This window comes from Thamnophis elegans, chromosome 5, assembly GCF_009769535.1.
Source record: "Thamnophis elegans isolate rThaEle1 chromosome 5, rThaEle1.pri, whole genome shotgun sequence".
Taxonomy (NCBI): Eukaryota; Metazoa; Chordata; class Lepidosauria; order Squamata; family Colubridae; genus Thamnophis; species Thamnophis elegans.
In genome coordinates, this window is record NC_045545.1 from 73,311,107 (window position 1) to 73,887,822 (window position 576,716).

Genomic DNA, 576,716 nt, shown 5'->3' on the forward strand with positions numbered 1-576,716 from the left:
ACTGAACTGACAACCTTTCTAATCGACAAGCTCAGTGTCTTACCCCCTGAGCCATTGCAGTCCAGTCTCTGGACCTTTCCTATTTTTTCAAGAACATGCATGCTTTGTATATAAAGCTTTTGTCTCTAAATGTCTACGTTGATGTATTATCCATCAGTGTGACCACCAGAAACATTCCACGCTCCTAGGTGAATATTGCACCAGTATATGTTCAAGCATAAAGATTGAATGTGTCTTGTAAATATGTCTACTTTGTCTTGTTTCTTATAAATATGTCTGGTATATTCATATTAGTGATCAAAATCATAACCCCAATTATTAGAAATGTTACTTTCCCTCATGATTCGGAGAAGAATATTTTTCTTTAAAATAACTAATTTTTAAATGTGCCAAGGGTGATGGTAAAACCTTTATCTATAGCACTAACCTAAAGAAACTGGCTGGACCTCCTTCACAGTATTGACTGACTTGGTTTTATGTTACTTTTTTGCATGCTTTTTAATTGCTATATGTTTTAGTGTATGTTAGTTTAGTTCTATATATAAAATGAAAAAACATTCTTCCGTAGTAAAACATTCTAGAAAAGAACTGTGCTATTCAGCATCCTTTTTATTCTTCTGTGGTTTTTTTCCCCCCTATTTGTATAACTGGCATTTGATCAGAGGATGGGACAGTCCCATTTTTCTTTGAGATACAGAACCTTCTCTGTAGCATCATCTCTTATATTGTCCCTCAGTTTTCTTTGGAAGAATATCATCTGTATTAATTGAATTATTCTTGATTTATGCTGGTGTAGATACAATCAGATACTTGGAAGGCTGGAAACTTTTTGATCTGCTTTACAGTCTCATCCCTTCTTTATTCTTCATGTGATATCTGTGTATTATATCACTTCCCTTTATGATTTAGTAGCCCCCAAGAATGGAAATGACAAACCAAACAAGGTTCAAGTTTGAACTGAATTTTCTTATTGAATATGATATATAAACCACAAACTCATTTTTTTTCAGCAACTGAGAATATATTACAAAAAAGATGCTCAGAGGCAAGATCTCCTTCAACCCCTTCAGAACTTCTTCCACGGCAAATTATGAACCTTGGAAGTTGCTTGGACCAGATCTATTTAAGCTAGCATTGCCTATGCTCCTTCTGTATCAAAACTTTATTCTACATTCTCATTTCAATTTATGAATTAAAAAAAAGTTGTTGCATGTAAGTCCCATACCTAGTCTGGCGAAGCGACCAACTGCGTGTTAATATCCTGTTTTTCAATCATTTCTTTGGCCCCATCAGCTTCCCATGTTTGAGTTCAAGCTATTCGGTGGAACCTTTTCAGGTCAAAAGGCATAGGCAGGCAGGATGATGAATAAATGAAAGATGTTTAACAGGAAACAGCTTCTACACTCTCTCTTATCTCATACAAATAAAATAAATTCAAAATCGTTCCCAAAAATGCAACTAAAAGACCATTTATATGCTTGAGAATGCAAGAAGGAAAACCTTTTGGAAGCTGAAAGATACGAAAGGTACTCATCTTACAACAATTCATTTAATGACTATTCAAAGTTACACTGAAAAAGGAACTTATGACCATTTTACACACTTACAACCATTGCCGCATCCTCATGGTCATGTGTTCAAAATTCAGATTATTAGCAATTAACTCATACTTATGACTGTTGTAGTGTCCCTGGCCATGTGACTCCCCTTTTTCAACCTTCTGACAGTCAAAGTCAATGGGGAAGCCAGATTGACTTAACAACTGCAAGACTAAACACTTGCAGGGATTCACTTCACAACTTGGGAAGAAAGGTCGTAAAATGGGGCAAAACTCACTTAAGAAATGTCTCACTTAGCAACAGAAATGTTGGGTTTAATTGTGGTCGTAAGTCAAGTGCTATCTGTATTTATTATGGCTGTACAATGCTTTGGATTCAGTTTGAACGAGCACCTGTCTAAAGGTAAAGTTAAAGGTTCCCCTCGCACATACTGTATGTGCTAGTCATTCCTGACTCTAGGGGGCGTTGCTCATCTCTGTTTCAAAGCCGAAGTGCCGTGTTATCTGAAGACGTCTCTGTGGTCATGTGACCGGCATGACTAAATGCCGAAGGTGCATGGAATGCTGTTACCTTCCCACCAAAGGTGTTTCCTATTTTTCTACTTGCATTTTTACATGCTTTCGAACTGCTAGATTGGCAGAAGCTGGGACAAGTAACGGGAGCTCACTCGGTTACGCGGCACTAGATATTCGAACCGCCGAACTGCCAACCTTCTGATCGACAAGCTCAGTGTCTTAACCACTGAGCCACCGCATCCCTATAGCACCTGTCTATATTTCACTAAAATAGCCACATCTTTCCTTAAGAACACCTGGCTGCTGTGGCTGCAGCTGAAAAATCTGGAAGTACTTGCTTTAATGAATCACAGTCTCCCATATATTCTGGTCTCTTTTTCCTGAGCTAAATTAAAAGTTGTTTTCTGGAATTACATCTATATCGATAAATGGTCTTGTATACTACGTTAATTGCAAAGCAGGCAGCTCCCCGTTTTTATTTTTAAGAAGCATTGTTTTCTTTGCCCTCTTTTTTTCATTTTTATAACTAGAGCATAGTGGGCCAGGTGAATATTTGTTGTGGGGGAGCAGCTGTGGACAAAAGACACTGCGGGGACACTTTGACTATAACAATTCACATTCCAGATGGCAAGCACAGCTATAGCTTACACACAGCCTGTGAGATGCATTACATCTTGTACCTTTAGAAACGGTTTGCTTTTAATGTTCAGAAAATATTGCAATCCCTGCAACTGAAGTATCTCACTGGGAGATGTTTGAACTATATTAACAAATCAAAACAAAAGCAAGGGAAAACATTCTAACGTCTTGAGGATTATGAGTGACATAGGATGCAAGCACAGTACATACATCCATGCCTCTCTGGAGTTATTTCCCTGCTAGCAACATAAACTCCAAAACCATTTTTATACTTTTCCCTCCTATCCCAGGTTTTAATATATCTGGATGAATAGTGCTGCACATGCTTGTTGATAAGTTCTTGGAAACATCCATTTGCACAAACTGTCCAAATAAAACAAGGTCAGCATAAAGTTTGGCAGCTCCATTCTGGTTCTTTTGGCTATGCCAAAGAAAACAAAACTCTTCTTCAGAATAAATAACCATAGATCCTGATACCGTTGCCGGGGGAGAGGTGCAATTTAAATAAAAGGAGAAAACATGTCTTTCGAATGCGAGCAATGGAGAACATCTGAGAACTTGACAGCTCACCACAGGTGGGCTGATCAATGCACCCTCCCATAATGGCCTTTCAGTAAATGTTACAGGCAAGCAAGAGGTCACATTTGCAGTAGTCTCATGGGTTGCTTAATCTGATTGGGACAGTAGCCAAATCTTCTCTGTCATCATTGAAACTTTACTTTTTGATATTAAAATGCTTGAGGTCTCAAACTTTAAAGCTGGAGCTGTTTTTGCTGTCTAAAGTTAGTATCTCCTTTTCAAATCTACAAAGTTGGTGTTTAATCTGTTTCAGTTTCTTTGGAATAGCTAGTGTCTAATTCAGAAGAATGTCTTGATCCACCATGGTTTGGTACAGACTCAGCTAACTTTATTGCTTTGAGCACATTCCTTTCCTGCCAGCTGCTACTTTGACCATTGTGACTTCATATTCTACTATTCTCTAGGGTGAATTACTATAATCTGTCATATACTGACTGGCCTTGAAAATTGTCTCAAATTTTGGTGGTTTCAGAATTCAGTTATTATGCTAGCTATAGTAGTTTGCATATATGAAGTTAAGTCCGTTTTACAAACAGTTCATTGGTTATGTATTCACAACTGAATCCAATTCAATGTTCTTATGACCATTCTTGTTGTTAGTTGCGAAGTCATGTCCAACCCATTGTGACCCCATGGACAACGTTCTTCCAAGCCTTCCTCTACCATCCTCTGGAGTCCATTTAAACTCATGCCTACTGCTTCAGTGACTCCATCCAGCCACCTCATTCTCTGTCATCCCCTTCTTTTGCCCTCAATCTTTCCCAGCATTAGGCTCTTCTCCAGAGAGTCCTTCCTTCTCATTAGGTGGACAAAGTATTTGAGTTTCATCTTCAGGATCTGGCCTTCTAAAGTGAAGTCAGGGTTGATCTCCTCCAGGACTGATCAGTTTGATTAGCAATAGCAATAGCAGTTAGACTTATATACCGCTTCATAGGGCTTTCAGCAATCCAAGGGACTCGCAGGAAACTCGCCATTGTCTTCACTTTTAAGAATGACCATTCTTAAAAGTCCTAAATGACTTGGGATGCAAATAAATAGAGAAAAGCCTCCACAGAATTGTAGAGTTTTTGCAGGGAGATCTTTTTCAGCCACTCCAATAATTTTAATGCACAGAGAGGAATTAATTTATCAGTTAGCCGCCCCCAAACAGTGAAGTAGTTACCACATAACTTAACTCATCAAGTCCCAATAAGTGGGAAGAAAAACAATGAATTTTGCAGATTCATAAAAGATAGCAATAGCAATAGCAGTTAGACTTATATACTGCTTCATAGGGCTTTCAGCCCTCTCTAAGCAGTTTACCGAGTCAGCATATTGCCCCCAACAACAATCTGGGTCCTCATTTTACCCACCTCGGAAGGATGGAAGGCTGAGTCAGCCCTGAGCCGGTGAGATTTGAACAGCCGAACTGCAGAACTGCAGTCAGCTGAAGTAGCCTACAGTGCTGCATTTAACCACTGCGCCACCTTGGACCATGGTGGCTGCAAAAAAGCCAAAGGTCTTTTGGCTTCTCCTGAAAAACACAACAAAATTACTAGAATTGAGTAGACTAATATTGCATCTCTCTCTCTTTTTGGTGGAAATCGAAGAGAGTTGGCACTGACTACATTGGTTTGGGTGATAAATTCCCCATATATTTTAAAAGTTTTCTGAATGATGAAGGTCTTATCAAAGTTGTAGGTTTTATTTTAATATGAATTGAACTGAATATAACTTGGTTTTTGAGCATTTTATTATTTAAAATATTGCTGTTGTAATTTTATGTCTAACAATCTGGGGACCTTGGTAACAAAACTATAGTACAGAATTTTGCAAAATAGACAAGATCTAATTCCTCAAACATTGTTATTAGTGCCTTAGAAATGTTTGGCATGGGATATATTCCAATAAATAACATTTTGCTGAATTGGGAGACTGACTTTTTAAAAGAATTTTATTGGATTCTGCTACTAGTTACTAGCTACTTGCAATATTATTTATGCATAGTGCTATTGTTTTACTTCTTATCTATTTCATTGCTGGGTTTGACTGAATTTTTTTTGTACTTAATCATAGTTAATCCCCCTTAGGTGTTTTTTTTAAATCAAGTATTGTCTTGTAAATATACAGTAAGCAAAGGGAAAAAATTGGTAAAACAAAAAAAAAAAAATAGAAAAAGCCTGCCCTTTTGTTGCATATTTTTATGCTATCATAAAGGAAAGTTAAAGGAATAGTGTTGTGTTTACCAAATATGACATTTGTGTAAAGCAAGAATAATGAACTTCATTGTAAGTAGTAGTATTTATACGACTTGGGACTGGGTAGAGAAAGCCTTGATTCACCATGTAGTTAATTATCATCACAGCCCAAACTGAGACTGGTTATTAAAACAAAACAAAAGAAGATTTCCATATGAATATTCTTGACTTTCTAGAAGAAACATGCTTATATACTCTCAATAAATTATTTAAAATTGCTTTTCAAGAGCCACCTACTATTTGGCAGAATAGCATTCATTAAATAAATATATTCTAATATCACCATGGATGTTGTTTGCCCGTGTCAGCAAGGAGAACTCCAAATCCATAAACAAAATCAGCTATATCTTTCATATCAATGGTAATTTGACAAGATTGATTTCATTACCATTCTTCCAACATTTTCATTTGTATGTCAAAATCACAAGATTTATACTCCTACAAACACTATACAAAACATGGATTAGGATAAGTGCTAAGTGCTCCACTAATTTGTGCCTTTATTTAGAAAGCTTAAAAAGCTTAATTTCTTTTTTTAAAACCTAAAAACTAATGACCAATAGAGCAATTGTGGACAGCTTGTTAACAAGTTAAATGATAATAGAACTTAGAATTTCCATTTTTTTGTGTATGTGTGTGTGTATATGTGTATACACACACACAGACGTGTGTGTGTGTGTGTTGTGTGTGTGTGTAAGGGATATTTGTGCCTTCAAGTTAGTGTTGCACTGATTAGAATCAGAAGTGGTATTTTACCGTTTCGGACTGGTTCGCCCAAAATGGTAGCAGAAATCGTAGGTGCCCCCCACCCACCCCGGCTCTATCATTTAGGCCCTTTTTAGCAAAAAGTGCATGCATGAAAGGCTTAGCGCATGCATGGAGATAGGTGCGCTCATATTTGTGAACTGTTAGGGAATGTAAGTAAATACCACTCCTGGTTTGAATGCATCTGCAGTTTTTTGGCAAGATTTTTCAGAAGTGGCTTGCCATTGCCTCCTTCCTAGGACTAAGAGAGAGGACTTGCTCAAGGTCATCAGTTTGTCTTTCTGTCTAAAGTGGGCCTAGGACTTAGTTGTTGGGCAACTCATGCTGTCTACTTTACAATCTGATGCTATATATGTTTAGATGTGTATTTACATTTATATTTAAATCATGAAACCCTGCTGTAATATGAAGAAGAAGAAGATGATGAAGAAGAAGAAGAAGATGAAGATGAAGAAGAGGAGGAGGAGGAGGAGGAGGAGGAGGAGGAGGAGGAAGCCGAATGCCACCATAGACCAGATATTTGACTGGCATTTGCACTTGGAGTGAAATAGAGCTGGACTTGGGCATTTTTAACAAGTAATTAGAGCATCTGACCAGGCATATAAAGTCAGGCCACTTTCTCAGGTTCAGCCTTGCATCTGTAATAGTAATTATAATTGTGAAGAAAATCACTTCTGCCATTTTCAAATATTCTATTGAATCTGAGGGTTTGGAATAAATTCCCTGAAAAGGTAATTCTGTGCAGTGCCTATAGGATGCATAGTGCATATAAATTAAACATGTGTCCTGTTTCTCCAAAAGATCTGCTCTGACTTCCTGTGCTTCAATAAAGTCCCCCCCCCAAAAAAAGACATCATGAGGAAGTTTTCCCATGGAGCTTTTTCAGAACAGGAAGTGTGGCAGCCAGGGAAGCAGCAAACTGATGGAAAGATAGATAACAAAACTAACAACGTCCTGTGCATGTTGCTGATAGCCTCTGCAATGAAATATGTTCACCAATATTGCAAAGTTAACCAAAGAAATTCTAGAACAGAGACTTCAGCTCCTTTCAATTCCTTTCCTATTGCATATGATGGAGGAGGAGGAGAAGTAGTAGGAGGAGGATCTCATAAAAACAGATTGATTGATTGACAGAATAGAACAGTGCAACAATTTGTATTGTAGAGATAACTCTAGTTTTGCTTTGTTGGATAAGGGAAATGAAACAAGAATGGACAGCTGGATTGGTTACTTTATGTAGAGCTACTAAAAAATCAGTGTAACAAATGTGAAAAGCAATTCCCAAGGGAACTACAACCACACTGACAATCCTAATTAGATGCTCTGACCTCAGTAAAGGTTGTCCCTATTCTTTCCCCCTCCCCAATTTATTCCAAATTTATATCCTCAATTTATTCCCAAAACAGGGAGGGATATGTCTCTATGTGCACGTGTCTATATAGTGATGTTTATACACACATAGAAGACAGACAAACTATGGGATGACTGTTAGAGAAAAGACTTGCCTGGAGCCCCTCTCTCTGTCATAAACATTGCACATGTTGTATAAAACATATTTCTGTTTATGATGTATTTCTGCCTGGAATTAAATTAGAATACAGCATTTTCAGTTACATCCCTAAAACTATTAGCAGGTAAATGAAAATAAAGCTTTCAATTTGCAAAAGAGTAATTAGTATATATGCCCAGAAACTTTGTGCAAAGAGGAATGCAGCCCCACCTATCTTCCAACACAAACTAGGTCTCCTAGCTCAGGAGTGCCACCTCCCTGTAGTCAACAGAGTTTCGAAAGATCCGTGTTAAAGATTCACACTGTTTCTCGATTCTAGAATGCCAGAACCTGGGTTTCACAGCTGCACTGAAGTCAAAAATAAACAGAAACCAAACACCTATTTTCCAAAGTATCAGAAGCAAGACAAGAAACAATGGATGGAAACTAATCAAAGAGGGAAGCAACTTAGAACTAAGGAGAAATTTCTTAACAGTGAGAATAATTAGCCAGTGGAACAATTATCCAATTACCTTAAAATGTTGGGGTACTCCCTCACTGGAGGCTTTTAAGAAGATACACGACAGCCACATGTCTGGAATGGTATGGGGTCTCCTGCTTGAGCAGGAGTTGGACTCCAAAGGCCTTCCATATTCTGTTATCAAACAAATCAGGTACTAGAATGGAATGGAATGGAATGGATTAGAATAGAATAGAATAGAATAGAATAGAATAGAATAGAATAGAATAGAATGGAATGGAATGGAATGGAATGGAATGGAATGGAATGGAATGGAATGGAATGGAATGGAATGAAATGGGATGGAATGGAATGGAATAGAATAGAAATCTCTATTGGCCAAGTGTGATTGGACACGGACAAGGAATTTGTATTTACTATATACACAGGAGGAGGAGAATAAAATGGTCACTTACAATTAAACCATTTTTAATTGTCCTTTGAATACAGGTTTCCCACAGGGCTGCCTCTTGAGTCCACCACTGCTCACCTTGATGACCCATGACTGCTGTGCTAAATCTGCTACGAATCATATTGTAAACTATGTGGATGACACGGCAGTAATGAGTTTTACCCGGGATGACAATGAAGATGCTTATAGGGAAGGAGTGAAGGCTCTGATGGACTGGTGCAATAAAAGTAACCTGGTTCTAAATGTTAATAAAACAAAGGAGATCCTTGCAGATTTTAGAAAAAGCTGGCATAGTCATACTCCACTCAGTATCAAGGAGGCAGCTGTTGAGGGGGTCAACAGTATTAAGTATCTGGGGATGCAGATAACTAACCATCGGAATTGGACTCTCCACAGCGTGCAAACCAGGATCTGTGCTTCCTGCATCGGATGAGGAAAGCACATCTTTCTCCTTTTGTCTTGGTCACTTTTTACAGAGGCGCAATTCAGTGTTTCAACAAACTGCAGCAGCACTGCCTCAGATAGAAGATTCATAGATTTTCTATCTGAGAATGGTAAGGACACCCGAAGAGATTATAGGAAGCTCGCTTCCTGTTATTCAGGATACTGCTTATAAGCGCTATGTGCTTAGAGCTCAAAGCATTGTTAGAGACTCCACATACCCACTTTACGGCCTGTTTCTGTTGCTCCCTTCTGGGAGGAGGTTTCAAAGTATTTCTAGCAGTATTACTAGATTCTGTAACAGCTTTGTTCCGTATGCCACCCTATGTTCCCTATGGTAAACACGCAAGATTAGTTTTTCTCGCCATGTATACATACGAACTAAACTATCTTGTTTCTGTGTCATATAAAGTGTGTGGGTATGTGGGTATATGCGTGTGGGGGTGGGGGCTTGCATTTATTTATTTATTGTCATGTTTATGTAGTGTATATTGGAGGTATATATTGATATATATGGAGATGTATATAAAAGAGCTGTATGCAACAAAATTTCATTTTAATGTATGCCGATTAGTTTAATTTAAAGTGACAATAAAGTTATTCTAAGTCTAAGTCTAAGTCAATCATGTACCACTGCTAGGAATCTCTGGTATAATTTTATCATATGTTTGGTTATAGGATTAATCTTAACACTGAATACCTCCTAAGAGTCATGGTAACACAGTGGTTAGAATGCAGTACTGCAGGCAAACTCACTGCTCACTCCAGGAGTTCGATTCTGAGCAGCTCAAGTTTGATTCAGCCTTCCCTCCTTCTGAGGTCAGTAAAATGAGGACCCAGATTGTTGGGGCAATATGCTGACTTTGTAAATCGCTTAGAGTATGTAAAGCACTCTGAAGTGATATATAAATCTAAGTGCTATTGCTATATGTTTCCCTTATTCTTTTTCACACTCAAACTGAATCGTTATCTTTTATCTTCTCCTTTAAATGACTTTGCTAATTCCCCACTTCCTCTAGATTATTTAGCTGGATAGCATATGAAATGCATCTGTTCACATCCACCTTCAATCTCAAAAAACAGACCTTATACTTTTATTTCAGGGAGGGGGAATAAACAAAACAGGAATTGACCAAATAAACAATTTGTCATGTAAATTCATATATCAGTAACTTTACACTCCAAATCTGAAAATGATATCTTTACCCAAATGAAAAATGGCAGTATTCAAGGCAATTCATTTCCTTTGTTCATGCCCATGTTTATACTTATATCTGTTACCTTGTACATGATTGACAAACTAAATAAAATAAAAATAAAATGAAACTCCATCCCTCCACAAATAAAGGTACCATCTGTGGGCTGCCAAAATTTGGATGACCACTGTAACTCTTTGCTGTCATCTAGGGGTCACAGAAATATAATGACCTTATATCCAGCAAAAGAAAGAATGGAGAAATACAATATGTAAAGATAGACAAGAATTAGCTTCCTCATCTTTTTCAAGCTGGGTTTTCCAGATTCCCAATTAAATCAATCCAAGAGTTCTTAGCCAACAAATTTGTGGGATGATGGTACTTGGATACTGCTTAATACTTAACTATTAGATAACTCACCTTGTCAATCTTGCTCACAATAATTTAGAAATTAATGCTTTTCCAAAATCTGTTTTCCAATCCCCAAAAGCTTTTCCTGCCTTGAGAAATAAGTTTCTGCTTTTCTGACTCAATATTAGGGTGCTGAGAATTTATTTTGAAATTCATTTGTTGTATATCTTGAGCTCATTTTATTATCCAAAAGGCTAAAATAGTTTACCCGAATCATAAGAGACCAGAGATACTGTTACTTTATAGAAAGATTCTTATATAATATCAGACAGTATTTTCATACAATCCCTATCTTTATGTGTCTAAATCCTGCAGCTGCCTTGTACAAATGTCCTCCTACAAAAAAAAATAAGAAATGATGACATTTTTCAAATTCAATTAATAGTTCAAAGATGCAGAATAAATTTCTGTCACTTAATGCACCTACAAATATAGATTATAAATCTATAAATACAGACTATAAATTAGCAGATAAAAGTACATTTGTACACCTTTTTTCATAATTTTCAGATGGATTTCTGTCTCTTGGAGATAGAATCAGGAGCCCGCATGGATGAAGTCAGAGATTTTGAAGGTGGTTGCATAGTTTGTTGTTTCCTTTAGAGGTTGAATTATTCAATCCAGTTATTGCAAAAGGCCTCACCCTCCTTCAATTTGTCTCATGTTTCTCATGTTCTATTTGGCTCACATTCTTCAGGCTTTCCCATTTCTAGGAGACAAAACACAATAGGGTATTAACGCACGGCCTTCTGGCTGGGTGGCATTAAAAAAATAAAGTGGGAAGTCAAGTTCCTTGGTCTGTATTTATGTTTCTGATGGGGAGATCAGAAAGCCATTGGGGTGGACTCAAGAAAGGATAGCCCTAAGTAAAAGTGGTTTAAGGAGAAAAACAGCCATGCTCTTCAATCTACTCCTATATTTTCTAAAGTAGAGGTCCCCAATTCCTGGGCTGTCGGCCAGTACCAGTCCGCAGCCCATTGGGAAGTGGGCCATGAAAGCAGTGGGTGATGGCACGAAGCTTCATCTGAACATGTGCGGGACTTAAGTTGCCCGTGTGAAACCATTCACTTCCTACCACCATCACCGCTGCCACCATTGCTGCTAGTCTAGACAGCTAGAAAGGGTGAGAACCACACAAGCATCTCTTTCAAGAATTATCACATTTCTGATCAAACCATGCAAAGTTATTGCTCAGCTCTCTCTCTCTCTCTCTCTAATAACATTTGAATAAACCAAGATATTTGGGATACTTGACTCTGCTCTTTGGTGAAATGGAGGAAAGACAATAAGGTATGCTGATATCAAATATTGTACCATTCCCCCACACACACAGATAAATAAATTTAACTATTTATTTAGCAAATTTATATAACTGTCACCTCACAAAAAATGATTCTGGGTGGCATACAATAATTAAATAAAATAATAAATAGTAAAAACAATCATGATTAAAAATATAAAATAATCCATGTCTTTAAAAAAACCCACCAAACCCAAGAAACAGTAGATATTAACAATGATGGAGACATCTTAAAATACCACAGTCCCCTGGCCTGAGGATAAAGCCAGATCTTGAGGAATATATGGAACAAGGATAGAGCTAATCTCACTTTTGGCTGGAAATTGTTAATTGTCCATTAAAATTAATTGTGTTTTCTAGAAAGTATAAATCAACCTTACTCATTTAGTAAAATTATCACCAAGGTTCATATGTTCCAGAACTCTGAACGAAAAAAATACAGTTCAATTTGCCAAAGTTTTTCTCTGCAAGTAAAAATATCGGTGCAGCGCGTTTTTCATTATGTTTCTCCAAGGATTCCAGATTATTCAATACACCGAGTAACCTAAATATTATGCAACAATACTATGCAAGAGATTTTTAAAAGCTATAAGTAATTCTCTGTTATGTGCTTCTGACTAATCCTTTTTCTAAACGAAAAAACTCTGAATTAAATTAAAAAGTTTGGGGTTCTTTAAACTAAAAATCATTGTGGTTGTTCTGATGGAAAGTGGCGGCCACTATACAGTAGTTGATAACCATTTAATTGACAGTAGTTGACAAGTAGTTGATCAGTAGCTGACAACCAGTTTGAGATACAGACAGACTCATCCCCAATAGCCTGTAACTGTGCTCAACAGTGAAGGGACACAGAGCAGAAAACATCCTGCAGAAAGCACAGCTCCAACTCCTCAATGAAAGAATTTACCATAAAGTCCAGTTGCCTCTTGAAAAAAACATCTTTGGGACATGACCTGGATGACTGAGGATTTCCGTAGACATGTCACATTTATGGAATTCCCTAGAATAGTTTTCTCCAACTTGGATGCTCTCCAGATATTTGGATATTGATTTTCCAAATATTCTAAAGTCACATTGAGGATTAAAGTCCACGCCCCTGGACTTTGAATAAATAGGCTACCCCAGAAACTTGCCTTGGAAATGGATTGTTCCATGTGCTGCTGTTATTTTGTTTCAGCAGCATTGTCTTTAATTAGTTAATTAACTAGAATAGCTAGAAGGGATCTCCCTAGTGGGGAATAACTTAACAAATTGTAGTGAATTAACTTAATAGTGAAGTAACTCATCTAAGTACTGCTTTCATATATCCCTTCCAAGCATTTCCTGTTCCTCTTAAAAATAGGAAGTTTGGAGGTCTACATCTGTTCATTTTCTGAAGTTGGTAGAGGCTACCCTCCCCTTAGAAATGGCTTTTCTTATGGAGCTACTTGCATGCAGTTGCTATACATTTTCTAATTTTCAAACTACTTTTAATTATATTCTATGGCTTTACCACATGTCCTTAGAGCAGTGTTTCTCAACGTTGGCAACTTGAAGATGTCCGGACTTCAACTTTGCTGGCTGGGGAATTCTGGGAGTTGAAGTCCAGACATCTTCAAGTTGCCAACATTGAGAAACACTGCCTTAGAGTATCTACTTCTAATGTAAAAACCTCATAGAAATCAGTTGTTGATCCATTTTTTGTTTTTCCTTCTTTTTGCTTTTCCTTTCTCTCAACCTGTGGTTTGCGGATCCCTGGGGGGCTCTAATATTGTCACAGGGGGAACAAAATAGGCTTGAAGAAATGTTATGATTTAAATTTTGAATTAAATCTTGAGGGTCCATGGCCATCATCCATGGCCACAAAAGGTACTTAATGGGGGTCCATGTAAAGAAAAGGTTAAGAACCACTGGTCTATAGCATCTGAAAATTGGAAGAAGGTTGCTCTCCCCTATCTTAATTTCCTTATTTCTACCCATCAATAAAAGTAGATATCCTCCATCCATTGCTCACAAAATCTATCACAGAAGTCCTCAGTGCCTAAAAATATATTATGTTTTACTTTGTTTAGTGGGCTTTATTTCCAACTAAGCGAAAATAGAATTTTCTATTGGATAGAATACAAAAAGGTGTTACATTAACTAGACGGTGCCCTTGTGAACAATCTTATTGCAGTTTCATACTTATATTTGTAATAGTTGAATGGTAAGCTGCCTTGAATGCCCTTTGGGAAAGAATGGCAGGATATACATTTTAGAATTAATCCAGAAACAGGTGTACATGACATGGTCCTTTTGGCATAGGCTGAAGTGTGGGGAAGTCAAGTGAGAAGTCCTTTTTCCGCAGCTGCATCCTGTGACGTGTCTCATTCAGATTCATGAACAGCTGAACTATTCCTGGAGTGCTGAAGTTCACAGATGTAGCTGAGAGCTAGTTACGCAGAGCATAACATTTTCTTGCTTTTTCCCAGTGTTAGGAGTGACACAAACGGGGTTTGCTGAATACAGTTCAGTACTGAGAATCCAAGCAAACCAATGCTATACATATTTTTTAGATGCCCATCTCATGCAGTCCGGTGGAATTTCCCTTGGAGTAACCTTGGAAAGGATTCCAATCTTGGAGATATTTCACGGGATTCCAGAGTCCTCATTTCACTTGCTTCCCACCAAAATGTTTGGATGTGCATTTCAAAATATCATTTATCTTGAGGGATGTCAACTCTAAAAACATTAGCGCTTATCACTGTCAATGTAAATGCCAGAAATTAGCTTTCTTTCATCTGAAAAAGGAATAATTAACTTAGCAACTGTTTCCAAAAGCGCTAATTAATGGGTTTCACCAAGTTGAACTGTCAGGATACATCTTGATCTGAACAGCAGTTGCCTTCCCCTGCCCCCCTGCCTCTTACCCAGGAGGATTGTGTTTCCTCTTAACTTTTTTTTTTCCTGAGACCCCAGTTCACAACAAGCTTCAAAATAATTTGGTAGTGCCATAATGTGAAATATGAAAATTATAAAGCAAGCAGTGTTGTCAATAAATAGTTTTGTGCTTCTCTTGATTGCTGTTATAATAAATGCATGAAACACCTAGAAATAGAGCAAAATGTGGCCACACAGATCCATTGAAATGGAATTACAATAAGGTAATCATCAGATACTGGTAACCCACTGATTTCACAGTATCTACTCTAAATTGGTACTAAAGTGAATAATACCCAAATAGTTTTAGCTCACCAATTATTAATAGCTAGTTCATTTCAGAAAGAAAGAAAAAATGGATAGCTGTGACTTATGGATGATTTTCAGAGCTTATCCAGCAACAGAGCTGTGATAATGGGCAAATAATATTGCCCCCAGTTCAATTACACCACTGACAAGAGACTTTAATCTTTAATCTGGTAAAATTCAGCAACAAACACTGAATGTTGTAAATGAAAATTTTTGAAATCTTAGCTTGCATTCTGAACGTTGAACAATTTTCCTTATATGTTGAATAATCCTTATTAAAAAGCACAACTCTATGATGTTTCCCACAAAAAAAATCATATCAAAAAGTATCCTGAATCTTCAGCCCTTCCAGTAGGAATAATGGCATTGGCCTAGTGATATTATCTCTTTAGTACATGTTTGTCTCTGCCTGAACATGAACTCATGAAGTGGCAAGTCCAATCTTTACTACCAGAACTTGTATGCAGATAACAGCTATTGTCCCTGTTTAGTGGTGTGCATCTTATAAGCTATATTATCTAGCCAGCTTTCAACCCCCTCCTTCCTTCCCTACAATTTGAGCTCATTTACTAAAAATTCATTGGAAACTGTGCAGTAAGAAAGGGAGGGGAACTGTTTTATTAGTGTTATATTATTTTTCATCGTCCCCCTCCCTGTTCCTTCATGATGAATTGCCTTGTATTGAGATGGTAGCTTCAGCCCAGGGATTTAGCAATCTCCTCCTGGTCCTTTGCACAGACAGATGGGAGGGCCCATGTCCTGAGCATGATGGATTAGCTGGAGAAAGCCTGTTGAGTGGAGTTCCATGAAGATTGATGCTTTCTCCTTCTAACAGCATTTCCAAAAAGTTTCTATTACATTTTGATTATGTTCATAGAATCTCACTAGTCTCCAGGAAGATTTTTTTTGCCTTCCTTCTCCTCTCATTGTGTGTATGTGGTCACCAACAACAATGCACCTGCTGTACTCAGTAAGAATATATAGTTTCACTTACTTTTGTTATTGTCTTGTCCACCAAATCTTCTTTAAATAACATTTGCGATAACATAAAGCTAAATGAGAGAGTAGAATCCATTTAGTCCTTGTCTCGTCTAATATGTAATTGCTTATTAATTTATTAGTCACATTTTTCCTCCAGGAACTCAGGATGGTGGGACTTATCTCTTCCCATTTTATCTGCAACATGAAATCTGTGAGATTACAGGTTTCCAAAGATGAAAGAGAATGTAAACATGGGTCTTCCTGGATTCTAGATCCTAGTCCAACACCTTAACTTGATGATCTTTGTCTCTTTGTCTCTTAGTCTTCATATGAACCCTCAGCAGAGAAGGAGCCAAACAAAGCATTGACAGATCTGATTCTAGTCAAGTAGCTCTAGAAGCAAAACAGAAGTATGTTCAGTTCCAGGATCTTCTTCATTATAATCTGGTACTGATCTGTAGTCTTCTTCAGTCAGCCTAGAAAGCAGCATTACTCTATCAAGTTGAAAACCAAATGGAAGGGTGGAGAACAGTCTGGTTAGAGAAGAAGCATCTTGGGAAGGATACATTGCTTAGTTCCACAATCAGGAGAATAGATAGCTACTCAAAGGGTCAATTTCAGGGGATAATTTGGCCTTGTTCCTTTTATGAGTTGATTTCAGGCCATCGTCCTATGTTTAGAGACCCCATTTTTCTGTTGAAGCTTACAATATGTGCTGGACTTTGGTTGCGTGTAGGAAACCTGCACATCTCAAATGTGTATTTGGATTTAAGACTGCCTATTGATCTTGCTGTGAATGCATGTATTGATTTTGATATTGAGCTAGTGATATTTCTACTAACATTCTTGGCACTCTTGTAATAACTCTACACTTGGATGTCTTCATAAAAAGCAGTTAGCTCAAGTTGTCCTATTTGTCATTCTTTGAGTTTCCATCTCCCATGCTTAGTCTGGAAAAGCAATGGCCTGAACATGGGATGGAGCATCTATGGTAGAATTCCACTTCTTACACAAATATACCAGCCAGCCTAATTGCACATGTAAAAAAAGGACAGCTACCATTTTGCACATATGCGAACAGATTTACTAAGGGTATTCAGAGTGATGACTCCCAATTTTATGGGTATACTAATCATAACAGGAGTCATTTGCCTCCCCTTATTATTCTATAGCTGAGGAAGAAGGGGGATTTTTTTTTGCTCTCCATTCTTTGTACCTTTTTATTTGCTTATTTCCCATCCACCCCATGAACCTCTAGATGGAAAGACATTCATAGGACTGAAAATACTCCTATAGAATTTCAGTAATGTACAATGAGCTCAGGCAACGCCCTTGCTACAGGAACAGATACATCTCCAATATGGGTTCTAATTTCATTTGAAATGCTGGAAGACAAAGAGACAGGTATAAATTTTGGAAGTAGAAATTTTCCCAGTTTTGTTTTTTTAAAAAGCCTTATTGCTTAAATTCTAATGAATCAGGAAACTTAATGGCTAAATAGAAACCAGAACTCACATTTTCTTCTCCTGATCTATACTGCAATCAGCATAACATAGCGAGTTTTAATTGGGTATTCATTTTCTAAAACTTTTTTTCTTTTTCTTGTCTGCATTATCACTCACTCACTCACTCTTGATCTCCCCCACTTTGGGGGGGGCAGGGATTGCCTTAAAGACAATCTTGATTTCTGGCCACAACATTCAATATTTTGTCAACATTTTGAGAAGCATGTTCTCACTGCCTTCTTCTTAAGGTGGAGAGAATGTGACTAAAAGTCACATATATGGCTTCTGAACCTAAGGCAGGACTGGAGACTACAGCTTCTATTCCAGCTCCCTTTAACCCAGGGGTGTCAAATTTGATTTCATTGAGGGCTGCATCAGGGCTGTGTTTGACCTTGGGTGGGGGGGGGGGGACTAGGGGGCCATGGCCAGCTCAATGTCACTTGGGTTGTGCTTTTCCAGTGAAAACGGAGCTCAGGAGGGCCATGTGCAGCTCTCCATTTTTGCTGGCAGAGGCACCATGGGCTGGCCAGATCTAAGCACCCCATGAGCTGGATTCAGCCCACCAGCCTTGAGTTTGACACCCCTGCTTTAACCACTCCTGACTTTATCTCCTATAATTTAAAAAAATTCAAAAAAACATTTTTTGTCCCAATTATATGATTTATATATAGCAAAGACTCAATCAACTAAAAACAATTCTCCACTGAACCTCATTACCTCTTCTCATCCAAGTGGATCTTGAATCAGTTTTCCACAAGGCCAATATGAATCTCAACTGTGGATAAGTAATTATCTCCAATAAAATATTCACATTCACAGGATCCAGAGGCATTCACACATATGTAAACCCTGCTGCACCATCCGTTTGGCTCATCCACTTTTTGATCCATTTCCCTTTCTTGAACAAGAAGTTTTGAAGTACTTTCTAGAAGAAAACTCTGATTTATCTGCATTTCTATTTGTATGTTCAATGAATGCGTAGAAACACAAAAATAAAATGATGCAATCAAGTTATTGGATTGTTAAGATTCTTATATATAGTAATTGTCATTGCTCTTTACCCTTCTCATTCAAAGCCTTTCCTTGAGCATATAGACCCATCAAAGAATTTGGTGGGATTTTCTATTTTTATTTTTTAAATTTTATTTTCTGCATTTGTTACCCAGGCAAATTACAGATGAAAGCACCAACTACAAAAGCTATTACTCAGAACAGTATCTTTCCAACTGCTGGACTTGGACTGAACAGCTTGTAGTTAATTTGCTATATAATCACAGCCTGCAACAGGAAAAGCAAGTGATTCAGCTGTGCTAATATTATGAAAGGGGAAGTTAACCATAGAGATAAATCCTGAAGAGCTGCAGCTGGGATAAAAGACATCAAAATAAATGAAGTTGAAGCCAGGTTTCCAGTCCTGAAAAAGTGGCCATTTGGATATTCAAATGAAAAAGTGTCCTTTAGCATTAAAGCATGTGTGGAAGTTGCAATTGGATTACAGGGCTATCTCTGAGATGATTGAAAATTAAAAAGAAAACTCATCATGTGTTTATAGTTGTGCTTGAGGCTTCCTGTTTATGTTACCCTTTTGTCTTCTGACTTTAAAAAACTAAATTTTAATAGGCAAGCTGCTAGTTTGTATGCTATAGTGAAATCTCATGGTTCAGGACTGTGTAGATCAGAGGGTGTCAAACTCAATTTCATTGAAGGCCTCATCAGGGTTGTGTTCGTTCTCAGGGGTCTCCATTTTTGGCTGGAATGGCCTCCTAAAACCCTCTGCCAGTGAAAATGGAGTTCGGGAGGGCTGGTGGCGACCCTTGCAAACTCCGTTTTCAGCAGGGACAGCCTCCTGCAACCTTCTGCCAGCGAAAACAAATCTCTGACTGGAAATTCCTTATAGAGTTTTTGCTGGGGGGGGAAAGAGAAAATGAACTTGTGATTTATGGGTTTAAAGATTACAATGGGTCACTTATGGAAAGAAGGAAATTATGATATAACCTTCAAGAAAAAAGGTAAAATATAAATGTATTTATAACTGCTGTTAAAAAGATCAGAAGGCACTTCTTTATCTTTTTTGTTTCTTTTTTCTCTTTTTTTCTCTTTTCTTTCTAATTCACTATTCTCCTTTTCTTTACTTTTCTAATATCAGCATTGTTTTTATCTTGTTAAAAATCCCTACAATAAAATTATATTTTAAAGAATAAAAAATATGTATGTATATAATTTTATTATGAACCCAGATTTCAAGACAGAAGACCATTCAAAGCAGCATACAAAACTATGCTACTAAAGAACAGATAAAAACTAAAGTAAATATGACTGATTAATAATGTTAATAAGAATAGTACAAAACAGAATCATAGAAATATGTATTTGTTGTATTTATATCCCATTTTTCCTATAGGAGTTCAAGGCAACATATTGTGGATAACTCTCCTCCCAATTCCCTACAATAGCTCTATCGGGTAAATAAAATTAAGAAAGTAGCTGATCTTTCTTAATTTGATGGACGTGAACCTGAGAGATCACGCAAAAGCATCATGGGCTGATTAAAGGTAATGACAAACCATTTTACATTATTGCAAGAGAAGTACTTTGACATGTTCATGAACCATCAGAAGTTCAAGCTCGATTTGAGGGACTCTTTACCCATTTTAGTATTTAACATTGAGTGGATGAAGGTACCATGCTTGTAATTACAATTTAATACATTTTAAAGTTTTCATTGCACAGCTAATCTCCATCATAATAGTATCTTCATGACTTCAAAGAAATAGTTGTCAGGGAGAGACAAGCTCATAAATTATGGAATTGTCAAGACATGAATATATTATACTTTGACTGCAAGGCTCTGTTCCAAGATAACCTTTTGCACAATCATTTTCACATAAAAATTAGGAATGTTGAGAATCTTTTCTTCCAAAACCTAACTTATTGTTTCTTTCCTTTCTTTCTCAAAAGTTTTACTATCATACTCATGTTCTCCTTGCTATTCATTATCACATTTCCTTTTATGACCAAATGCAAAGTTGGCTTTTCTTTAGGTATTCTTACTTTTGAATCTTGCTGAAGCTCAGTTTCAACCATACAAGAACTAATTCATTCATAAATAAATTGATTAGATCTGAAAACATATGGCTAGTTTACATGCACTGATTGCATCCATAAGGTTTCATAGTCAGATCATTATGGTGGATAGAATAAAAATACAAATAGAACTTGCCAAAGTATGTATATATTAGATATTATGCAATCATTAAATAATAGTTGTGTGGTCATTTTGTCAATACTCTACAAATAAAGTTTAGATCATCTGTTCCCACTGATAGATTGACTTGAGCCAAATTAGAAATGTTAAAGGAAAAATAAAACACACAAGCAAGAAGTTGCTGAGAGGTGAGCTCCATGTGAGATGGAAGAGATGAAGCATCAGGTAGTTGATTATTTTAGTAATAGCCCCTGTATTAAGAACATCTTACTCTGCAGTGAACACCTCCCCTCATGTTTCATTAGGTGATAAAAACCATACTTGTCTCATAAGATTTTCGCAAAGATCACAAACTTTGTGATTGAATTACTTTGAGGAATTATAGTTTTTTACTATTTATTGTTATGGGTTTCATTTGTCTCAGACTTCAGAAGAAGGGTGGTAGGTAAATGTTTGAATAACTAGAACTTGTTCAATTCTTGAATCATACACTAAACTAATAGCGTTTGATAAATATTTAGATGAAGTGAATTTTGGAACAATAATTAATCATTTAAAGAGTGGAAATGGCTGAATGCCTGCTCAGTTTTCTCCTAGCTTATAGCTGGGCAAATTCAAGGTCACTATTCTTCCTTTTTTTGATTTTTTTTAATCTGTAAATTACATTTGGACATGTCACTTCTTCAAATAAGTGATGCCATTAAACTGAAAAATGGTCTTTGATAGTTTCAAAGCATTCTACTCCCTTCAAAATGCAACATACATGATTCTTTTTAGCCATCATCCACAAATTCCATGAATTAGTTATATGTCATCTGATGGACAATGTTTTAATTCTACCTAAAACAATTTCATTGGGTAAATACAATGTACATTTGTAACACTAAATCTTTTTATAGTTCCAAAATACCTATTAGATATTCCAGTGATGGTCTCCTATTCCAATGTTTTCATCCATTTTAAACATCTATTGCCTGTATTCAATTGTATATTTTTCCTTCTGTTAGTGCTAGAGAAAACTATATATACTAAGGACCTTTTTTGCCTTCAAATGTGTTGGCTCCAAAGATAATCCTCCATGTCAGTCAGCAAAATTAATTCAGTTCACACAGTTAATCATTGAATGGATAGGATGAGGACACCCGAGGAGTATATTTAAAGAACAATGAACATAAAACACAACAGTGGGAGGAAAACGAGAAGGGATTGGGAGGAGTCTCAATTGCTATTCAGGAACAAGAAAAGAAACCAAAAGAAAGAGGAACTGGGTTGAGTGAGATGAAAATGGGCAATTAGAATTCCTAAAATGCTGGTGTTGTAGTTTCTGTTCCTCAGTCTAAATAATCGACAAGGGACTGAAATTTGAAATTAATCAAATAAGAATTCTAAGACATGTCAGAAACTGGAAAGCAGTTTATATAATCCATTTCCTCAAGTGGATTGAGAAGATAGCATCCGCACCTATGTTCATGAACTGAAGCGGAATGGAGGACAACTGTAATAACTATGCCAATAAAGTGATGACAAATAAAGTATGTAATTTTTTATTGTATAGATTTTGGAATTTTACCACCTCAGAGCATAACCCAAACTTTTATTTTTTATATTTTCTAACCAAAACTGTATGAAAATATTTTCTGACTAGTTGAAAAAATTAGTTTAACATTTTAGTTCAGATATAATGTTATTTATGCAACAATGGAAAGCTGACTAGTTACAGCAGTCATTTATCCCAAATATAAATGGTTGAGGTGGACTTTGGTCAGTTGAAACAACATTCACCATGGCTGACTTAGAAATAAAGAAAAATTAGTCAGGGTTGGCACCTATGACATCATTAACCATTACACCTCTCCAAATGTTATTAAAATAGCTCTCGTTTTTAGAAGGGTGATGCAAATAAGGAACAGGTGCACAAGTACCTGTAGATGAATCGCTGTGGGGTTAACTTGCTTTAAAACTCAGACATGCTGAATGAGAAATGGGGCAATTTCAACCACATGGCACCTATTTAATCAGGCATGGGAAAGCTTAATAATTTACCCTACAAAGCTCTATTTGTTTTATCATAAACTGAGTTAATCTCATAGGTGAAGGCAGATTGACAGCCTAATATGTCAAGACTGATTTCTGTTTTTACAAAAGTGGCCTAAAATATCACATGACTAGGAAGTGCCTGAATCTGATGGAGATAGTAAAGATGACCTTGATGGAAATAAGTAGGATTTGTTACCTAAACAAAAGAAGCCAAAGTAGTTTTACTAAGTTCAGAACTTTGAGGTAACATTCAGAAATGACTCAGTTGGATGCTAGGAGGAGGAGGAGCAGGAGGAATAGCACAATCAGACTTGCAAGATTGTCTTATTATAGCTTATCTCAATGAAGGTACTTTTAGTTTTCCTATGGAATTGATCTTCTGCTCTGGTCTATCTACAGTAGTGGAACTGACATCAGGCCATTAAATGGGAATCATATAGATTTTGATCATCCATCTATTTAACTGACAATTCAACTATTTATCTTCAATGCCTAATAAAAATGTTACCAATCGATTATTATCAGGCATTTATGAGTACAACCTTTTCAAAGTTGTTTTGCCAGTGAATTTTGCACTAGGTATGCAGAAAAGTTAATGTATATACCCATAACACATTGATGTGGAGTTAGTTTAATCTTATGTTTAACTGGCTCAGTTTGGGATTAAATTTAGTCCAGTGAAGGTCAATTAATCTCCAAGATTTCCCACAACACACTCCCCTACCACTTTCTAGAAGAAGATGGACAATAACCATCCTAGCAGATGCATGGAGCAGTACTATCTTTCGAGGTTCTTGACTGAGTTTAACATAGAAAAGAATTGTTAAATAATTCACACCTCAGTAACTGGAATGCCAAGGTATTTCAGTTTTATGGCAGATAATTTTTGGCAGATCTAGCATGACATTAGCCTACTATTTAAGAAATTGAGAAATTTACAGCTAAAGAGATTGTAGTGTCACATCCAGCTATTCCTCCAACCTTACATCATCCCATCACATCTTTTAAAATTATGCACCCTAAAGATATAGAGCTGACAAGTCAAGAACTTTAGGATTCATGTCATCTGGCTATTTCAGTGAAATAGTGTAGCTTTAGAATAGAGCTTTCAGCAGAGGTGCTGTGAAAAAAAATGAGTTAACAAATATAAACTGTGCACTGTCTCTGATATACAAAAGCTAAAATACACATTGCTAGCAATTTACTGGTTTCTGAACTACTTTGAGATGCTAGGCAATGGACAGTAAGCCATGTTTTGAGCAAATATCTGCAAAAATATAAATTCAATTGTCTTATTCAAAATATACAAAAATGAAGAAACTATCTCTGGAAATTTAGAGAATATCTTTTCCAAATAAACCTTAGCTTCATACTATACCTAACTTGAATGTAACTTCCAAAATGGAAACTTGACTATAGCTAGAAAATACATCACAGCAATCTGTTAAGAACAAGTCAGGCTAAATGATAAAAATAGATAAAAACATTTTGCGACATTATCAGCTCATATCACATACAAATGTATACATACCCATAAAGATGCTATTCTAGACTCTAAAGCACAATAAACAATGTAGAAGATGTTAGGATTTGGCAGACTTTTAACTTATCAATTGGTTATCACTTGCCTCAAATCTAGTGATGCAGAATCCTGCTCTTTTAGTTTAGGTTATAGTATTTGAAACTATAATGGTGTTTGAATATAAGAACTATCAATGACCATAGTGAATATTCCAATTACATGGAAATTATTAAAACTCCATAAACTTCAAAGGATTTCCACCCACTCTTCCACAGTCCACTGTGTCAGCAAGTCTTTGAAGGAGACTTTAGAATGACTGTTCTTGTACATCAAGCAGTGAAGGAAGGTGACAGGCATCCTACTGACAAAGCAGACACATTGTTAGCTTCAACACTGACAGCTTCCTGAACATGGGGACTTCCGATAGTAGTAGTCAGCAAACTGTATCTATTAAACCTGGGTTAATTGTTAACCTTAGAGTTAAGAGAAGGAAAAGAAGTAGCTGAGGAAGATGAGAGGCAAAACAAGACTTTCCAGGCCTTCAAAATGTCATTCAACTTCTTGTGATGAATTGGCTTGTTCATTCTATTGTTTCCAACCTACTGCTCTACTGCAGGTAACGTGATGAGACCAGCAGCATCCCAGCAAGAAGCTTGATTCTTTAGTCTTGATTAAAATAGAGAGCTTCCTCTGTTTCTTCAACAGGGAGAGATCAATGTTCACTTTTAAAAATCTGAAAATCCTGTAACTTTCTCTACAGAAAATGAAATATAGTTATTATTTAAGCATCATAGAAGCCTTGTGGCAACAGCCAAAGACTTTTGGCACACTTTAACAACTATCAAGGAAGGAAGGAAGGAAGGAAGGAAGGAAGGAAGGAAGGAAGGAAGGAAGGAAGGAAGGAAGGAAGGAAGGAAGGAAAAAGGAAAGAAATAGAGTGAGAGAGGAAAAAGAGAAGAAGGAAGTCTTTGATGAAGGCAGAATGCAATGAGACACATATATATTATTTATATATTGCAAATCAAGTTCAATTCTTAGTATTTAGTTAAGCTCATACTGCTCATTTTGTAAAGACTGTTATTTTTCAGAGTTGTTTTCTATCTGTCTGCAGTCAGACTTTGGTTCTCCAGTAAAACTGTCTAAAAGGGCAGCTATATATTTAAACTGTTTTTCATAGTTTGGCCACATAGAACACTTGAAATGAAATCCACTGAAATGGTTTAGACATCAACACAACCAATAACATTGCAACCAACTGGGCATTACTTTTCTAAATAAAAGTACATGTAGGGTGATGAATTTGGTAGACTTCCTTTTTATGCTAGAAATAAAAGTACCCTCTGTTCTTTGACTGTTAAATAGATAAGAATAAAAGGATGAGAAAGATAACTACACCTTGCCTGATGTGAAGCTAGCTTTTTGCTCACTTTAAATGAGTTCTGTGAGTCAGGATAGACTGGGGAAATAGATCCAAGGATTTACATTTAAGCTTTGAATTTTGCAAAAATGTGAAGTCATATATCTGTAAAGATCTATTAAACAAGAACATCACCAACAAATAAACATTGATAAGTGACTACGTTAAGGGATTTTCATGACCTAACCAGTGTACACTTCTGTGCAAGTGACAAAAAAAAACCCCATACTGACTTTTAACTCCACAATTTACTGGTACGGGTTTACAATGGCAGATAAAGGAGCAGGTTTATTCATTTGGCAGTTATATGTTTCACAAGAACCAAGCATAGCATTTAAGAATGAAAACAGAGTTTAAAGCAAAGCGTTTAGGATAGTAACATATAGAATTTAAAGCTAAATTTCTACTTAAGAAGACATTTTCTACTTGGAAAGAGAAAACTAAAAGATAGATGAGACTGAAAGTACACCTCTGTTTTTCTGCACACAGAAAAAAATGATGTTACATGGCACAGGTAGATCTTTCCTGGACAAGTCCAGGCACTATGCTTCAAGGAATCTGGTTGGTTGTGGTAGGTAAAGAATAACAAGAGAGAACACATATTATTATCTGTGGTAAGAATCAGTTCCTTCTAGACCAATTGTCAAACCTGAAGTGAGCCTGGCTGAGGAGGCTTCAGGGTTGCCACAAGGAAGAAAAAGGGACAGGAAGAAGGGAAATAGATAGTTGGGGTTTTGTAGTAAAAAAAATGTTTTTCCTGTGAGAACCAAGGACATTCCAACAGGTGGCTGGGAGAGAAGGAGTGAAGAAACCAAGCAACCGGCCAGCACCTCGATTGGACAATGTGACTGATAACTTGGAGAAAGAGGAAAATTTTACTTTTTAATTAGGTGAAAAATCGTGGAAAGCTTTAGAGTCAGTTTTTACCAGTTGTGCCAATTTGAAGTATCCAATAAATAGTTGCTTGAGGAATCTACCTGCCTCATAGTTCTTCTTTCTTTGGGTGCATTACTTGGAACGCTGACATCAATCTATTTTGGAATTCTAAGGGGGCAGTGAGATTTTCTTGACGATGACCTTGGAATTTTCCCTTCCTGGAGCATTTATCGAAATTATTTTACAGTAGACCATCATAGTCTCACAAAAAAATCTAGTTAACCATCGAGCTCCTAACCTTTGAATTATAACAGCATTTTACTCATATAGATCACATTGGCTTTAATTTAGAATGCTAATGTTGCCATTTGCAGAAAAAAAATAATTCCAAGTACTGTATTTAATCCTATGATTGTGCCATTGCTGCAGTTTTATTTCATAATTTTGGTGAATGGTCTTCTTGCTCCATCCAGCTATAATCGTCAAATCAACAAATCTTGATCAGCTTTAGGAAATAGCAAAAAATGTTAAATGTAGGTACTGAGTATAGTTCTTATGCAAAAAGGGGCATGGAATTATATAGATTTAGACTATAGAAGATAAAGCTAAAAGTGCAGCATAGGTGCATTCTACACCCATGCCACATTTATGATACAATGGACTGTGACATAAAATAGGAGAAAAAGTTGTGTTCGAATTTCTCTGAAGAATAGGGCAGTCTTAGATGGCTGGATCTCTTTGATTGCCTTGGATATTCATTCGTTGATAGAAAGCAATATTGCCACTCTGACTTCTTCTGCATCTATAAAATTGACCTTTTATAATTCTATCATTGGAGGAGATACATGAAATAGTGATGACCATCATGTTCATATTTTGAAATCTCAGCTGATGGTATTCCACTGGTGCTGGTCTTAAACAGACATTTTGATTGGTTGCAGACACTGAGGGGAAAGACCATATGGCTTAGGGATAGAACAGCAGTCACCATTAAAAATGAAGCAGATGGTGGCACCTATACATCATCAGATGTTTTTAATCACCTATTTTTCTTCATTTTTTTCCTAATCATACACATTTTGAAATCAATGCTGAGGACTGTGTAGGTGTGAAATTCACAAGGTTTATAATGGCAGGTGTAATATTTGGTTTAACACAGAGTTGAAAAGTTCATGTGTTAAGAAAACATAGCACCTGCAAGAAGGAAGCTGTAAAATCAAAAATCGGGTTAAAAGAATTTAGTAATTTTATAATTAAAAGCTGCTCCTTAGAAGCACTGTCAGGCTGCTATTCATGTGGCTATGCAACCAGAAAGGAGCTTCCAAATGGACATATCCAAAACAATTAGAGCAACATGTCAGGAAGGAAGGTCTGACCTTTTACACGGTGCATAATATTTATCTAATGTTTTATCATAGTCTGCATCACCCCTATTGGAGGTATTGGAGGATAGGATATCCATATCCATGTGCAAATGTTAGCCTTTCCACTGGTAAAGAGGTAACATAAGATGTTCAAATGTACCATGAAGTTTCTCCAAATGAAAATGCTATAATATATTGGGATTTGGTAACTTATAGAAAACTAGAAATATAGAAATAAATATGAAACATGTTCATTGTGTAATATGTATAATTATAGATAGATGGTGCATGTGTGACTTGCATGCTTGCTCCCTTTGTTATTATCATGTTTTAGGGTTGTGATGAGATCAAGACTTGAGGAACAAAATGTGATATGAAACATAGATCTCTTGTGGGTGCAAAGGGATTCAGGACTGATGACGTGCTTGAACCTTCCCTCAACTCAGCCGGATCATCTCCTACACTTGTTCATATAAGTATGGGCAGCCAGGAAGATTTCATGCTAATGAAAAGATACATAATAGAAAACAACAACTTTCCCTTATGCCTTCTGTTGCATCCAAAAACTGAGTTACCGGTAGCTCAAAAATGCTAACCCCCACCCCCCCCAAATTAGGAAGAAATTTCAAGCACAGTGAAAGCACTTTCATTGTGCTTTTATTTCAAAAAATAAAAGATTATTTTGCAGTAGAAGAAAACACTAGAGAAATTATAAAGCAATTATGTTGCTTCAAACAAAGGATTGCTCTTTGTAAAGTTAAATATGCAGCCACACTGGTTTACTCTCTGACTCCCTTTAGTCTTATTTCATGATTAATTCAATTTATTCTTTGCCTGTCTGTTCAAGCAAGTAGTCTTGGAGAGCGTTGGGATGAGAAAGAGCTAAGATGAACCTGTTGCAAAATAGAATTGGACTGCCTAAATTTAGTCTATAAGTGCTGCAATTTGTACAACAAAAGTTGCATGATGAGCCTGAAAAAAATATACATGTCAGTAGAATTTGTTTTGCTTGAATCTTATAGTGCAGGTTTAAGTTGCTCAGATGTTAGCTTTGTACAGTGTATCGGTATCCATTATCATATATGAAGACCGACCTCTAAAAGTTGAATATAAGACTTGATCTTAAATTCTCTTCTTTTATTAAAAAAAATGAAGTGAAGGAAGGATTAAAGAAACATAGCTAGTTCCAGGGGTGGGCTGCTACAGGTTCGCCTGGGTTTGGGAGAACCCATAGCTAATATTATGTTATGACCGGTTTGGAGAACTGCCAAATCCCACCCCTGGATGGCCCCGCCTGCCCCTCCCCTCCCAGGAGTCTCCACACAGCCCGTTTTGGATGCCAGGTAAGTGTAAAGCTCACGTGGAGGCTTGGGGAGGGGGAAAACAGGCCTCCCAGAAGTTCTGGAAGGCTGGAAACAGGCCTCCAGAGGACGTCCGAAACATGGGGAAGCAGTTTTCACCCTCCCAGAGGCTCAAGGAAAGCCTATGGAACCTGGAGAAGGCAACACCCACCCACCCCGATGCAGGAGACTGAGTAGGCCACGCCCACCATGGCCACGCTCAACCAGCAACTGGGCAGAGAACCTATTGCTGAAATTTTTGAAGCCCACCCCTGGCTATTTCTATGTTTGTAAAGTAAAATGCTTTATTGGTGTTAGATTGCTTGGTCAAGTAGTAATGAACAATATTCTACAATACAATTGTAATCTACAATATTTTTTGGATTTTTTTTAACAAACTAGTTTTTCAATATTCAATAATTTGAATTAGATATACAGTATGTTTTGAACCATCTGCTTATTAGTACCTGAGATAGTTTCCTACTTCATAGCCGCACCTTGAACATGTCCCTTGTTAAGCCATTTAACCTGGGCATGGATTGGGCAGCAAGCACGAATCTCAGGAGTATGTAACACCTTAATATGTGGATATACTATACTGTGTGGTGTAGTTGTTGCACTCCATTTGTGAAGGCTACAATTAATTAATACACAGTTAATTGGCTATATAAATACATACTAACCTGGTATCTTCGATTATTACATTAATCAATGAATGAAGAATTAGAGCTTTCCTTACTATCCCCATAGACTTCCAACAGAATAGGTGTGTTTGTGCATATATATGAGAGGAAGAGACAGAAAGGAAGAGACACTAACATTGTCAGTGTCTAGGTAATAGCATCAGTGCTAAATAATACTGTTCAACTGTTCCACTGTTCAACTCTGAGATACAATCATTCTCTTCTATTAAAATTCAGAATATTAATAGACAATTTAATAAAAATACAATCAGAACAATAAGATCATCCAAGAAAAGTAATGCTGACTTTTGGCCAATAAAATTAGTATTGCTTATCTTTGCCAAAATTAAGGAGAAAATGTCAAAAATAAATAAATAATCAAAGACAATTCATCAGTTCATAGAAAAGGCAGGTTTTCAAACATGAGGTGGTGATGATGGTGATGGTCATTCCACACTACTGATGGCGCATATGAATGGATGAGGCTTCAATTACACTGTCTGGATTGCTATCTTAATCTTTGTTACTAACTCTGTATACATCCATTGGACCAGGACTGGCAATGTGTGTTTAAATCTTCTCATGTCTATGGTTGCCCTACAGCCAATTCCTACAAAGTTATTCCTACATGCTCCCCATGGCACTTCCCATGAATCCTCAGTGTCTGCTCTAGGGGCTCTAGAGTCCCTTTAGATTTTGTGGGCATACAACAAAAATGAGGGATGCCTCTTGAATTCTGCTGTCCCCTTGGATTTAATCCAGGCTTGGTGTGCAGTAGCCACTACTTCCATGGAATACATTCCCAGAAGAATTCCACTACTAAGATATACCTGCCAACAGGTCAGTAGCAAGGACATGAAATTGTGCCATGGTCTGGGCATGCAAACTTTGCCAATTTATTGCCACTCGCCAGCACATCCCAATGTTGCTTTTCAAAAGCAACTGGAGTTTTTTTCTTTGAAAACATCTCGCTTCTCATCCAAGAAGCTTCTTCAATCAGAACTAAAGGAACTTCTTGAATGAGAAGTGATTTTTTTTTTAAAAAACTAAGAAAGTCCAGTTGCCTTTTGAAAAGCATCTTTGGGACAACCATGTCTTGGATGATTGAGGATCTCCATAGACACTTCCCAGCACATTTCTGAAGGTCTAAAGGGATAGCTCCAAGCGCAGCCATTAGTAACTGCACTATTTGGCATTGTGGGAATAGTGCATCCAAGCTAAGAAAGCTTTACAAGAAAGTCTCCTTGCATTTAGTTAAAAAAAAATACTTTTAAATAGCCAAATGTGATAATAATTGCTTTTACATAGCACCTGTGACTTAGCCATTGTCTACCTTAACATTTTTGCTACCTGGGGAAAATTTTGCCTACTACGTTATTAAAACCAGTAGTCATAGCAGAAAGCAAGAAAATAATTCTGAATTCAATTGCTCTGTATAAGCTTTTCTACTGCTTTTTATTAACGTCTCCCACCAATTCCAAGAAAAGAAGCACCAATTGATTTTTTTCCCCATTGGTATAAGATGTGAGCTTTTCACTGATGGGCCATTTGTTTGAGCCCCTCTTCATTGACTGGTGCTAGCAATTTCCAGTTTTTCTGTCAATGTCTAAAGGAGGAAATTAGCAAAACTCTTGAATTTCACTTGGGGAAGGAAGGAGCCACTATTTCACTGATCCTCTAATTAATAATGGATATTGTCTTGGGAATGTTGGGAGGCTGGGGTTTGGTAGATATGGATGATGCTGTGCAATCTTGATTTGAGAAATGGTTAGTGGGTCATCCTTACAGTGGAGCAAACAGGACAGGCAGATAACCCATATCTGCATTATGAGGGGGACTAGTTAAGGAATCTGTTACAGCACATGAAAATTTTAAACTAATTTTCCAAACTTGTCTAAGGCTTAACAGTACATACGTACGAGCTCTGAGCTCTGACAGGCGGGCGAAAGAAAGAAAGCACTTTAGACAGTGGGATGTCGGGGGAGAGGGGAGCTGTCCTGAGTTCTGACAGGCAGGCAAAAGAAAGCGGCAGCCCACCAGCAGAGGCGGGCAAAAGACCCACCTCTGCTGGCAGGCTGCCGCGGATACAGAGGCGGGCGAAAGAAAGTCTCTTTCGCCCGCCTGAGCTGGCGGGCTGCTCTCCCTGCCTCTCCTACCATCTTCCTTCTCTTCACTCATCTCAAACAAACACACACACACACACACACACAAAGTTGCACCAGGAGGATTAAGTTTGAATTCCTCCCCCTCCCTCTGACCCACACGTACACGTACCTTTTCTTTTCCAGCTGTTTCACAGAGGATTTCAACTCTGCTCTTGCCTGCCATCATGAAAATGTAAAAATGTAAAAGGAAAAAGGAAAGAGCTGAGGTCAGGCTGGACTAGTTGCTGCCAGAGTCGCCATGGGTGACTCTGCTTAACTGTTTAAAAAGCATCTAAGAAAACGCCCTCTACAGGAGGAGGCAAGTGAACCACGTGCCTCATCTACATCAGGAATTTTTCAGCTTTTAACCCTTGCTTAACTCTGCTCAAGTGATCATAAAGTCAGACTAGATGAGGCACGTGGTTTTCCTGCCTCTTCCTGTAGAGGGTGTTTTTTAGAGGCTTTTTTAAACAGTTAAGCACTAAGCAGAGTCATCCACTGTGACTCTGGCAGCAACTAGTTCAACCTTTTTCCTTTTACATTTTTTTTTCTTTTCATGATGACAATGGTGAGGCTCTGCCTCCCCTGCCTCCCCTGTCTGCATGTCCCTGGTACGTACGTACGTACGTACGTATGTACATACATACATACATACATACATACATACATACATACATACATACATAGAGGTATTTCACGAGAAGAGTACTCCACTCCTCTACTCACAACAAAATACCCTATGCCACCAGGCTTGAATTTTTGGGTTTGGAAAACCTAGAACTATGCTGCCTATGGTTTGACTTAAACGTAGTATGCAAAATTATCTGCTACAATGTTCTACCTGTCAATAGCTACTTCAGCTTCAACCACAATAATACAAGAGCAAACGATAGATACAAACTCAAAGTAAACTGCTCCAAACTCAATTGCAGAAAATATGACTTCAACAACAGAGTGGTCAGTGTCTGGAATGCACTACCTGACTCTGTTGTTACATCCCCAAACCTCCATAATTTTAACCTAAGACTGTCTACTGTTGACCTCACCCTATTCCTAAAATGTCTGTAAGGGGTGTGCATAAGCACACCAGCATGCCTACTGTCCCTGTCCTACTGTCTTCATTTATTTGTACCCATTTACTGTGTTCATATTTATGTTTATGCATATATACTGTATGTACGTATGTACGAACGTACATACATACATACATACATACATACATACATACATACATATGCTGGTCTTGTTGTATTTGGGTCTTTTCCTATGTAAGATTGAGATTGTCTTGGCAACATTTCAGTGAGGTCTCACCATCTTCAGGCTGGGTTTTGGGTTTAAAGCATGGTCAGAGCTGCCGTCTTTCTATAAATCTTGGTGGGGTGTGTGTGTGGAGTGCTGGCTTTGTTTCAGTAAGTGGAATGATTGGTTGTGTGGTTGTTTCCTGATTGGTAGATTGGTGCTGATTGATGCTGGCTGTGTGCCCATTATTGTTTCGTGTGGTGGGTGGGGCTCATTTGTTGACTATGGCTGGTTTCTAGATGTCTGGTAGGTGGGAGGTATCGTCACGTTTATTCACGTTGAAGGGGTATTTCTCTATTTCAATAGCTTCCATAATTATTCTCTTGTTGAAGTGTTCAGTTTTGGAGATTAACCTGGTTCCTTCAAAATTAATTTCATGTCCTGTAGCTTTAAGGTGCTAGAAAAGGGAGGAAGATTTTTCTTTTTTTCTTAGTGCGTTCTTGTGTTCTGCGATGCGTGCATTTATTCTCCTGTTCATTTGTTCTATGTATGTTGCAGGGCAGATTTTGCATGGTATTTCATAGACCCCTTGGTTTTCTAGCTGGATTTTGTCTTTAGAGTTTCTTAAGATGTTGGCTATTTTTTGGTCAGTGTTGAAGACTGTCTTGATATTGTGTTTGTGGAGAATTTTGCTGATTTTATCTTTGGTGCCTTTGATTAAATCAGCCCTAGTCAACAAACGAGCCCCACCCACCACCCAGGCCGTTACAACACGAAACAACAACGGACACACAGCCAGCACCAATCAGCACTAATCTACCAATCAGGATACAACCACACAATCAATCATTCCACTTACTGAAACAAAGCCAGCACTCCACACTCCCCCACCAAGATTTATAGAAAGACAGCAGCTCCGACCACGCTTTACCACCTTGAAGATGGTGAGTGAGACCTTGCCGAAACGTTGCCAAGACAATCTCAATCTTACATGGGAAAAGACCCGAATACAACAAGACCAGCATACCTACACCCGTGAAAATCTACACATATATAGATATGATTTTTAATGCAAAATATAGTTTGGGATAAGCAAGCCTCCTAACTTGAGCGGTTAGATGGTTGTTTTTTAAAAAAATAGAATGCTGTTTGGGAAACGAATTTAATTTCTGCTCTGAAGCAAGGCTGAACAAAAATTATTGTTCTTATTAATGTATAAAAGGCCCTTGGCTGGAAAAGAAATGAAAAATAAAATATTTCACTCAGGAATCAAAGCCCTTAGTTGAAGAATTCAGGCAGTTGTTAAAAACAATTTTAGATAAGAAGTGTCATGCCTGCAAATTTCAGCTCTCTGAACACTGAATCTCTCGTTCACAAGTTGATGTACTCAGCAGAAGTCTCACAGTCAGGACTAAGTAAGATTTGTCTTGCTATTGCAGACATGAATGCAATATGTTGAAAATGTACAGTAGATATATTATGGTTCTGTGAGTTCTAGGGCTTAAACTTTATACTCCTTCTCCCACTTTTCTGAGCCAACTAATATTCATTTTTTTCTTAATAGTCATAGAGGTTACCTGATTTGTGTTAGCAGGCTCTCCAAGAGGGGAGCTACTGGTTCTTGGCTTGTAAAGAAATAGACTGGACTGGACTAGACTAGACTAGACTAGACTAGACTAGAATTGAATTGAATTGAATTGAATTCTTTATTTACCAAGTGTAATTAGACACACAAGGAATTTGTTTCCGGTGCCTAAGTTCTCAATGTACATACAACAATAGTGATAAGCAGCAAAGTTATAGTGATAAGATAAGGAGATAGGGAATAGGGAAGATGAGAATAATTATGGTAATACTATCAATACTGTTTGACAGTGTTGTGGGAATTAGTTTTTTAGCAGAATGATGGCATGGGTGGGGAGAACTGTCCATGTGTCTAATAGTTCTGAGGTGGAGTGAAGTGGTAGGATTCAAAAAAAATTACTACGGGTCCTGTGGGCATGGCGTGGCTTGGTGGGCATGGAAGGGGAAGGATACTGTAAAATCACCATTCCCTTCCAACTCCAGGGGAAGGTTACTGCAAAATCCCCATTTCCTCCTGATCAGCTGGGATTCAGGAGGCAGAGAATTGATGGGGGCAGGGTCAATCAGAGGTGGTGTTTACCGGTTCTCCAAACTACTCAAAATTTCCACAACCAGCTCTCCACAACCTGTCAGAACCTGCTGAATACCACCTCTGGTACAATGCCCTATAGCAGTCATTCTGAGGGTAGACGTTGAAACTGTTTATGTCCAGAATGGGAGGGGTCGGTAGATATTTTCACAGCCCTTTCTGGTGTATGAAAATTTCATTCCTTATAGCATATCTCTCTTGTTTTTTCCACTTTACCCTCTGAATTTGGAGGTATCAGGTGCTTCTTCCTTCTCTCTGGCTGTCAGGGCAACCTTTATGCTAGAAGAGTTGCTTGGCACCTTCATTGATACAGTTGAACTACCAGGTGGTTGTTCAGAGACCTGCTGCAGCTACTCAGAGTAAAACAATATTGGATTAGATGGATTAATTGCCTAACTTGATATAACTCTGCTTCCTAGGTGGGAATCAGACATAACACGCTTAGAAAAGATGTGCCACTTTGAACTAAGGTAAAGGAAGCTACAATTTATTAATATTCTCTCTTCTGAGGAAAGCAGAATTTTGATGTCTGATTTCCCTTGGAACTTTAAAAAAAATTAGTATAATATAAACTGAAATAATTTGAAATTTATTCATAAATGCTAGGATTCATAAATGTTAAGAAATAAGAACCGGAGAGAAGATTCTAGCACTTCCCTTTGCAATGATGTAACATTTTTAAAAAGAGAAGATCACATTTTGTTACCCTTGTAGCCCAAAATGGTATTGTGTATCATAGGTAAAGGTAAAGGTTCCCCTTGCACATATGTCCTAGTGATTCCCAACTCTAGGGAGAGGTGCTCATCTCCATTTCAAAGCCGAAGAGCCAGCACTGTCCGAAGACGTCTCCGTGGTCAGATAGCCAGCATGATTACATGTCGAAGGAGCAGGGAACGCTGTTACCTTCCCACCAAAGGTGGTCCCTATTTTTCTACTTGCATTTTTACATACTTTTGAACTGCTAGGCTTTCAGAACCTGGGACAAGTAACAGGAGTTCACTCCGTTATTCAGCACTAGGGATTCGAACCTCCTAACTGCCAACCTTTCTGATCGACAAGCTCAGCGTCTTAGCCACTGAGCCACAACTTCCCTTATTGTGTATCATAGTACATCACATTCTTGTCAATTCACCCTATTACATACAATATACAACCATATTCATTTTTTTTAATCAAGAAAAATATATTGGCTATTTTTTGTTTGAACTTTTACAAGTGTCTCCATTTTAATTCCTTTCTTTCACAAAATATTATTACATTTCAAAAGAATTCAAAATATGGCAATGAAGTTTCCTTCAGACAGATGTTCTGCAAAAACAATAACAAAACCTACAGCATCATATTCAATGTCCCATGTGCTTGTGTTTATTGAAAACCAGCTATCTGACTTTGACCAAGTGATTTCTTGCAGCAGCATCTTGCTTCCCATCATCTGAATGACTCCAGCATTGATCTTGGTGGCTTCTTTGAAGGTTACACGTATCACATTCCAGGGATGCCTCTTTACTTGTAATTCTGCATTAGTCTTTGTATGAAGTCAATGAGATGGAACTCAGTAGGAGAAAAAGGCGGCTTGAAGAGTCACTTGGAGACAAATGGAAAGGCCCAGCACTCCACAACAATCATATTTCTCAAGGCTGCACAGACAGGACCACTTAGTACAAACAAAGGGGAAGAGGGGGCAAGGTTGCTTGCTTTGAAAGGATCTTCACCTGCTCCTGGAAAAGAACTTTAATCTTTTTTAAAAAGTTACATTTTATAGGAGCCATCAAAGGAATTAACAGGAAGGCCTGAATAACACCGTCTCCCTCATCACTACTGATATTATCCAATGTCTGCTTTAATGCAAACTTTATACAAAGCAAAAATGTTGTGATACAATGTCCTGCACAAGTCAATAGCTTCAAGGACACGGGATGAATTTCTTCCTGAGTTTTGTAATTCTCACTCACTATTGACTCTCCAAATGGGATACAGAATCCATCACAATCCACCTGGCTTTTTGTTCAGCTGGCTATATTGGGAGAAGGGAAGGGGTTTGTTTGCTTTTAACAACATATTTTAGTTCTTTGGAAGCTAACAAATCATTTAAACATATGGGAAATGTTACACTGTTCAATGCATTCAAAATTATGCTTTTCGTTAGAATCGTGAGTAGGGTAGCCCTTTAAGGCCGTGTTAGAAAAGACAAAATACAAAAAAAGAGAACAAGTTAAGACTGAATTGCATAAAATCTGTGCATGCTGATTTATATGCAGAGTTGGGAGTAATGGTCATAATTTAAATGAAATACAGCACATTTCCCCTTTGTGGGGGAGACCACAATCAGGTGACTTGGGTTAGAAAATGAAAATACTGAATTATTCAAAGGAGAATTACAGTAATGGAAAATTTTCATTCCATACATATACTCTGGAGAAACACGTGCTTTGGTCATAATCAGTAGGTAAAATTTATAAATTTAATCAAAGTAGATTCTTCTTAGGCTTTAGGTTAATGGTCATTAGTATCCAATATGTATCTTTCTGAGTTGAATGTTAAAGTTGTTTGCATTTTCTTTTAAAAACTAAACCATCCCCCAATGCTTGCCACCATTTGATTTGCTAATTCCAGACTCAACTGGTGGGAATACTTGCTCAATGTTGTATTGTAAAATAAGTGGAACTGGGCCTAGTTAGTGTTTGCATGGGAGTCTTCAAGAGAATCCCAGCACTGTGGATTAAACTTAATTTCATTGAGGACTGCATCAGGGTTGGGTTTGATCTCAGGAGCCAGAGTAGGCATGGCCAGGGTGGGTTTAGCCAGTTCAATGTCATTCATGTTGGGGGCATCTGTGGTGGCCCAAGTGCTCTGTCAGAGAAAATGGGCTCCCAAGATCTGTTTTCAGCTGCAATGGCTTCCTGCAACCTTCTGCCAGCAAAACCAGAGTTTGGGGGTGCTGCTTGTTTTCACTGGCAGAGGCACAGCGGGCCAGTCCTTTACTGTTATCAGGGCAGCACCACGGGGCAGATCTAAGCACTTTGTGAGCCAGATCCACTTGAATTTGACACCCCTGGACTAGAGAATTTTGAAAAATCCCAAGAGAAAACAACTGTACTGCTGCCAAGAGTATTATATGAATGGTCCATGAAGTCATCAGGAGTTGAACTCAAATTGGAGGCAATTTTATCTTGTCTCTTCTAATCTCTGACCTTTTACAGCAAAGGCAGAGCAGCGAACTCATGATGTTATTAGATTAACTAGCAAGGAGGACAAAAGATAAAAACCTGAATGGGAAGACAATTCTCTTGATTTCAGCAGCCAGCAGTCCATTTCTTATATTGGGCACTGAGAACTGATATCATACACAGGAATCTGTAAAGTATACATGATAAACCACTTCTTCCAAATTAAAAGAAAGGCTTTGTAACATGTTAATTGGTTTATAATTTCAAGGGTTCCTATTTTCACATCCCTGCTACTGCCACAGGCTGTTTGACAACAGCAGCAATGTTTGAGTCGTTTAGTGGCAGTGGCAGTGTGTGGGGTGGGGAGGGTGGGGAGGCAGGAGCTGCAGGCTTCCTATTTTCACACACACAACTACTGCCACCACCGCTGCTGCTGCGCCAAGGACCCAGAACTTCCACGGTGGCAATGGCAATGGTGGCGGGTGGGTGAGTGAAAATGGGAATCCCCTGGCCACCACTGCTGTTCTGCACTTTGCCCACCTATTCACTTGCCTGCTTGCCTGTCTCTCCCTCTGGTCACCCACAGAAGCAAGTTAACCAACTTGTCCTGCAGTGACTTAGCAGTAGTCAGCTGGCAAAGGGTGGTGGGTGAGTAGTGAGTTGGCAAAGGTGGTGTGTGGCGATGGTGAGTTGACAAAGGCAACGTGGTGGTGGTGAGCTGGCTGCACTGAATTGTTCTAGACCACGGTGTACAAGATTGCCCAAATTGCAAATGTGACTATAAATGGGTCAACATCCAGCTTGAGAATTACTAAAAAATGTTACATTACTGTATGTATAAAGCCACTCATGCATCTATCTAATCACTCCTAAAGATGAGCTCGAACCTGGCCTTACAAAAGACTGACAGGACAAGAACTATTCAGTTCCTAAATGTATATATTGTATAAGCAGTGGTGGGATTCAGCCAGTTCACACCACTTCAGAAGAACCGGTTGTTAACTTTCTGAGCAGTTTGGTGAACTGGTTGTTGGAAGAAATTATTAGGGCAGAGAACCGGTTGTTAAATTATTTGAATCCCACCATTGGGTATAGGGCAGGTTACACATATCCTTAAACCCAAAACATTTTCACCCTCTCAGATCTGGTAGGATGGCCAAAATAATAAGAGAAAGGTGATCATGCAAATAACCTGGGTTTGTGCAATGAAGTAGATGATATTCAACACCTTAAATTGCACCCAGAATGCTACTGGGAATCAGTGCAAATAGTGTTCAAGAATAATTCCATGTAAAGTACATTCCTGTAATAAAATAGGAGATGATCATTCCTGTGTGATACCTTTTCAAATATTTAAGTATACCATTCTATCTCCTCTCGGTCACTTTTTCTCAAAGCTAAATGTAATCAGTTCCTTTAGCCTCTCTAGATGGAATAGTTTCTAGTCTCCCAATTCTCATTGCTATTCTTGGAATTTTTTTTCTAATTTCTTTGAATTCTTCTGAAAGTGTGAAATAGGTAGCTGGAATGGTATTTAAGGCAGGTCTAATGAAAAAAGAGGGTATGATTATTATGACTTGCAAAGAATAATTCTGTTAATGCAACCTAAAATTGTATTTTCTTTTTCTGAAGCCACATTACACTACTGGCTCAAATTTACTTCAAAATTAACTATTGTTCCAGTACCTTGTCCACAAATTCCATTATCAAGCCTATTACTTTAACCAATCAGGACTGTTTTGAAATTAACTATTCTACTCCATTTTGTGGCATCCAAAATATGTTGTGAATTCTACCACATCATTCAACTAATTAATACAAATATTGAAGAGTAAGGATACAGGATTGATACTTGTAATTTCCCACATGATAAACCATTCTCCATTTTGATGAGAAACCAGTGATGATCACTCTGTAAGTGTAATTGTTGAGTTAACTATGTATCTACTTAATTGTCATGCCATCCAGCCCACACATAATTAAGTTGCTAATCAGCTTGTCATGGGGTACTTTGTCAAACGATTTGCTGAAGTCAAGATATATTTATATCATTTTTGGATATCTTGCTGAAACTGATCAGAAACAGATCTGGAAAATCCAACGATGTGAAATATGATTACACGAGGGGAAGTTCAGTCTAATACAGCTGCCACAAGCACAATTATTTTTGTAATGTGCACTTCAAGAATATATTTTCAGTACATAGGTGCAGGGAGGGTCATCAGTGGTCTCTGATCCTGAAAAGGACAACAATCAGGATGTTGGTGACCAGCTGCCCAACATTTGCGGTTCACCGACAAAAGCGCACCCGACAAAAGCATGTCCGACTAAACCGTGGTGACAAAACAGTGAGTTCTGAACTGCGCCGACAAATGAGCACTGAATCACGCCAACAACAGCGCGCCGACAGAAGGGCGCTGTAAACCTAAACCTAACCCTAACCCTAAACGTAACGCTAACCCTAACCCTAAACCTAAATCTAATCCTAACCCTAACCCTAACCCTAACCCTAAACCTAACCCTAAACTTAACCCTTACCTTAACTTAAATCGCCCTTCTGCCGAGGCGCTGTTGTAAATCACCCTTCTGTCGATGCGCTGTTGTCGACACGCTGTTATCGGCGCGTTGATGACGTCACGGTTTTAGCGGTTTTGTCTGTGCGCTTTTGTCTGTGCGCTTTTGTCGTGTGCACTTTTGTCAGGTCATGAACATTTACATACATTATCCAATTACTTCTGTGCAAAATCCTTTGAATTTAAAATGTTTCAAGATTGTAGCATTTCATTCTCAGTAATTCACAATTCGTTACAATCTTCATTATTATTTATTTCTTGGATTACTATCCCACCTATTCTCCAGATGTTCAAAGCATGGTGCACAGCACTCTCTCTTCCCCGGTCCAGGTGTCTTTTCAAGAGCCCTTTGATGTGAATTGGGATAATGTCACTGGCCCAAAGCTCTTAGTTATCTTCCCTGGACTTAATCCTGGGTCTCCCTGATCCTACTCTAATACCTCAAAATATTTTGAATTTGAAATCTTTCAAGCTCATACTTCTGGAATGTTACAAGCCTGCCAGTAAAGATAGAAATGCTGCATTAAATTTGGAAGACAGCATTTTGAATTCAAAAGATTTTCCACTGCCATTAAAAATATCCAAACAAGATATTTCTGATGGAGGCAAATGTCATCCCTGATGGAATAATAAAAAAAGCTTGGATCTGAACACAGATTTATAAATTCTCTGAAATATGCTGCAAACTGCTTCCCAATCTGGATGATATGCCTCACTCTCACTATCATCAAAATTACTACACTATGAGCATATTTATGCTCATAACATTTACCCTAAAAGGTACAAAACTACTAAACAATAAAACAAAATAGCCAAGGATTTTATCCATTTTCTCCGTTGCATGGAAACACACTGAGAAGTTGCTCGTTGTTTTTAAGACTCCACCTCAGAAGAGTGTAATGTAACATTTGACTTCCATCTGAGGGCAATTCCGCAATCTTTTTCTCCTCCACAAATGTTAAATGTTTTTCGACCTCTTTATTCATATGCTGCATGCTTATTCTTCTTGTTCTTCTATTTAAATCATCTCATTTGTTACATTGTGGCTTCTTCTGAGTTAGACTTAATTTTATCAAAAAGTGTGTCACTTTTTTTTTCATTTTTTTAAAAGAACAAGGTCTTTGTGGAGCTGCCATTTATAATCTTTCATCACAAATCTTAGCAGGAAAATATAGAGGCTAAGTGTGTTTTTTCCCTCCCTCCCTCCCCCTCCTTTTTTTCATATGCAATCGATAAATGCAAGCAGATTGAAAATCTTGATTGAGGTCAGAAAAACAACTTGCAGCCCATGCTGATGTGATTTCTGAAGTGCTTAAGATTTGACCAATTTGTGTCGGCAATTGGTATATCGTAATAATATTTATTTATGACACTTTTAGTTTCCCCTTTTGCAAAGCTAAACACTTCAAGTATTCACCCGCTCTCAAAGGAGAATCGGAGCACATCTGGCCTTGCTCTGAAGAAACACCATCCCCCCCCACACACACACACCAAGGGACAAGGAGGGGGCTGTCCCTTCTGTCCTTTCCTCTTGCTCTAGGAATATGTGGCAGTCTCTTTGCCCAGGGAGCCTCTGTCAATCCTGAGGATGGGTGGAAAACCTCATCTTTACCATAGAATCAATGATTTCTCTGAGACAGAGGGGAGTAAACCATTCTCTGCCCCAGCATTTCAGGCTTTCTCCCTCAGTAGTCCTGACAATCCACAGTGAGCCTATTTTCTCCTAAGTGCAAAGGAAGGAAGTAGTACCTAAAGCAGTGTTAAACTGTTTGATCCTTTTCCTAGTCTTGAATAACAGTCATTATTCCTCCTGCCCCTGAAAGATGACTCTGTTGCTTAACACATGTTCCTTGGCAGTAGCAATCTCAAACTCCCCCTTAATCACAAGCCAATGATTACAAATTGTTCCGTTACCCCAAGACAGTGAGATGGGCAGTATATAAATGTAATACATAAACAAATAAATGAAATATGCCCCAATTCTTCTTGTATGAACCTACTGTATGCCCAGTTGAAGAGCCATTGTTCTAAAGCAAGGGTCTCCATTCAGGGGTGAAATTTGACTGGTTCTATTCTGGCGAACCGATAGCGGCAGCGGGAGGCTCCGCCTACCCACCCAGACATCATCACGTCCCATTTTTGATGCTCTGAGCATGCGTGGAAGGTCCTGCGCATGCACAGAGGTGGTGCATGTCAGCAAAGTGTGCATGTGCGGGCATACGCTCACATTTGTGAACCGGTAGCAAAGGTAAGTTGATTTCACCCCTAACTATGTCCCACTACTTGGCCGTGAGCCATTCTTAACTGGGCTGCAAAAGTGTTGGGTGAGCATGCACACACATTCCCACTTGCGCAAGAGGCAGGCAAGTGTGTCCATTGCTCCTACAAATGGAGCTGTGCAGGTGCATGCTTGCCAGCCACTCATGTGGAACCATCGCCTCTTCCCCCACACTGGTCTGCAACGTCAGAAAGGTTGAGGAACTCTGGAGGTTCTCCCGGCCTGTTCTAGTCCATCTATACATTATAAGGGACTGGTACTCTCTAGCGGCTCAAGTCATTATGTTTTGTGGCTTCTTTGCTAAAACCTATGGCTTCTGAATCCATTCATTTGGACTCTTTCTCTATGTTGTGACTCTTTCTCATGTAAGTCATGTTTCTAGAATATTTTGAGGGAGACTGGAAGCTGCCCTTATGAAAGTCTAGAATGAGAGGTGAGGAATTGAACTCTGGGTACCCAGAGGCATTTTCTTCTTTGCTCCCATTCCTCCTGTTTTAGGGCTGGAAATGGATACTGGCAATTACTTCAGTGAATTCTTGCCTCAAATTAAACCCTGCTGATAGGGTATGCCTCTTCTTTGACTTCTTTTCACTGCTAAACACATAATATGTGGTCCGGTTCTTTCTGGTCAAAAGAACATTAATGATCTCCTTAATATTCTCCAGATTAGGAGTCAACTCTGCTTGCACAGTTGCACTCCGATTAGATCCAGAGTGCCAGTAACCTTATGGTCATAAATGAGTGGCACATATATAGTTGGACAATTATATGTATTGTGACTAAATTTCCCCCTGAAGAGCTCATTCAAGATGTTAGAGTGAAAGATCATAAAATGAATTAATAGCTGATTCACTGTATAATTTCCTAGTTCAATATACTTTAGTGTACTCGCTAAATGAGCCATACACAGCATTCAGCCTGGCCAGTTAACAGCTTTATCATTGAGATTTCAGGCATAGAAATAAAAGCGATTCTTCTGAAGTAATTGTGTCTAATTAAAAGAAACATTTAAAAAGTGTAACCAAAAGGAATTCATTTCAAATGGAAAATTAATGTTGAAAAATAGCCCTAAGCTCTCTTGTCTCTGCTAATAGCTAAGCATTCTTGGAATAATTAAACTGTTTTGAAGGCATGATATCTTCCTTGGTTAGGAATGATGGCCAGTGGTGTGCCTATTAGGAAATTGTCAAGGAGTGCCTGGCTGTAAAACAGGGCACCGTGTGCAGGGTAAACAATAACAGAGATGGAGGATATCTGTTTTCTTATTTAATTGTTTATAACGATTATAACAAAGTTTGTTTATAACAAAGTTTATAACAATTGTTTATAACAAAGCTGCCCTCCACTTATCCATAGATAAGTGGAGGGCAACTTTCTCCATTTTCAAGACAAGTAAAAAAAAAATCCCCCACCAAGTTTTAGCAAGCTGCATGACAGCCAGGTTGCCGTATGAATGTCCCTATGGTATCTATCTAATCCAATCATCGGATGCTGACAAAGTCCGTCTTTTTTTATGTGCCGCAATATCTTGGTGAACAGTGATGACTCTGATAGGAACATCTGGATAGGACAAAGTCAGAGGGGACACATTGGGTGTCTCATGCAGATCTAAAAGATGCTACAGGTTCCTAGGGGGGAAGTGACCAAAGATTTTTAAAACAATCCACATCGTATCTTGTTGAGAATGGAAATTTTGCCACAGCAGATTTATAGTGAAATGAACATTAGCGTTCATCTGGCTTTCCAGCTTGCCCTTGTGACTACATAGAGGTGGTTTCCAATCCTATGGCAGGGGTGACGGCAGGGTATGGTAAAAAAAAAGTCAGAGATGGCAGCCACTGTTTTTGACATATATTGTATGTGTGCAAATGAAAAATGGATGGGGCTTTGATCCTATCTTTTAGTGGCCCTCTTGGGGTTCTTTTTGCCACAGCCTTTGCCTATAAGATAGGAATGCCATATCCCCCTTTGTTTTACATTTCTGTGCACTGCCAACACTTAAGGTAATTGGGATCTATGAAACATGAATCCAAACCCAAGCTTGTACTTAGCATATCACTTAAGATGTAAGAAACCAAGGGTGATGATAATGATGATGATGATAATGGGGGTAGTGATCACGATGATGATGATCATGAGTCTCCATAGGCTTCCACACCAAAGTATGGCAATTTCTTACAATCAGCCTCTAGAAGGAGAAGCATTTGGAGTAGTGGTTAAGGGGACTTGGACCTGTGGGGAGTTTTAGTCTGACCTTAGGCAAAAAACTGCTGGATGATCTTGAGCTAATCCTTTTCTCTCAGTCCTAGGAAAAAGAAGCTAATTCCAAACATCTTGTAAATAAAATTACAGAAACAAATCAAGAGGGTGATCAGGAATCAAGAATCTCTCTCTCTCTCTCTCTCTCTCTCTCTCTCTCTCTCCCTCCCTCCCTCCCTCCCTCCCTCTTTCTCTCCTTCCCTCCCTCCCTCCCTCTCTCTCTCTCTCTCTCACACACACACACACACACACACACAACTCTGTAAGACCAAATAAATTTACTCAATGCTACATTTCTAGGGGAATGCATACCTGTGAGGAAGAGGGAAAGGCAAATGAAATAGTTGTTGCCACATTTTAGTACAAGTATCACATACATGTCACACACACATGTCATCACAATGTCACAACCTTCATCTTGGCCTTCTAAAACAATTCTTGAATTCTGCTTTGGAAGTGATTACAAGGAGACCCTGTCATGCCGACAGTTCCTTCCGTTCTGTTGGGCAAAGCAGTAAATCAAAGGAAAAGCAGACCTGGATGACTTTAGCCTGGTGTTTCTAGACATTATTGGGAGGAATGGTGTAATACCTGGGGAAAGATATCTAGATTCATCACAATGCAAAATCTCCATTTGCTCCTTAATCAAAATAAGACCTTTGATAGAATGTTAAAAGGTAATTTCGGATTTAAACATTATGAAAATAGAAATAGATTCCCAAAGGTGAGCAATGACTCTATCACAGTCTGATAATCTCTACCGACAATTACCTAAGTAGATCCTGACATATTATACTGAAAAGAATCATCATCATCTATTCCTCTGCCATTTATAATTGCTTTGTTATTATTTTTATTAGGTAAAAAAAGCAGCCAATAATATAAATATTCATTAAAAGACAATAAATCAAAATAAATAGGCAGTTTATGGGTTAAATATTGTCCTGGTATTTATTATTTTGGAGCTTTGCAAATAAAGTTGGTATTTCAGATGCCATTATTTGTGTGTCACATATCATTTGATCTTATATACATTTTATAGAATGTTACACTTTTAGTTTATTCCAAGCATTCAGCCTGCAATAAAATTTTATTTCAAGTTATTATTATACATCTTTTAGCCTCCATGAAGAAATGTGCAAGAATTTAAAATTGGTATTATTCATCAAATTTGTAAGAAAAAATACACAAGACCCCTATGGCACTGAAAATTGGATGTTTGCAAAATGCATGCAAAGGCCCTGCTACAAAATTATTGCAATATAATCCAAAATAATTCTGAAGGTAAAAATAAAAATATATTTAGCTTATCTTGAATGAAATATAATTAATGCTGATTTTTAAATAATATTTTTAATTAAAAGCTCTGACCTTAACCTTGTACATTCATCAATTTTTCACTTCTTTAATGGATTCTCTTTTCTCAAATATTTTATCAATTAAAATACCAGATACTTATCCAATAGATATCTAATAACAAAGCAAAAAGCTAGCTCACAAAACCTTCAGAACAATTAATGCCAATCAGAAAAAAATAAAAATAAAAATAAAATCCTTCATTCTTTTGTGTTTTCTAAATGAAAACATATTTCTTACTTGAATATGCTGGAAAAAAATCCACACTTCATTCTTTTATCAAGATATTTATCAAGTTTTCTATTCTTGCTCTCTATAACTGTAAAATCTTATATGTCAAAGTTACTAATTCATTATGTGTTTCCTAAATAGCAATCTGAAGCAATTGACAGAAAGGCTTTTAAAAATAGTAACAGAAAACTGCATGGTGGATCTCAAAATTTAAGAATATGATTTTATCAATATTAGTCTTCCTGAAGAATTCAAACATCAATAAAAAAAAGCTTCTATGAAGACTATTTAACAATTTGAGAAAGTTGTTTGTTAAATACATTGTATGTCATGTTATCTCAAATTGTCTGTTTGAAAGTATCTGACAAATGTCATACATGACATGTTTAAAAAGATTCCATTAGAAAAATAAAAGGAACTTAAGTAGAACTTGTTTCAGCAATCCAAAAAGGGTAGTTTAGAATTCCTCTTCTTTGCATGGTTCAAGTAAATGTCATTGACAGTTATTGTTATAAGCCTTGATGCAAAAGTCTGTTTGTGGTTTTATTAAAGGTAAAGACTAATAATTTAACTTATTCTAGCCTGTTACAAATGCTTGTTTTAATAAAAAAGAGAAAGTCGTTCTATTTCAGATAATGATTTAAAGGTAAATGCAGTGCATCTTAGGCCCCTAGAGATGCAGGTAAAGTTTAACAGCGCTCTTCAAAAATTCTACAGTGTATTCTGTAACTGATAAGCTAATGACTTAGATAAAATACATCACATTTTTAAACACAAAGCAATAGCTCAGATACTATGACCTGTCTGGGTTACGGTTAGGATAAGATAGCAGACATAGGAACATATGTCTGAAGCATGTATACAGTTTATATTCAGCTATTTTCTTGGCAGTTATATGTATTGAGTTCATCGGGATTTTCTTCCAAAACAGATGGTGCTTTTTGCTCTCTTATATTATAAAAAAAAATTGAGTTACGCAGGAACCTGCCTCTCTAAAAGCAATATGCCATAAGCCAATACCAAACTAAAGAAAAGAAGTGGAAAATGAAAGGAAAAAGTATAACAAAGAATAATGAACTGAAACAAGTTGTAAGTTGCTGCTTTAAAACTGCAGAGGATTTAATCACCTTAGACATCAGAATATTCCAGTAAGAAAAAAATGAATCTTAAAAAGAAATAAATCACACAGAATGAAAATAATTCCATTACTGATCATGCTGAGAGCAGTTTTGAATGTTTTCCTTCAGGAAATTTATAAATCTTAGCAGGAACAAAATTTGGCTTGTATGTATTCCCACTTAAAAACAAAAAGAATTTGCTGCTTGATGTATTTATGATCCCTGACAAAGACACACCAGTGAAGGAAAAGCTGTGGATGAAATTCTTTTCAAGGAATTTGCTATAAGCGCTCCTGGCTTTTTAAAACACATTAAAAAGTTGAAGGATGCCCCTCAGCCAACATGTACATTGTGAAAATGGATCCAAATGTCTGAAAATCTGCCCCTACTCCACAAAAGAAAGGCAGGTATTTTTAAACCAAAATATCCTAGGTTACTCATTTTTAATCAGGGACAAGAAAGGAAAAGCACAATTTCACGAATAGAAAAGAAACTCATGAAACATTAAAAAATGTGGAGACAATTGTCTGGAATGTGTAAAAAGAACATACAGTGATCCTCTTTGTCACTTTTGTTTATTTAAGAGTACGTTTGTTCAAGAGAGCCCCATTAGGTTGTTTTCATATCTCTGAATAGTATGTGTATGTGCCTGTGTGTGCTTTAAATCCCCTGATGTTCCTGAGCTAACATGATTAGATCTTGTGTTGTTGTTTTTTTAACCACAAAAAAGAAAAGCAAAACCTTCCCAAATTCTCTTTGCATCTCAGCAGCTCCTTAATATGCAAGGCAGCAAAAGACAGGGATCGTCTAATTACGAGTCCCAGGAGTAGCCAGTCAGAAAATGAATTGATGCCTTTTCCTTTATGAACAATGCATGTACCACAAATTAGAGGCACCATCACCAGAGATTTAATTACAAAATATCATTACTTTCACACATCATTTCAGATTTGGCTGATCAAATCAGAGTTAGGAAGAGCAGAAGACAAGGAAGAGGAGCGGAAAGCTGCACTACTAACAGGGTCATTTGTTCAGGGGTACTTGAAAGCAGGAAAGTGGTGTTATTGGAAAGTGTCAAAGGCCTGGCTTGAGAGATAGAGGGGGAAGAATATATTTAAGCCCAGGTAGTTTTTCTTCAAGAACTGTGGTGGTTAGAATGCAATATTGCAGGCTAATTCTGCCAATTGCCAGCAGTTCGATTCTGACCCGCTCAAGTTTGACTCAGACTTCCACCCTTCTGAGTTCGGTAAAATGAGGACCCAGATTGTTGGGGGCAATATGCTGACTCTGTAAATCACTTAGAGAGGGCTATAAAGCACCGTGAAACTGTATATAAGCCTGTCCTATTGCTACTGCTATTTAGCAGTCATAACATGACACAGCATGAAAACATGGCTTTGGGCCTTTAAAATACAGCATTTTCTCACTTCTATGATTGCATAGAAGTGAGAAAAGCTATTGTTCCTGAAATTAACTCAGCAATAAATAGTTCCAAAGACTTCCAGTGAGGCCATAGCAAGTTAGATATCCTTATAGTAGAGATTAGGAGCCAGACATAGTATTCTGACCAGTGAAATTTCTCCCAAGAAAGGAGAGATTGTGAGGTTGCCCGCATGCACTCCATACACGAATAGACTGTAAGTTTGAATACTTAAAGGGGACATACAAATGTCAAACCAGAAGTGTAATTTGGATCATCTCTTTTAACTGGATGTACAAAAAGATCTATTAATGTTTTGATGATTCTCTGAGAAGGGACAAAGAAAACTGAAAAGAAATTAAGTTCCAATACATCATTTGAAGGGATTAAAAACCAAGATAATTAAAAGTAGAGGGAAGAAATATAGAGTTGGTTATTTGATCAAGGTTAAAACAGATATGATTTAGTATTAAACTATTAAAGGTAATTCTTAAAGGGCTTTTGCTGATAAGGAAAAAATAAGGCTTTTGAATTTTGTTTATAATTAAGAAATGAGATATGGGAAGTAGAATGCATTTGTTGTATTTTAAGATAAGATGATAAGTTACTAAAAAAAATTACTTGTGACAAGGGGGAAAGTTTTGTTTTATCAACTACTGGGAAACAATCACTGTTTTTTAAAAAAACTTCCCTTGTATTACTTGATCCCAATTTACTTTTTTTAAAAATATAGAACATAGAACAGAGTTGGAAGTGACCTTGGAGGTCTTCTAGTCCAACTCCCTGCTTAGGTAGGAAAACCTATACCATTTCAGACAAATATTATCTAATCTCTTCTTTAAAACTTCCAATGTTGGAGCATTTACAACTTCTGGAGACAAGTTCTTCCATTGATTAATTGTTCTCACTTTCAGGAAATTTCTCCTCAGTTCTAAGTTGCTTCTCTCTTTGATTAGTTTCCACCCATTGCTTCTTGTTCTACCGTCAGGTGCCTTGGAGAATAGTTTGACTCCCTCTTCTTCTTCTGAGATATTGGAACACTGCTATCATGTCTCCCCTAGTCCTTCTTTTCATCAAACTAGACATACCCAATTCCACTGACCGTTATTTATATGTTTTAGCCTCCAGTCCCCTAATCATCTTTGTGGTTCTTCTCTGCACTCTTTCTAGAGTCTCAACAAAAGAGCTGTAGCAATCATATCTCTGCTTGTGAACAAGAGCCCAATATCTGACTAGTGGCCACTATTGGACTAGATGGCATTTTGATTTGCTCCATCAGGGCACCTCTTTGCTAAAACAGGACTCTTAGCTTGATTTTCACCATAATGGTTGTTGATGAAGTTGAGATCTGTGCATATATAAGCTGGCACCTCTCTGATTGTCACACAGATGCGGGCCTTTCTTTCGATAGTGCTGCACATCCATATAAACTGGAGTGACAGTTGGGGAGAGGAAAGTGCCCACAAACACTTGAGACTGATTTACAGCTGCAGCTTTCAGGCTAGGCCCCTGGCTGTGATTATTTCTCCAGCTGACTTGCAAGCCAATCGTTTCAGGAAGTAAAAACACTCTTCAAAATTGATGAGGGAAATGACAGCTTGTTGAATACATGATGTTGTGCAATGTACTTATACATTAACTTAAGAGGCACTTATGGGGGGCACTATTCATCGTTCCTGTATTATAGCAAGTATAACAGCAAAGGACGCTATGTCAGCAGGATATTATATCTGACAGTTACAGCGTACATGGAAAGCAAGAGCGGCAGGTATGACAAAGAACAATATGGCAGAGGGTTGGGTTTGCGTGAGAGAGAAACAGTAGCAAATCCTCATCTAACTTACCAGTAATGCCCCTTTGAAGGCTATTATACCATACAGCAAGTTTCTTCCATCTACTGATATCTGGGTTCCTGTTTCTTCTTTCATAATTGCAAGCAACGTTTCTGTATTATAAGTGTAGATATTTGTGCTTGAAATAATTTAAATCCCATATTTTCCCCTATAAATATTCTCTCCTTTCCCCTCTGTGTGTGTGTGTGTGTGTGTGTGTGTGTGTGTGTGTGTGTACATGTGTGCGTGTGCATATGTGTGACTCATGCAAATCAAAGATATTGTAACTAAGTAAAACTGAATAAAACATATCTGCAGAGTATGGATAGGGGTAGGTGTGTAGGTATGTGGGTGCATGCAACATCAGCTTGACCAAGAGCCTGGTAAATTTGCATCAAATGGTCCTCGAATAAACTTCATTTGAGCTATTTCAACCCAGGGCTTGAAAGCAAACACACATCTACTGGCTTGTCAAGAAAAAAAAAATCATTCAGACAGCACCAAAGAGAACTGAAACAAAAGCTGCTGGGTGGACAGGAAGGAAGAGAAGCATGACATACGAGTCCCATTAGATTGAGGGGAAATTAAAAGGATTTATTGATATCAATTATCTAAAACAATTTGTTGCAGTGCAGATGACATGCGATTCACCCTCCCTTGCTAGATTTTGAGCTTACCAGATTTTAAGCCAATCTCATAGGTTTACAGTAACAATATGATGCTGATTTATCTCTCCTTAATAAAAAAGTGATCAGGAAAAACCTGCATCCATCATTCTATTTATCACTCACAGTGATTTATTAACTAATTATACTTACAGTGGGTCTTTTTCTATAAGTACGGATAATAGAGTGATGTAGTAGCGATCTGAGCAATAAATAATACCAGAGTACAGTATGTTTAATACTTAGTCAGAGACGTTGCCCATAATACAATGCTTTGATTAAGGTAGCCAGATGGTTTTGTTTGTCATGATTTTTTCCAGCATGTGTGTGTGTGGATGTGTATTTTTCCTATCATGTAATAGACTAGTTTTTACATTTAGAAAAAATTACAGATTTTTGTGAAGCGTCTTAGAACAAACAATAGTCTAGAACAGGGGTCTTCAACTCCCGGGGGGGAGGGCACAGCCCACTACTGGGACTTGAGCCATTCAGAACCGGGCCACGGATGTGGCAGCAAGCTCATGCATGCACGTCCCCACTTGTGTGAGCAGCAGGCAAGCACATGCATGTTCCATTTGCATGAGCGTGTGCACTTGCCTACCGTTCACGTGGAACCATTCCCTCTCCATCCCCACACCAGTTCGTAAAGCCAGAAATGTTGGGGAAGGTCTGGTCTAGAAGGTGAGATAGCAGATTCATCACAAGGCAAAGGGGGAGGGGGGATTAGATTGCTGGGACACTGGCTGTGTGTGTAAAGGTCCTCATTTATCAAGACCAGGGGTGAAGTTCATCAGGGTCTTACAGGTTCTGGAGAACCAGTAGCAGAAATTTTGAGTAGTTCGGAGAACCAGCAAATACCATCTCTGGCTGGCCCCAGAGTGGGGGGGGGGAATTGGGATTTTGCAGTATCCTTCCTCTGCCACGCCCACCAAACCACGCTCACAGAATCGGTAGTAAAAAAAATTGAATTTCACCACTGATCAAGACCTTACTACCTTAGATCAGTTTTATTTTGGAATCCTGATTTAATGGGGAAGATACTAGTCCTTAGTTGCGAAGTGGCATCTGACACATCACGACCCCATGGACAACGTTCCTCCAAGCTTCCTCTCCTCTACCATCCTCTGGAGTCCACTTAAGCTCACACCTACTGCTTCGGTGACTCCATCCAGCCACCTCATTCTCTACTGTCCCCTTCTTCTTTTGCTCTCAATCTTTCACAGCATTAGGCTCTTCTCCAGTGAGTCCTTCCTTCTCATTAGGTGGCCAAAGAACTTGAGTTTCATCTTCAGGATCTGGCCTTCTAAACAGCAATCAAGGTTGATCTCCTCTAGGACTGACCGGTTTGATCGCCTTGCAGTCCAAGGGATTCACAGGACTCTTCTCCATTCTCTAATATTATATATGATACATGTAAACATATATGTTTAAATTGCTAAAAAAACTTTTTTCATGTTTCAAAATAACGCAAATGTAATAAGACCATAATCAGCCTTAATACATATTTAGCTGAGATCAGGTTATTGTTTATTTTAATATCCTAGTCACAAGATCAGGTCAAGAGATTATCATTATTATTAATATATATCCAACCCTTGATGCATAGGCAGCAGCTAGTTACCCTTCAGGTGCTCATTTTTGATAGCTAATTTTGTAACTGAGCAAAGAGTTAGTCCATCTGCTCCTTTCTTTCCTGTTGATTGCGTGTGCCTTTGAATATCATTCACATCTACATTTCAAGAGTTCTCTTAATGAACTGCAATTAGATACTTGGGCTTTAAAAATATATTATTAGGCCATCTTTTTATCATTTTTAATTATTAATCATCATCATGATTATCATTGTCTCTGTTTCTTGGCTAAATATTCAAAACAATCTAAAAGCAAGCGGCTAGAGTGATGAGCAGAGAGACTATTAAGAACAAGTTGAATAAATTTTCAGATGCTAATTTCCCTGACTGTCTCCTCTTCCTCTTAGTATATGTAGGATAAGTTGCTGTGATTCGGGCATCAAATTGTATTCTACAATCTCTCTTTCTCTCTCTCTCATCTGCCAGTTTTATGTATCCAAAACAAGAATAGGACAGATACTTAGCTTCTATCTGATAAAAATAGCAGCATTGGTTCATTATTTCATGGTTTCAAAAATTGTTTCTAAGATTTTCTTGGCAGGAAATAAGAAACATGTCTACCAAAAATTTGCAATCAGAGCTGACCAGTGGTAGGATTCAATTTTTTTTACTACCAATTCAGTGGACGTGGTTTGGTGGGCATGGCATGGCTTGGTGGGCATGGCTTGGTGGGGATGGCAAGGGAATTATACTGTAAAATCTCCATTCCCTCTCCACTCCAGGGGAAGGTTACTACAAAATCCTCATTTCCTCCAGATCAGCTGGGACTTGGGAGGCAGAGAATAGATGGGGGTGGGGACAGTCAGAGGTTCTCAGAACTACTCAAAATTTACGCTACCGGTTCTTCTGAACTGGTCAGAACCTACTGAATACCACCTCTGGAGCTGACCCTATCAGGAGATGCCTTGACAGCCTCTTCAATAATACATCCTTTCCTTTGTATCTTCAATTGAAACTTTGGGTGCTTTCAAATGTCTCCATAGCCCTTGTAATAACTGCCTCCTCTCTTCATGGGGGAATCCTACCAGGAGTGAAATGCTACCAGTTCAGACGGGTTCACCCGAACCAGTAGTAAAAAAAATGCTACCAGTTTGGGAGAACCGGTATTTCCAACAATCAGCTGTTTTATATTAACTAGACTCAACAGATTTCCTGCTTTCTAGCTAATCTAAATTGTATGGCACAGCAGATTCCCCCCTCCCACTGTTCTATTTACCTTTGCAGGCATGCTTGGTAGCAGGCTCCACCCATGCTCTGCGCATGCACGGAAGGTCCGCTCACATTTGTGAACCGGTAGTGTAGGTAAGTTGATTTCACCCCTGGATCCTACTCTAAACAGATATGATCAGTGGTGAGCTATACATTTCACTTATACTGGCCGAAAACATACAGGTCAGATAGCTTCAGTATGTATGTCGGCATTGTTAGGAAATGGGGAAAGTAAGATTGGAGGGCTATTCCAGATTTTACTGCACAATTCTGATGTGTTTTCTGTCTCAAAATTAGGAGTTTGCTGCACAGGTAGCCCTATAGCCATAATTGTATAGATCTTAGGTGAAATCATATTTTGGGTTCATCTCTGAATCCAATCTTTATTTGCTTTAGGGTAGGCATGTGAAAGAGATCAGGCACTTTCAGTGAAGATGCCAAATGAAAGAAAATTCTCTTGGAAAGCTTCATTGGCCCCTTCTCTTTCCACATTTAAACAAGTAAGCAGGCTGTAGTTCCTTGCTCTTTGATCAGCTCGCTCCTTTGTCGCTGTGAATATTAGAGTTGTCATTCTTTAGGTTTAAGTGTTTCATTTATCACCTGCATTTCCCTTTCCTACAAAATTTCTAATATCTATGTGTTGTCTCACAGTTTCATTTCACAGAAAGGCACGGTTAAAATAAATCAGCAGATTGAACAAATGTCCACTGGAAAAAAATAAAATAAAATAAATAGACATAGTTTTTTTTTTCATTTCTCTGTGAAGAAATCCTTCCTCTATACCCAGCTGTCCCTATTTATTTTATTTATTTACTTGTTAAATTTATCAGTTCCACATCTTAAGCATAGCTCCTGCTGGCTGGGAAAAGCAAAGTAAGGATAAAGCAAAAGAGCTGTTTGAGTGCCGAAAGATGTTGTGTGAAATGCCCTGAAGTAGGGTCAAGTGCCATTGCCAAAATATGTTGGCATAAGGCACCCACAGTGATTGGTATGTGGCAAGGTCGCCTGTTCTCTGTTCCCATTGCACTGACATTTTCTTGCTTGCAGCTGTAAAAAAAAGGCAAGCAAGGGAGAATATTCCCTATCTCCCAGCACTGACCAAATGAAAACAAAGACAGATACAATACAATCTGATTCTCAAAACAGCCATAGCTCTACCATGATTAAAAATGATCGCATATTCCTTTATTTGCCAATATCTATTGTATTTTTTCACTGGTTAAATATGCAGGAAATGTAAATGCTCTGCAGCTAAAGCATATTCCAGAAGGTTCTTGGATTTAAGATATTAATCCTGCTCTTCATGATTACCATTTCAGAATGAATTTTAATAGCCTGTAAAAGGATCATATATATTGCTGAGTTTGATTTTGTTTGGTTTCTAGTTTTTCTCAGTCAACATTTTTTTATTAAATTATAAAGTATTATAAAATACAAAATACAAAGTAAATAGAAAAGCAGTGGGAGGAAAGGAAAGGAGATGTGAGAAAAGATAAGAAATTGAAAAAGAAGCACTGACTTCTGACTCTCTCTGTTGCAGTAAAATAAGGCATCAACATCAAATCACAACTTTTTGCTTTTTTATAATAATAAAAACAAGCTATAAAGCTCTATCAGTCTAATTGGTAAAATCCAAAGTCAAATTTTCATTCGTTTCCACATCAAGGACGAAGTTCAGAAGTGATCTCCATGTAGAAACAAAAGTCCTTATGTTCTTTTCTTTAATCAATGTACTCAATTTTGCCATTTCAGCCAACTCCATTGGTTTCTGGTTTTTCTGATCATAGTTGATTCAGTCCAGAATCTGGAAAGTGCCTGAATATGCCTATCTCAACACCAGGAGTTGATCTTAATTAAACGGCATCTGTATCTTTATGTATCAATATATGTACCTTCTTCTCAATAAATTGCCTTTATAGATGTTACAGGCTTTGTTCCTAATCTTAACATCTTTTGCAAACAATAATTCCCTAATAATGCACACACACTCTCATATGCACACAATTCTCCCAGTACATGCATTTTAGTATGAGGGGAGAGAGCTGTTGTTTTGAGTAATAAACTGCATTGTGGTTTGTTTGCACCACAAACATCGGGGGTGGGGGGTGAATCAGCTAGTAGCAAACTATTAAGTTACGGTTCATATATAGGTTCTGAAAGTGTCAGATTATGTTAGTTCACATTAAAAAGGTGAATTTTAATCTGCGCATTGCCCTGACCGTATTGAGCATTTCTATGCATATAAATACATGGGGGTTTTGTGCAATTTTAGCTTGTTCCATGATTCATTCCTAAAAGTGGAAGACAAATTGCTGGAATGGGCTGTCAGTTGAGGTTCACATTTATAGAATTGTGAGTTTTCCATGCCGATACCTAACAAAAGAAATTCATAATGAAACTTTCCTTCCTTCTCTTCCTCCCTTCCTTCCTCCCTCTCTTCTTCTAATATAACTTGCCAATTTTGACATAATATTATCCTATCATTTGTTCTGATATTCACATAACAACAGGGCAAACTATATTCCCTCATTTTTCTCAAAGCATGCTTTCTTGAAGCAGTAACCATGTAGGAAATTAATTCATGATAGTTAGTTGGTATCCCTCAGATAAATTAACAGAAGATTAATGGAGCTCAGCATAATCATAAACCTGTGATTCTCTCAATAGCAGCATTAATTTTATTCCAGAATGTTACCATTCCTTTAAAAAAAGTTGGATTTTTTGCATGGTTGTTTTAAAATATGACTCTATGAGAATAATATAATTTTCTGTTAAGAAAGTTGGAAGATGTTTAAGGAATTGTAATTCCACAGAGGCATTTCCCTTTTGTGTAAGATATACAAGTGAGGCATGTAATCCACCCTGTCCATTACAATTTTCATTATTCTCTACATCCTGGTGGTGAATGTTTAAAGACAACATCTATCCATCAAGGAGGCTTCACCCACGTTTCAAAAATTTTGCAATAGCCTTTTGGGACAGAGTCGTCATTCTTCTTTCATGTGTATTATAAATTATAAATCACATTTCTGGTTTCACCAATATGAAGATCATAATTTTGCTTTATTTCTGCTCTCTGCCACAGCACAACATATAAGCTTTGTCCATGACAAAGATTGGAAACTAACAGCCATGTTGGATAGGACAACCCTAAGTCCTATTTTTGAATAAATCTGATTGCTGAGAATTTGCTACATTCAGTCTTCACTTCCATGCTGACTTGACTTTTAGCTGTGGAATTCATAGCTGAAACAATTGGTTTCTTGATTCTTTCCTCACACAGAGACAGTCACACGTACCACACACACATTTTTTCAAACATCTTGCCTGATGAAGACTTTTGGAGTACTCAGACGTTTTCATACTCTTTTGTGGTAGTTTAATTGGCCTTAATAAAAGCATTGCCTGACTGTGCATTTTGGTCTGTCATGTCTATTATTAGTTTTTAAGAGAATTTTGCCTCAGGTAAACCCCTTATGAAATGAAAAAGGCAAGTCGCTTGAATTGTAGAATTTATCCCCTCCAGCACTAAGTAGACCTTTCAGTCAAAATACAACAATCCCATGACAGACTTGGTAAAAATGCAGCTTCTGCTGGACGAGCTAGTGCAAGAAGTGTATTGTGTATTTCACTCAGTCACAGGCCAATGCAAATCATAAATAAATCACCATGGATATTATGGTGGGAGAATAGGACCCTCAGCTGGTAAATTAAGTAGCAGTCAATTTCTAAATGGTTCTGGGATAAGAAGATAGCCATAGTGACTCCATTACCACTGCCAAGACCTGGCAGTCACAGGCATTGGTTTATAGGTCAAGGGCAACTTTTGGGAGGACAATTTGAACCGATCTCCTTCCTCCAAAGAAGCAAAATAATCAACCAACCAGTGAAAATCTGAACAGAGTTTCCAAGGAGAGGATCTGTGGAGTAATCCTGGATATAGGAGTACTTGAGTAAGAAGAGGCCTAACACATCCCAATGCAAACTGGTAGGATACCAGGGGATTAATATGGGCCAAAGTACTTATATTAATCCCAAGGGCTTCCACAAGTATGGATGAGGAGGTACTTGAGATAACTTGGGACCCATTAATTCTCCAAAGGTATATATAGTAAATCACTTTTGGCTTTACCAGTCTGATATTTGGATTGTGCGCATGCACGATCGGCCCAAATACAGGTAAGGAGGGCGGGTGGGCCCTCCAGAGCACTATACCTGATGCTGCCAGCAGGCACCGATACGCCCGTACCGGTTGTATCTCACCACTGCTGGGCATGGCTAGTCTAGTGAAGAGGAAGACCAGGGAAGACATGATAGCAGTGTTCCAACATTTGAGGGACTGCTACAGAGAGGAAGGGATCAAGCTATTTTCCAAAGCACCTGAAGGAATACAAGGAATAATGGATGAAAACTAATCAAGGAGAGATTTAACCTAAAAATAAGGAGAAGTTTTCTGACAGTGAGAACCAGGGGTGGGTTTCAACCGGTTCGCGGCGGTCCCCGCGATCCGGTTGGTCGCCGAACCCGGAAGTAAGTAACTTCCGGGAACAGCGAAGCCCCCCCCACGCCCGCGCTCCCGCGCCCGCTCCTTACCCGGTTTTGCCGAATTCTGCGCTTCCACGCATGCGCAGGACGCATACAGCGCCTGCGCGATCCTCCAGGAGCAGCTGGAGCATCGCACAGACGCTAGTACGCATGTGTGCAGTGCGCGTGTGCACGCGCGCACCGCACGCATGCGCGAGGACGCCGCCGGCCTCGTTCCAACTGAACCGGTTGGAACGGGGCGAGAAACCCACCCCTGGTGAGAACAATCAACCCATGGAACAGCTTGCCTTGGGAAGTTGTGGGAGCTTCATCACTGGAGGCTTTCAAGAAGAGATTGGACTGCCATTTGTTGGAAACGTGTAGGGTCTCCTGCTCGGGCAGGAGGTTGGACTAAATGACCTACAAGGTTCCTTCCAACTCTGTTAATCTATCATCTGTAAACCACCGGAAGAAGCAAAGCCAGCTGAAGGTCCACAGGATGGTCAGCCAATATCTTTTGGAGCTTGGGCTAGAAGAGATTGTGGGAGCCACTGGGTGGAAGAGGTTATGGAAGAGAGGGAGGGAAGGAGATATTTCTGACCTGATGTGATGATACTGTCTTCAGTTCTGATTTCCCCCTGATATTTAACTGTGGACGGAACAGCATCATACATGCCCAGAAAGAGCACACTGTCCACTAATAATTTTTCTCTGCCCTTGATTATAGTAACGTCCAAGACAGGATCAGACACATATTCAATTCAGCAGTTCGTAAGAGGTTTGTGTAGCTGGTTGCAAAGCATTGGATGCTTCCCAAACTCCAAAGAAGAGTCTGTTAAGAGATGAAAGTGCCAAGCTTCACCTTTCTCTTGTTTAATAAATATAAATTTTCAAGAAATCTAGACACTTTCGCTATTTGGGGAATCTAAATCGCAGAGTCTGACAGAACACGCAGCTATTATTTATCACAACACTGAGAAGAAACTAACTTTCAAATTCCTCTTTTGTTGTTGTTGTTATTGTTTTGCAGAGCAACAGCGCCACCTAATGGGAACATGACCAACCTTATCTTTCTTTTAGCAGTGAGGTGATATACCCAGCCCATCAGACTGGTAATTATGCATAAAGAATGCTCATTTGTAGCTAGCACTGCACAAGGGAGTGATGTGACCATCGCTATATTTGTCAACCTTTTGATTGCCCCTGTGAATGCACTGTCTTAGTCGGATGCTTACTGAAAATAGTCAGTCAGAGGAATAGAAATATTATGTATATATCCTATGTCCTATGTCCTATGTATATATGCTATATCCAATAGCAAAGGAAAGCTTTTAAAAATAATTGTATATCCCTTTCATCCCAAACATAAAAGGGCTTTTACAATGGGGAGGAACACTATCATACAGATGTAAATCTAAAGTCTGTTTAAAGCAGAGTTTTTCAACCTTAACAACTTTTAAGACGAGTGGACGTCAACTCTCAACCAGCCGTGCTGCCATGCTGGGGAATTCTGGGAGCTGAAGTCCACTCGTCTTAGTTGCTAAGGTTGAGAAACATGGTTTAACCACCTAAGAAGGACTATGCTGTGTAGAAGGTTCCACTAACCCTGAATTACGCTCTTCCTGTAGCCATCCAGATGCCTCAGAGAGGCCAAAAAGCAGCAGAGAACTGCAATATTATCCACACAGTCATATATTTCTGAAGAACTGAGACTCAAGCCACCTTTGATGGTGGAGGAAACATACAGATACCAGGACTAGTAGTCATTGATGGGCTTATCTGCTACAAATTTGTCTAATCCAGAGATGGTATTCAGCAGTTTCTGACCAGTTCTGGAAAACCAGTAGTGGAAATTTTGAGTAGTTCAGAGAACCGGTAAATACCACCTCTGACTGTCTCTGCCCCCATCTATTCTCTGCCTCCTGAGTCCCACCTGATTGAGAGGGAATGGAGATTTTACAGTATCCTTCCCCACGCCCACCAAGCTACGCCCATAGAACCAGCAGTAAAAAAAAATTGAATCCCACAACTGATTTAATCCCCCTTTAAAGCAACCATGTGTTTTAAGAAAGACAGAAGATAAGAAGTTAAAAGGAAAAAAAAGACCAAACAAGAGGTCTACAACCATTGCTTTTCATAGTTTAAATCCTTTTAAAATATAGTGCATTTCACCTGATTATTATATAGTAAGGTGGTTTACATACATTTGTATCTGAACCCCAAGAAGCTCTTATCCTGTGAAGCAGTGGTAGGATTCAAAAAATTTTACTACCGGTTCTGTGGGCATGACTTGGTGGGCATGGCAGGTGAAGGATATTGCCAAATCTCCATTTCCTCACCACTCCAGGGAAGGTTACTGCAAAATCTCAATTTCCTCCCGATCAGCTGGGATTTGGAAGGCAGAGAATAGATGGGAGCAGGGCCAGTCAGAAGGGGTATTTACCAGTTCTCCGAACTACTCAAAATTTCCGCTACTGGTTCTCCAGAACTGGTCAGAACCTGCTGAATACCACCTCTGCTGTGAAGTGAATATGCCTTCGTTCAAACTGTGTGCTCTCTGCAGCATACAAAATGTATGGACACATTTTTCACCAGGCAAGTCAGTTCGGAAATGACTCCTGAAATTAGAAAATCTGAAAACTTGTTAATCTAAGACACAAAGATCAAAGAAAATAGAAGATCTGGTTTAAGGAATAAAATATTTCATGGTTTCAGTTCCCAGAAAACCCGGCTGGAAGGACAATACAGATGGTTGGAACAATAATTAATAAAGCAATGATTTCTACGAGCAAGTTAAAAGAAAAAGCATTTGTAACCATTTTTCAGTAGACCAGTTGCAGCTAATAACGCCATTGGCAAGATTTCTGAATCATGGGTTTTTCTCATGAGTTAGCAAAAAAAAGCAATGTTGGCTGTTCACGATTTACAGTCTTGTCATCAATTACATTTTAAGACTAGAGTTTTGTATCATCAGTAAAGGCACATTTTATTTTTATATAGCATCTGTAATACACACTTAAGGAGAATGATAGTGTTGTCAAAGAACATTGGGATGATGGAAAGGATGTGGGTAGTGTAGCTTAGAAGTAGTTTAATCTGCAAGGTCTTTGTGGTTCATTGCACAACAGTAACAAAACAATTTTTACTTGCATAACAGTAATGCAGTAATGCATGCATTACTATTACTATCTATCTATATAAAAATGGCTTTGTGTGTGTATGTTCCAGCATAACTCTGGAACGGCTTAAGCAATTTCAGTCAAACTTCGTACACAGATGACTTACTCTCTGGGAACAAATACTGTGGGGGTAAGACATCCCTAACTTCCCTAGGGGTGTGTGTTTGGTTAAGATAAATTAAAATGGCTTCTACTGTATTGCCTTAAAATGGCTTCTACTGCACAGCGCAGTGGAATTGCCATGGTAACAGCTTCGCAGTACTCCACAAGGGGGCTCCCTCTGGTAAGTGGAAAATCCAACATTAGAAATTACATTTGGTCTGGACATTTGTGAATGTCTAATACAGGTTTGGGATAAACAAATACTCAGGCAATGCTGGGTTAACAGCTAGTCTTCTCTAACGATGACTCACAAATCCAAATGAAAGTTAGGAAGTACTTCTCAACCATTAGGAATCATTCTTGACTGAAACCAAGTTTAATAGGGACTCCCCTTCTTCTCTGAGGAGCAACTAATGTTTTACTTCAGTGAAAAAAAAGAAACTCCCTTCCCGCCCCCCCCAAAAGTTTTTCACTGTTCAAATTTTTAATTTTTAGAAGCTCTCAAAGCATATCAGCAATCATTCCCTTGCAGCCTATTTTAAACTCATGCTGGTTTGTAATTTGATTAACAATAAATGCTTGGCATGTAAGAATTGATACTATGGTACTATTTCAAAGGTGGCTCAGCTTTCATTGCTGACAGCTCCTGCATTCAAAAAAGTAAGATGCTCCATGTTGACAATCATATCAAGACTGGGCACATCACCTTGCTCAAAAGGCCACTGGAAGCATGTTAAGCATTTAAGTGACCATGAATAAAAGATAACCAAAGGCCATTGAAGGAGCTGCTTTGGTGAGATTTAATTATGTTGAGTGACCAGTAGAGATACCAGGCATTACTTTGTTTCATGGAGTAACCTTGCAGGATAATGAATGAATTCAATATTCATTCTTTTTATGGAGGGATCTTTGCACGGGAAGGAACGGGGTGCGAAGCACTTTGCTTGGCCTACTGTTCTTTTTGCGGCAGGCTCTTTTTGCACGGGAGGGAAGGGCGGGGGTGGAAGCACTTTGCTTCGCCTGGCACTGTTTTTGTGGCGGGCTTCTTTTGCGTAGGAGGGAAGGATGGGGGGATGGAAGCACTTTGCTTCACCTGGCGCTATTTTTGCGGCGGGCTCTCTTTTTGCCCCTCAAGCTATACCGGTGGATGGTACAGTGGTAATGGCAAGGACAGTTTGTGCATGCACTCAAATAATCAGGGGTGGGCTTATTTTCGGGGGAAGGCTTATTGTGGCGCATGCTCTGAAAAGCCCGATTGGGCTTATTAGCAGGGCATGTCTTATTTTTAGGAAAACACGGTATTATTAATATACCTTCACCTACTACTTCTTGTCTTAGCTTCTTTTTAGTGTTTTTAATATTCCTTAACGATGATGATGATGACGGCTTTAAGTATTTCTTATTTTAGCTTTATTGTATGCCACCCAGAATTACTTGTTTCATGAGATGGGCAACTGTATACATTGGATAAATAAATAAATAATAAATAGATAGATAGATAGATAGATAGAAAGATAGATAGATAGATAGATAGATAGATAGATAGATAAATAAATAAATATGCTAGGAAATTAAGGAGGATATATTTTGCTTCTCCATTTCTCCCACTAATATTCCCCTGTGTCCTTTTAGCCCTTCCAGGAGCATATTGAACAATGCAGGCAGCTAAAATGGAGGCTGTTTATAACTTGAAACACCGTCTTTCCTCCTTTTATGAGTAGATGTAGAGTAGTGGAAAACTCAGAAGCCATTTTTTATTGTATTTTGATTGCTGGAGGCCTTCCAGGCCCAAACTGGGGTGTGAGGAGCGCACATGTGCGCTAACCCCCAAAATGCAATGTGGGCACCCCAGCACATGCACAGACATGTCCCTTGCATGCTCCCCACCCTCCATTCATGTGTGGCAGAGACCTAAAGACCAGCTGGCTGGTGGGAGACACGTGCACATGCACGGTGGAGCTGGACTGTGGCGATGGCTCACATGCCCAGAGAGAAGACTCTGCATGCCACCTGTGGCACAAGTGCCAAAGGTTCGCCATCACGGACATAGAGCAATGCATATAAAAATATACATCAATGAAGACTAAGAGGCCCTGGTGGTGCAGTGGTTAGAATGCAGTATCACAGGCTAACTCTTCCCACAGTCAGGAGTTCTATCCAGACCGGCTCAAGGTTGCCTCTGCGTTCCCTGCTTCCAAAGTCGATAAAATGGGGACCCAGGTTGTTGGGGGCAATATGATGACTATGTAAACTGCTTAGAGAGGGCTGTAAAGCACTAAGGAGTGGTATATAAGTCTAAGAAGTATTGCTATATATACTCAAAAGATGTCACAAAAGATAGGTGGTACTTTCTCACCACAAATGGGAGGAATAAAGAGGCAGGGCCTCCACCAATTAGTAGTTCTGCAAAACATCTGGATCTTCACCACCAACAGGATAAAATCCAGTCACAAAGAAGTCAAAGATATTAAGGTAAGAAAGTGGAACAGCCCTAAAACTGGAGCTCTAAACATAGACAGAGAAAATGGAAGTGGGCACTCCAGCCACTTTGTACTAGCTGTGTACCTGCTTCCCAAGCCAGACACCCAGCTAGCTACTAATATCTGATATTGATTTGGAAAATAGACTCCTGCTTGGATAGGGGTGTTGGGGTGGACAAGGGAGTCAGGATGGAGGACACAACCATGTGATTAAAGGCCCTTCCCCTTTTATATGCAACACCCGTAAAAAGGGGGTGGGGCTTTGATCACATGATTTGAGACACCATCTTGATTTTTTTAGATACATTCACCCAGTGGTGAAATCTTAAAAAAATTCCTACTGGTTCTGTGGGCGTGGCTTGGGGGTGTCGTGTGACTGGGTGGGCATGGCTATGTAGTCATGTGACTGGGGGGGTGTCAAAAGACCAAAACTCACTTTAACAATGTCCTGGAGCAGGGGGTTAGACTAGATGACCTCCAGGTCCCTTTCAGCCCTGGATTGCTGTACTCTTTCAAGGTATCCTCTGAAGCTGCATCTAGTGCCAGGTTTGTATGGTCCTTCCTCCCTTGTGTTAGATACTAGCTTCAGCTATAATGGTTTCCACCAAAGTCCTGTGTTCCAGCGGGAACAGAGATGTAATCTCATTGGTTGAAGGGTCTGACAGCTCCCTATGAAAGGGCTGCTGTCAGACTCAACCTTCGCTGGATTGTACATAGTTGGACTGAGTTAATAAAGAGCTGTTGTTACCGTTAGCCTGTGTGTGCCTTTCCATTACCCGATCTACACTGGCGACAAGAATGGGATTGGAAGGCAACTAGGTGAACCAAAAAGAACGTAGCAATCCAGCAAGTAAATCCAGCCCAGAGCTCAGCATGGCTTCGAGCAGCCATTCTTGAGTGGCAAACTCAAAATGCTCTCAGAACACAAAATGGCCATGCACACCCCACCGACTCCGTATGACCCAGTCAACTGAGCACTGGGACTCGTATATGCTGAGGTTTGATTGCTTCTTCGAAGCCAATGATCTCATGGGCCTTTCTGAAGGCCGCAAGAAGGACATGTTTCTCGGTTACTGTGGATGGGAAGTGTTCGAAACTGCCAAAGACCTGTCAGAACCAATGCTGCTACAATCGGTCGCTTGGTCCGTGCTCCAGCAGACGCTGAGGACTCACTACGCTCCCAAGCCATCTAAGCAGGTCCGCCGGCATGAATTTAATATTTGCAACCAGTAGGAAGGCGAATCAATCGATGAGTATGTTGTGGCGCTACGAAAGACTGCAGCATACTGCGAGTTCCTAGACCTTGATGAGTTTATTCTTGATCGCATCATATGCGGTGTGCAGGACATTAATTTACAGAGGAGGTTACTCGCCAAATCTAACCTCACTCTACAAATTGCCTTGGACAAAGCCCGGGCATCAGAATTGGCCGTCAAGTCAACAGAAACCCTGCAGTGCCAGAGCACTCCACAAGATGTGCGAAAGCACACACAAATACATCGCAAGGATGCAGAGGCCGTGGTAAAAAGACTTCTCAGTACAGCCAGACCCTGCCATTGGTGCTGACCTGCGACGCTTCCCAGTTTGGTGTTGGAGCTGTCCTCAGCCACTGCATACCCAATAGAACCAAGGCTCCCATAGCCTTTTACTCTAGGACCTTGTCCGCTGCTGAGCGGAACTACAACCAGCTGGACCGTGAGGCTTTGTCTGCAGTGGCTGGAGTAAAGAGGTTCCATGAGTACCTCTACGGCCATGATTTCAAACTAATTACAGACCGTAAACCGCTACTGGGCTTGCTGGCTGGGGACTGACCTACTCCTGTGTCATTATCACTGTGGATGACCAGATGGACCATTTTCTTAGCTGCCTACTCCTACCGCCTTGTCCACCGACCAGGCTCCACTTTGGGGCACACTGACTCTTTGAGCCACTGCCCGCTATCAGAACTCCTTGCTGACCCGACCCCCGAGATGCCAGTTCTTCTCATTGACTGCTTAGAGACTGGTCCTGTCTCATCTAGTGACGTTGCCCGCCACTCTGCAAAAGACTCCATCATCAAACAAATTTTGAACTGGGTGTGGAGGGGGTGGCCCAAGGAGCCTGTTGGGTATGAATTCAAAATGTACCATTGTAAGCGTGACGAATTGTCTGTCATTAATGGCTGTTTGCTGTGGGGGCACTGGGTCGTTGTTCCACCCAAACTGTGCATTGCAGTATTAGAGGCTTTACACGTAGGGCATCCTGGAATTGTCAGGATGAAGTCTTTGGCCAGGAGTTATGTGTGGTGGCCTAACATGGACAGGGATATCGAAGAATGATGGCTACCTGCACACCGTGCCAGGAGTCCAGACCAGCTCCCCCAGAGGTGCCCGCTAAGGAGTGGGAGCGACCTCAGGCACCGTGGTCTAGGGTGCACATTGATTTTGCTGGCCCAGTGCATGGCCAGACATTCCTCATAGTTATAGACGTGTACTTGAAATGGCTAGAGGTAGTCCTGATGACCTCCACTATGGCAGAAGCGGTCATCAAGGTACTACAGAGACTTTTCTCCACACATGGCCTGTCAGATGTCCTGGTTTATGACAATGGGCCCCAATTCATGGCCATGCAATTCAAGACCTTCTTAGCAGCACAGGGAATCAGACATGCCCTGGTCGCGCCATTCCATCCAGTCTCCAATGATCAGGCGGAGAGAATGGTGAGATCTGCAAAAGAGGGCCTATCTAGGATGGGCCCAGGAGATTGGCAAACACGGGTTGACCACTATTTGCTAATTCAGCACATCACACCCAGTGCCACTACAGGGAGAAGCCCCTCCGAGCTTCTCATGGGTCACCGGCTAAGGTCCCACTTAGACCGGCTACACCCAAACTATTCTGCCGCATCGCCCCCTGATTCTACAAGCAAGATTTGGAATGTTAGCGTAGGGGATTCAATTTACACCCACAACTACACCGGGGGAACTCTGTGGATTCCTGCCACAGTGATAGGCATCACCGGGCTCTTATCTTGTAGAACTCGAGGACGGTCAAAATTGGAGAAGGCATGTTGACCAACTCCGTGGCCGCCTCTCCAACTCCAATCTTGGCACTCATTCAGAGGTAACTCCTGCACAAGTTAGCCAATGCCCTACCCAAACGGAGCAAGAACTCACTCCATCTACAGGCAGCACAAGCCTGAGGGTACCGGGGAACTTATCTGGTTGTGTTGCAGGCCCGCAGCGAGCTCCAAGCGAACCGGCTCTAGAAGCTCCAGCCGCAGCCTGTGAAAGGTTCCAGGAGCTTCCACCAAGCAGAGCTGCGGAGCAAACAGGTCTGTCTGACCTGTCCAAAGAACACCTTCTGACTGAACTGTGCAGGTCTGGCAGAGCCACCTAAAAGCTCACCTACCTGCAACTACGTAACCAATAGGATTACTCCATCTAAGAGGGGAAGGGTGTTAGATACTAGCTTCAGCTATAATGGTTTCCACCAAGGTCCTCTGTTCCGGCAGGAACAGAGGTTTAATCTTATTGGTCGAAGGGTCTGACAGCTCCCTATAAAAGGGCTGCTGTCAGACTCAACCTTTGCTGGATTGTACATAGTTGCTACTGAGTTAGCCTGCGTGTGCCTTTCTATTTCCGGATCTAACACTCTCATTTTCCCTCCTTTTCTTTCCTTCTTTCTTCCTTTACTCCCTTCCCTCCCTTTTTTCTCCCATCTAATCCCTCCCTTCCTCCCTCTCTTTCTTTTCTTTCTTTCTTTCTTTCTTTCTTTCTTTCTTTCTTTTCTTTCTTTCTCCTTTCCCTCCCTTTTTTCTCCCATCCCTCCCTGCCTCCCTCTTTCTTTCTTTCTTTCTTTCTTTCGCAGCACCCGCACCCCCCGTGTTTGGCCTAACAGGCCTCAGGGAAGCCTCCTGGGAGCAAAAAAGGACCCCAAATGCTAAAAAAAAAGTTCCTACCATCACGCAGCACAGCTGATTGTGGAAACTTTGTTAAGCATTTTTTTACTACCGGTTTGGGCAAACCAGCCCTAATCAGTAGCATTTAATCCCCACATTCACCCTTGCAGACACCCCTGTCCTGTTGTATACAATAGAAATTATTAAGGCAGCTGGGGTGGGGAGGAAAGAAAACAAAGTGTTCTCCATTTCCATCCAGAGGAAATTGGAGTTCAAAGGGAGAAAGACTCTTGCTCACTTCCCCCATGCTGGTAACCTCAATATTTACTGGGGCAGCAACTCCTGGAACTTCTATGTGGCACTGTTGTATTCAATAGGTTGTAGTCCCAACAGAACTGTAGGATTGGAGAAGAATGTCAAAGGTGCTAAGGAGCCCTAGGACTCCTGCTCAGCTGTCAGAGAAGTTGCACAAAACCCCCACAAAATCTAAGATGTAAGTCCCAGAACTCACTGTAACAGCATTGCCAAAAAGGCATTAAGAGTTGTTAACCTAATTTTGTGAAGCTTCTTCTTCGGTAACATTGTACTGCAAACTAGAGCATACAACATTTTGCCAGGGCAATTCTCAATCCAGATAAGACCGAGTGGCTGCTGTGCTTCCCTCCTACTAATTGGCCAAGTGTTCCATCTCTCAGGCTGGGGGGTCAAACAGTACGCCCCTCAGACAGGGTCCGCAACTTGGGAGTCCTCCTGGACCCACAGCTGACTTTTGAACACCATTTGTCAACTGTGACCAGGGGGGCATTTGCCCAGGTTCGCCTGGTGCACCAGTTGCGTCCCTACCTGAACCAGGAGGCTCTCACAACAGTCACTCGTGCCCTTGTGACCTCTAGACTGGATTACTGCAACGTGCTCTACATGGGACTGCCCTTGAAGAGTATTCAGCGACTTCAGCTTGTCCAGAATGCAGCCGCGCGAGCGATCGTGGATGCGCCTCGGTTCACCCACGTAACACCTATCCTCCGCAAGCTGCACTGGCTGCCTGTTGATCTCCGGGTACGCTTCAAGGTGCTAGTCGTCACCTACAAAGCCCTTCATGGTATTGGATCTGGGTACTTGAGAGACCGCTTACTGCCAATTACCTCCACTAGACCGATTAGATCCCACAGACTAGGCCTCCTCCGAATTCCATCAGCCGGCCAGTGTCGACTGGCGACTACCCAGAGGAGGGCCTTCTCTGTGGCTGCTCCGACCCTCTGGAACGAACTCCCCGTGGAGATTCGTACCCTCACCACCCTCCAGGCCTTCCGCATAGCCCTTAAAACCTGGCTGTTCCGACAGGCCTGGGGCTAAAGACTCGCTGCCCCACTTCGAATGGTATGATTGTTGTGCTTTTAACTATATATGGTTTTTATGTTTTTGTAACTCTGTTTGTATTTCCCCTCCCTTTTCGAGTTGTGAGCCGCCCTGAGTCCCTTTAGGGAAAAGGGCGGCATACAAATAAATTAAACCTAAACCTAAACCTAAACCTAAATATAGCTCGTCTGCCTGGAATCCAAACTGTATTTTGAACATTAATATAAATGAGCAAGTCCAGAGGTATTTCATGAGAAGTACTCCACTCCTCTATTCACAACAAAATCCCTTATGCCACCAGAACAATGCCGACTAGGGTCTGGCCTAAGCATAGTGCACAAAATTATCTGCTACAACGTCCTACCTGTCAACGACTACTTCAGCTTCAACCTCAATAATACATGGGCAACCAATAGATACAAACTCAAGGTAAACCACTCCAAACTCGATTGCAGAACATATAACTTTGGCAACAGAGTGGTCAACGCCTGGAATGCTCTACCCGACTCCGTTGTTACATCCTCAAACTCTCACAGCTTCAACCTTTAACTGTCTAGCATGGACCTCATCCCTTTCCTAAGAGGTCTGTAAGGGGGCATGCATAAGTGCACCAGCGTGCCTACCATCCCTGTCCTATTATCCCCATTTATTCGTACCCAGTTCCTGTGTTCATGTCCATGTTTATACTTATACCTGTTATCTTGTACGTGTTTGACAAACTAACTAAATAAAATACATTAATATAAATTAATTCAATGTGTAATATTTCTCTTCCCAACTGAAAGGCTCTGACTCTTTGCAGATAAAGGAATAACTTGTAGGCATCTTTAAAACAGTAGTTCTGATAATCATTTTTGCTTCACCGAAGCATTGATGAGGGAGCGGGAGACCTATCAATTCATTGGACTTGCCATCTTTATGTTTGATTGATTTTACTGTAATTTCTTATTTGATTGTTGTAAGCCACCCATAGTCATTGAGAGTTGGGTGACACATAAAGTAGGAGGAGGAGAAAAGAAGAAGGGGAGGGGGAGAGGAAGAGAGGAGGAGAAGGAGAAAGAGCTGATATGCAGGCTTTCTAAATGTGCTGTATGGTTCACTGCAGTTTCTGTTTATGCCCACTAGGTGTCTCTTGCTGCTCAAGAAAGTCGAGCTATTCTCTCTTTGCAGTCCAAAAAAAGAAAAAAATGATGAGAGATTGTTGATATTTTTATACTGGCAGATTTTATGATTTTTTTTAACAGCTCTCACCCTGTCTGGAGTGCATTCTTCCTGAACAGAATAAATATTCTGCTTATTTTTCAAAAAGGAGGAAGTGCTTCTCAACAAGTGCAAATTATTTTGATAGGGAAGTCTTCTGACAGTTCTTTTAAATATTAGTGAAAGAAAATCATTGCTGTACATATTTAGAGTCCCATCTTATAACGGATGTAAACTTCCCTTTAATTTTTTTTTTCTAAATTAGCTGCATATTCTACAATGCAAAATAAACAGTAACCTTACTTCATTCCATCATTGTGAAAGCTCTCAGTTTGAAAAAGTTCCCAAATCAGCAGGGCTTACAACTCAAGGACACTCATAAAAAATGGCTGCAGTTTACTATGTGATTATCACTCAAAAGAAATTCACTTTGAACCATAAATGCATGGAGAGCCAACAATAATGCAAAGAGAATGAATCCGAAGTTCAACTTATCCCAACATTCAACTTCTAACAACAAAGCCAAATGCTTACCTATTTTAAATCCTCAATATGGTCCTGCTAGTTTACATATAAGGCTAGAGACATCATTTATTTACCACACTAATAAGTATTTATACCGTGTTTCCCTGAAAATAAGAGAGGGTCTTATTTTCTTTTGACCACGAAATAAGCGCTTGGACTTATTTGGGGGGAGGTCTGATTATTTTTGAGGTGCAGGATGCAGCGAGCATGGTCACCTCATGGCTGCTGCTGTGTTGCAATATTTTCGAGGAGGATTTATTTTAGTACATGCGCTCAAAAGCCTGATTGGGCTTATTATCCAGGAAGGTCTTATTTTCAGGGAAACAGGGTAGACCTATCTTAACTTTACTTGTCATTTCTGAAAAAATTAAGCAGTGTTTAAATTATGGCTCAAATGAAGCCATACTTTGCTGAGTCCTGATTTACTCAGTAAGCCACAGCCATAGCATTATGGTGGATAAGTTCATTCCAAAACAACATTCTAAAACAAACCCAAAGAAATCATATTATAGGTTAGCACAGTGTTTCTCAACCTTGGCCACTTGAAGATGTCTGGACTTCAACTCCCAGAATTCCCCAGCCAGCGAATGCGAATGCTGGCTGGGGAATTCTGGGAGTTGAGGTCCAGACATCTTCAAGTAGCCAAGGTTGAGAAACACTGGGTTAGCAAGATCTGTGAACTCAGTCTATGATATTCTGAGAATGTCATCTGACTTTCTGTATGCCTGCAAAGCCTGATGAAAAATTCCAAAGGGAAAAATAATCCAGAACTGTTGTTATATTTGGGTTGCTTCTACAATGCTGGATTTGGAATTGGTGTTTTTTTTCATCATGGACTAATAAAACTACCTTGCTTTTTATAAATGATAAGAATATCATTATCATTTTTCTCTAGGGCAATCTCTTAAGGCTGGAGATCTCAACAGCTACATCACAAAAATTCAAGTTGGGTGAAAACAAGAGAAACGGCAAAATTAAAGTATCTTTATCTGTCTCCAGAGCCATCTGTCAGCTGGTGAAAATCTGTGGAGATGTGTCATTACAGAATTAGTTGAATATCTGGCTACACAATACAATTCTGAGTCCCAAAATTACCTACTGAGGCGACATAAAGGTTATTTTACTGATTCTTATAAAAAGTCAAAACACACAAGGCATGGGACATTAATGCAATTTGCTGAAGGAAAAATACCTTCTATTTAATGGTGGGCTCACCAGTGTTATTTTTCCAGTGACCTCATAAGCTGCTAAGCTGGCAAAAATGCAGCAGGCAAAGCATTTTGAACATTTTAAGAAAAGCTATTCCAGATAGCTTGGCTGAATTTTTGGCTGGTCAGGAATGTTTTTTTTTAAGGCACTTTGGAGAGCTAGAAAAGGGAATGTCAGTAGCTATATTTAATAGACAAAAGCAACTCAAGAAAGAAACTGATCCATTTATACAGAGGTATCTTCATGAGAAGTGAAAGATGAGGCAAATTGCCCCCTCCCTTTCTGACTTTTGGAAAAATATTAAAACCAAATTATTTGAGAGGATTTTCTCTTATATTTATAGTTGATGCCATCTTTTTTCATGTTTCCTCTCCTCCCCATTCTCTTCTCTCTGTGTGTATGTATATATACACACACAAACATATGCATATCTACAGAATGGGTTTTGTCTCATTGTTATTATTATTATTTTCTGGAATTGAGGTTAAGATGCTTTGGACATAGTTTACTTAGACTTCAGCAAGGCATTCAACAAAGTAGACCACAACCTACTTCTTGGTAAACTAGAAAAATGTGGGATGGACAGCTTCACCACCAGATGGATTTGTAACTGGCTGATAAACCGTACTCAACAAGTAGTTCTTAATGGTACTTACATGGAAGAAAGTAAGTAGTGGGGTACCACAAGGTTCCGTCTTAGGCCTAGTACTCTTCAATATCTTCATAAATGACTTAGATAAGGGAATAGAAGGAGAACTCATCAAATGTGCAGATGACACTAAGCTGGTAGGAATAGCCAACATCCTAGGATCCAAAATGATCTTGACAGACTTGAAGAATGGGTCCTATCCAACAACATGAAATTAAATGTGGAGAAAAGCAAAGTTTTACCCCTGGGCAGGAAAAACCAAATTTACAAGTACAGATTAGGCGAACCCTATCTCAAAATCAGTAACTGTGAGAGGACCCTTGGAGTCCTCGTAGACCATCACTTAAACATGAACCAGCAGTGTGTGTCAGCAACCAAAAAGGCTAATACAATCCTTGATGGTATAAAGAGGCATAGAATCAAAATCATGTGAGGTATTAGTACCGCTTTATAAAGCCTTAGTAAGACCAAACCTGGAATACTGCATCCAGTATGGTATAGTGAAATGGTATAGGGTCTGCTGCTTGAGCAGGGGGTAGGACTAGAAGACGTCCTAAGTCCCTTCCACCTCTATTCTGATTGATTTTTAATTTGACTGTGAACATTTTAATTCCTCCTTAATATAAATCACAAAAGTCATTCAATTGGAGTGTGGTAGAAGCCTGCTGAATAAATAAATTAGGAAAGCAGCATTGCATCATTGCATGTACAAAAGAGATGGTGCAATGCTGCTTTCATCCTTTTGATGACAGTACTAGTTCCTGTTATTCCTGAGTTCATGCCAGTTTGAATCTCTGTCCTCATCTGATTTCTTTCCTACTTTTGTTAAAAAGTCTTCAAAGGCAATTCTCTGCCCAGATAAATGGCAACACACCCAGCCAATCTGGGCCATCTGAAGAAGGTAAGCAGAGTTCAACTGAGTTAACTCTTAAATTCTACCTACACCTATAAATGAGTCAGGGAAGTCAGAAAGACATCCTAGAAGAAGAGAATGACAAGTATTCTGATGCGGTTGCCAAGAAAACAAGATGAACATGTCCATTTAGCCACCAGGAGCTGAGCTCATCTCAAAGGAAGTTTTATTTTAAATCATTACAAGGGATTTGCCAAGGAAGCCAAGAATTGCTATCTAGCTGAGGGGAAAGAGGATAATATCTTTCTTAGGGCCTCTTAGTGACTTCCCATTGACTACTTTTGGAACCAAAAACAGCACAACTATGGGGCATTTGAGGGCTCTTGGTTTTTTTTTTTTTTAATAGCTGTAAAGGGCTTTACCTAGGAGATGTTCATGATTTTTTAATTGAAAGAACCCCAATCTGTTGTTTATTGTGCAAATAAGGATGAAAACATTATCTCTGACTACTAAATGAGCATGTTTAAGATTTCAACTGGGGAAAATTATATGGCAGAAAGTTTTAACCTGTTCCCAAACTCTTCCCCCCAAATTGGCAGCTGTCTGCTTAGCGGACTTAAACAAAAAAAAAAGTCAGAAATCAAATCACAGATGTCCTGCATAATATTCAGTTTGGCCATTTAATAATTAGATTAAAGTAAAGGTAAAAGTTCCCCTCCCACATATGTGCTAGTCATTCCCGACTCTAGGGGGCAGTGCTCAGCTCTGTTTTAAAGCCAAAGAGCCAGCTTTGTCCAAAGATGTCTCCGTGATCATGTGGCCGGCATGACTAAATGCCGAAGGAGCACGGGACGCTGTTATCTTCCCACCAAAGGTGGTTCCTATTTTTCTACTTGCATTTTTACATGCTTTCGAACTGCTAGGTTGGCAGAAGCTGGGACAAGTAATAAGAGCTCACTCCGTTACATGGCGTTAGGGATTCGAACCACCAAACTGTCGACCTTTCTGATTGACAAGCTCAGTGTCTCAGCCACTGAGCCACCGTGTCCCAAAATAACTAGATTACAGAAGCTCAAAACTTTTCTCCATCTACATACCATCACTTAATGGACCTGAGATTCTGCCACTTGAAACATACAGTGAGAAAATTCCGTTCAAAACTTCATGGGAATTTTATTTTTTAATACTTTAGAATAAGCATGCAAGAGTTCCAGGGAAAAAAATTGCAACCTGAAGGTGGCTCCACTAAAAGCAAAGTCAACAATCACCGCAGAATGCAGAGCTGGAAAATAGACTGGCTCTGCGTAATTCCTCTCCAGACAAGGAGAGAATTTGAGATTTGAGGCCTGTGATGATGGGGAAGTATTGTGGCTGCCACCAGACTCCAATAGCGAGGGGCTCTATGAGTCGGCCCTGGAGGATGAAGAGGACCCTGGACAGGGTTCTGACTCCGAGCAGGGCGCAGAGAGACTGGTTGGCCACCAGGTGGCGCCTGAGCCTTGGATCAGTGTGGAGGAGACAAGAGAGAGTGGTCCAGAATCCAACTGTGAGTTGTTCTGGGATGCACGCCGTCGAAGGGCTACGCGTCAAGAACAACTACGTAATTACAGGAGGTAATTATGCTCAGCTGATGGTCATTAAGCTCCTCTCCCAGACTATAAAAGAGACTGCTTGTGCCACGCCCTTCTTGCAGAAGTCAACGTTTGGGACTAAAGAGAAACGAACTTGGCAGGCTGGCAGTTTGTTTGCATTGCTGCCAAGATTTGTCGGACTTGCTGCCAAAGTCCTTATCTATTTGTTTATTTGGCTTTCAGCCACTGAGATTGTGGTCTTGTTAATTAAAGGACATTCCATTTTACGCTTGTCTCGGCTTTCATTACTGGATGGAGGAGGGGGTCAGAACAGGGAAGTATCAAAGCATCAGGTGGAGATGACCACTGACCATTGTAGTCAGAAACCTGCAGATGGGCAGCCTTTGGACAAGTAGTCATTCATCTCAGTACCTAGGGCCATAGAGAGGTCCAACAGCATCCAAGGTGACTGGGAAGCATTTTTTTAGGATTGCTCCCCCCCCCTTTGCTTGAGAGATGAGGTTATCAAAAGTTGGGCATCAAGAAAAATAAAAAAACCTCATCATTGGAGCCTAAAATATCTGCATATTGATGGATAGAGACAAGATGTCAAGGCCTGAAAGATGAACAGTACTCATAGTAGTCAAAATTCACCATTGTAGTTAGTATTGACATTGCTGCAGTTACTAGTACCAGGTTTGCAGATGAGGATTCATGCACGTGGATATATGTTCTTTTGGAAAGGGAAACTAGAGACTGACAATAGCAGTAGTTTTGCAATCAAAACTACTCTGCTAAGAACATATCTACCCACTGGAATAAATCAATGCATTATGAAATTTTATTTTCCTCTCAGCTAGTTGTTACATCACTATCAACAGCATCTACACATAAATTCTCACATGGCCAGAGGAAGACAAGGAAGCTTCGTATTATTCAAACCATCTCCACCAGTGACATCATTCTGGGTAACCTTAATGCTGGGATAGGACAGACAGCTGGTCAGAGTTTTGTAGGCATAGTGCTGGTGCACACACAACCTGTACATTCACTAACATCATGTTCAGATTTGCAGACAGGTACAAAACAAACTGGATTCTTCCAAACACTGGCACTACCCGACTATGTCATAGTATGTCAGGTTGACCTTAAAAGATATTGCCATCACTTCAGACATGGGAGGTGCTGAATGCTGGGCAAATCACAGGCTGGTGCAGTCATGCCTCAACCTGAATACAGTCCCTTTACACCAGGGATGTCAAACTCACTTTAATCAGGGCTATAGTTGACCTGGGGGGGGGGCATGCATGCATGCATGGCCAACTGGGTGGATGTGGCCAGCTTGATGTCAAGTTCCAGTTTGGCAAACAAGGAATAAACAAACCAACATGTAGATTGTATTGTTCTCCTTGATGCACCGGCACATTCTAACCATCACCCAGTAAAACACCTGAATGAATTGAATTCAGAGCTATTGCTGAGTGCTCCCCTTCACAATTTGTTACTGCGGCTCCTCCCCACTTCTTTAGCACGCCTCCAACAGCTCCTGCAGGCTTAATTGAAATGTAGACTTGTCCCACGCACAGATGCTGAGAGCAGCTCAGTTCGCATGCTTTGAATCCAAACAAGAGTTCAAGCTATCAGCTGGGAGTCAGGTATCTGGTATGGTGGTAGAACAATCCCCTCCTGCATGCAGTCTCCTGTCGAGCCCGAGTGAATGGCAGCCCAGATGGCATGGTGCAGTGGGCTGACATGCTGCCCCCTTTACCAGGAAGACAGCATCTGGAAAAAAATATTCACAATGAGACAGGTACAGCCTAGTGGATTCCCCCCCCCCCCCCCGTTTGGTCAGGTTCTTTCGGTTCTTTCATGCTGGCCCGTTGTTTCCTCTTCATATTGGGTAGATGGGGCTGAAGCAACGCAGCCCCTTCCGTTTTCCAGGCCAGATCTGACCACATCGCCTTGTGTTTGACACCCCCGCTTTTCACCATAAGCAACCAAAGATTATTGGAATAATATTCAACATTGGCAGACTGCAAGATCCAGGCAAATGTTTCAAGATGTGCTTAGTGAAAAATTCTCTGGCAATTTACCACTTGTAGGAATCTGCTCTGAAAAGTGGTAGAAGAGGTTTAGAGGTGCAGACTGCAACAACTGTACTTGGACTGAAAACCTTGGCAATCAAGACTTATTTGATGAAAACCACAAGACCATTTAAACAGCCCTCCATACCAAGAACCAGGCCTTTACAGACTGGCAGAATGATCCATCATCTGTCTCAAAAAAAGAAAAAGAAAAGAAAAAGACAAGTTTGGACTTGTCCTAAGTAGAGGTGAAACTGCAGGAAATGCAGGATGAGTAGTGGCAAAGAAAGGCTGAGAAAGTAGAATGTAGGCCTCTTCTGTGTCATAAAGGCAGTTTGTGGTCATTCAAATTTAGGATGGTCTCTTTCGCTGATTTATTATAGGTTGAGGCTAATCAAAGACCAGGAAGGACTGAAAAACCAGTGGGCTGAACACTTTTACAACCTACTCAATAGGCTGTCCGTAGTTGATCCTGATGTTTTATAGGGGTTTTCTAATCTGCCAGTCTTGGAAGCCCTAGATCTGCCTCTCTCTACCGATGAGATCAAGAAAGCAGTCTCACAGATGAACTCAATTAAAGCAATAGGGTAGGGTGGCATTCCTGCTGAGATCTGCATAGCACTAACCCCAAACACCTTAAAGGCATTCTAAGACATCTTGACTCACAGAGTAGATACATGATGACTTCTTCAATGTCCTCTTTGTAGCTGTATATAAATATAAGGGAAGCAAATCTGACTGTGGAAACTACAGGGGTACCTCACAGCTGCCCATTGGAGGCAAGAATTTCGCCTGCATTTTCCTGAACAGACTTGTCACAATCTTTAAAAAAAGCTTCCCAGAGGCACAATGTGGATTTCAGCCAGAACAGAATACAGCACACATGATTTGCCAGAAGATAACTCCAGGAAAAGGGCATCAAGTAGAACAAGCCTCTTTACTCGTCTTCATTGACCTGACAGGCATTTGATACTGTAAACAGGGAGGCTCTCTGGGCTATCTTGAGACATTATGGATGCCCAAGGAAATTCATGCAGTTGATTCAGCTACTCCATAACAGAATGACAGGACATGTTCTTTACAATGGGAATACATTTAGCTGCATGTGCCATTTCCAACGAAGCAAAGCAGGATTGTGTGTGCTCGGCCCTATCCTGTTCAATCTGTTCATTGCTTGCAGTTGTCACACGCGGTGCAGGGTCTGAAGGAGGAGTGTATATCAAGTACCAATTGGATGGCTGTCTCTTTGATCTTTGCTGCTTGAAGGCAGGGATGAAGTGCTTCCATCCGGTCGTTCAAGAAACTCTCCTTGCTGATGAACGTACACAAAGACAGTGACCTACAGTTCATGTTGAACAAATTCTCAGATGCTGCTATGCTCTTCCACCTGACTAACAGCCTGAACAAAATTAAAGTACTTTATCAGCCCATACCAAATACAGAGCAAACAACTTCTGTTGAAGACATCCAGCTGGCACTTCTAAACAGCTTAAAATATTTGGAAAGCATCTCAAGTAATGCTTATTTTGACGATAACTTAAGGATCAGCAACACCAGTTCTGGGGCAGCTACAGAACGCTCAATCAACACAATGTCTGTGTCTTTACAAAGCTGAAAGTTTACCCAGCTGGGGTTACCTCTTCTCTCTTATATGGATGTGACTCTGTACTGACAATACATCAACAAATCCATGCAGCTCCACTCTGTTGGCATTCCGTAAAATTTGAAGCCTTGGTTATTCTCTCAGGCCTTGGGATGAAATGGATGGGGCTTTTGGGGTTATATGTAGTTATGATTTTCGGTCTGTACAGTATATTTCACTGAGACCCCATCTAGGTTCTGCTCTGCATTGTTTCTTTTATTATTTGTAAATCACCCAGAGTCAGCTTATGTTGGACAGTGTTCAAATTGAATTAATAACCATGCCCATCCTGCTTAACTCCCCTCCCCCCCCCTTTTTTTCAATCAGCCAAGGCTTTCATCTGCATTGGAAGGGGCAAACATCTATACTGGGAATCAGCGTCTGTGTGGCATATTCTTGATGTAGTATTTCTTTTACAACAATAATCTTTCCTCATAGGATCACTGGAATTTTTAACTATGTCTTTAAATCAATACTGAGATAAAACTGTTTGAAATATTTATACCTATGATACACTTTTCTTGGAATAATGATTTCAAGATCATGAACAGAGGTAAATGCAGCCCTAATTCCTATGGATTTCCATAGATGCATTAGAGTGTATTGGAAGCGTATGAAACTTACTTTAATTAGTTGAGAATGTGATATGTCATCAAGCTGTTGTATTGTATGAATAATATTTGGCATAAATGTTCAAAATTATCAATGGGACATAAAATATCAATTCCAGCAGTTTTTATGCTCTGCCTGGCCTTCAGTTATCTGACAAGGCAGAATGGTGGTTCTGACATCAAATTAAATTTGATAAATTGTACAAGACATCTTCATAGGTGAAAAATAATAATTTCTGAAATACACCTCACTGAAGGATTAGAACATCACATTTTAATCCAATCAATTTTTAAAAGACTACATTTGACCAAAATTTGCTTTCAAAAATTTGAAATGCATCGTAGCAAAATCTTTTTGACATCTAATGAGCCCATCACTGCCAATTCCAATGTATCGGAATATGTAGCATAAATGTCAGTAATCTAATATTATACAATGCTTGTCATATTTTTTATCAACCCAGACTTTGCAAGATGAACGGTCAAAAGTAATATATGTATCAGAGTCACTGTCAAAATTTTGCTATCAACGTTTAACAAGGTTAAATGGTTTTCAATGGCTAGCTTGCACTATCAGCAGAATCTTTACCAGCTTTCAAAATTAAGTTACATGAACCTCATTAAAGGAAGTTGGAAAAATGTTATTCAGAAAAGTACCATTATAAACCTCAAACATTATAAGAGCAAATCAATATGTATCCTATCCCACCCATTAGGATATTCATCAGGACAGGAACCTTTCCTGATTCCATAGATTCATTTGTATCTGTTATTTCCTGAGGAAATAAAGAAGCAGCTAAATAAACTGCTTGGCTATATGTAATCTTTGGAAGCGGTAGATAACTTAGAATGAATAATTTCTTCCTCAGTAACTTCTGATGCAATGTTATAATGTTGAATGTTAATGTTAAATGTTATAATATTAAAAATAAATATTAAAAATTACTTAGATATATTAGGTCATAGTTTTTAATATACTTTGCTCCGAGAACTTTTAATATAAGAACGGAATATTTTGCTTAATAATTTCAAGAGAGAGGCCCCTAATTTCACAGCTCTTTTCTCCTTGATTCCAGGTTTGAGATTTATGTAGTTAATTGAACATTCTGTATCAAATGCATAAAGGGAATTGTGTTCCAATTTTACAGAGATAAAACCTTTAGATATTTCCATGCCTTGCGTATGTATTCAAAATTTCCTTAACTAATTTCTAATTTTCCTGATTTTTTTTTATTTTTCATGATATGTAAGTAATCATATGACCACAACCTTAAAAGTATTCCAAATACCTATTACATTCATCAGTGTTTATTTTTACAAAATTCTTCTTCAAAAAGCTGTAAGTAATTCATTTTCGTGAAAGAGTCAAGTCTGTTATGTACGTAAGCACATAACTTTCCTATAATCAATGAAGAGAATAGCCTCCTCATCGGTTCATCAGAAGGCTGTTAGAAAGGGAATCTGTGCCTTAATTGTACATTAAGGGTGTTTTTGTTCTGAACTGAAGACATTCCGTTGTTGTAATTCTTGTAACATAATGCTTCCATTTCAATAAATCTTATTCAAGAGAATTCTATGAGACTCATGTTTGGAAAAGAAACATTTCCATTTTGGATAAATGCTAATCTATTTATAAAATATAAATCTATTAGGAATAATGTATTTAAGAACTATCTTGAGAAAAATGACTTTGTTTATACCCTGTTTCCCTGAAAATAAGACCACCCCAGATAATAAGCCCAATTGGGCTTTTGAGAGCATGCACTAAAATAAGCCCTCCCATGAAAGTAAGCCCTCCCTGAAAATATTGCAACACAGTAGCAGCCATGAGGTAACCATGCTCGCTGCTTCCTGCACCTCAAAAATAATAAGACCTCCCTGAAAATAAGCCCAAGTGCTTATTTTAGGGGTCAAAAGAAAATAAGACCCTGTCTTATTTTTGGAGAAACACGGTAGTTATTGATGGAATAATATCATTAAATTCTACAGTATAATCCATATTGCAATTGAACATAGGTAGGGCTGAACCATGGAGTCCTTGTTGCTGTCCGAGAGTGATTGTTCACTGGCAGATATTTTGTTACTACACTAGGTAACAATTTTAAGGCACCAAGTACAGCAAAGGCTATATTACAGTTTTCTATCTGAATAATTAAGAAGTGAGATACTAAGAAAAAAATCCAGTTGGAAACATGCCTGATATGAAACTGAAAAAAAAGTATAACCTTGCTGCCTCCATATAGCTACCAAATTAAGTTCCATAAAAGATCTTTCTCATGTGGAAGGATACGTGTTTCCTGTGAAAACAACAATATACATTATTTAAATGACTTAAGTTTAGTATCAGTCTCCTCTTTGCTCATCGAAGGACTTTTACATCCCAGAAAACAATCAAAGACATAAAAATTAGATACTGTAGATCACAGGCGTCAAACTCAGCACGTCCCATTGCCGTCACGTGACATTTTTCCCCTTCGCGGAGCTGGGGTGGCCTGCAGGTGACACATCTGGCCCATGGGGCACCAGTTTGACACTCCTGCTGTAGATGGATGGATGGATAGACAGATCAATTGGCAGACAATAGAGACAGACAGAGAGACAAAAAAGTAACTTTAAATTTAAAAAAACCATAAATCACAATAATTTAGAAAGAGAAAACATTTGGCAACAACATTATTTTTAACAAGTTTGTGTTCTAGTTTGTTTTTGCTTTTTTAAACTAAAAAAAGTTCCCTGAAAACGTGTCATAGACTTGCACTTTAAAACACCTGAAAACATGCTAAAATATGTGATATCAGCATCTCTTTTGCGGCACTCAGAACAGGAAAAATGTTGCTTCTGGTGTATACATGTCAGTGTGTAATGTTTGTATACATCTTTGTATTGCAAACATAAACAAATAACAGCAGATTCACAAATCAGCCTATTATAGGCCTCTGAAAAATATATAATTGCACTTTAAACGTACAGCCTCATTGGAATTATACTGTAATGTCTTCCAAATTGCACAATGGAAAGAGTACCATTAAATGATCTTATGTCTTCTATCTAATGAACTTGTCTTTGTCATTTTGAACCAATTATGTACAAACTTTGAGATTCCGAAATAGGCATACAATATTTATCATCTCACAATATGTTCTTTTGAAAACTGTGACATAATACATTCTCCTATATGAACAATTTTAGATTATTAATGGAAGTGCTGGGAAATCACTGTGGCGGTTACAAGATGTTTTTGATTTACATGTTGTCCAATGGGGGTACTTAATTTCAAATACTATCCGATTACCAGCTCAATTACTTAAGTACTCATTTCAAGGATATATGATACACCCTCTGTCAGAAATGGCTAGGCCTAATTGTTATCGTCTGGTTTCATTAATTGGTTTTATTCTTATTTTAATCTGCTGCTTTTCATTACAGCTAGCGGTTGAAAGAAATATAACTAAACTGACACATATGACTATAATGATATTTGCTTTGATTTAGGAGTGTGGTATGCATTCCCTTCCTTGATATAGTGTTATTCAAGCATGCTAAAGTAACATATTCCCAAGAATTGAATTTCACCAGATTTTTTTTTTTACAAAAACATTATTCACTTTCATTTGAAATCAGAGGAATTTTTTTTCCATTGTGCTCACTGAATGTTGCCATATTACATTAATTACTTCTCAAAAGAGCTGCTTGCATCACTACAGGCATGTAGTTGCTCATTAAAAAACAAGGACATGGTCACCTCCGGACAAATGGTTAGAAACTGCTCTTTGCTATAAAATACCAGAGACAAGCTGGTTCATTCTTAAAATTCAGATCCATAAGTGGAGCAGATTGGTGAAGAATCAAGTGACCAACCATCGCCATGCTGGGTCTGAGGAAAGAGATGCAGACACCTAATTTAGTTGGGAAACATAAACTAAACAAAATATGGGTTTAATAGAGAGTGATTGGCTAAGTATATTAAGCCTAGGATCTTTCAGACTTTTATTAGCATCTCTGTTATCCTTAAGATAAAAGAAAGCATAAAAGCATCTTTTGGACAACCATGACTTGGAGATTGAGAATCTCCATAGACCAGGGGTGTCAAACTCAAAGCTGGATCCGGCTTGTGGGGTGCTTAAATCTGGCCTGCAGGGGCATCCTGGAAAGGACTGGCCCACTATGCCTCTGGCAACCAAAATGGGGCATGAGGTGCCCACACGCAGCTCCTCCATGCCCCATTTTGGCCAGCAGGGTGCTGCAGGAGGCGTCCATCTCTTCTCTTCCCCCACTCCCCGGCCTGCAGAGGGGAACTACAATGCTGATCTGCCCTCAAAGAAATCCACCTTGACACCCGTACCATAGACAGTTATCCTCAAGACTTTTTTCCATTTTTTCAAGACCTTCACAATAATGTCCTCCCCCCCCCAAAAAAACCCCCCACACTCAATCCACAAATCTGGATTTCCCCCTATTGGGGCAAAGGACTGCAATTCCAAATTGTCAGAATTGTGTTCGTTAGGAGGAGGGGTGAAGGTAATAAATCTGGCATCAGTGGGCATCCATGAGTTGGGGGGGGAGGAGAGAAAGGGGCGCAATGTGAGAGTTCAATTGTGTGCTGATTGTAATTTGTATTTATTTAATTTATTTAAATATTTATATGGCCACCCAACTGAAAATGAGGTTATGGGCAGTATGCAAAGATTAAAAACCCAACAGATAAAACCTTATCCAAGGTAAAGATGCTTTCTAACCATCAACAGAGCTGACTAACTTCTTGGCCTAAACACATGCAGAAACAGCCAGGTCTTCAGAGCTTTACAAAAATCAAACAGGGTCAGGGCCATTTAGAGCTAAACTAGCAGTTGTCAAAGCAATGAACAAAGGCAGGGTGCCTGCCTTGACAAAGGGGCAGCCAGAAGGCCTTCTTCCCTCTGTATAGCTTCTCCATTGTAAACCTTCAGTTCTCCTGATTTAATTAACTATATATAGAAACTCATTGAAATTAAGGCACACGGTGGAGTTCTTGTGTTGCAGTCTTATCCTTCTTTCTAATAATTATCACTCTGGATTCTTGTTTCTTGAATGACCTGTTTCCTCCTAAAGTAGCAGGAGAGAAGTCTGATAAGCTAGTAACATTGCAAACATTGTGACCTCAATGCATTTATATCCATTTCCTTGGAAGTAACTCCCATTGCAATTAGTTCTCAGTAAATTTGAATAGGATACTACTTCAACATTACTGGCAGTGTTGTACTGTGTACTTAATGGTTTATATTTTACACTGTTAGAGCTATAAAAGCCCTTCTTAGTTTTCCATGCTGGCTGCAGAATAATTAGATTAATTGGGGAGCTTTGATCTACAGTATTAAATCAATACGGGCTTTGCATTATCTCTTTTTTAGGCTTGAATTCCAAGAACATGATGTGCCATAATCCAGAAACCACAATATTTGGTTTACATGCGATGCTAACCTATACCAAACAAAACAGTTTATGATACAGCATACTGCATGAACCCCAATCAAATTTTCTCTTAATCTCCAGCAAATGGATACAGGCAAATTGAGAGTGTAACATCTCAATAGACGAAAAGGATTGTCTTCCCTAAAATCATCAGACTTCACTGTTGCAATCAGAAACCCTGCTCTTGAAATAAAATATCATGCTGCTACTTACCATTTTGCTAAAGCAAAGCAAAGAAACACCATCTCTGTTCTAATTCCCACATTATTACTTCGGAAAACCCATTTACCAGGTAGATTCTCAACATTTTAAATAGTATGGATCTGTTCCCTGTCTTTGAATATAGAATGGTCAGAACAAAGTAATTCCATTTGCCACTCATACAGATTTGGTAACTTAAGTTTCTAGATGCTCTGGTTTCATATAAGCCAGATCTACCCCACCTGTTATTTTCATATGTGAGTACTATCTAATTCCTTGTAATTTAGGCTACAGATCTGCAATACAGTAGCCCAAAGTTCATAGGCCTACCTTGTTACATATAATGAAATTGAGCAGAAGGGAGAAGTGAAACTAGCAGATGTCAGAGGCTCATTACAATTTGGGTAATCGTTATGCACTGCACAAAAACAAGTGATTATCACAAACTAACCTATCAAGAGAGATAAAGATCTAACCCTAGCTGGACAGTTTTGCTGCTTAAGCCAATAGTTTCAAAACTCTATGCATCTTGACTTTTGTTCATTTAATAGTAGAGTTGAAGAGCAATTCCACATCTTATTTTTAATATGTGCTTTGCAGATACAGCATCAAACCATGATATTCTTTGGTTCTCATGTTATGTATCGTGTGACCCTAGTCACTGCAGCTTGCTCAGCAAGTCATAGTTAAAACATACCATGGATTAATAAGGAGCTCCCACAAGATGCTGTTAAAATTTGTTGAATAAGCAACAATTGACAGGCATGTCAAATTATTAAGAGGCATGTTAAAGCGTCAACTGTAGTTTAAAAATCATAGTAGATAGATTTCTAAAATACGTTATATTAAAATAAATAAATCACAATGCCCATCCAATGAATGTTACTTTTTGGTTCAGCCGGGCTACCATGGAACTTTCAAACATTGAGATCTATGCTTTCTTTCTTGTTTTTATCTCTTGGTGAATTTTCATACCTCATTTTAAAGGATGTTTAGCATTCTATAACAGAAAGATAATAAATCAGTGTTAATTATGGTAGTTCCAAGAATTTAACCAGGTTATCCCAAAAAGCAGGTCTGTTTTGTGCTAAGGCAGACAAGTGGTAGTTTTGAAGCATGCAACAGGAAGTACCTCTTTGGTTAGACTTTCCTGTTTTGTGATCTTTCTCAGTGCACTTTTGGACATTAAAAGCATCCTAGAAAATGATACCATCCAACCCTGATGCAAAGGAAAAGATGAATCAAACTCTTTCAATGAAGTGTCAGAGATATAATTTGTACTCTACAATACTATTTTCAGTGGGTAGAAAAAACATTTCCATTTTCTTATAATTGAAAGATAAAAGCTGTGGGGATGGCTCATTTCCTTGTGATGAATTGAGAGCAAAAGATTAAAACTCATTTTGGGGTTTCATGTGCACGTTTTTAAATGTAGATTAAATAAAAATAAATCTGGAAAAAGAATATAAACTTTCCCCAAAAGATCTTTCTTTGGAAGCCAGTTGGTTGTGTAGCACTTTTTAACACCAAATTTTCTTTGAAATTGGGGAATAGGGAAAAAAAGTGTTAATTTCCTTTTTATACCCACACTGAACTGTTTAAAAACAGAAACTACTTGATTGATTGCTAGGCTTGGGCACAGGGCTTACCAACATTGCTAACTTCCTAGGAGGACTCCAACTCCTAGAATTCTTACGAATGGCAATGAGGAATTTTGAGACTAATAATCCAAACACCTGGAAACTGCCAACATTGGGAAATAGTGCTGTGGCAGCAGGTCCTTCATGCATAGGGAAGGAAATTTTCATTCTTCTTTCCTCAGTTGCTTTCAAATGAAAACGTCTCCCATAAATTGTGGCTGGAATAGGTGCCTTCCTATTATGTGACTGGCTTCCGTAAAATGTGTCTTTACAAGGGAGATATGATTGAATGAAAGCTTCAGTGGTTCAAATGATTAGTAAAAGGTCAGTGCCCTGGAAAAAGACTCATCATAAAGTTGACGACAAGTAGACACTCTAAAAGCTATGTGTTTAGAGGCTGGATGAGGCAAGGAAGAAGAGCAGAACAAAGAATATTAGGAGGTAAAATGGAAGGATTTGATATTAAAATGGGTGTCAGAGATAGGAAATAATTTCAGAAAGTTCCAAAAAGAGAGGAGCTAGAAGAAAACTTCCCTGAAGACTTAGGGAAAGTGGATAGAACCAAAGTGGATAGGACAGGAAGGAGAGAAAAGTGAATGGATCTCCATGATCCAACGTTAAGGTAAAATAATGGGTTTTTTGTGTCAAACACATCTATAAAGCTAACTGAAAAGTGCTTCTGGGTTGAAAGGATTTGCCAATGACAACACTGTTGTCCAGGGGATGCCCAATTACCAAAAATAATGTAGTATTTGAGGAGGCTCCATTCATGTCTCCCAGTATATTGAATAGGTCATAATAACCTGGGTTCTTAAAAAAAGCAAACCACCTGCTTGTGGTGATGTTGAATTTAGTCAATAAGGAAAAAGATATAATAAGTTTAATATTTCCTACCAGTTTGAAGCATGTTATTTCTTGTTCTCCCTGTAAGAAAAGTCTTCACCATAAATTTTTGGAACTCATCCTGAAGACTCTGTTTATTACATTGATATTCCATTTTCTTTGATATTTATTCAAGTCAAAATTCCCGGTTTTCTTTATATTTATTCTGACAACAATCCTGCAATATAGATTAAACTACCATGGAACCAATTATCTAAAATCATTTAGTAGGTGGGCAGTTATTGTATCTATGTCTTCAGAGTCTTAATTTTACATTTTAACTTGATTTTATCTACCATGCCACCTATTTGCTATCCAATTATGAATGGTCAGGTGAGATTTATGCATGTGAACAATGTATGATAAGTACTAATACATGAGAACAAGTCTAAGATCTGCCTTTATACTCCTCCCTGAGATTAATGATATTTCAACAGTCTGATTCATTTATAGAGAAGCAGGTATCAAGAAGTTTTATACAGTCCAAGCCGGCAGTGTTAGCTACTTATCTCAAGGTTATAATTACATGGGATTATACTATGTGCCAGTAATTAAATAATACCTCTTATGTTCAGTTAAAATCATAGAACCATGAAAAAGCTTGACCATACAATTACCTTGTCTTCAAGTAGCTGGAATATTATACTCTGGATTGTATTGTGCATCTTGAAGTTGATATCAAATGTAACCAGAAATGTACCCAAAGCAATCTAATCCCTTGGCGCCAAACAAATATTTCATTTCAAAGCAAATTTTCCAATTCACATATTACATAAATTTACATATTTTGTGTATATTGTATATATTTCAAGTGTTTACACTGTACAAATGATTTCAGGTTTAAGCCTATCTAAGATTCATGGAAACCCAAACATCGCAATCAATAGATTCACAAACTGCATTAATCCATTAATTGTGAACCCAGAAATGACTTGTTTCTTATAACACACTAAACCATAAAAAATATTACAGGTTAAACAATGACACACTGAACTACAGACAATACTACCTGTCCAACTACATCACATCCATGATTACATATACACAATTTGTGTACAAACACAATACACAATTTTCCCAGAGTAATTTTATTTGTGACAAGCATGTAAGACTGAAAATTTCTCATTCAAAGTCCATATCAGCCATTCATTCATAAAGTAAGCTGGCATTACCTTCCCTGCTACCTGATTTGTAATATTCAGATTAGACATATCTAATTTGCTGTTGGGGATAGGTAGGTGTGCTGAAAGAATATATAAACCTGTGTTTAGATCTACTGATTAAAAGCTCTAATTTAACCAAACAAAACAACATTTGATGAGTAATAACAGAGTAGGCCAATCATTATTTCCATGAACAGTCAGCCAAAGAATCTCAAATAGGTCTTTATCAGAGGATCTGGAAAATGCATTCAGGAGATCCTAATTACAAATAGTTTCATTTGAAAGAATTTTTGAATTCTTACACCCAAGAGATTTAGGCTGAAAATTATATACAGTAGCTCACATGTTAGCTATACCTGCATCAGGTTCAGAGGTGAGTTGTTCCCGGTACGGCCTGGATTGGGCGAATCAATAGTAGCGGCAGCAGGAGGCTCCGCCCACCCACATGGACTCTTTTGCACATGCGCAGAAGCATTGCGAGCGCAAGTGCGCCCAAACCGGTAGTAAAAAAATTGGCAACCCACCACTGATCAGGTTGTACTATTAATTGCTTTCACACAAACAAGCGAAGTCCTCATATAAAATTCATCTGTTGAAATCAAAACTCTTCACATTTTAGGAGGCAAATAATAGAATGACTGGACAGACCACGCCAACAACTTGAAATAATAAGTAGAATTAATCTATAACATGATATGGTAGTTGTCTCCTGTTTAGATGGCTCAGGACGGCTAGGTACATTTAGAAAGACAAATCCATCATAGAATCATATGTTTGGAAGGAAACCTGGAGGTCTTCTAACCCAAACCCCTGCCAAAGCCCAAATTCTCCTATCATTCAAAACAAATGGCCATTAAAAAGGGAACTTAAAAAGGCATACAGTTCCACTTTTAATAACTCTCAGTCAGGAAGTCTGGATCTCTCATTGTAAAGCTGCCACCTATTGGTTTTTGTCTTATCTTTGAATGCTATAGAACAGTGTTTCTCAACTGTGGCTAGTTTTAAGATGTGTGGACTTCAACTCCGCAAGCTATAGAAACACTGTAGAAAATAAACCCAAATCCTCTGCCCCATGACATCCCTTCATGTATTGAAATACTGCTATCATGTCTGCTCTCTACCTTATCTTCTTTAGAATAAACATCTTGAGATTCTTTAACCATAGGATTAGGCCTCCAAACCTTCTACCATTTTGTCACTCTTCTCTGCACTGTTTCAACTGCTTAGGAATTTCTCCCAGTCAAATTGTTACTCTAAAGATTAGTAGTGATTGGACTAGATGGACTTTTGATCTGGACATCTTGTGATCTTACATTCAATGTTTTTAATACATTTTGAATCAGATTTTTTTTTAATGGGAAGGCTAATACGTAATATTCAGAAATAAAGAAATATGGAACAAAATCATTTTCAGGAAATTTGGAGACTTCTATGATCACTGTATGATAATCTTTTATGATCACCAGCTAGTTCATCTCAACTCACTAGGAAAATATCAATTTGGAGAAGCCAGGGTTAGAATACTGTATATGTGATTTTTTTTTTAAATGGTAAAAGTGGGGTTAGAGAACTCTCAATTATGCAGCATTGCTGATTGCTGATGATAAGAATGCTAGCAGATCTATTTTTGCTGTGTCAGACGTAAAGGTTTCTTAATTCAGGTTTAAAGACTTCACTTATGCCAGAGAATTCTCCCCAAATCAATAAATATTTATAAACAGAATAAACAAAGATAAGGATGAGGGTGTTCTTTCAATAGAGTTAATGTAAGATAGATAGAAGACACTGAATATTCAGCATAATTGCAAAATCTACTGCAGGACAGGGTGACCCAAATTCAAGGCTACATTCCTGGATACCTGGACTATCTCTTGGCTCAAACTCATGAAGTTGTTGTTATGGGAATAAAATTGAAAGAGTGGGTTATTGGAAAAATATGGATCTAAATAGGAATTAAATCTAGCAAATAAATAAAATGCATCACGGAAGATTACTTTTCAGGATTACACTCTTATTCATTCAAATATTTCTATTCCCCGCTTTCAACTGCCAATCAATTGGGGTGGGGGGTGGGGAGATTATTTCCAGTCCTATCGATATTTCCCTCCTATAGATTTGTACCTATGAAAATTATAGGGTTCCCCGGTCTGAGTTGATATTTCTCTTTCCTCATGCTTAGATTGTGCAATGTTGGCATACAATGAACTGAGAATGTTATTTAAGACTAAGATAATATTCAAGTTATTTGTATCCATGTGGTTTTTGAATAATTTGAATCAGTCTAACTATGCAAGAATAGCAGGGGTGGGTTGCTGCCAGTTTGCTTCGAGTGTTCTTCGTGTGTGCAGTTGTCTGTAAATTGTTCTGTGCATGCGCAGAACATGAAAAAATTACTAAAAACGATGCCAGCAACAGCAGCGGCAATCGGGGAACCAGTTCAGGAGCGTGGCCAGCCTGGGTCGCTGTCGGTTCTGTGACCAAGGGCAAAATACGACCACCGGTTCACCCAAACCAGTGTGAACTGGTAGCAACCCACCCCTGAAGAACAGTAAAAAAAAATCTATCACAAGACATATCCAAGATCATTGAACATGTAAATCAAAGTCAGTTTCTATGTTAGTGCACAGAGGCTATGCACATGTGCAAGAATGCAAAATGTGTGAGACCAAATCAAAGCATGCAGATAGGGGTGAGCCATGGAACTTGATCCTGAACATTTATATCCTTTCAAACATTCATGATACAAGCCATTTGAAACCAATGTGCAACTGGAAAATTGGAATTAGCTATGTTTTTCTTCTAGCCAACATCATAGTAAATAAAACATAATTGCACAAGTATCTAATCTATTGGTGTAATAGCATTAGCAATAACATTTAGACTTATATACTGCTTCACAGCGCTTTACAGCCCTAAGAAGTTTAGAGTCAGTGTATTGCCCCCCCAAAATCTGGGCCCTCATTTTACCGACCTTGGAAGGAAGAATCAACCTCGAGCCTGGTAAGATTCAAACTGCCAAACTGCAGTAGCCAACAGTCAGCAGAAGTAGCCTGCAGTACTGCCTTCTAACCACTGCGCCACCACGGCTCCCTAACTATTATGGAAGGCATGTTCAGGCTGGAAATAGTTAGCATCAGTGTTAGGGATTAAAAGGTAAAAGCTTCCCTTTCACTGGTGTCTAACTATATACAGTGCTGTACTCATCTCCATTTCTTAGCCAAGGAAGTCACCATTGTCCGAAGATATTTTCTGTGTTCAAAAGGCCAGCATTCATAGAACGGTTACCTTCTCACCGAAATGATACCTATTAATCTACTCGCATTTGCATGCTTTCAAACTTCTGGGTGGGCAAGAGCTGAGGCAGGAACGGGAGCTCACCACGTTGTGCGGCACTAGGATCTCAAATCTGGGCTGTTTTCTAGCTGACAAGCTCAGTGTCTTTAACCGCTGAGCCATTCTTGTCCCTCATTAGGTTGCCCCCTAATTAGGCATTCTCTAATTATTAGAGAAATAACATGCTTTCCTGTCATTTTTACAGTAATTCTTTTTGATAATTCTTGTTGGTCATAATTACACATTTAATATATTGGTTCTACTGTTAATATTCTATTTCTACACTTTATTTGTAGATATGTGGGATTCAATAATACTCATACTAATATATATCATACAGATTTTCAACAATCCCATGATTCACTGAATGACTTAAAGCATGGGCCAAACTTTAACTGTCAAGTTATTGTTGAAATGTTTAGAAGGGTATTGATTACTTCCCTGGTTTAAAACAATAAATTGTAGTCAAACAACTTGCAGAGAACAGAGTGCACTGTGATAACTGAATTCCGTGAAGAGAAACATTTAGATATGTGTCCAAAAGTAATGTAGTTTAATATTTTAAAAATTGTTGCCTGTTAAAAAAAACAACACTGAACAAAATTAAACAGAACTTGCACCATCAATTTTAATAATCAGCAAAAGTCTACATTCATCATTAAATACAAATATGAAAAAATATAAGGCCCTCCTGCCTTCTGTATCTATAGAGTCAGATTGCTGAAAGCTAGCATTGATGTTCCAGGAATGCAGAAAATATAGACCAGGATTGAAAAAACTGTAAGGAGGCAGACTAGAGGCATTCTGCTGACATACTGCACTCTTTGCTGTCTGTCCGCATACTGTTTATTTAGAAAAGTGATGAGAAAGGCTCTTAGTATAAGATGTGAGTTGCTGCAAACATAACAGGGAAGGGAGGGAGGGAGGGAGGGAGGGAGGGAGGGAGGGAAGGAAGGAAGGAAGGAAGGAACGTTTGATGCAAACATAATTAGACTTTTCAAATTTTCCAAGGCTGTCTCTTAAACAGATAAAAAACTCACTGGGAACAGGCAAGGTTAACTCAAGATTTGTTATGAAATAGATTAAACTTGCAGTTCAATTTTTTTAACATAGTAATGGAATAACAGGAGGGCAGAAAGCAAGTTTACAGGATAACGCAGGCTGCAAAGAACACCTAGCATTGTGTTCTAATATTTCATTTCTGTTTCCAATCCCCAGCATCTAAGATGACAAAAAGAGAGAATCTGGATTACCAAAATTAGGCAAAAAGATACCATTGAACAGAAAATTTGCACAGGCATATGGATACATATCAAAACAAATACGTATAAAGCCACTGTACCGGAAACAGCACTCAGCTATAGTGTCTGCATTACTGCCGATCTGTGGGAAATTACTAAATAGACTGAGTAGGGCTTGTTAATGATTGCTTTATCTTTTAATGATTGCTTTAGCTTTACATTGGACTAGACCCGTGATGGCGAACCTATGGCATGCGTGCCACAAATGGCACACGGAGGTCTCTCTGCCGACATGCGAACCCTAGCTGAGCTCCACCAAGCATATGCCGCTGACCAGCTGATTTTCTGGTCTCTGCAAAACACTATACAAACCATCAATATACATTCAACAGGAATAGGAAGTGACTCACAGGAGCAGATAGAGGTAAATCCTAAAGAGGCAGGGAATGCATCACTGAACAATGGAGATGAATGCTAGAGGAATAAAGCTGCACACAAGGGTGACATAACTCCTGTAACAGAGTTGGGGGGGATGCACGGTGTGTGTGTGCCCCCTGCGCCCTATTTTTGGTCCCAGGAGGCTTCAGGGAGGCCTAGCAGGCCACGTGTGGGTACAGTTCCCCCACCCCTTTTTTGGTCCCAGGATGATTCAGGGAGGCCTGCTAGGCCCAAAATGGGGTATGGGGGGGTCTCGCGCACATGCGCAGGGGGCACGTGCACATTGTATTGTGGGTGGGGTAATATGCGCATGCACTTTTAGCACACAAAAACAAAAAGGTTAATCATCACTGGACTAGACAGTCTATCATATAAAGATAAGTCTTTTGTAACATAGCAATCCTATGAGACCATGACACCATACCTCTTAGAGCAAAAGACAACAAAATAGTTCTGTAACACCTTAAAACTAATAATGTCAATTTTTACTGTTTACCTAGTCCTTTTCAGGACTATTTTTTAATCTATTTGTTTATCAAATTTATAAGCCGTTCATTTCACGTTGTGCAGCAACCCTGAACGCCTTACAACAAAACCTATGGAAATAAAAACAATTTTAAAATATAAAAACATAAAAATTACAGATTAAAAACAGGTTAATAAAAACCATGGGTTTCAAGCAGAGAGATCATGGAAACTTCTCCGTTAGAGCGGGGGAAAGGAAAGAGAGAGGGGGGAATGAGAAGGGCAGAGAGGGGGAGAGAGAGAGGGAGGGAGGGAGGGCTCTTCTGAATCCTACCAACTAAAATTCCTTGGGATCTGGCAATAGCCTTTTTCTGCCAATATGAGTACATTTCACTTGATATATTTATTATCCTCAGCCCCCAATTGTTGTCTGGCATCCAGAGAATGGCATTCTTGAGCAATACTTCCAATGCTATGCACATCAATAACTGCATCCATCTTGTATAGCATTCTATTTGAGAACTACTTGTTTTATTGTTGGGCTATCAAGTCAACTTTGACTTCTGGTGATTGCACTAACAAGGCCATGCAAGGTTCTTGCCATTTGATATGTCCTCCTAGAGAAGAGATTCTAGGCTGGGACATCATATGGCTTTGGACTAATGTATTTTTTTTAAAAAAAAACATTCACTTTAGATTCAATTACGTTAAGTCTAGTTAATATGGTGATCTCCACTCATATATTTAATGATTCTTCCAGTATGGTAAAAATTACAACTTGTAACAACAACTTTTGGACGTTTGGGGATTGTGTTCAAGTTTTATGGGAAACAGATATGCCCCAGATGCTTTGGGTTGTAGATCTTTGTTCTAGATAGTTTCTTCAGCAGACTTTTGTTCCATGAAAAAAATTCTACTGAGAATTCTACTTTTGTTGTTTGTTGGTACAGTAATATTATTGTGAATATTTATATTTACTTTATGCTCTTCAACAGTTGCAAGCCACTCGGAAGATTTTAAATCAAGTGCAGTACCAACATGCTTTTAAATAAAGGTGTTTTTTAATTGCAGTAAAAGAAATGCTGCCAGATGGCATTATAGGATGAACAAATGGCTGCCCACACCATATAACAGAGAGAGAAAGGGAGGGAGGGAGGGAGGGAGAGAAAGGATGCCTCAATATTGGTAGCTGCATCATAATAAATTTTGTTTACCTGAATGCAGCTTTCTCATCATCTTAATTTATCTATATTTTTTCCCATATCATTTGGACCAATAATACATTTTCTTTGGTAATACCCCCTTGAAGAAGAAGTATCAGCCAGCTCTGAGGAACCGAGATGTCTGAAGAAGTACAAAAATAAACATTAGAAAAAACAACAACTCATGCTTGTGAATAGTTATGCTGTTCTGTATTTTGGTTATATAGTATAAAATTTTGTGCCTGTTCTGCAAACGCTTTTTAAAATGCAGCCTTCTCTTTGACCAAGTAATGTCTACATTAGTGCAGGCAGAGCCTTTAGAACTATACATCCACACTGGAAATCCATATTGTTGAAGCTGATTGTAAATGAGATTTATTTCATTGCTAACTTGAGTTAGGAAGAGCACAGGATAGCAAAACCTGACCCAATTCAAACAGAGTAAATCAGAATTTGATTCATTTGGTTTTCATTTAATAACCTGTATTTTTATTGTGATTTTATACGTGTGTTTGCGTGCATGCTTGCAGTGAGACAGTGGCTAAATAAATAAACAAATAAATATTGGTGTGTTCCATGAACCCAGTCAACTGTGATTTTTTTTTTTTTTTTAGTAAATCGTGATTAAATAAAATCAATCACTGCTGGATTTATACTTAACCAGGGCCTGTTGAATAAAACATAATTCATTTGGTTTGTACAATATACTAAGTTAAAAAAAAAAAACCAAGGAAACCCTGATGTGGCTTGCCAGTTACTATACCTACTTGTTCTCCCGTCTAGTATCAATCCCTACAATTGCCCAGAAAAAGCAGATATGGGCAAACAGTAGCACCTGTAATGGCCAATAAAGAAGCAAAGGCAAATAGAGGAGTAACCTAAGCAATAAGTCACCTAAGGAATAAGTTGGCTGGCATTTAACTACACCAGGTTAGTCATATCTCCAAAAAGTAGATTGGAAATAGTAACAGACATTTCAGACTGTGGTTTTGTTATGCAGGGTTGTCAAATTGGTGGCCTGCAGGCCAGCTGTGGCCTGTGCAGGCCACGCCCACTCCAAGCTCTGCGAAGGGAAAAACATTGCAAAACGTCTTGTGACGGGCCGAGTTTGACACCCGTGTTATAGAGAATAAACAGCACTCCACTCAGAACCTCACTTCAGATGTGTTGGGATGTGTGCGTGCATGTGTGTGTGTAGGACTGAATTTCAAGGCCAAGTCAAAATATCTGAAGTTCAAAGTTCAGTCCCTTATGATTCACTGGCACTTGATTTTGGAGTTACTACGGTATTAAGCCCATGAATGTACATTAACATATTCTATGAGGGTCATGTCTTACATGGTTAAAACATCACATCCACATACATGCAGAAGAAGCATCACTAAGTTTGATTTACATTTCGGGGGGGGGGGGGATAAGATTTTTTAAAAAACAGAATAATTCAATGGTTATTTGAGCAAGTTGGTTGGCAGGAATATTAATTGGCGATTGGGATGCGGGGATTCAAATAATAAAAAAAAAACTGGCTGGAGAAAAGAGTAAAAGAGAAAACATGGCTTATTAGCTGAATTACTCAACAAGAGCACATGCTACATCACTATGTTGCACTTCCCACTGGAGATATTTGCTCTTGACTATAATTTGCCCTGACAGACTTGTTTGGCTATTATGCCATCCAGGATGTTATTAGCTTCCCTGCCCTGGATTTTTTATTTTTAATTAGATTGGTGAGCCATTGCAGGAGGATATTTGTTTTGCTGTCTTTGTGTCTGTCAGGAGAAAGGTCTCAATAGTCTTCAGTTGATGGCCTGATGAAATCGACTAGAGAGAGGGAATGATAAAGGAAGAAATAATAAGAAAATATACTCTGGCCAGAACCATCATCACACTCTACCACTCAAGAGTCTGGTTTTCCCGCTGGAAATAGTATGATCAGAGAAGCATTTTACCTAAAGTCCCTGTGTTATTTAAAACCCTGCTGAAGTTCTAATTTGGAAGGGTGCCTACAAATAAAACAGGATCTCTTCTTCTGGAGACATTCCTCCACAGTGGGAGGAGAATAATGGCCTGACCAGTCAGGCTGCAAGGAAGGAGGCAGGGCTACTGAACGCACAGAGCTCCATTTTCCTCTATGCAGTATAATGCAAGCATAGCCTTAATCATTTGATGGAAACCAGAGGTACTAGTCAGCAGGTTCTGATCAGTTCTGGAGAACTGGTAGTGGACATTTTGAGTAGTTTGGAGAACCAGTAAATACCACCTCTGACTGGCCCCGCCCCCATCTATTCTCTGCCTCCCTCAGCTGATCGGGAGGAAATAGGGTTTTTGCATAACCTTCCCCTGGAGTGGGGTGGGAATGGAGATTTTACAGTATCCTTCCCCTGCCATGCCCACCAAGCCACACCCACCAAGCCACGCCATGTCCACAGAACTGGTAGTAATTTTTTTTGACTCCCACCACTGATGGAAACACATCTGAAATGAACTCTCTAGATGTGATTAACTATCCTGTCCCAGACATAGTCAGATAGCATTATGCATGTGAGAAAGCCTCACACAACACCATGAATGCCATTGATGCTTCCCATTTATGCTCTGACAAATAAGCAACATTAGAAATGCAGAGGAATAGCAGATATATGCTGTGCCAATTAACCCCCCCCCCCTTAATGTTGTCCTAAAAAAGCTAGTGGATAATGGACAGGAGGAAAACAATATCCAGGTCGGGAGCTGGGATACCTCTATTTGAATATACAATAAATGTATTAATAATAGTGGTAACAACAATATAGCAAGCTCTATCACAATATTAAAGCAATAGTAACGAGCTAGAAACCTTTAAAAATGTTAACAAATAAAAATAGTAAAAATATTGTTAGCAATACTGTGGTACCATTTGAAATGTTGTATTTCTTGGCTGAAAATAATCTCTGAAATTGATTTACCTGTCTCTACAAACACCCACCCACACACATGTATAAGCAGACAGACAGAAACAAAATTCTATCTCTATACAAAGGAAATGAGGAAATGTCAAATGCTGGTTCATTAAAGAGATCCCATGGTCACTGATTCATACTGATACTAGTACCTAGAGAGGCTTCATGATCATTTAACAGCAAAGTCAGCCTTTTTAAAATCAATAATTACTTTATTGTGATGAGTTTGCATGGTTAATGTAGTAATAGTCACACACTGACAAGCAACTTGTGCTTTTACTCTGCTAGATATTGTTGCACTAAATACTATGCAGTAGAACAGTTCTTGCATGAAATCAGAGAAATGAAGTGAAACAACCCAGCTCAGATTATATGCCACATTTTGGAGAAATAGTCCTGAAAATAAAACAATGGGAAGTTAACAGTTTGAAATATAGATGTTGCTATTATTTATACTATGCTGTAATAGTGCCTGGGGCAGTATACAAAGGGAAATCTATCACACTAAGTGTTTGTTATATGAAACTATCGAAGAGCAAATGAATGCATTTTGAAATGACTGTCACTGAGAATTTACTTTAGATAGGAATCTTAAGATATGTTTATATAAATGTATACAAATAAGAAATATGATGGGGGTGCTTATACAATGCACTAAAGCATCATTAACCAATCATATTGGTGTATTTTTAATAATCCTACTGCACAAAGACAAGAACAACTTGAGTTTCTTGTAGCCCGCTAACGCCATGGTGTCATGTTTATATAGCACCTTCTCCTTGCTAAAGAGAAAAATGTTACTTACTCCATAAGTTAATGATGGAGCAAATGAAGTCCTTACTCTGCATATACTGCTACTTGATGAGTTTAGAGAAATCTGCACAGAACGTCTACAAGTAAGTTTAGAGTAGAGTTTGGTGGTATTTGTAACCATGTTAGCCAAAATATGTAAAAATTAACCTGTACTGACATTACTATTAAAAGGGAATTGTGCCTATATAAGTGTGTACTTTCTATATCTAAACATTATGTGAAAGCTTCAATTGATCAAGGCTATAACAAGTGGCAGGTCAAGTCTATGTAGCCATCTAATATCATATAAGAAATAGTGACTTGGATTCAAAGAGGAATGAATGACAAAATAATGAAATAAATAATAAGTAAGTTAAATAAATATGCTGTATGTCTGTGAAACTAAGAGACAGCACAAAGCCATTTTTAATTTGAATGAAGATGGTTTAATCTTATAGAAATGGTAAAATACAAATGAAGGTATAAGATTCTAATCTATAAGATTAAAATCCATAGGTTGTGATGGTCATATTACACTCTGGTGAATGTTTGTAATGGAAGAACCAGAATCAGAAATATGTATTTGGCAAACATAGGCATTAGATAAATGGGTTTATGCTTGGATTATATACAATGTTCTACTTTTTATTGGAAAGAAAATACATTTTCTGTATTGAAACTGGATAATCAAACCCTGATGTGACTCAGAACAAATCTGGTGAATTTCCTGAGTCCTATTTTTGGTGAGTGCTCTACACAGCAAAGTGAGTGGCTAATAGCTCCAGTAAAATGTGGAAATTATGTCCAACATGTCTCCCAATCTACATCTCTTGATCTGGTCTCTCTAATGGTATCTGGTTCACTGAACTCCATATGGAGGAAAAAAAGTAGAGCACAAACAAACTTAGAAGTTTCTTTTTATTACAGCCAATCTCAATCAAATTAGTTTTAGCCATCCTGTTGGTTGATCTGAACTATCTAGTGGGCTGTCACAAGATGAGAATGTATGGGAAAAAATGCCAGGCCATTTTTGCAGATGGAAGAATGCGTAAGAATAGCGACTAGTCATTATTTGTTCAGGACCAAGTCTCTTTGAAATCTGTATTTTAAGCATAAATTTATTCATAGATATGTCTGGCAAAGAAAGGACTTTAAAAATATGATTTGATTGGAAAGAATTATGCAAAAAGAATTAGCAAATGATACAAGAATCCAAGAGGCCTTGAATGTGGATTAGTGGAAGTAAAGTAGGGGATTTAGAACCTGCTTGGAACAGAATAAAAAGAATTGTTACACATTGCCACAGAAAGCTATGATGTTATGTTATGCTTGTATAAGAAGCTTAAGGAAAGCTACTTGATGGAATGATGAACTGTGAGGAGTTTGAAATGGAATAAAGAGTTTTGTAACCAAAAACTATTTGAAAGGCCAAACTCCAGAAAAGGAATATTCTAAGACACCACTATCTAACAGTGCAGGCATACAAAAAAAGTATTGGTACAAAAGATAAAGGAATAAAGGCAGAGATAGTTACAAAGAATCTTATCAAAGAAAACCTGGAACAATGACACTTGAAGATGTAAACACATGTATAACTTTGATGTTATGTTGTTGGTGGTGAATGTTTTATAGACTATAATATTAATTTTTAAATGTACTTTTTGAATGTTTTTAAATTTGTTTTTATGGTTATTTTGCATATTGCCAAATTTACACTACTATACATGAGATGGGCAGCCATATAAATATGATCAATAAATAAAACCTATGTTTTGTATTAATTATTAGAGAAAACACATGATTTCATGAGGAGTATAGATATGATAACAAATTAACTCAAGAATTGTTTCTGAAGGGAAAATAAAATGAATAATCGCATTAATACATAAAGGAGAGTTACAGCAAGTAAATAAATGTAGTAGAATGTTTTCCATGTTAAAGATAGAAACATGGGTAGACCAATTTTAATCAGTGCTGGGGGAAGAGTAATGACTTGTAAGGAATTAGAATTTGTCAAAGGAAACTAAAATATTAGGTAAGTATTGTTTATCAGAAATATTGAATGCAGCAGGAGTGGGGTATCAAGGAAAGACAGAGTGGTTAAGAAAGTTTATTGAATGAACTTTCAATAAATCAAATGCAATTAAGTATAAAGGCGTATGACTTTATATAAAAACTCTTGAGATGTTTTGGTTATAGAATGAATGAAGTTTCATTCTAGGAAGCAAATGAAGCAAAGCAAATATATGCAGAAAAAGTGAATTGGTTTAGAGGATGATGAAGAATCAGAAATTGCTAAATGGAGTTTATGAGATTCTCCAAACAAGAGGTGAGAAAGATATTGTAAGCATCAGTGTATCAATATGGTAGAAATAACTGCAAATATGGAAAGGATCAATATATATTGAATGAGTTTACTATAAACTAACTTTAGCTGATTCTTTTTCTCATCTTCGTGCATTTCTTTAGCTTACTAGTTCTTACTCCATTTCTTGCTCCGCATACCACTAAAAAGAATATATATGACATATTTATTTGGAAACTGAGCATCAATATGAGCACAGAATGTGATATTCCATACCTGGCACAGAATAACGGCAAATCAGTGGTGAAATTAAAAAAAAAAATACTACTGGTTCTGTGGGTATGGCTTGGTGGTTGTGGTAAGGGAAGGATACTGCAAAATCTCTATTCCCACCCCATTTCAGGGGAAGGATACCAGAGGTGGTATTTGCCAGTTATCCAAACTACTCAAAATTTCCGCTACCGGTTCTCCAGAACCTGTTAGAATCTGATGAATTTTGCCCCTACAACAAATATAATTACTTTAAAACCACTAGATCATTTCTTATCATAGCAAACAACACAATAAGGTGATCTAAGAAAGCCATTACGTCTTTCCTTTTTGTGATATTATGTTCACAAAAGAATGTGAACACTTAGTGTAAAATCACAGTAGCAATGTAGCATGCCATCTTCCCTAGCATTACATAAACATTTAGTAGTAGAGCAATAGAACTTTGAGAACTACTTTACTGCAGTGGCTAACTGCACCAAACTAGAAACCAGGAGATTGAATTCTAGTTCTTCCTTAGCTGGGTGATTTTTAGCCATTCACTCATTCTCAGCCCTAGAAAAAAGGCAGTAACAAACCACCTCTGAAAATATTGCAAGCAATCCAGGAAGTCACCAGAAGTCAACTCAAAAGATAATATGTGTATGTGTGTGAGTGTGTTTAGAATTTGAGGGAACTTTTGATATCAATTCCAAGATTGGAAAGTTGGGATATATTAAGTAGCAACATCCTTGACAAATTATCTTCATATTGGCAGCAAAGGAAAAAGAACTCACTTTGTTCTTAGAGAGTTTGTTTAATCATGCAGTACTTAAGGTTAAGAAATTTCTTCTAATTTAATATGGGTTTTTCCCTTCTATTATGTCTTCTTATAACTAAGAATATTTGGCTTTTTTTCTATTTTCATCAAAGAACCTGATTTCTTGAATGTGTTCTTCTGCATATACTACTGCACAGTAGTAACTGTGAAAGGGATCTTGGAGTCCTAGTGGACAACCATTTAAGTATGAGCCAGCAGTGTGCAGCAGCTGCCCAAAAAGCCAACACAGTTCTAGGGTGCATAAACAGAGGAATAGAATCAAGATCACGTGAAGTGTTAACACCACTTTATAATACCTTGATAAGGCCACACTTGGAATACTGCATTCAGTTTTGGTCACCATGATGTAGAAAAGATGTGGAGACACTAGAAAGAGTGCAGAGAAAAGCAACAAAGATGATTAGGGGACTGGAGACTAAAACATATGAAGAATGGTTGCAGGAACTGGGTATGTTTAGTTTAATTGAAAGAAGGACTAGGGGAGACATGATAGCAGTGTTCCAATATCTCAAGGGTTGCCACAAAGAAGAGGGAGTCAAACTATTCTCCAAGGCACCTGAGGGTAGAACAAGAAGCAATGGGTGGAAACTAATCAAGGAGAGAAGCAACTTAGAAGTGAGCAGAAATTTCCTGACAGTTAGAACAATTAATCAGTGGAACAGCTTGCCTCCAGAAGTTGTAAATGCCCCAACACTGGAAGTCTTTAAGATGTTGGATAGCCATTTGTCTGAAATGGTATAGGGTTTCCTGCCTAGGCAGGGGGTTGGACTAGAAAACCTCCAAGATCCCTTCCAACTCTGCTATTGTATCAGAATGTTAACCAATCAGACTCTCAATTGGTTAACATTCTTGTTAAAGCTTGGCACCCAAGACTGTCTAGAATGAGGAAATGTTTTGTGAAAATATACATAAGATTGTACCTCACTTGCTATTATATGCACATAGGTAGTCCTCAATGTACGACCACAATGAGCCCAAATTTTCTGTTGTTAAGTGAAACATTTGTTAAATGAGTTTTGCCCCATTTTATGACAATTTTTGCCACAGTTAAGTGAATTAACTGCAGTGGATAAGTTAATAACATGGTTAAGTTGTAACTTTGAACGGTCACTAAATGAACCATCATAAATCGAGGACTACCTGTACTTATAAGCCATATTTGATCATTACTGGACTTTTCTACTGACACAGTAATTTTTCACGTTTAAAATAATAACACAATCTGAAGTTAAATATATTTTTGTTTTTGTTTCTTTAAACATTTTAATGAGTTTGAATCAACTCTCCACCAGCAGCATGTCTGAAAACAGCACATTTCCAGCCCTGATAACATTTCTTCATAAAGAAATTCTAGTGCAGCATGAACCTTTGCACATTTATATAAAAGAGTTCATAAAGCTGGGTGTCATTCAAATAATCAAATCCAACTTAAAGTTAGCCAGACTCCAAACCCGACTTCATATATTAATAATGTCCACATATCCAGACTTTATTTTTGTAACTGAGACAGGAACAAAACAAGAAATAAGCACCGAAATAACAAGATAGTCCTTCTACGTCGTTTCCATACCTACCTCGAGATCCCTAACAGTAAATGTCGCACGTTGAGAATTTGGCTTTCTTAAAGTGCGTCTCCAAAAGGAAAAACGCGCATGCGTGGCGTACTCGTGCTACAGCTCATACTAATGTGCCGCAAGAAAATATCTCCCTCATATAGCAATAAGAGGGCGGGGCTTGTAATTTTTTCATTCCAAGACCTCCTCTTATTGCTTATTGGTGGCGAGTGAAGGGGCGTGACCGGATATGTAAATAATAACCCGGCTTTTGCAGACGGAAGCAAGGGAAGGGGGCAAATATTACCGGCATTTTTCGTAAATGGCGGAGAAGGAAAAGGCGTGGCTACGTGGGAAGGGGCGGGCCACCCAAGAGCTGGAGGGCGTGGCCAACATGCAAATCTAAGCACAGATATCATTGATTGAAGGAGAGGCAGATGATAGGCTGGGTTATGGAAAGAAGGGCGTTCTTATCTCGGATCTATCGTCTCGCCGCCGAAGCTTCATTTAGCTCCGCCCCACCGTTTAAAAGTCGCGGCGCCTGCGCAGTGGATGGAAATGAGGACTTAGTCTGTTACACAACTGACTGGGCTGCTTAGGGAGCTGTGGTTTCCCTTTGGCCTCACGTCGTTCCCCCTACGCCGGGTTTTTCTTGTATACGACCGTGGTGTAGGCATGAGTGGGGATCAGCTGCATAACGACTCCCAGGTAAGGGGGGGCTCTCATTTTTCTAGTAGTTAATATGGGGGGAGGGGGAGAAAGAAAAGGCTGTGGACATTGAGGCCTTTTCCCTCTCCCCTTTGACGGTAAAAAGTGAAGGATTTCTGATGGTGGAGAAGAAGAAAGGTTTATGCCCATAATTGAAGCTGTTCCTCAGAAAGACTGATGATAATATTTTAATATTAATATTTTCAGGCCGGATACAATCTTGCTAGGTACTTGGGGGGACGGGGAAGCTACTCCCGGGTTTTCTTTTTGCGAAGGGGGGGGGAAGTCACGTTTCCTTGGGCCCTTAATCGTATTCCGAGCCTTTTGGGCTCTTCTCTGTCCCCTCCGGGGGGTTGCCTTTAGGTTGCGTATTATTCCAATAAGCCCTGATTAAACTGGCTTCCATTCCCTGAAAGAGGGAAAAAGGGGGTCCTTAAGGTGGCCAGTTCTCTATCTTTGCCGGTTACTTCCCTCCGCTTGCCGGACATGGCGGGACGGGGACTCATAAAAGAGGGCTGGGGGTGGGGGAAGAAGGTAGGGAGGTCTGAGGAAACCTGGGAATTGAGACCTACGCACGAGGAGGAGAGCAATTAAAACTGGAGGGCAAAACTTCGGTTGGGGTGGGGGAAGGGAGGTGGTGTTAAAAATCGCAATTCTGTCGCTACCCCCCCTTTTTTAAATCGTGTTATTGATGTACAAATCCTTTCGGGAATGATTTCTTCCCCATTACCCAACACGTAGGTTGTTTTGTGTGTGTGTGTGTGTGTGTGAAACCATTCCTTGGTCCTGGGATGCCTTTTAAAACGTATTTTTCCCGTTTTTTTTCTTTTTTCAATAATAGATCGATCCAGGTTTCCGAGCGAATGGTGAGTGCCTTTTCCCTAACCTTGTAAATGCGGGGGAGTGGGATCGAAGGTTTTCTTTCCCTGCCTCCGCTTTCTCTTTTTCTCCCTTCTCATTGCTAAGGATATTAAAGGACAGACATGGCGTCCCAGAGACTAAGTCCCGTCTCCTCGCTCACCGGCCCCATTGTTCCTATCGAGGTTCCTAATTCTCCGAAATCTTAAGACCCTCGGCCTTTCTGACCCAGTTTCTCCGTAGTGAGGGTAATTGAGACCCCGAATCAGTCTTCCTTTGTTTTTTAAAAATCTCTCCTGGGCCTCTGTTCGCCCCGGAAAGTCGCCTTGTCGACGGTCGGGACTTAGTCTCTGCGCCATTTTCTTTTTCTCTCTCTTCCCTGTGTGTGTCTTTCTCCTTCTCCTCCTCCCTCGAGCTGCCTAGAAGGAGCCTTCCGCAGTAAAAACATACGATTTAATCGATAACCATGTTTTAAGATAGCCTTTCTGAAAAGGGAGAAACATAGCTTGGTTTTGGTTTTCATTTTTAAAAGCCTGACTTTGTCGCTGGGTTGTCTTTTTTTTTATTCATATCTCTTCCCCAGTTCCTTCTCCCCCAGGTCTGTTTCTTTCAGTCCATTCCCTTTGCTTCCCTTCCCCCTATAACAAAAGGTGGTTGCAACATGTTGCTCTTGAACAGATTCTCTACCTTTTTGAGTAAGGAACCTATGTAAGATCTAAATGCAGAAACTGATTGGGTGGGGTTTCTGTGTTAATCTACCCGAAATAAAATGCTATAAAACTCCGTGGGTGGTTTCAGAATAGTATCCCACATCACTTTGGTAAAGTTTAATAGTTGATGGAGGATTTTCTTTTGTCTTCAAGGGAGGGATAATAAATATATTGTGATTTTTTTAAAAAACAAACATGTATATGGTATGTGAATGGGTGGAGGAAGTCATTATTATCTTATGAAGGCTTTGTCACTTTGGATAGCAAGCTTTCCCAGCTCCTTTGAAAGAAGAAAATGAGACACAAAGTTGAAATGGCATATCTGTCAAAAATGCCATGATGGTTTGCTCCACCTTTTAAAAAGGTGGTTTTGCCTTAGAATACAGCTCTCAGACGCTGTATGGTACTGTAGGGTATTTTGCTTTCATAAAACATTGCCATATTCTAGGTAACATACTTTAACATTAGTTACTAGTGGACTCTGTCACCTACATTTCTGCTGTTGTGTAAGACATTATTTCTGATAGAAGAACAGTATATTAAGGTATGCAGATATGGTTTCTTCCTTTATACAGATGTATTTAATTGGAGCGATTTAAAATTTAAAAAAAATATCTTTGATCCCAAAATGAAGTTCATAGAACTGCTTGAATTTAAGCATGAAGGAATTGTTAAAGGGAAGATAATCCCGCACATGAATTACATATTAATACATATGTTTAAAATTTGACTTGAAAGTGTTTCCAGTGCTCTGGCTACCCTTTTTTAATGGAATAATTCAATTGAAACTATGTTGAGTCTTTCAGTTTCTGGGTTAATGTAAACTGTATATTGGGGGATCTAACTGATGTATTTTGTTCAGGCACATAATTATCATACTAGCTCTTTTATCTCAACATAGAATTGACACCTAATAATTTGTATCTTGTTCTTGGAGGTGATTCTGGTTTATTTCTATTGGCTATTTCAATCAGAAAGGGTACACATGTTATTTTTCTTCCTATTATAGACCCAGTCTTTCCCCTCAACTGTTTTATCATTGTAATTAATAGAGCCACAGGTTTCAATATTGTTTAAGTAATAGAAGTGGCAATAGTCATGTCCTCTGTGACCTTGCTGCTAAGATAATTCATGTTTTTTTCTACTAAGCTATAGTATACACGGTATGTGTGCTATATTATACATTGCTCCTGATTTCTCCATCTATAATTGCCTACTGCTGTTAGTGTTTTCAATATCCAATTTAATGTGCCCTGGTGTTTTACCTAAAAGTTATTTTTACCTACGTATTTGACTTATGTGTGCCAAGATGTTACATATTTTTTATTTTGCTAATTATAAATTGATTTGCTAGTTTTATGCTGCCAATAACCTAGTAATTTATAGTTTTAAATTAGTTTAATTTTCATCATTCTAGAATGTTTATGGAGTTCTCTATTTCCATTTCTTTATTCTCTCTGTTGATAAAGTTTCTTCAGTTCTAAAATTGCAAAATGTTTTTAAAACTCAAAATTGGCAAGTTATTGTCTTAGTTACATTTATTGAAAATAGCTACTGATTAAAACAACATTCCCTATTTTTTCAACATACATTAGCTATTCATATGCAATTACAGTATCTGTATGGATGTGATGAATGTTCAATTGATATAGTGTAATGTGCCAGCTTATATACATAGTTTCAGATTTTATAAGCTAAGGAGCTAGAATTTTGTTGTTGTTGATGGGAGATATCCAGGGAATCGGACTGGTATTTCAGTTTTCTCTGCAAATAAAATGAAACATTTATAGTGGCTTCAGAAACAAGGTGATTTTAAAGGTTCTGACTGATATAAATTAACTATCAATATCTTAGAGAGATTATCAGTATTCAGGTAGTTTCCTAAAATGCAATTTATGTGATTTTTATTGGATATTCTATTTTTTAACTTCTGATTCTTACTTCTGTATACTCTTAAGTATTAATATTTATACTTATAAATATCTAATATTTATTTTGATTATTTAGAGGATTCTTTCTCACTCCACAGATCCATGTTTGCATCAACCACTTATGAAATTTTATTAAACATTTGAGTAAAGCACCAAGGAAAATCTTTTTAGATCTTGACCATTTTAGGATAAAGAAAGATTTGCTAATTTAGTTCCTTATCTTCTCCCCATTTAATATATATTCACAACCAGCGTTGCCATTTTGAAAGCTAATATACATGTTTAACTACATATAGAGTGTTGTTATCTCGTAGATTACGTCGGCTATATTCTGTTAGTGCAGTTCTGAAAGCACTTTAGCCATCTGCTCATGTTGTGGAACCATAGAATTCAAAGGACTAGAGGTCAACTAGTTCAGTCTGCTGCTCAGTGCAGGAGCCGTAGAACATTTCTGACAGATGACAATGCAGCCTCTATTTGAAGAACTCGTAACTTTGTTTTGCAGCCTATTCCACAGATGCTGGATGTTACATTTCTCCTTTTTAAAAATCCATCTTATTTATTTCAAACCTATTTACATCTTTTTGAATTTTCTCTTTCATCAAAATATTACTGCTACCTATTGTGTCATCTGCAAACAGCTTCCCTCATTCAAATTACTGGTTAAAAATGTTCACCAGGATAGGGCCGTGAGGCATTCTATTGAATAGTTCTCTCAAGATGAATCGGTGCCTTTCAGTACTGAATCATCCAACAGTATTATCTTCTAATCCTTATTTTACTATTTTGTAAATGAGAATTTAAGCAAGACTTTTGAAGGCTTTGCTGAGGTCCAGGTACACTTTGTCTGCAGCATTCCCTTGACCTACCTACTCTGTGAAATAACAGATTAACTATATGTCAGGCAAACTTGTGCTGGATCTTGTTAATGCTAACAATAAGATTTACTCCAATGTAGATGTCAGACTGACAGGTCTCTAGATCTGTGGCTTCCCAGGTTGTCTTCCTTTCTCTTTTTAACAATGGGGTGACATTTACTCTTTTCCAGTCTCCTGGGACTTTACCAATCCCCAGAATTAGTAGATTACACTAGTAAAATAGATCCATTGCAAATTTAAAACTGCATATCATTCAGTTATTAATTGGCTTTTATAAGAACATGTTCAGTATTTTATTCCAATGATTACATCTTTATTCTCTCTCGGAAAACCTGGAAACATCCAGTTATGGTACACCATTTGATTCCAGGATTTACAGCTTCTTTCAGGATGTAATTGGTTAGAGGACTAAGTAATGATAGGATTTTAAAATCATTACATGGTGAGCATTTGGAAGTAAATGACTCCTGTTGTAATAGTTCCATGGAAATTACTCCTTTGCAACATGAATTTGCATGTGAAGCCAAGGAAAATTTTTGAAATTATTTCAGCAGAGTTTTTTCTCCAGCTAACAAGAGTGTATGTGTTTGAATTCCTCTTGCCCTTCAATATCTACATTGTTTGCAAAACATGGCTGTTTTTTCATTTTACAAATAAAGATTTGGAGCTGCTAAAAGGCAGTAAGTCTGATTTTTTTTAATAACTTTTTTTGTAGTGTATAAGACTTTGTGTGTTTCTTAAGGGAATAGTAAATTTCAATTAACTTGTAATGCATTCTCAATAAACATTATTGAGTGTGATCTGATTTTACAAGATATTATCTGAATGATACCAGTAGATAATTTTCTGAGGTTTGAAGGAACCATCTAAACCAACTTTTTAGAAGTTCATATTTGTAAGCACTTCTCACTGAAGTATATATGCAATATAATTTGAACCATTTACTTGGAAATAAGTTCTAATTATAGCAGGATCCATTTCTTTCTAAGTGTTGTAGAGATCAGCAATTTTGACAACTTTAAAGAGGGAGTAGATTGACTGTCAATGTTACTACTCAAGAAGATGATAAAATAATTTCAGAATCAAAAGCAATGCAAATTGGAGGCAAATGTAAGGAGTATATTGCTGCACATGTTCTATTTGTAAACTTGCAGCATTTGTCTAGAAAATTATAACTATAGCACTTTATTATTCAATATATGTAGACCTAACAAAGAAGGCCTTATATAAAATATATTAATCTTAGTGGTGTTTAATAAGATGGCTAAATAGTGATACATAGTAAGGATATTACAGATGATATAGATCGCTTAAATTTGTGTCCAAACTTAATATTGAAACAGGAATATCTGTATTTAGTATTCTTAGGAAATGAATTTGTTTGCAGTTTCCTAAATCAGCTAATGTTTAAAAAACCCAATTCTTTTTAAAACAAAGCATGTGAAAACCTGGTGCAGCAAATCAAATAGTACATGCTGCAGTTTTGCTTTGCCCTCTATAGGCATAGCCCAGGGGTGGGTTCCTACATGAACCGGTACTGGATCGCTCGCTCAGGCATTTTGCACATACAATTCACTGTTAATGGTGGTGTGCATGTGTAAAGGCCATTAAAAGCTAATAAGATGCCGGCAACAGAGACCGGGGAACCGGTTCGGGGGTATGGCCAGCCTGGGTCGCTGCCAGTTCTGCAACCCAAGTCAGATTACCACTACCGGTTCAGCCAAACTGGGAGCAACCCACCTCTGGCATAGCCTCTGTAGTGTCCTTTTATATGGCTTTTTAGCTAAGATTGTATGTGACATTTAGCAAGCCGCTAAGGGTTTTATCTCAGTTCTTCACATTTCAATGCAAATAATCTTAAATATAGTATCTGATTGAGTGAAAATACTGAAAGTGCTCTATGGTTGAGCTCAAGCTAAATTGGATTATTTATTAACTCTGGTGTCAGGACAAAAGACTAGGGCCACACATGAAGATACAATTTAAATGATTTATTGCTAAAAATCTAAGCTCAGGAATCTTCTCAACTAATGGTCAGCACCTACTTGGAGTTAGATAAGGGCCAACTGAATTCAAGGGGAGGGGTTGGACTTCGTTTGTGGCTATGTGGGAATTCTAGGCTTATCCCTTTTTAACTCCGCCCTCACATTCTACTTCTATATCTGCCTGTGCCAGAGGTGGCACACAGAGCCCTCTCTGTGGGCATGCGCGCCATCACCCCAGCTCAGCAGCTGGTCTTTGGGTTTCCGAGACATGAATGCACGCCAGCCAGCTGGTTGTCAGGTTTCCGGTGCTCTGGTGCACAAGCATGCACACCTTTTGGTTTGGATACTCTGTGCCTAAAATGTTTGCCATCATTGGCCTAGTATAACAGAAAGATTCTGTCTTTAAAAATGAATACAGTCCTTTATTTAGGACCACCCCCTCTGGTTTGCAGCATCCCACAATCTTATGACCACAATTTATGACATTTCTGCTGAAAATTACTGTTTACTTCTGGTGTTCAGCAAAAACACCTCATAGTGAATAATGGGTTTCCTTAACAACTATAGATTCACTTAGTGACTGTGGTGATTTGCTTAATGGTCACTTCAAAATCATAAAATTGTGTTGGTTAGGGTTGGTCACACAACTAAGCTGCTTTACAAACATCACGATTCGCAACTAATGGACAGACTCCATTACAGTTGTAAGTTGAGAATCTGCATGAAAGTTTCATGATTTAAAATTGTGTATATTTGATTCTTTAACCTGTCATTGTTAATATTGCACACTCTGCTTTGGATAAAGAATACCCCAAATATGCAATAGGTACTACTCTAGGAGTTTAAGATGCCCCTTGCCTAGTATTTCAAGCTTAGGTTTAAGGAACCTTGGATTTAGCAAAGCCATATGTGTCAGGCCTGGAAGCCATCTTTTACGTTGTGCCTTCAGGCCTGCAACATTTATTGCTGTGGGAAACTGGGAGGGGCATTATATGGAATGGGGTAGATATAGTCAAAATAACATTCCTTTCTCAGAGAGTCAATGTCATTTTGCCCTGCACCTGGAGTGGCATGAGTGGGAGGCATCTCCAGTTGGGATGATGCTTGGTTGGACCATGTGATAGACATGTGGGTGCTGAGCAGGGATGTGAACTTTCATTTGGGTGGGGAAAACCTGGAAACTCCGATTTGGGTTTTCCCAGATGTGCCAATATGATATCGCTAATAAAATGGAACTTCGAGGAATTTCAAGCCTTGGAGTCGTCTTTTGTTAGGGTTGTTACTTGGAAACCTGACAATGTGCAAGTGGTGCTTTTGAAAATTTCTGTTGGGTTTCTCATTCCATCTTAGATCCATTCTGTTGATAATATATCCTTGTGCTACTTCTTATAGGTAATGTAGCGACTACTTTGCAATAATGTAGGTTGTTGCATAACTGACTTTTCTTTATGAACCAATTAACAGCAACTGAAATGTTATTGATAAATATAATTATTTTAGAAACAGTTTGCTTCAATGACATTGAATAATACTGAATTGTCATGTTAATTTGTTGAAGGAAACATTGGATTCATGTTCAAAGTAAACTATACATACTTTTCATGAAAAAAACATTTCTGTTCCTAGTTAGTATTATGACTGGTGTGCAAAAGCATATTACTAGATTTTCAAACCTTACTTCACAGGAGGAAATGAAAATTAGGACCATGTGTGGACAAAGTAGAAAAAAATGTGTTCAGAATAATAAGATTAAATATTTTCCCTCTAAGCTTATCTTATTTTAATGTGATTACTGTTTTTTAATTTTACTAACCAGTGTCACAGTGTGATTCCTTGCAAAGTGTTTCAGAAATGTCAAGACTCACCCATTGTGATTAAAAAAGTGATAACTGAGGGGTAACGACATCATACCCCTGTCGTGGTCAGACCACTGCCTACTGAGGCTCGACTTCCGGAGACCAAACCCCCACTGTAGGGAGGAGGAACCGACCAGGTGGTTCCGCCCCAGGCGACTTATGGAACCGTTAAGGTTCCAGACGGAGCTTGGGGTCATTCCTGATACTTTCGCCCACAGTCCGGTAGAGACTCTGGTTGCTGCTTGGCACTCGGCAGCATCGGAGGCCCTCGACCGGATTGCGCCACTACGGCCCCTCCGAGGCGGCGGATCCCGGAGACCTCCTTGGTTCACCGAGGAACTCCGGGAGATGAAGCGCCGGAGGAGATGCCTAGAGCACCGATGGAGGTCCGATAAGTCCGAATCGAACCGAGCAATGGTAACCACCTGCACCAAGGAATACACCAGGGCACTTAGGGCAGCGAAAAGATCTCACATAGCCACCTTGGTTGCGTCCGCTGAGTCCCGCCCAGCCGCCCTGTTTAAGATAACCCGCTCCCTATTAAATAAAAGGGAAGCGGGGGAACCCTTGCAGGGCAGAGCTGAGGATTATGCCCAATTCTTAGCGGACAAAATTGCTCGGTTTCGGTCAGACTTGGACTCCATCCCCGCAGTTCCAGCCGAGGCACAAGAGGATCAAGTAGAACATCTCTGGGTTGAGTTTCAGGATGTTACCCCCGGGGATGTGGACAAGGCCATGAGGGCTGTAAGTGCCTCCACCTGCGTACTGGATCCGTGTCCCTCATGGCTGGTTACTAACAGCAGTGAGGTGACACGAGGCTGGATCCAGGCGGTTGTGACCGCCTCTCTTCGGGAGGGGAACTTCCCCGCCGCATTGAAAGCGGCGGGGGTGAGACCCCTCCTAAAGAAACCATCTTTGGATCCGGCTGTTCTTAATAACTATCGCCCAGTCTCCAACCTTCCCTTCCTTGGGAAGGTTGTTGAGAAGGTGGTGGCCTTCCAGCTCCAACGGTCCTTGGAGGAAGCAAACTATCTCGACCCCTTCCAGTCAGGCTTCAGACCCGGTTACAGCACAGAAACCGCTTTGGTCGCATTGACCGATGATCTCTGGAGAGCCAGAGATGGAGGACATCCCTCCATCCTGGTCCTCCTTGACCTCTCAGCGGCTTTCGATACCATCGACCATGGTATCCTTCTGCGACGACTGCGGGAGGTGGGAGTGGGAGGCACCGTGTTGCGGTGGTTCTCCTACCTCTCGATCAGGTCGCAGTCGGTGTTAGTGGGGGGGCAGAGATCGTCCCCTAGGCCCCTAACATATGGGGTGCCTCAGGGCTCGGTCTTATCCCCCCTACTATTCAACATCTACATGAAACCGCTGGGAGAGATCATCCGTAGGCACGGGATCAGATACCATCAATATGCGGACGATACCCAGCTGTATCTGTCCGCCCCGTGCCAACTCAATGAAGCGGCAGACGTGATGAACCGAGGCCTTGAGGCCGTTATGGACTGGATGAGGGTTAACAAGCTTGTGCTCAACCCAGAAAAGACCGAGTGGCTGTTGTGTTTCCCTCCCAAAGATCCGACCAATATTCCATCACTCAGGCTGGGGGGTCAAATTTTATACCCCTCAGAGAGGGTTCGCAACTTGGGAGTCCTCCTGGATCCACAGCTATCATTTGACCACCACCTAACGGCTGTGACCAGGGGGGCATTCGCCCTGGTGCGCCAGTTGCGACCCTACCTGAATCGGGAGGCATTCACAACAGTCACTCGGGCCCTTGTGACCTCTAGGCTGGAATACTGCAATGTGCTCTACATGGGGCTGCCCTTGAAGAGCATCCGGCGACTTCAGCTAGTACAGAACGCGGCCGCGCGAGTGATTGTGGTGCACCTCGGTTCACCCACATAACACCTATCCTCCGCGAGCTGCGCTGGCTACCTGTCGATCTCCGGATGCGCTTCAAGGTGCTATTAGTCACCCATAAAGCCCTGCATGGTAGTGGATCTGGATACTTGAGAGACCGCCTTCTGCCAATTACCTCCCTGCGACCAATTAGATCACACAGATTGGGCCTCCTCCGTATTCCATCGGCCAGCCAGTGTCGGCTGGCAACTACAAGGAGGAGGGCCTTCTCAGTAGTAGCCCCGACCCTTTGGAACGAACTCCCCGTGGAGATTCGTACCCTCACCACCGTCCAGGCCTTCCGCACAGCCCTTAAGAACTGGCTAGCCCGTCAGGCCTGGGGACAAGGATAGCCGCCCCTCCCGAATGATGAATGTATGTTGCTTATTATTTTTATTATATGTGTCTATGTCATTGTTTGTATTTCCCCCTCCCTGATTTTATGTGAGCCGCCCTGAGTCCCCTCAGGGAAAAGGGCGGCCTATAAATGTTAATAAACATCAAACAAACATCAAACATCAACTACACAGATTTCATTACAATTTATTGTTTATATATTGCTGCTTCCCTCAGCCTTTACTCCTGGCTACTGTCAGTATAAGTTCATGCAGTTTCCTTGACAGCATTTTCAAAAGTAGTTTGCCATTGCCTTCTTCCTAGAGCTGAAAGACAGTAATTGAACCAAAGTTACCCAGCTAGCTTCTATGCCTAAGGCAGAACTAGAACTCCTGGTTTCTAGCTGAGTATTTTTAACTTCTGTGCCAAAATAAAAACAAAATCTTGGAAACTGATATAAATTTTCTAGGCTTACTTATAGAGTTTCTTTGCATATTTTAGAATGCTTCTTTTTAAATTTTTCTTCATCTGGGCTAAGTTTTGTTTATGAATAAACAGTCATCTGATTTCGCCATTATTTCGTGATATGTCTGATTTGCCTACTGCTTATGCATATTTTCTCTTTCCTTTTCTGGACTGTCATATTTTGCAAAGAGATAGCAAAGACTTATCTTTATAGGCATACTGGATTCTTGAAATACTCCAAACCCAGCATGGTTTCAGATTGCTAATACATCCTTGAAAAGAAGCAATGGTTTTGTAGGTGGCAGCAAGCTGTAATTTGTGGCCTCCTGATGTGGAGAGAAAATTTCTGAACCTTTTAGAATTATCCATAATTTTCTACCATTGTGACTACAATGTGATCAGACTTTTGTCCAAGCTCTGTTAGTAGAAAAATATATCTTTTTAAAAAACATACACACAAACAGTATATTGTGCCATGATACATAAAGTACTATATGCAGAGTGAGATCAGCACCAATTTTGTTGGCACTCAGGAAAGTCATCAAGATCTGGTAGTTCTGGAAAGCCTTTAGGGTCTATTGCTATAGTTGGGTTTTCTCTTTGCAATAGCTAGGGCTGTTTATAGCTAGAATTGTTTTCCTCGGTGTGCCAGTAGCTATGAAGTTGAATATCACAGTTGTTGAATTTGGTTATTACTTCTTTTAATTCTTTCTATTTTATTTTTGGTAAGCTGCTCAGAACCTTAATGAACTGAGAAGCATCTATATTCCAGTAACAAAATCAATGTCTTTACTGAACACATTAATTCAATATCTTTGTTGGAAATGGGTGATGAAGCCCTAGGATAATCAGTCTTGTTAAGTAGATAAGTTGAGTCAGATGTTATTCAATGAGATGTTAATAAGGTGTGAATTTGAGTAGCTGTTGCCTATTAAAAACATGCACACATTGATTGACACCATTAGAGTCTGCTGTTGATGATACAGATTTATAGACATGAATAAGATGCCTATCGCATGATTGTGTTAATCAGAAAAGAGACTTGCAAGACTGGAAAAATTTACAAAATTGTTGCAGAAAACTTTGCCCTCCATCATCCACACATGATGAAGAAATGGAGAAAATGCAGCACCATTGTTTCTTTTTCCCAGAGAAGATGTCCATCAAAAATAATTCCAACAGCATAATATATAATAATCTGGGAAGTCACAAACAATCCTGATCTGATGACAAAGGATCTGCAGCATTGTCTGACATTAATGTTCAAGAAGAAAAGCACTGAAGAACAGTGATGTGCATGGGAAGTTAGGAAAGGTGAAACTCCTGCCCACAAGGCACACCGCTTCCCATCTCGGGAAAGACTAACTGGATGTTCCACGTGCTGATGGAACAGTCTGTTCTTTTGGACAGATGCAATGAAGTGGAATTGTTTAGAAAACAGAACGCTACATTTCAACAAAAGAGCCACATCCCAACTATGAAGTATAATGGTAGAAGCATAATGGTTTCAGGCTGCTTTGCAGCCTCAGGACCTGGACAGCTCACAATCATTTACAAAACAATGCATTGTACCAAACTTTTCTTCAGAATGTCAGGGTACCTGCCAATGAGCTGCAACATGACAGTGATCATAAATGCACAAGTAAATTAACAGAAACAGAAGAAATGGTGTAGTCAAAGTCCTGACCTTAATTTTGTTGCAGAGTTGTAGGTTGTCTTGAAGCAAACAGTTCATGAAAAACTGCAAAAATAACAAGTTAAAAGCAGTTCTGGAAAAGGGTAATGTGCAAAAACATTTCCAAGCAGTATGATGTAAGTATGGAACCTATTGATATTTATTATATCCTTTATTATTTTTAAAAAATAATAAACTCAAGGAGGAGAACATGTATATTGATATAACTGTAAGTTAACAATAACATTCTTTACCATTTTGGGTCATGTTTTATATTGTTTTATTAAGTTATTTGTAAGTCACTCAGAGTCACTTACCTTATTTTTCAGAGTATAAGATGCACCGGAGTATAAGACGCACCAAGGTTTTGAAGAGGCATTTTTTTAAAAAAAAGTAGGTAGGTAGGTAGAGAGGGAGAGGGAGAGAGATAAATACAGTAGGTAGGTAGGGGAAGAGAGAGAGAGTAGTTATTAGGTAGATAAAGGGATAGAGAGGGAGAGAGAGAGAGAGAGTGATAGAGAAATACAGTAGGGAGGGAGGAAGAGAGTGAGTGTAGGTAGAGGGGTAGAGAGAGAGAAATACAGTAGATAGGGGGAGATAGAGAGAGAAATACAGTAGGTAAAGAGGGAGAGAGAGAGTAGGTAGGTAAGTAGATGTTTCCAGAAGTATTTATCCCTGTGCTGGAGAAGGAAATCGCTGACAATCTGCAGCACCTAAGATTTTGTTTCTGCTGGCACAGCACTTGATCAATGTAATTCTCATCAATCAGTTAAAGAGCTTTCCAAAGGGGGGGGGTTGCACTCTGCAAACCTCCCCAAAATGGCCCGTTTTTCACAAAAATTGACCCTTTTTTCAAAAAAGGCATGAATAGCCTTGGGGGGGCTTCCAGAGTGCTCCTGGGGGGACAGTGAGGCTCCAAAAATGAGCAAAAAAACAGCCCTTTTTGTCAAAAAAAATTGCATGCATAGCTTTATGGAGGCTTATAAAGTGCTGCTTGCGGCTGGGGGGGGGGCAAAAAAAGCCCATTCCGCTTCATAAGGATATATAAGGCCATTTTGGTAAAGGGGCGGGGCTTCAGGAGGCAAAAAAAGTTGTATTCTATTGGTCTTCGGATACGCTTCAAGGCGCTAGTCGTCACTTATAAAGCCCTTCATGGTATTGGACCTGGGTACTTGAGAGACCGCCTGCTGCCAATTACCTCCAATAGACCGATTAGATCCCACAGATTAGGCCTCCTCCGAATTCCATCCGCCGGCCAATGCCGACTGGCGACTACCCGGAGGAGAGCCTTCTCTGTGGCCGCTCCGACCCTCTGGAACGAACTCCCCATGGAGATTCGAACCCTCACCACCCTCCTGGCCTTCCGCAAAGCCCTCAAAACCTGGCTATTCCGGCAGGCCTGTGGCTAAAGAGCTTCTGCCCCCCCTTCTCGAATGGTATGGTGGTGTGGTTGTGTGTTTTAAATTGTGTATTGTTTGTTTGTCTTTATCCCCTGTTTGTACTTCCTTTCCCTTGACTGAGTTGTGAGCCGCCCTGAGTCCCCTCCGGGGAAAAGGGCGGCATATAAATGAAATAAATCCTAATCCTAATCCTATTCGATGTATAAGACACTCACATTGCAAGCAAGGATCCCTATTGACACATCAGGTCTTTGGGGTCTTCCTCAGGGGTGGCAACCCCCCCCCCCACATACAGCTTCCCTGGGATCAGCCCTGCCCACAGAGTTACCACCTCTGGTTTCCCCCACATACAGGTGGGCATGGGTTCCAGCCAGCAACCCCCCACAGGGCTCCCCAATTTTCAAGACATAATGATGCGGGCCCAGCAATGCATGACAGTGGCATTTCAGCAGCCACAAATGCAACCTTAGGTGGCATCCTCTCCTAGGATACCAGAGGGGTTGGAAACCCATGGGGAAGATAGGTCTAGCTCCTCAGCCTCATCACAAGAGGACAGTGACCTGGATTGCGAGGAGGGGGAAGTTGGGGAGGATAAACTATCCGAAGACAAAGGCATGCCCCATCCTAAGCAGGCCTTCATCGGGTTGTTCCAGCCTTCATTGTATAAGTCACTTCAAGGCAAAAGCAGCCACCAAGTTCGGAAACAGAGCAGCAGAAGCACCACCTCAGCACCAGGGGTTTTCTGCAGAAACCATCTTTGATGAGCAGGCCATTGAGACCAACATGGTGCCAACTCCCAAGGCCTTTCTTGAGTTGGTCAAGCGCCAATGGGCTGCCCCCACAGCGGGGCCCATGCCCACATCCACAGACAAGACCTACTTCAATGTGGATCAAGACATGGCCGGGTTGCTATCTCAACCCGCCATTGATGTTCCAGTATTGGCACTGCATACCCACCTACTCTGCCAGGGGAACCAGAGGAGCCTCTGAAGTTGGAAGACAAGAAGGCGGACCTCACCCTCCAAAGGAGGCAACTACCACTGCCTCATTCTTCAGCAGGTCTTCTCTATTCTGACTGCAGGTACTGCAGCAACGTATCCCCATTACTGAGGTCAGAGCGCACCAAGACATCAATAAGCTGGTGGCGGCCATCCAATTTTCGGCGGATGCCACCTTGTTCGCAGTCAGGTTTGCTTCCAGGGCGATTGCTTCAACCATTGCATCTCGTAGGTTGCTGTAGCTGAGACAGTGGCAAGCGGATGTTCGCCACAAGTGGTGCCTGTGATCTGCTCCTTTCACAGGAAATGCTCTTTTTGGCGCAGCTCTGGACCCCTACCTGGTCGAGAATAAGGACAAGAGGAAGGTGCTTCCCACAGCCCCAAAGAAGGGACAGTTCAGGACAGCGCCTTACTCCAGATGGCCCTACTCCCAGGGACAAGACTTTGGGTCCTTCTTCAGGGTGGTCCGCATGGCCCTAGAACAATTCCACCACTGTCAAAGACAGGCACATTCTAGTCCTCACAGACAACATCGCAACCAAAGCCCACTTAAACAGACGGGGGGGGGGGACCAAATCACAGGCCCTTATGCGGGAGGCCAAAAGTCTGGGTCAGTGGGCCGAAAGGAATATTCTCTCTGTAAGGACAGAACATATAGCGGGGGTGGACAACACCAGAGCTGATTGACTCAGCCGGGCAGAAGTGGACAACTCGGAGTGGAAGTTGCATCTGGCCATCTTCAGAGAGGTGATGGACCGCTTCGGTCATCCGGAGGTTGACCTATTTGCCACCCCCCACAGCTCCCAAGGTTCTACTCCAGGTACCAGACCCAGGGAGCAGAGGGGGACGGACACTCTCTGATGCCCATGGCCCCAGGGACTGCTCTATGCATATCCACCCTTGCCTCTGATTCCCAGGGTCATTCAAAAAATTCTTCGGGAGGGGGCGAAGGTGGTGCTGATTGCCCCCTATTGGCCCAGGAGGCCATGGTTTGCAGACCTCCAATTGCTTTCGATGGACAAAGTTTGGAGGATCCCCCGGAAAGGATCTCCCTCAGGCAGGGGTCACTGGAGCACCCGGAACCCCAATGGCTCCAGTTGACCACTTGGAGGTTGAGCGGAGCATCTTGAGGGAGGAAAGATTCTCCCCCAAGTAATAGAAACTAACCAGGCCATCCGGAGACCCTCCATGGAGCACATTTACAGCGCGACCTGGCGGGCCTTTTCCACATGGTGTAACTCCTGGGAACAGGACCCAGTGAGAGCCACGGTGCCCTTAGTGCTGGAATTTCTCCAGGCAGGCCTGGACAGGGGGCTAGCTCTCAACACGATTAGGAGACAAATCTCGGCCATCTCATCTGTGCTTCTGTGCGGTAGAGCCCAGACACTCACTCAACAACCTTTGGTAAGGCAGTTTCTAAAGGGGGCATCCAACTTCAAGCCACCCACGGTACACAGTTACCCGGACTTGCACAAGGTGCTGGACGCTCTGACGGGGCCCCCATTTGAGCCATTGTGAACAGTGTCACTAAAGTTTTTAACCCTTAAGGTGGTGTTTCTAGTGGCCATCACATCCGCCAGATGGATATCAACTGCAAGCCCTGTCCGCTAAGGAGGACCTCTGCATCTTTCACCAGGACAGAGTGGTGTTGCGGTTGGATCCCTCCTTCATACCTAAGGTGTGTTCATGCTTCCACAGATTGCAAGAGCTGGTTTTTGTCTGGACCCTTCTCGCCCGCTAGAGAGGAAGCGGTACACCTAGACATAAGGAGGTCTCTGAAAATTTACCTCAGAAGAACCCAACCGAATAGAAAGTCCAAGGCCCTGTTTGTCTCATTCCAACTGGAGTCTCTGGGCAAGAAGGTGACCTCCACCACCATAGGCAAGTGGTTGCGGACCTGCATTGCTACGGCCTACCAGTCCCAGTTTACTCAGAGCCTCCTCCAGTGAAGGAAGACATCCCTGCCCCTAAGTTCAGCCGCACAGCAATCCTTTGGCTACAACAGATGCAGGAATGGATTCCGCCTGAGGAGGTGCATACTCATCAGGATCTCAACAAGCTGGTTGCTGTTGCACAATTCTCTGCGGACGCCACTCTGTATGCCATGAAGTATGCCTCATGGGCGATGGCGGCCTCTGTGACCTCCCGACGTCTCCTGTGGCTGAGGGGGTGGCAAGCAGAGAACAAGGCATAGTGGCATCTGGCATCATCACCTTATTCCGGGGGATCCCTTTTCGGTACCCCATTTGACCTGATCCTCGTTGAGGACAAGAACAAAAAGAAGATCATGCCCATGCCCGCAAAGAAGTTGGAGCAAAAATCTGCACCTTATTTTCGGAAGCAGTCCTATCATCAGTCAAATCAGGATGCTCAACACAGCAGGTATTTTCCGAGATCAGATAGGCAGTTGGATAGGCACTACACCAGGGATAGGCCTAGGTTCCAACCCCAGGGGAAAAGGCCCTTTTGGGTGGGAGGTGGCCGTCCCTACCGCCGGGACAGATAGGTCAATAGCAACCCCACCCATAGGTGGCAGGCTGCTTCTGTTTGCCGATGCCTGGGCTGAGATTACCACTGACACCTGGGTTCTGAACACCATCAGATTTGGCTTGCGCCTAGAGTTCTCTCCATTCCACCGAACCACTTTCGGATGTTTTCTGTCGCCAGGAGGAAGGATAAGCGCTCTCATGAGGCAGGCAATCCGACACCTAGAGATTAGGGCAGTGGAACCGGTTCCACCAGACCAAGTGGGATCAGGTTTCTATTCCAACCTTTTTGTCGTTCCAAAGAGTTCGGGGGGATGGAGGGCGATTCTGGATCTAAAACTGCTAAATTTTAATTTAGTCTATAGGAGATTCAAGATGGCATCCCTTAAAGCCATCTTGGCGGGGGTGAGGCGCAAAGAGTTCATGGCCTCCATCGACCTGACAGAGGCTTACCTCCATATCCCCATCTTCCCTGGCCATCGTAAGTATCTCAGGTTCTCCTATTTTGGCTAGGCACTATCAGTACAGGGCCTTACTGTTTGATTTGGCTTCGGCGCCTCGGACCTTCTCCAAGGTCCTAGCCGTGGTGGCGGCTTCCCTCCGTGAGCGCTCTGTCAGGATTCAATGCTATCTTGATGACATCTTAGTCCAAGTAGCATCGTTTGAGTGGGTGAGGGAGGATATTTCATTGGTGGTATCCACACTACAGCAGTTAGGTTTTTTGGTTAACCTAGATAAGAGTTCCCTCGTTCCCTCCACCAGGATTCCTCACCTGAGGACCATCATAGATTCCAGGCTGGGGAAGGTGTTCCGGTCCCACGACCGTAAAGTTAGTTTGTTAGCCTTAGTTAGACAAGTTAGAAGTCAACATTTTGCTCCTCCAGCTTGCTGGGGAAATTCATTTCCTGCATAGACGTGGTGCCTAGGGCTGGTCTTCACGTGAGGCTGCTCCAGTGGCATCTCCTGCCACATTAGAGGTTCAACTCCAGCAATTCCGAGGAAAAGGTTCCAGTGACACCACAGGTGCAGCTGTCATTGGCTCTCCCCAGCGCTACACGAGGGCTGCGAGTTCAGGGAGCCGGAGCCCCTCATCCTGACAACGGATGCCAGCTTGTAAGGGTGGGGAGCTCTCTTGGAGTCCCTGATGGCGCAGGGGCGTTGGACGTGGCTGGACCTCCAACACAATATAAATTGGCTGGAACTGCAAGTGATTCATTTGGCATTATGGCACTTCAAGGACCATGTTTGGGATCGAGACGTCTTGGTGCTGACCGACAACGTAGCAGTGAAGGCCTATGTCAACCGACAGCGCAGCACACACTCCAGGGCTCTTTGAACCGAGGTGATGGCACTCGGCGCCTAGGCAGAGAGGAATCTTCGATCGGTCAGGGCGGAACACATCACAGGAGTGAACAACCATCAAGCCGACTGGCTCAGTCGGTCCACGGTCAATCACGGAGAGTGGAGCCTTTCTCTGAAACTGTTCCAGGCCATGTGCTCCGGGTTCGGCCATCTGGAGATGGACCTGTTTGCCACACAGAACGCTCAGGTGGATCAGTTCTTCTCTCAGTTCCCAGCTTGGGGGACAGAGGGAGTCAACGTGCTTCGGATTCCATGGCCTGAGGGCTTGCTCTATACCTCCCCTTCTCCCTGGGGTAGTTTGGGAAGTGATAACAGAGAGGGCGGAGCTCATATTAGTGGCTCCCTACTGGCCGAGTCAGGCGTGGTTTGCGGACCTAATGTGCCTGTCAGTGTCACACCCGTGGAGGATTCCGGGGAGGGATATGGACCTCAGGCAGGGGAACCTGGTGGATCTCGAGCCACAGTGGCTGCAGTTAGCCGTGTGGAGATTGAGCGGGAGTGCCTGAGGGCCGCCCAGCTTTCACAGAGGGTGATCTCCACAATTGAGGCTTCATGCAAGGGTTCCACCACTAGGATTTATGATTCCACCTGGGTCTTTGCAGAGTGGTGCCGGGTCTTTGGAGCAAATCCCCGTGAGGCTTCTGAACCGCACATCTTGGAGTTCCTCCAAGATGGATTGGATAGGGGGCTCTCATGTGGCACTTTCAGGAGACAGGTGGCGGACCTCTCCACGATCATTCGGGGAGAGGGGCTCCTTCCACATTCCCAGGTTCTGCTAACTAAGAGGTTCCTGAAGGGTGCAGGGAATCTCCGTCCCCCGGTAGTTCACAGGTTTCCAACATGGAGCCTCATTACGGTTCTCCAAGCTATGACAGGAGCACCATTCGAACCTCTGAGGATGGTTGACCTGAAGTTCATAACCCTTAAGGTAGTGTTCCTTGTGGCGGTCACCTCAGCCCGTCGCATCTCTGAACTGGGGGCGTTGTCCTTTCCACAATAATCGGGTCGTCCTGTGACTGGATCCGACCTTTATTCCCAAGGTTAATTCCCTTTTCCACAAATCACAGGAGGTGGCATTACCGGATTTTTGTCCAGAACCATCTCATGATAGGGAGCACCTTTGGCATCGGCTGGATGTCAGGCGTGCCTTGCGCATTTACCTGAGGTGCACGGAGAGACTCAGGAAATCTGAGGCGCTCTTCGTTTCCTTTTATCCTTCTTTCCTGGGGAAGAGGGTGTCCTCCTTGGCTATAGGGAGGTGGATCAAACTTGCCATCGCATTGTCCTATGAGGTTCAGCACCTTCCGGTGCCCCAGGGCATCACAGCACACTCCACCAGGAGTGCGGCTACCTCGGCCTAGGCCACACAGGTATCTACCATGGAGATTTGCAGAGCTGCCACGTTGGCCTCCCTGTCTCCCTTTATCAGACACTACAGATTAGACAAGTTTGCATGGCTGATGCGGCGTTTTGTCACAGGTGGTAGCATATGGGGAGCCCAGGACCAATAATGCCCCCCCGAGGGACCTTAACTTGGGTATGTCCCAATCCTGGCTAATCCTGCAAAATTCCTCTGGAAAGTGACAGTTGGTGTTACCTGAACTGTTGTTTTAGGAGGTTTTGCAGGATTAGCCAAGTTCCTGCCCTAGTGTTGGTCCAGGGGTTGGGGAGTTCAGGGGGTAGGGTGTTTTCCCTTATGAGTTGTTTTCAGGTGTTTGAAGTAGTCTTGACTCGTTGAAACTGGGAACCAGAAGCAAGGAGCACAGAGGCGTGGCTTCAATTTTAACTCTGTCTCGAGGCCAATTGGACATCACAATACCCAATCCTGGCTAATCCTGCAAAACCTTCTAAAACAACAGTTCAAATAAGACCAACTGTCAGTCCAAAATAGGATAATATTATAGTAAAACATTAAACATTTCCTTTAATTTTAGACATAAATTTAGGGCTTATTAAGGAGAACGTAAGGGACACGGTGGCTCAGTGGCTAAGACACTGAGCTTGTCGATCAGAAAGATCGGCAGTTTGGCGATTCGAATCCCTAGCGCTGCATAATGGAGTGAGCTCCTGTTACTTGTCCCAGCTTCCTCCAACTTAGCAGTTCAAAACCATGTAAAAATGCAAGTAGAAAAATAGGGACCAACTTTGGTGGGAAGGTAACAGTGTTCCATGCGTTTTTGGCATTTAGTCATGCTGGCCATATGACCATGGAGATGTCTTTGGACCACACTGGCTCTACGTAATATTATTTATTGTATCAGATTGTTACAGTTGTAGTACACAAATCATTGTGAAATGTAAATGTCATATGTAAGATAACATTTCTTTTCCTCTTTAGGGAATACTGGCATTAATGGAAGAAAAAAAATATTTTTTCCCTCATGACTTTAAAATTTCTTGCAAATTTACATTTCTGTTTATATGTTATTTTGGGGCACAAAATGTGTGCCAAGCCATCTGTCACCTGCCACAACACAAAGATGCATAGTGGACTAATTAGGACAGTATATGGAGATGCTTATTGCTGTCCACTTTCTGCTCCTTTGTTGTAGAAATGTCTGTGATCAGGAAAAGAATCCTTTCTTATATTTAGAGGAGTTAACAAAGCATCACCTTTGTGGCTTCAACAATCCAGATGTATTTCCTCTTTTTCTGTACTGCTCTGCCATGAAAATAAATACAATGGGGTTGTTTGGCTCTTCTTCAGGGAAGTTGTAGTATTATTATATGCATGTAACATATTCATTACATGATTTCTGAATAGATAGAGATCACAAAACAAACTTTGAAGTACAAAACTGAAGTCAGGTCAAAACTAGTTTTAAAAATATAGTATTCTTCATCTCATTAACCCTTCACAAGTTTGGCATTTGTTTCCATATCCTAAGCTAAAACATTTATTTATATAGTGACAAGCTTTTTCAAAAGATGAAAGTTGTCCTGGTGTCTCATGATTTCATGATGGAATAAATGGTGGAGTAATGTGTCTCCCATTTATGCTTTGTGACATTGGAATAGTCAATAATTTCTTAAGCACATCTGTAGATAAGAACACTGATACAATACTAAGGAATTATCTGAGAATAAATATCTCAGTATCCTGAACTGCACTTATTCCAGTTATGGAATTGCTTTCCATCTATTAATGAGAACTTCACGCCTAAAATGTAGTTTAAAATGTCTCTCACTGGATTTTAGTCATTTTCTTGGTGCATTGTCAGCACAAAATGTGAAAATTGCAATGAATGTGCAACATGATTCACAATAATTTTTCTGTTTAATTTTATTTTAAAATAATTGTGCTGATAAATCTTGGCAGATTACTATGCTGTTGGCCTCCAAAAATTCTCCTTATTTTAGTGAGAATGTTAGTTCAGTTAAAGCATAATTCTTAACAAGAAGTCTGCCAATTTTAGTTAAACTTTTTTTTTTATAATTCTAGCCAGAAAAGAATTTACATAGCTGTTAGTTAAATCTTTGAAAACTGCTGCTTTTGAAAATTAATATCCTGATAGCTTTGCATAAAACATTAAGAAAAGAAAAACATCAGAGTATATGAAAAAGAGTGATAATACCATTCTATTGCACTTACAGTTCCACTGATTTGACAGAGTGAAAGCATAACTTGGCAAAACAGTTCACTCAGAAATTAGCTACATTAAGTGCTGAAATGCATCCTTGAAGATGTGTATACTCAATCCTATGCATATGTTCTCATTATGTAAACTAGTAGTTTATAAAATTACTATAGTGAGAGCTGTTCACATTTAATTTTCATTAAATGCTTGGAGTGAAAAGGGGAACCTGAAACATTGAACCAGGTTTTGGAATCAGCACTATTACAACCTTCTAGTTTCCAAAATGTTCTTTGTTAAGAATGAATACATGCAATTCTGACTAATGAATTCCAGAATACATGAAAAGATCTGAACAGCTGCAGTACTCACCAAACTACTTGAAAACGTATGCAAGGAATGTTTTTTGTATTACGGTAAGATCAAGGCACTATTGTGTATTACACATACAAAATATTTTATTCCAGATATGACTTGTTTTGACTGTAACATATCTGTTTTAATAGAATGAATTAAGATACCAAATTCTGGTTAAGTTATACTATATCTTAATCTTAAAGTTGCTTCATCCTGTTCCCTGATAACATTTCACTGTGGCAAGATCTGTCTTGGGCTTATACATAGCAAAAGGAGATGTCTGAACTGTCTGGATGTGATTCTTGCGGAATGAACTAGCAGTCTTATCTAAGCAAGCCCTTTGTATCCATTACAATGGTAGAATTTTTCTTGGAGATAAAGTTATTGTTAAAGGGTAAAAGGACTGATAAAAATTACTGACATCAATGGAATTATAAGATTCTTTCGAAATATTTTGGCAAGCTACATTTTAAGGGCAAATAAAGTTTTCTGTGGGCTGCTCTACCCATTTTCATTTTAATCTGAATGTTATAAAACAACACTTTTTATCCATTGAAATGTACGTTAAGTCAAGGATTGAAATTCTACCCATTTTTGATAGATTTGTTTAATAAATTATTATAAATATTGATTATCATACTTGTTCTAAGTAATTCCTGGTACACAATATCATTAGTAATACTTGTCTATTAATATAGTATATTAATATTAAATCTTGCAGGCCCAATTGGCAAACAAAAGCTTAGGTTTGAAACATGCAGAAGAGGTCTTTATCCTGCAGTAGTTAGACAGTGGCTAAGATGATGATGATGACAATGACAACTATATATTAGTTTATTCATACAAGCCCTGTAAAGAGGCCTTAATTTTTTATTCTGTCTATGTACAGGAATAATAATCTGTATCCTACATCATTATACCACATGTGGACATTGTGGGAAAAAGCCAAAAACAATTGTTTTGTAGAATATTAAATTTATAACGTTTGTAGTTTTATCTTTTCCTTTTATTGTTTACCCAATGTGTATAATGGGATACAGACACCAATATTTCTGTAATAGAGCAACAAACAAATTAACATCATTCACTCCCACCCAGTTACATGACAACCCCCCCCCCCAGCCATGTCTACCCAGGTTTTGTGGCTCCCTGTGTTTTCTTTTCTATGGGAAATGAGTATCTCCCTCTGTGTTCCTTCCTCTCATACCTTTCTCTCCTTTTTCTTTTTCTCATCTCCCTTCCTCACATCTTTCTCTCATCTCTGTCTTTCTTTTTATCTCTATCTCCCAATCCCTTTCTCTCATTTCTTTTTCTTTCTCTCTCTTTTTCTCTGTCTCCCCCTCCCTCCTTCTCACCTCTCTCTTTTTCTCTCTGTTATCTCTCTCTCATCCCCCCTCTCCCTCACCTCTCTCTCTCTTTCTCCCCCCCCCTTTCTCTGTGGCTCCCTGTCACTGTGTCTCTTCTCACTCTCTTGGAAAGCCCTGTGTGCTCTCCTTGGGGCTTTTCACTACCCATTTTTCTTTCTTCCTTTTGGAAATCCGGGCTGGCTGAGGAATGAGCACAACTGTGGTGGAGGCTTCCCTCCCCCCTCCCCCTTCATTGCGCACCCTCCTAGCCCCGCCACAGCCAGCCAGGAGGTCTTGAGCAGCAAGGAGAGCATGCAGGGCTTTCCGAGAGAGTGAGAAGACACGCAGAGACAGGGAGCGAGATATAGACACACAGACACTCACATACAAACACACAGAGGGAGACTGACTGATGGGTGATGTCTTTAGTGATGGCCGAATCTGTCCCCTCCCCACCCCCCGCTTTTTCTTTCGCTGCCTGACTGGTGGGAAAAGGCAGGTGGCTACTTGGGTTTGTTAGTGCTGGATACACAACCTGCTCTCCACTCCAGGAGAGTGTATGTTTCCAGGGGCGAGTGGGGCAGGGAATGATCTCCAGGAGGAGGGGATCCAGTCCCCCTCATTGTAAAGTGTGCTTTTGCTCTGCTGCGCAAGGCACTGCGAGAGCAGCAGGTGGACCATGGAGGGGATATTAGATCTTCCCCACACCAAAGGAAGACCAGCCAGGCTTCTCCTACCCTTCCCCCTGCTCTCTTCCCCCCACTCAATCTTACTTCAGGACAGAGAAGTGTGTGCTGGAAATGGGTGTGTCTTGTGACCCTCTGGCACTTACCCGCAACTCTCAGTGCTCTCTCCCTCAGCTTGCTGAGGGAGAGAGCAGCCCTGATGCCTCTGCTTCCCCCCCCCCCCAATTATTCCAGCCATCGCTACCTGGGGAAGGCACAGGAAACAAAGCGGTGTGTTTCAAAGGCGGCCTACAGCATTCCACTGCAAGAACCAGGCCACGCTCTCCGCTGTCCCAACTCTCACCAATGGTGACGGGCCTTTAATTCCCTCCCCTCCGCTGGGCTGTTGTGCTAGGCACTTGCCAAGGGAAAGCGTTTCCCCACGCCGCCCCCTTCTTTCTGTTAGCCCTGCCCACAAGGGAGGAGGAAGGACAAGCTTGGGGGATGGCGGGGCCAACTTCCCTTGTATTACTTGATCCTAATCTACTTTTTTAAAAATATAGAACAGTGATGGCAAACCTTTTTCCCTTGGGTGCCAAAAGCACACGCTCGCATGCCCACCCCATAACTCATTTTTCGACTTCTGGTAGGTCCGCTTTTTGCCCTCCCCAGGCTTTCTAAGGCAAAAACTGCCTCCCCCCCTCCAGTCCCTCTGGAGGCCAGAAACTGCCCATTTTCTGGCTTCCTGTTTGCATGTTGGGTCGTTTTTTCCCCTCCAGAGGCTTCAATGAAGCCTCCTAAAACCTCTGGAGGGCAAAAACCGCCCCATAGCACAAACCGGAATTTCAGGAACAGACGTCCGGGTTGCCCGTAGGGCTATTTTTTGAAAAACGGCCACACATGAAGGCTAAAATCAGCGCATGCTGGAGCTGACAGTGCAATGCCTTGTGTGCCCTTAGAAATGGGTCTGTGTACCACCTGTGGCACACATGCCATAGGTTCTCCATCACATAGAAGAACAGGGTTGGAAGTGACCTTGAAGGTCTTCTAGTAACGCGTAAATCTAAACCTAACCCCCCCAAACCTAACCCTAAACCTAACCCTAAGCCTAACCCTTAACCTAACTCTAAACCTAACCCTTAACCTAACCCTAAACCTAACCCTAACCCTAATCCTTACCTTTATGTGAATCGGCTTGCTTTAATTTTATTTTAATTTTAATTTAATTTATTTTTAATTTTATTTGTCGCGCTGCTGATGACGTCACGTACGCGCTTTCGTCGGGCGCACTTTATTCTACCGCGGTTTTGACGGGTCACGTTCTAGTCCAACCTCCAGCTCAGGCAGGAAACTGTACCCGTGATGGCAAACCTATGGCACGTGTGCCAAAGGTGGCACACAGAGCCCTCTCTCTGGGCATGCGCGCTGTCTCCAGCTGCTCTTCTAGTTTCTAGCATGTGTGCTGGCCAGCTACTCTTCACATGTGCCGGAGCACTGGAAACCCAAAGAACAGTTGGCCGGCACGCATGCGTGTGCTGGAAACCAGAAGACCAGGTATTCAAGTTTCTGGGGCTCCGGCGCACACAAAGACCAGCTGGCCGCCACGCATGCATGGACCGGAAATCAAAAGACCAGGTGGTATTTGAGTTTCCGGGGCTCTGGCATACACAAAGATGAGCACGTGTGTTCCGGTTTGGGTACTTGGTGCCAAAAGGATTTGCCATTACTGCCCTATACCATTTCAGACAAATGATTGTCCAATCTCTTAAGAACTCCCGGTGTTAGAGCATTCATAACTTCTGGAGGCAAGTTGTTCCATTGATTAATTGTTCTGTCTGTCAGGAAAGTTCTTCTTAGTTCTAGGTTGTTTCCCTCCTGGATTAGTTTCTATCCATTACTCCTTGTCCTTCCCTTGGGTGCTTTGGAGAGTAGCTTGACTCTTTCATTGTGGCAACACCTAAGATACTGGAACACTGCTATTATGTAACCCCTATTCCTTCTTTTCATTAAACTCGACATACCCAATTTCAGCAACTGTTGTTTATATGTTTTAGCTTCCAGTCCTCTAATCATTTTGTTGCTCTCCTTTGCACTTTCTAGAGCCTCAACATCTCTTTTACAATGTGGTGACCAAAACTGGATGCAGTATTCAAGTGGTAGCTTTAGAGGACTACCAGTACCTCCTAGCTTTAGAAGAGAATGAATTATTGTCTATTGACTACTGACTATGTGTGTTCTTCTCCAGAAGAACTAGCAGTATGAAATTAGTGTGTTTATTCTTGAATGCTAAAATCTGTATTAAACAATCCTAGAGTCATTCCCAACCTACCAAGTGTAGGTTTAAGAGAGATGTAGGGAGGCATATATGAGACATTGTTGCATATCTGGCTATTCCTAAGCTAAGAAAGGCTGAAAGTCAACCATCTCTCAATAATATTGTAAGCACAGTCCATCTCCTTACAAATCTTTACGGAGATAATTTAAGCAGATATATGCTGGCATCACTTTGATGTTCCAAATCGGTTACCTCTGGAGAATAATAATTTGAAGTCTCTGAATGGATTGTTTCTGAAGCAATAAAATTAATTGTACCATCTCTAAAACCCTGCCTAGCAATTGAGTCTTTGAATCATTTGTTTTAAATAGTAACTTACATAGGACATTTTTTAAAAAAATGTTCTCTCCCACCATCCATCTATCTATCTATCTATCTATCTATCTATCTATCTATCTATCTATCTATCTATCTATCTATCATCATCTGTCTATAAAAAGAATGCTTTGTGAAGTGTAAATTTGATTTCTAATAAGTAGCTGATGATACTCATAGCTGCAGCTTCCAACAAAAGTGTATAAAAGGATAGATAGCAGGTGTGTTCTAAATTATCAGCTGGCCCAAAAGAAGAGCTCTCTTGAATACTTTATGAATAATTTATCTGGAACAAAAGAGAAATGAAAATTACACACAGGCTGAAGGTTGATGGAACATTTCTTTATAATTGTAATGCGACTTTGAGGATTGGTTGGGAAAAAAACCCCAGAAAATATAGCTACATTTCAGTGTAACACTAAATCATGATTTTCCCAAGTTTTTGACTCCAATTGCTCCTATCCAGACTGCCCAGAGATTTTAAATAGGGAACAGTAGCAGAAAATATCTGAAAGTGGCCAGCATGCCTACATTCTTCCTAAAATAGTATTTAGCAGCATGAGGGGAAAAAATACTTATCCCACTCATCTTTTCTTCCACCAAATCAAGGTTGATTCCTGCAGACTATCTGGACAAGTCCCTGCAGTTTTCTTGGCAAGATTTCAGAACTGATTTGTCCTTGCCTCCTTCCTCGCATTTTAAGAGAGTGACTGGCCCAAGGTCACCTCATTCATTTTGTGCCTAAGGCAGGAATAGAATTGTCTCCCAGTTTCTAGTCTGTCTTAACTACTACACCAGATTGATTCTCAAAAGGAAATTGTGATCATCTGTAATTAGGTTGAAGAAATAACTTTTGTATGGTCACAGGAAGTGATTAAACAATTTTGTGCTAAATTGTGTTAAGTAAAACCTAGTAGAAGATAAAATGGGATCTTGATCCCCTTTTTCATTCTTAACTATTCATGTATTCCTGTGTTCCTTCAAATTCATTTGCTATCAAAAATCCAATGAGTTTATCTTTGTGCAAATATTTTCACAGAATAGGAAAGACTACTTTTTCCATTGTCTTCCAAAGGGAAAACACCAATTATGAAACAATATTGAAATTAGTACAGTTATATTTTTATTACCATATTTTTCAGAGTATAATATGCACCAAGGTTTTGAAGAGGATTTTTTTAAAAAAAAAAGTAGGTAGGAAGATAGATGGATAGAGAGGGAGATAAAGAGAGAGAAATACAGTAGGTAAGTAGGGAGAGAGAGAGAATAGTTAGGTAGGTAGATAAAGGGATAGAGAGAAAAATAGATAGAGAAATACAGTAGATAGGTAGGGAGAGAAATAGGTAGGTAGGTAGGTAGGTAGGTAAGTAGGTAGATAAAGGGATAGAGAGAGAGAAATAGAGAGTAGGTAGGTAGAGGGATAGAGAGAGGGAGGAATACAGTAGGTAGGAAGAGAGAGAGAAAGGATGGGTAGGTATGTAGAGGGATAGAGAGAAATAAAGTAGGTAGGTAGGGAAAGAGGGGGAGGGAGAAATACAGTAGGTAGAGAGAGAGAGAGTAGGTAGGTAGATAAAAGGGATAGAGAGAAAAAAAATACAGTAGGTAGATAGGGAGAGAGAGAGTAGGTAGGTGGTAGGTAGGTAGATGTTTCCAGGTGTATTTATCCATGTGTTGGAGAAGGAAATCGCTGACAATCTCCAGCACCTAACTTTGTTTCTGCTGGCACAGCACTTGATCAAAGTAATTTGCGAAAACAGACCCATTTTTTTTCCAATGAAAGGCATGCATAACCATATGGAGATTTATAGAGTGCTGCTGGGGGCAGCAGCATGGACTATATGGTTGGGACCGACTATACATCCAGAAAAAATATCATTCCAAAAGGCAGATTTCCCATACAGAAGGCATATTGGGTCTCATAAGCATGCCCTTATTGTCAGGATGTGCAAAACAGGCAGATACCTTTCAAACAAAGATTTTGTCCTGTGCTCACTAAAGCGAACGTTGTAGGTGAATGCCAGCACTTTAAATTGCACTTGTAAGTCTGTTGGGAGGCATTGTACCAGAGTAGAAATGGGGGAGCTGGGAGGAAGTACCTGTCCATCCACCTGGATTCTGTAGTGCCTTCCTGTGCACTCCTCCTGTGCTCCATATCACCTGCTTGTGGCACCTGCCTGCCTGCTTGCTTTTCACAGTGCCTGCTTGTGGCACCTGCCCATCTACCTACAGCTTTTGCCAGCCTACTTGCCTAGGACTCTTCCCATGTCATGGTCCTCGTAAAATGATTCACAGTCCCAGAGTTACAGTGACAGCCAGGATCACTGGGATTACCATCATTCAGCAATGTGTTCATGTGACATCACACTTTATGATTGTATTGTTTAGCAGATCCAATAACAACAGGGACATTTGAATTGTCTTAAAGTATTTTACCTACATTTTGTACAAAGAACTTTTGGAAAAGTGTTTTGTGTAATGAAGGAAAAAGTTTTTCTAATTCTTAAGGTGTTTATTTTAATTTTTAAAAAACTTAAAAGCAAATATTCTTATATAGACACTAGAAAATTAGCTTTAATTATCTGTGATATATAAATGTATTTCATTGCCCTCCAGTTAACAACACAATCCTATACATATTCATTGAAAAGTTAAATTCTAATGGTTTGCTGGGATTTGTTCTCTGGAAAATGTATAAAATTGCCTTCTAATTACAGACTTATCTTAGCTAAGCCTGTAGCTAAGCATAGAGTATAAAAATTAAATCATTGCTTATTCTTTTCATATCTACCCACCTCTACCTCATTTTACTCTGTAAATCTTATATGGCTCAATTGCAATAATAGAAATAAATCCTAGGTTTTTATCTTGTGCTGTGAAGATTACTATATAATTACATTCCTAGTTTATTAATTCAAACATGAAAATGGAGTAGAGATACTAGTATATTTAGGAAACCAAGCAAAGTAACATGGTTTAGTGAAAACAAATTTGCTGCATTAACAGAAGATTTAAAAAGTCATGTTGAACACCAATACTTCCTTATGCCTCCTTATGGCTAAATTAACAATGTGTTAGAAATTATTTTGTTAAATGATCTAGCCTCACCATACTTTATTGAGTGGTGATTCCAAAGCAAGTTTCATCTGGAGTGTTTTGATTCATTGGAAAAATCAACTAGTCAAATGGATATAGCATGAATAATGCTCAAAATTGTAGCATAGCTAGATTTCATCCCCCCCCCCCATCTGCATATACAAAATAGATTAGGAAGCAGTTGCTAAGAGAATAGTGGGATTCTGAGGATAACAGTTTCCTAGCCCCAGGTTTATGGGAGATCAGTTTTCATTAAGGACATGTGGTACTCTTGAGAAAGTCAGAATTTCATTTTAAATCTGTTTGGCAAAGCAATTGCAATGTCAAAAAGAGAAAAATGCTGTGAATTCCAATGAAAGTTACAATTATTTAAAACATTAAAGAGAACATCTAAAAGAAATATTGGTCAAAGGGATGTTAATAATAACAGAGATACTTAATTCTCCAATCCCCAGGACTTGAAGTGAAGCTAGGTTCATCACTTTGGACTTTCCAAAGGACCTTTGAATGTCTTGAGGGTCCTTTGGAAAATCAAAAGCTTCACTTTAGACACCTAGAGCCTACCTCTAGCTGATGAAACCCATAACATGTTTTTTCTACTATTTCTGGTGTACAGGCAGATACAATTGAGGAGAAGCAGTTCCTCAGATAACTGGTCGTATACTATGTAGGATTTTAATACTCAAAACCAGCATCTTGAATTGACCTGGAAACAGACTGGTAACCAATTCAGTCTCTTGTGCCTATGCAGAATAAAAATGCTGACTTGCACACTACTAGGTATAGCCAGAGAGAAAGAGACAGTTTGCCACAGTTGAAGATTGGACAAGGCATATCTAAGTGCCGAGCTATTGTTGATTTTATAGATTAAGGGCTGTACTTTAATTGTACACAGAACAGAATTGAGAACCAGTGCAGGACCCTTGGCATTACATGTTCCCAGTTAATACATGAGGTGCTGCATTTTTGACAAGTTTCAATTTCTAGTCTTTTAAGGCGCACTTACGTAAATCAATTGCAAGACATAAATTACTGTAGCTAGGACGTCCTAGATCAGGTAAGGCCAAAAATTACATACCATAGTTGGGCAAAGACCCTCACTAGCCACACAGCCTCTGGCTGCTTTAAACACGAACAAAGAATACTAAAGGGCTTCCAAATTGTAAACCACCTCTATCACGGGGCTTCTTGAGAGACAAATCTGGTGTCAGTGAAAAAATCCTGATGTGCAAATAGCAATTCTGTGTTGCTTTTGTTTAAATTTACCTTTTCTCCCATGAAGACCTTTACAATCTCTAGCCACCAAGACAACATTGATAGTATGTGTCTCAGAGCCTGGGGTGGCAATGTCTAATTAGTAGCATCATAGAAATTTAGACAACTGCTTTATTTCCTTGTTTTATTTCTTAATTCCTTTCTTTGCTGTTCTGTTCACAGATTCGCACAAACATAAAGATAAACACAAAGACCGAGAACATCGACACAAAGAGCACAAGAAGGATAAAGACAGAGAAAAATCCAAGTACAGTAATAGGTAAGGTCAAGTGTAAGAAAGAAAAAGAACGCAACCCACAGAAGTTTTTTAAAAATGAAGAAAAATAGAAAAGGAAAAAAGATGCAAAGAAGTGACTTCAATATTCATAGCGGTTATAAATGCAATTATATTTTAACCTCTAAAATTATATCATAGTACCCTTCTTTCTACAACTTCTGACTCCAATCTTAGTGTAGAATTTGCAAAGATATAGTCAATCCTCATTTACTAACTGCAATTGGGATTGGCAACTCTGTTAAGTGTTAAGTGCAACACCATGTGATTGCACCAACTGATGACATCATTCCTAGCTGCAGTTAAGCGACTCAGTATAGGCCGTTAAGCACAATGTCACATGATTGTGACTTGGAACTTCCTGCCAACTTACCCATTGACATGCTTGCTGTAAGATGGCTGTGAAGATCACAAATGACAATCACATGACTGCAGGGATACTGTGATGGCTGCAATGAATTGAAGATGGGTCATATTGTAAGCTTGAATGGTCACTGAATGAGTAGCGAGGACTACCTGCACTTGATTTTGGTCTCTAGACCTTAGAATTTTGAAGTTTACAATATTATTAGATTATTTGGGCCACTAATGATATAGTATATTGCTAATTATGATTGATGGAGGAATACGCAATACTGTTAGATTATTTGGGCCACTAAAGATATAGTATGTTGCTAATTATATATTGGGCACTCTTACGTGTTCCTCCATCAATCATATGTATTTAGCCTTTAGGACTGGTCAACCTATATATAGTACAATTCCTAATATTCCAGAAATCATAACCAATAACTTTATAGGTAGCCCCAACATATTGAAAAGGCATCAGGTAGGTAAGATTTGGCCTCCTATCTGTTTAATGTTTTATGCTCATGAAAAAGGAAATTTCAAAATATAGTTGGAAAGAACCTGGATGTTAATTAGGCTTAAAAGAAAGCAATGTAGCCTTCATGGCATTCTTGATTTTTTTTTTCATTTTTAAATCACACATTGAAAATATATCTTTGGCAAAGGCATTAAAGTAATTATATCTTTTTTCATAATTCCTAAAGCTCAATAGAAATACTTTCAGAAGAAATATTTATATGCCCATTTATAAATTTGTGTGTATGTTAATTTCTATTAAAGAATAAATATATGAAAATAAATATTCAGAGTACTTGCCTTCCTGTGAATCAACACATAGCGTGCCTTTTGGAGCAGAAATGTGGGAATTTTTAGCTTTCATTTTCATTTAAACTCTGTGCTTTCATAAATCAGAGGGGAAACATAGCTTATTGACTTGTGCCCTGCACTGTTGCATTTATTTCAGAATGCTGTACTAAGACTTCTGTTAAAAACTACAGAAGCAAAATTTGTCTTTCACAGAATAGAAACTAATTGAACATGTTTTTAATATAGTTTAGTTATAAAATGTCAGATAATATAGTATTTCCTCACAGTTAATATGTTTTATGTAATGTTTATGTAATCACCTATTTTAGGTTTTTTTTGGGGGGGGTCAAAATATTACTTAGCATATGCTTTGCTTGTGAGTAATTGAATATTTGTTGGAGTCAGGATAATCCAGGGCTGTCAAATTCCCAGCCCATGGGCCGGATGCGTCACACGCTAGCCACACCCACACCCAGTTTAGTAAAAATGGGGGGGGATATGTCACGTGACGCCACCATGATGATGTGAATTTGACACCCCTGGTCTAATCACTGTTTTAAAAGAGGCTCAAAAGGAGGCAATTTTTTTAAAATGCAAGTTTGTCTTTGTGCTTATGAAGTGTCTGCTTTTCATATTAATATAAATGACTGGTAACAGCTGAACATTATACATTTTTTTCTATACTGTGAAATTTACTTCTGGATAGGCTATCCAAGAGCTTAGACTTGGCCTTTTCTGGATCTTAATTCAACCATCATATTTCCATAGTTTGGAAAGCGTAGTCAATTTAACTATGAATTGGGATGTGTCTTACTCATTTGTCTTCTCCATAAGCATAATTTTGTACATATTGAACATATGTATTGCTGCTACTAAAATTATGTATGAAAGATTTAAAAAATGAAAGGGAAAATAAGGATACTTTATACTCCAGGAGTATAAAGTATCCTAAAAGAATCAGCAGGATTTAAGTAGCATCTAATTTAAATATTAGTGGGAAATGCTATTTTGGGGGTGGGAGAACTCAGTAAAATAGTTGCTGAGAGAATTCCTCTGGAGAAAAGACTGGGGTGCCTTTATTCTCTCTGCACACATTTACTGGGTTTCCCTGGTGAGTAATTAAACAAAGATGTGTTACTGAAATGTTTGTATTGCTATTTTTCTTTAAAGAGAAAGTATTGAGTAATTTAAAGAAACTGAGTGGTACTTGTAGTGTTATAATTGCATTGTTTTCTTTAACTTTACATGCTCCTCACTGAGTTGGGATTACACCATTGAGAATTCCAGTTAGTGTTGTATTGAAGATCATTTTAATTGAGTTACATTAAACAAAGCACACGTATGCCTGCAATTATGTCAGAGAAATGCAGTTACTTGTGAATTTTATTGATTTCTCTTAAGCAGACTGGCTTTACTGTTACTAGAAAAGAAATAGAAAGTTTAAGCTAATGAACAACTAGTATTCCTTCCTCTATCAGTATAAACATTGCAATACATTTTTGAAAGCTTGGCTTTAGATGCTGATAAGACTATTTAGATACTGATAATGCATCATTTTTTTCCAGTTGCCTCTTCTCTGACTGAAACTATTCTTAAATCTTACAGTGAACACAAAGAGTTTTCAGAGAAGAAACACAAAGAGAAGGAGAAAACCAAACATAAAGATGGTAGTTCAGAAAAACATGACAAACACAAAGACAAACACAAAGATAGAGAGAAGGAGAAGCGAAAGGAAGAAAAGGTACAGTATTATGATGGGGATATTACTTTTTTGGATTGTACTTTTGTCAGCCTCTCTATTTTCAGTTTCTAAGGTATCTGATCTGCAGCTCTGGATGCCAAGAAAAAGTTAAGGTCCTGAAGATAAGAAAATGAAATTAAAAATTATGTACAACAACATTGTAGTTGAATATTGTGCTTGTTTGTTTAAAATGTCAGAAGGGGAGAGAATAAAGATAATTATGATAAAAATACATTGTCAAAGAAAAGAAAAAATATATAGAAAGTACTTTTTTAAAAGGTGAAAAAATGGAACAACGAAAAAATATTTTTAACAGTAAATACAATTCTATTTATACTTATCTAGTGTGATTTCAATTACATCTGTATTTTTAATACAATCATATAATTATCATGCTTATTTTATCTGCTGCATTTTGTATATATAAGCTCCTTATTTCATAACATTTCTCCATACAAAGTCTACAACAATAGGAGATCCGCTCATGATTGGCAAGTGTCACTAGATATTCAATCCATTAAGTGAAAGGGGCCAAACATTTACCTTTCCAATACTGCAATATTAGTTGTTTGGCCATATTAAGGCCATGGAGAATCCAATTGTATTATCTAGTTTTCAAATTCCAAGTGCTACATATGTCGTTCAAGATAATATTTTTGTCTGAAAAATTTAACTTTTGTCTCACAATTACATTAAGGTTATCCACTACTTTCTCCCCAAAATTTGTAAGTTTAGAACATTGTAAAAACGTGTTTTAAAAAATAAAAACAAGCATTTACATTCTATTTGAATGTCTTAAGTTTATTATAATAAGTGCCATAGAAAATAAAAAAGATGCAATGTTTGGAATTAGTCTCACAGATTGAAAAGTTTTGCAGCACATGAAGATGCAAAAGCTTCTGGTGCAAGGTCTTTTGTCAGTCCCATGGGGAGAAAATCTGATGTGGTTTTTTAAAAGCGTAATGACCCAGTTCTCATTTATGTCTTTTAGAGTAAATCATCATCTGGTGAAATGAAAATAAAGAAAGAAAAAGAAAATGGGTTCTCCAGGTAGGCAAGAAGCAACTTTGCATGAACATGCTTTCTAAATTTTTCTTCTTGTCTGAAAAGAATAAAATACGTTTCAACAAGAAATTCTGCTCTATATTATCTGCAAATTAGCACAGGTTTTCACATCGGGTGACATGCACTCCCTTACTAGTATGCTAAATTGGATATAGCCTATTATATCCTGAATCAGAGCATGAGAAAGCTGAAAGATGGCAAAGAACCAATGAAACGACATGTTCTAAAAAAAATATTGGAACAGTGTATCAGATTACCTGAGCTCTCTGCAACGGGGAGAAGCTCCCATTACTTGCCCCAGCTCCTGCCCACACTTAGCAGTTCGAATCCATGCAAATGCAAGTGGATTAGTACATTGCATTTCAGTGGGGAGGTAACTGCTTTCTGTCCGCCTTTGGTATATAGCCATGCTGGCCACATGACCATGGAAATTGTTTTCGGACAACAGTGGCGCTCTCAGCCAAGAAACAGATAAGCACCTTGCCCTAGAGTTGGACACGACTGACAGGGGAACTTTTACCCTTTGCTTATGCTCAGAGACTTGTGTTTTATTGTTGAGAGGTTTTATTCTCTTGTTCTTTGTCATGAAATTCTTGCAGGACTTTATGTTTCCATTTTAACATTGAATATTGGAAGCGCTTTATTCCAGAGTAGATAGGAATGCAACAATAATGAGTCAGTTCTTGTTGCAGGTAAAATTAGTGAACAAGGTCAGCTTCCAAAATATGTTTTAATGATTATTTTTTTGTAAACGTGTTCCTTCCACATATAGCCCACCATGTATAAAAGAAGAAATAGATGATGATGGCTATTATAAAGAAGATTACAAGAGACCACGAGAGGATGATGAGTGAGTGTTAAATTCAGCTGTCTTCCCAGTTCTGAATCTTGATCACTGAGCTAATTAGCTATATCTCTTTTGATAAGATCAGAACACAAATTTCTACCTGGTCTACAATTCAGAGTACATCAGAGAGTTTTCCAGTTGGTGTATTATCATATTATTTTGCAGAAGTTCTCTAGAATTAAGTTGACCAATATAAGGAGCAGTGAGGGGCAGTAGTCTGAATCAAGCATTTAAAGCATGAAATGTATGCTGTTTCACAGAAGTAGCATAGATAGATACTTTATATTTATTGTCAGATGCTGGGATAATTTTTATAGTCTTGAAAAAGGCATCTAAAACAACCAATTATTAAACCAACAGTTTAATGACAATCTTATTTTAAGAATGTTTACTTCTCAGAGCTGTTTGCTGAGATGGACAGCCATACATATTGAAGGAAGATAGATGAATGATTGTATGGACAGACAGACAAAAAAGTAACCTTTTGAAATTGAGGCATGGTAATTTTTTCAAGCACTAATATTCAAATAGAACTAATGGAGCTAAAATATATGAATTATTTGCAATTATTTTGCAATTTCAGTATTGACTACAAACCTAAGAAGATTAAAACTGAAGATGTAAAAAAATCAAAAAAACGAAAACAGGAAGATGAAGAGGTAATTGTTTACTTTTTATTTTATCTTATGGACTGCCAACAATTTATGACAGCGGATCAATGTTAATCCCAGTATAGATTTAAACGTCCCTCTATCAATCTATCATCTATCTATCTATCTATCTATCTATCTATCTATCTATCTATCTATCTATCAATAATTTTTCATAATCTGACATATTAATTTTGATGACACTTTCTCATAGTCCCAGTGTATAAAACAGCTGATATACTTGCATGCTAAACTTCCTTTTCTATTAAGAATATTTCAGATGGATCTCATTTTACACTAATTTTTAAAATGTAAAAGAATCTTACATTGCTATGGTACATTTTCATTTAACCTTTTTTAGGAGATTAAACCGAAGAAAATAAAGAGCAAAGATAAGAAGCCCCCAGAGGGAGAAATGAAAAAGAAAAAAACAAAAAAAGAAGAGGAACAAAAATGGAAATGGTAACACCTACATGCATTTTTATACATGTCCATCATGTAAATTTCTTTAATATTAATATTATGCACAGCATGGAAAAGAAGTAAGAAATAATAAACAGTATGAGACTAGAAAAAGGAAAGGAAATTTAGCTAACTTTCTTTTACACCATTCACATTACATTTCTATCTTTGCAAACTACCTAACAATAACATTGTTAAAGCCCGGTTTGTCTACATTTAGGTTACTCCTAGGTAACTCCAGTATGGAGTAACCAAATAAATATGCCATCAGATATTCAGGGAACTCTCTCAGAAACATGGGAGAGAACCATTGGCCAGGTGGCTGGGCCTAGGATTCAAGTGATTACAGCCTAATTTTACAGTTCTAACCCTAACACTGCTCCTACTTGTCCTAATGCGTACAGTGAGTTTTTGTGGTCAAGAGCACTATCTTGATAACTCACATTTTCTCCCTCCTTTTCTGTCTTTTGAAGGTGTGAAGTTATTCTGCTTCCCTTTAATCTTCTTTCTTTAGTAGGACTTGTTTTTCATCTTTAAAGCTATGAGTTCATTAATAGCCTTCTCTAAAGAGCCTGTTATTAGCTTCAATCCCGGTTATGAAGTTTGGAGAACTAGAAGCTGTCTCAGTGAGATGAAATCAGTGTGTTATTCCCCATTATTTTATGAAATCCCTTTATTTTTGATTTACAGAATGTAACACCTTTAAAACAATACAACCAACCCTATCTCTAACTATAACTGAATTATTAGACCCTAAGAGCATTAGTTGGTTAAGAATAATTAGCTTATTTAACATCTGATTAAATTAAGGATGATAAACTAAATTTGCATATTACCCATTTTCACATACTGAATACTTTGATGTGCGTTTGTTCTTTTTCATTTTTATTTTCTGTTACAAAATAACTTTAGTGTTTGTTTTTAGTTGTTTCCGCTAACCCGCTCTGAGTGTTTAGAAATAAAATTCCCCAATGAGAAGATTATCAAATGATAAGCAGGTGATAATTTTAAAGAGATTAAACATATTTTAGAATATAAAACTATCAGTTTAATTTTCATTAAGTTTTTTTATTTCAAAAATAATAGCAACTCAAGAATAATGTGTTGGCATTATATTCACGTACCTTATATTTCTTATTCATACTCACAACACATTGTCATGTAACTTGCTGAACTTTAAATATATGCTCCCATTTTCAGTTCTGGGAGCTAAATTATGCCTAGTATTGGTATGCTGTTTGGTTATAAAGATGGATGGGGATATAAAGAACCTGATCAGTCATGATTGGTTGTGGAACAGACCCCTGATTCCTTAGTGTGGACCAAAAAGGAAAGCATTCTTTGTTGCCTTGTTTACTGTCTGTTCCATTTTATTGCTGCTTTTTGAGATGCGATCTGATGTGTGTGTTTTGTAGTGGTGGTTTTTGCTTCTGTCTGAAGCTAATGTATAGTAATTTGAATGTCATTGTGTTTAATGGATGCTTGGGATATATCTATCTATATCTATCTATCTATCTATCTATCTATCTATCTATCTATCTATCTATCTATCTATATCCCAAACATCCATTAAACACAATGACATTCAAATAAATTATGGTGGAAAATAAGTATTTGGTCAATATCAAAACTTCATCTCAATACTTTGTTATATATCCTTTGTTGGCAATGACAGAGGTCAAATGTTTTCTGTAAGTTTTCACAAGGTTGGCACACACTGTTGCTGGTATGTTGGCCCATTCTTCCATGCAGATCTCCTCTAGAGCAGTGATGTTTTGGGGCTGTCGCTGGGCAACACGGACTTTCAACTCCCTCCAAAGGCTTTCTATGGGGTTGAGATCTGGAGACTGGCTAGGCCACTCCAGGACCTTGAAATGCTTCTTACGAAGCCACTCCTTCATTGCTCGGGAGGTGTGTTTGGGATCAATGTCATGCTGAAAGACCCAGCCAAGTTCATCTTCAATGCCCTTGCTGATGGAAGGAGGTTTGCACTCAAAATCTCACGATACATGGCCCCATTCATTTTTTCTTGTACACGGATAATTCAACCTGGTCCCTTTGCAGAGAAACAGCCCCAAAGCATGATGTTGCCACCCTCGTGCTTCACAGTAGGTATGGTGTTCTTTAGATGCAACTCAGCATTCTCTCTCCTCCAAACACGAGTTGTTTTCCTACCAAACAGTTCTACTTTGGTTTCATCTGACCATATGACATTCTCCCAATCCACTTCTGGATCAACCAAATGCTCTCTAGCAAATTTCAGACGGGCCCAGACGTGCACTGGCTTAAGCAGGGGGACACGTCTGGTACTGCAGAATCTGAGTCCCTGGTGGCGTAGTGTGTTACTGATTGTAGCCTTTGTTACATTGTTCCCAGTTCTCTGCAGGTCATTCACTAGGTCCCCCCGTGTGGTCCTGGGATTTTTGCTCACCGTTCTTGTATCATTTTGACCCCATGGGGTGAGATCTTGCATGGAACCCCAGATTGAGGGAAATAATCAGTGGTCTTGTATGTCTTCCATTTCTAATTATTGCTCCCACAGTTGATTTCTTCACACCAAGCTGCTTGCCTATTGCAGACTCAGTCTTCCCAGCCTGGTACAGGTCTACAATTTTGTTTCTGGTGTTCTTCACAGCTCTTTGGTCTTCACCATAGTGGAGTTTGGAGTGTGACTGTTTGAGGTTGTGGACAGGTGTCTTTTATACTGCTAACAAGTTCAAACAGGTGCCATTAATACAGGTAATGAGTGGAGGACAGAGGAGCCTCTTAAAGAAGAAGTTACAGGTCTGTGAGAGTCAGAAATCTTGCTTGTTTGCAGGTGACCAAATACTTATTTTCCACCATAATTTGCAAAAAAAAATTCTTTCCAAATCAGACAATGTGATTGTCTGGATTTGTTTTCTCATTTTGTCTCTCATAGTTGAGGTCTACCTATGATGTCAATTACAGGCCTCTCTCATCTTTTTAAGTGGGAGAACTTGCACAATTGGTGGCTGACTAAATACTTTTTTGCCCCACTGTATGTATGTATGTATGTATGTATGTATGTGTGTATGTGTATGTATATTGTATGTATGTATATATATATATGAAATAATCTGAGCAGTATCTTTGTTCCTTTATGTTGTTTATTTTCTTGAGTTTTGTGACAGTTATCCTATCCTGTATCATAATTGGTATTCTTTACTGAAATGCAGGCATTATGATCAGTGCTGCAATTGTTCAGATTTCCTGCCTGGTAGTGTGCTCTATGCAGTAGCTAATTTTAATGCAGAATGTTTGTTTCTGGTGCATTTGTCAGTCTGGGCTTTTCTTATTACATCAACACCCTTAGGACTGTTTCACATAGGGTGCTTTTTGCAAGCAAAATGTCCAGTGCCTCTAAAATATGTCACCAAATTCCAGTGGCAAACAACTGAGAAATGGCAGCATATTTTCTATCTTTTTTATGGGCAGGGGAGAGAAATGGGAAGACAAGAGGGTAAAAATGTTCTTTCTCGCATCACACCCAATGAAACTAAACCTCTTACCAAATCAAAAACACCTAAGACTATTATTGCCTATTATCTTTGAAATTCTTTATTTTATAAAATATTGACTAAGTAATTTTAACATTGGTACAGAAAAAAGTTAATAATGTGACACAAAGGCAAATCAATAAATTAAGTGAAGAACATTAACTAATATAAATATATGTTTTTAAGCACAACAGAACAATGGAAGACTCCTTGATTGAATTGACCAATTTAGATATTCACATAGAATGCTGTGATACTGCTTTGTTTATTCTGGATTTATGTGCAGTAGCTGGATAGATACTATTCTTACTTATTTCATCTCTTCCTCTGTTTTAAAGGTGGGAAGAAGAACGCTATCCTGAAGGTATTAAATGGAAATTCTTGGAGCACAAGGGTCCTGTGTTTGCTCCTCCATATGAACCGTTGCCTGAAAATGTCAAATTCTACTATGATGGTAAGTTATAAAAACTGGTGCTTTGTAGAAGAGCAGAATTAACAGCTATTTAGCATCCCAAATCTATGAGTTTTCATGGGCAGAAATGGTAATGGTTTTGCTTGCAACTGATCAGTATTTATCTGGATTTTGTATTAGGAAGGGGCCAAAATTGCATTATAGGCTGTGTTGTTTTGGGCCTAAAATAGGTACACTACAGAAGAAAACATGGGTACCAGGATTCTAAATTCTATGATGCTCATATATACTTCAGCCTATTAAATTGGTGGCACAATGCTTAAAGTGCAATATTGTAGGCAAACTCTGCCCACAGCCTGGAATTTGATCCTGATGAGGTTCAAGGCTCATACTTCCATCCTTCCGAGGTTGATAAAATGAGGACCCAGATTGTTGAGAGCAGTATGCAAAATAATGCTTCTGTATTGTAAACCATTCAGAGAGTGCTATAAAGCACTATAAGGTGGTACATAAGCCTAAATGCAATTGTTATTCTATTACTATTGTTAAATTAATTTATATATCAAGTTACTGTGGGTAGGGAGAAAAGAAATAGTTGAATGTCTTTTACATTTTCTTTACTTTCCATTTACTTCATTAAATCCTTTTTTATTGTAGCTGCTAACATGTGTTACTACTTCTGAAACTGTCAGCATTTTAGTAATTCTTTTAGCTGTTTTTAATCATTACTTACTGTTACGGCTTCATTACAATAGTGTGCTCTTGCTGCACTATAAAAACCCCGCTCCCAATCACATTAGAGGTGGTTGTTGAATTAAGAGGCAATCCCACCTCTCCCCTTCCCTCTTGCAACCTGTTCCTTCCCTCCCCATCTTATTTTTCGGACTATAAGACGCTCCGGAATATAAGATGCACATTAGCTTTAAAGGAGGAAAACAAGAAAAATAAATTGGCCCGTTTGCTGCCATGGCCCATTCGTCGTCGCCCATTGATTGGCGGTGATAGGCAGCAGCAGCAATCCCTGCCATCTAGAACAGCTGATTGGCGCCACACCAACACACACACACACCCAAAAAATTTCCACCCACCTTTGGGGGGGGGGTACATCTTATAGTCTAAAACAATACAATATATTTTATCTTGATTAGGAATTCTATTTTTATTTTTTTTAAGATATTTATCTGTTAGGATTTTAATGTTTTACTGCTGGAAGCTGCCCAAAGTCATTTGCTATAAGATGGGCAACAAATCCAATAAATAAATATTTTGTTAATAATTAAATTGCAAGGGTTTTTTTTTTCAAACTATACTTTGTTTAATATATAGGTGATATTTAGTCTGACAAAAATGTATCACCAAGATTATTATTATTTTTAATAAATTCTCATTTGATTTGAAGAATTGTCATTCAATTGCTGTCTCTTTATATGCTGAAAAAGAGTTTTAAAGTATGGGTTGTGCTCTCTGTGTGTAGGCCCTAGCAAATATTCTAGAGCCATGACAGATATACTAGTATGCTAATCCAAGCCTTTTCCAGGTGATTTTCAGTGACATAGTCTACCTACCTGTTTGCCCTATACATTAACTACTTCCCGCTTTTGAGATATGAGAATTTCTATTTAGGGTCTATACATCCATTGCTTAAGGGGATCTGAAAGTTGCAGCTGCTTCATGGGCAAGGCAGTGTTTTACCTGTATTCTCTTGTAGCAAAACTTTTGACCTGTTCTTAATCTATGGATGTGTTCAATATTGTTATTGGAGGTGAAAGCTGGGTACAGTGTTCTTATACACATAGAATACATTTTCAATCAAAAATCAAATTAGATTATAGGAAATGGATGTGTTTTAATGCCTGTAATTTTGTTATTCTTAAGATATTAAACAATATTTTAAAACTTTAAATTAACATTGTTCTTTTAGATCTTGAAGGCAGATTATTTATGGAGCTCTGGCGAGGTTTGATTTGGCATTTGTTTTTCTAGCAGTTATATTATTTTATATGTTGCTTTTTTATTTGTAAGCCATGGGCAAAGGATGGGCACTTGCTTTTTAAATAGAAGCCGCCTCTTCTTTTTCTGACTATTTTATGTATATTTGAGGAGAAAAACATACCCTCACTTTCCTGTCCTTCAGTATCTATAATAGAGAACAACATACATTAACAACAATAGCTGCTATGTTACTAAATTATCTTTGAATTCATTTGAAAGATACCGTAGGAGCCTAAACCAAAGGTGGCGAGACATTTTAATCAAACTTGTGAAAACTATCAGCTGCTTCCCCTAGTATGACTAATATTCTTAAAACTTTCAGAGGCAATTCTTCCTTCCTCCTGCCAAACATACCCAAGAGGATTTAATGTTTGCTTTTTCCCTGTGTCATAATTACACAAGTAGAAGTACTATACTTGTAACTGGATTTCTAAAGAATCACATATTTAAAAATGACCTAAAGTATTTGTTTTTTCTTTGCTACTTCTATGGAATGCTGACAAATTATGCAGCCTGAGTCTGTGTTAGGCATATTGGATAGGAAAAAGAGACATCGGATGTACTGTATATTAGTGCAACAATTGCTTACCCTTTTATCTATGGAAGAAGATGCCTTTCCACATATCTATGATTTCATGTTGAGCTTCTATTCTTGAGTGAAGGGGAAATGGTTCAGTAACAAATTGCTGAAATGTGAAGAAGACAGCCCTTAAACAACACGTTCTTCGTGGGTGAATTTGACATGTCCTTAGTCTAGTGTGATGCTCTAAAGTAGTTATGAATCTGCAGCCCATTTCTTACTCTCATGTTTTTCTGGAATGAAAGCATTCCAATAATCCAGAATAGGAAAAACTGATAAACTTCCTCATGTTGGATTGTATCTTTTATTATTTATTTTTTACTTATTACATCTATATGATGGGCCACTTACAATGCATTAAAATGATAAATATAAAATGATTAAAATTAACAAAGATTCGAAAAAAACTAAGAAGTAGAGGGAAGGGGAGGACAAGAAGCAATGGGTGGAAACTAATCAAGGAGAGAAGCAACTTAGAACTAAGAAGAAATTTCCTGACAGTTAGGACAATTAATCAGTGGAACAATTTGCCTCCAGAAGTTGTAAATGCTCCAACACTGGAAGTTTTTAAGAAGATGTTGGATAACCATTTGTCTGAAGTGGTGTAGGGTTTTCTGCCTAAGCAGTGGGTTGGACTAGAAGACTTCCAACGTCCTTTCCAACTCTGTTATTCTAAGAAGTAAGAACACAAGTGGTATCAGGTAGTTAAAAGTGGAGGTGAGAAGTTTGTACTTTCAGCCTTGCAAGATTCTGTTAATGTAGCCTTACATTCATGTCTCTTGTCTAGCTTACCTGGGAGAGCTGACATCAATCTTGCAAATCTGAAAATACAAACTTCCCACTGCCACTTTTAACAAATTGATTTGTTATGGTGGGTCCTTCCTAAGTTTCTTTCTCTGATTGTTAACCCACTGGGGACTCCTGCCTCTCTCATCTGATTGTTTCCTAGGCAGCATCTCTTCTCTTCTGCCCCAAGGTCATCCACACATTCTATTACAGCTTGACAGCTTTCTCTAAAACAAAAAAAAAGGAAGGTTGAAGATCGATAATTATCCTGTACAGGGTGGTCAAGGGACGGCTTCTCTTTCATAGCCAATGGAATCAACCCCCTTTCCAAGAATACATGAATTACTACTTTCAACTAGCCTCCAATGCCACCTTGCTGGCTTTCACCAAGCCAGCGGGGCAGTGATGCAGCTAATCTCACAAAGAATTCTGTGCACTTCAAATCAATCCCAGATCACCTCACAAGATGTTTTTTCTGCTTCTCAGCTGGACTTGACTAACTAGTGACCCATTCTGAGGTCACACCGACCATTATAGAATTGGGAGTAAAACTGAAGACATTTGTCATTTTCCTTTGAAACAAAATAGCTTGTTTGCAGGGTGGTTATTCTGCTTGCACTGTTTATCTGCTGGTAAGTGTGCCTCTGGATCTTTTCTAAGAGTAGCTGGAAGCTTAAATATCATTAGAATGTTGCCTTGTTATTTCATGCCTACTTTTCTTTGTGCAGGTAAAGTCATGAAACTCAGTCCCAAAGCAGAAGAGGTTGCAACTTTCTTTGCAAAAATGCTTGATCATGAGTACACTACAAAGGATATCTTCAGGAAAAACTTCTTTAAAGACTGGAGAAAGGTATGAATGTTCAGCCTTTTAGGAAAAGATAGTTTGTGCTGGGCTTCTTTGTCCCTTTAAAAATAGGAACATTTACAGACGTCTCTCCTTGGTAAATCAAAAATTCTCTCTAATGCACGGGTGCCCAACCCTTGGCCACAGTCCATTACCAGACTTTAAGCCATTGGGAACAGGGCCATGGAAGTGGCAGGTGAGCATGTGTGTCCACACCCCCACTACCACAAGCAGTGGGCATACACACACTTCATTTTGCCCACAGCTCATGCAGAACCATCCCCTCCCACCCCACCTGCCAGTCCACAAAGCCAGAAAGGTTGGGGAACTCTTCTCTAATAGAACCTTAAAGTGTGGGATCCAGCTTCATTTATATGTTTATAACACTTACATTTATAAAAGCTAAAACACTGGTTTCACATGTCTTTTAGTAGTGTAGCTCAATTTAGAAGGAATCTAGGTGTTTGTTACTGACAGCAAAATTGTTTCTTGTTAGCTTTCTTAAAAAGTCTTGGCTATTAAAATTAACCTGATTTCTAGAAATGTCCAAAGCGATGTTGGTTTTTATTATATGCCTACTTCTATTTTGACATTCAAGTCAAGAGTTTCATTCATGAAGGAAAGACAGGATATAGATATAATAAACAACTACATTCATTTATTTTATTTATTTCATTTAACTAATAATACTTCTCTTTTTCTTTTTGCAGGAAATGACTTCAGAAGAAAAGGGAATCATCACTAGCCTCAGCAAATGTGACTTTAATCATATGAGTCAGTATTTCAAGGCCCAAACAGAAGCTAGAAAGCAAATGACCAAGGAAGAAAAGCAGGTATCTTTACTTAGGATTAGGCTCTAAAAATAGAAGTCATAATTGGAATGCTCTTCAGCTATGCTGCATATTCTCAGTATATCAGATTTTACAAGTGTCTTTATTCCATTATACTTAGTTCTTGGTGGGATTGCACTACACCAGATAGAAATCATACACAATTTGTAGGTCCTCCTAGACTCATAGGTCTTGTTTAAGGAATAGATGGTAATTATGGCCCCAAAGGCTTTTGTGCATGTTGGTCTTGTGACTTGTTTTGAACCAGGAAACATTCCATTGCTTATGCCTTGCTGTAATGCACTGTACATTAAGGAGCTGTCCTCAAAAACCACTTGGCATACCACAATATGCCTGTGTTACATTATGATTCCATGAATTGCCTGGCACTCAATAAGTTTCTGGATAAACTTGAAGGTGCTTTTTTATCACTTAAAAAACCATTCATGTCATGTTATGACATGAATGGTTTTTTAAGTGATAAAAAACAGGTTATTTGTGAGACTACCTTTCCCCAATTGTTTCTGTACAGCCCATTAGACCTGGAAGGGTAGGAATGCTTTTAGATCATCTGTCAAGCAATGCCATCTAGAAAGCCCCAGGAGATAGGCCTCCTTAGCATCATCTGCTTTTTGGAATAACATGTCCCCTGAGATTCATTTAGCCCTGATCTTGTGGATATTTCATAAATCTTTGGAAGATCTGGATGTTTCCCCAGGTGTAGAGCCTGTCGGTTGGATAAGCCCATCATTGTAGTTTTATCTGACATGATTGATTATGTGTTTAGCCTCATGTGCTACTGCACTGTTATTTTGGTGTTTTTTAGTATTTACCTTTTTCTTGTGTTCATTTTTAACCAGTATTTTCTGTCCAGAATTATGGTTGCAAGACAGACACTATATAAACTAGTACTTTAAAAAGTGCACTATCTGAAATAGCTGGTTCTGTATTATATATAAAAGGATATGCCCTCCTTGCGGATTGATGATGAATCATACATTATCTTGTTAGGAATAAAAGGTATCTTGTTAGGAATAAAAGGGATGCTAAGGAGAATCAAGGATAAAGATATGGGATATATGGGTCCTCTACCTGTAGTTTGAACAATTTTTTCAGAACCTGTGATGCACTATGCAGAGCACTTCTTGTTTTGAACAAGGAAACCTGAAACTTTCTGGGAAGAGGGAGGAAAATTTATTTTAGATGATGCTAAATTTATGTTCATTCAGGTTTAGCCCTAGATTAGTATATGAGGGCACACTGTGAGCTACTTATCTGAATAAATCCACTGAACTAAATGGGATTCACTTATTAGTAGATCTGTATGCAATTTTCTGAGGTAAGTGTACATACTATGGTTATAAAGCACTCAAATGATCTTGCTGATCAACTTTCATGCCCTTTCTATAATGTATAGACCAAATGGCATTCATACACTAAGAGTTCTGTGCCTGAGAATCCGCTAAACAACAGCTTATTTATTTGATCTGAATAATTGATATAGCAGCTTTCGATATGTTGTAATTTTTCATCTTTGTATGTGTTCCTCTAGAGAATTAAAGAAGAGAATGAGCGGTTATTAAAAGAATATGGTTATTGTGTCATGGATAACCATAAGGAAAGAATTGCCAACTTTAAGATTGAGCCTCCAGGTCTCTTCAGAGGGCGTGGTAACCACCCCAAAATGGGCATGCTGAAGCGACGAATAATGCCTGAAGACATCATCATCAATTGTAGCAAGTGAGGATGGGAGATCTTGCATATTTCTAGGAAAGGGTTCTGATTAGAGAGAACAGCAGCTAAATAGCAGCTTTTCACTCAAATAGCATCTCTCAAATTGGTTCTATCTATAACCTCTCTTAGAAGAGGAAAACCAGTGCATTTTATCAGACAATGTCAATTGTTCAAAATACACAAAACAATATGTCATTAGTATGTAAGGATAATTTTTCTTTAGTGTGAAGTGTTAAAGTACCATATCTTTCAGAGTATAAGACGCACCTTTTTCCCTCAAAAAAAAGGCTGAAAATCTGTGTCATAAACTGAATACAGCATTTTTTGCCTCCCAAAACCCTGCCCTTCACCAAAATGACCGTGCATAGCTTGTAGGAGGCTTTCAGAAAGCTCCTGGGGACTGGGGAGGGCAGAAATGAGCAAAAAATGGGCCGGTTTTTGCTCAATTTTGTCCCCCACAGCCCCCAGGAGCACTCTATAAGCTTCCTAAAGGCTATCCATGCCCTTTTTTGGAAAAAAAATGGGCCATTTTCACAAAAAAACAGGGCGGTTTTTGGGAGGTTTGCAGAGTGCAAAAACTTTTTTTTTTTTAATTTGCCTCTTCAAAACCTTGCTGCATCTTATACTCTGAAAAATATGGTAACTCATGCTCAGGTCAGCTTTGTAAATGGCAACTGCAAGTGGTTATATTTATATCTTTTTTTTCCTGTAGAAAATTTAGATCAGCTTATATTTGGACACGACACATAGGCGGTCTTATTGTTCTAAATATGCAAACTGCCTTTCTGCTGCTATATACACAGCTTATAAAAATACCAAAAAATAACAAAATCCATACACTTAAAATAAGCACTAAAATCAAGACAATTATTAGTATAATACATCAAAAGGGACACAGTTTTGCCTTCTTTGTAAATATTGGGAAAGTGGGAGCTAGTTGTATTTTCTCCAGTTAGACATTTTTCATAGGCTATGTAGATAGCATGACAAGCCCAAATTAAGTTTCTGTCTTAGCATAAAAATGGGATTTTTTTCATTCTCAAGATACTGTCAGGGTTTGATCTGTTGGAAACTTTGATTCAAGACCTAATGCAGTCTAAGGCCGAAGAACAGCCTGACCACAATGCAGAAAAACTTAAAGAATCATTGGCAGGTTTATGTCTGAGGAGCAGCATTTTATCCATTATTTAACAAATTTAAAGGATTGGAGGATAGGAATGGGTAGCATTGGGCATGGAGCAAAACAAAGCATGATAGAGAACAAAGTCATTGTGAACCTGACTTCAACATCATTTGATTTACTTTCTTCAAAACATCATAGTGTAATGTACTGAGGGTTTTTAAATTTACAATTCAATCTTACTGAGGGAAATAATGATAGTTAGGCAAAGAAGGACAAAGTGATCTATCTTCTCCTTATCCTTTTTTATTGGCTTGTTGAACAAGTGACCAGATTTACTTAGAGAGTTGCCATAATGGATAAATCCACATGTCACAGGAAAGCAAAAACAAATTGACCACATTAGTGGCTTTGTGCTATTTATAAGCCCTGCCTGTCAGTTTTGCTCAGAATACATTCTCATTTATAAAATCTAGTCATGAACGCGTAAAATTGAGATTCACAGTTCAAGCTTGTCTGATTATTAGGCATTAAAGTCTACAAATACTGGCTGTTATTCATCTAGAGTTGCGAGTGGCGACCAAACAAATTGAATGAAATACCCATAACAATAATATTAATAATCAGGCAACAATATCTGCTCATCTTAGGTCCTTGGAAAGGACTCCAAAAGGAGATAAAAATGTCAACTGTGTGACTACCCATAATAATAAGCCAGTTTGGTCTAATGGTTAAGGCACCAGGCTGGAAACCAAGAGACCCTGAGTTTTAAGCCCCCTTAGGCATTAAAGTGAGTTAGGTGACTTTGGGCCAGTCACTGTGTCAGCCCAGCTACTTCGCAGGGTTGTTGGTTGTGTGGAAAATAGGAGGGTGTATTAGGCTTGTTTGCCACCTTGAGTTACTGACATAAAGATAATAAAAGTAGGACATAAATAAAATGTCATAAATAGTGTATCATTCTGTAGTTGTTGTTATGATGCCACTGTTCATTGCCTGAATTTTCTGAATAATTAATTTGCTTGCTGATATTCTATGGCTTCCTTATGAATTTTCCTGTTTTGAAACGTCTTTGTGTTTTTCCTGCCTAGGGATTCTAAAATCCCGCCACCTCCTGCTGGCCATAAATGGAAAGAGGTTCGGTATGATAACAAAGTAACTTGGCTGGTATCATGGACTGAGAATATTCAAGGATCTATTAAGTACATCATGTTGAATCCCAGCTCTAGAATCAAGGTATTTTTTTGTCTAGACTATTTCTGTCATGACTAATATGCTTTTTGGGAAAGATATATTGCATATCTGAAGATCTAAACCGGACTTCTTTATTTATTTATTTTTTAAAAAAAAGCTTAAATGGTGTTTTAAATTGCTTTTCTCTTCTGAAATCAGAAATGTCAATCAAAAATTAGGTCATATCTGATCAAATTCAATGAAAAATTGTATCCCCTCCAAATAAGAGCCCTTCTATACTTGAGCAATTCATCACGTTCCCTGTGATTTTCTTGGCAGGGTGAGAAAGACTGGCAGAAATACGAGACAGCTCGGAGATTGAAGAAATGCGTAGATAGGATTCGAAATCAATATCGAGAAGACTGGAAATCCAAAGAGATGAAAGTGCGGCAAAGGGCCGTGGCATTGTACTTCATTGATAAAGTGAGATTCTGACTTTTACAGATTCTTTTTGGTTGTAAATAAACAGAACTCCTGAATCCAACGTTGACATGAATGAGGTATAACAGGTATTTGAGAAATCCTTGAAGAATGACAGGAAGGAATTTAAATTGACACGAACTCATCTAACAAATTGACTGTTCAGATAAAGCTCTGCCTACTTTCCTAGAATCTACCTGCACAAATTTGGCTTTTTGTTTTGCAGGGTCAGAGGTGTATAGAATATTCTGCAATAACAGATCTGGTATTAAAGAATGAAAAACAGAGTAGAAGCATCTCTGCTAGTAACCTCATGTTGTGTTTCTCTTATTTACATCAGTTTTCATGTCAGTTTATCTAAAGTGCATATACCCATGGATCCAAGTATTATGCATAACTTTTAAATTAGTGTAATCCTTCTAGTGAATTTGAAGGTACCTCAAATCTCATTCTGAAATTTCAAATAAATAGCTTCTTAGCTTAGTGATGTAATTTTCTACTGTTCAATTACATGATTAAAATGTTTTCATCTGTTTAAACTGACCTCTATTTTTTCTGTCTCACTATTCAATTTTTGTAGCTTGCTCTGAGAGCTGGCAATGAGAAAGAAGAAGGGGAGACTGCTGACACAGTGGGCTGTTGCTCCCTCCGTGTGGAACACATTAATTTGCATCCAGAATTAGATGGTCAGGAATATGTAGTAGAATTTGATTTCCTTGGAAAAGACTCCATAAGATACTATAACAAAGTACCTGTTGAAAAAAGGGTAAGGGACTCTACTAAGGAAATCCACAAACTGAGTAACTTTATCTTTTAAATCTCCTTTATCTTTTGGTTGCTTTTCAGGTATTCATTCCATTTGATTGAATCAATGTATCATCAAGTTCAGCATCCATAGTGCTATAGCTTTGTGTTTTTGGAAATCCTCAAAAGTCACAGAGGCAGATTCACCTTGCTCTGCTTTGTCTCCAGCAAATGCTGATAATAAAATCCACATTTGTTTTTCTATTAAGCATGAATAATAATTGTTTTGCAGTTATAATCACTGACGTTCTTCAATATTCCTACCTTTAGTATTTTTAATTTCAGAAATACTTACATTCCTTATGTTTACCCCCTCTTTATTTTATTACCAAGTAAAAAGAAATGCTTTTATCTGTTCTCATAGAAAATGGGCTTCAGTACATTGATTCACCTTTAGAATTCTATTGTAAATCTGGGAAATTTATTAACAGTGAATTAATAGCCACCTGGCTTTTGTTACATATTACAAACATAAGTAGCACACTGCAGATAAAGGGACTCAAGTAAAATCTGATATCACATCTGGTTATGGTTTGCATAGTACCTGAGTTTGCACTTGTAGCCAAAACCAAACAGTCCATGTTATTCATAACTTAGCAAACTGTGTGTCCAGAAACCATTTTAATATGGTATCAGGTAAAATAGTGAGGAAAGTAACATGCAGTGGTGGGTTGCAATCGGTACACCCTGGTATGGATACCGTTTCGGTACGGTGCTCCGAAAGGTCCACCCGTCCGCCCAAGTTCCTTAGCGGTCTTTTAAGTCTTCAGTGCTTATGCACAGAGCGCATACAGTGCCTGCACATCCCTCCACTGAGCAGCTGGAGGCTCGTGGAGGTGTCAAGATGCATGTGCACGTGCTGCACACATCCATGTGGATGCCACCGGGCCCGTTCCAACTGTACCGGTTAAAACGGGATCCGGAACTGTTTCTTTGCTTCATGTTTCTGTCTTTTGTGATTACTTTTCAGGTATTTAAGAATCTTCAGTTATTCATGGAAAATAAGCAGCCAGAAGATGATTTATTTGATAGGCTTAATGTGAGTATCTTTTTGCATTTAAAAACTGTATGAACCACTGTAAGCATCAAAGGATGTTTCTTAAATTTTCTTCTGTGAAATTAATGCCTATTGTTAGTTCTGCTATGGCTTGGAATAAGAGACCCAGTTTGATCTAGTGGTTTAAGCACCATGATACAAACCAGAAGACTATGAGTTCTAGTCTTGCCTTAGGCATGAAAGGCAACTGGATGACTTTGGGCCAATCATCCTCTTTCAGCTCAACTTCACTCCACAGGATTGTTGTTGTGGGAAAAATAGGAGTAGGAAGGAGTAATAAATATGTTCACCACTTTGAATTATTTATAAAAAATGGGTTTAAAAAAAGCTTTTAAAAGATGTAATTTTGTATTTAATAAAAGATACAGAATTGCCCCAGAATACATTGGCGTCATGTTGTTAGTAGATTTATTTTTCAAAACATTGGCAAATGAAAGTATATCTCTTATTGGATCAGGTAATTTAGAAAAGAATATTCGTAGCTCAGGGTTGAACTGTGGGTCCTTGGTGTTTTTTGGGTTTGTTATTTTCTTGCAGACATTTCCTTACCAAACTAGGCAACATCAACACTAACATCAGCACTGATGATGTTACCTAGTTTGATAATGAAATGTGTGCAAGAAAACAACTAAGTTCAGATAGTATAAAAGTCCATACAGCTAATTTGTCAGCAATGGGAGAAAAAAATAAAATGAATTACTTTGTTTTAATTAACTCCTTTAAAGATCTTTCCAAAAATCAAAATTATAGCAATAGCAGTAGACTTATATACCGCTTCATAGGCCTTTCAGGCCTCTCTAAGCGGTTTACAGAGAGTCAGCATATTGCCCCCAACAATCTGGGTCCTCATTTTACCCACCTCGGAAGGATGGAAGGCTGAGTCAACCCTGAGCCGGTGAGATTTGAACCGCTGACCTGCTGATCTAGCAGTAGCCTGCAGTGCTGCATTTAACCACTGCGCCACCTTGGCTCTTAATTATAGTATTTATATCCTTTAAACTGTTTTATAATTCATTTGAATAATAAGATAGAAGATGCAGTAGTATAGAGAACTTTGGTTATTTATCTTTCCTTTAAAATTTAAGGAAATATTGCTGTGGCTGTCCTGCATTTCATTCATTTCCACTATCCCTTTCGGTTTAATAGCCATCATGTTAATATCACACAGATATCAGCAATTATCCAACTGAGTAGAAAGGAAGCAAAATTAGAGGAGTCATCCTCTGCTTTTAGGTCTTCAACTCCCATTATTTGAAATGGTTTTAGGGCCAGGTTGAATAAGAATAAATTAATGAAAATATCTGGATCATATGAAAAAGAATGCAAGCCATTGTACAAAATGCCTCAACTTTATAGCTGCTCTTGTTTGGGATAAAATTACTGTTTCTGTGGTTTGCACTTCCCAGTTAAATGTGTTTATATTCTTTACTACTTGTTGAATTGGTATATAATTTTTTCCTCCCTTCCCTTCCCATCTTCCAGACTAGCATTTTAAATAAGCATCTTCAAGATCTTATGGAAGGGCTGACAGCTAAGGTATTCCGAACATATAATGCCTCTATTACGCTACAGCAACAACTGAAGGAACTCACAACCCGTAAGTATCTTTGAAATAGCCTGTCTCATCTTTTCTATGTTAATTGCAATACACACTTCACTTTTTTTTAAGACTGCATATAGTAACTTCTGGCCTTCATAATTAGGGACACAACTGCTATATGTGCTCAAGACTCCCTGACGTTCTTTTTCAGTTGTTGGAAGTTAGCTTTTCATAAATGTTCATCTTGCTATATGGAAAGAAATGTGTATCTTTTGAATTCTTCCAGCGGATGATAACGTCCCAGCAAAGATCCTGTCTTACAATCGTGCCAACAGAGCGGTTGCTATTCTTTGCAACCACCAGAGGGCACCTCCAAAAACCTTTGAAAAATCCATGATGAATTTACAGACCAAGGTAATTTGACTGCTAAGTTTTTAGTTAAAAGATGAACTAGGATTAATTAACCTCTATTAACTCTCTTGTCATATTTCTCAGACTACTCCACAAATTGCTTGGGTTTGTTTTTACAGACTTCCCTGTCTGTATTCTATTTGGTTTTGTTACAGAAATACCTTCTTAGTGTGCAAGATCATCATACTCAGCCATTCTAAAATCTGTGTTATTTCTGTGCCTGTAAATTTTAACTCTGAGAAACAGAAATAGATAGTAAAAGCAAAATAAATTAGGTATGCATGAAGAATATGTGTAGTAGTTAAGGTGCTGAATTAGAAGCAGGAAGACTCGGGCCTCTCTCAAGCATGGAAGCCAACCCTAATGGGCCAAGTCGCTCTTTCAGCCCTAGGTTGGTAGACTTTTTTTAAAAGATTCCCAGTCTGTATTGGACCAGCATGAGACATTCATTGAGCAGTGAGTTGATTTGTGATAGCAACAGCAATATAGAGAAAATGCATTTGGTTCTCAGGACATTGTCGTTCTAGATGTAAGAGGTATTCTGGCTCAAGGAAAGGCAGTTAATTATTTGTGTGTGTTTGCGTGCCAATATTATATATAATTATAAATGATTCCGGTTTCACTAATTTACTGATCATGCCTTTGTGAAATCATTATATACCATTTAACAAAGAAATCACCACCCTCAGGAGCAGTTTGAGGTATAGGACTCAGATCTCAGTTATCATGTAACAAATGGAGCAGTTTTTGCTCTGTAGCTCCAGAAGGCAAAAGTTGGCACTAATAAGCTGATATTTTAAGAAAATTGTTATTTTGAAGTGGGGGGAAATGGTAACAGCTGTTTGACAGTATAACAGTGCTTCTCTGGAGGATTAGCTCTTTTATACTATTTAAGCAGAAACTAAAGAGTCATCTTCAGAATAGCTATAATCAGAATTATTCTCTATGATATTAGATTTTGATGGCCCCCAAAGTCTTTTAATTCTAAACAGTATATAAGTGCCTTAAATGTAGTGTTTAGAAACCTGGCTCCTCCCCTCCCGAGGTGGAATCTGTAGAATTTTGTTCTCTTCTCTGATTAAGACAAGAGGGAGATGCTCATTGTGACGGGCCATAATTCCAGAGAATTTGCTTGGTCTGCCTGGAAGGAGGACAGTTCATGATGCTTCTGGATGCAGATCTACTTTCCCAGATTAAGGCAATGGCCACTGGTACCTTGTATTGATTGATATACCAACTATGTCCTTGTCTGGATAATGATGACTTTAAAATTGTGGTAAGGGTGCTAGTTGTCTATAATAATGTGCTCCATGTCGGTTACCCTTGTGTTTGTTTAAGAACTCAGTAGTCAGGTTGTCTTGGGAAGAATGCAAAGACACTGTTATTTTTATACTGATGCCTGCACCCTCAATTTGTTTCTGGACAAAAATGATCAAAATGATAGTTACCTTTAATGCCAGAAATGGCTTAGATCCAGGCTATCTGAGAGAATACCCCCATGTTTATTGATACCATTTGAAGAGATACACTGTTTGTGAGCTTGTTTAGCAGTAACCTGAGGCTGAGCCTTTGGGAAGGAGAGAGTTGCTGCTCCAGCTCTTTGGAATGCACTGCATGAAAGTTAAGGGACTTAATATTAGCTTTTTAAAGAGCCATTTAAAGCATATATTTTTCTATGGGGTTAGTCATTTAAATTATTAATTGTATTAATTGTTTACCTGATTATTTTAATTGCTGTTTTAACTGTTTTAATGTGTACTGGGACACCTTGGTAGCTGATGATACATTCTTTTTTTTCTTAACTTTTTTAGCAAGTGCAGTGTCTGCTTTTTCAGATAAACTGAGTGTTGATTCATTGTTTGATAGAAATTGATCAACCAACTTGTTGCCAGAGCCTGACATTGTGGTCTAAGAGAGTGAGTGACTGGCCCAAAGTGCCCCAGCCGCTTTTCATGAATAAGGCAGGACTAGAACTTACAGTCTCCTGGTTTCTAACCCGGCACTTTAACTATTAAAACATTTCTCTAGTTTAATGAGCATCATAAGACTTAGAATCTTGCTATCCGTGTTATCTGCTATAGTCTAACTGTATAAGACCCCCAAGAGCCTATTGCAATTTTGCATCCCCCCCCCCCACTATTATAAAATCTAGATTCATTGCAAATAAAACCATTACCATTTCTGCCCATGAAAAAATAATAGTTTATCCACTTTAGGGTACAGTAAACAGCTATTAATTGTGCTCTTCTCCAAATATCTTTTCAAATTTAAAAAAAAAACAATAAATAAACATCAGATGGATTCTTGAGAGTTTTATTTTCTTCTAGATATTCTGTTACGGAATCAGAAAGTAGAGCCTTTAAAAAATAGTTGTCTAAATGTTTCAGCTTTTCAGTTGTAATTCCTTCCCACATCTATACTATGATTTATCTGTTTGCATGATCTAGATTGATGCCAAGAAGGATCAGTTGGCTGATGCCAAAAGAGAATTAAAAAGCGCCAAAGCTGATGCCAAGATCCGAAGGGATGAGAAGTCTAAAAAGTAAGTCTGACTGCTCTGACGTTGCCACATTTACAAGCAGTTCCATATTTCATATTGACCCCAAATGAAATACCTTAAAATGTCTGTTACTTGAATATTTATTCAGCTTTTGAATGTGCTGTTTCAGATCTTGGCCTGTGATTTTGTGCCTATTGATCTGAGCAAGGAGTCTTCCTTCTGAATAAATTCATACAGGTTGCCATGCTCTTTTACATCTTTTCCCAGCACTGTGCATGTAAAAAGGGAGGGCGAGATATCAAGTAGAAGTCTGTAGTTAACTCTCATATTTTGCTTTTATCTTATAGATTCCTCCTACTCCCAAAAAGCTCCTAGTTGGTTTTTTTAAAATATATTTATGTTGGTATTGTTGCCTTCTGTATAGCAATGTTCAGTCCTTCCATTTCCTAAGATTTCTTATGTCCTCTATGTATCACATTTATTGAATTTGTGCATACATTGTCTTGAAACTTGAAAACTCCCCTGCAGAGGTGTTTTTTTCCACACACGGAGGAACACTGGAAAGTTAATGAACATCACCCTTTTGAAGGTTAGAAAGATTGCTAGTCTTCCAAACTATGAAATTTGCTAGCTTTCTGACCCTCTTTTTGGCAAACATCACCACTCTGAAGACTAGGATTTCCTAAGCTAGGAAAGCTAGTAAATGTGATTGTTATCACAATAATTTGGAAGGCCATTTCACCAAATCATGGGAAATCAAATCAAATCTTGCATTTTTAATCCTTGAGTAGTAGAGGAAATTTAAAAGACATAACTTCAGTTGGGAAATATTACAGAGTTTTATCCCTTCATCTGGCCACCCTAACCATGTGAAGAGCTTATTAAAGACAGCTTTGTCTTCATATGTGTAAAGGGCAATATTGTAAAGCAATGGGATGTGACAATGTTAAACTGCTAGAGAATAGGTTTTCTTCTTTCTTTATAGTTCTGAATGCAAGGGCAGTGAACATTCACATAGGACTGTTTAGATAAATACTTTGATACACAAGACATGAAAAGTTATCACTGGCAACTATCCTGCACATTTGAGCCAGCAGCATTTCAGCCTTCTTATACCAAGTAGAAAGATGTCCAGGTATGTCTGGAAAGATGCTTCAACTTGAGGGTATACTAGACACCTGACTTGTTGAGTCAATGTTTCAGAGATATTCCTTACCTAAACAGAAATAGAATGACCATGGGTGGGCAAAAAAATAAGTGACGGTGGTAGCTACCTCCAACTTCCCAATAGCTTGATCACTACTGACCAAAACTCTGGTGGCTGATGGTAGGATCAGTCTAACCAAGCTATGCAGGGCTAGGGTAGAATCAGTCTATTAAATCTTCAGATAGCAACATGGTAGTGCAGCAGCATTGAAGTGGCCACAAATTTGTCAAATTTCAAGTTATGGCTCCTGTATTTTGGACATAGAATTGTGGGTTAGCCCATTTGAGGTCCGTTGGTTCAAAACCTATTTCACCCAATTGAAGGTTATAGACATCAATTTTAGTAATATATAGATTTCTCATGTCTCCAAGAAATCTGTAATACACATTGCCCTCCCTGGACAGATTTCCCTCATATCTGTACTGTTCAAAAACATATATCAGAATTGGCTAATAAGATTATGAGTAACATTTTATCTATAGCAAGATAATTCATTATTCCTTGTTTTAGCTATCATATTAAGATCAGTTATACATATTCTCAGTTTAAAAAATCTATACAAAAGAACAAATTAAAGCAATAGCCATGGTCTTCCTGGTGTCTGCAGTTTAAGCATCCTGCAAAAGCTGGAACTTTAACATGGACATTAGTTGGAATAAAGCCCAGAAGGCCTTTGATTCAATTTCCTTCCCAACCAAGGTCTTTCTGGGCCACTTTGGATAAATCATCTTATCTGCCCATTGTATCTATATAAGGGATATGGTCCTGACCTACCGTAAACTTTGGAGATCATGGGAAATAAGCATTGTTAAGCATTTTACACTTCTAATACAGGGAAATGACGATAATCCCTTCTCAGATCTGCACAAGAGTAAACTTAACATGTGCTTAGCAGTCCACTTGAGGGATTTTTTTTCCTGCATGGATACCTAATTCCTCTTAATAAAATATATTTCAAAAAGTTAATGTTCTCACCTTTTATTTATTACTTTTCATCTTTTACAGGACTGTGGAAACTAAGAAGAAGGCTGTACAAAGGGTGGAGGAACAGCTGATGAAGCTGGAAGTTCAAGCAACAGACAGAGAGGAAAACAAGCAAATAGCCTTGGGTACCTCCAAACTAAATTATCTGGATCCTAGAATTTCTGTTGCTTGGTAAGTTCTTGTTTGAGAAAGGGGGATAATAAATTAGGCTTATGTTTCATGGGTTTGAAGGTCTTGTTTGCTTTTGTTCATATTTGGCTTTCCAAGACAGTTCAAAAGACTGATACAGATAAAATTCAATCTGTATGAAGCCTACATCTGGTAGGAGCAAAATAAGATTCTGGGAAGTAGAATTTGGGTGAACATTTTCTTCCAGGGACAAAAGAAGCATCTTAAAGCAAAGACTTTTAGTTGGTGGGATGTTTTTCATTGTGCCAAAATACTCAAAGAAGTGCTCTACGTCTAGTCAAAAATGGTGTATCAAACAAAATATCTTGTTTGCACAAAAGAATGCCATTAGTATTGCCTTAACAGTGGGAACCTTCTAAAATTCAAAATAAGTTCAGGAGAAAAGAAGGTGAGGTCAAGCAAGTGTATTTACTTATTCTGAAGAAAAAAAAAGTTTCATATTGTGGTATGAAAAGAAGGTAAGAATTGAATGATGCCCTTGATGTCTTGTTTTAGTCATAGACTGGGTGAAACTCATAATAGTCCACTAAGTAAGTAAGTTACTTCTTACTTAGAACTTACTTACAACTGGATTAAAGTTTTGTGTGCCCCAACACAAAGCCAAATTCCCAGTTTAAGAATATGATGTTGCCTAAACACCACTAGAAGATTGTTGGATGAATCTGTTTGTACTTCTTCACACATTTTAGGCAGCGTACATCCTTAAAACAGAAAAAATATAAATAAGTTACCTATAAATAACACCAGTTATTAACATCATCCATTATGTGGGTGATTCTTATGAAATTTTTAAAAATGGAAAATGCTACAGTGAGCATAAGGATAGGGATTTGGTCATACTTGCTTTCTAAATTTAATAGCCTTTTTCCTTGACTGCATTTGAACTAATTATACATGATAAATTTCCGGGAAATAATACATTGATGCTTTAACCTTGGATGGTAACAATATATGTTAGTGCTCTGCAAAACAATTCAGAACTGTAGAATACCTTCCATCAAGGCTGTGGATTGGTGACTCAGATTACTTTCAAGTGGGAGTCACTACAGTTACTTTGAGATCAAGACATCATTTGTAGAAATGCAATGCTTCTCTATATGTATGTGTGTGTGTGTGCATATGTATGTATGTGTATGTATATAATATATGTGTGTGTGTGGCAATTTATTATATGCAGGTTTATAAAATTTAAAATCACAATTATAGTAGGTTAGAGATGGGCATAGATACTTCTACAGGTATAGAAGTATCCTCTAGTGATCTACAGTTAATTACAGTTAATAATGAGAGGGTTTAGCAACAAGTCAAAAATTTGCCCATGTATATCTTAAATATTACAGTTTAAAGCATAATTAGAAGCTTTTGCTCCTACTCTCTATGAATGCCTATTTTACAGTGTTCCCTAAGATTTCAGGCAAGATTTTAAGAATTGGTACTAGACATGATCAAGTCACTCCATCATGTATATATTATTGATTTGGAAAGTTTATCTCTGAAATTTTGACTTGTTTGAGAGTACAGTACTTGTGTTTTGTTGTCATCAACTGTTTCTGATTTCCTTTTCTCTCTCTCTCTCTCCACCCCCCACCCCCTTTCCATTTTTAAGGTGCAAGAAATTTGGAATACCGATAGAGAAAATATATAATAAAACTCAGCGAGAGAAATTTGCCTGGGCAATTGACATGGCAGATGACGACTACGAGTTTTAATGTGATTTTAATGGGCTGGATTTTATGGAAGAAAGTAGCCTGATTTTAGGGAGATTGATAAACTGTGAGCCTTACTTGTTCTTTATATTGGGGGGCGGGAGGTGTCAGAGGGGAAAGTGAGTGATGAATTACCAAACATCTTTTGAGTAAAGATATGCCTGGAAATATTGTAGAGGAGCCAAGACAGTTGTCCTATGGACAACTTATTTAAATCTGTTTCAGAGACCTAAATTCTAGCTGTATGGTTGTGTTTTATCTCTGGAGTACAGTAAGGACAAGTGAATGGAGGAATTTGTTAAAGTTCTACCTGACAAATTTGCCATTACATTGAAGAGCTTGGAAATCATTATCTACTGTATACAGAATCCAATGAGATATTGATATGTTTTTACAGTTAGGGTTTTGCAATAACTTCTATATTTTAATAGAAAATGGACTCCTTAATTTCTCCCCACCCCACCCTCATTAATTTAACACAACTGAAGCCCTTAGCACACTGGTTTTGGCCACAATGGTCCTGGAAACACCCTGTTGTTTTCATTTTTACTTGTCACCATCATGGTAATGAAACCTAGAATTAAAAATGCAACATCTGTTCAAAGCAAAGCATGATGGGAAGATCCTTCCTGACTTGAGTGTTACTTTTTTTGTTAATGTGAATTTTTAGTACTTTTAATTATTTTAAAATATTTAAACTTTTTTTTTCTTGATCTTAAAGATCATGTAGATTTGCAGAAGATAGGAGGGAAAGGGCTGGGGAGGGCTAATAGATTATGAGTACAAACAAATTTGTGACAAAATGTATTCCCATCATACTTTGTTCTGAGTACATTATATATATGTATAGATATATATATGAGAAATATCCACATTTGTGGGTTTTGTTTTGTTTTTCCTATGGCAGATTTTTTTTCTCCCCTCCACTTTTTTTTTAAATAAAAAGCCTTTCTGCTCTCTTTTACTTGAAAGATTTTATTGTGTAAAAAGAACTTTCACAGGTCAATAAAATTTTGAGGGAAGTGAGCTTTGGTCCAGAAAAAAAATAAAAAAATCAAGATTTAGGGCTTTTATTTTTTTCTTTTGTAATTGTGTACAAAAAATAATAAAAAAAAAAATAAAGCAGAATTTTAATGTGAACCCTTTTTTGCTATAATCCATTAGTTTTAGAAGTATTGTTAGCTTAGTGTGATGCAAAGGCAAGTTTCCCCGCAGTCTCTCCTTGACAAGTATCTTCTATTTTTATCATGAATTCCCTTTTAATCAACTGTAGGTTATTTAAAATAAATTCCTACAACTTAACACAATGCCAGCATCCGTGTGTTCTTGTACCCAGAAGGCCACTGGTTGGCTGCAAACCAAGAGCTGCAAAATTCTTTGTGGGGAAGAGGTGTTCCAGAATGGATTGCCCCCAAATTTGTGTCAAGACTAAAAGTGGGGGATAAATTGGGTTAACTCATCTTTTTGTTTAAATTCTCCTAATTCTCTCTTAATCAAATAGTTTTCCTTCAGCATTTATATTTCTGTGAGTTTGGTGACAGTTTTCAAATTTTAAAAAGTGTGTATTAATTAAAAGTATCTTCAAAATACACTCTGAAATGAGGAAAATACTGTTTACTAAACATGCATACAAATGTTAGTGTTATTTGTGAACTGTTCAGAAATTGATGCTGAAATTGGATGTAATGAGTTTCATATAAGAAGATGAGAAACTGAAAGTAACAGATTTGCTCATTTAGTTGAGGTGTAGTCCAGTTTCCATTGGCTTTCAATATTATTTGCTTATTATCCCAACCAATATGGGCAGAGTTTGCCTGCAATACAGCACTTTAATCAATGTGCCACCAATAATAGGAAGGGTTTATCCTTAAATTAGATGTTCTTAATCTGAAGACTGCTTTTACATCTAATTGTACTTAAATCAAATCTTGACTATCAATTTTCTATTTAATAAATTAAAAAACAAATCTGCCTGCTAGCCTATGGCCATGATGCTTTGATTCATCTCAATTTGCATTTAGAAACCACATACTAAAATGACATTCTCAGTACTGTCAAGTAAATGATAAAAAAAAATCAGCAGGAGTCTACTACCAGGTTATTTCTGATTTTTTGCCATCATAGATTAATATGACTTTCCTACAATGAGTAGGATAAAGAAATACTTACATAGAAACAATTGCAATGGTAGGTTTACAAAGCAAACAAATGTGTTTTTGCTCCATTTCTCTCCAAAGTCACATTTATGTGAAAATAAGTCATTTCATATAAAGAACAACATGTTCTTAACATAGTACATTGTGTTGTTTAGTTTGATCTGTTTGTAGGAGTCAGAATTTCATTTAAAAAAATGCTGAATTATCAAAATGGACAAATGGGATTAGTATGAGGAAAGGAAACTAGACACTAAACAATGACGAAGACATCTGTATCCTTGAGTATTAGAAACTGCTTTTTCTATATATATAATGGCTTTCTTACTATTTTCAGCAGCTAAAAACACCTGAGAAATGTATGTGTACTATTACAGGCAGTCCTTATTTAGAGACTCTTATTTAACAACTGTTCATGCTAAAGATAGTGATGAAAAAGTAATTTCGTGACCAATTGTTACATTTTCAATCTTTGCAAGTACAAAAGCAAAAGAAAGCTGCACTAAGATCACAAACACAGTCTCAGTTTCACTTAGAAACTGCTTTGTTTAATGACCAAATTGCTAATTGCAACTGTGGTCACTAAATAGGATTACCATACAGTAATTGTGCACATGTAGGTAGGTAAGTTTCTTTTTCTGTTTTTATTCTTTTAGCTATTCAATTAATTCAATGTAGACACCAACCAATTCCAAAATGACTCTGAGAAGTTCACAAATGTTAGCCCTCCCAGGTAAACCAGACCAGAAGTCAGCCAAGAGGAATAGCTCTATATTAGAAGTTAACGTTAACAGAATCTTGCAAGTCTGAAAGTATTTCTTCCTTCCTCCTTTTGCTCTGCAAAGTAGGGAAGGTCCCTTCTGAAAAATTTCCCACAGTTATCTCCTTTTGGGGGCAGAGAGATACTTCAGATAATGGTTGTCTAGTCTATGACTCTGCTACTGGTTTCCCACATACCATTACAAATAATGAAATCAAAACCAAAATGGGATCACAATACACAGACAAAAGTAAGGAACACACCCAACAAGGGGCACCATCCAACACATACCAAAGTCTGGGGAAACAACTACGTAGCTCTTCAAAACTTTAAAGAATACAGGTAATCTTCAAGTTATAACAAAGTCTGGGAAAACAACTACGTAGCTCTTCAAAACTTTAAAGAATACAGGTAATCTTCAAGTTATAACAGTTCATTTAGTGACCATTCAAAGTTGCGGCACTGAAAAAAGTGATTTATGACTGTTATACGACCATTGCAGCAGCCCCATGGTCATATGATCAAAATTCTGATGCTTGGCAACTGGTTCATATTTATGGTAGTTGTGTCTTGCGGTCGTGATCACCTTTTGTGACCTGACAAGAAAAGTCAATAAGAAAGGCAAGTTCACTTAACCATGTTATTAACTTAACAACTGCAGTGATTCACTTAACTGTGGCAAGAAAGGTTGTAAAATGGGGCAAAATTCACTTAACAAATGTCTTGCTTAGATTCAGAAATGTTAGGCTCAATTGTGATCGTACATCAAGGACTATCTTTACCAGCAAGATGGGACCACACCAGCGGTGGGATTCACTTCCCTTCCCTACCGGTTTGCAAATGTGAGCCCATGCGACACGTCTGCACATGCACACCACCTTCTGTCCATGCGCAGTGCTTGCACATTATGTCAGGGTGGATGGGCAGATCATCCCGCAGCTGCCACTACTGGTTTCCCCGAACCAGAGAGAAATGGCTGAATACAACCTCTAGACCACATACATTTCAAAGTGAACTTATTCCAAAGGGCAGATACTGCAACAGAGGATGCACACTTCCTGGGTCCCAATAAATGACACTGTTTAATTGAAGAGACGTGGAGAGTTCCAATTCTGCCAGCACTTATTGGACAGACTAAAACCAAGGAAACTAGGCAATTGCTCACCCTGGCCCTGTGCTATGTAAGATTTTACAGCTAATAACCATCACTTTGAATCACACTTTGACTGGCAACTAGAGCAAGTTTTCACATTGGCATACCAAGACATGCCCATAACTGCCCGTGTCACTGCATTCTGGGCCAACTGAAGCTTCTTGCTGCCTTGCAAGAGCTTGTCTTGAGTACAATGTATTGCAGTACCCAAGTCTTAAGGTAGGACATGTGACAATTTGAAGGGCCTCCTAATTTAGAAAAGCATGCCACTGGCTCATTAAGAGTCAAGCAAAGCCCCCCCTTCCATTGACTACAACTGCCACCTGTTTAAGCAAAAGTTGTGAGTTGAAAAGATGGCACATCACTTCTAAGTATGGAACATCCAAGATTATGGATTGAAAATCTTGAGATGCAAGAGATCCTAATTTCCACGGGTACTTCATCTTGGTAAGATTGAGTTGGTTCCGTCCCATCCAGGCCTTCACAGCCTCCATTGGTCAGCCAGAGTTACACGGTACAACTGGGTATCATTAGCATATTGTATATACTGAACTTCAAACCAACAAGTGACCTCACCCGGAAGCTTCATGTAAATGTTAAAGAAGGGAAGATGGTGGTAAACCAGAAGAGTGGCCTAGGGCAGGGGTCTGCAATCATAAAAGAGAATCTCAAAAGAGCCATTTGGACCCATTTCCCACAGAAAAGAAACACGGGGAGCCACAAAACCTGGGTGAGCGTGGCCAACTTGATATCACACTCTCCCACCCAATCACATGACACACCTCAGGCACGTCTACCCATGTTTTGTGGAGCCAGAAAACGTTGCATACTGTATTTTTTGGAATATAAGACTCTGAAGTATAAGACTAGCTTTTGGGGAGGAAAACAAGGGGAAAAAAATCTGCCTCTGCCTCCCAGCAATTTGTTTCCTTGCAACAAACAGCAAACAGTACAGACAATATATACTGTTTGTAGTGTTACATTTCAGACTACTTGTACAGATGCTGTTAAAATTGATGTGGCTTTCTGGTAGTATAATTATTCTCTGTTGTTTAAAAGAAGATACAATAGCAGTGGGCCTCTTCAGGTCAAGCATTTATTTTAAAAAGCTTCATTTTGTTAAATTGTCTAGAACAATAATAAAGCAGTCTTTAAAAAATAAGTCTAATAATTTGAACAATCTATAGGCATTTATCGTTATTGATTTACTTCCTTGCAGCAAACAGCCTGATTAACACAAGGGGAAAAAAATCTTCCTCTGCCTCCCAGCAATTTGCAGCAAACAGCAAGTTTCACTTTCAATTTCAGCAGGGGCCTCCCCGATCATCAGCTATTTCAGGCTGCAGGAATTGCCATAGCCTATTGCGTCTCTGCAAGCCCCATTTTCTCCATTTGTTGCAAGGAGGTAAATTGCTGGAAGGCAGAGGTCAAAGAGTGGGTAGGTGGGGCTATATTCGGTGTATAAGACGCACTCAAATTTTCATCCTCTTGGGGGGGCAAATGCGTCTTATACTCTGAAAAATATGATAAATCTAATGTTCTATTCTTGCTTTATCACTGCTGTTTCAGCTTGTCATAACAGAATATTTGGGAACAATGGTGTAAATATATAAAATATGTCCCATGGTGGAATTAGGGATCAGACATTGATAAGAAACTTTGTAAGACTAATTAATAGTGTTCCAGGTTTCTGATGGAGCATGATATATTTCTACCACAGAATAAGTTTTTCTTGTTGCAAACTGTTATGTTGCTTGTTCAGAGCTCAAGCCGTGTTTGTGATCTCTCCAGAGATAACCTTCAGTTGGACTATTTTAAGCAGCATAATTTCCTGTGAAATTGATTTTATCTTGCCAATTCTAAGCACACATGCAGGCCCACTGGAGGTGAGGAACTTTATCTAATCTGTTTGGTACAGTACAGGTAATTTAGCAAGTGCAGCACAGTTCAGCATTTAGTCTTCAGAAAAGCATACTAGCGGATACATGAATTCCAATTTTTCTACCCAACTACAATCACCAGACTGATTTTAATTTTTTTAACCTCCTTAGTCTTACAACTGATGTTTCTGACTCTGTCTCAGTTTATTACAAATAGAAAATTTGTGGAGTTTCTAGATCATCTCAAGTTTCTGTTGTTCCAACACCCTTTTAGGCATCACATTTTCCTGCTGGAGAGCCATTTTGTCTTACCCTGCTTTTTGGCTCCAGTCAACCACTAGAAAGCAACTACAATGCAATTTATAACTATCTTGAGAATCAGCATCTTGTCGTAGTTTCCACTGTTTCTTACTGTATGTGTTATTTGAAATTTACTTCAGGTTTTCCCAGTTCAGCAACATACTATGTTCATAGTTGTTATGTAAAAGCATCCAGCTGGCATGTTATTGTGCTACTATTATAATTCACTAGACTGATGTTCTTTGTGACTAAGTATCATATCAGTCAGCTAAGGGTGTGAAACAAGGTTTAGAATGTTCTCTAGGAGTTCTTGACTCACAACGAAATGGCAATGCTGAATGCATTTCATTATTAGAATGATTTATGAATGGGACAATAATGGGTTGGTTTCTAGTTCCTAGATAAAGGATTGTAAGATGGAAAGGATGGTAAGGTATCTGGGCATTTTCATACAACCAGCTACAAAAAAGGACACTTTCCTTGACATAGTGGTCACAGCAGAAGCAGTAGAAGGAAGATATTATAAATTGCACTTAGCACTTGCACTGTGCTCTGTAGTGCTTTACAGCACTCTGTAAGCAGTTTACAAATGTCATCATATTGCTCCCAACAATCTGGGTCCTCATTTGACTGATCTCAGAAGGATGGAAGCCTGAGTCAACCTTGAGCTGGTCAGGATTGAGCTTCTGGCAGTAGGCAGTTAGTCTGCAATATTGCATTCTAACCACTGTGCCATCATGGCTCCTGTAAAAATGTAAAAAGTAAAAGAGTAAAAAGTGTGTAAATTCTAGTATTCTGTTAGGCACAGAAGCTAGCTGCTTACTTGACTAGTCGTTCTCTCAGCCCAGAATGAGAGACCAAAAAACCCATCTACCTAATAACCCATCCTAGATAAGTGACGTAACTACCACAATGAACATGGGATTTGGAAAGATGTTCCAAAGGTTTCTTTCATTTAATAATCAAAAACATAGTTGCCTTTTCTGAATTAGATTTGATTAGATAAAATGTTTTCTTTCATAAGATTGTGGAATGATTATTATCTTGTGGTTATTTTTGCAACAGCCAGGTTAACAATTACTGTATACATGACTGATGTCCTGTATTTGGACACACACCCTTGAATTTTTATGTTAAATGAAGACCTATTCTGGTGCAACCTGGGAGTGACCGAGTCTGGTGGGAATGATTTTGAGTTGGGAAAACAAAGAGAAGTGGGGTATTTTAAAAGGAATGGAGACAATCAGTCTCTGAAATGTTTATATTGTTCTTCCATACAGTGTGCCTCTTTCTTCTTACAAGTTTCTTTTTGTTCTAGTTCCAATGCTGTTTTGCAATGGGCTGGGCATTTTCCAATGCTACAAGAAAGGTGGTGTTTAATAAAATAAATCTCTCTTCCATCCCAAAATGATTGCTGATTTTTACATGATCCAGAGTGGAAACTTTGTTATTTTTAAATGAGGTTGTTAAAGGTTTATTTTAAGATACCATAGAGAAAAATGAATTTCTGCTTCTTGAACGTAAGATTCCTGTCTCACACCCGTTATCTGCCACATACTTGTTTTCTAAATTTGAATTTTTATCTCTGACTGACAAGCAGAAAGAACTTTAAAATGTTAAATTTGTGTAGGAAAAGAGGAAGGCTTAATTTGCTAATGGCTGCTCATGTATCCATTACCAATGGCTAGGAAATAGCACTAGGAGATGAACTGCACTCCTGTCCATCTGTGTACTACTTGAATGCATCTGGATGACAACTATGTAAAAATGTACAGTATTCTGAACTAGATGAGATTTTGGCATGATACAGTAGGACTGATTAACACATTTCACTGAACAGTAGTAAAAATTGATACTTCATGATACTCATTTTTAATTCATTTATACTTTAATTTTGGTTTTGACCTAAGCAGAAACTGAAATCATTGATGGAAGTTCAGGAGTTATTGTTTAATGCAGAGTTTATATGGCTTTGATATATCTGTAATATATAAGCATTTTGATAATTTCCACCTTAGGTCATCTGTACCAGAAACTGTCTTCAGTGTGTGGTTTCAGTGCACATATTGTAAAAATTACTGTACTGTACAGAAATGGAAAAGAATCCCACCTCTTTTATAACAGTGTAATCTCTCGGAGAGGCTGAGTAACAATTTAAAAACTAATTGTTTCTGTGTGTGTATTAATTGAACCATTGTTATTAATGGAAAGACATTTTCAAATTTGAAAGTTCATTGGAAATCTTATCTAGCATTTATTCAATTCTGTTGCAATATATTATGATCTTCATTCAAATTATACTTTCCCCCTTTCTTCTTAGTTTCAAAGACACATATTTAATTTCATTAATTCATGTTCTTTGCCATTTACTTCTCTTACATTCCAAGTTGAATTTTCCATGTGTCAGGATCATAATCTGGTATTGACCTCTGCTGCTCATCATGGCTTTAATCAATCAATCAATCAATCAATCATGTTTTTCACATTTGTTAGCAAAATGGATTAGGTGTTGACTATATTTCAATCCTTAGGTTATTTCTGTGCTATTGCATTTTCTGGAGACATCCAACCATAATTGTGCCAAAATAACAGTAATAAAGATAGGACTTACACTACTTCAGCAGCAGCTTGGTAATGTTAGGAAGTCTATCTAAGTCACTAATATGGAAATGGCCTTAACTGAACTCATGACACAAACAATATTCCTTGCTAACAATAAGGACCATTCAGTACCTGACATTTTTGTTAATTTTGAGAAGTATATTCAGAAGCTCAGCAAAGCCCAAACAAGCATTTAGAGAACTTCATCCAGCTAGAATCTTTCCTGCAAGCCAACATGCCATTGTTCATATTCCAACTACCAAGACATATATGCAATGAACACAAGAGGAAGAGAGGTGGGGTTCTGGCTTCTGTTACTGCTGGTTTGTTCAGGGACGCGCTTTGCACAGAAGCAAAAAACAAGATGCGCCACCAATAGAACCAGTTTGGGGGCACGGCCAGCCGAGTTACTACCTACTTGGCCGAATTGATAGGAACCAACTTCTGAAGAGGAATAGACCACAATCTCCTGTGTTCATACAACCTTATAGCATGGAAAGACAAAATAAGCATAACAATGAAGCAATGTTTTCAAATGGTGTATAATTTGGAATTCCTCTTTTCTTTTTGGTTTTGTACTAGGCTTATAGTATATATACTGTATATACTCGAGTATAAGCCTAGTTTTTCAGCCCACTTTTTGGGCTGAAAAAAGCCGCCTCGGCTTATACTCGAGTCAGTGAAAAATTTGCCCGAAATGGAGGAGAAAAAGGGGCGGGGCCATGCCGCTGGGTGACACTCGTGAATGGCCCAGTGCCCCTGTGAGTTTCCCCTCCCTCTGTGTCAGTTTGCCGCGCAGCGCGCACCACACCATCCCCCCTCCTCACGTTCTAATGTAATGCAGGGCTGTCTTACGATTCCCCTTCCTCCCCCTCCTGCCGCTCTGCAACGATGTCCCACCTCCTCCTTGTTATGGCAAGCAGCCACATAGCGATGTCCCACCTCCTCTGGTACAGTGATCCAATGATAGGAATCACTGTGCCATGTGTCATAGGAGGCGGGACATCGCTCCCGCGGCTGCACGGGACATCATCATCACAGCGGGACATCAGCATCATGAGGTGAGTGAAGTATTTCATTGAATACACCGCTAGTTTACTGTTTTTCTTTGAAATAAATATTCAAAAACATTATTGGTATCTATTTTTATTTTTGAAATTTACCGGTAGCTGCTGCATTTCCCACCCTAGGCTTATACTCGAGTCAATAACTTTTCCAGTTTTTTGTGGTAAAATTAGGTGCCTCGGCTTATATTCGGGTCGGCCTATACTTGAGTATATACGGGTATGTCATATTAATAGAAAAGCTAATCATGCCTATTCTATAGGATTTTATTAAAAATTGTTATAATTATTTGACATTCTGCTCATTAAATTCAGTGGCACAATCATGAAGGGCTTTCAATAACTTCACAAAAAAGACTTGCAAGGGCCCTGCACAATCTGCAGTTTACTTACCTTGATAATAGAGGTTCACAGCACATATATCACTTAATTAGGGGAACCTGTGGCCTTCTCACAGTATAACTCAGCATCCTCACCATTGAGCACTGTTGTTCACAAACATCACATAATGGGGAAAGGGGGCAGACACAAACAGAATTCTCTTCCCTGGATTCATCAGAAATTTATTTATTATATTTATTTATGTTTCATATTCCTTATCCCCCCCCCCCATATCTCTTGAAGAGAGGCTCTGGATGGTGAATACTTGTAATATTCTTTTAAAATGGATTGAAATCAGTTCCTGGAAAATTATTCCTTTGATTTTGTTTAGATGCTAATGTAGCAAATTTGGAACATGCCTCAGCATACTTCCAGTAACAAATAAGCAAGCATTCAGGCTGTGAAGTAAAATCTTTCCCTCATTAGTCATTATTATTGTCACCCTGGCAGAAATGGGAAATGCAGATCAAATGATTTGCACGCAAATCAACTTGAATGACACTGAATACAAGTGCCTTTTTGGGACATTTTTTTTTTGCACTCTGGTGATAAAGTAGATATTTGTTCATCTAAAAGGGATTAATTAAATTAATTTTAAAAGTCACTTGCACTTGAGAGCATGAAAGCCTTAAATAGGGACTGTGAAACATGGGGACTCTTCTATGCTTAAAAGTTCCCATCTATGACCTCAAGCCAGAAAACATTAAGGGGACAATGGGATATGCACAAAGGTGTCTTGAACAGGAACATCAAGCATGAATCACCACTGCTTCTTCCTCTTGTCTTTCTTCCAGCTCTTATGAGTGATGATCTTGTGACAAACCACTTCATCTTAAGCTGTTTATTCAAAGAATGCAAGGAAGACAATGAAGTTGACACATCACTATTAACCTATCTTTTACTGTCCCTAGGGCTGAAATGAAAGGAACTGCTGTATTGTTTGGAATAAACTTACTGCATTCAGTGTGGTGGTTGTGCTCCAATGGGATTTTGTAACTACATCTGTAGATTAATTCAGATTTCTCTATCAACAAATTGTAGACAATGAGAACATATTTTATTGCCTTCCATATTATTTTTATGAACATGTGAAAAATGCCAGCGCATACATACACCCAGAACTAAGGAGTGATGTGAAACAGCAGCTCTTTGGAGCAGGAAAAGGGGCAAACACAGAATTGCCTGGAAACTCCAGAAAACCGCTGCTTTGTAGGAATGGATGCAGTTTCTTCCCCACTTGTGTTCTGCCTAGTTCTTATTTGTGCGTCCCTAAAAGTTCAGTTGCTTCTGGCAACTGAGTGGACTCGCAGTTTTCTTGGCAAGATTTTTCAGAAGTGGCATGCCATTGCCTCCAGCTTTTTTTTTATTTATATACATACTAGTCACCCATCTCATATACATGACTCTGGGCAGCTTACCATAGAATGATTTATATATGAACCAAGTTTGTTGCTCTGCTTATTCAAACCCAGATTTATTCTCAGAACTTCGTATCAATTAGGGAAATGGGAGGAGTTGAGCTTTGCGTAAAAAGTACAATTTAGATTTTACAGCACTGCCGGTACTACTCCACTCCCTTGAATATAAAATTACAAAAAGTCTCAATTCTTTGCTGCCATTTAGTGGTCACCTGGGTTTTTGCAAGCCTGATATGGTAACCCAAGCCAACTATAATGTGGCTTATTTAGTTTTAGCTTAGCACAAAGTATGAACCAAATGACTGGTTTTTAAATCAACATTTTTAGCTTGGTATTATATGAAGACAGCCAAATGTGACCTCTGTAATATATCAATATTGCACCATGACTTAATGTGATGTGTGAACAGTCAGCACCATTTTTTCCCCCATTAAGACTGCCTCTTTGTTTGCAACGACTGGCCTCTGTTCTTAACATACACGCTGGGCCAATTGAAGCTTTGTTTTGTTGCAAACATTTAATTGTTCATTTTCTGCCTGACGTACACATATTAAAAGCAGACAAGTTTGTCTATAAAGGGGGAAAAGTTAAGCTACTTGCCTGAGTAGATGTCAGCATTAATAAAAGGCATCTAGGTATGTGTGCATGAAAGGAGGTTTGGGGAAAGTACCTGTTGTTACAGAAGTTCTCATTTCTCTCTATAATACATCTGATAGTAATCAATACCTTGTCTCTCAACTACCTAAAGCCTATGCATGCTTGGTCGGCAGTAAGGCTACTCTCTTTCAGTGGAATTCACTCCTAATAGATATAGACAGACAGCTAGATCAGTTGTTTAATAGGCTGGAAGTAAAATTTCTACATTAACAAAATTTATACTTAAACAACAGAATATAGAAGGAAAAAAATCATAGCAATAGTCTGAGCTATGCTTTTCTTCTTTAAATGGAAGTACTACGCATTTTAACCAGACATTAAGACTCATTGGTTTGGAATACTAGTATGGCTTGCACTGAACCTTGACAGTACTTATTTTCCAGTACTTAAAGAAAAGTTGGTTTTCCTTAAACCTGATCAATGGTGACCTGGGTATTTTCCATAATCGCTTCCTTTGATAATACTGGTAAGGAATTATGGAAACTGATATCTAACACTTATGGATATGCGAGATCAGATGAAACAGCACTTATATTTCTTCAAGGAGCTCAAACCATAAACCATGGTTTATAGCTCATAATTATTGCAGACATGCACAGAGGTGCTAGAATCCCTGCTCTCTACTCAAACATTCCATCAAAGGGGCCACCAGCTGTTGCTTGATATAACAGAAATTATTTAATAGATGGAAATAATGCTACCTACATTGAATTCATTTGTTCTTACATGAAAATATAAATAAAATGAAACACAGTTTACTATCTGCCTCATCTCTTTTTCTGCTCTTTTGAAGTATAATCACTGGCCTGCCAAGACAGTGCAATCAGTGCTAAACCAAATACACCACAGCGACTGACTATATAATACATTAAGCCACAACCTAGCCAATTTGGTTTTAGTTTAATGTGTTGTGTAAACTAGCCAACGTACATCCTCCATAGCTCATTGTGCTGCTGGAACTCAAAAGAAAAAAAAAATCAAGAATAAACAGCCTGTGGTGTTTATATGCCCAATAAGAGCTGGAAGAGTGAGCTAACCCCCAATACCTCAGGACTGAGGCCATTAGGCTCCACTGAAGCAGTTTTCTGTTGCCCTTTCCCTTCTCGTGAGCACTTTATTCATCGACTCCAAAAGTCCCAAGCCTTGCTAGGATCTTTACATGACTCAGTTTGATGTCCTTCAGCTATCATCATTGGACATGTTGGTTGGTGATTTCCTGGAAGACTATGTATATGTGTATATGTGCTCCAATAGAAGATAACTTTTGAGCTGCATCACCTGCAAGTCCAGAATACCAATGACAAAAGGGCAGTAATCAAATATAATAGCAACAATAGCAAAATACATAAAATTGAGATGTTTGATAACAATTGTTCATTTGGATCGGTCTCTCTTGGGGACAAATGCCCAGAATGATCGTTATCAAATATCTCAGTGCTATGAGTCATTCAAGTATACTGAGTGCAGCCAAAAAAACCTTAAGTAACTACAAGCCATTCACAGTAGCTTTAATGGATTACTGTAACACGCTCTACATGGGGCTGCCCTTAAAGAGTGTTCGAAGACTTCAGTTAGTCCAGAATGCAGCCGCGCGAGCGATTGTGGGTGCACCTAGGTACACCCACGTCACACCTATCCTCCGCGAGCTGCACTGGCTACCCATTAGTCTCCGAACCCGCTTCAAGGTGCTGGTCGTAACCTATAAAGCCCTACATGGCATCGGACCTGGGTACCTGAGAGACCGCCTCCTGCCGATTATCTCCCTCAGACCGATAAGATCTCACAGGTTGTCTCCTCCGGATTCCATCTGCCAGCCAATGTGGGCTGGCGACTCCCCGGGGGAGAGCCTTCTCTGTTGCAGCTCCAGCCCTCTGGAATGACCTCCCCGTCGAGATCCAGACCCTTACTACCCTCCCGGCCTTCCACAAAGCCACCAAGTCCTGGCTGCTCCAGCAGGCCGGGGGGGGGGAGGGGGGGCTTGTGAAACATCCAGCCCCACGGATATTGTGAATGTTGTGTTTTTAAAGTGTTGTCTTTGTCTATTTATCCCCCTTCCCTTGTCTATTGTGAGCCGCCCGGAGTCCTTCGGGAGTGGGCGGCATACAAGACAAATAAATACAAATACAAATGGTCAGTCCACTGCCATCCTGTTAAGTATTCATTAATATTCATGATGCCAGCAACAGCCTCTTGCTTTCTGATTGGCTGAAAGCTGCAGAGGGTGTTGCCGGCCTAGAGTTACAGTTGATTGGCCGAGGGACTGACGTCAGCGGTTGCTGCCCAGTCCCCGGCCGGTGATTGGTTAAACTGTTCGTATAAATACCTTTGGCGCGCGTTCTGTTCTTCGAATCGCTGTCAGCTTAGAATAAACCAGTTGTTGTTTGAACCCTGGCTGCCGCGTCGTCCCTCCGTCGATATTTAAAACTGGCGACGAAGGTGGGATCGCGATTCCACGCAAGCCTAGGGTAGAGAGAGAGGTTCTATCAGCCAGCTGCCACAAGCCGCTACTCGCGCCGGCACCGAACGCTGAGGAAAAATTCCTGTCACGACCTCCTCTCCACAGCCTCCCACTCCTCAGCCTGTCACTAACTTCTAGCCAACATGAATCCTTTGCCGCCTTTCGCTCCATTCGGCTCCGCCGGTGAATCCTGGGAAGGGTTCATGGAGCGGTTTGAGACATACCTCATTGCTACAAAGAACCAGGCTCAAACCGATGAGGAGAAGTGTAGTTTCTTTTTATCCTGCTGCGAACCTTCTATGTTCGCCTCAGCCAGAGCTATGGCTGCTCCCAGACCAGCTTATAAATTAGGTTGGGACAACTTGATGGCTAAACTGAAGGGGCACTATGCCCCGACACCTTCCAAAATTGCCCGCAGCTTTGCGTTCCGCAGAAGAGTGCAAAAGCCGGGAGAGTCAATTAGTCAGTTCTTAGAAGCCCTGCGCACGGTAGCGTCCCAGTGTGATTTCTCAAATCTTGAGGAAAATTTAGTAGAGCAATTCGTGTGCGGAGTGCGGGACGTCCATCTAAGAAGCCGCATGTTCCGCTACCACGATATTACCCTCCTACAAGCGGTGGAAATCGCCAGAGCGGCCGAGCTCTCTGAGCAATCCACCGCTGATCTGGAGCGGCTACAACTATCATCACAAACTCCGGGACATGTTCCGTTCACTCCACCGGCCTCCCAAATCCATGACATTGACTTTGACGATTTTACGCCTTCCGAGGACCCGGAGCCCGACAACGTCGGCCAAGTACGGGCCCAACCTCGGCGAAGACAACCGGTTCCCTCAGCGGCCGCGCCGCAAACCTCCAAGGTTCCTTGCCTTAGTTGCGGAGGCCGCCACGACCGCCAGACCTGTCAATTCCGGAACTCCATCTGCCGCCGTTGCCAGAGGCAGGGGCACATTGCCCAAGTCTGCCGAGCATCTCTACCGGCCCCTGCCTTCTTCCAAGCCAACGAAAGACCCAAACCGCAGCCGCGCCGCCAGCCTCCGCGGCCAACGCGCAGAGGAGACGACTGCCACAATGTGTCCGCACCGCAGGAAGGGGAGAGTTCAATCAACCAGGCCTCCTCCGGATCCCGAAAAATAACAGCTAATGTCCACCTGGCAGGTCAGCCGTGCCAAATGGAGGTGGACTCCGGCTCCTCCCGTTCGTTGCTGTCCTGGGACATGTTCTCCCGCCTCTGCCCTGGGGTGCCCCAAACAAAGTTAGCCCCTACCCGTTTACTGTTGAGGGACTACCAGGGAAAATTGATTCCCGTCCTGGGGTCTTTCCCTATTCCTGTTAATTATGGCACTTTTAATGGGGAGCTGCCAATCATTATTGTAAAAAACGCCCTGCCGGCCCTTCTCGGCCTTGACTGGTTTCCAGCCCTGGGGTTGACCATTGGGGGGGTGCACCGGGTGGTTTCCTCTTCAGTGGAAGACGTCTTAAAGGAATTATCCGACGTTTTTGATGGCCAGCTCGGGTGCTACAAGGGAACCCCCATCTCCCTTAGTTTAGATCCCCAGATTGCTCCCATTAGGCTGAAAGCCCGCAGGGTGCCTTTTGCCTTAAGGGCCAAGGTTGACGCCGAACTTGACAAACTTCTGGCGCAGGGTGTCATCGAGCCAGTTGATCACGCTCCATGGGAGACCCCCATAGTCCTCCCAGTCAAGCCGGATGGCTCGGTGAGAATCTGCGCCGACTACAAGTCGACGATCAACTTGGCCCTTCAGGCAAACCCCTATCCAGTCCCTGTTGTGCAACACCTGCTCCACTCCTTGGGGCAGGGTTGCATATTTGCCAAACTGGATATGGCGCAGGCCTATCAACAGCTCCCGGTGGATGACGATGCGGCGGCTGCCCAGACCATCGTCACCCATCGTGGGGCTTTCCGTTGCCGCCGCCTGCAATTCGGCGTGTCCGTTGCCCCGGGGATCTTCCAGAGCCTCATGGAGCGTCTGCTCCATGGACTACCGGGGGTTGTGCCATATTTCGATGATGTTCTGATCGCTGCTGCCAGCCGCTCAGAACTCATCGAGGTATTGCGGAAGGTCCTCAGTCGTTTCAGGGGCGCGGGATTGAAATTGAAAAGCAGCAAATGCTCATTTGCTGTCCCTAGGGTAGAATTCTTGGGCTTCTTAATAGACGCCCAAGGCATTCACCCCACACCGTCAAAAATTGCCGCCATTAAGAACGCCCCTGCTCCCACCTCCAGGGCGGAGCTACAGGCGTTCCTAGGGCTGCTCAATTTCTACGCCCCCTTTATTCCTCACAAGGCGTCACTAGCCGAGCCGCTGCATCGGTTGCTCGACCGATCCGCGGCCTGGCGCTGGGGCAGCCGCGAAGCGCATGCGTTCGCGGCTGTCAAAGAGACGCTGACGTCATCGGCAGTCCTGATTCAGTATCATGACGGGATGCCTCTGACGTTGGCGTGTGACGCCTCCCCATTTGGTCTAGGGGCGGTCCTGAGCCATGTCCTCCCGAATGGCTCAGAGGCCCCTGTGGCCTTTTATTCCCGGACACTCTCCTCGGCGGAGCGAAACTACAGTCAGATCGACAAGGAGGCTCTGGCTGCAGTGTCCGGGATTAAGAGGTTCCATGACTACCTCTACGGTCGGCACTTTACTCTTGTCACCGACCATAAGCCACTCCTTGGGCTTTTGGCGGGCGACAAGCCGACCCCTGCCATTTTGTCCCCCCGAATGACCCGCTGGACGGAGTTCCTCGCAGCGTATTCTTATACGCTGCTCTACCGTCCTGGCAAACAGCTGGGGCATGCGGATGCCCTCAGCCGTTGCCCGCTACCGGAGACGGACACCGCCCCCGTCCCAGCCCTCTCCGTCCTCTCCATTGCTTCCTCCGGTTTTCCAATCTCCGCCACAGACGTGGCAGCCCACACGAAGGCCGATCCAATCCTCTCCCAGGTCGCTTCCTGGGTTTTGAGGGGATGGCCGTCAGACAAAGTGGCAGAGGGCTTTCGGCCCTTTAAAAATCGCCAGGCAGAAATCTCCCTCCACGGGGGATGTCTCGTCTGGGGGGATCGGGTGCTGATCCCCGCCGCGCTTCGGCCACAAGTTCTGGATCTGCTCCACAAGGACCACCCGGGCATAGCACGAATGAAGGCGTTGGCCCGTAGCTATGTCTGGTGGCCCTTGCTGGACACAGAGATAGCGGCCTATGTAGGCTGCTGCACGACTTGTCAAGTGTCCAGGCCCAACCCTCCTGCCGGGCCTGCTCGAGAGTGGGAGGCTCCGAGAGGCCCATGGTCCCGCCTCCACATCGATTTCGCTGGTCCCTTCCACGGCCAGAACTTCCTGGTTGTGGTGGACGCCTACTCTCGGTGGGTGGAGCTGGTCCTCATGGGCTCTACCACAGCCGAGAGTACGGTCAGGGCTTTACGGAAATTGTTCGCGACCCATGGGTTGCCGGATGTGATGGTTTCGGACAACGGGCCCCAGTTCACATCCACCACTTTCCAGGAATTCTTGGCCGAGCAAGGGATCCGGCACGCGCCCATAGCCCCGTACCACCCGGCCAGCAATGGCCGGGCAGAGCGGGCGGTCCGCTCAGCGAAGGAGGCGCTGGGCCGCATGGACCGGGGCGACTGGCAGGCAAGGGTGGCGGCTTACCTGCTAAGCCAACATTCCACCCCCTGCCCAACCACCAACAAAAGCCCCGCGGAGCTCTTGATGGGTCGGCGCCTGCGGACTCCCCTGGATAGGCTTCACCCGCTCTATTCAGGGGATCAGCCGAGCAATCTGGGGGTTCTCCCTCCCCGTTCATTTAAGTTAGGGGACTCCGTGTGGGCCCGTTCCTTTGCGGGGGAGCCGAGATGGGTTCCCGCTTCTATCGTTGCCCTGACCGGCCCATGTTCTTTTAGGATCCAATTGGCTGACGGATCCCAATGGAGACGCCACCTGGATCAGCTAAGGAGGCGTCTCCCGTTGCAGGCCGGCTCCCACGAATCCCCGATCGACAACACCGCAATACCGGGGTTGCCCTGGGAAGCCTTCGCCACTCCAGGCCTCAACCTGTGCCAACCACAAGATACTCAAGCCGAGAGACCGCAAACAAGGGCCTTCGCCACTCCAGGCCTCCACCTGTGTCAACCACAAAATACTCAAGCCGAGAGACCGCAAGCAAGGGCCTTCGCCACACCAGGCCCTACCTACCAAAGCGCCACCTGCAGGGACGCTGATCTAACATCTCAACCCGTCCTAGGAAACTTGCAGACATTCACTCACAACCCCGGGAACACTCTTCAGAAGGTTCCTCCTACGCCTGGTGACGCGCCCCCACGGCCAAGCCTACCTTTGCAGTTGAGCCCGCCTTCTGGGCCTTTTCAAAATGGCGTGCCTCGGAGCTCCACTCCCTTCGGGGAGGAGCTACCACGAGGAGGTCCTCCTCCGCCGACGACTGCCCCTGCAATGAGAAGATCTGGGCGGGTCCGGCACCGCCCAGCATACCTTCAGGACTACGCATGCTCCGTTTCGGGCATGCGCAGAACTGGGGGGAAGGGGTGTTAAGTATTCATTAATATTCATGATGCCAGCAACAGCCTCTTGCTTTCTGATTGGCTGAAAGCTGCAGAGGGTGTTGCCGGCCTAGAGTTACAGTTGATTGGCCGAGGGACTGACGTCAGCGGTTGCTGCCCAGTCCCCGGCCGGTGATTGGTTAAACTGTTCGTATAAATACCTTTGGCGCGCGTTCTGTTCTTCGAATCGCTGTCAGCTTAGAATAAACCAGTTGTTGTTTGAACCCTGGCTGCCGCGTCGTCCCTCCGTCGATATTTAAAACATCCTTTGCCTAACAGCAAAGCCGGCCAAGCCTGTAAATGCCCAGAAACGGGTGCAACTCAGCTGACCTTTTGTCTACATCTTTGCATTTGTCAGGCGCCCACCTTCCCATTCTTAAGCCTCCCCAAAAAAGAAGAAAATGAAATAAATCACAAGGCCCGCCGGAGGAGGGGGGCGTGACCCTATACGGGTGGAGGGTCGAATCGTTTTAAGAAACTAATCCCGCCTCTTACACGCACACACAGATACACACACACCATCTACTCCCGCTTTAATATAGTTTAGTAGAGCAAAGGGGCAGGGGCGGGGGAAGAGCTAAGTGGTGCGTGCTGGTATAAATCTCTCATTTTGTTGCGTGTGTCAAAGAGCAACCCCGAGGTCGTTTTCCGGCCTTCCGCCTGGGATCTTTTGTCTTCCTCTCCCAGGGTCCAGGGCGCCCCTGGAGTCGGCTGGCGTCGCTCCTGGGGCTCCACGCCGAGCTCTGCCACTCTGACGAGGTGCAAAGCGCACTTGTCCGAGAGCGAGCGAGCGAAAGCGAAGCAAATATATCTTGCTTTCGTTTCGGGCCGAGGCCATAGCGAGCGGGAGACCCAAAGAGCCTTCCCCGAGCGTGCCATTGGCTCTGTCGCAGGAGAGCTCGGCGGGGATTCTCGCTTCCAGAGCCGTGAAAAAAACTCGCCTCCCTCTCTTTCCCTGCAGCCGTTACTGGCCCAGCTTTGGGGAGAAAGAGGTTCAACTCGCCCGATTCGGATCAAAAGCTCCGTTTTTAGGGAAAGAAAGCCTGGAGGAGGAGGGGGGAGGAGGCTTTGGAAATAAAAGCTCCGCAAGAGAAAAGGGGAAAGGCGCGTTCTGGGTTCCGGCCTCCGAGCCTTCCCTGAGCCGGGAAGCCTTCCTCGTTCTCATTCTTCCTTCCCTTCCCACTCCTTGTTCCTCTCCCCCCCGGCTTCCTTTTACTTGAAGCTCCTTTCAGGATGGGAGGGAAAACCAAATAAAAAAACGGGAAGGAGGCAAGGGCAGAAAATGGTGTACGGCTGCAAAAGAGGAGGAGGGCATTTTTCAAGCCGCTTTCTGGGACTGAAAAGTTGAGGGGGCCCAAGGAAGCAGCAACCGGCCGGGACTAAGACGACCCCCTCGCTCCCACCCCTCACCATCCCGCGCCGCCTTCTTTTTTCCCTCTCCCCGCCCCCGCTCTTCTCTCTCCCGGGAAGAAGGGGACTAACCTTTAAAGAAAAAAAAAGCGCTGCCTCTGAGCAGAGAAAGGAGTAGCTGGGAAGGATGTTGCTACGGAGTTAAAACGACGAGAAAATTGCCCTTCCCCCGTTCCTCCCCCCCCTTTTTTTCCGCCACCAGTTTCTTTTGGCTTCGGCTCCGGTGCCAAAAGAGACAATTCTCTTTTGTTTGTGAAGTCCCCCTCCTTTTTTCTCTCTCGCCCAGCTGGAGAAAGGAGGAAAAGGCTGGGGAGTCACCATGGCGTCTCTCTTCACCAATGGACCCTGCATCCAAAGTGAAGCCGAAGTGGGTCACCTCTGCCGGAGCCTGGAAGTGGGTACGGTCATGACACTCTTTTACTCCAAGAAGTCCCAGAGACCCGAGAGAAAAACGTTCCAGGTCAAGCTGGAAACCAGGCAGATCATTTGGAGCAGGGGGTCGGACAAAATCGAAGGCGCAAGTAAGTGGCTTGGATTTAATCCTTGGTTAAGCACCCGAAAAAACGGGCGAGTAAAATTTGAGGTAATCCCTGCATGCGGACGGCCGGGATTTTTGGCCCGACCATCTCCAACCAAGCATGTTTATGGTTGTGCTGGCTCGTTTGAATGAACTTGGAGCTACGTTGAAGGTCTTCACGAGTTAATAAACGCCTTCCTTTCCCTTCGATAGGAGTAAACAGAAATGATGCTGAAGATAGTCCCACATCTTTGGCTGCTTATGCCTGTGGTAGACATTTGTGGTGTAACGCCGGCCTAAAAAAAGAAAACTGGGAGTTGTAGTCTAACTACCTGGTGTAGGCAACTTGCCAGTGGCTTGGCTGTACTTTGTAGATTTGTTGACATGTGGTAGAATTGTCTCCAAAGTACTCTGGCCCACTAGACTTTTTGACTAAGATTTGGGTTCAGATCTTTGGCTGATCTAGAATTGGTTGCTACCTCTCAACCTGGTCTAATATGAAAATACTGTTCGTCACACAAAACATAATTTGTAGAATTTGGAGGTGTGAGTTGCCTGTGATATTCATAGATTTAGCTGGCTCTAAAATTGGATCAGCCCCATTGGTGGAGGTGTGGACTATTGTTGGCTGCTATGTCCTGATAGAATCTCTTACTTTTTCCATTCGATGTTAAAATGGACTTTATAGCCTACCTAGGAGTTTCTGAGAAGTGCATGGTTGCCTTTTGTAGAATAAACTATGTGGACTACCAACCAGTTCTTTCAGTGTGGAACATCTCTATCATTAATAAACATTGTTTTGTGCTGTTTTGTCTGGTCCTGGTAAAATTATTTCCCCACAGTTCATTTTAGAGAACAGTTTGATATGTTTTAAAAATGTTATTTAATGTGGAACCTTTTAGTTTTGAATCTTCACTATACTCAGAATTCAAAATATTTTATCTATTATGCTTATTGATGATCAGTCAATGATGATTTAAATATCAGTTTCAGTCATTTGAGAATCCAAATATTCTGGTTCTCCCTCTTTTTCAAAACATCAAACTTATAATAGGAAAAGAGAATTGTGATGTTTCTGCGTATACAGAAAACTGGATATATATAGAAAAGCTCAAAATGGAGAAAGCATGTCCAAATACTTTAAAAATGGAAACTCTTTACATTTGGCCTAAAGGGCACAACTCATGATTTCTACAGGTAGGAAAAATGTTATCTGAAGACCTATGGTGTGCAAAAGTTGCTTTCAGGTTAGTAGATAAACAACTGTTACTTGTTTTGCTTTTGAGTGGGTCATAAGTGAATAAGCAGTGTGGAATAAGCAGTATTTGTGCATAAGCATCAGAGCTTATGCACAAATTTAATTATTAAGTTTATATGTTAATTATCCCTTAGTAAGTTTGCTTGATTTTTATGGACTTATTTTGAAAGATGAATTTCTCCATCAGTTGTATTATCTGTATGTCTCCTGATTTACAGTGCTTCACTAACAAAATTTTATTAATATGAACAAAAAGGATGCTGTGTTTTCTATGTGGTGTCATTCAAATCTGAAATTGTTTTATAACTGCGCTTTTTGACAAACATTGCTGCATCTGCCTTGGAAAGTAAAGACAAACAGAGTTGGAATTCTTTAATATATTTCTTCCTCCCTTTGTCCCTGCAGTGAGATCATCGATACAAAAAGCTCAGATAGCTGGATTATTGGATTCCCATGCCAAATAAAACTGAGAATTAAGCAGCCTTTTCTCCTTTTTGCTTTCCCAGAGTTAGAAACTCATTTACAAAGCAAATAGACTTGCAATATCTTGTGGTAGGCTGTCTTAGATCTTTGGAGGAAAGAAGTGATATAAATCTAATGAATGAATGATTAATACTTTCAATTCTAATGGATACATTGTGGTATAGTCTTTGTGGATTAAATTCTGCGTATAAAATGTATGAAGTATTTGGAGAGGGAAGAAATATAAATATTGGAATGAAAAGGTCATGAAATTTAAAACCACAGTAGATCTAGGTTACTTCTAGAGGTCCCAAATGTCATTTTTTTATTTTTTACATTTCCTGGTTTCTGGATCAGCTACTTTTTTGTGCATATGCATGCCTGTAAATGTAATTAAAATACATATATTCAGACATAATATGTCAGTTTACAGCATTTATTGTCAGCCCTGTTTCTATATTGGACTAACCGTGATAGCCTTTGAAATCTGAGCTGAGAAATGCAGATCTCTTAAATAGTCTATTAGCAACCAATTTATCAGCCTTGCAGATGTTTTCACAGCTGGATGATGGATTGATTAATTGTACTGTAATCCTTTTTCTATGTTCGTGAGATATGTTTTTAACACTTATAACTAATATATGTATTAAGTTTGGAGAGTCCAGGGAAACTTGGGTTCTCTGAGAAAGATGTTTAATTTGAGATAACTTTAGAAGCACTAAGATTCCTCTCTCCCTCCCTCCTGCTCTCTTCTCTCTCTCTCCCTCCCTCCCCCCTCCCTCTCTCTGACAGGTCTTATTCCTTTTTTCTTTTAGCAGTAAACGTAGTAGATAAAATAGTGTGAGATTTTGTGATTAGTGAGAAAATACTGTTCAGAAACATACATAATTGAATTTGTCACTGATATATGCTTTTCTGGAGATACCTTGAACAAGCACAAATTAAATTCAACCACTTTGAAGTCCATAAAAATATGTTTCCCAATTTATGTGTAGTTGAAGAGAGTTATAATGAATTAGTTGAGAGATACTTTAAGTAGCTCATAATTTCCAAAATAAAAGATGCTCTAGGGCTGTATTATTTGTTCTTACTGACTCACACATCACTTTAATATTTTTAATATTATCTGTTTTTGTGTGTGAGTATAATGCATAAAGCCTTGCAAAAAGAAACGTTGGTTTATAAATTGCACTGAAGGTTTTACATACATGCTAAGCAAATAGCATATTATAGCTCAATATGGTGTGACTCAGAAACCTTGTACTGCAGTCTTATAGTCAAATGGTGTCTCTCTAATACATTTAACTATATGCCCAGGACATTCATTTTTAAGTTGTTTGATTATTTCTTTTCTGGAAAGGGATTCCCTCTTGTCCAAGGTGAAGAATATATGCAATGATGTTTTTCAAATGTTGGCAATGTTTAAGATACTGGCTGGGGGATTTTGGGAGTTCATACATCTTATATTTGCCAGATTTGAAAAACACTGATCTAGAAAATGGCTTGCTGGTGAGAATTTGTTTTGGATTAAGGAAGGAAGGACGAATCCAGGAAACTAGTTTTGAAGCTAAGCTAGTTCCTTTGTGAATATAAAAGTTGATTTCATTAGAAAGTGATGGAAGTCATAGGAAAAGATACTCTTCCCTTCCTGCTGTCACAGTGTAGTATTGTGATCTGTGATGGCTGCTGATTAACACTCTGCACATCAATACTTGGTGGTATTATCTGTGAAAGAGGAAATAGTTTTACTAACTTTATCTGGATGAAGTGTTCAAGATAGGCAGGTCATCCTGAGATACAATGAGACTTAGCACTGGTTCTTGAGTTTTATTCAGTGTGAGGGTATTGTGTTCTAGATCTAAATGTGTTTGGGTTTTACAGTATATTTTATAAAACAAGGTCTCATCCTCTGTCTTGCTTCCTGTTTTTTTAATTGAAAGGTTGCTTTTCAGGTTGCCTACTCTTTCCGTAATTCAGATCTTGAGTTGAATAGACTTACAGTAGTATATGGAGACATGTACTATTATTTGGTTTATGGTCGCTTCATTTTCCTAATATGAAACACACACACAAACACACACACACACACACACACACACACACACATCCCCCAATAAATGTTGCCAATCTTGAAATTAAAGAAAAGAATGCCTGTGTTTTATAGTCTACACCCAATTAAACTAATATAATCTTGATGACATGAATAAAATAGATTCTCCTAGAAATAGTTTTGCTGCAGAAAATCAATAAATAGAATCCAACTATGGAAACCAAACTTTTGGATGTGATGTGATATGAAGAACGGCATAATGTCTCATGAACCTGGCGTCGCTGTTGTTCCAGGCCTTAATTCAGGTGTATTCAGATTACCATATATTATTCCTTAGAATCTCTCTAAAATGTCTAGCCTTATCAGCCTCACTGATTTTATGTGCAAATGTCTGAAGCAGAATGCAGTGCAGAAAAAACATCTAGATCAGTGGTAGTCAACCTGGTTCCTACCGCCCACTAGTAGGCGTTCCAGCTTTCATGGTGGGCGGTAGGGGTTTGCAGTAACTCTGCTTTATAAATTTTATAAAGTTACTTCCCTACTTATAAATCATCATTATTGTGGAGCCGGTGGGCGGTTAGAAATTTTTACTACTAACAGAGATACAAAAGTGGGTTGCCTATAAAAAGGTTGACTACCCCTGATCTACATGGTTCTAGTTCTAGATAGTATACTTGATTTTAGTAAAACCCTCAAATGCCAAGGATCAAAATTTTCCACTTTTTTCTCCAATAGGCTATTGAGGACTCAGTTCTAAGTGGCAGCCTAGTTAACACAGCTGCAATTGAATGATTATTTTTGTCCTATGAATCTCGGAAGGAACCTTTTTTGTGAGGAGATCCTCATTTTCTGTCTTTAATCATTTTTTAAAAATCTGACTGCATAAAAACATAACATGGCTTCTTGGCATGGATTTTGTTATTTCTTTGTAGGAAGTAGCTTTTGGATAAAGGCTGTGAAGTTTTTTAGAAAACATTTTCCCCTACCCTTAATGGCTATGTTGCTTTTGGCTAGAACAGGGGTGTCAAACTCAAGGCCCGGGGGCCAGATCCGGCACGTGTGTTGCTTAGATCTCGCCCGTGGGGTCGTCCTGGAAACAGCAAAAGACTGGCCTGCGGTGCTCTGCCAGCGAAAATGGGCTCCCGAGCTCCGTTTTCACTGGCAGAGGGTTGTAGGAGGCCATCGCAGCTGAAAACAGAGCTCATGAGCCCGTTTTCTCTGGCAGAGCGCTTGGGCCACCACAGCCTCCCCTGACACAAATTACATTGAGCTGGCCGTGCCCATCCTGGCCCCTCGAGGTCAAACACACCCTGATGTGGCCCTCAATGAAATCGAGCTTGACACCCCTGGGCTAGAGTAATGGGTATACTCTTTCTTTTTGTGGTGCATATAAACACAAATGTACCATCTCTCTTTTTACATCTATTCACTTACTGCCCCGCACTGACACAGAAATAGACACACAATGTCTGCTACAAAATAATTTTCTATGTAAAATTTGTTTTTTTCCATGTTGATATATAAAAATCATTCCCTCTGGAACAGTTTAGGGGTTTGGTTTAGTTGCATCAGTTTTTTTTTTAATGATGTTTTTCTGGAAAGTCTGGTATTCTTACATATCTGTTTTTGTCATTTATTTTTGAAGGATAAATATACGTTCATGTCATCAGTGATTTTCCAAATCCTTGAAAGCAATAGAATGTTTACTCCAGTACTGTATTTCTATTTAATTGAAACCTTATAGGATTTAAGTGTGCTCAAAGGTCAATCAGACTGATTTTATAGATCATCCATATAAGTTTAACATACATACATACATACATACATGCTGCAATGTACCACAATAAGAAAACAATAAAAGTGCAATTGTTTTGTGATCACATCCAGATGACTTTAGGAAAGTTGAACCAAACTCTGAACCTCGCTCTGTCCTCCTCAAGGATTTATTTGCTGTGTAAAATATTCATCAAATATGAAAAGAAAACTTTTTTCAAATTTTAGTCAGTATGTTATAGCACTTTAAAAGGGAGGAAAGTCAACATCTATCATAAAGCAAACTTTGCTTCCACAGTTAGTGCTGCCATTTCTTTCCACTATGCTTAGCTGTATTTTGTCGGGCAATTTAGTAGTATTGTTCTAGGAATCCAGAGGCCAGTGTGGTTATATTTATTTGAATGCTTTGCCAGATGCTCCCAGTATAGTTAAAGAAAGAAGATAGTGGAGTGTTTGGATTGTTTTATTAAATACATTATGCAAAACTTTTTAAAGTGTTGCTGTGACCTTTTGACCTGAAGGACAGTTCTACATTTATTATTCAAATCCATTGTAAATATTACACACACACACACACACACACACACACACACACACACACACACACACTGATTGCTCTTAAGAGTTTATTTCAGAGATGATCTATATGAAAGATGGAGCCCAAGCACTTAACTGAGAAAAATGTGCATGAGCAGAGGGCTAATAAATGGAGCTTCTCATCAATAAATTAATCAAAGCTTTGGTATGGATCTAGCCACAGAGCCTACCCGTCCTATAATGGTTATCATGCTTGACTGCAAGATTCTTTAAAGTCCTTCCTTCCTCTGGCAAGCTCTTCATCACTATAGCAACTGATGAAGAGCATTGACGTTGCCATAACAGGAACATTATTTTTTGACAGCATTGAAACCTCAGACACTGTATTTCTCTTGATCATATAGACTAACTTACCATCACATTCATATTTAAATGTTAGTCAGCTTAATGGCACCTGGAAGTTGGTGGGACATCTTGATATGCCCACTATAGAATCTACTGGGCATCTTCCTTCAATAATTGGGAAAGAAAATTGTATGAAGAATTGTCAGCTTCTCTTTGAAATATTCATATCAAATGGGTTTTTTTCTTTATGTAACTAAGGGGTGTCAAACTCAAGGCCAGGGTGCTTAGAACTGTCCCGTGGGGCTGCCCTGGAAACCGCAAAGGAGTGGCCCGCGGTGCCTTTGCCAGCAAAAATAGCTCACGAGAGCTGTGGGCAGAGGGTTGGAAGAGGCCGTTGCAGACGAAAACGGAGCTCGGGAGCCTGTTTTTGCTGGCAGAGTGCTGAGGCCACCACAGGAGCCCCGACATGAGTGATGTCGAGCTGGCCATGCCCACCCCAGCCATGCTCACCCCGGCCCCCCAAGGTCAAACACATCCCTGATGCGGCCCTCAATGAAATTGAGTTTGATATTCCTGATGTAGCTTAACAGAGATGGTGACCTGAGACATGGTGTAGTTGTAAAATTTGGACAAGTTTACTTTTGTATTTTCCTTTACAGTACTTGGTTGGGAGTGAAAAGAATAGAAATGCTTCTAACTTACAACAAAATGTGGCTGTTGTTTTAAAACTAAATTTAAGCCACAAAGAAGAGGAAAAAGGAACAAAGGTGACAATTGCTTTGTTTTTGAACCACTGTGTTGATTTTTTTTCTTCATTTATTCTGTCTGCTGACAGCAAGATTTGAGATAGAGTTACACTCCATTTGGCTAATGCATGTAATTGTCCAAAACTAAAAATTAAATATTCAATTGTTTAATACCACAATCCACACTTTATGTTCAGAGCACAGTATATTTTTTAATGTATAGAGTAGGTTTTCTGTATACAGTAGCATTTTTTAAATATCTCAAAATATATGCCATAATCTGAGGCCTTTAGCTTTTGCCTAGCAACTCTAAGAATTGCAGTTGTCTGCCTTTGAATCGTGTTTCCTGAGTAAAAAGGAATTTGGAGTGGAATACATTGGATTAAATCCCATTGGAAACAAGGCTGATTTGATTTAAATCAAATTGATTTAAATCACTAATAAAAGGCTTGATTTAAATCATAATTTTTAAAGATCAACTGTCATCTCTGTCCCGCAGCGGTTCCTCCTCTCACCCATTGTTGACTCACTGACAGTCCCATTCACTTTAATGGCGGGCAGCAAGTGAGTGGATGCCCGCTAACAGCGCTGCCATGATGGATCTGAAATGACAGGTGCTCTTTAAATGTAAGGACTCATTCTTGCTGGTAGTTAAAATTTTTAATATTATTATTTGCAAACAAAATGAAAGTTTTCTGTTTAGCTTGTAGAGCTTGGATTCATTGAATGAGTTTACAAAAAATGTAAATATTGCAGAATATACAACCTCGTGCTCTATAACTAAGCTCCATTTCATGCTGAATAAACTAAATTATTAATGTATCTTAAATAGAAAACAATCTTTAGATCAGTGTTTAAACAAAAACATTTTATTAAAATAAATTTGATAAAAATAAAAATAAATCCGATTTTAATTTTTTTTAATTTGAATTTTATCCACCCTGATTGGAAAGCATCAGATTGGATACCATAAATGTTTGGAGGTGCTCCAAGCGTTTTACTTTTTTTATGACCAAATCTCTGCCAAACACCTTATTTCTCCAGTTCTTCTACCAGCAACCTCATCAGGTTCGTTAGCCTCTAGTGAAAGACTGTATATGGCCTGAAGTCACCTAATGAGCTGATGATAGACTCAGTCTTGGCTTAGTCAAGTTACCTTAACCAATTACTTGCTAAATAATCACTACTCTTCCTAGTAGTGGCACAGTGGTACAAACTCTGCAGGACTATCAGAAAAATCTAACTTTACAGCAACAGTTGGGAGGAAAGTTGAGTCATACTAGTTGTGACATATTTGGTGTAGGCTTTTCTGCCTAAAGGAGGGAGTTGGACTAGAAGACCTGCAAGGCCCTTTTCAACTCTGGGATTCTATTCTATTCTATTCTATTTGTTGTAGAATTATTAAAGCCTGGCTGTAATATATTTTTGGGAATCTATAAATGGGAACACATTTATGCTCTTTTAATTGATTGAACTAAATCTAGGATAAATAAAATATTTTTTAAAAATATTATTTTATTAATGATCTTTACATCAATCTATAATTTTTTAAATTAACATCATCTGTTTTATAGCACTTTGGCATTTTGAATCTATAAATAAATATCATCCTTTTAAAATGATATGTAAAATACCTGCTGGCATTAAAAGACTTACAGTGACTACTGTATTTTTCAGAGTATAAGGCACACCTTTTTCCCTCAAAAAAAGAGGCTGAAAATCTGGGTGCATCTTATACACTGAATACAGCATTTTTTGCCTCCCAAAACCCTGTCCCCTTTACCAAAATGGCCGTGCAGAGCCTGTAGAAGGCTTTCAGAGAGCTCCTGGGGAATGGGGAAGGCAGAAATGAGTGGAAATGGCCCGTTTTTTGCTCAATTTTGCCCCCCCCCCAGCCCCCAGGAATACTCTATAAACCTATGCATGCAAATTTTCTTTGACAAAAAGGGCTTGTTTTTGCAAAAAAAACCAGGCCATTTTTTGCTCATTTTGGGGCGGTGTACCCCCTAGGAGCAACTCTGTAAGCCCCCTAAAGGCTATTCATGCCTTTTGGGGGGGGGAATGGGACCGTTTTTGCAAAAAATGAGCCGTTTTTGGGAGGTTTGCAGAGTGCAAAACCTTTTTTTAAATTTGCCTCTTCAAAACCTTGGTGCGTCTTATACTCCGGCACGTCTTATACTCTGAAAAATATGGTAGTTATAGTCTTTATTTTCTCTTGAATGTTGAGTTATAGTTTTTTTAGAGAACCAGTTTGGTCTACGGGTTAAAACAGATTAGAAACCAGGATAATGAGTTGTAGTCCCACTTTAGGCATGAAAGCCATCTGTGTGACTTTGGGCCACTTATTCTTTCTCATCCAGTGTTACAAGCCTGTGACTCAATTCATGTTGCAACCAAAGAATGAGCACTCAGTTGATCTGGAAAAAAGAGAGCCTGCACTTGCAGGGGAAATTGTTAGGAAAATTAAGAGTATTTCAATTTCTACTCCCAATCATAGAGGCCTCCTTTTATAAGAACTAGAAGTGTCATTTGAAAGCACTTAAATATTGCTTCATATTACATAGTCAGGAATCTTATAATTCAAGCAATTCTGTGATTAATGCACAAGATTAAATAGTATGTTTTATTATAAAATCTTGGACAGATTTTATTAGTGTGTTATTAATCCCACTGAGATTGCCTTTCTTTTAAAAACAGATAAAATTTTACAACTTTTTCCAATTATTTGGTTCCATTCTTCCTTTCCAACTATATGCATTTTCATTTGATGTCCCTGCCACATGTGAATACTTATTTTAGGACACTCAATATCCTCCTAATATCTTTATGGAGAAAATAAGAAATATCTATTACAGGAATTGTGTTTGGCTTCTTGTGAGATTATTAGAATTCTTACAAATCTTAGTTTACTTTCTTTCCCCAATGTATGGTCAATTTCCTTTGCAAATATATCCTTTAAGAATTATTAAAAATTTAAGAAACTGATGTGAAGATGGCAGAATTAGAGATGTCAAAATTAATTTATTTGTTTAGAGAAAAGAAAATTACTTCATTTATTCGTGACTGGAAACCCTTTATGGAGTTTTACTGAAAAAAGAAAAAAATAAACATGGGTTTGATTTTTAGAAAGATAGACTTTGGAAAGAAGGAAATTGTGTTGTAACTATTTGTAACCACTCTTAAGATTAGAAGCTGCTGCTTCATACACTTCCCTTTCCCTCTTTCTTTCTTTCTTTTTTTCTTTCTTTCATTCATTCATTCATTCATTCATTTACAACTTTCCTTTCCTTTTTTTTCTTTCAACATTTGTATTTGTTTTATTCTTTTACAATTTTCTTTAATAAAATTATGTATAAAAACAAGAATTGATGGAGTAATAAATATTTTAAAAGATGCCTTTGGACTTTTGTATCTCAGGGCAAAATGTTTAAAATAGAAATGTTGTAAAGTAAATATATTTCTACCAACTATTGCCTGACATCACCCTTTGTTTTACAAATGAACTGCAGAATATTTCGGTTGCATGACATGAAGAGGCTTGACTAGCCTCTCCTCCCACTATTAAACAGCTTGGCATAATATTTCAGATGTTTCTTGAAAGATTGGCTTTATATGCTCCAGCGCAACTGTCAGGCTCATGATACTTTATAAAGTTGACATAGAAACTATTTAATTATTAGAAAGAAGAGTTATTTGGGGAGATGGGGGGTTATACTATTTTTATTTATTTAATTTATATGCCACCGACCTCTTCAATAAAGCAATTCTTAAGTTTCACACTATCTTAAGCTTCAGATTTATTCACCACTGCCAAACCATGGTTGAATCCAGTTGTAGAAATTCCTAAAAAAGAAGCTTAAGAAATAGTGGATTCTATACACCATCTAGGTAAAAAGGAGGAATTGAAAGAAGAGACTAGCAAGCAAGTTTTCTGCGTTAATACAGTTTAACAGTTGCTGAGTATCTTTATAAAGCTTTAGGTCAGGCTTGTTCACTAATGAAACCATCATGTACTTTCCAATGTTGATGGTGGGAGTTCAGTTCTCTTCCAGTGAGCTGCCTCCTCTGAAAGGTAGATGCCTGTAGCAGCTGTGTTTAAAACAGCACTGGGAAGCTGGGTCTCATAATTTAACATCTGTACCAAGCCTACAGTGACTTAAGAGCATTGCGGGAAATCACAGAAATTGTTAATTTAAGTCACTTTGGAGTACCGGTAAGAGTAAGAGGGAGAATAATTGATGCCTTTTCAATCCAGAGTGATGTGAACTCTATTATTACAGTTCTGCTTTGAAAGACTGTTTTCTTTCTGCATTTACAGGTAGCTCTCATTTAGTGACTTCCTCATTTAGTGATGTAGTTATGATGGTGATGAAAAAAAAACTCCATGGCTATCCTCACATGTATGACCTTTGCAGGTTTGTAAAGCAAAAGATAGTAAGACCATACCGTATATACTCGAGTATAAGCCGAGTTTTTCAGCCCACTTTTTGGGCTGAAAAAAGCCGGCTCGGCTTATACTCGAGTCTACAACTGGATCCGGCAGTGCTGTTGCCTGTTGGAGGAGGAGGGGATTCCTTCCTGCGAGACCCCGTCCAGAAAAATGCGGGGAGCGGCATTTGTGGGAACTCCGGCCGCTGCCCACCCGTGGGGAGAGAGGGAAGAGCCCCGAGCGAGCCGCCTCGGTTTGGCAACCAAACCCATCCAGCCTTTTACCTCCCGTCCCCCCGCCCGCCCGCTCGCAGCCCCCTCCCCGGGCTGGCGCCAACTCCTCCCCGTGCCCGGCCTCCAGCCGAGGCAAGTCGGTGTCTCTTTAAGCTAGAGAGAGGATGGGAGGGAAGGCAGGGACCAGCCGGCTGACAATGGGCCGGAGCGGCTGAGTTGGAGCAAATTCCGCGGCGGAGGCGGCGTCCCAGCTCCAGCGGCTCCGAGGCAAGCGGCTTGGCCCTTCCGCTGGGCGCTCGGAGATGAAGGCGCGCTGGCGCTGAGTTGAGCGGCGAGCTTGCCGAGCGCGCGGCTCCGGGAAGCCCCCCTTCTCCTCCCTGCTGGAAGCCGAGCGAGCCCCGCCGCCCACAGACTCCCGCGGCCGCCCCAGGGATCCGGGAGGCAGGACCCGGAGGTAGCCCAGCCCTGCCGCCGCCCCGCGCCCTCCACCCGCTGCGCGAGAGGGGACCCCGCTTTCCCCTTGCCGGATGCGTCCCTGGCGGAGCTGAGCCATGCGGCGGAGGCTCCCGCTCTGGTTCCGGAGCTTGCTGTGCCTCTGGCTGGTCCTGGTGGGACCCGCGGCAGGTAAGAGGCGCCGTCGAGCGCCTCGTACAATGATTTATGTATGAGGTTTAAGTGACTGAGACACACTCCTGGCTACGCAGCAATGTTATTTCTGACTTAGTATACTATGAAATCCCCCAAATCCTCCCCACTCCAGGGGAAGGATACTATGAAATCCCCCAAATCCTCCCCACTCCAGGGTAGGATACTATGAAATCCCCCAAATCCTCCCCACTCCAGGGGTAGGATACTATGAAATCCCCCAAATCCTCCCCACTCCAGGGGTAGGATACTATGAAATCCCCCAAATCCTCCCCACTCCAGGGGTAGGATACTATGAAATCCCCCAAATCCTCCCCACTCCAGGGGTAGGATACTATGAAATCCCCCAAATCCTCCCCACTCCAGGGGTAGGATACTATGAAATCCCCCAAATCCTCCCCACTCCAGGGGTAGGATACTATGAAATCCCCCAAATCCTCCCCACTCCAGGGGTAGGATACTATGAAATCCCCCAAATCCTCCCCACTCCAGGGGTAGGATACTATGAAATCCCCAAATCCTCCCCACTCCAGGGGAAGGATACTATGAAATCCACATTTCCTCCCCACTCCAGGGGAAGGATACTATGAAATCCCCCAAATCCTCCCCACTCCAGGGGTAGGATACTATGAAATCCCCCAAATCCTCCCCACTCCAGGGGAAGGATACTATGAAATCCCCCAAATCCTCCCCACTCCAGGGGTAGGATACTATGAAATCCCCCAAATCCTCCCCACTCCAGGGGTAGGATACTATGAAATCCCCCAAATCCTCCCCACTCCAGGGGAAGGATACTATGAAATCCCCCAAATCCTCCCCACTCCAGGGGTAGGATACTATGAAATCCCCCAAATCCTCCCCACTCCAGGGGTAGGATACTATGAAATCCCCCAAATCCTCCCCACTCCAGGGGTAGGATACTATGAAATCCCCCAAATCCTCCCCACTCCAGGGGAAGGATACTATGAAATCCCCCAAATCCTCCCCACTCCAGGGATAGGATACTATGAAAGCCACATTCCCTCCCCACTACAGGGGTAGGATACTGCAAAATCCCCAATTCCTCCCCACTCCAGGGGAAGGATACTATGAAAGCCACATTCCCTCCCCACTCCAGGGGAGGAAATAAATATTCAAAAACATTATTGGTATCTATTTTTATTTTTGAAATTTACCGGTAGCTGCTGCATTTCCCACCCTAGGCTTATACTCGAGTCAATAACTTTTCCAGCTTTTTGGGGTAAAATTAGGTGCCTCGGCTTATATTCGGGTCGGCTTATACTCGAGTATATACGGTAAGTATAATTGCAGCTTCCCTTACCAACTGCTTCATTTAATGAGTTGCCAGTCTCATCTGTGGTCACTGAGGATTACCTGTATTGCTAAACCTTTATTCTTTTTTCTCTAGTGAACTGCAGATAACTTTGTATACCCATTTTATCCTTTACAAGATGTGTGAAGTATATTAAGAAATGCTCCATGGCCACAAATAACCCAGAGTTATGATTGTGCATCATGGCCAAGTGGAAATTTGTCCTCATTCTCAAGACCTAATGAGAGCTCACATATTTTTTATGAAATTTGACAATCTTGCTAAGATTTCAACCATTACACATACCAGTTGCATGGGTACCTTTTGGGACTGGGAGATATCACAGGTTTTGTCTTCCCATGTTTTCTCATGATGGGTAAATACTGGATAACAAAATACATGTGCAGAAAAATAAGGTTATGCTATTTCTTTGTTAAAAATTGCCCTAGAAAAACCTGACTTTGAAGAGTACCACACCATTAAAAAAATTAATATGGAAAGCAAAAGTAGGGCATAATTAATCTACTCAACAATACAGTATATATAGTTCCAAGATGGAGGAAAAGCTGTACCTATTAAGGCTATTTCTCACAAAATGATTTCAAGCAGTCACAATTATTCTTGAAAATTAGTTGTCTAAGGAGGGTCTCAGTCATCCAGGTCGTGGTTGTCCCAAAGATGCTTTTTCAAAAGTCAATTGGGCTTTCTTTGTTTTTCCTTGAAGACATTTTGCTTCTCATCCAAGAAGCTTTTTCAGTTCTTGAAAACTGATTCTTGTACAACACTCTCCAGCCATCATCTTGTTAGAATCTTTGTGAAATGTTGTCCATAAAAAAATGAAAATCCAAATGTTCTGGATTATAGGTCAAGCTGAAAATAGCAGATGTTCAGAAATCAGCACTAAGAAAATCTGATAGCCACCAAATATTTATAAAGGAAGGAATGAAGGCAAAAAGTTAGAGCGTGGATAGTATTAATAACATCCCTTTTTCTAGATGCTGCTTATGAAGATCCTGTAATAATACTGCGTCCTGTAATGGTATTTGCTCCTCTTGGCTTTTCTAGTCTACCAAACATTAAGTTAGTCCATTTGAAAAATGATTAGCTCTAGAGAGCAGATACAGCAGACTAGTTTTGAAAAATAGCATACCACTCTTTTCCTTCTCCCAAGTTTTTAAATATTTGTCAACGTGATAATAACCTAATGTTGTGCAAATATAACTTCTCCCTCTACAATGGAACTTGGATATCAGAATAATAAATGGGGGAAGAAAAGTGTAATTGAGAGAAATGGGAAAACCATTTTCAGTCTGTTAATATATTTTTTGATGGATGAAATTCATCGCCCCTTTTTAAAGTGAAGTTCCGTAACATTCTCTATATGATTGCCCTGGCTAGATAATTTAAAGTTCAGATATTAAAGCTACTGCATCGTATTAAAGTTTACTTTATGCTTTTCCCTTCCAAGTTATATAGATTTTGCCTGTTATCTTTGTGAAGACAAATGCTGTTGGCATAGTGCTTTAGTATAAAATAGTTACTCTATCGATACTTATGCTTGTTGGTGTGACTTCGTTTGCAAGAACCTTCTGGTTGTGTTAAAACACAGGTCTGTGTTGGTAATGGATGTTCCATGCAAAATACCTGAAGAGCACATGTTGGTGAAGTATTTCGCCACTCACCAGTATTATCAAGTTATTTCTGAAAGATCTTTTGTTTTAACTTTGCCTTCACAGTGAACAGGATTAGTGATTATGTTGAAATGGGATTGGTTCATTCAGGCATGATATCCTCTGTGGAGTAAATTCTTGGCCTTTCAATATACTAAATATATATTAAATTAAAATATTTTTACCATGCTACATATACTTTGTGAAAATCTGTTTTAAATTATTATTGTATCATACTGCTGAAAGCTTTAGAAAAGAAGCATGCCTTTATAGATAAAAGGGTATTTTCTCCTTGAAACAAATAGCAGGGATATTTGCACTTGATAAGAATAGAATAAGCAGTTGGGAACAAAAGAATTAGCATGTTGTGTTGTAAAGATAAAATGCCTTTGAAATTTAGTCTGAAGCTTAATTACTGTTTGGGGTAGACTTTTGTCTAGTGAATGTTTAACCCTTTATGATATTACAGGAGGGGCTTTCTTTTCTTTTCCTCCCCATCCATATTTCCCTTTGTCTTATCTCAGACTAGTTTTGTTTTTCAGTAGATTCGAGGGAGGGGCCACACATGGGATATTCCAAAAGCATGATTGGTCCAAAGACTGAGGGAAATTTCTTTTAACCTCCTCTTTTCCCTGTTGGCTCCCAGTTCCCCTCAGTCTTTGGTCCAAACAACTGCTTCGGTTCCCAGTGTTTCATTGAGAGAAATAGGTAAATTTTATATTTCTACCATTTGATCCATTGGACATTCTAAATTTCAAAAACAGCTGCTGCCTCGTAGAGACAGGGTCCTCCGTCTCGCAGCGCATTGAGGGAGAGCTAATTGGCCTTTCGCTCCCCCCTCGTGGCACTGGGAGCTCCGACCGATCCCTGGAACTACGGGGGTGTCGGGCTCCTTCTAGCAGTTCCATGGGCGAGACTTCAAAGCTGGTAGCACTGTTTGGGCTGGCCGCGGCTTCTTCTATCGTTCTCAGCCGCATACCTTTCAACCTAGGCGCGGCTATACTTCTATATCTACCCAAGGGGTCCAGGAGGATGCTGAGGATCCATTGGAAGGTTCCTCCAGGGGTTTTCTTCCTCATCAGGCCTTAGCTCCCCTAGAGCCACTGGCAGATCAATATGAGGATGAATTTGAGACTTTAGAATTATTGCCCAAGAGCATTAAGAGGCTATTTCCTCGGCCATATCGAAAGGGGTTACTTCAGCCCTCAACCAAAGGGAATGCTCCCCTCCGAGGGATAGGGCATCCCATTCCCTTCAGCAGCCAAGGGATTCTTCCTCTGCTCAGAGACAGGTTCCTGCTAGGCCTCCCTCCTCCTCGGTGGTTAGTGAGGGATCAGTGTTAGGCGAGGAACTTCGTCAAGACATGGGGTTTTCAGAGGACGAAGAGTCTGTTCTTCCTGATCCCCAAGCTTTCCCTAATCTAAGGTGGGGACTGGGGATCCAGCTGTCCCTCAACCCAGGGACCCTAACCTAGTCATGTTTTTCAATACCGCCACCAATAAGGAGGAGGTCCCTGCCCCTCCTCCATTTCTGGAAGTGGTAAAAAATCAGTGGGCCCGTCCTTCTACCTTTCCCAACCTAGGGAGCAACGACCGCCGCTTCTACAATATACAGCAGGTCTTCTCTCAAGCAATTCAATTGCCCACAGTGGATGCCCCTATGGCCTTTCTGGCCAATGCGTCTTCTGTTGTATCAGGGGATGTAGAAGATAAGCTAAAACCGGAGGACAAGTGCGTGGAACTTACCTTGTGTGAAAACTTCAACGCTTCCGCCTTGATAAAATCTGCAGCGGCAGCTCCTATTTCAGCCGCTCAGCGGTCATGTGGCTTCGCCAACTACAGGATCACATTCCCATCCATGATTAGCGACTTCAGCAGGATATCACCAAAATTATTGCGGCCACCCAGTTTTCTGCGGATGCCACCTCAGACGCCGTGAAATACTTGTCCCGAGCCCTTGCTACCTCGGTAACTTCTAGGCATCTACTATGGCTTTGCAACTGGCAAATGGTGAACAAGTCCAAGTGGAACTTGGCGGCTGCCCCTTATGCAGGGGCCAATCTCTTTGGTGAATCATTAGACCCAATTCTCATCGAGAATAAAGATAAAAAGAAGGTCCTGCCAACCAACTCCAAGAAGCCAGACAATCGGCTAGCTCCTTACTGCAAACTCTCATACAGGGCTCCTGAATCTGAGTACCAGCAAGCCAGGTATTTTCCTTATAGATCAGATAGGCAGCCCCATAGACAATACTATCAGGATAGGGGCAGGTACCAAGGGCAGTCCAAGTGACCCTTTTGCAGGGGAGAGGGCTTCTATAGAGGGAAATTACTCCAACCCAAGCATTCCCATAGGCAGCAGTCTGGCTCTGTTTGCAGATCAGTGGGATCAGATTACAACAGATGCCTGGGTACGAACCACGGTCAGACACGGCCTTCGTCTCGAATTTCTCTCCCTGACTCCGAACTTCTTCCGGGTGTTTCCCCCTTCCTGGGATTCAATTCATTCCTGACTGATGTCCAAAGCCATCCAACATCTGCTGGACATTCAGGCGATAGAACCTGTTACGGTGTCGGAACATGGGTTGGGACACTACTCCAATCTATTTGTAGTCCCAAAGAACTCAGGGGGATGGAGAGCCATTCTGGATCTCGAGCACCTGAACCAATTTGTAGTCTACAGGCACTTCAAAATGTCCTCCCTGGGATCTATCCTCCAGGGAATCAGGAAGGGCGATTACCTAGCATCAGTGGATCTAACAGAGGTATACCTTCACATTCTGATCTTCCCTGCCCATTGCAGTTACCTTTGGTTCTCCCGCAAATGTCGTCACTTCCAATACAGCGCTCTTCCCTTTGGCCTAGCCTCAGTGCCACACATGTTCACGAAAGTCTTGCAGTGTTGGCAGCTCGCCTCTGCTCTGTTCCGGTGAGGCTCAATTGCTACCTAGACGATGTGCTCGTGCAGACTGACTTGCATGCATAGGCAGTTCTCGACCTCCGCCTGGCCATCCAGACGTTGCAGACCCTGGGGTTTTCCATCAACTTCCCCCAAAGTCATCTCTCATCCTCAACAAAGATTCTTCATCTGGGGATGGTGGTAGACTCAGTGGCAGGCCTAATTCGACTCTCTCCAGAACGGCTCATCAGTGTCCAGTTGTTGGCACGGCAGATTCGTACAAGAAGGTGAGGTCCATCCTGACCTTGGCCATTTGCTGGGTAAGTTGGTGTCATGCATAGGGATTGTACCTTGGGCCCGCCTCCACTCCTGAGCTTTGCAGTGGGCCCTTATCCTGTTCCAACGGAGACACATTAGCAACTCTCTGCGACTCATCCATCTGCCAGCAGATCTACGCCTCTCAATGAAATAGTGGCTGTCTTTGACGTGGGTCCCATATTTGGGAACAGAATCACATCACCATCACCATGGACGTGAGCTTATTCGGTTGGAGGGCCCTGATGAACTCCAGGTTGGCGCAGGGGTGTTGGACAGTGTCAGACTTGTGCCACAATACAAATTGGCTGGAGCTGAAGGCGGTTCGGCTGGCCCTCCAACAGTTCAAGGACTCGATCATAGGCTGTCATGTTCTTCTTTTAACCAACAATGTGGCCACAAAAGCTCACGTAAACCGGCAGGGCAGGACTCACTCCAGAGCCCTCTGGCTGGAAGCACTGAAATTCGGCTCTTGGGCAGAGAGGCATTTGGTGTCACTAGTGTCGGAACACATTTCAGGCACAGCCAATCACCAGGCCGATTGGCTCAGCCATGTGACAATAGACCATGGGGAGTGGCAGATCCACTCCGACTAGTTTAGGAAAATTTGCCAACCATTGGTGGACTTGTTCGCAACTCCGGCAAACCTCAACTCCCAAGGTTCTTCTCCTGATTTCCAGCCCGGGCAGCAGAGGAAGTGGACACCCTTCGGTCCAGATGGCCTCTGGGTCTACTATACACCTTTCCCCCTCTCCCACTTATCCCGGGGACCTTGAGGAAGGTAGTGGTAGAGAGGGCGGACATCATCCTGATTGTGCCACATTGGGCAGACCTTGTCCAACTTTCCATAGCTCCCCCGTGGAGGATTCTTCCGGAGGAGATCTCCCTGTGCCAGAGGATCCTGATCCACCCGGAGCCTTAATGGCTCCACCTGACCGCCTGGCACTTGAGCAGAGCCTCCTGAGGAAAGCTGATCTGTCCTCCCGGGCCATAGGAACCATAGAGGCATCCAGGCGTCCTTCAACCACACAAATTTATATTTCCACGTGGTCGGCCTTCGTTAGATGGTGCGCCCCCCTTCAGCTCTCCCCTACCGAAGCTTCGGTCGCTCAGATCCTCAAATTCCTTCAAAAGGGATTAGATGGGAGTCTCCCATAACACCCTTAGGCGTCAGGTAGCGGCCTTTTCCTTGGTCATACCCGGCAAGGGTCATTTGTCTCTGGCACATCTTCCCTTAGTCAAGAGATTTTTAAGGGGAGACGCCAACTTGCGGCCTCCCTCCATACATAGGTTCCCCACGTGGGACCTACCATTGGTTCTCATGGCCTTGACAGGGGCTCCCTTTGAGCCACTGCACACAGTGCATCTTAGATTTCTGTCCATGAAGGTGGCCTTTCTGGTCGCCGTAACGTCTGCCAGGTGCATTTCTGAGTTGGGGGCCTTGCCTTCGAAGGATGACCCTTGCCAATTTCACCAGGACAGGGTGGTCCTCCACTTGAACTCCACCTTCCTCCCAAAAATCAATTCACCTACTGGGCACAGGAAGTTATTCTTCATAATTTTTGTCCTAATCCCTCCCATTAGTCTTTGGCACCGCTTAGACGTGTACCACGCTTTACGCATATATCTCCGATGCATGTTGCCTATTCGCCACTCTGAAGCCTTCTTCATTTCTTTCTAGCCTGGCTCCTTGGGGACCAGGGTATCATCTGCCATGATTGGCAGGTGGCTGCGTCAGGGCATCTCCACTGCCTGTAAGTCCTTGGGCCGGCTGGTCCCCTCAGGGATCACTGCCCATTCCACACAGAGTGTCACAGCCATGGCAGCATGGGCCACCAGGGCTCCATTCGAGGACATCTGTTGGGTGGCCACTTGGGCCCGTCCTCCTTTATCCGCCACTATCGGTTGGATGCTTTTGCATCTGCTGAGGCGTCCTTCGGGCGCAGGGTTCTACAGCAGGTGGTGACCGCCCCTTTCCCTGAGTCTTAGGTTACCTCTATGGGACTGAGCTTGGGTATGTCCCATGTGTGGCCCCTCCCTCAAGTCTACTGGAAAAAGAACATTGGTCCTTACCTGAACGTTTCTTTTCAGTAGACGAGAGGGAGGGGCCACTTCCCCCCAGTTATGTTAATTGATAGTTAGTGGGATGCAGGGCGGTCAGGTGGTTTGTTTTTCTTTTGTTTGTGTCTTTTTCTATACAGTTTACCTTTGGACATTTGCCTTCGAGGAACTGGGAGCCAACAGGGAAAAGAAGAGGTTAAAAGAAATTTCCCTCAGTCTTTGGACCAATCAGGCTTTTGGAATATCCCTCTCGTCTACTGAAAAGAAACATTCGTGTAAGGACCAATGTTCTTTCTCCGTTTTTTCCTGTTTTTTTTTTTCTACATACAAGCTACCCTTTTTTCTTTTGTGTTGTTTCTTTTCATAGGCAAGAGGACTCTGTTTATGTATTGTTATCTGTAGATTATCGGTTAACATAACTACTTTTTTGTCCTAGCCTGGTAAGACTTTTTTGAAGTATAGCATCTAGCAGATGTACTTCCATGTGTATATCATATATATAAGTCTCTCTTTTTCTCTTCCCTCACCTCTCTTCCTTACTTTTGGTGGAGATGGTAGAAATTTGTAGGCTTGGTTGCAACTAGCATTGACAATCTAATATTGATAAGGTAGAGATGTTGAATACGTACATAATTTTTGCCTATGTTTGTATTGCTTTTCTGCCTGCTTTTTGGGACAATACTTTTAAATATCTGGGTCATCTTTTTGTGGGGCAAATATGATTAGAGAGTTGTGTACTTAAATTGTATTTTCTTATTTGTATAATGGGTGCAGACTGCTCTTTTAAGGGAATTGTTCTCCATTTCTTAGGAAAAGAACTCAATCTAAGTTTTGAAAAATAGTTAATAACATAGGAACCCTGATCTTTCAAATGTGTCTTTGCCAAAAGACAGTTCTTTTCAGGAGTCTTGCCACCCCTATATTTATGTTTATTTAGAAATAAACTTCATTGATTTGCAGGATGCTTCCTCCCAAGGCTTATTTGCACTGAATTGTACTCTTGGTAATGGATATGCAAGTTTTCTTCTAGGGATTTGAATTGTTAAAACCAGAAATTGTTACACAGAAAAAACTCATATTTCTGGCAAATGTTAATTGAAAAGCTGGGTGCTAGCACACGTAGTTTGCAGCCCCATCAAAGTTCTTTTCTAATCTTTAAATCAGTCCTGCCATGAACCCCACACAGAAGCATCTTCATCCACCTTGTTTAGAGGTTCTTGGAAGGTCATGATTGGTGCTTTCTGGTGTTCTTTTTCCATGTCCCATTTGTCACTAATTGCCACTTTTGGCACTTATCCATCAATATACTTCCATTTCCCTAATGTGAGTTTAATAGAGAATGCTTTTCATAGCTTGGTAAGAATTTGTCTTCAATTCTATTCCTTTTGGAGATAATCTACCATGCTAGTATGGCAGCACAGTACTTTTCTTTTTCTACCTCACACAGGTCATTCTGTTATGTTCACAGCAGACAAATTTATTATTGAGATGATGTGGAGAAACAATAAATAACTAGCTTCTGTTTTTTTTCTTTGGGATTCTGGCTGAACAATCTCTTTACTTCTCAAACAGTGATCTGGGGAGAAGGAAGATAAAGAATTGTGTTGATTGGTTGATTTTGGATGAGTCATGCTGGCATCCACCCACTGGTTCTACCATGATTCTGTTTTGGATGTCAATAATTGCACAGATATATTCTATTAATTTATGAGCCAATAACTGGACCAAGTTGTGCTTCTGAGTATTTGACTGGAAGAAATGATAGACATTTGTGGTATGAAAAACTTACATTGAAAGAAGAAGAGAAGTTGCCTCTATACCTCCTACTCTGCCTCACCACCTTGCTAACTCTTAGGAAGTGACAAGTCCCCATCAATACAATACAATAGCAGAATTGGAAGGGACCTTGGAGGTCTTCTAGTCCAACCCCCTACCTAGGCAGGAAACCCTATACCATTCCAGACAAATTGGCTATTCAACATCTTCTTAAAGACTTCCAGTGTTGGGGCATTCACAACTTCTGGAGGCAAGCTCTTCCACTGATTAGCAATAGCAATAGCAGTAGACTTATATACCGCTTCATAGGGCTTTCAGCCCTCTCTAAGCGGTTTACAGAGAGTCAGCATATTGCCCCCAACAATCTGGGTCCTCATTTTACCCACTTCGGAAGGATGGAAGGCTGAGTCAACCCTGAGCCGGTGGGATTTGAACCGCTGAACTGCTGATCTAGCAGTAGCCTGCAGTGCTGCATTTAACCACTGCGCCACCTCGGCTGATTAATTGTTCTAACTGTCAGGAAATTTCTCCTCAGTTCTAAGTTGCTTCTCATTGATTAGTTCCCACCGATTGCTTCTTGTTCTACCCTCAGGTGCCTTGGAGAATAGTTTGACTCCCTCTTCTTTGTGGCAACCCTGAGATATTGGAACACTGCTATCATGTGTCCCCTGGTCCTTCTTTTCATTAAACTAGACTAATCAGTTTAATATTGTTATTTATTGCTCAGTAAGCGAATGTGCAAGTTATGAGTGCTCTGACAAATTTCATGGTTACCTATTACTCCTTATGCTTTAGATTTTTTAAGGTGTTTGGTGTTAAATATAGAAATACACAGTTAAAAACCAGAAAAGAAATGACTGACAGTGGTAGACTGACAGAAACTATTTAAATTATTTTCCTCCTGTTTATGTGGTGGGAATGGTACCAGTGATGAATAAAAACCCAAACTAATTTTTGTTGTTGGCTCTATATATATATACACAGGTGTCTGTATATAGTGGGCGTATGGCAAAGATAAAAAGAGTGCCAATCTTTGATATGTTTCATTAAACCTGGATTTTTATCATCTTTGATAATCTTTGGCCATTGATAAAGGTTTTTAAACTACTTGTCTTTTTGCCACTTTCAGATATGCATATTGTGCTGTCACCAATATTGCTGGTATTGGTAATTGTGCCACTCTAATAGCACAACTACTTCCTCCTCCTTTCAAGCATGTAGTAGAATTTGTTTCTGAGAAACACTGATGCAGCGATATCATGATCATCATTGACTGAAAATGTTTTCCTTCTTAAGTATACTTTCAGTTGGGATAGGGAGCTACAAGAACATTCCATATGCAGCTGGAACGTTTGAATGCTGGTTTGTATTCCTTAAATTCTTGTTTGTTTAGGAAATGTTATAATCACACTGAAAAAAAGTGACCTTTGACCAATTCTTGCATTTTCAACCTTTGCAGTATCCCCATGGTCATATGATCAAAATACAGACAGACACTTGGCAACTGGCATGTATTTATGATGGTTGTAGCATCCTGGGTCATATGATTGCCATTTTCAACCTTACCAGCCAGCTTCCGACAAGCAAGTCAAAGGGAGAAGCTGGATTCATTCAATAACTCTGTGATTCACTTAACAGCGGTAGTGATTTGTTTAACCATGGCCAAAAGTCATAAAATCAAGCACAACTCACTTAACCATCTTGCTTTACAAGAGAAATGCTGGTCCCAACTGTAGTTATAAGTCTAGGGCTACCCGTATACTTTTAATCTCAGTTTAATAGCCTGCTGGAACCTATTATATACATTAAAAAAAACAACTAAAGAAGAATATTGAAGCATTTTAAACATAAATGTCAGACTCTAAGTCGTTGGAGAGTGGCATTTTAAAAGAAAGAATCTTTGTATTAAGTGTAAGTAGGAATATTAATTGTGCAAGATGTAACTTTCTTTTGAAGTTTCCAAACAAACGTGGAAGGCCAAAGGGGCAAGTTTCAGAACATGGATATAGATATAGATATAGACATAGACATAGACAGACTTGGTTTTTCTGAATCTTAAGTTTTTATACTTTTCAAGGGTTAATTCCCATATGATTTCCATAAAATTTCTCCATATGTAACTATGTGCCAGATTATGTCTTTTATTGCTATTTTTTCTCTGTCTGTAAAATACGATACTTTCCATTTTCTTTCATCATTTCCTGTGTATTGATTTCATAGGCTATCAATGGGAATCATAAGAACTTCATAAGAGCCCGCCTGGAACAGACTGAGAGTCCATTTAGTCCAACATCCTGCTTCCTCTTACGATTAGCAAGATGTCCCTGGGAAGCCCACAAACAGAACATTAAAGGAATAGAGTCCTTCTGTCCTTGTCTTCGGCAAGGCATTCTCATGATGTATGGTTTAGGATTCCTTATAAACCTTGCTAATAACCTGTACTAGATTGTCCCTGAGTTGCATACTCTTAAAGTATGTGAAGTAGTAGCTACCAGTTAATATTGTGATTGTATAGTCTTGGAGGAAGTTAGCACCCTCCCCTTTCCTAGAAGAATGAAATATCCTAGAAATTATTAAATATTTCCCTGGATCAGAAATGGAGAAACATGTTTTTAGGCAGGAAACAGACTCACTGTTGATAGTCCCCACTTTTCTTGATGGGCCATTAAAATGCCCAAGTCAGTCTATTCTACATAACCAAGAGTTTCCCCCCTTCAGCTCCAGGGTCTTGGGATTAAGGCATGATAGTATTAGCCCTTTACCCATGTCACCACAGGGCACCTGGGAAAAAGCAGTGCTCAATCAAACTTGGACTCAAAACACAACCTAAAGAGTTGCCCCTGCATGGCCCCATGGGAGTCTGACAACCAGTCAGAATACATTTAATACACAGGAACAGGAAACAGAGAGGTGGGGCTGAACAGAGAAAATAAAGCCAGGAATTTTCAGCCCTTCTTTCTCTTTTCTTCTTCACCCAATATCTGGAAGCATGTGATCCCCCTTTTCTGCTCAGGAACTCAAGCCATGTGATCCTGTCCATCATTAAACCATCTTTCCAATAAGCCTCCATGTTTCCAGTGTCTTTTTCCCCACTTGAAGCTGAACCCAGAAGGACATTTCTTCCAAAAGTCTATTTATCAATTTTGGGCTGTATGAAGAAGTACTTCGTTTTAATTCCATTGTGTCTCTTTCAAACCATTTCAGTTGCATAAGCATGAAATTTAGTTTTTTGGGAGAAATGTAGATAATCTTTCCATGCCATGCTTCATTTTATGAACTCTATCATATACCTGCTGCCTTCATCTGTGTGCACATGTATACGCACACACAATAATTTTAATGCAGTTCAGTCCCTTGTTAATTAGCAGTTCAATGATGACTTCTTCCATCTGCCAGGCAAATAGGCTGGCAATGACATTTGGTTCCTTGTCTCAGATATGGATGCAGGACAACAACTGGTACGTTTTCTGGCATCAGCAGGACAGCATAACATACTTTGCTTTTCTTCAGCCCCTTCAGCACATGCCATGCCATACCACTTAAATTACTGTATTTTTCAGAGTATAAGACACACCAGAGAATAAGATGCATCAAGATTTTGAAGAGGCAAATTTAAAAGAAAAAGTTTTTTGCACTCTGCAGACCTCCCAAAAACGGGCCTGTTTTTTGTCAAAAATGGGCATGCATAGCCTTTGGGGGGCTTATAGAGTGCTCTTGGGGGCTGGGGTGGGCAAAAACAAGCAAAAATGGCCTGTTTTTCATTCATTTTTGCCCTCCCCAGCCCCCAGGAGCACTTTGGAAGCCTCCTAAAGGCTATGCATGGCCATTTTTGCAAAGGGGGCAGGGTTTCAGGAGGCCACAAATGCTGTATTCTTATATGTGTAAACGACGCACCCAGATATTTTCCTGTAGATATGGCGGGAGGGGCTACAGCTGGGTTTAGTTACAACCTGATTGGTCCAAAGACTGGGAAATTTCTTAAAGTATCCTTCCTTCCCTATTGGATCCCAGTTTCCTCTCAGTCTTTGGTTCAAGCAATAGCTTTGGCTCCATTGAGGTAAATTGTCTATTGCTATATATCAATAATTTGATTGATTGGATATTTCAAATTCCTAAATTTTCGACTACTGGCTATAGAGACTGATCTGTCAGCCTCAGAAGGTGGTAGGAGTGCCTTGGTCTCCTACCTTTGGGCCTGAGGGAGCCCTACCTAGTCTCTGGGTGTACAGGGTTGGCAGGCTCCTATATTTGCAGCCGAGAACATTGCAGAGGCTTCTGCGTGTGTGGCGGCTCAGCTTCAGTTCGGACCTCCTGCCTTTGGGATTAGCCTAAAGAGCGCCGTGACTTTAAAAACCTTGCTGCAGCTTCAAAAACTTGGTCGCAGCTTCAAAGGGCGCGCCACTAATTGGAATGCCGCAGCGGCTTCAAACAGCACACCACGGCTTGACTAACAGCCACGGCTTCAGAGCAGTACCGCGGCTTGTAAGCAAGCGCCGAAATTTGCATGTCTGGCCGGAGAGAGCAAGAGAAAGGGAATCGGCTCATCACGAGGCCCCTGCCTCAGAGTCATTTTACACCAGGTGGACTACTCTTCTTCCACGAGGCACGGTGACCATTTTGGGGTGACCTCATGGAAGCGGCCATTTTTCACAGCAGCGGCCTGCATCGTGGCCATAAATCGAGGCTGGCAGGTGACCTTTCTCCACTCTGCAGCCTGCAGCGCAGCCATAGATCGAGGCTGGCAGGTTCCTGAGCAGATTACCACCAGGCTCAAGCCACGTGAGTGAGGCATGGCCTCCACAGTTCCTGAGTCAGGGCAGGTACCTATGGGGATCCAAAGTGAGGTGGCGCAGGAAGGCCAGGGCAGACTGAGAACCAGGGCAGCAGCTTCCAGGCTATCTGCTGACCAGCGCTCTTCTACAGCTGCTGTGAGGGATGAGTTGAGGAGGCAGAAGGCCTTAGAAAAATGGCCAGGGCAGAGAAACAAGCACAGACTACTAGCCCCGAATCTCTCTGCAGATCCAGGTCCCCAGTGAGGCCCAGCTCTCATCATTCTGCTTCACCTCACAGAGGCTTTAGCCCTTCCTCTCCTTCTATATCCCCTGCTAGGCCTCACAGGCAGATGGCTTCTCCTTCCCCCCCATCTCCCTGAGATTGTATAGGGAGGGGAGGGGGGTCCGTTGGAAGGGGGGTCTCGGGGCTACCTTCCGGCTTCACATCTAGCCCCCCAGGGCCCCTCAACCCTTCGGATGAGGACCTAGAGGACCTCGAGCTCCTGCTTGAGAACATCAGGAGGCCCATTTCCTCTCCAATTACTAAGGGCATTGCTTCTGGCCTTTCCCAACTCTCTTCACAGGGGGTGGGAAGGCCTCATTCTGACTCCAGACACCCTAGATCTCCATCCTCTTCTCGTGGTCAGGTCCACCTACGCCCCCTTCTCCATCGGTGGTTAGCAAGGGCTCGGTACTGAGAGAGGGTGCACACCTGGACCTGGGGTTCTCCGAGGACGAGGACATTGTCCCTCCTGATCCCCCAGCCTTCCCCGGGCTCTTTGCGCCCCCAGCATTCAAACCTCTCCTGCACAAGGCGAAAAAGACCACTCAGATTGGTACTGGGGCTCCACACGTGTCCCAAACTAAGTATCCCAATCTGGCCATGTTTATAAATACCAACACGGATAAGGAGGAAGTCCCAGCTACACCATTGTTTCTGGAAGTGGTCAAAAACTAGTGGGCTCGGCCTTCCTCTTTGCCCAATCCTGGGAGCAATGATCGCCGCTTCTACATTATGGAGCAGGCATTCTCCCAGGCCCTTCAATTGCCAACGGTAGAAGCCCCCATTGCTTCTCTCGCCAAGGCTTCTACCGAGATCTCAGGAGATATGGCTGACAAACTAAAGCCCGAGGACAAGCATGCGGAGCTTACTTTACGTAAGAATTTCAACGCTTCCGCCTGGGCTATCAAATCAACTGCTGCTGCTTCCTATTTTAATCGCTCCACCGTTATGTGGCTCTGCCAGTTACAAGACCGCATCCCAATTCAGGATGAGCGTCTTCACCAAGACCTCACCCATATAATCTTGGCCACGCAGTTCTCTGCGGATGCCACTCTAATCTCTATTAAGTTTGCATCCCGGGTGTTGTCCACCTTGGTAACGTCCAGACGTCTTTTGTGGCTTTGCAACTGGCAAATGGACAACAAGTCCAAATGGAATTTAGCAGTGGCCCCTTACACTGGTTCCAATTTCTTTGGGGAATTGCTTGACCCGATTCTCGTTGAGAACAAAGAGAAGAAGAAGGTCCTACCCTCTAACACCAAGAAGCCGGAATCCCATTCAGCTCTTTACCGTAGACCTTCTTACAGTCTCCTGACCCGGACTATCGCCAACAGCAGTACTTCCCTTATAGGTCCGATGGACAGAGTCACCGTCCCTTTTATCAGGACAGGGGAAGGTACCAGGATTAGTCCAAGCGGCCCTTTCGCAGGGAGGGCGCCCCTTCTGCAGAGGGAAATGACCGCAACCCGAGTCAGTCCATCGGCGGGCGTCTAGCATCCTTCGCGGATCAGTGGGACCAGATAACATCAGATGCTTGGGTCAGGTCCACTATCAGGGACGGCCTCCATCTAGAATTTCTCTCCCTTCTCCTGACGCTCTTCAGGATCTTCCCTCCGTCCAAGGATCTGGAACGGCGCCGCCTAATGAGTCTGGCATTCCAACACCTGCTGGACATTTGGGCAGTAGAACTGGTCCCAACGGATGAGTACGGGTTGGGTCTATACTTCAACCTAATCATTGTCCCAAAGAGCTTGGGGGAATGGAGGGCAATTTTGGACCTGAAGTGCCTCAACTCTTACCTGGTCTACCTGTGTTTTAAAATGTCATCTCTCAGGTCCATACTCCTAGGGATACGTCGGGGCGACTTCATGGCATCTGTAGATTTGACGGAAGCGTGTCTGCATATTCTGATCCTATCGGCCTGTTGCAGATTCCTCTGTTTCTCCCACAAGGGGTGCCACTTCCAATACAGGGCTCTCCCATTCAGTCTGGCCTCTGCTCCGTGCACGTTCACGAACGTCCTGGCAGCATTGGTGGCTCACCTGCGATCCCACCCATTGAGACTCCAGTGCTACCTAGACGATGTGCTCATTCAGGCCCAAACACGCACGCAGGAAATTCACGACTTGAAGCTGACAATTCAGACGTTACAGTCCCTGGGGTTCTCTGTCAACTTCCCCAAGAGCCATCTTTCACCCACAAAGAGAATCCTTCATCTGGGTACAGTAATAGACTCTGTAGCAGGAGTTGTTCGACTTTCTTCAGAATGTCTCACAAATCTTCAAGTCTTAGCACGCCACGTCCGTGCAAGTCGATCAGTTTCCATCCTGATCTTGACCTGCTTGCTGGGCAAGATGGTGTCATGCATAGGGGTGGTGCCCTGGGCCCGTCTTCATTCTCAGCCACTTTAATGGACACTCATTCCATATCAGTGCCAGCGCTTGAGCAACTCGCTGCAGACAGTCACCCTATCACCGGGCCTCTGCTGGTCCCTAAGGTGGTGGTTATCGCTGGCCCTGCGATGCGGATTTGACATTTGGAAGCTGGATCGTATCACGATCATGATGGATGCAAGCCTTTATGGCTGAGGGGCCCTGATGGAATCCAAACTGGCGCAAGGTCATTGGACAATCTCAGACTTGCGCCACAATATAAATTGGCTAGAACTGAAGACAGCTCGCCTGGCCCTTCTTCATTTTCGGGACCCCATTCTCAATCACCACTTGCTACTTCTGACGGACAGTATAGCCACAAAGACACACATAAACTATCAGGGAGGGAACTCACTCCAAGTGCCTCTGGCTAGAAGCTCAGAAACTTGATTTCTGGGCAGAGAAGAACCTGGCGTCAATAACATCAGAGCACATCTCGGGCATAGCCAACCATCAGGCCAACTGCCTGAGTCGGGTGACAGTTGACCACGGCGAGTGGCAGCTGATTCCAGAAATGTTCCACAGGATTTGCTGCCACTTCGGCACCTCATTGGTGGACTTGTTCGCGAGCCCGGCCAATGTTCAACTGCCCCCGTTCTTCTCCTGCTTCTCAGCACACAACGTGGAGAGGACAGATGCCCTCAGAACTCCATGGCTTCCGGGCCTTCTTTATGCCTTTCCCCCTCTCCCTCTAATCCAGGGGATCCTGAGGATAGAGAGGGCACACATCATTCTGGTAGCCCCATATTGGTCAAGGCGACCTTGGTTTGCGGACCTTGTATCTCCCCCATGGAGAATTTCTCAGGAGGAGATCGCCCTGGGCTGGGAGTCCTATTCCACCCGTACTTGTACTTGTACTTGTACTTGACGCCTCTTCACCCATCATGGGTATAGGCGACTTCCATGGAAATTTGGCGCCACTGTTTTCGGTCCTGGGCTAGGGTTGTCAGGTGGTGCAGCCAGTCGCTATTATATGATTTTCGGCTAAGATTGAATGGGCGCATGACTATATCTTCGGCTTTCCGTTTGAAGTGACGCAGAGTGGTTAGACGAACACCTCCTTTTGGCCGTTTCCAGGTCGGACCAGGCTCTGCAAGCAGGGAAATTTTTGGGATTCGATTTTCTGGCATTCTCAATGTATGGCCTAGCCAGCGCCAGCGTCTAAGTTCTATAATGGCAGATACATTTTCATTGATATCACATCTTCGGCGGATTTCAGCATTGGATATTCTTTCAGAGTACTTGATTTTCGTAAGTCTAGGCAAGCAACGGTTTTGAAATAAGTCCAGTTTGTGTTGATGAGCAATTTTTATTGGCCAGGTTTCACAACCGTATAATAACGTTGGTAAGATAGCAGCCTTGTATATACGGACTTTGGTTTTCAGGCAAATGTCTTTCCTAGCCCAGAGTTTCTTGAGTGAGCTCCAGGCAATTGTTGCTTTTTGAATTCTAGCATTTATTTCTGAAGAAACATCTCCATTTCCCGTAATGTTGCTGCCAAGGTAGGTGAAATGATCAACAGCTTCAATTGGTTCATTTTGAATGTGGATGGTTTGGTCGTCTATGTGGTTGCAGCATATCATAAACTTGGACTTGTTGCTACTAAGGACTAAGCCTAGACTTGCAGCTTCTTTTGCCACTCTATCCACCATGCCTTGTAGTGAATCCAACGAATCTGCGATCAGGGCAATGTCATCGGCGAATGTTAAGTCGGTCAGTATAAAGTTATTTGGGTAGATAATGACTCCTCCCGGTTGATTATCAAGCACTTTCGACAATATGGCATCCATTCCGATGTTGAATAAAGTTGGTGACAAGATACCACCTTGCCTGACTCCAGAGTTTACAGTGAAAGCGTCACTTTCTTCATTATAGGCTTTTACTTTGCAGGATGTATGGCGATAAAGGGCTGTTATTATGCCACACAGCTTGTTTGGAATTCCGTCTTGATGTAATAACTTCCACAGACTTTCTCTATGAATGCTATCAAAAGCAGCGGTAAAGTCGAGAAAGGCAACGTAGGTTGGCTGCCTGTACTCGTGGCGCAGTTCTAGTAGGTGTCGTAGGGCACTAATTTGGTCAATACACCCTCTCCCTGACCTAAAACCCGCCTGATTTTCCCGGGTTCTTTGTTGTCGTCCATCTTTTATACGATTCAGTATTATGGCCTCAAGAATCTTATATGCCAAATTAATTAGTGAAATTCCTCGGTAGTTTTTGCACTCGGTTTTAGTACCTTTTTTGTATAAAGGTAGTAGCAATGCAGTTTCCCAATCCTTTGGAATTCGTTCTTCCTTCCAGATAAGACTGAAAACACTTTCCATTGCACTAATCACATGGATACCACCGGCTTTAAAAATTTCGGCGCTGAGACAGTCATCTCCAGGGGCCTTGTTATTTTTTAGCTTTTGAATGACTGTCGCAATTTCTAATCCAGATGGCGGCAAATCGTTGATATCATACGGCTGGTGATTTGGAGCATCTATATTATCTATTTCAGCAGTAACCGGTTCTGGTCGGTTCAGCAGGTCTTCAAAATATTCACACCACCTAGTCAATCTAGCTTCTACGTCGGTAATCTTGTGGCCATTTTTATCTGTGATACACTGGCTGACTGGGGTTTAATATTTCCCAGCAGTAACTCTGACCAATCTGAAGAACTTTCTGTAATCGCTGTGATGTTAAGCTGTTTCTAGTTCTGTGGCTAGCTGATTATAAAAGGTCTCTTTATCCTGCCTAGCACTTCTTTTAACTTCACGGGCAAGTTGGGCAGCTAATGGATGATTATTATTTGCAAGAGCTAGCTTCCTTTGTTGGGAAAGCTGGATAGTGGCATGTGAAATCCAGTCATTTTTCTGATGTTCATATGGTGGAATGCATTGGCTAACTGTAGCTTGCAATTGTTTTCGAAGGAGCGACCATGATTCATCGACTGATTGTGGCATTTTATCCGATTTTGATACTTCTTCCTCAAGAGATTTCATAAAGTGGTCTCTTATCTCGGGATCTTGAAGGCTGTGAGTATTCAGTCGTTTTGGAGCTGGTTTATGCATTCTGTTTTGGAATTTAAGATGGAATTTGGCAGCCACTAAGGCATGATCGGTTGCAACATCGAGTCCCCAAAAGGACCTGCAGTCAGTAACTGATTTGCTCCATTTCTGCTTGATTAAAATATAGTCTATTTGATTTCTAGTTGCTCCGTCAGGGCTTACCCACGTTTGAAGATGCCGCTTCTTATGGCAAAAGAACATGTTAGTAAGCATGAGCCCGTGGTGACTTGCTAGCTCAATGAGACGTTCGCCATTTTGACAGGTGTTGGTATGTGGAGGGTAACAGCCAGTTATTTTACCTTGTCTTCTGCTTCCACCAACTTGGGCGTTAAAGTCACCCGCTACGATCAGGAAATCCTTTCTGGGAATTAGTGATAGTTCGTCTTCCAGCTGATGATAGAATTCTTCAATTGTCGCCTGATCATTAGCATTTGTAGGTGCATAGACCGATAATAATGATACATTGAATGGACGGCTTTTGATACGAAGGTACGCTAATCGTGGATTTATCGGCTTCCAGGCTATGACTGCTTTTGCGGCTTTTTGACTGAGGGCAAAGCCGACACCAGAGAGCCCAGAACCGTTTGTTGGGCCGCTATAGAATAGTTGTATAGATCCCTTTTTGTGTGGGACTGATATTGTAGCAGTTCCATCATTTGGCATTCTCAATTCTGACACACAACATATATCAACGTCTCTATCGTAAATACTTTTAGCGAGAAGGGCCTGCTTCCCTGTTTGTAGCAATGTTTGCACATTGAGGCAACCGATATTGTTTAGCCCAAGAAAGGAATGGATACGGCGATCCATGGAAGCTGTTTCGGCTGGATATACCCAAGGGGACGCCAGTCCCAAGGGTCGACAGAGCCCGATTGGTGGGAACGGGGGGCACCACGTGAAGGCCGGGTTGTCGTTTGATAGTTGAGAGGCTTTGCAACAGGCGTTGCAATGTATATTTTGCGCATCAACTATCCTTGCCCGCCCTCAACTATCCTTGCCCGCCCTCAACTATCCTTGCCCGCCCGGAGCCCCAATGTTTCCATCTAACTGCCTGGTATGAGCGGCGCCTCCTGAGGGACGCTAATCTGCCAGCCAAGAAGCTTCCAGGCGCCCGTCGACCACACGGATTTATAACTCAAAGTGCTCGACTTTGGTTCTCTGGTGCAGGAGATTCAACCTTTCTCCGGCAAATGCTTTGGTCGCCCAAGTCCTTGAATTTTTACAGCATGGCTTAGACCAGGATCTTTCTAATAACACCTTACGGAGACAGGTTGCTGCACTGTCCTCCGTCCTGGTGTTTGAAGTTGTTGAAGTTGTTTGTTTGAAGTTATAGTGACACTGGAAAAAAAAGATTTATAACAATTTTTCACACTTACAGCCATTAGTGCACCCCCATGGTCATGAGATTAAAAAAACCTAGGTGCTTGGCAATTGAATCATATTTATGACAGTTGCAGTGTCCAGGGGTCCTGTGATCATCACCTTTTGTGACCTGATGAGCAAAGTCAATGTGGAAGCTACATTCACTTAACAATCATGTTACTAACTTAACAACTTAATGACTGTGGCAAGAAAGGTTGTAAAATGGAGCAAAACGCGTTTAACAACTGTCTCACTTAACAATAGAAATTTTTGGCTCAATTGTGGTCGTAACTCAAACATTACCAGTATTGCTTCATAGCTAATGATATTTTGTAGTTGTGTCATGACTCCTGTTACTTTCTTCTGATCATTTATTCTTTCAGTGTAAGCTACTTAAGATCTTGGGAGTGCTCTTGGTTGTCTATAGATTTTAGTAAAGAGGGCTTTATTACAGTCTATTTTAGACAAAATAAGACTGATAACACGAATTGATCTAGTTTGGTTTTCCAAAAATACCCCCCCCCCCCACTCCTTTGATTAAAAATAAATGTTACCTTTTGGAAATTAAGAGCATTGTAGGAAGGATTAGTGGGTGCAGTTTGCAGGTTTTTGAAGGATAACAGCATAATTAACAGGAAATAGTTCATGTTTATTGATATAGCTCTAAAATTAATGGCATAAAGAGGAAGCATTATGAGACCATATATTTTGTTTAACTGCTCTGTGAATAAAATAATGTTCCCAAAGCAGTGCTACCAATATGATGACAAAGTAGAGAGACGGGTGGGATGAAGCTTCTTTTCAGCAAATTATTTTATTGACCTCATAAGCTTTCAGTGGAAGTGATTTCCCCCTTAAAATAAATTGTGTGTTTTATTAAGCAATTTGTTTTTAATGTGCAAGGTACATTTTTCCTGATTTTTAGGAACTTCAATTCTACTCTGCATCTAAATTCTATAGAGCTAAAATGATCACTAAGACATAAGACTTAGGATCGCCCTGCAAATTCATTGTAAGAAGTAATGTATGCACTATCCACATAATTTTAAAAGGTGTTATTGTGGAAAACAGAAATAGAGAAAATGAAATATTATCAGTGTATATCAGGGATGGGCTGCTGCCGATCCAGACCGGTTCAGGAGAACTGGTACTTCCAAGCACCGGCTGGGCCCTTCCTCCCGCCCTAGTGGTATCCTGTCCTATATATCTCACTATCTGACTTGCTCACCCCACCCACGCAGCCCAGCTGATTTCTACACCGCAGCTGCCCGAGAAGGTGTGCTAGAAGCCGTGTATATGAAATTGACCGTTGGCTTACCTGAATGGTGGTTCTCTGGGCACTGCCGGAGAGTCCAAGCATGGGTAAAATTCAGTCTATTCACCCAAGGACTGAGTTGATTTTCTTAGCCACACCGCCTCTCCTCATTGAGGACCAGTTCAAAAATGAAGGCGTTGATCTGTGATGGACGTGTGCACAGTGTCTTCTCTGGACGTGTCAACAATGTCTTTGCTCCAGGCAGCCTGATGTGATCCAGTAGAGAGGAAATAAAACCCAGGGTGGGGTTGGATTCTCCTGCAGCGCCCAGAGAATGACAGTTCAGGTAAGCCAACGGTCATTCTCCTGTGCGCTGCTTGGAGAGTCCAAGCATGGGACATACCCAAGCTATGAGGTCCCAGAAACGTCCAGGGTACGTGGAGTAGCTACAACCCACTGTAACACTCTCCTCCCAAAAGAAGCCTCAGTTTCGGTGTAGAAGTCAATGCGATAGTGATAATAAATAAGGTTGGGGATGACCATGTGGCCGCCCTACAAATTCCCTCCATGGGAGCCTGCGTCATCCACACGGCCATGGTGGCGGCACTCCTCATAGAAAGAGCCGTGATTCTAAATGGTATTGCCCTGCCTTGCTGCTGGTAGACCAACTTAATGCAAGCCCTCAGCCAATAGTAGAAGGGGAGACTTTCCGTCCCATGGTGCCTGGCTGAAAGGAAACAAAGAGTGATTCGGAGCGGCGAAAACCCTCCATCCTCTTGATGTATCTGCGAACCATCCTCTTGATGTATCTGCGAACCATCCTCTTGATGTATCTGCGAACCATCCTCTTGATGTATCTGCGAACCATCCTCTTGATGTATCTGCGAACCATCCTCTGAACATCTAGCTTGTGCCAGGTTCATTCCTTGGGATGCTGAGGGTGAGGGCAGAAGTTAGGGAGTTCCACCTCTTGATTTCTGTGAAACATTGAGTTATTTTCGGCAGAAAGGCTGGATCTAAACGGAGGGTGATATGGTCAACATGAAAGATACACAAATCCTCACGGATCAAGAGAGCTGCCAGCTCCGACACCCTCCTGGCTGATGTAATAGTAATAAGAAAGACCATTTTCAAAGTCAGATGCCGAAGGCTGATGGAATCTACCGGCTCGAATGGAGTCTTGGTCAGGGTCCTCAGAACAAGGGGGAGGTCCCATGTGGGGAACCTGTGAACAGAGGGCGGATGTAGGTTGGAAGCCCCCTTGAGGAAGCTTTTCACCTGAGGATGCTGCCCCAAGGACACTGAAGAATGTCTAGTTAAGATGTGAACAGGGAAGCAACTTGACAGCGAAGGGTGTTGGGGGACGAACCCTTGTCCAACCCCTCCTGTAAGAATTCTAGCAACTGCAGAATGGTACCTGAGACTGTGACGATGTCATGAGTGGCACCAAGTAGCAAAGGCGGCCCAGAATGTGTCATAAATCTGTGTTGTGGTGGGTCGGCACGATGCTTGTATGGTACGAATGACCTTGTCAGAAAGATTGTCTTTCCTCAGGAATTCCTCCTCAAATGCCAGATGGCCAATTGGAGCCAGCTGGGATCTGGATGCACTATGGCCCCCTGACTGAGGGAGAGTAGCTCCTGAAGTATCCTCCATGGTCTGCAAATGGAGAGGCTGACAAGGTCCTCATACCAGGATCTCCTGGGCCAGTGAGGTGCTACAAAGAGAACCTCCACTTCCTCTGCTAGAATCTTCTGGACAACCTCGGGATGAGAGGCAGTGGCAAAAAGGCGTAAAAGAGGCCTCTTGGCCAGCGGCAGTGGAGGGCGTCAGTCCCTTCTGCTTGCAGAGTAGTGTACCTTGAGAATAACCTCAGGAGTTGGGAGTTGGCTGGACTGGCGAACAGATCGATCACCGGTAGGCCGAATGTGACTGTGAGATGATGGAAGGTTACTGGATGAAGACACCATTCTGTGTTGTCAACGGTCATCCGGCTCAGCCAGTCCGCCTTCACATTGTCCACTCCTGAGATGTGGTTCGCTCGTAAGGAGGTCAGATGACGTTCGGCCCACCTCCCCAGCGTCTCCCCTTCCACCATGTGGACTTGGACATGGTTCCCCCCCCCCCGGGCAGTTTATGTGGATCTTCATTGCTATGTTGTCTGTAAGCAACAACACATGGCAAGCCACAATGTCCCTCCGAAAATGGCGCAAAGCTAGCCTGGCCGCCTGTAACTTCTAACAAGTTTATGCTCTGTGCTGCCTCTCTCTGCGACCACTTGTTTGAGTCATTTGCTCCTGAAAGTGAGCACACCATCCTTGGAGACACCCATTGGTCGTAACTACCAGCCAGTCTGGCTCTCTGAAGAGGCAGCCCTTCATCACTGCTCATGATTCCCACCACTGAAGGGACTGTTTCACCTTCAGGAGTAGCTTGACACGCCTGGGAGAGTTGCTGGTCTTTGCCCTCTGGATGGGAAGGAGGAACCATTGTAATTCACGTATGTGCAGACGTGCCCAGGGAACTATGCTTATGCAAGAAATCATGAGTCCCAGAAGTTAAGACAGTGACACGATGGATGCAAGCTGGTTCACTCTCGCAGCCCGTGTGTGGGTTTTGAGATTGTGTCTGTGGTCTGGTGACAAGAACACTCGGCAACAATCTGAGTCTATCAGCTCTCCGAGATGCAAGATGCGGGTGGACGGTGTTAGCTGACTCTTCTCCCGGTTCATCGAGACCCCGTGATGTTGTAGAGTGGAGATGGTGAGTTGGACATCTCTGACGGCTTGTTCGGTGGACGCTGATTGAATCAAGATGTCGTCCAGGTAGCAGAGTAGCTGTATTGGATGCGAGTGCAGGTGGGCCGCTACAACTGTCAATATCTTTGTGAAAATCCTCGGTGCAGATGATAGGCCAAATGGCAGAGCCCTGTTCTGGTAGTGTCTGCCGTCGTAGTGCAACATGAGGAACTTCCTGTGAGATCTGCGGATGGTGATGTGCAGGTATGCTTCCTCCAGGTCTATAGAGGTCAACCTGTCCCCTCGTCTGATGCAACCTAGGATTGTCTGCAATGATTGCCTCTTGAAACACTTGTAGGCCAGATGCTGATTTAGAGCTTTGAGGTCCAAGATGGCCCTCCACCCCCTGGAGCTTTTGGGGACAAGGAATAGAATGGAGTAGAACCTCTTCTTTTCTTGCTCTACAGGAACTGGCTCTATGGCATTTATCTGTAGGAGATTTTGAATCTCCGCCTGCATGCGTTCCCTCTTGAGAAGGGATGAGGGGATGGGACACCGGAGAAAGGTCCTTGGGGGAAGGGATAAGAACTCTAGAGTCAGACCGTTCCTGACTGTGTTGAGGACTCACATGTCCGTGGAGATCAATTCCCATCAGGCGGTGTATAGTTGCAGATGACTGCCTATGGGATGATCCCATTGGTCACTTGGACTGGCGGTAGGTCGGTTGTTGGAACCACTGTGAAAGGGACGCCAAAAGGACTGCTGCTGCTGTCACCCCTTGTCCCTGAAGTTTGTTCTATCCTGTCCACGGTCATCGGTCTGGGGATAGGATCTCTGATAAGAGGAGTCAGTTCCCCAAAAGGGCTGCTTCCAAAAAAATGAGCTACACTTCCTATCTGCCTTCTTAGTGGTGGAAGGAAGTACCTCCCTCTTATCCTTGGTTTCAATTTGTCTAAGGGCTCCCCAAATAATTGGCTGCTTTTGAATGGGGCGGAGCCAACTTCCATTTGGACTTCATGTCCGCCTGGCAGTGACGGAGCCACAGCAGAAGGCATGAAGTCAAGTTGGAGGCTTATACCCGGGAGGCAAACTTGACCACATTGAGCGAAATGTCAGCTGAGTATTCTACAGCTGCAATGATTTTACTAAGGTCATGCCTCCATCTGGAGCCTGCCGAGGGGGGATTAGATCTCAATTGCCTCAGCCACAGCAGCGAAGCTCTGGTGAAAAACAATGCTGAGGTGGAAGCCCTGATAGACCAAGCGGCTGCCTGGTGGGCTTTTTCTGCCTTTTTGGCTTCAGCTTTAAGACCCTCAAGGAGGTCAGCCTGAAGGACAGAACCAGAAGTAAGAGATATGATTAGGGTATCCACCTGTGGAAGTTGCAACAAATCTTCCAAGTTGCTTTCCACCGAGTAAAGATTTTTATCCACTCCGCTAGGGTTAGTCATAGAACCCTGTTGTGCCCACTGGCGCTGAACCACATTGACAAACAGGTCTGGCACTGGAACTAGTTCCTGTGCCAGAGTGTTTTCCTTAAAGAATTCCTCCTTCGGATCCTGGGATCCAGAGGGGGAAGGGGTCCCATGGGTAGTAGTGCCCAATTGAGTAAGAGCTTTAGCCTTATGTAACTGACTTATGACTTAAATATAGAAGGCCGGAATAAGCCAGTGAAGGCAGGCTTATCAGGAGGAGGATTCTCATCCTCTGAAAATTCCTGCTCCTCTACATTGTCTTGCTCTAAGACAGATTCCTCCATGGCAATGGAGGTGCCTGGAGAAGGAGGATCCTGTACCTGATCCCCTTGGGCAGGTTTCTGGGCAGTCTTGGCAGAGGGACCTCTGGAGGCATGGAGCTTCTTACGAATACCAGCCTCGATGCCTCGCTCAATGGCCTGTTCAATTACCTTTTGCATCTCAGAGGACAAGTTGGGACCCTGATCCTCAAGGGGCCTTGATGTCCCTGACCTTCCCCTGCCAGTCTGTCGTGAGGAAACCAGGTCCTCCTCAGCAATTGAGCAGGCAAATGGACATATTTCTTCCTGGATGGAAGAAGACTCTGGATATCCCAGAGAGCTGCAGGCGAAGAAGCCTGAAATCCCTCATCCACTACTGGAGGAGAATTTTCCCCCCTTGGAGAGTCCTGGGGAAAGTCCTCCTGATGCTGTAAGGGACTAGGATCTCTAGATGGCTGTCCAGAGGAAAGGGACAGTCTTCGGGCCCTTTCAAAGGTCTTTTCTAGAGCCCTATGCCTGTGAGCCTCAGCCTTGGATAGCCACCTCTGGGGTTAGGAATCCCCTTCGGCTTGGTGCCCTTATTGCCCTCCTCCACCTCATGGAGGTCTGGCCTATTGCGTTTCAACGAGGGTTCTGGATGCTCTTCTGGTGTCCTCTTGCCTCTCTCAACTATGGTGTCTTCAGCTGGTGTCTTCAACGATGCAAACAGTAGGCCTGGCACCGGCCGGGTTGACAGGTGCTGTGCGCCTCACAGATGTGTCCTCCACACAGGAGTATGACCTGAGGGCCAAAGCTCTCCTAAGCCGCCCGTTTAACTCTTCTTGGGGAAGGAAGCTTGCCGGAGCCCCGAACGAAGGCTAAGAACTTCCTAGTGCCAATCTGCTGGCTAGGAGGGAAAAGTGTGGCAAGCAGTAATGGCCGGAATCCAAAGGGCATGAAAATGGCTTTAAAAATGGCCACTGCACTTCTTCGGGCGATAAGGGAGCTGCAATGTGCTCTACATGGGGCTGCCCTTGAAGAGCATCCGGCGACTTCAGCTAGTCCAGAATGCGGCCGCGCGAGTGATCGTGGGCGCACCACGGTTCGCCCACATAACACCGATCCTCCGTGAGCTGCGCTGGCTACCTGTTGATCTCCGGGTGCGCTTCAAGGTGCTACTTACCATCCATAAAGCCCTCCATGGTAGTGGATCTGACTATTTGAGAGACCGCCTTCTGCCAATTACCTCCCTCCGTCCCATCAGATCGCATAGAGTAGGCCTCCTCCGAATTCCATCCGCCAGTCAGTGCCGACTGGCGACTACGCGGAGGCGAGCCTTCTCAGTAGCAGCTCCGACGCTTTGGAACGATCTCCCCATGGAGATTCGTACCCTCACCACCGTCCAGACCTTCCGCACAGCCCTTAAGACCTGGCTATCCCGTCAGGCCTGGGGATAAGACTCTAATCTCGCCCCACCCGAATGCTGAATGAATGTTGTGTTTTATTGTTTTTATTTTATTATATTTCACATTTTCTTTTTGTGTTTTGTCTTGCACTCCCTTCCTATAAATTGTAAGCCGCCTTGAGTCCCCTCAGGGAAAAGGGCGGCCTATAAATGTCAAATAAAATGAAAATGAAATGAAATGTCAGATGCAATTTGAAGCCTCTGACAAGGTCTCCAGGTGAAAGAAAGTCAAACTGACAGCAGGGGGGGGGAGAAGGAAGCCTCCTGCCGCCCCCCATGCTCGCCAGCAGCCACTGGACAAGCACCCCGACGAAGCAAAGCTCCGTCAGTTATGAGGAGCCAAGTAGTCCCGAAGTCCTCCCAGCAATTCAACGGAGAGTCAAATGATGTTTAAAAGGGAACTTTTTCTCCTGACTACAAACTAATACAAAAATAATAAAGTCACTAACTAAGGGGAGTCCCAGTCTATTCACCCAAAAACTGAGGAACTCCCCAAAAATGCGTCCGAACTGTGCTGGACTGAGTTTTTGAAATCCGCAATGAGGAGAGGAGGCGTGGCTAAGAAAATCAACTCAGTCCTTGGGCAAATAGACTGAATTTAATCCATGCTTGGACTCTCCAAGGAGAACGCCATGTGTTTGAAGCTGTGCACAAGCGTGGAAGGCATGTGTGTGATGAAGAGTGTGTGCATGTGCTCACATTTTTGGTCCTGCACTAGGCGAACCGTGTTTTTAAATTATGTGAGGCCCACCTTTGGTGTATATGATTGTTCTGACTGCTGAAGACAAAGCACAATCATCAAAACTCCCTGGCCCCCATGGAACAATTTAAGCTGTTTTAAAGAATTTACCTCCTGAGGGTAGCTGGATAGAAAATGCTTTCCTTTCCTCTTTGTCAGATTCCACATGTCCAGCTGGGAGATGTGAAGGAAAACAGTTATGAGTCCAACCACTATTATTTGATTCAGTAAACTATGGTTAAGCACATCATGGCTTGTACATGATTCATGGACCCAAATACAGTCTTTAGATCCTACTTGAGAGGAAAAAAATTTTTGCTAGCAGGAATGAAAAAGGTATTGATGTAGTAATCCAAGCATATGAATCTGATGGCCTCCATGTTAGTTTGCTTGTTTTGGTCTGTTGCTATGATCCTACATTAGGTAAAGTAGTAAGGGATAATCGGAATTGTTCTGCAACGTATCAGAAAGTTTCCAAGTTAATAAAGTTGCAATAGCTGTTCGCTCTTGTCTGCTGTCATTCATGTCATTGGCTGTGGAATACTGTACTGACAGATAGGTGGATTTTAGTAATTCTGAGGCTAGAGTAAGCTGCTAAAAAATGATAAAATGTTATCATAGACTGCCGAGGGAGTGATTCTAGTTAGTTGATCTTTTCGATTTTATAGTATGGGCTGTTATAATTGGGTTTTTTTGTCTAAAAGTATTTGAAAACAGGAAACAAAATGGATTGTTCACATACAACAGATAGAACTGATATGGATCAAGAAAGACATGTGTCACAACCCCTGTGCTTGTGTTATGGTTGAGCCAAAATGCTTGTTAAATCAAGAAGCTACCAAAATCTCTTGAAGTAAAAGCCACAAAGAGTTTTATGGTATTGAAAGACTAGCAAATTAATTGGAACATTCTCTATTGTAGGTTAAAACCTGCTTCATTAGATGCATGATATAAATTCAGTGAGTTACATGTGCTGGAACAAATTTTATGTAAAACTATGTCAAATGCTAAAGTGCAAAGCCAAGTAAGCTTTTGTTGGAAGAATAACATAATTCTATTTGAATGTCTGTAATCTATTCCCAACTGATAATGGATTGGAGATCAAGTTCTACAGTGCACACCAGTACTTAAAAAAAAAATCAGTTCCTAAAATAAGATAAATATTCCATATGCATTGTAGCCCTCAAATGTTCAGATGGAGTGCCTTGGCAGTGCTAATGAAAAACCTGCAGAAAATCAGTATAACATCTTAATGTGAAAAGAAGGAAGTGGTGTTGAAAATACAGATAGTCTTTGTTTAACAATTGACTAATTTAGCGACCATTCACAGTTACAACAGTGATGAAAAGTAACAGCTCCCGAGGGACATAATTATATATTTCTCCACAAAAGAATCCAGAAATGCGATTATACAAAAGTTTTATAACAATAGGCTGCGAATCGATGGGCAGGATTTGATTGTCTTTAAAGAAATACCATCCCAGATGTAAAAGCAAGGAGAGACTACAGTCTCAATTCTGTTTCGGAAGCTCGAGATTTTTACTATAAGACTTTGAAGGCGGGACTTCCTGACCCATCCGGAAAAGAGGAAAGACAAGGTGAAAGAGAAGACAAGCAGCAGATCACTTGGTTGCAAGACGGAGGGTGTAGCTCTCCCCCTTCCGGAGAGGTAGAAGAGTGGAGTTTGAGGATTTAGTTATATCTCCAAAATATTTGTTAAAGCCTTGGTTTGAACGGGGGTTTGCGATCTCTCTCCGGTATAAAGAGTGGAACTGGATACTGATGGTGTAATAATGGGACTGAACGACGTGGAGCGGATGCTGAACACATACTTTACGGGACTTATATGTTTGAACTTTAATTTAAATTGTCCAGGACTTCAAAGTGAAGAGAGTGGAGATGGTAATCTCATTGAATTTTGGTTTGGGATGAAGTGAGCTGGGAAGCGCGGGGTAGGTGGAGGGGTAGCGAAAGCCTGATCAGATTACTTTGAGTTAAAAGGCAAACCGATTCTTGGGTAAATTATTATTTGAAAATAAGGTAAAGAAAAATTATTTGGAGTGTGTACAGGAAGTAGTGGTAAATATCAGAGAAGCAAGGGATGAGGATAAAATTCATGTGGAATGATCTACGTTGTTTAAATTCTACTAGAAGGGAAAGTTTGGTGAGATTATTTTGAGCTAGAATGCAAACTGATTTCTGTATAAATCTGTATAAATTATTATTTGAATATAAGGTTAAGGAAGATTAATTGGAGAGTCTACAGGAAGTTGGGGTATTAGAACGCAAACTGATTTCTGTATAAACTATTACTTGAATATAAGGTTAAGAAAGACTATTTGGAAAGTCCACAGGAAGTAGGGGTAAATATTAAAGAAGCAAGGGACGAAGATAAAATACATATGGATTGATTTACTCTGGTTAAACTCTAATAATGATGAGAGGCTGAGCATAATGTAAGGAGGTTTTTTTTTTCTTCTTTTTTTGTCTGTTTTTTTTTCTTTTCTTTCTTTTTTTTTTCTTTTTTATTTCTCGTGGGTTATGTTTATCTTTAATTTATTTGACTATAAGATATTCTAAAAGGTGTTTGATAGAGAATTGTGCCGGGTGTGGGACCTGGGAAGTCGGAGGGGATTAGGGAGGGGGGTTTATTGGGGGTGGGTGGGTGGGTGGAAATACAATTTCAATATATAGAATAAGAAGAATGCACTTGTATACTGCTGTTCCTTATCTTTTCTTTTTATTTTTCTCTCTTTTTTTCTTTTCTTTCTTCTTTTTTTTCTATTTTCTTTTTAGCTCAACTTTAGTAGATAAGAATTGAATGGATTAATGAATAGAGAAATGCACCAAAGTGAGAAGTAGAGGGAAAGAAGAGGGAGAAGTAAGGAGGGAGGAAGAGGGGAATGTAAGGAGGTTGAGAGGGGGAGGAAGGGGAGAAAGGAATGTAGGAGGGGAAAGGGAAGTAGGAGGGGTGAATGTTGGAGGGGAGAAATGAAAGTTGGAGGGGGAGAAGAAGGGGTGTATGGATGATGAAAGTGCTAGGTTGGTTTTATGAGTTGTGTTTAGGGGGTTCTTTTATGTCTTTTATTCTTTATTGCAAATACTCAGTATATAAGTGATTGTATGAAATTGAAAATGAAAATGAATAAAAACAAAAAAAACAAAAAAGTAACTCTTGAGACCAGTGCTTAAATTTTATGACCTTTGTAGGTCTGTAAAGCCAAAGAAAACGGAAGGTACCGTTTCAGTTAGTGACTGCTTCACTTTCTCTGTGTTGTGGGTCCCAATTGTGGTTGTTAAATGAGGACCTTTTCATAATGTCTTAGAAGTAAACTGCCTTACAGTTTTCATCTTGGGACCAGGTCATGCTTGAAGTGAACCACTTGTTTAGCTGGGCTTTATTTGCATTATTTTTATATGATTTATCCTTTTACGTTCACTGCACTGTACTGAAAATAATTACAACCTCAGGAGATACATGGAGGCTTATTAAATATTTAAAAGATGCCTAAGAACTTTTTGTGTTTGCTATAACAATCACATTCAGCTGATTTTTATGGAATTGAGTAAGATTTCCTCTTTTTTCTGCTTAGGACTCAGAGGAATAGTGCCACCCCTGTTTTGTGTTTGTGATACCTCGGCCTCTTGTCCTTTTATCACAGCTCAATTTTCCTTTCTTTCGTGTGATGCTCTCAGAAATTGTATTTGCACGAAATTGGAGAAATTAAGCTTTCCCTATGAATGAGAATGTGATTAGGAAAATATTAGAATGTGCAGAAATGAATAAATTAACACTTGGAATTAAAGAGAAGGAACAATCTGATTATTATACTGTATGGGAATTATTTTATCAATGATTAGAGAATAAATATGAAAAGTGGAAAAAAGCAGAAGAGTGAAATGGAGAAAATGTTTTAACAAAGTTAAATAAGAAGAGGATTGTTATAGTATTAAGTGTGGCATATATTAGTATTAAGGTAAGAATAAATAAATAAATAAATAAATAATAAATATGGCTGTAAATTGTAATTGTATAAAATATTTGCACAAAGTATATGTACCCAGATGACACTGCTTAATGGAAGATGATGTTTGAATTAAAGTAAAATTAAAAAAATATAAAAAAAGAAATTGACAGAAATGAAATTAATGTATTGATCACCATCAATCTCCGTATTGATGCTCATATTTCTTAGGAGGGAATATTGTTCGGTTGCCCATTCAATTCTATCATAGAGTGTCAGCTTTAAATGGATGTTCAGGTGTATCAGGTCCAGCAGCCCTTTTGCCTAGGGAAGCTGTCCTGACAGAAAGCCACCCAGCAGCAAAAGAGAGTCCATTCCCCAAATAAATAGAGGAATTATGTTGCCAAGTCCTTGAGTCAAGCTTAACGTATTGCAAGGACAATACAATTTATTTGGCCGCAGTGCAAAAGTAAAAATTCCATTGCTTTCTTCCAGGATATGTTAAGCTTCTTAGTCTAGCCTACAGCCCTGAACTTGCCTCCTATCCATGCTCTAACCAGGGCCAAACCTGCTTTCCTTCTAGCACTGTTTCAACCAGGCGCTCTTACTTGCTGCAGCTGCTGGCTTTTGCTGGGATTATTTGGCAGAGAAGGGTGAGGGAAGGAAATACTCTTCAAAGGCAGAAGTTAGGCACTCTACCCTCTATTGTGATGACTGTCTGTGTCCTTCAAAACAGGATTACTATCACAGATACCTGCTATTACTGACAATTTTAGAATTATGAGTGGAAATAGAAAAAGGGATTATTAAACAATAATACTTCGGCTATGTAGCTGTCTGCCAACTAAACATGCATTATGTGACAACTGAGACAACAGTGATGTAGACCCAGGAGTGTCACTTGAGAGGCTAATCCTGTCCCATCCTAACCATTATAATGTTCGTATAATGTTACAATGTGCTTTCCAGCCTTGACTCTGTGCCATTCTCTTGCTCTATATTTCTCGACATCTGCCACAGTCTTCCATCTCTTGCCCTTTGGGGCCGATTTCCAGTCTCTTTCCCCACCCATGGGAGCAAATAACCACCCCAGGCTACTCTTACACCCACCCATCTTGTTCCAGCTGCTCAAGTATCTTCCCACCCAGCTATGATTGCCTTGACAAGGGAGAATGAGTGTTTGTGTAACCAAACCCCAGTGCGTGGGATCGGTAGCCTCTGACCCTGGCTAAAGCAATCATTGTTTCTGAAACAAGAGAGGAGCTGTGCTTGAAACAAGTGGGTGTGCTGTCAGTCCTGGAGCCTAAAGGCGAGCTCTACTGAAGACGCTTCCTGTTTATCTTCGAAAGGTTGACTGCTATTGGCTGGGCTTTTGTGTTATTTGTGACTTGGAGAAACCTGAGAAATGGGGGAGGAAGAGCTAGAAAAATTGCATTGTTTCTATTGCAATCTCTGCTTTTGTGTCCTGAAGCACAAATAGACAGATGAAAAGGTATGCAGGATTTGATCTAAGGTGGAACACTCCCAGTAATCTTCTAAAAGGAGCTTGATTTAGAACAAGAGAAAAATGAATGTGTATTTTAAATTTTGATCTTTTCCCCCGAAACAATAATAGTAAATAGTAGTGTTGGAAGAAATGGGTTCGGCTCCAAGTGGGGAAAAAGACACTGGAGACATGGAGGCTGCTCGGAAAGATGGTTTAATGGTGTGTTGAAAGAAATGTCCTTCTGGGTTCAGCTCCAAGTGGGGAAGAAGACACTGGAGACATGGAGGCTGCTTGGAAAGATGGTTTATTGTTGGACAGGGCCACATGGCTTGAGCCCTGACCAGAAAAGGTGATCACATGTTTCAATGTTGATGGAGAAGAAGAGAAGGGCTGAGGAAGGGGCTTGCTAGGCTTTTATACCCTGTTCAGTCCCACCTCTCTGTTTCCTGTTCCTGTATAAGAAATGTATTCTGACTGGTTATCAGACTCCCATGGTGCCATGCAGGGGGCTACTCTCTAGGCTGTGATGAGTTCTCAGTTGCCTTGTGGTCAGTTGAGTAATATCCCTTCCCCCTACAGCTGCAGTGAGGAGAAGTCTTTATTATGTAAAGTGGGCTAGCTTGGCCATCTTAATGGCCCATTAGCTGAGGATGGGCAGAAAGCTATAGGCAACTATTCTGTCTTTTAAGACATGTTTCTTTTCACATCCAGAGAAATATTCTGCCTTTTCAATATTTCCTAGGATATTTCATTTTTCTGGGAGAGGGCTGGATGATAACTTCCCACAGGTGGACAGGACCACATGACTTGAGTCCTGAACAGAAAAGGTGGGTCACATGCTTCAATGTTGGTGGAGAAAAGAGAAGGGAGCCCTGAGATGCTGAGTCCCTGGTTTTATGCCCTATCTGGCCTTTGATCTTGAACTTGAATACTGATTGGTTGTCAGACTCCCATGGGGCCATGCAGGGGCAACTCTCTAGGCTGTGTTTTGAATCCAGGTTTGGTTGAGTTCTCAGATGCCATGTGGTGAGTTAGGTAAAGGGCCAATGTTATCATGCCTTAATCCCATCCTCCTGGAGCTGAAGGGGAGAACTCTTTATTATGTAAAGAGACTGGCTTGGGTTTCTTAATGGCCCGTTAACAAAGTGGGTGGAGGCAGGAAGCTGCAGGGAGCTATTCTGTCTTTATAAAACATGTTTCTTCCTTTTCACATCCAGAGAAATATTCTGCCTTTTCAATATTTCCTAGGATGTTTCATTTTTCTGGGAGAGGGCTGGGTGATAACTTCCTACAATAGTTAATCACATAATGCAAAAGGAGAAGTAGTAGCTTCCACTTTGAAAGAGGAAAGAAAGATTCAAAATAATGCAGACAGGTTGAAATGGACAAAAATTAAGTTTAAATGGGAGAAATAGGGAGTTTTTAGCAATGAACCTAACAACAACAACACCAAAACAACAACAACAACTCAGTTGACTGAGTTTCATGTTTAATATATAAAGTATAATAATAAATAAAAACAAAATATATAAAAATAAAACTAAATAAATAAAAATAAATAAATAAAAATAAAACAAGGTTGCATATTTTGGTATTATATATTATTATTGTTTATTGTTGTGTAAGTACACTGGGAGCTTTTGTGCCAGAGACAAATTCCTTGTGTGTCTAACCACACTTGGCCAAAGAAAATTATATTTTTTTTAAAAAAAAAGAGGGGGGAGGAAATGCACCAGGTAGGAGTTGACAGTTGAACAACTATCCTAATAGATCTGGATGTTCCAATAGAGTAAAAGTTTAACATAAGCAAATAGTATACAGTATAAAGAAGGCTCACAGTTCTGTCAGTAAACAGAACTGAATGGGACCAACATTGGTGTTGCAGGAAAAGCCGGCAAAAGGAAGATCAGAGGGGTATTGGATATGGTCAGGAGAATCAAACAAAGCCCTACCAGGGAACCCTATAGGAGAAGCAGTTTGAGCAATGATTTGAATCGTAAGTCTCCCCCCCCCCCCACACCTTTCTTTCTCTGAATATGTGATCCAGAGCAGGGTATTTGTTGATTGCTCTGACTTCCTGGTGCACACAAACACATGCTACTGAGGGGAGGAGGGAGGGTGTGTGTGTGTGTGGAGGAGAGCAGTAAAAAACTGACCTAGCATCTTACTTTGTTACCCAGAAGAAAATACAGATGTATCCTGTGGCTGCTGCTGGTAAATTGATTGGGAAGAATTCCAGCAGCCATGCTCCACATGCTTCCCTACTTTGTTTAGAGTTGAAACTGGAATCTAAATCAAAGTTGAAATGTCTCCCTTGGTTTTTATCCGAGAAGGGAGCAGTGAAAGAGTCAAGCTGACAGTACATTTACCGCTGACTACTGTAGTCTCCTAACAGGCATGGTGGGTGGCAGTGCCTTGAAGTGCCTTATTGCCGGAATAAGGATAATCCTATCATTGTTATGCAATGCGGATTACTGGGAAGAAGAATTGCTATCTGGATTCCTGAGAATCCCACATATTAAAAGGGAGCCCCCCCCCACTAAAAAAAAGTAAGGGGGAGAGGGAGGACATGGTTTTGGGGTTCTTTTCCCCAGTTTTATTCTGAATACCCTTAATCTTGCTGCTGCTGCTCTTCCTTTTCCTTTTCCTCTCCCAAATAGCAACATTTCTTTTATTTAGCATCCTTTGAATAGAATTGAGTTCGATTCCTCCTTTCCCAACTCCAAAATGAACAAAAGTTCAACAGTTCAGTAAAATGAAAATATCCCTCCCTCCAAATATTTTCCCACTGGGATTATTCAAAGAATTATAAGGTGAGTGCATAAATTCTTTGAACAGAATTTGTGCTTCTTTGCCATAGTTTTGGATTTTTTTAAAAAAAGAATAACTATATAAATGTATAACAGTATTTGGAGATAAATGACTATGTTCTAGTAAGATACATGTAAATACAGAAACAATATCCACTAAACTGGGAGCTGATAGGCTTCCTATGGTATTGACCTTCAGTAACTATTCCTACATTTACTTATATCCTGTCTATGTTATTTGTATAGATAATTTAAGGTGCGAGGTAACTCTTCCTGTTTTCCCCACAACTCAACCCTGAGAAGTGAGTTTGGCTGAGAAAAAGTGAACTGGCCCCAAATCCCTAGCCTGTTTTGATGCCTAAGGTGGGATTTGAACACACAAATTTTCCGGAGTGAGGGACAGGAGGCTCCAGTTGTGGTATAGTCATGCCCAATTGACCTCGAGACTGGGATGAAGCTGAAGCCACGCCTCTGTGCTCCACCCTTCTGACTCCAGTTTCATTTCAGTCCGGCCAGTGACGAGACACACAAATTTGGACTCTGTGATTATAGCACTTCTGGAACCTCCTCACCTTCCTTCAAGCCCCACTTCTCAGGTCCTTTCCTCCTTTTCTGTAAGTCCACTGAGGGTGCCTGTCTTGGCTGGCTACTAAGTGGGAGCAGGCTGCTGCTGGAGGCTCGGTGGCCATTTTGAGCCTCACTGACCATGTGGAGCTGGCTACAGCCGGCGAAGGTACTGGGAGGCTAAAGAGCTCGGGATTTCCAGCCCTGGGCCTCCCGAAGTGCTTTGAAGACAGCGGGCTGCATCAGTGGCTGGGATCGAGCTGCAGCATCCACAGGAGTGCTGCGAAGAGTGTGAAGAGCCTTTTTCGCGCCGGGGCAAGCCGCGGTGGCAGCAGGAAGGCCCAGATCAGCTGGGAGCCTGAATAAACGATTGCGATGGTCCGTATGGCAGCCGGCCCACAGCCATAGAGCGCACTCTTAGAGCGGCCACTGCTGGAAGAATCGGAAGCTGAGTTCCGGAGTTTGGAAGCCGGAGAAGAAGTTATGCTTGGATCGCAGCGGCAGCGGTGCCCTGGCCCTGCAGGGAGAGCTAGGCAGGGCATGGTGAGGCTGGGAGGCATGCGAACTGGGGGCAGAACAGGCGCTCATGCAACCACCCTCCCCAGCCGAGCAGAGCTCCATGCACTGACCTAGGGGGTATTCCAAATGTGCCAACTCATGGGAGCTGGGGGGGCGGGCAGACTGCCATGTGGCTTGGCATCTTAGGGAAACCCTCTAGGTCAGTGAACGTTGCTCTGCCGGCTGGAGAGGGGGTTTGCCGGGTGGCTGCTCGTGAGCATGGTCACCTCATGCCTGCTTCACACCTGAGGCTGTGCCCAGTTCTTTGGGAGCCTGCTCGCAATGGAGCAGCTGCCCGGCAACTCCCCTTTCCAGTCAGGCAGAACATCACTCCCCAACCTAGCGGTACCCCCTAAAGCACCAAGCAGCATGAGCGCCTCCCCCCTGGCTCCCGCGGCTTGGTACCTTCAGGATACCACTAGGTCGGTGAACGGTGCTCTGCCTGGCTGGAGGGGGGGGTTGTCCAGGAGGCTTATTTTCAGGGGGGGCTTATATTTTTGCCCACACGAAAAATGTGGCAAGGCACTAGTTTCAGGACAGGTCGTATTTTCGGGGAAACACAGTACACTTTCCTTATCTTCTGTTCTCTGCCTTTACAAATGAATTTCAAACTAACTAAAAAAGGACAAATGTTTTTTTTTAAGGCAATTAAAACATTCTTATTTTTTGAGTTGTGACCTAAAGATGCTACCTTTTAAGGATAAAGGGCCACAGGACAAAATCTTCAGAAACTAATTTTGAACCCCCTGGCCATATCCTCTGTAATGTTCAATTCATGTCAATCCTCACCTCCCAATACCAAAAACACCCTATGTAAATATTGCCATTCTGGCATGTGAAAAAAGAGACTTGAAATAGTCTGCATTTCTTCTAAAATTGAAAAATAAACAGCTAATTTTTCAGTGTTTAATGTTTTATTGGTTTTTCTATTTTTGCAATCTTTTTTTTCTATTATTTGTGTGTATGTGTTTGTGTGTGTATGGACTTAAAATATTTACATATTGTGACAAGTCACATTTCAAATAATTTTAGAATTATCTCAAGAGTTTCTGTACTTTTTGACACTTAAGTTCGAGATGTGTTCTTTTTGTTATTTCAGAAGACCCAATTCTGTAGCGCAGGGGTGTCAAACTCAAGGCCTGGGAGCCAGATCCAGCCCGCAGGGTGCTTAGATCTGGCCTTCGGATCCTCTCTGGAAACAGAATAGGACTGACCCACGGTGCCTCTGCCAGTAAAAACAAAACTTGGTAGGGCCGCCTGCAACCCTCACGAGCTCCGCTTTTGCTGGCAGAGGGTTGCAGGAGGCTATCGCAGCCGGAAATTGAGTTTGGGAGCCCGGTTTTTGCTGCCAGAGCGCTTGGGCCACCACAGGTGCTCCCAACACGAGTGACATTGAGCTGGCTATGCCCACCCTGGCCACACTGACTCCAGCCCCCCAAGGTCAAATGCAACCCTGATGTGGCCCTCAATGAAATCAAGTTTGACACCCCTCCTGTAGAGAAAATACATAATGCTAATTTGATTGCAGCATTTCTTTCTTTCTTTTTTTTAAGAAAAAAAGAGCATCCTTTCAGAATTTGAAATGGGTAGGTAGGTAAAAAAAATTTGGACACAATACATATTTAATAAATGCAGATAACAACATGAAATCACACCTGCCAGTTCTTTAGCTGTTGCTGGGCTTCACTTGAATCGAGTTTTTTCCAAGAACCTAGGATGATGTAGTATAGCTGTCAGGGTTCCAAATAGCATCCTCAATAAAATAAAAGTCTGGGGGTAGAAATTCCTCAAAGGTCCAATTTATTAGAAGAGCCATGTTGGGACATCTGGGAAAATCCAAATCTGAAAGCTTCCAGGTTTTCCCCACCCGGTTGAAAGTTCAAGACGCTGCCCCAGCACCCACATGTCCATCATATGATCCAATCAATCACCGTCCCAAAAGAAGTTTCCTCCTAATGACAGGGGCAGGGCAAGATGCTTTGAGTCTCTGAAAGGGAATGTTATTTGATTACAAAGCGTCCATTCTCCATACAATTCCCCCCTCTCACAGCAGAATATGTGGCAGGCTTGAGACCTACTTAAAAGATGGCTTCCAAGCCTGACAAGTAGCATATCCTGGCAGTGTGGCCTTTTATAATTGATATATGGAAATTTTATCAATGAATAGAATTTTCTAAGTGTTGTCCAAGGTTCTTCAGTATGACATCCAGTGTGCTAATAACCATAGAGACCATCATTGCCTGCATAATCTTTCATTTCTACTTTCAGATCTTGATACTTTATGATCACTGTCTTCTACTATTTCCTGGTATTGCAACATCAATTATTTGCACTTCTTTTCAACCACAATCAAATCTGGTGTATTATGCACCAAGATTTAACTGTCTGTATTTGGAAATCCCACAACATTTTAACCTGCTCATTTTTTATTACATTTTCAATGTAATATATATTCTCACCCACTTTTTATTACTGGCACATATTTTTTCATATATTCCAGTGAATCATTGGTAACTGTATTATGTTGTTTATATTTAGTTTGTGTGATCTTGCATGAGCTAAATGTATGATTACTGTTTTTTCTGCAGCTTTTTGTTGCATAATTTGCACTTTAAATCAATTCTGGCCTTGATTGCATTGGTTCAAATAGCGTGCTTTTGAGCAGCCAAAAGCAAGCCTTCAGTTTCTTTTTCTAATGTTCCAGTTGTAATCCAGTGACTGATTTAATTTTCATCCACTTTCCATGGATCTTTTGTAGAAATTGAGCTTGTAATGCTTTTTCTTGCCAGCATTTTGTTCAGGTTTTTGTTACATTAATTTAATATTCATGTTTTGTTTCCTGCACGTTCAGTAAGTTCCAATTTTTAATTTGCATTATTGCCTGTTCTTCGCTGTCTGATGTAATTGGCCAATGCACACTTTTCTTCTTTAACAGTTTGTTTGACTTGAAATAAACCTCTGCCTCCATTTCTGTGGTGTGGATATTACCTATCAATATCACTACCCATTTCCCTGAAAATAAGACCTCCCCGGATAATAAGCCCAATTGGGCTTTTGAGCGCATGGGCTAAAATAAGCCCGCCCAGAAAATATTGCAACATAGCAACAGCCATGAAGTGACCACGCTTGCCGCTCCTGCACCTCAAAAATAATAAGACCTCCCCCAAAATAAGGCCAAGTGCTTATTTGGGGGGGAGGTGTTTGTCAATAAAATAAGACCCTCTCTTCTTTTCGGGTAATGCACAGTGAATAATCGTGAGATATTTTTTTTTTCAGTCTAAACTGACCAGTTTAGGTTGTATTATTATTATTATACAATTGTATCACAGTGGCCAGTTGTTTCGCCGAATTTGGCATTGGTTACTAGTCGGGCCCCACCCAGGGGCCACGGACGTCGTAACGTATTTTCGTAATATGCATGCAGATCCAAGCAGTGTGGCTTTTTGCATTTGACTGATGGTGATTTTGTCAATTTTTAACTGTTTTAAATGTAATTCCAGTGCTTTTGGAATAGCACCCAGTGTGCCAATTACCACTGGAATTACCACTGCTGGTTTGTGCCATAGTTGTTGAATTTCGATTTTTAAGTCCTGGTATTTTGCGATTTTTTCATGTTCCTTCTCGGCGACCCTGCTATCACCTGGTATTGCGGTGTCTATGATTGTGACCTTATTTTTCTCAACCAGTGTGATGTCTGGTGTATTATGCGCCAGTATTTTGACCGTTTGTATACGGAAATCCCACAAGATCTTGACCATCTGATTTTCGGTGACTTTTTCAGGCTGATGTTTCCACCAGTTTGTTGCTGTTTTAATATTATAATTTTTGCACAAATTCCAATGGATCATTTGTGCTACTGAATTGTGCCGCAATTTATAATCAGTCTGCGTGATTTTTTTACAGCAGCTGAGTATGTGTTGAACAGTTTCATCAGCTTCTTTGCAAAGTCTGCATTTGGCATCATCAGAGGATTTTTCGATTTTGGCCTTAATGGCATTTGTGCGGATAGCTTGTTCTTGCGCAGCCAGGATTAGTGACTCTGTTTCTTTCTTTAATGTACCTGTTGTTAACCACAACCAAGTTTGTTCACTGTCCACTTTATCTTTTATTTTTTCCAGAAATTAGCCATGCAGTGCTTTGTTCTGCCAACTCTCCATTCTTGATTTTATCACATCTTTTCTGTATTCTTGTTTCGTCTGTTGGGCCTTTAGTAGATTTTTGTTTTTTAGTTCGATTAATAGATGTTCTTGACTTTCTTTTAAATAATCAGCCAGTGCATGTTTTTCTTCTTCAACTGTTTGCTTCACTTATAATAATCCTCTGCCACCTGATTTTGGGGCAGGTATAATCTATCAGTATCATCACGTGGATGTAAACTGTAGTGCATTGTCATTAGTTTCCTGGTTTTTCGGTCCAAAATGTCCAAATCAGCTTGTGTCCAGTTAACTATACCAGCTGTGTATCTTATAATTGGTATTGCCCAGGTACTTATGGCCTTGATTCTATTTCCACCATTCAATTTAGATTTCAAAATTTTCCTAACTCTGTTGGTGTACTCTCACCTAACGATAGTTTTTACTTCTCCATGCTTGATGTTATCCAACTGCAGAATGCCTAAATATTTGTAGGCTTCATTTTCGCTGCATTTAATTAGTTGGCCATTGGACGTTTCCACAGAATTTTATTTTATTTCTTTAAAAAAAAACACAAATATGTCATCATTTGTCAATCATTAAGACATTGAAGTACAATTTTTTTTGTGTGTGCCCCTCCCTCCCTCCACCCCCCCACCCCCCTCCTCCTTCCCCCCCCGACTTCCCAGAACCCGTACAGTATGGATTTTTAACTAACACAGTCTAAAATCTATTGAGAAAAAAGAAATAAAGAAATTAATGACATTCTAGATTGACCTTAGCTTCTTCTTACTGAACTAACTTTTAACAGTTTAAATCATTTCTGATCTTAAGCATAGGCTAACTGGAATTTCTTAGTCCCGTATTTATTTTGTATATAGTCAATCAATCCATTTTTTCCAGTCTCGTTTATATATCTCATTTGAATGATCTTTGAGATATGCCGATATTTTAGCCATCTCGGCTAAGTTTGTTACTTTCAATGTCCATTCTTGGATTGTAGGCAAGTCTTCCTTCTTCCAATATTGCGCCACCAACAGTCTTGCTGCAGTTATCAGGTGCAGAATCAAATTAGTCTCTACCACTGTAAAGTCAGTACATATACCTAGTAAAAATAACTGAGGAATAAACTTTATCCTTCTTTTAAAAATATTTTGCATGACCCACCATATTTTTATCCAAAATGCCTTAACCTTTAGGCAGGTCCACCATATATGATAATATGTAGCATCGAGAGAACCACACCTCCAACATTTAGGCTGTACATTCGGATACATAGAAGCCAACTTTTTAGGATCTAAATGCCATCTATAGAACATCTTGTAAAAATTTTCTCTCAGATTTTGAGCTTGTGTAAATTTCACATTTCTTACCCAGATTCTTTCCCATGTATCCAACATTATTGGTTCCTCAATATTTTGAGCCCATTTATCATACAATCTTTAACTAATTCTTTTTCCGAATCCATCTGTATTAATACATTATATATCCTCTTATATGCATTAAGCTTTGATCTCTTATTTGTTTAAACAGATTATCCTCAACTTGGATAAAACCAATTTTTTGATCTATTTTCCACCTAGCCTGTAATTGCCCATACTGGAACCTGCCATTGGACGTTTCAATTCCCTCACATGTAGTGATTTTGCCCCTTTTTATGGATACAGTGGCGCATTTTTCCATGCCAAACTGCATTGAATTATTATTATACAATTGTATCACAGCGGCCAGTTGTTTCGCCGGATTTGGCATTGGTTACTAGTCGGGCCCCACCCAGGGGCCTAGGACGTCGTAACGTATTTTCGTAATATGCGTGCAGATCCAAGCAGTGCGGCTTTTTGCATTTGACTGATGGTGATTTTGTCAATTTTTAGCTGTTTTAAATGTAATTCCAGTGCTTTTGGTATAGCACCCAGTGTGCCAATTACCACTGGAATTATCACTGCTGGTTTGTGCCATAGTCGTTGAATTTCGATTTTTAAGTCCTGGTATCTTGCGATTTTTTCATGTTCCTTCTCGGAGACCCTGCTATCACCTGGTATTGCGGTGTCTATGATTGTGACCTTATTTTTCTCAACCAGTGTGATGTCTGGTGTATTATGCGCCAGTATTTTGACCGTTTGTATACGGAAATCCCACAAGATCTTGACCATCTGATTTTTGGTGACTTTTTCAGGCTGATGTTCCCACCAGTTTGTTGCTGTTTTAATATTATAATTTTTGCACAAATTCCAATGGATCATTTGTGCTACTGAATTGTGCCGCAATTTATAATCAGTCTGCACGATTTTTTTACAGCAGCTGAGTATGTGATCAACAGTTTCATCAGCTTCTTTGCAAAGTCTGCATTTGGCATTATCAGAGGATTATTATTATTATTATTATTATTATTATTATTATTATTATTATTATTATTTCATAGAAACATATTATAAATTATAAAGGTTGGACTATCTAGGCCAGCCTCTTACCTAATGCCAGGAAGAGCCGTGGTGACACAGAGATTAGAATGCAGTATTGCAGCCCAATTCTGCTGACTTCCAGGAATTCAGTTTTCACCATCTCAAGATTAATTCAGCCTTTCATCCTTCTGAGGTTGGTAAAATGATGACCCAGGTTGTTGGGGGTAATATGCTGACTCTGTAAACTACTTAGAGTGGGCAGTAAAAGCACTATGAAGCGGTATATAAGTCTAAGTGCTATTGCTAGTTCAGGAATCTTGAGAAAGAGTCAATCGGGATAGATCAAGAAGAGCCCAAGTTACAGAAACAATCATTACCTGAATTGGTTTTTATTCACTGTTGTATAACTGATCTTATTGCTTGTGTCCTCCAAGCAAAGTGAAAGAGAGGAATTTCGTTGTACCCAGAAAAATAACTGATTCTACTTTAGGACACTGATTTTATTAACGCAACATGGTAAACCTTAAACCCTTCTTAACAAAACATATTTGCTAAGTTTACATATTTCAGTTTAATTGATTCATAAAACTTACTAAGATAATGGCTTGATTTCTATAACAGCTTATCCAGCCTCATTTTAGCCCAGTGTAGGTCGTGTGCAAACCCAGTAATTAAATCTAATTGCTGATGCACTAGCCATTAACTTCATGCTTGATTGTGATTGATTCAGTTATTTAAAGCAAAAGGATATGATCACCCACATTGATGTTCTTTTGTATGATTTATCTCAGTTAAAGTAAGTGGTGTTTGGAAGGAAGAGAAAAGGAAGTTGACAGTAGTGCTTATGTATTGATGCTAATTATCATTTTTATTATGACTGCCGGTATATAAGAAGACTCACAGCAATTGGTGTTCCCTTCACAAAAATATTATGAGATGACATTCTTGATGGAGAAAGCCAGTATAGTGGTTTTAGGAATAAACAGTCTTCCATTTCCCAGGCACTTGAAGCTCAGTAATTAGATCTTGTAAATAAGAGACATAACTGATTTTGTAGCTGAAATTCAAAATACTTTATTTACAGTACAGATGCTCACTTTCTGCTATGAAATGTAGAGAGGAAGTTTGAACCACACATGTGGCAGCAAGCAGAGCCCTATGCAGTTTAGTCTACCGCAGATGCACAGTTCAGAGAAGTGTCTGATTTTCTGCCACATCTGTGTGCAGAAGCTACTTTGAGAACCAGATGGGGAAAAGGAGCATTATTATCAGATAGGAATCCTTCCCTACTTCCTTAGTCCATCTTTCCTTCAAGATAGTCCGACTTTATTTGGTCACATTACCTTCTCCACTGGAAATATTATTTTGGAACAAGTTTAATTACTTGTATTTGGTTTCTCAATCTTAGTTAATCTCCACATATGTTGAGCGTGATTTCTAGAATTCCCAATTGGGGCTCCTGAATTCAGAAGCTGAAAAAACAAGTGAAAAAAGGAACATTTAATTAAAATCAAGCTAGTAACTTCGTGGGCATACAGTTTTCTTAGTAATGATATGAAAGTGGTTTAGCGTCGTCTTATATAAGATGTTTTCTGTTGGTTTATCTTCCACATATTAACCACATCAACTCTGCTTAACTTTTCAAGATTAGCCAGGGCTGATAAGGTGCTACAGCTTAGTTAAGTATACTGATGAAAAGAAGGAGAACATCTGGATTGGCTCAAGTTTTTTTTAAGAAACCAAAGAAAACCCTCATACTCTAAACTACAAAATAAATACTATGGTACACTTTTTTAGAAAAAGAAGTTATATTTATGCTCACAGTCTCTATAATATGCTAAAAAGATGTGTTAAACAAAAATTGTAAGTTACTTAAAACACTAATCTAAATTAAACTAAATGTATTGGTGTACTCTTATATATAAATGTTGAGGTCCTAGAATGAAATATTTCAACAAAAGATACATGAGGAGCCTAGTTCGAAGGCTTCTGTAGAGTACTTGGGAATCCTTTGAAGCTAAGTATGCAGAACTCTTAAAAATATACATGAAATACCATCAACCAGTTATCTGACAAGGAAAACAAGGGCTGAACTTACCCTTCACTTACTTCTGATCAGTCTCTTGACAGGAGTTCTACTTTAATTTTGTTGGTGGGTCAGTAAGGAGTCATATACTGAATGTTTTCTGGCTTTATTTGTTACCTTTAATTCTACAATGTAACTAGTCCAATGTTTTCTTATAGAGATATCAATAGCAATAGCACTTAAACTTATATACCGCTTCATGGTGCTTTACAGCCCTCTCTAAGTGGTTTACAGAATTAGCATATTGCCCCCCCCCCCAACAATCTAGGTCCTCATTTTACCCACCTTGGAAAGAAGGCTGAGTCAACCTTGAGCCTGGTGAGATTCGATCTACCAAACTACAGGCAGCCGGCAGTCAGCAGAAGTAGCCTGCAGGACTGCACTCTAACCACTGCACCACCGCAGCTCTTATATCCTGAACTGTCAAATGTCTCAGGTTGGCCTGGTCAGGCTTGGAGTGCCCTAATAAAACTACAAGGACCTAGCTAAATATTGGAATGTATTTTATCTACAATAACTCCCTGCAGATTCCTTTGGAACGTCCAAACAGATATAGTGGCATCCCCTACCATTCCCCTCAACAACCACACCAAGCAGTTGGTTTGAAAAAAGTGATTGGCCTAAAGTCACCCAATGAGCTTTTATGGCTCAGAATAGACTTGAACCTGTGTTTGCCTGGTGCCAGTCCAAGACCTTCATCACTACATAATTCTGCCCATATTCATGAAGAAAGACTACAATTCCAAGATAATTTATTCACCTGGAAAAGAGAGAAAGGAATGAGAATTTTCTTTTCAATCACCAGAAGAAAATTAGATTGCTTCTTCATTATTTCCTCTTGGTTAGATGGAGCCCATGGGATTGTGAGAAACAGATCCTGAAATTGTGAATTCCAATGAAAAGATGTATATAATCAGAGGAAAACAATACGGAGTCTTGAAACCTAACAAACCGTAAGGTTATTCTTAATCTGTACTCAACCTTGGAGGCAAGATACAAAGCAGGGGTCAGGGAGTTTCTGCATACTGAACATTTTTGAATGGTCATTGGAAACAAGCAAAAGAAAAATGTTAGCTTAATGAGATTAAAAAAAAAAACCCAGTCTGGATTAGAACAGAAAAAAAACGCTGCTTCTTAATACAGGCAGACCTCCATTACAACAGTTCATTTAGTGACCATTCGAAGTTACAATGGTCCTGAAAAAAGTGACTGATCATCATTTTTCACACTTATGACCATTGCAGCAGCTCCACAACCAGTGTGGTCAAAATTCAGACACTTGGCAATTGACTCATAGTTATTACAGTTGCAGTATCCCAGGGTCACGTGATCACCTTTTGCAACCCACTTACAAGCAAAGCCAATGGGAAAGACAGGTTCACATAACAACCATGTTACTAACTTAACTTCAGTGATTCACTTAACTGTGGCAAGAAAATGGGGCAAAACTCACTTAAATGTCTCACTTAACAACAGAAATCTTGGGTTCAATTGCTGTCGTAAGTTGAGTACTTCCTGTAATTTAGTTCTTGAGTTTCATTTTCCAGAAAAGATTGGTTTTCTACGTTATTCCAGAGGAAATAGCCAAGGTGTAAAGGTTCATTACAGTCCAGGAGATGAGATGGGGAATCTATTGATGGGGGGACATACTCAAGGGCTGTATTCTTCTTTAGGAAGGAAAAGGTGGTTAGCTTTTTCCATAGCAGAAAGGACACTGTGTTGTGTCTTTCATCAACTTTGGTTCCTCTTTCTTTCCTGCCTTTCACATTTTTTCCATACCATTCCTCAACTTTCATCATTAAGCTTTATCATGCTGGATTTAAGTAAATAGAATTAATTTTATTTAATCTTCTTGTTAACTGTGTTGAATGTAAATGCATGGAGTTGCAATAAAACAAGGGCCTTCATACTGGAATTTGGGATAGGAGGCCAAGGAAGACTTCATCTCTGGGCTAGGAATTGCATAGCCTATATGAGTGAGTTGCAATTACTTAAATGTTTAGATGTTCATTTAGTCTTAACAGCAAACATATAATCAACAATATCCATTGCGAGCAAAAGTGCTAACTTGCATTTCTTTGTTGAACTTGCATTTGTTCATATAGCAAACAGAGAAACCAAGCTTTCAGTTCTCTGTTTCTTTCATAAAACTAGTCCCCTCCGCCCCCCCTCCGTAGTTTTGTACCTAGGGGACTTTTTAAAAACTTTCTGCTCCAGTTTCCTTTCTGTTTTTTTTTTTTTTCTAGTGAGGATATTCTTTGCTATTAGTTTGGGATTTCCCATAGTGACCTCTAGTGGTCCCCGGACTGTTCATGTACAATTTTTTTCTTCCTAGCATTTTCCTACAAGTGCAGGCTCTGCTTTTTTCCAAAACAACATGAAAGCCGACTTTGGGTCAGTCACTGCCTCTCAGCCCCTGATGTTAATTGCTCATAGTGCCGTTTAGAGTTAGAATTACTTGGAGAGAATTATAATTCAGATAAGAATTTCACGATAGATTTTAGATTCAAGATAAGACCCCTCAGCAAACTAAATAGTTTGAGTATATGAATATACTTTCAAGTAATTCAAGGTGTTGGTTATTACCTTTAAAGCCCTACATGGCTTAGGGCCAGCGTACCTTCGAGACCGCCTACTGCCACATACCTCCCAGCGGCCAGTAAGATCCCACAGATTGGGCCTCATTCAGATGCTGTCAGCCAGACAGTGTCGGTTGGCGGGCCCCCGGAGGAGAGCCTTCTCTGTGGCTGCTCCAACTCTTTGGAATCAGCTACCCCAGAGATCCAGACCATACTCACTCTCATGGCCTTCAGGAAAGCTGTAAAAACCTGGCTGTTCCGGCAGGCCTGGGCCTGTTGACCTCATTGTTGAGGCCCAGCCCTGATTAGAATGAATGTATGTAGTGTTGTGATTTTAAACTGTCTTTTTTTTTTCTTTTTTCTTTTTTCCCCTCTTTTTTCTCTCTTTTTTGTAAGCCGCCCGGAGTCCTTCGGGATTGGGCGGCATATACATTTTGATAATAAATAAATAAATAAAAATAAATAAATATGTTGAATTGCATCAGCACTGTAATTTTAATTGGTTTGGCCAACGTTGTTTATACCTCATTCTTCTGGATAATTCTGCTTTTTCTTACACAGTGATATTTACTGTGATGACATCTGTATTCTTTGCTATGTCAGAAATTAAATTATCTACAGACCCCTCATATCCTGGAGATAAATTGTTTCAACTTTTATCCTCAAAACGACGCTATAGGGCACTGCACACCAGAACAATTAGACACAAGGACAGTTTTTCCCCGAATGCCATCACTCTGCTTAACAACTAATACCCACAACAGTCAATAATTTACTAAGAATGTATTACTATTATTCTTCTCTTCCTTCCTTGTATCTATCTCTTCCCACTTATGACTACAATCATGTTGCTGGTATCTTTCAATTTATATTGTTTTATTTGTTTCCTAGTACAATTTGATAGCTTATTAGTAACCTTGATTATCACTAAGTGTTGTATCTTTTTTATTCTTAATGAATGTATTTTATTCTCCTTATGTACACTGAGAACATATGCACCAAAGACAAATTCCTTGTGTGTCCAATCATACTTGATCAATAAAGAATTCTGTTCTATTCTAAATATATCTTAGAAATGTTTGCAAATCCTTCCTTGATTAGGTACTGTCAAGCCATTTGATTGAGTCTTAGTTGTCAGATAGATTTTCTCGATCATGATCCATGCCTAACTTGGTCTTCCAATTGTATACCCATCACCACTGTAGCCAAGTTCATCCACCTTGCTTTTAGCCATCCTCTTCTTCCCTTCCTTGTTACTTTTCCCAGATTAGAACCTTCTCCAAAAATCTAGATCTTTGCTTAATGTGTATGAAGTATGTGGTCATTTGCTCCTTGAATGACAAGTTCTAAGTTGATTTGGTGAACAATATATTTGATTGTTTACTTGGCTATCGACAGAATTCCCAGGAGTTTTCTCCAACAGCAAAGGTCAAAAGAGTTAATACTCTTTCTATCCTGCTTCTTTAAAGTCCGTTAAGGGTGTCATGCAAGCCCTTACTCCTACCCCAAAGTTCCTAAATTAATTAAACTTCTTAAATGTTGATCTTAGAACTCTAATGTATATGAATCTGGGAATGCTTGAAATGCTTTAACTGGAAAGCAGCATCTAATACACATATCTTTCAAAGAGAAAAGGTAATTCAGGCAGAGATCTCTCCAGCAAGGAAAAAGTTCCAGTACCTGTTGGTTTAGAGGTTAAGCAACAGTAAGCGTAATATTGCAAATAGAAGACCATATTTTGTAACTGCATGATATTGTCAGATAACATTTATCAGTGTTTATTAAGCTTTCAACTGCAAAGTACATTTGTTCTTAATTTTATTCTAATTTTATTTCCTATTATTATTTTAACAGTTGATATTCGTGAAATCCAAGAAATTCGTCAGGGAAAGAACTCCAGAGATTTTGACCGATACCAAGAAGATTCTTGTTTCCGCCCAGAACAGTCTCACTGCTTTGTCATCCTCTATGGCATGGAATTCAGACTGAAAACACTCAGTTTGCAAGGTTAGATGACTTTTACTTTGTCACTGACATGAGATTACAATCCAATTTTTGTTGCAGCTTTTTGAACACCAGCAACACCACTGCTATTCATCTACTTTTGTGTGTGTGTTCAAAACTTGGCTTAGAATAGTGAAGAGGAACAAATAATGAGACTAGAATTGCTAGCAGCTGCTAGAACTGATAGCCATTGCCATAGTCTTTGAGCACATGGACATTCTTGGTTAACTCTATGGCTAGCCGTGTTGCAAGTGTTGGCTCTTACAGCTTCAAAAGCTAAAAGTAGTCTTAAATGTCATTTTTCCCTCTCCAAATTCTAGAAAGTGCACAGGTGTGTTCCTGTATACTTTCTAAAATTTGAAATGGGGGAGTGTACTTCTCGTATGAAGTGCTTTCTAAGGTAAACTGATGGGAAGATAAAGAGAAATTCCATTGCTCAATACTGATCATGTTTTGCTCACTTCTCTTTGTTGATGGTAATTCTTCAAAAGGCATGAATCATAGGGCATGATTCTGGATTTGTGCAGAATCTGGTGTGCTCAAACTAGAATAGTGAATGTGGTATGAAGCAATTAAGCAAACATGTTACTATATGCCATATTCTGAATAAGAGCAATCAATCTGCATCCTTATTATGCTAAGATAATTATTTGAACTGGCTAATAGACATATCTTAAATGATTGTTAGCCTTGCACAGCATGGCACCGTTTGATGACATTAAGCTATGCTAAAGTAAGTTTTGGCATGCACATCTGTGACCTGAAAAGGATGAAAAAAAGATCTAACTTGATTACTGAAGTTCCCTGGAGATCCTTCTTTTTTGCCATGTGCGATTTGCCCCAAAAGATTAAAAAAAAGTTTCTTCCTTACTTAGTGAGCATAATGAGTTGAATGCTGAACATTGAAATGATGTGATTGTTCCTCCTTAAAGACTGGTTTTATGGCTATTATAATTTGTAAAAATCAAAATGGATGGGGTTAGTTTCCGTCTATTGGAAACCAGCTGCAAAGTGACTTCCTTCTTGGATATAAGGGTCAGTGCCTGTGTCATGTCTTGACAGGCTCAGTTTGTTCTTTATTTTCACAGCCACTTCCGAAGATGAAGTCAACATGTGGATCAAAGGGTTGAACTGGCTTGTGGCAGATACCCTAAAAGCTGCTACTCCATTGCAAATTGAAAGGTAAAACAAAAAATTGGAACAGAGGGACCATTTCAAGCAGGGGGCATACTATATATAGGCTTCACTGCCTCTCCTTCACTGCCAGCATCTTTCTATATGAATTTAAGATTATGTGGAATTTAAGATTATGTGTATTAAAATCCATGCTTCCTTTCATAGCAGTTCAAATTTATGTAATCTGTAGGATTTGGGGGATTCTTAAAGAGGAAGATTTTGTGATTCACTGACATATTTACAAATATTTGAAAACTATTTACTTTTAGGTGGCTTCGGAAACAGTTCTACTTTGTCGACCGCAACAGAGAGGATAGGTAAATAGAAAGTTATTGTTGTATATTATGAGATGTGGTGTATTTTAGTAACAAAAGGGGGCATACAAGTCTAAAAATTAGTTTTCTATTTAATTTTTATTAATCCAAAAATGAATTTGGATGATTAGAAAAGTATAATCAAAGTTGGAATAGTGTCTATTCTAAACAGGGAAAAGTAACACTTTAATTACCATATTTTTCGGACTATAAAACTCTTGGGATTATAAGATGCATCTAGCTTTTGGAAAGAAAACAAGAAAAAAATCTGCCTCTGCCTCCCAGCAATTTGCCTCCTTGCAGCAAACAGCCTGGTCAACTTCAGCACAGCCTGATTTAACACGAGCAGCTGATTGGCAGTTGGATCTCCCAGAATATTGCCTAGCAGTTGTTCCAGGCTGTGAGGATCGCCGCCACCCATTGCCACTGCTGCCTATTACCACCACGCAGCCCATTTTTGGCCTCTGCTGCCCCATTTTTTATCCATTCCAGGCAGTGGGGATAGGTGGCAACAGCAATCCCTGCCGCCTGCAATGGGGTGAAAATCGGGTGCACAGAGGCCAAAGATGGGGCACATGGAGGCCGAAAACAGGGCACGGGGAGGCAGCAATAGGCCACTGCTCATGCAATAGGCCACTGCTCATGCTAAATCAGGCTGTGCTGAAGCTGAGCAAGCTGTTTACTGTTTGCTGCAAGGAGGCAAATTGCTGGGAGGCAGAGGCCGAAGGGTGAGGACTGATGGGTGGGTGTAGCTTCGGCAGCATTCGCTGTATAAGACACACAGACATTTCATCCACTTTTTTTGGGTGGGGGGAGAATGGGAGGGGGGAAGTGTATCTTATACACCAAAAAATATGGTAAGTAAAATATGTCTCTTAATTAATAGGGAAGTAACATTTTCGTGTGTGTTTGTGTGTGTGTGTGTGTGTGTGTGTGTAAGTAAATAAATATAAGCGCTTGGGAAAAAAACCCTGCAGATAACAATAATTGTTTTTGAAAAATGCAAGAATGCTTCAAGTAAAATCATTTTGACTATAATAGGAAACTTAGAATCCCATTCTGATAATATTTTTCTCTGCATATAAATGTATGCAAGTTAATTGATAGATGAAGGGACCAATATTTGAATTAATAATTAATTAAATTTATTTAACTGTAACTCTGAGGTACTCTCTAATTTAATGCAAAGAGGATTTATCTTCCTGACATCCACATATTAGGATGAATGAGTTTGGACAGCAAAGGTGAATGTTGGAGACCTGATCTTTTTTCTTGCGCTCTCTTCAAGAAAGTGAAGGCAATTTGAAAGAGATATATATGAATATATTGATATATTCATTCAAATTGAATTTTTAAAATGCCTTTAACTAGAAGCAATAATAAAACAAAATATCTGCACACCATGAGAAACAAAATCCCTTGTCTTTTTCATAAGAACAAATCTCAATTTCCAACCTGGAGATCTATTAAGGAAGTTCAAAAGCTCCATATGAACTTATGCTTTGCCATTATGCTGAATAGAGATGGGCTATTCTGTATTGCCTTTCTCTCCCCCCTTGAAAATTATTATTTCAAAATGTATAATGTGAACTCTTTATTGTGGTTTCTCATATGTGTTCTTACAACTTGTTTGGGTGTGAGAAGATTTCACGTGAGCCTCCCCACTTGACAGTAGCACTTTTCTACAAAGTATTTTTAATAATTGCACAATTGCTGGCTGAGATTCAGAAACAAAGGGTTAAGTGCCGGAATTTCCCTTCAGGTTCTTTTGATGACTGGCAAAACCATTATGCGGAATAACAACCTCTGTTGTGTTTGCATGATTTACCTCCAAATGCATAGTGACTGAATATACTGTATAATAACTAGACAATCCTTGAAAAAGTAAAAGGAAGGAACTTAAACTTGGACTATTTGATCGAGGTTAAAACAGATATGTTGTTATCTCTTCCAACCCTTAATGGATTTCTGCTGACAAGCTTTTAAGGAATTATTTATAGATAAGAGATGGGATATGAGAAGAAAACATCATTTATTTTATTTTAACAGAGGGACAAAACGAAAGAAAGACTTGGTGTGATGAAATGATGTAGGGATTAGAGTATTAAAATTCTAGAGTACCATCTCCACTAGGGAAGTGCATTCAGTTACTATACAGCAACCCATAATGCAACACAGGAAAGACTAGGAGATTGCTAGCAATAACTTTCATCATTCACCTTTTTTCATTCCTTTGGACTAAACAAGTCATTCACCATCATTATTGGTCTTTAGCTATGAGAAATCACATTGGGGAGCACTGAGAACATTCATCAAGATTAATGCTTAAAAGCTTACATGGCAGTAGTGTAATCCAGCAGCTGATAAGTATTTCCCATGTGTTCTTTGCTCCAAAATCTAGTGTTGAACATGTGGCTGTGTATCTGACAGATTGATTCATAAAAATTAAAAGAGAGAATTCTGAGAAATGCAACATATTCCTGGAGCATTATATGCTGGGAACTGGTTTTTGATTATGAGCCATTAGGTCATAATCTAAGCACTTAGACAGCTTTTCCAGGATGATACATCCCCAGTCAGCTCTTCAGGCCTTTCAGTGGTATACCTGTCAGTGCTACAATTCTCTTTCCTTCCAAGTTTCATAGTATGATAAATAGCTAAAACTGAGAAGGTTCTGAGATGGAGAAAGTTGCTTAAGGTGGCCTTAAGTGAAGGCCAGCCTGAAGGGAAACCTAGCAATTAGATACCTGTGGCTGGAGTAGCCAAGGAGCATTCAAGAAATTTGAAAGGACCAGAAAATGAGGGGCTGGATCTAGGACCTCATTCTAGCCCTAGAGGGCTCTGTTCACCCTGTTCTATTTTGTGGTTTTTATTTTTAATGATTTCCTGCCCTGACAAGAGACTTTAGCTTGTTTGCAGAGTGTCTGAAAACCAAAACAGAGGCAGTCCATAACATTAATAGAACATGGAGCTATAAGCTTGATCAGAGAAGTTTTCAACAGATACACTAAGCTAGCCTGGTAGCTAATGAACCTTTGTCATTCTTTCTTATTTCTATGTGTTGTTAAAAAGATTCCAGTGAGTTTTCTTGTTCTCACTGTCCCCGGTCTGAGAGAGAAAAGACTAAGATGCAATTGACTTGCAAGCTTTAACAATGACCCTTTTCCAAGAAAACATTAATGGGCTTCTTTTTATAAAAAGAGAACAATTAAATTATGAACAATTTAACAGTAATAAAGTTTATTAAAAAGTAAAGGTTCCCCTTTCACATATGTGCTAGTCATTCCCAACTCTAGGGGGCGGTGCTCATCTCCATTTCAAAGCAGAAGAGCCAGTGCTGTCCAAAGACTTCTCTGTGGTCATATGGCCGAAATGACTAAATGCCAAAACGCATGGAACACTTAATCTTCCCACCGAAATGATCCCTATATTTCTACTTGCATTTTTATGTGCTTTCGAACTGCTAAATTGGCAGAAGCTGGGACAAGTAGCAGGAGTTCACTCCATTACACGGCACTAGGGATTCGAACCTCTGATCTGCCGACCTTTCTGATCGACAAACTGAGTGTCTTAGCCATTGAGCCACCTCATCGCTCTCTAAAAATTTTTTAGAGTTTATTTAGAGTTTAATAAACTCTAAAGTTTATTATAGGCTTTTAAATTCTGAATGGCACTTATCTTCTTTATGTGAATGTATCTGCTTTTTGGTTGAAAGTTTCAGCTAAAAAATCATCACTGGTCATTGAGATGTCTTAATGGTCTCCAACCTTTTTCTTCATATAGGCCACTGTATCATCATCAAAAGAGGATGTCATTGTCTAAGTAAGATGTTTAATAAGAAAACTTAACATAGCTTATGGCTTGTAAGCCATTCAGAGTTACCTGATCAAATTGGACAGCTATAGAAATTGAATGAATGAACACATCAGTCAATCAAAATGACAGTTGAAACTGTGTCTCACAAAATTATTACATTTTGCAACTATTTTCAATAGCATAATATGCTCACTCAAAGAAAATCTGGAAGCCTGGAAGCACCTTTTCTGATTAACAAATTTTATTAAAAGCCATAAGCGTTTGTGCGCTGCAGTTTATTATGTACAACTTAAATTGTGGTGAAGTGGGTGGAAAGGAAGAGGAAAATAGGTTAGTTATGCAGATACAACTTACCCATAAAACAGATTACAAGCAACTTATCGTTCATTATATTAACTTTATTAAAAGTTACAGTTAAAATAATACAACTACAGTAATGTAAATTAAATATGCAAATAAAATGCAGAAAATAAAAAGGAAGAAAATAAGTATATCTTACGCAAAAAGAGAGAAATATATAAATAAATGATTTCCCCCTATATCTCAACAAGTATAGATAATTTTAGTAATTTATCCCCTTTTAACATGGAACAAATTCTGCCATGATCATCTGCTCTACATTCAGCAGGGTTATCTTCAGCTCCCCATTTCTTCCCCGAAAGTCCCTGATAATCAATTAACCATATGAATTAACAATTGCAATGTGTTAAAATGCATTGGATTCATTGAGAATTCTGAGATAACTGAAGCCTTTTGATGTATATCAGTTCAATAGTATCTCAGCCTTGGTGAAGAAGAGAAACATTTGTAAATAAATCCTAACGTTTAAACATTTTTTTGACAATAGAACAGCTGTACATGTGTTTCCAAGGTCATCAAACTATTGAGAGACTTCTTGAGAGGGCAGCTGTAGTAAAATCTATAAAGTCCAGTTAAAATCTATGAGATTAATGTGTAACACATTTGGCAATGAAAATTCAAAGTATCCCTCAGAACAGATTAGAATGGCTCAATTTGACAATGTGTTTTTGCTTAAGTGCAGTGCTTTCTACTGCTGCCTGTTGGCGTCAGTCTCTCTTTGCTTCCAGCCAAAGAGGGAAGAGAGAAATTGTGCCCCAGGAATCAGATTAACAATTCATGCATATTTGACAGTGGGCTGCTAAAGCTTCCTTGCTATATTAAACCTACACACTAGGCATCTTTTAAGAAATACTGAAGATTGTGACTTTCAAATATGTGTATTACAAATATTAAGCTGAGAGCAATAGTTAGTCCTGAGCTGTTCTTCAATACGAGCACAACAGCTGAGAGTTGGCAATCTTAAGAGTGATGTCCTCATCATTAGATGAAGTATTATCATTTATTTTTCCCTATATGTTGAACAGATCACTTTTGGCATATTTGTGTTGGAGCAGTGTTTGAAGAGGGAACTACAACACTTGTTTTTTTCCCCAGAAAATCAACCCTGTTTAAACTCTTTCCAAAGATATTTTGCTAATATTGCTAATTTGTGAAATGTTGAAAATCAAAACTGGTTCAGTGACATGTGCCAGCTGGGTGACCTTCAGCCAGTCATTCTCTTTCAGCCCAACTCACCTCACAGGGTTATTGTTTTGGGGGAGATGGGAAGAAGGAGTATTATATTCAGTGCCTTGAATTGTTTATAAAAATAATATAGGAAATAAAATAAATATTGCAGAGGTAGAATGCCTTTGTGGGCTGAGGGGCTGTGGTTGGCATTTAAATGGCATTGTGGACTGCCCACTCCAGAAGTTTTATGGGGCAGGACCAAAAAGCAGGCAGAGCATGATGGAAAGGATTTCCATTTTTTTACTGGAATCATCAAATACTAAGCACTTTCCCTCCCTCCCTCCCTCTCTCTTCCTCCCCCCCTCCCCCTCCCTCCCTCCCTCCCTCTCTCTCTCTCTCTCTCTCTCTCTGTCTCGCTCTCTGTGGGTAGGTGTGTGTGTGTGTGTGTGTGTGGTGTAAATATGTATAAAACAGAGAAGATACTTTTTCTCACCCACTGAGATCTGGAAATCATAAATGGGTTGTAGCCAGTTCCATTTCCTGACCTAATGATTGAGCTAATCGTTGGACTGTAAGGTTATATGTCTGCAACATGCATTTCTCAGTAGTTCAGCTGAAGGGGGGGGGGTCCTCCTTCTTCAGTGGATTAATTCCAGCTATCTTGTTTTGCTCTGGAGAGAGTTTTATAGTCTCTGTTCCTGGGTGGAGGAGACCAGCATTTCTTGGATGCCAGGAATACATGAGTTATTTGCCAACAGTTCATCATCTGCAATAGATTTACTTGGATTTCACCAGTCATTGGTTGACTGACAAATTGCAATATATTATAAGAACTCAGCAGCAGACGTGCTCTGTGGGAAAGAACCCAGCCAGAGCAAGTGGTTCTGTACACAATAGCACCACATTCTGGGGCTTCCTGGTACCCTCAATCCAGAAAAAGTCATGCACCCCTGTTTCCATTGTTTCACAGTCACTGCAATATTTGGTTGTGGTTATGGGAGCACATATGAAACCTGCAGTTTTTCAGAAGAATGGTTTTGATTATTGTATTCCAGTATAACATTTGGGGAATTGGCTGATCAGAACGTAAAAGCGATGTGGTGGTATATTGAGTAGGAATGATAACCCTACTACTTTTATTGAATCTCGGTCAAACAATTGTGCAATTTAATTTTCAAGGAGCCTCTTATACATTGCTTTTATAAGAGTGGGTAGAGTCAGCAAGGCATGATTTCAATCTAACAGTTTTCAAACCACAGATCTTTAAAGAAATACTTTAAATCACTGTTAGATTGTATTCCTGCCACAAAAATGCAGTGATTCTAGACTGATTGGAGATGTTTTGTCTCATATTGTGGATGACTGCCTGGGTCTGCTTGATGACCCCTCATGAATAAACATGAGGGGTACTTAAGTGCTGCAAACTGCAAGGGAAGATCAATCATGGAAGATAACTGCTTTTCAGGGAAGTTTCTCCATTGTTAATGATTTTCTCATTGCTAAGCATAGATTGAACTTCAGAAGATCTTCCGCACAATTAAAATCCAAAAACATACCCTTTCTTGAAAAAATTAAACAATTTATTACAGTACAGTGGTAATGATGATGATGATAATGATGATTTGTTCACTTGACAATAATATCAATTATTGGCAACTCCATGGGCCAAATCTCTTTTCATCTTCTGATCTTGGACTGTTTTTTTGAGTTTTTCTATGCTCTGGCTGATGTCAAGCTTTGATAGTGTCCAGCTATCAAGCACTACAGCTCAAATGAGACAATTTTCTTTCTGTATTGCTTTTTAAAGGTCCATACAGTATAGTACATTTATGTTATTTGAAGGAGACTCATTTTTCAAGTAATATATGAATTTGAAAGAAAGCAAATCTCATTTTCAACAGTTATTGAGAAAAAAAAAAGGAAAAAATGCTTATTTTGAAATAATTTGAATTGTTTGGAAAAGAACCAGAACAATTATAGTGACTATTTCCTTTCAAGTAATACTATCTGAGACTGCTGGTTTTAATAACTACTCTAATATTTGTAATTTTGGCAATACTTCAAGATAATCTCTTCTGTTTGTCCAAGGATTGCTGATAGTTTTGTCCCATTATTTTTTCATTCACTGATTAGCTTGAAGTGTTTTTTGTCCATTTTTAAGGAAGAAATCATAGAATTTTGGAAAATGTAAGTATAATCAATTTAAACCTGACAATTGGAACATCAGAAAACTGGAAGAAAGCTTATAAAAAAATCCAGTTTCCATAGTGATCCCACAAAGCAAGTATCTATGGGAGAATAATAGGCAAGGTTAGGAGTTCATGCCTTACAAGAGGCGTCAACATTGGCTACTCTTAACAACAATTCTAAACACTGTCAGGAAGCTGACAGGTACAGCGTCTGAGGGGTGAAGTGGAGGAAATGCTTTTATCCTTCCATAATAATGCTTGGCTTGTTTTATTGTGCTTTCAATCTTTCAAGCAATTTTGCGAATTTTATAAATTGGCAATACATAAATATAGAAATATGCTCTCATCCATTTATTCTTTTTTTCTTTTCCCGCTAATCTAGGATTTCTGCAAAAGACTTAAAAAATATGCTATCTCAGGTCAACTACCGTGTTCCAAACATGAGATTTCTAAGAGAGAGATTATCAGTAAGTATTTGGATTTTTTCTCCCTGTTTATATGTGCAGAGTTTTGATACTCAATGATAAAAGTTGCAGCTTGACATGCTATTGTATTATATTATTATATATACTTTATTCATTAAATATGAAACTCAAGTCAACTGAACATTCAAAAATGCATCACAAATACCATTGACTGGTGCTAATGGTTAATACAGGTTGCTGCCAGCATCCTACCATGTTTCCCTGAAAATACGACAGGTTTTTATTTTCCTTTTACCTAAAAAATATGGCTTGGGCTTTATTATGTGGGGTTTATTGTTTTGGGGTTGCCGGCGGCTGCTCTCTTGCGAGCGGGCTCCCAAAGAGCCAGGGCACAGCCTCATGGGCGACGGCTGTGTGCGCTGTCGCAGCAGCGCAACATAACAGCCATGAAGCGACCATGCTCACAAGCAGCCACCCGGCAAACCCCCTTTGCAGCCGGGCACAGCGCCATTCACTGACCTGGGGGTATCGCCAAGCTGCGTGAGCACCTGTTCGCCGCCGCCCGGCTCCCCCAGCTTGGTGCCTTCCGAATGCCAGTGAATGACGCTCTGCACGGCTGGAGAGGGGGACTGCATGAGCGTCTGTTCCGCTCTCACTCACCGACGTCCCAGCCTCATGATGCATGGCCCAACTCTCATCAAGGAGCCAGAGCACTTCCGCCGCCGCCATCTGAGCCTGGCTTTTTCCGCGGTTTCCAACCCGAGTCTTTTGGCAGTGGCCCCCTCTATGGTTGTACGCTCTGCAGGCAGCTGGCCCACAACCATAGAGCATGCTGACTCATCTCATTTATCCCACAATTAACATACGAAGTAGGTATTGCTGAAAATATAACTGGTCCCTATACCTGGTGAACTTCCTTGGCCAAGGGAGGGCTTGAACCTAAACTTCATTGGTGATAATCCTTAAATAATACCTTAAATACCTTTTCTTCTTTTTATTACTAAATAAACCATTCTTTCCCAATCTGGAATTCTTCCCATATATGTTATCCTGAAATCCCAAATTGCTGAGCCCACATGGCCAAAGCAAGTTAAGGAAGATTGGGGAAAGATGGTAAGAGTCCTTGAAAATGCACCTCTGCTTTGTACATTTAAGATGCATTACTAAAGCACAAAAGTTCTTCCCTTCTTTTATAAAACGGTACAAGAAAAAAGCAGCAAGTGATTTATTTTCCACAAATGAGATAATTAATCACTCATGTATGACAGAACAGTAGCATATTTTAAGATTTTTGTTTGCTTGTTTTCTCTTTACAATCAGGATGTGGAACAGAGAAATGGGGATATCACGTACGGACAATTTGTTCAATTGTACCAGAGCTTGATGTACAATGCACAGAAAGGAGTAAGACGCTTCTGATCTTAATTCTGATGGCATGTTTGAAAAAGAACTAATAAATGTATTAGTCCACAGTCATTATTTTTTGTGTTTCAGCGATATTTTGTTAGAGTGGGTACTATCATGCACATTCACTCACATTCATACAGATTTTCGTGTGCATATGCAAAAATCCATATATGCAAATTAATCATAGTACATTAGGAGTCCCTGAAGGGTCTGTTCAAGACCTTTGTAAACTATATAGTGGAAAATGGCTTTATTATTTCTGTGAGAAGCAGCATTGCAGTTCCTCTATTGACATTTGAAGTAGGATGCTTAAATTTAGTAAGCACAATGACTGAATTTGTTTCTTCTATCTAGATGGCTGTTCCATTCTTAGAAAGGTAAACTGCTTTATTACCTATTGGGGCTAAGATGGAAATTAAAATGGCTTGTAACTATGAGAATATTACTGATAATCATTAGTTAATTAGTCAAAGCACATAGTGCTTTGCACTCATAAGTGTTCTGTTTTCTACTTCAGAGCACAGTATGGTGTGGTTGTGTATTGTTATGATCTGTTTTGGAAATATTATAAAATCTCAAATTCTGGGATAAGAGCTGCTTTTTCTAACATTTTGGTGCCAGCCATTACAAAATTATATCTGATAGCAAAATGCAACATTGATGCAAATTATTTCGCTTTTTTACCAATTGTTGTGATAGCAAAGTTCAGCTTTTCTTCAGTATTCTTGAAAGTTCTGTGCTCTGCTTAAATCAATTTTGCATTTGAAATCTGTTATTTATTGCTATCAAATATGTTGATACTGTCCGATAGCAATCCTATGTTCTTTGTCCCAATTTTCTCTGATAGAGTCAGTGTAAAGGAATTAACTCTTATCAATTACTTTCACTGCCATATTAATTTTGGCATTGGCATTGTTTGACAGTAATTCATAATGTGATTTATTTTTGGCATAACTTCATGTGCAAATTCACCATTGCATCTCCATGTTATGTATGAGAGTTATATGTAAATAGTCTCTATATATTAAACTTTTTTTTGAGAAGTGGCAGGTGCCTTCTAACCAACCTGTCTTATCTTGCACTTTATCTTAAAGCAATGGGGAGAGATCTGAATACAATAGAATTTCTGTGTCAGAGTTCCAGACGTTTTTGTTAGACTACCAAATGGTGAGTTCATATCATAAAAGGAACACACACATGGGGGAGGGGGGGGAGAGAGAGAGAGAGAGAAAGAAAGAACGAGAACTTATGCACCAATGTTGAGAAAGCGTAAGAACCAAAATTTGATGCAGATAAAGATTTGCTTAAGCTGAAATTGATATCTGGTAATTAATGTGAATATGCCTATATTGTTTTCTTAGCAATCACTAAGAAATGGTTTGTTGTCATTGCCTCTTTCAGGTGTTGCTCAACTACTCTGTGTAGTAGACTTAATGTTTTCTGGTAGTGTCTCATGCAACTAGTTCAACATTGTTCAGGTTTTTTGACATCGCCTAAGGTTAGCTAGGGAAGTAATGTAATATGGACTTAACTTAGATATCAGTCATAAAATTTAAAAAATATGATTGTGTGTATGTGTGTGCATGCGGGCATGTGTATTTATTTATTTATTAGTTAGTTAGTTATTCATTAGTTAGTTAGTATCCCGCTTTTATTATTTTAACAAATAAGATGGTGAACGTATCTAACACACCTTCTTCCTGATACGCTTTGTCAAATATTTCTCTATGTTCGTGGATTGGTCTAAAGTTATACAGTATACTTGCAAGTTAAGCATGGATGAAGATCATATTCATGTCATCATGATCTCTAGACAGAAGTCATCATAATGGAAATACTTTTTAAAGTAGTACAGCTTCAGATTTGAATTGATCAACCTAGCATTATTCTTGTCTGATCGGTTTTCCTTACACATGGCTGCCAGCCAATGATGATCTCTCATGTTTATTTTTGTTTTTATGAATACATTAATGGAGCAATTAATAGGGGTTCAAGATATATTTTAGGGAAAAATAACTTATCTCACTCATAGATGTAAGCATAGGCTTGTTTTGAATATGCACTGTGAGAACTTTTGGGTAGAATGAAGAAATGGGATACTGTTCTCTAATAGATAATTTCTGTATTCTGATATATTGATTAGATTTTCCTTTATAAATGTTTTAAAAGGCCTTAAAGAGAAGGCCTTAATATAGGAAACAAATTTCAGTCTTTCAGAAAAAGCTATTGTATATAGGTAATTAGAACAATGTGAGAGGATGGGAGCTTGTATAATGCTGTGCTTGAATAACTTGAGCTGGTAAGCACCCACTTTGAATCTTAATCTGGCATGACGCCGGTTAGGCAGAGGCACTTCATTATTTTGTTTTTTATATCAGTTTTGTTTCTCATAATACAAGCATTTCTTGACTCACAATCACAATAAGGACCAGAAAATTTTTCATTAAGCAGAGTGATTGTTAAGCAAGACATCAGATGACTGTGACTTGTGACCAGTGGTGGGATTCAAATAATTTAACAACCGATTCTCTGCCTAATGACCATCTGGGTAGGTGGGGCTCGGTGGTCATGTGACTGGGTGGGCGTGGCCAACTCAAGGTCACTTAGGTCGATGGACGCTTCGCCTTAGTTGTTACAATGTAATAAGGGTTAACCAGAGAGGCAGTTTCTGTAAGCAGGTCAATAAAGATTAGGCTAGAAACAACACTAAAATATTTCCTTCCTGCCTTCCTTAGGATTAGCTCTGTAAAGTGGGAAAAAACAAAGGAGATTTCTTCCAACAACCGGTTCTCTGAACTACTTAGAAAGTTACCAACCGGTTCTCCCGAATAGGTGCGAACTGGCTGAATCCTACCACTGCTTGTGACCTTCCCTCCCAGCTTCCTCATGAACTTGTCGGAAGTTGGGTGGGAAGGTCACAAATGGTAACCACGTGGCCACAGGTTGCTATGGCTGCATAACTGCAGGGATGCTGCAATGGTTAGAACTGTAAGGAAGCAGTAAGTCACTTTTATAAGGAGCATTGTAACTTCAAATGGTTGTAAGTGGAGGACTACCTGTATTTTGTTTGGTTCTGCCCACCAAACAAAGAAGATGAAGGATGCTGAGGAACTGGAAAGCGTGCAAAGGAGACGGATAAAAGTCGCCTTGCTTCTTGGAATCAGTACTGTATCACTGGAGGTTTTCAAGCAAAAGTTGGACAGCCATTTGTCTGAGATGGTATGAAGAGTCCTGCTATGGCCAGGAGGTTGGACTCCAAAGTCCCTTCCAGTTCTATCTCTAATCCCACGTAGCTTTCCACCAGCAATACAGGGATAATAATTACTTGCTACTTTTCAAGAATATTAGAAGGCTGGGAAGGGAATATTTACAAAATAGCTTGAACACTGTAATAAATATCTGGCTTCTCAAACCCCACCTTTCTCCACCCTCATTTACAGGAGCTTTGGGCTGCAGATATTTCCTTGGTGCAAGAGTTTATGTTTACTTTCTTGTCAGATCCATTGAGAGTAATTGAAGAACCTTAGTTTTCTTCAGATGAGGTAAGACTTCCAAGAATCTTACTGGGGAAAAAATAGAAGAATAATGATAGGGGCAGCTGGCTTTACAATCTCAAATCATTGATATCAGTGTTATGTGCTACACTGTAGTAGGTAATGCTGCAATGTAGTATAAAGGTCAATTCATATGTGGCAGGAAAGGAACATTGTAGCAAGTTATCCTTTTTTTTCTTCAGGTCTTTTCTTGCAATTTAAAATATTAAATAAGTTGCAACTTTGACTTTTCTAAGAAGAGAGAAAAGACTTCTCGTTGGTAATTGCTGGAATTATATTTAATTGGTTGTAATAATACTGGGCAATTATGTAGTCCTAGAAATTATAAGTAAGGATAATTAGTCTGAGGTGGAACATAGATAATTATATATAAAGCATGCAGTTGATTGGGAGAGGGGGTTGTTGTTTTCTAGACCTAGTAGAAAGTACTAGTGTTGGCATGGAATGTTATCTCAGAAACAATCTTATCTTGTCTAGAATAGTCTCCAAGGCAGATGTGAAGGATCTGTCTAGATAAGCCAAGGACTTCTTAGCAATTGGCCTTTTGCCAGCACAGTTTTGAGATTGAAACAAAGTAGTTGTTCCAGACTGTTTTTCAGTCACTGGTCAATTTGTTATCACCCTGAATGCTTACTCTCTCTCACCTTCTTTTTCTGAGGGAGACGGGCTGTTTAGAAATAGGAAGTATAAATAAAATAAAATAAATAAATATGAAACTGCTGGTTGAAGTCCTCTGCTAGTTTGAGGTTTGGTATTATCAGCATGCTGATATAATACCCAATTGTATCTTTTGACTTTGGACCAGAAAATGATTGTCAAGATTTTGTTCCAGAGCATGGAGGTTGTGTGGATTTGGATGGGGATAACCTCCAACTCATTACTACCAAGACCTAGTGACTATGGGTGTTTCAACCATCCAGATTTGGGTATATTCCCACTTTGACCTTGAATGGGGTTACACTTTTGTGTGTAGTTGAGTTTTTCCTGGACTCAAAGATCCTGCTTCAAAGCAGGGGTCAGTTTTGGCTACGAAGACATGTACATAATTTGGTCCAGTGAGCCAAGTTGTGTTCTTTCCTAAATTGGGAGGGGCTTTTCAGATAGTCACTCATGCTCTAGTCACTTCACAACTTGATTACTGTAGTGCTCTCTACATGGAACCGATCTTGAAGACCACCCAGAAACTTCAACTGGTCTATATCAAATTTTCTCAATCAGACTTCCTTCCAGCATTGTAATTTAGCGTGTTTCCAATTATGAGAGCTATAAATCCCAATGCATCTCGGGAGAGTCAGGTGGGGGAAGTCTGAAAAATACCTGAAATTTGGGGATTTTAGTGTTCCATCTTCACCTCCCAACCCTACCTCCATTTCCCCCCTCTTCTGTACAGTTTCTCACCTCCCTGTTTTCCAAAGAGAACAGCATCTGGAACTCGGAGTTTGATGCCATACGCCCAGAAGACATGAACACCCCTTGTCCCATTATTGGATCTCATCTTCTCATAACACGTAATGGAAAAAATTGGTTTCTCTTGCTAATAATTTTCTCCTGTTTGTAATTTGCTTTGAGAAGAGACATTTAATTGTGTGCAAAACTGTCTGAAAAGCACCTTCTGGGATAACAGTGCAATTCTTGGAATTACACTGTCGTACGTACTCTCCAAATCATGAGTTGCCTATTGAGTTTTGTTTTCCATTAATAGCAACAGGTCAACACAGGACTCAGTAATTTAGGGATCTCTAGGTGAAGAGAATCCTGATTTGCATAATTACCTAAAGATACCTCATTGTGTTATTTCAAACTTTTTGAAGGAGAGGAAATTTTGGATTGCAGCACAACTGGGGCTGGGATGAATATAAGCATCTAATGTTACCCTAGTGCAGGTAGTCCTCAACTTACGACCACAATTGGAGCCCAAAATATATTTGGCTAAGTGAGAAATTTGTTAAGTGAGTCTTGCCCCATTTTATGACTTTTCTTGCCACATTTGTTAAATGAATCCCTATAGTTGTTACATTAGTAACACTGCCGTTAAGTGAATCTAGTTTCCCATTGAATTTGCTTGTCAGAAGGTCTCAAAAGATGACCTGGGACAATGCAATCATCATAAATGTGAATCAGGTTGTCAAGCATCCGAATATAAACCACGTACGAATGGGATGCTGCAATGGTTATAAGTGTGAAAAAATGATCATAAGTCACTCTTTCTGTGCTGTTGTAACTTTGAGCAGTTACTAAGTGAACTGTTGTAAGTTGGGGACTACCTGAATACAGTGGAGGGAATCTTTGAGCAGTTGACGGAGAGAAATCTGATTGGATAGTATACATGAAAAAGGTGCTGATAAATTCTCTGTTGCATTTTAGCTTACTGCTTGTCTTTTTGATGTTGTGATAATCCAACCCAACGTGCTTTTTATGTCCATAACTGCCCCTTCATCATAGATACTTGACAGGAGATCAGTTCTCAAGTGAGTCTTCCTTGGAAGCCTATGCTAGTTGCCTGCGCATGGGATGCCGCTGTATTGAACGTGAGTGCTGGTCTCTTCCCATTTTCTTTCCTCATCTGCCTAGTAAGGATCAGGAAAGATTGATCTCATATTGAACGTAAAATAAATTGTACATGAGGGAAGGTCTAGATCAAGTGTATAGTGGAGTGTACACTCTACACACTGAATTCCAGATAAAAGGATCAGATTGCAAGAGATATGAAAGTGTCTACCTGGGATTTTATGAGATCCTACAAGTTAAATTGATTATATTGAACTAGATCAGGGGTGTCAAACTTAAGGCCCTCGGGCTGGAACTGCCCTTGGGGTGCTTAGATCTTGCCCACGAAGCTGCCCTGGAAACAGCGAAGGACTGGTCTGCGGTGCCTCTGCCAGCAAAAATGGAACTCAGGAGAACTGTGTGCGGCTCTCCCAGGCTGCGTATTTGGCCATAACAGCCACCTGCAACTTCCTGCCAGTGAAAATGGAGCCCAGGGAGGTTGCAGCCAAAACAGAGCGCGGACAGGCTGCACATGGCTTCCCCAAGCTCCTTTTTTGCTTGGAGAGGGTTGCAGGTGGCTGTTGCGGCTGAAAACGAAGCCTTGATGTGGTGATGTCGAGCTGGCCACGTCTAGTCCGGCCACCCAAGGTCAAACACAACTCTGATGCAGCCCTCAGTGAAATCGAGTTTGACACCCCTGAGCTAAATAGATAGTCAAAAATAAAGGCAGTTTCAAAATATACATATATAAACCTTGCCCAGAGTTCTTTGATGAGAGACCTCTGCAGGAGGATTTGCTTGTGACCTTGAAATGAAAGGTGCTCCTTTAATCCCATGGAACTATGGGTATTATCAATGCATTGTAGGTTACTTTCCCAAATCTGTTTTAAAATGTCTCCCTTTGTGGTATCACTTTCACTCCACAGAAATAAGGAAAACATTTTCATTGAAACTTGTTCTACCTGGATTGTTAGGTGACAAACAACTATTTATATTGTTTTTGGATGCAGCTTGATTTTATCTAAAACAATTAATCCCAGTGTTAACTTGTATTGATGAACTTTCAGTTACACTGGCTATCTTTTTTTCAGTTGATTGCTGGGATGGTCCTGATGGGATGCCTGTGATTTATCATGGACACACATTAACTACAAAATTAAGTTTTCTGATGTCCTTACCACCATCAAGGAGCATGCTTTTGTAACTTCTGAGTAAGTAAAACGTCAGTTGTAAAATCACGTTCTTTGGAAATTTGCTTTTTCCTAGCTTAGACACTTGAGCCCTAAAGGCCACGGGCCAGCAATGTGATACTGTGACTTTGACACCCGTACACTAGGTGGATTTCCTTAAGAAAAGACCCCTGTAACATACCTGTTGTGGCCCGCCAGTAGAGCTGGCAGCAGAGTCAGACAGTGAGGAGGTTGGGGAAGGCTCAGACAGGGGCTCTGCATTGGAGGCAGAGATGGGGCTGAGGCCGTCTGGCAGTGATTGGGTGTCTATGGAGCTAGACAGCAGTGAGGCAGGTGCAGAGCTGCCAGAAGAAAATAACAACTCAGAAATCAGAGTCGACTTGGGAGTAAAGTCACAGGTGGAAGGTTGCTAGGAATATAATTCTAACAGTTGGGTTGGCAATATATAAGCTGTACCTGTTTCTTTAAACCATGCTGTAAAATGTGATTGGTTGCTGTTTTCCTCAATCGGCCATAAGAGGGAGACAGAATGACTGTTAGCTCTCTGTTTGTTAGATGTTGGGCTGATCTGCTCTGTTTTGGAAGCTAGCTGTTAGAAAGTGCCGTGAGCTTATTTTAAGTTTTGCAACTGCTAGCAAACTTTGAGTACCAGACTGTTTGTATGATTATGGACTATGTTATTTGGATTATCCCTTAACTGAACGATATTGATGACTGACTGTTTTATCCGTGTATGACTTGGACTGTTTGATGGACTCTGATACCGCTATTTCCACGAAAGTAAAAGCCTAGTTAAACTGCAGTGTCTCTGTATGCTGGTTTGTGTGTTCTCCAACACAATTCTCACAATGCTTCTCTGAATGTACTCGCTCTCCCAACGGGGAGCTTACCTAACAAAGGTGATTGGCCCCTCCCATAGGAAATAAAAGAGGAACAAAGGGGGATGGGCTTTTGCAGGAAATCATTCATTCGTTCAGTCATTAGATTTGTTTCAGGAGTGTGAAAATCTGCCAATGAATCTCAGAGACTGAGTGCCCAGTCTTTCCTTGAACAGCACCTCATTTGGAAAATATTTACATGGCAGCTTTCCAAGATAGATAAGGTCTGTAGTCATAAATATTCATTTAAAAGACTGTTTGTCAGGCCTTGCTGAATGTGAATGAGAGGAATTCCCATTTGTTTAATGAAAGAGGTTTTGTTGGGACCAGGACTCTGCCTCATGCTTTTTGGGGAAGCCTAGGTCAGAACAATACCTTGCCTCTCTGCTCTGGTGAGTGCGGTAGATGTACCTGGGAAAAGACAGTCCTCCAACTAACCTGACCCCAGATCATTGAAGGCTTTAGAGGTGACAACCAACACCTGGAATTATTCTTAATGATTTTGTTTCTTTTAAGTTATCCTGTTATCCTATCCATTGAAGACCATTGCAGCATTGCCCAGCAGAGGAATATGGCTCAGAACTTTAAGAAGGTCTTTGGAGACATGCTGCTAACCAAACCGGTAGATATCTCTGCTGATGGTCTGCCATCTCCAAACCAGCTCAAGAGGAAGATTCTCATAAAGGTAAGGACTTTTTGTAGCCTTTGTGAATGGGGTCTATGTAAAAGGTGACCTAGGCATTGATGTTTCTTAACCTCCCACACCTTCCCACACAAATTACTGCAACTTATTTCAGAATACCTGGTCTTTAGGATCCAAACAATTATTAACCTGCAAGAAGAGGGATGCTATAAATCTTGGCTTTGCAGTAGACATTTTGTGATGTAGATGAGACCTACAAAACTGCTCTATACATCAATCAGTATTGCATTTTAACGATTATTTAGGTGAATATGACAAATTTATAACTCTCTTATTAGAATAACCCTATTCAAAAAAAACACAACACAACCTTTTATAATAATGCTTCCTGCATAGCGAGTGAAATCTAAAAATAATGGCTCCCTTAGTTTTTATTTTTAAGCCAACCTTTAACTTGGGGCTTTCAAGTTATTGGGACTGCTACTTAACTAAATCTTTTAAATATACAGGAGAAATTCTACCAAGTGCATCAGAAAATCCAAACGAAATTAAATATTATGACTCTCAGGAAAAAGTCTCTTAGAGAACAACATTTTTATAATTGTGCATGCCTTGTAGTTACACTAAAATGAAACGTAGTACCCACTTTTCAACCTGGAAACATGTTGCTAATTTTAGGTCTTCAGCATTCCCACATTTTACTTTCCATCTTACATTCCCATCTTTTACTTCATAAGGCCTTCCAAAGCCACTTCATTTTTTTCCTATTCAACATTTATCAGGGAAGTTTTCATTGCCTTTCAGCATATATTATTTTTTTGGAGAAATTTCATATGTATTTGCTATGAAAAAGCAGGCAGCTCTAAGAGCATTTCTATACTGCTGCTATTTCCACTGATCAATCTCTCAAATGGGGACTGATTCAAGTAGAAATGTTCACCATAATTACAAGCTTCAAAATGCTAAGAAATAGCAGAAGCCAATCAGTTCTTCTTGGCAGCTCTCTAATAAGAGAGCTCAGAAATAACAGGGACCGCCATCCTCTCTGCATTGTTGGTTCACCTAAGTGAACATTTGCCCAGAATCTTAAAAAGACGTGATTTGTAAGAGGGAAATGTGAAGCTACCTTCCTATGAAGGGGTAGATTCAAAGTTACCCCAGTGGCTGAATTGAGAGATTGACTTGACACCAGGAAAAAATGTCTAAATCAGAAAGAACTTGGCTCAGGTGGGAAATACAAATGACTTTAGGTAAAGGTAAAGGTTCCCCTCGCACATATGTGCTAGCCGTTGCCAACTGTAGGGGGTGGTGCTCATCTCCATTTCAAAGCCGAAGAGCCAGCCCTGTCCAAAGACGTCTCCGTGATCATGTGGCCGGCATGACTAAATCCGAAGGTGCACAGAACACTGTTACCTTCCCACCAAAGGTAGTTCCTATTTTTCTACTTGCATTTTTACATGCTGTTGAACTGCTAGTTTGGCAGAAGCTGGGGCATGTAACGGGAGCTCACTCCATTACGCGGTGCTAGGGATTCGAACCACCAAACTTTCTGATCGACAAGCTCAGCATCTTAGCCACTGAGACACTTTATAGGATCACAAAAGAGTATAGTTAATTTTGCAGTGGAGTACATGCCCTCTCCTAATTCCAATCTAGATTTTTACTATTTTGCTAAAATCACTTGACATTTATATTCTTGCTGTAGCACAAGAAACTGGCTGAGGGTAGTGCTTATGAAGAAGTACCATCATCTGCAGTGTATTCGGAGAATGACATCAGCAACTCAATAAAGAATGGAATTCTGTATCTGGAAGACCCAATCAACCATGTGGGTGTCTTTGTATTAGTTTACTGTTACTTGGAGCTGACTGATTTGTACAATTTTACATAAACTGTTGTTCTAGGGCCGTAATACACCCCTCCTAATCTGGACCTCAGTTCCCCAGAAATTGCCAAGCCTGGTTACAATTTACTTTATAATTTTAATACAGAGTGCGTAACCTTTCAAGGACTAGGTCTTATGAAATCTTTGCATATAGTCTCCAGAGTCACCAGTGTTAAAAATTGTAAAAAAAATATATGTGGCAGACAAGGCTGCACTTAACTTTTGGACAGTGGATCAATAGCATGCTGTTCCATATCTATGGCCTGGAAAAAAATTAACTCCTGCTTTAATTTAATATTTAATTAAATATATTGGATTTTTAAAATTATTTATATTATTGTTGTGACTTCAAATCAGTTTTGATTTCTGACTGGCTGCTTGCAGCTTTCTTGGCATCCTTTGTCTGAAATGGGTTACCAAGTGCTTCCTTCTAGGCTGTGAGTCGCTGGTCCAAGATCGCCCAGTAAGACAGGACTGAAACTCACAGTCCCCTACTTTTGACTCCTGCACCTTTAATATAGCAATAGCATTTAGTCAGCATATTGCCCCCAACAATTTGGGTCCTCATTTTATTGATCTTGGAAAGATGGAAGGCTGAGTCAACCTTGAGCCAGTGAGAGTCAAACTGCCGAACTATTGGCAATCAGCACTCAGAAGAATTAGCCTTGCTGACTGTGAATGAAAGGAATTCACAGTCCTGTAAATAAAAGGAGGTTTGCCAGGACCAAGACTCTGCTTCTTGCTTTTTAAGGTAGCCTGGATCAGAACAACAGGTTGCTACAGTAAAAATGTGTCCGGGATTAAAAACGCCCATAAACTTGCTTTTGAGAATGATATAAAGCTATTACAAAAAGTAGTCTATCAGTCTGAAAACAATTAGCTTAGATAGAAAATAGAAAAGGAGTATGCGATTATGACATTTACATATGTCTGGCTTGGTTATAAACCAGTCAAGCTTATTCTTTATGGTAGTTATTTGGACAAAAGGTTTGGGTGGGGAGCCCTACTCGGAGGAGATTTAAAAGAAACTTCACTACACTCCAATTTCTTGGCCCATTGTTAGAATTAAACAGTTTTGTATTTCCCGTAGCTTGCAGACTTGAAAATTTTATTTGAGGAAGGTGTCAAACAACTCTTAGTTTTAATATCAGCAAATCATTCTTTGGATTGAACATTCCATTTTTAACAACCATTGTTTAGAAGTTAATTCATGAGCATAACCCTTCTTTTGCTCCTATTGTCATACCACATCTTCGTAGTCCAGATTAGTGAATTTTATAAAGCTTTGTCCTTGAAGGAGACTATTCCAGGAACAACTTAATTACTGATGTATATTTCTACAGGACTGGAATCCTCATTATTTGTCTTGACTAGCAGCAAAATCTATTACTCTGGAGAGACAACCAGTGATTTAGGAAATGAAGAGGAGGAAGAGCAAAAGGAGGTATGTGAAAGAAGATATCCTGACTAGGCAAGCAAACATGGCTGAATTTTAATGGTAAAAACAGTTAAATAGTGGATTATTCTGCCTAGACCAGTGGTAGATACACCCTCTTTAAAGATTTTCAAGCAAGGGCAGGATGGTTTTCTGTACAGTATTTCTGCATTGAGCAAGGGGTTGGATTAAATTGCCCATAAGATCCCTTCCATTACATGTGTTCTCCATTTATATCATTTTATCACATAATGAGAAGGAGTTGGATATCTTCATTCCTATTAGTCTATGATGGGAAGAAATCTGGAAGAATCTACTTTTTCTTGAATTGGGAAGAGCTGTGTGTTTATCTTGATTTTCCTGTGGGAAGAATGTAGCTTTGTAATGATAATTCCACTTAACACTGATGAAGTTGAAAGCTAGCACTAACGTCAATCTGGAAAGGGTTAGAAGAAGGGCATGTTTATACTTTCCGCTTGCAATCATGAAAGGACTATGAAGAAGAGGGCTGGAGAAAATTGTCTGGCATACATGCGCTTTATAGAACTCTTTTGAGGCTTCAGGTTTGATTTGATTTGAAATAATTGTTCAGAACATGTAGAACAAAGGCAGCACTTGTCTGAGACTCATTAAAACAGCTTACCCTTGTCCCTAGCATACAGAAGACCTTCCATGGCAGTTATGCAATCCTAGAAACAAATACAGGTGCTTTTAATGAGTCATTAAATGCTGCGTTCACAATCCTGAATGTGAACCAGCTCTTCCCAATTGAATCCAAAACTTTGCCAAGTCCCAATACTTTGGATTTTGCTGGCTGGCTCACTAGTCACTCACGCTTGGAAATCTCATTATCCTTTTTTCTGGCAAATGTATTAGAGGAGGGTTGCTTATAGGGCTAAGAAAGAAGATCTTTGGTCCTTTGTTTCTGCTTTTGAAGAATGAAAGAAAAGAACTCTGGGTAGTGCGTACAGCCAGAAACAATTATGAGTTATAAACAAAAAAGGCTACTTTATACAACTTCCTAAAATGGTTTGTTATTTGCTTTAAGTGAATTGTTTTCTGAAATGTTAGCATTACATGTTGCCTGGAGGCAAGAGATACATGATTTGAGCCCTATCTGTTTGTTTATACTGTGGTACAATAACAGAATGAAGGTATTTGGGGAGACCCGGGAAAGTTTCCTGTTACGTTAAACCTTGGGTTTGGATGTCTATACTTGGAAAAGAGAGATTGCTCTTCTTCCAAACTAATATAATTGTGTCTTTCTACCTTCTCGTTCAGCCACTTTTGGTCTGTAGGCTACTAAATCAAGTGCTTGTTTTTCATTTCCATGGCAGACAAGCAACAGCACTGAACTCCATTCCACTGAAAAGTGGTTCCATGGCAAACTGGGAGCAGGGCGTGATGGTCGCCACATAGCAGAGAGGCTGTTAATGGAATATTGTGTAGACACTGGAGTCCCTGATGGTTCATTCCTGGTGCGAGAAAGTGAGACCTTTGTTGGTGATTACACACTTTCCTTCTGGTAAGTGTCCTTTGGGCATAGAATTGTTATCTAAACTGCTCACATTCAATAGGGGAATAATGCAATCATTAGTTCTGCATCTATGAGATCCAAAGAGTTTATGTCTGTTAAAGAAATCATACATTTGTGTATTTGTCCTGATTTAAGTGGGCAAAGGGACGCGGAGGCTCAGTGGCTAAGATGCTGAGCTTGTCAATCAGAAAGGTCGGCAGTTCGAATCCTAGCACCGCATCACAGAGTGAGCTCCCGTTACTTGTCCTACCTTCTGTCAACCTAGCGGTTCGAAAGCACGTAAAAAATGCAAGTAGAAAAATAGGGGCCACCTTTGGTGGGAAGGTAACAGCGTTCCGTGCGCCTTTGGTGTTTAGTCAAGCCAGCCACATGACCATGGAGACGTCTTTGGACAGCGCTGGCTCTTCGGCTTTGAAACGGAGATGAATACGCCCCCCCCCTAGAGTCGGGAACAACTAGCACATATGTGTGAGGGGAACCTTTACGTTACCTTTTCAAGTAAGAGTTGGAAAAGATGCCAAATAGAAGGATGCCATTCTCATTCTTGTTTCATTATCTGTAGTTCATGCAATATCTAAACTTATCCATTATCCAAGAAAAAATGACTGCAGTAGTAATTTGCAAACTTTTACATTACAAGATTGTTAATGAAAGATTTTGCAGACTACCATGAAATCAGCCATTTTAAACTAAAAGGCTTTATCATAGAGAAAGTAGAGGTGGTTGTTTTATTTAGCAAAAGAGTAAAGAATTTGCTTGTAGAGTTTCTGTTTTATAGGGTTCTTTAAAAAACTTCCTACACACTCACTTAGAGCAGCAGGAGGATTTGCTTCTTCAGAATCCTCGGGGGCTTTTCTATGGGACAAAAAAAACAGTAGGGTCAAAATAGGGAAAGTAAGAAGCAGAGAGCCTTGATCCAAAGAAGCCTGTTACGGTGACAGTGCCCTGCTTCTCCTGTGGAGAGATGACCAGCTCTGAGTCCACTAAGATTTATGAGTGGAAGAAGAACTTTTAAGATTTAAACCTTGGGGCTAATATGCATGGCTTCAGTCCTACTCTTTGCTCTTGTTGGTTTCCAGTATATTGGCTGTTTCTAATATTGGCAGTAAAACTAGCTTGCCAAGAGTTGTGTTCTTGAATCTCTGACTGCAGGTTTTCCGAATCAACAGTTGTCTGGGTAGAGCTTGACAAAACAGTAGAAGCTTTGGACTCCTCAGGCCCACTTGTAATACATGTGGCTACTTTATCCTCTTTGTTTGGGGAATATGAAATAGGTTTTCAGCATTGCACAAACACCTAAGAATGCCTTGAGAAACAAGGAGAAGAATTCACTGCAAGAAAGCAGAATAGGTCTGTCTTCCTCCCCCCACCCTGCCCACCATACACAGGCTGTTAAAGAAAGTAAGGTATTGGATTACCAAATATGCAGACCTCGGTCATTACCTGACTCATTCTCTCATATTTATTTTATGGCAGTATAATTAGTGGTGTTGGACGAACATAATCCATAATAAGATACTAAAAAAACCCAAACTTAGGCTGCCACTCTAAATATATCCACTGGAAAGTAAGGTGCACTGAATATTATGAGTTTATCTTTGGATAACCATGTCTAGGGCAACACAATTGATCCTTTTTTGTTTGTTTGTTTCTCCTACACAGGCGCAATGGGAAAGTGCAGCACTGCCGGATCCATTCTCGGCAAGATGCCGGCAGCCCCAAATTCTTCCTCACTGATAACCTGGTGTTCAATAGCCTCTATGATCTCATTACTCATTACCAGCAAGTGCCACTAAGATGCAATGAATTTGAAATGAGGTTGACAGAACCCGTGCCCCAGACAAATGCACATGAGAGCAAAGAGTAAGTCAATGAAGGAGTCAGGTTCTATCCTTGGTCTGTCTGTCTCTCTAAGTGGTGGGTTTTGAAAATTTTTGGAACCTACTCTGTGGGTGAGGCCTCCTTTGTGGGAGTGGCTCGCTGGCCATGTGACCTGGTAGGAGTGGTTTGCCAGCCATGTGTTCTCTCTCTCTCTCTCCCCTTCCTTTTGTCTCTCTGTCCCTTTTTTCTTTTTCTTTTTTTCTTTCTCTCTCACTCTTTTTCTTTTTTCTTTCTTTTTTCTTTCTTCCTCTCTCTCTCTCTCTCTCTCTCTCTCTCTCTCTCTCTCTCTCTCTCTCCTCTCTCTCTCTCTCTCTCTCTCTCTCTCTCTCTCTCTCTCTCTCTCTCTCTCTCTCTTTTGCTCTGTGTCAGTCTGTGTGTGGGGGGGGGGCAGTGGTGGGTTTCAAAAAATTTTGGAACCTCTTCCGTAGTGTGGCTTGCTTTCCGGTCCACTGGTAGAACCTCTTCTAACCAGTTTGGTAGATTGATGAACCGGTTCTACCGAATAGGTGCAAACTGGTAGGAACCCACCTCTGACTCTCTCTGTCTCTCTCTCTCTGCCCCCCTCCCCCCTTCTTCCCTCCCCCCCTCCCGTTTATAATCATCCTCAGAGTTCTCCGCAGATGACAAAATTACTTAGGACAGCCAGAATCTTTAAAATTCTTTAAAGGCAAAAAGAAATGTATAACAATAAAATGCCATGAAGAAACAACCAAAAGAAAAAAGATAAAAATAAACTCTGTCTGCTTAGTGTTGAAAGGATTTATGGTTGGTGCCAATCAAGTTTCTCTAGGAAAGAGATGCTATGGATGGAGGCTCACAATTGAGGAAACTTTGTTGCAGCCACTTCTCTTATTTCATTATTCTGAGAAACATTTTTAAAGTTTTATCAATACAGAAATTCAAGTACATGTTTTTTGTCCTTCAGTTCTAATAGAATGCTGACTGCAAATTTCTAGTATTAATTTGGAGTGCTGAAGTTTGGATTTAGCAGATTGGTGAAGATTTGGGGTTTAAATCAGCCCTTCATTGTTCTTTTATGCCACTGATTGCACTGCCCTCCAGCGTAGTATTTTAATCTGTTTTGCTACAGAAAGAAAATACATCTTTTTAATGCCATTTGACCTGTTATCAGCATGAACAATTCATTTCTTATTTTAAATTAAATAAATACCACTGGACTGCCTTTTCTCAGCACAAACATTTCATTTTCTATTCAAAAATATTTTTTTTAAACTTAAATATACAATAGGAGCATTCAGAGCATTTGTTACAACTGATCCAATAATTTTAATAAAATAAAGTCTTTAATAAAATCTTTCAATCAATTTGTAACAAGTTTGTCTCCTCTAGATAAGTACAGTGCCTATCCTCCTAATCAACTTAGGAAGGCTGAGTATGCCTTCTGGGTTGTATTTACTGAGATCAGATCCAATATAAAAGGAAACAAACTGATTTTTCTCATACAGAATCAGCTATTCTTGGCCTGTGCAGATATAACTCTTGTTACTTATTTGTAATTAAGAATAAGCCATAGAATCATGTGTTTTTTTCCTCCTTTTGGTGTCTTAATTATCTACCTCCTGACATCTCACACAATCATTAAGTAAGCTTGTGGTACTAAGTGTGCCAATTTGCAATACCTCCGTCAACATTTATACTATGTTTAATGTTGGGCAAAAATGTAACATTTTACAATCTCTTTGTTGAAGTAGAGTCATTAACTGATAATCCAGAGCTTGCAGGACAATTCATATATGACCTGCTTCTGAATTGTTAACCAAACAAGCTTTTGCATTTCTACCAGGGCTAAGAAAGGAAAAAGGCTTGGCTTGTAATATTGAATCCAATAATTTTGGGGCTCAATCATATTTCAAAACCTGCAAAGAAGCTGCCTAGTATCTACTTCTTTCTTTCTTTTTTCTTCTTGAAGCAACATTATTTTTAACATCCAAGTATTTATCGGGAATTGCTGCCTGGGGAAATAACCTACATTATTTTATTTTTGTTCCTAGATGGTACCATGCTAATCTCACCCGGAATTCAGCTGAGCGCATGCTAATGAGGGTGCCCCGGGATGGAGCCTTTTTGGTGCGCAAGAGGAGTGAGTCAAATTCCTATGCAATCTCTTTTCGGTGAGTGCATTTGCCAAGTGCTGTGGATTAACTCTTATATCTGCACAAGCTGAAATTATCTCCATTGTCTCATGGTTATTTAGAACAGGGGTCTCCAAACTTGGCAACTTTAAGACTTGTGGACTTCAACTCCACAAGAAGTTGCCAAGTTTGGAGACTCCTGATTTAGAAAATTAATTGCTGGGCTGGTCTTTTGTCTTCCAGGGCCGAAGGAAAGATCAAGCATTGCCGCGTGCAGCAGGAGGGTCAGACAATCATCTTGGGCAATTCAGAATTTGACAGCCTGGTGGATTTAATCAGCTATTATGAAAAACATCCATTGTACCGCAAAATGAAGTTAAGATATCCTATTAATGAAGAAACACTGGAGAAGATTGGAACAGCGGTGAGTATGGCTACACTGGGTGGAAGCCAATATCTTTCTTCTGGATTGAAGTTAGGACCAGTGGTGGGTTGTTCTTACCGTCACTACTGGTACACTGCTCACGGGGCCACACGTCCTGTTCGGACACGCGTGCACAATCTATCGCCCCTGTGATGCCCAGCTGCTGGTTGGGGCTCGCACAGGTGCCGCACACTGTGCGGACATGCGCAATTGGCCGGTTGCTGTAAAAACAGGTATAGAACGCGGGCAGCTGGGCCAAACGAGCCACCGTACCTGTACACTATCAGCTGCTCCTGGCTACTACTGGTGTGGCTGTACTGGACCATACCCGCAGGAACCCACCACTGGTTAGGACTATACGTGGTGTTTTTAGAGTTTCACTTCCTGAACTCTTTCACGTCCTTAATTAGAGGTTTTGTGGTACGGCTGGGTACCCAAAAGGCCTTAATTTTTTTCTCCTAATCTGATAACTGACCAAGTTCCTCTTTCTGCAGAGGGATTTTTAAAATTTATTTTATTTATGTATTTATTTATATCCTACCTTTATTATAAATAACTGAACACATGCAATACTCTTCCTTTCTCCTACAACAACTACTCTGAGGTGAATTGGCCTGAGAGAGAGTGACTGGCCCAAAGTCATCCAGCCGATTTTCATGCCATGGATTTATTTCTCCTGCATTCTGTTTTATCTCTTTAATGATTCTGCTACATTTTTAAACAGTTTTGTCTAAACAATTAGCAAATGAGAAGTGTAAAAGGATTGTATTGCATTTGTTTTTGTTAGGAACCAGATTATGGTGCACTATATGAAACGGAATCCGGTGGATTTTATGTGGAGGCCAACCCTATGCCAACCTTTAAGGTATTTTTCCTAACTCCTTGGTTGATATCTTGATTAGGCTAATAAGAGTTAGTGAATTTTCCTACCAGGCTTGCAAGTCTTTTTAAGATCTTTTGTAGAAACTATAAGAACAGTTTTGCTTTATATACCTGTATGTTCTCACTGTCAGACCTAATAGCAATAGAGTAGTTTGTGTTAAAAAGTTACAGGTGTGTGTAATAAACTCCCATTTTCAACAGTATAGTTTTGATTTGCATCGGGATTTTCTATGAATGTTGTCATAATTTTAAGAAGCACAATATCCTAATTCCAATCAGAGAATGATATGATTTTCTAATTCTAATTAGCACAGTGAAATTTACCAGCTGGCAGAAGCAGGAATGAATTTGAATTATGTGCTGTAATTTCCCTATTCTTGCGTACATTTTTACGAGGAAGGTTTTAAAAATGGATCAGGATGTTATTTTTCTACATGTTTCCTTTCTGCAAATGTTACTTTACTACATTGTACATATGCAGTCACACTTTTCGACCCCAGGGACACTAGCAAAACTATCTGGTTTGTGTATGTAATGGGGCTGGAGGGGACCTCTGAAGTAAACATTAAACCTGAGATGGAATCAGTTGCCAAAAATCAGTGAGGTAGGAAGTACATATATGAAAACTGTGATAAAAGTAGTAATAATTTTACCATAATTAACAAAAATACCTACCCCTACCCAAAATCCAAGAAAAACAATGCAAGATAGTTAGCTTGTCCGTATATGTATATGTCATAATCATGTTACAGATAGCCCTCGAGTCATGACTATAATGGAGCTGCCCATTAGGGTCTTAAGTAGTGATGATTGTAAAGCGGGCCATCGCCTGACCATCCTGATTTTAAAACCTTTTTTTGCAGTAGTTGTTTAGCGAATTCTCATGGTTGTTATGTGAATCATAGTTGTTAAGCAAGCCTATTGTTTGTTCGTGGGCGTTTTTCCTGAAAAGGGATAGTAAATACCAGCAAAAACATAGTAAATCATGGTCATGTGACTGCAGGGGGCTGCAAACAGCTGTAAAGGCAAGCTACTTGCCAAGGACCCCAAATGCAGTCAGGTGGCAGTTTTTGGAGCTTCAGGATTGGGTCACATGCTACCTTTTGGTGGTCCGTCATAAGTTTGTAAGTCAAGAACTACCTGTAATACCTTTGTTGACTTTCCTGATAGAGATCTTGACACATCCCTTTCCAAATGTAAATTCCCCCTGTTGAGGACTCGCAAAGTCCTCGACTTATGACCTGGCTGCTAGCAACAAGCCAGGCGGCGCCCTGATTGGCTGGGGCGTGGCGTCGCTTGTTGCTAGCCACTAGGGGCGCGCTCATTAGCTATCCCTGCTTGACAGCTCCGTTTAAATAGCTGTCAAGTAGGGAGAGTGCTGAATCGCCTGTAAATAGTTGCTTTTGAATAAACCTCTTGTTTGACAGTCCTGGCTCCCATCTCCTCCTTCCGTCGATCTTCAAAACCCCCCTCTTTCTCTCTCTCTCTCTCACACAAACACACATTCATCTTGTCAAAAGTAGATAGAAAAAGATATCTGGACAAGTGGATTCTTCTATAACTCCTTAGCAAAACTGCTTCACTTTCATGGATAGGTACACCCATCCCAGTTATTGCCATAGTTACCTTGCCACATTCTTGTGCCTTTCTTTTAGTGCGCCGTCAAAGCTTTGTTTGACTACAAAGCACAGCGAGAAGACGAGCTCACCTTCACAAAAAATGCAATCATCCAAAACGTAGAAAAACAAGAAGGAGGCTGGTGGGTATAGTATTGTTCTGAGATAATGAAATCTTTCTTAATGCTCCCCCAGAAAAGATTTGATGATTCCTTCATTTTTGATATTAGTTTAATGGAAGTTTGTTTCATTATGTGATTGAAGCACGTAAAACGAGTTTATATATTTGTATGCCTATGGCTAAAGACATGTTTATCAACATGAAGACGAGTCACGTGTGTGCAGCTGCTGGACTATTGACATATTACTAATTATTACTAAAAAGTACTTAGGAAAGAGTTAAATTGAGTAGGAAATAAGCTTTGTTATTTCTTATCCTACCACTTCTCCCTGAGATATTTTCTCTGCTGTGCACAGCATATTGTTTCCTCATTATATCTTAATATTTATCCTGATCCTGCTTTGAATTAAGCTTCAGGTTCATGGTCACTTTAATTTGATTTCAAACTACCATGTTTTTCCAAAAATAAGACAGGGTTTTATTTTCTTTTGACCCCCTGAAATAAGCGCTTGGCCTTATTTTCGGAGAAGTCTTATTTTTGAAGTGCAGGAGGTGGTGAGTATGGTCACCTCATGGCTGCTGCTGTGTTGCAATATTTTTGGGGAGGGCTTATTTTCAGGGGACAGCTTTTAGAGCATGCGCTTAAAAGCCCGATTGGGCTTATTATCTGGGGAGGTCTTATTTTCAGGGAAACAGAGTATTTAGATAAAATAATGATTTCCTACACACAATAGAAAGGGGCACTTCAGGATTTTTTCCCCTTCAGTTTGAGCATTTCATTCTTTAGAGAGCATGCTCCCTTCTTCTTCACTATTGATGTTTCCTCTGCTCAATTAGTTCAGTAACTTCTGCAATTAAGTTTAATGCCACCAATTTCAACTTTGATAACTGCATTTGGTATGTAATGTAACATTGCTGTAGAATGTGCACATATATGCATGAGCTTTGAATTTTTTTCAGGTGGAGAGGAGATTATGGGGGTAAGAAGCAACTGTGGTTTCCCTCTAATTATGTAGAAGAAATAACTAGTCCAACTGGCCTGGAGCCTGAGAGAGAGGTGAGTTCTCGTTTGGAAAAAGAACAGAGAACTATAACATTTCAAAGTCCCTTTTTAAAAAAAAAAGTCTGAATATAAGCAGTCCTCGACTTACAACAGTTCATTTAGTGACCATTTGAAGTTACAACGGCACTGAAAAAAGTGGCTTATGACCATTTTTCACACTTATGACCATTGAAGCTTCCCATGGTCACGTGAATAAAATTCGGATGTTTGGCAACTGAATTATATTTATGACGGTTGCAGTGTCCTGGAGTCATGTGATTCCCCTTTTGCAAACTTCTGTCAAGCAACGTCGATTGGGAAACCAGGTTCACTTAACAACCATATTAGTAATTTAACAACTGCAGTGATTCACTTAACAAATGTGGCAAGACAATTCGTAAAATGGGGGCAAAACTCACTTAATAAATTTCTCACATAAATTTTGGGCTCAAGTGTGGTCATACGTTGAGGACTGCGTTGCATTGCCTTGAAAGAAGGTGACCTGAAAGACCCCATCCTTTTGTCTAAGGTTGTCCACCCATCTTATATGAGCAAACATGCCATCAGTAATGTAGCTATAGCTAGCTCAGTCTCTCTTGGTATGCTCTCCCTCCCCCTCCCTCCTCCTCCTCCATTTTGCCCATAGTTTTGTTTAGCTTTCTGTTCTTACTATCCTTAAGTGCTCATTTTATGTGTTAGGGTCTCACTCTGACCCTTGACTGGTTTATTCTTTTTACTGCATTATAACCCCTACTTCAGATGGATGCTTGCTGTGGCAAACAGAGTAGAGATGCCTTTAGGAATGAATAATGCATGTGTAGCTCATCTGCATGAATCATGTGCACAAAGGCTTTAAGCTAGAAGTGTTTTGCCCCTCTTGGTTGTTTACCTTCGTGTACCATCATTTAGAAACACAGTTTTTTTGCCAATGAAGGGCAGCTGTAACTAACTCTTTTCCCTTTAAACATCATAACGGTAATGTTCAAATTTATTTTGCTGGTGTTCAGCATTTAATATCTATTGATCTTTGCTACCCAGAAATTGCAGGGATGTAGGAAGATATGGAAACTGAATAGTTGCAGCTAGAAGCAGAAAAAGGAGAGAGAATGTCACGGGGAAATACAGTGGTAGCTAAGGCAAAGCAAAGCATTTTAATAGTTTCGTAATATGCTAGACTGATTTTTTTAATATGTGTGTTTTTAAAAATAAAATGCATTGATCTGAATAAACATTATGGATTGTCCTGAAATTTGTATGGCAGAGCAAACTACAAAATGTAAAATCTTTACAATATACTGTGATTTTGCTTCCAGCAACAGCTAGATGAAAACAGCCCTTTGGGAGATCTACTCAGAGGAGTACTGGATGTACCATCATGTCAGATTGGTAAGTTATGGAGGGAAAGGAGGGTAAAAAAAATCAACGTTATGCCCTCTTTCTGTAGAACTTCCTTCCTTGTTAGTAAGCCCTGTAGATGCAAAACCAGTTTGTTTTTTAAATAAGCAATTGTAAATCGATCAGTGACACAGTCTAGCATCCTTGTCTTCACCCAGACATGTGCAAAAATAGTGAGATAGATTTAGAACTAAAAGCTAGAGACAGTGAGAAAAGGACAACAGTACAGAGAATTTTAAAACAATTCCTGTTCCACAGAAGAACATTTAAATTAGGAGCTAGAGGCTGAGAAATTCAGAACTTTATGAAAACAGTCCAATGTGATATGTATAACAAGAAATGAGGCAAAATGTATGTTTTCTGTTCTTTATTTCAACTTCTAAATTTTATTACTGGGTGATGCTATTGAAACTATTTTTTTGACTGTAACCCTAATGATTGTAGTCATTTATTCATGTTGATGATTATGAAAAATCTATTGACAATCTCCTATATTTTTGTTCCTTGATATAGCTATCCGCCCTGAGGGGAAGAACAACCGTATGTTTGTGTTCTCCATTAGTATGGCATCTGTCTCACGTTGGTCGTTGGATGTTGCAGCTGATACTCATGAAGATCTGTTGGATTGGGTGAAGAAGATCCGTGAGGCAGCCCAAACTGCTGATGCCAGGGTAAAGGATGCTTGCTTTTAAAACCTTTTCAGAGTTTTTTTTTTAAAAAGTCCTTGTATGTACTTCATACAGGTAACAGTTTGATGAGTATAAAGCTTCTTTCTCACAGGTTGACCTTGAAAAAATTACCGTATTTTTTGGAGTATAAGATGCACTTTTTTCCCTCAAAAAAGAGGGTGAAAATCTGGGTCCATCTTATACAGCATTTTTTGCCTGCTGAAAACCCACCCCTTTTGCAAAAATGGATGTGCAGAGGGTTTGGGAGGCTTGCAAAGTGCTCCAGGGGGCTGGGGAGGGCAAGAACGAGCTCGTTTTTGCTCCCCCAGTTCCCAGGAGCTCTAAGAGCCTCCCAAAGCTCTGCATGCCCCCCCCTTTTTTTTTTTGCAAAAAAACGAGGCTTGCAGAGGGTTTGGGAAGCCTGCAGAGTGCAAAAACTTTTTTTTAATTTACCTCTTCAAAATCATGGTGCGTCTTATACTCTGGTGTGTCTTATAGTCCGAAACGTACGGTAACTTGTTTCATGGGCTGAATATAGCTTGGGGAAATTGCTTTATCATTTAGAAACTCCACTTTTCACAGTGAAGACCGGGTGGCAGGACTAAGAATCCTTATTAAAGCACCTATGGGAATGGCTCAATCTCCAATTTTATTCTTGGTTATGAATGTATTGATGAATGTTGCCGTTTCTCATAACCTATAATTGGGCAAATTGTGCAATCAACATTGTACTAATTCCAAAGCTATTCATCTTTATCATGAGCCCTGAAATCTGTTTTAACATTATTTTGGAAGCTCTCTGAAGGGAAGATGATGGAACGGAGGAAAAAGATAGCTTTGGAGCTTTCAGAGCTTGTAATCTACTGTCGTCCTGTTCCCTTTGATGAAGATAGTAAGTATTCATGACTCTGGACATACTTGTTTATCTATTTATTACATTTATATGCCACCCATTTTGCTATCCAGAGCAAAGGTGGCTAACATGCAATAAAAATAAATTACTGTACAAAAACAATTATATAGAAATAATTAACATTATAAAAATTAAATAGATTTTAAAATGTACATTATCCCAAAATTAGACTTTTAGATTATTATCACAAAATTAGATTATCCCTAATTAAAATCTAAGGATTGGTGAGCATTGTGATTTAATAATTAATTGTATCAGCAGGTTGATAGTGATTTCTTTTTGTCCCAATGTGATTAAGAAAACTCTTGTGTATTTTACTGCTATTGTGAAAAAATACAAAAAAATAATTCCAAAACTAAAATGAATGAGCTTTTTCAAGTTTATTTATTTTGAGATATTGTATACAAATCTTACAAATATTGTAAAATTGCATCATTATTCAGTACTTCGGGATTTGCTTTTGTTACTCTAATCTTCCTGACTATCCTTACTTAAAATATATAGCATAGTGAAGAAATATACATCTCATTTTTAAAAAAATCTTCTCATTCATTCTGTGAGGAATTAAGATTTTTTCAAATTAGTATCTCCCTATTCTCTACAGAAATCGGCACAGAGCGAGCCTGCTATAGAGATATGTCATCTTTTCCTGAAACCAAAGCAGAAAAGTATGTCAACAAGATCAAAGGGAAGAAATTTCTGCAGTATAACCGATTACAGCTTTCCCGCATATATCCCAAAGGACAGCGCCTGGACTCTTCCAATTATGATCCCCTTCCTATGTGGATCTGTGGCAGCCAGTTGGTGGCGCTCAACTTTCAAACACCAGGTGAGGCCAACTCTTTACTGAATATTTTATGGTGGTGACTGTGTAGAGGTGGGTTCCTACCAGTTCACACCTATTCGGTAGAACCAGTTCGTCAAATCTACCGAACCGGTTAGAAGAGGTTCCACCAGTGGACCCAGAAAGCAGGCCACACCTACAGAAGAGGTTCCAAAATTTTTTGAAACCCACCACTGGTCCTTGGATATGATTATTCTACACTATCATGCTCATATTTATAAAACTCAGTGCCCCTGTGAAAGGTAAGGATGACTACTGCATTTGTGGTGCAATCAGAACATTGTGTGTGTTGTAGTTGTTTTAACGCAAACCAAAGATGCCTTTTAAAAAACAAGTTTACATCATATTCTTATGCATGCCAGTGCTGTGTGTAATTTAAGGTGGTTCTGACAAGTGTTGTCGGCATCTTCATATCCGGTCACAGGAGCGGCAAGCCACTCCCATCCAGTCACATGGGTGACAAGCCACTCCAATACAGGAGGCCACACCCACAGAGTAGGTTCGAACAATTTTTGAAACCCACCACTGTGACTGTAGCAGGAATGGGCAATATGTGTTCCTCCAGATGTTGTTGAATTGGTGTCCTGGTAGTCTTCATGCTCATCGATGATGGATGCCAGGGGCTACAGTTCAGCCATACCTGGAAGCCCACACTTTTGACCATTTTGGCAAACATTACTGCATGAAAATGTTATTGCTTCAGATTTTAATGTTCTGAGTTCCAATCCTTCAAGACTGTTAACTATCACAGATCTTCTCCATTTGTGTCCACATTTTCTGGAATTGCATTTCCTCTTGAGTTCAAACAGTCTCAACTGCAGTATGTTTTCCAATAGTTATTAAAGCCCGGCTTTTTGAGAACAATTTGAATCTTTTTGCCACTTGCATACTGCTCAATGTTCATTATGTGGCTGTCTAATTTTGTTGTACATGATTGCATTGTATTTTTTCTATCTCTTTAAAAACCTTTTATTGTATTTGGAGTTGTTAACTACTCAATCATTTTCAGTTGGGGCAGCAATCTTAGCTGTATATATTAATACAACTAGAACATACTAAAACAATAAAAAACTTGCCCTCTGTTTTATAGGAACTGCATGTGCTTGAAGAAGAAAGTAAACGATAGACTCATAATTGGCTATAGTGGCGCATATGAGCCTCTTTCTTTCCTAGGACAATGTTGAATCAATAAGAAAGTCAAAGTAAAATAAGTTGTTCATCTTAAACTGCCAATAGTCTTAAAGAATAAGAGTGTTGGCTTCTTAAAAGTATTAATACTTTTTTCAGTTAAGATAAGCATTCTTTGAATAAAATGACTGCTACAAAGAAATATTGCATTTAAGATATTTTTCTCATGCTAAAAATTAATACTTCAGTGCATGGAGAATTGCATTCCAGATATATGAATTGTGCAGCAAACACTAAATTATAGGAAGAGCTTTATTCAGATATAAGGCACTATTATTATTTTACCAAACTGCAATATTGTTTTACTGATGTTGAGGTGTTTGTCATCGAAATGCCTATGTTTTTGCAGACAAGCCAATGCAAATGAATCAGGCTCTATTTGTGTCTGGAGGCCAAAGTGGCTTTGCGTTGCAACCAGCCAACATGCGGGATGATGTCTTTGATCCCTTTGACAAGAACACCCTTCGTGGAATGGTGCCACTTTCCATCTCCATTGAGGTTTGTATTTTATGATTATCCAAGTGCCCACTAGAATGAATTCTAATGTTGACTTTATAATGGTTGAATGTTGCTTGGAGCTTCAGAAGATTGCTACATTATACCCTGAAAAGATTTGTGTGGTGCATATACATCTACAGACATTTTTTGGTTCAAAAGATCCTTGTGATTTATCTAGCTTTCACTTTTTAAAACCACATATTTAATATGAAAAGATGTATGTGCTGCTAAATTTGTAACATCATTTTGAAATAGTAAGGCAATTTTTATCATAAGGAAAAGATGGTGACATCCGCTTCCTGGTTTAAACTACCAGTTGTTTCTTACTGTGTATAAATTCTGAATTTGGTTTAAACTGATTTAATGAAACATACCGCAACGCCTGAAGCCATGATTTATTGTTTACTTGTTTTTATAAATAATATTAATTTCTAGCTGCCATTACCAAGGTGCAGCAATTAACCAGAGTTTAAAAATAAATGCAAATGCTTTTGATCTCTTTAATTATGCTGGAGGTGAAGATTTGCAAGAGAAGATGTTGACTAATCTCAAGATTCATATAGATTCATTTTATTACCCTGAACATAGCATTACATCAAAAATGGCACCAGCTTCCAATTGTTTTTAGACACAGGATATTCATTGGCTTAAGCTAAACCTGATTTGAAAATACTTAAACTCTTAAGGACTTTAGAGCCACATGCCTGTTTAAAAAAAATTCTCAGTTTTTCTTCTAGGATTATTTTCTAAGAATACTTGGGGACACTAAAGCATGAGTCTAAAACAGTATTTCTCAATCGTGGCAACTTTAAGATGTGTGGTCTTCAATTTCCAGAATTCTTGCTGACTGGGGAATTCTGAAGTTGAAGTTCACACATCTAAAATTTGCCATGATCTAAATAACAATTCGAGCACACATGGCATTATTACTGTAACAAGCAAAAGTAAGATCTTACTATCTGGAGCTGATTTTAACCAGCAACCAATGCTGATGAAGATAGCATATGAGCAAATCTAGACATGTCAATAACTACCGTATTTTTCGCACTATAAAATGCACTCCGCCTCCCAAAAGTGGGTGCAAATGTCTGTGCGTCTTATAGAGCGAATATTGCAGGGGGATGGAGGTTGGTGCCACCGCATTCGCTGCCAGCAGGGAACACTGGAGCCTTCCCTGCTGAGCAGCTGATCGGTGGTTGGATCGGCGGAATACCGCCGATCAGCTGGGTTGCAGAGATCGCTGCCACCAATCACCACCAAATGGCAGTGGCGGCAATAGGCAGAGACAGTGATCCCCGTCGCCTAGAACAGCTGATCGGCAGTATTCCAGAAGGCCAATCCAACTGCCAATCAGTTGCTCTAGTGTTCCCTGGCAGCGGCAGCAGTTCAGTTCAGTTGACCAATGGTGGGTGCAATGGAGCAGAGCCCTGAAGAGCCATGTGCTGGGGCTGTGATAGCATACTGAAACTTTTACCCATCATGGTATTGGCTGATGCCTGAACTTTTACTTGTGTTTAGTTGTGTACACTGCTACCACTAATAGCTTGCAGTTCTAATTGAGTCAAGATCTTCTGGGCCATATTCCTTGCCCAGAAATCCTATTCTGATCTTCCTTTATCCCCACATCCTCTGAATTCTCTCAACTAAGATTGCTACTAAATTCCTTCCTTGCCACACTTTCAGCATCCTGGTAATCACCAGCTCTCTTTGCTGTCTCTTTGCTCTCTCTGTGTTCATCTTCTCCCCACCCACTTTTCCCCCACTGCTTTAACATTCAAGTCCGCATTTCTTTTCCTTAAAAATCAAACATTTCCAACTGTAGAAACATATGGCTCAACACACAAGTTGTATCTATCAGTCTTCCCCCTGATTTCCTGCAGTTTACCTACTACCCAAACTAAGCTTCCTATTAGCTGAATGAAGTTTCATTATAGGTTTGAGAGTTGTATGCAACGAAATTGCTTTTTAATGTATGCTGATGAGTGTACATTCAAAGTGACATAAGATTATTTTATGTCTTAAGGGTTTATTACTTGTTACGCCATAAAACCAGCCCTAATAAACAGGAAATCTGACTTCTCAAAGACAGACTAAAAGTGAACATATTGTACTACTTTCATGTTGTTGCTGTTATTGTTACCATTACTAATTATCATTTTATTTTTAGACTGTTCTTCATTTCAGAGGAGTTATTTATAAGAGAATAAGTGTAGTAGTGCTTTGAAACAAATCACAATAAAATGAACACTCTTCAAAGAATAAATGAAAATGTATTTCTTTTTTAAAAGCAAGCAGTTTGGTTGTAACTTAGCTTTTAGCACCTGGGTAAACAAGTTCATCTAAAATTGATTCCTGAAGGGAGATAGTCTGCTAGACTAGCTGAGCTTCACTTGGGAGGAAAAATCCATTGGTGACATGCTTTGGCTTTGTCAGCTTTGTTTACTTCAGCTCAAATAGACATACTGTAATACCCGAGTATAAGCCTAGTTTTTCAGCCCACTTTTTGGGCTGAAAAAAGCCGCCTCGGCTTATACTCGAGTCAGTGAAAAATTTGCCCGAAATGGAGGAGAAAAAGGGGCGGGGCCATGCCGCTGGGTGACACTCGTGAATGGCCCAGTGCCCCTGTGAGTTTCCCCTCCCTCTGTGTCAGTTTGCCGCGCGCGCGCACCGCACCATCCCCCCTCCTCACGTTCTAATGTAATGCAGGGCTGTCTTACGATTCCCCTTCCTCCCCCTCCTGCCGCTCTGCAACGATGTCCCACCTCCTCCTTGTTATGGCAAGCAGCCACATAGCGATGTCCCACCTCCTCTGGTACAGTGATCCAATGCTAGGAATCACTGTGCCGTGTGTCATAGGAGGCGGGACATCGCTCCCGCGGCTGCACGGGACATCATCATCACAGCGGGACATCAGCATCATGAGGTGAGTGAAGTATTTCATTGAATACACCGCTAGTTTACTGTTTTTCTTTGAAATAAATATTCAAAAACATTATTGGTATCTATTTTATTTTTGAAATTTACCGGTAGCTGCTGCATTTCCCACCCTAGGCTTATACTCGAGTCAATAACTTTTCCAGTTTTTTGTGGTAAAATTAGGTGCCTCGGCTTATATTCGGGTCGGCCTATACTCGAGTATATACGGTAAGTTTAATAATAGGCCATGCAAACACACACACACACCCTGAAAATATGATCTATTTTGAAGTAAACAGTCACATTCTGGAAGTTCTACGAAACCGTTTCAGGACAAGTGTGCTTTAGGTAAAGATAATGGTTCCTCTCACACGTATGTGCTAGTCGTTCCCGACTTTAGGGGGCGAAGCTCATCTACGTTTCGAAGCCAAAGAGCCAGCGCTGTAGGAAGACGTCTCCGTAGTCATGTGGCCGGTATAACTAAACACCAAAGGTACACAGAATGCTGTTACCTTCCCACCAAAGATGGTCCCTATTTTTTACTTGAATTTTTTACATGCTTTCGAACTGCTAGATTGGCAGAAGCTGGGACAAGTAACAGGAGCTCACTCCATTATGCGGCACTAGGGATTCGAACCGCCAAACTGCCAATCTTTCTGATCGACAAGCTCAGCGTCCCATGTGCCTTGCTTCATACCAGTTCTTCCCAACTCCTATCCTTCCTTTTGTTTATTGCCTCCTCTTAACTACTGCACCATCCATATTCACGCTTGCTAAAGCATCACCCCAATCTTGGCTTCTCCTGCTTTTACATTCCTACCCTGATTTCTATCAAGAACTATCTTGTTTTGCCCTATGTGGACCAAGATCCCTGAAAATGCATGTTTCGGATTAGGTCCACAATCACCTGTTCTCTGCATAGAGTACTGTGGCTGTTTGGTGTGGGCATTGAACCTTCTTAGGTCACTGTATTGAGCAATCCTCTAGTGATAGAAAACCAAAACCATAGTTGCTGCTTGGCCAAGTCTTCTCTTAACAAAAACCTAATGGAGATAAATAATAAATGAGCAAAACAATCATTGGAACTGCTAGTGATAAATCATTCTGTAATGGAGGCAGTTGACAACATACAATCTCCTACCCATAGGTGGCTCCCTTTGTTTAGAAATCCAGTTAGATTAATCTTGTTTAGGGATTTATTTGTGTGTGTGTGTGTCCAACTCGATGGATTCTAGCCATCTTGGAATGTAGAAGATGCAAACACTACACACTCCTCAGGCTATGTTTTGTTGTTGTTTTGATTGGGAATTGCCCTATTTATTGCAACGGACAACAATTTATGGCTCTTGCCGCTTGTAATTGGTCGTGTTGGCTGAAGATGATGGAAAATGAAGGCCAAACAGAATGCCTACCCCAGCCATTCTAGGATTATTAATCTAGGATTATTAAGAGAAAAATGGCAGCAAATATTAATATAGATAAAGGACTTACGAATCCTAGCCAGTGTGACTTGTAACAGTAAGGAATGAGAGCTAATTGTAAGAGGTAATTTAATTGTATTAAGTATCATTTCTATTCTGGAACCTAAGAGCTAATGTGTTCCAATTATTTCAATCTGGCAGTCTTAAGTAATTTTGTTTACTTAGAACGCTAAACATGATACTAGTTAATGTATTTTCTGGATTCCTATGACACTTTGAGCCATTAACTAACCACACTGGTTGGGTTTCCATAGGATCACTATGGCCATAGGACTTTTACAATTTGTTCTTAAAATTTTTAAATTGTATTGTTTCAACATTTTTGAACATCACTAACTTAAGCCCTGCACAGATTCTAATTGAAGACAGAAATGTTATTGGTGTTAGTTTGCTCAAGAGAAGAGCCTTCGGAAGCAGATTACTGCATCCGTTGACTGAAGACTCTGTAACCATTTGGCTCTGTAACAATTTGATAAATCAGAAATTTATCTAACAGTATTGGTTTTCTCCCTTCTGTGTCTTGTTCAGATTCTGGGGGCACGGCATCTTCCCAAAAATGGAAGGGGAATCGTTTGCCCATTTGTAGAAGTTGAGGTATCTGGAGCAGATTATGATAATACAAAACAGAAGACCGAGATGGTGGGTGAGTACCTGATCCTGCCATTTCAATTTCAGATTCCATTGCCAAAGATGTCAGTGTTATTTAATATCTCCTATATGATGATAACAATTGAGAACATGTTCTCCCTTCACTTTCAAAAAATCAGCTTCTTTGTCATCATCAGAAAGGTGTAGAGTTGATCTCACTCTGGGGCTTATGTCCTATTGCTCCTCCTCATCTCTTTTTCTCATGACTTTCTGGTTGAAGTGTGAAAAAGAAGCTTGCAATTGTTTGAGGAATCTGTGGGCAGTTATTTCAAATTTACTATGGGCCCTTGTTGTGGCGAGAAGTGTAGAAATGTTTCCTGTTCATTGAATGTCTGCAAATTGTTCCGGGCAGGTGGCGAGGAGTTACTTTCTATTTGACACTAACTCTGGAAGTGTAGGCAACTGCAGAGATAAACCTGTACAACTATAGATTACTTAACATGCATTAAATTAGAAAGAGAGAAAATGGATGTAATATATGTTTTGTTTTGAATTGTGCACTGTAGAATTGGAAGAAGCTATTTAAACTGGAGCAGATGTTTGAACTAAACTAAACTTCATATTAAAAGTTTTCAGAGTGTAAATTATTTATATGCGGAAAAATGCCAACTTTGGAACATAACCAAACAAGTGTCAGCTTTTCTGTAGTCAACATTCTCTCCCCTGCCAACCTCAGAACAAATTTTTAATGTGTAAATATTATTTAGTAACTGTAGTTACTCAAACTGCAGCGAATGGAAATACAGTTTGCATTTACTGTCGGTTTTAAGAGTTTGGATTCTTCACCTCTTGGGCTCCTTTATTATTATTATTTTTTAAATCTTGTCCTTTATTAATCCTGTACTTTGTACAATTGTCTAATCAACAATTGGAGAATTTTCCAGATTTGTAGAAAATTTCAATCATGAAGTGCCTAAAAGTTGATATACTGTTGTTGCTGTTATTTTTGTTGTTCTAAGTAGCACTTGTTCTTGGTTATGTGTGTTCCTTAGTTAAGATTTTACCTTCAGGAATCATCTGTTGGAGAGAGATACAAAGTCTGTGTGGGGGGGAAATATAGTTAGGATAGATTAGTAAAGGTAAGGGAATAAGAAATGATACTAAATTATGTCTGGGTTGGCGGAAATACCATCCCAAGGAAACATAAACTGAGATTTAAAATAGACACACCAACAACAATAGAAAAAGAAAGGGAGAGGGGAGGAAAGAATGAAAGGAAGATGGGGGAAAGAAGAAAGAGGTAAGGAGAGGAGGATGGAAAGGAGAGAAAGAGGAGGATAGAAAGGGGAAGAGAAGAGCAGGAGTAGGAGAAAGGTATGGGAAGAAGAAAGGGGAAGGAGAGGAGGAAGGAGGAAAGTAGAGAAGGGAGGGAGGGAGAAAGGAAAGGGAAAGGAAAGGAGGATGGAAGGGAGAGAAAAGGCAGGAGAGAGGGTAGGAAGGGAAAGAGGAAGAGCAGGAGCAAAGGAGAGGTAAGGGAAGAAGGAAGGGGAAGGAGAGGAGGAAGGAAGAAAGTAGAGAAGGGAGAGAGGGTGAAAAGAAAGAGGTAAGGAGAGGAGAATGGAAAGGAGAGAGAAAGAGGAGGAGAGAGGGTAGGAAGGGGAAGAGGAAGAGCAGGAGTAGGAGAAAGGTACAGGAAGAAGGAAGGGAAAAGAGAGGAGGAAGGAAGAAAGTAGAGAAGGGAGGGAGGGAGAAAAGAAAGGGAAAATAATGTGGTGTTACAACAGGAGGAAGAAATGGTAAACAAAGCAACCCAAACTCTATATTATAACCTATTAAATAAAACAATAAATGTATAAGAATGATAAATGTTAAAACACCTGTAACCAAACGACATGCTGTATGTGATGATAGTTTTTTTGTGTGTGTTTTTTTGTTTGTTTTGTTTTTTTATTGTTGTGTGTATGTGTTGTCTATGTAAAATATATATATATATATATATATATATATATATATATATATATATATATATATCTATATATATATATATAGGTCTCTAGTTGTTCGGGTTTTTCCCCGCGTAGAATTGGAGATGTCTTGGCGACGTTTCGACGAAGTCTCATTCGTCATCTTCAGGCGGCTTCAGACTACTTCAGGTTTGGTGTTTCCAGGAGTAGTGGAACTACCCACACTACTCCTGGAAACACCAAACCTGAAGTAGTCTGAAGCCGCCTGAAGATGACGAATGAGACTTAGTCGAAACGTCGCCAAGACATCTCCAATTCTACGCGGGAAAAAACCCGAACAACTAGAGACCTACATACTAACACCCCGCGAAAACCTCAGAAAACACACACACACACACACACACACACACACACACATATATATATATATATATGGAATCATCTGTTGCTAGGATATTGGCTTGCAATTACTAATTAGATTATGTAGTTCAAGGAATCTAAATATTTGTAGAGATTTTACAATATAAGCAAAAAGAGAAATATAGTATGATGACCAACAATTTGTTTCCATAGTGGTCAGCCACTGATGGTGGAATTCCAGAAGCAGGATATTATTTATTATTTTATTTTATTTATTTTCATATTCTAAACCACCCATCTCCCTCAGAAAGGGTCTTACAGTATTACAACAATACTATAGTATTTTCCTGCTTCTTCATCATAGTGAATGACACTGAGTGTGTCCAGCCTAGTGGTAAATATATATTGATTATAACTAGCAAGATTTTACTCTTTGTCTAAAACTTTTTTAAATTCCATGTTGGTGGCCACCAAAAATTTTGTGCTTGTAATATAAAATGTAGTATTTTTATTTGTTCAGTCTGCACTAAAAAAATGAAACATTTTCTCGGAATGAATTAAATTTCAAGATAACTTTTGGGGGGAAAATATAACCTAATACATTAAAGATAATGTGTAGCTTTTCTATTAGCTCATGTTTCTTGCCATTTTAGATTTGTCCTTTTTAAATTCCTAATGCCCACAAATCCGATTTCCTTAAAACTATGAATGCTTACTTCCATTTAAATCTGGATATGTCAGTGGAAAACCATTTTAACTCAGCCTGTTTTCTTTTATCCCAGAGGTGGGTGTTTCTATCTCAGGTGTTTTAAAACAATTATTTCCCTTTAGTTAATCTAGATGTTTAGGACTAGTATTTAGATACAGATTTAGACTGTATGCTTTGTAAGAATCCACAAGTTTAGGAATAAGCTTATATAGCCCTAGTGACATATAAAGAAATGAAATCTTTGTAACTGGTGTGTTTCTTTTAATAAGACAGTGGATGTCTTTAATTTCATCACTGAGAATGAGAAGTGAGATGAAGTATGTTGACAATAGCTGCAGTAAATGTGTCAACTCCTGCCTTTTCAACCTAGCCATATTTGGGAGCCAGTGTAGTTGCATCACATGGTATTTGGGCCTGCTCAGCCATGAGCAAAGTAGTAATCCTAACTTTGCTTTTCTACGTTTTGTGGTATATGAAGATCTGTTCAATAACCAGAACATCTTAGTTTGTGTAGTGTTAGGCAGCTGCATCCTTTCCTCCAATAAAAACAGCTTTAATGAGAGATAGAAACTTAATTTTAAAACTATCTCAGTCTCTAACACATATTCAGGGACTGGCTGGGAGTCTTCTCCCATTAGGAATTCTTATGCTTAAGACATAAGATCCAGCTGCATGTTTTCATTGGTTGCAATCCTCTAACCTCTAATGGAAGCTAGTGCAGGGATTTATCCCATTGTTTTGAATAATATAATAAATAGACAATTTGCTTAGGCCCAGGGAAGAATAACCAAACCAAAGGTTCTTATTACCAAAGCCTGTAATAATTTCTCATGATATTATTTGGAAAGATTATTATCCTCATTTTAGAAGGGATGTGCATTTGTTTTTTTACCTTTTCACATAATAAACCCATTGCTTCAATTATCACTTGAATAATACTGTCTGAATTCACCCCAATTTAACTTATTATGCTTATTAATCTTTTTCTCTTAAATATAATGACAACAGGCTTAGACTTATATACCGCTTCACAGTGCTTTTATGCCATCTCTAAGCAGTTTACAATTTGAGTCCTCATTTTACCATGCTCAGAAGGATGGAAGGCTGAATCAACCTTAAGCCAGTGAGAATCGAACTACTGGCAATGGCGGTCTGCATTCTAATCACTGCTCTTGGTACACTGGTTAGAATGCAGTATTGCAGGCTAGGTATAAGGGAGAATGTGTACTTGTCAGGTTCAGAAATGGTGCTTTAGATGTTAAATTCCAAAACACAATTTTGTGCTTTGCAGAGAAGATAAGTAATCAAAAAACATCTTGGTTGTAATTTAAATTCACTGCTGTTTAAAGCGTTATATTTCTTTGTATGCAAATAAATACAAAGACTTATTCTGTAAGCGGCCTTGAGTCGCCATTGGCGAATAGACGGCAATAAAACTAAATAAATAAATAAATAAATTCCACATATATCTGATGGTATCTTTTGTTTACTCTAGTGGACAACGGGACTGAATCCTGCTTGGACCCCAAAGACTTTTCAGTTCCATGTCAGTAATCCTGACTTTGCTTTCTGCGCTTCGTGGTATATGAAGAGGATATGTTCAGTGACCAGAACTTCTTAGCTCAGGCCACTTTCTTGGTTAAAGGCCTAAAGGCAGGTAAATGAGAAGAAAGGTCTTCTGTCAAGGATAGTTGTGTGATACAGAAGAGGTAGTCCTTGGTTAATGATTGCCTTGTTCAGCTCGTGGTCAGTTTTGTCAGTGCTGAAAAAATAAATTCCATAACTGGTCCTAAAACATACAGCTGTCATTATGTAGATCAGGGGTCTCCAACCTTGGCAACTTAAGACTTGTGGACTTCAACTCCCAGAGTTCCTCAGCCAGCAAAGCTGGCTGAGGAACTCTGGGAGTTTGAGTCCACAGGTCTTAAAGTTGCCAAGGTTGGAGGACCACTGATGTAGATGACCAGCACAGTAAGTGGCCAAAAAGAATCTCAATGTAGCATTAGATTTTTTTTTTTTAAAAAAAGGGCCTGATAAGACATAAATACCTTATTTAATGTTATATTTTTAAAAATTATAAATGCTCAACACGGCTGACTTGCTCCCTTCTCATAATTCATTTTGTTACCTTGAGGATACCGGGCTGTACCTTTGAAGAACAACTATAGTGAGGATCTGGAATTGGCCTCCTTGCTTGTTAAGATAGATAAAATTCCTCTCATGGTAAGTTGTTATTTTACAAATGAAGCTTGAATGCCACTATTTTGTAGTAACTAGAACAGGAGGACAAAGGTTATTCTAGCTTTAAGAATAAACTAGTTAATCAATCTGCTTTTAACTAAGAATGGCTAAGATTTGGGGGGTGGGGTACCAACAGTAGCCTTACGATATCATGTCTCTTGGGAACTTTGCATTTTTGTAGTTTCTGACATACTTTAGACAATGTGTTTTCTGCCCCCAGATCCTCTTTATCAAGGCTACACAAGGTGATGTCCCAGGGACACACATGGTCTTCAGAATTGCTGCTGAACTCTAATTATGATAAAAGCAGGAAGTTAGGAAATATACATTAAATGTGTTTCATTAAATGTATTTAAAGTAAACTCAATCAATCTTTTCTTTGCCTGCTCTTTAGAGTTCAGTCCACTTGGACCAAAAGGATAAGAATAGCAATAGCACTTAGCCTTATATACCACTTCACAGTGTTTTATAGCCTTCTCTAAATGGTTTACAAAGTCCTCATATTTCCCCCAACAATTTGGGTCCTCATTTTAGTGACCCTTGGAAGGATGGAAGGCTGAGTCAAACTTGAGCATGGTGAGAATCAAACTGCAGATAGTCAGCAGAATTAGCCTGCAGTACTACATTCTAACCACTGCAACATCACGGATCTTGTAGTAATATAATACAGTATTATCTATATTCTGATTTAGACCAAGGTTTGCTAAGATAGGAATTTAATAACTTTTAGTTCTTTTGCCCCTAGGATCTTCAAGCTAATTTACTTGCAGTGAAATGTATAGTGAAATGTCTTTCTTTTTTGTAAGAGTAAACATGCAAGCCAAATAAATTTGCTTATGTATGGTAACAAACACTTCTATTTTTTTTTAAAAAAAGAAAGAATTGTAGCTACTACATTCCCTGAGAAAGGGAGAAATGGGTGTTATTCAGTGGTTTTGTAATTTACCCATTGCTTTGAGTCTCATTAAAAAAAAAGTTCTCCAAACTTCCTGCTAACTTGGCCAGCAAAATGAAATTGGCTTTAAAACCTAAGTAAGGAGTTAAGCTAGCTTGTTGACTGATATTTTAATGAAATGATTGTGAAGAACTGGTTTAGTTTTCATTTTAGTAGGATAAAAAAAATAAGTGAGGATTTTAATAAAAAAACCTTACCTAAGTGATGACATTTTTTAAATATACATATTTAAATTTGTTTTGTCCTATTACACAAAATTTCACAAATTTATTTGCTGATGATACATGTGTGTATGCATACATGTACGTAATAACAAATTCCTTAAGTATTTCTATGATGTTGGATGGCGAGATCTGAGGAAGATCCAGTGAATTCCTGGCTGAATTGAATTTTCTTCCTCTCTAGAAATGAGATCAAAGGTTTTTAGTTGTTATTCTTTCTATCCTGGAACAGGAAAATGGTGAAACTAACCCCTTTGCAGCATCGCCTTTCCGAGAGAGGTCTGCTGATTCCCCAAATCAGCTCTTGGCAGGCAGAGCCAGAGAAGGTTCCTTGGAAGCACGATATCAGCAACCATTTGAAGATTTCAGGACGTCACAGGAGCAGCTATCAGACCATTTTGACAATCGCGATAGAAGGTAAGTGTGTAAAATTAAATTTACATATTTGGATGCTCTGCATAGTAGACCAATTTAATAAAGTAAATAAAGGTAAAGGTTTCACTGTCCAGTCTTGTCCAACTCTATGGTCAATGTTCAACTCTATTTGTTACCCAAGGGAGCCAATGTTGTCCAAAGACATTTCCATATGGCCAACATGATTATACCGATATCCCGAGGCTCATGGACTGCTGTTACCTTTCCACCAAAGTGGACCTATTGATCTACATTTGCATGTTTTCGAACTGCCAGGTGGGCAGGTAATGGGAGCTCACCCCATTATATGATGCTTGGGTCTCAAACTCCGGCTGTTCAGTTTTCCAGCTGACAAGCTCGGCATCTTTAATCACTGAGCCATCACACCCCACATAATAAAATAAAGTAAGTTTCTGGTATTTGTTTTCAAAGTTAGTTATTTTGACATTATATGGTACTGGGCTTGCGTTGGCTAACTCTGCTTGGCCCAAGATACCTTATTGTATATTCTAGAGCTAACTTATTCCATGATTGTTGACTTATATTTTCTCCCCAAAGATTTGCAACGAGGTCACAATAAGGGAGGGAAATTACTTTTATAAAGTTGTCATTGCAAAGAATCCAAATAAACATTAATCCAGATGGCTGAGATGGAATTTTCCTTTTTTTATTTTTGAAGGAAGAACATTATGTTGTGGAGTCAGCCTTCCATGTTACAAAGTACCTCCTACCCACTTGTCTTTTAATACTCCAAATGTCCCAAATGATGTTGCTTCTCTTTGGTACAAAATGTCACATTTCCAAACCTATCACCACCTCCACTGCCAAAAGTGGTCAATTCCGTCAGAATGGAGAACAATGTGGTGAACTATGAATATTTAATGCAAAAGCATCCTGCCTCTAGAGTATGAGGCCATACAAGTTTATTGGTTTTGGAAGAGGAACATCTAAGCTATCATTGGGACTCAGATGTGCCAGTGAAACTGCTGATGTCTTTTTTTCCCCCCTAGCATGCGATAATTTTTAATTTGGTTTCACTTTTGTATTTAGACCTTCTAAAGAGCTCAGGGCTTCACCATTTTATCTTCACAACAACTCAGTTGGATAGGCAATGAGTAAATGTCTACCTCTCTGTTGTGGCCCACCGGCGGCCAGCAGAACTGGCAGCAGAGTCAGACAGTGAGAATGGGGTGGATTGGGGCCAATCCTGGGGGCTGAGGAAAGATCAGAAGAGGGCTCTGTGTCGGAGGCAGAGAGGAAGCTAGACAACAGTGAGGCAGAGGAACAGCTGGAGCCTGTTCCCAATGTGGCATGTACAGAGCTGCCAGAAGACAAGAACAACTAAGAAAACAGGTTGACTTAGGAGTAAAGCCACACCTTGGCATTGATTGGCCCCTGCCATAGAGGAGCAAAAGAGGAGCGAACAGGGAGAGGGCTTTTGCAGAAAACAGTTCGTTCCTTCAGTCGTTTCAAGAGTGGAGAGTTTTGTTTGTGACTATAGGAGACTCTGCGCCAAGTGTTGCCTTGCCCTGTGGTTGGAAACTTGTTATCTGGCAGCTCAAGCGAGAGAAGGTTCGTGTTGATAAATATTCCTCTGAAAGACTGTTTGCCAAGCCTTGCTTACTGTGAATGAAAGGAATTCAGAGTCATGTAAATAAAAGAGGTTTTGCCAGGACCAAGACTCTGCTTCATACTTGTTAAGGAAACCTGGGTCAGAACACTCTTGGGGTGAACTTACCCAATCATCAGTTTCATTGCTATTGTACGGTTACTCCAACAAAATTCTAACCAATATTTGACTATTTTTAAAATGAGTTGAATTTGCAATTTCTTTCCCTGCAGGTTCCTGCGAAGGACACGGGTGAATGGGGATAACCGCCTCTAGCTCCAGTTTGCCTGCTGGAAAGCACTCCTCCGGTGCTTGTGATTCTCACGGATTGCTGTGAACTGGTTTCTATGGAAACGTCACATGCTTTGGCCTACTTTCAGGCAGCTTTTCCAGTTTCTGTTCTGAAGGATGTTCAAGTGGAAAACTTTTTTTTTTTTTTTTAGAAAAGAAACATCAAATCACACATCAATCACTTTATTGTTGAGGAGAAAAAGACCTTCAGAACCAAAACAGAGAGAAAAAGTACTGAATGTGTGTATCTTGTCAGTAGCTAAGGCTCAACACAAAATCCAGTCAGCAGTTTCCTTTTTCTGTGTCACTGAAGTTCCAGAGAGGATAATACCTCAGAGCTGCCAACAAAGCATCTTTCCTTTACTCAGCTGAGAAAACCTGATTTTTTTAAAAAAATTATTATTAATTTTATTACACTTCTTAATCACTGATGGTGCACAGAAAAAGATATTTCCATTTCAAGAGAAAGTACAATTATTCTCATGGTATTAGAGCACAAGCCCAATAGGGCATACTGGGCCCAGTCTTTGGGGCCATGTCAAGCTATGCAAGGTTTTAAATCTGTCAGTATTGAGCAGAGCTGCCAAGTTTCTTACTTTGGCAGATCTTGGGTTTCATTAGCTGGGGTTTAAGTGCAGAAGACCATCAGCAAAGCTGTCCAATAGCCTCCTTTTTATGTGACTCTTAATGACTAGTGTCAAGCAGAAACGGGCCACCCAGTAGAGAATGGATGACTTGAGATTTCGAGAGGCAACTTTGAAGAGGTAGGAACAGACGGAATACATGAGCCAAAGCCAGCTCTGCAAGACGTAGAGCTCTTGCCACTACTTATTTGTTGCCTCTGCTTCCATAATGCAGAGTTTCGGCCACTTGTGCTGGAGCAGAATAGTAATCTTGGGTCATGTGCCCTGCTGCAATAGTTCTCATGACCAGTATTGCTGAAGAGAGGCCCTACAATCTTTGTAGGGTTAACAAGCTAAGGAAGCATTTTTAGCTTCTCTTGAGTTTTCACCATTGCACCTCTTGTTTTGGAGGAGATGATTTTTTTTTTGTACAGGACCAGGCCATCTCCGCTTTTTAAGAAAGCTTTTCTCCATGTTCTTTAGGTCAGGCCATCCGAAGGCAGTTGTCATTGTCATGATGTGCCAGCGTGTCATAACATGTCTATTGCTACAGAAACAGTGAAAATTACATGCTGCTGTCTTTTGTCTACTAGCAAGGTGACAAAAACCCAAGAATAGTGCTCAGTGTTTCTATTTTACTTTGCTGAATAAAGGAGAGCAGATATATCCCAACCTCCAAAGGCAAGCTTCACCATACATGGTCGTGTGAACAATGCATTATTTGACTTTCTTAAGGAGGAGCTTAGATCCTCTAACTCCACCCGATGTATGGATAGAGATCTACCATTTGTTGGGATGATCAGGCTGCACAATAAAAGTTCTGAATTGATATACTGAGATCCAGCTGTGTATTTTGTAGAAGAGGAAACAAATTGGGATTCAAATAAAGCCACATGTGTTTGTAGCATTGCTTGAAACAACAAAAGGTTTGCTTCAAGGTAGAAAACCAGGTTAAAAATTAATCAGTAAAGATATGCTAGGCTCTTATAAATTTCATCCTAAGACAGCATGCCATCACAACAAATGTGTGTTGAGTAGGCATATGACAGGAGTAATGGGAAACCAGGTTACTTCCAAAGCATATATTGGCTGCCTTTAGATTGACAGATGGGTTATAAACCCAACTAATTTAAGCTAATGATGCTTTAGCTCTTCCCAGGCCAGGAAATGTATGTCATTTATTGAATGTACAGGTGTCTCCCATTCATTGTGCTGACTGTAGTGTTTATTTCTACCAAGTTAAATGCAAGATGGAATTAGTTGAAAAGCATGGGGTGGAATATAGATTACTTGTTACCAAGTCTGAATTTAAAGTATGTGCACAAAGTGTCTTGCCTAAGCAAAGCTGAAGCTAATAAGGACACACAGGAATGCTATGTGCCCATATAATTTACTTGTGTACATTTTGTACTAGTAGTCTTATTCATTCTGGAGGCCAGACTGTGGATCTCAGTCAGTCATTATCCTCCTATTCTCCTTCCCTACAACAAGCTGAAGCTTAAGACATTTATCAGCTTGGGCTACCATACCTGAAAGAGTGTCTTTTCTGTGTTGGCACAGAATTCCCAAACAGATGATATAAAAATACATTTTGTCTAATACATTCTTTTTTAGTTTTGTTTTTTTTAAAAAAAATTCATACCCTTGAAATATCTTTCAGTAAGTGTAACTAAGTGATTTAAGTGTAACAAAAAACTTAGGATGCTGGAACATGTGTTTACTTTAAATAAGAGCAATCCTGCAATTGTACCTAAAGCATGTTCTAATTATTGTTTTTGTCTATAGCAATAGCAATAGCAATAGCAGTAGACTTATATACCGCTTCATAGGCCTTCAGGCCTCTCTAAGCGGTTTACAGAGAGTCAGCATATTGCCCCCAACAATCTGGGTCCTCATTTTACCCACCTCCGGAAGGATGGAAGGCTGAGTCAACCCTGAGCCGGTGAGATTTGAACCGCTGAACTGCTGAACGCTGATCTAGCAGTAGCCTGCAGTGCTGCATTTAACCACTGCGCCACCTTGGTCTAGAATTAACATGTTAAGACAGTTGATCAGATATTTGATGAGGATGATTGAAGTCCACTTTTCTATGGTTCTATCTAGATTATCATCTCTATCAATCTGCTCTTTTTGATTTTGTTTTGTTTCCTGTTTTCAATCATTTATAAACTGTCCAGAGTTGTTGGCCGTAGGGTGGCATATAAATGTAAATTATTATTGTTGGTCACATAGTCAGCCAGATGTTTTACACTGGATTTGGCATTTTTATCTACCTACTGAGTCCTTCCCAAGGATTAGGATAGCATTTGTGGTTGTATTTTCCAAAAACACTTTCATGAATTACAATAATAAGCGTAGGCTAACACCAGCTAAAGAATTGGGAGCTTTCACATTGTTGTACATATAATAGTAATAATTGCAAGTTGTTTTTGAAAAACTAAGAGGAAAGAAGATCAACTTGAAGTAGTTTGTACTGATTTCAAAAAGGCATTTGATTCCCTGCCACAACTGGATAATCAAACTAAAAGACATCACTAAAACATCAGAAGCTTGTGCCAAAAAATAATGGCACAATAGAAGACACGGCGGCTAGTCAGTGGGGATAGACGGGAGAGGTTAACATCAAGAGGGGCATATTTCAAGCAGACTCAGTAGAGTTGACAACGAACTGAACTGTAGGTAGATGTGTAAGTTGCAAGTACACCAGACAGTTGAAAAAGAAGGAAGAATATCTGAAGGGCAGTACAAACATACACTAAAGTTAATGCACCATGAAAGTCCACTGAATAGCAAACTGATCCATAAGAAAGATAGCATTTAAATGCCCATTATTCCTTTGATGACAATATTAAAACCCCACAATCTACCAGTATGTTGCAATGAGAACTAGGGCTGATCATCTTTATATCGGTCCCATCTCTAATCTCTGGCAGCATGGTTCTTCCCCATGGAGTTTGGAAGCTGTGTATACAGGACAGTGGTCCACATTTTTCAAATCCACTTGTATATACATTGATGATAATGATGATTTTGTGACAGGCAACTCGAGGTAACCGTCCATTGAAAATGATTACCATTCATACCTCCCCCCCATCCAAAAAAACGAGAATGTGCAGAAAGCTGTTTATTTCTCAATTCTTTATTTAAGACAAAACCAATAAGGTCTCATTATTTCATCAAAATGTATAAGCAAGCTGTTCCCACCCTCATAGCCACATATACAAAATGAAGGGAAACTTGCTGCAGTTCACTTCGCAGAAGTGGCATCGTTGCTGAAAAAGAGCCAGCGCCATAGTTGCCAGGCACCAGTTCTCTCTTGCAGGAGAACTACATTAGCATTTACCCACATCAACAGCTTCAGTCTTTTCTTCAAAAAAGTTTTACCAAAAGTACAAAAATTAGTTGATTTTGTCATGGTTTGTAAATTAATCCTACTCCTATATAAACAGAAGTTTGTACTAGCCCAGCACTACTTACAATAGTTTTCCTATCATCAGCTTGGGAAGCTAAAGAGCTTAGCTAGTCTGCTTAGTGAGATAATTTTACAAAGGATGAAAAAAAGCTTATCCATCTGTCTTCAGAAAGCATCCTAAACAGATGGTATCTACAAGCTCTCCAAAAGCACCTGTAATAATCCTTATCCCGCTATTCTAATAGGTAACTTGTTGGGAAAATAGAGGGGGGATCTGTGTAAAATTGGATGGGGTGGGGAGAGAGAAAATTCAGTATCCTCCAATTTTGCTTTGGCATGAATACTTTTCACTTAAGTATTGTATCCTAAGAACAGAGCCTTCCTGCTCATTAACAACATCAGGACACCTGGTTTTAAAAAGGAATACAAGTTTTGAAAAGTGTTATAAGTAAAGCTGATCCTGGCACATATCTAGAGCTGTATTTTTGCTGGTCTTAGTAATATTCAAAAGGCATGTTGCAACTTTAGGGGAATTCAAGAGTGCTTAAGCATAAATTCAAAGCTCTAGTATTACAGTCACTCTTGTTTATGCCCCTCCCCCCATCTTGCAATATCTAAGGAAGAAATACATACTAGGCAGACATAACATATATCCAGTTCTTGGCATGTCTAAGCAACGGCAGTTTGCTGGATTTGTCCAAGGCTATAATTCCAGTTGATAAACTTGTCCTATTTAAAGGCAGCAGATACAGTATATTTAAAACCAGTCAGTCTTATGGGAATTCCATAGAAGAGTTGCACATGGACAATTACTGTAGACCATGTCCATCTGGCCCAGGTGTTCTGCTCAGGCTGGTCCTTTTGTAGCACCTATTAATGGATACCCTGGGGACCAATGGTGACTCTAATTGGAAGTTGGGTGCTCCCTCATCCCTCCTCCTCTATCTAAATCTCACCCAGTGTTGGAAAAGCTCCTAGCACTTCTGAGGCATGGTTCTTTGCAAACAGAATAACAGATGCCCTTGCAGACAGAGCTTATTCTGTAAACTTCATGCCACACCAGCTTGTGATTAAGCATTTACAATGTGCTATTTCTATTCCAAAAGGGTGGTTGAACTGAGTCTTAATTTAAAGCAAAACAAAATAAAAACCAGTCTCGGGAACAGATGAAATTAGCGATAAAAGTATGACTAATAAATACCACACGAAGAGACAATGTGCCGGCTGAACAAATTCCAACACCACCACCCCCTTTCTAAAACATTTGCATTCTGGTTCAGGATTTCCCCACAGCCTCACCATTTCATGTATTCCTGTGCCTGTTATTTAGAGAAGAAGAAAAATCACAAAGGGTGAAAAAAGAACCCCTTCGAGGTTTCAAACGATAGCAAAATGACATCTGGAAACTATATGGGTCTGATCTGCCCAATAGCAGCTTCAAATCAGAAATGGCCCACAATGAGACTGGGTGTAACACTAGACTATCGTATTTGAACTTTTGAAAAAAAAGAGACATATGGAATGTCACAGTGAGCCAATTTATATTGTGTAGTGCCTCACCTCACAGCTTGAGAAAGGCTGGGTAGGCCAGATAGTAGAAAAAAAGCAGAGGAAAACCCATCCAGTGATTTTCATGTCGTCTAAACTTTAAGCAACACACAGCTTTACTGTCTCTGTTGCATTCTCAAGTAGCAACCTAGTAGAAGCTCTTCCAAATGGTGGTGAAATGAATGCTCTCACCTGGCCTGGTGAAAATGACACCAGAATTATTGGAGTTACTAAGGCAGGCTTGCTTGGTCCAAGGTATGTCTTCGACTACGCTGGGCTGTGTTTTTTTTCCTGCTATATAACTCTTAAGCTGTCTGTGCTCCCTAACAATTTGCACTGCATAATTATGATATAAAATATTGCCAACACTCAATGAAGGTGGGTTCCCCCACCCCCCATTTAAAATGAATGAAAACCATGATGTAAAAGTCTGTATGAACCTTGCAGTTTCCGAATAACACTTTCGGCCCTTCTAAAATAAGAAGCAATGGGGCAACCACTGCCATGTCTCTGATATAGTCTTGTACGGCTTTGGATAATTAAATAATAAAATAAAAATAATAAAATAATAAAAATAATGAAATTATAAATGAAATAAAACAAAAATGGAAAATGAAATAAATAATAAATAACTCTAGATTGGAAAAAAAAACGCTCAATACAAATCAGATCAGAATGCCTCCCTCTTTTTAAGGTGATTGGATCACCAAGGCAATAATGGGAAATGTTACTAACATGGGATTCTGAAAATTCTTATAGCAGATTATTTTCTGGCAATATCTCTGGAGCACCTGTTCTTCTGCCATGAAACTGTTTTTGATTACCTACCTTTCCCTCATAAAATATGTTTTACTGAGAATGTTCTTATTATGTCTTATGTTTTAACTTATTATGCTAACAACAAATGGTTTTAATATTTTAAAATAAATACAAATAATTACATTTGAATGGCCAGGTTCATGAAGGATACCATAGTATAAAGGTTGTTCTGATTGAAACACTACTAGGAACTCCAGTGAGATTATCCAGGTGTGATTTATTTGCAAAGTCAGTAAATGGGCTTACTTTTAACGCCCACTCTGCACCTTCTCTATTTGTGAAATATGAGAGATAGAAACAGAGTGAAGGCGAAGGTTATTGCTTTTAGGAAATTTATAAGATTTAGCACAAGTCTTAATGGGATATCTATACTTTCTAAAATCTTACAGTGCTTTTAGCTAGAGATACATACATTTCTAACCAAAACATTTAATAGTCTTACAAAAATGGGGAAAAAATCTGGTTCTTGAAAAAGTATAACACCAGAACAAAACCAAAACAGATCAGACCAGAACAAAGTAAAACTAGATCAAAAGACAATCATCCTGTTCCCAAGTACTGGGAAAATAACCACATTTTTAGTGATTTTCTGAAAACTAAAAGGATGAGAGCAAATCTTCCTAAAATCTCTGGAAGGAAGATCATTCCAAAAAGATGCCTTTTTGGCCACAATTTCTATTTGTTCTAATTGATTTAATCAATTTAATGAATCAAATGAATAGAAAGATTCTTATTAATTCAGTATTAATATTAATTAGCACCAAATATTCAGGTTTTTTAATAATTAACTTTGTTTGACTGGATAGATCTACTGTTTTCATTTTCCATCCAAAATCATGTTCCCTTGAACTGGGAACTTATAAGTTAAATACAAACTAATTTAGCTCATTATTCTCTAAAAATATTATTACAACATGTCCTCCAGTTCTGTTGGCTCAGGACCATAAGAACTGTACTCTAGAACCGTTGGAAGGGCACAAGGTTGAGGGAGGCTGGCCAAATATCACTTGCAGTACTGTTCTGCTACTCTTTGACTTGCTACCACAATTTTGGTCGTAAGTCATTGTGGTTCTTAAGCAAATTCTGGGGCACTTGCACTAGGGGCCCTTGGACCCAATCTGCCTGTAAACACCCCTTAGTGCAAACACCGTGTGCCAAAATCCCATTTGGCTTTCAGTACGGACCTTTGCAGTCAGTATCTTTGAGAGCAATAGGGTTGCTTACCAAAGATACTCCACCCTGCATGGGGTGAAATCCATCTGGCAGGCAGCCCTTCCGGTCTCAAGAGGCTGGCTAAATAAGTCTGTCCCAACACGGGTCTTTGGACTTTTTTTTTCAGCCAACCCCTTAGGAACCAGAGGGAGTGGTGTCAGCAGCCAGCAGCAGCTTGCAACTGTCCCTGCTGTTTTTTCCATTGACTTTTCTGGGGAAGTTGGCAGGGAAAATTTCAAGTGTCAATCATAATTGTGGGACTCTTGGAATAAGTTCAGGCAGGTTTCCAAGAACCCAGATTGCAATCGTATGACTGCAGGGTGCTGTAATGGCTATAATTTCAGGCACTGGAAGTAAGCCCCTTTGTTCAGTGTTATCGTAAATGTGAACAGTTGCTGAATGGTTGTTAAGCAAGGACTAGCTATAATTATGTAGTGGCTTGGGTCATTCAACCCTTCTTAGGGAGTGACCTAAATATTCAAAATACAAACAATGACATCTACCTCTCTACCAGTCTCTTTATATACTTAAATCTAATTCAATTTTTGGTCTTGTCATGTACAGCCTATGCATTGTGTTGTTGCTTCCTGTGACAAGAAAGGCTGCTGCAAACCACTAAAGAGATCAAAATCTACCCTTAAAATTCTGCTTCAAAGTTCTGCACTTTTTGCTAGACAAAGAAACCAAGATGATGCATTTACCATAGATACTAATTTCCTATTAAATAATACACTCTTGCATATCTAAAGCCTGTTTGTTAAATTAATTTGAGCTGCATAGACTCCATCATGACATGGTAGTACAACTCCCCCTGAATTTAAGTTAGATAGATAGATTGATTGATCAATCAATAGATATGCTCACAATTAACTCAATGGATACATTTAACTGCAAGTGTATCACCTTTTAATACAGAAAAAGAGAAAGACTCCAGAAAGTGAAGGGAGGCTTCAGTATGGGCTTACTGGAATATACATGTCAGAAGTAAGTTATTGGTTCAACTAAATGTATCCTATCCATCATAATGTGTACATTTGTGTATTCAATGAATCCCAAGTTATCAGACTGCATTTCAATCTAGGGCAGTGCCACTGTTGGACTCTGCACTCTTTTAGGATCAAAACTGGTAGTTGCATATAAGCAAGGGGTTGTACTACAGATTTATTGCTTCCATTGGGTAGCAACTTTATCACAAACAAGCACATGACACATACTTCCCTCTGCCAGAAATACTTTGATACTTCCGTAAGACAGATATCCATCTCATTATGTTTGTTATCTTCACTATGATCTATTCTGCCCAACGTCAGGGCATAAATTTATGTCCTGCAATTCATGCACAGGGTAATTAAATTTGCCACAAACCCTGGCCCATTCTGATCCAACTAACATGAGGAATTGAGTTGCTCCCATATCAATGGCTTTTGTTTTCCAAATAAATCTGGCTGAGCACCATATTGCCCTCCTTGAATAAAATCTGGAGAGAGCGATTTTGAACATGCTTGCAATGCTTTTAAATGCATCCCAAACTCCAAGCTCTCCTCAAAGAGTTGAGTAGAGTTTCCAATTAAACAACCATCTGTATATATATCATGCTTATGTGGATGTTATGAATAAACTAATTGAATATACATATGCATATATTGAAAACAAATCAGCATGTTTGGAGAGAAAAAAGAGAACTGCTCCTCTATCAATTCCACTGAACTGACCAACATTGCTTTTTCCTTTGGGAACTCAAGCGCTGTTGTCATTCCGGTTGGGAGTGGCTGTAGTTCTCTGATGGCTTTCCTGTAATACCCAACTGGATCCCACCTCCTACTATTCCAGCTCCTATCCATTACCAAGGGTAACTTTCTCTGAGCAAAGTCATTTTCAGACTCTACATGTAACATGTATTTTGAAAAAAGCCAATAGAAGTAGCAATAGCAATAGCACTTAGACTTATATACTGCTTCACAGTGCTTTTACAGCCCTTGCTAAGCGGTTTACAGAGTCAGCCTATTGCCCCAACAATCTGGGTCCTCATTTTACCACCTCAGAAGGATGGAAGGCTGAGTCAACCTTGAGCTGGTGAGATTTGAACTGCTGAATGGCAGCTAGCTATCAGCTGAAGTAGCCTGCAGTACTGCATCTAACCACTGCGCCACCTTGGCTCAGTGTAACAGGTAGATCTGGCACTTCTGCATTACAAGGAATCTGCTGGAGCCTTCTCACAGTGTTAGAAGCAGAATTCTTTGTTCTCAAAGATGTGCATGCTAGTTTGGTTCCCTCAAGGATAAATGGCAGATTGCACGTCTCCTTTGTAGAAAGACCTCTGTGAGCCATGAATAAGCTTTTAAACATGCTATGGAGGGGGAGCTACAATTATATTCTTCTTTCAGCATATGGATTTATCTACACAATTAAAGCCAAATTAAAATGCATTTGAGCAAACTGATTTTTTTTCCTTGAAAGGCAGATTGAGAGAATGACATCAAATATGAAAGAATACAAGTTTTTATACCTGAAAATGTACGTGCATAGCTACACACTTTCCGGTTTTACATTTTAAGTTGCAGCATCTATTGTGGCATTTTAAAACTTTTAAATAAGTTTTAGCATATTTATTTCCATCCTGATGGTCCCTTGCTAACTGAACTGAACTGGCCAATAATATATTGTACTGTGTTTCCCCGAAAATACCAACCTGTCCTGAAACTAACGCCTTGCCACATTTTTTGCCGTGGGCAAAAATATAAGCCCACCCCCAATGGTTGTGGGCTGCCTGCTGGAAGACTCTGTCCAGAAGACTCTCTGTCCGACAGCCAGCCCACAACCATAGAGCGCACTCCTAGAGCAGCCGCTGCTGGAAGACTCGGCAGCCGAGTTTGGAGTTTGGAAGCCAGAGAAGTTATGCTTGGAGCGTGACAATGGCGGAACAGACGCTCGCGCAACCCCCTTCTCCAGCCGGGCAGAGCTCCATGCACTGACCTACGGGGTATCCCGAATGTGCCAAGCCATGGGAGCTGGGGGGCATGCAGAGTGCCACGCCGCTTGGCACCTTAGGGATACCCCCTAGGTCAGTGAATGGCGCTCTGCATGGCTGGAGAGGGGGTTTGCTGGGCGGCTGCTCGTGAGCGTGGTCACCTCATGGTTGCTTCGCCCCTGAGGCTATGCCTGGCTCTTCGGGAGCCAGTTCACAAGGAGAAGCTGCCCGGCAACCGCAAAACAATAAGCCCTCCCTCTATAATAAGCCCAAGGCCCAATTTTGTTGGGCAAAGAAATAAGACCCTGTCTCATTTTCGGGAAACACGGTACACAAACACAGGTAGGTTTGCAGAACACATCTTGGATATTAATGCCATGAGGGGAGGTAAGGTTTCTTGACAAAAATCCTAAACAGGACAAATACAAGAACCTTTCCCCATCTGATGCCTTCAGAAAGGTTGGATTAGAAAGAACTGTCCTTTTCTCCAACCAATAGTACCGAACTGGGGGAAAATTATTCTAGACTCAAATAAGTTGATTACAACTCCAGGAATTCTCAACAATGATCATGCTGGCCAGGGATTCTTGAAAGTTGAACATATATTTGGAAGGTTTCCAGGGTTTGTATAAATTGATTAGGGCAAGTTAATTTTTGGGGTAAAACAGATAAGATTCAATCTGAAATACAACCCCAGCATGAGAGCTGGTATCTCTCACTGCCTTTAGAAGACCGCCAGGAGATGGCTCTGGCCAAAGCAGGTTTCCCAGGCTCTATCCTGTAGAACTTTGGGAAAATTTAATGCCACCAAATGAACTATCTAAAACATTTATTACCAACAGTAATTAGCCCCAGCATGTTATATTCTAACTTTCCACATTATTAAAATAATGCTGTAGTTAGTTACCTTTCCAAAACAAGACAAAAATACATGCCTACTACAAGTATATATATTTGAGTGTGTTATGAAGTTAGCAAAGCTTGAAGCTTTTCAGGTTTTTTCTAGCTTATGAATAGCTAGAAAAAGCAGTAAAAGTTAGAAATACAGACAGTGCATTCTTGTAAGTGCTGGAATCCAATACAATTCTGATCTGTATGTAAAGAAAGAAATTGTGTATACTGCAAACTAAATGCCTTCAGGATCACAACTATTTGAGAGCATTAGTTTCCTGTTACAGTATTGATAAAATTAGAAAATGTATTTGCAATTAATAACAAAACAGTCACAATTTAGCATTTACAACCTGAAAACTCAGCAAAGTTAATAATTAATTTGGGGATTAAGGGGTGCCTTTTCAAGTCTGAAATTCTTACAGGGCTCATGGTTAATGAACATCTGCTAATAGATAACATCCACAAGGGTATTTTTATTTTTATGATTTGTTATTTTCTCTCTTTTACACACAAACGACCTAAATTTTAACCCTTTTAGTTTCTGAAATGCATTAAAAGAAACATTCATTTGCTTCTGTGCACGTGAAATTTGGTGAAGATTGTTAATAGTTATCCAATTTCATTTTGTAATTTTATGCACAGAACTAGAAATATTATTCACCAGATCCTTCCCTACTTATATACTACTAAACTTTCACTGTGGTTATTTGTTAGCCCAAATGATGCATTATACAAGTTTTTAAATCAGGGTACCTAAATCTATTAACTTAAAGAAGTGTAAAATAATCCAGAGCCCATTACTCCAGTGCAATTGAAATTTCCATGATTTCAAACCATTTTAATCACAAAGTTCTGTTATTGCTGAATTACTCGCAGTCACATGATCATGATTTCTGTCTTTCTGCCAGCTTTCCATGAGCAAAGTCAATGGGGAAGATGGCAGGAAGTCAAAAGTTATTCCTGTTTTTTTGCCCTCCTGTGGTCATTAAGTCTATCTGTTTAGGTAAGTAAATATTGTTTTATTGAAGTTCATTTGTAATTACAATTATTTTTATATTTTCTTCTTAAATGACCATGTAGCCATCCCACATCGGGATAAAAAAAATATATGATCAAGCTAAAATTTAATACTTATTCTAGCCATACAAGTTTGTACTACCTTTCTCTCAAAGGATGACACAACAGGTCACATATTATCTAGTGACATATATAACCCCATTGTATGTAAGGAAGCTGCATTGATTTTTTTTTGGAAGGGGGGGTGTTTACGCTTGGGGAAGTGAGCATAGACTGCAACCTGTACAGCAAATCCTCAGTTCAATGGCTCTCAGTTTGATAAGTTTTAGATACAATGGAAAGTGGTTTTCAATCCTTGAGAATGGCAATTTTGCTGCAAGTGATTGCATTCACATCATTTCTAATATTGTAGATTACCTAAATGATAAATTAGGTACCAATGGCCACCATAAATGAAGTCAATTTAGGTATCAACAGCCACTGTTTTTGCTCAAAAGGCCTGTTAGAGCAAGGTTTCTACTGTACTTTCATAATCGGCAAAATCTAGAGATTAAAATATAAAGAGAATACAGTAAATGCCAAAGATGGAGCATTCAGAGAACAAACACTGAAAGTATTTAGAATATGTTGTACAAATGATAGCTCATTTCTAAGGGTGGAGGGAGAGAATGTTTAACAAATGTTTCAGATGCATGATCCAATGCAGAGAGAGGCTGGTTGCTGGCATTAACAAGCTGGTTCCATATGAATATGAAGTTCGAAAGACAGTGTCCACTAATTGGAGCCTCAAGGAGAATATCTGGCCAACACTCTTCTAAATCATAAAACAGAATACTAGATTTGTCCCAACCCGAACCTTACAGTTTTCTTTATTGACGTCTTCCCTGCGACCTCCAAATTCAAATTGTGCTTCACGAAAAGAAGATTTTGGCATTACAATCTTCAACAAAGATTCAGAATGACCCACAGCTGCTAGGTTCTTACAAAGTTGGCCGTCTGCTCGAACGAAGGCAGTGGTGGTTCAATCCATTTCTGAAAGCAACAAATACATGTGTCACAATGTGTTCTACAGTATTGGATGAATTAGCAAGCAAAGGGGCCAAGAGAGAAAAAGGAGGGGGAAGGGAGAGAAGTCACCATGACCTGAACTGCTCTGAGAAGAAGAGGGTTTATGGAAAATTGTGCTTTAAAACCAAGCCCTCATATTATGGAGGCGTTTGTCTAAAAAGTCTTTTTTTTTTCTCAGCTGGTGTTTCTGAACTTTTGTGTGAATGTGTGTGTTTGTGCATTTTAATCCCTGCTTGATTTTTGCTTCTCACTTTTCCCTCTCCAAATCCTAAAAATTGTAGTTTTCCTCACTAGTGGATCATTTCTACTCTGTCCATTTCAAATTCAGATCCTAAATTCTATACATTCTATAATTCTAGTCTTCTTTCTATCCAGCAAGATTTATCTCAAAACCCATCTTTGTTATTGCATCTCTAGCTGAATTCTCTAACTATTCAACTACTCCAGATTCTCTTTTTCTCCCCACTTTGTTGCCTCCCCTACAGTTGAAACTTCAATTGTTGTTCGAAAGTGCTATTATAAATTGTAATATACAAATTAAGGAGCACATGATCTACAGGCAGTATTTACTGATTTATAGTCTCTATTCAGACACTCCTCTCATATGAATAATCATATGGAAAGCTGAAACTAAACTCCAGAGTTTTCCTGACCCTCCCAAAAAACCATTCATGGTGGGAGATATAGAATAGGATTCTCCACGCTTTGGGAGGCCAGCAGATTACATTCCACATGTTGAAAGCATAATATGGACTCAAATAAAGTGCCTGTCACTGTGGATGTGATGAGTTACAGGCCACATTTTTTCAGAAGACAAACTGATGATTTTGTTGCCTGACATCCATTCTTCCCTTCCACAAGATACTCAAAAGTTTGCTTTTGTCTTTTTGGAAGAGAAGTTGGCACATTTCCAGGTTCTGGGCTGTTCTCACCAAACTTTTTTTCCATTTTCTAAAAAAGAGTAACGGGCATTTTTGAAAATAAAAATCACTAGAGGCAAGTGATTTGTTTTGTAGCATGGCAGCTTTTTCTTTTCTTCAAAAACAATGATTAAAAATTATTTTTTAGAGAGTCTAACGAGTGTTAAAAGGAAATGAGTATAACACAAAGGCACTAATGCAAAGCTCTTCTTCCCTGTGTCTCCTTGTTCACATGTTCGCATCACTGGCAAAATCTGCATACACATAACGAATACGCCTACAAATATTGCCTTACTAAACACACATTAAGCTAGGATGAAGGGATGGCTGGACCAGTGCAATTGTTAAATATGAGAAGGGAATGCCGGCATAGAACTTTAAATCTATCTAGGAAACAATGGGCAAACAGTCAAAATTGCTGTTTAGATTTCCATCCAAACTATAACCAGCCAAAATTAGTATCTCAATGGAACACAAATTACATTGTCACTCTTATAGGAATTGGATAACTTTGATTTCTCTTCATTCAGCATGACAGAAATAATCACAAACAATATAAAGAAATGTCTTCAGATAGGTTACGATCCTGTTCTCATTCCTCTTCCCTATTATTATTTTAAAAAAGAGCAGCAGATAATCTAATAATATATTTTTGTTCACTTCCCCATTGTTTTGTTTAAATACATTTCTTCTGCAGTAGTTTAACAAAAATAAGGCCAAGTTAACAGAAACGTTAACAAGAAATGCAAAACCACTCACCAGAATGCACTGCAGGCAGATGACTATCCATATCTCCAAATTCTGAGCTTCCATCTTGACCTCCAGGTTCCCAAGATTCACTGTTCTCAGAAACTTCAGAAAAGTATCAAAAGTTCCTTTCTGAGTATTGGCTGGATCACCAACACTTGGGGACTGACTATCGCTACTTGCATCAGATATTGCTTTGCTTTCTTCCCTAGCCTCTCAGCAAACCACAATTTAACCTGCGAAGTGGTCATCTGAGTTCTTTCACAGAGATCTTGGAGATCATCTTCAAACAGAACCTTGTTCTTTTGAAAATAGTCTTGGAGGACCTCCTGGCTGACCTCACAGGAAATCAATAGCTCTTTGGGGAAAATGCCTTTTTTGTAGTTTTCATACCACCTCAGATTTCCATTTTTAAATCCATAGCGGCTATCTCCAACCAGCGAATTACTTCAACTCTGGGAAGTCCAGTCTGACAACATATTTGGTCATACTGTTCATTAGTAGGACGCTGTGTCTTTACAAACAGCAGTTTAAGCAAATGCCTCTGCTGAGCAGTCTTTTTAAAGCAGAGCCTAGGTTTCTGTGCCCTGCTAGGAAAACTCTCTGTTGTTGCTTGGGCACTCGACGCGGCCAACTCACTTTTCCCCTCTGATTCTGTCACCTTAAAGTTTCTAAGGTTGATTTTTATTGGGGTCACTTTACGTTCACCTGGAAGTTGAGAACTTCCAGCTTCATCCAAGGAACCGTTTTCACTTGACACTCTGAAGTCATCCAAATCCTCCTCCTCTTCTACAGACTCATCCTCAGCATCTTCATCTGCTGGTTGTTTTTTTTCTTTCTCCACTTTTTTTTTCCTTTGCTCCGAGAACCAGCTGTCAATCTCTCTCCTTGTCATTTTAGTTTCGCTTCTCAGGCGGTCTACTTCCTCTTCTGAAGGGAAGGGGTTTTGTGCAAAGCTGCTTTCCAAAGCTCTGAGTGTTCTGGGGCCCTCTCCTTATATTTTGCAATGGAGAAATCAGGGGTCTGATGCCAGGATTGCCGACGTGCTGGTGTGTGAACAGGTGTTGCTGATGTGAAAGTTAACTCTGTGGTTGTTTTGGGTGAAGTGGTAAAAGTGATTTCGGGTACAGAGTCTATTATTATTGTGCTATCCCCACCAAGCACAGATTTGTTGCCTCTAATATTTTTCCAGTGATACCTCCTATCACTAAACCACTTCCGAACTTCCCTGGTACTAAGTCCTGTGATATTGTCAGACGCTCAACTTCAGTTTGGGCAGGGAACTGATTCCTACAAAAACTATCTTTCAGTGCAGACAACTGTTGGTAAGACTTCTTATTTTTTAATAAGTTAGGGTCCAAGAACGCTTGTGTAGAGATGTTTGGGCAAGCAGAAAGTTGTGACTGAGCAGCACTAACTACATTCACAGTTGATGCAATACTGGAAACTGACACAGTGGTTGGAGGTTTAGCTACCTGGGTCTTTGGAATGGAGGTTAAACCTATTGCATGAGATGAAGTTGCTCCCTGAAGTCCATTTGTTGTTATTGGTTGGGTTACCAGCATGCCACTTGCTCCTTCAGGCTTTCCAACTGAATGACCAGGCAAACTGGCCTGAATCAGATGCTGAACACTATTAGGGCTTGCAACTAAAGGTGTATTCAACACTGTAATAGTGGATTGGGGAACAGACTGAATCACAGTGTTAAACATTTTTTTCCGTGCATCTTCTATCTCCTCAGGTGACCAGCTAATACCCTGTTTCAACCTCTGGGCTGTAAACCAGATTTTCAGCTGCTCTTCTGGATACTTGGTCACCACAGTCAAGTAGCAAAGTTCAGCTTTGGTAGGGTAGGGAAACTTATGAAAAGAGTTCTTAAGAAAACTGTTAGAATCCATTGCTGCATTGTAAGTTGGAATACTACTCAAGGGAATCATTACCTTAGGGAGGGATTTTGATGTTGGTAGGTGCTGGTGAACTTGTGCTTGCTGTTGCAGTTGCACAAGTTGTGTTATGCCTGCTTGCAAAATAGGTACATTTCCAACTACTGACCCATTGACAATGGTGGTTGATTTGCCGGACTGGCTAACCAGCAGAGCTCCATTGGTAAATGACAGTTCACCTTTTGTCTCTACATCCTTGACTGACTTACTAGACATATTTTCTTTGATTGTATGGATTTTTTTAACTTCTGGTTTTGTTTTCATTATCTTCATAATGGGAGTTTTGGTAATAATAATTTCAGCTTGACTCTCCTGACTCTCCTCAGGAATATCCCCCAAGTGGTCCTGACTACCATTTCCAGTAGTCTGTTCCACAATCACGTGGTTAGCTTGTTTCACCACATTGCAGATTAAGTTCGTTTCTCCAACATGGTGCTCTGCATTGTGATGAGAAAGATCACCATGGCTCTTTACCAAGACATTACATTTCACACACAAAAAGGAAGGGTCTTTACTAAAGTCTATGTGCTCAGAATCAAGGTGACTAAGGAACTGATTAGTTTCTTGAGTAGTGAAATTGCAATCTATACATCTATAAGAAGTGCTGTCTATAATTCCATTGTGTCCATTGGACAAGGTCCCACTCCCGTGATTATCAACAGTGGTATCACAATTAGGCAGAGTACTGGGAACCAATGTTGATGAGTTCCTTCATGATTTACTCCAACAGAAGTGGATTTCTGTGGTGCCAACATTTTTGCTGGTATCATGCAAGGTGTTGTGGATTTCCTTTTGCTGGCCATTATTGCAACCAGTGAGTACAATCAAAGCTTAGGAGGCAAATATTATTTTTTGAATAAAGTTTGCAGAGTAAATTTGAGCAAATCCATGATCCCAGATATATGTAGGTCAAGAAATGGAACAACCTTTTGTGTCTGCCATTGAATCTAAAAAACAAAAGGAACAGTACGTTAACGAAAGACTATGAAATCCTTATACCAGTATAATCATAGAGCTTTTATTTCTCAGCTATATAAGAAGATATAGTATCAATTTGCTTTTCTAGAATTCAAATCAGAACGGAATACAAAATAAATTGCCGAACCACATGCAAATAATGATACCTTAGCATGTTGCTTGAGCAATACTCTAATTTGCAGGCACTGTTTATATGTTAGCATTATCAGTGATAATCTAACATCCAAATGGAAATTGATTTGTACCCACACTACACTTTAATAAAACAAGCATGACCCAATATGTTATCTTTAGAACATTGTACTGGTGGCTCTTCTAAGTGGAGCCCTGTTGTGGTGAAGTGGTCCAGACTGTCAGATGCATGTCCCATAGACCAAAGACTTCATCAAAGCACATTTCTGTGCCTCCAGCAGGATCCTCCTAATGGAGGATGCTTACCTTGGCACATAGCAAAAGGAGATTCCTTCAGCCCCAGCTCCCATCCCTTCGGTAGAAGAAAGATCTTGCCTTTACAATCCAAGAAATAAGCCATGTACCAGAGCTTTGAAACAGAACTAAGAAATATTAAACTAATTATGTTCTGATCTATACAAATCTGAAAGATCCAGAAAGGCAAGCAATAAATGTTCAAGATTCTGTTTATTTCCAAAGAATGGGCATTATGTTTGAGCTAGAAATGTTGCATAAGATTAATTTTAATTGGGAACACATATCTGTAAGTTTTATGTCTCCACTATCCCCGGTATGTATTTCCCTGATAGATGCTTAGCAATTGTGTGTCTTAGGTAATTGTCCAATAGTCTACTCAGAATTGTAGGTTTTTCCATTAGCAATTCTCTTGAGATCCTGTCTATGATTCTCACTGCCCTCTGAGATTGTTTTGCACATAACTAAAGTTTTTTTTAAAAAAGAATGTTAACTTTTTTGTTTTTCCTCAAAAATATAGTTAATTTTGTCAATATTTTATGAGATTGTTCATAAAAGAAAACAGGCTGATTTCCTCATGCCACAAGGTCAGAAGATGGCACTATAAAAATATTTCATTTTTGTTAGATTTTTTTTCTTCCTTTGCCAATAAGGCAAAGGTGAAGTATAGAGGTTGCTAGTTCTCAATTTATTTCAGATACCAGAAGAACAATGTAAAGCATCCCCCAGAAGATATGTGGTCGCAACAATAACTACAAAGCTATTAAAAGACACAAGTGGAATCAATGTGGGGTGCTCTGGCAATAGAGTAAGGTGACCAGACATAACGCTTTTGGCGGGACACCCCCGCTTTTTGATGCATTTTCCCGCGTCCCGCCCGCTTTTTTAAAAGGCACGCTTTTTTTTGGCGCTGGGCTGGCTCATCGTTCTGTTCTATGCTACCTACAAATTTAAGCCAGCCCAGCCTGCCGCTCACTGATTTGATTGGCTGGACTCCAGCCAATCAGTGAGCTGGCCAACCAGCTCACTGATTGGCTGGACTCCTTACCTGAGGACGCAGAGGAGTCTCCATTTTATTTTGTCTTTCTTGTTGGGGTTTCAGCTGCGCTTACTGGTGGTGAGTAAAATTAATCATGTTTTGTAAAAAATTTTACTTGGGAGTAAATTTTACTTACTCCCGAGTAAAAATTTTACTCGGGAGTAAAAATTTTACTCGGGAGTAAAAAGCGGCTGCCGGTCGCGCAGAGAACTTCCACGTGGTTCCATCCAGACTTGCCGCCCGTGCTGGCTGGGAACTCCGCAAAGCCAAAGGGGGAGAAGGCAGGGGGCTGTCTCCTCCTCCCAGCCCAGCAAACAGTCCTTTTTTCAGCTGTTCAGACAACTTCCACGTGGCTCTCGCAGCCTGGCAGAAGCATTTTTTCGGGGGAGGGCTCTGCCTTAAGCAAGAATTGCATTAAAGACCAGAGCAACAGGTATTTCCTTATTTGCCTGGAGAGACAAATAATTCCTAGGGATACTTGCCATGTTCTTTCATCACCATGACGATCTTATTTTTTTGAGCTAAATGTATTTTTCCAGTTTGAATTGGGCATAATCTTTTTTTATTGATCCACTGTCAGGAAGAGGGATTATAATTTAAAACAGATGATTTCAGTGGCATCTTTTTATTAATTTAAATTTCTTTCCGTTCTCCATACCCATCTTCTTGTATCAAATAATAGTTGTGGATTCATTGGTATTAAGAGTGTATATGTTTGAAGCAGTGCAGGAAATCTTGAAAACTTATGAATTTCTCTCCCCTCTGTGGCATTAGGCCTTAGTATCTGATTTGCTATATAACTTAGCAGTAGTTATTAGCACTCTTGGTGAATGATTCCCTTTTCTCAAATTATCTTGAACAATAGTTTGCAGTGTTTTCATATCTTGCACCCAGCTTTTTAAATTTATTATTAAATAATTTGTATTCTATCAGGGGCTTTCAGCAGTTTACAGCAACAAAAATGCCAAATAAAATTATATTATTATAAAATCATTGTAACAATTCCACAAAACAATAAAAGAAAATCCAGTGATAAAACCATATTAAATCCCAATGGCTCTAGAAGACAGAATAATTGTACAGCCTTCCTGAATGGACAGCAGGTTAGGGCTCCCTGCTCTTGGGGGAGGTTTCCAAAGGATGGGCACCAGCTGAAACCTTCCTCCTGAGAAAGCCCTACCTTTGTCATGAATGGGATTACAGGGCCTCCCCAGAAGATATTTAAAGCTCTGGTAAGATAGCTTTGAGGGGGGTGGTCTTTAAATATTTGGACTTTAAGCTGATTTTGGAACATCTGTAAATTTGAAAGCACAAAAAATGCTATTGGCTTGTTTCCAGATGAGTCATTTACTGTAAGGAGTATAGGCTCAATGTATTTTAAAATAATATTTTATTTATTGTGCATATGATTTTTTAAAATAGTGGTATTCTGTGTTGATTCTTTTTTTAAATTGTCTTAGACTATTTAAAAAAGATTCTATCCAAAATAAATTGAAACAAGCCATTTTTAAAATTTCTATGCACAATACTTTGAAATGGACTCAGGAGTCATGATTGACACTGAGTGAATTTGCACTTTTAATAATCAGGAAGATACAATGGCATTGAAAAAGTGACTGATGACCATTTTTCACACTTAGCGACCATTTTCACACTTAGCGACCGTTGTGGCATCCTCATGGTTACGCGATCAAAATGTTGATGTTTGGCAACGGATTCGTATTTCTGATGATAGTTTGAAATGGTGACAGTATAAATTATTGCTGGTGTAATACTTAACAATGGTTTTTAAGGATTTCTTTTATTTATAGAATACCTTTTTTATTATTTTGGGGGGATTTTTACTTTTAAATTGTTTATAAAATGTATTTACTACAAGAAATGTTCCTTTTTGCAAATGTGATCTTTGCAAATCTTTGTGATGCAATATGTTCAGACCAGGTTTATGTGTCTCAAAGTGGCTGCTATTCTATGGGCAGGCCAGGTGGTGCAAGGCAGCTTTGCCAGATTTGGTGTGTTTCACCCTCATTGAATTTTATATCGTATAAATAATGGAAGGAGGAAGGAAGAGAAAAAAGGAGGAAGGGAGTGAGTGAGGAAAGAAGAGGATGGAAGGAGGGAGGAAGGAAGGAAGAGAGGGAAAGAGCAGAAGACAGATAAGGTGAAGGTAGATAAGCAAGAGGAATGAAGGAAGAAGTGAGGAGTCTCGAGGAGGGGGAAAACATTTAGTGACCAAAGTTACAATGGCATTGAAAAAGTGACTGATGACCATTTTTCACACTTAGCGACCGTTTGCGACCATTTTTCACACTTAGCGACCGTTGCAACCATTTTTCACACTTAGCGACCGTTGCAGCATCCTCATGGTCACGTGATCAAATTTTTGTTTGGCAACAGATTCGTATTTATGCTGGTTTCAGTGTCCTGGGGTGACCTTTTGACAAAAAAAGTTTTTTTTAATCAAGCCCCCCCCCCCCCCCCCCCCCGTCAAGGGTGTCCCTCTTTTCCAATCTGAAATCTGGTCACCTTACAATAGAGGCTTAAAATTGTTTAATGACGCGCAATTAGGAAAGGGGAGATTGTAGACTGCGTGAAATGAACCACCCAGCAATCAAAATGAGTGGGAGCAGGAGAAAGGAAAAAGAGTCATAGAAGTTATAGAATAACAAAGTTGGAAGGGATCTTTGACGTCTTCTAGTTCAACCCTCTGTTCGAGCAGACCTTATTCTACTCTGTACAAATGGTTGTCCAATGTCTTCCTCAAAATCTCTAGTCATGGAGCGTCCACAACTTCTGGTGGCAAACTGCTTCACTGATTAATTGTTCTGTCTGGAAATTTCTCCTTAATTCTAGGCTGGATCTCTCTTTAATAATCTTCTATCCATTACCTCTTGTCCTGCTCCGGAGAATAGGTCGACTGCTGTCAGAGTTTGTTGCAAAAATAAAATCCAGAAAGCGCACACAGATAACTGATTCAGCAGGATTTAAATAAGAAACTTCTTTATATACAAGAATACACACACACACACACACACAGAGAGAGAGAGAGAGAGAGAGAGAGAGAGAGAGAGAGAGAGAGAGAGAGAGAGAGAGAGAGAACCAATAGCAGAGAACTTAGTTCAGATCAGCAGACAAGTCCAGACTAGTTTCGTTTCTCAGCACAGACTCAGAGCCACGCCCAAACTTCTTACTTAAGTTTCTGATTCCAAATAAGCTTCATTGGCTTTAACCATGCCTATTCATTGGCTGACCTTGTCATCATGTCTCTGCCAGTTCAAGAATATTCTGGCAACCTCCTCCTCTTTGTGGCAGTTCCTAATGGAAGACCACTATCACACCACCTCTAGACCTTCTCTTTGCTAGACTAGACATTCCTAGTTCCATTCATCATTCTGTTTAGCCTCCAGACTCCCAATCATCTTTGCACTGTTTTGAGTCTCAATATCCTTTTTGTATTAGTATGACCAGAACTGGATGCAGTATTCCAAGTATGGTCTTATTGGTGCAGTATAGGTAGGGTTGACTTACAACCATTCAATTAGTGACTGTTCAAAGTTACAACGGCAATAAAACAAGGGACTTGTTACTATTTCTCACATGACTGTTGTAGCACCCCCATGGTCACGATAAGCTCCTTTAAATTGAAATAAACACAGACACACACACCAAATAACCTATGACTAAACTTCAAGGGGGTCTACTCCTTATTGCTGGCAGACCATTTATTTATTTAATTTATTGGTCATCCACTTCCCAAACAACTTTGGGAGGCTTTTAAGAAACAGTCTCTCCCTCTCCCTCCCTCCCTGCCTATCAATCCTTTTATTGATACAAAAGATATAATGTCTCAGTGGAGCAGTGTAATGTCCTATTTAAAAAAGGCCTCAAATGCAAACAGGAAGGGTGTTGTTTTTTTTTAAAGAACAACTTCAATTATATATCTCATAAACTGGGATTACTGCTCCAATGAATGTTCCTTAAATTCATTAATCTTCTCAAAAAGAGTCTCACAATTAAAAGTAATGACAAGTATATCACCTATAGACCAAATACCAGGGAAACTCAAGTCTGATGCAGTTAAATTACTAGACAAGTTTAATCTGACATTTTTTAACTGCCTGACCTTATTCCCTCAGAGTTAATGTTTGCTAGGCCCTTGCATGTAAAGTTAGCTTGAACTGAAGCACAGCGGCCACATATCAAAGTATAATCGAAAGGACTGTTTGTACATTTCTGTTTCCCCTAGAACAGTTATACAATCGCAATCAAAAACCTGGCCCAGCAACTTGAGTTGTGTCCTGATCAGACCAATCATCACTGAATGTTTTTGATTAACAGGCAAATGGAGCTTCTGAATTTGCATAGTTGCAAGAGAACTATGCAATCTTACAGTTTCACAGCACAATAGACTACAGTTATTAAAACATAGGATTGATTTACTCTAACATGACAACATGAAGTGGCTATACAGCAATGGAGACTATTGGTTGATCTAACTTTAGTGTGATGAATCTGAGAAACATAGGGCTGGAAGAAACCACAATATTTCGTGATAGCAAACCTATGGCACGTGTGCCACAGGTGGCACATGAAGCCATATTTGTTGGCACGCCACCTGTCACCTCTGGCATGCATGTGTATACCGGCAAGATGATTTCCAGCCTTCTGGAGGGCCAGGGAATGCCGTTTTTGCCCTCCTCAGGCTTCAGGAAAGCCTCCGGAGGCCAGGGAGAGGTCGTGCACGCATATGCGGGAGGGGGAATCATGCTTACATGTGAAGGTGGGAGGGGAGGATTGATCTGGTGTAGGCACGCATGCGCAATAGCGCGCACAGACAATTTTGGCACGCCATAAAAAAAGGTTCGCCATCACTGTCCTAGTATAACGATTAGAATGTTGAATAAGAATTGCTCAAATCCGAGGTTCAAGTTGAACTCAGTCATGAAATTCAGTGGTTACCTTTGGCTGCATGTACACTATTTTAAATTATTTTTATTTGCTTTCCTTGGCAATTAAAAGCGTGCTTTAAAGCTGTCTAGCTTTAAATATTTTAAACAAAATGATTATGTTGTTTAATCTTTCAGTATACATATCTGTGCCAGATACATACAATATATACCATTTTGCAATATTCCCATATAAAACACACTATTCTTTAGCTTTATTTCAAGCAATGTAATATTGAAATTGAAAGTTACAGTAAAAGTTCCATTTAATGGTACATCTTTTTTAGCAGATGTTAATGATAATATTCATGTTTTAGGACTCAGGTTTCAGTACTTCTATCTTTATTTCTGTTCTGGAGAGGTTTAATCCTTGTCTCCAAGCACAGAGTAACCAAAGCCTGTTAAAAATAAGAGTCGATTTCAAATCAAAATAATGGATTTATTCAAGGGAATATCACATTCTACGTGTTACATTCATTAGGATGCCAACAGTGCAAGGATCAAGCAGTTGCTTTTGATTCCACTCAATTTGAACTTGCAAGAAAAAAATAATTATCATGTCTCCTAAGCTCCAGTTTCAGAAAATGTTTCATATAACCCTTTTTGAGATTTGTGATGCATTCATTGCTCTTGTTCTTTGTTTGTCTTTCAGAAAAGGGAAACGATTTAGATAAGTATATCTTCCTTCCTCACCCACTCCCCCTCCCCAAAAAGAATTAGGAACTACCTAACTGGAATTGTACTCTATATCAGGGATTCCCACCCCCAGTCTGTGGACTGGCATCAGTCCGTGGCATACCAGAAATTGGGCTGCGCAAACAAGCAAAGTCCCATTTGTGGGATGCAGGCAACATGTGAAATCATGCCCCTTCCATTCCATGCAAAATCCTCTCTCCAAGGAACTGCTCCCTGGTGCCCAAAAGGTTGGGGGCCTCTGCTTTATAATCATTATTCTATGTCATTTCAGGAGAATGCATATTTTATTATACTGATAAATTGCTGCATGCATGGCTGTGTTCACTGACAAATCCACTTAGGGGAGGCCACAGGTTTCTCAGCCTCTGATTTTTGTTTGTAATATGTGGTGGTAATAATACTATTTCTTACAGTATTATTTCTTATAGTAGCCATCCTGAACTTCAATGAACTTGAATATTTGTCAATGGAATTGAATATTCTTCTCACCTCTGGCCATTCTGGGAAAATGGCAAATCTACTCTAACAAATATGAGTGATATCATGAAGACACTACTAACCTGAATGCCTTCTAAATATTATTTAAATACATGGAAATAGTTTCTAGCACTAAAGAAAAATCCTTTGAAATCTCTATGCCAGCTAAAATGTGTTTACATGTGACTCCATTGTGCAAACTCTGTCCCCGAATCAATTTCAAATTAACACTGGTATCAGTGTTATCCTCATTTATTATCCAGTTGTGCTTTGTAGATGGCATCCAATTTTAAAAATGCTTAATTGGCTTATACTGAAAGAGAATACAGCATTCACGTTTATTTTTCAAATCGGTGTTGAATTGTATTTTATTTTTGTGCCTTCAAGTCAGTGTTGATGTCTGGTGACTTGACTGACAAGTCCCTGCAGTTTTCTCAGCAAGATATCAGAAGTGGCTTATTTGTTTCTTAGCGCCGAGAGAGAAGAATTGGCCCAAGAACATCCAATTGGCTTAGTGCCTACTAAGGTGGAATTAGAATTCAAGTGTCCTGATTTATAGCCTGGTGCCTTAAACTATACACCAAACTCACTTTCAAATGACCAGTTTGACTAAATCCATTTAACAGAGCTCTTTAGCAGTGTATTTTGTGTCTGAAATTTAGTTCTATCAGGCCTCAGGCCTCCCAACTATTCAAAAGCAAAAGTAACTTTTGCAAACATTTTTGATTGAGCCAGTTCTATAAAATGATGTTTTCTTTCTCTGCAATATAATCTGAGAGGTTATTTCAGCCTGGCTTATCCCATCCAACAAAGCCTACATATTAAACTGTGGAAGACACCCAGTTTGTAAGTTTAGTTGGTGACCTATTAATGTACTTTGAATTTGATTTTGAACACATGCACGATTTGCTGTTCCTCTATGCCACCAGTGGGTTGAAAATGTATCAAACCCAACGTAAGAAAAAACATTGAGCTGTCAAATGAAGGTAAACTTTCCTCTTTATTTTCCTTAGAGCCTTTTATCAAGTTTCCCCACCCCCTCCCACAACCTGCAGGTCCACAGCTATGTGTTCATTGAATCACTGAACTGGCTCATTCTTATAACAAAACAAACTGTACCACACTGAGAAAGGAGCTGGCAGAGCTTTAACAAAAGATTCTCTTTCTACTTTTGGCAATATTTCTAGAGCCAAGGATACAAAATGTCAAGGGAGGTCAAGTCAAGTCAAGCAGCAGGTATAAACTTCAAAAGGTAGTGAGCAGAGGTAAATGACAGCCCTCAATACACTTTTTGAACAATAAAACAGAAAGGAAATCTATGGTTTGTGGGCCTGAAACTTCCTGATTTGTGAATGGTTGTAGAAACCTCAGTTTTCTTCAAGTATTGGTAGGAATGAGAAGGGAAAATCATTTCTAATAACATGGACACATTGAGGTTGTCACAAAGACTTCTCATTTCATCATTTTTGACAGAATGATTCAGAAAACTCTTTCCTGCTAATGTGCTGTTACAACATCCCTAGAACTTATAAATTGTGGCAATTGAGTAATTTCAAGTCGGACTCTTCGAATATTGCAGAATTGCAGGTACTCCTCAACTTACAACAGTTCATTTAAAGTTAAAACGGCACTGAAAAAATTATGACCACTTTTCAGAGTTATGACTTTTGCAGCATCCTCATGATCATGTAATTAAAATTCAGATGCTTGGCAACTGGTTGATATTTCTGATCGCTGTTGTGTTCCATGGTCATGTGATCACTTTTGGCACATTTTGACAAGCAAAGTCAATGGGGAAGCCAGAATCACTTAAGAGCAGAGTTACTAACTAATCAGTTGCAGTGATCACTTAACAACTGTGGCAAGAAAGGTCATAAAATGGGGCAAAACTCATTTAACTAATGTCTCACTTAACAACAGAAATGTTGAGCTTAGTTGTGGTCATAAGTCAAAGACTATCTGTGCATCTTTCAAAATCCTTAGGAAGCTTAGAAAGAACCAAATTAAAAAAAGCTGGGTTTTCCCCAATTACTATCAGCAAAAATAAAGTCCATGCCCTGCCAATGTTTATAAGAAATATACTTAACTTCTATTTACTGAAACCTAAGAAAAGAAAGATGATCAGGACTACGCTATTTTTCTTCAGCATGTGAAACTCAGAAGAAACTCATTAGCTTCCTGATTTGTTCAAGAAAGAGCTTAAAAATTGGTCTTTTATCATAGTTATTTTTCTGACTCCTCCCCCAATCCCCTCTAAGGTTAGAATGCATCTACAAGGGGTTCTCCAAATGGTAAAAACACCCCCAGAAGGTGTACCTAAACAAATAAATATGCAAGTCAATAAGCGGGAAAAGAATCCGAAACTGCTTGACTAAAATATTATTTCTCAAAGTGAAACTTAAAAGTTCTCTTCATTAAACTCAGCAATGAGTCCCTATGGAGACTGGATGTATACAAATAAAGAAAATAAGAAATAGCTAAACAACAAACTCTACCGAATTCTTCATTTCTTGCTTTGTGGCTATCAGTTTCCATGCTGCTTTACATATTGTGCTATGATATGGTTCACTAAATAAGCCAAAGCTGACTGAATACACATCATTATTAGACAAACAATAATAAAAAATAATATAATAGAAAGATTATAGAAAGTTACCAGATAATATAATAGAAAGATTATAGAAAGTTACCAGATAATATAATAGAAAGATTATAGAAAGTTACCAATCAGGGACAGTTCATCAGGGGAAGGCATATATACCCAAACATGTAAGTTATTTCAATCTAAGTATATCTGTTTTAAAAGGCAGGAAATCTAAGTGGGATTTGAAGTTCATTTAGTTTTTGTTGAAAAATCTAAGGGAAATGGATGCTTATTAATTTTAAGCAAAAAGTTATTTTAATATAACATTTTATTGTAAGAGTTTGGTAAAGTCTGCTTAATGTTAATTTTGTTGCTGATAACTATATGGACACATAATTTTCTTGGAAATAATAGAGACATATTTTGCTTTTGGCAGGTCAGTGGAAGTCAAATTAAGGGCTACTAACTTCTTTAACAAAGATTTACTGCATCTCTAAATCTTTTTTTTTAAATCCCTTCAAGAGAAAAAAACGGCTAAAACTCTTCCACTTTCTTCTATCACATTATTGTTCCATCTTACTACAATTGCAACAAGAACAATGGCAAAGCAAAACATCTCTCAGAATCTTGAGTTCAGAATAATGCACATGAAGTACTTACTATGCAGGTTATTAGCATTACAAGATAATGAATGAAAAGAGCATATATTTTTCTAGAACTGTGTCACTCAATCTTCACAACTTTAAAGTGTTGAGAACTTCAATTCACTGTTCCCTTCTTCATCGAATGCTTAAATGGGGACGTTTGAGTTCAATTGCTTAATTCACAGAATTTTGAAACAGGTACTATTGTTATTACTTAGGAATAATTTCCCCTAAATAGGAAGGTGCTTTACTAAGTCAGACCATTATATCAACATAACACTCTGTACTGTACACGCTAATAATGACTTTCTAGAGATTTGGGCAAGGATTTAAGCACGCCTGCCAGTGACGAAACCTATGAATGTAGGTTGTGTGCAAACATTCCATTGCGACTTAGTGATGGAGAGTTTTCTTCTCTAAAAAAAGATACTGTGCTTATTCAAACTGAAAAATCTCAGTTTAGAGCAAAGTAGCAAGAATGCTACAGTGAATAATTTCAGTCAAAGTTTTGTCAGTTTGTTGGTAAAGCACTGAACAATGCCAACATGTGGATTTTTATGGAACACTAAGAATAAACTAGCAAGATGGCAGAGGCAATACACTTGATGAGCAAGAGTGACACAGGCCTACCTGAATAGATATCAGGCTATTCAAGTGCCTACCTCGAGACAGAGGCTAAGGTGCCCTATTATTTCACCCCTATTTACCCTTAGTCTACGAAGGAATTAAAATTACCATGAGTATCTGCTGCTTGCTGGTTTCAACCGCTGCTTTTGATTTTGCCATTATCTTTATTAAGTTTTGTGATTTAAAGCTTTTTATATACCACCTTGGTTCTAAAAATATGCATTGGATAACTTAAATAAAGTACACAAGCAATGAAAAGTTTATAGGCTAAGAAGAAATGATGGCCCCTTTCAAAACAGAAAGTAGCAAGGATGCAGCATCTTGTGATCCAGAAACATTTTTTTTTAGTTCAATGCAATTGTCTCTCCGATGAATATGTGCAGAGATATATAGCCTCATTGCTAAAACGCCTACTGATGTTGAAAGAAAAGTGTCTGTAGTTGCTAACTAAAGAATAATGTTGGACTTTATCAGAAAGATAAGTCTAAAACTGTGGTAGAACTATTGACAAAAACCCTTTGAAGATACCAGTTTGGCTTTAAAAGGAGAGAAACAGCTAACAGATGTCACCTACTTAAATGTATTCTCCCCCTAGAGTCTTAATAGTGATTAAAGTGACATCAAGAATATCAGTATAATAATATTTTAACCAGCTAAGTATAAATAAATGAACAGGGAGAAATAGGAGAGTTTCTTCACTTATCAGTTTTTTTTAAATATATACATATAGTGAAATATAACGACATTTAAAAAAATCTACAAATAAAAGCTGAAATGCATTATACAATTATATACCATATACTGTATATATTTCTATCACAAAATTATGATGATCTTTTGAAGGAGAGAACAAAGCATCACATTAAAAAAAAACAGTAAAAGGAAAATGTGATACCTGAAAAAATAAATGATTTCTCAGTCTAATACTTTTCAAATTCTCTTTTTTTCCTTTTAGGCATCATAAGATCTTTTGTGTCTTGTCAGCTGCATTCCAAATTCAGCCCTGAAAACATTAAGAAACTTCATTTTAATATAGAAATTATTAGTACTATTTCAAAGTAAAGTAACAATTTATTTTTATTTAAAGTTAAACACCAGAGTTTATTGTATATGTATATGTTGTATATCAGAATTTATTGTATATGTATCTATAATTATCAATTTAAAATTAATTTAATCTTCCTCCCATTTTGATAAACATCATTGTATTTCTGTATTGGTTTTTAAAAAAAATGGCAAAGACTCAAAACATTTCTCCTCATAATCAGATTTATGTTAATCATTTTTATATCATACATTTTGATTCAAGCTTTCTTTGAATGTACTTTTTCTACACACTTCCTTAATATACATTTTTCTGAAATATATACAGAATGTATGTATCTTTATATACATATTCTCTGCTCTGAAAATATCATCTTAAAATTCAGAAAGGTTGGAATACAAGTTATTTATATTTTAGTTCATAAATTGACTGAGGTGATAATAGCTAGATAAATCTAAAAACTAAAATGTGACCCCAATTATTTTCTTTCTCATTTCTGTTTGAAATAAGCCATACCCCAGCATTGTTATAACTCCTTAATGAACTCTTCTGTGGGATAATTTGAAACACACAAATAACTTTCCTAGAAATATAACAGAGCATTCTGTCTTTATCTCGGAATTCATGAGGAGATAGAAACGAACCATCTTGATTCAAGGTAAGTTTTGAATAGTAATCCAGTAATGCTCTTTTTTGTATTGCTTACCTAGATGCCACTTTCCTTTTTATTTTTATTTACTTCCTTCCTCCTTTCTTTCTATTTTCTGCATCATTTTGCTATCAGGTTATTCTTCCCTACTCTGTTCCCAAACTATGGGAACTACAGATTAGTTTCCAAAGCATATATAGTATGGAAAGAACCACCTGCAAGTGACAAGCAGACATAGATGCAACAGCAGTTAATATAAAATCCATTGGACCTCTATTGAATTCCTATCATCTTGATACTTTGTAGATCTAATGACATCTTGTTCTTCTCCTGTGACTAAATTTTACCAAATGCTGAACAAATAGAAGAAGCTTTTTCATCTCTGACAGGACAGTGTGGGAATAGAAGGAATTCTGCAAGGGATATAAATCTTTCCATTCCCCACCATCCTGTCAGAACTGAAGAAGCTTCTTGGATGAGAAGCGCAACGTCTTCAAAAGAAAAAAACAAGGAAGTCTAGTTGCCTCCTGAAAAAGCACCTTTGGGACTATGGCTATCTGGTGAGTTAAAAATGTTGAAGTAGCTGTCATTTATTTAGTACATGGCATATCATACATGGACTAGCAATCTGTATTAACATTTCACCTAGATTAGTAAAACACAACAAAATATAAATGCTAAAAAGATCTATGTTCAAATGCCAATGTCTATCTAACCATTGAAGCACAGCATCATTTATATATTTTAAAAAATCAGATACAAGACCGGTATACGGACCGGTATATGCCCTCAGTTTACACAATATGATCTACAGCAGAGATCTTCAAACTTTGCAACTTTAAGACTGTGGACTTCAATTCCCAGAATTCTGGGAGTTGAAGTCCACAAGTCTTAAAGTTGCCAAGTTTGGGGACCCCGATCTACAGTTTGATGTGGGACCCCATAGCCAAACTACTCTATACTTTCCTGGCTCTCAAAATACATGGCAATGAAGCAGATGTTTTCACTATTCAGACCAAGATCAGATACATTCTAATTCCAAGAGATGCCAAGCAAATTTATCTTGGAGAGTTCCATGCAGGATACAAGTGTCAGGCTTTCTCACTCCACAAAGTGTGATAATCAGAAACAGTACCAGTGAATGTTCATGCTTAATTTCAATACCGTGACTAGATATTAGAGACTACTGGGTTGATTGAGAGGGGGGAGAGGGGACAGACTAAACTGGACAAGCATCAATTGTTTAAAAGCTACAAACCAGCTGCTGACCAGGTCATTTGCTTACTGAAATTCCAAACGCCACAATTCTAAACGGAATTGTTTAGATACAGCAAAAAAATAAATACAGCATACAGCAAAAAATAAAATAAAAATTATAAGCCTTTAGCTATAAATGTGCAGCTTCATTTTTATTCTGTGTTGTGTACTTCTTCTCTCCTTTTAAAATAGCAAATTAATGCTTTTGGGGGCTCTGAACAATGTTTTTTAAATATCAGTTTCTTGAGGCTAAATATTACAAGAGTACATATAAAGGAAAAAAACATTTCCTGATGATGAAAATGCAGAGGACTCAGATCATGATGATTTCATTTCTTGCAATATACATATTTGACATTTCTTAATGCAGATCATTGAGCAATATGTATTCATTGAGAGCTTCTCCTAAAGGTTTAAACTACAATTTCTAACTATAACAATTTTAAAACTAAAGTCCAGAGCACTAGGAGAAAAAGTTTGCAGAAAATAGGGGTGGAGGAAATATCATACCAGTTCCTATCATTAGTAATTAAAAGAATTGCAAGTGGCAAGTCAACCTGTCTGAAAGTTATTCTGATAACTTTCTGGGAATCCCAACAGAAACTCTATGGGCTAATAGCAGTTTTCTTAGGCAAAGACTAGTCCACCAGATGTGAGCCATCCATTGAATACATCCTGGCAAACACTCACAAGATAGAATACCGTTTTGAGATCGGTTCTGCTTTTGACTATGGCAAAGAGGGGATATTTTCCACATCCAAACCCCTCAAACAGAGACTCCTTGTAGTCCTTGTACTATCTATAATTTCTAAATTAAAGAGTAAGGAAGACAGTGTTGTTTCCTCCCAAATACAATTATCACTCTCTCATCATATTCAATATTCAAAGCTATGCTGTTTCTGATCATGGATGCATGGCCAGCCTTCCCCATGAATGTGACTGAAACCTTTTTAAAACTTTCAAGGAAGGCGTTTGGTTAGGGCAGTGAACTTTTTTATGATAATTACAGCCTGTGTAAGCACCTGCTTTTCAAGGCTGCACTGAATGTCTTATCAATCAGTTCACTGGAATATTTTAACTTCCATTAGTAGGAGTTAACAGGAAGCTGTGATTTTTGAACAGAGTAAGGGAAGGGAAAGGACAGCATGGCTGAAGATGTTTTACCTTTTTATAAACCACTACACATATTTATTCAGTTAAGCTTTTCTATATGCTGCTTTTCTACTCCACACAGAGGCTTAGCATTAATTTATTGGTTGGTGATACTTGAATTTGGGTTGAAAGAGATTTTATTATGAAGCATGTGAACAAAAAATAAGTGAACTAGCATATATTACACTGTAATATAACAGAGGAATAATAAAACAGATAGTCCATGGTAAATAAAGATAGCTCATGGTGTGTTTGCTATATTCCAGAAGATTGATTCAATACAATTCAAATGCCCCATCCATCTCTCTGCAGAAAAAGGATGGTAGCAGCAAAAGGAAAATACAAACAACACGTGAAAGAGGAACAAAAATATTAAAACCTCTGTCACAATATTAATGTTGCAGCTCAGTGTTTCTCAGACTTGGCAGCTTTAAGATCCATGGGCATACTGGCGTAGGAATTCTGGGAGTTGAAGTCCAAACAACTGCAATAGGGAAGCTTTAGCAAACTTTAATAATGGCCATTTTATTTTTCAGTCTCGTGGAATTTATCGTTCCCCATACCTTGGATCTGTAATGAAGTTTTATATCTTGGCCCCATAAACTAAGAAAATAAATGTTTTCTTGGTTGATCACCAATCCTCAGCTTCTATGCAAAATTAGAAGAAAACGTTCCAATGCCCAGCTCTTCACATTTATTTGTGTTAATTATACCTGGTATATTATCATCCAGTGACTCAGTTCTTAAACTCTTAAATCTGCTAAGTCTGTATAATTTGCTGTCATTTTAAAACTTGATACTCTTTAATCCACAGCAATTATAAATATATTTAAGTAAACAAGAATACCAATATAGAGCCTTACAAATTGTCATCCTTCACACTGTCTGTAAACTATACATTCTACTCTAGGTAAATTGCAAGCAATTAAAAATTAATGGGAAACCAAGTATTAGCAGGATTAGTACATCCACTGCAACTTACAGTAAATTCTGTTTCCATTATAATTTAAAAAAAAAAATCGTGACATTTCAGAATCCTCAACTAAATGTTGCAAGATATGGCCACATAGCCTCCCACTGAGATTAATAAAACTTGTGCAACATTTGGAAACTACTTGAAATTGAAGCCACTTTTAAATAATTGGTAGAGAATGCCCAAAAGCCTAAGCATTTTGTCAGCTGCTTATTCCAGATTCTGTTCTCTTAAGTCACAACTATGTTTACAGATGCTTTTAGTGAAGAACTTTGACAAATGTTTTTCACCAGTTCAAAATAAAATTGCTAGTACTAGACAACAATTTCCAAGAAAATTAACCCAAGATGATTTACTGCAGAATAAGCCTATTACACGAAAGTACAATATGCGTTAGTGCCTATCATGTAAAGCAATGTATTGAATGTAAGCAACACAAGTTTAAAGAAAAATATGCCACTTTTGGGAAGACAAAATATATAACAATAGGATAAGTTTTATACATTACTGTCTCTTGCCCACAAAAATAAAACAACAAAAAAGATAAGGTAAGATTTATAACAAACTCTCTTTTGTTTATTCTAATGCTGATAACATACTGTTTATACTTCAGATAAGAGTTGTTATTTGTCCTCCTTTCTTTATCAAATTTCCTTGCAATATTGCAAAAACAAAGTAGGGAAAGATTCATGGACTTGGAAAGTAATATATCCCTCATTAAGTGACTGGTTTATAGTGTTACACTCTGAAATAAAACTTGATCTCCAATACAAATTGCATGTCTGCCATGAATGGTACCTCAATTATGCTATGCATAGTCTCAATGCAATGGCTGCATACTTGGAAAAATAGGGCAAAAAATGAAATAGTCTATAGAAAAACAATTAAAATTCTATATTGTATGTAGTTTATAGAGATATGTACAAAGTTTGAAAATTCAGGAGAGTTATGTATAAATGCAAGATGATCATAGTAAAATGATATAATTTAAGCAGTGTTTCAACAGCTGTTGTTGCTTCAAATATCACTAAATCTGCTTCAGCCTAAATATATTTCCAACCATATTCACCAGCTTACTAGGTATCTAGTATACATTTTCAGTATATCTACAAACAATGTGTATGTACTGTATATAAAATGTGCTTTTCAACTTTTAGTCTCACGGGGTGTTCACTGCATAAAAGCAGGCTATACTGTAAATGTTTCTGCAGTCTTTGACATAATCACACGCTGACATTGCCATTTTCCATGCAACTGGTAAGCCAAATGGTACATCGTGCTTCTGGGGAACAATCCAGAAAATCATTGCCATGATTGCAGATTATGAACAAAAACAATCAGCCAAATGCTCAACTGACTCCACTCCCAAGATAATTATTATTCACCTTACCCCAAATCTTTCACATTTTGTTTAAACAAACTCACTTTTCCCAAATCAAGTCTAAATGACAGCTCAGTTGATTTGAAGCTCACCAGCTACTTACATCCCATCCTTGACTCCAGCCCCACCCCATGATCACGTGAATCACATTTGGGCACTTGGCAACTTGCTTGTTTACAACCAGTTGCAGTATTCAACAGTTACATGACTGTGACTTGCAATATTTATGTTTTCTACCAGAAAATAGAAAAGAACAGCCATTGGGTATGCTGGACTTCCTTAAAGACCATGTGGTTTGTTTCACAACCACATGATTCACTTAATGACCACAGTGATTTACTTTGCGGCTGATATTTAAAATGATCCTGAAATCGAGTATAGCCATGTGTGCCTCTACTTATGATGACGATGACTTTCAACTTAACTTCCAGGTTCCATTGTTGTCGTACATCAAGGACTATCAGTATTTCTTATTGTTACATGCAAACCACAAAATTTTCTTCTTCAAAATCTTTTTAAAGGTTTTTAACAAGTTTCCTGAGTGGTAATTGGTTTTGCTTGGCAAACAAAAGAAGCAGAATCACATATTTCACAGAGTTTTTCCATTTAAAAATGACATATTTGAGAGGAAAGGCTATCTTCCGTTGCTTTTTCAAGCTTTTTGAAAAGTAAATGAATCCAACCAGTGGTGGGATTCACTTACCTTTGCTACCAGTTTTCAAATGTGAGCACGCTCGCGCACATGCTCGCTTTGCTCACACGCACCACCTTCTGCACATGCGCAGAAGGTTGTGGATTACATCAGGGTGGGTGGGCGGAGCCTCCAGCAGCTGCTTCTGAATCCAACTATTTAGAAATCAGTGAAATAAAATGAATTAACATGAACAGAAATAGATGGATGCATGCATTTGTGTATTCTGATTTTCATTGGTTGGCAGAGAATCAGGTTTATGTATTACATTTATTATTCTTTCTTTTGTCATGGGATTACCTATTTATAGCTTTCCTAGAGCTTCAGTTTTATGATTAGGCTTATGTTTTGACTTCAATTTCTTCGTATTAAGTGATGACATTTATTATGACTAAACATGGCACAACAGAGAGATACTAATTTTTTTTTTTGCATTATTATATCACATCTTGGAAGACTCTCTTTATGAAATAAAAGAAACAAGCCCTAAACATTAGTGCGGTTTCTTTCCTCAAGCTCCCTTTACGTATCAATAGAACCCTCAGGAAGCTTTGATAACACTCAGTATCAAAGATATGCGAACACTCAGGAAAATCTGAATGGGTTCAATACTTTTCCATGGAACTCCCTTCCAGTGATCAAGCTTAAATTTCAGTCACATTAAATCACCCTGCTCTCAGGACTTACATTTTGCATCGACTGTACAATTAAAGAACTCTTAAATCACCCTGAGTAACACATATAAAAAACTTTGCAATAGCTATTTAGTGATGTCATTTAACAGTACACATCCAGACAATGCTGCTGACTAACTACTGAAGTGCATAATTGTAGGATTAATTCTTAGAAAGAGCAGTTTGCGCAAAACAGTCATTATAGGTCCTTTTTTTCTTGGAAAAATCCATACAGTTAACCATAAGAATTAGACCTAGGGCAGATTCTTATTACATCCTGTCTTACATACCAGTAGAAGAGCATGATAATTAATCATTCAAGTCTAAGCTCAACTGCAGATAGGAAGACAAACAAATAAATCTCTAAATTTCTACTGTTTGGAACTGTCCTCTAGACAATCAATGTTCATTCTGATCCCACCTACAAACAATGAAAATACAGGTAGCCCTCAACTTACCACTATTTATTTAGTGGCTGTTTGATATTACAACAGGACTGAAAAGAGTTACTTATAATCAGTCCTTCATTATGACCATCGCAGTACCCCCGTGATAGGGCTTTTGGCAACCAACATGTATTTACAGTCGTTGCAGTAGTCCAGGTTCATCTACATTTGAAACTTTCCAACAAGCAAAGTCAACATTTGAAACCTTCCAACAAGCAAAGTCAACAGAGGAAGCCAGGTTCACTGAAGGATTGCATGACTCAGGTAACTGCAATGATTTGCTGAACAATCATGGTTAAAAAAAACCTCATAAAATTTAGCACAACTCAAATACCCACCTTGCCTAACAATGTCTATGAGATTTTCAATCATCCAAGTCATGGTTGTACCAATGTTTCAAGTACCTTTTTCCAAAGAAAGACTTTCCAATATTTTTAAAAAAAATTGGGATCCAGGTCATCAAAAAATCAATGACCTGAATCAGTGTTCCCCATTCTTTCCAGATTGGTGGCCTGGTGCGGGGGGGAGGGGGAGGGGGAGAAGAAGGGATAATTTTGTGTGAGGGGTAGGTGTGCATGTGCGCATACATGCAGTTTTGCTTGTGTGAGCAGCAGGTGCACACACACACACCTCTTGCACAAGTGGGGTGGTGTGTTGGTGCCCATCACCCACGCAAATGAACCTGCATGCATGCGTATGTGCGCTAGCCCACCACTCACAGAACCTGGTTATGAATAGGCCACAGCCCAGTAATGTACTGCGGCCCATAGGCTGGGGAGGCTCCAACTCAACTCACAGGATGGTTGTTGTGGGGAAAATAGGAGGAGAAGGAGTGTGTGTTGGATGTGTTCTTTAAGTTATTTATAAAAATAATATAGGTGGGATATAAATAAATAAATGTGATTAAGTTATTATATTTAAAGATGTATATACTTGCAGTATTCCCTCACACAATGCATGCACATCAAATAGCTGTTCCTCCAGCAACTGTGAAATTTGATGCAACTCTTTAAAAAGTTAGATTACCAGATATTCAATGATAATTATAGATTTTGTAATTATTCTGAACATATTAAGTATCAATATATTATTCTGTGCGTGTGTGTGTGTGTGTGTGTGTGTGTGTGTGTGTATGTATGTGTATGTATGTATGTTTATGTGTAAGGAGGAGAACCTGTGGCCTAGTGGCTAATTATAGCTGCCTAATATGTAATACAGCCCAGGTTCGAAATATAATAAATGTAACAAAAAGGCAACAGTAAAAAATATTGGGTTTCTGTCTGGATGGTCTCTTGTGACGAGCCGAAGGACAGAGAATGGAAGTAGTGATCTTCCTCCCATATTTGGGCATACCAGGGGTTGTGACTTTAAATATATACCTTTCACCCTGGCTTGGCTGATAAGGAGTCGAGCTCTGTAGCTCAGTGGTTAACACATCTGCCTAAGAGGCAATACAGCACAGGCTCGATTCCCAGTAAGGGTATGGCTAGCTGATGAGAGCTAAATAGCTTGAAATAGATCTATACTAGTCTCCCTTTATTTATTTATCAGCACAAATATAACATATATATATATATATGTATATGTATGTGTGTGTGTATGTGTGTATATGTATGTATGCATATGCATATGCATATGCATATATATATATATATATATATAGATATATATATATATAGATATAGATATAGATATAGATATAGATATAGATATAGATATAGATATAGATATATTCGTAGATTTTCACGGGTGTAGATATGCTGGTCTTGTTGTATTCAGGTCTTTTCCCATGTAAAATTGAGATTGTCTTGGCAACGTTTCGGTGAGGTCTCACTCGCCATCTTCTTGAGCCCAAACCCACCCTGAAGATGGCGAGTGAGACCTTGCCGAAACGTTGCCAAGACAATCTCAATCTTACATGGGAAAAGACCCGAATACAAGCTAAAACACAAGGATATGCAGTCTTCTGCAAATAATGAATAAAAATACTGTAAACAAGCAGTGAAATCGTTCAGAAAAGAAATGAAATGTGGATTCTGATGACTGGGTGTTACACCACATATAGTTTAATGTTTGTAAGAACATTTATAACATACACATGATTTGTTACATAGTATAAATTGTAGGAAAAAGAAAGTTTTTCTCTCTTCCTCACTTTTATATGCACAGAGTAAGCTCAATTCCCAATTTCACTCTGTTTTACTTCCTCTGCAGACTTGCTGTGAAATATCTCCAATAAAATGAGATAACAACAGAAAGATCAAAGGTTAATCCCAGTTCAATAATCACAATATGTAGGAACTTTATAAACAGTTATTGAGAATTTCTTTGGGCCTAAGTCTAGCAAACATTGCAGTTACAAACAACACTAGGTAACAATTACTAATAAAGTAGAATAAAATATGGATTAAAAATATAAGAATGAAGACGTGGCATAAAAGGGACAGTTAGAAGCTTGCTTAAAGGAAATGTCATCAGCCTCTAACCACAAGATGTTCTAGCCAACGTCCCTATGTCAAAAGTCCAAACCATAAGGTTCAGATAAAGTTCATTAATGACACGTAGTCCATACCTATAACAAAAAGAGAAGTAAGACCCTCATCTACTTATAAGGCTTTTTCCCCAAAATAACCAATAAGAAATGAGTTAAGTATTTCCTTGTTGCAACGCTTTTAAGAATGTATAAGAACGCGTGCTTCGATAATGAAGGTTGTTCATAATTTGCAATGCTAGCCATGGGCTAGCTTTTTGAACCTGGCTGCCAAATAAACTTTTCCTGTATCCTGAGAAATCTAAAGCCTGTCATTTTCTGCATCACTACAGCATGGAGAACTTAGATCTTTCAGTTCTGCAAAGTATATTATAATAGCTTACATGTGACTCAGCCCGTTTCACTTGATCAGTGTTATCTTCTCTAGTACTTTAAAACCAAAAATGCCCCCTTACTTTAGACCTCTGTAAAAACAGCAAGAATAACATTATTCCTGTATCTTCCAACTAAACTCAGACTTGGAAGTCACTTCTACAATATTTATGCAGTGTTCCAATGCTATTTGGTAACTATAACAGCAGAATCAGGTTTGTGATGTCACAGCAAACCCTACATAATGTAGGTAGGTTTTCTGGACTCACTCAGACACCCCTAGTCAAATTGTTGATCAGAACTGAATAACAGAGGTGGAAGGATCTTGGAATCTAGTTCAACCCCCTACTTAGGCAGGAAACCCAACCCAAATGAAAATTCTGGAAGGTGAAATCAAGCACATCTGAAAGCCATAATGATGGAAGGGAAATTATGAGTGGTGATTTATTCAGAAAGCACTCCTACTCAAAGTTCCATAAAGTGAAAAATAAAGATAGGATAGAGAAGGCACCCAAACTATTTTAAACTTCCAACTAAAGTTCAATTTTTTAAAAAAAAAATTACAAAAGGATTTTTCTCTTTGGTGATTAAGATTTCAATGCATTTTGGAAAGAACCCAGTTTTGAACAACAAAGACCTTGACCTACAAAGTTACCAAGAAGTTTCAAGGAAAAATAAATAATGCGTAATAAAAGAGTAAGCTATGAAAAATGCTGAGCAGATGAGTCTTACTGTAAAAGCCTCTATAAAAGTTCTTCCACAGCATAAAATGTTCTAAACATTCTTCTAGGTGCTTATTGTTATATCTTACTCTGCAAATGGAATACAACTTTTAGAGTAGATTATATCGCCAATTTTCAAATCAACATAAATTCTGCACTTCATGTCCATTACTCCCGCCTTCTTAAAACATTTTTCTCTGTTTCCCCCTTTGTTCTCTTGAATCTCATGATGTGCTCCTCTTGGCACCCAAGTTTCATATAGACACTTCCCTTTCTCTCCTAGATGAAGAGAATTTTCAGTTGCTGTCTATTCTGGGGTGGATTGACCACACTTACTAGACAGGCCACATTCAATATTGCATCCAGTTCTGGGTCCAACATTTTAAGAAGGCTATTGAGAAAAAGGAACATGTCAAATGATATCAACCAGGAAGATAATGGGTGTAGAAAGAAAAAAAATAAGGAATGGTTGAAGGCTCTGCATATTTTAATCTGAAGAAAAGGGAAGTATGACAGCAGTCTACAAGCATCTGAAAGGCAGCCATGTTGGATAGAATTGTTTTGAGTTATTAGAGAAGATGGGACTAGAAACAATGTGCATAATTCACAAAACGAGATTTTGTTTGAACATCAGGAATTTTTTTTTCCAAATAGAAAGTATAGTCAGACAACTATGGGAGGGTCATGGAATCTCATTTTTCCTTTTCTAAACAAAGAAACGATGGCCATCTGGCAGGAATATTGTAATGATGGAATTCTGCAGTGAACAGGGGGTTCTGCAGGAGGAGGTTACATTCTATGATTTTACAATCCTGCTTGTTTGACCTTTCTTGGACTGAAGTACAGAACTTCAAGCTTCAAGTATCATTTCAAAAAAAAAATCCAATTTTTTTATTCAAATTCCTTCCAGTATTACACCCTTTGAAGCCTAACAGATTTGTACAAGAATAAGGATCTGCTATACGAAGCTCCCTTAGAAAAGAAGCTCACAGGATTTAGAAGCTACAAGACACATTGAAAAATGGAAAATACAGGAGGAATTGGAGAATTCTGAATATTTCCATTTTCCCGATCTTCCACATGCCCATTCGGGACTCTCAGATGCTTTTCTTTAAATAATTGTCAATAGGTTAAATAATATACTTGGTGGCATACTGCTGATTTTATTTCTAATTCTCATTCTGCTTCAAAAACTAGAAGTCACTATGCTTACCTGATGCCTATCTTATTTTTTTAGTTGTTATTCCTTCATTTTGCAAGTCACATTGTAAATCAGGCACCCAGATTAAAACTCAACAGAGTAACTATTTCAGCTAGGAAAAGGCAAACTTACAAATATAAATATCAGTCTGGGTAGCAAGTACCCCTGAAAGGTTTTAAGTATGTCTGGACAATAAGCATTGCTTTTTGTTTTCCTCACTTCTTGGTTACATCTTGGAGTCTTTTTCTAACCCTGATCCTAGCTAGAATTCTTATCAACCACTTAGCTTTAGATCAGGTTTCTTAAAATTAATATCCTGTATTTTTGGCTAGGCATAAAGATGAGTTTTATTACATTTGGAAGCCAAGGCAACTGTAGATAATTACAGTCTTACTAAAGGTGTTTGGGTAACACGCAAGAGTGGATTTATAGAAAAAGCAATTCATAACAAGCTCTTAAAACAGCTGACTTTTTATTTTCTTAATAAGAAATAGACACCTTGTTTGCTCTCTTATGTTGATCCTCCTTGGCATTAGCACAAAAGTTTTTTTTTAATCATTCCTTCACTTGAATTTTACTTATCTCAAAGACAATAGATTTAATCAACTACTGTTTTGATATTGGAGTCAATCAACCCTTTCTTATGCATAACCAGACAGGCATAGCAGAACATTGTCCGTCCATATTATTTGACTGTGCATACAGTATCCATAGCTGCTTATTCACACCTTTTATTTATCTCTCTTTACGACCAAATCTATTATCTGAATTTCACAACCATACAAGGCTGCCAAAATCTTAAATGTAATTTGCAGAGACTTTTGCAACAAAAGGAAAAATTATGAAATACGCAAGATGCTAATATATCCAATAAATTAATAAATATATTGAAATTTATCTGAGGTTTTTTTTCTTGGTCCCTTTATACTGCTCCGACTACTTTCTGGAGTATCATACAGTCCTAGCTTGCCATTCAAAAGTTGACTTCACTTCATGCCTAAGAACAAAATCAGATTGAACCTTTATTGAGGTTCAATAAGTTTCTTACATTACACTAAGCTTTTTTACAGTTTCCAAAGTGCTCCTCCCCAGGCAACAAGGTTGTTATTTGTCGTTATTTGTTTGAATGGGTGGTGGTTAACTTTAAGGGGCATACTAGAAATTGGGCCGGTTTTCTCATCTTGATAGAGTTAAATAGCAACATGATTTTCCAAAGTTCCAAGATCCATTTTGTCTTTTTAATCCCTTTAGCAAACACCCTCCCTTCCCCTCCTCTCCTCTCACAAATATATGACCTTGCCTGTTCCAATGAAATTATGGTTCCATAGAACAGTGGTGAAATTCAATATTTTTTTACTACCGGTTCTGTGGGCGTGGCTTGGTGGGCGTGGCAGGGGAAGGATACTGCAAAATCCTCATTCTCACTCCACTCCTGGGGCCAGTCAGAGGTGGTATTTGCCAGTTCTCTGAACTACTCAAAACTTCTGCTACCAGTTCTCCAGAACCTGTCAGAACCTGCTGAATTTTATCCCTGCCATAGACCCTGGAAAGCCAAAAAATTAAAGTGCAGCATCAAATGGCTGCTTAGTCCTGACTATACCAAATTCCGATAGAAGAGAATATTTGTAACTTAAATGTGTTGTTGACATTTGTAGATACCAATACACCTTATATCCTACTTGGATCCTACTATGTCCCCTTTGGGAGTCCAAGTAAGATTTGTAATACTTTACCATTAAATATACCTCACAGAAATATATGCAACGTCAAAGAAGCAGAGCACTAGCTTGAAGTAAAACCACAAAGGATCCCCTTGCATGAGTCGTGGAGCAACTTAACTATTTATCTTTGACTGACCAAAATGGTTTCTGAGGTTTCTCCATTTTATTTTAGGGTTGGGGAGCTGCCAGCCCAGCAGATCAGCTCTATTATCAATGCTTTACAAGGAAGAACACGCAGTCTGCTGCTGTGCAAAGCTAGCTGTCAAGGTGCAATATATCTATTTTGCACGTCTCATACTTATTTAATCAAAGTTAATATATCACACAAGCAGTGTTAATACATTTAATTCTGAAATCTCCAAAGCAACTTCTCCACATTAGAAATTTAAGAGAGAGATGGATATTCAAGCAATTTAAGAGATAGATGGGTATTCAAGTGGTTCATTACTATTTCTAGGAATCAAGGACCATGAACAAAAAGAACCCAATTATTATAGACAACTAAGACATATTTGGGAATAGCTAACTTTAGCAAATTTCAGTTAATAAAATAAGTGAGGCCAAGTGCTGACATTTGGACAAGTATCAAAATACAGTACATTATAATAGACCCACACAAAACTATGCCATCCCATTTGAAAACTGCTTATTCCTTGAGAGGAGGAAGTGCTAGTATACTTTCTAGAACTTGGATAAAATATAGCATTAGGAAGGTAAGTTGACTATTATACTCTTACAAGTACTTGAACTTCACATCAGCAGGACAAATATTTATTATTTATTTATTTATTAAATTTATAGGCCGCCCAATCCCGCAGGACTCCAATCATCTTCATTTCTGTCCGATCAAGAACACTGACAAGCAATTATGATAATGACTGCTCTGTTCCAAGCTACTGAAGCTTTTGCAACCATAACATTCCCTTCATCCCCCTTCTACAACAAAAGAGGAAAACATTTCTTTTAAACACAAGGATCTTAAAACCTTTCCTTTAACACAGTTTACTGGGAAGAAAGGGGGAAAACTGACTAATCCCTAGTCTGTTTCAGCCACACCCAACTTGTTTGGCCTTCTATAGTAAAGATGCAAAGCTGCCTGTCTAGCATTCCTTTTAGAAGATCAGGAGGACGGCTGAAGCTCAGATGTCATAAGATGTGGGATAGGAGCAATATGGTCCCTTAATGGAGGGTGAGGTACAAATTATGACTATGAGGGTAGAAGTTGTCAAAGTTTGTTGCAGAAAAATCAAATCCAGAAAACACAGAGATAACTGGTTCAGTAACTTCTTTATATACATAATAACATTTGAATAAATGTACAATACCAATGGTAGATTTTTACAACATGGCAGAAATTACAAGCAGAACACAAGCAGGAGAGAACAGTCAGTTTCATTTCAGAGTTCAGAGCAGAAAGAGTATAAGTTTCTTCTTCAATTCTTTGCAGAGACTCAGATAAGATTGCAGGCTAAACCACACCCTGGCCCCTAGCTTTTTCAGCTCCCATTGGCTGACCTTGTTGCTATGCCTATTCATTGGCTGATCTTGTTATCATGTCTCTCCCAGTCATGAATATTCTAACAAGTTATGGCTAGGAGGGTCTTTTCTCAATTTCAGCCAGTGTATTAGTTGCAGTCCAACATAGCACAGCATGCACCGAGAACAATCATTCATGCCTTTATAATTGTTTCTTCCATATAAGGCTGCCTTGGAAGAATATCTGGAAACGTAGCTGATCCAAAATGAAGCATCCTATAGGATTACTGTATAGTCTTGGCATTGCCATTGTGGGGGAAATGCACTGGTTACCTATTTTAGAGTGGAATTTAACTGCCTGGTCAGTACTTATGTGTTTCAGGGCCCAGGTACCTAAGAGACCATCTTTCCCACATAGATTGTCCTTGTTGAATCCAGATGATCGGGGAGTGTTTGCTAAAGGTTCTCTTCTACTACAAGATGAAACAGGACTGGGTCCAATGGTAAATATTCTCTTCCCTCTTTTGGAGAAAACTTGCAAAACAAATGTGACTCTTTCGGAACACCTTTGGGTATTGATCACTGGGGAGTCTGCAGTGCCAAGAAAATATTTATTATTAAAATGTGTTATCTCACATTATATCATATACTATCGTGTTTCCCCGAAAATAAGATATTATTTTCTTTTGGCCCCTGAAATAAGCGCTTGGCCTTATTTTCGAGGAGATCTTATTATTTTTGAGGTATTGGTCTTAACCTCAGCCTGTAGCCCACAGGTCAGCTGATCCTAAGAGGGCTGGAAGTTTTGTCTCTGTTTCTGAAACACACTTGCCAGCCCTAGCGTCGCTGAGCCTGCCACTCTTTTTGTGGCTGCTACTAAGAGAAGGGGCACAGTAGCTAGGGTTTGCGGGAACGGCCTCCGTGAGGCCATTCTATAGGAATGGCAGGTGCATGTGGGGCACATGGGCCATGTTCACCCCTTCTTCCCAGGAAATGACGGGGATCGGCTGCGCATGTGCTTAAATATTTTAGGGGATGGCTTAATTTAGCACATGCACTCAAAAGCCCGATTAGGCTTATTATCCAGGGAGGTCTTATTTTCAGAGAAACGATTCTTAATTTTAAAAAAATATTTGGATATTGTACTTTACCTGAATCCTAGTGGACTAAGGCAAATAAATTATCTTAAATGATAACAAATATAGGGATGGACAAAATTCACTAATTCAGAAACAGAACATTCTGGAGAACTCTGAAACACTCCTTTCCTCCTCCAGTCGATGACAAACCCTCCCCTTCATGGGATAATTTGGTGGTTTTCAAGAATAAATGTGATTTGAGGTGCCATAGAAGTAGTCTAAAATGGGTCTTGCTATAGCTATAACCCTAAAGCATTCAAGCTTTTCTTCTGGCCACAATACATGGAATTCCCGAGCATGATAAATGTAGTATACCATGTATTGATAACTAATATTTAATGGCCATAGGTTACACCATGTTCGCCATGAGCGTATGGTTTTACACATGCATAGTGGAAGCTCCCCATCAAAGTAATTTAATATTTATTTTAAAATCTAACACCGGTAATGGATATTCAAATAACTATTTGAAATCCTGTAAATTTCTGAACACCAGAATGCCTGCAAGATGAAGATCCTGAAACTCAGCTCAGAAAATGAAAAAAAAAAAAAAAGACAGCAACAAGGAGTTAAATAACTTTGCTACTGACAAGTCTATTATCATATAAGAATAAAAAGTAATCTGTAAATGGTTAATATCTTAGTTCTGAATTTAAGAACCAGATGGTTCAATATTAGCACACTAAGGCTGCAGCAAACACAGCTAGAACATCTGAGTCATCATTGATTCAGAAGGCAGTAAACCACTCCATGTAGTCTCTCTGTTTTCCGGTGATGATTTGATTTTTTTGAGAATTCTTCAGTCCTAATACTCAACTCACACCATCTTTCTCTTAGGAGACAAGCTACAAGTTAATGGGTGTTTTTTTAAAATCAAAGTTGTCCTCAGGAACAATTTATGAGCAGTGTTATTGTTAATATGGAAATATTTTGATGCTTGATTTTGAATCCTGAAATGTATTCAAAATGTATATCAAACTAGCATGTAGAAAGATAAAATATTACATCACTATAAAAACATAGTTAATTTCATGATCAAAGAGGGAAAATAAATCAGAATCTCTGCATTTAAGATTAATAGTATCTGTGTGGCTAGAAATGCCCCAAACACTGAGATTATGGGTGAATCTTAATATGCTACTATATGTTCAGGAACAAAGAAAAAAATTTAAAAGAGGACACTGCTTAACAAACTACTAGTCAAACACTTCAAATCCATGCAAGCATTCATGATTTCATTCAAAACAGATAACACAAATAAACATCAAGAATGAAGTATACTTCGATTTTTATGACTGTCTCTACACCAGGGCTGTCTTCCCTCCAACAACTTCACAATCCTACAGATTTTCAGGCCAGATTTTTCAGTGCTACCTGAAGAACATTTCTGTTCAAAACACCTGTGCCAACAATAAGCAACAGTCCTCCAAAAATGCCTTGGCTACCTTGCTAACCATGTTGCAAGAATGCTACAAACCTCTATGAAATAGAAAGGGCTAAATCAACACTTTACATATTAGTTTATATTTTTGAAGGATGACTCTCATAAAGTAGCCACAATCCACCAATAACTATGGTAGTGTTAAGAGGTCAAAAGCAATTTTTGATGGTAAAACTATAACCAAGAGACAGATGTCCAGGTTAAAGCTGCAAGGAAAAAAATAGCCAAAATGCAGAAAAAGCATTTATTCAACATGAACATTTTACAAAAATATGCATCTCATTCAACATTTTTTAAATGTATAAATTATAAGAACATGTAGATACCATATATTTATGCATCAAGGTTCAATATTGTATTTATTTGCTGCAGACTAAATTATTGGCCACAGAAGCATCACTCCCCTTTATAAAAGAGAAACATTATTTTAAAATACAACAATATCTAGGTTACAGTATCAAAATATCATTTTCCAGCCAAATTACTTTAACAGTTAAACTAAGCAACAGAGCTCAAATGAAATAAAGATGTTTTAATGCAATAAAAGCTCTGTTAAATACAATTTATTTTGCACTTCAGTACCTCACTGCTATAGATAGATAGATAGATAGATAGATAGATAGATAGATAGATAGATAGATAGATAGATGATAGACAGACAGACAGACAGACAGACAGACAGACAATTTATCAGCACAAATGCAACACACACACACACAGAGACATTTTCGTAGATTTTCACGGGTTCACACTTTAAGTCCAAAACCCAGCCTGAAGATGGCGAGTGAGACCTCACTGAAACGTTGCCAAGACAATCTAAAACTTACATGGGAAAAGACCCGAATACAACAAGACCAGCATACATACATACATACATACATACATACATACTGCTGTTTGTTCATCTCTCTCTGATATTGAAAGGAAATTGAGCTTATGTATATGTATATCATTCTAAGAAGTTCCAATTCATGAGGAAACCTTTGGCTCCTCTGTACCCATGAAGAATCCAACTTTCTTAGGACACCATGATCCTAATTAGGGACTAACAAAACACAAATTAATGGCACAGAAAAAACACTGAGTAAATCAATCTGAAATTAAAATTGCAGATGGAAAAGAATCAAACCTACAAAAATAAAGGGCTACCAATATTTATTCCCAAGATCTATAATTAGAAATTGGGGAGTGGGTGAAAGAAGACTTTTAAAGGAAAAGGAGACAAGATCAGGAAGAACTTAAGGCATTCAATTCTTAAATAAAAAGCTTTTCCTTTCCTAAAACCTGGAGTGTTTAAAGAACATGACAATCCCAACTAGTCATTTCCCAGAAATGTTAACCTTCCAAGTGAAAGTGACGCAAGATCCCAACACATGTTCCTTCCATCTGGCTTTGGCATCCCACTCAAACATTTCCAATTCCCAAAGCACTCTTTAACCACATGCAAAAAAGTGGTCCCTGAATCCAAAACTACCTTGGCTAACTTATGTTTTAAATGCAAGCCTTTACAAAACTGAATTACAGCACTTTTATACGTAAAAAATTAACCCCAGATTTAAGATTAGAATGAAAATTCTAGGGATTGTTTGGGATTCTTGCTGCTGCTGATTGCTGGATGACTGCGCCAATCTATTTCTCATCATTCTTGTAATGGGGATAAAAGTAGGAAAATAACTCATGTAGGATCTAAATACAATAAATTAGTAATTAAATACAGAAAAGTAGCATATAAATCTAAAGCAAGCTTGTCCAATATGCGACCGGTGGGTTGCATTCAGCCCTGGACAGCTAGGAATGTGGCCCCACAAGATTGTAAACTTTTAACATTATTATGTGATTTACGTACACTAACTATATTTTATATTACATATGTGGCCCAAGACAATTCCCTTTCACTCAGTGCAAGCCAAAAAGTTGGACGCCCATGAGTTATACTGCTGACATTTTATTTTAAAGTGAGAGTGTGACAATTAGGAGGATTAAAAGGGCAGATCCAAGTTTTATTTTATCCACACCAACTATTTTCCCAACTCAAAATTATTTCCAGTTGCTTTAACTGCTATAGGGGAAAACATACCTTGTTTGTCAGGTATGCTACCTATGATTGAGGAAATAACACACAACTATCAAAACTAGAAGCCAATCCTCTTTTAAAACAAGCTAAATTCTGTACTGCAACTGAATCAATAAAATGCCTTTACCTATCACTCTCTGTTTCTCAATCTTGGCAACATTAAGATGCGGGGATTTCAACTCCCAGAATTCAGCATGCTAGCTGGAGAATGCTAGGAGCTGAAGTCCTCACATCTTAAAGTTGTTATGGTTGAGAAACATTGCTCTTAAGTTAAAAATACAACAGTATATTCTTTCTTGTGAGAGCAGGAGAATAATCATCCTGATTTGCTCTTCTTTCTATATTTCTGTATTTTCAAGCTCAACATTTTTATGAAGAAAACTAATATGGTATCCCAAGTGAATATTTTTAAAATACTAGAAAAATGTGTTTGTGGCCTGAAGACATAGGAAGTCAGTCATATTGGTTGGAATGTGAACCCTAATATTTCAGTATGCAAGGTTGCTCTGAAAACAAACAAACAAACAACCACTTTAGTAAAATCCTTAATACTGATCACAACTTTTTTTTAAAAAAAACTTCTACCAGTTGAATTTTAAAAGAACAGGGAAAAAAGATATTGAAGCACGGATTATTATTCCAATCTAACAGTCAGTACTAACCGAAAGAAAACAAATTCTGTTATTGTATGCATCTAAGTTAAACAAAGTGAGATAAAATACTAATGTTTACTTTAATATACTCAACACAGTTGCCATGCTAGAACTCAGTGGAATGACGGAGTACTTTACAGATTAGATTGTGTTCTCAGTTTTTCATCAAGACATAGAATGGTAAGTGACACAAATTACATGGTTCACTATAAAATGGCCTCCACATGACATGATAAGACTTTCCAGTTCAACCATTGCAGTATGCTCTGGGGCTGCCTCTGAAGACCATTCAGAAAGTTCAGCTGGTGTGAAATGCAGCAGTACTAACAGTTACATGAGTTTCTGTATACGTTACCCCTTTCCTACGCAAGCTGCATGGGTTACCAGTTTGTTTCCTGGTCCTATTTAAGGTTGTTGACCTTTAAAGCAATACATGGCATGGGACCAGGTTAATTGAGAGACTACTTCTTTCTGATTTCATCTGCCTGTCCCACAAGATCCAACAGAATGGGCATTTTACGGGATCAACTGTATTGCAAGCTACATTTGATGAGTCCTGGGAGACGGGCCTTTGCTGCTGTGCCCCCTTTATTGTGGTATCTCCACACGAGAGAGGAGTTTGGCCTCATTACTCCTGAGCTTTTGAAGGTCCCTCAAGGCCCAGTTATGCCCACAGGCAAGGGACAGATTAACTCATAAGATGGCTCCATTATTAACATCCCTCCATTTTTTTCTTTAGTCTTGTTTTTATATTTTTAATATTTTAATGGTTATAGGTAACAATTGTTTTATGTTTATTATTTTACTGGATTGTTGTATGCAAACCTGAGTTACCCTCCATGAGATGGTTGGCCATATAAATTTGAAAAATAAATAAATGATGATCAAGCACCCTCTCCCAGAGTGAGGTAACTCTATTAATCTATGACACATACTTGTATCAAGTTAATGTAACTATCAAAGTCCCAAATAACTTAAATCCAAATTATTTGAAGGGCAGCCTTTTCTCAGGCAATCCTATCTGTTCCTACAGGTCTGTTATAGGGGTCTTTCCTGAAAAGTGCACATTGTAATCCTTCTCACTGCTGGCCTCCTCAACTCTGTGGAGTTCTTTTCCTATCTGCTTTTTCTTTTTTCTATATAATGCTCAGCACTAACCCTTTGAGCAGAGACTGTACTATCTTATATGGTTGTTACTTTGTCAAAGTTTAGTCATTCCACTTGATTTTTCTGTCAGGATATAAGGACACAATATTGAAAAGTATCAACATGCTTCAAGCACTCAAACTACTCTAACTGATGTTTGTTCATGAAATATGTACATCAACGCCAGACAGCTTTCAAGCTGTTCAGGCTTGTAGTATTTTAGGACCAAAAATTGAAATAAAGCCTCAAAAACTGAAATAAAAAAAGTTTCTGGTCTTTGTAGGGAAAAAGGAGAGAAGTACAGGGGAAGTAGCATGGTATTTTGGAGGAAAAAGATTCACACTTTCTGTAAAAAAATGAAATTAAAATAATTTGTAAAATATATTTCAAATAAACTATGGTTAATAACAGTCATACTTTATACAACAAAGTAAATATCTTCAAAAATTTGATGCAGCCCTGCCAATGCAGATTGATATGAAAACAGCTCACAAGTTTTCCTGCCCTACAATTGCTTTTCAATGGGATTTCCAAATGCATCACCTCACTCTCTGATGGTTTACAATGTCAGCATATTGCTCCTAACAATCTGGGTCCTCATTAACCTCGGAAGGATGGAAGGCTGAGTCAATCTTGGGCCCCTCAGGATCGAACTGCAGGCTGTGGGCAGAATTAGCCTGCTATACTGCATTCTAACCACTGCATCACCAGGGTTCTTCCTTCCTCCTTGGGGAAGCTGCATTCGCTTAAAACTCTGTGATACATTTAACAACTGCATGATCAGTGCAACGACTGTGGTAAAAATTGTAATGAACCAGTCAAGTGGTGACTCATTTAATCACTTAGAGACTGGTTGTAAGTTACATATAAACCAAGAGAATGTTGTGACGTTAAGATAAATAGATTTATTACAACATATATTTCATGGATTGTAGTCCATTTCATCAGACGAACAATATTTCTTCTACATTATTTGCATGAATTATGTATAGAGTATAAATTAAAAACTGTTATATACTTTATGTTTTGCATTTCATAACCATTTCATTTCACGCTTACCCATTTTTTCACTCACTCATGTCTACATCACTCTTACCTGCCAACTGTCATTTCATGCATTTGCTCTTGTGAATTCCACACCACTTAAATGTATTGAGCCATTAAGGATTTTTCATTGGTTTCACTCTTACATTTTAACCCAGTTCCAGCTACAGAAATTATTCTCTTAGGCAAACTAAATAGCTTGCAAAGATTTTTAGTAATTTGCTAGGCCAAAGTATGAACATCAGTTAAATTCTGATCTGAATCATCAAGTCAATTCGATTTAAGCTTTAAGTGGAAGTATTAACTCAAAGTGTTTCAATTCAGATTTCCAAATCAACAGCTGTTTCTGCATATGTAGAAATGTCCAAATGAATTCAGAGGCATTAAGTAAAATTTTCTAGTTCAAGTAGGAAACTCAATTTAATTCAACAATTCATTCAAGTATATTTCAAATCATATCGGTAAATTGAATATTTACATAATCCTGCAAAACAGGATTGTAGAAAAGCTGCCAGATGTAGGGGATAAAAGATGGAGGCAGTAAGACCGGGCAATAACCAAACAACTTGAAAATCAGGAGTCAGGAAGAGAAGCGTAAGATGACACCTTCAATGCTTTTGACTGCTCCAATTGCTTTCCATACACAGATCAGCTAAAATCTTTACAACAACCTTGTGGGGCCACTCCATATTATTTTTCCCATATAACATATATCCAGGCATTAAAAACAACATGAGTAAAGATAAGGAGACCAGGGATAAAATAAGAAATGTAAGTCTGTATGTGAATGAATCAAAAGTGGGGGGGGGGGGGACATAGAATAGTAACTGGGACTGAATAACTTTCCTAAGGGCCATTCAAGCATAAAAACCTATCCACAGTTAGTGTGCAAAGGTCTCTTCTTCCTTGCCATTTTTTTTTTTAGTAAAGAGGTTGAAGAACTTGTGGCTTTCAGAGACAGCTGAATGACAGTACAACTTCAAGCAGCCCCAGCCAGCGGGACAATTCCTGTGATGTTAGGATAGGGAACAGCCTGTACTGATGTCAAAACCATTTCTAGGGAATTGAGACGAAAAAGAAATGCCTTTTAGCAGATTAGAAGTTGTGGAGGGGGGGGGGGGAGAAAGAAAGAAAAGTTATGAAAAGTCCAGAGATAAGGGCCTTGTAGCCAAGGCCGGAAAAGGAGGGGATGGCTCGGAAGGGGAGAGGTCATAGATAGAAAGACTCACAAACTTACAGAGTTGAGGGAAACACAAGAGAAAGCAATGGAAGGAACTGCAAGTCAGCTGAACAGCGGGAAGGAGGCAGGGAGGAACAGCGGGGAAACCAGAGAGGAATCCTGTTCTCTTGTGCGGCTGAGAAAGAAGCCGTGTGGGCTGCTGGGGAGGACAGTGTGGCTGGAAGACAAAGGGAGATGGATGCGCTGGGGGAGCCAGCCTAGACTAAAGGGGTGGGGAGAAAAGATAGGAAGCCCATGGGGTGGGTGGGGTGGGGGAGAAAGAAAGAGAACTGGGTCAAGAGAAAAGAGCGCAACTCATTGGGAAAGAGCTTCCCGCCCGGGCGGCTCTGGGGAAAACCGACCAGAGAGGGGCCGCTTCCCAGGAGACCGTATGTTGGAGCGGAGCGGGAAAGGGTGTTGGGGAAGAAAGACGGAGCCGGGAAGCGGGGAGGGGGCATGGAAGGAATGACATAGGGTGTCTAGGGTGCCGGGTGGGAATCACGACGCGGGACCCACCTAGAGCAGCTCCAGGTGCGAGACCCGGAACTGGGGCGCCTCCAGCCCACTAAGCTCCCCATTCCCCAGCACTCACCTCCTCCAGCGTGGCTTCCTAGGCAGTTCCCGGTCGGAGAATCGGAGACACGTCCGGCCACCCAGCTGCCCAGGCCCGCACTGTGGCTCACTCCTTCGTGGAGGCGGCTGGGAGGGGGGGAGAGAAGGGGGGGCTGCCGAACCGACGCCACAGTACCGACGTAAGCCGAGGGGTGGGCTCAGTCACCAGGCTCGCCGGGCCAGGAGGCGGGGGGGGGGGGAGAGAGAGAGAGAGAGAGAGAGTGAGAAGAAGAAGAAAAAAACCAGCGCGGGCGAGCGCAGCAAACAAGGAAATCAGCACCCGGCTTGCAACACAGAATGACGAAATGAAGGGGGAGTCGAAGCCGAAGTGGGAGTGACGTAATCAGCCGTACGCATGCGCCCGGGTGTCAGGACAGGCTTGGGGAGTTTGTTCGACTGACGCTGACGAGGGTTTTTTTCTTTTTTTTAGTGTTCCCTTTTGATAAATTGTTTGTTTGTTTCTCTTTCTTTTCTCGGGCGGATTTTTCCTCTGTTGGCGCAGTTTTTGCGCGTTTATTCTCGCCACCTTTCCCCCCCAATTTCTCTATTCCTTATAATTAACAGAGCGCAAATATTAAACGGAGGGTTCGTGCTAAAGCAGGGGTCCCCAAACTTGGCAACTTTAATTCTCCAGCTGGCTGGAGAATTCTGGGAGTTGAAGTCCACAAGTCTTAAAGTTGCCAAGTTTGAAGACCTCTGTCCTAAAGGCATGCCCTTCCCAGGCGTGGCAGGAAGTGGGCAGAAATCGTAGAAGCAGCCCGGCAAGTACCGTACAAGTCTCCGTGGAGAAGGGCAGCGCTATCCAGTCGAGCTCCACTTGGCAAAACAATTCCGATTAAATTAAACCCGGCAATTCTCGTCCCCAAGATTTTAAAAGCAAAGCCTTTCGAGCTGCTATGTTTGCGCCTCTGAGATTAATAGCGATTTACTGAATGAATTTCAACAGCCGGGTTTGTATCACACATCAGCCATAGCCAGCCAAATTCTACTTTCGTTCTGTGTTACGCAAACCCTGTTAGGGGATGATGTAACCAGTAAGGCATATCCGTTCAATCTTCCTTCCTTCCTTCCTTCCTCCCTCCCTCCCTCCCTCCCTCCCTCCCTTCTTTCTATGGCTGTGTGTGTAGGTTCCAGCATAACTTTGGAACACCTCTAGCAATTTCAACCAAACTTGGTACACAGATGACTTACTCTCTGGAAACAAATACTGGAGGGGTAAAACACCCCTAAAACTCCTTGAGGTGTGTGCTCTGTTAAGATAGAGCCTGTTGTGCCTTAAAATGGCTTTTACTGTACTGCCGTAAAATGACTTCTACTGTACAGTGTAGTGGAGTTGTCATGGTAATGGCTTCACATTATTCCACAAGGGGGCTCCCTCTGGCAAGGGGAAAAATCCAACATTAGAAATTACATTTGGTCCGAATATTTTCCCCCTATAAATAAATACCCAGGCAACTCCCAGTTATAGTACTTTATAAAATAGCCATTTCAGATCTGAAGTGCCAAATGTGAACGACCATAAGATGACAGCAAAGAGACTTTTCATATTTTTTAGAATTCTAATTCCCAGAATTCCTACCCAGCAAGAAAAAGCTTTGGTCAATTTATCCAGAGGTTAGAGAAAGATGTGCTATTGATCAAAAGACACTACCTACGTAAGATCTTAAGCAGTTCTCTGCTGGATTGGAGCCCTGGCCCTTCAAAATCCATCAGTCTTTTCTCACAGTGACCAACAGTACAAGGAAGTCTCCTAGGAGATGGTTTTCACACTGCCATTAAGGTTAGCAGCCATTGTTCCCCATGATTTCCATAAATTGGTCCATGTGGGCTTAGTTGGGAATTGAAATCCACGTATCTCAGTGAGAATCGCCTTGGCGAGGTGAACAGCATAGAAGTTTAATAATAGATAAATAAATATTTTATACAATACAATAGCAGAGTTGGAAGGGACCTTGGAGGTCTTCTAGTCCAACCCCCTGCCTAGGCAGGAAACCCTACACCATTTCAAACAAATGGCTATCCAACATCGTTTTAAAGGCTTCCAGTGTTGGGGCATTCACAACTTCTGGAGGCAAGCTGTTCCACTGATTAATTGTTCTAACTGTCAGGAAATTTCTCCTCAGTTCTACCGTAAGTTGCTTCTCACCTTGATTAGTTTCCACCCATTGCTTCTTGTTCTGCCCTCAGGTGCTTTGGAGAGTAGTTTTGACTCCCTCTTCTTTGTGGCAACCCCTGAGATATTGGAACACTGCTACCATGTCTCCCCTAGTCCTTCTTTTCATTAAACTAGACATACCCAGTTCCTGCAACAGTTCCTCATATGTTAGCCTCCAGTCCCCTAATCATCTTGTTGCTCTTCTCTGCACTCATTCTAGAGTCTCCACATCTTTTTTACATCATGGCGACCAAAACTGAATGCAGTATTCCAAGTGTGGCCTTACCAAGGCATTATAAAGTGGTATTAACACTTCACATGATCTTGATTCTATCCCTCTGTTTATGCAGCCTAGAACTGTGTTGGCTTTTTTGGCAGCTGCTGCACACTGCTGGCTCATATTTAAATGGTTGTCCGCTAGGATTCCAAGATCCCTCTCACAGTTACTACTATTGAGCAAGGTACCACCTATATTGTACCTGTACATTTCATTTTTGTTGCCTACCGTAAATATAGAACCTTACTTTTTTCACCATTGAATTTCATTTTGTTAGATAGTGCCCAATGTTCAAGTTTGTCAAGATCCTTCTGTAACTTAAGCCTATCTTCTGGAGTGTTGGACTGCCGTGTTGGTGTCATCTCAAATTTGATGAGTTCCCCATTTATCCCCTCATCTAAATCATTGATGAAGATGTTGAAGAGTACTGGGCCTAAAACAGAGCCTTGGGATCTTAAAGTTGCCAAGGTTAGGAAGCACTGCCCCAGAAAAAACAAATATTGAAAAGTGTCTTGGAAGGGAAGGGTTAAAAACAGAAGGCTACACCATCTGCACCTCTTCATAATGTTTAGGAAACAGGGCATCTGCCTTGCCTGCAAGTCCTTCCACTAAAAATGCAGAGGAATGACTCGACTCTGGGTAAATTCTTCAATGTGTAATGATGCTTACTCTTTGATACATATGCATAGGTCTGCAGACTAAATTGGTTTTCATCAATTGGTTATGCCACATTAAGTAAATGAATTGCCAGCAAAACAAACTACCCACCCTGTTATTTATCTTGGGAACACTTTGGGGGAAAATCAATACATGTAGTCCTCAGAATATAATTGGGACTGGCAACTTCATCATTAACAATGCAGTCATATTGTGAAATGTCACATGACTGTGCTGGATTTATGACAGCAGCTCCCTGGAAATCACCTGTGGCTAAGCAAAATATCACATGACCATGACTTTTAGCTTCCTGCTGGCTTCCCCAACGTCTTTGCTTGTTGGAAGCTATGAAGAGCACAAATTGTGATCATATGACTCTGAGACACTGCCACCATCATAACACATCAATGCCCCTGGGGATGCTATAATGGTCTTCAGTAAGAACACTGGTTGTAAAGTTACTTTTTCAGTTCCATCATAATTTCGAACAATCACAGGGCAGTCATTAACCGAGCACAATCTGTAGTTTCAGAAAAGAGACAAGTGATTATAACTAGTAACATTGCCTATTAATGATGAAAGAAACATGTATTTATATGTATTTCTTTTTTTTTTTTATAGATTTTATTGGTAAAAAGAAAATACAACATCCATAACTTGTAACAAAACAATACAACTACATTTCGAGATATTCCCATACTATCAAATCATTATAAACATCAAAGGTTAGGTATCTTTCCCTCCCTCTTTTCTTCCCTCCCCCCTTACTTCCTTCTCCCCTGCCTTCCCTCCTTTCTTTTCTCCTTTTCTCCTTTCCTTCCCCCTCCTTTCCCTCCCTCGCTCCCCCCCTCCTTCACACATACCTTCCCTCCTTCCCTGCCTCTTTCCCTCCTCCTTCCTTTTCTCTTAATCTCCCTCCTTTCCTCCCTCCTTCCCTCCTTCCTTTCAACTCTCCTTCTCTCTTTCTTTCCCTCCCTCTTTCCCTCTTTACTACCCTCTCTTCTTCCCTCCCTCCTTCCTCCCCCAGTTTCTTCTCTTTCTTCTCTCCTTCTTTCTTCCCACCTTCTTTCCCTTCTCTTCTTTCTCTTCCTCCTCTTTCTTCCCCCCTTCTTCTGCCTTTCCTATTCCTCTCCTTTCTCCTCTCCATCCAGACTTCCCTACTATCCTCCTTCCCTCCCTTCTAACCTTTGTTACATTTGCGTATTTTCCTCTGCTGAGGACAATCTGGTTCTCTTTCCCTTTCCTTGCTTGAAGAGGCAAGGATTATACGTCTTCTCGCCTCATCTAAAATGAAGTTTGATCACTAATTTCATGCAGGTAATTATAGCGAATTTCCTATCAGCTTTTTAAAGTTTTCCCAGCATTGTAGCGTGACAAAATTGCTCGACGGTGGGTTCTCGCCCCTGATACATTTCTCCTTTCGTTTATCTCTCAGTTGTTGTATATTGTTCATTTGAGTTATTGGTTTAATCGTGATAGGTTAGTTAGCTATCTCTTTTTATGTCTAGGTCTTCACTGACTCATCAAGCCATTTGTATAGCTTCTCCCAGACTGTATAAAAGTCTGTGTCTTCTTTGTCATTAATTCGCATCGTCAGTCTGTTCATTTCTGCTAGTTCTAAAATTTTATTCATCACCATAGTGTTGGTGGGGGCATTTTCACTCTTCCAGCACTGTGCGTAAACAATCCTTGACGCTGTCAGAATATGGACTAGGAGGTATTGGTCAGATTTGCAAATTTTTTGATCTATTATTCCTAATAAGAAAGTTTCCGGCTTAAAGCATAGTTTAATTGACAGGATTCCATTCAGCCATCCTAGTATTTGCTTCCAATATGCTTTGGCTACCGGACACGTCCACCACATATGGTAGTACGTGCCCAGCACCGTTTTACATTTCCAGCATATGGCTGAAACTTTTGAAGACATTTTCGCCAGTCTTGTCGGTGGAAGATGCCAGCGGTAGAACATTTTATATATATTTTCTTTATAGGCCGTCGACTTTGTCAATTTTAGATTCCATTCCCAGACTCTTTCCCAGTCGTCTAGATCTATTGAGTGGCCGATGTTTTGGGCCCAGGTTACCATGACTTCTTTTACTCTTTCTGCTTCCGTTTTTCTAATCAGTAAGCAGTTGTATATTTTTGAAATTAATTTCTCATCTGGTCCAATTAAAATTTTATCTAATTCCTGGTTTTATCCACTATGTGGATAAAAGAATGGGTAATGTTAGCTAATAAAAGAATCTTAACAATAGAGGGCCACGACCTGCAATACGGGTGGCACAACTACTTATGGTGCGAGGGAAATAAAATCCACAATTATTTTAGTAGTCACCATTTAAGGGGGGTATTGATTAAGGACTGGCTCGAAATTAGAAGGAGATACTATACGCAACTACCTAAATGGATATCTCCGACGGAAGCCCTGATATACCCGAATTTGATAAACTTGGATAAAATTGTTACCTACCAACAGTTGCTAGACGACCAAAACAAACTAAACCCCAGGGAAAATTTGGCTGATAAGGGAATAAACATCGATTGGTGGCCATATCTTCAAATTCAAAACAAACATAAATTCGATCTAGCACAACCTGGCTTCCAGAACAAGAACCAGGAATTATTTATATGTATTTCTGAAGAGGTTTCATTGTAAGAGATTTTCAAATTACCCTCACTCCTACATTCTTTCAGAGTTTAGGCCAAAAGTACCTAAATTTGCTTCATGCATATGGGTGGAACTTCGTAAATAAATGTATGTGGGCCAACATGCTTCCTACATCCCTACTATTTCTACATCCCTGCTATTCAGGGAAATTTCCAAGCACAACCTGTTTAGTTAATGATATGTTTGTCCACACCCAGCTTTGGTCTTCTTCACCTTGTCTGACTCATTGGAAAGGATGCCACTGTTGGAATGACAGTACTTTACTGTCCATCCTGAAGATCTTCTTTAGATGATGGTGCAAACGGTGGTACGTGGTGCTGTACCCAAGTGGTAACCTCCTCTTGATAAACAAAGCAAAGGTGTCTATTTACCCCCTGCGTTTAGGAGACCTTGACTTTGCTTTTTAACATACATCACTCTAATTTACACTTGTCAAAATTGTATGTATAGATGACGTTTTCTTTGGTTTTGCAATGCACTTCACGTGTTTAAAACAAAAGTAAACATCAGGAGGAATGGCTTTCAAATGGTATTTGTTACAGAACACTTTTATACAAGGCACACTCGAGGAAAACCTGTAGAAAAGTATTTATTAAAATGAAATGGCACGTAAGCTTTAATTTTTAAAAAAATGCAGAATATTACTGAAGGAGGATGTTGAAAGTTAAATAAGCAAGATTTGGTCTTTTCTGTTAGAAATCTCTCTGACTTCTTAATTATTGCTATGATGAATGGTGGTCAGGTGATATGATATACACATTTACCTATGTGTTTTACATCAGGAAGCCAGTACTCTTGTAAAGTACACCAAACACCTTGATACCTCATAGCAAGTCATGCTTAATCATTATTTGTCTGTCCATGGCACATCAAATAAGATACAAATGGTTGGGTTTAGGCAAAACTGTATGTCAAAACCACACAAAGAGTATGATAGCCTGGCATTAGATTTTAGGCTATAAAGCAGTTATAATTTAAGCAGTTATAATTGAGTGAGATACGATACACAGATTTTTATAATTTAAAAATAGTATCTAATCTGGAGTATCCCTGAGGCCCAGAGAAAATAGCCTTTGATCAAATTTCTTACTTTGATCCTATGGTTGGGCTATATAAGTAGGAATCCTACATATTGCCTACACAAGTGCAGACAATTCATAGAGCTATAATGTATCAAAGTACAAATAAATATAAATTAGCAAATTTGTTGTTGCTATCTAGTAATGGTGTTATCTCAGTTTTGTTGCCTGGATGTGATAACTTTTTAATATGGGTATTAATTCTTTCCACATCTTCTCAACTTTTCCTCCCCAGATGTGCCAGATATAACTAACACACACACACACACACACACACACACACACACAAGATAACAAATATAAGCATAAACATGGACATGAACAGAGGAAATGGATACAAATAAATGGGGATAGTAGGACAGGGACAGTAGGCACGCTGGTGCACTTATGCATGACCCCTTACAGACCTCTTAGGTCTTATGCAAGAGTTCCTTCTCTCTGTCCACGTCATCTGGAGTTGATAAGATGTTTAGTACAACATCAGCGAAAGATTCAAATTCCACTTTGATACTACTGCTCTTGACCTACTCTGTTTTTCCCTGGGATGGGAAAATACTGGCTCATTGTTGCCTCTAGATGTTCCTCACCTCGGCTTAAGGCACTTTGTTTAGGGTTCCCCAGGTTTATCAAGACCCTTATGTCTCTCTGGTAGGGAAAGTTCTTATCTCTAACCAAATTCCCTCCCCAACATTTCAGAGAAAGCTATCAACAAACAGTAGTTTTTTCAGACAATCTCCAGAGAAGATTCTATGAGAAAACTGTATGTCAGCAAGCTGTCAGCGTTCCAAGTAATGGACCCATAGAAAGGAGAACTCTGAGGCAGGCAAGTTCCTCAAAGAACAGTTTATTGGAAACATCATATTGGCACAACCTCGTGAAAGCTGACTCTAAAGTTCCTGCGGCTTTCATCTAATTAAGAGTAAAAATTTTCCCTTCCCCCCAAGTCACTGGTCATGCTGTCCAATCCAGTTGCTGGTCGGTTGCTTGGTTACTTCACTCCTCTGGCCAGCCACCTGTTCAAATGTCCTTGATTCCCACAGGAAAGCTTGATTTCTTTTGCCTACAAAACCCTGTGTAACTATTTCTCCCCTCCCTCTGTTGTGTGATAACCCTAAAGCCCCCAAGATGGCTTCAGCCAGGTTCACTTCAGGGTTGACACAAGCAGTGAACTTTAGCATTCTGAAATTAATCACCCTTGTAAGGAAAAAATAAATAAATGATGGTTTATTATATAAACAAATGGTTTGGGCTTTGTTTTCCTGCATGAGAATTTACATTCTTGGAGAAAAAAATGATTTGGGGCTTCTGTTTTGTTTTCTCTTTGCTGAATCATCTCCTTAAAAATACCTCTTTGTTGAGCTCCTAAAAAATATAACAGCTCTTTTCAAAAAGCCAGCTGAGCACCCAAGACAGGAGAGAGTCCAGTTTATTTTGCTCTTTACTCCAATCTCTCTCGAGTTTAAAATAGTTCTGGCTGTCACAGGCCTCTGTGATCATGTGGTTATGACTTGGATGCTTAGTTACTTCTCCAGATTTACAAGAGTTGCAGTGTCCCATAGTCACGAAATCACTATTTGCAACCTTCCCTGCTGGCTTCCCACAAGCAAGTTAGTAGAGAAGTTTTTAGTCATGGTGATGTAAGCTCTTCATCTAAGAATTACATGGGATTTGCTTAATGAGAGAAATTGGGACTATTGGAACTGCTTTTGCTAAGTGGCATGATCATATGATGTCTTGCTTTTATTTGTTTTCTATTTTTTTTACATTTTTTGCACTTTTTACTTTTCTGCAACTTTCTATTTTTTAAGTTGAATTTATATTTATGTGAAGACTCCTGAATTATGGCTGAAAGACGAAAGAGGAAGCAGCATGCTCCATCCCATATTTGAATAGATCAGGTTGTCCTGATTTTTTTAAAAAACTTTTTTTTAATTTAATTTTTTATTTAGTTTTTATTTGTTTATCATTTTAATTGCAACTTTTAATAAACTTGCTATAAAAATGATGATCATTAAAGATAATCTAAATGAAGTATTTGTTGGTGAAATAAAGGAACAAAATCAAGATCAACCTCCAGCATTGAAATGACACTAAAATAGTGGTCGGTCTGCCTGCTAATATACTAGTTTTGGAGTAAAAGTAAAATTGTACTTCTTTCATGTTTGTGTGTGCACATACACATGCAAGAAAGGGATATTTATATTCTGCATGTGTGCTTGTGTACCATCTGCATGTGTAAAATTTATGAACATTTTATATTTTGTACATGCATAAGGGTACATTTCTGCTTCTGTATAACAGCTCTGTTCTCAAAAGAAATAAGAATTATCTGAAGTCTCTTCATTATGTGTTGTGAAGATTCTTCCCCCAATGTGGGTTTTTGTCCCTTTTTATTGTATGCAGACTGTATAAGTATCAGCTGTATTAGTATCCAGCTGAACAGCCATTCCTTAAAAAAAAAAAACCTAGGATTTTTAATCATGTTTAGTGCAGTATTTTTTAACTGGGATCTTTATAGTATAGAATACGGTGGGACTACATTGGGCCTCCAAGTGTTTCTCACAAGCTTTTTTTCCAGTCACATCATCTTGGACATGCTCCATTTTCCCAATGCATTTTCTAAAACACAATGCTCAGAACTAGATGCAATATTCTAAGCATGACTCACAGAGAACAGACAGGAACACTGAGCATTCACAAGTGTATTTTTGTTGTTACAGAATAGAATTGCAGGGTTTTGGTTTATTTGTAGCTCCATCTCACTGTTAGGTTGTGTTCCATCAATTTTATTCATTTTATTTTATTGTTTTGTATTTCGTCAATAGATAACATCCATTTTGAATGCATGACGTGGATATGAATAAAAAAGAACATTAGAACAGGGACCGTAGGCATGTTGGTGGGCTTATGCACGCCTTTTAAAGACCTTTTAGGGATGGGATGAGGTTGACAGTAGACAGCCTAAGGTTAAAGCTTTGGGGGTTTGTGGAAGAAACCACAGTCAGGTAGAGCATTCCTGGCATTGACCACTCTGTTGCTGAAGTTGTATTTTATGCAATCGAGTTTGGAGCAGTTTACCTTAAATTTGTATCTATTGTGTGCTCATGTATTGTTGACACGGTTTCACATGCATTGGAAAAATGGAGCATGTCCAAGATGATGAGACTGGAAAAAAAGCTTGTGAGAAACACTTGGAGGCTCTGGGTGTGATTAGCCCAGAGAATAGTAAACTATGCTATAGTATTTGAAGAGTATCAGATTCAGGTAGATGACATATTCAGAATTATTCCAGTAAATAATACGAGAAAGAATAGGTTTAGACTGCAAGAATGCCAATTGTTATTAAATATCAGGACAAATTTCCTAATGGTAAAAGCTGTTTGAATTTGGAACAGTCTTTTGAACAATGAAACAACCATTATCTCATTATAGTGAAAGAGGAATGGCCTTGAAAGAAAGGAGAAAGAGATGCTGCCAAGACAACAGACAGATAAAAGAGGACTGAATTCAGGGCAGAAATGTAACCTGAGAAAATGTTTCAGGTCCTCCCTAGTTCTGACAAAGATAAGAGGAGAAGTGCATTTAGACTTTCTAGATTTTTAAATATAGATTTATAATAAGCATACTGCTTTTCTACATGATTTTGTTTTTTTGTTTACTAAATGGATATCTGAAACCTTCTATTAACAAGATGCCTCTCTTCCCTAAAAATGATGTAATCTGATCCAAGAGGGCATTAGGGAGATCGTTTGCCTGGCATGGTTGGTGGATACCTCCACAGTAATAATTTATTCTTTCATCTTCCATATATTCTTATTGAAATATTTTTGACCGGTCTTTTGAGCTTATATTTCAGGATGTCAATATATATGTGCATTTAGTTCACATATTTCCTTTAAAATGTCACTCTTCTTTCCTTTTGTCTGATTTATTCCTTTTCAATGCATTATACTTTCAACATTCACATGCCAACCTTGAATTTCATCCCACCAGGTTTCAGTAATATCTACTAAATCATATCGGCCTTCATGTTTTAGAATTTCTAGTTCTTCCTGTTGTTCCCCATAATCTTTGTACATATATAGTTGATGAAATCCCTGGATCATGCAATTTGACCTGTTTCTGATGGCAGTTATATGGTAATTGTTGGGTCGGTCTTCCTCATCCTTCCCAGTACAATATTTGATGTTCCATTATCATTTGGATTGTCTTCTTTCTTCCCTACCAGATTTAGTTGAAAGCTCAACAGATCAGATTCGCAAGGTGCCTTCCAAACATATTTTTATATTCTTGCTAGTTCTTGTGAAACACAACCCATCTCTTGCCAGGAGTCCTTCACTGTGAAAATACATCCATTATCAAACAATTCAAATAATTCTTGTGAGTATCATATACATAGTTACTCATTCCCCATTCTCTTTTCTCTCTTCCTGGGTAATGTTCTTTGACACAAAGGAGGGAATAAAGCAATAACTGGGTCTATAGTCTCCTATTCTGGGATTCATAACTAAAATGTCTTCAAGTCTCTGTCTAGCTGTGTCATTTGTTTTCAATAAATCTCAAATATCCATGAAAGTGATATTTGTCAGACTCTCGGCATCTTTCCATCACATCCTGAATGTGTACCCTGGAAAGTGCACATAAAGTATACTATATACCAGTGATGGCTAACCTTTTCGGTGCTGAGTGCCAAAAGCGCACATGCACACCCATAATGCAATGTGCATGCAACACCCCCACATGCAAACCCCTATGCATATGATCCACTGTGTGCAGCTCACCCCCACCTACATGCATATGCCCTAATGCATGTGCATGTGCCCCCATGCATGCATAGCAGAGGCCTGAAAACCAGCTGGCTGGTGGGAGACGCACGTCCATGCACAGCAGAGCTGAGCTGGGGTGACAGTTCATGTGCCCGCAGAGAGGGCTCTGCGTGCCACCTATGGCACATGTGCCATAGGTTCACTATCACGGCTATATACAGCATAGGTCTGTGATGATGAACACATAGCATGCGTGCCAGAGGTGGCACACAAAGTCCTCTCTGTGGGCATGCACACCGTTGCCAATTGCTCTTCTGGTTTCTGGTGCGTGCATGCACACCGACCACCTGGTCTTTATATATGCTGGAGCACCAGAAACCCAAAGACCAGCTGGCCGGTGTGCATGTGCAAAGTTCAGCTGTCTGGTATGCATGTGCAAAGTTCAGCTGTCTGGTATGCATGCACGTTCCAGGAACCCAAAGACCAGGTGGACAGCACACGCATGCGCAGTGGCCAGCTGGTCTTCTGGTTTCCAGCACCCTGGCACATGTATGCATGCATGCACGCACATGCGCATGTTGCAGTTTGGGCATTTGGTGCCAGAAAGGTTTGCCATCACTGGTATAAGCAGTCTGCCCACTGATGGTTCTTTCAGTCCCTCTTATTGGAAGTTTCCAATCATCACAACTTATTGCATCTTTGGACCATATGCAGGAATCCTTCCCTTCACAGAACCTGCAGTGTATTCTTTCTTAGTCTATGAGCCTTCCATGTCATCTCTTCTACCAAAGATACAGATACATCACCAACAGTTGTGCTCTGGAATCCTATACTGAAACGTTCTCTACCTCAATCCTTTCTGCTTGTCTTTCTTCTATCTTCTGGGAAGCTTCTTGGAAGTACTACCACACATTTTCCTATGTCTGATGTCGGGGTTCCAAATAACACCCCTAAAGAAAGAAGACTCCGAGGCTTGAGCTTCTTCAAAATTCCATTTTATTAGAGATGTCATATTGGCACATCATGGAAAAACCGAATCTGAAAGTTTCCAGGTTTTCCCCACCCAAAAGAAAGTTCAAGTCCCTGCCAGCACCCACATGGCCATCACATGGTCCAATCAGGCACCGTCAAAAACAGGAGATGCCTCCCAGTCATCTTATCACATCTGCCAGGCAAGGTGTCCTTGACTCTCTGAGAAAAGAATGTTATTTTGACTATATATCTCCCATACTCCATATAATCCCCTCTCCCGTTTTCCCAACTAGAAAAAAATGTGGTAGGACTGAAGGCCCAATGCAAAAGACGGCTTCCACGTATGACATCTGATTCAATAAATTCCCACCTTCCCTGATGAGCTAGGAAGAGGACATTATTTGCCTTAGTTCCTTCACTTTCTCTTCCAATAAGGCAGTCAGCTTACACTTGAATTATGTGTAGTCTGGGATGCTCAAGGAGAAAAACAAACATGGCACATCCCCTGCAAGTCAAGAAATCTATTCCCTCTATCACAATAGAGGGAATTTGTCCTTTGATGAACAAACAATGGCCTCCCCAAGGAAAACTTGTTTGTTTTTCCTGTTGGTCCATTTTTCTGAGAAACAAGTTTATGTCTCCTGAAGCTGATTCAACTAGGTCAGCAATCTCCCACAATGGGTAATCAGCAACTCTCAGGAAGCAACCAGTCAGCATTTTTTTTAATCCCCTTTCTCTTTCCTTCTTTCTCTTATGCATCTTCCCTGTCCTTAGTTGAACTCCCTGTCAAATTCCCGTTCACACTAGTTTTTAATGTTAGAAGCACAACTGCATAACAACTTCGTGTCTCTCCCTCCATAAAAATAACAGCATTAAAAATTACAATTCACATGATGTTCTTTTTTTTTTTTGTATTTATACGGAGAAGTTGGGAAAAGTTAGTAAAATATAAAATAATAAAATATACAAAATATTATTTTGTAATAATCTCCCATTGGTGATGATTAATGATGTCTATTATGTATCATCAAGGTTACTAAATTTTAGTATTGATGCTTTGCCTATAGAGTACAAAGAAGACCATTGGTTTAATGTTCAAAGTTTGTACTTTTCTCATCAGTTTTTGTTGTTGTTGTTGATAAATAGTATGAAAATAAATATTTGAGGCATCCTTCATGCTCTCTGAACTTTGTTTTCTTGCAGGAGTTTCATTACTCAAACTAACTAGCAACCTAGTTTCATTACTCAATGCTAGTTTGGGTAATGAAACATCTGCAAGAAAACAAGCAAGCTCAGTGAGCACCAAGGACCCCTCATTTCAACCCTGTGCTACAGATATTCTCCTTTATTGGTAAATAAATATTTTGTGGCACGACAAAACCGCGGTCCACTAAAGCGCGCCCGATTAAAGCGTGTTGCTGACGTCATCAGCAGCACGACAACAACGACCGCGGAGAAAAAAGGGCGCTTTAAAAAGCGCTTTTAAAACAAGCCGATTCACGTAAAGGTAAGGGTTAGGTTTAGGGTTAGGTTAAGGGTTAGGGTTAGGTTTAGGGTTACGTTAAGCGTTAGGGTTAGGTTTAGGGTTAGGTTAAGGGTTAGCGTTAGGTTTAGCGTTAGGTTAAGGGTTAGGTTTAGGGTTAGGTTTAGGGTTAGGTTAAGGGTTAGGTTTAGGGTTAGATTTAGGGTTAGGTTTGGGGGGGTTAGGTTTAGGTTTACGCGTTAATTTTAGCTTTACCGCTCACAGCGTGCTTTTTTCGTTGCGCTGTGATGACGTCAGGTACGCGGTTTCGTCGAGCGCGCTTTAGTCGACCGCGGTTTTGTGGTGGAACCAAATATTTACTAAAAGCCATGGAATTAAGTACATTTATCTTATTTTTCTTCTTTGTGATTAAAAAAATTAAACATTTACATAGGCCTTAGGCATTGTGCCTATTGGGCCTACAATAGTGGATAGATCAATCTAGACTTGAGGCAGAAAGATATTATATATTTGGGAATTAATACCTGAGAGTTAAGCAGAACCCTTGATGATTACATAGACGCTTGCTTGGCAACAGTACAGAATAATGTGCTGTTAATGGGATATTTGTAGCTCAGGGTTGAATTGTGGAGACAGTGATGCTCTCTGAGCTTTATTGTTTTCTTGTAGATGTTTCATTACTCAAGTAGATAAAACTTTCAGTTCACTGAAGTTCAACAACCAAAGTCAGAGAGCATCAAGGACTTCTTAGATATACTATTGCACGCTCCCTCTCTCTCACTCCTTCTCTCTCTCTCCCCCTCCCCTTCCCCCCTCTCTGTTTATACCCAGCCTTAGCCATAAAATTCAGTGGTAGACTTTAGACCAATCACCGTCTCAATCCAACTTTCTCACAAGGAGGTTATAGTGAAAAAAATTGTTGGAGCTTATAGTACACAGCTACCTTAAGTTTCTGGAAGAAAGGTGGAATATAAATCTAACAAATGATAAGTCATCTTTGTCTAATCTGTCTTGATGGTCTGGAATTATAGAAATTCAAGTTCAGACTTGAAGAAGGTTACTATAATACCCTTGTTTTTTTTGGCCTTTCTATTTGGAAGAAAAACAGGAACAGTCAGAAGAAAATGTGAGGTTAATCCAGATGATTACACATCAAGACACACCTCATAAATCACTTTAAATCCATCACCATCAAATGTGGTATTGTACTTGTTCAGAAACAAGGAGTGGATGTATGGAATGAGTTGGTTTATGCATCTGTACCTTGTTGTGTGACATGGTTGGCTCTTATAGTATTTCACTTTGAATGTTCTCTTTAAGATACCAGTAATAGGCATTATTCCATGGTCACCCAAATTCCAATCCTTTATTTATACATATGCATTTATTTTTTGGGATATGCAAATAGATGGGGGAGGTTTTAAAACGGACACTTGAAAATTATGAACAGATATGTCAATTAACATTAGGGAAGGCCTCTGTGTTTTTAGGGCAATATACCAGAGATGACATGGAGCGATGACTCAGACAAACACACTTCCATCCTCATATTATATTTAGGAAAAATTGGAATAAATTTAAGGGAGTCAAAAATATGGAAAAACATGGATCTTTGAATCCTGAAAATATCCATAAGCAGAAAATCATGAATATGTATTTTGAAGTCTTATCACAATAAGATATTAACTGGGATTGGCTACAACTGCTATTTGAAAGAGCAAGGTCCATGGTGAGCTTTGCGTTCAAATAGAAATTCATCATTGATTACATTTAGATGTGACAAAATGCAATCCTACGCTCCTTTCCATGAGAATAAATAGAACTGAGCTGAACTTGGCCCTCTGAGCAATATTGTAAATAAATTAGGAATGGTATAGAAAAATGTTTACTTTTACCTAATTTTATATTTGAATTGTATTACTCATTTGACAGTCACTTCCCGTATCCAGTAACTAATGGAACAGAGACATCCTTGTGAGGGAGAAATTTGAAAATTAATTCAGTGTATAAATATGGTTTTTGGGGAATGACTTACATTCCTCATATAATTAGCACCATTATTCAAAAAGCCGTAAAAAGTCTACATTTTGTCTATTGCCCTTCAAATTCAGTATGGTTTGTAACACTTAGCTTGCAGTTTAGACTTAGTTAATCTCATTTTATTCAATAAACCACGGTTAAGCTGTTACAATATTAACTTGCTCTATGAATACAGTCTTGATATTTTTCAGTTTGATTTATAAAGTGGTAAAGATCCAGCCAATATGCAAAAAAATATGATCACTAGTTAAGTTCACACAAATGCTAAGCCACAAACAACTCATCCTATGGCATACAATGAACTCACCCTATGTCTGTCTGCAGCATATTTATTTTATATTGAATCCATTTATCTGAGTGCGGAGATAGAGAACCTGGAACAAATAGGATTAACAAACTGAGCCAAGGAACTAAATACAGATGAGTGATTGCCATCTTGTGGCGAAAATCCTTTCTGTTTGGGGGCTAAATATTTTGCATCAATAGCAGCTGCTTTTTACTGCCGCAACTTAAACCTCTAAATCAAGGGTTCCTAACCAGCTGTGCTTGCACCCTCTGGGGCTGTAAGACAATATTCCAGGGGGTGCAAAACTTGGGTTTAGAAGTTTCAAAATTATCGTGCATATGCATATAATTATTTACTTTTGTAAGGGTTGCAAAAATATATCAGAAGCGTTCTAGGGGTATGGGATAGAGAAAAGATTGGGAACCCCTGCTCTAAATAGAAACAATTCTTGGCTCCATTTGTTGAGAAAAATGTAGTTTTATTAGAAGTCAAGTGCATTGCAGTAGTGAATAGCCAGAAAGGAGAATCCAGTGCCAAAAGCCCTAAATTCAACTTTTCCCTCTCTTAGCTCCCTCCCATCACTGTTTCTCCCCCCCACCCCTCTACCAACCAGGTTCAAGCAAGATGTTTTGAGAATGGACAGTTCAAACATAGATTGGTATGCGGCTGTGTTCTCTTCCCAGCCCGTGATCTTGATACAGCAAGCAGCGTCTGGGAGGGGAGGGTAATACAGCAGTTCCTCTCACTTTCCCCACACAGCAGTCACTTTTGCTTTCCTCCAAGCAACCCACCCTTCCATCCACCCTCCTCATAGTTCATGGCAAACTTTCACCACATGATAGAACTTTATAAAGTCTCCAGACCCCAGCAAGATACATCAATAGTCAAGCTGTACTTTGGTTCTGCTACACCCAGATTTTTTTTTCTCACAGCAAGAAAATCTGTTGGAAGAAACAGAATTTAAGCATATTAAAGACACAAAATACAACTGCGTAATGAATACGAAATAATCTGACTAGGAAAGAGCAATAAAATACCCAGATATGCTTTTTGTTTTCTTTATAGTAATGTTTCTCAACTTCAGCAACTTTAAGTTGCGTGAACTTCAATTCCCAGTATGCAATGCTGGCTGGGGAATTCTGGGAGTTGAAGTTCACACTTAAAGTTGCCAAGGTTTAGAAACACTGCTCTATAGCTTGCAAATCACTCTAGTTGCAGAGCCATTTTATGTGAAAAAAAATGTTTAAAGGAAGGAGGCATTTCATTGAGTAAACTGTGCTTGCTTTTGAATAAATATGACCAAAATGAATGTGCAATCCTTTAAAGGCATCATTTATTTTAAAATTCAGAATTTATTATTTATTATGCTTCACAGGAGATAGTCAAAGAAGTCAAGATGGCAGCCATGATGAAGCTCCATCTTCTGTATACAATGTGGTACATAGCATATTGGGGAAAAATTGCCAAATTATATGGTATATTGCACTGAAAAATAAATAAAATGTTAAATCCCAGATGTCAGGCATGATATCATTAAGTCCAACTCTTATGCTCACAATATTTAGAGGGATACTTCTACTACATACCCATATTCAGAAGTGGGAAACCTGCCCAAATAATACTGACTCCATGTTGGCTTGGGAATTCTAGAAGTTGAAGTCCACAAGTCTTAAACTTGCCAAGTTTGGAGATCCCTGCAAAAAAATATAGAAAATGTGCACCCACAGATAAATCAACCCACATTTTGGTCTGCTTTTCAGCAGATGAGCTGACTCACAAATTTATATGGGAAACATGGTATTTTAAAAAGTATATATTCATGGATAGGCTGTTTAGGTGCATTGTTGTATTTAACATTCTCAGCTTCTCTATGAGTATACATGGAAGCTTTTTTACTACACGACGAACACAACATATCCTACTAAACTTGTCCAAGGATCAGGAGTGAGAAGCAGTGTTTTTCAAGGTTCTCCTCCTTGAAGTTAGGGACAGCATTTAGGGCATGTCTGAAGGTTATACTTGGTGCCTATGTTGTGGTGTGTCCCAGACTCAACACCTAGCTCTCTTATTTAATAGCTGTATGACACTGCTAGGAGAGTTTATCCTCTAGCATGAAGTCAGGTAGTATCAGTATTTTGAATCTAGACCAGTGTTTCTCAACCTTGGTCACCTGAAGATGTGTGGACTTCAACTCCCAGGAATTCCATCTCCCCCCCCCCCCATGCTGGCTGGAGAATACTAGGAGCTGAAACCCAAATGCCTTAAAGTTCTCAAGGCTGAGAAACACTAATCTAGACTAAACAGGAGATGTGGTAAAGGGCATATCGCAACGCTATCCTGGCCATTTCTGCTTTTAAGCCAAGGTTTCTGGTTCAGCACACTGCTTTTTACAGCTGTAAACGTTCCAAAGATTTTAAAAAAAACTATAACTTTCATTTTTAATACTACACAAACATGATTCTTTCATTTCCCCACGTACAAACATGTCATACACAATATAATTCCCAAAAATTTAAACAGTTTTTTCCCTCAATACTTTGGCAACAACCCTGTCCTGTTTATAAGGAAGCTACTCCCACTGAACTCAAGTGAGAGTTGTTTTTAAAAGTAAATCTGAACAAATTGCACTTCCCCCCCCCCCCCCCAAAAGCAATTTTCAAGGCATCTAATGGTTAAAAGCCTATTTGCTATCACTGGTGAACTTATTTGTTTAGAAAAAAACCTGTTTCTTGAAACTGCATTGCTAAACCCATTACCAATCAATAGTCATTTGAACAATCCGGAATCCCTTCCTAACCAGTTCAGATCTGATCATTACCTTATGCATGAAAAGAGCAGAACAAAGTGAATTAAAGTGACAACAAGCTGAAACGTATGCAGTCAGATAGATTTATGATGAAAGAAAGCCTAAGTAGGTTTCTCACTATTCCAGAAGCTCTGATTGCAACACACTAGTGATGCTTGCAGTAGAGGCTCCTCCCACCTGCTCAGGTATGAGGAAAACAGGAAGCACCAGGCTGCAGTGGGTGGAGCAGTATCCGTACTTAGTTACCTGTTGAATTCAATCTCATGCTTCTTTCAAAGTCCACAAACTGCTGAGGTTGGGTTAACTACTCCAGGTAAGATGAGCTGAATGGCAAATACTGGGAGTGAGTTACTAAACTGTAACCATTTTAATACCTGTATCATTTGGTATCAATTGGGGAGTGTTACTGCTTATTTTTTATTTATTTACATTGCTAGCGATTGTTTTGGAAACAGGAACTTTTTAGTGAGGTGCATTAGCTGAGCAGCAAGACTTGTTTTAAAGAGAAAGCATTTCACTGTATTGTCTAAGTTGTGTTGTGAAAATAGTGCAGCTTGTGCATTCTTTTATTTGTTTGTATTCAATATATGTGAGCAAGTGCTACCTTGTTAGCCTTCTCTTACAAAATGTATAAGGTAAAGATTCCCCTCACACATATGTGCTAGTCGTTCCCAACTCTAGAGGGTGGTGCTCATCTCCGTTTCAAAGCCGAAGAGCCAGCGCTGTCTGAAGACGTCTCCATGGTCATGTGGCCGGCATGACTAAATGCCAAAGGTGCACGGAACACTGTACCTTCCCACCAGTGGTTCCTATTTTTCTACTTGCATTTTTACAGGCTTTCAAACTGCTAAGTTGGCAGAAGTTGGGACAAGTAACGGGAGCTCACTCCGTTATGCAGTGCTAGGGATTCAAATCACCGAACTGCTGACCTTTCTGATTGAGAAGCTGAGCGTCTTAGCCACTGAGCTACCGCATGTCCCTTTCACAAAATTTATAGTAAGCTAAAATTCAATGAGGCATGAGGTATTTTATAATTCATTATGGAAGACAATGCTTCACTATAAAAGAGACTGATGTAACTAATTAACTTCCCCAATAATTCAATTACTGCTTATTTGTAAATAGCAAGCTGGTAAAACCTGACTTTCTCAAGGTGTTCTAATGAGTTTGTTTTAACATAATAAAAGGGGGAATTATTAAATCCATGTAGAAGAGTTCTAATATACTTAATGTAATATCATGCTATTTAAATCTAGACAAAATCAGTTTTAATTTGTAGCTTACATCCAAACAAAATTTTCCCATATGGCTGAGTTTTTTTTTTTTCTTGCCTGCCTCTCTTCTTCATGCTACTTAAACGTCATGTATAATTCCTGGTCCGGCAAAGCTTGCATCCCTCTGTTCACCATGCATTACAACAGTGTTTCTCAACCTTGGCAACTTGAAGATGTCTTGACTTCAACTCCCAGAATTCCCCAGCCAGCCCTTCTTCCATCTTTCATTGTAAGATCTGCAAATTAGTGACCGACCCAAAGATTTGGGACCTTGGCCCTCAATTTTTCAACTTTAGCCAGTGATTGTGAGGATGAAGTGAGATGGTTAGATTATAGCTATGTTGTGTTCCTGACAGGATAAGTTTTATTAAAATATTTCATTTCATTTCATTTATTCGATTTATAGGCCGCCCAATCCCGGAGGACGCTGTCCTTTCACTGTCTCCTGCTAATCTTCTCTTTGTTTTTTAATTTATTTTTTTGTCCTAGTTTATATGTAATTATTACATAAATTTAAATAGTACCCCATGAAATAGGTTTGTTGCTCTTACCCCTTTCTTAGTTATACACCCTGGACTATTACACAGTTTTGGGGGAAATCTCAGTTGTGCTTTTATATCTAAACCTTGCTGAATTTTCTTGTTAGGGTTCTTTCCTGCCAAGTCTCATTTGTCTTGTTCTGGGTTGTCTTTCCCCATAAAATATTAATGTCAGTTTCAACTCAGTTATTATCTTTCTCTTTCCAGCTGTTCCCACTTTTCAATCTTAAATGACTGGATACGATGAGAGAATAGATTAGCAGTATAGGAGAAATGATGTTTTGATTGGATAAATGCATCCATCTTCCCCATATCTCTATTACAAATGGCCTCCAACATTCAGTATGATATGTATCTTATCCATCATCCAAAAAGGTTTCCCCAGTGGTAAGGAATATCCTTTCATGGCTGAAGAAAGGCAAGCTGTATCCTCGTGGTCTTGGTTGAAAAAAACCTGAGAATGCAAGTGGTGGAAACATAGATGTAATTACTAACTAAGGTATTTGATGACATGTATGTCAGGTTTCCATTCCATTTTCCAAGTGTTTCTTTGCATAGGAAAATATGCTTTGTATGTCACAGATATTTATTATCATTGTTGTTGTTGTTGTTGTTGTTATATAAACTTTTATTTATTAAACATGAAACTCAGTCAACTGAACATTAAAAAATGCATCACAAATACAATTGACTGGTACTGATGGTTGATATGGGTTGCTGCCAGCGTCCTAGGTATCAACCAATTACCTTCTTACGATGTATGATGTTCTGAGTAGCACAGTTTTTTTGCAGTTCCACTGGTGTTATTGCAGGAAGCTGCAATTTCTTGATGTATTTTATAAAATTCTTGGACATGGTACAAAGTGCCCTGATGACAATGAGTATCACTGTTACACGTTTCATCCATAATCGCATAGTTTCGATGGCCAGGTTGCGATATTTTGTGATTTTTTCCCCAGTTCTTTTTCTTTGACGCTGTCGTCTCCCGGTACTGCGATATCAATAAATTGTATGTTTCAGTTTTCGACAACTGTGATATCTGCCGTGTTGTGTTCCAAATGACTATCCATCTGTATTCAAAAATCCCACAAGATCTTCACCTTCTCATTTTCGATAATCTTTTCCACTTTATGTTCCCATGACTTTTTGGATACAGATAAATCATATTTCTTTACATAATGACCAGTGGATTAATTTAGCAACTAGGTCATGTCTAGCTTTGTAATCAGTTTGTGCAATTTTGCTACATTCACATATTAAATGTGAAACAGTTTCGACTTTGTCGTTGCAAAATCGGCAGTTTGGATTGTCAGTGGATTTTTGTACCTTCACTTTCATGGCATTATTATTATTATTATTATTTTATTAGTGTACTCTAAAAAGCCTACTTTTTAAATTTCCTGTATAGGAAATAAGTTGCTTTCCTTTGTTGATGAAGATGGAAACAATTTTTGTAAGGAATTCTTTAAGGAAATATCCTAAAAGAACTGTCATTGATGAATAAATGAGGATTTTCATGTTGAAATATTTCTGCAGGTTTGTGCTTTGTTAAAGAGAGGGCTATTTCCAACAGGCTGCTTTAATCTTTGAAAAAGAGGAGAGAGAGAGGGAGAGTAAGAAGGAGGGGGATAGAGAGAGAGAGAGAGGGAGAGAGAGGGAGAGAGAGGGAGAGAGAGAGAGAGAAAGAGAGAGAGAGAGAGCTTAAGCCTTCTAGAAAGTGTTTTTCTTTTCAAATGTAAATATATTCGCCTAGTTTTTGCAGTTCAAATATTGGACTTCTTTTGATACTTTCACAATTGAACTTTGATAACTGGGAAAGATTCTAAAGTCCAGTTAAGCTTCATAACTCTGAAACGAATAATGTATTAATATGAGATGATCTCACAGCTTGGGTAAAGTGGAAACTTACTTGATCCAAAAGTTGGATAGGGGAAGAATTACTATGCTATTACAACATATAAACCATAAAAAAGTTTAAGATAGCTTTATCCACTCATTCCAATGGAATCTGCTATTGTCCCCTCCTTTCACCTCCTATTTAGTATAGCAAGAAAGGCTAAACTTTTCATTCACTTATATGTTCTCTTCATGCTTTACTTTTCAGTCTTTTTGGAGAATGATCTATTATCTTTAACTTTTAATGAGGTATCCTGAAATCTGATCATCATCTCAATTTTTTTCAGGTCTGGGGAAATCTATGAACTATCCGTAGGTTTTATCTTTTCTACAACATTTTTATCTTTTAAAGCAGATGAATTTATCAGTAGGCGGATACCTTCAAACTGGGAGAAGTATGTCCTTTTTGCTGCATTTTGCTGCAAAGTTAGAGTCTCTCCTATGTTCAACATGGAGTAAAACATGATGGAAAAACTCAGAAATGCTGCTTGCATCAGTGGTGGGTTATGATCGGTACGCCCTGGTACGGGCATACTGATGCCTGCCGGGAGCATTGGGTACCATTCCTGTACGGTGTTCTGGAGGGCCCACCTGCCCGCCCGCACTCCTTACCTGTATTTGAGCTCTTCGGCGCTTATGCACAGGTGGGTGTCGCCCAGGGGTGAGTTGCTGTTGGCAACACTGCCAGTTTGTTGCATGCAAAAATTTTGTGCTCTGTGTGCACTTGCGCATTTGCACATAAATGGTCTGCACATGTGCAAAACATTAAAAAATGAAAATTTAAATTTGTACAGTGAAAATTGTTCTGCGCATGCGATTCGGGGGTGTGGGAGGCCTGGGTCACTGCCAGTTCCAGTGACCTAGGCAGCCAAACCACTACCGGTTCAGCTGAAACGGTCCGAACCAGTAGGAACCTACCACTGGCGTGGCCAGGGTGGGCATAGCCAGCATAATGACACTTACGTTGGGGGGCACCTGTGGTATCCCCAGTGCTCTGCCAGCAAAAACAGGATCCCGAGCTCCATTTTCAGCTGGGACGGCCTCCTGCAGCCCTGTGCCAGTGACAACGGAGCTCGGGAGGGCTGCATGCATCCCTTGCAATTTCTGTTTTCACTAGCAGAGGCACTGCAGGTCAGTTCTTTGCTATTTCCAGGGAGGCCTCGCGAACCAGATCTGAGCATCCAGTGGGCTGGATCTGGCCTCTGGGTCTTGAGTTTGATACCCCTGATCTAGGACTTCTTCGTTATTTTTGCAGTCCATGGGAAGTGTAATAGTGGCCTCCAGAACCACCGTTCAAAGGCATCCACCTTCTCCTATCTGCCTTTTTCAGAGGCCAAGTTTTGCAGCCATAAGTAGTAATTGGAAAAATTATTGTGTTAACTAATCTACATTTGGTTGTGAGGCTGATGTCTTTACTCTTCCAGATGTCATTCATGGCAGATATTGCAATTCTTTTAAGAGCTATATACCTTCTGATCTCAGGGCTGCAGTTATCACTTTGATCCATTTTAGAACCCAGGAATATGAATTCCTTTACTGTTTCAACAGTCTCATCTGCACTCTGACCTATGTGTTCTCTGAGGTTGTCATTATCCAATTTCTTCACTTTCATCTTTGACTCATGGCGTACAAAAATCAAAGATTTGTAGCTTCTTTCCCCATTGAATTCTGGAGTGGGAATCATGGCCTTTCTGGAATATTAAAACTCATAAGCATATCAGGTCCCAGACACTGGACAATAAAACCAGTCATTAATAGCATGATGAAGGCAGGTTTCTCTCTGTGGAAGAAGGCAAGCTGTCTTGGTCATACTGTGTGTGAAGAAACGTCCAACTTTTGACTATGATCCACAACAGCCAAAGCTTTGTGTTGTTGTACAATGCATGCCTATTTGTCACTGTAGGTCTGCAAGCATTTCCTATCCTTTCCAGTGCGTATATGCATTGCATTTTAAAGTATTGTGTATTCTCCAAATTTTTGAGTGTCTAGTTCCATTATAAATGAGGTATCTTTGAAAAATTAAATATTTTGATGCTATACATTTCTGTCTCTATAGTTGTACCAATTAGTCTACTTGTCACTGTAGCTAAATGTCTCTTTCAAGTTGAGTCATAGTACAGAGGTGGGTTCTGGCAAGCACTACTGCCAGTTCGCTCATGTGTGTGTGTGTGCTTGATGAGCACTGCATGCGCATGCACAGTGCAATAAAAATTGCTCTGTGCATGCACAGAAGCAAAAAAAAAAAAGATGGTGGTGCCTATGGTGGCACCTACAGTGGCACCTGCAGAACCGATTTGGGAGCATGGCAGGTCTGGGTCACTTCCGATTCCAGTAACCTAGCCTGCCAAACTACTACCAGTCCTGAACCAGTAGGAACCCACCACTGTCTTAGTAGCTATATAGATACATCCTTGTCACTTTCGTTGCAGCAACAATGCAAAAGATTGGTCATTGCTCCTCTTTGGGATGTTTTTCCAAGTTCTTTAGAACCTATGGATTTCCTGGATGGGGAGTGTCTCCTATTCAAGAACTAACCAAATACAGTAGAACCTCTGTTCACGAATGCTTCTGACCATGACCAAATTGGTTTTTTTGTAGGCACCAAATTTCTTGTTTGTTTACAAACAACAGCAACTCATGTATGGCTGTTGCATTAATTTTGCATTAATTTTGGTTAGGTTCGGATCACAACCAAATCCGGTTGTGACCAAAGTTATGGAATAATTTATGGTTGTGACCAGAGGTTCTACTGAATACAGCTAGTCTTTGAGATCCAGCCCCTGGGAGCTCCATTTTGGCCTACAATGGGCTGGGGGAGACCCATGGAGGGCCAAACGGGCCTCAGAGAGTTGGATCTGGTCCCTAGAAGCTACATTTCCACCAGCAATGGGCTGGGGGAGGTCTCTAGATGCCCAAATGGGGCTTCTGAGGGGTGTATCTGCTCTCAGAAGCTCCATTTAGGCTGGTAATGTGCAGGACAAATGTTGCAGAGCCTCTGCAATTGTACATAAGGGTGAACAACTGGTGTAGTGCTGCTAGATTCATAGTTTCGGGCCTTGTTTGCAAATGCTAGGGGATGCTTATCATGTAAATTTCAAACATTCACTAAGAGGATGCTCATAACCCAGAGATTACCTGTAAACCTTTCTGCTAAACTTTTCTAGTTACAATATTTAATGAAATTGGGGAAATTTCCATCACGGAATTTCTTAAAAATGGAAGCCAATTGGTTTTGTCTCTGTGTTTGTGTGTTAGGTACTGTTTAGCAGTAGCTACTGAATATGATGAAAGGCTGATCAGTTTATTGCAATTTGATTTTGGAATCTGCAACATTCCTTGTTTGGGTCACCCTCTTTTATACATGACGTATTGGTGATATTTTAAAATAGTATGGGATAATGTTGGAATGTCCTTAGATCACATCCTGTATTTCATAATCAACGTGCAGCTGACAATTGCAAACTAGTTTACACACAGGATATTGCGAAATATATGTGGTTATTTTCCATATTAAAAACGGTACAGGACAGAATCGAATCTTGAGATATTGCTTCCTTTTTAATGCTGTTTTTCTAGCAGTTACCTGAAGGCCAACTAGAAAAGATTTTAATTGTAGAAAATTGATGTGGCTGCCCATTTTATATACAAATTCTGAGCAGTTAAAAGCAATCAAATAAAAAAGTAAAAATGTTATCAATAAAGCAAAAAACAGAATTCAAATACAAATTGATCAAGGAGTCATAAAACAAGCCAGGCCTCCTTCAAAGTGGGAATCTTATAAAATGTTTAACCACCAAAGTGTTAAATAGTTAATGGATTGACAAATTAGAGATGCTTTAGATGGTTTTACTGAGCATTAATTCTTGAAAAATACCATTGATTTGGACTGTCTTTATTTAACTAGGTTGAGTGTTTTACTTTTGGTAGGGCAAATGTAATGGCAGATTTATTTGCTTTGTTGGAAGGCCAGGATCCAGATTCAAATGAAGAAGGTTGTTGTGTCATTAAAATATTAATAATATCTTTAAACTGACTCTTCCACATCCTTTAAAACAGCCTCTCCCAGTCTGATGTGATCTCCCAACCCATCAGAGTCACCTATGCTGAGGCTGTTGAGATGATAGATAGAAACAGTAGAATGACACAATCCCTCATCCCTACTCACCACCTAAAACAAATAAACAGATGAATGGAATGGGATGAGCATAAAGCCATGTTTTATTCTCACTGATAGTTTTTATAATTGTGAATGGTGATTGGATGCTGCTCTGTTACTCATCAGAATGATCAACCTCTCTGATTCCCTACTTCACTATTAAGTTGCTATTATGGACCATTAGTTAGAAGTTGGTTGTTTATCAAGTTATTTTCCTATTAATTGGCAGTGGTTTTGTTTTGCATCAGTTTTTTCTCTGTAATGGTTATCTTTGTATTGAATTCTATTCCTGCCATTGTTTGGTCATCCTCTCAGACTAACGGTACTTAACTACATCTATCTTCTCACAAAAGAAAAAAATATATATTAGATTTGCATTAGAGTTTCCTCTAGAACAGGGGTGTCAAATTCGATTTCATTGAGGGCCGCATCAGGGTTGTGTTTGACCTTGGGGAACCAGGTGGGCATTGGCCAGGGTCGGTATGGCCAACTTGACATCACTTATGTCAGGGATGCCTACAGTGGTCCAAATGCTCTGCCAGTGAAAATGGCGCTTGGTAGGGCTGCGTGTGTCCCTCCCAAGCTCCAATTTTCCTGGCAGAGGCACTGTTGGCCAGTACTTTGCTGTTTCCAGGACAGCCTGGATCTAAGCACCCTGCAGGTCGGATCTGGCCCTCAAGCCTTGAGTTTGACACCCCTGCTCTAGAAGATCAGATGCCTCAACAGCATTTCCTCTTCCAGTTTTATCTCTGCAACAGCCCTGTGTAGGGGATTAGGCTGATAGATATTGACTGGTCCAAAATCTGTCTTTGAGCTTTCATGACTTGAGGACCTGAAAATTGCTGTCCAGCAGCTTAATTCTTACTACATTAGATCCACACATGCATTTGCTTTTTGGGGGGAAGTAGAAAACTACATACCTGGACTTGAAGGTGGAATAGGGGTAGAAATGAACTGGACAATTCATATGATTATGTTGAGAGATACAGGAGGTATGCTGATATTCTAGATCAACTATGGACAATTAATTTCAGAGGCTCCAGTTTATCACTTCCAAGAATTGCCTGTGGCTGGGAAAATACTGTACTTGCTCTCACCATCAGTTGCTGAAGATAGGTTGACTGGTTATGTGCATCAAACTGGTGCTGATTTTAACCACATAGATACAGCTTCCCCAGGATGAGCTTCCTCCCAAATTGGCACCTCACATCTCCAATGGCTGTAATATCTGAGTCCATCCACCTTGCTGCTAGCCATCCTTTTCTTGTCTTCCATTCTACTTTTCCCAGCATTATGAACAAGGATATGGTCTTCACAATATATTTCTAAATTTAGATTTTTTAAAAAGATTTTATTCAGTTTTTATGCCGCTCTATTCCTGAGAGACTCAGGGCGGCTAACAATCAGAAAGGGAAGGGGGTACAGAATAAAAATAAAAAGACAAACAATTTAAAAACACACAACAGTCGTAACCTCAGCTGGGGCTGAAAGATTTAAGTGCCCCAAGCCTGCTGGAACAGCCAGGTCTTAGTGGCTTTGCGGAAAGCCGGAAGGGTGGTAAGGGTCCGGATCTCAGTGGGGAGATCATTCCAGAGGGCCAGAACAGCCACAGAGAAGGCCCTCCCCCGGGGAGTTGCCAGTCAACACTGGCCGGCAGATTGGATTCGGTGGAGGCCTAATCTGTGGGATCTGATAGGTCTTTGGGAGGTAATTTATGATAATTTGACTCTGGTAATTTGTACCTTGAATGAGACTCTCTATTGATTTATTTTTTGAGCCATTTCTTTGCTGTCTTAGGTACCCATATTGTGCTCAAGAGTTTTCTCCAACCCCAAAGTTCAAAGGCATTAAAACTACTTGAAAAATCAATCTTCCTTTTTTGTACAGGGAAGGGACAACCATTGTCTGCATGATTCTGATGGTTGTAGATATGTACTGGATAAGTGGCAGCTTCCACATACCTTTTCCAGAGCTTGCATTGCTTCCATACCAAATACTGCTATTTCTTGACTGCTAATCCTTTTACTCTTGATAGTTAATCCTAAAAGGCAAAGGCTATGCTACTACTTCAGTGTTTTAATTGTAATCTCTTAGGCTGGTTACTGAAATGTGTTGCCGTTACATCAATTTTGTCAACTGTGCTCCTTGACAGTACTAGACCTTGCAGATTATTTGCATTTTCACCTTTCAGAGTAATGTTTGTTTGTTTATTAAATGTATTGGTGATCCATCTTTCCACGCCCGGGGGGGAGGGGCTTTTGAACGGCTTGCAATATGAAAAAGATAAAACTATATAAATGAAAATACTACAAAAATAGAGAAATGCAAAATCTAATGCACAGCCCTAGCTAAAAGAGTAGGAGGCAGATGGGATCTGTTAGTGATCTATTAACCACTTCTAATATGAAGCCTCTCCTTTGGAGCCCCAAGCCAACTGGCAGAGTCAGGTCTTTAAACTCTTGCAGAAAGTCAGGAGAGTGGAAGTCGACTTCATTCTGCGGAGGGAGTGGGGCAAGATGTTCCAAAGGGCAGGAGTGATGGCAGAGAAGGCTCTTCTGGATCCCGCCATCCAGAATATCCTGGCCAATGGGACCTGCAGCTTGCCTCCTCTGCCAACACAGATAGGATGCCAATCCCTGTGGGTGATTAACTGCCAATCCCTGTGGGTGATTAACAATACCTTGAATTGCTCCTAGAACAGTAATGGTATCCTCTTATCTTCACTTCCAGTTCGGTCGCGGGACTGCAGGCATCTGAGCATGCACAGAACCTTCTGTATACACAGAAGGTCCATTATAACATCTGGGTGGGGGGGGCGGAGCCTCATGCTGCCACCATTACCAGTTCACCCGAACTGATGCAAACCGGCATACCACCTCCTCTGACCCAGAAGCAAACTAGCAGCCACTGCAGCTTGAAGAGCAGTGGTGTTACATAGGCCATCCTTTGGGCCCCAAAAACTTCTGGTGCTGCTGCATTTTGTACTCTGCAATGTTATCAGTATAGTCAGTTATTAATGCTGCTGCTTGTATTTTTAAAGCCATGCTATTTTTCTTCCAAACTTGTTCCCCCCAAAATATATTGAGCACATATTTCCCATGCTGACTGGAGAATTCTGAAAGTTAAAATCCATATATCTTAAAATTCCCAAGTTTGAAAAATGTTGATATACAGCCTTGTTTCCATCAGCACGGATTCACAGCTTTCCTCATTTGAATTTCTTTAGAACCACAGATAATAAAAGTGAAAGAGGTTTCTTCCTACATTGTTATCTATTTGATGGAGTATAAGTCTGGGACCGCTTTGAGTTTCTCTGTAAGAACAATGACTAAGTGTTCATTTGAATGTTTGCCTAAGTGCTGGCAGCCAAGAAATATCAATACCTTCTTGTAAAGAAGCCTTATAAATGCCTTGTCATTACTGATGTCTTTGTTACCAAGTTAAAAGCTTATCCCATAGCTAATTGAAATGAAAGCTAAGGCGATTCACGTGGATTTAATATATATTCCAACCCACCTCTTTGTTTTCTAAAGCATAGAGGTAAGTTTGTTCTGCCAACAGTACAAATTTATCTACCTCTCCTTTATTTGTCCTGTATTTGTTTATGTCAAATTTTATTTATCGTCTGTAATGAAAATTTATAATAATGAGGATTGTTCGGGGTAAAACACAAGTCCAGAAAGAAAAAAAAAACCCATGGCTAGATGTTTAGGATTAACCATGGTGTCCTTGGTGCTCTCTGACTTGGTTGTTTGATTGCAGATGTTTTGTTACCAATCACATAACATCTTCAGTGCTAGAAGGGAATGGGATTTGCTCTGTTTATGTACAGTAGCTTTCTCTATCAGTGTTGGTGTCCTTAATTAGGCTGTTGTATACTGTTGGACTGTTTGTCTGTTGTTGATCATGGTGTTTCTGTTTTCCGGATGTTGGTTGCAGGTAAGGAGTTATTTTTTGTGTTTGTCTTTTTGATTAAGCTTTTTTTATTGTCTTATCAAAGTTTCGATGTAAATATGCCTGTTGGTGGTTGAGCACATCCATGAATACCAACTTATAGTCAGAAGACCTGATAAAATATCTTTAATTACACAACAAACACATGGGCAGATTTAATCATGTTTTCAATTGTGGAAATGTGAGCATCCAAAACCAAGCTAAATCTGTAAATTCTAGGAAATTTCTGGCCATCAATCAATCAATCAACATCTAGATAAGTAAGAACTGACATCATGATTAGCATCATACAAACAAGCAGTATATAATGCTCTAATCAAAGAATAAGGACACCAACTCAGATAAACAAATAGTAAATAAAACCTAATTAAGGAACTACACACCTACCAACATTAATAGGCCAAACTACTGTACTTAAACAGGGGGCAAACTTCTGTCCCTTCTAGAATAGAGATGTTACCAGATATAGTAGCTGCAAGCAAGCAATTAAGCTCAGAGGACCCCCAAGGACTCAACAATTGAACTTTCAGCTACAGATACTCTTTTCTATTGTTTAGGATCTTAGAGTATAGAATAATAGGGTTGGAAAGGACATTGGAGGTTTTCTAGTCCAACCAATCTTGTTCTAGCAAGGCTCAATGTTTAGTGCCAAAAAAGCAGTTCAGCAATTGATTTTAATTAGTGCATTTCATTTTAGAGAAACAAAAGAAAGTTGACTTTGATGAGACCATAAGTTTTTTTTTAAAAAAAAAGATTTTATAAAAATATATTTATTTATATAGACTGAGGGTGACAAAACCAAAATTTTAAGATGCAACTCACAAATGTCTATACGCTAGAAAACAAACTGAACAAAATGTTCAGATTCTGATCCACCATGAGGAATTAGGATATTTATGATTTTGGCTCTCGGATTTGCACATGTGAAAACTTTACTAAAGATAAATGGCTTCTCTTCTACAATCTTTGCATTTTCTCCAACAGTCAGTCCTGGATGAATGGAAGCAGCCAAGCCAAGATGGGGATGCAGAGGGCTAAGATTGCTTATTTTCCATTTTAATTATTATTATCTCTAACAGGCTAGCCCAGGGGTCCTCAAACTTAGCAACTTTAAGACTTGTGGCCTTCAAGTTCCAGAATTCTAGGAGTTGAAGTCCCCAAGTCTTAAAGTTCCCAAGTTTGAGGACCCCTGGGCTAGAGGATAAAGGAAAAAAGACTAGGGCAGGCCCAGAACAGTGGTGGGTTCCTACTGGTTTGGACTGGTTTGGCTGAACTGACAGTAGCTTGGCGGCCTGGGTTGCTGGAACTGGCAGTGACCCAGGCCTGCCATGCCCCCAAACCGGTTTTCCCAGCGCTGCCATCTTGTTTTTGGCTTCTGCGCATGCGCAGAGCAAATTTTGTTGTACTGTGCATGTGTGCGCGCACATAGAGCATCCCTGAGCAAACTGGCAGCAGCGGTTTCTGGAACCACTGGCCCAGAAGAACCTTGTGGGTGGGTGCGAGCAATGGAACGGAGGGGGGATGGACCTCATGTGTGGAAGACACAACCTGAGGTTGACTTTGGCATAGGACATGTGGAGAATTTTTTTTTGCTGTGGAATAATGTTGAAAACTTGCAAATTTGTGAGAGATGGGAGCATTTAGTGTTGCATTAATTTCCGTAAGGATACCATTTCTTAACCTCAGAAACTGTTGCTGGGTGATACCATCTAACCCTGTGACAACAGTTAATGTTTTATTGAAATAGGGTTTTCTTTGTTATTCTTTCTCCTCCTAGAGTCAGACAATGAACTATGTGGGCCAGATTGCTGAAACTGTGTTTGGCACGGTGAAGGAGCTGTACAGAGGTCTGAATCCAGCCACCCTCACGGGCTGCATTGATGTCATTGTGGTAAGGCAACCAGATGGGTCCTTGTGTTGTTCACCTTTCCATGTGCGCTTTGGGAAGCTCCGAGTTCTGCATTCCAGTGAGAAAGTGGTAAGTAGTTACAGATGTGTGGCAGCTGATGCTTTAATTTTCTGCAACTTAAACAGAATTCCTTCAGGTTCAGTGTGTTTGTGTGTGTGTGTGTGTGTGTGTGTGTTTATGTGTGTGTGTGTGTGTGTGTCTTAATTTGGCAGGATGCACATTAATAAGTAAAATAACCATGTTTTCAGGCCATTAAACTGGGACAAAGCAGGCTTACATCGGGAAAGTTGGCACTTTTATGAAATGTGGCCTTTTATGGAATGTTCTTTCAAAAATTGCTCCAGCTTTGGCTGCTCACTGGAACCAAGATGTATAGTAAGCCTCATTACATTATGCTTCTGATGCCCACCCACTCATTCTCTTTAGAGTAGAAAGTGGAAGCATATTATAGCCACTTGGCATGTTCACAAATCTTTATACTATGCATGATACAAAGATTTCATGAAAGAGTCTAATAATCATATCATGAAAGGATCTAATAACCATCCCAGTGTTTTGTGCTTCAGCCTTCAACCAGAATTTCTTTGACTGGCAATGATTATTTGCTTATTAAATGTATATGTTGTCCATCTCACTATTCAAAGGGAAATGAATGATTACTATCACTATCCAAAGTGATTATGAACTAACATATCTGGAAGGAGAAAAATATATCTCCTGTATTGTCAATTCATTTTTTTTCATTAGTCTCTGAAAATGCTCAATACATGTAAAAAAAGTTGGAATAGTCTCCATTCCTGTTTACTTTTTAGCACTGAAAAATTCAACATGCTTTGAAGCCTAAATCTATCTGCCTCATTTTATTGTTAACTATGCCACACATGGTATAAACAGCAGAATTATAAGATCGTTTTTATATAGCCTCAACTACCAAAGCCATATTTATTTATTGAATGTGTGTGGCACTCAATCGCAATCATTCTAGCCAGATTACTGAATTATAATACAAACAACAACATCCCATTTACCAATTACAGCATCAAAATCAGCAACCAAGAACAATGAAATTCTAGAGGGCTTGGCTAAAAAATACATTTCAAACTCTCTCCTCATCTGAATAAGGAGGGGCTAGCTTCAGATTCATAATGTAAGCCCTGTTATACTTAGAATAATAATTATTTGAATAATGGGAACTAATTGTTTACGCTAAATCAATCTGTAGCAAAGGGCTAGTTAAGTCATTTGAATCAGAAGGTAAGTATATTGCCTTCTGATATTTTTGGATTAGAGGCGAAGTCCTCTGTGTATCTGTTGAATGACGTACATTGCACAAAGTTGTCTCTCTGTGGAGCCATTGCAGCAACACACCAGTTGCTTTTAAACTGGTCTGTGTACTTTTAATCTTCTTGCCTATTTCCTGCTATGTTGAAATCTGTCATTCCTATGATAAAAAGAAGAAACCTCCACAGCAGAAAATGGAACAGGAAAGTGGCATTAATTAAACTGGAGATGGGGGAGTTGAAGGACATAGCCAGATCCAGGGAAGAGCTGAAGAAGCTTCTTGCATGACAAGTGAAATGTCTTCAAAGAAAAACCAGAAAGTCCAGTTGCCTCTTGAAAAAAGCACCTTTGGGGCAACCATAACCTGGATGAATGAGAATCTCCATAGACACTCAGTATTTATGCATGGAACATCAGATGGAAGACTCCTTGTTGGAGCAGCACTGCCTTTATTCTTTTTTTTTCTCTAAAGGTGACAATTCGGATCCAATTTGGATATTAGCAGTAATTGAGAAACAGGAAGAATGCTGCTGAATAAACTTAAATTTTGATCTCTTTATTCCTAAATGTTTGTGGACCGGATCTATTTTTTCACCCTCAATTTCTGATACAGGAAATGGTTGGAATTTGTTGAGAAATGGTTTCCTAGGCTTAAAATAATTTGACCTTTCCTTTTTTATTAGGTTGACATAGAAATCAATGGAGAGCCAGTCAATCTGCATATGAAGCTGGGTGACAATGGAGAAGCCTTTTTTGTCCAGGAGTCAGAAGAACAAAAGGTGGGCATATTTACATGGCATAAATATGCATCTGGCCATTTCTTTCCAGACATACTTCTTAGTAGGCCTGACTACTGATTCTCAACATTGGCAACTTCAAGATCTATAGAGTTCAACTCCTAGAATGCTGAGAGTTGAAGTCCATGCATCTTAAAATTGCTAAGGCTGAGAAACACCGGGTTACACCAAAGACATAGTATTCTTAAGCCCTGTTGTCTGTCTGTCTGTCTCTCTCTCTCTCTCTCTCTCTCACACACACACACACAAACACTCTCACACACACTCCCCCTTACCAAAATGAGATTTCTCATTGATTTCTCAGGTTTTGCTAGGAATTGCTCTTCACTGGGAAAACTTGAGAACATCACTGCAATCTTCCCCTCTGAAATATCCAAGTCCAAATAATATCCAAGGCATATGTTCATCATTGGAGGTCTAGATAGTTTAACTTTTTTTTTAAAAAAAGATGAAATTTCAAAAGAGTTGTTGATGAGACATTGTATGCTCTGCATTTTTTAATTTAATCCCAAGAAACAAATATTTTAAAATCTTTTTGAAGTGTTTGTTAATAATGTAAAAAAAAAAAAAAGGTTGATGGAGAAGATCCAGCTCTTGCAGCTGCTGCTTTTCCCTGACTAATTGAGTTGATTTTTCCCTGGTAGACATGGGGTGAAACTTATCCATAGTTTCCTGGACTTGTAAAATCAGAATATGTAGATCTTCTAGTCCAGGGGTCTCCAACCTTGGCAACTTTAAGACTTGTGGACGTCAACGCCCAGAATTCCTCAGCCAGCAGCTGACTGAGGAATCCCGGGAGTTGACGTCCACAAGTCTTAAAGTTACCAAGGTTGGAGACCCCTGTTCTAGTCTGCAGTCCTTGTTTTATGTTTGGTGCTGAGTTTGCCTAGAGTTATGGCTTAAACCTGACTCCATCCTGGCTGAGAAGCTGATTTGTGCTCTCTGTCTCCCAGGAGAGGATCCCAAGTTTCTTGTGCACATCTCCCATCCCCACTGAGAAAAGCATCGATGCTGTGGCCAAATCTGCCAAGTTATATGGGAACTCTGATGACCTGGGCTCCGATATAGCTGCTCGTAAGAAAAGACGGCGCAGGAAGAAGCCAAAGAAAAGAGAATCATCTGCAGATTCAACATCCGAAGAAGAAGGAACTGAGAGTGAGAGATCTCTGGAGGAGAAGCGAAAATTGTTGATTTCCAAGTAAGTGTGTATACCAAACTGGCAGTAGTACTGTCTTGTCTTCAAACATTTGCTGTTTGATTGTTTTTAATTGAGATGGCAGGTACTGAGTTTGGAATCTTTTTTATCTGAATTTATCCCCCTTTTCATTTAGCTGCTGATCTGCTAGACCCAGTATCCTTGTTTTACTTATACGGGTAGTCTTCTAGATACAACCATACTGAAGCCTGCACATCACGATAATAAGTCGTGATGGTCATAAAATAGGTTAACCCTTCGACTCACTCAATTTTGTTATCCTTTTTTGGTGGCGGTTAAGTCATTAATGGTTTGTTATGGTCCAGTTTTGCCAAAACCCAGAAGTAAATACTGGTTTTAGGCAAAAGGGTCAAAAAAGGTTATGGGAGCATGGGATGTTGCAAATGGCCGTAAATGCAGGCAAGTTGCCAAGTGGTCACATAACTGCAGGGCTGGGGCAGTCATCAGAACTTCAGAACTGGGTCATAAGTACCAAAGTATGCCGTAACATAGAACAATCACTAAGCAACCAGTTATAAGTCGAGGACTATCTATATTCAATATTCAAGCTGATATATTGAAAAAGCAAGTTAAGAGGGAAGGATGAAGCAGCTGTTAGTTCTGTGAAAAAAAAATGCCTAAATACACTGGCCTGCTAACTTCCAAGGGTTTGTTTATAATCTGAAATCAATAAATGAATGACAGATGTAAAGATAACCTACCAAAATAAATTATTCTAAAATTAGGGTTAGTTGTTCGCCCTAAAGACAGATAGAAATGTCTTCCATGATTTTAATTATGAAATTTGCATAGCTTTATTGGAAAGGAAATCCATGAAAAAAAAACATTGCACACTTGGTAATCTTTATAAGATGTGGATTTGGTATTCTAAAGCCTCTCTAATTTATGTTTGACCAAACTGAGTGTAATTAGTCCTCCATATACTGTGTTTCCCCGACAATAAGACAGAGTCTTAATTTCCTTTTGACCCTGAAATAAGCATTTGACCTTATTTTCAGGGAGGTCTTATTATTTTTGAGATGTTGGAGGCGGCGAGCGTGGTCACTTCATGACTGCTGCTGTGTTGCAATATTTTTGGGGAAGGCTTATTTTTGGGGAAGGACTTATTTTTAAGTGCATACGCTCAAGCCCGATTGGGCTTATTATCTGGGGAGGTTTTATTTTCAGGGAAACAGGGTATTATGATTCTTCACAGGCTTTATGAAAATCTTTTATTTTCTACCTATTCCGATCGGGGGAACAGGAAGATGGCTAAAACTGACAACTTGAAATAACTATCAGTTTGTATTTAATTTGGTGGATCAAACTTTCTCGAAATATATTACTGAATTTTAAGAGACCATTGGCAGATGTTCAGGTTTCAGATTACTTGATCTTGTCTAATGAGAATTTGTGTCATGGTTGATTGCCTTTTCTATATTTCAGAATAATGAGGCCCACTGGGAGAAAGGTTGCTGAACTTAAGACTTTTTAAGTCTGTAACACTTCAAAATCTTAATTTCTCCCACAGTGTTTATGCATTTGCAATTTAATATATTCTGCTGTAAGGTAATGAAATGTGCTTCGAGTCTCTGGGTGACAGAATGGCATTTCTCTAGCCTTCTTGTTTTCAAGTAGGATTTAAGTGAAATAATGTCTCAGCTTTTGTGTTTTTTTCCGAATGCAAATAAGAAGGCACACCCTCCCTATTCATGTCATTTTCCCAATACAAATGAATTCAGATGATGAAATTCTCAAGTTTACTCATGTACAACTTCTCAGGTGCGATCTTTGAATTTGCCGAGTGATCTTCTGAGACAAAAGACAAGAAGTGAGAACTGGCTCTGTAGCTTTTAGAAACAAGTCTGTTCAAATTTTCATAATAGTTTAAAGGTTCCAAAGATAGATGTTACTGTTCATGAGTGACATGGGAAAAAAAGATATAAAGTCAGATAACACTTGATATGTCCTAAGGATTTGCCTCACTAAATGAAAGCAATACTAAGCTAATGAAATATCAGCCTTGCAAATAAAGTTCCAATAGTTTTGGGTCTTTCTTTCTTTTTTTCTTTTTGCATTTCAAATGCAAAAGGAGGTGATGGGGAACGTGGCCTTTGGCTGCAGAATTCCTTCCCAGGAAAGCTTGCTTAGCATCTTCTTTGAAGCTATTATAATGGCAAGAGAAACCCTTTTAAAAAAAAAATTTCCAGGATTTTTTTCATTAACATAATATGTGCAGTTTTTGTTTGTTATACTGCTATATATGCAGTGAGCATTTTGTTTGTTATACTGCTATGTATTTATAATTTGAAATTAAAGTCTCAGGGAAACTTGTTAAAAATTGGATTGTAACTGCTTACAGTGAACGAATGAACAAGGTTGCAGTCATGAACCAGAATTTGATTAGCTGGCATGCTTGCCTGCCACATCTGTCAAGAAACATTTGAGCTTGGAGCCCAGTGAGACTACTGTATTCTGGCAATCAATTGATTGAAGAAATCACAGTAGCATAGTTGGCTAATTAAAGCTGAATTTATTTGTACATAAGCAGCATGTTCCATTCCCAAAACACACTGAGATATTTTGAGTGCTTGTGACAAAACTCCTTATTTGGATTATAAGAACCACCTGAAAAGTCTAGGTCAAAATCATTTGGGAGCAATACAAACGTGAATGCATTATTTTGCCTGGTCTTCGAGACATGTATCTTCTTCCCATCCCAGCCCTCCATGATGACAAAACATCAGAAACAAGCTGGTGCATGAATAACAGGGTTGCTTAAAATATTCTTATTTATACAAGATTATGGAAGCAATAGCAGCAGGATTAATTCAGCCTCTTATGAATTTCATGTGTGGTCCTATCCTTGTGCTTAGAAAAATGAGGTCTGTTGTACATATATATAAGATTCCCTTTCTCATTTTTCTGACTAGTTTCTCAGTTTTCCGTCTTTGCATTAGTTTACATTTTTTTAAAAAGATTCATATATATATTTTCATACCTTTTACTTTCAGGATATGGAATAATTGAATACATTCTTCTAATAAGCACATTGTGCATGCATGTTCTTGCAACATAATGCATTTTTATCTGTATTATTTTTGGGATATAACCATTTTTTTGTTCAGAAAGTTGCACTGAAAAATACAGATGCAAACAAATAATTGCAGCTTGCTTTGCTGTAGACTTCAGAAGAATAAAGTAGTTAAGCTTGCATTATAATGTGAATTGGAGGGATTTCTATTCATTCCATTCTTTTTTCTTCAACTGCAATTCACAGCAACCACAATTGGGCCTGGAATTTTGGTTGTTAGTTGTTGTGCCCAATTATAAGGGCCTGCATGCTGCCAAATGCCCAAATTTTGATCACATGACTGCAGCTGTAATTTCAGGCAGGGTTTGTAGATCCCTTCATTCAGAGTCATCATGACTTTGACAATCACTGAACAAACAGTCATAAGTGAAGGACTGCCTCTATTATTTTATTTCTGCCTCCTGCGTAGTCTGCAAATGGCCATTCTGCAACCATCATTTGGTTATTTACAAGTCTGATGTAACCCACAGAGCTTCCCAGCACTGCAGCTGTCACAAATCACTTGAAATATTTCTATGCAGTGCTCACAAGAGCCGTGGTGACGCAGTGATTAGAAGGCAGTATTGCAGGCTAATTCTGCTGACTGGCAGGAGTTTGATTCCAACCAGCTCAAAGTTGATTTAGCCTTCTATCCTTCTAAGGTTGGTAAAATGAGGACCCAGATTGTTGCAGGCAATATGCTGAGACTATAAACCACTTAGAGGGGGATGTAAAACTTTGTAAAGTGGCATATAAGTCTAAGTGCTATCACTAGTGCTAAGGCAGCCATGCAGGTAGCCAGCACTATAGTTTTTGGTCTATGCACATGAATATCACCTATCACTATAGAGGTGTCTTTGTACCTAACTTCATTCTATCTTTTCTCATTAGTAACACACTCTACTACTCCTTTGGAGATGTCCCACAACAAGAAGATGGGACTCTACAACTTCAAGAAGTACATCCGTACTCTGATGGAGAGCTAGCTCCCCTGCAGAGGTAAATATAGCAGAGATGCAAAGGAGCCAAACAGGTCTACTTGTCTGAATATGAGATATGACTCAGGAAATGCAATGGTTGTACCAATGGATCCAGGACTATCCCATCTGTATGCCATTTCTGACATGATGCATCTGCTTTTTTAAGAAAAGAAAAATTCCAGTTTCTATTGGGACATCCAAACTTTTTGGACATATTTGAAGAACTCTGGATCTTGGCTAGTATGGGAATATGGAGTCACCATGGTAGTATTAGAAGAGCTGAAATATAACAAGTTATTCAAACTTGGTATTCTCTGAAGAGGTTAATGACATCTAAGGGGTCTAACTCAATGGTGGGATACAACCGGTACGCCCCGAAACGGGCATACCGGTGTTTGCTGGGAGTATCAGGTACCGTTCCAGTACAATGCTCCAGAAGGCCCGCCCACCCACTTGTCCTCCTTACTGGTATTTGAGCTGATCAGGGCTTCCGTGCACAGAGTGTATGGCGCCTGCGCGATGCTCTGCCAAGCAGCTGGAGCGTTGCAGAGCATTGCAGGCAATAAGTACATATGCATGTGCTGCACATGTGCATGTGGTGGGTGCCAGGCCCCGTTGCACCGTACTGGTTGCAATGGGATCTGGAACCCACCACTGGTCTAACTGGACATTATGGTTGACATTTAACTAATATCTAGCATTTCTGGAGAGTAAATAGAGGAAGGCTATTGGACTGAGCTTTTGGGGAGCACAATGGTTGAAGAAGAAAAGTGATCTTGAATAATTCTCTTCCAGTTGCTTGTATGTCCATAGAAAAGGACATGTGGCCTCTTCAAGTGTCCCAGAAGCTAATACAGAAGAGGTGATGATACTATTTCTTTGAAGATAGTAGGATTGGATCAGTTTTGGCCAAAGTATTGATTGGGAATGAAGAGTTTCAAGTCATGTGAAATGGTGGAACTAAATGAAAGAAAAGGATAAGCACTCTTCCTTAGGAGAGACTAGATGACAGGAATAAAATAGCTAGATTCTTTTTCTAATCCTTCAATTGATTTTGCTCTCTGAAGTTACTGGTATTCCTAAACTCCTCTTTCCTGATCTATTACATCAACTCTTATGAGGATTTCTTGATTGTGCTGATTTCTATCATGCATTTACCAGCAATAGGTTAGGTCACCAGTATTTTCTGCTATCAATACTAAAAGGGTTCTGGTTTATCTCCTTTCCCCAGCCTTTCTCAAAGTTGTTCATCTGCTCCAAAAAGCGACTCTGAATTGGAGATCAGAAATCCTGAACTACCTCTTGGTCCTGAATCCCAGCTACAATGGTCCTGGGGAAGACTGCCAGAGGTGGGTATAGATAAAGGAAGGATCTCTGAGATGCATAGCTTCATGTCTTATATGAATAGATGTAACAATGTTTCCCATTATTATCATAATCATAAAAAAGAATACCTACATGTTTATATGTGTGACTCCCTTTTATAGTCTTTATAACAGGATGGTCTAAAATATACCTAATATTTCAGAGGGGTGAAGACAGAAACTGAAATACACAAATAAATGATATAAGGTAGGCAGGGATGTATCCCAGGGTTTTCGGTATTTTAGTATTTTCCTGGAGATGGATGGACGGATTTACTAGACTCTCATGCCATTTATACCAGATTTATACCAATCTGTAGTTGGGTTACAGACCTACCTGAAGGGTCTGAAGAAAGTACAGTTTTCTAGTTTTTAGTGATTGGGCAGAAACCACTAGAAATAAGTGGTTTCAATCAGTACTATGGTTATTTAAGGTTTATACTACAATTTTGAAATTGTCATTGCTTCAGAGTTGCAAAATTTTTCAGCAACTTCACTCAACAAGGATCAATGAGCCTAGAAGTCTGGAATCTACTTGTGACCTTAGATTGTGCTTTCTGATTTATATCAATATATCATAAATTGACAAATAATTGTAAGTGAAAATAATTTAAACCAAAGTGCGTGACTTTATGAAGACCCTTATCTCTTTTTTACAAAACAAGATACTTCAAAACATGTTATTTATATTTAATATTTTAATATTAAAAATCAAACTTAATTTTAAAATTAAATTAAAAATTGTTATTTCATTTATTTGCATTGTTTTAACATCCTGCAATCTTGGTTTGAATTACGGTAAAATTACTCATTTGGTAGTAGTATATTGTATACATGTGCATGCATGATGCAATAATAAACACATGTAGAGTTAGAGGGGAAAAAAACAATTGTGTCCCCAAAATCATTTTGTTTTATCTCTTTTGTGAGATGTTTCACAAGTCTTTTTCCTTTTAAAGATGAGCAAATTAGACCGTGTAGAAGCAACCAAACCTGTCTTAAATGTCTGTGAAACAGCAGCCAATGACCCAACTACTGTTATCCCTATGGACGAGACAACTCACTTTGTGGCTATTACAGCTGGCTCAGAAACAGTGGGAACAGTGGACTCTGATGATACAGCATCTTTTTCCATAATTAAGCCAACCCCTGTTTTTCCTTCTGGAAATGGACTTCTGGGAGATGAAGAGCCCCGTCCTTCCATTTGCATGGCTATAGATCAAGTGGGCCCTGATCATGGACTTCCAGGAGATACAGAAGTAACAGTACCAATTGCAGAAACTGACAGATCAAATTCTATCAAGGAGTCAGACGTGCAAGCTACATATCCAGATTTGGAAGTGCCTCCTTTGAAAAAACCTTTGTCAAACATAGAACCCTGCAGTGGTCCAGAGGTGAACCAGGAGAAGAGGAGGAGTAAGTGGAGATGAAAGCTATTACAATAGAGTTGAGCAATCTGTCAACAAAGTGTAATAGGCATCCTTAAACTTAAAGATAATTTTTTGCTATAAGAGCCTCGGTGGCGCAATGGTTAGAGTGTTGTACTGCTGACTGCCAGCTGCCTGAAATTTGGCAGTTCAACTCTCACCAGGCTCAAGGTTGACTCAGCCTTCCATCCTTCCTAGGTAGGTAAAATGAGGACCCAAATTGTTGAGGTTAATATGCTGCCTCTGTAAAGTGCTTAGAGAGGGCTGTAAAGCACTGTGAAGTGGTATATAAGTCTAAATGCTATTGCTATGTTGATCAACCTAGAATTGAGCCTTCCAAATGTACTTGGAACTCTCTGAAGAATCTTTTCCTATTCTCTTAAAAAATCTTGAACCTTATTTATAGTTTGAGGCAGTGGTGGGTTGCTCTTACTTTCACCGGTATGCTGATCACGTGCTTGCACGTTCTGTTCACGCACATGCCTGACTTGCGCTATGCACACATGTGCAATCCACCACCTCTGCGACAACCAGATGATTGTTGGGGCTCGCGCAGGCACCGCATGCTGTGTGCATGTGTGCACTTTGCATTTTGCCATAAAAACAGGCATAGAGCATGGGCAGGCAGGTGGGCCAAAAGGGCCACCGTACCAGTACACTCTCAGCTGCTCTGGGCCACTACCAGTATGCCCATACTGGGCCATACCCGCAGCAATCCATCTCTGGTTTGAGGATAGGGAAGCTGTTCCATTTTTAATCTTCTTCAACACATTTTGTCCCTCCCAACCTTTTTCCATACCCAACTGTAGAAACCACCGAGGCTCCTAAATCAAGTACAGGTAGTCCTTTACTTACAACCATTTATTTTAGCAACCATTCAAAATTAGAATGGCACTGACAAAAGTGACTTACAACCACTGCAGTATTCTCCCATGGTCACATGATCAAAATTCAGCAAATATTTGTGACAGTGACAGCATCTTGTGGGTCATGTGATCACCTTTGGTGGCATTCCCAGCTCTGTTTGTAACAAAAAAAGTCAACTGGAGAAGTCAGATTTGCTTAGCGATCATATGATGTGCTTAATAACTGCAGTGATTTGCCTAGGAACCATGGCAAAAAAGTAAAATTGGGCACAACTCATTTAACTATTGCCTTGCTTAGCAATAAAAATGCTGATCCCAATTGTGGTTGTAAGATGAGAACTATCTGTACTTTCCAAAGGTCTGTTTACATTCTGTTTCCCTAAGAAAGAGCCCTCCAAATGGAAATGCCGCTTTAGGATATTCAGTCTGAATTCAGAACTCTATTTTGCAGACAATGAGACAAATGAGTTTATAATGTCCATGTCCCTTATTATTAAATGAGGAAAGGGGATTAATTACATTAATATTGATGCAGTTTTCTTGTCAGACTCTATGCAACTTACAATATTCACAGTACTGAAACATATAATGAAATACCAAAGAAAACCAAATCAGTTGCTGACTTCTAGTTAAAAACATTTGTTCCTAAATGCTCTGTACAAGAGGACTGCTTTTACCCATTTTACAAAGGATAAAAGAGTGGGGAATTACCTGACTTTGGGCAATGTGTCATTACATACAATTCTGACCATTTTGTGTTATTCCAGTCATCAGAAATTGAAACCACCTGGATATCACCTTATTAACTAAATCCTTGGTATTCTATGAAATTGTTATAGGATTTTAAAAATAATAATTTATACAGTATATAGATATTCACTGAGATATTTTGTTGGGGGGTGTACTGTCTTCCTTATTAGGGTGAGTGATTACAGAAATGTCTATAGAAATACAGTTTCTTCATTCAATTATTTGGGCCATTGTAATCATTTCTTAATCTCTTTAAGGTTCCATAAAGAAAAACCCTCACTTGGGACCTAGTGATATTTATTTAGATGATCTTTCAAACCTGGATGCGGAGCAATTAGCACTTTATTTCCCCAAGAGGTATGGCTATTGTTTCTGATTTCTTTGGACAAACTATAGATGAGAAATTAAAATTATTGAATTCAAGTTACAGTAGGAAAAAGCATTGAATGACTTGACCAAAACAAAATGCAGGGATTTAATCATGACCAACGGCTACATAATCTTTGTTTAAAAGTATTCATCAAAAGGAAGCCCATGGTATACCAGAGTAGCAAGTTTCATTGTTTGACAAAGTTTTTTCTAAGCTTCAAGTTTAGACAGTTTGGTTTCTTAATATCTTATTACCACATTAGAGAGAAGGTGAAATTTGAATTCCATAAATCTATAATGCATGTATATGGCATTAAACTATGATTTATGTGCAAACTGTTTCAATAAATGTGAGACAACATGCCTATATTCAGGGTGGTTAATATTAGTCCAGTACAAGTAAGATGACATTTTAGATGTGTGTGTTTATAAATAAAGAAAGCAAAAATAAGGAAACGTGATTTCCCCCCCAAAAAAGTACTGGATTCCAATTTCTACCAGTCTAAGGGCTGTGAATAATGATTAGAGAGAAATTGGAGTTCAAAGGCTATAGGGTTTTTTTTAACCAGAATTTAAAAGAAAGAGTTATAATTTAAAAGATAAAGTCATAATTTAGTCTGAAGAACTTTCTTTAGTACACAAATTGCCTCTCCCAAATCTTATTGTAACAGATGATCCAGAGATGAGTATAATAGGGAAGTTTTCCACAAATAAGTAAAATATGTCATCATTTTTCTTGCCTTAAAGGAATATAGGGGTTCACGTGGTATATTGTTATTATTATTTAATAACCACAATAATAACATGTATAACATGCTATTGATGTTATTATTATTTGGTTTACAGTGATGCTGAACTGAATTCTCCACAAGCACAATCTGACCCTGGAATCTTCTCTGATTCCCCTGTGCTGAGTGGTGCAACAGGGGACAGCAATGCAGATAATCTGCTGGAATCTACAGAAAATAGCCCCATTTGCTTGTCTCTCTGTGGAGGTCTTGGAGATGATGGAGAATTAACTCATGGTATGTTTAGAGGGAAAGGAGGGAATGTGATTTGGTACTCTTAAGAGTTTTTATAAAGATCTGACTTTGAGTTAGCTTTCTAGGGTACTATCTGATAAAGTTATTCTAAAGGAGATATTTATTGGGTGGGAAAAATAGTATCCAGTTACTGAATGAATTAGGAGACAACTATCTATCAAATAGCTCCCCTTTGAGGGAGATGGGCAGTTTATAATGAAATATGAAATGTAAATGTAAATATATTGCCTTCCATTTTAGCAGAGAAGTTTATGAAGCATATAGTGTCCTATCAGGAGTTTGCAGAGAACCCAGCAATTCTTGAAGACCCAAACTTGGTAATACAGATCCAAAAGAAGTGAGTAGAAATGCCACTTTCATTTGTGGTGTTTGTGTTCCCCAAAAGAGCTTTGTGTAGCCATGTACATGCATGAGTGTGCGTGAGTGAATTCTAGTTGTATTCTGCGAGAAAAATATTAGTCCGGCCACTCCTTAAAGGCTGCTTTGCTGAGTTAGTGAATTTTGCATGAAGATGGAACTTACATTCCCCTCTTATGTATTCTGGCTCCCAATTATTCCCCAAAATGTTTTTTTTTAAAATATGTGAGAATAAAAGCTCATACACTTTCATAAACTGAGTTCAGCAACCATGACAGCAGAAAATATATTGTAGCTGAAATTGGCTTGTCATGCGCTGGACTGCAAATGTTATTACGGGCTAAGCCTTCCATCTAGAGCAGTGGTTCTCAACCTTCCCAATGCCGCGACCCTTTAATACAGTTCCTCATGTTGTGGTGACCCCCAACCATAAAATTATTTTCATTGCTACTTCATAACTGTAATTTTGCTACTGTTATGAATCGTAATATAAATATCTGATATGCAGGATGTATTTTTATTGTTATAAATTGAACATAATTAAAGCATAGTGATTAATCACAAAAACAATATGTAATTATATATTGTGAAATATTTATTCCTAATTACAAATAAATGAAATCTTGTCTGGGAAGTTTAAGAGCAGGCTCCCGGCTCTAAGTGGAAAGAGTGCCTTTCTTTTAAAAAGAAAAAAAGGAAAGAAAAAACAAAACAGCCACCAATTCTTCCTTTCTTTCTCTTTCTCTCTCCTTCTGTCTCTCTCTTTCTGTGTCTGTCTCTCTCTTTCTGTATGTGGCTCTTTGTCTCTCCCCTCCCTTCCTCCCTCTCTGTCTCTCTGTGTATCTCTCTGTCTCTCTCCTCCCTCCCCCATCTCTGTCTCTCTGTGCCTGTGTCTGTCTGTCTGTCTGTCTGTTTGTCTCTCTGTCTGTCTGTCTGTCTGTCTGTCTGTCTCTCTCTCTCTCTCTCTCTCACACACACACACATATACTGTGGTCACTTCACCTCCTGTTCTTCAGCAGCTGCACAAGCCGACATGGCGTGCACTGCCCTCTTCTGACAGTTGCCTTGTTTCCAATGGAGGGGGTGGGACAGATTATTTTGATTCCCCTCTCTAATTGCAGATACTACAATTGGGCAGTTGCAGCTCCTATGGTTCTCTCACTGCAGGCATTCCAAAAGAATCTTTCCAGAGTAAGTTAATATTAATTTGTGTTTAGTAATGAAGTATAATTTCTTAGGTTTTTATGTTTCAACATTTAAAAAGTGGTATAATATAGTTTCTTAATCTCTAGAATGGTAAATAATTTTTACCCTAATAAACTAATCGGTATTATCTCTCCAAATGTCCAGACTAATTTAATCAGGACTATTGAGAAGAAAACCTTTTACCCAAATTTTCAGGTTATCTTAATGCTTTTGAATGCTATTACAGCAATCATTTATCAAAACTGACTTCTTTCTGTACAGCTTTTATGAATTCTTTTTATCTCATTTCCAGAGAATGATAATCAGACTTATAAGATGAATTTTTAAAAATGACAATTCACTTGCCCATATAGGTACTTATATTTTATGGACATGATGTCAATTTTCTGTTCAAACATTAGATACTGGGATTGGCAGTTATATTCCATTTTCCATGTTCCATTTTTACAATCCAAATGTAACTACATATTGTGTACTCTCATAAATTCTTAAAACATTTAATAGGATACTATAGCTTACTATGAGATTATGATATTTAACAAAAGAAAACCATACATGAACTGTATACATCTTCAAAATTAATAATCATGGAAATAATAGAAGAAAGTGAGGAAAAGATTAATGGAGGGTGACCTAATAAAATTATTGATAAGTAGACCAGCTTCCCATAACTTGACGATAATGCTCAAATAACTTTTTTCTTGTTACTTGTTAACATATGACTTAGGTTTATTCTCCAATTAAAATATATTCATCATATATTTTTAAAAAGTAGGGCAGATTGCATAAACTAAGATGGTGAATAGCTGTTGGCTATCTGTAAAAACAAATGCTACAGAAGATAACTAAAGAAGTAAGATGCTCTACTGCAAATCTCCCATGGTTCAAAGTATGTTTGTATAATGAAGTAGCAAAACAAGTTAAACTTGATGTCATTGTAAATTACAAAGAAAGTATTACCACCTATATTACTGTTCATAGTTCTGCCTTCATCATTTTGCCATTTCTTGTATATTAACAATAGAAAACACTTTAACTTAGTAGTTAATAGTTAAGATGGGTTTTATAGATTAAAGTTTAATATTGCAAATTTCATTAAATTCCTATTGTGTAGATTACATTGAATACTTTTCCTTTCATTTATTGGAAGAAAAATACATAATTAAATTATATTTTTAAATTTTAAGCAACATAGTCTTATCATTAACCATTTCCACTTCAACTCTTAGCAGGCTGCCAATTTGGAAAACTTTGGCTTTTAAATTAGTACCCAATATGTCCAATTAAAAAAAAATCAACCTTGCTGTGACTTCAATGAGAGAAAATATCTAGCCTGTTAGCTTTCCACATAGAATTTAAGCAAGCCTTTTTACTTCAAAATATATGCCTCCGTACTTATTTCCACCACAGAATAGGGTCTTAAGCTACTGTATATAAACAAGGAACAAATCTCATACTTACTAGCACTGATATTTATCTTGTCTCTTAATGAAACATCTGCAAGCAAACCACCAAGCTGAGAAATCCCCACAGCCTCCACAGAATAGGCTTTGTAGTTCAGTGCCATCCTTCATCCACCTTGAAAGCTTGGAAACCTCTTCTGACTTTCCTTTTTTTTTTTTTTTTTGCTGTCTTGAACCAATTGCAGCAATACTCATATACGTCTATCTTATTCTTGGGAACATTGAAACTTGTGATCTGATTGATTCATTCTTGAATTAGATATTTGGTATTGATGACATGTTTGGAGGTTAGGGATTATCCAATAATTGTGGAACTGTTACAATCCTGCTTTTGGATTCAAACCAATTCACCATAATATTTCTTCATCTTTCTTGTGGTTTCAGAATGCTGTTGATAGACTAATGAAAGAGAAGATGCCCAAGAAAGTTGGAAGGTGGTGGTTTTCTTGGAGGCGAAAAGAGGTACATGTATTGCAATATGTAAAGGAAACATCCCTCTATAACATCTAAAACAAAATGTTGCAGTTGAAATGGACTTCTGTCAGGTGTACATAGGCCTAGTCAAATTAGGTACTAACACATCTCCCCTTTTATAGAGTTATGGACAAATCTGCGATCTTTGTAGCCAATCCTTTGTAGCAGAGATGAGTTCCTTAATTTAATGAAACATTCTGTAACATAGTAGGTTTCCCATTCTGACTGGGAAATCTGGGATGTGTGATCCCAACTTATCTACGTGACATCAAATGGAAGAAAGATGATTTACTGCTTGAAGGAATATTAACTGAAGGTAAATTTATGTATCTGTAGCATGAAATCAGTACCAGGAAGTCCAACAAAGTAGGCAAGAATCAGGAGGACACATCTCTTCAGAGGTAAGTTGTGATTTATTGATATTGCATTGAATTTGGCATATCTAAGGACATGGCTGTATTTTTGATAAATAATTATAGTGGACATTTAATAGTTTTGATTAAAATGTCTTAACTCAAAATGACAAATAATATTTATTACCATGTTTCCCCGAAAATAAGACAGATCTTATTTTCTTTTGACTCCCGAATTAAGCACTTGACCTTATTTTCAGGGAGGTCTTATTATTTATGAGGTGCAGGAGGCAGCGAGAGTGGTCACCTCATGGCTGCTGCTGTGTTGCAATATTTTCCAGGAGGGCTTATTTTGGGGGGGGCTTATTTTAGTGCATGCGCTCAAAAGCCCAATTGGGCTTATTAATCAGGGAGGTCTTATTTTCGAGGTAACAGGGTAGTACAAATCCACATTTAAAGCTTACCTTAAAAATTTGGAAAAAATAATTAGCCCTCTTTCCCCTCTCATCCCATTCCTTGACCAGAATTTTATTTTAAATACTATATTGGTTGTTTATATTTAATTTCAGCTGCCATTTATGTTATTTATTGATTTTTCTATTCTGTTTTTAAGCTAGCACTTGTTAGCAACCAAGAACTGTGTATCTGAGATGGGCAGCCTACAAATTAAAATGAGTCAATTCAAAAGGACCTTGTAGCACTTTTTCAGGATAATACATTTTATTAAAAGGTATATACACTTTTGGGACTGCAGCTTAGTTCATCAGATGCAAATGCAAGTTTTTCTTAAAAACCTTGGAAAACCTCAGAGGACATTTTGGGATTTAAGTTCAATTATCTGCTTTTAGACCTTTGTAACATAGAATTTCTTTCAAGTCTATTTGTCAGTCCTCAAGAATTAACAGGCTTCCAGGGAAGAAATAGTGAGTAGCAAACAGTCCAGTTCCTTGTAATTCCTTTCCAGAACAAAGGGAGGACTTGAGATCACCCACAAGTACTCCATGCAATTGCTTCTCATGGGGGGGCCACAAGAGGTGGTTCCCAGTGGGTTTAGAGCTTTGGGAGATAAGGGAATAGCCATCTTGCTCAAACTGCATTTGGTGCCATTAAAAAGGACACTGCATTTGCATACTTTCTTTTCTACTAACTTTTGGAAATTGCTTAAGTGTTTTTCAGCTGTTAGGTACCTTTGGTTCAACAGGTTTTACAGCACCATACGAGTTTCTTTCTATCTTTAACAAAAAAAAAAATTACATGCAAGCTTAAGGACTTAAACAATCTTTTGGAATAAACAGGAAAAAGTTTGATTACAACTTTGATTTTGGAAAATTATAAATAGACTAAGCCTCCAGATGGATTTGAAATAAGATTTTGGAGTTAATTATAAGAATCCTTCCCATAAGAAAATGCTTTTGTTTTAAATTCTCATAAAAATGATAGTATGAGACTTTGAAGGTTGGACACTAGAGGGAACTAGAAGGAACTAAAGATTATATTTAGAGAAGAAGAAAAAATGACTTCCTAAAACACAATGAAGCAAAATATTTAACATTGGACATACTGAAGGATATTTTTGAACAATGGACTCAGGTGTTAATTTTAAGAGTGTCTGTTTCTATATCCCCTGTTTCCCTGAAAATAAGACCTATCCAGAAAATAAGCCCTTGTAGGGTTTTTAATTCATGTGCCTAATATAAGCCTTACCCCCAAAATACCCATATTTGACCCATATTTCACCCATATTTCTTAGCCTTTACTCTCTTTTATGTTGACAATCTATTTTGGTCCTGTGAACCATAGGAGACAAAATGATTCCTCCAGTGATGAAGATGTTGTACCCTCCCATCAAGGAGACAGATCCATACCAGATGCTATTACACAGAAATTTCTTCCAACCTACAAGAAGTCCTTAAGACTCTCCTCTGATGAAATTGTATGTAGCTTTGAATTTTCTTTTCTATATATTCCTGTTTGATTCAGAAGAGAACTTTCTGTTCAGAGAATGGCTGCCAAAACAGACTACCCAATTGGCCTTCCTCTTAGGTGGACTTCATAGTTACTTTCAAACTTCTAAGTTATGTGTTGCATGTTGGGGGGGAAAACACCAGAGTTTAGCCCTTAAAATTAAGAAATGTTGGGGCAAAGTGGACATTTGGAAGTGTAGCTTAAAATATGAGTAGATGATGAAGTTTTGTGGGCCAAGTTTTTCCTCTGTTAACTGATCATAAATAATTATTTTCCAAAGTGGTGTACAGTAGTAGTATTTATTTATTCATAAAATATAAATTTCCTTTTTTTGATCCAAGAGCCTAAAGGAATGTTTGTAACTCTTTCTTCCAATTTTTCTCCATTCCTGGAAGTTGCTTAACTGGAGAGAAAGTGACTGGCCCAAAGTCAAGTCACCAATGAGCTTTCATGACTGAATCTCACTAGTTCTGCTCTAACTACTACATTGTATCACTTCTCTAGTAGGTAAAACATTGAACTGAAATCACTGAAATCCAGGTGCAAGTCCTCAATCAGGTATGGAGCTCATTGGGGACCTTTGCGCCAAATACTTTCTCTTAACCTAATGTGGCACTCCATTGCATCATGCAGATAAAATAAATGATAACTATGTAAGTCACTTTGAGATCTTACAGATCAGTGAAGCAAAGGCTAAAATTATTTAGGCGTATACAATTTGTGGCCATATCTGAATGGAAAGTTTGACTACAGCCTACAAAATAAGAGACAAGACCAAATCTGAATTTGCTTTAAATGGAATTAAAAATAATGCTTCTATACAAAAAGTCAATATTTCTTTTGTAAAACTCTGAAAGCTCCATTCAGTGCTTTGGAAACAGGACATGAGTGCTATAATACTTAGATTTGGAAGTGATTATACAGCTCTACTTTTTTTAAAAGTCGGACCAAAAGAAATGTCTATTTATATTTTAAAATTCAGAGTTTATTAAGAAGAGATAATATATAACCAAGTCTTTCTCAAGATGAATTTTGTTTAATTCATTTTCAGTGAAAAGTAGATAGTCACTAGTCAAATATAGTATGAGCATCAATTCCTGTTGTTCTTTTTATATGAGCATAAATTTCAATTGAGAATTATTTTAATATGCATTTAATTCTTTAACATCAAGATATTTTAAAATCCTAATTTCAATTAAATTGTGACTTTGTAAATTAAGTAATTGTTGAGCAACAAAGAAGACTCTTTGGTGTAGTAGCTTCACTTTTCCAAATAGTATAAACATTTGAGAGAAGCAATTTTGTGATTGACAGATGAGTTGCTATATTATGTCTGATTGCTTGTAGAGCAGAGAAAGAAGACCGATGTTATCCTTGTGTTCACATTTATTTGAAATCAAACAGTACTGAATTCTGTGGCACCTCTAAGTAGAAACAGAATTAGACATATAACTAACAAAACTGCTCTGAGAAATGCCATGCTCTAAATTTGCGATGATGAACCTATAGCACATGTGACACAGGTGGCACACAGAGCCTCATCTGAGGGCACATGAGGCATTGCCCTATGTCAATTGATTTTTGGTCTTCCGGAGGACGTGGTGGTGCCCTCCCCAGGCTCCAAGAAAGACATGTGCTTGTGTGTGTGTGGGCAGTGCACACATGTGCAGGTGGCAGAATGCAGGGGGAGATTTAATTATGCATGTGGGCACGCATGGACGAGCAATAGTGCACGCGAGTGCACATACTTTTGGCACCCGAGGGAAAAAAGCTTTGCCATCACTGCTCTAAATAAAGATACTGTAATTGCTTCTTTTTCCTCTTCTTTTGTTGTAGAAAAAGCTGAACCTGAGGGACGGCCCCAATGACGTTGTGTTCAGTGTGACCACTCAGTACCAGGGTACATGTCGTTGTGAAGCTAACATTTACTTATGGAATTGGTATGATAAGGTGGTGATCTCGGATATTGATGGCACCATCACCAGGTAGGTTCCCACTGGCAATAATGCTTCTTGTAATACTTGACGGTGGGCTCTTCCATGCCACCATTATTTCCTCTTACCATTTCCCCAAAGGGGTTTAAAAGTGATCTGTAGTTGTCTACACTTTTGCCAGCCTTGCCAAGCTTGTAGAGAATGTGCACACATTTCTCTGAGTTCACTAGTTACTTAATCTATGATCTAACTGAACTTCAGATGGTGATGAATTTTTTTAACCCCCCCCCCCCATTCCCCCAACTTCACAGTTTACAAAAGACATGTGAATGATTGCTTTCAGGGAAAGCTTTCTAGATATGATGCATGTTTTCCTTGAGTGTTTAACATTTGCTTTATGATGATGAAAGGCAGTGGTAGGTTGCAGGCGGTATGCCCCAGTATGGGCGTACCAGTGCCTGCCTGAAGCACTGTGTACAGTTCCGGTATGGTGCTTCGGAGGGCCCACTTGCCTGCCCGAGCTCCTTACCTGTATTTGAGCTCTTTGGTGCTTCTGCACATGTGCACGGAGCACACAGCGCCGGCCCATGCTCCGCCGAGCAGCTGAAGCATCGCGGAGGCTCACGGAGGCATTGCAAGAGATAAGGACGCATGTGCACACGTTCATGTGGTGGACGCTGGGCTCACTACTAGTGAAAGGATAGCATATTAGCAATTTTGCAACCAAGCATTTTTATCCCAGTAACTGTAAATGTGTTTGCAAGTTATTGCAATTGCTAGAATGGGAGAAAGGAGTAAATACATCTCACCAATGCCTGCAGAAAAACAACAGGAAGAGGATGCTGGAAATCTCAGCCAGTGTTGCTCATCCTTGACAACATGCTAGCTGGGAAATCCTGGAAGTTGAAGTCCATACATCTTAAAATTGCCAAGATTGAGAATTGCCGCTCTAGGCAGTGGAAGGAGAGATATAGCAATAGATGTCGTGAATGCTGCTGGGACATGGCAAGCATTGCAGAGAAAATTAGACTGGCATAGAGATTTATGCAAGTTAAACAAAATCAAAATCAAAGGGTCAACCTGTTTCTACTCAAAATACATAACTTATATGGACTAAAGAGTTTCATTGATCATTCTGGGGAAAAAACAGAAACAACCTGGCTTGCTTAAGCTCTTAGTGGGCTGAAACCAAAACAAAAAACATCCATTTTAGAATTGGTTATCTTGAAACATGTCACTGCATGTCCAGTTATGAACATTCTGCTTTCACTGTTGCGTCATATATAGAATAACTTGCAGTTACATTGTGTAGAGTTCATTATATACCTGTTTTTTTTTCCTCATCAGGTCTGATGCTCTAGGGCATATCTTGCCACATCTTGGGAAAGACTGGACTCATCAAGGCATTGCTAAGCTCTTCCATAAAATCCATCTGTAGGTATTGGTAGTTCAGTGATATGAAGATAACACTATAGTGTACAACAATAACTCTATTAACTTGCTGATCCTTTTAAAATATTAGATCCCAATTCCCACTTCCAAGGCAAGTCAAGCTAGCTCTCCTTTTTGTTACACATATGCCAGCAAGCAAAATATTTTTAGATAGGTTATTGTTATATAAGGTGACTGCTGATGATGTGTGATGCATAGAGAGCCGAGGTGGCGCAGTGGTTAAATGCAGCACTGCAGGCTACTTCAGCTGACTGCAGTTCTGCAGTTCGGCTGTTCAAATCTCACCGGCTCAGGGTTGACTCAGCCTTGCATCCTTCCGAGGTGGGTAAAATGAGGACCCGGATTGTTGTTGGGGGCAATATGCTGACTCTGTAAACCGCTTAGAGAGGGCTGAAAGCCCTATGAAGCAGTATATAAGTCTAACTGCTATTGCTATTTCTATATCTCATGAAGATTGAATCTTTTGTTATTTTTGAAAGATTAATAGCAATAGCAATAGCAGTAGACTTATATACCGCTTCATAGGCCTTTCAGGCCTCTCTAAGCGGTTTTTACAGAGAGTCAGCATATTGCCCCCAACAATCTGGGTCCTCATTTTACCCACTTCGGAAGGATGGAAGGCTGAGTCAACCCTGAGCCGGTGAGATTTGAACCACTGACCTGCTGATCTAGCAGTAGCCTGCAGTGCTGCATTTAACCACTGCGCCACCTTGGCTCTTAGCTTAATAATCTTAATAATTAACTTTATTATTGAAAGTTAAAAGAATCTTCTTGCATACTAGCCATTGAAAATCATGCATCTGCCTGACTTAATCAATTAGATAGTCTAAGTCAGAGTTCCCCAACCTTTCTGGCTTTGCGGACCAGCGGGGAGGGGGGGGGGTTCATTCCATGTGAGTGGCCAGCAAGCAAGCACAACTCCATTTGTGCAGGTGGCTTGCACACATGCCCACCGCCCACACAAATGGAGCACACATGTACCTGCACTCCCGCTGCTCACGCAAGAGGATTATTAAAATCTATTAAAAATGCATTTGTTGCTATTCAATTATTTAGGAAGCATTGTCTTGAAAATATTGCTTTTGGTATCAACTACAGATTAAAACCTAGCCAAATTGCAACATTTTGCTGATTTGAGCAAATCCCTCCCCCCCCCCACAAAAAAGCGAAGTAGGGTTGGACATGGTTAGTACTTGGTTGGGGTGCCAAAAGGAAATCCCAGGGCTAGGTTAGACTGGGAAGTCAGAAAAAAAGGATGATAATTATGACAAACCATTTCTATACAGCCCCAAGCTATATGTCCAAAAATTCTCCATGTGTTGAATTTAACTTGAAGGAATCATAGTAATTTCTTCATAGTAATTTATTCACCTTATTTGCCTATAGTGACACTGTGGTGGGAAATCAAATTTGATTGGCAACATTATATCTATTATAGGATCCCAGATTTATTTGGATTTTGCAGGGGGAAGGACGGTGGCCTAATGCAGACCATAAAAGAACACTGAAGTAGGAAAATATTCATTTGAAGAACAACTATACAGGTAGTCCTCAACTTACGACCACAATTGAGCCCAAAATTTCTATTGTTAAGTGAGACATTTCTTAAGGGAGTTTTGCCCCATTATATGACCTTTCTTGCCACAGTTGTTAAGTGAATCACTTGTAGTTGATAAGTTAGTAACATGACTGTTAAATGAATCTGGCTTCCCCATTGACTTTGCTTGTCAAAGGAGACCACATGATCTTGGGACACAGCAATGGTCATAAGTACGAACCAATTCCCAAGCATCTCAATTTTGATCACAATATCAACCTACAAAGTGAAAAATGGTCATAAGTCACTTTTTTCAGTGCTGTTGTAACTTTGAATTGTTACTAAATGAACTGCTGTAAGTCGAGGACTACCTGTATTTGATGTGGAGAGGTATTTTAGAAATACTCAGAGAATATTACTTTGTTCTATTGCTTTCAAATGTGTGTCCTTTTGACCCAGTTGTAAGAGCTGATCAGGAACAAAAGCAGTTGTACCATTCCTATTGGAGGGGGAGATCAGATGAGAGGGCTGTTAAGCAAAATGGCTTTATTCCATTTGGTATCATCTCCATTCTAGCAACGGATACAAGTTTCTCTATTGTTCAGCCAGAGCTATTGGCATGGCCCACATCACCAAAGGATATTTAGAATGTGTCAATGACCAAGGTTGGGTGCTCCCCAAAGGACCGATCCTGCTTGCACCTAGCAGCCTCTTCTCAGCATTTCACAGGTAAGTATTTCCATGTAATGAAAGAGGGTGGGTGTGTCTTACATTGAGTGAGCACTGTTTTACTGCTTTCTTCGGAGATCATAGAGATTCCTAGTAGTGGAAGGATGGGATGTTTGAGTAAGTATCACCTGGAATTCATTGATTATGATTCTACATAAGGAGGAAGATGAAAGCTGTAAATTAAAATTTTGGTTTGCATCTGGAATTACAACCTACCTTGGTGCTGGAAATTAGTACTTTACCATTACTTCCTCCTCTTTTTAAATTCGTAAGTACTTGACCAAGAAGAGGGAAAAGCAGTTCACCTTTCTAAACTATTTATCCATTGCTTTATAGGGAAGTAATTGAGAAGAAGCCAGAAGTGTTCAAAATTGCCTGTCTGACAGATATCCGAAATTTATTTGGTCCCAATAGCCGGCCTTTTCATGCTGCGTTTGGGAACAGACTAACTGTGAGTATCAACAGAATGAGGAACATGTGTAGTAAAGGGAATGTATAAAGGAAATATCTTACCTTTGATGATTATGATTATGAGGATTATTATTATTATTATTTTGACATATATGCTGCTTGTGATTTCTTCAACAGGATGTCTATGCTTACAAGGAAGTGGCATTGCCAGAATCCCGCATATTCACTGTAAATCCCAAAGGGGAATTGACCCAGGAACTCATAAAAATTACCAAGTCCACGTAAGTTTGCAAATCAGTCCATTCTTTCTCAGTGTGTAAAGGACCTTGAAGTTGTAAAGAACAATTTGCTTAAAACAAAACATGTAAATGGATAATATAGGCCAAAACTATGCAGTGAGAGGGTTTCTTTCTCTATCATGTGATTCAGCTGAAACATTCTTTCATCTCTACCAACATCATTCAATCATATACAGCACAGACATAAAGCTTTCTCCTAATTGTGCTGGATTTGAATGCAATCCTGTTGGATACATTCTAAAAGGTTTTCCCAGCATTCCATCCAAATCCAACACAATTGGGAGAAAACTTTAATAAAACCTGAACTTATAAAACCTAATCTACATTTAAATTACATCAATTTTATTTTTGCTCTGGCTATTTCTAAAAAGTAGAAATAGCAAGGGCAAAAATAAAATTTATCGAATTTAAACATATATTTTATAAGTTCAGGTTTTACTAAACTTAAACAGAGTACCATTTCCCTATTCTAATGTTTACAATTATTCTATAATTTTTACAACTTTTGAAGGCACTTTGGATGTAATTTCAAAGGCCACATGTAACCTGGGCCTTCAGACTGTGCATCAGCATGTATAGAGGAAATTATGGAAGCATTAATGGCAATGTCAGTGTATTATATGGCAAATGTTCCTAAAAATGATATCACAACCAAAAAAAGCTTATTATGGGTTACCACTATTACTGGAAATCTCTGTAATGGGTTTAATCGGAGATCCATAGTTCAGGAGTATGTGCATGGGATGGACATAAGAGTATAATTGCATTTATTAATATTAAAATAATAAATAAACAACATGAGTAAATACAGGTAGCCCTCAACTTATAAGTGTAATCGAACCCAACATTATAGTCATAGATAATGCTGGTCATTAAATGGGTCACCATGAGATCAATCTAATTTTATGAGGTTTTTTTGCAATAGTTATTAAATAAACTGATTATCTGCCATGAGTGGTAGTTGTTTTTTGTGTGTGCCAGAAACAGGAAATAAATGCCAGTTTCTGGCAAAAAAACGTAAATCATAATCATGTCTCTGTGAGATGATGCAAACAGCTATAAATGCGAGCCAATTGGCAAGCGCCCAAATTGTGATCATTTCAGAAGGGAGCCAGCCATCCTAACTTCAAATCCAGATCATAAGTGCCTGTTTTGGGGGGTCCTAGGAGTGGGCTGCTGGGGGTTTGCACATGTTCGGTCAAGCCTCTAGCTAGGATTCTGCCCAGTTCAGTGAACCCCCAAATACCATCCCTAGCTGGCCAAGCCCACCCTGCCATGCCCATTCCACCCTTCCCATCCCAAGAGTCTCCATGTGGCCCGTTCATCATACCAGCAAAGTGCAGGGCCCACACAGAGGCTCAAGAGGTGGGGGGGGGGAATGGGCCTACCAGAGGTTTCAGAAGTCCAGAAACAGGCCTGTTTCCAGCCTCTGGAGGGCATCCGGAGGCTGGGGAAAACAGTTTTCACCCTCCCGGAGGCTCAAAGAAAGCTCTGGAGCCTGGTGAGGGCACACCCCCCCCCTTGGTGCAGGAGGCCGACTAGGCCACATCCCCCATGGCCGCGCCCACCCAGCAATGGGGCAGCTAACCCATTCTTGCAATTTTTTAAACGGATCCTGCATAACTATGAAAAGTTGCTAAGCCACCAATTATACCAGGACTACCTGGATTTGCTTTCTTAATACAATTTAGGAAAGTTGGGTACGTTGAAACTATAAATGTGCAAGAAAAGATGCTTGTTCTCTTTAATTGTTTGTGTCCTCTTTCTTCTAGGTATGAGCGCCTGGGTGAAGTGGTAGAATTTCTCTTTCCACCTATTGGCAAAGATATGAATGCTTCCATGGCTTCTCCGGAGTTCAGCCAATTCTTTTACTGGAAACCACTCCTGCCTACCGTAGACTTTGAAGACTTTGTCTGATTCTTCAGATTCCGAAAGAATCCTTAACTTTTGGTCCTCCAATGTGATGGATGGGCAGCAAAATAAAGCTTGCTGTTTCTCATCCAGTATGCAACCTTCCTTAGCCTTTAAAAAAGATGTACATTTGTAGTAAGGAGCATCTCGTGTGGAAATGTGATCTTTCAACCCAAGATTTAACTTATATGCTGTATTTTCAAGAAATGTGTATTTGTGATGTTTTTAAGTGATTGTACTCTAGTCTTTATTCTTAGATTGCAAATAGGCTTCATGATGCTAATAAGGGCTGAAAGCATCCACGCCTTTCATCCCCCAGTGTTTGGGGGTCAACATAACTCAGGGGCTTGAAGATAAGCAGCTTATACAGAACATTATTCTTCTACTCACCAGCACAGTGCTTTAAAATCTAGTAAACCACATTTCACCTAGATGTTAGTATTCTACAAGAAATGATGCCCTTTTCATAATGCTTTCAATACTCTGCTGCTTTTGTTGATTACAGTATTATCTAATATGGGTAGAGCATTCTTTAAACATTACTTCTAAGTACTGTGACTTTTTAAAAAAATATTCTCTATTGCTGCTCTGAACTAGACCCCTGGTTTTACAGAGTCTCTTCTGAATCCTCAACTCTGTCTCTTGAATGTAGCAACAGGCATGAATACTGTGACTTGCTGCAATGGGATATTTTAATTCATGATGATAAAAGAAAAATGTAGTCTCTGACCTTATGGTAATTAATGGCCGCCAAACGCTTTTCTTTATGAACTATTATATATATTTTTATAATGACTTTGTTAGTGATATAGTCAAAACACCAAATGTCCATTAGCACGGTAGTTCTGAAAATAAAGATTATATATTCTTTATCACAAGAGCACCAATAATAAAGATGGAAAAAGTGCAATACAATAAGCAAAAATCACTCGTTTTGTAAGATTTGTGCAGATTCCCCCTCCTCCCCATTTATAGTTTTGTTGTGAATTTAATGAAAATTGAATTCAGAGGACCAGTTCTTGTTCTACTTCACACATGATTTCTTCCTTTGTTAAATGTAGATGGAGATACAATGAACAAAAGTGATACTTCACTCATATCTTATGAGCCATCTATTTGCAACACTCTATGAATTTCTTATGGTCTTCATTATACATACCTTGTTTTCTATCAAGAGGAGATGATTTCTCGTTATGAAATATATGCTAGATATGCTGGCATTCCAAAGTTTGGCATGAGTTTAAAGGATCATGTAGCAAATGACATAAAGAGTCTCAGCTCCAAACTCTGAAAAACTGCAGAAACTATTTTCATATGAAGAGAACACTAGGAAAAAGTGTTCTCTGTCATCCCTGTTGCTATGTGCTATCCTAAGCAACAATGACTTCCCATTCTTAATCCCAATACTCTATAAACCTCATTTAACATCCCATGTGATGTGAATAGTACATTAGTGCATACTTAACTTGAAGAATCCTGTACATTTGAAAACTTACTTGTAGCTACAGTTTCGTATTTGATAACTTAGTCTTTAATATGCTAAATTAGTGTGTAATAAGATTCAGAATGTTATCAGCACTTATTGAATTTGGATTTGAACATTATCGAGTTTATCAATCTGATTTGTACAAATGGATTGCGATTGGCCAGGTGTCCAGCATACTAAACCAGAATGTGATTTGTTTTTGGCCTTGCATTATAAATTAAATGATTAATATATCATTGAGCTGAACACAGTTCCTGGAGATTATAGGGGCACATCATTTTGGTTCCCCCCAAAAAACAAATATATAATTGAGATTTTGGGTTTGAAGACTGAAGAGCTAAATAAAAGAATCCTAACTCAAAACCAATTGCCATGCTGGATCTGTGCAGGCTGGAGGATCTAAGATATCATTTTCAAAACTGAAAGCTGATGTGTTCTACTTTAGGGGGAAAAAAGTCTCCTTTTGAAAGATTTGTCCAATCAAATCCTTAGTTTTTAAAAAAATCAAAGAATGGGGAGGATTTTAATTTCCACAGGGGGAGGGAGAAGCATCCCAAATACCTGGTCATGAGTTTGCCCATAATGAAGATATGTTTTTCTGTTTAAATTATAGTGATTGATTCCAAATGTGTACATATGAGCATTTTTTTTTTACAAACCTAGACTTCCTTTCAGTGGTGTAATTCCCTCTTGGTTTGGTAATGGCGTGATTTTGCAAATTGAAATGTTACTTCCGTAAAATATAAATTATAGCTATATCTACACATTTCTTCCATTTTTTTTTTACCAATGATCCAGAAAATAACATTGCTGGTCAGTTTTTTTTCCATTGTCTCAATATCTTAAATGTCTGTATAGTTTTCTGAGAATATATCTTTAGAAGATGTTACAGTAATACAATTCTGGAAAAAGTGAGAGTTTTCTCTCTTCCCCTACCCCCAATAGAAACAATTGTTCGGTTTTAACTATAAACAAATGTACATTAAAAAAAAAAACCAGACTAAACAAGGTTATCATTATTGTTACAATTATGGCCACAATCTACCAGAAACAACAAATAAATTTGAAACCTTCACAAGTTGACATAATGCCCTCTTTCTCAAAAACTTCAGGAAAAAAAAACCCTTAGTTTGTAAATTGGTGGTCTGAAAATGGATTAACTACAAGTTTGGAGTCTGGAATTGACAAATGGAAGGTATATTATGTTCTGTAATTCTTAATAGAGGTCACTCCAATAGCATGTGATAGAAACTAATGTAATAATACTTCCAAGAAAAAGGGAAGAGGTTATGCAATTGTCAAATTGGTCTATTCATTAATGATAAACCAAATGCAACCTCCACATTAGAACTGTAATATCTCCAATGCCTGGAAGTAAACAGGATGCAATTATAATTTCATAAGTGTCTCTAATTTTTTTTCATAGAGAGTAGAGACTTCAACTCAGAATGCTGAACTTATATTTCATGTTCAAAATACTAGATAACTTAAGCATAAGTTTAATTGAAACAGTTATAGTTACTTCTGGTAAATGTATATACAATAAGATCAATTGCCAGGCCAAAAACGTTGATTATGAAACCACTAATAAGTTCCAACCTCTTCACACCACCACCCGATGAGAATTTGTTGCACAAAAGAGAGGAGGAAAGAGTGAAACCAGTGCCCTCTTCACAGGGAGTGCAGAATGTTTCCGAAAAAGTGGATTGAGTTAGGATATCACTCATAACTAATGCCACCAAATTCAAACATAAGAGTGGAGAAGTTGTCAGGTCTATTTGAGGGGAGGCCCAGAACATACTGGTGTTGTTAATCTACTGGCCTGGGCCACAAGGCTTGCCAATTACTCTCATCTTATCACGACACTGTCATCTCTTCAGCATCCTAGATGGGTTGCCATAGTGACCTCACTCACCTACCACTTTCTGAATGTATTTTTGCTTAATTTTACAGGCTTTTAATGTATTATTTGGGTCTCGCATATGCTCCACAGCACTATCAAACTCAAGGCCCATGAGTCAGATGTGTCGAGTGCTGGCCATGCCCATACGTGGTTTAGCAAAGAGTGGGGGGAGTTGTGATACATCATGTGACACCACCGTGACATAGGTTTGACAGCCCTGCTCTACAGGGTTGCTGCTGTTGGAGGAAAGCTATTAGATGCCATATTGGGGCTTCTCAGAGCAAGGAACCAAGGCAACACTATGGAATTGCAGTCTCACCTTTATCTGAGGAGCCCTCAGAATGTAACACTGAGATAGCGGATTTCTCTTAGATTTGCATCAGGAGGGCATTGGATGAAGTCCTGAGATCAATATAATTAATTAATGCCCTGATCTGTTGCCCGAAGCAGCCATTGAATCTTTCTTGATAATAGGGCCATCCTGTTCTACTTGCAGAATAACACTTAATTGCTCTATTGGGGGGGCTTGGAATTTGAGGATAAATAACATAAAGGTTTCAAATCTTTTTCTGATGGGATAACTTTCAGTACATATGTTTATACTGTCTGACATAATGTGATATATTTTCTCAGTTTAATAAAAGCAACATTTACATAGCTGATTTCAAGTGTTTCAAAGCATTTCATGCACATTATCTTTACAACAACTCTGCAAGGTAAAAAAAGGGAAAGATGAATGGAATATACTCTGGTTTAGAGCAAAGGTTAGGCTGGAAAGATTTTTTTCCCCCTAATAAACCTAAATTCCTATAGAAAAATACAAGATGCACTAGGATAATTTGTTCGTTTTCATTAAGAGTATTAACTTTCTTCTTTGATTTTCAATTTTGCTCATTATTTCATTATTCAGAAGGGGCAGTTTTTGTGCACTTGAATAAAATTATCAATTTGGATTAATTTCTTGGGTACCATTCATCAGTAAGAGTAGATCATTCCTGATTGCCCATTGGGCTGCTAGACCAAAAAAGAAAAAGAAGAACAATAAAAGGAACTAGCAACTTAACTATGAAGCTACAGTACACTAGGAAAGCATCTCTTGATCCTCTTCTTTAGCAATTGATTAGGATAAAGGTTGCGAATTAGCTAAGAGAAGGGTTAGGAAATGAGCTGAAAAGGAAAAAATACATCTTGCTGCAATAACTATGTACAGTCTTGCTTACACTTCCATTTCTTCATATAAACACAAGCACAGTTTTCCATCCAGAATTGTCACCTGAGGCACAAATGACCAGGTTCAAATTATATTTCGGACATTTTATGCAAGGACTAGACCGCTTCAGAAATCTCTAATGCTGGGAGAGGTGGAAGGAAAGAGAACAACCTGCAATAAAGTGGGGGGACTTGATTATAGGAGTGATGGGTGAAAATCTTGAAGGACCGGGTCAGTGACATCCTTCAAGAATGTTAATTTATGTGTCTACTAACACTTGAGGTCAGCTTGATCGCACAAAATCAATCCACCAATATACATAGTTGTGTATTGTGTGAAGAAGGTACATGTAGGAACTAGCTCTTTTAGGAGTAGCAAGTAGAAGGGCAGATTTTTGGATCCAAAGGAGGAAGGGCCCTTCAGACCTAGTGTGGGCCGTATGAATTAAAATAGTCACAGTCACGGGTACTATTAGAAAACCCATGCTGGATCCAGAACACTTTCCTACTCTGAATCCAACGGCTCGTAACTATTACATGGGAGCCAATCTAATTTGTTCTTAATTACTGCATGGCAAGCCCTTCTATGAAACATATTCTCTAGCCAGTATGTAATGTTATGTAATATTGTGTGAATTTCCCAGTAATTTCATGTAGTCTTCATGTGGAAGCAAAAATGTAAAAATGGGTCCAATCATAGGAGAATAGTATAGAAGAGACTTTCAGCTGCAGAACAAAATTAACCTCAATAACCTCTTATTGAGGTTTATCTGAAGCTGAGTTCTTCTGACATTCTCTTGAGCATCAAGCGGTAGTCATACATAGCAATGGATTAATACATTAAGTTTGACTTTTCTTATTTCTCAGTCTTAAATTTGGTTCAACGTGATTCTTTTTCAGTTTGGGTCAAAACAAATTCCTTTTAAAGTTAAATATATTACATCAATATTGCTTATAATTTTTATATGACATTAAAATATATTTGTCTGATATTTCCACTAATGTATGTATTTTATGCATGTTTCCCACACACCCCTACAAACATAAACACTTTCTGTATTGCTGAATGGGGAATAATATGAATTTTGAAGAATATTTGCTTCTACATGTAGATTAATTGAAATGAAGTAAATGTGAACTAAACTAAATTGGATTGTTACATGCCATTGCTGTTACATTAGCTTAAGAGCAATTCCTTTGAAAGGAATCATTCTCAAAGGTTATCATTCTCAAAAATAAATAAATGAGAATAAATAGAAGAGGAATTGGTTGTTCAAGAGTGCCCAAGAAGAAATCAGATTAAAATACAATGGGTACAATAATAATTATCTTGTGCAACTGAACTTCTTCCATGTTTATACAAAAATAAGAAGCAACAGTATAGTAATGCTACAACACTATATTATGCATACTTTCTTTTCTTTTGTTCCTAGGATTGCAACAAGCTACCTATGGGATCTAAATCAGTGACCCGCATTTTACCATCCTTCATGCAAAGTCAGATTGCACAGTTTTTGAGAATATCAGCTTGAAAAATTCAGTTTGATTATTGTAGGACAATGCAAAAGGAAGGGAAAATATGTTCTATACAAGGGCATTGTTTTATCTTTTACATCATGCCACTGACCTACATGAATACCCCATAAGTTTGCATTAATTGATGCTATCATGAAGAATTCAAGCCCATATATTGGAGATTGGGGGGTATATAAAATGGGTAGAGAAAGTCTTACCTTAAATCAGAGCCTTCACATGACTCTAGGTTTATGGTGGCAAACCTATGGCACGCATGGCAGAAGTGGCACGCAGAGCCGTCTCTGTGAGCACACGTGCTGTTGCCAGCTGTTCTTCGTGGGCAGCAGAGCGCCTCAAAATGTCCTGAAAAATGGCCATGTTTCAGGCCCTTTTCAGGACATTTTTGCTCCAAAAATGATAGCAATAGCAATAGCAGTTAGACTTATATACCGTTTCATAGGGCTTTCAGCCCTCTCTAAGCGGTTTACAGAGTCAGCATATCGCCCCCATAATCTGGGTCCTCATTTTACCCACCTCGGAAGGATGGAAGGGTGAGTCAACCCTGAGCCGGTGAGATTTGAACAGCTGAACTGCAGATAACAGTCAACTGAAGTGGCTTGCAGTACTGCACTCTACCCACTGCACCACCTCGGCTCAGTCTGAAAACACTCCAAAAAAACCCTGAAAAACACCCCGAAAACAGCCTAAAAATCCCCAAACCTAAGCCATTTTGGGGCCATTTTCTGGGCCCTTTTCAAGCCCTTTTTGGCCTGACAAAACACCCTGAAAACTCCCTGAAAAACACCCCCAAAGCCAGGCCAAAAATCACCCTGAAAATGGCTCTGAAAAATGGCCTGAAAAAAATGGTCCAAAAACAGGTATGCATGTGCCAACACGTCACGGAAACCAGTATGCCGGCATGCCGGCCACCGGTTGGGCACTCAGTGCTGAAAAGGCTCACCATCACTGCTCTAGGTATTGTACTATGGCCTCTGAAAATATTTTTGCTTCCAGTAGATGAATACATTTGACAGATATTGGGTTTCTTTATTTCAATCCTTAAGTATTAAATTTTGATTTATTCCCAAAGCAAAGAAACCATTTTTAAAAAAGATCTGTCTCTGGTTTCCTCTTGAAATGAACTATGTATTGGAAATATAAGGTAAATATGACCTGAAATATGGGAAGGCACTTTGCTATGTAAGTACAGTTGGTAAATATCTGTAGAAAGAACAGTTAATGACAAAGATACTTAAATTGTAATTTAAAAAAACCATACCGAAGAAATCAGGGAAAGGACTATAGCAGCTTTTAAAGTTTAGTGACCTTCCCCCTCTTGAAAACCAAAATAAAACAAAAATCATGGTACCATCTCTTTGGAGTCTGTATGATATAAGTTAGGTATACTTTGGACCCAATATAAACTAATGTTGGTTGTTTTTCAGCTTGCCTTCTAGAAGACCAACATCTTCAGATAGTTCTGTAATTTTTGCTTGGCAATCCAACAAGTTATTCTTGAGCACCGTTATTTCCTCAGAGTGAGTAGCTAAAGTTTTGTTAATATGATTCATGTAACCCCACATACTTCCTGCATTGTTTTCCAGTTCATTTCTGATGTGTTCCAGGCTTCCTGTCACACTGCCCAATCGGCCACACGTATCTTCTATTTGGGCCACACGGTCATCAAATTGGAGCACTTCTTTCTGCAGGCTGAGAGCCAGACTTTTGCAGTTGCTCAAGTCATTGATGATCCTGGATCTCAACCTTTCAAGGTCTCCCTTTAGGTTCAAGACACGCTTGTTACTGAAGAAAAGCTGGGAATCTTGATTACTGATCATTTCTTGAAGTGAATGGACCTCATCTTCTATCTTACGCTCATGATCATCCAAGGATGAGTTAACATGCAGTACTGAGTCAGAGTACTGGGAAACAGAATCCTTCAGCCCAGTTAGAGATTTAGTCATGGTGTTCAAATTGATCTTTAATAATGTGATCTCACCTTGCAAGGTTCCAGCTGTTTCCTCCTCTATCCGTCTCTGCATCTCCAAGATAGTAATATTGAGTTTATGCAGCAGATCTGAGTTGCTGTCCATCCTTAGCAGTAAATCTTGATTCTTGTTTTGGCAGTCTTCTATCTCTGTACGGAAGATTTCTACATCTTTGGATTTGGAAGTACAACCCAACAAGCAAGTGGTCTCCAAGTTAGTCAGTTGGCTCTGTAGTACTTCCATCTTCTCTTCTGTTTCCCTTGTTATAGTAGCAAGCTCTCCTTCCAAGAATGGCATTACAGCTCCATCTAGCCCCACTGCAGAACTGACATTATTCACATCTCCTACAATAGTTATGAGCCTTTCCTCCAAGGTTGTAATTTTGTTTTCAAAAAGAGCTTTTGTGCCATCTAGCTCTGATCCCATCAAACCTCTCATGGTGTCTTCTACATTAGAACAACAACTTCCTATTTCCCTCTCTGTAAAATTCAGCCTAGCCTCAAGGTCCACAAAGCGTCCTTCAAAGATGATCCCCAACGTGTCGGGAGACAATTCATTATCTACCCTAGAATGTAGATTCTTCTGAGACTCAGAAATACTATGTAGGCCTTTTTCCAAAATATCCATCCGTTTGGTGAGGTAGTTCAAGTTGCTGCAGCAGTTTTCTACAACTGTCAGTCCATGGATCTGTGTTTCCAGTTGAGAAATGTCTTTTTTGATCTCTAGTTCTTTGCCATCCAAGATCTGTTGAAGTCGGAGGTTAGCTGCTTTCTCTTCCTCACACTGCTGTTTTACTTCCTTGATCTGGTAATCACAGGTACTCTGAATATTTATCAGTTTTTTCTCAAAGCCATCCAAAAGCTCCAATCTCAGGTTGCTAAGCCTGTTGTCTATATATTCTTCTAACATATCAATTGAAGTGAGTGGTGAAGGCCGAGCTGATTCCATTAAGTTTTTGATCTGCCCATCATGATCTAGGACCATGCCGTGCACTTCTTCAAGTAGGTTAGTCTTGATTTTCAGTGAATCGCTCATCTCAGTCACTTTGCCTAGAATCTCACCCACAGGTGGATAGGGGGAGAGCTCAGCTTTGTCTGCAGCATCAACAATTCCCTCAGGAATGATTCCGAATCCCATGGTTGAATCAGGAACAGTTGGACTATTCATGAGAGAGCCAATCATTTTACTCGTATCTTCCTGGATGGCAAGTCGCAGATGATCCCCCAAGCCACTCACCATATTGTATAAGGTATCATAAGACTGTGAGAGACGCCTGACCTCCTCTTCCAAGTGGTCCAGTCTCTCTCCAAACACATTAGGCATTTTTCGACCTAGGAACAAGATATAAACAGAAATAATGTGATTATTACCCTTTTGTAGGTACACTTAGATGGTAATTTTCTGGATTCAGGCCATGCTATCTATCAGGGGATGTTATTATTATAAATGTTATTGTTAATCTTAATTGGGTTTGTTTTTTGGATACTCTATCTAATTTTTTTTAACTTTTGTAATATGTGTTTTTTAATGTTGTACACCCCCCTGAGTCCTTGGGTGAAGGGCGGCATATAAATCCAATAAACCAAACCAAACCAAACCAAAAGCCACTGCAAATTGTGTCTTCTCAAACAAAGGATTAGGCCTATGTGTGTAATGGTATGTGAGAATGACCTTGGGAGACAGTAGAAGAACCACAAATTAGGCAAAGTGTTAAACAAGTGCCAGCAGTCTGCAGAAGAACTGGAGATATGCCAAACAACTGAGAAGGGACCCTCCCTAGCTTTTAGGACCATAATGATGGGAGAGGAGAGTTGTACTTTGAGACTTGCAAGATTCTGTTAATGTAACTTTATCATAATTTTAGAGCTAGTATTTCTGAGTGTGCTTCTTGCCTGGACTACCTCACAAGGCTGAAATGGGAATGTCAAATGGCATTTGCAATAGTCCAAAAAGGCTTCTGTGCACATGTCACATCCTTCTACCTTGCAGTGGTGCCAGAAGAGGTTGAAATGAATGAATATGCAACATGCCCACTTCGCTTTTAGAAGTAAGAGGGCACGGCTGCTTCACCAGCAGTTTTGGGGCTTCAAGTTTTTGTCAAAACAAGTCATCCATTTGCAGATCTGCCCAGCATCCAGGGAAGGGAAACAGCAGTCAGCCCATTGTTATCAAGAGCAAAAGCAGCTGAAATGACTCCTAGTAGCCTCTTGAACTTATTTAGAGGCAAGTGAATCTGGCAAGTTCAATTTATTTTACTTTTCCATTTTACTTTTGGTTTAATCCATTTCTGTTTTTGTTTATTTTGTAAAAAAAAATCACATCAAAATTGACTATATTTTCATTGACATTATTTCTAGTGAACACATTTAATAGCCTCATATATGCATCCTCCCATTTCACCACATTCAGCATTTTTGTATACGTTTCATTAATTCATCTAAAATTCATCTAAAACCAGAGGAGGGTTCCTACCAGTTCGCACCTATTCGGTAGAACCGGTTTGTCAAATCTACCAAACCGGTTAGAAGAGGTTCCACCAGTGGACCCGGAAAGCAGGCCATACCTACAGAAGAGGTTCCAAAATTTTTTGAAACCCACCACTGTGTAAAACTTTTCTGGAATTTACTATTACATTGCTGAACAGAGCAAAGTCTGTGTTTCAAAGAATCGCCCTTCTGTTTTCTTGTGACTGTGGGTCTATGTGTGCACAAGTGAGCCTTTGGTGCACTTCCCTCTCCAGGGGTTTAATCCGAGGAATTGAGATCCAAGCTTCAAAGCAGGAACTTTTCAAAGGTGCCTGTTTTTTTTAAACTACAGTTCCACTGAGTTCCACAGAGAACTACAGTAGCACACAAATACAGAAGGAATAGATCAGACATCCAGCCTTTGCTTATCAATGGAGCCTGAGTGGAGAAAGTGGCCAGCTTTATGTTTCTGGGTGTTATCTTAAAAGAGAACCTGACCTGGACAGTCACATTGCAGCAAAGGGCCCAGCAGAGATTATACTACCTGAGACTTCTCAGGAAACAACAACAGAATGAAAAACTGCTGGTGACCTTCTATCGCTGCACCATAGACAGTATTTTAACTTACTGCACTTGTGTATGGTTTGCCAATTGCACAGTGGCAGATAGGACAGCACTCCAGTGGGTTAACATCATTGCCCAGAGGCTCATTGGTTGCCCTCTCCCTTTTTTGCAAGAGCTTTATAGCTCCCCCTGCCTTAAGAAAGTTCAAAGTTCTTGAAGACCCATTTCATCCTGGGCAGCCTTTTTTGAACTATTACCATCTGGCAGACGGTACAGGATAATAAAAACAAGGCTGGAAAACAGCTTTTATCCCAGGGAAGTAACCATATTGAATTCTATGGTATAGTGCAATATCGAGTTTTCAATTTCAATTATATAGAATGTAAAGAACGCATGTTTGTGTTTTTATTTTAATAGTTATAATGTACACTGAAGACAGCATTTAATTTTGTTGTACCATGTGCAATGACACTAAACTAAGCTAAAGTAAGCTAAACTAAGCTAAACTAAACTAAACTAAACTAAACTCCCCATGCTGGATGGGCAGAAAATGATGCATTGTCTAATTTCCTTGCCTTCTTGGGGTGTCGAGGGTTGAATTCCCTGTTTTGCTTCTGGCTCTTGCCTTGTTCAGTGGCACCAATTGCTTTAAGGCAGGGAGTCCCAAAAGATTAAATCAGGCCTTCTGTCCTCCAATTGTGGGCCAGGGAACTAACATGTAACCGGACCTCTCTCCCCAGTCAGGAAGCTGAGATGCAGGTGAATGGAGGCTCTTGGCTTCTCCAGCCCCTTCTCCCTGCCCCACAGCCCCCAGTAATGCCAGGTGGTTTTTGGGAAGCGAGAGAAAGAGCTGTGCATGTGTAGCAACTGCTGCCCAACACAAATCAGCTGCTACTTGTATGTGTGAGGTGTGTGTGTGTGAGGGCTTATTTCATCTATTCTGGAAGTGCCTCCTGGCAACGTAGTTTCTATGGTTCACGTTTTGTCTGGTTTAAAAAAAAATCTTTTTAAAGACTTGTTTGAATTTTGCCCTTGTTCCTTTGTTGTCATTGTCTCAACCATGCTTTGGAATTTTGTTAATTCTGAGTGTAATTTGTTTCTGTGGGTCCAGAAAGAAAAAACAAAGAGAAAGTTATGTATTGTCTATGGTTCTATCTATGTATTTTCAAACCCACAGTAAAAGAGAAAAAAGAAAAAAAAGAATTGCATTTCAGTTTGTATAGTGATCTGAATATGTACTGAACAAATTTCTCCTCTGTTTCTATGTACTGAATAGTCTGACTGGGTTCATACCACACAATAAGTTATAATATAGCTTGTTTGGATTTTCAGGATGTGTGAAATATTTCCTTTTCTTCTTTCTCCCAACTGTGCTCAGGTTATTTTAGGGTTAGTAGCTTTCCACAAATAAATCTTTTATAAACGGAAAAAGGTTGTGATGTCCTGGATGTTATATCAACATGAAATATAACATTCATCTAATAATTCTAATCTTATATGAGATATGAACCCAGTTGTGGTTGATTCAATAAGCCATAATTAGGTTCCACCACAAATCCGCGCTCGACTAAACCGCGTCCGACTAAACCGCGTCGCTGATGTCATCAACAGGGCGACAACAGCGCGGAGAGAGAAGCACGCTGTAAACCCTAAACCTAAAATTAACCCCTAAACCTAAACCTAACCCCCCTAAACCTAATCATAAACCTAACCCTAAACCTAACCCTTAACCTAACCCTAAACCTAACCCTAAACCTAACCCTAAACCTAACCCTAAACCTAATCCTAATCTTAACCCTTAACCTAACCCTAAAGCTAACCCTAACCCTTAACCTAACCCTAAACCTAACCCTTACCTTAAGTTGAATCGGCTTGCTTTCAAAGCGCTATTTAAAGCACCCTTCTTTCTCCGCGCTGGCTGTTGTCGCCCTGTTGATGATGTCAGCGACGCGGTTTAATCGGGCGCGGCTTAGACAAGCGCGGTTTTGACGGGTCACGCCATAATTAAACCAAATCATGGTTTTGCACATTACAAGACATCATAAAGCTAATGGTTTTTATCAGTCAGGAGAACAGCCATTATCTGGGTACTAAATGTTCAGCAAAATTTGTCATTAATTAACTGTGTTTAGCACCTAGTCTTTATTCTGAGATTAACTTTAAATTATAGATAGCCTGTGATTATTTAGATGTAATGATTTGCTCCCCATTCCCGCTTTTTCCTTTGATGTTATCGGGTAATTTCTGCAAAAATTAAAAGTTCAGCATTATTTTGAGTCATATCAGTGGATGTTTTGAAAAAGTCACAAATATCCAAACATGTTTTTTTTAAGTTTTAACCACAAGTACGATTGCTTTTATAAAAATACAATATAAAGGTGTATGGGAACAATTAGGGGCACGATGGCTCAGCAGTTAAAGTGCTGGGCTTGCTGTATAGAAAGTCAACAGCCCAGGTTTGGGACTCGAGCGCCACACAATGGGGTGAGTTCCAGTTACTTGCCTCAGCTCCTGCCCACCTAGCAATAGCAATATAGCAATAGCAGTAGACTTATATACCGCTTCATAGGCCTTTCAGGCCTCTCTAAGCGGTTTACAGAGAGTCAGCATATTGCCCCCAACAATCTGGGTCCTCATTTTACCCACCTCGGAAGGATGGAAGGCTGAGTCAACCCTGAGCCGGTGGGATTTGAACCGCTGACCTGCTGATCTAGCAGTAGCCTGCAGTGCTGCATTTAACCACTGCGCCACCTTGGCTCTTTCTAGCAATGTGCAATGCAAATGCAAGTAGGTAAATAGGTACCACTTCGGTGGAAAAGTAACAGTGTTCTCTGTGCCTCAGAATACAATCATGCTGGCCACATGACCACATACTGTATCTTTGGACAATGCTGGTTCCCTCAGCTAAGAAATGGAGATGAATACTCTTCCTAGAGTTGGACATGACTGGACAGGGAGATTTTCACTTTTATATTTATGGGCACTATGGAGGCATCACAATGAATGAATTACTATGCATGGTAGGTATCCTGTCTTATTTTTTCCAGTAAGACAGACTTTAACTTAGGTAGGTAAGTATGAACATACAAATATGAGATGTGTTTCTGTTGTGGCCTCTCGGCTGCTGCCCCGCCCTCCCAGCAGCTGAATCAGAGGAAGACAAGGTGTGGAAATCAGGATCAGCATCAAGGCAACCTGAGAGCTCCGAGGAGGGAAGAGGGAGTGGAGCTGGCAAAGACAGAGAGACAGAGGCAGAGCCTGGGCCATCTGTCAGTCCTTAGTTGGACAATCAACAGCCCCAGGTCTGGAGGTGGCTGATGAAGAAGAGGAGGGACAGTGCCTGATAAGCAGACGCGCAGAAGGCAGAGAAGAGGAGAGAAGCAGGAATCTATGGGCTGGTCCTTGGGATGGAAGTGCTGCCGCTGCTAGTGAAGCCCCACCCTAGCTCTGAGGATAAAAGGCAGGGGGTGGAGATGAATAGATGTGGCAGACAACTATTCTTCTTCCAGCCGGCCAGACTTGTTAGCCTGCGGTGAGAGAGAAACTTTTTGCCGGGGATGCTGGCGCTCCTAATAAAGGAATCTTTGAGTTAACTTCAGAGGGCTTGTCGTGTTTGGGTCAGAACAGTTTCATTCAGAGGTTGAGCAACAAAAGTTGTAAGCCTGTGCTTGTTTTTGCACGTCCAACATATCTGGATAAAAAAGAACAAGAAACACTGGCAAGATCATAAAGATCTCTTTTGTGATCTTTTGTGTGACAAACTCAGATTTGGGTCCTCACCATAATTATTCTTTTTTGGTATAGGAAAGGAGTCCACAGGGATTTTGGGGTGAGGCGGAGCTCTGGGACCTGGAAATATCTTCTGAGTTGGAGGCATCTTGGGGCTGGGATGCTGGGATGGAATTCCTGCTTGATTAGTGGGATTATCGTGATGGCATCCTTCTCCCACGAGACCCGGGCAGCATTTCCATGCTATTTCAGTGACTGTCTTGTATCCAATCTTGTACCTGGGTCTGAAGAATGTGCGATACCTAATAGCCAGGAATAAAGAAAGATAGAGCAAAACTGTGAGTTAAAAATGTGGCTATCAATATCTGCAACGCAAGGGTCACAGAAATCCTTAAAGGAAATGATGATGGATTATGGACTCACATACAATTTTAGATTAAATTAAGATTATATGAAGTATTAGCCTTCCAAGGAGGATTTGCAATGAACTCACATACTGAACATTTGTGCAGTGTTTAGAATAGTTTTACAGTACATAGTTATGTCTTAGAACACTTGACAAACCTCTGACTGGAAACAAGTGAAATGATGAGGCACAAAGAATATAATAAAGATGGATACAAATAAAGAAATAAATCAGTCCCAACTATAATTGTAAGAAGAAATTAGGAACATTCTGAGGTTGCTTTTCCAAAAGGCACCTGGAATGTTTTGGGTTTTCCCCCCTGAAAATGTTTTGATTCTTCAGTTTCTTCAGTTCTCTTGGATGTTTGTTTCTTGGATGAGAAGCAAAATGTTTTCAAGGGAGAAAAACCCAAGAAAGTCCAGTTACCTTTTGGAAAAGCACCTTTAGGACAACCATGATCTGGATGACTGAGAATCTCCATACACCAAGTAGGAAAATCAAAATGAATAGTATTTTTTTTTTTACTATAACTTCAAAATGTATTTTAACACTAGAGGGCAGCAACTTCCATACATAAGAGTGTGCAACCTTGGTCAGCTTAAATTGCAATACAGGATCACAAATCACTGTATCAGGATTGTTAAACTATCTGTAACTCAAATTATTCCAGAATTTGAAAATAAAAAATAGTATAAAAAATAAAATACAGAATTTGAAAATAAAAAACAGATCAGGTGTTCAGACAGTGGATAGTGGCTATTTAAATGATCAGATGTTAAAATTAAAGCACCCTAATTGGTGGTACTTTGGCCACCTAATGAGGAGGAAGGACTCACCGGAGAAGAGCCTAATGCTGGGAAAGATTGAGGGCAAAACAAGAAGGGGACGACAGAGAATGGGGGAGCTGGATGAAGTCACTGAACCAGAAGGGGTTAGCTTAAATGGACTCCTGGGGATGATAGAGGACAGGGAGACCTTGAGGAAGGTTATCCAAGGGGTTGCGATGAGTCGGACACAACTTTGCAACTAACAACACAATTGGTGGCTAGCCAGCCTTTACTTGAGCACAGCAGGTAAAGAAGAACCCACCATCTTTCTGGATAACTGATTCAGTTTTTGAACTGCTTGTACTTTTGGAGTTTTTCCTAAACTTCAAACAGAACAAATGAATTCTGAAATGAACTCTATGTGGAAGTTATCCATGTTCCATATTACCTAATGAGCTTAATTAGATTGCACAGATAAACACTTCCAAATCACCTGACATGACTTCAGCAGCATCATATTTTCCTCTAGAGGCAGCTCATGCATTCTGCTGCCAGCCATTGGGTGAAAGATCCCCGATCACTAACAGCATAGACAATCCATAACAATTCCGCTCAGAAATTCTGATGTCACCAGTGAGACTTTAACAGAAATACTTAAAATTACTACACCGGTGAGTGATATGAATGTATAAACGCATCCTTGGAGATGCTCAAATCTTTACATTCATCTCAGGGGTGGGTTTCTCGCCCCGTTCCAACCGGTTCGGCAGCATCCTCGTGCATGCGCGTACTAGCATCTGTGCGATGCTCCAGCTGCTCCTGGAGGATCGCGCAGGTGCTGTATGCGTCCTGCGCATGCGTGGAAGCGCAGAACTCATCAAAACCGGGTAAGGAGTGCGGGCGGGCGGGTGCGCCCTTCGCCCTTCCCGGAAGTTACTTACTTCCGGGTTCGCCGACCAACCGGTTCGCAGGGACTGCCGCGAACCGGTTGAAACCCACCCCTGATTCATCTATTATAATCCATATAATGACATTGATTTTTGAAATCCTTCACATCGGTTGTAATAATACCATGTGCTGAGACCAATTATGGACTGTTCTGGTGAGGCATAGACATGCCGGTTGAACATCAGAGAGAAAGTCACAAGGCTTCGGAGTTGTGGGATTGTGTGAGCAGATGCCGCAATTCTCAATGCACAGCCTGATTATGCCATACTGTACCCCTTATTGTCATATATGCATACTTCATGCTATTAAGCTAATGTTCTACATATCTGCCAGGCTAAAGATAATCCTCAAGCAAATGCTATGGATTAGTTTCAGATGTAGCCCTGTTCTGAGGCATAGCCTGTCATTCTCTTCTGTAACTGAAAGTCTCCTGTTGTTTTACGAAATAGCTAAGAGCGTCATGGGTTGACTCCCGCTATTATATCTCATTGTCAGTCCTGTCATAAGACTCATTGGGCAGGCATCCTCTCTAATCGATGGGCTGTGTTAACACCAAATATAATGAGGTTCCTGTACGCATGTACCTCTGCTGAACAAATGTTTTTGGCAATTCCTCTGTTATTTTCTGGCATGGAGGATACTGGAAAAATCCTCAGCTTCTGGCAGCCTCTGCTTGGGATTCTGCCCTACGTCTGTGTGCTGTTGAACTTGCCATAAGCTTCTGTTTGCCTTTTATTTTGTTGAATGATATGTGGAAGATCGAAGAAAGTAAGGCCTTGGGGAGATTTGCTCCCCCAAAGGAATCTCTCGGTTGCTGTGATGAACCATTCTGGTGCGTGTGGCACATACAAACACACACACACCACAAAATAGGTTGGATGTAGAAAAAGCTGCTGTATTGGACCACTGCCAACTGTTTGCCTGGCACACAAACCATCACTCTGGCTCCCTGCAGACATCTGGGCCACTGCCTGGCTTTTTGTTCTGGCCAAAGGTCAGAGTTGTAAAAAGAGCAAATCATTTCACAGACCAGAGGAGGAAAACAGCTGGCATCAGATCTCTTCTAACAGGCTATGCTGCTATTTCCAATTACCGTAGAAGCGAGACTCTTCTTTTCAGGGGGGAAAAAGATGCATCTTCTCAAAGTGCAAAACACCTCCACTTCACGTGTCAATAACAGGAAGTATTTATGGCAGCTTAATAAACAGTTATCCGTGGCCCCCATGTTATTAAAAAAAAAAAAAAAGCTCCATCTACTTCTTAATTTCCCAAGCTATACAGAAATCGTGGTAGGATTGCTTTGGCTCAGAAAACATTCCCCTTTTTCTAGCCTGGAAAGATAAGACTGCTACTTCCTCATGAAACCATTGGATTATTAATTGAGAAGGTAACACTACTACCAAAGGGATGGGGTGGCTCAGTGGATAAGACGCTAAATCCCTAGCACCGCATGACAGAGGGAGCTCCTGTTACTTGTCCCAGCTTCTGCCAACCTAGCAGTTCGAAAGCATGTAAAAATGCAAGTAGAAAAATAGGGACCATCTTTGGTGGGAAGGTAACAGCGTTCCATGCGCCTTTGGCATTTGGTCATGTCAGTCACATGACCACGGAGACGTCTTTGGATAGCGCTGGCTCTTCGGCTTTGAAATGGAGATAAACACCGCCCCCTAGAGTCGGGAACAACTAGCACATATGTGCGAGGGGAACCTTTACCTTTACCTAACACTACTGAATTAAAAGTATCAACGGTAGCCAACTACAATGTCTAAATTCAACCAATGGCAGAATCGGGGGTGTCCTTGGAGGAGCTCAAAAAAAGTTGAGAAGACATCTGTGACCTCATGATTGAGGCTTGATCCCCTCAAACCCTGAGAGACTCCCGAGCATAGCCTCATTTAGTCTAGCCCTCTACCCTACCTGGAAGAAGATATTGTATTGGTCACACAGTCAGCCAAATGCTTAGACTGGATTTGACATCTTTGTCCATATATTGAGTCCTTCCCAAGGACTTGGGATAGGCAGCTGTTGTTTAATGGCATTAAATGTACTTTTGCAGGATGCATGAAGTTCCAGGTAGAGCTGACTTTTACAATTGAGTGATGGTGATTTTGTCAGTGCTGATGGTGTTCAAGTTGAGCTCCAGATGTTTTGGGATTGCACCCAAAATGGTATTGTCTTTGCTTTCTTTTGCCATTGGTGTTCTACTTCTATTTGAAGATCTTTGTGCTGCATGATCTTTTTGCCCAGTTCTTTCTCTTCTCTTCTGCTGTCTCCAGATACTGCAACATCTGTATCCTGACCTCCACCTCCTCCAAACTCAAGGATGTCCTCCCTATTATAGTCTCCCAAAGAACATCCCTGTGGGGTGGATTGGGCTGAGAGAATGATTAGCCAGCTTTCATTCCCAAGGGAGGCCCAGAACTCACTGTCCTCTGGTTTCTAGGCCAGTACTCTCACCCCTACACAAAACTAGTTTTCAGTAATAAACGTGAGATGGAAATTGGCTGATCCGGTTAACAGCACTGTTGTTTATTATTATTCTAATTGTCCAAAATGAACATCACAGTGTAATCAACTTGGTGCCGACACCATTGATTCAGGCACAGACTAAAGAATTATGGGGGTACTGCGATAATACGTGTGGCTTTTTCCAAATAAATGTTTGCAAATTGAGTGGTACGGCATAATAATTTCTAAATATTTGATGAACTAAAAGAGTCAATTATAATTGGTATGGTGATCATAATCTTTCAACCCAGATTGCAAATCACATTTTGTATTATTGCTGTTGTTGTTATTATTTATATACTGTACCGTTATCAAGATGCATAAACACAGAAAATCCACTATAGATACAAAATGTTGTCCAATAACATTAGTTGAGAATCATACAGTAACAATATTTAATACTAAAACACATCAAACACATATCTACCTAGAGGAGTAACCTATGATAGTGTCCATACATCTATAATATACATGCGTATAATAGTTTGTTTCTATATACTAGGACAGACTCACCAATTGGATTCAGTCATATTTAAAACAATGATTCATGGCATATTTACTTGGAATAAATCTTTTATATCTTTCTTCCAAAGAACTTTTTCAAGAGCCAAACAAACATACTGAGGAAGTCATTAGTGAAGCTGCTGACAATAGTAAAATGTGCAAAGTTGGGTCAGATCTCATCAAGTGGTCACAAAATTCTGGTTGAAATTGGAATCTAGTTATTTTTCTAAGAATACTGCCAGAAATAAATGCAGTCATCATAATTTGGGACATGCACTGCCTAGATATGTTAAAAGTAAAATGATTTATCATAAAGGTGTAATCAAGCCAGAGGTTACCTGGATTATAAAATCCATTAACAGAGGAAGTAAATCACCTGCTCTACCTCTCTCACTGAAATCTGTAAGATTTAGCAATAACACTTAGGCTTACCATATCACTTCATAGTGCTTTTCATCCCTCTCTAAAGGGTTTACATAGTCAGCATATTGCTCTCAACATTCAGGGTCCTCATTTTACTGACCCAGAAGAATGAAAGACTGTCAATCTTGAACCAGTCAGCATTGAACTCCTGGCTATGGGGAGAGTTAGCCTGCAATACTGCATTCTAACCACTGCGCCACCACAGTTCCTAACATTTATAACTGATTTTTCCCCCCTATTTCATCTGAACTTTTATACCACCTTAAGAATTCAATGGCTAGAGAGGCAATTTATAAAGATGTCAAATAAATTAATGAATAGCTATTCACTGCGGCAATAACAATAATTAAAACTAGTCAATTCCCTAACTTTCCAAAGCAACATAAGAATTGCCTTGTGGAAAATGGATCCTCTTCCACATCAGGATTTTGCTATGGTTGATAACCACTCCAAACCAGTGTGGTTGTATGCTGGGTATTCTTGAAAGCATTTTTTCCTGGATCCAAAATGGCTTATTTGAACCTAGAACAAAGCTACTGGTTTTATGCAATGGTGCAGCAGCAGTATAGTTTGTAAGCAATCAGTTTTTCCATTGGTCATAACTCTTGGCTCTGCCTAATTTTTGGCTCTTGAACTCAATCACTCTATTTTTACCCTCCAACTCTCCCCAATATACCACAGTGTTTAAATTTATTTTTTCTTTTGCATGGCAAGACTGTGATAGCTTAGAGGCCAGGGCTTTAACTCAATGTACAGAATCTCTTGCATTTTTCTCTTCCTCAGCTCAACTGGAACAAACACTCATGGTTTTTCATGGTGGTCACTGCATATTCTCAACATTTTGAGGTTGACTAAACTGATGACAATCACAACTTGTTTGCAAAGTGCTTTGCATGTTAAAGATTTGGAAATATAAACAGTAATAGGGAAGTAATGTTTAAACGATGCTTACATTTTTTTAAAGAAACCTAGCAGAAGATCAAAATAGGGCTGATATCCATGGCCAGGAAACTATTATATCCTACAAGAGCATGTTGACTGGCAATGTTCAAGTAAGCAAGCAGCAGTAGTCCCATAAGTGAACATTTGTCACAATCCATCTTTGTGTGAATGATGAAGGTCAAGATAAAATACCCCATCAAAGTAGGTTTTCTAATTTTTCCAGCCTATCAAATTAATACATAAGCTTGATTTTTAACCCAGTTTTTGCACTTCTGAACTTAGCAATACACTTCTGCTAAATTTCCAGTTATATGAGGCTGTTAGGGGCTGGATGGGAAAAACGGGTTGAAAGTAAACCCTTTCAAGACTGAGTGGTTCTGGGTTTGAGGTTTGTTGGCTTAAGGAGAATTGCCACCTTTGGTCTTGGATGCGGCAGCACTGTCCCAAACAGACCCTATGCATAATCTAGGGGTTTTCCTGAACTCACGACTCCTGCTTGAAGAGCAGGCCAGGAGGGCCTTTGCGCAACCGCGGATTGTGCACCAGTTACGTTCTTTCCTGGATCAACAGTCCCTACTCACAGTCATTCATGCCCTAGTCACTTTCCATATTGACTATTGCAATGCGCTTTACATGGGGCTGCCCTTGAAGAGCATCCGAAAGCTTCAGTTGGTGCAAAATGCAGTGGCCCGCATGGTTTTCTGCACACCTAGGTGTGCACTTGTAGTGGGAGCTACATTGGCTGCCAATTTGCTTCTGGGTGCAATTCAAGGTGCTAGTTGTCACCTTTAAAGCCTTTCATGGCTTGGGACCAGGCTATCTGAGGGACCAACTCTTGCCAGTCACATCTACCCGACCCATCAGGGTGGGGAAGTAGGGACTGTTGCAGGTCCCATTCCCAAGAGACGCAGAAGAGCCGTCTCCATGGTGGCTCCCTTTCTCTGGAACATCATTTGCTCAGAGATTAGAATGGTCCTCACTCTAATACTCTTCCACAAGGTGCCGAAGACCTGGTTCTGCCAGCGGGCCTGGGGAACCTGGAGCAGGATGGAACCCATTAAATGGCTCGTTTGATTTGCTGTTGCAGAGGTGGGATGTGGGGGAGGGGTGATTTTGTTATATTGTACTATACTAATTTATTTGATTCTTTTTGTTAGCTTTTATTGTTTTCAATGTGATTTTATATTCTGTAAGCCTCCTTGAGTCGCCATGGGTGAATAGGTGGCAATATAAATTCAATAAATAAATAAATACATATATGGGGGCACTAATTGTGGAAATAAGTTGGTTCCTCTCATCTTTATTTAGAAAAAAACACCACACCTCTGCAAATCAGCCATTCTGCTACCAGATTTCAGAAGCCCACTCTCAGGATGCTGGGTGATCCTGCATGGTCTCATATACAACCCACATAGTGACTTTATAGGCAATATGTCAACCCTGAAGTCATTTTGGCCACAGCTATGCTGGTTGGGGCTGTGGGAACAGGAGGAGGTGTATAGATAGAAATTATTCCTCCTGGGAATCAAGGACGTTCTCACCAGGTGCTGAGGAGGTGTGGACTGAAACCAACTGGAGTTGGGGATGTGACCGGATTGGATTGGATTGGTGTGATTGATATGTGGACTGGGGAAAGAACTTTGACTTTTTATTTGGGTGGGGAAAACTGCATGGCCTTCAGAGTTGGGTTTTCACCAGATGTGCCAATATGACATGCCTAATAAATCTGTACTTTGAGGAACACCTGGGCCTCAGAGGTTTGATTGCATTGAGTCTGTTACTTGGAACCCTGATACAAGACCCTTTTGATGATAGGTAACAGAACTAGATTTGAAATTTAGGGAATCACCATCTGTATACAAATAGGAAGAATGCACAAATTCTACTGATTTCAATTTTAAAAAAATTAAACACATATTTTCCCTGGCATAGATTGCCTGGATTATATCTCAAACTTGTCCATTCATTATTCCTGGTACACTTTTCTGCATAATCTTGGCTTGATCATCACCTTTGCCAGTATAACATTGCAGAATTCATTGATACTTTCTAGTATGTAAACTACAGCTCCCATCAGCCTCATGTAACCTCATACAGGTAGTCCCTGACTTACGACCACAATTGAACCCAAAATTTCTGTTAAGAGAGACAATTGTTAAATGAGTTTTGCTTCATTTTGCAACATTTCTTGTTCTTCTTTGTTAAGTGAATCACTGAAGTTGTTAAATTTAAATGAACCTGCTTTGACTTTGCTTGTCAGAAGATCTCAAAAGGGGATCACATGACCTTGGAACACAGCAATTGTCATAAGTATGAACCAGCTGCCAAGCATCTGAATTTTGATTACATGGCCATGGGGATGCTACAAAGGTTGAAACTGTGAAAAATGGACATAAATCCCTTTATTTAGTGCTGTTCAGGGGTGGGTTTCTGCTGGTTTGCCCTGGATTGGAGTGGTGGTGGCGGGAGGCTCCACCCACCCATCCGGATGCTTCTGTGCATGCAAACCGGTGCCTGGACGTGCACGAGCGAACTGGTAGCAAGATAATTGAAACCCACCACTGATGCTGTCGTAACCTTGAACGGTTATTAAATGAACTCTTGTAAGTCGAGGACTACCTGGACATCTGGAGAGAGGCTGCTTAGAAAAAGGTTCTCTCCTATAGTAACTTAACTTCCATATACATTTTAATCTTTCTTCCTTTTCCACATCTTTTTCCTGTTATCCTTCTTTCTAAACTGTAAACACACTTTCTATCTACATTTTCTCTTTGTTTCTGAAAATTGTGTATATGGACAATAGACAGCTCAGACCAGGGGTAGGTTGCTCCTGGCATTACTGCCAGTTTGATGCATGCAAAATTTTTGTTTGCATGCACATTTGCACAAAAATAGGTCTGCGCATGTGCAAAATGTTAAAAAAGAAATAAAATCAAATTTGTGCAATTACAATTGTTCTGCGCATACACAGAACTGAAAATCAAGATGGCGGCCCTGTATGAGAACCGGTTTGGGGATGTGGCAGGCCTGGGTTGTGGCCGGTTCCAGCGATCCAGGCCACCAAACCACTACCAGTTCTGCCGAACCGGTCCGAACTGGTAGGAGCCCACCTCTGGCTCAGACCTGATTCTGAGCATTCTGCCACTCGATGTCCCAGCTTCAATGAAATAAAGCACAGCATTGGAACCTGCCAGTACTGCCGGTTCGGCCGATCCAGGCCGAACCGGCAGCAACCCACCTCTGAGCAAGCAACAAGATCCTCATCTATCTCTGTACCATTTCAGTCCTGAAATCATAGAGTAACACTGAAGAAAATACAGAAAGCATCTACAAACATTTGGTTTTCTGGCTCGTAATGAAAGTAAAGCTACCTCCAAAAATGTTAGCCTGGCTACAGACTTTCTACTGACCAACTGCTATTGAACCCACCTCCACTAGCATCATATAAAAGGTCTATGAAAGCATCTATGGAATGGGGCTGACGGCTATTTTCATTTCACTTATTCTTTGGACCCAGTCCATAATACAAGATTTATGCTATATTTGGGTCAACTTCCAAGAAATACTGAGCAGTTATTGGACTCCTAGCTAGTATGAGCCTTTGTTGGAAGCAAGCAAGCATTACATCCATTCCAATTTTTAACTACCACAGCACTTCTGTCACTTAAAATATGATGTGGGAAAGCAAAGGAGGCATGGGAAACTCCTAAATGCCAAAATGGTCCTAACGTAAGCATCACATTCATATATGGAGAAAGTCTTATCTGTTTCTCTCTATTAAATGGTTTTCCATCAGAAAATCCCATTATTCTTAGAGACAGTATCTGGTGAGGCAATGAGAACAAATCCCCACATTTTTTTTGCAGGAGCATTAAGGTCAAATTTGGCAGCTGACAGTGGTGCAATTCAGCCAGTTCTATCCGGTTCAGGTGAACTGGTAGTGGTGGTGGCAGAAGGTTCCGCCCACCCACCCGGATGTCATCACATTCAGTTTTTGATGCTGTGCGCATGCGCAGAAGGTCCTGCGCATGCGCGGAGGTGGCACGTGCACTTACATTTGCAAAAAGTTGATTTCACCCCAGCAGCTGGATATACCAAAATTCTCTCTGGAAGAGAGAACTGGATATTGCCCACATGTCCTTTGGACAGCTGATTTTTGTCAGCAGACTGCAAAAACCATTGTTTTTACAGCCACTTGCAAACAATTGGAAGTCAAAGGTTTCATCATGCTTTGAGCCATAAATGCAGCCTTTCAGGATTTGGTTTGACCAAGCCTCATCTTTTTAATCATTTGGGAGTTTTACCTTTCTCGTTGTTTGTTTAAGACTGGAAAAACTTTCAGAATCACAGGACTCCTGGTCACTGGATGGGATTCTCTTCAATATATTTAAAAAGAAAGAATATCACATCTTTGTAGCTTTTTAAGATATTTTTTGTAACTTCTTGTAATATATAGCAAAGAGATGATTCCAGAGTGGTTTCTGGAAACCTTTGTGAAATTGATTTAAAGAAAGGTTCTGAAGTGAATTAGAAAGGGCTTCTTGTGTGTGAAAAATATACTGTATCTTGTTTACAAACAAGACTTTAAGATCAATTACTAGTGCACATGTTGGTTACTTTAAAGGAATTGTTTGATCTCTAGGCCTGTGAAGTGCTTGAACTCTATTGGAACAAACACCTCTAGTGAACAAACCCTTCCAGAGATAACTGAGGTGAATTCATAAGAAGTGAATTTATAAGAAGTAGATGTAAATATTCAATTTACAAATGCAGTTGGGATCGTTTAAAAATTGAAAAAGACATTATGGACTAACCTTTTAATAGGAAATATAAGATATATTTACTGAAGTTACTTCATGAAAATTACAAGTCGACTTGAAAGATGCTAAGAATTTTGAGTGAGGAGGAAAAGATTTAGAAGAAAACGGGAGTTGGAATTAAATTTATGAGACTTAGGATTGGCTGGGAGGAAGAAAGAAAAACCTAAAACTGGTTTATCTAACTATATTTAAAAGTTTTCTTATTTCTGGTGAGGCTTACTGGTTATCTGGATTGTATAGTTTTTCTTTTGGAAATGTCTAGTGGTGTAATTTTTAAACTTGGCAACTTTATGATATGTGGACTTCAGTTCCCAGAATTCTGTAATGGTCTAACCCAGTGGTTCCCAACCTTTTTTGGCCATGCCCCACCTAAGCATCTCTAAAATCCTGATGCTCCCCTCCCCGTCAATATAATTCTTATTTTACTCAAAAAGTGACTCTACTCTATTCTACTCTACTCACATGGAGAAAGCCTAAAAGGCCATTAACTTGGTTTAAACAAGGTTCAAATTGCCCCCATTAAAAATCAGATTGCCCCCCCTGTGGGCGTGGACCCCATGTTGGGAACCACTGGTCTAAGCAGTCACCGGCTGATTGCAAAGCAGTTTAACAACTGCAAGGAGATGAAATTGAAGATTGTTTAACATCTGACAAAATGTATCTGACAATGAGTGATCCAACAAAAGGGACAGAATCAGGCAACTACAAGCTAATTACCTGCTTACCAACAATTTTCAAATTGCAATGTGGTGTGATAGCTGATGCAGTCCAACAGCATCTAGTTAAAAACAAACTCTTTCCATCTGAGAAGAAAGGAAAGCGCCCAAATAGAATAGGAACATCATTGATTTATAATTGTTTATTTAACAACAATTTGAGGTTATAATGGCCTTGGAAAGAAGTGATTTATTAATTGTCCTCAAAGTTACAACCGTCACACAAACCCTGTGATCATGTGATCGCAATTCAGGCATTTGGCAATCAGCTCATATTTATGATGGTTGCAGCATCTTCCAGTTACATAATCATGATTTGCAATCTTCCCAGTTGGCTCCCAACAAGCAAAGTCAATTGGGGAAGCCAGATTTGCTACGGTGATTTACTTAATGACCATGGTAAATTGGTTATAAAATCAGATCTCATCACATCATTACTTGATTTATGACTTCACCAACTTACAAAGGAATTTTCAGTCCCTATTGCAGTTGTCCCAAATCACCTTGTCAATTGCAGACTACCTGCAATTGACAAGGTGATTTGGGAAAACTGGAAGACCAATTTGAGTGTAGTTTAGATTGATTGCAAGAAGACATTTGACTACCTGCTACATAAGTGACTAATCAAGAGCCTAGAAATAATAGAATTTATTAGAAATTTTAGAAGCTTTGTGCATGATCAATGGCATGTAGTCAATCAATGTAATCAATGTAGTCAATTGTGCCATAGAAGAATTTCTATTTACCGTATTTTTCAACCCAAAAGTGTCTTGGTAAGTGCTTCCAACACGAATGTAGAAGTAGTGTTCCACAGAGTAAGGGTGGATTGAAGACACCCTCACCCTCATTTTTCAACTTAGCCAGCTTAACCACACTTGCTCAGAAAACTAATAAGAAGATAAAATAAGGGATAATCAGGACTTTTGGTACTATCTGTGATAAAATCAATATTCAGGAGTGACTTTTCTCAGGTCAAAGAATGTTGAGCGATCTCTACACCTTTATCCCTGGCTATACTCACACGACTTTTCCAGGACACTTGGGTCCCCAGCTGCACTTGTGATACTCAGCTTTCACATAGCTCTCCACTCCATCTTGAAGAGTGCACGTGACATTCCTCTGCACCACATATGCACAATAGGTCCTGCATGAGAAGCAAAGTCAGATTTGGTTAAACATCTGACAACCAGATTTGATCTCCCAGCCCCTCTCAAACCTCCAGGCCAGACTTTGCAGTGTCCAGTTGGGCAAACAGCTAAAGGGTTCTCCTTTTGGTTTTTCATTAGCAGGGAATAATTAAATAGCTGAGACCACCAACCAGAAAGTTTCAGACAAAGACGATCTGATTTGGAGGGCCTCAACTATGAAAGTACAAACACTAGTTAGTTAAGTGCTGTCAGGGTGACCCAGTAAAAAGTTAAAGTTCAAATTCTACACCCCAATATTCAGATACTTTTTAGATGACTGCCATTTTTTTCATAGCAAAATCTATGTAGGAAAAAAGTACTCAGAGTTGGTCAGAAGTTGAAACCAAATAAGTAGTTAACACTTTGAGGTATGGGAATCATACATAAAGCTAAATCAGTAACACAACTATTACAGGGATAATTTCAATTGGAGCTTTTTCAGCAATGACAGCCTAACAGATGTCAGTATGTAAAAGGCATTTCTCTTCTAAAGCTGCATTTTAGCAACTCCACCAGAGGTAGTATTCAGCAGGTTCTGACCAGTTCTGGAGAACCAGTAGCAGAAATTTTGAGTAGTTCAGAGAACCGGTAAATATCCACTCTGGGTGCCCACCCCCATTTATTTCCTGCTTCCTGAGTCCCAGCTAATTGGGAGGGAACAGGGATTTTGCAGTAACCTTCCCTTGGAGTGGGGACGGAATAGAGATTTTACAGTATCCTTCCCCTGCCACACCCCACCAAGCCATGGCCACAGAATCAGTAGTAAAAAATTTGAATCCCACCACTGAACTCCATTCTGTAAGCTACTTGGTGACTAGATTGTCTATCCCACCCTTTTCCCCAACAATGTTGCACCCACAGCAGAAAAACCTCTACACACCTATTCTAAAAATACATAAATTGATGGATAATTTTCAAAATTAATTTACGTACAGTTCTTCTATATCTTAAGACCTCTGTCACTTTGCAACACAAGATCAATAAATGCAACAATAATAAATAATGAAAACCAACTGATGCCTATATACATTAATTCCCAGGAGTAACAACTACAACTGAAAGACTCTTTGGACCAATCCTGCTTTTACAATCTCTTTCTGATTGTCATCACATAGGCACACAAAGTCATTTATTACAGCCCTATTCAAATAACTGTAATGTGAACAATGTGAACAAGAGTGAGGTATGGTTTATTTGCAAGCACTGAGTCTTCTGCATACTTTAACATGCTAAAAGGTTCAGAATAGTTACTCCACTGTGAATCAAAGGCTGCCAGACTTAGATTAACATAGCTATTAGCCTTAATGTATCTTAAAGATGGCAGTCTTTGTCTGACTTTGTCTGAGTTTAGAAGCTAGGAGAGATCTGGTCCGGTTAATACTCAGATGAGAAAACTCCAGGGAATACTGTGACCATAGAACAGGGGTCTCCAATCTTGGCAACTTTAAGCCTGGAGAACTTCAACTCCCAGAAGCTGGCTGGGGAATTCTGGGAGTTGACATCCTCCGGGCTTAAAGTTGCCAAGGTTGGTGACCCCTGCCATAGAATGTGAAAAGTTGAACAACATTCCTGAAAAAGGCAAACCATTTCTATACTATTGCCAAGAAGTAGCATGGATGTATCTATGAAGTTACATAGTTTCTTGTGAAGTCAAGAGTTGAGATTGATGGAAAAAATCTGCAATGTACATATCTATTTTTTGATGTATTTAAAGTGACTGTAAGGAATAGAATGCAAAACTTTTTTAGGAATGGAAGGGCACTTTCCACTGTGTGTGTGTCCTGCAGCCTTTTTGACTCCTGGAAACTGACTGGGGAAGTTGCTGCAGGTTTTTTCTTACAAGTTTTTTCAGAAATGGTTTGCCATTATTCCTTCCTAGGACTGAGAAACAGTGGTTCGCCCAAGGTCAGCCAGCTGGCTTCATGTCTACAGTGGGACAAGAACTCAGCCTTCTGATTTCACCACTACACCAGAGGTGGGTTGCACCTGGTTCGGTCCAGTTTGGGGTACACTGGTAGTGGTAGCTGTGGGAGTCTCTGCCCACTCGCCCATATGCTTCTGCGCATGTCCACTTCTGCACTACATCAAAGTGGTTTCCCCAAAGGAAGCAAATCAGAGGTGGGTTGCTACCGGAACCGGTAGTGGCACTTGTGACTGGATCACCAAACCAGTAGGGATGGCAGGCTAGCCATGACCCTGAACTGATTCCCCAGTTGCCCATGCATGTATGTGAAGCGAACCGCAAAGCATGTGCAAAGAGAACCAGCAGCAACCCACCCCTGAAGCAAATACATCCCCTTTGTTATCCTTTTCCTCTGAATCTCCCCATTTTATCCACTACATACAAACAAAAGGCTATTGAAACTTTTGTTGTTGTTGTTGTTGTTGTTGTTGTTGTTGTTGTTCAGTCGCTAAGTCATGTCCGACTCTTTGCAACTCCATGAACAAGCTAGGCTCTCTTGTCCTCCATTGTCTCCAGGAGTTTGCTCAAATTCCGAAACTTACACTAAAATTTACATTATCCCTATTGTGTGTTAGCTTTGAAATACTATCCCCCCTCTCCTCTTTATTGGCATTCTAAGTCTTTTCTTTTCTTTTAATAAATGAACCTGAACATTCTTCTGAGTTAGGCTTTCCTTATATTCCTCACATCTAGCACATGCCAGGATATCATCTGCTATGCATGCCCTTGTTTCAGCAATGGTTGTGGCATTTTCCTGTCCATCAAGTGCAAAGGAATAAACTAACTGTCAGGTTCCGAGTAATGCATCCATCACAAATTGAACTCCGAGGCATTCCGTTCCCTCAAAGTATAAATGTATTTAGATATACCATCTTGGCGCTAACTGGTGAAAATCCAGAAAAAGCCAGTACGATTTTATTGCCTTGAAATTTGAGTAAAAGCTAGTCCTGTTTTTTGCCCATACCAGTTGTTTTTCTGGCATTAAAATCTGCAAGACATATTTGGATATTGAAAACCGACTCTTTGAGACAATTTCAGTTTCAGAATTTCTGGTATAGTAACTGATTTTGTTTTCTTTCTATGTTGAGTTCATGGAACAAAAATAGAGTAAATAGTTTATATCAGTTATATGGTTAATCAGTATTTTAAAACATTTCTGATGTTGCAGGGATGTTCAGATTGTTGAAATCTGCTGAATGGAAATATATTCAGTTAATATTGCATAATTTGGACCAGGCATATAAGAAGCATATGAAACCTCTCAAATATTATTATCACTAAGAGTTTTTGGATGATTCCAAGCCTACAATTTATTTTTAACAGACAAGTGAGCAGTTTTATAAAGACAGATATTAGTGAGTTGCAAGAAAAACAGAAATAAAAATTGGAATCTCCCTTTTTTTTTTAAAGTGGGTTAGGAGTTTAAAATTTCTATATGTTGCTTTAAGATGTACCTCTGCAATTCAACAACAAATCCCACATTGAATGATTTGGATTCTTCAGAGAATGTTTAGTAAGGGCTAGAAATCAATCTCAGTACAATCGTGGACCAGATATTGACACATGTGTTCTGGGCCTTTTCCAAAATTATTCCTTTTTGGTTTAAAATTTATAAACTTATAGTGCTGGCAAAAGAAATAAGATTTAAATATGTTGATGCAATGTTGATTTATATTCAAAAATGTGGGAGCTATTATTGCACTGAGTGCTCTGGATTTATTGTATGTGGATTATAGCTAATTAGACTGCTTTACCATGATGAAAAGACCCATACTTGACATTAAGATCTTGGAATTTATAATATGTTTATACAGTATTTTGAAGTTATAAAGTTGTGTTCCTCAAGCACAGTTTCTTTTAGGGGGAAAGAAAGACCAGTTCCCCTCTCCATGATCTATTATTAATGAGCTGTTTAAAAAACTGATTTTTTTCATGGATATTATTTATTTACCTACCTACCTTCCTACCTACTATACTTTAATATTATCACAGAGCCATGGTGTGTAATGGTTAGAACACAGTACTTACTGTACTGCAGGCTAACTTACTGCTCACACCAGGAGTTCGATTCTGAGCGGCTCAAGGTTGACTCAACCTTCCATCCTTCCGGTAAAATGAGGACTCAGATTGTTGGGGGCAATATGCTGACTTGGTAAACCGCTTAGAGAGGGCTGTAAAGCACTAAGAAGCAGTATATAAGTCTAAATGCTACTGCTATCATGTTCATTTTGATTCTGTTATCTTTGAGCTTTCCTTCTTTTTTGGCACTGCATGTTAAAAGCACTGTTTTTTTTCTTTTTAACAAACTGCACAGATGAGTGGAATTGAGAATAACTTACAACATCCTTATTATTTCCCATCAGTTGCTACCTCAAATCATATTGCCTCTGATCCTATAAATACACACAGAGCAATCACAGTATGGATAGTCTTAATAACTATGAATTTATTTAACTCCATTCTAAAGCTATTTGTTGGCTGTTACCATATCTTAAAATAATTATTTTCAACATTCAACCAGGCATCAAGTTCTTCCACAGTTTGTTATGAATTTCTCATAGAGATGGGCTGAAGATGAGAAGAAACAAAGCAGAAAACACAGTAGGAGTTGCTCCATTCCTCCTGTTTGTTTTAGATATTCCTTTCTAGCAACTGTTGTTAGTCCAGATCTAAATTCATTATTGATTTGTGTAAAGTATTTACAGTATTGACTGCTTTCAGTCTAGTTCCTAATAAAAGCCGGCATAGCATTCACCTTTTCATAGTTGCTCCCATATTTTAACTGATTCTCCGCTCCCATCTGTGATATTTTTTATGATGAATTTTTTTTATCATTTCCTTTTGCTCCCATCTATACTGAACTGCACTTGCCTTTCCCCCCTCATACATCTCTTTTGCTTTTTCCCACCCTGAATGATTTATTCGATCTCAAAATTTGGATATCTCATTGCTCAACTCTATCTTCTGATCATTTATAAATAAATTGAAAAGCAACTATTCCAGTTCCTTGGAGGACTGAGCAAAGGCCCACCCTACATCTGGAAGTGTTTATAGCTGGAACTGTTCATGAGAAACCAATAGCAGCTTTGAGAGGACTGTATACCTAGAAGATAAAACAGCCCTTTTCTCCTTTATTTGAAGGCTTCTGGAAATGGTGAAGAAGGGTCACCAAATCACAGAAGAAGAAATTCATTGCTCTACTTGCAGTTGATTATGGTTGACTTGCTGTTTGGGGTCAGTGTGAATACTTGGTCTATAGTAGCCTCCGCAACCATAAGAGAGTGAGAGTAGGTTACCATTAAATCATTTAATTGATAAAGAATGCCTATCTTTAAGGAAAGCTGTAGGAATCCTTACAGTTGCATAGCCCTAAAACTGATGGATCCAGATCAGGAATCTTGGACTGAAGATATAAAATATACAGAATATGTGGCGGAAAAGGGAAGGTAAATCAGATTAAGGGTAATGGGGACCATAAATGTCCACTACAAAACCACAATGATTTTTTTTAAAAAAGGGATGAAATGTGCATTTGAAAAGGAGGAGGGAGAACGCAGGAGGGCGGAGGAAGGTGGGGGAGTAGTAGCAGCAGGAGAGTCAGAAGATAGGTGACTGAAAAAGCAAGTTTCTCCATCAGACAACTCAGTGCTAAGGTCTGGCATCCCAGAACACCCCTCCCAAAGTCTGATTACAACAGCCAAGCCAAGCCTAATTCTGCCTTTCTAGACAAAATGCAAATGGCTAGGCATACAACACAATGAATAACGTCTTGCTGGTGAACTGAAGCAAGGAATACCAAGCACTTCCTGGAGAAAGTGAATGAGGGCCCAGCATTTCCAAAACAGTGACTTTTAGCCCGATCACGTGTTGCCAGAATCACTGGTAAGGCGTATGCCTGGATTACTGGGAGACTTGCTTAAAGTTGTTGTGAAAGGCAACAAGATGTTCTTTTATGCAACAAGAAATAAAGGAAGATGTTACAGATATTGTATCTGAGGTCAGTTAAATAGCAATGTAAATAATATAGTTATCAAAGCTGATATATATCACATCTGAAACTGATACTTTGAACAATGAACATTGAGAATTTGGCAGATAACGTCTTCTCCAAAATCCACTGCAGCACTAGCTGGAATTCTGAAATATGGCTGCATTAATTTGCAAGTGGAATGCCATCTGTTTGCAATTTGGTAATAATGAAAATCACTTAATACAAAAATAAAAAATAATAAAAAAGTGAATTTAAACACCCCAAACTTTTTGAACATCTCTCTGACATTACAAAGTGCTTAGACCTTTGACATGATGCACTAAGGCACACATTATAGTATCATCATCAAAAACTGAATTCCCTGAATTGAAAACAAAATACATCACAATGAAAAATCAACTATGGGGCTTGAAGATTACTTGTTGAGCTCTTTGGGTCATAACAGGCTCAAAGTTGAAGATTTAAGAGGATCAGCTTGCCTCCCACAGTTGTGGGGGAAGAGATTGGACAACCATTTATCCTGAATGGTACAGAGCAGGGGTACCCAATCCCCAGGCCGCGCCCCATTTCAGGGCCTTTAGAAGTGGCAGGAAACCATGCACATGCATGCCCACATATGCAAACAGTGGGTGAGCACGTGCCCCTGCGCTCCATTTGTACAAGTGGTGGACACGCCTGCTACCAGTGCAAATGGAGCTGCTCACATGCTTGCCTGTTGCTCGTGCAGAACCATCTCCTCCCCCACCACTGATCCGCAAAGCCAAAAAGGTTGGAGAAATCTGGTAGAGGTTCTCCTGCTTCAGCAGGTTATGGACTAGAAGACCTCCAAGGAGGTCCCTTTCAAATACGTTATTCTGTATTCTTTAACACTTAAATTTGGCTCCATCTCTGAAAGAAGTAATAATTTCCTTGAATTAGGTTTAACCCCTGGTGATTTTATGGACACCTCCATGGGGTTTTCGTGGTAATCATATAAAAATAGTACAATATGGTATTTCTGAGATGATTTTCCAATTTTCTAATGTAATCACTACTATGAAACTACTATACGATACTATCACTATTATATGAATCAGGGGTGGGTTTCTTTTACTGCTGCTTTGCTCAGGGATGCACTTCGAGCGTGCACTTGATGTGCGCTACGCACTCATGCACATTAGATGAAAAATTGCTTCTGTGCTCGATAGAACCGGTTCAGATGCGTGGGCGGCCGAGTTACTACCTATTCAGCTGAACCGGTAGGAACCCACCACTGATATGAATATGAGAATAGGTACACTGGTGATGGTGACTTAAAGACAGGAATGTAACAAGGGAGGAAGAGATGCAACGAAGAGCTGCTATGTATCCTCATTTCCAGTAGAAGAATTTCTGTTCAGAGTTTTGGGGTTTTCCTTGTACTTTTCGATGATATTCTGTTCTATTTCATTGTTCCATCCTGTATATTTTCTCCCCTCATTTTTTATCCAATCGACACTCATTGGGATTTTTTTGGCCAAGATCTTACTCCCTCGGAATTTCTAAAACATTTGGGATAGGTTGTTCTGATTCTTCTGAGATTCTTCATGCCCTTCGTTTCTCAGAGGTTCTATTCAACTCAACTACCCTGAGTTTGCCATTAGAAAGAGAAAGAGACAGAATACTGGAGAATTAGTGGGATGGGAGCATCTCTAAGCAGGTGATGAGACAGGATAGGCAGTCTCCTAGCCACTGCCCCTGAGCATCCTGACTAGTCCCTCTTTTGGACAGCCCCACAACTACTAGTTTTGTGATCCAGTAAGGTGGACACATACTAGGCCCGGTCAATCGTACAATGTGATCTCACAGGACCAGGAAGTCTGTCTACATGTATTCCTGCAGATCCTGCCTCCTGGAATGATTTCCCCCAGAGATCTGTATCAGTGGTAGGTTTCCATTTTTTAAACTACCAGTTCACTTGTGCGCACGATGCTTCTGCGCATGTGCAGAAGCGTCCGGGCGGGTGGGCGAAGCCTCTCGCCGCCGCCACTACCAGTTCACCTGATCTGGGCAGAACCGGGCGCAACCCACTTCTGATATGTATGAATCCAATCATGATGGCTTTTAGGAAATCATTAAGGACCTAATTGTACTTCTAGGACTTGGGGACAAGGTGATCATTATTTCAGTTATTTCAATTCTGGGAGGTTTATGGTTGATATTTTGCTCTTCCGGGCAGTACTTTAGTATATTGTAAACAAAAGGTTAAGCCATCCATGGTTGCATAGGAAGTCTCAAATTTAACAAACAAATAAATAAATGTGGTATGTGATTAATAATAGACTTTTTTGTTTAGTTTTTTATTCTAGGCAGCACCCAAGTCAGACAGACAGGCAGGCAGGCAGGCAGGCAGGCAGGCAGTCAAACAGACAGTCAGACCTGCTGCCCTTGAACATGGCAAGGTAAAATTGCCAATCCAGATGGCTCCTGGGGAAGAGAGATTGTTTTGTATTTTATTCAGGCAAAGAATTTATTCAGCTGGCTGATTTGGGCTTCCATGGAATGGCCTACACTATTCAGGCAAAACAGAGGTTTTATTCTGAAGAGTTCCCTTTGCTGCATTAATTTTGAATGAATTGGAAACATTCCAAATTGTAAGATGAGTTCCCATCGGCAGTCGGAGATGTACAGTTGCCTATTTCAGTGTATCCATGCATAATACATATTGGATATTTCCCTGAATCAGCCTGATGGATTGCCCGCGTTAACACAACCCGCTTAGTCTGGCTACTGAATTAATCAAATTTCTGGTTTTGCAGAATCCGCTGACCTATAAACAAACAAAACGGATTGAGTTTACACAGTGTGCTAAGCCGCAAAACAACAGAGTAAACGTAAAACTAACCAAGCTTCACTCATTATGCAAATGGAGCCGCTCAGCCTTTAACAGACCTGGTGAAGCATGTTCTGCAAATACAGCCAGCTTCCCTTTAATTCTGCCATGCGGTAGGTCTCCGGGATGCTTAATTTCCACCCTCTGGACGTTGGGAGCCTAAAATTCCCTCCAGATTATCAGTCAGTTATTCTATTCATCCATCCAAACAATCAGCCCAAGCACTGAAATCTCTCTCTGTGTTTACATATTCTCCCAGGAGAAAGAATAGCAGATTCTCACACTGTAGACATGGCGCCTGGCCCTTTCTTTTTGTGTGTTAATCCAAGCACTTTCAGCCGAAACAGCAGCTATGAAGAGAGGAGACGGAAGGGAGAGGAGAGAGAATGAATGGACCTGTGTCCTACATCCCTGTACCTAAATAGATCCTTTGCCTTTTTGGTATGAGTTAAGCAGCTGCATTACTTTGAATGGATGTAGTAAAACATGCTGCAGAACTCACCTTCTGTCTATCAAGGAGAAAGAAGATACATAGCAATGTTCAGTACAGGTAGTTCTCGGTTTATGACCGGCTGCTCATCAACAGCTCAAAGTTACAACGGACTCTCAAAAGGTACTTATGATTCAGTTCTGAAGTTATGACATCAGCCCTCCCCCTGGTCATGTGACCACATTTGGGGAATTCCGCCGCCAGCCTGCATTTATATTCATTTGCAATGTCCTGCAGTCACATGATCATGATTTAAGGTGTTTTTGCCAGAAACCGACATTTATTTCAGCCCCATAGCCAACCAAGAGTTTAACGTCTGCAGCATCCATTCTGCAACTGCGTTCACTTTATAACCACATCATTTGTGGAATGGCCACTGCAAAAAAAGGTAATAAAAATCAGGTCTGGTTATGTAATCATTTGCTTTACAACCATCACAACTTACGACTCTAATTGCCAGGCTCAATTATAGTCATACGTTGAGGACTACCTATAAGCAAGAATGACGATTGGGTCAGTGCTTACTTTCATGCATTGTGTGTGTGTGTTCACTATCCTCAAACTTTATATCCCCCCCCAAGTAACATGCCTATTTATGTTAATATTAATTCTAAAGGCCAAATAATCTCATAAAAGGTCAGCAGATGACTTAGAAAACTGCAAATGTTAATCTCCGTTGCATCTATAAAAAAACATATGTTTCTCATCCTGTTTTTCATAGTAGCTAACCAGATGCCACTATAAAACTTGTGCAGAATATGGAACAGTTATAACCAGCCTCTGCTGTTCCTTTCATTTATTGCCTTTAGGGACAAGAAACCCTCAAATCTTGTCTTTTATCTGTGAGGAAATTCCCAAATATTGAGCTGGAGCAAGTTGGGAAAAAGCAAACCTTTGGGGATTGTTCTGATATGTTTCTAAAGTCTTCTATGCCAAGGCCAGAGAATTCCCCTGGCAATGAAGGGGACAGCCAAAGGATGAATGGTTGAATGACCAGCTCTTTTAAAGAATGGCTTTTATTTAAGAAATAATATTTTTAAACTCTCCTACAAGAAGTTTGGCTACGAAAAGCACATACAATGTCCTTTTCATGGACTGAAAAAATACCCCCTGTGTAACTCATCAGTAGCATTTGGCATGACCTAAAAAAAAGAAAAGAAACCTGATTAAACAAAATGATTAGGCAAATGTTTGCAAGAAGCTTGGTAGATTTCATGTAGGTGCAAACCAGGTTGAGCTGAAATACTTAGACTGGAATACATGCATGACAATATAGAGTCTTGCATAATGCACAATAATTATTAATCCTTCAGATCAGGGCTGGGTTCCAACAGCCACTACTGCCGGTTCACTCATGGTTGTGCAATGTGTGCACATGCGCAACACAATAAAGTTTGTTCTGCGCATGCGCAGAAGCAAAAAACAAGATAGCGCCACCACCGCCAGGAGAACCTGTTCGGGGGCATGGCAGGCCTGGGTCACTGCCAGTTCCAGCAACCCAGGCTGCCAAACCACTACTGGTTCGGCCGAACCGGTCCAAACCGGTAGGAACCCACCACTGCTTGAGATCCTGAAGAAGAGGCTTGTGAGGCTCTGCATTTGATTCCTTCTTAAAAGCTTTCAAAACTGTTCTATTAGTTTACTTCAACCACCACTTCTCTCAGCCCAGGCCCGAGAATCTTTAGATGAAAGCAAATGCTTGAAATATCAGAGGTTTTAACCTTATTTGTGTCAGAAGCAAGAGCAGGCTGCAACATGCCTGCGGGCCTCTCCTGTGGCACCTGCCAAGTTCCATACCCCACCTGACTCCACCTGGTTTGATTTCACTCAATCTGTGTCACTCTTGCCCACGAAGAACCAGTTGTTCTCTCTCAGTCCAGCCTATCTCGAAGAACATAACATGAATGGGGATTCCAAACTACTTCCAGCTCCAGAGGGAAAATAGATTATAAATCTAATAAAAAGCAGTGTGTCACCATCCCAGTAATATTCTTAAAATTCCAAATGAGCCCACCAGTTGACACATGTTGCCTGTCTTTTCTTTCTCTGCTTTAGTCTGTTTTTTTTTTTTTTTTTGGAAATGCCCCATAACTCAGCAGGAGGACGCAGCCTTCAATTTTCATCCAGTGGATCTCTCAAGAGCATAGGAAACACACATTCCAGATGCTCTTACTAGCATCTGCATAGGATATGCTATTTTGTGTTTCATTAAAAATCTGTGCTTTCTATTCAGCCTCATGCACTCTGAGTTGTGCTAAGAAACAGTTCCCTGCAATTCCTTCCTCCATAATGAAGTGTACTGTCATACTTGTAGAGATTGTCAGTCATCCAGGTCATCGTTGTCCCAAGGGTGCTTTTTTCAGGAGGCAACTGGAATTTCTTTTTTCTTTTTGAAAGACATTTCGTTTCTCATCCAAGATGCTTCATCAGCTCTGACAGGATAATGGAAGGATTTATATTCCTTACAGACAGCTGGTCATTTGCATCCTTTTAGAGAGTCTTTGAAGCACTTGGAAGTTTATTTGTGTCCTCAGGGTCACGTGAGTAGTGCTCCTGGTTCCTGTAGTCTGCAATTTTTTTCCCTTTGGAAATCCATTCCTCTTCTCACACCATTTAAAGGGTGTTCCTCCCAAATTGTATGGCTAAAAATCTATAGAGAGTCATCCAGGTCATGGTTGTCCCAAAGGTAACTGGACTTTCTTGTTTTTTTTCTTTTGAAGACATTTCACTTCTCATTCAAGAAGCTTCTTCAGCTCTGACTGGATGGTGGGGAATGGAAAGATTTACATTCCTTGCAGACATCTGGACATTTGCATCTTTTTAGAGGGGCCCATTACCCACTATCCTCTCAGAGCTGAAGAAGCTTCTTGGGTGAGAAGTGAAACATTTTCAAAAGAAAAAAAATAAGAAAGTCCAGTTGCCTCCTGAAACAGCATCTTTGGTACTGTCATACTGGTAGCAAGAGTTATGCATTAAATTCAGAAGACACTTGGCTTATGACAGGGGTGTGATATGGCTCACATGTTCCAAGTTTCCCTAACATCCTTTTTATAGATCAAACAACATGGGAAGAGCTGATAATACAGCAGTCCTCAAGTTATGATGATAATTGAGCCCAAGATTTTTGGTGTTGAGTTTTCCCCCATTTTATGACTTTTGTTGTAAAATGTTATCAAGTGAATCAGGTTTCCCCGTTGAATTTGCTTGTCAGAAGGTCGCAAAAGGGGATCACACGATTCCAGGACACTGCAACCATCATAAATGTGAGTCAGTTGTCAAGCATCCAAATGTACATCACATGACCATGGGGATGCTACAACTGTCATAAGTGTGAAAAATGGTCATAAGTCACTTTTTTCACTATCATAATTTTGAATGGTCAGTAAACGAATTGTTATAAGTCGAGGACTACCTTTATTTTGTTTGTTTTGCATTTGGGGCTGTGTTTGACCCCTGAAAACCTCTGAACTTCTGTCCCCAAATAGGCCTTAATTATGCCCACTTTTGATATATCTTGGCATGTGATGTAAAAACTGGCCTTTGAACCAACAGAAGATGCATTTGTGGCTGGTTTATGAGGATGAAATTGGGGGGGGGGGCAGATGGTTCACACAATTTAATGCATGGTGAAACCTTTCTTCATTAAGAAAGCTCATATTTGGAACTAAATCAACCTGATTTGAACTTTCTAGCCCAATAGACAGGTTGGAATACTTGTCCAATAATGTTCTTTGGCAGTACATTCCATGAATTAATTATGGGTCGTGTGACACTGTTTCTTTTGTCCGTCCTGAATTTCCTGTCATTGGATGACCCCTTAGTTCTCGGTATTATGGAAAGGGGGAGAATCTGCTCTATCTACCTGCTCCACACCATTCTTTAATTTTCAGTTTTATTGTGTGTCCTCTTAGGAGAATCAAAGTTTCCCAGCCTCTCTCTCTCAGGAGTGCCATTTCTGGGTGGAATTGTTGACCCCAATTGTACTTCAGCCAGTTTATGATTATTCTGCAGGAACACAAGAATGTGTCCCACTTTTTTTATTCTTCATACTGGTGGTAGATTGTTATTTAAAATTAACTGGCTTTGTATGCCAAACAAATAAAGGGGGAGAGAGAGGGGAAGGAAGAGGAGGGGGAGGAGAAGGAAGGAGGAGGAAGAGGAAGGAGGAGGAGGAGAAGAAAGAAAAGAAGACACATGATACTAGGTTCTTGGAACCCAAATCAATGCAAAATGCCCAATCTAAAAATTACGGATTTTGTTGGACGAATAGACCATAATAATAATGTAACTATAACAATGTAGAACAAATAATGCTGCTACATTAAAATTAAAAACATAAAACCTGCTGAATCAAGATTTAGGAATGTTTGGAATCTTTCATCTCACTATAATCCTACACAACCAAAGGACTCTATTGGAATTCACTAACCTTAGAAATGGGATCACTGAAAATTAAGTTCATCAATAAAGATTCACATATAAAAATTGTCTTCATGCAATTTTTGGACAACGTCCCCTTGTCTTTCAACCTCCATTACCTCCACAATCACCTACCTCTTTCAAGCAATTTCTATGTAGCACTTTAGAGGGATAGAGGGGCGGCTGTGAAAAAGTGGCTCAATCTCATTCCAAAGATGGTATATAAAATGCAAAGGGAGTAAATGCACCTGATGTAAACAACTATTTTCAATTCACAGTTGAATGCACCTGTCAGCAGCCCTTCAAACTATGCTAAAAAAAACCCTCTATCTTCTTCCATCTACTCCCTCCCTTGGGCTTTCACTGAAATCTGGGCAAGCCTTTTGCTTCCCGTTTTGAAAAAAAAAGAAGACTATAAATAATGACATGCTTCACATTTGAGAAAAAGAATGGATTTTTGGAACAGACGAAAAGTGCAAGCCTATGCAAAACTCTACTCAGCAGTAATAAGTCTCACTGAGTTCAAGGGGCTGACTCCTAGTAAATAAGATGATATAGGAATGTAACCTAAATTGCAAATAAATATCCAATGGTATCAACTGAACAGAAATAAGGACTAATAGAGACAGTGTGGTGCAGTGGTTAAGGTGCCAGGCTAAAAAGTGAATAACCTTCAGCCAGTCACTGTCTCTTAGCCCTAGAAAGATGGCAAATCACATCTAAAATCTTGCCAAGCAAAGTCCAGGCAATGACCAGTGTTCAAAACAGATGCTCACTATCCAAATCAACTCTGGGCAGCATATATAAATTAAATAAATAAAACTTCTCAGAATTGCAATATAACAGCACTAACACCGTGGCAGGATCCTGAGTAGTTGCAGGAATATGGCCTGTCCTTTTTACTCATTTCTCCAGTCTTGGTTGAAGTTTCCCTGCAGCATCCTTAGAAATAGGGAAGACAAGTTACACATAGAGAAATATGGGGGACACATAAACCAGTTAGTCTGAGGTACGGCCAGAAGCTAGGGCTGCAGACTGACTCCCCAATATCTCTCAGTTCCTGTCAGTGGGGTATAATACTTAAAGCAGGGGAATGGTTCCCAAGAATTACTCACCCACGTCTTGACAGTGGGTTCAATACTTAAAGCATGGGAGTAGAACTAGGCAGACTAGCTAACTTAGGCCCAATTGGTCTCTTTCATCCCCCCCTATTGCAGAAGGTTATTTTGGTGCATAGGAACAGGACAGATAAAAGAGAGCAAGTTAGTCATGGTGGCACAATGGTTAGAGTGCAGTACTGCCGGCTGCCTGCAATTTGGCAGTTCAAATCTCAACCAGGCTCAAGATTGACTCAGATGGGTAAAATGAGGACCCAAATTGTAAACCACTTAGAGAGGGCTGCAAAGCGATGTAAAGCAGTATATGAGTCTAAATGCTATTGCTTAGTCTCCCTAGTTCCACTCCCATGCACCCACTAGCAGGAACTGGCTGAGTGATTCTTGGGAGCCAGTCTGAAACCCCAGCTATATCATCAAACAAACTGGTTCACCTCTTCTCCATATTTCTCTGTGTAACTTACCTTCCCTATTTCTGGAGTACTACACAAACTTTCTCCAGCTGTTGCAAGAAAGAAGGGATCTAACACTGGAAAAAGGCATGCGGGAGGCCACCGGTGCCTGAGCTGCTTGTCACAATTCCCCTTTTTACTTTGCAATTTCCATAAATCCTTTCGCTTCAGAAGGCAGCCAGCTGTACACTGTCGTGAGGGGGGAGGCGGGTCGAAGTCCACAAGTCTTAAAGCTGCCAAGTTTGCAGACTCCTGATCTAGAATGATGCTTAATTTGGGGGATTTCTCTCTTTGCCATGTATTGTTCCTTCTGTAGCCAGCCTTGATTACCCCCAAGCAGTATCAGGGCACGTGCTCTCTATATGGCCATCCACCAGTGGCAGATTAAAGCTCACTGGTACCCCAAGCATTGACAAATCTTGGTGCCCCCATCCTTTGTACATACTGTACAAAACTTCATTGGTGTTTTTCTTTCTTTCTCAACTTTGTGGTGTCCCCTTTGGGCCTGGTGCCCTAAGCACGTACTTAGTCTGCTTAATAGTTAATACACCACTGCCATCCACCATCTATCTATCTACCTGGCCTGGAAGTCCCATCCCCCCCCCCACTTTGTCCGGGAGCCAAAGCAGGTGATCTCCGTCGCCAGCTGAAAGTGCCGCGGTTCCTCCTCCTTTGGGCACGCCCTCGCCTCTCCGCCTTTTTGCAGCCAGCGAGCGAGGAGGCGCGTTCAGCTCGAGGAATTCAGAGGGAAAATTCCTTGCAGCCCTGAAAATTCCTTACAGCCCCCTGTACCCGGGGTGGGAGAGGGCCGGCCGGGGAAGGAATCACCCGCACCTCCCTCCTTCCCTCCCGAGTCCCGACTCAGCATCCCGATCTGTTCCGAGTGTTTCGGAGGGGAAAGTATGGATTGGATCTTTGGTGTGCAAGCCCCAAACCCTGCAGAGCGAGCGAGAATCCCCCCGCCCTCAGTGCTGCATCTCCTGGGTTGTCTTGCCTTAAATCCGTCCAGAAATAGCGGCCCACGTTTTACTGACTACCCTTCGGAGCAACCGAAAATCAAACCAAATGCAGGCTTCTCCATAAACCCAGCCGTCCTTCCAGCCCTTTCGCGGAGCATTCCAGTTCGCGAAAATCCATAGGAATTCTGCAGATCTACGATCTTCTTGGACGGGAGGCAAGGGGGAGCTGTATGGAGGCGGGCAGCGGGGGAGAGAAGTAAGTCCCAGAAGAAACTCAGCGCAAAGGGAGTAGAAAACACCTATTCCTCTTTCCACACCTATTTCTCTTACATTTAATGTGGAAAAATCACTCCCCAATTCGTATACCTCAGCGGTATGACGGGAACCCGGGTCAGGGTGGGGAAAATCCTCTGGGACAAATTGAAATTGAATGAAACTGACTACTAAACGACCTAGAAGCAAAGAAGGAGAAAATGGGTAAGAAACACCAAAGCAGCCTTTATGGGAAGGTGTAACCTAATACCTGATTCCCGAGGGATTTGCAAAAGACCCGGGAAGAACGCGCAAACAAAACGAAGATGCCTTACTTATGTCTCGCCAGGGGCTTCTCCGGAGTGAGTTGAGGGCTAGATCCCGAGGTGTAGAGGTTGTATCGGTTGCCGTAGGAGATAGGCAGAGGGTGGCGGTAATACGTCCCTTTGGCCTCGGTCAGGCAAACCAGCGTCCCAGCGCAGAGTAAAGAGACTGAGGCGCCAAAGGCAACTGCTCTGGAGAAACCCTTCGCCCGAGTCATGATTGCGCGGTCAACTTTCTCCCAAAGGTCCGCTGAAGGGAGCCCGCTCTCGGCTTTCCAGTCTGGAGGGGCAGAAGGTCTCTCCGAAGAGAAGGTGGGCTGCGATTTGCTCTTCCCAAAGCCCTTGACGAAATAAGAAGAGGAGGGGGGATTCTTTGCCTCTCAAGAGGGACTCAGGCGAGGGGATCTCTGCCCAGGGGAGGGAGGAAAGCGCGCTCTCCGCTGGCGCTGGAGCTACTGGTTCCAGTTCAACGCTCTTTTGTACCTTTCCTTGCCATTCACTTTTCTCCAGGCTGCTCGGGTCCCTAGTACGGCAGGGAAGAGGGGCGGGACCCTCTCTCTCTCACTCTCTCTCTCTCTCTGGATTAGCATAATACTCTTTCCATCTTCTCCTACAGCCGATTGGCCTTTGAAATGCTGGCCTAGCCAATCCGGGTGCAATCCCCCCCGCCGCGCTGCATCAGACACTATCTTTAAAACCGAAGGAGAAAGGAGGAAAAGGGAAAGAGAGGAAAGGAAAGAGGAAGGAAAATGGGTTGGGTGATGGTTGGGTTGGCCAGCAGGGAAAGAGGAAAACAAAACCAAGGGATGAGAGAACCAGATGGAGGAAAAAGGTCTATGAAAAGAGGAGAGAGAGGAGGTGCAAGATTCAAGAATGCCACCTTCCAGGAATGTTGGTGGGAGGTGACCGATTCTCATCTTCATAAACCACTGGGTATCCCTGTACATCAAGCAGTTTACAGACACATGGAGTTGTGGTAGCTGCAGTCCACAAGAATGTACATAACTGCATATTTCACTTTTGGATAATCGCAATTTAGGGTTGTTTTTTTTAAAGAGAAAAGTAGCAGCTCCAAGGTAAGGAAACAGAATGAAGTTTATGGTCCATCAACTGCTGTAAGGGTGTTTAGTATAGAGCTTATCATACAAACGTGCAGGTACAGTAGAAGGCCTGATTCATTCAGATCGTTTTATGGAACATAAATAGTACTTTAGCCAAGTTGAAAAACTCAGTGTTAAGTGAGCAACTTTGAATTTGCTAATTATATTCACTAATTATATTCATTATATTCACTATTTACTAAGGCTGCATTACTATTACTATTAGTCTTCTCATTGTTCCTATCACCCATCTCCTCCCACTTATGACTGCAAGACTGAAACTTTGTTGTTTATTTGTGCTTGTATCCTTAGGATTTAAATTGATATTAATTTTTCCTGATTGCTTATTTGTACCCTATGACTATCATTAAGGGTTGTAGCTTGGGTTGGGTTGGGAATCAACCGGGTTGACGAATGTATCTTGTCTTTTTATGTACACTGAGAGCATATGCACCAAAGACAAATTCCAAGTTGACCAATCACACTTGGCCAATAAAGAATTCTATTCTATTCTATTCTATTCTATTCTATTCTATTCTGTATACGGCAGCTGAAGATTCAAGATCTTACTCTCAGCCCCTCTTCCCATTTGTAAATCATTGTGATATTTAAGGAATGACAGTGATGTATTTAGTATATCCAAAGGTGACTTACAGCGGGAACAAGTGAACTCAAACAACTCCTGTGTAACGCAATAGAGCAGGTTTCCAAGTCAAAAAGTATCATTTTTCAAGCAGGCCAGATCCCAAAAGTCTTTATTTTGAAACACACCTGCTTACTCCCTCTTGCAGATGACAATGGTTGATTTAAAAACAGCAAGATTGTTTGCAGGGCAATTGAACAATTGAAGGAGGAGCTGATGTCGCAACGACACGGTGTGCGATCTTGGAGTTGCAAGATCGCAGTCGATACTTTTGCTGTTGGACAGTCCTTTTGGCCCTAAACCATCCTGAAGAGATGGTTACAGGGAAGAGTACGTCCTCCTGATCTCAGGGACACTGCAAAGTCCCTAATTGATCCAGGAGAATCTCTTTTTGCCGGCGACAGAAGCGCAGCCATTGAAGATGCTGAAGTTCGGACAGGTCCGGAATGGGAGGAAAATGGAAAGAGAAAGTGTGTCCATCTGGTGAGGAAATATTATTATTATAAAAGAGAATACCCCCCCAAAATTAAAGCTAAATTAAATTTGAAAACAGAAGAGAACAAGCGGTGAAATTAAGCTACATTAGACAGTGTGTTATCCTTTTTAAAATTTTCTTTTATGGATGGAACTTTTGCAAATATTTCCTATTCTTTAAATTGACCGGATTAGTTTTTCTTCTTCTACTTTTTATATTTTTTATACCTATGCATTAAAATCCTTTTCCTTATTTTAATAATGCTGGATTGTATGTTGTTGTTGTTTTGCTCCATTTAAGAATGTTGTTTTCTTTAAGCCTGGAATATAAAGAAGATAAAAGGAATACAAAGAGGGCTGTAATAACAGAGGGAAAGGAAGTAACACTGCCACTTGGAGGCTGGAGGTTTGGAAGGCTTGGAAATATTGTCTTTTATTTTTTCTCTTTGATCATTTGACTTTGCATTTCAAGGTTCCTCATCTTGTTTACAGAGAGTTATAGTGAGAAGAGCATGGGTTGTTTATACAGGTGCTCTTTGGGAGCTTTATTGGCAGCTGGAGTGGAGTGAAAACAAAGCCTTGTCTTGAAAGATTAAAAACGAACTTGCTTTAAATTTAATAAAAAGTTTTGAATGCCAGAGTAAAATTTGATAGAAAAATTGAGGATGTTCATCAAATGAAGAAAGTGGAGGACAGAGTTCTAAAAACTGAAGGGAAAAATAAACAAAGAGACAAGAAAATTGTTGATACTGACAGTGAACTAAGCGTGCTTGGAAATGGAAAGAGTGGAATATGGAAAGGGGAGATAGATGGACTGGAGCTGTACCCCAGATTTCAAAGTATAAAAGAAGAAAAGAGAGAAGAATTGATGGAACTAAGGAGAGAAATTTTGTCAGAAGCACTAGTGATAACCAAAGATAAGATGATCAAAGAAGCAGATGGAGGGTTTCGAGCTTATACAAGATATGCAATAAGCAATAAGTTGTGAAGAGAAGTCCATACAAAACTTACTAAGGAAATAACCAGAATACTAATGCCACAAATGGCAAGAGACATAAGATTGCACTATTACTGGAAAGACACAGGTTGATGTAATGAAAGCTTATAATAAAAAACTAAGTCAAATTTAGTTAAATTTAGAGCATTATGTATAAAATGAAGTGATAATGAATATAGTTAAATAAATGATTGATAATGATAATAATGCATATACATGTATTGGTTTGATAAGAGGAAATTTGATATAAATTGCAAATGGTGACTACGAAAAGAGGTTTAGAAACTCTGTTATTAAATATAACCAATTTTTATTTAGAACATGTTATAAAGATGTAATGTTACTGGATCATATTGGGAAGAGCTAATGGAATGCCATTATGTGGTTTTGCTTTAAAGCTGGAATATTTTACATAAAAGGACGTGAAAACAATTATAGTCAAATGAAGGTTAATGTATGATGATAGTAATATATATACTGTATATACTCGAGTATAAGCCTAGTTTTTCAGCCCACTTTTTGGGCTGAAAAAAGCCGCCTCAGCTTATACTCGAGTCAGTGAAAAATTTGCCCGAAATGGAGGAGAAAAAGGGGCGGGGCCATGCCGCTGGGTGACACTCGTGAATGGCCCAGTGCCCCTGTGAGTTTCCCCTCCCTCTGTGTCAGTTTGCCGCGCAGCGCGCACCGCACCATCCCCCCTCCTCACGTTCTAATGTAATGCAGGGCTGTCTTACGATTCCCCTTCCTCCCCCTCCTGCCGCTCTGCAACGATGTCCCACCTCCTCCTTGTTATGGCAAGCAGCCACATAGCGATGTCCCACCTCCTCTGGTACAGTGATCCAATGATAGGAATCACTGTGCCGTGTGTCATAGGAGGCGGGACATCGCTCCCGTGGCTGCACGGGACATCATCATCACAGCGGGACATCAGCATCATGAGGTGAGTGAAGTATTTCATTGAATACACTGCTAGTTTACTGTTTTTCTTTGAAATAAATATTCAAAAACATTATTGGTATCTATTTTTATTTTTGAAATTTACCGGTAGCTGCTGCATTTCCCACCCTAGGCTTATACTCGAGTCAATAACTTTTCCAGTTTTTTGTGGTAAAATTAGGTGCCTCGGCTTATATTCGGGTCGGCCTATACTCGAGTATATACGGTATTTGATTTAAAATATATGATTTGATATGAATTGTAGGTGATGACTGTGGAAGGGATGCACAGAACTTTTTGTAACCAATCGACACACTTTCTACAATTTGTAATGGAAAAAAAGATTGTTTGCAGGGTGTACTGATCTGGTCTTCCATTCTTCTACCTCCTTGATTCCCTCAAAAACCATTTGGCCTTGCCTAAAGACCCTTGGATATCTTTGATCCAAGAATGATCAATGTTCCAATAATGTGAATGCAGTTCATAGTCTCAGAGAACACTTTTGATCTATCTAGCCCAGAGGTGGTATTCAGCAGGTTCTAACCAGTTCTGGAGAACCGGCAGCGGAAATTTTGAGTAGTTTGGAAAACCAGTAAATACGAACTCTTGACTGGCTCCACCCCCATCTATTCTCTGCCTCCTGAGTCCCAGTTGATCAGGAGGGAATGGAGATTTTACAGTATCCTTCCTCTGCTACACCCACCAAGCCAAGTCACGCCCACAAGCTAAGCCATGCCTACCAAGCCACTCCAACAGAACCAGTAGTAAAAAAAAATATCATCCCACCACTCATCTAGCCAATACCGGGAGAAGTTTTTCAGGAGTTCAAAATATTGTCTTGTAACTGAAACTCTTGCTGCTAATATTCCCATAACAAGCTTGAGCTCTGTTCTGGCCAGTAGTATGCCAGGTATAGATTAGGACAAGTCTTTGACTCATTTCTCTAACATAATTTGGATGGTGTGTGTGTGTGTGTGTGTGTCTGTCTGTGTCTGTGTGTCTGTGTGAATAATGATTAAGAACTATTTTTAGAAGTGCATTCGATCAGGTCTCTCCAATGAAGATTGACGTTTACTTTTTTGGCATTTATAAAGCTTGTAGAAAGCCACATTAATATGGACGACTGAAAATATATTCCATTAAAAAGTTACTGATTCTTATTTTTAATGGATGCATGTGCAAAGAATGCAATGGCCAACACGCACATGGTCTGAAAATTCCCATAATATGGAACATCCATAAATTTCAGAAGCAAGTGACAAAGTACATATTAGATAAAGAAGATCTCACAATCAAAAACAATTACATAAATTGCTCTAAATATTGAATCCATTGCCCAAAATGTGATCAAATCCACATGTGCTCAAAATATACAGTATAGGAAGAATCATTTTTATCAGCTAGATGTATGTAAGACTTTACATGCTCAGAATGTATAATCATGCAAAGCAGCATTTGATACAGAAATGGTTGAAACTCTGTTTCAAATCTTTACATGGGTTTATTGCCCATACAGTCAATGGCTTTCTCTTATCTGTAATAAAATGAGCAAAATCTTTGTTGAGCTTTCTAGCATTCTTTTTTATAATATATCTGATAGTTCCCAGCAGCTTTGCACTGTCCCTTTTTCCATACAATGTAATGTGATGCACCCCACAGATGTATTCCAGTTGCAGGATAGTTTGGAAATTCTGCATGGGTTACGATAACATCATTCCACTGAATTTTTAAGTCATAATGCCCCAAACCTTTGTGTAACTCTTTCATCATGACTTTTAACACACAAAAATTGACTTGTGACCAAATTAATTTACAAATTTCCTACCAGTAGTGGTTTATCATGCTGGAAATGACATTTTGCTGCACATTTCAAAACATGATAGCTAAAGGATGGGAAACAATACGCTTTTGCTTCAAACTTGTATTTTTGAAACTTAAGTATTTACCTTTCTCCCCAAATGCCAGGAAGACAATGTCTTATTCAAACTGGAGCTACTTCTCCACCTGCCCCATTAAAGCTGCTCTTAGTGTCGGTAATGTCATGTGACACTAGGTGAAGGTCTTGATCTTCTACAAACCAAATCTGTATCCCATCACCGATGGCCTCTCCTGTAAGAAAGGGATTTATGGAACCCAGATCCTTTTCCTTTCCCCCAGAACCATGTTTTCGTCAGCCACAAAGAATAATCTGCATTGGTCTCCCTAGCTTTTTGAAGTTTCTAGACCAGGGACAAATAACTTGTAACATTCCAGATGCTGATGGACAACAACTCTCAGCAACTCTAACCTTATGTAAGCTGGAAGGTGTAGTTCAGCAGTATCTGGGAAATGGTCCCTGTTCCTGGTCCCTGCTCTAGATTCTAGCACCCTATATTCCCACAGATTTCTGGGTGTCTTAAATCTTATGTTGATTTAGAAATTCATATTCCTTCATCGTCATGATTATCAAGCCATTGTTCCTATTCCTTCCCATTTCATGAGTTATATATGCAACAGGACAACAATGCAACTAACTCTTTTGGCTTTATAATCTCATGATGGCTCTGGTAATTCATGCTCCCATGGGAAGCATGAATGGCTTCCCAGAAGCCATTCTCGCAGCCAATTTTCTAGCTGTTTAACATTCATAGGTAAAGGTAAAGGTTCCCCTCGAACATACTGTATGTACTAATCGTTCCTGACTCTAAGAAGTGGTGCTCATCTCTGTTTCAAAGCCGAAGAGCCAGTGCTGTCCAAAGACATCTCTGTGGTCATGTGGCCGGCATGACTAATTGCCAAAGGCACACGGAACGCTGTTACCTTCCCACCAAAGGTGGTCCCTATTTTTCTATTTGCATTTTTATGTGCTTTGGAACTGCTAGGTTGGCAGAAGCTGGGACAAGTAATAGGAGCTCACTCCATTATGCGGCACTAGGGATTCGAACCATCGAACTGTTGACCTTTCTGATCGACAAGCTCAGCGTCTTAGCCACTCAGCCACCACTAACATTCATAGCATCCCTCAAAGAACTATAGAAGCTCTGTCTGATGAGAATATAAAGAAACGTGCATTTTAGAACTCTACTCCTCAGAAAAACTATTGAATATTTAAGAATAATACTTATTTGTTCATGTATTTGTTGAAGATTTCCAACGATGGTACTTCAAATACTTCCTGCAGTCAGCAGATTGGAGAAGACTGCTTAGAGTTTCAGCACATGAAACTGAAACACTAAAATTATATTTCAGTTTTATGCATTGAAAATACATTTTCTCAGCCTTTTCCAACAGGATGCCCTCTAAGTGTGTTAGGAATGGAGTCCTAAAATTTCCCTTCACTTGGAACACAGCAAACCGGTTGAAGCTGCTGCATTAAATGTTTAAAATGTAGTATTGGTATTGTTTCAGCAGGTGGCAGCACTAGTCAGCCTAGACTCAGAAGCTAAGCTGGCTCAGGCTTGTTTAGTTTTGGGATGGGCAAATGCCAGGGCATAAGTAGGCTACTGTATAGGCTAGATTGGGAAGGAAAAAAGAACAGGAGATGGTAATGGCAAACCACTCTTATACAACTGCCAAGAAAACGACAAGGAAGAATCTATAATGGTGCTTCATGATTGTTGGGTAATCCTAGGAATTGAAGTCTGCACATTGTAATGTTCTTGAAATTGAGAAATACTGTTGTATAAAGTCACAAGGAGACAAGTTCATGGGGGCACTAACTTTTATCCCATCCTTTCCTAAAATATGCATACATGTGCATGCTGCTCATAGCTTCCATATCAAGTTGCCTTAACAAATCTCATCTAATTTTGAGGCACAAAGTGAGTCCAAAGTATGTGGCCATGGTTCTAAAAACATGAATCTGGATCCAAAATGCAAAATGTAATTAAGATTTCCCATGGATGCTGACATTGGAAACATGTCACAAACCCAAGATGATATCCAATCAAGATCAATGCACATTGTTAAAAGAAAATTAATTCAAGGCATTACAATCAATAAAAATCACAGCACAAATACTGTTATTCTCTCCTTGCCATATTTGTTAAATATTCTATGAATGGCTCTCTGAAATCAGCATAGGAAAAGTTTTAGCTCTCTATTGATTGATTGATTGATTGATTGATTGATTGACTAGCTGACTGACTAATTTCATTGTATTTAAGTACAATGACAATAAAGATTATACTTATGCTATGTGCCAGTAAGTCATTTTTTGACTTCTGTATGTATGTGTGTGCCTTCAAGTCAATGTTAACTTCTGGAAATTTTCTGGACAAATTCCTGCTGATTTCTTGGCAAGGTTTTTTCAAAAGTACCATTGCCTCCTTCCTAGAACTGGAAGAGAGTGACTGGCTCAAGATCAGCCAGCTGGTTTTAGTTTAATTTAGTTTATTGTCATTGTACCCTGCACAATGAAATTAAATGCCATCTTCAGTGTACATTATAACTATAAAAATAAAACATAGATACACATCCTTCACTTTCTATATAATTGAACTGAAAACCGATATTGCATTAATATTGCACTATACAGTAGAATTCAATAGTTACTGTTTTGTGCCTAAAGCTGGTATGGTATGGTATGGTATACTTCAGTGGTCCCCAACCTTTTTATCGCCGCGGACCAGTCAGACGAGCCTCCCTCGGCCTTCCGGACCGGCGGGTGGGAAGGCGGCCATCCTGGGCGCGCGTTCCGCAGGGCGGGGCGGGGGGCTTCCTTCACGCCAAGGCCGACAGCCCGCGAGGCCGCCCCGCCTCCTCCTCCTCGGCCGCCGGGGGAAGGGAGGGGGAACCGACCCCGCGATCCGCTCGCTCGGGCAGCCCTTTTTCCTCGCTGCAGTTCGGCGGGGGAAAAAGATGGCCCTGTGTCCTACTTCGGGCGGGCGGGCGGCTGGCGCGGCGGAGGCCGGCTGCTTCCGAGGGGGTGGGCCTCCGCGCCGCGCTCCATGAAGGGAAGAGGGGGAGAAGGCGGGCTGCGGCCGAAGGGCCCCCGAGAGCCCCGCCGGCCTGACACAAAAAGCGCTTCGGCGGAGCGGCGGGGGGGAGGGGCGGGAGGCAGGTGACACTCCAGGAGGGGGGGCAGAGCTGCGCCGCGAGTCTTACGTAAAGCCCCCCCTCCCCGCCTCGGCGGAGGAAAACATCTCCCACCTGGGTGGGGCTGCGCGCGAAGTGCCTCTCGGAACGGCGAAGCTCCCCAAGTTCCCCCGAAACGGCCGCGCTGCGCCCCTCCCCCCCGCAACCTTAGTTTCTCCTTGGGAGGAAAATGCAGCGCCGCCGCCCCCTCCTGCCCCCCCCTCGTCATTCCACGGGGCAGGCGGGCCGGGTGAGTCCGCGGACAAAGTTTCGTCTCCCAGGCAGCCTCCGCCAGCAGCATCCCAAGTTCGGGCCGAGGCCGCCGCCGCCGCCCCCTCCCTCCCGGGGCGAGCAGAGCAAGAGGGCGGGGGGGAGATCGGGCCTCCCCTCGCCCCCCCAGCCCCGCACATCTGGGGCGGCGGGGGGGGGGCAGAGAAAGGGCGCGTTCATGAGGACTACAAAGTTGCAAATATGGCCCCCGGCCGCTGCAGCGATCATGGCCCCCGGCCGCTGCGCGGCCCGGTGCCAGGTACTCCACGGCCCGGCACCGGTCCGCGGACCGGGGGTTGGGGACCACTGGTATACTTTATTTGTATGCCGCCCTTTTCCCTGAGGGGACTCAGGGCGGCTCACAGTTCAGGGGGAGGGGGAGACAAACAAGTTACAAACATGAAGACAGACATTATTAAAAAAGCACAACAGTCATACCATTCGGGTGGGGTTAAAGTCATTAGCCCCAGGCCTGCTGGGACAGCCAGATTTTGAGGGCAGCGCGGAAGGTCTGGAGGGTGGTGAGGGTCCGGATCTCCACGGGGAGTTCGTTCCAGAGGGTCGGAGCAGCCACCAAGAAGGCTCTCCTCCGGGTAGTTGCCAGTCGACATTGGCTGGCTGATGGAATTCGGAGGAGGCCTAATCTATGCGATCTTATTGGTCTAGTGGAGGTAATTGGCAGTCGGCGGTCTCTCAAGTACCCAGATCCAATACCATGAAGGGCTTTGTAGGTGACAACCAGCACCTTGAAGCGCACCCGGAGATCAACAGGCAGCCAGTGCAGCTCGCGGAGGATAGGTGTTACGTGGGTGAACCGAGGTGCACCCACGATCGCTCACGCGGCCGCATTCTGGACCAGCTGAAGTCGCCGAATGCTCTTCAAGGGCAGCCCCATGTAGAGCACGTTGCAGTATTCCAGCCTAGAGGTCACAAGGGCACAAGCTGTTTCTAGCCTGATGCTTTAACCACTACATCACAGTGGTTCTCATTTTGACTCCTGGAGACACATAGATAGAGCTTTTCCATAGCAATCTCTCCCTTTATATGTCTCCCAAGAGTGCATTCACTGACACTGTAAGTTGGTTCCTCCACCTTGCTACTGGTCATCTTCTTCTCCTCTTTCCTTTCAACTTGCCCAGCATTTGGGAAGTTGCTAATCTAGCCATTCAGTCCTAGTTCATTAAAAAGATTCATTCTTCATTATGAGACAAATTTTTACTTTTGCAACTCAATCTGGAAAATATATGCAGTCAAAAACCTTTCTGTACATGGATTTTCCTCCATTAGTCAGCCATTTACTGTCTCTCTCCTTATTATGGATTTTACAGTCATAGCAATAACAAATACGCCACACAATATAGAAGTACACATCTATAATCCAAATTGGAGATCATTGGAATCCCTTGATAAATCCCACTCTAGAATAGTGATAAGAAAGGAGAGCAAATATAATTTGTATATTTGGATATATTTACTTCATTTCTTCAGATATAGGCTGTACAAGAGCCAACAGTTAGACTGATTATGTCCTTTCATGATGAACAGGTATGGTATTGCACATTTTGCAATGGAATGCTTAAAAAAAAGATAGTTGTGAGAATTTACTTTAAACTGCAACTGTGGCTATATATAGTATATCTAACTTTGTGGTGGTGCTGTGGTTCGAATGCAGTATTGCAGGCTACTCTGCCTACAGCCAGAAGGTTGATACTAACCAGCTCAGGGTTGATTCAGCCTTCCATCCTTCTGATGTTGATAAAATGAGGACCCAGATTGTTGGGGGCAGTATGCAAATAATGCCGTCTTTGTAACTCTCCCAGAAAGTGCTGTAAAGCACTGTGGCGTGGTATATAAGCCTAACTGCTATATTGCTATTGTGCTATTTGTCAGGCCCAGAAGTCATCTTTTACATTTGGGCCTACAGGCCTGCCACATTTTCTACTGTGGGAAAATGGGAGGGGGGATTGTATAGAGTGTGGGTGATATATAGTCAAAATAACATTCTTCTCTCAGGGACTCAAGGTTACCATGCCCTGCAGCTGCGATAAGGTGACTGGGAGGCATATCAAGTTTTGGATGATGCCTGACTGGGCCAAGTGATGGACATGTGGTTGCTGGGCAGAGACTTGAACTTTCTTTTGGGTGGGGAAAACCTGGAAATTTTCAGATTTGGGTTTTCCCAGATGTGCCAATATGACATCTCCAATAAAGTGGAACTTTGAGGAATCTCAAGTCTCGGAGTCTTCTTTAGTTGGGGGTGTTATTTGGAACCCTGACACCATTTCTATATCTCCATCTTTCTTAGTATGGGGTACTCATAAATTAATGGGAACAGTCATCTGTTTATAGGTTTGCCTGTCTACTCTCCAGAGACAACATTTAAAAATGCCATTTTAATATTTTAATATTTTTTTAAAACTGCAGGATTAAGTAAACAATAAATTAAGATGATAGATTCTTTGAAAAGTTGTCCTTACTCTAATCTAGTTGCTAAAAGCAGAAAAAAATATAAAATGCTACAGTGAAATGTTGCATCACTCTTTGTTTAAGCAATTATCTTTATATTCTTCATTTTAGTTAAACTTGAACATTGATTATAGCTGTTTGGAAGACTGTCCAGTTTATTCCAATGAATTACAGAGATCTTTGCTGCTTCTCTAAGAACTGGTGATCATGCTCAGTATATAATAACTCTATGAACCATGGCTATTGCATTGCATGAATGGTTTAAGGTTCATTATTTAATATTATGCTCCAGGACAAACCACAGATAGATAACCACCACCACCTTTGTCCAGCAGAGGTCACTCCATATCTCCAGGAAGGTGAGCCTTTGGAAAAGCAGGGTTAAAAATTCTCCTGTGCCAAGAAAGGGCAAATTTCTCAGCTTCAGTGTGGTACAACATGGAACCTCAACATTGCTCCTCAGAATGAACCATAGAAGATAATTATACAATTCTCATTTCAAAAAAGTATAATGGGTAAAATCACCAAATCATGTGAAAAGGTACAACCTATTTACATTTCATTCAATGTTTTTTTGTCATTAGACAGAAACTGCCATGTAGCCAAGTCATTCTGCAAATCTGTGGAATGAGAGATCAGGCCTGAATATTGTCTCCAGATTGTTTCCTTCCCTGTAGAGCGATGCTTGGTGGAATTACCTGTAACTGTGCCTCATAACACTCCTCTGTTCCAAGACCATTCTCATCTACGTTGGACAATATTTCTTAACCTTGACAACTTGAAGAAATGTGGACTTCAACTACTCAAGGCTGGATGGGGAATTCAAATGGCCAAGATAGGGGAAATTCTGGTTTAGGTACTAGGTAGTGGCCTTCCCTCCGTCCCTCCTTCCCTCCCTCCCCCCTCCCTCCTTCCTTCCTTCCTTCCTTCCTTCCTTCCTTCCTTCCTTCCTTCCTTCCTTTTCTTATCTGCTGTAGGAATGGGCCAGCCTTTAGATCCTGTTTAATTCAACTTTATGGTTTTGTTTCCTAATTCTTGTTTAGCCAGTTTTGATTTGTAGATAGTTTCCCTGGGCATTGAATGAATGTTTACTCTTTTTTTCCCCAATTTCTGATTATTGGTTTATTTAAAAAAAAAATCTTGAGCCATTTTGTACTATAAGGCAATGTATATGTTCATCTTTTAAACAACTAGTCCTTTAACTAACCAACTGAATATAAACTTTCAGTGGAAATGCATGTGTGGAACACTACAAAATGTGATTATTTGAATTTCAATCTAATTCCTACTGGAGGGAAGTTTTTGATGTATGAATATTGTATTATATGAAGAAGCCAGATGTGGCAAACAGACAAGATGAAGGTCAGGGGGAGGAAAAGTTATGTTTTTCCTGCCTAGCTTTCTACAAGCAGGTCTGTCATGTTCAGAAGTCTTGAGAGAAGAAAAGAAAAGGGGGAAAATCAAATTCTTTGAGCAGCATAGAAAAACATCACCATTTAAGAATATAAATCATGCACATTGCTGAGGCTTTGCTTGGATTAAAGCACACATTGAAAATAAGCTGAAACAGATCAAGTGATTGGCTGTCCATCAAGCAGAGCTGCAGAATTTTACCAGACGAGTGAATTGAAGGGCTGCAGTGTTTTATTGAAAGCAGTAGTTTAGTCTTTGTGTTCATCAATTTTTATCCTTGCATATAGTAACTGCAGAATGGCTCCTTAAGGTTGATTGAAATGTCATAAGGTGATTGTTTCATTTTAATCTTATAAGCATTTCCCACTTATAATCATTCCTCTTTTTCTGTTTTGTATTTGTTGTTTTAGGGGAGATCATCCTCATTTGCTTTATTGCTGAATGCAATCTTAGTGTTTCTTCTAGATTCAGGCTTTGGAAAGAGATTGCTCATATTTGGTGCAACAAGACATCTAAATTTTATACGGTCTACAATCTCTGAATTTACACTTACAAAAAAAATGTTAGATATATTCACCTACCCATCATTTCATTTAACACTATCAGCAGAGCCTCCAGTTGAGAATCTCCCTGCTTGATAATATTTCCTGATCTTTAAAAAGCCAGATGGGAGATGTTATCTCATAGTGGAAGAATTCTTCCCCATTTTTTGCCGAGATGCACCCCCATATGAAAATGGATGATGATTAAATACTGGTGAAGAATGAAGTCATTGCATGAAGAAGAGCCAATGTGGTAGAATCAGGGGCATCAAATTGTTGCGGACGCCCCTGATTGATGCACCCTGCGGACCGGATGCGTCATGCGTAAGCCACACCTACCCCAGCTGTGCAAGGGGGAAATGTCACGATACGTCACATGACGGCAATGAGTTTGACACCCAAGTAGTAGATCCTAGCTGTTCTCCTGAGGCCTTGCTCCCATGATTTAATTATTTATTCAAGTTATTGAAATAACTCAGTAAATCAGCTTTAAGTGATTAATCATCATCTGTTTTCATCTGTTTTCTTACATTATGTGTTTTAGGCAGTTTTCAACAACTTCTGATATTCTTCTGAAAACTGTGTGGAGACTAAACTTTTAAAATCTCCTCGGTTGTTTAGTTAGAGGGATAATTATGAGCTCTAGTAAAAGCTTCCAGTATTCCCACCTACCCAGAGGTGGCATTCAGCCAGTTCTGACATGTTCTGGAGAACCGGTAGTGGAAATTTTAAGTAGTTTGGAGAACCAGCAAATAGTCGGGCCCCACCCCCGCTGCCTCCCAGCCTCCCTGCTGATCTTCTTTTGTTGCCCTGAACAGGAGAATGGAGCTGAAAAGGAGGTTAGTGGAGTGGGGAGGAAATGGGGGTTTTGCAATAACCTGACACGCCCACAAAGCCATGCTCACCAAGCCATGCCATGCCCACCAAACCTGTAGTAAAAAAAATTGAATCCCACCACTGCGCTACCCATACCCACCCCAGGTTCTTGAGGTGTGGTAGAACAGCAGCCTGGTCCTAAAGAAACTTGGCTATTAAGATCCATGAGTTCTACGTAACTTCATATAATTATGGTCTGGTCTATAGTTAGTGATGATTAACTAAGTGCAAGGATTTGAAAAGGAGTTTTGACTTTTTCTGAAATAACACCCATCCACTTAGAGACTAAAATTAACACATGGTTGATATCAAAGAGTGACCTCCTCTCTTTTGCCTTCTTAATTTGCACTTGTGTAGAGTAATTGGCAGGATAAATGCCTTTTTTCAAGAGTCAACAAATCAGCAAATTCTGACCTGAATTCCCATCTAGGTAAGAGATTTCCTTGCATGTCTATGCTGAAGGTGAGGAGTTGAGGAACAGCCGAGTTGTTTGTCTTACACCAGGTGTAGAAAAAGAAAAAGATACAGTTCAGGTTCCTAAATTCTCCTCCTCCCTCATTCCCTCAACAATATTCCTTATTTGTCAGTGAAGGAGCATTGTTTCATGCCTGCATCCGAAGCTGAAGCACGCCCAGTAATTCCAACTTCCCAGATAAATAAGGATCAAAATCTGGACTTCACTGAACAATTATGAAAATAATGAATTATGATGACAGATGTAATGGCAAGCAATGTTTAATCCAGTTAAATGATATTTTGTGTTCACCCGTTTCTTAGAAGTATGGAAAATTGTTTGTAGTGATTTGTTGTGGGTTTTGTATATAGTAATCATAAAAGAATATTATGTACAAAAATCTTCTCCTAAAATGCTGCCCATTGCATGGGGAAATTTCCACGATGAGTTACTTTGTTGTAAATGAAACAAAGAATGATTTCAGTCTTGTTTTATTTATGGTCAAGCATTAAATTTTGCATTTAATCTCTGGATACCGACTTCTAAATTAGATCTCACTAATTATGATACAAAGATGAGTACATTTAAATTGAAATTAATATTATTATGTAAATTTCCTTAATGAGATTTGTTTTCTCCGCAGTTGCAACCGCTAAAATTTCAAGAGAGATATTAGTTTTGCATCCTTGAAAGAACCTGTGGGAACTATATTGAATCCCCCTCTCTCAAGGCATTGACATTTGGTAAATAAAAACAATAATTAATTCTTATGAGCTACTCTTTGGACAGTTAGAACTTAGTTTACTTATAGAAAATACATGTATATATTTTTTTTTTAAAAAAATGCATGCGAATAAAGCTGCTACTGATGTCCAACTTGGCAACTGACTACTGGGTGACATGCACCCAACCAGTAATGATATTCTACCGGTTTGGACCAGATTGCCCAAACCGGTAGCGGGAAATCGTGGGTGGCCCCGCCCACTCACCCCTGGGTCTATGGAATCCCATTTAGGCCCTTTTTTTGCCAAATTGCATGCATAGAAGGCTGTTCACATGTGTGCACGCTCACATTTGTAAACCAGTAGGGAAGGTAAGTGAACCTCTCTGGATACAAACATGGTTATAGGTAGTGGGAGAGAAAAAAATATTCCAAGTCATTTGCACCTCTGGTTTGAAAACGTGGAAGAAACATTCTCAAGTTCTAGACAAAAGAAGGATTAAAACAAAAGATGAAGGAAGAATTTGTGGCCAAGTTCTGAATGTTTTGTTTTGTTTCTCAAGAATATACACAGTCACAGTCATCTACAAAGCTTCCCCGAGCAGCTGAGGGCAGAATGTCTGCCTCTCCCAAGAGGAATATTCATCTTGTGTCATTTGCAATGGCATGTAAGTTGGTCCAAGAATCACAGTAGTAGCTCATTAGACAAGTGAAGTCACTTGTCCCTCAAGTCACTTGTTCGTGGGAAAACTATTCCTGCTTAAAGTGGTCTCCCATCCTTATCTCTGGCTTGTCAAACTCTCACTTTGTTATCATATGTCAAGATTAATTGTGTGTCCTAATAGGGATTGAGCTTTTCCAAAGTAATATTAAAATCCATTTGCAGGTCTTCTGGTGTTTAAAAAAAGCGAAAGTAACAGCAGGCAGCAATTGAATTGATGAAGTAGATGCAAACGATCACTCCAAATACTGATTTGGAAGACTTCCCCTCTTGTCTCATACATATTTTGGTTCCTTGGGAATGCTTTATAATTGTGTGCATGTGTATAATTTGTTAGATTTACTATTTATTCTTTCCAAAGTCTTAGGAAGCTGATGGGACATGTGGATCTTGCCTCTCAAGCACACCCAGAAAATTGGCTGCAACTGTGGCTACCAAAGTCTCAGTATAGACCATCCTGGAGACAACTCTTCACGAAGATTTACCCGTGAAAGTATTAAGACATCACTAGGTAGATAGATGTTGGGAAATACTCAGGCAGGCAGGGAGGATGAATCAAGTGTGGAGTTAGCCTTGAATCATTGTGCAACCGCAAGAGATCCAGGAATCATCTCCCCCCCCCCCAAGCTCCATAGAACCTACCATATTTTTCAGAGTATAAGATGCACTGGAATATAAGATGCACCAAGAGTTTGAAGAGGCAATTTTTTTAAAAAAAAGTTTTTGTACTCTGCAGACCTCCCCAAAACGACCCATTTTTTTGTGAAAACTGAGCCATTTTTTAATCAAAAAAAGGGGCACGCATTGCCTTTAGGAGGCTTGTGGAGTGCTCCTGCGGGCTGGTGGGGGGGTAAAACTGAGCAAAAAACAGCCTGTTGTTCACTCATTTCTGCCCTTCCCAGCTCCCAGGAGCACTCTGGAAGGCTCCTGGAAGGCTCCTATGCACAGCCATTCTGGTGAAGGGGGTGGGGTTTTGGAAGGCAAAAAATGCTGTATTCAGTGTATAAGACACATTCAGATTTTCATCCTCTTTTTTAAAGAAAAAGGTGCATCTTTTTCCAACAGATAATCTATCTGTTCCCAAGTGAAGGCAAGCACTCTGGAGAGATTCCTGCATTATAGGTAGAATTGCAATAAAAAACTCAATGTGAACTCTTCACCTGTTGATCTATTGCTTGGGTCTGACAACAAATTATCATTTCATAACTGAAAACTGCTGGTATTGATTTTGAATTATTGATAATTCATCAGATGTCAATTAGGTTTTCTCCCTAAATATATCTTTATCAGAAAGACTGCTAATGCATAACATAGCAAAGAAAAAAGAGGAGAAAGAGCTAATCTTTACACAATGATGTGGATGGTAATAAAACCACAGCATCAGAAAGAATAAAATTAGCTTTTTTAAAATTAAAGGAATTGTTAAATGGACAAGAAAAAACAGAAGTATTTCATTTTCAGTAGAAATATGGATAGCACGAAGTATATTGGAATGCATCTGACTGAAGTCTCAAATTTTGTCCCCAAAGCTAGGTTATTACCATTGGTGAGGGGAATTGAGGGAAGTAAATACATATACTGTTCATATACTGTTTTTCAGGCACAGTGAAGAAATGATCATATGCTGATTTTACCCTTGCAGTATAGAAGACTGTCAAAGAAAGCAAGGCAGAGCAGGATTAGCAGTGTTTATGAAACTTCCATGAAGCAGTTTTGAAGAGGACAAACTGCAAAACATACAGCTCTTGGATGCCATGGAAACATCTGTACCTGCACAACTTCTACAGCCTGCAAATTTTTTATCTGAATAGTGCCAGAAATTCTACATTACCTTCAAGCAAAGTACCTGAGTGCCAACTCTCTGTGCCAAAAGTAAGACCAACTGCCAAGAAACATCCTTAGTTGTGTCTTGTTTAAGATTTTACTTGGAACAAGTTCTGGTTTCCTTGCACGTCTTATTTCTATTTCTTGGATTAACAATTAGAGGAAGAGCTATTGCTCAGAGGCAAAGTGCATATGTCAGTTGCAAGAAGTTCAAAGTTAAATCCACAGCAACTCCAGCTATGGCTGGGAAAGGCTGCCAGAAATCTTGCAGAACTGATGGTGAACAAAACCAATGGCGGCTTAAGACTGATCCTTCACTAAGATACATATCAACTGATTCAATTTTGATTTTAAGGTGTATACATTAGGTACAGTCTCCATTTTGCTTTCCTATGTCATTTTTGAAGCAGTTCCTCCCAGACTACAGGATGAGGCCACTTGGCAGAAGAGCCTTGGTTTCTTTCTCACCCTTTCCCTTGTGAATAGAAGAAAGAGGATTTTTAAAAGAATTTTTTATTTTTGAATAAACACAGACAAACAAAACACAAAAAACACCACAAAACCATCTTCCATTACAAATTGTAGAAAGTGTGTCAATTGGTTACAAAAATCTTTGTTGCATCCCTTCCACAGTCATCACCTATACTTCATATCAAGTTAAATATTTTAAATCAAATATATTTATATATATTACTATCCTCATACCTCAACCTTCATTTGATTATAATTGTTTTTATATCCTTTTATATAAAATATTCCAAAATTTAAAGAAAAACCACATAATGGCACTCCGTTAACTGTTTCCATTGTCATCCGGTAACGTTACATCTTTATGACATGTTGTAAATAAAAAATTGATTATATTTAATAACAAAAGTTTCTAGACCTCCTTTCTTAATCACTGTTTACAATTTCTATCCAATTTCCCTTTATCAAACCAGTACATATATATGCATTATTTTTAAATAAATTTGACTTAATTTTTTATTATAAGCTTTCATACATAACAGAATTACTAAACTTCCTTTCGTAGTCACCATTTGCAATTTATATCAAATTTCCTCTTATCAAACCAATACATTTGTATACATTGTTATCATTATCCATTATTTATCTAACTATATCCATTATCATTTCATTTTTTTACATAATGCTCTAAATTTAACTAAATTTGACTAATTTTTTATTATAAGCTTTCATATATCAATCTGTGTCTTCCCACTAATAGTGCGGTCTCATGTCTTTTGCCATTTGTGGGATTAGTCTTCTGGTTGTTTCCTAAGATTTGTATGGACTTCTCTTCACAACTTGTTACTTGTTGCATACCTTATATAATCTCGAAACCCTCCATCTGCTTCTTTAATCAGCTTATCTTTGGTTATCAATAGTGCTTTTGACAAAATTTCTCTCCTTAGATCCATCAATTCTTCTCTCTTTTCTTATTCTATACCTTGAAATCTGGGGTAGAGCTCCTGTCCATCTATCTCTCCTTTCCATATTCCACTCTTTCCATTTCCAACCACACTCAGTTAACTGTTGGTATTAACAATCATCTTGTCTCTTTGTTCATTTTTCCCTTCAGTTTTTAGGACTCCAACGTCCACTTTTTCCATTTGATGAACATCTTCAATTTTTCCATCAAATTTTACGGTTTTACAATCTATGTTTTCCAATCTCTTCTCTATTTTCTCTGTTACTTCTAATAATTTTTGAATTTCAAACATAATATTTTGCAATGTTGAGGTTTCTTTCTGATGTTGTGCCATTTTTCCAACCAGTAAACACTGCCACTCTAGCATTCAAAACTTTTTATTTGATTTGACGCAAGTTCATTTATAATCTTTCAAAACAAGGCTTTTTGTTTTCATTTCTCTCCAGCTGCCAATAAAGCTCTCAAAGAACACCTGTATAAATAACCCATGCTCTTCTCCTTATCACTCTCTATAAACAAGCTGAAGAACCTTGAAATGCAAAGTCAAAATGATCAAAGCGAAGAAAGAAAGGGTAATGTTTCTAGGAGTCAAGCCTCCAGCCTCTAAGTGGCAGTGTTACTTTTTTCCCCTCTGATATTACAACCCTCTTTGTATTCCTTTTATATCTTCTTTATATTTCAGGCTTAAAAGAAACAAAATTCTTAAGTGAAGCAAAATAGGAAAAAAACCATCCAAATCAGTATTATACAAATAAAGAAAAAGATTTTAGTCCATAGGTAAAAAAAGAAGTAGTAGAAGAAAAACTAATCAATTCACTTAAAAAAATAGGAAATATTTGCAAAAATTCCATCCATAAAAGAATTTTTTTTAAAAGGATAACACACTGTCCAATGTAGCTTAATTTCACCGCTTATTTTCTTTTGTTTTCAAATTTAATTTAGCTTTATTTTGGGGGGGGGGGCAGTCTTTTTTATAACAATAAGATTTCCTCACCAGATGGACACACTTTCTCTTTCCGTTTCCTCCCGTTCCGGAGCTGTCCCAACTTCAGCAGCTTTTGGCTGCGCTTTTGTCGCTGGGAAAAAGAGATTCTCTTGGATCAATCAGGGACTTTGCAGTGTCCCTGAGATCAGCAAGACGTACTCTTCCCTGTCACCATCTCTTCAGGACGGTTTAGGTCCAAATGGACCATACAGCGGCAAAAGTATTGACTGTGATCTCAGAGCTCCAAGAGTGCACATTGTGTTGTTGTGACATCAGCTCCTGTATCAGAAGAAAGAGTTTTGATATTTCTCTCATAGTGTTGGCCTATTTTTCCTTCCTTTAACTTCTGTTTCCTTTCTCTGAAATGGTGATGTCAAGACCAGTCAAAACAAGGAAATGATCCCATTGGCTGGCTGGGAAAAGGTCAGGATGGCAACAATGAGAAGGTTGGACAACTGTTGAGTTCGGGGTTTTTTTTTCTGTAGTAACATGAAAATGGTTATTAGGATATGAGGGGAAAGCTGAATGACCATATGGAAGTAATCATGCATGATTTTCTCTTTCAATGCAGAAATATGAATTTAGGAATGAGATTGGGTTTAGTGGTGACTTCTCAGCCATGGCCCCTTTTCATAGTATGCAGACAGCAAAAGAAACATTTCACACCACCCCTCAATAAGCACAGCTTATTTCTACTTCAAAATGACAAAAGCCATGCTTTAACATATATGGACAATATTTGAATAATTCTTTGTAATATTATGGCTGTCCAAATTTGTTAACAGTTGAGGATTTATCAGTTATACTGCCAGAATTACAAACTAGGAAGGTCATTGCACCATGTCAGGAATGCACATACGATACCATTTTCCATGGCTTTACATTTTATTAAGATTTGTAATGAAGATATATTGAAATAGGCCAAATGTTCAGCTACCCATTGAAATGAGTTTTTCCAGAGCTGCAGAGAAATCTGTGTTTCTTCAGGGAAATTTTACAAGTTTGATATTAAACGAACGTTATCTTTTGTAGAGTACGATGCTCTCTTCAAACACTTTATTTTGGTTTATTGAATGCCATGATGTGGTTCTTATGCTATGAACGTTGACCTATGATCTTGATTGTTTACTAGAATCTAAATACATTATTTTCCATATTTCAATGTTGGAAATGAAACTTTGTTTTCAGAGGTATTATTTTTCTCTAATTGAGTTCATCCATTCAATACTTTAAAAAACACTTCTATGGTACAAAAATATGTGTGGAGAATAGGGATTCAACATCTGTGCTGCAGAAATTAGAAGATCACTAAGTGGTAAAAAAGAGATGTAACTAAATCTCACTTTTTGCTGCCTTTTAGTGGTTGCCATTGGTGACAATAGTTTTTCAAATGGGGCATCACTGACTCTGCAAAATGCATCTATAACATAGGAATGATTTGGAAAGGCTGAATGTGTCAAACAGGTCAATTCTTTATTCACTGCATGTTAACCCACTTTCTAAACTTGCTAATTGAATGGGCAATATCAAAATAGCAATAGCAGTAAAAGAGGGCAAACTCCACTCTCTTCTAGTACTGATAAAGTTACCTAGTTCGGTAATGAAATATCTGCAAGAAAACAACCAAGCCCAGGACCCCACACTTAGCAGTTAGACTTATATACCGCTTCATAGGGCTTTCAGCCCTCTCTAAGCGGTTTACAGAGTCAGCATATCGCCCCCACAGTCTGGGTCCTCATTTCACCCACCTCGGAAGGATGGAAGGCTGAGTCAACCTTGAGCCGGTGAGATTAGAACCGCTGAACTGCAGATAACAGTCAGCTGTAGTGGCCTTCAGTACTGCACCCTAACCACTGCGCCACCTCGGCTCACTTGCCAATGTGTGTGTCTATCCTCAAATTATATGGGTCTTTATGTAAACCAGTTAGTCTCTTTGAGACCAGCCAGAGAGAAGGACAATCAGCAGCAAACCTACAGTTACCGTGGTGCACTATTGAAAGACCCAAAACACAACTTTAGAGATAAATCATCATGGAGAAAAACCTACCTTTGTAGCTGCTAAGAATGAACAGTGACTTGATGACATGTAATCATGGCCATCATGTCAAGAGGTGAATGGTATTCCAGTTGATACTGACAGGTGTATCCGTGCGAGTACATCTGCATGACTTTTTGATACCTCTCCTTCCTATTCCTATAAAGCAGAGTTCCAGATCTTCCATAAAACTGAACTGAGATTTATGGATATGAGTTGTAAAAAAAGCTATTCCAAATGTCTGCAATTACCTGGTTAAAGCAAATAGCAGCTGTACACAAGCCAGATGGGACCCTGTTGCTTTTTTGTTAGCTTTTATATACAAAGCCATTTTCTGTTCTTTGTCTTCAGCCAATTTTTTTCTCCCCTGTAAGATGTTAGAACCAAGAAGTGGCTGCCTTCCAGCAGGAAAATATGATGTCATATGTTACAGAAATAATTTCCTTCTTTCCATACCACTTAAATAGATGAAGCTCCTCTTAACACCTTGCTGTTCAAATATATCTCTCCATTCTTCTTATGCCAGAGTTTCTATTTACATATTGTGTCAATATAGCAAAAAATAAAAAAAAATTCAGTTGTGCAACCAAAATAAACATCTTTCAAGAGGGGGTGGATTCTGGATGGGGAAAATCCTACTGTCTGTTTTTTCCTGATACACCCAACTTCCTCAAAAGTCTAAGTAATTTTAGTGTGACAATGAGGACCATGCTTTGTGAGCTGTACTGGTTACCAGTTTGCTTCTGGGTACAATTCAAGGTGCTGGTTGTTATTTATAAAGCCTTTTATGACATAGGGCTGGTTATCTGAAGGACTGCCATCTTCCATAGTTTCTATCTAATCAATTCATCTGGTGCTTCACCAGGCAGAGCTGGTGCATTCTGGATTCCTTTGCTTAAACAATGTCATATATAGGGGCTCCAGAAGCCCACTTCTCTGTAGCACTGGAGTTGGAGCACTGCTGATATTGGAATGATGTTCTCCCACATACAGTATCCAAATAGTGCATCTCCCCACTTGTGTTTTGAATGGGCTTGAAGACCTGACAGTCTTATATTGTATTTTCCTTCCTTCCTTCCTTCCTTCCTTCCTTCCTTCCTTCCTTCCTTCCTTCCTTCCTTCCTTCCTTCCTTCCTGAACTGCTTTCAGAATTGTTGAGATTTGAGCTGCCAGCATACAAAGTTAATTAATTAATTAAATACATTTTCTTGGAACATGGGAAATTATATAAAGTTACACCAATATTCTGTGTCCCATGTTTTCCATAATGAATTTACCAGGCAGATAGAAAACATAAAATATCCATTGTATGAATTATCTAGTCTAAAAGCAAGTTTCATATCATGAAGGACTGCTCGCTTGTTTCTGGAATTAAAGACAAAGGTTGCAGTTAAGCACACCCTGGTTACAACCAGACAGACATGTTAAATTGCTGTTATCAAGTCTATAAATTGGCACAAATGTATGTTGTCATCGATTGTATCCTCATTACTGATCCCTTTTTTGCTTCACCAACAAGACTTGCAAATTATACTATCTTTACTTCTTTAATGTGAGACAAGTTAGAGTGTCAGGCCTGTAGCCATCTTTCGGATGCTATTTGGAACACTGACATTGAGAATGAAATTGGGGAATTCCTATGGCATCACATGCTCTCTCACCTAACATCATCTGCCAGCAGTAAAAACAACTGCAAGTTGCTCTTCTTCACATATGTGGAATATGAATGAGCAAATGTAGATGGGATTAAGGATAGCTGGTTCCAGGAGTGATATTCAGCTGGTTCAGGTGAACCGGTAGTGGAAATTTTGAGTAGTTTGGAGAACCGGCAAATATAATCTCTGGGTGGTCCCACCCTCCCATGCCCGTTGTTCCCTGTCCTATATTCCCATGTTTTTTAGCTCAGTTGATTTGCATAGCAGAATGGATTGCCGCAACTCAGCTGAGCTAAAACAACAGCTCAGCTCACCAGCACTGACACCGAGGGTGGTCTTTGAGTGCTGGATGCGTGCGCAAAGCACTCTTTCATAGAACTGGTAGGAAAAGATTTGGAATCCCACCACTGTAGAGTGCCTAAAAGGCCAGCAGTGTGGAACATTCCACAAGCAAATCTTAGCTTGTGGAATGACACAGAGTCCTTAATGTGGAAGCTCTGTCTTCAAGGGACAAAGAAGCATTGATGAAGTGCTGGGAAGGCATAATAAGTGGCCACAGTTGGCAAGATGAGGAGTAGCCAATAGGTTATGTATGTCCGTATGAAACTGTATCAACAGAAGCAGGGGAAAATATATAAAGTACATACTAGTGACAGAAACAGAAACGTCAAAATCTTGCTGTCTTCCTGATCCAAAAAGTGGGTAGTTTTGTTTTTAAATACTAATCTAGTGCTCTGTACAAGAATGGCTAAACCGTTGGTGGTTTTTGTTTGGTGGCTTTTCTTTAAAAAAAAAACAGGTTTAGTGCTCTTCCAAAAAAATATCAAACCTTCATCAACACGGCTCACACTAGCAAGCTTTATCCAGGCATTATAGTGGGTTTCTCCTGCAGATTAAGCCAAATGGCCATGAAGAACTGTTTCCCATCTAGTAAGAGAAAAGAAAGGCTCTTCAGCAGTCTCCGGTGGCCCATAAGTGCTCAATGTATTTCATCACTGATACACTTTCAAGGAAGCAACCTAGAATATGTTCTATATTGGTGAAGAGAGAAAATGCTACTCTAAAACTGAAATTATTAAAGACAACTTTAAGTCACTTCATCTACAGGCTGGAGATGAGGCAAAGACAATGTCATGAGCATAAACAAATAATTTCATGAGAATATTTGTGTCATGATTAGGCGGAAGTGAGGATGAACCCACTGTATTTGAATAAGCATGGCAAATTGTATTTTTTTAGCAGGAGGGTTAAGTAGAAATCCAAGCCCAAGCAGAATAGGTGAACAGTAGTTCTATAGAAAGCTTATGTGGAAGAAAAGCATTTGGTAACTGTAATGACAACAACTAAAATTACAACTAAAATTAAATTTTAACTTTTAGGTAACTTTTTCCTTTGGTCCTTCAAAATATTCTTCATGCAATTCAGCCCTGTTCTTTGTGACTGTGGAATTCATTTCTTTCTCAATGTGTCCCCAAGAGATACAACTGATAAATGAACTGATTCTCCTGTGAAAGCAGCTCTTTCATTAGGTAGCACATCTGCTCTGTTTTCTCTGTGTGTTTTTTGTTAAAAAAAATTCCATTTTGTTTCTGTCAAGAAATAGATCATCTCTATAGTGAAACATACACACCACTGGGTAAAGAATAACTTTGGTTGAGCTTTGGAGAAGCTCCCAATTCTCAAGGAATTTCCTGATCTAAGGAATATGCCAAATATAGAATTTGTTTCACATTGGTCATAAATATCATTGGAATAGCATAAATTATGGTAACAGAGGAAACAATTTGGACTGGAAAAAGTTCTGTTCTCAGTGGTATCAACATTCTTAGATAGCTTGTTTTACAGCAAACATTGGTTTCAGCTGCATATTTAATGTGCACTATATCTACAAAGTTTATAGGGCTATTGGTTGATTGCATATTCAGTGTTCAAGAAACCTCACCCAAATATAGTTGCAGAGAACCAAAAATTGAAATGAAAATGATAAACCTTTTGAGTATGTCAGAGGATGACCAATTAGAATTTAATTCAATGGTTAGACAATTGTCTGTCTCTAAATACCAGGACTAAAATCTCACTTTAGGCATCCATATTTACATTCATTAAAATGAGAACATTTGTATTCTGTATGAAATAACAGCCAGAGCATCTGTACATTGGGAGCTTAAACTGCAAAATAAGGAGCGTAGCTTCATCTGAAGAATGCAACCAAAAGGAAATACTCATAAAACAATAGACTAGTTGGGCTTCCGTACTATTCCCTGACCTGCATAAAGCTTTCCTCAGTCCAGGTGCACTTAATGGACAATGTCTATGGTTCTGCTCACTCTTCTTATTGTTAACCCAGACATGCAGATGGTCCCGGAGAGCCATAGCCGACTGTCATCTGATTGTCAGAGATATATAAGGCTTCATTGCAGATACCCATGTCATATGACTCCAGATTTGGACAAAACACCGCTTGCTCTTATCAAGACACAGTCATGGTAAATAAACAGACCAAGCTGCTGCCTCCTCCTCCCACCATCACCACTGTTAAGTAAGCTCTCTGTTGGGAGAGCGAGTGCGTTCAGAGAAGCATTGTGAGAGTTGTGTTGGAGAACACACAAACCAGCATACAGAGACACTGCAGTTTAAATAGGCTTTTATTTTCGTGGAAATAGAGGTATCAGAGTCCATCAAACAGTCCAAGTCATTCACGGATAAGACAGTCAGTCATCAATGTCTTTCAGTTAAGGGATAATCCAAATAAGATACTCCAGTATCATATAATCAGGTCAGTACTCAAAGTTTGCTAACAGTTGGAAAACTTACAATAGCTCATGACACTTTCCAACAGCCAGTTTCCAAAACACTCAGATCAGATCAGCCCATCATCTAACGAAACAGAGAGCTAACAGTCATTCTGGCTCCTTCTTATGGCCAATTGAGGAAAACAGCAACCAATCACATTTTACAGTATGATTTAAAGAAACAGGTATAGCATTGTTACATAATTTATATATTGCCAACCCAGCCGTTAGATTATATTCCTAACAACCACTATAGTACTTTCTTGCTGTTAAGAAGACAGAGGAGAGGCCTTGATTGGTGGAGGGGCAATGGCAGGATCTACAAGCCCACTTCAGGGTAATAGCCCAAGCTCAACTCTGCACTACCAGGACTTCCACATCACAGGAGAGGTCTCAGGATCTCTTCTGCAGAGACAATTTGGATTCACCACCACTGGTCCATGCAACTGTCCTCCACCATACCTACAGCAGCTGTGTCACGGCCTAGTCATCAGCATAGCCTGAGCAAAGTGATAGGATGAAAAACAAATATGTTTTGTTAATCGCGTGCCCTGATACTTTGTTTTCTTCCCTTTGGGCATACTAGAGGCTTCTACAGTATGTATGAAAGGCCTTAATGTTGCCACCTTGGACTACTAAACCAGTAATTGTGCAACACTTGTGACCTTTAGGATGTGAGACTCCTATGCCAGACTGATGGGTGTATAGAAATTTGTAATTATTTGATTGTTTGCAAATCTCTTTAACAAAAAACAGGCTAGGGGGGAAAAATCTTTTCTTTTTTGATGTGCCATGGATTTTTGTATTTTGCAAAGAATTTGCAAGCCTTCACTATATGAACTAAAACTCTGCCCTGCCCTATTGAAAGACTCATTATTATGGGCTTCATCTTTTAAAAAGTGACATGGAACTTTTAACTAGACATGGAAAGCATGACTGTCCTATCCTGGGGGAAAATTCTCCTCAATCTAGTCAGCAAAGGTATGTAGGCATCTCTTAATTGCATTAGGCACACAGTTACACAGACAAAAGCAATCAACATCTTTGCTCCTGGCAGTTTCTTCACTTTCTCTCAGCTGGGCCACATTTTATCCACGCACAAAAAAAATGCAAACAAAATTGAATTTTGAGCCAAGATTTCTGGATAATGTTAAGCAAAATGCAAAGGACTAAAATGCATTTGCACATAAATACATCAGAACACCCTTGCAATGCAATCATTTAGCTTACAGGAAGATCTACATAATTCAAAATGTTTATAGTATACTATTTCTGTGAGTTTTGAAAATATTAGCTGAGGGCCATGCCTTTTGTGTGATTTGCAGCTATAGAGATTGCTTAGGCATGTGCTATTTATATGTTGGCTGGAGTCAGACCTGAAAGTTATTTCGTTGAGATTAGGAGCAAGGTTTTCTATCTGCTTTCATGCATTCACTAAGATTAAGGAAAATATTTACTAATTTCAAAATACTGTGAGAAATTATGGATTTGGGAGTGGGTGGGAAGGACCATTGGCAAGAATTTTTCTGGCATTTCTGGCACATTCGTATAATTTTCTCTTTTTCAGGGACATCACAAATGCTTTTAAAGCTTTGAAAACTGAACATGGCAGAATGAGAAAGGGGGACGGCTGTTTAGAAGAAAGAAAAACAGTGTGAACACATGAGGGCAAGCAGGGAAATTGCTGCTTTAAAGACACATTTGTCTCTGACTTGTTTAGTTATCCTCTAGGTAATTTTGCAGCTGGTGAAACCAAGGGTGCACAATATCTTCCCTGTTTCAGCAGCTCTTGCTCCATTGCTAGTTGCTAATCTGGACAGACGGTCGAGAAAACTCATTTATTGAAAGTTGAGAATGTCTCCAGTAAATGTGACAGAAGAGAGACATCTGCATTAAAGCACTGCTTCAAAATGTCAGATCAGGCTATCACTTAAAATAACATTTGGATTTTTGCCTTGAAGAAAAAAATTCTTTGCTTGGATCTACCCAAGATGTTAGTCCCTGAACTGTCTCTCCCTCCCTCCCTCCCTCCCTTCCTCCCCCCTCTATCCCCCCTCCCTTCCCCTCTCTTTTTGGATGTTTGCTTTTATAGGTTTCCCAGTTTTGGGCTATTTAGTATCAATAAAGAAGAATATTTATTTATTTGTTTTATTTATTTATTTTGTTTGTCAAACATGTATGAGATAACAGGTATAAGTATAAACATGAACATGAATACAGGAACTGGATACAAATAAATGGGGACAATAGGACAGAGATGGTAGGCAGGGATGCATGCCCCCTTACAGACCTCTTAGGAAAGGGTGAGGTCCATGGTAGACAGTTTAAGGTTAAAGTTATGGAGGTTTGAGGATGTAACAACAGAGTCAGGTAGCACATAGCAGGCATTGTTGCTCAGGGTTGAGATTTTGTATATATTATATTTTGTAAATTTTGAAATATTTGTAGCTCAGGGTTGAAGTGAGGGATCCTTGGTGCTCTCTGAGCTTGGTTGTTTTCCTGCAGACTTTTCATTAGCCAAATTAGATAATATCATCAGATGATGTTACCTTGTTTGGGTAATGAAACGTCTGCAAGAAAACAATCAACCTGAGAAAGCACCAAGAGCAATTTAATCTTTTATCTAATGAAATACATGTGATTTTGGCAAAGGAATGCTACTAAGTGATGAGTTGGTATGATGGTTTCATCCAGTATCTGAACTTGATAGCCTGTGTCACCACAACTGGGTCACCTTGGGCCAGTCCCTCTGTCTCTAGGAAAAAGAAGGCAAGGGCAAACCATTTCCAAAACATGTTGGCAAATAAACTGCAGGGACTTGTCTAGGAAGTTGCCAGGAGTCAAGATTGATTTGAACCCTCTCTCTCCCTCTATATGTATGTTTGTGTAATAATAAGTCAGTTCACTAATTAAAATTACTACTGCTATACAACCATAGAAAGTAAACCTCAACCTGCCCTTATGTGCTTTACTTATAATGAAATGATCACAATCCAACTTTGCAATAGTTAAGTCAACTGAAATCAATAGGATTCTTCATCTTATTTCTATGCTGGATTATACTAATCAAATCAGTTTAAAGAAGTGAGTCCAGTCTTACTGGGAATACTGAGATGAATAACGGGCACTACTATTAACAATGACAAACTGGAATGCATCTGGATAAGATATTTGGGAAGTTATTCTTATGAAGAAAATGTGAACATATTTGCTGCGTTTAAGCTGGAGAAATGATAATGAAAAGGACAGTTGTCTTCAAATATTTATAAGATGGTCACATATATAAGGGATATGGTGGATCAATGCCTAAGACGCTGAGCTTGTCGATCAGAAAAGGTGGTTTGCATCCCTAGCGCCGCATAATGGAGTGAGCTCCCATTACTAGTCCCAGCTTCCGCCAACCTAGCATTTTGAAAGCATGTTAAAATGCAAGTAGAAAAATAGGAATCACCTTTGGTGGGAAGAAAAAGTTGAGGTTGAGATTGAGGTTTATTCGATTTATATGCCGCCCTTCTCCCAAGGACTCAGGGCGGCGTACAACATTAAAAGAAACACACACTACAAAAGTTAAAAAGAAATTAAATAGGATATCCCCAAACCCAATTAAAATTAACAATGACACAATTTTTTAAAAAGAATTCAAATTAAAATTAACAATAATCAATACTTTGATTTGTTTTGTTCAGGCCAGGCTGGCTTGCTGGAAAAGCCAACATTTTAGGGCACATCGGAAGGACCGGAGGTCGGGGATTATACGAAGCTCCGGGGGCAGCTCATTCCAGAGGGAAGGCGCTCCCACAGAGAAGGCTCTCCCCCTGGGGATCACCAGTCGGCACTGTCTGGCCGACAGCACACTGAGAAGGCCAACTCTGTGGGATCGCACTGGACGATGGGAGGCTACCAGTGGCAGTAGGTGGTCACATATGTGATAAAACAAGTGGATTCTTCCAAAAGATAAATTTTGCTAGCAAAAAAAAGGGGGGAGGGAGAATGAGTGACTAAAACATGAAGAATGTTGTAACCATATGGATTGTTTAATAGTGAAGCAACTCATTTGAAAGTAGAACAGCCATTATGAGGAGCGCCATAGCTGGAGATTTCCTGCATGAGGAGACTGGATCATCAAGATCACCTCTGGATTGACTAGTGAAATCTCTTTAAGCAAACAGAATGACAGCAATATAGAATTAATGAGCAGAAGGTGATGACTTATTCCAAAATTAACTATGGGAATAGATTGCATTTTTCTTTTGTAAGAGACATCTATTAGGGTCTTTTCAGTGTAAACGTAAAAAAATATTTCACGGCCAAATTCATATTTATTACACATTCAATGTTACTAATCAAGAAACATAAGGATTATTTACACTTTGGAAATGGTTTGGGAAAAAAATATTTTGGAACTGATAGGAATGTGAGGACTTCCCTGAAATTTATTAGAGCAGCCCCATGTTCTTCAGCTTCCTTGCAAGTCTCTTGTGACCAATTTTTAAAATCTCACTCATTACATTTAAGCGGGACTCTTAATGAAGCTTAATCATTTTTCTGGGAGGGCAGAAGCTTGAAAAAAGTTATTCTCAGACTTACACGAAGTCCAAAGCACCTCGGAATCACTTTTGAACAATGCACAGCCCTACAGAGTAGACTATGAGGTGTAAACTGGTTCTGTAAACTAACACAGGTTTTATTGAATAGCAAGCAGGGATGGGTTCCTGCCAGTTCTAACCTCTTCTATAGAAGAGGTTCCACAAATCTAAAGTGCCGTTTAAAACTGATTCCAGCTCCCTCCCCCCGCCCGTCCACACATCATCAAGATGAAGAGCCAGAGGAGGAATTCTGGGAGTTGAAGTCCACAAGTCTTAAAGCTGTCACGTTTGAACACCCCTGGGGTTTTTTTCCTAAAGGGTTAGGGGTGCAAGAGTCTTGTAGCTTTAAGACTTGCATGCTTCAATGCTAGAGTTTCTGACCCAACATTTTGGTTGCTAAACAAGAGCATTGTTAAGTGAGTTTACCACATTTTACAAGTTGGCCACACCCACCCAGTCACATGGCTGGCAAGCCACTCCTACCCAGTCACATGGCCAGCAAGCCACTCCCACTCGGTCACATGGCCAGCAAGCCAATTCCACAAAGCAGGCCACATCTACAGAAGAGGATCTAAAAAATTTTGAAAGCTACCACTGATAGGAAGGCTGTAAATACATTCACATCATAGTTTACATATTGTTTTGGGTAGCATTCCTAGCACTGGAGAATGCAGTATTGTACACAGAATGTCAGGTATATATAAGTAATAAATGAAATAATTTGTTTTTCCTGTTGAAAACTAGTTAAGGAACTACAATGGCTAGACACAATTATTGTGTGAGGAAAAAGTGCTATAAAAAGCAGTCTCAGAAATGCTGCTACTGTTCTGTGTTTGCCAAAGTTCATTGGTTCTTTGGTTTCACGGGAAATTTTAACTGCATCCCTAGGAAATTCTGTTTCTAAAATATGCCCCCAAATTAGAAGGTAAGCCCACCATGTCTATATGCTATGAGGGAAAAACCCCTGCTGGAAAGTTCTATGTTTAATTATTGTTCTAAACCTTTCTGAGACATTTAAGCTTTCTAATTTCTGTTTTTGAAGCACTTTTGCCTGAATTCTTATTTTTAAATTTGCAGTGACAGATAGATATCTTATTGCTATCTTACCCTGCTTCTAAATTGTTTTCTGGAATTACCTCTCTTTGGCAGTTATTTTGCATGCTCAAGTCAAATATGTGGAATCAATCTTTCCCCTTCCCTTTTTATGATATAAAGAGAGAATTAAGTCAATGAGATTATCTGCATCAGAGAGCCTAGCTCTATATGCAATCACTGCTATGTATACTTTAATTGTGACAGATTCCTACTCACATGGATGAGTGCACAAAAAATCTCACCACAGCAGACAAATTTACAATAAATTACAATGGAGCCAGAAATCCAGAAAGGACTCAGCTCCTAAAACAGTCTGATCATACAGGTGTGGAGTGGAGTGGAGTTGATTCTCAACTGTATAGAGCAAGGGTAGCAAACTTGATTTCCTGGAGGGCTGCATCAGAGTTGTGTTTGACCTTGGGGGTGGGATATCACTCATGTAGGGAGCACCTGTGGTGGCCTGAGCGCTCTGCCAGCAAAAATGGTGCTCAGGAGTCTGTGATGGCCTTGTGCAACCCTCTTCCAGTGAAAATGGAGTTCAGGACAGCCGTGTACTGCCTTCCTGAGCTCCGTTTTCACTGGCAGAGGGTTGCAGGAGGCCGTCGCAGCCACCTGAGTTTTGTTTTTGCTGGAAGAGGCATCGCGGGCCAATCTTTTGCTGTTTCCAGGGCAGCCCCGTGGGCCAGATGTTTACTTAAAAACCTGTTTACTACCATATTTTTCGGAGTATAACCAAGGGTTTGAGGAGGCAAATGGGTTTGAAGAGGCAATGTTTTTTTTTAAAAAAAAGTTTTTGCACTCTGCAAACCTCCCAAAAATGGGCCCGTTTTTTGTTTAAGGGCATAAATAGCCCTTAGGAGGCTTGTAGAGTATTCCTGGAGGGGGCAAAAAAGAGCAAAAAACGGCCCGTTTTTCATGAAAACAGGCCCGGTTTTTGTCAAAAAAAGGGCATTAGGAAGCTTATAGAGTGTTCCTGGGGGCTGGAAAGGGGGCAAAATTGAGCAAAAAATGGCCCATTTTTTCGCTCATTTCTGCCATCCCTAGCACCCAGGAGTTCTCTGAAAGCCTCCTACAAGCTATGCACAGCCATTTTGGTGAAGGGACAGGGTTTCAGGAGGCAAAAAAATGCTGTATTCAGTGTATAAGACACACACAGATTTTCAGCCTCTTTTTTTAATGAAAAAAGGTTCATCTTATACTCTGAAAAATATGGTATGTAAAATATATAAAAATGCTCAGCTCTGACTATAAAGTAAAAGCTGTTGAGGAATGTGCAGTTAGGAACATAGTTGCTCCTTATTGAAAAACTCAGATCACGAGGGATGAAATAGAGCTTCTGTCTCAAATGTAATCTTTGCAATAAGAATAATGATAGGTGGAACATTTAAAGCTGAGGAGCTGTTTTGGAAGCAGCTTTGCTGCATTTAGTCCTACCATAACTTGCTTCTCCAGGGTAAAATCCACAAATAAAGGATTATGCCTGCTTGACATTAGCTTTTGTCATTCCTTCCTTTGACATCATTAAAAAAAAAGCTCCACCCTCAATCTTCACAGCTGGTTTGCATTAACAATATACATACATACATACATACATACATACATACATACATACACACACACACACAACACACACACACACACACAGAGGGGGGGGGAGGGAGGGAGGGAGCCAGTTTGGTATAGTGATATCATGGTGTGTGGAAATGACCTTGAAAGACGGGGAGGAAAAAGATGCTGCCTAAGGAATGATCAGATAAAAGAGTGGGTGGAACCAGCAGCTGCATAAATGTGGGGGACACGTGTACTTTCAGACTTTCAAGATTCTTTTAGTGTTGTCTTATAAGGAAGTAGAATTAACTCACCCGTCTAGTCTTCCTGGGTAGACTGACAGGTGGTTAAAGCACTTGGCTATAAACGGGAAGACTGTGAATTCTAGGTGCTACCCTAGGCACAAAGTCAGCTCAGTGGCCTTCACCCAGTCACTTACTTTAAGCCTTAAGAAGAAGACAATGGCAAAACGCTTCTGAAATTTTGCCAAGAAAACTGCAGGGACTTGTTAATCAAGAGTTAACACTGATTTGAACACACACACACACACACACACACACACACACCAATCAGTGTATACTGAAATATAATATTGGCAACTGAGTAAAAGCTTCTTGAATATATGTGCTTTGAGTTCTTCTTTACATAATATCTGTCTTAATTGTTAAAATTGACTACCATTCATTTCCACTGAGGAAAATTACCATAAATGAGTCTTCACTCATAGTAACATTTTGGCATCATTCCCATGAAGAAAATATATTTGCATTCACACTTAGTGAATATTTGGCATTAATTTATATGGAGAAAAATAACTCAGTTCCCACTTGCCATTCCCTCCTATGGGGAAAATACTTTTGTCTTCACCTTTCATGACTGTTTTATCATTCATCTTAGGAAAACAGATATCTCACCTGCTCATGCTTTCTATTCAGTCCTTAGAGAGAATGCAAAGTTCAGGTTAGTGCATTGTGGTTTAAATTCTTGGCCCTCTTTGCTCAGGTTATCTCACTGCATCTTTCAAAATTCCTTAAAATTTACAATTCTTTTGTTGACATATTACCTGGGTATTTTGAAAGCAATCTATAAAGGTGAATGACATTTCTGTTAAAATATATACAAATATATACAACAAGACAATCATATCTGTTCTGGAATGCATATTAATGCCAGAACAAAATTGCACACACATTCCATCACAGGCATTGTCATGTTAAGACAAATAAACAATGCACGAAAAGATGCTTAAAAGGGATTCATGTGCAATTAAAGGTATATAATCCCAAATCTGTAGAGAAGTTATCAGTCAAAACAATTTTTCACTGTCATGTAAGAAACAAGAAAAGAAAAGAAAAATCCTTCACTCTTGGCAATGGGAAAATTGTATTTAAATTTTATAATACCTTTGGAAGACATACATATATATTACTCATGGGGAATATATGGTATCTTATTGTCTGGATTGTTGAAAGAGCTCGGAATGTGACCAGATGTCTAAATCCATTTATTAATTAAACACATACACAGTATAGTGGGAGGCTTCAACAACTGATGTCCCTCAAGCTCAATCTGTCCACCTCCCCCTTAAGGATTCTTCTAAAGTTTCTCCTCCAAGTACAGTAAAATATTTGTTCATCATTTTGCTCATCTGGAAAAGAAAAGGTCATTCAAAATTTAAAGTATAGCATGTTTAAATGTTAAATACTTCCTGTGTATTTTATATACTGTATGCAGTGAATTAAGCTTAGAAAACAGGGAGGCATTATGAAAATACAGAAGTTGGCCAATCTTGTTTTATTCTCCCCCTCTCCTTATATCAGCTGCACAACAGGCAACCTTTCAAGAGTCAAATCCTTTTTCATTTTCCATCCCCATGACAGGGGCTGCATCTTGTATTGGACTTCTGCCTGTCACACAGATTTGAAATGTTTAAGGGTTGTTGATTTCCTGCTCAACATGGAATGCTGGCCAGACTCCAAGCTGAGACACAGCTCAATAGCCCAAAGGGTCTGAACTGAAATAAAAAAAGATCAGGCAATTCAGTTGGTTATCTTCGCCTCCTCCTTTTATCAGTTCTCAGATCAGGAAGTTGCCTTCCTCCTCCAGCTCCTCTTTTTCCAGATATCTGCTTCAAAACACAGCCCCAGCAAACAGGGTTTCCACGATCAAGATGCTTTCAATAGAAATGAAATAAAATAAAAAAGCCCTGATACATTTCTGGCAAACTTGATTCTCATCTGCTACAGCTTCTGGGACAAATGCTTTTTATATCACTGTTTTGGCTCTGTATTTTTTCACTCTACTCATCCCAGCTCTCTGTCTTATATGAGATTCTCAGCCACAGGAGCCTCTGCCAATAAAAATATAAGAACTCAAGAAGCATTTTGATAAAAACCCACAAGGTGGCAGCTATTCACAGTTGTATGTTCCAGGCAATGGCTCCTATTGTTGTTGGTACCATCACCGCTACTATTACTGTACTGTTACTACTGTATTTGTATGCCATCCAACTGTCCCAAATATTTACAAAAATGGGATGAACAACCCTCAAAAACTTTCAGACAATTCACCTTCTTCCATAATTGGGCACAAACATAATAGAGGAACAAAAGGATTGAACAAGAAGCTGCATCTTAATCAAACAGTTTACCTCTCTTCACAGACAGAATTTTTCTCTAATGTAGTCTGCAGGCACCAATATTAAGTTCTAAAAATGTTTGTAGAGATTCTCAGTCATCCAGGTCATGGTTGTCCCAAAGATGCTTTTTCAGGAGGCAACTGGACTTTCTTGCTTTTTCTTTTGAAGACGTTTCGCTTTTCATCCAAGAAGATTTGTATTTCTTGCCAACAGCTGGTAATTGGGGAATCCTTGCATTCCTCACTATCCTGTCAGAGCTGAAGAAACTTCTTAGATGAGAAGCGAAACATCTTCAAAAGAAAAAGCAAGAAAGTCCAGTTGCCTCCTGAAAAAGCTCCTTTGGGATTTTCTAAAAGTGTTCTTGTGCCATATAAGAAAATGACTACCATCATCTTGGACCACATTGCAACTTCAATATTAATGTATTTGTGTGAAGTACATACTACAGAGTGAATCTACTATCAGTTAATATTTTGGAAGATAGACTCAAGATTCAGAAGGGTCTTGGCAGACTTGAACATTGGACCATATCAAACAAGATGCAGTTCAGTGGTGAGAAAAAGTAAAGTCCTGCACCTAGGCAGGAAAAAAAACCCATAAATGCACAGGTACAGGGTAAGGCAGTACCTGGCTTAACAGGTACTATGAGAGGGGTTTACTATAGGTTTCTCAGTGTACCACCACTTAACTATGAGTGAACAATATGCTGTAGCAGGAAGTGATAGTACCAGTCTATATTGCACTAGTGAGGCCACACTTGGAATTCTGTGTCCGGATCTGATCACCATGATACAATATATATATTGTAGGTTCAAATCCCAGTAAGGGTATGGCTAGCTGATGAGAGCTAAATAGCTTGAAATAGATCTATACTAGTCTCCCTTTATTTATTTATCAGCACAAATACAACATATATATACATACATACATACATACATACATACATACATACATATATATATATATATATATATATATATATATATACACACACACACACACACACATACACGCACATATATACATACATACACACACACACACACACACACACACACACAAATACTACACAAATGTAACAAAGGCAACAGTAAAATATTGGGCTTTCTCTCTGGATGGTCTCTTGTGATGAGCCGATGGACAGAGAATGGAAGCAGTATGTGTATATATATATGTGTGTGTGTGTGTGTGTGTGTATTTTAATTTAATTTTAATATATATATGCTAAAACCCTAGAAAACGTGCAGAGAAGAACAACAAAGGTGGCAAAAGTCTGGACTTTTAGATTTACTGGGTCAATTAAAATAGTTCACCCCAAGAGACTGATGAATCTGAATGGTTTCCTTTAAGTCTTGTGAGAATTCTTGATAGATGATTGTGTTGAAATTACAATTTACCTCTGAATGGGGAAATGGCCTCTGCAATGGCTTCTGAGCAGTCTCTCCCACAGAGTAAAGGCAAACAAACTTTATTGCTGGTAGCTGTGATGTAAAGAGAATGACAGGGCACTCCAAGCAAACCCCACAGAATATAAGCAAAAATTTCATTGGAGGGCTAAGACTATGGGAGTGACAGTAACACATAAATACTTCTTCACCACATTCAGTCTTATCAAAGAGCTTTTTTCGGTGAACAAAAGGCTATTATATTGTGAAAGGTCAGTGAAAGGAAAGCAAAAACCACTCAGATGGTATAATATTTTTGAAATAAAAGTGCTCATGTATATGCTGAAGTGAATGTTATGGTTTGTTGAAACCCAATGATTACCTGGCCCATTTTAACTCATATGGCTCCAAGACAGAGGTGGGTTGCTCTAGTTCGGCCCAGTTCGGCTGAACCAGTAGTGGCGGCGGTGGTAAGCTCCACTCACCTGCCTAGATGCTTCTGCACATGCGCAGAAACATTGCACGCTCGAGCACACAAGCAAGTATGAGCGAACCGGTAGTAAACCAGTTAGGAAACCACCACTGCTCCAAGATATGAACTAGGAAAATGGACGCAAATAATCACAACCCCCATTTTGAAACCATTTTTTCATACTATAAAATGCAATTTTGCTTTTGAAAATATTTTCCTGAAATCTATCATATTATAGAATTTATGACCAGTTCCAGTACTGAAATGTATGGCTTCGATTACTTTGGTACCAGAGAAGGTCTAATGCTTCTATAGTGCCATTTAGAACTGGTTCTAGCTCCCTCCCCCGCCCGTCTGCACATCATCAAGATGAAGAGTGAGAGGAGGAATTCTGTGAGTTGAAGTCCACAAGTCTTAAAGCTGTCAAGTTTGAACACCCCTGGGTTTTTTTCTAAAGGGTGAGGGATGCAAGGGTCTTGTAACTACAGCTTTAAGACTTGTGTGCTTCAAATACCAGAGTTTCTGAGCCAACATTTTGGTTGATAAGCAAGAGTGTTGTTAAGTGAGTTTCACCACATTTTACAAGTTGGCCATGCCCACCCAGTCACATGGTTGGCAAGCCACTCCCACCCAGTCACATGGCCAGCAAGTCACTCCCACAAAGCAGGCCACACTTACAGAAGAGGTTCTAAAAAAATTTGAAATCCACCACTGCATCCAGCTCTTGCTTATCAATGGAGACCAAGTGGAACAAGTAGCCAGTTTTATGTTTCTGGGTGTAATCATAAAAGAGGATCTGACCTGGGGTGCTCACATTGCAACATTGGTCAAAAGAGCCCAGCAGAGATGATACTATCTGAGACTTTTCAGGAAACAACAAATGAATGGAAAACTGCTAGTAACTTTCTACTGCTGCACCACAGAGAGTGTTTTAACTTCCTGCACCTGTGCATAGTTTGCCAATTGCATAGTGGCAGATAGGACAGTGCTCCAGAGGGTTAACATCATTGCCCAGAGGATCATTGGTTGCCCTCTTCCCGCTTTGGAAGAGCTTTATAGCTCCCGCTACCTTAAGAAATTTCAAAACATTCTTAAAGGTCCATCTCATCCTGGGCACCCAATTTTATACTATTACTCTCTGGCAGACGGCACAGGATAATAAAAACAAGGACAAATAGGCTGAAAAACAGCTTCTATCCAAGGGCAGTAGCCATATTGAATTCTACTGTATAGTACAATATTAATGCAATATCAGGAGTTTTTAATTCAGTTGTATAGAATGCAAAGGATGTGTGTTTGTGTTTTATTTTTATAGTTTTAATGTACACTGAAGAGGGTACATTAATTTCGTGGTACAAAGTGCAATAACAATAAAGTAAACTAAGTTGTTCTATCACTCAGTTGGGCTATGTAGCAGGCCTACTCTGATAATTGCTTGAGTTATTGCCAGGTTTCCATTGTAATTCAAAGTGATGGTTGTCACCTTTAAAGCCATATGTGGCTCAGCATCTGCAGTTTCTTCAGGATTCCATCATCTCATTAGTTTCTATTGGATAAAATCTGAAAGGGAAGGCTCCCTCTAGATTCCTACCTCAGGCTGATAGAGGGGGGGGGGTTCTTCTCAGTCACTGTCCCCCTTTCTCTGGAAAAACATTTTTTCTCCCCTCTGAAGTCGGATTAGTTGCAATTCTGCTAAGATTTCAGAAAGCCATCAACATTTTTGGAAGCTAACATATTTAGAGTTGTGATTCTTCCTGCAGGGGAAGTGCTTGCTAATTACTTGCTTGACTGAGCCTTGATGCATTGTGCAATTAGTTACTTTGAGTACTGTATCAGAGGTGTATCACTACTGTATCACTACTGCAATCAGAGGTGGTATTCAGCCAGTTCAGACCGGTTCACCTGAACCAGTAGTGGAAATCGCGGGTGGGCCTGCCCACCCACCCCAGCTCTATGCTATCCTATTTAGGCAAGTTTTCAAGCCACATGCATCCATGCAAGCCATGCACGAGATCAATGTGCATGCGCAAAAAGCCGAGCGCATGTGCTCACATTTGCGAACTGTTAGGGAAAGTAAGTGAATACCACCCCTACTCATAATGTTAAGTCACATTTCTGAAATCAGAAGTATCGGTCATTCAAAGCCATATCTGATTGGACTGACATATAAATCAACAGATAAATGGAGTCATAGATTTAGACTGGGTTTTAGAGTTTGTAATCAGGGATTGAATATAGTCTCTTCTAGATATAAACTAAGTGTTCTGCTACTGATCTACAACAATTGCTTCCAAAGGTTTTTTTTTCAAGCAAACTCTTCCTTCTGCTGGAAACTCTACTGTTATCCTTACATTGAAAAAGCCCTAAAAAAGAAATACTGTTGAAGTCTGACATGCTAAATTCTATCATACTTTCTCCATATTGAGTTGCTCTTGCCTAAACAACTTCGGTCTCCATTTATACACATACTGTATGTCGCACAAGACCAATAGGCAGCCATAACCAATGTCAACAGTACCATTACTATTAAGAACAGTACTATTAATTTCCATGTCTTGCATGATATGTGTTTGTTTTTACAACTCAAATAGGCTTTTGGATGACTCATATTCCTTTTCTCATTGACTGCTGTTAAATAGATACCTCCAGTGACAGTACTGTATATTTAATCAATTTTGACTTCATCTATTAATTCTCAATTATTAAAAGGGAATGACTTTGATTAAAGTAAAACAGACATCATCCCTCTGCCAGGGCATATGGATCACATATTTAAACAAACACAACTTACATAAAAATATTATATAAACCATCTTAGGAATTAAGGAAAGCATGGTAAAGTGTTTCTTAATAAAGTATACATCTATGAAAGTGCAGATGCCAAGTATTTTAACTAAATATATATTAGAAATTCTTTAGAATTCACATTACATTTTTTTTATTGAAAACTGTGTTATTTCTCATGCACTTGACTATACCAGTTTAGATAATTTTACAAAGGAAAATCATGGTGAATTAGCTTTCAATTAAATAAGATTTTATGTGGGATGAATAAACACATTATGGTGCAAGATAATGAGATATATGTGCTAATAGTTTTCAAAATAAGTAAACAATTCTAACATATACATTTATATTCATTTGTCATCTATTAAAAAGCTCTAGGTGGATGCGCCACAACTGCTTCTATATTAATCTGAAAAATGAATCAATTTAACACACATCTGTTATATATCTGAAAATTAATCCAATTCTGTCTACATATTCCAAGATGCTAAATGTATCTATCAACATGTGTGTGGATCTCTTCCAATCTGAATTGGACTCCGACCATTTTCACTGGTTCAGGAATGAATGCAAGTAATGTGAGGTTTTGAAAAAGTGCTATCAACAGATGACACAAACTAATAGCAACAGCAATAACAGACTTATATACCGCTTCATTGTGCTTTACAGCCCTCTCTAAGTGGTTTACAGAGTCAGCATAACCCCAACAATCTGGGTCCTCATTTTACCCACCTCAGAAGGATGGAAGGCTGAGTCAACCTTGAGCCTGGTGAGATTTGATCTGCCAAACTGCAGGCAGCCGGTGATCAGCAGAAGTAACCTGCAGTACTGCACTCTAACCACTGTGCCACCACAGCAAAGTTGATTGTAAGACGGGCAGTTTTATAAATGTTATAAACAAACAAACAAACAAACAAATGTGCAATGCTTATGTCTAAACAGCAAATGTTTTGACTGAATTCTCTCCAGAAGGCAAGAGAATTTCTAGAGAAAGAGGAATTGGAGGAGATTCAAATACCTAGAAGTGTCAGAGGAGACTAAACAAAAACAATGTGCAACTGTCAGGCCTGCAGTTATATTCCTTTTAGGATCTTTGGCCTGCCACACTCTCTATTATTTTACTATGCTGTTTCATTAGTGTAGTAATTGGGAGGGGGAATAGTAAGGAGTAGAATTGTAGAATGTGTTGTTGTCATAATAGAACATTCCTTTCTAAAAACCCAAGGTCATCTTTTGTCTCTGCACCTCTGCAACTGACCAGAACTAGATAGGTGGAAATGGTAGCGTGGCAGAGAAAGATTGGACCATGTGATGGACTTGTGGGTGTGGGGCAAGATTTTGAACTTTCAACTGGGTGGAAATCCGACGAAGCTTTCAGATTTGGGATTTCCACAGTTGTGCCAACATGTCTCTCTTATTAAATTGGAAGTTTAAGGATAGTTCTGCCTTGGACTCTGATTTATTTCTGGATGATATTTGGAACGCTGACAGGAAACTGAAAGGGTTGATATTGAATTAGATGCTACAAATAACCATTTTTCTAAATTTTTGTAAATGCTTAACATGGAATATATATGGATGATTTTATCAAATCATTATTTGATAAAAATCAAACAAGATAGAATTTGAAAGCCTATGTTACCCGAGAGGTATATAAAATATTTGATTTATAAAAAGCTGGATAAAGAATTGATTTCAGCAACAAAAGGAGTTGTTTTGTAAATAATTCCCCAATTAAAAAGAAAACTTATATTGACTGATGAACATGGTAGATTTCTTGGAAGTTAATTTGTATGTAATTAAGATTTTCATACTGGGAATTTATGTCTTAAATGAGGACAAAGTGTTGTTTTATAAAAGTCTTGGGGAAAAATTAATAGGTTTCTCTTATGTGACTTGGTGTTTGATGGGAGATTGGAATGCAGTGATCTCCCTATGACTGGATAGAAATCTGAGAAAAAAATCACTCAAGGCAAATTAGCAAAGGTTTTTTTTAAATTTGATACTCATTTTGTGATTGGTGGATAGAAAACAGAAAAATGGAAATGAAAAATAAGTGTATTTACTTTTCTGAAAGACATAGATCCTTTTCAAGAACAAACATGATTTGGATTTAAAAGAACTTGGCTACTCTCTCAAGTATTGAGATAGTACCAAAGACTTTTCAGATCATGATTCTGTGATTTTAGTTAATAAAGTCTATTTTTTTTTATGGAGATTAAAGAAAATGTTGCCACAGAAAGAAAAAATAGTAGAGGTTGTAAAAAGCTTTTTTTTTAAAAAAATAAAACTTATATTAAAATTATTTGTCTGGAAAACATGGTGAATAATAGACTAATCTGCAAAGAAGCTTAGTTTGGATAATTAAAAACAAAGAGATTTTTCTACAGGGAGAAAACACCTCAAGTACCACATTGGAAGAAAAATCAATTCCTCATTTCTTAACAGATAAGTGTTATAGTGTCAGATATTCTTTCTTAAACACTTAATTGAAATGGAAGGCACACTAGTGTAAAAAGCAGAGGAATGTTTCATAGGTATCTGTGTAGAGAGAGGCAAGTGCTAATGGGACTTACTTGGCACACATGATGCCATTGTACCTTATACCAGATTCCTGTCATATAATTATTGATGGATGTTTTGTGAGTTTGAGTCTAACATACTACAATTTATTGTGATAAGCTACTTAGTATGAAAAAGGAAGAAAAAGAGCATCCATGTATTAAAAAGCCTAATTTAACCATACTATAGAACCTCAGCATTACCAATTTTAGTTCCATGTGATTCCACAGAAGAATCATTTCAGATTTCTTGAAAGAGTGGACAATTTAGGTGACTGAAATACATATTGCACCAACAACAAATTAAGTGGTGATTCAATTTTACTGCTGGCTAGTCATGTTTCAAGTGTGTTGTCTTTTTTAAAAAAATGTAATTATCATTCATTCATTCATAATCTTTTTATCCCATGCAGCTGAGGAAATAAAGTGGGTTAATTCCAGATCTCTCACGCTTGCTCATAGTTCTTCAATAAATTTGCAGAAATACAATGTGTTTGTTCATGTCCCTGCAGAGCAAAAAATGATGTAAGCTTATAATGGTGGACTTTTCCACTCCAGTAAAATTTCTGCTTCTCAATCCCTTCAAAGCGCCTTGAATGCAAACTGAGATCATCTTCGCTTTTGTAAGCCTTGAAACATGGAGAACACCATGAGCTAATCAGTGTACTGTCCAGATGATAAATAGTGGAATGTAAAGAATATCATTCAGTCAGTGTCCAGGTCAAAAAGCTGTTCATTCTCATTCACACAAATATTATTAGCCCTCCTCTGTTTACTCAGCACATATTGTAAACATTTGTTTGATCATTCAAGCAGGAGAAATCTGAGTGGCTGATAAGAGAGGAAGCTTTCTAGCTGTTAGGAAAGTTGACCTCCTGTGTATAAAAGGCTTTTGCAAGTTTTGCTTTCCCAATAATTGCAAGTATAGTTGCATGATTTTGCAGTAGCCGGAGTAGGAGAATTAGATGTACTTTATATTATAAACAATGCTTACAGGGAGGCTGTAAGAGTTGAAATTCTGTGAGTAATCCTAGAGTCATAGGGCTAGAAGGGATTCTGGAGGTCTTCTAGTCCAACTCCTCTGCCCAAGGCAGGAGTCCTTGAGGACTTGGTGGTCATAATGCAGTATTGCAGGCAAACTCTGCCTACAGCCTGGAGTTTGATTCTGATCTGGTCAAGGTTGACTCAGCCAGACTGCATTAAAGAATTGGCAGTCAACGACAGTTGGCAGCTAGACATCTTTGTGGAACTCCTGGCTCTCCAACTACTATAAGTTCATGTATTTGCCATACACTAAATAAATAAATAAACTGCCTAGAATCACTGTGTTGAGATGAGCAGCCATATAAATCAGTTTAATCAATCAATCAATCAATCGCCTTAGTGACAATACCTTTTACAGTAACATTTGATTCTTTTTGCTTTTTTTATAAAATGATTAATGCTTAAGTAGTCCAGAATGATCTTATACAAGAGATCGTTTTCAGTAAGTCCTTATTCCATTTAGTTGAGCAAACGTATTATGGCATTTGACAAAAAAGAAAAATAATGTTCTAAAGACCTCATATGTCTCCTTAACTTCTTGACTTGGGAATTATGCTGGGTCACAATAAAGGAATCCTTCAAAATTAATTGTCATCTTTTGGCTTTATCCTTTAGTCAGTTTAATTCTACATACAGTTAAGTGTCCTTAGTGGAGAATACAGCTGCAATGCAATTAAGGCATTTGGAAAACTTCTTGGGTAATATTAAAATAATATATTCAAATATATTAGGTGTGCTCTTTTTGAGAATGAAATGAACTTAACAAATATGCTTTTGCACAATCTCCTGAGAGAACACCTGGATGTGTATGACACAAGACACATATGGTCTCACACTACTACCATCTCCTTAATGCCTCCTTAACTCAAAATACATATTTTCTTGGCACTGAAAGATACTGTGCAGGAATCCAAGTTCAGGAAACCTGGTGAGCTCTAAGAAGTCTAATTGCAGTGTCCTAACTTGTTCCTCTATCTGTCCCATCTTCCTATGACAGACAAGAAAATGTAGTCAGTAAATTTCCAGGTCCCTTCCTGAGACCGTACAGAGTGCTGACAAGTTGCAGTATGAAACAAACCACATTTTGAAGAGCAAAACCTTGGCGAATGCCAGATCTGTAGGTTTATGCTTAAAACTTTTTTTTTTAATCAATTCTAGCAAGAATAGGCTGATCATAACAACATGGTGCACTGCATACAATTCCAATTTGGCTTCACGTTTTTAAGGAACATTGTAGCCTAATGCAACTAAACCCAATCTAAGCATGAAAGATGAGATGCTCCTGATCCCTTCAGTGCTGTTGGAAAGCAACAAACAATTCAGAGTGTAGCAATATCTGGTTGGTGATAATAAAACATATACTCTTTAGATTAAATTTTAGCAACGTTTATTGAATGGCGCTAAGACACAAAGGAGATAGAACAGACTGATCTCCCTCCTTTCTCCCCCATCCCCAGTCATTGTCACTGAAATTTAGAAGAACTTATTTTGTTTTATTGAGCTTCCATATACCTCATATATAGCGCACATTCCATATATCTTTATTGAGTTTCCATATGTTCCATGGCAGAGCAATTCACTTTAATGTACTATATACAACTGACATATTCATCTATTTTCATTAGAGAAGAGAAAATAATTTAAAATAAATGAGATGGGGAAAGTTGTCTTTTTGAGAATCTCCTTTAGGCTGAACAGATCAAGTCTTGGGAATAGAGACAGCAATGCATGACTAACATATATACAGTAAGTATTTAAGCACATACAAACAGACATGCAAACTTCCTGATACTAATAAATGTAGAAAATGAAAGAGCTCATAAAGCTCTTTCATCCTGCATCCATAAGGTCTCATTGCCCTAATTGAACAACTATTCCTAAGCAATGCTTATGTAACAGATACATTCTTTCATTTATTAATGAAATATACATTCATCCTTTATTAATGACTACCTTTATGTGTTACTGATTTATGATTCAAGAAATATTAGTTCTGAAAAATGGCAGATACATCCATTGTAAGCATATTGTCTTCCTTTTAAAGCAATTCCTAATCGCATTCTGTAGATCAGTGTTTTTAAACCTTGGCAACTTTAAGATGCGTTGATTTCAACTCCTAGATTTCCCCAGCCAGCATTCCATAATGCAGGATTTCTTGAGCTTAGTTTTGGCCAAATGAGGCTTCTACAAAATCTATATTGCAAGTATTACAAAGTCCACCTTACGTGGCCCTCATTAGTGTACCTATATATAAGTGGTCCTTGAATTATGTCTGGAATTTTGATTGCTAAGCCATGTGACTGTTAAGCAAACCATCACATGACCAGATCCAATTTTACAATCATTTTTACTGTGGTCATTTAGCAAAACACATGGTTGCTAAATGAGTCACACTGCTGTTAAGCAAATCCTGTTTCTCCAATTGACTTTGCTTATTGGAAGCTGACTGGGAAGTTTGTAACTCATGATTGTGTAATTGCAAAATGCTGCAAATATCATAAATGTGAAACCGTTGTGAAGCGCCTGAATTGCGATCATGTGACAGTAGGGGGGGTGTACTCACTTTTTTCAAATCTGTTGTAACTTCTAACCATTATTAAACAAGCAATTGTAAGTCAAGGACTACTTGTATGCACATAAACACAACAAAATTGGGAGTGAATAAACATCAAGAAATGTTCTGACTTTGGAATAGGTTGCTCCAAGTATATCCAGGAGTGATCTGATCCTGATATATTCTGAAGTATGAATGGCTTATTCCAAACATGGGTAATTTCTGGAACCAATTAAAGGCTAGCAGCTCATTTGGGGGCCAGAATATTCCATAATTAAACTTTTGTATACACTTAATAAAATACTCCTGTGTGGCTTTTCTTTCATATTTTTTGCTATATTTCTAAATGTCTTACAACTGCATCACTTTTATGAACCCAAATAAGAGTACATATCCAGTGAAACATTTGTGAGCCTTCTCTTTAATTTGATAAAAGCCCTAATTATAGACAATTTCAAGTGTAGAACACACTTGCATAATTGGTGCTGGAGCACTAAAAGCAAACCAGGCAATTATTGTAATTGTACAATGCTACATATCAGATTGTTTCCTCAAACATTTTTTTCTATTTATTACAGAAGTTCATTGGTAAACTCAGAGTAGAGAAACTTGAACTGGATAAACAGACCTTAGTTAAAAATTGTCTGTAGTTACAAACTCAGGTAGGTTGGGACTATGACAAGCACGTTCAGGGCTACTAGCCTTGCTGCTAATTTTTCCCACCCATTCCCTGGTGTGCTTCCATTGAAAAATCCTGAATTTATCATGATCAATTTGTACCTTCCTTGTAAATAAAGGAATTGGGACCACAATGCTGTAATTTTCATTTGAGCGAAATTGAATGGTATATTAACTATTCTCACATATTTTTTAAAACACTGTCACTCTTTTTTCTTTTCACTTCTTCAAGTGTACTGTCAACTCTGGGCAGAGTTTAAAGAATATCTAAAGAGTTCCTGGAGGGATAAAACATTTAGTTTCAGAGAAGCCTGTGGCAACTGGAAAATGAATTGCCTTCCCCCACAGTGAAACTGGATCTGTTTCTTGGGATCACACGTGGTGACTTAAAGAAAATATTTACAGAATTTATATTCACATCCCATTTTCCGCATAATATTTTCCCTCTCTCTATCTTGATCTCATACAATACCCTCCTTTGTGAAGAGAACAAGCTTTACTCTTAATTGAGGGGTGAGGATGGAATGTAAGTGAGTAGGCCAATCTTCTTTCTTTCCTCTGTCCACCTCTTGGCTTGGTAACACAGTCCCACAGTCAGTTGGGTAAAAGGTTTGTTGTTCAGTAGGTGAAGAAGGCATGCAGATTTCTTCTGTGGGTTGGGATCAGACAGGACAAACTAGTTCAAGGCTTTTGAGAAAGCAATCTAAATTCAAATGAACCTAACATGTACTGCACTCTAACTACTGCGCCACCGCAACTTCCTATAGGGAGATTGACTTCCTCATCTTTGTGGTAGCCCCTCAAATATTGGCATGTCTCTCCTAGTCCTTCTTTTCACTAGACTAAACATACCCAATTCCTGCAACCGTTCTCCATATGTTTCAGCCTCCAGCCCCCTAATCATCTCTTAGTCTTCTCTTCACTCTCTCCAGTGTCTTGAGATCTTTTTTATATTGTGTTGACCAAAAATGGATGCAGTATCCCAAATGTGGTCTTATTAAGTTTTGTAAAGCTGTACTAATGCTTTACATGGTTTTGATTCTAACTGTCTATTAATGCAACCTAGGATTGTATTGGAATTTTTTGGACCAGTGTTGGACAACCCACTGTTGTCTCATATTCAAGTGATTGTCCACCAGGGCTCCAAGATCCCTCTCAGAGTTATTGGTATTGAGCCAAATGTAACATAGTCTATACCTGTACAAAGGCATTACATCAGAATAACCTTCCCGTCACAGAGTCAGACAGTATAAATAGACCTTTTTTAATGTACATTGCCTTGTCCTGCTACCAATAGAACCAAATTGCATTCACAACTGGAACCAGAATTGCTAAACAAGGCAGCTATTAAATGAGTCATGCCCAATTTTATAACCTTTTTTTCCAGTTGTTAAACAAAGCACTCCAGTTGTTAAATGAATCATGTGGTAGTTAATTGAATCACACAGTGGTTAAGTGAATCTAGTTTCCCCCATTGACTCCTTGTTGCAAGCTAGCTGCGAAAATTGAAAATGGTGATGCTGCAAAGGTGTGAGGACCAGTTGTAAGTCATTTTAGTGCCATTGTGACTTTGAATGGTCACTAACTGAATGACAATAAGTTGAGGACTACGCACCCATGCCTAGTAAATATAGTGAATAGAATAGAAAAGAAAAGAAACCGAATTGGAAGGGACCTTGGAGATCTTCCGAATTGGAAGGGACCCTGGAGGCAGGAAACCCTACATCACTTCAGACAAATGGTTATCCAGTCTCTTCTTAAAAACCTCCAGTGTTGGAGCATTTCCAACTTCTGGAGGCAAGTCGTTCCACTGATTAGTTGTTCTAACTGTCAGGAAATTGCTCCTTAGTTCTAGGTTGCTTCTCTCCTTAATTAGTCTCCACCCATTGCTTCTTGTCCTCATCTCAGGTGCCTTGGAGAATAGTTTGACTCCCTCTTCTTTGTGGCAGCCTCTAAGATACTGGAACATTGCTACCATGTCTCCCCTAGTCCTTCTTTTCATTAAACTATACATACCCAATTCCAGCAACCGTACTTTATATCGGAGCCAATAGCTGCATCTGCATTGCTTTCAACTGAATTTGCTGTGTGTGGGAGATGTATGGACCAGGAATCCAATGCCTTTTCCCATATGGTATCTCACAATAGAAGAAATAGCTGAAGATTGTTTCTCTTTCCCCTCTCTTTCTTTACAGAAATTATATCAAAATGACAGGCAAATTTCCTTTGACACCCCAGATTATAAGCATTCTTGAATATATACACGGAACTTGCTTTTTTTCTACTGTGCTGTTTCTAAGCACGGACGTCTTGAAGATGGCTTTGTGAAACAGGAAGAGAAGGTTATAAAATGTTTGTCTCAAATGCAAGGATGCTGCAGTTGGTTCATTACAAATTCACTCAAATTTTCTTCTCTTCCAGAAATATTTTGGAGGCAAATTCTCATTTATCAGCGGAAGGAAAACTTGTGGCAATAAAAGTATTAGTGGCACTATTTTAACCTTTCTCACTTTGTAGAGGAAAGGTTTATAGAATGCATTAATTCAACACATTACCGCAAAATGAAACTTACTCTACAATGCCTTAGCAAGGTTTATGAACCCAATCAAAGATCCCTGGGTTGGCCATTTATCACTTAACTTATAGACTACAAGGACTTTCTTCACAAAAGACGCAGAGCAGGTATCACAAATATCATTGACACAAAAGCATTGACACAATTTTTATTATTATATACTTTATTCATTAAACATAAACTCAGCCAACTGAACATTCAAAAATGCATCACAAATACCATTGACTGGTGCTAATAGTTGATACAGGTTGCTGCCAGCATCCTAGGTATCAACCAAGTACCTTCTTAAAATATACGATGTTCTGAGCAGTGCAGTTTTTTGCAGTTCTGCTGGTGTTATTGCAGGAAGCTGCAATTTGTTGTTGTTTCTTATAAAATTCTTGGACATGGTACCAAGTGCCCCAATGACAATGCGTATCACTGTTACATGTTTCATCCATAGCCGGGTAGTTTTGATGGCCAGGTTGCGATATTTTGTGATTTTTTCTGGTTCTTTTTCTTCGACTCTGGCATCTCCTGGTACAGCTATATCAATAAACTGTACGCTTTGGCCCTTTACAACTGTGATATCTGGTGTGTTGTGTTCCAAATGACGATCCGTCTGTATTCAAAAATCCCACAAGAACTTCACTTTCTTTTTCTTTATCTTTTTGGATCAAAAATGTCCTTCCAGTTGTCATCCATTCATCATTTTCAGGTGTTTTTAAGATCTGGTTCATTGGGGCTGCCAATCTTTTGTGCCTTTAACCAGAAGCTATGTAACTCATCTGGTCCAGGTACATTCCAGTTCTTCACTTTTCTTGACTGTCTTTGCACCATTTCTTTTGTTATTTTCACATCTTCCATTTTATGCACTTCAATAGAATCCTCAATCTGTTTGATCCATTGCATTTCTGTTGTGCTTCTTGTTGTTTTCCCACAAATTCTTCCAGAATTTCAGAGCTTTCTCTTTATCAGGCTTTTCATTTGTTGTTATTCCATCTCCACTTTCTAAGCTCTTATAAAACTGGTGCTGATTTGCTCTGAACTGTGAGTTTTCTTAAATTGAGTTACTCGGTTTTCATATCTTTTAATCTTTTCAGCAATGGCAACAACCCTCTGCTTCAGCTCTTCAATTATTATTGCAATCTCTTTATTCTCCAAATCGTATCTTGTTTCCAGGCTGCTTTTGACCTGCTTGTTTTTTAGCTGACCTTGCCTTAGGTTCTTCAAGTTGCTCAAGTCTCCATGAAATTTTTTAATCTTCAATATATGGTATACTCAGACCACTAGTTGCTTTCTCTTTGATACCTATTAATTCTGCTGTAGTGAAAAATTTGTGGCTTACAATTACACGTCGTTGGCCCATTAGCCTTTGTTCATTGATATCACAGTCTGTGTAGTTCACCTTCCAGATCTAATACATTCCTTTTTGAAATCCACATTTTGCTGGCTCAGACTGATAGTAAGCCTTTATAATAGAGATGTTTTCTTCCCTAGTCCAGATTTTTCGCTTTTTCATTTTTTCTTCCAGTAGCTTGTCAGCTCCATGCCCTGGTTGCCTAGCAGAGGGAGCTGAGGCCTGTAGCTCATTTTGCGCAGAATACCCAGGAGCCATAGCATCCAACGGAACCATTGTTAATCCGGGTGACGGTTCAGCCAGCATAAATTTCCTTTTTTTTTCTTTTTCATATTCACCATATTTGTATGGGTTGTGGAGCAAATTTTGTCTGGCCCTTCACCTAAGACCTGTCTGATATGGTTGTACCTGCGTGGCACGACAAAACCGCACTTGACTAAAGCGCACCCAATTAAACCGCATCGCTGACGTCATCAACAGGGCGACAACAGCGAGCGCGGAGAAAGAAGGGCGCTTTAAATAGCGCTTTGAAAGCAAGCCGATTCACGTTAAGGTAACGGTTAGCTTTAGGGTTAGCTTTAGGGTTAGGTTAAGGGTTAGGTTTAGGTTTAGGGTTAGGTTTAGGTTTAGGGTTAGGGTTAGGGTTAGGGTTAGGGTTAGGGTTAGGGTTAGGTTAAGGGTTAGGATTAGGTTTAGGGTTAGGTTAAGGGTTAGGTTTAGGGTTAGGTTTAGGATTAGGATTAGGTTTAGGAGGGTTAGGTTTAGGGGTTAATTTTAGGTTTAGCGTTTACAGCGTGCTTCTGTCTCCGCGCTGTTGTCGCCCTGTGATGACGTCAGCTACGCAGTTTCGTCGAGCGTGCTTTAGTTGAACGCGGTTTTGTGGTGGAACCTTGTACCTGTTCAGCATATCCCTTAGGATCATTAGAGCGTGCAAGCCCCACCACCACCACGACAAGGTAAAGCTCCTCGGAGAGGACATTATTATTATTGTTGTTGTTGTTGTTATTGTTATTGTTGTTTCTGCTATTACTTTTTGTCACTTTTACTTTCCTATACTTTCCCACTAGAAGACAAGGGTAGAAGCTTATTTGACACTTTTCACTGTCTGTATTTAAAAAGCATATGTATCAGTGGTGCTAAATGCTTTGGGTTCTATTATAAGACTAAAGGTGTGGAAGCAAACAATATCTATTGCTGTTACATTTGCTTATCCTTCCAAATTGACCTGGTGTTCTCCTCTTCAAATGGAATGCCACATCGGCATTCTGTTCCAGTAAAAGTTTTCCCCCAACAGGATAGGTACACTATTTTGGTCCCTAATTTAGTTTCCTAGATTACCTTCCTCTGACCCTTGAAACAAACACTTTGGAAAACTAGCATATTTATTGAAAGATGGAACAGGATCATCTGAATTCTGCCAGATCTCAATGGGAACTGAGAGGAGTTCAAATTTTGTTGAGGAAACACAACAGCTGCAATGACCCCCGTGAATTAAAACAAATGATCAAGACGAAATAAGCAATCTCTCATGATGATCACTCTTCTGAAATCAACACACAGCAGCCAATATGTTTCCTCTGTTAGTGAAAGCATATGTTGCAGAAATCCGCTTAAAAAGGATTAGAAAGATGCTTTGGATGACAATGTTTATAATCCCCGATCATTAGCCGCATTAGCTGGAGTGATGGGATTTTTGGTCCAAAACAGATCAGATAAACCACTTTGCTGCTCCATGTAATAAATATTACAGTAGTTAGCCATATCTAAAAGGAGATAAGGTTTCTGTATTATTAGTTGGTATAATTTTAATTGCCTATTAGAGATACAGAAGCCCCATTGACTGTCATATATAGGACTTTCTGAATAACAGAGAGCCAGGGTTGATTTTATAGGACATTTAATAAACATGAATTATTTCTCATTTAGTAACACTTTAATCATTGCTAAAAGTGTGCTGAGTAATATAGCATCACTGTCAGAAGCAAAGTTTATTAACCTCAATAGATACTTCAACTCTACTGTTGCACCTATGAGCTAACCTGTGAATCTATTGAGAGAATCACACTGATTACAGTTTGACTTAGTTCTAAATAAATGAAGATGATTCTTCTTTCAACTTTAACAAAAATATTAATGAAATGTATTTCATATCTGAGTAAGTAAATAAATAAAATTTAAAGTGATGAAGTTCATTACGTAAAGAGGAAATAACTGCAACTGTACTATAATAAGTTGAAGTAAGCATACAGGAAGAAGAGAAAGAAGGTACATGTGGGGAGATAGGAAAAGGATTAAGCAGCATGCAAAACAAGGTACAATCTGATCTACAATTGGTTTCAGGATAAATTTACCTCTCTTTTTTTATAGTTGCACAAGATTGTTAGTAGGAAATGAAGAGATGTTCAGCCTGTGTGATGAACATTGATGGGTTTAAACCAGTTGTTGGTTAGCCAAAGAAAGGACTGCATTTAGCCGCTACAGTACTTTTGAGTAGACAACTCCTTGTTCTCATTAACAGCTTATTACTTAAAAAGAACCAGGAGACATAAATTGCAACCATGTTTTAGGTAAGCAAAAAAATTGGAATTGAACACAATTCATTTAAAGGCCTTATAAAATCTGAGATCCCTAATATTTTATTTTGAAAGGGACCCTATTGTTTGATTGGAACAAAGCCTCTTCTCCTCTACAACAGGGAATTAGAATTTCAGTAGAAGCTATTCTGTATTTGGCAAGTCCCACTAAAATCAGTTGATTCAGTGTCTGACTAAATGTGGCTAAGACAAACAAGATGGATGGAGTCCCCAAATTTAGAGACACATTAGTAAGCTTGCTGAGCAGTTTCACTAAACAAATTCTGCAATAATACCTTTCTGTCTCTTTCACTTTTCCCACCCCAAAGAGTGCTCTTCTTAATTACCCGAAATAAACCTTTCTAAAAAGGTTGTTGCAAGATTACTAGAATATATCTGAAGTTTTAAAAAGACAATTTCTATTGTTTAAATTGCAAACATTGAAGCTTAATAATAGTAAATTTGGAGTCCATAGTTCTTACAAAACCTGAAACAATAAGCTAGTAGGGACATTAAGCTTTTAATGAAAATATAAGTAAACTTTAGTTGCTCTGTGATATTATAAACATCTGAAAATACTGATAGAAGAACTGGGGTCATTCAAGGGACATTCCATTTATCTATAAAGTAATTGTGGAAAAGATCAGGAAGGAAGGAATCTGCACTAAAAGTATTTCTGGATGCAAATTTAATCTGTTATTCTAAATATCTAACTGTTCTGAGCTTAACCTTTTAAACCTGCTCAATCCAAATTTGCTTTAAAAAGTCTGTGTGGATTCCACAGAAATGTCTAGGAGAAAGTGAAGTTTATATCATTTTAGGCTAATTTTAATGGCAACTTTCTTGATAGTGTTGTTATACTATCATTCTTTCTTTTCTCTGCTAAACTAATTTTCCAGTTGTTAAGCAAAGTTATGGTCTGGTTGAATTTGTCACTGATTGACTGATGGTCCCTCATCTATCAAAACCTTTTCTCATCACAAGAAGCAAGAATAACATCAAAGCAAGATAGCAACCTATTCAGTGTTTTAAAAGGTCAGGATGGAAAATTTGAGCAAAAAAATAAAGTGAAGACAAAATGGTGATCATGGCTCATCTCATTTTTTCCCCAACACTGAATTCATCTGCTGATATGTATTATGGAATATACTATGTATGCTAAAACAATTAGCAATTGAAATACATTAAATTGTGAGGTTGAAATAAAAAGAGTTTAGAGAGAAGCAACCTCTAGTATAAATTGATGATCAATTTTTCCATAAGAACACTTTGAGATGTGTTGAAATGAGCAGAATTGCTCTATTGTGAAAGCTTTCAAAAGACAGAAAAGAGAAAAAAAAGAATTAGGAATATAAATATAATATAAATATACAGTATGTCTTATTTACCGAGCTATCTATCTGAAGTCATCTTTTGCTTAAAATGTGAGTAAAGTTAAAGAGAAATAACTAAGAAAATAGAGCACTAATTCCAACAAACAAACAAAAAATATAAAATTTTCTTTAAAAAAATCTAAAAATTCTAAAAAGACTGTCTGGAATTGCTCAGTTTTCCCTGTTTTCCAGAAGACCATCATGAAGGGAGCTAATGGGGATGGTTGGTCCTTTCATTAAAATAGCAATTTCCTCTGGGAGGCTCATCTTGGATGGATGGACCCTGGTAAGTACAGGTGATCCTAAAGGTACTTTGGTACCAAATCACATCTAAATTTTTCCTGGAAACTTATAGTTAGTCAAAGGTGAACCCACAAATAGACTGTAATATTATCATGGCAGTAAGCACCAGTCAGGAAGTTGGCAATTGTATTTTTAAGAATCTACAGCAGTGGTTCCCAAACTTTTTCAGTCCACCTCCCCCTTGGTGCTACAAACTGACCCTCAGTGCCCCCCACCCAGTGGTGGAATTATTTTTTTTACTACAGGTTCTGTGGGCGTGGCTGGGGGGGTCATGTGACTGGGCAGTTTGCATGATGGAAGGAAGATAGTAACAGTAAAATTCAAAACTGTAACAATTAATTGCACATTTATTCAAAATCCAATTTAAAAACATTTTTGGTTAATGTTAATTCAACAAAATTGTTGAACATGATCCAGTGATACCAGGTTTTCAAAGTCTGATAGTCATTTATCAAGAACATTAGTAACTAGTAACTTAGTAAACTCAGTAAAATTTAGTAACTACTTCACTGTTCAGTAAATTCTGTGTAATACAGTACATGCCTGATCATTCACATGCACTACTGCCGTTTGTTTTTTTCAAAATAACAGGTGGGGTGAGGGTAGAGAAGGAAGAAGACTTTGTTCTGTGGTATCTGCCATTTCAGAAATGCTCATTAGACTGCCCCATGTGATCAGTCTTTCCGTATTCTTCAATATATTGGTGCCCAGCAGCTGGTCAAAACCCTAGTAGTACTTATAGAGCTGTAGATGATACTATGGCAAAATACAAGCGTTGCAGCTCATGTATACTCACACAACATAAGAGTGATGCCATTATCCAGATTTATCTGTGACAAAGGTCTCACTGTGCATAAATATGAAGATAGGAAGGGCACTTTATTAAAAAAAAACTGCAGTGTTTTGACTTCATTTGGTTATAAAACATCTTGTTTGGCATACTGAAACATTTAGACAGCATTTGCTTCTAATATGGGACGTTGTTCTATCATAATTTTGTTTTGCTTTGCTTTTTTCTGTATGTGAAAATATCCAACTTTAGACAGTAATTAGACCACTTTTTTATTTATTTTTTTAAAAACAGTATATATTGGAAATGCTTATCCCTTTTCCACAACTTCACTATATTTCAGCCTTCAATGATATTACTTTGCAACTCAAAGTTTGAGAAACCATCCCAAGTGCCCTTCCTCTTACTCCTCACTTTTTAAGGCCACGTCTACGAATGGAGTGAGGAGGCAGAGGGGGGGGGGCTAGCCTCTCTTCCCCACGCTGCCACGTTTACCTGTGTTGCATTTCTAAGGTGGGAGGGGTAGAAATAGGCGAGAGTGGCACATCGAGAGCGGGTGCAAGAGGGATTGGGGGGGGCTCCATTGCCTAGGTGCGCTGCGGTGCAATCCTCACAGAGGGGGGTCGCAGCACAGCCCCAGAAAGGGAGTCAGAAGTAAAGCCATTTATAAAAGTGCGAGAGGCAGGCAGGCAGGCAGGCAGGCAGGCGAGTGCTCTTGTGTAGTGACCTCGGACTCACTGTGTAATGCAGTGCCAATTCCCAATCCCTGAAATGCAGGCCCAAGGACATCCCCATTCAGTCCCGCATCTCTTCTCCATGCACAACACATGCAGTATCAGAGGAGAAATGCAGGCAAAAGGTTCTTCTCTTCTTTCTCTTCCCCACCTTCCTTCCCCCCAGCCTGACATGCTTGTATGCCTCCTGAATGAGCAAGCGAGTGAATGAAAAATCCTTCCAGTCTTTGGGACGTTAGACTGAATTTCACCCCTGCTGGAAGTGCTCAGCTGACTGGTGGCCAACAGAGCCCCAGGCAGAATTGCGCCCTGCGAGGGGGCCACCTCCAGCACTCCCCTTGCCTCTTAGCACCCCCCTGCTGCGCCCCTTGCCTCTTAGCACCCCCCTAAGTCATCCCACCACCACCCGGGGGCGGTACCGCACACAGATCTACAGCTTCAATGTTGTTTTCAAAGATAGCACCATGCCTTGCAAAAGTCCAACCAAAAGTAATAACAATATGACTCAATGTAACCAGGTTCTCCCATTCCAAGAGGACTGCTACCAGTACCATAACTGCTTCACATCCAGCAGTAATAATGAACCCAGAAAGACCTCAAAGTCTTGGACCTGTTCCCTCAGGGACAGGGGCACCTTTTCAAGGGGAAACACTGGAACTAATAGAGGACCACGATGAACAAACAACAACTCTATCTGGCTTGAGTTCATCTTTGGCATGGTTTGTCCCACACATCAAGTCAAGAGATTTCAAAAGCACCTTCAGTTGTGTCTATTGTTGAAAGCTGAATAAAACTGAGTATGCTGAAAGTTTACATTGTAAACCATTAGATGAGCATTTCCACTAATTCAGGAAATCCACCCTAATTTATTCGATGCTCAATATTTTCCACACAATGCGGATTCCACAGAATTTTGGGAGAATTCTGGGAGGTTAGCTTATTTGGCATGTATTTTGAAAACTGGTATGGCATCTTAGATTGCATGCAGCTGTCTCTTCTGGTCATACATTTCAGTAGACAATAGACAAACTGTTAATTTAAGGAGGCATGCCCACTATGATTGAGCTCTGGGAGGAAGTGCTGAATTTTCCATAAAGTCCCAGCATTTTTAGAAAATTCTTGTTATGAATGAACCAGTGGTGGTTTTCAAATTTTTTTAGAACCTCTTCTGTAGGTGTGGCCTGCTTTGTGGGAGTGGCTTGCCAGCCATGTGACTGGGTGGGAGTGGCTTGCCAGCCATATGACTGGGTGGGAGTGGCTTGCAAGCCATGTGACTGGGGTGGGCGTGGCCAACGTGTATAATGTGGTGAAACTCACTTATCAACGCTCTTGCTTAGCAACCAAAATGTTGGCTCAGAAACTCTGGCATTGAAGTGTGCAAGTCTTAAAGCTGTCAAGTTACAAGACCCTTGCACCCCTAGCCCTTTAGAAAAACACCCCAGGGATGTTCAAACTTGACAGCTTTAAGACTTGTGGACTTCAACTCCCAGAATTCCTCCTCTCTCTCTTCATCTTGATGATGTGCGGACAGGCGGGGGGAGGGAGCTGGAACCGGTTCTAAATGGCACTGTAGATTTGTGGAACCTCTTCTATAGAAGAGGTTATAACTGGCAGGAACCCACCCCTGGAATGAACATACCTTTACAGTTAAATCTCCTGCTCCCAATACAGCAAACAAAGCTCAGAGAAATGGGTAATCTGGAACTGTTTAGTGGGGACACACAACAAAATACCTGCCCTCTCTAATGACCCAAATATTTGGCTAATGATCAAATAAATGTTCTAATTTTGCCTCTCTTGGCTACAATTTTATAGAAAATTCTAATATTGTTATTATTCATAAAATGTCCTTCTGTGGTCCTTAAGGGCCTCCCTGAAGATTTGTCTTTTGGAACTTTATCTCCCATCTCTCTCTCTCACATACACATATATACACATACATAGACAAACACCTCCTTTCACATTAACTGTTTCTAAGCATGTAAACTATTTTGGAGTTGAATAAATAAACAGTTGGGCCTCCTTCAGACTACCCTTGTGACTTTGCTAGACTGAAATATTTTGAGTAAGCAGTTACTTTAAAATGTTAGTCCCATTAGTTAGATGGGGTTTAATCAGAGATATGCAGTCTAAGCATCTGAAATATATTCTTTAGCTATACAATATATCCTTGTATTGCTTCTATTATTTATGTTTCTCATAGCTCCAATTTCTCTTTCCCTCTCCCCTTCTTTGATATTTTTTTTCTTCCAGATGCAAAAAAAGAGCCAGAACAAGCTATTAAGTCTCCATTTCTGCCACGTACAAGGTGACTAGTGAAAAGGAGGCAATTATAGTCTTTGTTAGCTGTGTCATTTGAACATTTTGAACCAAGTGTTAGATGAGGGAAATATCCCACAAATGCACTTAAACCATATCCGAGTGTAAATAACTTTCTTTAAAAAAAAATCAATTTAGCATTGAAACAGAAAGGAACATGCAGTTAAATCAGTTAGCATTTGCAAATAAACAATGCCAGCTAACCCTTGGCAATGAGGAAAACCTACTACTTTTAACTATTGGCAAACCACACAGAGACTTTATAAAATCTACAACATGCAGCCCTTTTGTTCACTAATACACAATTAGATGTTTTGATTTGAATTTGGATATTGGTGAATGTATAGCCAAATGCTCACCATCTTGACTTATCCTTAGTAATAATGTAAAACACTTACAAGGCCATTTCAGTGATCAACTTAATCCCATCTATTCATCTGATCACTCGTCATCCCCTTCTTATAATTCTCTCCATCTTGACATGCACAATACTGTTATAGGTTAAAAAAGTTGATCTATGATACGTAAAGAATGCAACTTTTCTTAAATATTATCATTTTCTTCCCATTCTTATCTCTAAATTCTTCTTGCTTTCATTTTTCAACCCCTATTAATCTTTTTCTTGCTTCCAGTTCCTCCTCACCACTTTGGAAAGTTCTCTTAACCCCCAGTGAGTTCAACATGCATTTGTTTCCTCCCTGTGGTTTTTCTCTATCAGTTTCTCAACTTAGTAACTTTATAAAAACATAGTCTTGCCAATTAATCTCCTTTCTTTTCCCTTTTCACTTCTGGATATTTAATCATCAGATTTCTGAACAGCTGCAATCCTCTTTCAGGAAGTCCTCCTTTCATGCTATGAACCTTTCTATCTTTTCAGTACAGATGTACCATTGTGCTTTTCTCTTCTGATGAGCAGCATTTTCATACTCTCCAACAAATATCTGTTTTTTTCATCTCCAAAATGCACCTAAAATACACCTCCTAATGGGACCATGTCTCTAAACCTTCTCAGCTCCACCTCTCAGAAAAATTTTCAGTGCAGTTTATGCCCTATGGGGAAGACTTTAGCTCCTACAACTGATGACCTTGACATGTCTTGTCACAATTGCATACACCAAATATATGCGTTTTTAATTTCAAAACAATAAATTAGTCTTTATTTAGCCCAGGGATAACTTGGGAGGTTCTTCCTGCAGAGCTCAAAGTAAGTCCATTTTCTCAGGTTTTTTTCTTGGGGCATAATTACTCTTAATATTTAATCTGTTTATGCCCTGTGTTTATGCCAGCCTGATTCTATACTTGTTTTAAAATATCCTATTTGGAACAGAAATGACACATTTTTGGCAATAGCTTGCAAGGTATTCAGTCTGGCAGGCACCACATGATTCCATTCTCTTCCGTGAAAGAAATGTTGAAACTTTTTCCTTTGTAGATTTTACAATATTCTACACTGATATCTGAGATGCAGGTGCATTAGAATCAACTTTGGAACTATTCAATATTAAACTAATATTTTGATGTTGTATTTCCCCTAGAAGCCAAAGACTCTTCATGAGTATTCACAATCATTTCATCTAAAACACTGTAACATGTTTTCCTCTTCCCTTTCTGACTTGCTGAACTTGATCCATAGTTTTGTAGTGGTGGAACTGATCGTTTGTTTTTTTGATTGTGACATAATAAAAGTTCTCGACTGACTTTCTGCTCCACTAAATATGGCTGCTTTACAATCACTAAGTTGGAGACATTTTGATTGCTTCCAGAAATACTGTCCACCATCTTTATTCTTTAAATAAGGAAGACTTCATAGCTCATGGAATCTTTGCAGTTCCTGGCAATGTGCATGTATGTATTATATACATACTATACAAGAGTGATGACCATATCCAATAATGCTTTATATTCATCCAGCCAATATAAACAAGTGACCGACTTAGCTAAAGTGCACTGCATAAGCCTGGATAAGTGGACTTGCATGGTCCACTTATTAGTTTTTAAAAAAAAATCCATCCTGGTTATTATTGTTCCATTTTTCCTTTCAAAAGAACTTTGCAATATGTTTAAATGAAAACCAGATACATTCAGGAAGAATTTGAAATATGAGGCTGAGTATAAGCAGCAGTAAAGAGATTCCAGATTAATAGGAAAGAGTGGAGTGACTGCAGGGCTATGTAATAAATGAAGGACAGAAATGAGTTATGCTATGGAATATCATTTGGATTGAATAATCTGCGGATAGACTTGCATTTAAAGGTCAATAACTGGAAAGAGAGAGAGAGAGAAAGAAGAAAATAGTTCATCATAATAATGCCTCTCAAAAGCATTTAAGAAATGAATTGTCTTGTGAATAGTTGTTTGGTTAACAGTTTCTCAGAAGAGAAAACAGGCATAAAACAATAATATTATGAGATATGGTACATTCCAGACTAAGTTAATTTAACTTGTATCCCAGTGATACCAATGAAACAAACCATTGCTAATCTGGCACAATGATTTAAACAAGAATTAAATACTGTACAGCTAGAATTATTTGAGATTCAGCTTGGACAGGGTTAACATAAGGCTCTAAGGTATAGATTCTATAAAATGTTTTGATTATAATAATAATTTATTAAATTTATTTATCATCTATCTCCCAGTGACTTGTATGATGATGATGATTGAGCCACAATTTACTAGGTTTTCATATTACATTAAACTATAAATCATGATAGAAAAACAATTGTTGAGTTTATAAACAAGCTATGGCAACATCAGACATTTATTTTACAGCATAATACAATTTATAAACCCAATTACTAATTTTATCTACATAGATTTTATAAGAAAGGATTGGCGGGAATTTCACGTTACTTGTACTTTCTAGTTAAAGGGCTCATTCAAACTTATAGTTTGTACTGAAGTTCTATGCATTTCTATTTGGTTCTAGAGGAATTTTACCATCTTCTGATATAAATCTTATGAACAGGTATAAATATTAAGAAATTCATTGAGTATCAGGATATATTGAACAGAACAGAATATATCTGAATAAGCACAAATAGGACTCTAAATCTGATTCTGGTCCACTTAAAATATGCAGCAAAAATTAGGATCAATCCCATGACTTCATAAAGACTTAGAAACCATTTTTCTCAGTGGCAACAGAATAAAAAAATTGGAAAGGACCTTGGAGGTCTTCTAGTCAACTCCCTGCTTAAGCAGAAAACCCTATACCATTTCAAATAAATGGCTGTTTAACAGATAATTGTGCAGTGTATTTGCTTCATGCCCAAAGGAATATACACCATATCTATCTGTTAGCTTCATCATGACCACTGTTGGATTCAGAGGTGAGATAATTGTTCTGAGATACACCTTTTATTCAGCATCCAAGAAATTAAATGGCAAAGTAGAAATCAAAAGTGTGGATTCGAACTTATGCCAAGTTGTTCTTTTTCCTAGAATCTTAGAGTTGCACAGTTATGGCATCCTTCATTTCAGAACATCACAGGTATAGTGAGCATTATTCTGAAATTTTGATCTGCAAAGTCCTTATGAGAAATCCCAGGTCTTTTATTTCGTAGAATAAACCAATGACTTCAACCAATGTTGTTGACATTTATGTGCAGTCCTTGCCAATTCTTCCAAGGTTCTTAATATGATTTCTACATATTTATTAGATTAAGTGCTCCATTTATTTTATTTTTACATTCTTCGTTTACCCATTTAACATGTACTTTATTTATGTATTTTTATTCCATCTTTATTATTTTTATAAAAAGCTCAATGCAGCGCACACATCCAACACACCTTCCTCCCTCTATTTTCTATTTTCCTCACAACACAATTCTGTGAGGTGGGTTGGCCTGAGAATGAGTGACTGGCCCAAAGTCATCCAGCTGGCTTTCATGCCTAAGTTGGACTTAAAGCAGGGGTGGGTTCCTGCCAGTTCTAACACAAATCTACAGTGCTGTTTGGAACCGGTTCCAGCTCCCACCACCACCCGTCCGCACATCATCAAGATGAAGAGCGATAGGAGGAATTCTGGGAGTTGAAGCCCACAAGTCATAAAGCTGTCAAGTTTGAACACCCCTGGGTTTTTTTTTTCTAAAGAGTTAGAGGTGCAAGGGTCTTGTAACTTGACAACTTTAAGACATGCGTGCTTCAAATGCCAGTTTCTGAGCCAACATTTTGGTTGCTAAGCAAGAGCATTGTTAAGTGAGTTTCACCACATTTTACAAATTGGCCACACCCACCCAGTCACATGATTGCCAAGCCACCCCACTCGGTCACATGGCTAGCAAGCCACTCCAACCTGGTCACATGGCTGGCAAGCCACTCCCACAAGCAGGCCAGAACCTACAGAAGAGGTTCTAAAAAATTTTGAAACCCACCACTGACTTAAAGTCAGAGCCTCCTGCTTTCTAGCCTGGTGTCTAGTCTTTCTATTAGGCCAAAGTAGCTTTCTTGTATTACCTTGAGCTGCCTCATGATCTATAATAAGAAATTCTGTAAGTGGCCTTTTGCTACATGGACAAACAGGAGCTGAATTAAATGAACATGTCAAAAGATCTGTCATCTAGGATGTAGGAATGCCAATCATTCTACATCTACCCATTCTAATACATCCATTGCAGTGAGTACCAAATGCATTCAATTAAAATGTTTCTCACCATCTTCTTGAAAGACTGTACCACATTTATATACAAAGAAGTACAAGCCTTCACATGAAAACCTCACAGTGGATCCAAATTTAGCAGTTGAAAGAGAAGATCATCTTTAAAGCACTTCTCTGAGGTGCTGGTTTTCAATGTAAGTTGCAATTTTCACATAAGGATGTTTTTAAACAATCTCTTGACAATGTGAAAATGGAGTTGGGAAAGTCCTACAAGAGGACTACACTACTTGAGAAGGTACATACTTAAATCAGCAAAGCATACTCAGAGTAACTATTTTTAATCAATAATAAAACTGTTGGGCAATTGTATCTGAAATTTAGATCTTAAAAATTATTAAGGAACATTTCTTATTTCATATAAAGTATTATCCAAAAGCTTCAAGTTGTCTTTTCATTTATTCAATGTTGAATTTAACTGATTACAACAAATAATACATATCATTTTTCTAATGTTTTTTTCAGGATATTTACCATGTTAGAAAAACTGGTGATGTAAATTAAGTAAGAGAAGATCAGAGACAACTCTCTCACACACAAATTTGGCACTGATTCCTAGGAATGGTGGATCAACCCTTCTCTCCTTCTCTTGAAATACGATTGATTACAGTTTAAATAAATGGGTACAATCACAGGAAACATACTTGTCAGGTATAATGTCTGCATAAATGTACATCAATAAATCAACGAATGCAGGTCATTTTTTGAAGTGCCCCCCCCCCAAAAAAAAATCAGGTAAAGAACTTGCTTTTCTGCACAAGAGTATGGTTTGGCAGAGCAATTTAACCAACCAATGGCACAGAGAGAATCATAATACGCTCTATGAATAGAATATGTTGATTTGGGGCTTGAGGTATTAAAGTAGATTCCAAGACTGAAGATTGAAGGATGCTCTGGAATATTATATAGTATTGGATTCAAGTCAACATCGACCAGAAAGACTAAACGCTATTAATCAATAAGCATGTAAAAGGAAAAGCTTGGCTTCCTTTATTATTTCCCCATATTATTTTTTTAGTCCTGTGATAAATCTTCAAATAACACCACAAGTGAATATACAAATTTATCTGACAATGCAAGTACATTTCTGAAAATCAAAAGATCTTTAGGGCCTAGTGACAAAATCTATACACTGTTCAAACTTCATCCTCTTTTGCTTTGAGTTCATCCATCTACTCTTGAACTAACCTAATCACTAAGTATTGCCTTAGCTGGAAATTGATCTTAACAAGTTTCATTTTGGTTATCAGAATCTTGTCCAAAATGTTTCTTAAACTCCTTTGTAAGTGATATATTCTGAGTAAGCATTTTCAAGAGTCCATTGAAGTTTGCTTCTCTGCTTTTCTTAAAAAAAAAAAAAGCTTTTATTTCTTTTATGGAAAAGATACCCAGGTATCTACTCTTTCTTTCAACTGTAGTTTAGTTTCAGAATAGAATAGAAAGGGACCTTGGATGTCCTTCTAGCTCAGCCCCCTGTTTAAACAGGAAAACTATAACATTTCAGAGAACTGCCTGTCCAGTCCCTTTTTAAAGAGATATAAATTAAATATCACAACATCTTATAACACATGTTGCCTTTCAAAAACATAGAATTATGAGACTTAAATTCTTAAACTAGGTGCCTCCATCATTGATATTTGTGCGTGCCCTGGAAAAAGATGAGATAAGGCATTCAGATATTAATGTATTTGTTAGTCCTATTGCACGATCAACTGTCAAAATCTCCCCCAAAAGCTAAAACCATATGTCTGTTGTGCTTCTTGGAGAAGTAATTGTCTCTGTTATAATTCCATAAAGACAACAAGGGTCAACTTTTGGAAGAGAGCAGCAAGATGTTCATATACACATTTAGACAAAAAAGGTATAGTACTAATTGCAGAAAATAGCACTTCCATGTGCTGGGATGGCATTTTTAAAACCAGCATATTTCCAGAATTGACAGTTGAAAAAACACGGCTTTCACAATGCCTAATAATCTGTCCAGAGAACTTTGATTGCTGAATTAATGAAGAGTTAGTTAGAATTATTATTTATAATTTAATCATGAGTAATATTTAATTGCTAATATTTCATATTAATTAATTATTACTATTAATATTGATAATTCATAAATGCTAGTGTGATGGCCAGAGAAGAAACTAAGTAAAACTTGTTTAATCATCGCAAAGGTCAGGGGGGAAAAGCCTTTGGGAATCCTATAGAATAATCCCGTCTCAAAAAGTTTGGGACCTTTGCTCAATTTCTAGTATTCTGGACCAATAGGATCAGAAGATCAGAAACCCTCCTAGTTCAGAAGATGTTCCTAATCCACAGGAAGATATTTCAAGTCAAGTCTGAAATATCTCTGAGATTTCCTATATGACATTTTCCCTTCTGGTATCACAATCCTTGCAATTCAATCAGCCCTTGCTTGCATGACTGCAAAATGACATTCATTAGATGTTAGAGGGAGGGCTCTGGCACATAATCCCTCTGGAATGAGGCAGCCATAATAAGTTATTGTTGCTGTTGTTGCCTATGTCAACCTTTGCCAAGGAGTAATTATGTTCAAGAAGGATCATGCACCAGTAGATGTTTTTGTCTTAGTTATGTGAAAGCCCCTGATATCAATAGACTTTACCTTCTGCAAATAAGGAATAAAAATTGGGGACTTGGGACATATTAAAACTAAACTAAACTATGAAAATAATAAACTGGATTTAGGAAAGATGGTCCTATATGTCACAAGTAGATAACTTAATCTGATGATAGGAAAATAGTAAATCTAGGTATAGAAATAATATTAACATCCTTACATTATGGAAACTAAAATAATGAGGTCCTACTTTGCAAAAGAAACAAAAATAATCGGTGTGTGTTTGTCTGTGTGTGTCCATGATATATATATCTTAGAAATTGATATTAGAAAGCAAATGTACAAGAATGATTTCCTGAAAGAACTCTGATATTCTGAATTTGATTAGGAAACTAACAATTCCTTGTGAGCCATTTTGATCCATGTATAAAGCTGTGTTTCTCAAAGTCACCCAGAAATAAGGAATTAAGATTGTGTTTATTTCTGTCGCTCAGAAATAAACACAATCTTAATTGCATACATTAGGCTGTAAACGTCAATCCATATAGCAGGAGTTATTTGGGAAGAAATAGGCATAGAATTAACTTCAAAAGTAAAATACCTGTGGACATCAATGTTGCTGCAGATTTTTTGTCTTGTGCCCATTAGGCCCAACTAACTGGGATTCTTAAAATACTGTTTGCTCTACGGATGCATGCTAGGGCCCTTAGATCTTCCATAGAAGCTTTCTATGGCTTCTACAATATGGAAAGTCCCTGCTTAGTGATAATGCAATGTCATTTTGGAACCAGCAAACATATTCTTTCCTTCCCCAAATCTGTTAAATTTTCAGATCTGACTTAATGTATTTTAATTTAGCTGAATGCTGTAATACTGTCCCCTGACACTGCAATTGCTTGTTCGCTTGATTTTGTTTTTTTGTTTGTGTGTGCAGACTCATTCTTCACTCAAACTCATTTTCAGTGTTGACCTTTTGTATGCTATTGCAAGGTCCTGTAAAAGAGCGACGTATGACTTCAATAATTACAAATAGATGGGCTAAATCTTCAACATTATTCTCATTGTGATTTGCAGCTCTCAAGAGGCACAAAATAAAAAAGGAAGGCAAGAATTACATCGCAATTCTCGAGGACTGCCTATTACTTGCTGTGTAGTGAGTACACAAAACCAAACAGCACAGACAGCTATTTAGTGCTCAAGAATGTATATTTATGGCCAATAGGACTGAATGAAAAGCGGGGATGAGGAGATGAAATGTTTAGTATCATTTTGAGGCCTCCTTCAGCATTTGCAAATGATGCTTCCAGATGCTGGAAATACTGGATGAGGCCTTAGAGTGAAGTAGAGCGTAGAGAATCATGGAAAAGGTTTTAAGGAAAATAGGCAAGAATAATTATATAAGCAAAGAATGTTGCAACATTGCTTATGTCCTGGGAAACAAAATAATAACTGGAAGAACTCAGACAGGCAAGCTCCTCCCGGATTCATTGTGATATAAGAGGGAGGGGAGGTAAGACGCAATCAGGCTTATAAGATTGATATCAGCCCTTTGAGGTAGACATAGTTTTCAAAGGAAGGTTAGAACTATATTTTATTGAGAATCTTGCTGTTGTTATTAAATGCTAAGTGTTTTGTGGTTGGTATTGGATGAGTAGTGCACCATGCTAATCGTCCTTGATCTCTAGCATATTTCTAGACATGTTAAAGGGGTTGGGTATGGGGGAGATACTTTGTCAGGGGTTGGTTCCTGTCAGTTTTGATGGGGAAGAGAGGTCTAACCTCTGTGGGGTTCTGTAGGGGTCAACTTTCTCCCTGCTACCCATGTTCAACAATTAGAAATACCTGCTTGGTAAGATCAACCATTGGCATGGTGTTAGTTTCTAATCCATATTTCTAAATTTCTTTTAAACGCTGAAATGTTTACTTTGAAACTGATAGCATTACATGGATATAAGTTTCATATTGTACAGTGGATTTGCCCATCAAGTACATTTAAGATTCTTTTGGGATTATAAAAATAGGTATAAAATCCATTTAGCTTTCCTCCTCCCCCCCCCACGTTTGAGGAAATAGATGATTCAGTAGTTAAAAATGCTGAGCTCTCATCTGGAAAACTGACAGGCCAGATTTGAGACTCGAGCATCGCATGACAGAGTGATTTCCCATTACTCACCCCAGCTCCTGCCAACCTAGTAGTTCAAAAGCATGCAAATGCAAGTAGAGAAATAGGTACCACTTCGATGGGAAGGTAACAGTATTCCATGCACCTTGTCATAGAATCATGCTGGCCATATGATGATGAAAGTGTATTTGGACAATGTTGGCTCCCTTGACTAAGAAACAGTGATGAGCATCTCCCCCTAAAGTCAGACACAACTGGACAGGAGGAAATTTACCTTTACTTTTTGAGTACAGACCAGGTTAATCAAAATAAGATGCATCATCTGAAGAGTAAGAACAGCCAACTTTGTGTTTCATCTCCTTCAATAAAAGATTCCTTAAATCTTATTTGATTCGTTCTTCAAAATCAGCATTTTTGAGGATGTTAATGTTTCTCCCCCACAATTCGAATTCCAATTTCGGTATCTTCATGTCCAACACTTCTCATGGTATATTTTGTAGTTAAATTCAATAAAAAGGCAACACTGTAAATCCTTGAACACTATCTTTCCACTGTTAAAATATTTTATTATTGTATTTTCTGGTTTAACTGTTTTTCTGGTTATTGTGCAAGTCTGTGCATAATTATCTATATTTGTTTTTAAAAGAAGCTGACTTTTTAACCTGCAGCTATGGTAACTGTATCTTTAATAGCGTCTGATTTGCAGATATTGGCATGTGAATCTCAATACAATGTAAATTTCATCCACTGATCAAAAACAACAAAAGAACTTAGTTTATTTTATACAACTGCCAACCCAGAGCATGGCCAAGCTTCATTTACTTAGGCAAAATTACATTTATATATTCATTATTGATTGTTTGCAACTAAGGCATTTTAATTAAAGCAACAATACTGCCAATGGATTGGCATGGGAAGTAAGAGATCACGTGTCTCTTACCCATGTGGATCCATTTGTAAAGTGAGAGATCAGTCTAACATACACTAAATCTATTTATTATACTGTATAATGAAAAGATGGCTTATTGAAAATGTGTTTGATTTTGAGCCAATGGATAGTATCCAGTGAATTTCAGGAGAGATGCTGCTGCCAATAGTTTCCATGTAGCCATTGTATATGTGTATATATATTGTCAAACAGGAAAATATAAAATTGAATGAACTTTCAGATATCTCTCTAGAGAGAGAGAGAGAATGGAAAAAGAAGAGAAAACATTAGAGAACTGAGTTAGAAAAATATACATACTACATACATACACCCATAATCACCCATCAGACTAAGAACATTATACAAAGCATAGAGGAGTAATAAATAGTAAGATAGAGAAATAAAGGAGAAAAATGAGAAATTTAACTACATCATATCTTTTTCTGCTTGCAACTAGTCTTTGCTTCTACCATAACATAGCATTGGCATCCTTCAGTATCAAAAGACTATGGTATCATGCTCTGGAAAGAGGTCCTAAAACAGCATCTGGTGTGGCTGAAAAGGCCAATTCGAGAGTGGCAATCCCTTCCACATTGAGGGCAGATACATTCTGTCTCCTGCCCAGCCCCCAGATTTCGCTGGTTCCGGGACTACCTCTTTGCCTCAGCCCGCCGAACAAGTGTCTCTTCGAATTGGAGAAGGCCAAGCTGTGTCTTTAGCCTCCAAGCTGAACGATCAGAGGTCAAGGTTTCCCAGCTGTTAATGTCCATTCCCAAGGGCTTTAAATCCCTCTTGCAGATATCCTTGTACCGCAACTGTGGTCTCCCTCTGGGGCGTTTTCACTGCATTAATTCTCCATACAGGAGATCTTTCAGAATCAGCCATTCTCACGACATGCCCAAGCTAGCGTAGACATCACTGTTTCAATAGTGTATACATGCTAGAGATTCCAACACATTCCAAGACTGCACTATTTGGAACTTTATCATGCCAGGTGATGCCAAGAATATCTCGGAGACAGCACATATGAAAGGTATTCAACTTTCTCTCCTGCCAGGTGGTTCCGCCCCAGGCGACTTATGGTCCCCTTGAGGTTCCAGACTGAGCTTGGGGTTATTCCTGATACTCTCGCCCACAGTTCGGCGGAGACCCTGGTAGCTGCCTGGTACTCGGCGGCATCGGAGTCTCTCGACCGGATTGCGCCACTACGGCCCCTCCGGGTCGGCGGATCCCGGAGACCTCCTTGGTTCACCGAGGAGCTCCGGGAGAAGAAGCGCCGGAGGAGACGCCTAGAGCACTTGTGGAGGTCCGATAAGTCCGAATCGAACCGAGCACTTCTGACAACATGCACCAAGGAATACATCAGGGCATTGAGGGCAGCTAAAAGAACACATATTGCCACCTTGGTTGCGTCTGCTGAGTCCCGCCCAGCCGCCCTGTTTAGGATCACCCGCTCCCTCCTAAATAGGAGGGATGTGGGGGACCCCCTACAGGGTAAGGCTGAGGAGTATGCCCAGTTCTTAGCGGACAAAGTTGCTCGGTTTCGATCGGACTTGGACTCCACCTTTGCAGATCCAGCTGAGTCACAGGGGGATTACTTGGCAAACCATCTCTGGGATGAGTTTCAGGATGTTACCTCTGGGGATGTGGACAAGGCCATACGAGCTGTGAGTGCCTCCACCTGTATACTGGACCCGTGTCCCTCCTGGCTGGTTGCCAACAGCAGTGAGGTGACACGCGGCTGGATCCAGGCGGTCATGACCGCCTCCCTTCGGGAGGGGCACTTCCCCACCGCGCTTAAAACGGCAGTGGTGAGACCCCTCCTGAAGAAACCATCCTTGGATCCAGCCGTTTTTAACAACTACCGTCCAGTCTCCAACCTCCCCTTTGTTGGGAAGGTTGTCGAGAAGGTGGTGGCCTTCCAGCTTCAACGGTCCTTGGAGGAAGCTACCTACCTTGACCCCTTCCAGTCCGGCTTCAGACCTGGTTACAGCACAGAAACCGCTTTGGTCGCATTGACCGATGATCTCTGGAGAGCCAGAGATGGAGGCCATGCGTCCATCCTGGTTCTCCTTGACCTCTCGGCGGCTTTCGATACCATCAACCATGGTATCCTTCTGCGACGACTGCAGGAGGTGGGGGTGGGAGGCACTGTTTTGCAGTGGTTCTCCTCCTACCTCTCGGACAGGTCGCAGTCGGTGTTGGTCGGGGGGCAGAGATCGTCCCTGAGGCCCCTAACATATGGGGTGCCACAGGGTTCGGTCTTATCCCCCCTACTATTTAACATATACATGAAACCGCTGGGCGAGATCATTCGGAGGCATGGGATAAAATACCATCAATACGCGGACGATACTCAATTGTATCTGTCCGCCCCGTGCCAACTCAATGAAGCGGTGGACATGATGAACCTGGGTCTTGAGGCCGTTAAGAACTGGATGAGTGTTAACAAACTGGTACTCAACCCAGACAAGACCGAGTGGCTGTTGTGTTTCCCTCCCAACAATTTGGCCAGTGTTCCATCGCTCAGGCTGGGGGGTCAAATTTTACACCCCTCAGATAGGGTTCGCAACTTGGGAGTCCTCCTGGACCCACAGCTGACTTTTGACCATCATTTGTCGGCTGTGACCAGGGGGGCATTTGCCCAGGTTCGCCTGGTCCACCAGTTGCGACCCTACCTGAATCGGGAGGCCCTCGCAACAGTCACTCGAGCCCTTGTGATCTCTAGGCTGGAATACTGCAATGTGCTCTACATGGGGCTGCCTTTGAAGTGCATTCGGCGACTGCAGTTAGTCCAGAATGCAGCCGCGCGAGTGATAGTGGGCGCACCGCGGTTCGCCCACATAACACCCATCCTCCGCGAGCTGCACTGGCTACCTGTCGATCTCCGGGTGCGCTTCAGGGTATTACTTACCACCTTTAAAGCCCTCCATGGTAGTGGATCTGGGTACTTGAGAGACCGCCTCCTGCCGATTACCTCCCTCCGACCAATTAGATCACACAGATTAGGCCTCCTCCGAATCCCATCCGCCAGTCAATGCCGACTGGCGACTACGCGGAGGAGAGCCTTTTCAGTAGCAGCTCCGACCCTGTGGAACGACCTCCCCATTGAGATTCGCACCCTCACCACCATCCAGACCTTCCGCGCAGCCCTCAAGACCTGGCTATCCCGTCAGGCCTGGGGATAAGTTTCTAATTCACCCCGCCCGAGTGTTGAATGTTGAATGAAAGTTGTGTTTTTACTGTTTTTATTCACATACTGTTTTTGTTTTATATTGCACTCCCCCTTTCCCTACGAATGTAAGCCGCCCTGAGTCCCCTCAGGGAAAAGGGCGGCCTATAAATCCTAATAAATTACTAAATTACTAAATTACTGCCGTATGTAAAGCTTCCAAGACTCACTGCAGTACAAGAGTGTGCTCAAGATGCAGGCTCTATAGACCTGGATTCTTTGCTTCTACCACGTGTGTGTGTGTGTGTGTGTGTGTGTGTGTGTATGCATCTCCTCCTCCTCCTCCTCCTCCTCCGCCTCCTCCTCCTCCTCCTCCTCATTTTAGCCATTGTCTATCCCCTGCAGGATAAAGGCCTCTTCTACATGTTTCTAACCAATATGGTCCTGAACTCTCTTTTGCCAATTGGGCCCACAATGCTTGCGGATGTTGTCGATCCATCTTGTTTTAGGTCTCTTTCATGGATGCTTTTTGTCAAGTGAAATCCATTCTAGACTGCCTTGGCCCACCGGCCATTAGTTCTTGTTATGTGACCAGCTCATTTCCATTTCAAGTCTTTTACTCTCTTAATGATATCAGATACTTTAGCTTGTTCTATAATTCATGTGCATATCCTTCTATCTTGCCTTGCAATGCCAAGCATGTATCTTTCCATGGCTCTTTGTGCCACTCTTAGCTTTTGTATCGATTGTGATGTTAGTGTTCATGTTTCAGCAGCATATGTTAGAGCAGGTAGCACACACTGATTGAAAAGCTTTCTCTTTAGGCTTAGGGGGAGGTTGTTCATGAAAATTATGCTTAGCTTGCCAAATGCCTGCCAATCACATGTAACAATTTCTTTTATTGTATCACCGTCCATTGAGATCCTTTGACCAAGGTATATGTAGTGGTCTACTACATCTAGTTCTCCAGATATATTTCTTTCTTTCTTTAGTGAACCTGGGTCTTTTTCAGGTTTATTTTTAAATCAAAGGGTCCTCCCACTTCATGCAGCTCTTGTATGTGTCTTTGTAGCTCTTCTGGGTCTTGTGAGAAGAGAACAACATCATCTGCAAATCTGAAGTGATTTAAATAGCTGCCATTGATTTTTATTCCATCTTTTGCCCAGTCTAGTTTGTGAAATACTTCTTCAAGGCAGGCTGAGAAAAGGATAGGTGTTATTATATCGCCTACACACACACACACAATTTCATACATTGTCTTTATTTTTTTATTAATTTCTCAACTCTGTCTTTCTGAGAATCTCATCAAGTCTACCTAACCATAACTTTCTCAGTTTTCCCTTTCTTCCCAACCCATTCATTATTCCTATACAAATTTGATCCACATTTATTCTCTGTTCTCTGCTCCAACTAATGAACCCAAGCAAATCAGAACTTTGAGACTAGGCTCCTTCCCAAAGGTCTTCTTCACTGAGTATATCCTATTGGCACAGCTTCAGAGGAAAACCAGTTTTAAATCTTTCCCGCGGTATCTGTATAATTAAACTATGAAATAACCCCATCTCCAATTGTCATAGGTCACATTGGCTAATTAGGTTATTGGGAGGCACTCCTTCTCCAACCTTATCCATTGCCAGTAAAGATGACCTTGGTTCTCACGAGAAAGCTCTCTGTTTTGTCTAGTAAAGCAGTCCAATCTCCTTCCCCCAGTTCTCTTTCTGGCAACTGAGGATCAGAAAAATGGGTGTTGCTAGGCTTAGTTTGGTTTAATACAACCAAATTATCTCAACATATTGCTTTTTGTACTGGTCACTCATTTTTGTATTCTATCCTCATTTCTCCAATACATTTCTTGACTAGGAGAAATATGATGTTAGCATTATGCCATGTTGGTTGTTAAGAGTGCTTAGTTTGAAAAACCAGGCTGAATCATTTATGGATTAGACTTATGGAATTGCAGTTAAAGAACAGATGGTTACCAGCTGTTGTTCCACACTCTGTGCAGAAAACCAGTGGATACCCAGGAGTGAGAACTCTTTTGTCCATTTCCAAAGCCAACACTGAAATATAGAAAAAGATTATGACAAGATTCCCAGAAACCTCAGGAAACAAAAGAAAATTAGGACAGTAACACATTATTTTGTGCTCTTCATTTGCATCATCCCACAGTGACAAATCTCCATCTAGATACACACATGCACACATCTCCAAAATCAATTAAATGTAGCCAATATATGAACATTCTCAGAGTCACATTTGTAACATGGGTGGCCAAATAAATCAACTGAAAGAAAAATAAATTAATAGAATCAGAAAAATTGTAAGGAATTAGTAATTAATAATGCAGGCCAAATGCTGATAATCAGCATGTATATTTATTATATCCCAGTGATGATTTCAAGGAGTTTTTATTGTGGGGGAGAGGAACTTTGAGTCAGTATTGACTCCTGGTGACTATCTGGACACCTTCCTGCAGGTTTCTTGGCAAACATTTCAGAATGGTTGGCCCTTGCCTTCTTCCTAGGGCTGGCCCAAAGTGACCCAGATGACTTTGTATCTAAGGCAGGACTAGAATTCCTAGTCTCCCAGCTTCTAGGCTTGTGCTCTTGATCATTTCAAGTTAGCACCAGAGATGAATTATGCCTGTGTGTGCATGCATGCATGTACGTATATTTAAATAGGTAAACAGACATATTTAAATAGACACACACAGACACACATTGTATCTGTGGTGGGGAGGAGGAACTCTAGATAATTTTCTCAAAGAGCTTTAAACAGAAATGTTCCTAGTTCTTCATCTACCTTCATGCTGCTATTGAGTACATGCAATATTAGAATACTGGGAAGTGGGATTCATTGAAATAGCCAATAAAGCCATTGCTTATTATTGCTGGGTCTTTCATAATGCATTACATTTAAAATGCCAGAGAGGGTGGAAAAAAATTTCAATAATGGAAGAACTGCTTAGCATTTGTCAAGTTTAATTTGGCTGTATAAGCACTTAGCTCCTTCCTTGCGGTATCTCTGCCTATTATGTCACAGGTTTCCTACAGCCCTCAATAAGTAGGCATGTCAGTTGGCCACCCTGAACGAAAAGACCCCAGTGACTTCCGGGTGTTGTCCCCACCAGGCACTGACCCTTAATGTGAGTTTTTTGGACAGAGCCAGCAGGAGGAATATGAAAATAAAAATAATTATGTTTGGGATTTTTTTTATACAACTCTTCCCATACCTACTTTTCCCAGAGATTTCTATCTTTGGAAGAGGGGGACTCATTAACATTCTTGCTCAATAGATGATCAAGTCAAATAGAATTAACACAGGCATGCAGTGTGTTGGGTGATTGCTCTTGGACTGGTTGGTCTGTCAGTAGGAGACATGGGAAATTCTTGGAACTATGAGCTGGAAAAGAATAATATATCACAAATCCACTAATGTACCAGAGAAGTGAAAGCAGTGGAAAGGAAACTTCCAAGAGGTTTCCTACATTATGGACTGTTGAATTACTTGGCACAGTCTACAAACTGGAATAAATAAATAAGATATTCACAATTATTCTATGTATGTCTGAATTTTGTAGAATGGCACTGAGGAACAGATTTGTTTTCTTTACATTTCATGTTAGACTACTATTGTACACATGACAGGAAATCATGGATTCTATATAGGGGTGTATATTGAAATGCTTTCAACATCTTAAAGCAACATTCATCTTTATTGGACTATACCTACAGTCTTCATAGCAAAATAGTAAACTGATGTTATAAATAAAGCAAAGATTCATACAAACCTGCCTAAAAGTTTCATAACATATATTGTGACTGTATTGCTAATTAAATAACTGCTTCCTACGCCATCAAACCAGGCCAGCTCTTAGCAATCAAAAAGATAGATTTTTCTTGAGAACAATCAGTTCTCAATCTGGCCTTTCAAACCTTCTGATGTTGCACCCATTGTCCCTGTTATTGACCCCAAATCAGTTTGTTGCATGTCATCTTCTTCTTCTCTTCTTTTCCACTTTTCTCAGCATTAAAGGCTTCTAGAGAGTGCTCAGTTTTCACATAATCTGCCAAAGTAGGATAATTTGAGTTAGTCACTTGTTCCTAAAGTGAGAATCACAGGCTGATTTGTTCTGTGCTCCATATGTTCATTTTCTTGAATGTCCATGGTATTCCTAGGAGTTTTCTCCTACCCTAAATTCTAAAGTCTGGTTTAATTCCATCAGCTGAGCATGTCACCAAATGAATTAGAATGAATGTGTTTGTAGCATAAAACCTGATTCTAGATCAGGGATGTCAAACTCAAGGCCCACAGGCAGGATCTGGCCAGTGGGGTGCTTAGATCTGGCCCATGGGGCTGACATGGAAACAGTGAAGGACCAGCCTGCATGGCCCTCTTGAGCTCCGTTTTCTCTGGCAGACAGTTGCAGGAGGCTATTGCAGCCGAAAACAGAGTTCAGGAGCTTTTTTTCACTCAGCATTCAGGCCACCACAGGCACCCCCGACAAGAGTGACATCGAGCTAGCCATGCCCATACTCCGCCCTCAAGATCAAACACAACCCTGATGCGGCCCTCAATTAAATCAACTTTGACACCCCTGTTCCAGATGATAGATTTTTGGTGTGTTTTGGATAGAAGTTATTGCAGTCAAGATGGAATTTGATAAAAGATTCATTTCCATGGGCCCAGATGGAGAAAATGCCATTAATGAATGTCTTGTAAATAAAGATCTTCAGGGAACAAGAGAAAGAAAACTGGATCAGTCCTGAAGATGGCCGATCCAGTTTTCGTTCTCTTGTTCCCTGAAGATGTTGGCATATTGATGGGACATGTATGCAGCCAAATATACATTTCATGTATATACTATTATCAGAGATGAATAATTTATGTCTGAATACAAAATCACACTGTCTGGAAGGCAGACATGCTATTTTGACTACAGTGGTGGAGTGCCCAGCAGTTTTGTCTCTTGAGATTTAATTGAAGCATGGGAAGTTAGGAAGAATACAGATCATGGGACATATTATTTACATTGAAAGACAAGATGTTTACAAACAATCTTTGGCCACTTCATGATTAAATAAGTTCAAGAACATTAAGCTCATTCCATGAGAAATTTGTAAAATTAACTTTTTAAAAATATATGCAAACATGTACATAGAGCTATAATAGGCTTCTTTTCATGGAAAATAAAGTTATAAGTATAAGTATAATCTTTATTGTCATTGTATTTAAATACAATGAAATTGGTTTTAAGCTCATTGGTGAAAAATTATAACAGAAACAAAAAGAAAGAAAGAAAGAAAAAACTAGCATGTGCATGGAGTGATTGTGGTTGTATTTAAAAGTCTCACAGCCCAAGCATAGAAACTTTAAACCTATTTGTTCGGCTGGGTATATTTTGATATCTTCTGCCTGATGGAAGAAGTGCAAAGAGACACTGACCAGGGTGTGAATCATGCAACGTGTAGATAAACAGTAAGACATAGAAAGGAAAGAAAGGAAAGACAATTTATTGTATCACTCTATACATTTCTACATTCTGGACATGTGATGCGACACCCAGAAAAATATGGCATACTTCACTTAATCTTCCAGGGAAAAATTGAAGGTAAACAAGATCCAGGCAGAAGAAGAACATCATGGTTTCAAAACCTAAGGGACTGGTTTGGACAAAACTCAGCAGCACTTTTTCATGCGGCTGTTGACAAAAATAGGATTGCCAACTTGATTGCCAACGTCCGATGATGAATATGGCCCAAGAATACATTTTTAACCAGGAAAACTATCTTTGCTTTCATTATGCCTGTACACTGATTCATACATTTTGAATGCAAATTCTCTTTCATCAAATTGAATGAGTGGCGGGGGGGGGGTTGTTTCCTTGTACTAATTGTAGCCACTGAATACTAAAAAGTAAGTCTGGATTCATTGTGCTTTACAGACCATCAAAGGTAACAAATGTGAGGATTGGTTGCAAAGTTATTTTTTCATCAGTATTGTAATTGTGAATGGTTGCTATTTGAGGCAGAGACAATAGGAGCAGGACAGGGACCAGCCAACAAAGCTGGCTGAGGATGGCTGGGTCGCACCAGGGAAAAAGTTAAGTTAAAGGTCATTTTATATTTTGTAAAGCAAAAGAAAGCTAAAGTAAGATCATACGCACAGCTGCAGCAGATATGAGATTGTTGCCATTATGGAAACTTGGTGGGATGAAACCCATGAATAGAATATACAGCTAGAGGGATTTAAATGCTTTAGAAGAAGCAGACTTAATAAAATAGGAGGTAGAGCTGTACTATATATAAGAAATAATGGTATCTTTACAGAAATACAGCAGAACAATGATGAAAACGATCTTAATGCATTTGGGTCAATATAAAAGGAGAAAAGAATGACATTGCCATAGGTATATGCTATAGGCCACCCAACCAAACAATGGAAATAGATGAACGTTTTGCTAGTTGGTTAAGTAAGTTATGTAGAAAGCATACCACAATAGTCATGGGGGACTTTAAATATCATGACATCAACAGGGTGACAAACTGCACCTAGTCAAACAGATTCTTGACAAATCTAGCAGATAACTTTGTTTCCCAATAAGTAAAGAAGGGAACTAGAGGTCAGCCATGCTGAACTTAATTCTCACTAACAGAAATGAAGAAGATCTTGAAGTTACAGGAACCTTGGGAAGGATCCTACAATAGTGGAACTCAATATAATGCAAGCACAAGTTATACAACAAAGTCAAACTATAGAGTCTTAGACGTCAAGAGAGCTGATTTCAATAACTTAAAGAAAGCTTGAGAAGGATTCCATGAATGAGAATCTTCAAATGAAAACAACTCAAGAAGCTTGGGAAACTATGAAAACTGAGATTATAAAAGCCCAGTCTAGCACAATTCCAATAAAGAAGAAAAATAAGAGATTTCAAAACAAACAGATATGGCTACACAAAGAACTGTCTGATAAACTGAAAGACTCAAAGGATAAGTATAAAAAATGGAAAGAAGTACACATAACTAAGCCAGAATATCAGCAAATAGCCCAAACCTGCAAAGATGAAGTCCGGAAAGCTAAGGTTCAGGATGAAGTAAGTCTTGTGAGAAAAGTAAAAAAAAAAGAAGAAGCTTCTTTCAACATGTAAAAAACAAGAAAACAGTCAATGAAATGATTGGTCCATTAATGGGAGAAAATGGCAGGAAGGTGACAAGCAGCAGAGAGAAAGCAAAACTGCTTAACCTGTTTTTTGCATCTGTCTTTACACAAAAGGTAAAGAAACAGACCAAGCTATAAAAAGTACTGTAAAGTGCAGATTAAGAATGCAAGTCAAAATAAGCTTCTTACTGTTTATGTCCTCCCATAGTATGACTTACTATCTTTTGTTTATCACATCCCATCCTGCCAGTTTGCAGGTACCATGATTTTCAATTAAATCAAGACTATGATTTTATGCCAATAACAAGTAATGCAATTCCACTTTTCTGCACTGTGTTACATGTCCAGCATGGTCCCTATTAGTGGCAAGGATTCAAAAACTAGTTGAGACAAAGGTAAAGGCTCCCTTGTATTCAGTTCCACTCATGCCAACTGTATGAACTAGTACTCATCTTTATAGAAGTAATTTATCATTGCCTTGTTCCAAGATGCTTATTCTGTTCTGCAATCTAGTCTACAGCACTAAAATTTCAACATAATCTCCCATTCAAATATTTGTTTAACTTTTTCCAAGATCATCCTAAACCAGTTTCATCCTGCCTGCAGAACTGGGCCTTAATTGGGTATTAGCACCAATTAATATACAACTAGCAGTTTTGAATTTGAAAAATTGAAATAGCCATTACGTGTGAACAATTTCTAATTCATTACTGTTGGTCATCTTGATATTTACATCCTAAACTCTGGAAAATTTAAAATAATTGCTACAGCATTTTGACTTTACTTTAAAAACTATTATTGGCTGATGCTGTGATTTGCAGGTGAGAATTCAATCCTTACTGGATGTTTTTTAAAAATAATAATAATAGGCACTGACTTGGCAGCTTTTCACGGCTGGAAGACAAATAGATTCTTGAAATTATTGAAAAGAAATCTGCAGTTGACTTCTGCATCTTCCACGCTAATTTAACACTCTTGACTGCAACTAAGATCCAGATGGGTCTTGTTAACTTTGCAGAAACCATCATTTTAATTGGCTGACAAAGAAATGCTTCTAAGAATCAGCACACCCCCCCAAATTCCAAAATATAAATTTAAGCCCCTCTAATGGGATTACAATGGAATCCTTGTTATTTCAACTCTGAATTGAGTCCCCCCCTCTTCCTTCTCAAACTAAATTTCACTTCCTGTCCTTTTAGATTATTCAACTCAATGGGCTCTTTAGTAAATGCCACATAGTAGCTTTCATTCTCCTTTGTGGTTCTTCAATACATATTTTTGTTAATTCCCTCTTTTTGCAGAACCCATTAAGGCTTTTTCTCCTTTTCATGTCTTCTATTTTATGTCATGACTTCTCTCTTTTCTCTCTTTTCATTTTTTCTTTCTCTGCTTAGAAGTACACATTACAAAAGCTGTCAGAGAGCATGAGGCTAAAGCAAGACAAAAAAATAATGTTTATATATTGGTTATCTTTCATTAGTATAGCTGAACATTGCAACACACACACAAACACACACACTATACACACACATATACATGTGGGTGGGGGGGAAGAAGAGAGAGAGAGAGAGAGAGAGAGAGGGAGAGGGAGAGAGGGAGAGAGCGAGAGAGGGAGAGAGAGAGAGAGAGAGAGAGAGAGAGAGAGAGAGAGAGAGAGAGAGAGAGAGAGAGAGAGAGAGAGAGAGACTAGCTTTTTGTAATATAAATTCAGCCAAGAGAATCCAGCCAAATCTGAAGCATTTGGGTCCTTATGCAATGCACACACAGAGAGAGGATGGGGGAGAATCAAAATAAAATGGGCTTGGGATTTGGAAACTACCAATGAGTTAAACTTGAGCTTGTGGAGTGTGGAGTGAACTTTAATTTGCTTGGCAGACAATTCTCATTCTCCTACTGGTGTAATCCAGTGTTTTTGCAGGCTTAGAGTTTAGTTGCATAGCAGACTGCTAAAAGAAATGAAGGAAAAGATACTCAAGGGAAGGATCTTGTCTAGTCTTGGGAACTTTGCTTATTGTTCCAACCACTGCTTCAGCCAGGAAATGTAGAAAAAGTGCATGATTTCCTGGCCTGTAGGTAGGATTTACAAAAGAGGGTTGTTAAAGCCTTGAAGAACTCTGTGCAATAGAATGAAGAAGAAATGAAATGAAAAAACAATTAAATCTTACAACAAATTTGACTGAAACCAAATTAAGATGTTAGAAATAAAAGAAAAAATATAAAGTTGGTTTGTTTGATCAAGTTTAATATATGCCTTTACTACTCTTTATAGACTTTCTGATGACAGGACTGAAAATATAATATTTTATACATATTTTGTAGATAAAAGGAGAATAGGATGAAGAGCTACATATTTGAAACTTTAGAGAGACTAATGCTAATACATTTGTTTATATTTGTGATGGCTAGAAGTCACTTCTTTATATATTCCTAATCTCTTTCTTTTTCCTTATTTTTCCTTGTATTTTTTACTCTTTCCAGTCTCTTTTCTTTCTTTAATTTGCATTAGGTTTTATTATAATTTTGAATTAAAAAAATGATATATCCTGGCCCAAAAGTGGAAGGCAGAGTAACATCCTTTAATATTGTAAGTAAAATTGTCTTACCTTCTCTGCTCTTTGAGAAATAAAAGAATTTCTTAAATACCTACAACTGGTGACATCCAATAAATATGTAAATATTTGCAGTTTTCCTTTTTTTCATAAAGCTCAGGAAGTTTTACCATGTTAAGGCCCATCTTCTCATAATTTTGGTGGTTCTTTTTAATTCTGTAAGGAGTATTTCTCATAAGGAAATACGAGGAAAACATTAAATTTAAATGTACTGGTTTTGTTAAGAGAATATAAGTATAATATGTTTATAAGTATATAATGATATGTTTGATATATTTATTACTCAATATGAATCTACAGAAATGTCTTGTTTCTGGTTCTTCTAGATTACTGTGAGAACAATTCAGTAAAGCCAAAGATATTTGAATTTTGATTCTAGTGAACACCCAAAGGTTAACAATAAGAGTGGAATTTCTCAGGCAAACAAACAAAACAAATGCATATTCTTTTTCTCTTCCCCCTCCCTTTCCCGTTTCCTCCTGAATTATTAGAGAACTCTATTTTTCTCCTGGAAAAGCATTCAGCACAGGGACAGCTTGAATTTCACCATTTGTGTATAGAGTCAGAAATTTTAGTGAAGTCCAGGATGTTTAATGCACTTATTTTATCATCATTTTGGATCGCTATCCAGCTCCGATCCCAAAAATCTGCAGAAAAATAGCCCGCAGCAAAGTCGGCCAAACCATTCATCCCACTCCTATGATGTCACTCTGTCATTGGCCATGTTCCTTGCAGCTCTGTGAAAAAGTAAGGAGATAATGTAAAGGTGCAATCGTTTGCCTTCCCATTATCTAGACCAGTGTCCTTCAACATTGGCAACTTTAAGATTTGTGGGGTTCATCTCCCACAATTCTGGGAGGTGAAGTACACACATCAAGTTGCCAAAGCTGACAAACACCAATTTAGACCAAAGCATCAAATGGCTGCTGCAATATCCAATATAGATGATCACACAGCCGCTGTGTGCACATTGCTAGCGATTAGTCAAGATTTTTACACGGTTGTCTGTTCTACTGCCAAAGAGTTCAAAATATCAAAATGTTTTCCTTCATATTAGAATGCCCTTTTTATTTGATCTATTTTTGGAGTTTTCTGGAGCCACTGATCTCCATGTATAATATTTAATGGAAGAATTAAGAAATAAATCAGCAACGGCCCTGCAATTCTCATAAACTAGGGCTGCACAGATTTTCTGGGCTGGGTGCCATACTTGGCCTGAGAATGACATATGAGGGCTGCACTCTAAAAAGTAATGGGATGCAGCTTTTGACTGAGCAAATGAAATTGGATTTGATTTCATTTACTGGCAATTACAATTAAATAACATTTGTATTTATTTTACACCATTTTTATGCTACCACAATCATGACTTTGGGTGATTCCCAAGACAGAAATAGGAAAATCATAAAAAAATACCCATAAGAATAGAGTAAGTGCGCCCAACTTTTTTTATTTTTCAAACTAGACCAGTAGCCTCTACATGTGCACTATGAGTCAAAAGAAGGGGAACATTCCTTACTTGGGGACACAAGCTTTCCCATAAGCTCAAGTCAGTCCTGGGAGAAGATTGCTCTCTGTTTCACAACCATTAGTTTCATGTGGGAAGGAGGAATCTACAGCACACCTTTCCAACTCTAATATGTGGGACAGGCAGACTCAACTTGGAGAAAACAGCCCCAAACATAATAGGAATAAAAAAGACTTCATGGGTAACAACTAACACTTCTAAGTGCTGTTAGGATTCCAAATAGCATCCTCAATAAAATAAGTGTATCCAAAACCCTATACTGTAGATACGGTAACCAGTGCAGATAACCAAAGAAGAGGTTCTACTCAGACAAACTGAAGATCAAGAAAAGTCAATCATGACTATGAACAGAGGAGGAACATCTGGATTGAACATCCAAGAAGCAGATATGGACAGAGGTAAAGATTTAAGAGAGGAATTTGGAAGGCAAGTCAAAATAAGAAGCGTGCAAGAAACGATGTATGGATGTTTTTTTCTTTTTTGTTGTTGTCAGATTTGCTTCTCCCCTCTTCTCTCTTTCCTTATCACTTTTTTTTAGGTAGGTGACACAATTAGAAGTTAGGAAAGAAATGAAAAGTCTTTTAATAAAGGGTGATATGATTAAAAGCTATAAGTGATAGAAATAGGAGAAGGGGGAATATTAGTGTATACATTTTTATATAATAAAATGAAAGTAATAATAAGAGAAAATGTGGAACAACTGAACAATGATAAATTGCAACCTAATATAAATGTGTATTATTATTAGAAATATATAAATTGATTGAATGTAATTATGATTAACTTTATTAGTTTTATTTATATTAGAATGTATGACACCCAGGTGCCACACTGTTCATACATTGATTTGATACATTTATAAAAAAAAAACTTGGAGGAAATCATGAACAGAGCATCTGGGCCCTGATAAGAAGAAGACTGATTGATCTTAGGATTCACTACTCCTGACCTAGAAGTGAAGCAGGGGTGGAATTCAGCTGGTTCTGGAGAACCGGTAGCGGAGATTTTGAGTAGTTCGGAGAACTGGCAAATATCACCTCTGGCTGGCCCAGAGTGGGGTAGGAATGTGGATTTTGCAGTATCCTTCCCCTGCCACACCCATCAAGCCATGCCCACAGAACCGGTAATTTTTTTTACATTTCACCACTTCACAAAAGCCATGGAAATGCTACCATTACTAAAGGATGGGTGGGTGGTGGGGATGGAGGAAAGAATGGATGGATATATAAATAGGAAGGCAAAGTTGCAGGTAAAAGCATCTGATACAGAGGATCTTCTCAGGAGCAGTTTTTGCTAGAAATCAGAACTAGTTAGTACCTGCTAGTTTGAGCTTCCTGTTTTCAAAAACCCATTGAATACAGTCTTTTTTTTAAAAAAACATACATTTCCATGGTGGCCCCATTTGAAATGCTATGCGCTGGGTGTTATGTCAGTTTACCAATTTCTTCCTATGAAGCTTCACTTGGAAGATGAATATTAAATGCCTCCTTGCTCTGTGAATCCTGTGAATATTGTTAGGAATTCTACTTCCTTTAAACTTGGACTGTATTTACAATTTTGCCTTTACTTGGTGGATTTATGACCATGCAATTGCTAATTAACTAATTCCAGTCAGAGAAGGCAGGGATCACACCTAAGGTTTCTGGGGGCCACATATGATCCTGTGGCCAAAGTTGGTGCATATTTGTTATAAATCTTCAGAAGGCAGATTTTTCCCTTGTTATCATGAAGCATATCTAGAGAGCCCAGTGAAAACCACCTCCTTTCTCTTTGTTCCTTATTCACAGCTGGAGTAAAACTGGTGTCTGGACATGTGAAGTGGCCAAAAAGGGGAAAATACAGCAGCCAGATTCTCTTTGAATGAGATAGACTCCATATGTGTAGTGAAAGAAGGAATCTTCACCTTTCTGTTAGGATCCATTTGCAAATGAACTTCTCTTAGAAGTTTACTTTACTTTACTTTAGTGTCATTGCACATCATACCACGAAATCAAATGCCATGTTCAGTGTACATTATAACAATAAAAATAAAAACACAAAAACACTTCCTTCGAATGCTATATAATTGAAATTGAAAACCTGATATTGCATTAGTATTGCACTATACTGTAGAATTCAATATAGTTACTGCCCTGTGATAGAAGCTGTTTTTTCAGCCTATTTTTCCTTGTTTTTATTGTCCTCTACCATCTGCCAGATAGTAATAGTTCAAAAAAAGGGTGCCCTGGATGAGATGGATCTTTGAGAATGTTTTGAACTTTCTTAAGGCAGCTATAAAGCTCTTCCAAAGAGGGGAGAGGGCAACCAATGATCCTCTGGGCAATGACATTAACCTTCTGGAGCGCTGTCCTATCTGCCACTGTGCAATTGGCAAACCATACACAGGTGCAGTAAGTCAAAATACTCTCTGTGGTGCAGCGGTAAAATGTCACCAGCAGTTTTCCATTCAGTTGTTGAAGTCTCAGGTAGTATAATCTCTGCTGGGCCCTTTTGAGCAGTGCTGCAATGTGAGCACCCCAGGTCAGATCCTCTTTTATGATAACACCCAGAAACTTAAAAGTGGCCAATTGGTCCACTCGGTCTCCATTGATAAGCAAGGGCTGGATGTCTGATCTATTCCTTCTGTAGTTCACTATAAGCTCCTTGGTCTTATTGGTGTTAAGGACCAAGTTAGTCTCCACACCATGAAAACAACCAGTCCACCATCTCGATAGGCATACTCATCCCCCTCCCCGAGATGAGTCCCTCACCAAGAATGGAAAGGAATGAGGTGGTGAGGACAGAAATATTTGATTACTTGTTACTTTGAGGGCAATTCTGTCCCATTGAGAGCTCACATTAATAGTATGGTAACTATGAATAGAACCAATTCAACAAGATAGAAATATAATATTTTCTTTTTGTCATTCATTGTAAATGAGAAAGCTTTAATGTATCCAATAACTCTGTAGTCAGTATCAAGGAAATTTTAGGAAACATAAATTTCAAGAAACTTAAAAAAGAATTTTATATTTTGCTGCCCTCTTAACATATGTATGTATCTTAACACACACATATATACTTATACAAGTAGTCCTTGTATAGTGACCTCAGTTAGGCTCAGAAACTCTGTTGGTCAGTAAGCAGAAAGTCACATGACCATGATGAGCTTACAACATCATTTCCCATTTAATTGTTAAGTGAATCACTTAACAATTGATTAAGTGAGAAAACATGCGACCATGGCTTGAGATTTTACTTCTGCATTCTTCACTATCTTATTTACACCATCATAGTTTGAACGGTTAGTAAACAAGGCAGTCGTTAAGCAAGGACCACCCTCATGCTTTTTAAATAATGTAAATAGCATATGAATGTTTTCATGAAGATTGCACATACGTTCCATATTTGACTGATTTTTTTTCCAATCTAGGCTAAGGCAAATAACATTTTATGCATTTTTCAGTCCTCTACATTTCTTTTCAGATATACTTTTTGGCTGATCTGATTGAAGAAATGTGGGTTCTAGCAAAATGTCACCTTGATGCTACATTGTCTGGTGAGAATAGAATATTACTTCCTGTGAATGGTGGCTATGATACATTTTGGAACCATGGTTTGTGTCATACATGACCTTACCTACCCTTTCAACTCTCAAACAATTTCATAAGGCCTGGACTTATAATATTTTAGCCTGAGAGTCACAGTAAGTGTTTCTTCATGATTTTTAAGAAAAATCAATTTGGTCTGTTCTTGTGATGAGATGTTTATCAATGCTAACCTATCTGTAGTTTATTTAACCCCAAATGGTGAACATGTAGAACACACTCCAGCATAAACAGTGTTCTTCAAACACAACCCTTAAACCGATTCCCACATTTCAGAATTATATCTATGAAAAACCTGGTAACATCCTCTTGTTATTCATTTCTATTTCTAAAATCCCCATTTGTTATAACTTATGAGAATTTGGGGAACTGTTCCAGATCAGGTTTTATTGAAGCCCCAAACTATCTCTCTGTCTCTATTTGAAAGTTTCAGGTAAGCCTCCATCTCTGTAATTGTATGTGCTAATAAGTAGGGCTTGTTCCTTTACAGTTTCTTTTGTTACCACTTTAAACTCTGTTTATATTAGTCATTTAAACTATGGAACTCTAATAAAAATGTAGCTTTGAGAAGGGATTTGACCTTAGATGCCACACTTCCATGTATACACTGTGATCTCTACAACAATAATCATTAACTTAGGGAGAATCAGGGTGTGGAGGAATTTTTCTAGATGGCTTACAACAAGAAGATCGGCCACACACTATAAGAAAAAAGCAAATAAATAAATGAACCAGTTTAAAATAAAATAGCTGAAGCAATATAATACTAAACACTTGGATGGGCCAATTGTGCAACGTGGTGACACAAATGGCTTTGGTTACATTAAGTGACTTTCAGAAATATGCCATTTGTCTCTTATTATTTCTAATTGCTTCATTATATTCTGCTATGTACTAGAAGAATCAATCCACAGGAAATCCCTCAAATATGCCTCTTGAAGAACATTTGTAAATTTAAGGACTTGAATGGAATTCTGTGTTCTTGCTTAGGTCCAGATGATGTACTGTTCTCTTCTATTTCCAACTACATATTACATTTTCAAAACTTATTAGGAAACCATTGTGTAATTAGTTAGACTCATTTGCTACCTAGTACTCTGGAGTTTATGCACGATCCTATTATGTGATTTCCAATAGCTGCAGTAATTGGTGGATTTATGGTGATGTGTTTTCACTGTAGAGATTCACAATAGGGTGTCACAAAACATGGACACTCATTGGATAAAAGGCTAACTGCCACATAGATCTTTCCGTCAGATCAAGAGGAATACAGAAGCTTCTTGGCCAACCCCCCCGCCCCTCAACCCTTTGGAAATTGGAAACTTCCAGTGAATGTAGAACAGCCAAGAAAGCAAATCAAATGAGCTCAGCAGCCAGAAAATGAATGTTCTTCTAGAGATATTTTTTTTAAGGATTTCCTGTGGAGTGACTCTTCTAATATGCAGCAGAACACAATGAAAGCAGAATAAATGCTGCCCATAATTGGACCAATTCTCTTACTTAATCATTTGCTAATTATTCCTTGTCACTGTGTGATTTGTATTTCACTTCTGTGTCCTATTAATTAACAGTGAGACACATTTTTTTGTTCTAATAGATAGTCATCATCCAAGCTCTGCATATTTTAAGACATGGTTAAATTGCAGACGCCATAGAAACCTTTGGAAAAGGGGGCATAAAAACAGAAACTCAGAACAACTAAGGACAACTTTAAGCTGCTTTGAGTATGAGATGCGGATCAAAGGAAGGAAGCATTATGAGGACAAGGCAGGTAAAAGTAATTGCCGGGACATGTACATACCACAGTTAGGTGCCAAGTGGGAAAGGCCCTAAGAATCATGTGCAGCTCTTGCCCAAATTTATTCAGCCCTCGGTCTAATTTCAAAAGACCTCTATAAACAACAAGACCACACCTTTGGCATGAGTTGTCTGTTCTGACTTGTTGCAGGGGGAGATGATAAAGAAAGGCAGAGACCCAAAGGATAAAAAGAAAAACAGAAAACAGAAATGGGATATCAGAAAGACAGATGGCCTCACCCAGTGCTGACATATAACTGTTAAATATTTCCTAGAGGAATTCAACATTCAACAGAAAAAATAGTTGCTCACCCCTATAAGTAAAGAACTACTGCATAATTAGAATGACTATGCCTCTTAATCTAAGATCTTCCCAGGTATTCATACCTGTACTATTTTAAAGTGTTTTTAAAAAACAAAATATACGGAGCCTTAAATAGTTTTTTGTGTAATAAAGATTTTATTTAATATATAAAGAGGGAATAGATAAAGTTTGAAACAGAAGGAGTTGTCCTACAATGAAGTGTTGTCGGTTCAGATCCTCTAAAGTTCTTTCAGCCCTTTGAGTCTTTAATTTCATTTTTTTTTCTGTGAGTTAAAACTGTACTTAAGCCTTTTGGCTTATCAAATGACTGTGACTATTACTTTGCTTTAAATCACTCTGAATGGACCTGAATATCTGCCCAAATGGGCAAGCCAATGCCATCTGTGTTTAACAGAAGTTACTGTCAAAAACAATAAGCATGAAAAGTTTGGAGCAGCCATACTGATATTTGATTTGATTTGTTTATTATTTATAGGCCGCCCTTTTCCCTGAGGGGACTCAGGGCGGCTTACAATTTGTGGGGAGGGGAATACAAGACAAGACATGAGACAATACATAAGTAAAAATAGAACACAACATTCATTCATCATTCGGGTGGGGACGGATTAGAATCTTTATCCCCAGGCCTGACGGGATAGCCAGGCCTTGAGGGCTGTGCGGAAGGTCTGGACGGTGGTGAGGGTGCGAATCTCCACAGGGAGATCGTTCCAAAGGGTCAGAGCTACTACTGAAAAGGCTCTCCTCCGCGTAGTTGCCAGTCGACACTGACTGGCGGATGGAACTCGGAGGAGGCCTAATCTGTGTGATCTAATAGGTCGTAGGGAGGTAATTGGCAGGAGGCGGTCTCTCAAGTACTCAGACTTGATATGATCAAGTCTACTTATAGATATTTCCTTCCCTTTATCTCTGAAAATTAAATATTATATTCTTATAGCAAATATTGCTAATGTTTTGTTAATAATAGCATCCAGCATTTGCCTATACAATTTTCATACTTGAAGTTGTTTTCAAGTGTGTTTAACTGCGTGTAAAAAAATCTACCTATTATTTACTATTGAGAAAAGTGTAAGGGATTGTAAATTATATAGGTTTGTACTCATAGCACCTTTTGGTTCAACTTCTTAAGAACTCACTAAATATGAACATCCCATGTGGGGGGAAAGAGGAATGAGGAACATACTGAATAGATTGCAACAGCCATGTCATGAACATAATAGTTTAATAACTGGAAACCTGGCTTCTACCCAAACACTATAATTGCATTCCTTGGCAATTCCCCAACCCTAAATTTAGAATATTTCAAATGTGAGCTAAGTTTCAATAACAGTAAAGACTGCCAATGGACAAACAAAATGGTTAAAATGTCCTCTCTTAGGTGGGTTTGCTGGGTTAAGGCTAGGGTTGATGGCAATACTGACCTCCCCCTCCCCCAAAAAAATCTGTTTATCTGTTCTTCTCTTTACAAGTATGGAGTTTTCTAAATAATATTTCTTCAAAGATTTTGTTACAGATATGATGTACCCTTAACTAATATGAGGCTATAGAAGAGATTTCTTGTTATTTTTTAATTCTTATTTTTATCTTGCTGTAAGCCGCCCAGAGTCCCAAGGGATTGGGCGGCATACAAATTTATTAAATTGCTAATTGCTAATTGCTAAATTTCTCAGATTGAGAAATCTTCACATCCCTTGTGTCTGTGTCTGTGGCCTAGTTGGATCACATCATTGCTCTGATGTTATTTCTTACTCTGTGACACGGGGAGGGAACTTTGAATCTGAAACCGTGTGGATAAATCTCTAGAAAACACTTCAAGATACTCCTTGTATTGTCCAGCCAAGTAATGTCTGTAATGGTGGCACAGACCAGTCCACATGATGGTAATGAACTGTGATAAAATTTAGGGGTAAATGTGTTGGACTTGGATCAGAGATCTACTCTTTCAAATCCACATTTCCCAGAACCAATATCTGACAGACGTCAGGAGTAATAAGTAATATGGGAGAGTCCCACACTTTTAAACCCACTGCGCCACCGGACCTGGGCAGATACTGGGCTTTGATGGGTGATTTGGCCTATAGACTAAGTGTACTTTCAAAGCTCCAGATCTATGCTCATTGATCAATGTTCTTGTAAAGATTTTGACAAATGCCCAAGTGCAAAGGCCTTTCAACCATCTGTCAAAATCATCCAGCAATCAATGGTCGTGATTTGCAGATGACTTCCCTCTTGCTGCTGATGTTTAAGATTTGACCAATGGCCTTACTTAATATAAGCAGAACCAATATGGCATAGTAATGAAAGTGCTGCACTAGGAGGGAGGATACCTAGATTATAGTTCCTCCTTAGCCATGTAAGTAGTCATTTTCTCTCAGCCCAACCTACCCCATAGGATTGTTGTGGAGAAAAAAAATAGGAGTGGGGTATCATGTAAACCACTCTGTTCTGTCATTTATTTTACTTTTATTTATTAAATTTAGGTACCAATCATATAATTCTCAGAGAATATAAATAAAATGTGGAATAAAAATCAGATCAATAAGTCAATAAAATGTCCTGAAATCAGGTTACCACCAACCAAGAGCCGAGGTGGCACAGTGGTTAGGGTGCAGTACTACAGGCCACTTCAGCTGACTGTTATCTGCAGTTCAGCGGTTCTAATCTCACCGGCTCAAGGTTGACTCAGCCTTCCATCCTTCCGAGGTGGGTGAAATGAGGACCCAGACTGTGGGGGTGATATGCTGACTCAGTAAACCGCTTAGATAGGGCTGAAAGCCCTATGAAGCGGTATATAAGTCTAACTGCTATTGCTATTGCTAACCAGAGGCTTAAGGTGAGATTAAGGTGGGATAGGAATCAGCAGTGGGGTCAGCAAAAACTAGCTATGTTTATTTTTTTACTGGTCCAAGTACAAATAAGTAGCATTTTAATTGAATCATGGGAAAAGATCCATAGATACAAACCTGTATTTCAGCTCTCTCTAACTCCTTGTACTATAGATGCCATTGTCAGTTCAAAAATTTTGTCAGAATACTGCTTTGTCGTTATGATAGCAGAAGGCACGATGTGCTAATTTGTCTTTTAATTCCTGACTTTGCTGCAGAAGCAGATAAAACAAACAAGCATTCACTTACTTTTTATTTGCCATGGCTGTTTGCTGTCATCTTTAAACATTTATAACTCTGATCCCAATTTGAAATGTCTGCTCTACTTGTGCTTTTCTTTCAAAGAAACATTTCTGGACGAACCATCCATTCCTATTAAATTAAATAAATGCAGATTATACCACACTGTGCTGTAATACATTCAAATGTTCACATGTTTGTTGGGATACAACAAATTAAAGGAAGAACAAAGGACTGGTTAGAAGTGATATTGAGTGAGCCTAAGTTCAATTTATAAAATTGCAATGGTGTTATAGGATCATGAAAATCCATGTTTCTCGACCTTAGCAATGTATGTGTGGACTTCAACTCCCAGAACTCCCAGTTGGAGAGGCTGACTGGGAAGTTGACATTCATACATGCTAAAGTTGCTAAATTTGAGAAACACTGATATAACTGATCAAATTAAAGAAGTAATTTTTGGTCTGATAAGTGGAACCAGGAACACATTATATGTGGCATTGAAAGGAGAATATTTATTTTTATCTTACCTTTATTATCTTTATAAATAGCTCAAGGTGGCAAACATACCTAACCCTCCTTCCTCTTCTATTTTCCATATAATAATAACTCCATGAGGTAGGTTGGGCTGAGAATGAGTACTAACCCAAAGTCACCCAGCTGGCTTTCTTGCCTAAGGCAGAATCAAAAACTCACAGTCTCCTGGTTTCTAGCTTGGTGCTTTAGCCACAATCAAATGGCTATCTTTATATATGGCTTTATGCATATATTTATTTCATTTAATTTTAATTTTATTTATTTATTTTGTCAAGCATGTATAAGATAACAGACATATGTACAAACATGATTATGAATACAGGAAATGGATTCGAATAAGTGGGGACAGTAGGACAAGGACAGTAGGCATGTTGGTGTGCTTATGCATGGCCCTTACAGACCTCTTAGGAATGGGGTGAGGTCAACCATAGACAGTCTAAGGTTAAATTTATGGGGGTTTGGGGATGAAACCACAGAGTCATGTAGTAGTGCATTCCAGGCATTGACCACTCTGTTTCTGAAGTCGTATTTTCTGCAATCAGGTTTGGAGCAGTTTACATTAAGTCTGTATTTATTGTGAGCTCATGTATATGGGTTTGTAAATCATCAAATCCACTTGTGTAGAATGTAGGTTTTTCCATCTTGAATGAATGATAAAGGAAGTACTACTTTTCTGAGAACTTGTCCTCCACTGAAAATGTAGAAAAGATTATCCAAGAGTTCAGCTCGGTCAGGCAACTTTCCTCAATACTCACTGTGAATTGATTCAGAATTACCTTGATTTTTTTTTAAAGAAGAAAAATAAAGTTTCTATACCCAGAGATAAATCTCACCAACCTTCCAAAGACATAACTCTTTTTATTTACTTCTAAGCCACAGAAACAGCATTGGAAGTTGTGAATTTTATGAGTAGGTGAAAGCTTTGGGGGAAAGGAGAAGCAATGGGTCCCTGGTGTTTATTTCAGTGCTTGGCTCAGGAAAACCTCAACAATGTCTGTTAAATTTTACTCAGACGTACCCTACAGAAAGAAAAGCACAATATAGATCAAAGTGGGAAACAATATTAGACCTAAATTGATTCAATTGTGGGGAGTTTGCATGCTACATACTTAGAGTCATCTCTCTTTTTTTAAAAAAAAATTCAAAGCACCCAATGTTCATACATAAAACACATTTCCGCAGTTCTAGTCCAATTGCTTTTTTGTTTTGCAAAATAAACAGGAACAGTGTACCCAGAACTGTCAATATCAAGCATGTATATTGCTATCTAAATGATTTTAGAAATCATGACAAAATGTATTGTTGTATTCTGTGTTCTGTTTGGATAGAATTATGACTACATTTCTCTTTTCCTTTGTACACTTGTGTGCTGACAGAACTACCATTAAGGGGTGAGTGAATGTGTGTTTTTGACTAGGTTATTGCTTGACTTTTTAAGCATCCTGTGGAAAATTTACTAAGCTTAAGTCTTGATGTGGTTTATTTGATTTGGTTCAGCATCATGTACAGGCATTGTTAGTATGAATCCATAGTTCATTTTTTAGCATTATATATAAACTAGGCTACCATGGCTTGTTCCACAAAGTACTTAAAGCATGGGTGAGCATACTATATGAACTCATCATATTTGTTTATGAATTTTAGCTAATAATAGTTTGGCATTAGTTTGCAGGTCTGCATGTAACAACAGTCTGGTTTTTCTGAAATTCATGACAAAAAAATAATTAAGCAAACATACAGCAGCAGGAACACAAGAGATTGTAGTGCATGAGCTTGAATTATGTATAGGCATTGTTAGTATGAATCCATAGTATTGAGTATGGATAGTATTGAGCGTATTAGTGAATTAGTGAATTAGTGTATTAGTGAATTAGTGTATTGAGCTTAACTAGCTAGAGCATTTATACTAAGATTTTGTATTAAAAACGGAAGGAAGAAATGAATTTAGCTTCATAAAAAGCATGAGATAAACAAATAATAAAATATTTCATAGTGTTAAGAAACTATGTAGACAAGTTCATAGAACAGTTGTCATTTGGGCATAATGAACTTTCTAAAGCATACTTTACTGCAATTTTGGAATTTAAATGGGAAGATCTGTTGAAGAAAAAAATGGCTTATTTCTCATTTCATTTTGTATTTCACTTTTTATTCATAGAATCCTTTTTTGTTTGTGTTTGATATTAATTTAAGAATCATATGTACTATTATAGTTCTGCTATTTTGATGCAGCTCTTGGTCGTATAGTTCTCCAATCAATTTATGTTAAAGAAACTTGTGTATTGAAATTCATAGTGAAAGCTACATATAAACTGCACTATATTAGTGGAAATTGCTTACAAGAAGTGTACTTTAGGTAAAATTATGCATCAATGTTAAATATTTGAAAAAATGTGCACAAAATCCATATGGATTTTAACACTGGTTGCTTAAAAAAAATAAACTGATGCAGAAATCAAATAAAGATTAGGATAGGAAAATAAGAAACTGGATATCATCGAAACTGACAGATGTGCCCATCCCTAAAAATAGACTGATGGAGAAGATTGATTAAACTGGATGGGAAGAGGCTGATATTGCAAAAACAGTACCTTTCAAATAAATAATGTAACCTAGTCTCTTAAATTATTCTTCATTCTAACACATGTAAAGATTTAGCTTAAGATCTGTGGTTTCAATAGGATTAAGCCTTTAGCACATGCATATCTCTGGTGGAAATCGACACCAACTCAGAGAAGCCAAATGTAAATGTAAAGTTACTCCCTAAGGGTAGATCTGTGTCAGATGCTTATGAGCAACCAAGGTGCTAAAAAATGCTTCCTGTAACAGAGGTGGTATTCAGCAGGTTCTGACCAGTTCTGGAGGACCAGTAGCAGAAATTTTGAGTAGTTTGGAGAACCGGTAAATGCCACCTCTGACTGGCCCTGCCCTCATCTATTCTCTGCCTCCCGAGTCCCAGCTGATCTGGTGGAAATGGAGATTTTGCAGTAACCTTCCCCTCGTGTGGGGTGGGAATGGAGATTTTGCAGTATCCTACCCTTGCCACGCCCACCAAGCCATGCCTACCAAGCCATGCCCACAGAACCGGTAGTAAAAAAAAATGAATCCCACCACGACTCAAAGGTTTCTTATACCCTCACCTTTTCCATTGCATGGAGTACAAGAATGTTCCAGAAAGGAAGGTTTCTGAGATTCCTAATTGATCACTGTGGACAGAAAAGGAACTAGACTAGATGAATCTTTCTTCTGAATTAGCAACGGCTATCTTTCATCTCAAGTTAGATCAAGATTATCCTGTTTTCTACAGTTTCAAAGATTTGATTTATTAAAAAGGGAGGGAAACATGGGTTTGCGAGTTATTCAAACAAACATAGCTGTTTAAACAAAGAAACAACTTTGTCCCCAACTCATATTATACAACCAGGGAAGAATGCCATTGCGGTCATTTTAATGCTTGGGCTGAGAGCTAATATCAGCAAAAGGAACATATTATTACTATTGTGATACGGGGGAGGGGGGACCCTGCAATATAAAGCCTCACAGGATGCATATTTCTATGTATTAAGTTGAAATGGTCAAGAAATAATGGTAAAGCAAATGTGGGTTGTCTTCCCCAACTTACAGCTCTCCAACCATTGAAGATGTCCTTCCTCATCACTTTCAATCAACATGGCTTTGGGGGGAAACTGATCTAGTAGAATGCTAGAATGCTAATGTTATCTGGTTTGGGTTGCTTTTCAACTGGAGAAGATATTTTAGGGGTTTGTCCTTAACGATTCTTCTGTCCACCATGAAAGTTTTTGGATTTGCTTTTAAATACTGAATACCACAGAAGCTTCTCTGAGAATATGTGGGAGGGATAGTTAGTCATAGTTTTTGTAATGTTTCACTGAACATATCACACCTCTCTTTGAAAGAGATGCAGGGATTGGTGTGTACTAAAAGAAAAACACTTTCACAGTATATTATTCCTCCTTCCCTTGAACCTCTTTTGATTCCTATGTTGCCCACTTATTCATGTTATAAATATACTGTATATACATTGCCATAAATAAGAAACAAGCCTTCTGGGTGCCAAAAATTAGATTAAATCTAATTAACTGGCTCTTTCAAATATGCTCTGTTAAACCCATCTATTTCCACCCAGTCTTTAGTTTTCCACCCACTTACGTGCTTAGAAGGATTTTAGAAACAGAAGCCAAACTGTGCACAGCGTCCTCTTACATTTTCCATTTCTCGCATCTGTGGCTTTGTAATTAAAATCCTGTCCATGAGTAGCAGCCATTTTATGCTAATATTAAGGCAGTCATTCAATTTTTCCTCTGCTCTTAGACTGTTACGGATTTCCATATTATATATAAGCTGTTGCTCAGGGAATTATTTTAGGTGTCTATATAAAGAGTTATACTTAATGGACAAATGCAGTATTAAACTTCCTTCCTTCCTTCTTCCCTTCCTTCCTCCCTCCCTCTCTTCCTTCCTGACAGAACATTCCCAATTCTCTAATTCTCTACTCATAAAGACTTCTGTGCGTAGAAATATCACTGTAGAATAAGGGTGTCAAACTCGCAGTTCCACATTGTCATCACATGATGTCTCATGACTTTTCCCCCCTTCACTAAACCAGGGGTGGACATGGCCAGTGTGTGATGCATCTAGCCTGCAGGCCACAGGTTTGACACCCCTGGCGTAGAGGGATATCCTGAAATAGTGTCTCTTAAGACTTGAGAAAATTAGCATCTGCCAATCAATACAATAGGAACCAGCTGGTGATGAAGATTGCTCTTCCCACCGTTCATGAATGTGGAACATGATATTTCTATATATGAAGAAGTTAGTTTATTGATTTGGATCAGGGGTGGGTTCCGGAAGCTGCTACTGCCAGTTTGCTAGTGGATCTGCAGTGCGCAAGCATGCACAGTACTAAAAAAAAGCTTCTGCACTTGGGTAGAAGCAAAAAACAAGATGGTAGGCAAAAGAACCAGTTAGGGGGTGTGGCAGTTTCAGCGACCCAGGCTGCCAAGTTACTACCAGTTTGGCCGAACCGGTCCAAACCGGTAAGAACCCACGTCTAATTTGGATATGAAAAGAAGGCAAAGAGGTGATTTTTCTCCCTGCAAGGAATCTTTTGGTCTGAAAATCAAATGTAGAATAAGAAGAATAGAATAGAACAGAACAGAATAGAATAATTTAAGGAAAGAGGTGTCATAACATTGAGAACCTCTAATCCTATCCTTCGCTTTTATATATTTTATTCATTTAATTATTTCCTGCCTTTATTGTTCAAGGGAACAAACCAACCTAATACTCCTTCTTCCTCCTATTTTCCTGATAACAACAGCTCTGCAAGCTGGGTTGAGAGACACAGTGATTAGCTCAAAGTCCTATATATGTATGGAAAAGGCCTTCTACCAGAGGTGAGTTCCTCCCGGTTTGGTCCGGTTCGACCGAATAGGTAATAACTCTCCCGGACACGTGACCATACCGGTTCTATCCTCGGTGGCACCATCTTGATTTTCTGTTCTGCACATGCACAAAACAATCTTCATTGAAAAAAATGTACTTTTTCCCCCCTTTTTAAACGTTGTGTGCATGTGCAGACCGTTTTAAGTGCAAATACGCATGTGAACAGAATTTTTTTGGGCGCCAAACCAGTAGTAATACCAGCAGGAACCCACCCCAGCTTTCTACCATATAAATGCTATATTGCCCATACTGCATCTAATGATTTCTATTTAAGAAAACTGGATTTGGAATAAACACATGCAGTTCAGGGCTGTTACCTGATGTGAAATCCTCTCATGTATAATGTGTAGGCAACGCGAGATGTTTATGAAATTAATGGCTTTGCCTTTTCTCTCTGCTTTCTAGCCAGAATATTTCTACCCATGGATAGAAATATCAAAGGTGAGCTGAAGTTACAGATCTCTGTGAGACCATTAAAAAAAATGTTTGATCTCTAAACATCATGGCATTTATACCTCAACTTCTCTCAAAGGAGTTCAAGTCAGCTCCAATCCCATTTTACATTCCCAACAATTCTATGAAATTGGCTACCCTAAGGAAGAGTAATTGAACCAAGGTTGCTCTGGTAAACCTCATGGCTGAATGAGAATTTGAAACAGAGTCTGACATTTTTTACCATTTTACTATCCTGGCCTTCACTCCAAAGATAGAAATGTGAGAATCTTATTGAAGACTGCCAATACCTGCATGATTTTCCTTGTTTGCTTTAATTTCCCCCATACTCTAGCCTAGTCTATGGTAATCATGCTGTGCTTTTAAAGTAAAGGAACGTCTGCATGCCAAGTTGCATATTACTGGCCAACACTGTCTCCAGCTGTTTCCTGTGAGGAGGTACAGTTCATTTGCCTTTGCAGGAAGCAACTGGTGATATGTGCATTTCCCTGAGAAAAGCAATCCTTTGGGCAATGCTGGTTATCTTTTCTTCCCAACCTCTTACAGCTGCATGAACCATGAGATTGAGTCTATGTGTCATTGAGGAAATAGTCATGTCCCTCACCTCAAGTCCCAGGTGTGACAAGCTGAACTCTATTCCCTTTCCTGTTCTTCTGACCTCTCCACATGTTCCTGAAAACTTGTCCTAACATTTGTGGCACAGAATAGTATTTGCTTCAAGCGACAGGGCTTTTAAATGTAAGGGCTGGGATGTTCAACCCCACCCCATAATTATATGAAAATCCAGATTGGAGTCAAATGTCTTTAAAGAAAAACAAAATCCAGCTGCCTTTTGAAAAACCACCTTTGGGATAACTGTGACCTGGATGACTGAGAATCTCCATAGACATCTTTCTGCTACAGTTTATAAACCTTCTTTGCTCTGGTTAGATTCATTCTCAGGAACACTAATCTAAACACACAATTACCTCTTTCCCAACAATTGTTAATCAAATAGGAAAAAAAGTCACGAGTTTGTTAGCATCTTTTCTAACTAATAAATGTTATTAAAAGGTATATGTTTTCATGAGCTGCCACTCACTTCCTTTTAATAAGATTTGTTAGTTCAGAAAGATGTCGCAGAACCCCCCTTTTTTTGGTAATGTCTACAATATAAGAATATTAAATCAGTTTCAAACCCTAGTTTCAAACTCTGCTTTGTTTAAATGAATGGCAGATTAAGAGCTCACATTTAATCATAACAGGAAACGTTTGTTTCCACATTTTGTCTCTCCTGTTGGAGAGAAGAACCAAGCAGTTTCAAACCCACTTTTCACACTCTGCTTTGTTTTTACTTGGGAAATACATATAATAAGTCAAAATTCTCAGCCTTTCCAGTTTACTATTACATATCGACACCACCAAGGTCTGAAGATAATCATGTCTGCCCATTACTGGAATGGAATATGTAGAGGATAAAAAAGTTAAAATAAAATAACAAGTTAAAATAATTTTCTATAATCTAGTTCCATTTTCATTTTCTTAAATTACACTCTACAATAAATTCTACTTGCCTTTTAGACTGCATTATAAAGAGATGCCTTTTCTCAACATTATATTTCATGGTAACCTTAGTTAATTCAGTGCACTGATACTCCTTTCTCTCACACTACTGTGCAGACTCATAACATAACATTACTTCCACTATGATGAACCTTTCTAAAGTTAAATAGAAATCTTGTAATTGCTGCCTATTCTGAGTAATGTTTTCTGATAGAGAAAAAGATGACCAGTGAAAAATGATCCTGCTCTTTGTAATATTGCTTGCTCCCCTTTTTCTTAAGTGCAGGCAATAGCTTTAGGTCAGCTATTCTCTACTGGGCCATGGAGAAAAAAAAATGAATTCTTTTTTCCAAATTTTGCATCTGGAAGTTGAATGCATCAAGACAAACGCTGTTACATAATGCTGAACATCTGGAATCTATTAGCACTACAGTTTTAATTTTTAAAAAAGAGGGGAATCATTAATATGCTCTCTCCAAAGAATGTGACAATGGATTCCTGTTAAGCCAATGTTGTATAGAATTCTTGCAACCATTTTTTGTTAATTCAACAATCACTGTTTCCTTTCATCTACTATCTGTTCTTTGTATCTAAGCACCATATTCCTCCATGGCTGTTTTCACAGGGAGGACTTCTAAAGTGATGGACGATGGACAAATGGAGAGAAGATGAATTGTCTACAATTTCCCCAGGAGACTTTCAAAATGAAAGCAAGAGTAGCAAGCGCAGAGAATTCCAAGTTGTTAAGACTCAAGGAGCCAATGAATAACATTCATATTCTTAATATCTCAGAATAGTACACTAGAGCCCATTATTGTCTATCCAAGTGTACCAAGTGTACCAAGGAAATACAGTGATGCAATTTGTGTTGATGGATTAGAAATTAGAAAAAAAAAATCTGGCTGGAAAAATCTGTTTGCAGTGATGTGTCAACTGGGCATGTGGTTTCCAAAAAGAATTTTGAAAAATAGAATGGAAATACAGTTTTAAAAGAAGAAAAATACTTTCAGACATATTCTCTTTGCATATTCTTCCCTCTGTCCTGAAAATTGGATAAACTTCCAAGAAAGTGCCAATCATGGGATTTATGCAAATTTTGAATGTTTACACGTGTTATAATATATGTCATGAAGACTATACCACAACAAAAATAAGCAAGATGTAGAGACAGGCAACAGAAAAATATTGATTGTACTGATGGAGTCCAGGGACAATCATTTTGTAACTGAGAACAGCCACTTGTTTTATTATTTCAATAATAATTTAGAAATTTAAGACTTAAAAGAAACCAGTGCTGTGTAATTCAGTGAGACAACAAGGTTTTAATGTAGCTTTTCTGGACTTCAATCTGGTTATTAGCATTTTGAAATATATAGAGAGAGATATCACCTTGTGTTGATATTTCTTCTGCTTATTTTTTGAACTGCAGGAAATGAAGGCTAATTTGTTTGCCAAATTACTTCACTAACCTTTCTATTTATTATCTACACAACAGCTAACATGCACATAGTTAAACATTTGCACATAAAATACATCGTAAAGAGGGAACTATATTCATACTATTTGCTATTTAATCCAGACCTTATTTGACAGTCATGCTTACTTTTTAGACAGAATATTTACTTTGTTAAAAATTGGTTCAGTCTATGTAACGTTACAACATTTACCATCTAAAATAGTAAAACTTTGAGTAACTCTGTCACTAAAATTCTTTCAAAGGAGATTTGGGATTGGGAAACCCCAAAAGAGCTGTCCTGTGGTTGAAGATTATCATTTCCAAGCTAGTAAATGGAAAATGTTTGAACCATTTACTATACAGTTATTTTGACTAATTAATTGTCTTACTGTCCACCCTTTTGGGTATTAGCCTGCCAACAAAAGTACATATAGTCAAGGCTATGGTTTTCCCAGTTGTAATGTATGGCTGCGAAAGTTGGACCATAAGAAAGGCTGAGTGCCAAAGAATTGAGGCCTTTGAACTATATTGCTGGAGAAGACTCCTGCGAGTCCTTTGGACTGCAAGGGGATCAAACTGGTCAGTTCTAGAGATCAATCCTGACTGCTCTTTAGAAGGCCAGATCTTGAAGATGAAACTCAAGTTCTTTGGCCACCTAATGAGAAGGAAAAACTGGAGACGAACCTAATGCTGGGAAAGATCGAGGGCAAAAGAAGAAGGGGACGACAGAGAATGAGGTGTCTGGAGGGAATAACCAAAGCAGTAGGTGTGAGATTAAATGGACTCCAGAGGATGGTAGAGGACAGGAAGGCCTGGATGAATGTTGTCCATGGGGTCATGATGGGTCAGACATGACTTTGCAACTAACAACAACATCAGATAGCAATAGCACTTAAACTTATATACTGCTCTGTTGTGGCCCAGCAGGAGCCGTTGGAGCTGCCACCAGACTCCGACGGCGAGGAGTCTTATGAGTTGGCCCTAGAGGAGGTGGAAAACCCTGGACAGAGTTCCAACTCAGAACAGGGCTCAGAGAGACTGGTTGGCCACCAGGTGGCACTTGAGCCTTGGATCAGTGGGGAGGAGACAGGAATGAGTGATCCAGAAAATACCTGTGAGTTGTTCCGGGATGCACACCGTCGAAGGGCTACTTGGCGTCAAGAACAACTCAGCTGATGCTCATTAAGATCTTCTCCTGTTTATAAAAGAAACTGCTTGTGCCATGCCTTTCTGCAGAAGTCAACATTAATCATTAACAAGAAACAAACTTGGCAGGCTGGATTGCTGCCAGAGTTTGTTTGCATTTGCTGCCTAGGTTTGTAGGACTTGCTGCCAGAGTGCTTATCTCTTTGTTTATTTTGGGCTTACAGCCAACGAGAGTCTGGACTGATTAAAAATATTCTTATTTACATTTTTTTTTGGCTTTCATTCCTGGACGGAGAAGGGGGGGTCAGAACACTGCTCCATAATGCTTTATTACCCACTTTGGACAGTGCTAAACATGGCTTCACTTATCAGTCAAGTTGACTGTCCCAATTGCCCAAAACTATCATTTTCAACATGAAAATTATTACCAGAGATTTTTGCGCTAATTTTCCTGTAAACAAACAAAGAGGAAATTGTGCCATAATTTCAGAACTATCTTAGAAAGGATTTCCATCCACTGCTAGACTTACACCTCTGAGAAGGGAAACTCTTAACAATTCTTCCTTCCTGAGTTTGCTGTGGTACAACTACTGTTCTGTTCATTGAATACCTATTTAACAAAAGCAATAGCAGTTAGACTTACATACCACCCATAATGCTTTACGAGTTCTCTGGGCAGTTTACAGTGTCATCATATTACTTCCAACAGTCTGAGTCTTCATTTTACTCACTTTGGACGAATGGAAGATTTTGTCAATCTTGAGCTGGTCAGGATCAAACTCCAAGCTATGGGCAGAGTTACCCTACAATAGTGCATACTAACCACTCAGCCACCACATGAAGACTAGAATGTACAGTCTTTAAAAACTGTAAAAACTGTAATCAAAGAATCTTGTAAGCCTGATCGTGCCTTACTTCTCTTTCCTCTTATAACCCTGTGGATCAGGGAGGAGCCTGCCTTGGTTTCTTCAGAATACAGGTAGTCCTCATCTTACAACCATAGTGAGATGCAACCAGTTTAACAACCGGTTTGGTGAGTGCACGCTTTGGGCATGCACCTAATGTGTCTTTCACATGCGCAAGCAATGTTCAAAAATTGCCCATGTTAAGTTTAAAAACTTACCTTCTATGTCAGTGCCGGTAAGTGAAAGAGGTGATGCGAAGCAATGTGCTGTGCCGCACAAATCAGCTGAGCTAAAAAAACAGGGAAATATAGAACAGGTAAAGACAGGGGTGGGTGGGCGGGGCCAACCACTCACAGAACTACTGGTTCATCCAAATTGGTCCAAACCGGCTGAATCCCACCCCTGAATGTAACTGATCCATTATAGTTGTAAATTTTAATGGTTGTAAAGCGGATGATGTCCAGTTTTATGACATGTTTTTCTGGGGGTCATTAAGTGAACACTGTGGTTGTTAAGCAAATCCTTTGCTTGCTATGGGGCATTTTTGCCAAAAATTGGAAGTAAACAGCAATTTTTGGTAATAATATTGTAAATTATGCTGACATGACTGAGGGATGCTTCAAATGGGGCATAAATGTGAATGGGTTTTCGAGCACCCAAAATGCAGTTCATCTGATTGGGGGTGTCAGAACTTCATGACTAGATTCTAAGTACCAGTACTTTTTTTGGGGGGGGGGCGTCCATCAAAACTTCACAAGAAATTGTCCTCCTTTATTATTTACAACGAATTATCCAGCTTGTGCTTAACTTGTCATGTTAATTTTGTCACGTTGCTGATTTGCTCGTTGACTCAGGAAAACTGCCCAAGCAATTTCAGTAGCGTGTCTAAATGAAGAAGTCTCCAACACATAGCCCATGCAAACACGAACCCTGGCTAGGAGTATGGCTTGTAAATTGGGCCTTTGAAGTGGAGGGATCAGTTTCCAAATTGTCTTCCAAATTGTCCTCAGCATGTGTATGTTACATCTCTTAATCTTCGAATGTTTCCCAACCACCTGCTGCCTTGTCTGGAAATGATCAGAAACTAGAGTCTAATGCATCTGGAGGGACCAGGCTGAGAAAGCTTTAAAAGGCACTGCTTCTCTGTACATGAACTGGAGTTGGTCTCTTCCCTTTCCATTCCATAGTTTATAGTCTATCTGACTTCAGATTTTGTAGGTTAAATGTATTTACCGTATTTTTCGGAGTATAAGACGCACCAAGGTTTTGAAGAGGCAAAATTTAAAAAAAAAATTTTGCACTCTGCAAACCTATCAAAAACAGCCCATTTTTTGTGAAAACAGGCCCGTTTCCCCCCCACACACACACACATAAAAGGGCATGAATAGCCCTTAGGAGGCTCATGGAGTGTTGTGGGGGCAAAAATGAGCAAAAAAACAGCCTGTTTTTCACGAAAACAATCCAGTTTTTGTCACAAAAAGGGCATTAGAAAGCTTATAGAGTGCTCCTGGGAGCTGGGAGGGCAAAATTGAGCAAAAAATGGGCTGTTTTTTGCTCATTTCTGCCCTCCCCAGCCCTGAGGAGCTCTCTGAAAGCCTCCTACAAGCTATGCATGGCCATTTTGGTGAAGGGGGGGGGGTTCAGGAGGGAAAAAATGCTGTACTCAGTGTATAAGACGCACCCAGATTTTCAGCCTCTTTTTTGAGGGAAAAAGGTATGTCTTATACTCTAAAAAATACGGTATTTATTTATTTGTCAAACATGTACAAGATATCAAATATAGATATGAGCAAAAACATGAGCAAAGGAAGTAAAAACAGATAAATGGGGACAGTAAGACATGGACAGTAGGCACACTGGTGTGCTTATGCATGTTCCCTCTACAGATAGCTTAAGAGTGGAGTGAGGTCCACAGTAGACAGCTTGAGATCGAAGCTGTGAGGGTTTGAGGCTGTAACAACAGAGTCAGGTAGAGCATTCCAGGTGTTAACCACTCTGTTGCGGAAGTCGTATTTTCTGCAATCGAGTTTGAAACGGTTTGTATTGTTTGTTTGCCCATGTAATATACTGTAACTTCTTCTTTCCCTCCCTCATTAGATTTGAGTTGGAACACCTAAGCATGAAATAAACAAATACAGGTAGTCCTTGACTTAAAACAATTCATTTAGAAATCAGTCAAAGTTACAGCATCATGGAAAAAAGTGACTTATAACTGTTTTTTTCCACACTGATGTTCATGGCAGCATCCCCATGATCACGTGATCAAAATTTGGATGATTGGCAACTAGTTCATATGTATGATGGTTGCAGTGTCCCAGAATCATGTGATCACCTTTTGCAACCTTCTGACAAGCAAAGTTAATGGGGAAGTCAGATTCATTTAATAACCACCTTACTAACTTAGCAACTGCAATAACGCAGTCAATAATTGTGGCAAAAAGATCATAAAATGGGGCAAAATTCACTTACCAAATTCTCTGTTAGCAACAGAATTTTAGGGCTCAATTGTGATTGTACATCGAGGACTATTTGTATCCACATTTATACATTTGAAATAAAACAGTTTATGACTGTGAAGACTTACTTCTGATATTACCTAAGAAAGAAATAGCATTGTTTTGACAACTCCAGGCTCATTATTATTGTCAGCCCTGGTGGCCATCTTTTTATTTGGATCGCAGGGCTGCCACATTTAGTGCTGTGGGAAAATGGGAGGGGAGTTACATAGAGTTGGTGGAGATATACAGCCATAATAACATTCTTTTCTCTGGGAATCAAGGACGTTCAGCCTGCACCAGGAGAGGCGTGACTGGGGGAACATCTCCAGTTGGGACTGTGAAATGATTGGGCCATGTAATGGACATGTGAGTGCAGGGAAAGGGACTTTGACTTTCTTTTAGATAGGGTAAACCCAGGGGCTTTCAGATTCGGGTTTTCCCAGATGTGCCAATATGGGGAACTTTGTGGAACTGCTGGCCTTGGAGTCTTCATTGGTTGTGGGTTACTTGAAACTCTGACAATTGTTGCCTTGTTTTCATCAATACCAGCAATTTATGTTTAAGGTCACCTTCCATCCCTTTTCACAGGGTTGCTCCAGTGGTGGGATTCAATTTTTTTACTACCAGTTCTGTGGGCATGGCTTTGTGGGCATGGTGTGGCTTTGTGGGTGTGGCTTTGTGGGCATGGCAGGGGAACGTTACTGCAAAATCCCCATTCCCTTCTCATCCCACTAGCCTGCTTTCCAGCTCCGTTCTCCTGTTCAGGGCAACAACAGAATATCATCTGGGAGGCAGGGAGGCTGTAGGGGCGGGGCCAGCCTACTTGCCAGTTCTCTGAACTATTCAAAATTTCCACTACCGGTTCTCCAGAAACTGTCAGAACTGGCTGAATACCACCCCTTGGCTATTCCCCGCCTCTCTGTTTAAAAGACTATACATCAAGCTTACATTTGAATAGTATCTCCCCACTTACTTTTTCTATTTTCTTTGCAAGAAAGCTTTCTCCACACTCTCAAAACACCCAAATATCCATTCTTCAACTAGTCCTACTAAGGGACAGTGAGGACTTGAGAGAGAGAGAGAAGAAGAAGAAACAAAGGCTGAAAAGTTCTGAATTATATAATTTGGAAGTGGGGAGGATCCAGTTTTGTTTTTGATCTATTGTTCCAAGATTCCTTCTCCTCTCAAACAAGGGTGGTGGTGGTTTTTTTTTTGTTTGTGTTTCAAAGGATAATTAAGAAAATAAAATCAACTATGTTCCAGGCCAGTTGTTTTAAAGATAAAAACTTAGAAAATCATTTATCATGAAGCAGTCTTTTAAATGTTTAATCTTTTCTTAAGTAAATTCTCAAAAGGTTTTTCTCCCCTCTACATTGTGATTCCTTTGCACAACTTTGTTTCATTAACACAATGAAATTGCCCTTATGTCACCACCAATTTCCTACTGTTTATATCCAGAAAGGCTAGGAATAAATAGAATGAACAGAAGAAAACAATGGCTTCAATCAGATTCATTTAATTTTTCATTCACTTTTCTTTGACTTGATCC

The 576,716-nt window shown here is 39.5% G+C and overlaps 5 protein-coding genes and 3 long non-coding RNA genes across 10 annotated transcripts; 3 read left to right on the top strand and 5 right to left on the bottom strand.

Moving 5' to 3' along the window:
• Positions 1-94,629: 94,629 nt before the first annotated feature.
• Positions 94,630-106,181, bottom strand: LOC116509784. The gene is made up of 4 exons (XR_004255532.1): positions 106,073-106,181; positions 104,795-104,864; positions 97,385-97,514; positions 94,630-95,247 (listed from the first exon to the last, which is right to left on the bottom strand). It is a non-coding gene; the product is annotated as an uncharacterized LOC116509784 (long non-coding RNA).
• A 387-nt stretch (positions 106,182-106,568) lies between these two features.
• TOP1 (DNA topoisomerase I) lies at positions 106,569-169,930 on the top strand. The gene is made up of 21 exons (XM_032217892.1): positions 106,569-106,759; positions 107,601-107,625; positions 138,728-138,824; positions 141,600-141,735; positions 142,727-142,785; positions 143,573-143,650; positions 144,231-144,306; positions 144,659-144,759; positions 148,616-148,731; positions 152,776-152,897; positions 153,602-153,724; positions 155,274-155,461; positions 157,664-157,808; positions 158,085-158,228; positions 158,806-158,991; positions 160,000-160,068; positions 161,569-161,683; positions 161,913-162,040; positions 164,485-164,579; positions 166,750-166,899; positions 168,524-169,930. The coding sequence occupies exons 1-21, from the start codon at positions 106,727-106,729 to the stop codon at positions 168,624-168,626; spliced, it is 2,289 nt and encodes a 762-aa protein (XP_032073783.1). The 5' UTR covers positions 106,569-106,726; the 3' UTR covers positions 168,627-169,930.
• A 10,226-nt stretch (positions 169,931-180,156) lies between these two features.
• Positions 180,157-187,830, bottom strand: LOC116508983. Its single transcript, XR_004255450.1, has 3 exons — positions 187,790-187,830; positions 183,314-183,450; positions 180,157-182,268 (listed from the first exon to the last, which is right to left on the bottom strand). It is a non-coding gene; the product is annotated as an uncharacterized LOC116508983 (long non-coding RNA).
• Positions 187,831-188,702: 872 nt separating this feature from the next.
• Positions 188,703-308,076, top strand: PLCG1 (phospholipase C gamma 1). The gene is given in 37 exon segments (XM_032217850.1): positions 188,703-189,943; positions 254,695-254,847; positions 255,933-256,026; positions 256,290-256,337; positions 264,252-264,336; positions 265,615-265,698; positions 266,056-266,078; positions 266,796-266,868; positions 269,142-269,243; positions 270,646-270,721; positions 270,724-270,763; positions 271,698-271,783; positions 272,834-272,896; positions 272,899-272,953; positions 274,327-274,495; positions 276,159-276,281; positions 277,682-277,697; positions 277,700-277,782; positions 279,111-279,298; positions 280,973-281,173; positions 283,204-283,323; positions 283,528-283,708; positions 284,496-284,573; positions 286,246-286,349; positions 287,288-287,384; positions 288,683-288,755; positions 289,278-289,435; positions 290,228-290,324; positions 290,950-291,174; positions 292,727-292,875; positions 297,801-297,915; positions 302,389-302,396; positions 302,398-302,455; positions 302,458-302,550; positions 303,028-303,116; positions 304,543-304,727; positions 306,567-308,076. Coding segments are annotated over 37 exon segments (3,837 nt in total). The 5' UTR covers positions 188,703-189,741; the 3' UTR covers positions 306,610-308,076.
• Positions 308,077-318,020: 9,944 nt separating this feature from the next.
• Positions 318,021-362,341, bottom strand: ZHX3 (zinc fingers and homeoboxes 3). Its single transcript, XM_032217305.1, is given in 10 exon segments — positions 318,021-320,149; positions 321,865-321,966; positions 321,969-322,058; positions 322,061-322,288; positions 322,291-322,830; positions 322,833-323,102; positions 323,105-324,488; positions 324,491-324,742; positions 337,108-337,215; positions 361,772-362,341. Coding segments are annotated over 8 exon segments (2,733 nt in total). The 5' UTR covers positions 324,599-324,742; positions 337,108-337,215; positions 361,772-362,341; the 3' UTR covers positions 318,021-320,138.
• Positions 361,469-422,872, top strand: LPIN3 (lipin 3). 3 transcript variants are annotated; one of them, XM_032217307.1, is made up of 20 exons: positions 361,469-361,568; positions 394,577-394,777; positions 396,673-396,768; positions 397,740-397,984; positions 401,946-402,053; positions 403,266-403,383; positions 404,358-404,814; positions 406,699-406,798; positions 407,657-407,835; positions 408,094-408,190; positions 409,332-409,401; positions 411,264-411,341; positions 411,690-411,754; positions 413,507-413,639; positions 415,508-415,656; positions 416,953-417,039; positions 419,171-419,323; positions 419,660-419,774; positions 419,912-420,015; positions 421,806-422,872. In XM_032217307.1, exons 2-20 carry the CDS (start codon positions 394,586-394,588, stop codon positions 421,948-421,950), a joined length of 2,691 nt encoding a protein of 896 aa, XP_032073198.1. In that variant the 5' UTR covers positions 361,469-361,568; positions 394,577-394,585; the 3' UTR covers positions 421,951-422,872. The 3 variants fall into 3 exon arrangements, with proteins under 3 accessions (XP_032073198.1, XP_032073199.1, XP_032073197.1); XM_032217308.1 differs by lacking the exon at positions 361,469-361,568 and adding an exon at positions 381,198-381,293 and having other exon boundaries at positions 419,204-419,323; XM_032217306.1 differs by lacking the exon at positions 361,469-361,568 and adding an exon at positions 381,199-381,293.
• LOC116508668 lies at positions 378,114-381,120 on the bottom strand. Its single transcript, XR_004255394.1, has 3 exons — positions 380,993-381,120; positions 379,761-379,868; positions 378,114-379,115 (listed from the first exon to the last, which is right to left on the bottom strand). It is a non-coding gene; the product is annotated as an uncharacterized LOC116508668 (long non-coding RNA).
• A 6,609-nt stretch (positions 422,873-429,481) lies between the features above and the next one.
• Positions 429,482-467,057, bottom strand: EMILIN3 (elastin microfibril interfacer 3). Its single transcript, XM_032217450.1, has 4 exons — positions 466,852-467,057; positions 449,859-449,981; positions 436,855-437,105; positions 429,482-431,376 (listed from the first exon to the last, which is right to left on the bottom strand). The coding sequence occupies exons 1-4, from the start codon at positions 467,055-467,057 to the stop codon at positions 429,482-429,484; spliced, it is 2,475 nt and encodes an 824-aa protein (XP_032073341.1).
• Positions 467,058-576,716: the final 109,659 nt, after the last annotated feature.

Coding starts and splice junctions, on each gene's coding strand:
- EMILIN3 (XM_032217450.1), bottom strand. CDS start 467,057: ATGACTCGGGCGAAGGGTTTCTCCAGAGCAGTTGCCTTTGGCGCCTCA. Junction 449,982..466,851: donor AAGCCCCTGGCGAGACATAA/GTAAGGCATCTT, acceptor CTTCTCATGCAG/GACCTATTGTGCATATGTGG. Junction 431,377..436,854: donor ACCAAAAAAGAATAATTATG/GTGAGGACCCAA, acceptor TCTTGTTCCTAG/GTCGAAAAATGCCTAATGTG.
- LPIN3 (XM_032217307.1), top strand. CDS start 394,586: ATGAACTATGTGGGCCAGATTGCTGAAACTGTGTTTGGCACGGTGAAG. Junction 406,799..407,656: donor GCACTTTATTTCCCCAAGAG/GTATGGCTATTG, acceptor TTTGGTTTACAG/TGATGCTGAACTGAATTCTC. Junction 409,402..411,263: donor TCCAAAAGAATCTTTCCAGA/GTAAGTTAATAT, acceptor TTGTGGTTTCAG/AATGCTGTTGATAGACTAAT.
- TOP1 (XM_032217892.1), top strand. CDS start 106,727: ATGAGTGGGGATCAGCTGCATAACGACTCCCAG. Junction 158,229..158,805: donor CATTGTACTTCATTGATAAA/GTGAGATTCTGA, acceptor CAATTTTTGTAG/CTTGCTCTGAGAGCTGGCAA. Junction 164,580..166,749: donor AGGGATGAGAAGTCTAAAAA/GTAAGTCTGACT, acceptor CATCTTTTACAG/GACTGTGGAAACTAAGAAGA.